This window comes from Pelophylax lessonae (assembly GCF_965119305.1).
Source record: "Pelophylax lessonae genome assembly, chromosome: 8".
In the NCBI taxonomy this organism is placed as follows: Eukaryota; Metazoa; Chordata; class Amphibia; order Anura; family Ranidae; genus Pelophylax; species Pelophylax lessonae.
Genome location: NC_138775.1, coordinates 84,859,249 through 85,324,047, shown reverse-complemented (window position 1 = coordinate 85,324,047; position 464,799 = coordinate 84,859,249). Strand labels below are relative to the sequence as shown.

The 464,799-nt window shown below is 42.8% G+C and overlaps 2 protein-coding genes across 2 annotated transcripts; one reads left to right on the top strand and one right to left on the bottom strand.

Moving 5' to 3' along the window:
- The first annotated feature begins 33,271 nt into the window (after positions 1–33,271).
- LOC309562159 (inter-alpha-trypsin inhibitor heavy chain H3-like) lies at positions 33,272–267,790 on the top strand. The gene is made up of 23 exons (XM_082266284.1): positions 33,272–33,389; positions 45,537–45,554; positions 54,032–54,198; positions 88,880–88,984; positions 93,055–93,217; positions 96,783–96,893; positions 97,259–97,384; positions 104,902–105,018; positions 109,697–109,865; positions 162,201–162,326; positions 167,654–167,835; positions 184,919–185,104; positions 196,838–196,977; positions 200,235–200,411; positions 205,968–206,037; positions 215,928–215,933; positions 220,813–220,908; positions 235,880–235,985; positions 238,697–238,810; positions 239,337–239,541; positions 257,008–257,180; positions 260,391–260,502; positions 267,518–267,790. Exons 1-23 carry the CDS (start codon positions 33,297–33,299, stop codon positions 267,657–267,659), a joined length of 2,904 nt encoding a protein of 967 aa, XP_082122410.1. The 5' UTR covers positions 33,272–33,296; the 3' UTR covers positions 267,660–267,790.
- Positions 267,791–298,199: 30,409 nt separating this feature from the next.
- On the bottom strand, positions 298,200–428,008 carry LOC309562158 (inter-alpha-trypsin inhibitor heavy chain H3-like; the record flags this gene model as incomplete). The annotated part of the gene is made up of 22 exons (XM_082266283.1): positions 298,200–298,465; positions 308,254–308,365; positions 322,953–323,125; positions 324,825–325,029; positions 327,880–327,993; positions 332,208–332,228; positions 335,175–335,267; positions 346,105–346,185; positions 355,429–355,589; positions 357,936–358,075; positions 377,101–377,286; positions 377,408–377,589; positions 387,948–388,073; positions 391,883–392,051; positions 393,329–393,445; positions 398,614–398,739; positions 400,743–400,853; positions 403,279–403,441; positions 408,696–408,800; positions 411,298–411,464; positions 420,096–420,113; positions 427,973–428,008. The coding sequence occupies 22 exons, from the start codon at positions 428,006–428,008 to the stop codon at positions 298,327–298,329; spliced, it is 2,745 nt and encodes a 914-aa protein (XP_082122409.1). The 3' UTR covers positions 298,200–298,326.
- Between the last annotated feature and the right edge of the window lie 36,791 nt (positions 428,009–464,799).

The window sequence follows — 464,799 nt, the reverse complement described above, 5'->3', positions numbered from 1 at the left end:
GGAGACATGTCCGCTGACATCCGATCCGTCAAATCTGGATGGAAACCCTATTTTCCATCCATCCAGCGGATCGGATGAGAACGGACCGACGGTCCGTTCCCATCCGATTTCCCCCATAGAGATGCATGGGGAACAGCTGTGTCCGCACACAGCGCGGAGACACAGCTGTCATCCTCCTGCTCAGCGGGGGATCGGCGGCTCGATCCCCCGCTGAGAAAAACGGAATCCGTCTGACGGACGGAGTGTGTGAAAGGAGCCTTAGGCAGAAGTAGTGCAGCTGAATGGGAGAATTATTCCAAGTCTGCTACTTTGGCCTTAGGTTTGAAATTCCCTTTTCAATTTCCTGTAATCTCTCTTTGTTGAGTAGACCTTATATTCTGATGATAAGTATGCGGAGACTAATTATGTGGAGTGGGCGGAGCTTCAGGGAAGTTGGTGTGGTAAGTAATTGATAGCTGTGCTGCAAAGTGTCCCTGGAATTTTTTTTTAAATGTTGGCAACTATAAAAAAAAATATATATATATATATATGTCACACGGTATTTGCACAGCGGTTTTTCGTCTTTTTTAGACTAAAAGGTAGCAGCCCTAATTCTTATATGGAGCAGTGAATAGTGGGCTCATCCACAGCTTTAAGTTCAACTGCTTATACATTCTATGGGTATCAAACTCAAAATCATCATGGGCCGCATTAGCAATATGGTAGTCCACAAGGGGCCAATTGTATATCTAAGACCATATTTACCCTTTATCATATTAAATAATTCCCTCTGCATTTAACGATTTCTGGTTTTTAATTTTAGTAATAATTAGCTAAGAGTTCAGAGGGGTAATGTGTACAGAGGGCAGGGTTCAGGAGCTGCGCCAAGTTCAGAATGCAGAGTTCAAGAGTACGCTAAGTAGCGAGTGCAAGGTTCAGGGGTGCGCTGTGTACAGAGTGCAGGGTTTAGGGTTGCATTACAGACAGAGTGCAGGGTTTAGGGGTGTGCTACAGACAGAGTGCAGGGATCAGGGGGTGCGCTACACACAGAGTGCAGAGTTCAGGAGTTGCGCTACTTACAGAGTGCAGGAATTAAGAGTGCCCCGTGTGCAGAGTGCAATATTCATGGGTGAGCTACACGCAGGATTCAGGGGTGCGTTATGCACAGAGTGCAGTGTTCAGAGGTGCGCTACACACAGAGTGCAGGGTTTAGGCATGCGCTATGCACAGAGTTCAGGGGTGCACTATGTAGAGTGCAGAGTTCAGGGGTGCACTATGTAGAGTGCAGGGTTCAGGGGTATGCTACATACAATGTGCCGAGGGTGCACTATTCACAGTGTGCAACATCTCATTTCCACTTCTCCTCCTTGGCTCTTACTTCTGCCCATGCCACTTTCCCCCATTCCCGAAATCTGCACAGATCTGCCCCCACAGCCCACATTCCCCCCAGCCCACCATTCCCAAAGCTTCCCCGCATCTCTACTAAGCAGTTCCCACCCTTTGTATTCAGCTTTAGTACCTGTGTAGGTGGACTTGTGTATTCGGCTCCAGTAACAGTTCACTTCTGTCACCTTGTAGGTAGATCCTTCTGTTGGATCTGGCCCCATCCTACCCCTCTGTGCCCCCCTGTGAGTGACGCTGTCAGTGCCTGCAGGGATCTGCCCCAGCACTCCCCACTGACAGACCCCTACCACACCAACTAATGCCCTCCCACTACCAGACCCCCAACTACTGCCCCACCACTCACCACTGACAGACCCCCACCCCAACCACTACTGCCCCCCCACTACCAGACCAACCCAGCAACTAATGCCCACCCCCCCCACTACCAGCCCACCCCCCAACTAATGCATCCCCCCACTACAAGACCACCACCCACCCAACTACTGCCCCCTCTACCAGTGCACCCCCCACTATGAGACCACCACCCACCCAATTACTGCCCCCCCTACAAGACCACCACCCACCCAACTACTGCCCCCCCCCCACCAGACCACCCCCCACTTCAAGACCTCCACCCACCCAAATACTGCCCCCCACTGCAAGTCCACCACCCACCCAACTGCTGCCCCTTAACTAGCAGACCGCCCCCCCCTTCCCTGTGAAATCCCAGGGGATAAGCACTTAACTTCAGGATTCAAGTTGTTCACCCAGCCTGTGTCCCCTCCGTTCCAGCCTGTGCCTGTGTGCCTGGCTGACCGCTCGGCATGTAAGGGCTTAATTTTACTAAGCTGCCTGTTCAGCTGCAGCATCTCCTCGCTCAGCTTGTATAGCCTGCAGCCAGCGCATGCGCAGTAACAGGAAGGGATATCGTCTTTCACTGGTACACAGCTACTGGGACTCACAGTAAGTGCCAGTTCACATATGTGCGTTTGCCGAGATCGCATGTAAATTCTGAGCGCACTGCTCCTAAATTACATGCAATCTCATGTGCGATGCGAGTTCAGCCATACACTTTGTATGGCTGAATTTGCACCGCATCCACAATAAACTCGCACATGAGGCTTTTTTTTAGCCGCAGCAGAATTGGATCGCATAGTGGTTCACACTAGTGCGATCCGATTCTGTGCGAACTTGCAGATCGCACTGCGATATGCGCTCGCAACTGGGGGTGTCGTTAACTTTTAACTACTTCCGGTTCGCGCTATAGCCGAAAGACGGCTACAGCGCGGGCTCTAATTTCCGGGAGGCCGTTTAAAGACGACAGAAACAGGCAGTGACAGGCTCCCCGCGCTCTCCCGTGAGCGCGCATCGGGGAAAATCTGTGTCGGCCGTGTCCCTTGGACACAGCCAATCACAGATCGTGGTGAATGGCCATTCACAGCGGCCATTCACCACGTGATCGGTCCGTGCAATGAGAGATGATCTCATATGTAAACATATGAGATCATCTCTCATCGCCAGCTCTCCTTCCTCACACAGAGACTGCAATGTGAGGAAGAGGAGAGCCGATCGGCTGAAGGGGACACAGAGGAATGTAATCAGGGCACCGATCACCAGTGCCCTGATTACACAAGAGGGGAAAAAAATGCCATAAGTGCCCACAGTGCCCGCCATCAGTGCCCCCCATCAGTGCCCACATTCAGTGCCAATAGTGCTGCCAGCCAGTGCCCAACAGTGCCTGCTCATCTAGGCACTGATGGGCACTGACTAGCAGCACTATGGGCACTGAGTGTGGGCACTGATGGTGCTGCCCATCAGTGCTCATCAGTGCCGCCCATCAGTGCCACCCGTTAGTGTCCATCAGTGCCACCCATCAGTGTCCATCAGTGCCGCCTCTCAGTGCCCATCAGTGCCCATCAGTACCGCCCGTCAGTGCCGCCTCTCAGTGCCCAGCAGTGCCACCTCTCAGTGCCCAGCAGTGCCACCTATAAGTGCTCATCAGTGCCGCCTATCAGTGCTAATCAGTGCCGCCTATCAGTGCCACCTATCAGTGCTCATCAGTGCGGCATATTAGTACCTCCTCATCAGTGCCACCTCAGTGCCCATAAGTGCCACCTCATCAGTGCCCATAAGTGCCACCTCATCAGCGCCCATCAGTGCAACCTATCAGTGCCCATCAGTGCCGCCTCATCAGCGCACATCAGTGAAGGAGAAATATTTATTTATTTTCAAAATTTACTCACAGAAAATTAAAAAAAACGTTTTTTTCCAGAATTTTCTGTCTTTTTTCTTTTTTTTTGTAAGAAATAAAAAACCCAGAGGTGATTAAATACCACCAAAAGAAAGCTCTATTTGTGTGAAAAAAATGATACACATTTCATATGGGTACAGTGTTGCATGACCGCGCAATTGTCATTCAAAGCGTGAGAGCACTGAAAGCTGAAAATTGGCCTGGGCAGGAAGGGGGTAAAAGTGCCCAGTAGGCAAGTGGTTAATTGACATCCCCTGCATATCGCATATGGCAGTGTGAACTGCCAGAGGTGCGGATGCGATGCGGTATCACGCTGCATATTCGCAGCGTTCCCGCATCGCACAAGTGTGAACCGGGACTTACTATACTGTAGCTGTCACTGTAAACACAAAAGTTCCTGTGTTTACAAGTGACGGCAGGAAAAGCAGGTGAGAGCCAGTGGTGACGGCCAAAGGCTGCTGCGGGCCACATGACAAGGTCTGGATTCGGCCCGTGGGCTGTGTATTTGACACCTGTGGTTTAGAGGAAAGCAGAAACAAACCTGTGTGACTGATGCACATTTTGCCATATGAAGAACGAAAAAAGCTCTACATGACCATAAAGGAAAAATATTTTCCCTTCTATCCTATAGCAGTTAGCATGGTAATTGCCATTAAAGATGAGCTCGGGTGTCCTCCAAACTTATCTAACCTGAATGGAACCATCTCACAGCTCAAAAAAGTACACAAAATGTGGGAATTCAGAACTCAGGTTAGATACCCAAGCTCATTTCTAATTGCCATTAGTTACCAAAAAAGGCAACCAGTAATTTCCAGAGATAGGCACAGGGAATATGCTTATAATGCCAGGCTGGCAGACCTTAGAGGAGGGAATTTTTAATGGAAATGTTAGTAAGAACTGGAACTGGTGTTTTGCTGATATTTGAGCTGGGATGATGAAACACCTCTTCAGCAGAAGCTCTGACCTCAGATAAAGTTCATCTAAACAGATAAAGTTCATATAAACTTTGAGTCCGATTACACAGTGTCTACCCTTGGGCACAGACTGTGTATACTTTTTGAAAAAGAGATAACCTTTCACAAAATGTAAGCATGTTTTCTTTGGAACTAAACTAAAACTAAAGACTAATACTTTTGTTCACCTGCAGGTTTCTAAAAGACATGAAATATTTTTTATTTTTTAAATGATCTTGTGTAAAATTATCTGAAAATCCTTAGGTATTCACTAATGGAACGCTGAGGGGCATGGGGGGAAGGTATTCAGGTGGGCTTACAGGAACAGGTGAATTCATGGTGTGTCAGAAGTAAAAACAAGTGAAACGTGAATCATGTTTATGTAGCAAGGTTTCCAGGCCTGTGGCCTGATGTGGGTCTGCTATCAGTACCGGTAATCTCTCCAGCCCATGTGAGCTGTGACCCTGGGTGTGAAAATGAAGCAGCGACAACTCCGGCATCTTTGTTTGTAGTTTTTATTTGGTTTTAAGGGGATGGGAGAAGGGAATGAGTGGGATACTCCTTGAGGCTTGAACTAATTACATGTGGGACTTTACTCTTGGAAAATGCCCATTGACGCTTGCTTGACGCCAGCCGGCGCCAGCCAACGCTCACTAACGCTGTATATAGCCTGTAGAACACGAAAGTGCTTAATCCTCGAGTATGAGTCCATAGGATCCAGGACTGAGAACTGTAGAACTCCTGACACTGTTGTGCTGTGGAAGTCACTGAATACTATCCCCCACTTTCTCTAGCTTGAGGTAGTATGAATGTGCTGCCTTCGCACTATATTTCATGTGCTCTGCACTCAGCAGTGTCTGTCCCTTTAAGACCCTCCATTTTCCTGTAGCCTAGGGGCGGGTCTTCTCCCTTCTGATATGGGCAAGTCTAGACTTGTATATCCATTACAGCGTGAGACTCCAAAGGGAACAGACATAGGACCTCTCAAGCTAATCTATTGCAGTCTGATGAACACCAAAAGCCTGTAAGTAAAGGATTTGCTAGTTCAGCCTGTATAGAGGGATGTTAGATCTTTGTATAGATAATGTGTTCTAGTATGTAGTAAGCACATGTTAGTTAGTCCCTATCTTCTGCATAATTATGTATAATGTATGATGTTGAATAGCCATACTTATACCTGTCTTTCATATGTTTGTTTTACAGTTTTACCACATTCATACTTTCATTATCATATCCACTCTCATGTCCACCACATATCTGCTTATTCATATGTAAAGGCACATGTATGGATTATATTTCAGTAAAGGTTGCATCAAAGTAACCAGCGCTTCCTTTATTGAGATTTGGTTATTACTTGATGTGAAGCTGTGTACCTCAGGCAACACACAGCCGAGACATTACAGTAAAAAGGCTTTAAAACGTTATCAGAAGCAGTTAAGCAGCTTTGAATCGTCCACAGCAGTAAAAGGACTCATAAATCCAGGCTGTGTGGGAACAAAACGAAAGTGAAACTAATTCCACAAGGCTGTGTTTTTCAGTCATCATTATCATCCATGCTGCTGGCAAAATGGAGAAGCAGGACACAGAGAACAACACTCTATCAGTTAACCCTCAATGCTCCTGTAAAGAGGAAGACACATGCAGCTTGCCAAGAACTAGGTCTAGATGCACAACGCTGTCCGGAACATCCAGTCAAGCAGATCTGATTCCAGCTAACGCCGGTGCAGCAAGATCTAAACGCACTAGTTCTAGACATTCAAGCATCACTAGTTCTAGACATTCAAGCATAACTAGTTCTAGACATTCAAGCATCACCAGTCTGTCATCAGTTAGCGTCAAAGCAACCAAGGCAAGAGCAAAAGCAGAAGCAGCCTGTGCAATGGCTTCCTATGCAGAACAGGAAGCAGAATTAATGAGAGAGCAAGCAAAAAGTGAATCTGAGGCACTTAGGAAAAAAGCAGAATTGATGAGAGAGCAAGCAAAAAGTGAATCTGAGGCACTTAGGAAAAAAGCAGAAGTGCAAGCATCTTTACACTTACTCAAACAGCAGAAAAACGCTGCAGCAGCCTTAGCAGAGGCAGAAGTTCTTGCAAGGGCTGCCGAATCTCAGTTCGCTGGCATAGAAACCCAGACGTCAACCCACAGCGCAATCCAACGCACCCGTGAGTACGTACAGTCACAAGCAACCATGTACACTGACCAGCCGTCCAATGACATACCTAGGTCATCATTGACTCCACCAGCAATAAGCAACTTTGATACTACGCCACACCGCAAGACTGAATCAGAACCTCAGCATGAGGAGTCAAGTGGTCGCATGCTCAGAGACCAATCTGTCAACCCTCCAAGAGTGCAAGCAGATGCTGATATAATCCCTCCTCAAGCGAATACAAGCCTGGATTATAGCAGAAAGATTTACAACAGACGAGAACAGCAACCTAACCAAAATGGACTTAGTCAAGCATCTAATAAGCCTTACCAGCCGCAGCCATACCCTGAGTTTACACCCAGGAAGTATTCATCAGACGCAGCAAGAGCTACAGAAGTCGCAAGATTCCTGATGCGCCGTGAGATCGTGAGCGCTGGTCTCATGAAATTCGATGACCGTCCAGAAAACTACTGGGCATGGAAGTCCTCTTTCCTGAGCGGTACCCAAGACTTAGATCTGACAGACAGAGAAATGCTTGACCAGCTCGTCAAATGGCTAGGACCAGAATCCACTGAGCAAGCCCAAAGAATCAGGTCAGTACATGTTCATGATGCAGCAGCAGGACTTGCTATGGTGTGGCAGAGACTAGAACAATGCTATGGATCACCTGAAGTGATCGAGGATGCGCTTCTGAAGAGGATAGAAAACTATCCAAGAATAACAAACAAGGACAATCAGAAGCTGAGAGGTTTGGGGGACCTACTCTTAGAAATAGAAGCCGCTAAGTCTAGTGGATATCTGCCAGGTCTCTCATACTTGGATACAGCACGTGGAATTGATCCCATAATCGAGAAACTTCCTTACAACTTGCAAGAAAGGTGGGTCACTCAAGCATCAAGATACAAGAAAGATCATCAAGTTGCGTTTCCACCATTTGCTTTCCTTGCTGAATTCATCGAAGACCAAGCAGAAACACGCAATGATCCAAGCTTTGCTTTCCTGAACAAGAGAACGGCAACCTTCCCAAAGGTAGAACAAAAACCTCCAGCGCTTTACAAAGAACGCAGAGCAACAGTTTCTGTACGGAAGACAGAAGTCCCTACTGAATCTGCAGCCAATCAGGAAGACTACGCAAGTAAGAAAGTGGAGGAGCCAGACAAAATATGTCCGATCCACAACAAGCCTCACCCACTAAGAAAATGTCGCAGTTTCAGAAGTAAGACATTAGAAGAGCGCAAAGCTTACCTTAAAGACAATCGCATTTGTTTCAGATGTTGTGCTTCAATTCAACATCTTGCAAAAGACTGTACAAAAACCATACAATGCACAGAGTGCAACAGTGACAGACACCTGTCAACACTGCACCCAGGACCACCACCATGGAAGCAAGAAGTTCCAGCAACTCAAGAAGATCATGGTGGGGAGCAAGGCGAGAGTACAACGCCAGCGGTATCCTCCAAGTGCACAGAGATCTGTACAGAACAGGGCCGTCCTAGATCATGCTCCAAGATATGCTTAGTCAAGGTGTATCCTGCAGGTTTCAGAGAAAAGGCAATCAAGATGTACACAGTCTTGGATGAACAGAGTAACAGATCTCTAGCAAAAACAGAGTTCTTTGACCTCTTCAGTGACAGAGGAAGTCCAACTCCATACACCTTGAAGACTTGTTCTGGAGTTGTAGAGACGACAGGGAGAAGAGCAAACAACTACATCATCGAGTCATTAGATGGAAAGACAAAGGTGACTCTTCCTACCCTCATAGAATGTGATGAGATACCAGACGACAAGTCAGAGATCCCCACACCTGAAGTTGCTCGTCATCACCCTCATCTAGTGAGAATAGCCGACCAGATACCAGCACTAGATCCAGATGCTGCAATCACACTTCTACTTGGGAGAGATATTCTCAGAGTGCACAAAGTCAGAGAACAGTACAATGGGCCACACAATGCACCATTTGCACAACGCCTTGATCTCAGATGGGTCATCGTTGGAGAGGTATGTCTAGACGGACTGCACAGACCAGCAAAGGTAAATGTTTACAGAACACATCTGTTACAGAATGGTCGTACATCTTGTCTTTACCCATGTACCAACAGTCTACACATTAAAGAAAGATTAGGTAACCCAACACATCAGCGGAATATCCAGAGGTGCATGGAAGACTTAGCCTCAACTGGAAAAACAGATGAACTGGGCTGCAAAGTGTTTGAAAGAACACGAGACGACGACAAGCCAGCACCCTCGGTGGAAGATACACTCTTCCTTGAGATCATGGACAGAGAAGTCTTCAGAGACAAGTCAGGCAGCTGGGTAGCCCCTCTACCATTCCGGTCACCACGCCATCGCCTTCCTGACAACAGGGTACAAGCTGAAAAACGCTTCACGTCGTTGCAACGCACTCTACAAAGAAAGCCAAGTATGAAGAAACACTTCCAAGCCTTCATGCAAAAGATCTTTGACAACGAGCAAGCAGAAAGGGCACCACCACTACAGGAAAACCAAGAACACTGGTACTTACCAATATTTGGGGTGTACCATCCTCAGAAACCAGGTCAGATACGTGTAGTATTTGACTCTAGTGCGAAGCACGAAGGCATCTCACTAAATGATGTCCTTCTCAGCGGACCTGACCTGAACAATACACTCCTGGGAGTACTCATCAGGTTCAGAAAATAACTCGTAGCAGTAACAGCAGACGTACAACAGATGTTCTACTGTTTCCTTGTTCGGGAAGATCACAGAGACTACTTAAGGTTCCTGTGGTATGCAGACAACGACTTTAACAAAGACATCACAGAGTACAGGATGAAGGTACATGTGTTTGGAAACAGCCCTTCTCCAGCTGTAGCTATCTACAACTTGAGACGAGCAGCACAGCAAGATGAAGGACATGGTCAAGAAGCCAAACAGTTCGTCATGAAGAACTTTTACGTAGATGATGGACTTGCTTCTTTCTCCAGCAACGAAGAAGCTATTAAGGTCTTGAAAAGTACAAGAGAAATGTTGGCAGAATCCAACATAAGATTGAATAAGATAGCCTCCAACAGCAGCAGAGTTATGGAAGCATTTCCAACGGAAGACCGTGCTAAAGACCTCAAAGACCTAAATCTAGGAACAGAATCACCACCCTTGCAAAGAAGTCTTGGGCTTAGTTGGGACCTGAAGACTGACAGTTTCACCTTCAAGGTCGCCAGAGAAGAGAAGCCATTTACAAAAAGAGGTGTCCTATCTACAGTCAACAGTCTTTATGACCCCCTGGGATTCGTAGCACCTATCATTATGCAAGGCAAAGCTCTTTTAAGACAGTTCACTATTGAGCAAGAACAAAGTGACTGGGACGTACCTCTACCTGAAGAGAAGGAAATGCAGTGGAAGTTGTGGAAAGACTCATTGTTAGAGCTTGAACAACTCAGCATCCCAAGACCGTATGCACCTGTTTCCTTATCTGCTACAAAGAGAAGAGAAATATGCGTATTCTCTGACGCTTCCACTATGGCTATCGCAGCTGTAACCTACCTTAGGGTAATAGACACTGAGGGACAAATCCATGTCGGGTTCATCATGGGAAAATCTAAACTGGCTCCGAGACCCGCTCATACTGTCCCATGTCTAGAACTTTGTGCTGCTGTCTTAGCTGTCGAGATGGCAGACATGATTACGACAGAACTGGACATTGAGATCCATGCAGTGAACTTTTATACAGACAGCAAGATTGTGTTAGGATATATTTACAACGCTTCAAGAAGATTTTATACATACGTGGCCAACAGAGTGACACGTATCAGAAAGTCTACAAGTCCAGAACAGTGGCATCACATCAGCACGGACAAGAACCCAGCTGATCACGGGACAAGACTGATGTCAGCTGCTGTACTCAAGCAAACTAACTGGTTCATAGGTCCTTCCTTTCTTGATAAGCCAGAAACCAAGGAGACTACTCAGGTAGAGACTTTTCAGCTCATAGAACCAGATCAAGACAAAGAGGTAAGACCTCAAGTTGCAGTTTGCAAGACTTTAGTTACAAGAGACAGTCTGGGCGCCCATAGAGTTGAAAGGTTTTCCAGCTGGAAGTCGCTGATCCGTGCCATCGGAAAACTTATCTGTCTAGCCAGATACTCTTGCAGAGCTACCAATACTGATCAGCGTAGCAAAGACCACCTTGAACAAGCCAAGGTAACGATCATCAGATGCGTCCAGCAGGAAGTCTTTAAAGAAGAAATCCAAAGCCTTCTGAAAAGGGAAGAGATTTCTCGACACAGCTCGCTCCAGAAGATGGAACCAGTGACAGCTCCCACAGGAGACTTTGACCTCAAGGACTTGTACACCAAGCAATGGAGACAAGTTCAAAGTCTTGCGGACATTTTCTGGAAGAGGTGGAGACAAGAATACCTGGTGACACTGCAGTCACGCAAGAAATGGCAAGATGACAAGCCCAACTTACAAATTGGAGACGCTGTCTTACTAAAAGACACTCAGGCCCACAGGAATGAGTGGCCTATTGGACTCATTGTGGGAACTGATCCTAGTAGTGATGCTAAAGTTAGAAAAGTTGAAGTTAGAGTTGTTAGACAGGGCACTCCCAAGGTGTATGCTAGGCCAATTTCTGAAGTCGTTTTACTTCTGTCCAATGGTTAGTGGCATAACAAAAAGTATGCCAGGTGGGGAGTGTGCTGCCTTCGCACTATATTTCATGTGCTCTGCACTCAGCAGTGTCTGTCCCTTTAAGACCCTCCATTTTCCTGTAGCCTAGGGGCGGGTCTTCTCCCTTCTGATATGGGCAAGTCTAGACTTGTATATCCATTACAGCGTGAGACTCCAAAGGGAACAGACATAGGACCTCTCAAGCTAATCTATTGCAGTCTGATGAACACCAAAAGCCTGTAAGTAAAGGATTTGCTAGTTCAGCCTGTATAGAGGGATGTTAGATCTTTGTATAGATAATGTGTTCTAGTATGTAGTAAGCACATGTTAGTTAGTCCCTATCTTCTGCATAATTATGTATAATGTATGATGTTGAATAGCCATACTTATACCTGTCTTTCATATGTTTGTTTTACAGTTTTACCACATTCATACTTTCATTATCATATCCACTCTCATGTCCACCACATATCTGCTTATTCATATGTAAAGGCACATGTATGGATTATATCTCAGTAAAGGTTGCATCAAAGAAACCAGCGCTTCTTTTATTGAGATTTGGTTATTGTAGCGGAGTAGCCGTACGATCCACGATATCTCCACTGATAGTCAGGCAGAGCATACAATAATCCTGGTAGCGTATAATATTAACAATCCTATAATAACCAGCAGACACATGGCTTGAAGGTCAACACTAGACTGCCTTGTTTATTGAAAAACACAGGGATTACACTGAGCCAAAACCCCTCCCTCTTCGAGACATTCCACACACAAAACTGAACATCCCATAATACCTTACTCTGCCAGACAAACAATAGGACAATATCCAGTGGCTGTGTTTGCCACACGGGGTCTCCACAGAGGGACAGCAGGGGTTTCCAATACACATTCATGAGCCAGCAGCTAACACAATACAAAATCCTACAGGTGCTGCACGGGTTACGTTTGCACATACAATACACACATAATACAGTTGGACCATCATTCCTGACAGAACACTCTGTAAGTGGCGATGTTTGCCACAATGCTCCCCCAGAACCAAGCCGGCATACACAGTCTGATCCCAACGGATCGGCTTGGGGATGTCCGGGGAGTACTCACAGATCATTTTTCCAGTTCAGTTTGTTGCGATAACCCGTCAGCATGGCCATTCTGTTTTCCGGGGCGGTAGTGACTAGTAAAGTCATAAGGTTGTAACACCAAACTCCAGTGCAACAACCGGGCTCAGTACTGTCCTTAATCCAAACATTGAAGCGCCTGGACCTCAGAAGGCCATTAGGTCTCCGGGATATGGGCCGGGGCTCTGAACTGGCAGGATCGCTGAGGGCAACTGGCCTAGATCGTTCCCCAGTAAGATGTCGGTGGGGAGCTCCCATATCAGCCCCACATCAATCAGACCTGCCCCGGCACCCCAATTCAAGTGGACCCTCGCAGTGGGTAGTCGGTGTACTGCTCCCCCTGCCATCCGTACCACTGCTGAGCCTCCGGTTCGGGCGGCATCTGGAACCAGGTGTCGCTTGACCAAGGTGAGAGTGGCTCCCGTGTCTCGGAGACCTTGAGCGGGCATTCCATTTAACTGGACCGATTGTAGATGATGCTGTTGGTTCTCCGTGGCGGCTTGCACCGGGTTAGCTTCATGAAGGGTACCCCATTGCTCCTCTGTGTGTTTGAACCTGGGTACAACTGGGGAAACCTCTGTGGGATAGTAGGGGACTGTTGTCCGTGCTGAAGGGGGTGACCCTGGTCGGAACCATGCAGCTTGGTTCCTGCTATGGGTACAGTCTCGTCGATAGTGCCCAAACTGCTTGCACCTGTGGCACTGTACCCCACTGCGGGACGGGTATCTGGGTGTCTGGTGTTTGGAGGAGTTTCGCCCCGTCTGTGGTAGTAGTGGTCCTGTGGTGCGAGCCTGCTGCTGGGTAACAACCGAATAAGCTTCGTGGATGGTAGATTGGGGAACAAAAGCTGAAGTCAGCTCCCCCAGGTCGTTGCCCAAAATAACGTCTGTGGGTAAATCCTGCATCATGCCCACCTCCACATTCCCTGACCCAGCTCCCCAATTCAGGTGTACTTTCGCAGTGGGAACTTTGAAAATGGCTCCCCCAGCTACTCGCACAGCTACAGAATCCCCAGTGAGTTGTCTGGATGCAATTAGGTGATTCTGGACCAATGTGATGGTAGCCCCAGAGTCACGTAACCCTTCTAGTTGTCTCCCCTCCAGGTGAACAGCTTGTCGGTGGTTTTGTCGATTGTCCGATGCCGCTTGGTTGGGGTTAACCTCGTGTAGGGTGCCCAGGGGTTCCTCCATTTGGAATGCTGTGGGGGGTTGTAATGCAGCGGCTGCTTGGTAACAGTGTACAGCGGCTCGAGGTGCTGGTGCGTAGCCCTGATTCGGCCAGGGCTGACGAGGCCAATTTCGGGGACAGTCTTTCTGTATGTGCCCCATTTGGTTGCAGAGATGGCACCGGGTATGGGCTCCTGGTTGGTACCTGGGGTACTGACTGTTACCTCCTCCTGAACGTGGGCGTGCTGGTTCGGTAACTGCTGGTCGGTGATAGGGTTGCTGGGCAACTACCCTAGGCGGTGGTCGTTGTTCCCGTCTAGTGTCTTGGTGCTCATCTGCTAATTTAGCAGCCTCTGGAAGGGTGCAAGGTTTACGGTCCCTTATCCAGAGCTGCATTTCTTGAGGTAGTCTCCGGAAAAACTGCTCCAACAATAATAATTGCAAAACATCCTCTCGTGAAGTGGCTTGTGTTGCATCTAACCATCCGGTGGCCGCCCTGTGCAACCGATGGGCAAACTCAGTGTGGGAATCTTGGTCCTGCTTTTTAAGATCCCGGAATTGGAGTCGGTATGCCTCGGAGGTGATGGCATACCTGGTCAAAATCGCCTGCTTAACTTTCTGGTAGTCCCGGATGTTGGCATTAGGGACTGCCCGATACGCATCGGCCGCCCGGCCAGACAATTTCCCAGCCAATATCTGTACCTGATCCTCTGGGTCAATGTTATGTAACTGGCACAGCCTCTCGAAGTCTTGCAAATACCCATCTATTTCTCCCTCCGTGTCCGTGAAGTTTTTAAATGCCTGGTACGGTATTTTGGGTTTACCTTGCGGCATGCTGAGTGGAGTTGGGTGTACTTGGAGAGGTTGTGGCTGGGGCCCCCTTATGGCCATGATGTATTCATGTACGTCCGCTGCGACCCGTTCATGGGTTTCCATTGATGGGGTACTTGGATACAACGCTATCCTGCTGAGAAATTCCAGTTCAAATTCCCGGTCTGTTTCTGGCCTTGCATCCATGGCTGCTCTGTCTTCTTCCATGAATTCTTTGATCAGTGTCGCCTTGTTCTTGTTGCTGGCTATCTTGCCTCTTGCCTCCAGCAATGCTTTCAATGTCTGCCGCTTTAGCCGTGTATAATCCGTTCCCATTCACCAGCCTTTCGTGTAGTTTTACGTACTGCCGAACTCCGGTTTCATCTGAATGGTTTCTTTTCTCTTTGTTTCGCATGAATACTGCTTCGCTGTGTGGATAAAGATCCCGTCGCTTGCCACCAATTGTAGCGGAGTAGCCGTACGATCCACGATATCTCCACTGATAGTCAGGCAGAGCATACAATAATCCTGGTAGCGTATAATATTAACAACTCTATTATAACCAGCAGACACATGGCTTGAAGGTCAACACTAGACTGCCTTGTTTATTGAAAAACACAGGGATTACACTCAGCCAAAACCCCTCCCTCTTCGAGACATTCCACACACAAAACTGAACATCCCATAATACCTTACTCTGCCAGACAAACAATAGGACAATATCCAGTGGCTGTGTTTGCCACACGGGGTCTCCACAGAGGGACAGCAGGGGTTTCCAATACACATTCATGAGCCAGCAGCTAACACAATACAAAATCCTACAGGTGCTGCACGGGTTACGTTTGCACATACAATACACACATAATACAGTTGGACCATCATTCCTGACAGAACACTCTGTAAGTGGCGATGTTTGCCACAGTTATTACTTGATGTGAAGCTGTGTACCTCAGGCAACACACAGCCGAGACATTACAATGAAATAGAACTCTGTATAGCTGTACTTGCAACTGGCACACTCTGCACAATTCAGGGCCCAACCGCAGGTGCCCCCTTTCATTTGAACTCTTCAGGGTCCACTGACTATGTACCCCCTCTGTAGCTTCAGGGTCCTTAACCTAGGTACCCCCTTTACAACTAACTGGCACTGGATCCCAGAACCTCTTCCGGAGTGGTCCCCTCTAGCTTTCCTGGGACTGGACCCCTCTCTCTCTCCGCAGGCTCTCGGCACACCGGATCCCCTCAGCTCACTCAGCACGCTCTGGACACTCAGGCAACACCCCGAGACATCCACCTTCCTCAGACAGGAGGAGAGATAGCCACACTCTCCTTCCTGGGACTCTGCTCCCGCCAAAGACACCCTGCAATGCACTTCCCCCAAACTTATACCCACTCCCAGAATCCTTTGCAGCCTAATCTGCCTTCTGGGGTAGTTACAAGCTGGGATGTGTCCCCTGATTGGGCTTCCCACACTCCCTATGAGAAGGCTCTCACAGGAGCAGAGATGTATAGTAACTAAGTAGAACTACTTTCACTACTGTACTTAAGTACCGAAAGGCGGTATCTGTACTTTCCTAGAGTAGAATTTTTTTCTCCTACTTCCACTTTTACTTCACTACATTTTTTCAATGATTTCAATACTTCTACTCCGATATTTTTTTTTTGTGCTGCATAGTTACTCGTTACAATTATAAAAATTACCACTGCCAGAACAGTAGATGGCAGGTTTCATGAAGCTCAAAACATGTGTATTATCAGCGCATACGAAAATAAATGCTACTGTATGTATAAATAAAAGCTGCATTTGAAATAATAAAAAACAATATGATGTTCAAACTTTTGACTTCTTTCTTTAATAACTACATAACACAGTACTTGTACTTTTACTTTCAGTACTTGAGTGGCAATTTTTTTTTCAAAACTACTGGTACTTTTACTTTCAGTACTTGAGTAGCAAATTTAAAAAAAAAACTACTTGCAATACTTAAGTACAAAAAATGTTGAATACTTTAGTACTTCTACTCAAGTCACTTTTTGATGGAGCACTTCCACTTCTACTCAAGTCACTTTTTGATCGAGCACTTGCACTTTTACTCAAGTATGAGTTTCGAGTACTTTATACAACTCTGCACAGGAGCCAGTGGGGATACTTCTCCCTTCAGCAGGCTCATCTGGAAGCCCTGACACCCTACCTAACAAATCACAACCCTGCTGTTAAGCAGACAAGGCCCACTATATCTTTACCTAGCACCTACCTGTGTAGGGTGCTACATTTACATATTGTGTTAAGCTGGCTATACATTCTATGAACTTATTTCAGTTCCTGATGAACCTACTGAAACTTGCTTAGTGAGTGGCCTTGAAAAATCAAATGAGTGGAAAATTGGCAGCTTAACTGCAGGTACATCCATACAGGCCAGTCGTCAAAATACTTCAGCCACAGCAGGAGATTCATCCATCTCTGTATAGCACGGATGGAAAAATCTATTCGGTTTTAGTAAATCCCTATGTGTATGGCCAGCTTTTGATACGGCACCCAAATATTTAACCATTTAGGCTGTTTGACATTTTGACCCTCACACAGAGAGGAGAGGAGGGATCTGTCGGTGGCAGCGGATCTGAGGCTGAGGAGACCGAGGGACAGCCGCACAGCGGGAGGTAGGCGGGGGCCGCGGCCTGTGTCAACCCTGTCCAGGCCGCGGTCGCCGCTTACCTCCCGCTGTGTGGCCTAATCATCTGCGAGCTGTGATGGCCGCACGGCGCCCCTGTTGCCCATGGCGCCCTGTGCGGTCGCACAGCTCGCACACCCCAAAGGCCGGCCCTGCTCTCACCCCAGGAGACAGCCACGCTGCAAAAGAGGCATGTGTGCGGACATACTATATGAACCTGGGGTCTTGCCTGTCCGACCTATAGACAGCAATTTTGACCAGACTTTCTTCTGGTGAGAAATAAGTGTGTAGTACCCTCCTAGGTACTGTAGGTGCTAAGTAAACTCATATATGGCCCTGTCTGCTTAACAGGTGGGCCCGAAGTCTCCCCACTGTATTCAATGAGGGATCTTGTTGGACGGTGGAGGAAACCTAGCCAATAGAACACCAGGGTTTATGACTGTCCCAGTGGGCGGGGTTTGCCACAATGCACCCTGGGATTGGGAATAAATCCTGAGGGAGCATGTGACAGAGTGTCTTTTGGCGGGAGCATTAGTCCCAGGAGGAGGTGTTCCTCTCCTGAAAAGTTTGAAGGTGGTCAAGGCAGTCGGCCTAGGGACCGGAGCTTGATCTAGGCTGCAGAAAGGATCCAGAGTGTGCTGACAGAGTGGAGCTGCTGGGCAGAGACCTTCAAGAAAAACAGTGTCATGAGTACTCAAGATCTGCCCAGGGGTCTGCCTATGAGAGGGGACCACTCCAGAATGGTCAAGGAGATCCAGGAGCCAGCTAACCAGTAGTGGCAGTAAAGGGGGTGCCAAGTAATAGAGCCCTGAAGATAGGGAAGTAAAAAGGGGCGCCAGGAAGGGCTCTGAAATGTGCAGCAATACAGTTAAAGTTAGCTACCTCAGGAAGAAGTACCTCAGGGAGCTTAAAGGTCTTTGGCAGTTAAAGGCAAAAGTCATAGTATTCAAGTCAGCGTCAACAGACATCCAGCCAGCGTTAACCAGTGTCAAGTCATCGTTAACAGGCATCCAGCCAACGTTAACCAGCGTCAAGCAGCGTTTTACAGAGTCCCTGCATAATTGTGTATAGTTCAAGTAAAGGAGTATCCCACTCATCCCTTCTCCCATCCAAGTTCCTAAATAAACCCTAAAAACCAAAGAAACTGGACTAGTTCTTGTCTTGGTGCTCACACTTGGAGAAGTATGCCTAAAGGTACTGTTGCTGCTAGCAGTAACCCAGGGGGACCCACATCCAGCACCTCTGCTGGGAATAGTGCTACAAGTGGGACACTTTTTTGTGCAGAGAAAGAGAGTGCTCAAATAGGCTGAGAGCCTGTACAGCACAAGCTGAACAATTTCACAGCCAACAGGGTGAAGCATTATGTTGTTCTGTGTGATGATGATGAGAGCCCCTGTGGGCTTCCTCCTACTGGAATGGAACATTTTTGTTGATGAATAACAGAGGGTTCAATCTCATGCTCATAAAGTTTCCTGAACTATAGAAAATTCTTCCCTAAGCTAACAACCTGTACCAATACCAGACCTACCCCCACTACACATGGTACTTTTCCATCTTGGAGTTTCTATCTCCACTTTAAATAAGGAGCAATTACCCAGTTCACTACAGCGGTCAGCCCCTTCTATCATCTCAGACTAATACTCAGGATCATTAGCACCTTTGTTTTCTCCTATAGTAACCAGATCATCTGAGGTTTCCATAGACAGTACTCATGTGGACAGAACTTCGGCAAAGTGGTCTGCAAACACCAAAATGGAAAGACATCCAGAGGATGTTTCTGCTACAGTCCAAAAAATCCATGGTTAACAGCACAAATGGTTTAGCCATTGTATGCACAAAAGTAGTAATCTGTCCTCTGTCCTTAATGGAGTTGTAAAGGCAGAAGGTTTATCTTAATGCATTCCATGCATTAGGAAAAAAAACCCTCTGTGTGGAGCAGCCGCCCCAGCAGCTCCTAATGCTTACAAACCTTGTGCATTACCACTAGAAAAGTTTAATAAAATCCAAAAAGGTATCATACATTGTACTCACAAATGCATGATATTTGCATGCATGTAAGAAATTGGGACCAATCACCTTCAGGACTGCCAGGATACTCCTATGGTGCTGAATGATGTGATGGCGTCCACATATGCCTGGCTGACGCGTTTCACGGGAGGCAGTAGTACTTTTGGCTCTGAACGGGTATCCTGGCAGTCCTGGAGGCGATTGGTCCCAATTTCTTACATGCTTGCAAATATCATGCGTTTGTGAGTACAATGTATGCTACCTTTTTGGATTTTCATAAACTTTTTTAGTGGTAATGCATGAGGTTGGTGTGCCCTTCTCTTGTTGTTTTTCAGTGCATTTGGATTCCCTTGGTCCTGAGGCGGCAGCAAGACCATAGGTGGTGTGTACAAAGACCATTACGACCACTTACCTTCCCGCATACCACTTGAGCGCAGGAGAGATACTGTTTTGGAGCCCCTAATGCTTACCTGAGCCCCATCTCTATCCAACGATGTCCACGAGTCCTTCTGCTGTCTTGGACTCTCTCTCCTGATTGGCTGAAACACAGCAGTGGCACCATTGGCTCCCCTGCTGTCAATCAAAGTCAGTTAGCCAATCAGGAGAGAGGGGGTGGGCCGAACTGCAGCTCTGTGTCTGAATGGATACAAGGAGCTGCAGCTCGGGTGCCCCCATAGCAAGCTGCTTGCTATGGGGGCACTGGATAGGAGGGAGGGGCCAGGAGCAGCACAGAGGGACTAGAGAAGAGGAGGATCCGGGCCACTCTGTGCAAAACCAACTGCACAGAGGGGATAAGTATAACATGTTTTTTTTTTGTTTTTTGTTTTTTTAAAAACACAAGACTTTTACAATCACCTTAATGAAGAACACAATTTTGGCACTCCTGACAAACCTGTTGCACCCATTTTGACAACCCAGGACAGTAAAAGTTCCACACCAAAAAGAAGACCTCAAAACTACCACATGCATCCAAAGTCCTCAGCAGACAAGCTACAAGCTATACCAAAAAAAGTTTACCACTGGTAACGACACATATTGTGTAATTAATAATATATAATGAAGTAAAAAAAACACTATAAGCTACTATTTTGCGAAAATAACTATTTATTATTCAAAGAATAAAACCAACCAATGGGCTACCTATCCATATAAAAACCTCCCACCTAGAGTCCTCCAACCTAAAGTGATTCTGAAGGCCAAATTTTTTTTTCACCCTAATGCCTTCTTGGCATTAACCACTTGCCGTCTGCTCACATTGCTGCTACTGTAGCAATGTGGCTCGTTATCGTCCAGCGACGTAGACCTACGTCGCTGGACTTCTCCCCTTGTGGGCGGCGCGCCCCTGGAGGCTCGTCGGGGAATCGAGTGTGGAGATCCGCCCGCTTGTGTAAACAAAGCGGACGGATCTCCTAAGTGACAGGCAGTGACAGATTGCAGGGTTCAGCATAGCTGAACATACGATCTGTCCCTGTGTCACTCAGTCACCTCCCCCCACACATGTCAGTAAGCACCAGGCATACATTAACCCCTCCCTCTCCAATAAAATTAACCATTCCCTGCCAGTGTCATTTTTACAGTAACAGTGCATATTTATAGCACTGATTACTGTAGTAATGTCACTGGTACCCCCAAAAGTGTCAAAAATGTCAGTCAAGGGTCCGATCTGTCCGCCGCAATGTCGCAGTCCCGCAAAAAAAATCACAGATCGCCGCCATTACTCGTTAAAAAAAAAAACACCAAAAATGACAGAAATCTTTCCCTTAGTTAGTAAACGCAATAACTTTTGCACAAACCAATCAAAATACACTTATTGCGATTTTTTTTACCAAAAATATGTAGCAGAAAAAAATTGGCCAAAAATTAAAAAAAATTTTGATTTTTACATTTTTTTGGGGGAATTTCATATAAAAAAAACTTGAAAAATATTGATATTTTTTCAAAATTTACGCTCTTTTTTTGTTTATAGTGCAAAAAGTAAAAATCGCACAGGTGATCAAATATCACCAAAAGAAAGCTCTGTTTGTGGGAAAAAAAGGACGTAAATTTTGTTTGGGTACGGCGTCGCACGACCGCGCAATTGTCAGTTAAAGTCGCACAGTGCCGAATCGCAAAAAGTGGCCTGGACACTAAGACAGCAAAATCCTCCGGTGGTAAAGTGGTTAAAGTAAAGAAAAAAAATATTTCAATAGCAGCTGCCCACAGCACCCCCACTTAAATACTTGATTATTCTCTTGATCCAAGTGGTGTCTCGTCTGCAGCTGCTCTTCACCCCTCTGCTGTCAATCAAAACCTGTTAGGAGGGAGCGGTGGTGGGGCCAAGACACACACAGCCCGACTCGGGAGCAAGCCTGTACCAGTGCCTCCATAGCAAGTGGCTTACTATGAGGGCATTCAGAGAAGAGGAGTGAAGAGCGACAGCGGTGGATGCCAGAAGGAGGTTTGGGGCCACTGTGCAAAAACATTACACAGAGTAGGTAAATACATCATTGTTTTATTGTATTGAAAAAATACATTTACAACCACTTTAACACTTTCAATTTCCTCTGTCAACTCCAGAATCCTTTTACTTATAATAAAGCTCTAAAATGAAAAATCATATTTCTTTATATATTCATATCCTTCATATTTTCATATAACTTTCCTTTAAAATGAACAAACAGCACACTATTTACTTGTGGCAAGGATATTTCAATAATGTTCTTAGGTCTTTCAAACACTAGGTTCAAAGGTCTTGGAATCAGGGCTTCAAGGTCTTGGAATCAGGACAGCTACCTCCATATTCTATGGTTTCAGAAGCAGTTTCAGGAAACTGGAAAAGTCATACAAGTGGTTTATATATATGATCCATTAATTTCAATTATTGTTTATGACTCCAACATAACATATCTATGCATTATTCTCAGGCAAACAATATTCTTCCTGATAAATTATATAAAGAAAGAGCTCTCAAGGTGGTATTTTATTCACCTTTTCAATCGCTGCCTCCTGATAAGCCGCATTAACCAGACTGAACAAACATTTCTGATCTTTTTCTAATTCTGTTGTTGGTATCTTGTACCACTCCTAAGAATATTCTGACACATTGTAATTTATTTCTGTCTATCAAGGATGACAGGATTCCCTCCCTTATCAGACAGGTATATAATAATCAATCTATTTAGTAGTAGAATATATTGGGGGAAAGAGATTGGAGGATGCGACGGGTGAGGGTTACAGGCGATATCTGTATGAATATGGAGTTAGGGTCTTATTGGATTTAAGTGGTTTTAAAGCTTAATTTTCTCTCTTTTTTTGATAATAAAATAACAAACATGTTATAATTACATGCTCTGTGCAATGGTTTTGCTATGGATGCACTCGCGTGTGCGTCCATAGACACACACAGGGTGACTCAACCCCGCCTCCATTCCCCTTCACACAGCATTTGACTGACAGCAGCAGGAGCCAATGGGCCGAAATTGGGCTAAGATAAGTGTTTGGGGGGCTGGGGGGAGAAGCTTTTGAAAGTTTTTATGCCTTAATCCACAGAATGCAGTAGGGTAAAAATACAAAAACCTTTTTCCTTCATAATCACTTTAAGGCTGCATTCACACATGGGCGTTTTGAATCATGCGCAGAATCACAGAAATTCTGCCCAAAATTTAAAAACGCCCAGGTGTGAATGACAAATCACACCACGCACATTTCATGTGGCATTCACTTAGATATCAAAGCAGTGCGGTTCTGCTGCAATTGTCACCTCTTGCTGCAATCGCGGCAAACCGCATTGCAAGAACCTTGTTACCCAAAAAAGTTCAGAAGCTTCTTTTGGGCGACATGCTTCGTGCGATGCGGTTTGCTGCAATTGCAGTGTGATTTATCGTGCGACAATCGTGGCAGAACCTCACTATGTTTTTTGGTGCCGTTCAAATGAATGGCATCTAAGATGTGCATTGTGCAATTTTTCATTCACACCTGGGTGTTTTGAAGTTGCAGGCAGAATGGCCCATGTGTGAATGCAGCCTAAGTCCTGATCATTATTAATAGGAAAATAATTTATTGATTAGCATTGCTTTCCCCGAAGACCTCACTCTGCAACATATTACTCAACAGATTCCTACATTCTCGACGGAGAACTGGTATCTTTACTAATAGCATCCCCCCAGTGAGTATAGGATGGTCCAAGGGGGTAGTACAGCCATTATCTTCTGCCCCTCGCAGCAAGCACAAGCATGTGTTTCATCAGTAACCGATGTAGCAGTTTTGTTGATCAGGTTATAACTGTTGCACTGGCAAAGACATCTGTTCCACCAACTGTTAATACTGAGTCATCAAATGCCTCAAGGCTGCAATCGTGGCTTCTACCCCAGGACAGAATTTTGCAATATGCTATTTTGATTTGTGTACATATCAGCAATAACCAGCTAAGCAGGCAGTTGAACAGGAGTAGTACCCCAGACTAAATATCTGAATGAGCACCTTTCCATAATGCAATACAGACAAAGTCTTTGCTGACAACTGTAGCACTACTCCCATGGGAGCTGCTGAGTGTGAGTGTGGGTAGCTATACTTTAGTAGATTGTACTGCTGATAAAGGGCCCCCCCCCCTTTATTCCCTAATCTTCAGGGCTTTACAACTTGGCACCCCCTTTACAGCAACAAACTGGGTTAACTGGCTCCTTGATCCCCTTGACCTCTCTAGAGTGGTCCCCTCTCTTAGGCAGACCCCTGGGCAGATGCTTGAGTACTCACGATACTGTTTTTCCAGAAGTAGTCTGCCCAGCAGCTCCACTTGGTCAGCATACACTGGATCCTCTGCAGCACAGCTTAAGCCCTGGTCCCTAGGCCGACTGCTTGGACCACCTTCCTCACTTCAACAGGAGGAGAGACAGCTGTCCACCTCCTCCTGGTACTTTGCTCCCTGCTAAAAGACACCCTGTCACATGCCCCCTCAGGATTTATTCCCAATCCCAGGATGCAATGCCCACCCACTGGGACAGTCATAAACCCTGGTGTGCTATGGCTAGGTTTCCTCCACTGTCCAACAAGGTCCCTCATTGTATACAGTGGGGAGACTCCCTAGACTCAACAGGTCACACCTGGAAGCATGTGACAGGCTAACTGACAGATCAGCCCCTCCTGATAAGCAGAACAGGGCCACAACTATGCTTTGCCTAGCACCTACCTAGGAGGGTGCTACACAACTATTCTATATCATGCCGTGGCTCGACTGTGACACTAGGTCCTTGTACCTTTTGTCTAGCCTCCATATGGAATTGACAAACTTTCTCCTGTCATGGTAGTATCTTTAGCCTATGACGAGATTGCAACAATACCATACCTATCTACTTTATCTGCTGAGTTTTTGATGGGCCCGATAAATCCTAACCAGATTCTGGAACCAGGTCTGTTCTCTCTAATCCCTCAAGTGTGTTTGTGGAGAAACTAAAATAAAATAGAAATAAATCGGCGCTAATTTCCAGTGAATAACTATTCGCAAAAAAAGAGAGTGTGATGTGACTAAAGATGTATCAATATGTCATGAATCGCATACTACACACACCGGTGTGTGATGCAAATCCTCAAGAAAAAGGTAGATGATAATCAAGTGTGAACGACAATATTAATTAAATTAAACATCATGATACGCATAATAAACAGTGATCAAAAGAAATGCGCAAATAATGCAATAAATCAAGAGTAAATATGTAGTAAATGTGCAAATTGACAATAATTGCAGAAAAGTAGTATAATAATAAATAACATAAATATAAATTACGGTAGATATAAATTAGATATAGCAATTCATGCATACATAGTGCAGGGGCAATAAAGTGCTTAATGCAAGAAGAAATATAAAATAATTGCACTCAGAGGTAGGTGAGCCTAAATATTAAATTAAACAATGTCCATGTGCAAAAATTGCAAAAAGAAATGTGCTTTAGGAAGTGAAATGTGACTCTTGTGACTCTCCACAAACATAAAGTGACTCCTATGATTCTGCAATATTGTCAGTAGAGACAGCGTGTCACCAAAGTGAGCTAACCCTTAAATAGGTGCAATGGCCGCTCCTCATACACTCATATGAGTGTTTTGTGCTGTATATCACCAGGTTAGGAAAAAAACAGATCTTCCTCCACAAATGGGGCTCAAATGGGACCAATAAAGGATCCCTCTCTCCTTCAGGATATAATGGCAGTAATGTGGTAATATGAGCCACCTCTTTAATAATTGTAACGGAACCGACAACCTACACTGTACTTGTGGACTTCCGTCAGTATACGGCTTCCTTCAGTCTTGAACATAGATATCAGATTTTCCCAGCCACCCTACATACAAAACTGACACTTAGCTTGTATGTATCTGAAAAAACAACTAACTCCTTTATTGAACAAGAAACAGACTTTTATACACTTGAGACGTATGTCAGTCACTACATGAATATTTACCTAAAACATCACACAATGGTTAGGTAACGAGGGACAGTTTACTCATGGCTAATCCAAATTAACATGTTAATTACCTCAGTGCACTTAAGACAGCCTGGAAGACCAGACTGCCAACACCAAAGCTAAAACAAGATATAATACACATATAAACACAATTAACCTGAACTATTATCTAGCAGACTTTCAGTCCTCGAGCTCCTGAAGTACAATACACATTATTATAGTGTAAATACTGAGAACCCACCGTAAACAATAGGTGAACAAATCAGCATAATTTACAATGCGTGAAAGACAGGTGTTTGAGCTGATGACATGCATCTGTTACAAGTATGACCAACTGAAGCAGTCCAAACCATTAATTTATCTGTCACATAGTTTTTTCATTCTCAGTAACGGTGAGTCCCGTCACAATAGTAATAGCCAGATATTCTCCAATAACTCCAGCTAATGTCAGGGACAATAATAAACAGGATCTCATGGTGTAGTACATTAAAAATATTTATTAAATAAAAAATAGCAAACTCACAGTAAAGTAAGGACAAGCGTGTATCCGCCTCTGAGGTAGAATCCAATACTTCCGGTCTCCGGAAGTGACGTCACCCGGCTCCTCACTTCACGTGACTTTCTCAAGGGATAAGAGACTGGGTGGTGGTCGTCGGAATATACAGCAGGACGGTTTCCATAGGAACCATATAATGCAGGGAGTATCAGAATTGGTTAACCCATTGTATTGCTGATCCATCCAACTTCCAAAAGAGTGTTGTCAGATGTATTAAACACACTATAATCAACCCATCTGTTTACAAGTATAATTAAACACTGCTGCCAATAGATGAATAGACTAATGCCGCAAAAATAGTGAAATAAAAACAGACATATAAAAAGGCAAAACAAACGGGGTAGAAAGGATAAAACAAATGCTTCCAATATGAATAGATAATTAAGTGTAAAAGAGAGGTATGTCAGGTTTATCTAGAAGGGAGAAACCCCTTTTGGCTGCTAATGAATCTGCAATGCATATGGCCAAATTAAAGACAAACATATGCTGCAAAAGGTCAAGAACCATTGACAGACATGAAATGATTAATAGCAGTCCGATAAATTGCAGTGGGTGTAACATAATGACAAATGTGCAGGTTATAAATACATATTAAATATATAATCAAAATATATTCAATAAAAGTAGTGCGATTCATAAACGAGGGGCACATGCAATGATAAAGTGACATGTAAAAATCATGTAATAAACATATATCATAAGAGAGCTCACGATTCCTAAAAAGCAATAAAAAACAAATATGAAAAGGGGGGGGGGGGGTAATTAGATAATATAAAAAAATATATAATATATATAATGAGAAGGAATCGGATAAGGAAATATTATAAATGGAATAAGAATAAATAATAGTGGTGGTGTATAAAAGATTAATAATCAGAAATGAAGCAATTTAAGTCGAATTCAATGTTTAATCCTTGGGGTGTGAGTGACTGAATTTCAAAGATCCAGCGAGACTCTGCCTGGCTTAATGTTTTGACTTTATTGCTTCCCCTCCAATGTGCTTTGTATTTTTCAACGTCCCAAAGTTTTAGTGATGAGGGGTTCTTATGGTGTACTTCAGAAAAATGTTTTGAGACGCTGTGTTTCGGGAAACTTTTTGTATGTTTTGTTCATGCTCATGTAAGCGTTTCCAGAGGGGCCTCTTGGTTCTGCCTACATATTGGAGGTTACAAGAACATTCCAGGATATACATAGCACCCTCTGTTCTACAGGATATGAAGTCTTTGATTTTATATGTTTTTCCCATACTTGTAGACCTGCATTCTTCTTTTTTCTTTTTGTTTATAGTTGTATGTTTACAGGCAAAACAGTTCTTACATGGAAGAAAACCCTTTCCCTCAAAAAAACTGAAGTTACTTTTCTTGGGCTGATCCACTACGTTTTTGACCACAATGTCTTGACGAGTGGGTGCTCTCCTGTACATAAATCTTGGGTGTTGGGGCAAAAATTCTGCAAGAGACCTATCAGCGAGTAAGATTTTCCAGTGTTTCTTTATAATAGCTTATTTTTTTTTGTGTTGGATATTAAAATCAAAAATTAGTGAAGGATTTTGATAAGGTGACTCATGTTTATTAATCAAACTAGCATTTAGTAATAGGTTGTCTCTATCCATCCTTCCAACTGCCTCAATCTTTTGTTTTATAAAGGTATTTTTGTATCCTTTTTCTACAAATCTATTTCCTAACATTTCTGCGTGGTGTTCATAATCTTCTTCATTAGTACAGTTTCGCCTTATCCTCATCAGTTGGCCTTTGGGTATGTTGATCAACCAAGGCATGTGGTTGCAGCTATTTATTGGGAGGTAACTGTTTATCGACTGGTTTAAAGAAAGTTTTAGTTTTCAATTGATTATCTTCCTGCCAAATTTCTAAATCTAGAAATGTGATTTTTTTCTTCACTGATTTCCCATGATAAATTGATATTTTTATTATTCTGAGCAAGAGAATCTCCAAATTCAGTCAGGCTTTTCTTATCACCGGCCCATATAGTGATGATGTCATCAATAAATCTCTTGTAGAAAATCAATTGATGGGGTTGGTTCTCATAAATGGCTATTTCTTCCCATCGTGCCATAAAAAGATTTGCCACGCTTGGGGCATACTTAGCCCTCATTGCTACACCTAATAGTTGTATATAGTATTCTTAATTATATCAAAAATAGTTGTGGTCCAAACTACACTTAAGGCATTTTGCTAGAAATTTCCTTTGTTTAGATTGGAGATCACTCATTTCTCTAAGGGCCCATTTAGTGGCAGATATAGCTTCCTGATGGTCTATGATGGTGCACAAACTGGCCATGTCAGCTGTGGCCAGTTGTATAATCCCTGAGTTGATTTCTAGATCCTTCCAGTATTGTATTAAATGTTTTGTATCCTTTAAATACGATTCGTTTTTTTGAACTACTGGTTGCAGAAACCAATCAATGTACTCTCCCAATCTTGACCCGACTGAATTTATTCCATTAATAATGGGTCTCCCTGGTGGGTTAATACTGTCCTTGTGTATTTTGGGTAATGTGTACAAAATTTGGGTGCGGCATGTACTAGGTAGTAAGTAATTCGCTTCTTTCTCATTCAGGACTTCTTTTGTTTTCCTTCCTAGGATAAGTTTTTCTAGTTCTTTTTTGTATACTCGTGTAGGATTGGATAATAATTTCATGTGGGTACATGTAAGCTTCTTTTGATTGTACTACTATTGAGCCTCCCTTATCTGCCGGTCTCACAACAATGTTTTTTCTTTCTTCTAGTTGCTTTATTCCTTCCTTGATCTCCTTTGGGTCCCAAAGTTTCTTAAGTTTCAGATTGTGTAGATCTTGTGTTACCAATTTTTTGATCACCTTGCTATGATTGTCATTAATCCCCGAGGGATTGAATAATGACTTATTTTTTAGGTTGGTATGTATGATGTTATCATTTGTACGTCTTCAAATAGGGGGTTCTCCTGGCTTGGATAGCATGTATTTTTTTATATTAATTTTTCTTGTAAATTTTAAGATATCCACATAAGTGTCAAAGTTGTTCAGATTCTTTTTGGGGCAAATTTCAGGCCTTTGTCTAGGACTTGTTGTTCTTCTTTAGTGAGGTCCACGCCACTTATATTGAAGATGCCCTCTCCTAGTACTCTCTTTTTCTTTTGTTCTTTGCGGCCTTTGTGGATGAACTGCAGATGGCGCATGTACGGCAGACCAACACCACGGAGAATCATGGAAGAAGGAGAAAAACCACATGGCATCAATCCCATCCACCAATGGGAGCCAGGAAAGGTGGTGTAAACACCGTGCCAAACAGGAAACCCAAACAAAGCAGAGAAGGAAAAAACAAAACATAAAAAAATAAATAAATACGTAGAAAAGAAAAAAACAAACCAAAGAAAAAAAATAAAAGGGGAAAATGTTGGGAAACTGGGGGAAGAGAAGAATTGGAATCACAGCTCCTGGAACCAGGGACCAGTACCTCAGGCACAACAGCCATCCACCCATAGGCCAAGGGATGGATCTATAAATAGGAATGCAAAAGATGTTCAGAAGGACAAAAGATGCCTGACATGGTATATCTGACAGTTCAAAGGGGTTATATATCAACAAACAAATACAAAGTCATGCATAATATGCAAAGAAAACACCACATAACCAAATACTGTGTATCAATTACACAGGTAAGAATGTTTTAAAACAAGGTGGACCCAACCCAGGGGGATAGGTGGCCCCTAGAGAGTGAATCCACCTCATCTCTCTCTGAAGAACTTCCTGTCCCAGTCACCAACTCTAGGATCTTGTGGAATAAGTTCAAGGACTGAGAAAGGACGATAATTAAGATCATTGGCAGCATGTCTGCCAAAGAGGGAATATAGGTCACCTATTTTAATAGCATATATGTGGTCTTGTACACGGCGCCAAAATTCCCGTATTGCCTAAAACGAATGCAGCGCATTCACAGGTGAAGAGGTATATCACACCACCAATTGACAAACTTTGGGAGCAAACTTTTTTCATTGGGCAAAACAATATTTCTGTTGGTATTCATAAACTTGCAGTAGCTGCAGTTACCACATTTGACAGTACCTCATAGAGAGTCCAGCCTTAATAAACTAGAGCCAGGCATATAGCTATGTACCAATTTGTCTTTTAAGGAGGGGGCATGTTGAAATGCAATGTTAGGCCTAGATGTCACATATTTTGAAATAGCAGGATCATCCATAACAAGATACCAATATTTTTGCACGACTTGTCTGATTTTATAATGTTGTTTGCTATAGCAGGTGTTTTCCTTTTTTGTTTGTATGGCTGTATGCCTTCCTACCTTCAATCTCAAAGGTATCATTATCACTCATCAGTCGTAGATATTGACTGTATGAAATTGATTGTATTAATGGTAGGGGATGTGTTCTACTGGCGTGCAGGATATATTTCCCAATGTTGGTTTACAGTAGAGTGCACTGGTGATATTCCCATTGTTTTTCTCGATCTGAATATCCAAAAAGGATATTTCACTTTGATGACATGATAGTAAACTGGAGATTCTAACAAAATTCGCAACAAACTAATATAATATTCTACACTACATGATAAAACTGTTTATTTGGTATCAGTTAATGTACTTGCAACATTAGGGTGATTAGCGAAATCCTTCCAAGATAGCGCAGGAACCACACTCTATATATTAATATAATAGGGTTTTTTCCCCATCCCAGACAATGAAAATGTTGTTCATGTACTTGTGCCATGATAAAACATGGCACAGGTACATTGCGAGACCATCATGTGGCACTCCTGCTACCCTAGGTACTAATTGGCGTAGGATGGGGCACAACACATGCCCATTGCTACAACTTGGAGGCAGCGGGAGCCACCAAAACAAACAAAAAAATCGCCTTAGAAAAAAATCCAGCAAGTTAATGACAAAATTATCATGGTTTTGATCCTGTTGACCCCTTTGAAACAGAAAAGGATGTGTCACCTCAACACTCCATTTATGCGGGATACTGCAGTATGGAGCTTCCACATCGATTGTTGGCTCCACAAAAATATTTTTTGGTGTTGATCAGCTATGTAGGTGACACTGTACAAGCTCTCTAAACAGGATGCGATTTGTTCCAGAGTGGTTCAGCATCCAGCAATATGAGTATGGCTCTCCTAGCAAACATCATCTTCTAGAGATTTATTCAGCAGATGACAGAGGTGCATTATCAGTACCTGAAACAGACAAGTCACAATCTCTAGCTTCTCTGCCCAAAGTCACCAAAGTCACTACCAAAGTAACATTGCAACAACTTGGGCAGCACCTACAGTTGCAGATGGAATTTCCATATTCTTCCCAATATAAAGAATTTAGGCAGAGCTTAACCAGCATACCAGACATAAACACACATTGGTGTTTAAACAATGGTACTTTATATTGAAGAAATGTAAAGATCAAATAAATAATGTAGCTTACAGAAGCAGCACTTCTTTGAGCAGAAACAGGGCACTTTATTTATAGCAATATGATTTGAGCTTACAGATCACAGAATGTTCCCTTGGAGAAGGTAACCAGATTACTGGGTTGCCCTGAGATCCCCAAAGTCCTTGCAGTTTATCTGGCTGAAAGTGGGAGACAGTTCCAAGAAGCTGGCAGGAGAGATACCCTGTAAAGGAAAACTACTCTTTCCCTCCTTGTCAGGTACCTGTCCCAAACACTGTTCCTACTTTCTCCGTAACAAACAGGGCTTATATCCCTGACCTACTCCAACACTTTAGGTGTGCTAAATAAGGCAGAAACTGCTATTTAAGCACTTCTGTGTCAAGATGGCTGCCCAAATATTGTTGGATTTTGATATCTAATGGGGGATGCTGGCCTCCTCAAGATAGCCACCTGGAGCCCATAATAAGGGAAAATTTGTTCCCAAAAGTATCCTGCCAGCTTGCAGGAGCTGTACAGTGCAACCTTTAGGACAGTGGACAAACTGCAGCCCAACACCTGCCTACATGCAGGCATAGTGTGGAGCAGCCATTAATAACTTTCTTAACATAGTGGAACCCTTCAAATAACGTTCTGGGCTCAGGGAACCCCTGCTAGTTATTGCTTTATCTACTGTACAGCTCACAGAACATTGGTTTGATGACCACTGGGAAGAATTAGAATGATATTTTATAGTTTTTGAAAGTATATGTTTATATAGCATGTACCCACTGCTACAGGATGGCTCTCCTGTGCAGAATCACGTATATATACGTGATTCTGCACTTCCGCCTACAAGGGGGTGCATGCGCACCACTGGCGGGTGGCTTCTGCTGTGATTATTTACAGTTGAAGCCTATCTGTGGGTGCCAGGTACTGGATGTCCTCCGCTCCTGCCAATTGTTGGGCAGAGACTCAGAATGGAGATCTGCTTATGTAAACAAGGCAGATCTCCATTTTGACAGGAGGGAAGAGATAGATTTTTTGTCCCTGCAAAGCAGGGAATACAATCCATTTCTTCCCCTACTAAAAGTAGCACATACAGTACACGAAAACAATGGCTAGGCACACAGTTAACCCTTTGACCGCCATAGATGTTAAACTACTTCCCAGCCAGTGTCATTAGTACAGTGACAGTGCATATTTTTAGCACTGATCACTGTATTAGTGCCACTGGTTCTCACAAAGTGTCAAAGGTGTCAGTTAGTGTCCCACTATAAGTCGCTGATCGACACCATTATCACTAATTAAAAAAAAAATAATAATAATAAAAATTCCAGTATATATACCATAGTTTGTAGATGCTATAACTTTAGCGTAAACCAATCAATATATGCTTTTTGCGATTAATTTTACCAAAAATATGTAGCAGAATACATATTGGTCAAAATTTATAAAGAAATTTGATTTTTAAAATGTTTTATTTGATATGTTTTATAGCAAAAAATAAACATTTTTTTTTCTTTAAAATTGTTGGTCTTTTTTTTATTTTAGTGCAAAAAATAAAAAATGCAGTGGTGAGAAAATGCCATTTATGTACAGCAATGCATGACCATGCAATTGTCAGTTAAAGCAACGCAGTGCGGTATCCCAAAAAATGGCCGGGTAGTGAAGGGGGAGGGTAAATCTTCCGGAGGTCAAATGTTTAAGCAGTCTAGTGTTTAGCAATATTTGACTTTCTATTATTTATTAACATAGATATAAAAAATACTCAATGTTTTAATCAGAAAAAGCACATTGTAAACATGGCTTGTCTATGGCTGGTTTGCACTTTGCTGTTTTGTGCCCTTCTTCCAGTTAACAGTGATTTTGTTATTAAAGGACTCGGAAAAATTCAGGTAAGTTTATCTTCTTTTTCTGACAGGTGGAAAATAAGATTCAGAGTAGACATGCCAATGCTCTCAAATTGGATGGGAGACTGCTTTTGCTAAGTTTACAGCTTCTCTAGATCATGGGCATATCTTTCATTTATTGTTGGAGTGGCAGATGACATTATCAATGCTTTGCAACTGTCTTGTTTTAACTTCAGCTGTCAGCAATGGTACAAAGCATTAAAAAGTTATTTACAAATGAAATACATTTTTTTTATGTGAAAAGCGTAAATATATTGTATGTTAAAGGTGTAAAAATATTAGTGAACAAAGCAAACAAAATACGTTTTAATTATTAATAGTTTATAAAATAGAAGTGAACAAAAAAAATCAGCAGGAAAATATTAGTATAATACTAATGGAGGAGAACAAGGAGTTAATTAAGACTAATTAGTGTAAATTTGGGAATTAATAAGGGGTCAAACAGAGGAATGTTTTCTTACTTGAGAGGTTGCTTTAAACTGACTTCATCTGCAGATTAAAGTTAATCCCTTTGATCTGTAGATCAAGAAAAACAGTAAGATACAAATGTTTCTGAGCAATGTTGTTGATAAACATTGTCCAGTTTTTTTTTGACAGCTCTAATTGCTGTGACTTCAGTTTTAACTTCAGCTGTCAACAGGGAAAACCCACTGACAGTTGAAGGAGTCATTGGTTGTTAAGGACAAGGCGACCCTGCTCCTTAACAACTAATAATTGCCTGGAATCCCACTGTCAGCTGAAAAAACTGAGCCTGAAAGTATCGGTTTCAGGTATCGGAGCATGTGCACGAATACCGATACTCATGCAAATGCTTAGTATCGGTACAGATACCGGTATCGGTGCAACCCTAGTACAGAGGATATTTTTCCATGTCATGTGAAGTGTACAAAGGCAATGATGTTCCTAAATATTAGCAATAAAGTCTAGCGCTGATGATGATTATATAAGAAATCCGTAATCAGTGCATCTAACGTGGCTAAAAAGCCCAATAAACTACAAGGTATCAATCAGTGAAAATACTCATATGAATGTACATAACATATAACATTTTTAATCAATCATAAAATAATTCAGTCCACAAAACAAACCAAAGTTCTTCAGTAAATATCTTCAAATAAAATGCTTGAATTCTTCATTGTTAGTCTATCCACACCACTGTATGGACTACCCATTGTGGGGACTTGTAATATACTGACTGATGAGTAAGCCCTGACATCACTTGCCGATGCCTGCATTCCACCCTGCCTTACATTTGACGGTGATGGCTTGGACGGGCCTGCTGGCTGTTTACAATTAGAAAAAATTGATTTCTTGATTTTTGAGTAAGGCAAGATGGGCAATTTCCCCCTCTGCACAGATGAAAGGAGATGAACTGGACTGCCAAAAACCACAGGATAGAGAACTGCTGCAGGATTTGTTGAATCAGTCAATAACTGTAAATTTGATAATATTCTTTATATATTAGAACATCTTGTATCAGGCTCCCAGAACTCTCATCTCAAATTTGGAGACATAAAGCATGTGTTAACAAAATTCTCTAAGCGCCCAATTCCTAAGAATAAGAATAGGACCAAGAATTCCAAGAGGACATTCACATGTGCTCCTGGCTTGTCTGTTCACCTATACCTATTTTATAGATCTAGCAGAACCACTGCAGCACTGATTGATACCTTGTAGTTTTCTTGAGCTTATTAGCTACTAAGGGAGCACTGATTACGGATTTTTTTTTATATAATCATCATCAGCACCATGCTATTGTTTTTTTTTCTATTTGTGGGGGCACATATTGGTGTTACCAGCAGCAGATTGTTAGGACTCCTACAGTATCTCACAAAAGTAAGTACACCCCCCACATTTTTGTAAATATTTTATTATATCTTTTTATGTGACAACACTGAATTACACTTTGCTACAATGTAAGTGTACAGCTTGTATAACAGTGTAAATTTGCTGTCCCCTCAAAATAACTCAACACACAGCCATTAATGTCTAAACCAACAAACGTGAATACACCCCTAAGTAAAAATGTCAAAATTGGGCCCAATTAGCCATTTTCCCTCCCTTGTGTTACATAGTTTGTGAAGTTGAAAAAATATATCAGTCCATCCAGTTCAACCTATGATGTGTGTGTGTTTGCTGTAAACCATACATTGTATACCCCTGTATGTTGTGGTCTTTAAGGTGCTCACCTAATAGTTTTTTGAAACTATCGATGCTCCCTGCTAATACTACTGCTTGTGGAAGAGAATTCCACATCCGTACTGCTCTGACAGTAAAGAACCCCCTACGTATTTCATGGTTCAACCGTTTTTCCTCTAGTTTTAGTGAGTGGCCACGTGTCTTATTGTATTCCCTTTCTCTGAAAAGTTTGTTCCTTATGCTAGCTAGGGTCATCCCCAGTACAGTATTTGTACATTGATATCTTATCCCCCCTCAAGCGTCTCTTCTCCAGAGAGAATAAGTTCAGTGTTGTAGTCTTTCCTCATAGCTGATGTCCTCCATTCCCCTAATTTTTTTTGTTGCCCTTCTCTGGACTCTCTCCAGTTCCAGCACATCCTTTCCAAGGACCGGTGCCCAGAACTGGACAGCATACTCCAGATGTGGCCTGACCAGAGTCTTGTAGAGTGGGAGAATAATTTATTTATTTCTGGAGTGAATCCCCTTTTTTATACATGCCAGTATTTTGTTGGCTTTGCTTGCAGCGGCTTGGCATTGCATGCCACTGTCAAGCCTGTTGTCCACTAGTACCCCCAGGTCCTTTTCCATCTTAGATTCCCTCAGAGGTTCCCCCATTAGTGAGTAGCTTGCTTTTGTGTTTTTGACGCCCAAGTGCATTACTTTACATTTCTCAACATTAAACCTCATCTGCCATGTAGTTGCCCACCCCATTATTTTGTTCAGGTCCGCTTGTAAGGTTTCCACATCCTGCATAGAAGATATTGGCATGCTTAGTTTAGTATCATCCGCAAATACAGAGATTGTGCTAGATATCCCCTCCTCTAGGTCGTTTATAAATAAAGTAAACAGGATTGGTCCCAGAACAGAACCTTGGGGGACCCCACTTTTCACACCCGCTCAATCCGAGTTCTCCCCATTTATCACCACCCTCTGGACTCTCCACTGGAGCCAGTTCTCTATCCAGGTACTCACCCTATGGTCCATGCCTACGTACCTTAGTTTGTACAGTAAGTGTTTGTGGGGAACTGTGTCAAATCCCTTTGCAAAGTCCAGATACACCACATCCACAGGCCTTCTTTTATCTAGATGGCAGCTCACTTCATCGTAGAAGGTTAATAGATTTGTCTGGCAAGAACGATTTTTCATGAAACTATGCTGATTACTCTTAATAATACAGTTTTCATTACTAAAGTCTTGGATGTATTCCCTTAACATCCCCTCCAAAATCTTGCAGACTACTGATGTTAAGCTGACCGGCCTATAGTTACCCGGGATATATCTCGGCCCCTTTTTAAATATTGGTACCACGTTGACTTTTTTCCAATCAGCTGGCACCATACCCATCTTTAGACTATCCTTAAAGATCAAGAATAATGGCCTGTTTATCACCTGGCTGAGCTCTTTAAGAACCCTCGGGTGCAAGCCATCCGGTCCAGGTGATTTATTTATGTGAAGTTTCTCTAGTTTAGTTCTAAGTCTATCCTCTGTTAGCCATGGGGGTACTTACTGAAGTGTATTATTTCGTTTAGCATTACAAGCTGGGTTAGTGTAGCCCCTCAATTCTTTTGTGAATACTAAAGAGAAGAAATGATTTAACACTTTCGCCTTCTCTCTGTCCTCTGTGGCCAGATTTCTTTCATCGTTGTTTATGGGGCCAATGTGTTCTGGCCTCACTTTCTTATTATTTATATGCTTAAATAATTTATTGTTTTTTTTTTTACTCTCTTCCGCTATATGTCTCTCATGTTCTATTTTAGCCGCCTTGATTTCGCCTTTACATTTCTTATTACAGGGCTCAAAATTTTAAGTCCTGAGCTACTAGCCAGGCCTTAAGTGTTACTCGCCACCAGTTGCCCCACCCAACTCCTACCCCGCCCCTAATCCCGCCCCTAAACACGCCTTGATAAATTATCTAATAGAATGACACTGTTAAATGTTTTTGCATTATTGCAGAAGTTATAAAAATAAATATTAATAACAACATTATCAGTGCCCATCAGTGCAGCAGCATCAATGAAGCTTATCAGTACGGCCTGATCAGTGCCTATCAGTGAAACCTCACCAGTGCCCATCAGTGCATCCTCACCAGTGCCCATCAATGAAGCCTCACCAGTGCCCATCAATGCAGCCTCACCAGTGCCCATCAATGCAGCCTCACAAGCACCCATCAATGCAGCCTCCCCTGTGCCCATCAATGCAACCTCACCTGTGCCCATCAATGCAGCCTCACCCGTTCCCGTCAATGCAACCTCACCCCTGCCTGTCAATGCAACCTCATCCATACCCGTCAATGCAACATCACCCATGCCCGCCAATGCAGTTTCATCTGAGCCCCTCAATGCAGCTTCATCCGAGCCCCTCAATGCAGCTTCATCTGAGCCCCTCAATGCAGCTTCACCTGTGCCCATCAATGCAGCTTCACCCATGCCCATCAATGCAGCTTTACCTGTGCCCATCAATGCAGCTTCACCTGTGCCCATCAATGCAGCTTTAACTGTGCCATCAATGCAGCTTTAACTGTGCCATCAATGCAGCTTTAATTGGGCCCAGTAATGCAGCTTCACTTGTGCCCGTCAATGCATTTACCAGTGCAGGGGAAGAGAGAGGAGAGGAAGAGGAAATATGTTCGGATAAGCAAAAAGCATGATCGTTCCACTGTAACAGCTTTAATTGTAATTGCCGGGCGTTCGCAGACACACACAGTCCCGCCTCCTAGCCCGACTCCTTTGATAGACGTCACACGTCCCGGTTGGCCAGGTGTTCTGTCTATCAAAGAAGCCGGGCTAGGAGGCGGGACTGTGTGTGTCTGCGAGCGCCCGGCAATTACAATTAAAGCTGTTACAGCGGAACGATCGTGCTTTGTGATTATCCGGCCAGATTTCCTCTTCCTCTCCTCTCTCTTCCCCTGCACTGGTAAGTGCATTGACGGGCACGATCCACGCTCTATGGTAATCTACTCCATCGGCTTTCCTCTTCCCCTGAGTGGCACCCGGCCGGAGCAGCCCCACGCTCGCCATAAATAATTTGCTCTTTTAAATTTATTTCCCTTTGGAATGCACTGGCCAATCCCTTTATTTAGTATGCTCTTGAAGCACTCCCATTTTTCCTCCGTGTTCTTTGTTCCTAGGGTTCTATCCCATTTGATATTTTCTAGCAAAGAGCGCAGTCTTGGGAAATATGCTCTTTTGAAATTCAGTGTCCATATATTACCCTTGTGTTTCCTATTACTATGAATAATACTGAAACTAATTGACCTATGGTCACTATTTCCTAAGTTGCCTTGTATTTCTATATCTGTGAGCAGGTCTGTATTGTTGGTAATCAGTAGGTTAAGTACCGCATTGTTCCTTGTCGGTGCGTTCACCATCTGACCCATAAAATTGTCCTGCAAAACATTTAGGAACTGCCGAGCCTTGGATGAATGTGCGGTTCCTTCTGCCCAGTCTATATCTGGATAATTAAAGTCCCCCATTATAATGACATTTATCATTCTTGCTGCCAATCCTATCTGTCAAAGGAGGTCCGCCTCCCCCTCCTCCCTCTGGTTTTGGGGCCTATAGCATACGCCCAATATTACTTTCCCCATAATGCCTTCTCTTTGAAGTTCTACCCATAGGGATTCTACCTCGTCCATAGTTCCTTTAATATCATCCCTCATATTCACCTGTACACTGTTCTTAATATACAGACATACCCCTCCCCCTTTTTTACCTTCTCTATCTCTGCGATAAAGGGACTACCCCTGAATGGTCGCCAGCCAATCATGAGTGCTGTCGAACCAAGTCTCTGTAATCCCCCAATAAGTCCTCCTCATACATCAGCAGCTCCAGCTCTCCCATCTTGTTGGCCAGGCTTCTAGCATTGGTATACAAACCTCATAATTTTGACCAGACATATACCATATCCTCGTTTGATGTTGTTTTTAGGCTGCTCTTGTAATTTTTCCCTATACCCCCCCACCTTGGATTTAGGAACTCTGAACACCCTACCGCTTATGTCCCCATTTGTGCCCGCTGAACCTTGCTCCCCGCTGGCTAATTCTACATCTGTACCCTCCCCCCCATCACCTAGTTAAAAATCCCCTCTAACTTGTTGGCCATCCTCTCACCCAGTACGGATGTACCCTCCCCATTTAGGTCCAATCTGTCCCTACTAAAGAGCCGATAGCCGACTGAGAAGTCGGCCCAGTTCTCCAGGAACTTGAAACCCTCCTTACTACACCAGCTCCTCAGCCACTTGTTAACTTCCCTAATCTCCCGCTGCCTCTCTGGTGTGGCTCGAAGTACAGGTAGTATTTCTGTATTTCTGAAAAAACTACCTTGGAGGTCCCACTCCTCACCTTAACTCCTAAGTCCCTGAAATAATTTAGGACTCTCCATCTCCCTCTGCCTTTGTCATTGAAACCCACGTGTACCATGACAGCTGGGTCTTCCCCATTCCTACCCAGTAATCTGTCCACCCGATCCGTGATGTGCCGTACTCGAGCGCCCTGTAAACAACAGACAGTTCGGCACTTACGGTGTTTGTGACAGATTGCCCTGTTTGGCCTTCTAATAATTGAGTCCCCTACCACCAGAACCTGTCTTTCCTTTCCCTTTCCCCCGCTCTTACTGGAGGAGTTCTTCCCCTGGCAGCTAGGGTCGTCGCTCTGCTCCAGCAATGCTGGTCCCTGACTGGTTTCCCCAACACCAGGCAACGGGGGTGGATTTATTGGGGTGTTCCAGCCTCCTTGCCTTGTTCCCTTCTACCCCTCCTAACTGTCACCCATCTACTCTGCTCTGATGCCTGTACCCTTTATCTCCGCCCTCCTCTGTGCAGGCCCCTGCCTGCACCTGTCGGGTATGCTCCCAGCTCTCCTTCAGTATGGAGATTCTTCTCAGTGTTGCCAGTTGCTTCCCTAGATTCAAGACCTGAGCTTCCAGGGAAGCAACGTGCTTACATTTTGTATTCGCCCTCGATCGCATGATCGAGGAACATATACATGCCACAAGATGTACACCGAGTCGCATCTCCACACCCGCCAGGCATTGTACCCACTAATCAAATCTGATGGGGATTCAGTAATTTAAGTCTGTCCTGCGTGGCTGTTTTCTAGCTTCCTAAATCTACTTTCTTACCCTCTGGTACTCCGTGACACTCACAGGCACTCACAGGCACTTACTGACACTCAGGTACTCACAGGTGCTCACAGACACTTAGGTACTCACAGGTACTCCCAGACACTCAGGTACTCCCAGACACTCACAGGTGTTAACAGACACTCACTGGCACTCACAGGTGCTCACAGACATTCAGATACTCACAGACACTCAGGTACTCACAGACACCCAGGTACTCACAGACACTCAGGTACTCTCAGGTACTCACAGACACTCAGGTACTCACAGGTACTCACAGGTACTCACAGACACTCAGGTACTCACAGGTAATCACAGGTACTCACAGACACTCAGGTACTCACAGGTACTCACTGGTACTCAGACACTCAGGTACTCACTGGTACTCGCAGACACTAAGGTACTAATAGGTACTCACAGACACTCAGGTACTCACTGGTACTCGCAGACACTCAGGTACTAATAGGCACTCACTGACACTCAGGTACTCACAGGTGCTCACAGACACTCAGGTACTCACAGGTACTTACAGACACTCGTGTACTCCCAGACACTCACATATGCTCACAGACACTCACTGGCACTTACAGACACTCACTGGCATTCACAGGTACTCACAGACACTCAGGTACTCACAGGTACTCCCAGACACTCAGGTACTTTCAGGTACTCACAGACACTCAGGTACTCAAAGACACTCAGGTACCCACAGACACTCAGGTACTCTCAGGTACTCACAGACACTCAGGTACTCACAGACACTTAGGTACTCACAGGTACTCAGGTACTAATAGGTACTCACAGACACCCAGGTACTAATAGGTACTCACAGACACTCAGGTACTCACTGGTACTCACAGACACTCAGGTACTAATAGGTACTCACAGACACTCAGGTACTCACAGATACTCAGGTACTCACAGACACTCAGGCAGAGTTGTATAAAGTACTCAAAACCCATACTTGAGTAAAAGTACAAGTGCTCGATCAAAAAGTGACTTGAGTAGAAGTGGAAGTGCTCGATCAAAAAGTAACTTGAGTAGAAGTACTAAAGTATTCAACATTTTTTGTACTTAAGTATTGCAAGTAGTTTTTTTTTAAAAATGTTGCTACTCAAGTACTGAAAGTAAAAGTACAAGTACTGTGTTATGAAGTTATTAAAGAAAGAAGTCAAAAGTTTGAACATCATATTGTTTTTTATTATTTCAAATGCAGCTTTTATTTATGCATACAGTAGCATTTATTTTCGTATGCGCTGATAATACACATATTTTGAGCTTCATGAAACCTGCCATCTACTGTTCTGGCAGTGGTAATTTTTATAATTGTAACTAGTAACTATGCAGCACAAAAAAACAAATACTGGAGTAGAAGTATTGAAATCATTGAAAAAATGTAGTGAAGTAAAAGTGGAAGTAGGAGAAAAAAATTCTACTCTAGGAAAGTACAGATACCGCCTTTCGGTACTTAAGTACAGTAGTGAAGTAGTTCTACTTAGTTACTATACATCTCTGCACTCGGGTACTCACAGACACTCAGGTACTAACAGGTACTCATAGACACTCAGGTACTAAAAGGTACTCACAGACACTCAGGTACTCACTGGTACTCACAGACACTCAGGTACTCACTGGTACTCACAGACACTCGGGTACTCACTGGTACTCACAGACACTCAGGTACTAATAGGTACTCACAGACACTCAGGTACTCACTGGTACTCACAGACACTCAGGTACTAATAGGTACTCACAGACACTCAGGTACTCACAGATACTCAGGTACTCACAGACACTCAGGTACTAATAGGTACTCATAGACATCAGGTACTAATAGGTACTCACAGACACTTAGGTACTCACTGGTACTCACAGACACTCAGGTAATCACAGATACTCAGGTACTCACAGACACTCAGGTACTAATAGGTACTCACAGATACTCAGGTAGTCACAGGTACTCACAGATACTCAGGTACTCACAGACACTCAGGTACTACTCTACACCCTCAGTCAGTCTTCAGTCTCAGTCACCAGTCTTACTTACCAAATGTGTGTCCCTTTAAGCCTGACACTTGCAGTTCCTGACAGCGATTCCTCCCTCAGATGGTCAGTCTTCTTCTCTGCTCCCACCTCCCTCCTCTGTCACTTCCTGATCAGCCTCCCCTCAGCTCCTCTTCCAGCCAATGTTGGTATTGTCCGTCTCCTCCGCTCCCCTGCTCTCTCTCTCTGTCTGGGGGGGGGTTACACGCAACGCTTGCTGCCCACTCTTGCAGGGGGGGTTACCGCACCGATCGCCACCCGCACGCCACCTGCTCTTTCTTCTGGGGGGGTTCTTGCAGCGCTTGCCGCCGCTCTTTTGGGGGGGTTACTCGCACACTCTAACTCACTGTTTACTTTCAGTCACACAGGCGCTCCTCACACACGCACGCCCTGTCAGCCTCTGATCATGCGCTCTGATCCCGCGCTATGGTCCGCAGCACAGCACCACCTGCCGACCAGCAGCTCCTTTGCACGTTAGTGTTACAAGGTCTCAGGTGTGAATGGGGAGCAGATGTGTTAAATTTGGTGTTATCGCTCTCACTCTCACATACTGGTCACTGGAAGTTCAACATGGCACCTCAAAGAACTCTCTGAGGATCTGAAACTGTTGCTCTACATAAAGATGGCCTAGGCTATAAGAAGATTGCCAAGACCCTGAAACTGAGCTGTAGCATGGTGGCCAAGACCATACAGCAGTTTAACAGGACAGGTTCCACTCAGAATAGGCCTCGCTATGATCGACCAAAGAAGTTGAGTGCACATGCTCAGCGTCATATACAGAGGTTGTCTTTGGGAAATAGACATATATGAGTGCTGCCAGCATTGCTGCAGAGGTTAAAGGGATGGGGTGGTCAGCCTGTCAGTGCTCAGACCATACGCCGCACACTGAATCAAATTGATCTGCATGGCTGTCGTTACCAGAAGGAAGCCTCTTCTAAAGATGATGCACAAGAAAGCCAACAAACAGTTTGCTAAAGACAAGCAGACTAAGGACATTACTGGAACCATGTCCTGTGGTCTGATGAGACCAATATAAACTAATTTGGTTCAGATGGTGTCAAGCGTGTGTGGCGGCAAGCAGGTGAAGAGTACAAAGGCAAGTGTGTGTTAACTACAGTCAAGGATGGTAGTGGGAGTGTCATGATCTGGGGCTGCATGAGTGCTGCCGGCACTAGAGAGCTACAGTTCATTGAGGGAACCATGAATGCCAACATGTAATGTGATATACTGAAGCAGAGCATGATCCCCTCCCTTCAGAGACTGGGTGGCAGGACAGTATTCCAACATGATAACGACCCCAAACACACCTCAAAGACGACCACTGCCTTGCTAAAGAACCTGAGGGTAAAGGTTTCCAGGCCTAAACCCTATTGAGCATCTGTGGGGCATCCTTAAACGGAAGGTGGAGGAGCGCAAGGTCTCTAACATCCACCAGCTCCGGGATCTCATCATGGAGGAGTGGAAGCGGACTCCAGTGGCAACCTGTGAAGCTCTGGTGAACTCCATGCCCAAGAGGGTTAAGGCAGTGCTGGAAAATAATGGTGGCCACACAAAATATTGACACTTTGGGCCCAATTTGGACTTTTTTACTTAGGGGTGTATTCACTTGTGTTGCCAGCGGTTTAGACATTATTGGCTGTGTGTTGAGTTATTTTGAGAAGACAGCAAATTTACACTGCAAAATGTATAAAGGCGCCTAATACCCAACTACAAAAACCTCTGTAATGTGCTTACAGAAAGAAGTGCCCAGACCGGCACTAGTGAGAACTGCCAAAGTAGAAATTGCATCCCCCTCTGTATAACCAGCTGACTCTCTCTCCCTTCACCTAAACACTCTGAGGCTGCGGCCTGCATGGGTTCCACGAGAGTGCAGGAAGTGACGTCACTGGATAAACCAGAAGCTCAGATGGTAAACAGACCACAATGCATTTTGTTGAGTAGCATCATCAGGAAGTCTGATTTACCATCCGAACTAGGGGATTGAAATAGCTAAATTTACACTGTACACTCACTACTTTACATTGTAGCAAAGTGTAATTTCCTCAGTGTTGTCACATGAAAAGATATAATAAAATATTTGCAAAAATGTGAGGGTTGCACTCACTTTTGTAAGATACTGTATATTTTGGTTAAGCACATTTGTATAGCTTTACTTTGTTGTTTTAGCGCAGGGGCTTATACCACTTAATCCCTTAATGACTTTCCTAAGCCTTGTCTCTGCAAACTACTCATTTACTGTAAGAGCATAGAAGAAACAGGGCAGATCAAGCTAAGACTGAAATAACTAACACTAGACAGAGATGGTTGAGATACAAAATCACAAAAGTAAACAAGTTGTAATGTCTGAAAACCATCACTAGATGTCAGCATGCTACTGAAGAATGATAACTTGGTTCTGATCAATGCAACACAGAAAAATTGCATAAAAGTGGGAATAATATACTGTATAGCTGTTTTGAATTTCTTCAATCTTCTTCTTATGTAACCATTAAATCATAACAGCTTTGGTCTATTAACTTGAACTACAAACATTTAAATTTGGGTAGGCTTAGATAAAGGTTAGAATCCCAGGTTCTTTTTATAGTCCTGGACCTGTTTTCAGTGACCATACACAAAGTAAGTGTAACTCTTCCTATTATGATCTGACTGTAGCAAGCTGAAATCTGTTCTCTTTGCACATTTCTTATTGTAACAACTTAAAAAATACAAAATTCACTCTATCCAATATTCTGATTTGTTTCTGTTACAATTTGCAATATATAACATTATTTTCTTTTATGTGCTTTTATTACAGAAGAGATCTGCTGAAAAGGTAAGAATGAAGGAAGCACAATGGGGAGTAATGAGCTGTAACATAATTACATTTCACATATAAGGCTATATAATAACAGGTAGAAAACGTTGAACTATTGCGTTTTGCACATTGACCTTTAATTAAATAAAGACTTAATGTAAACATGTATATTTAAAAGTTAACCTAAGATCTTAAAGTAGTTGTAAAGGCTATTTTTAAAATTAAAATAAAAAAGAAGTTATACGTGCCTACTTTGTGCAATAGTAGTGCACAGAGTTGTCCTTTACCTCCTCTTATGGAGTTCTACGCCAGCGTGGTCCACTCCTCCTTCTCTGCAGGTGAATGTTTTTGGATATATTAGACAGCAAGTAAACATCTCCCTAAAGTTGATGTGTTTAAAGCAGAAAAAATGGGCACGCATAAGGATTTAAGCGACTTTGACAAGGACCAAATTGTAATGGCTAGACAACTGGGACAGAGCTGCTCCAAAATTGCAGCTCTTGTGGGATGTTCCCGGCCTGCAGTGGTCAGGACCTACCAAAAGTGGTCCAAGAAAGGAAAACTGGTAAGCCAACGACAGGGTCATAGACGACCAAGGCTCATTGATGCATGTGAGGAGGGAAGACAGGCCTTTGTAGTCCGATCCAATGGAACAGCTACTTTAGCTCAAATTGCCATGCTGATCCACGCCCACAGCAAATGTACCTATAACGGGCAATTGAGCATCAGAACTGGACCACAGGAGCAATGGTGGCTTAATCTGAATCAAGAATGGTTTGAGGAACACAATAATGAGTTTGAGGTGTTAACATCTGCGGGATGTGCTGGAAAAACAAGTCTAATCCATGGAGGCCTCACCTTACAACTTACAGGACTTACCGCCGGGAGGATGTCCATGGATTTCTTCGAGTTGCAGTGGTTATACTGGGATGATGCCTGCACCTGCTGGTATGAAAAATTTCAGGCGGTCGATTCTCTTACTAGCAGAAGTGATTTTAATGGCTGGACTCAATAACTTCTGCGGGTGGCAGAAGGGGGTCCCCCCCCCTCCCGCTGCTGCCTTTCCCGAGCTATGCCATCTGATCCCAGAGCCTGGGAGCAATGTGACTGGCAGGGACAGCTGCACAGAACAGAGAGAGAGAGAGGAACTCACAATTAGTGATGTCGCGACCCTAAAATTCGCCGTTCGCGAACGGCGAACGCGAACATCGGCAAATGTTCGCGAACCGGCGAACCGGGCGAACCGCCATAGACTTCAATAGGCAGGCGAATTTTAAAACACACAGGGACTCTTTCTGGCCACAATAGTGATGGAAAAGTTGTTTCAAGGGGACTAACACCTGGACTGTGGCATGCCGGAGAGGGATCACGCAAAAAAAAGTTCTTAAAAATTATAATTTTTTGATAGAGAGCCAATTATTGGAAAAATTAAAAAAAAATAAAAATAAAAAATTTCTTTGGATTTAGCATCTGGGGGGTCTAAAAGGTGTACCTGTGAAGTTTCAGCTCTGTAGCATGTCCAGAACCCCTAAAAAACAGCATTTTTCTTATATTTTCAGGGATATGGCTTCTCTGCGGCTGGCTTTTTCTCTTGCAGGCATTTAGCGGGCATTTTTTTAGGCAGGCATGTAATTTTTTGTATTTAGTGTCTGGGGGGTCTAAAAAGTGTACCTGTCAAGTTTCAGCTCTGTAGCATGTCCAGAACCCCTAAAAAACAGCATTTTTCTTATATTTTCAGGAATACCGCTTCTCTGCGGCTGGCTTTTTCTCTTGCAGGCATTTAGCGGGCATTTTTTTAGGCAGGCATGTAATTTTTTGTATTTAGTGTCTGAGGGGTCTAAAAAGTGTACCTGTCAAGTTTCAGCTCTGTAGCATGTCCAGAACCCCTAAAAAACAGCATTTTTCTTATATTTTCAGGAATACGGCTTCTCTGCGGCTGGCTTTTTTTCTTGCAGGCATTTAGCGGGCATTTTTTTAGGCAGGCATGTCATTTTTTGTATTTAGTGTCTGGGGGGTCTAAAAAGTGTACCTGTCAAGTTTCAGCTCTGTAGCATGTCCAGAACCCCTAAAAAACAGCATTTTTCTTATATTTTCAGGAATACGGCTTCTCTGCGGCTGGCTTTTTTTCTTGCAGGCATTTAGCGGGCATTTTTTTAGGCAGGCATGTAATTTTTTTGTATTTAGTGTCTGGGGGGTCTAAAAAGTGTACCTGTCAAGTTTCAGCTCTGTAGCATGTCCAGAACCTCTAAAAAACAGCATTTTTCTTATATTTTCAGGAATACGGCTTCTCTGCGGCTGGCTTTTTTTCTTGCAGGCATTTAGCGGGCATTTTTTTAGGCAGGCATGTCATTTTTTGTATTTAGTGTCTGGGGGGTCTAAAAAGTGTACCTGTCAAGTTTCAGCTCTGTAGCATGTCCAGAACCCCTAAAAAACAGCATTTTTCTTATATTTTCAGAAATACGGCTTCTCTGCGGCTGGCTTTTTTTCTTGCAGGCATTTAGCGGGCATTTTTTTAGGCAGGCATGTAATTTTTTGTATTTAGTGTCTGGGGGGTCTAAAAAGTGTATCTGTCAAGTTTCAGCTCTGTAGCATGTCCAGAACCCCTAAAAAACAGCATTTTTCTTATATTTTCAGGAATACGGCTTCTCTGCGGCTGGCTTTTTTTCTTGCAGGCATTTAGCGGGCATATTTTTAGGCAGGCATGTAATTTTTTGTATTTAGTGTCTGGGGGGGTCTAAAAAGTGTACCTGTCAAGTTTCAGCTCTGTAGCATGTCCAGAACCCCTAAAAAGCAGCATTTTTCTTATATTTTCAGGAATATGGCTTCTCTGCGGCTGGCTTTTTCTCTTGCAGGCATATATATCAGTGGTGGGTGGGCAGTGGCACAGTACACTCTCTGTGGACCTGACAGCAGTCACTGGCACCCAGGCAACTGCAATTTAAAAAATATATATATTTTTTTTTACTTTGCAAGCTGCTGTGCCACTTTATATATCAGTGGTGGGTGGGCAGTAGCACAGTACACTCTCTGTGGACCTGACAGCAGTCACTGGCACCCAGGCAACTGCAATTTAAAAAATATATATATATTTTTTTTACTTTGCAAGCTGCTGTGCCACTTTATATATCAGTGGTGGGTGGGCAGTGGCACAGTACACTCTCTGTGGACCTGACAGCAGTCACTGGCACCCAGGCAACTGCAATTTAAAAAAATATATATTTTTTTTTACTTTGCAAGCTGCTGTGCCACCTTATATATCAGTGGTGGGTGGGCACACAGTGGCACTGCAGTGGGCACAGTACACTCTGTCAACTGCAATAATAAAAAATATTTTTTTTTTTCAATTTATTGCAACAAGATGCTGTGCCACCGTATATATATCAGTGGTGGGCAGTGCACTGCAGTGGGTACAGTGCACTCTGTGGACCTGACACAGCACTCACTGCAATTATGACAGAGGAAAAAAAAAATATTTTTTAAAATGCAAGGTACTGTGCCTGTGCCACCCGAAATGAGTGTGGTGTGCACACAGTACAGTCTGTGGTAGGTCTGTGGCCTCTCACACACAGCGGGCAGGCAACTGCAGTGTACAATAGATATATATAGATATATATATATAAAGAAAAAACTCTATTACCTTACCAGCCCTTAAAAGGGCTTTTGGGGACACTATATATATATATATATGTATATATATAAATAAAAAAAATCCTCAATTACCAGCCCTTAAAAGGGCTTTTGGGGACACTAGATAGATATAGATATATATATATATATATATATATAAGAAGAAACAACTCAATTACCAGCCCTTAAAAGGGCTTTTGGGGACGCTAGGTATATATATATATATATATATATATATATATAAAAAAAAAAAAAAAACACAAATACCAGCCCTTAGAAGGGCTTTTTGGGGTGCTGATATTACAGCAGTAGTGGACCAAGAACACTGCAAGACCAGGAACACTGACTAACTGTCCCTAGCTTAACAGCAGCAGCAGCAGCAGCTCTCCCTACTCTCACTACACACACTGCTTCAGAATGATCTAAGATGGATGCTGCCTTTGCTTATTTATAGGAGGTGGGAGGGTGTGGGAGGGAGGTACGCTGATTGGCTGGAAATGTGTCTGCTGACTGTAAAGTTCAGGGTCAAAGTTTGCCTCAATGATGTCTTATGGGGGGCGGACCGAACATCGCATATGTTCGCCGGCAGCGGCGAACGCGAACATGCTAAGTTCGCCGGGAACTGTTCGCCGGCGAACAGTTCTATACATCTCTACTCACAATGTTCCTCTCTCTCTGGGACTCCGGAAACAGAAAGAAATGCTTATGTTGTCACTTCTGGTTCTGCCTCTTTGTTTACTTGGCAGTTAACAGTTTTGTATAAAATAAATAATAATAATAAAAAAATGTAAAGCACAGCTGTCCCCCTTTCTTATACGCAAATGCGAACGCATACATTTCTCCCGCAAAAAATATAACATCCATCATTTTATTCTATAGGGCCTCTGTTGAAAAAAATAAATAAATAAAAAAAAAAAAAAAAAAAAAAAAATATATATATATATATATATATATATATATATATATATATATATATATATATATATATATATATATATATATATATATATATATATATATATACATACATATATATATATAACGTGTGGGAGTTCTTATAAATTTTCTAACAAAAAGTTGATTTTTACATGCAGGAGCAAAGTGTCAGAATTGTCCTGGACGGCAAATTGTTAAAGGGTCTGCCACTGATAATGCCAGATACCACAGCATACCTTTAGATGTCTAGTAGAATTAATGCCTCGATGGGTCTTGGTGGGTCGTCATAATGCCTTATCAGTGTTATATAGTGGGAAAACTGGCGTCAGAACTTTAGTCTTATGAAATCAAAGTCTAAGTTAATTCAGCCAAAAAGAAAAAAAAACTGCTTTATTCTGTAAAAGATTAGTACAGAACTTGGCAAGATCTAGTCTTTCTGATGTGGGGGTGCAGTCAAATGTCAGGGGGGCAAAGGATTGGAGGTCAGCAGGGCAGTGTACAGGGTGTCAGCAGGGCACTGGATAGAGTCAGCTGTTTGTAGGGCAGTGCGCAGAGTGTATTAGTTTGTAGGGAAGTGTGCAGGGCTCAGCAGAGCAGAGGACATGTGGCAGTAGGACAGTGTACTGGGGGTCAACACAGCAGTCTATAGGGGGTCAGCAGGGCAAATGATGGGAGACCAGCAGGGGAGTGTAAATGAATCAGTAGGGTAGTGTACAGGGGGTCAGTAGAGCAAAAGACAGGGGTCAAAAGGACAGAAGACAGGGGTCAGCAGTGCAGTGCACAAGGGTTAGCAGTGCAAAGGACAGGAGTCAGCAGGGTGGAGAACAGGGATCAGCAGGGTGGAGGACAGGGGTCAGCATAGTGAAGGACAGGGGGTAACTGCAGTAAGGACAGAGGACAGGGGTAACTTCCAGCAGGACAGAGGACAGGGGTCACAGCTGGCAGTACAGAGGATGGGGATTCCAACTGGCAGGAGAGAGGACAGGGGTCACTGCTGGCAGGACAAAGGACATGGTTCACTTCTGGCAGGGCAGAGGACAGGGGTCACTGCTGACATCAGAGAGGACAAGGGTCATCGATGGCAGGACAGAGGTCACTGCTGGCAGGACAGAGGTCAGGGGTCACCGATGGTAGGGCAGAGGACTGGGGTCACTGTTGACAAGAAGGAGGACAGGAGTCACTGTTAGCAGGGCATTCAGCAGAGCTCCTTTCCCCATCCCTGCACTGCACACAGCAGCAGATCTCCTTCAACAGGCAGCAGATCTCCTTCTACTTTTAGATCACATAGCTGAGATTGCATTCCCTTACACACAGCCATAATCTGCACAGTGTGTAGCTGGCTACTACAGAACTCCTTCTCCTCACACAGCACATAGATGAGATTGCATTCCCTTACACACAGCTGTGATCTGCACAGTGTGTATCTGGCTACTGCAGCTGTGCTGCCATTCTGACCAGGGAATTTCATAGGCCAAGAGACAGAAGCCAGCTACACACTGTGTAGATTGTGGTTGTGTGTAAAGAAATGCAATATCTGCTACATGCTGTGTGAGTAGGAGCTCTGCTGCCTGTGCACAGGCAATGTGCAGTGGAGGGATGGGAGAAGGAAAGCATCAAGGAGGGTGGGGGGGGCTTTGTGGGGGCGCAACTGAAATCTGGGGGTCAGGTGCACCTCCCTAGATCTGGCCATGCTACAAAATGAGCTTAATTTCAGCAATAAAGCAAAACAGCCAACACAGAAAATTGTACAACCTTGTGCTTATCAAATTGTTTCCCACCTAACACTGGCTGTTAGCACGATCTTTCTGCTTCTACTGGGAGCCCTCTTTTTTTCCATCACCCACTCTCTTTGCGCTAAAAAGGCAAGGCTGTAGGGGATATACCTGCCCTCCCAAATTACCTACCTCTTAGGCCGGCCATAGAGGTTCAAATCTCGATCGGTTCCTGCTGTGTGTGGGCAGGCTGAATGTACCAAGTTGGATACAACCAGCCTGCTGGATTTACTTGCGATTATTGCTAGTGGCTACCATAGCCACAAGCAATAATCACTGTCTTCTCCCAGTTGGGATGCCTTCTCCCCCCCCCCCCCCCACCGGGAAAACACAATGAGTCGGCAGGAGGGATTCCCTTGCTAGCCCTGTCTGTGTTGATGGGGGAATCAGCCGTTCGCACTGTCTATGGCCTGCCTTAGCCCTTCCCCCAGGCTCATTAATGACTACAATATATATTTATATAACAATTGCATTTAGATTTTTGAAGTCATCTAAAGGTGAGATATTGCATATACATATTAAATATTTATTACGTTGCAGTTATCTAGTAGTAAGTATGAGTCTGGTACTCAAATTGCTTTTTAATTATTAACCTTAGAATACTCATACTTTAAAGGAGTTTTAAGGTTAGAGGTTTTTTTTATCTTAATGCACTCTATGCATTAAGATAAAAAAACCTTCTGGGTGTAGCAGCCTCCCCAGTGCCCCCTAATACTTACCTGAGGTCCATCTCTGTCCAGCGATGTCCACAAGTCCCTCCTGATTGGCTGAGGGGACTCTCAGGGACTTTCCCCCCTGATTGGCCGAGACACAGCTGCGACGACATTGGCTCCCACGGCTGTCAATCAAAGTCAGTTAGCCAATCAGAAGAGAGAGGGGACGGGGCCAAACCGCAGCTCTGTGTCTGAATGGACCCATGGAGCTGCAGCTCGGGTCAGGTGCCCCCATAGCAAGCTGCTTGCTGTGGGGAACTCGGCAGGAGGGAGGGGCTAGAAGCAGCAATGAGGAACCTGAGAAGAGGAGGATCCAGGCTGCGCTGTGCAAAACCAACTGCACAGAGGAGGTAAGTATAACATGTTTGATATCTATTTATTTTTTTTTTTTTTAATTAGACTTTACATTCACTTTTGGAGTAATTGTTAATGCAAGTTTAAAAAAACAAAAATCAATCAGGTTTACACTCACGTGCTCTGTGCAATGGAATTACACAGAGTGGCCCCAATCCTCTTCTTCTTCGGGCTCCTCCTCTGCATTGAGTGCTCCTGTAGGAATTTTCTTTCTATGGGGGAATTTTTGCAGGCTCGCTCTCAAGCCACGCTGTCTGCATCTATAGAGACAGACAGAAAGGCTCAGCCCTAGCCCCCTCCCCCCCAATAACTGGCTTTAATTGATAGCAGCGGGAGTCAATGTTCCCACTGCTTCAACAAAGCCTGTGAGTCCTGCAAATAAGGGGACACAGCTGCTGCAGATGGGCACGATGCTGGATTCAATGAGGGTTCAGGTAAGTATAAGGAGGGTGAGGGTGGATACTACTACCTTTTTAGGCTTTATAATCACTTTAAGAGGATAATAATCTGCTAAAGCATTTAGCAAGTGCAGTACTAGTGCTGGGTTTTAAACAGCCCAACATGTATGGGGAGTATTTATAAAGCAGTCAATCTAACATTTACCATTCACTGTAGGTGAATCAATCATTGTAATTTAAAGCACATCCATTAGGAAGATATGCCTGCGCTGAATGTCTGGTGAATTTCATATTCACTGCTTTATAAATACAGCCAAAACAGACAGCACAGCAAACACTATACAGAAGCATGGATTCATCATTTATTAAATGTTTATTTGTAAAGGAAGGCTTTTACCAGCAATATGAATCAATATGTGAAATAATCAATATATAAACTTCTAAACTTTTAAATTATATTTACAATAACATTGACCAAAAACCATAGTTTATTTTTAAAACTTGGAGCTTATATAGCCTATTTTTGTATTCTCATTCAAACCTAATCTTACTGGGATTGATGAATTATGTGAACTTTGGGAAGGTATTAACTGCAAAAAAAGAAATACATGGAACTGTTTCATTTAGCCAACCCCAAAATATTTGATATGTTTACACATTTCACTGATTTAATCATTATTGTGTACATTATTTAGCCTGCTGGTGAAATAGAAGTTTACAGCATAGATATCAACAGTAAGGTGACATCCCGCTTCGCTCACAATGTCATTACAAGCAGAGCTGTCAATCGAGGAAACGTATCAAAAGAAGCCTTCTTCGATGTTGACCTGCCAAAAAGTGCCTTCATTACGAACTTCAGCATGTAAGTACTCCAAATGTCTCCATGTCTTTGGATTTTGAAACTGCATCCCATAGAAAGTAGTCTGTACATACTAGCCATTTAGAAACAATGAAGGCCCCTTGACCCCATCATCTAGGAGCCTTGACTGCTGGAAGCTTGGCAGTTATGTGGGCGTTGTGATAAAAGGGGAATTTAGGTGGATTTGACAGGATTGGCCACTAAGACACGAGGTGATGGGGTGGAGCCTGAACTCTAGAAAAGGGGCTACACAAGGGCACGTCCCACCGCTCTGAGGAGTCAGCAGCACTTCAACTCTTGTGACGTCAGAATCTCCTCAGAGTGGTAGGACGTGCCCTTGCGTAGCCCCTTTTCTAGTGTTCAGGCTCCACCCCATCACCTCATGTCTTAGTGGCCAATCCTGTCAAATCCACCTAAATTCCCCTTTTATCACAACGCCCACATAGCTGCCAAACTTCCAGCAGTCAAGGCTCCCTTTCCCTAGATGATGGGGTCAAGGGGCCTTCATTACAAGCAGAGCTGTCAATGGAGGAAACGTATCAAAAGAAGCCTTCTTCGACGTTGACCTGCCAAAAAGTGCCTTCATTACGAACGTCAGCATGTAAGTACTCCATATGTCTCCATGTCTTTGAATTTTGAAACTGCATCCCATAGAAAGTAGTCTGTACATTCTAGCCATTTAGAAACAATGTACTTCAACTTTATAATATGACAGCTTAAATGCCCAACGAAAACCAAATAAAGGTATAAGCTATCCCAAGCGCTTCAAATGAGGACCACTCACCAATAAATAAATAAATTGGCTATGCAGCTACTTAACTAAAACATATGGAGAAAGATATATAATAGATAGATACTCAGCAATATCCCTATATATATATAGTAGCGCAAACTTGTCAAGAAGCAAGTGCCAAACAAATACTGTGCCCACTGCACAAAAGTCCGAAATGCAATAGATGTCACATAGGCAGCAGGAAAAAGTTCAGAAATGACTTAAACAGTCCATAATCCTTCACTCTATCTCCTGGGATGATAATGTACGAAGACGTGTTTCTCAAAAGGATCACCACCACCACCGTGCTCCAAGGGGGGAGGAGAATTGCCCACTCACCAGATGCTGTGGCCCAACCCACTTTCGTGTTTGAGCATTCAGGCTTATAATGATGGTCACTGGTCCAGAGTATCCACAACAGGAATCGCACCAGCGCAGTCAAAAAAAGCTCAGCAGCATATGGGGAGGAGAGAACATAATCCCAATAGCGTGATACCGTTTAAAAGGGTTTTATTAAATAAAAATAAAACATAAGGTAACACACTCACATGTCTTGTATGTCATCAAACGCAAAAAAACAGTCACGAATAGGGGAGGGATGCCCTTCGGGAGATGATGTCCAGGCTCCACGCCGTGGACGCCGCGCCTTCTGGGTAATACGAACTCCTCTTACACAGCCTGGTTACACCGCCTGTTCACGACCCGACGCGTTTCGTGATTTCCACTTCTTCCCCGGGAGCGTGACCACGGCGGCTTGGCGGTAACCTTAAATACCCATGCCCATCAACCCACAGGGCGGGGCCAGGGTTGACATCATCGGCCATTGGTGGTTGCTCAGGTGTGTCGACCAATCACAGACTAGATTTACAGGATCACTTCCTCTCAATTCACTAATCTCTATGGTACATTACCCTATAACCCGGAAGTAGGGTGGTGCCGAGGTTCACACCATCGGTTATTGGTGGATGCCTGTAGAATACTGGCCAATAGCAGGCTAAGACAGCACAGTAACCCTCCATCTCGCCACTATTCACTACAATGGGCCGTCCTACGACCCGGAAGTATAGCACACAGGAAGTTAATTGCACCCTTATGCTGAAAGCAAAAAGACACCAACCACTCAACCACCAATAGACCGATAGTATCCATACAAAATCGCTAGTGTATATACATACTTAAAACGCTGTAAATTACATCACTTTCCATTGGTAGTGACGATCGTGTTCTGACCAATCATAGTGATTCAGCTTTACGCCCAATCAGCTAAAACTTCCTCCTTAATTAACATATGACCCGGAACAATAATAGCACGGATTCCCGGCCGGATGTAAGGTCTCCATGACCCGGAAGAATAATAACATAGAGTCCCGGCCGGATGCATGGGCTCCACCCACCAGGAAGACCAAGAAGTTATTTATGTGTACTCAGTACACTATGCACAACAGCGCCATCTACCAATGGAAGTGTAACAATGTAAGGAAAATTTGTATGGAAGTTTAATCCATATACCAAAAATATCATAATAATAAACAAAAACATGTCACACCAGAAAAAAGAACACGAATCTATTGGAAACTAATAGGCAAAACTAAATATATAAATAAGTAAAATCATTAAAATATTTAAAATAACCCTAAGCCCATAACCAACGCTAGACAGCATGAGTCACAAGCCTAGGGACATTTGTGTGCGCGGACACTTTGGGGGATCACGGTCCTCTCAACGCACATCATCCAAAGATGAAAGATCAAATAACAAAAAAGATCAAGTATAAAATAATATAATATAGAGTTGGAAACTAAAATCAATGATCACTAATAAAACAATTTAAATCCAACTCTATATTTAATCCTACAGGGCTCAAAGATTGGGTCTGGAATATCCATTTTGTTTCGCACTTTGATAATTCCCTAACCCAATTGGCACCCCTCCACAGGGGTGTCACCCGCTCGACACCCCAGAATTGTAAACAACTGGGGTCCCGTTGGTGATGTGAACGGAAATGGGCTGGGACACTGTGCTCTTTTTTGCCCTTAATAATATTGCTGATGTGCTCCCCAACTCTAATTGTCAAAGTGCGTTTAGTTCGTCCTATATAAATGATTTTGCAGGGACACATTAAAGCATACACCACATGCGTGGTATCACATGTGATGAAATGCCTAATGTCGAAACTCTTGTCAATTGCTGCAACATAAAAGGACTCACGTCTCCTCTGATTTTGGGGGGTATACGAACATGACTTACATCTCCCACATTTGTGAAACCCTCGTCTACCCGGAAAGAAGGCAGTATCCGGGGGATTAAGGATCTTCTTCACCACCCTGTCCCCAAAGCTCGGGGCCCTACGGTAAATGAAGGATGGAACATCGGGCAACACAGGTCCCAATACTGCATCCATCTGCAAGATGTTCCAATGGGTTTTGAAGATGGCTTCTACTTTTTTGTGGTCCTCACAGTAATCAGACAAAAAACTCCATTGTTTATCGTCAGATCCATTTGTGGGTCTCGTCACGTTCTGCAAGCATGCAGCTCGAGGGATATCCAGAATATTTTCAATCTCTTTCTCAAGACATTGTTCGTCATATCCCTTTTGGATAAACCTCTCCTTAAGAACATTGGTTTGGGCGATATAGTCTTCTTCAAATGTACAGTTCCGTCGTACTCGCATGAACTGGCCACGCGGTATATTACGCAGCCAGTTCGGGTGATGTCCACTTTGAATAGACAGGTAACTGTTTCTATCTGTAGACTTGAAGAAGACAGACGTAGTTAGTCTGCCCGAACCCTTCTTTATATTTACGTCCAAGAAGTGGATATCCGTTAAACTCCAATTGAACTTGAGTTTGATGTTATTTGTATTAGTATTCAAATAGCTCATGAAGTTCAATAATGAGGACTCTGTGTCGTTCCATACAAAAATAATATCGTCTATGAATCGACGATAGAAAAGGAGTTCTGGTCTCTCCCTACAAAATACATGTTTGTCCTCCCACTCTGCCATAAAAAGGTTGGCGAGACTGGGAGCGAATTTCGCTCCCATTGCCACACCTTTCTTCTGGCTGTAGAAGGACTGATTATACCAGAAATAGTTATGCCCTAGACAAAAGTCCAGGGCATTCCGGATAAACAACTTCTGGTTATGTGGTAAATCATCCCTCTTACTCAGGGCCCAATTAAGGGCCAATAGAGCATCATCATGTTGGATGATGGTGTAGAGGGATGACACGTCCGCCGTCACTAAGAAAGCGGACGAGTCATCCCCCAAGACCACATCATCCAACGATATAAGCAGGTCCTTAGTGTCTTTAAGGTAAGCCCTTGTAGTTACGACACTGGGTTGGAGGAAGGTGTCCAAATATTGGCCCAACCTAGCACACACCGACCCTATCCCGTTAACTATCGGGCGGGGCGGTGGGCAATTCGGATCCTTGTGGACCTTAGGTAGCGTGTACACTATCGGTATTCTGCACGCACTCGGGACCAGGTATTGTTTCTCTTTTTTTGTTAGCACATGGTTTTTGTACCCCTGGTCTACCAAAACTCTGAGGTCACTTTCAAAATCACTAGTTGGATCCTTTGACAACAGTACATACGTGGTTTCATCTGCCAACATACCCTGTATTTGTTGGTGATAAAACTCTGGATCCATTATCACTACTCCCCCACCCTTGTCGGCGGGTCGGATGATAATGTCTATCCTTTGTTCAAGGGATTCCAGCCCCTCCTGTATGTGTCTACTTTTGTTCTTAACAGAATGATCAATCGGTAGGTGCTGGAGGTCTTTCAAAACTAAACTTTTGAATATTTCAACTGCCTGGTTGTTTCTAACCGGGGGATTCCATATGGACTTGTTTCTCAAACCACTATTCACCGCCATACCAGAATAAGTATTACTCACGGAATTAATGGGGTTACTAATAAGGTATTTCTTGATGTTAAGTTTGCGTATGTACTTATGTGTGTCAATATAAGTACTAAATTTGTTAAGGGTCCGTTTAGGGGCACACTTCAGGCCCTGGTCCAGTATATGGAGTTCTTTGTCTGTTAGAGTGACAGAGCTAATATTATAAACGCCCTGTCCTCTCATTCCCTCCTTCTTTTTCTGGCGTTGTATTCGCCGTCCCGCTCTGACTCCTCGTTGTTGCTTGGATACTGATTTGGGTTGGGGTTTGGGTTTCCCCAATGTTCCCCTTGACGTCCCTGGGGTTGGGGTCGACTCTTCCCCCTCCCCCTGCCCCTGCCTATCCCTAAAAAAGGTTGTCGGCGTGGGGTCCCATCTCCGGTTGCATCCTGTCCCACTAATGGTTGATAGTAATTGTGTGTATTCACATAATTAGACTGGGGATAGCCTCTAGTGCCTCCCCTTTGGTTTCCACGGGACCTACCACGTTGTTTATGGTGTCCCTTCCTTGGGGGTCCCGTCCACTGGGGTATTTCAAACGGGGTTTGGGGTCTAGTTGGAAACCTATTCACCACATTCGGTGTCCTGGGTTCATCTCCCTGTTCCATTGTTCCCGATGGAGCTCCGGATGCTCCCACTTCGGGGACTACGGGAACTGGCGGAACTGTTCCATATAAAGAGGGTTCAGCCTGCCAACAATAAACCTGATTTGTTTTGAAATCTTTAAGATCCCTGTTGAATTTTTTAACTTTCTTTAATTGTGTCTCCTTATCAATCTTGTCCAGTTTCGCTTTAGTTTTCTCATTAAAATCCTTAATTGCCGTAGTTTCCTGAATATTTTCTATCTTTTTCTGTAGTTCCTTGATCTTGTCATTAATTAATTCCATCTTGCGTTTTTTTCTTTTGAGTATAAGAGACTGTAATTCTATGCCTGCTCTATGGAAGAATGAATACCACTCATTCGTGGATTCATCATCTGTCAGGCCATCCTGGGGTGCCATATCCCATCTGAGACCCCTACTGATAAGTCCTTCAGATAGGTAGATCTCAATGGTATTGATATCCCACCAGGCTCTCACTTGCTTTTCTAAGGTGAAGGCCAAAATCTTTAAAGTGGCGGTGATATCCTCATCAGGTGTAATAACCTGATTGGAGCTAAAAATATTCTTGAGATCAACCTGTCTCGATCCCAAAAATTTGATAGCATCCATAGCAGCTCGGTAATGTAGAGAAGTATATAATATGACAGCTTAAATGCCCAACGAAAACCAAATAAAGGTATAAGCTATCCCAAGCGCTTCAAATGAGGACCACTCACCAATAAATAAATAAATTGGCTATGCAGCTACTTAACTAAAACATATGGAGAAAGATATATAATAGATAGATACTCAGCAATATCCCAATATATATATATAGTAGCGCAAACTTGTCAAGAAGCAAGTGCCAAACAAATACTGTGCCCACTGCACAAAAGTCCGAAATGCAATAGATGTCACATAGGCAGCAGGAAAAAGTTCAGAAATGACTTAAACAGTCCATAATCCTTCACTCTATCTCCTGGGATGATAATGTACGAAGACGTGTTTCTCAAAAGGATCACCACCACCACCACCGTGCTCCAAGAGGGGGGGGAGAATTGCCCACTCACCAGATGCTGTGGCCCAACCCACTTTCGTGTTTGAGCATTCAGGCTTATAATGATGGTCACTGGTCCAGAGTATCCACAACAGGAATCGCACCAGCGCAGTCAAAAAAAGCTCAGCAGCATATGGGGAGGAGAGAACATAATCCCAATAGCGTGATACCGTTTAAAAGGGTTTATTAAATAAAAATAAAACATAAGGTAACACACTCACATGTCTTGTATGTCATCAAACGCAAAAAAACAGTCACGAATAGGGGAGGGATGCCCTTCGGGAGATGATGTCCAGGCTCCACGCCGTGGACGCCGCGCCTTCTGGGTAATCCGAACTCCTCTTACACAGCCTGGTTACACCGCCTGGTCACGACCCGACGCGTTTCGTGATTTCCACTTCTTCCCCGGGAGCGTGACCACGGCGGCTTGGCGGTAACCTTAAATACCCATGCCCATCAACCCACAGGGCGGGGCCAGGGTTGACATCATCGGCCATTGGTGGTTGCTCAGGTGTGTCGACCAATCACAGACTAGATTTACAGGATTACTTCCTCTCAATTCACTAATCTCTATGGTACATTACCCTATAACCCGGAAGTAGGGTGGTGCCGAGGTTCACACCATCGGTTATTGGTGGATGCCTGTAGAATACTGGCCAATAGCAGGCTAAGACAGCACAGTAACCCTCCATCTCGCCACTATTCACTACAATGGGCCGTCCTACGACCCGGAAGTATAGCACACAGGAAGTTAATTGCACCCTTATGCTGAAAGCAAAAAGACACCAACCACTCAACCACCAATAGACTGATAGTATCCATACAAAATCGCTAGTGTATATACATACTTAAAACGCTGTAAATTACATCACTTTCCATTGGTAGTGACGATCGTGTTCTGACCAATCATAGTGATTCAGCTTTACGCCCAATCAGCTAAAACTTCCTCCTTAATTAACATATGACCCGGAACAATAATAGCACGGATTCCCGGCCGGATGTAAGGTCTCCATGACCCGGAAGAATAATAACATAGAGTCCCGGCCGGATGCATGGGCTCCACCCACCAGGAAGACCAAGAAGTTATTTATGTGTACTCAGTACACTATGCACAACAGCGCCATCTACCAATGGAAGTGTAACAATGTAAGGAAAATTTGTATGGAAGTTTAATCCATATACCAAAAATATCATAATAATAAACAAAAACATGTCACACCAGAAAAAAGAACACGAATCTATTGGAAACTAATAGGCAAAACTAAATATATAAATAAGTAAAATCATTAAAATATTTAAAATAACCCTAAGCCCATAACCAACGCTAGACAGCATGAGTCACAAGCCTAGGGACATTTGTGTGTGCGGACACTTTGGGGGATCACGGTCCTCCCAACGCACATCATCCAAAGATGAAAGATCAAATAACAAAAAAGATCAAGTATAAAATAATATAATATAGAGTTGGAAACTAAAATCAATGATCACTAATAAAACAATTTAAATCCAACTCTATATTTAATCCTACAGGGCTCAAAGATTGGGTCTGGAATATCCATTTTGTTTCGCACTTTGATAATTCCCTAACCCAATTGGCACCCCTCCACGGGGGTGTCACCCGCTCGACACCCCAGAATTGTAAACAACTGGGGTCCCGTTGGTGATGTGAACGGAAATGGGCTGGGACACTGTGCTCTTTTTTGCCCTTAATAATATTGCTGATGTGCTCCCCAACTCTAATTGTCAAAGTGCGTTTAGTTCGTCCTATATAAATGATTTTGCAGGGACACATTAAAGCATACACCACATGCGTGGTATCACATGTGATGAAATGCCTAATGTCGAAACTCTTGTCAATTGCTGCAACATAAAAGGACTCACGTCTCCTCTGATTTTGGGGGGTATACGAACATGACTTACATCTCCCACATTTGTGAAACCCTCGTCTACCCGGAAAGAAGGCAGTATCCGGGGGATTAAGGATCTTCTTCACCACCCTGTCCCCAAAGCTCGGGGCCCTACGGTAAATGAAGGATGGAACATCGGGCAACACAGGTCCCAATACTGCATCCATCTGCAAGATGTTCCAATGGGTTTTGAAGATGGCTTCTACTTTTTTGTGGTCCTCACAGTAATCAGACAAAAAACTCCATTGTTTATCGTCAGATCCATTTGTGGGTCTCGTCACGTTCTGCAAGCATGCAGCTCGAGGGATATCCAGAATATTTTCAATCTCTTTCTCAAGACATTGTTCGTCATATCCCTTTTGGATAAACCTCTCCTTAAGAACATTGGTTTGGCGATATAGTCTTCTTCAAATGTACAGTTCCGTCGTACTCGCATGAACTGGCCACGCGGTATATTACGCAGCCAGTTCGGGTGATGTCCACTTTGAATAGACAGGTAACTGTTTCTATCTGTAGACTTGAAGAAGACAGACGTAGTTAGTCTGCCCGAACCCTTCTTTATATTTACGTCCAAGAAGTGGATATCCGTTAAACTCCAATTGAACTCGAGTTTGATGTTATTTGTATTAGTATTCAAATAGCTCATGAAGTTCAATAATGAGGACTCTGTGTCGTTCCATACAAAAATAATATCGTCTATGAATCGACGATAGAAAAGGAGTTCTGGTCTCTCCCTACAAAATACATGTTTGTCCTCCCACTCTGCCATAAAAAGGTTGACGAGACTGGGAGCGAATTTCGCTCCCATTGCCACACCTTTCTTCTGGCTGTAGAAGGACTGATTATACCAGAAATAGTTATGCCCTAGACAAAAGTCCAGGGCATTCCGGATAAACAACTTCTGGTTATGTGGTAAATCATCCCTCTTACTCAGGGCCAAATTAAGGGCCAATAGAGCATCATCATGTTGGATGATGGTGTAGAGGGATGACACATCCGCCGTCACTAAGAAAGCGGACGAGTCATCCCCCAAGACCACATCATCCAACGATATAAGCAGGTCCTTAGTGTCTTTAAGGTAAGCCCTTGTAGTTACGACACTGGGTTGGAGGAAGGTGTCCAAATATTGGCCCAACCTAGCACACACCGACCCTATCCCGTTAACTATCGGGCGGGGCGGTGGGCAATTCGGATCCTTGTGGACCTTAGGTAGCGTGTACACTATCGGTATTCTGCACGCACTCGGGACCAGGTATTGTTTCTCTTTTTTTGTTAGCACATGGTTTTTGTACCCCTGGTCTACCAAAACTCTGAGGTCACTTTCAAAATCACTAGTTGGATCCTTTGACAACAGTACATACGTGGTTTCATCTGCCAACATACCCTGTATTTGTTGGTGATAAAACTCTGGATCCATTATCACTACTCCCCCACCCTTGTCGGCGGGTCGGATGATAATGTCTATCCTTTGTTCAAGGGATTCCAGCCCCTCCTGTATGTGTCTACTTTTGTTCTTAACAGAATGATCAATCGGTAGGTGCTGGAGGTCTTTCAAAACTAAACTTTTGAATATTTCAACTGCCTGGTTGTTTCTAACCGGGGGATTCCATATGGACTTGTTTCTCAAACCACTATTCACCGCCATACCAGAATAAGTATTACTCACGGAATTAATGGGGTTACTAATAAGGTATTTCTTGATGTTAAGTTTGCTTATGTACTTATGTATGTCAATATAAGTACTAAATTTGTTAAGGGTCCGTTTAGGGGCACACTTCAGGCCCTGGTCCAGTATATGGAGTTCTTTGTCTGTTAGAGTGAACTGGCGGAACTGTTCCATATAAAGAGGGTTCAGCCTGCCAACAATAAACCTGATTTGTTTTGAAATCTTTAAGATCCCTGTTGAATTTTTTAACTTTCTTTAATTGTGTCTCCTTATCAATCTTGTCCAGTTTCGCTTTAGTTTTCTCATTAAAATCCTTAATTGCCGTAGTTTCCTGAATATTTTCTATCTTTTTCTGTAGTTCCCCAACCCCAGGGACGTCAAGGGGAACATTGGGGAAACCCAAACCCCAACCCAAATCAGTATCCAAGCAACAACGAGGAGTCAGAGCGGGACGGCGAATACAACGCCAGAAAAAGAAGGAGGGAATGAGAGGACAGGGCATTTATAATATTAGCTCTGTCACTCTAACAGACAAAGAACTCCATATACTGGACCAGGGCCTGAAGTGTGCCCCTAAACGGACCCTTAACAAATTTAGTACTTATATTGACACACATAAGTACATACGCAAACTTAACATCAAGAAATACCTTATTAGTAACCCCATTAATTCCGTGAGTAATACTTATTCTGGTATGGCGGTGAATAGTGGTTTGAGAAACAAGTCCATATGGAATCCCCCGGTTAGAAACAACCAGGCAGTTGAAATATTCAAAAGTTTAGTTTTGAAAGACCTCCAGCACCTACCGATTGATCATTCTGTTAAGAACAAAAGTAGACACATACAGGAGGGACTGGAATCCCTTGAACAAAGGATAGACATTATCATCCGACCCGCCGACAAGGGTGGGGGAGTAGTGATAATGGATCCAGAGTTTTATCACCAACAAATACAGGGTATGTTGGCAGATGAAACCACGTATGTACTGTTGTCAAAGGATCCAACTAGTGATTTTGAAAGTGACCTCAGAGTTTTGGTAGACCAGGGGTACAAAAACCATGTGCTAACAAAAAAAGAGAAACAATACCTGGTCCCGAGTGCGTGCAGAATACCGATAGTGTACACGCTACCTAAGGTCCACAAGGATCCGAATTGCCCACCGCCCCGCCCGATAGTTAACGGGATAGGGTCGGTGTGTGCTAGGTTGGGCCAATATTTGGACACCTTCCTCCAACCCAGTGTCGTAACTACAAGGGCTTACCTTAAAGACACTAAGGACCTGCTTATATCGTTGGATGATGTGGTCTTGGGGGATGACTCGTCCGCTTTCTTAGTGACGGCGGACGTGTCATCCCTCTACACCATCATCCAACATGATGATGCTCTATTGGCCCTTAATTGGGCCCTGAGTAAGAGGGATGATTTACCACATAACCAGAAGTTGTTTATCCGGAATGCCCTGGACTTTTGTCTAGGGCATAACTATTTCTGGTATAATCAGTCCTTCTACAGCCAGAAGAAAGGTGTGGCAATGGGAGCGAAATTCGCTCCCAGTCTCGCCAACCTTTTTATGGCAGAGTGGGAGGACAAACATGTATTTTGTAGGGAGAGACCAGAACTCCTTTTCTATCGTTGATTCATAGACGATATTATTTTTGTATGGAACGACACAGAGTCCTCATTATTGAACTTCATGAGCTATTTGAATACTAATACAAATAACATCAAACTCGAGTTCAATTGGAGTTTAACGGATATCCACTTCTTGGACGTAAATATAAAGAAGGGTTCGGGCAGACTAACTACGTCTGTCTTCTTCAAGTCTACAGATAGAAACAGTTACCTGTCTATTCAAAGTGGACATCACCCGAACTGGCTGCGTAATATACCGCGTGGCCAGTTCATGCGAGTACGACGGAACTGTACATTTGAAGAAGACTATATCGCCCAAACCAATGTTCTTAAGGAGAGGTTTATCCAAAAGGGATATGACGAACAATGTCTTGAGAAAGAGATTGAAAATATTCTGGATATCCCTCGAGCTGCATGCTTGCAGAACGTGACGAGACCCACAAATGGATCTGACGATAAACAATGGAGTTTTTTGTCTGATTACTGTGAGGACCACAAAAAAGTAGAAGCCATCTTCAAAACCCATTGGAACATCTTGCAGATGGATGCAGTATTGGGACCTGTGTTGCCCGATGTTCCATCCTTCATTTACCGTAGGGCCCCGAGCTTTGGGGACAGGGTGGTGAAGAAGATCCTTAATCCCCCGGATACTGCCTTCTTTCCGGGTAGACGAGGGTTTCACAAATGTGGGAGATGTAAGTCATGTTCGTATACCCCCCAAAATCAGAGGAGACGTGAGTCCTTTTATGTTGCAGCAATTGACAAGAGTTTCGACATTAGGCATTTCATCACATGTGATACCACGCATGTGGTGTATGCTTTAATGTGTCCCTGCAAAATCATTTATATAGGACGAACTAAACGCACTTTGACAATTAGAGTTGGGGAGCACATCAGCAATATTATTAAGGGCAAAAAAGAGCACAGTGTCCCAGCCCATTTCCATTCACATCACCAACGGGACCCCAGTTGTTTACAATTCTGGGGTGTCGAGCGGGTGACACCCCCGTGGAGGGGTGCCAATTGGGTTAGGGAATTATCAAAGTGCGAAACAAAATGGATATTCCAGACCCAATCTTTGAGCCCTGTAGGATTAAATATAGAGTTGGATTTAAATTGTTTTATTAGTGATCATTGATTTTAGTTTCCAACTCTATATTATATTATTTTATACTTGATCTTTTTTGTTATTTGATCTTTCATCTTTGGATGATGTGCGTTGGGAGGACCGTGATCCCCCAAAGTGTCCGCACACACAAATGTCCCTAGGCTTGTGACTCATGCTGTCTAGCGTTGGTTATGGGCTTAGGGTTATTTTAAATATTTTAATGATTTTACTTATTTATATATTTAGTTTTGCCTATTAGTTTCCAATAGATTCGTGTTCTTTTTTCTGGTGTGACATGTTTTTGTTTATTATTATGATATTTTTGGTATATGGATTAAACTTCCATACAAATTTTCCTTACATTGTTACACTTCCATTGGTAGATGGCGCTGTTGTGCATAGTGTACTGAGTACACATAAATAACTTCTTGGTCTTCCTGGTGGGTGGAGCCCATGCATCCGGCCGGGACTCTATGTTATTATTCTTCCGGGTCATGGAGACCTTACATCCGGCCGGGAATCCGTGCTATTATTGTTCCGGGTCATATGTTAATTAAGGAGGAAGTTTTAGCTGATTGGGCGTAAAGCTGAATCACTATGATTGGTCAGAACACGATCATCACTACCAATGGAAAGTGATGTAATTTACAGCGTTTTAAGTATGTATATACACTAGCGATTTTGTATGGATACTATCGGTCTATTGGTGGTTGAGTGGTTGGTGTCTTTTTGCTTTCAGCATAAGGGTGCAATTAACTTCCTGTGTGCTATACTTCCGGGTCGTAGGACGGCCCATTGTAGTGAATAGTGGCGAGATGGAGGGTTACTGTGCTGTCTTAGCCTGCTATTGGCCAGTATTCTACAGGCATCCACCAATAACCGATGGTGTGAACCTCGGCACCACCCTACTTCCGGGTTATAGGGTAATGTACCATAGAGATTAGTGAATTGAGAGGAAGTGATCCTGTAAATCTAGTCTGTGATTGGTCGACACACCTGAGCAACCACCAATGGCCGATGATGTCAACCCTGGCCCCGCCCTGTGGGTTGATGGGCATGGGTATTTAAGGTTACCGCCAAGCCGCCGTGGTCACGCTCCCGGGGAAGAAGTGGAAATCACGAAACGCGTCGGGTCGTGACCAGGCGGTGTAACCAGGCTGTGTAAGAGGAGTTCGGATTACCCAGAAGGCGCGGCGTCCACGGCGTGGAGCCTGGACATCATCTCCCGAAGGGCATCCCTCCCCTATTCGTGACTGTTTTTTTGCGTTTGATGACATACAAGACATGTGAGTGTGTTACCTTATGTTTTATTTTTATTTAATAAAACCCTTTTAAACGGTATCACGCTATTGGGATTATGTTCTCTCCTCCCCATATGCTGCTGAGCTTTTTTTGACTGCGCTGGTGCGATTCCTGTTGTGGATACTCTGGACCAGTGACCATCATTATAAGCCTGAATGCTCAAACACGAAAGTGGGTTGGGCCACAGCATCTGGTGAGTGGGCAATTCTCCTCCCCCCTTGGAGCACGGTGGTGGTGGTGATCCTTTTGAGAAACACGTCTTCGTACATTATCATCCCAGGAGATAGAGTGAAGGATTATGGACTGTTTAAGTCATTTCTGAACTTTTTCCTGCTGCCTATGTGACATCTATTGCATTTCGGACTTTTGTGCAGTGGGCACAGTATTTGTTTGGCACTTGCTTCTTGACAAGTTTGCGCTACTATATATATATATAGGGATATTGCTGAGTATCTATCTATTATATATCTTTCTCCATATGTTTTAGTTAAGTAGCTGCATAGCCAATTTATTTATTTATTGGTGAGTGGTCCTCATTTGAAGCGCTTGGGATAGCTTATACCTTTATTTGGTTTTCGTTGGGCATTTAAGCTGTCATATTATATACTTCTCTACATTACCGAGCTGCTATGGATGCTATCAAATTTTTGGGATCGAGACAGGTTGATCTCAAGAATATTTTTAGCTCCAATCAGGTTATTACACCTGATGAGGATATCACCGCCACTTTAAAGATTTTGGCCTTCACCTTAGAAAAGCAAGTGAGAGTCTGGTGGGATATAAATACCATTGAGATCTACCTATCTGAAGGACTTATCAGTAGGGGTCTCAGATGGGATATGGCACCCCAGGATGGCCTGACAGATGATGAATCCACGAATGAGTGGTATTCATTCTTCCATAGAGCAGGCATAGAATTACAGTCTCTTATACTCAAAAGAAAAAAACGCAAGATGGAATTAATTAATGACAAGATCAAGGAACTACAGAAAAAGATAGAAAATATTCAGGAAACTACGGCAATTAAGGATTTTAATGAGAAAACTAAAGCGAAACTGGACAAGATTGATAAGGAGACACAATTAAAGAAAGTTAAAAAATTCAACAGGGATCTTAAAGATTTCAAAACAAATCAGGTTTATTGTTGGCAGGCTGAACCCTCTTTATATGGAACAGTTCCGCCAGTTCCCGTAGTCCCCGAAGTGGGAGCATCCGGAGCTCCATCGGGAACAATGGAACAAGGAGATGAACCCAGGACACCGAATGTGGTGAATAGGTTTCCAACTAGACCCCAAACCCCGTTTGAAATACCCCAGTGGACGGGACCCCCAAGGAAGGGACACCATAAACAACGTGGTAGGTCCCGTGGAAACCAAAGGGGAGGCACTAGAGGCTATCCCCAGTCTAATTATGTGAATACACACAATTACTATCAACCATTAGTGGGACAGGATGCAACCGGAGATGGGACCCCACGCCGACAACCTTTTTTAGGGAGAGGCAGGGGCAGGGGGAGGGGGAAGAGTCGACCCCAACCCCAGGGACGTCAAGGGGAACATTGGGGAAACCCAAACCCCAACCCAAATCAGTATCCAAGCAACAACGAGGAGTCAGAGCGGGACGGCGAATACAACGCCAGAAAAAGAAGGAGGGAATGAGAGGACAGGGCGTTTATAATATTAGCTCTGTCACTCTAACAGACAAAGAACTCCATATACTGGACCAGGGCCTGAAGTGTGCCCCTAAACGGACCCTTAACAAATTTAGTACTTATATTGACACACATAAGTACATACGCAAACTTAACATCAAGAAATACCTTATTAGTAACCCCATTAATTCCGTGAGTAATACTTATTCTGGTATGGCGGTGAATAGTGGTTTGAGAAACAAGTCCATATGGAATCCCCCGGTTAGAAACAACCAGGCAGTTGAAATATTCAAAAGTTTAGTTTTGAAAGACCTCCAGCACCTACCGATTGATCATTCTGTTAAGAACAAAAGTAGACACATACAGGAGGGGCTGGAATCCCTTGAACAAAGGATAGACATTATCATCCGACCCGCCGACAAGGGTGGGGGAGTAGTGATAATGGATCCAGAGTTTTATCACCAACAAATACAGGGTATGTTGGCAGATGAAACCACGTATGTACTGTTGTCAAAGGATCCAACTAGTGATTTTGAAAGTGACCTCAGAGTTTTGGTAGACCAGGGGTACAAAAACCATGTGCTAACAAAAAAAGAGAAACAATACCTGGTCCCGAGTGCGTGCAGAATACCGATAGTGTACACGCTACCTAAGGTCCACAAGGATCCGAATTGCCCACCGCCCCGCCCGATAGTTAACGGGATAGGGTCGGTGTGTGCTAGGTTGGGCCAATATTTGGACACCTTCCTCCAACCCAGTGTCGTAACTACAAGGGCTTACCTTAAAGACACTAAGGACCTGCTTATATCGTTGGATGATGTGGTCTTGGGGGATGACTCGTCCGCTTTCTTAGTGACGGCGGATGTGTCATCCCTCTACACCATCATCCAACATGATGATGCTCTATTGGCCCTTAATTGGGCCCTGAGTAAGAGGGATGATTTACCACATAACCAGAAGTTGTTTATCCGGAATGCCCTGGACTTTTGTCTAGGGCATAACTATTTCTGGTATAATCAGTCCTTCTACAGCCAGAAGAAAGGTGTGGCAATGGGAGCGAAATTCGCTCCCAGTCTCGCCAACCTTTTTATGGCAGAGTGGGAGGACAAACATGTATTTTGTAGGGAGAGACCAGAACTCCTTTTCTATCGTCGATTCATAGACGATATTATTTTTGTATGGAACGACACAGAGTCCTCATTATTGAACTTCGTGAGCTATTTGAATACTAATACAAATAACATCAAACTCGAGTTCAATTGGAGTTTAACGGATATCCACTTCTTGGACGTAAATATAAAGAAGGGTTCGGGCAGACTAACTACGTCTGTCTTCTTCAAGTCTACAGATAGAAACAGTTACCTGTCTATTCAAAGTGGACATCACCCGAACTGGCTGCGTAATATACCGCGTGGCCAGTTCATGCGAGTACGACGGAACTGTACATTTGAAGAAGACTATATCGCCCAAACCAATGTTCTTAAGGAGAGGTTTATCCAAAAGGGATATGACGAACAATGTCTTGAAAAAGAGATTGAAAATATTCTGGATATCCCTCGAGCTGCATGCTTGCAGAACGTGACGAGACCCACAAATGGATCTGACGATAAACAATGGAGTTTTTTGTCTGATTACTGTGAGGACCACAAAAAAGTAGAAGCCATCTTCAAAACCCATTGGAACATCTTGCAGATGGATGCAGTATTGGGACCTGTGTTGCCCGATGTTCCATCCTTCATTTACCGTAGGGCCCCGAGCTTTGGGGACAGGGTGGTGAAGAAGATCCTTAATCCCCCGGATACTGCCTTCTTTCCGGGTAGACGAGGGTTTCACAAATGTGGGAGATGTAAGTCATGTTCGTATACCCCCCAAAATCAGAGGAGACGTGAGTCCTTTTATGTTGCAGCAATTGACAAGAGTTTCGACATTAGGCATTTCATCACATGTGATACCACGCATGTGGTGTATGCTTTAATGTGTCCCTGCAAAATCATTTATATAGGACGAACTAAACGCACTTTGACAATTAGAGTTGGGGAGCACATCAGCAATATTATTAAGGGCAAAAAAGAGCACAGTGTCCCAGCCCATTTCCGTTCACATCACCAACGGGACCCCAGTTGTTTACAATTCTGGGGTGTCGAGCGGGTGACACCCCCGTGGAGGGGTGCCAATTGGGTTAGGGAATTATCAAAGTGCGAAACAAAATGGATATTCCAGACCCAATCTTTGAGCCCTGTAGGATTAAATATAGAGTTGGATTTAAATTGTTTTATTAGTGATCATTGATTTTAGTTTCCAACTCTATATTATATTATTTTATACTTGATCTTTTTTGTTATTTGATCTTTCATCTTTGGATGATGTGCGTTGAGAGGACCGTGATCCCCCAAAGTGTCCGCACACACAAATGTCCCTAGGCTTGTGACTCATGCTGTCTAGCGTTGGTTATGGGCTTAGGGTTATTTTAAATATTTTAATGATTTTACTTATTTATATATTTAGTTTTGCCTATTAGTTTCCAATAGATTCGTGTTCTTTTTTCTGGTGTGACATGTTTTTGTTTATTATTATGATATTTTTGGTATATGGATTAAACTTCCATACAAATTTTCCTTACATTGTTACACTTCCATTGGTAGATGGCGCTGTTGTGCATAGTGTACTGAGTACACATAAATAACTTCTTGGTCTTCCTGGTGGGTGGAGCCCATGCATCCGGCCGGGACTCTATGTTATTATTCTTCCGGGTCATGGAGACCTTACATCCGGCCGGGAATCCGTGCTATTATTGTTCCGGGTCATATGTTAATTAAGGAGGAAGTTTTAGCTGATTGGGCGTAAAGCTGAATCACTATGATTGGTCAGAACACGATCGTCACTACCAATGGAAAGTGATGTAATTTACAGCGTTTTAAGTATGTATATACACTAGCGATTTTGTATGGATACTATCGGTCTATTGGTGGTTGAGTGGTTGGTGTCTTTTTGCTTTCAGCATAAGGGTGCAATTAACTTCCTGTGTGCTATACTTCCGGGTCGTAGGACGGCCCATTGTAGTGAATAGTGGCGAGATGGAGGGTTACTGTGCTGTCTTAGCCTGCTATTGGCCAGTATTCTACAGGCATCCACCAAAAACCGATGGTGTGAACCTCGGCACCACCCTACTTCCGGGTTATAGGGTAATGTACCATAGAGATTAGTGAATTGAGAGGAAGTGATCCTGTAAATCTAGTCTGTGATTGGTCAACACACCTGAGCAACCACCAATGGCCGATGATGTCAACCCTGGCCCCGCCCTGTGGGTTGATGGGCATGGGTATTTAAGGTTACCGCCAAGCCGCCGTGGTCACGCTCCCGGGGAAGAAGTGGAAATCACGAAACGCGTCGGGTCGTGACCAGGCGGTGTAACCAGGCTGTGTAAGAGGAGTTCGGATTACCCAGAAGGCGCGGCGTCCACGGCGTGGAGCCTGGACATCATCTCCCGAAGGGCATCCCTCCCCTATTCGTGACTGTTTTTTTGCGTTTGATGACATACAAGACATGTGAGTGTGTTACCTTATGTTTTATTTTTATTTAATAAAACCCTTTTAAACGGTATCACGCTATTGGGATTATGTTCTCTCCTCCCCATATGCTGCTGAGCTTTTTTTGACTGCGCTGGGGCGATTCCTGTTGTGGATACTCTGGACCAGTGACCATCATTATAAGCCTGAATGCTCAAACACGAAAGTGGGTTGGGCCACAGCATCTGGTGAGTGGGCAATTCTCCTCCCCCCTTGGAGCACGGTGGTGGTGGTGATCCTTTTGAGAAACACGTCTTCGTACATTATCATCCCAGGAGATAGAGTGAAGGATTATGGACTGTTTAAGTCATTTCTGAACTTTTTCCTGCTGCCTATGTGACATCTATTGCATTTCGGACTTTTGTGCAGTGGGCACAGTATTTGTTTGGCACTTGCTTCTTGACAAGTTTGCGCTACTATATATATATATAGGGATATTGCTGAGTATCTATCTATTATATATCTTTCTCCGTACTTCAACTTTAACTGCTTAATACAGCAAGTTTTACGTTGCAGTTATGAGCCTTTTAATTTGGCAATTACTTTTTCATTGGTTATGATAAACAGTAGTAGAATGTAAATCACGAATCTTGTGTTTAAATAAGTTACATATAGACTCCTAAATGTCAAATGTCAACATTAAATTTATTAGAAACCAATGATTTTAAAAGACCTTCATGAAGATTGTATGAAAACAAGGAAACTAACTGCGTTGTCTCCCTCTATATTTGCAGTGCACAAACTGTTGGTGCTATATAAATCTTGTATAATAATAACTATTTTGATGTAGAGAAAAAAAGAGATCTTATAATTTAGGATTTCAAACCAACAAGACAGGTGCAGGTATTTTTTTATTACATTGATTACACTTCGGCTCTCACACCTGTTCACCCGTTATGGAACAGAGCAATTTTCAGATTTCTGCTATGAGCCTGTATATTCAGTGATAATTTTGTCATTACAGGCAGTCCCCGGGTTACAAACAAGCTAGGGACTGTAGGTTTGTTCTTAAGTCGATACATTTTTCAAGTGTAGCCCCAGCCAAAATAATAATTTTTAAGTTTTTTGGATAGCATAGGGAAGGATAACACCCCTATACCATTTGTTTTGCGGTCTGTACCCCTGTTCAGAAGATATCACCTCACTGGATTTTGAAAATTTTGGGTTGTTGTGGAAATAAGGATTAGTGATAAAGCTTCAGTGGAGACATCTTTTTCCCATGAGAACTCTTACAGGATTGAATTTCCCTTCCCAGGGCTAGATTTCTCCTCACTTCCTGTTGTCTCCCCCTGTTAGTAAGTAGGAGTCGTTTGTAAACCGGATGTTTGTAACCCGGGGACCGCCTGTACTTAAGATAACATCGTAATACATACATATATTTTTTAAGGACAAACAAGGCTTTCTTTTTGTGAATATTGTCCTGCAACAATGATTTTTTTTCACAATCCTTAGGCAATTAAATGTAATAAAACTAAACAAAAGGCACTTTTTTGAGCATTGTTCGTTTAAAAATAAACAGTGTTATTGCACATAAAGGGATGGCATCTTATTCTGTAGTTTGTCCTGTTAAAAACAACACTAAAATTATGATTTTTGGTACAAAGCATTGCAAAGTTATTTACAAATAATTTAAAGTAGTTATTTTTTTCAATGTTGCGCTTTTTTTTCAGTGTGATACATGTAAATATATGTAAAAGGTGTAATGAACAAAGAAAACAAAAACAGAAAAAAGTTTAATTAATATTTTGAATAAAAAATCACCTGGAAAATTATAATTGAATGGAGAAGGACAATAAGGAGTTAATTAGGGATTATTAGAGTAAACAAATTGTTAATAAGGGGTTCAACAGAGAAAGGTTTAATTAAGAAAAAAAAACACACTTTTTTTTACTTCTCAGGTTGGTTTGACTGACTTCATTTGCACACCAAAGTTCACCCCTTTGATCTGTAAATTAATAAACAGAAAGTTACAATGTTTCATTGTAGCTTTCTGTATTCACGGCTGAGCAATGTTGTTGATAAACTGCTTTTTTTTTTTTTTTTACAGCTCTATGTGTACTCTTCAATGCAGCCGTGATTAATCACAGCTGAATTGCATTTGACTGGGTTAGGGGCAATCCAGGCAGCAGAGCAAAAGGACTGGACTTATTAGACACACTGTGTACATGTAATGTTCCGGTACCTTTGGTACCCTAAATTACTCTTTTCACAAGTGTATGCGCCCCACCATTCTCTTTTGGAAAGGTGCGCATACACCTTTAAGACTGAAGCTGTCATCACTCAGCGCCGAACTAGATGGCTATTTAAATCGCCGGTTCTCACTCACATGTGTTCGTTCAAACACCCTTACTTGGATGCTAACTTGGCTTGAAGCTTTCGTGCTTGCAAGCATACCTCGCCGACGGAACCTCGCTGCGCTGATCCCTGCATCCCGCTTCCGGATCATCCGCTCCCCCTGAACCAACCTTCGGCTGTATTGCTATTAGTGCTAAGTACCCCGCAGGGGAACCCTCTATAAACTTATACTAAGCTTACACTATCTAGCTTTGCATAGTAAAGACTATTTATCACATCTGCATATCTAGATTGCTAGCTCTTAAGACTACTGCTACTTATTCCTGCACTGGGTTGATCTCTCTTGTATGTCCACCTGCTACTCTGTCATCTGCTACCATACATGATTGCTAAACCTACCTGCATCCATCTGCTACTGTCTTACCTTCAAGTGTCTGTCACCTACCACCTCCACTCAACCTGTCTCTTAAATCTTCATCACTGTGTTACTACATACATAAAGTCACTCTAGGAAACCAGCTTGTTGAGTGTGTGTATTTACTAGCTGAATTAAGACCTTCCACACATGATGAGTCATTGAGGTTGGGAATGGTATCTCAGCATCTCTCTTACATGACTACTGAAGTGGAATATTTCTGCAGCTGAAAATCCACACCATACATGAAACGCAGGAGCGTTACAGATTGAACGAACCCACAAATGGATTCAGCAGAAATAACCACTCAGGTGACACAATTAAAACAGCAAGTAACTGCGTTAATACACGCACTTGCTGAATTAAAAGAAGACAATCAGGCTCTGTCGCAGCAGGTAATTAGACTGACACAACTTACCTCTGCTCAGTCCCCTGAACCCAAGATAAATCCCCCTTTGGTATTTACAGGCGATCGCAAAAAATTTCGCGAATTTAAAAACGCATGTGAGTTACTTTTTTTGCTAAAACCTCGTACCTACCTTACTGATCACATTAAGGTTTGTACTATTATTTCTTACCTAACAGGCGATCCTCGAGCCTGGGCAGACTCTCTTTTTGAGAAAAACGACCAGCTTCTCAACTCCTATGCCTTGTTCCTAGCAGAACTCACTAGCCTATATGATGACCCCAATAGGCAGAGTACTGCCGATCTTCAATTAAGATCCTTGAAACAAGGAAGGAGGCCTGTAGAAGACTTTGTCGCGGAATTCAAGAGATGGACCCTTGATTCAGAATGGAATGATGCATCTCTGAAAACCCAATTTAGGCTTGGCCTATCAGAAGCCGTTAAGGACGAGCTCGCCCGAGCGGATCTACCAAAAACCCTGGATGCATTAATACAACTCAGTATTACCATAGATAGAAGACTACGAGAAAGAAAGGCTGAGAAAATGGGAATGCCATTATCCGTTTCCTCTCGGATTCCGGCCGTTAACCCCGTTCCTATGGAGGTAGGAACCATACGCCCACCGCTATCAACTATGGAAAAAGCCAAAAGACGATATGAAAATCTCTGCTTGTACTGTGCATCCCCAGATCACAAGATAAATGTCTGTCCCCTAGTCAACAAAAAGAAGGGTGAGTGTTCACATGTCCTCCTAGGGGGATTGACAACTTCATTCACTAACCCTTACATTTTTGTTTGTTTGACATTACAGTGGGACCAGAACAGGATTACTACTAAGGCCATGATTGACACAGGATCTTGTGGAAATTATATTGATATATGTTTTGCTGCTTCAAATAAAATTCCTATTATTTCTAAACTTAAACCTGTCTCAGTAAGTCTTATTACCGGTGTTCCGTTATCCTCTGGTCCGATCACCGATCAGACATAAGCACTTCTAGTCACTATTAACGAGTCTCATAGGGAGACTACTACCTTCGATTTAATACCTTCACCCCACTTTCCCATTGTGTTGGGACTTCCCTGGTTACACACACACCAACCAACCATAGATTGGAAGGAACGGTCCTTGGCCTTCCTCTCTTGCTATTGCGAGGATACGTGTAACCTCCCGTCTTCCGGGAAGATTCTGTCTATGGTGACAGATGAGATTGCACCACTATGTTATCAGGATCTTTCTGAGGTTTTTCTTGAGAAAAATGCTCAAGCATTACCTCCTCATCGAGACTATGATTGTAGCATTGATCTACTCCCAAATAGCAAATTGCCGTTCGGTCATGTTTATCCTCTTTCACAGGATGAACTTTCCCATCTCAAAACCTATTTGGATGAGAATTTGGAAAAAGGTTTTATTAGACCTTCCACTTCTTCCACAGCAGCAGGACTCTTTTTTGTTCGCAATAAGGACTCAAGTCTCAGACCTATCATCGACTACAGGAAATTGAATGCTATCACAATAAAAGATCGCTATCCTCTACCGCTTATCCCTGAGCTCATTGAGCAGGTGCGTGGAGCTACCTATTTTTCAAAATTGGACCTGAAAGGAGCATACAATCTCATTCGAATCCGTGATGGTCACGAGTGGAAGACTGCATTCAGAACCAGATACGGATTGTTCGAATATCTTGTGATGCCATTCGGGCTATGCAACGCCCCTGCAGTTTTCCAACGATTTATAAACGATATTTTTAAAGACTTACTAGATGTCTGTGTTGTGGTATATCTGGACGATATACTTATATATTCACGATCCCTGTCTGAACACATAAGACATGTAAGACTTGTATTATCGAGATTGCTTGCACATAACCTTTATGTGAAACTGAAGAAATGCTCGTTTCATAAAGACGAGGTACTCTTTCTAGGCTACATCATATCCAAAACAGGAATCGAGATGGACATGAGTAAAATATCCTGCATTCAGGATTGGCCTACACCAACCACACGCAAGGCGCTACAGCGATTCCTGGGATTTTCAAATTTCTACAGGAAGTTCATTAAAAACTTTTCTGCTATTGTGAGACCCCTCACACAGCTCACTAGCATAAAAAAACCATTCAAATGGTCAGAAGAAGCCAATAAAGCTTTTCACTTGTTAAAGACAAGGTTTACGTCCGCTCCCATATTACGCCATCCAGACCCATCCCTCCAATACATTCTGGAGGTAGATGCTTCAAACATGGCAGTAGGAGCAATACTCTCCCAACGACCAACCCACACTTCACCACTTCATCCAGTCGCCTTTTTTTCTAAATCCCTAAGCAGTCCCGAGATAAATTACCCCGTGGGTGAAAAGGAACTGCTTGCTATAAAATTGGCTCTGGAGAATTGGCGACATTTACTCGAAGGCACCCAATTACCAATAATTATATACACGGACCATAAAAACCTCCAATATCTTCAGACTAGAAAAACTCTCTCGCACCGACAGGTACGATGGTCACTATTCTTTCTAAGGTTTAACTTCCTAGTGACTTACACACCTGCAGATAAGAACAAAAAGGCGGATGCACTATCACGACTAACTGAAGAAAACTACTTTGAAATCCCTTCCGTTCCTATAATACCTCACAAACGCATTATTGGAGTTGTCCGTTCCTTGAAGGAAGAGGTTTTGCATGGTATAAGTTTGGATTCACCCCCACCACAACTAAATACTGATGCAGAAGGCTTCCTCTACTACAACGACAAACTTTACATACCACCTACCCTACGCACCAAGATCTTGGAATTATCTCATGATGTGCCTATGGCAGGACATATGGGTATGACAAAGACTCTTAATTTGATTTCCTGGCAATTCTGGTGGCCTGACATGAAAACATCTATACAAAAATTCGTCTCTTCGTGCAATGTCTGTGCCAGGTCCAAAATTGACACTACGAGACCATCCGGTCTACTATGCAGTCTACCAATACCCCAAACTCCATGGGAAGTTTTGTCCTTGGACTTCATCGTAGAATTGCCTCTTTCCAAAGGATTTAATACCATCTTGGTGTCAGTGGACCATCTGACAAAGATGGCACATTTCATTGCTATTCGCAGACTACCTTCGTCCAAACAAACGGCAGAACTCCTGATGAAACATGTCTTTAGATTACATGGTATCCCAAAAACTCTTCTGTCTGACCGTGGATCCCAATTTATTTCTAAGTTCTGGCAAGAACTATGTCATATACTACGGATCGAGCGGAAGCTCACTTCTCCTTACCATCCGCAGACCAACGGACAGACTGAAAGAGTCAACCAATGCATCGAGCAGTATTTACGTTGTTACACTTCTTACCAACAGGATGATTGGGTGGATCTTCTCCCTCTGGCAGAATTTGCCTACAACAACGCAACCCACAGTACAACCAAGCAGAGTCCGTTCTACTTGAACTATGGGTTTCATCCCTCTATTCTTCCACCACGCATCCTTCCTTCAAACAACCCAGTAGCCTCAGACTATCTTACCCAAATAAAGGATTCTCTGGGTTTATTAAATACTACCATTGCACACGCTCACAGTCAACAAAAGAAGTACTATGATCTTCGCAGAAGACCTTCTCCACAGTACACTATCGGGGACCTCGTTTGGCTCTCAACAAAAAATTTAAGACTGAAGATCCCTAGCAAAAAGCTTGGACCACTGTTCTTGGGACCTTTCCCAATCAAAAAACTTATTGGAAAAGCTGCAGTACAGCTTACATTGCCAATAGACCTAAAAATCCATCCCATTTTCCATGTGTCGCTACTGAAGCCCCATGTTCCGGACCAAGGAATAAGGCCAAATATTCCACCTCCGCCTCCTGTACAAGTTGAAGGTGGAGAAGAATACGAGATAAAAGAGATTCTGGATTCTCGTATCTACAGAAGAAGACTTCAGTACTTGGTTAGATGGAAGAACTATGGGCCCCAAGACGACACCTGGCTAAACACCTCTGAAATACATGCCCCTAGATTAATCCGCAATTTTCATGCGAGATACCCAGACAAACCAGCTCCAGAGGCCTTCAGGAGCCGGCCTTAAGGGGGGGGTATTGTAATGTTCCGGTACCTTTGGTACCCTAAATTACTCTTTTCACAAGTGTATGCGCCCCACCATTCTCTTTTGGAAAGGTGCGCATACACCTTTAAGACTGAAGCTGTCATCACTCAGCGCCGGACTAGATGGCTATTTAAATCGCCGGTTCTCACTCACATGTGTTCGTTCAAACACCCTTACTTGGATGCTAACTTGGCTTGAAGCTTTCGTGCTTGCAAGCATACCTCGCTGACGGAACCTCGCTGCGCTGATCCCTGCATCCCGTCTTCCGGATCATCCGCTCCTCCTGAACCAACCTTCGGCTGTATTGCTATTAGTGCTAAGTACCCCGCAGGGGAACCCTCTATAAACTTATACTAAGCTTACACTATCTAGCTCTGCATAGTAAAGACTATTTATCACATCTGCATATCTAGATTGCTAGCTCTTAAGACTACTGCTACTTATTCCTGCACTGGGTTGATCTCTCTTGTATGTCCACCTGCTACTCTGTCATCTGCTACCATACATGATTGCTAAACCTACCTGCATCCATCTGCTACTGTCTTACCTTCAAGTGTCTGTCACCTACCACCTCCACTCAACCTGTCTCTTAAATCTTCATCACTGTGTTACTACATACATAAAGTCACTCTAGGAACCAGCTTGTTGAGTGTGTGTATTTACTAGCTGAATTAAGACCTTCCACACATGATGAGTCATTGAGGTTGGGAATGGTATCTCAGCATCTCTCTTACATGACTACTGAAGTGGAATATTTCTGCAGCTGAAAATCCACACCATACATGAAACGCAGGAGCGTTACAGTACAATGATAACTTTTTTGGGCATGTCTAGTACACCCAAAGTCTGCAACTGGTTAAGACATTTAGGTTCTAGTAGACCCCAATATCTCTCCTGCCCAGTGATTCACCTGGCCCAGCTTAGCACTGAGCTTGATCAGCAATTTACACAGCTGTTTAACTGGAACAGTGACAGCTCTGAACCTGAAAATGCTCAGAGGTGAGCACTTTCAGGTTCACAGTCAGCAGAATAAATAAGGGAGCAGATTTTCCACAACCTCATCCCACTTACTATGTAAGTGGGAGGAGCATAAAAGCTCAGGATCCATCGAGGGAGGACAGCATCTTGTGAGTCACAAAAAAGTGATCAGGCTTCTCTGCAGCCTCCCAGATCACTTTTACAGTAAATCCAGGTGGTGGCTGAAACAAAACTAAAACCAGCTCATGGCTGCCACTGTAACTGTCAACTTGTTTATCCTCTTCAGACTTTGGATATACTAGACACATCTGAAGAGGTTAACGAGGACCTGAACTGTGGAAGCTGTGCCTGAAAAAATCAAGCAGAGGACAAAGGACTAGTCACCAGTATTGTCTGTAGCCTCACTCTAGCTGATCTTTTTCTCCTAATTGACTTTCCCTTCCTTAGACAAGCAAAAAATGGAAAAGAACAGAGCAGCGCAGTAAATGTGTATTATTATTGGACGTAATTTAGAATTTTATCACACTCTTATAATCTGTATGTTTTATGTGACCTGTTACAACCTTACCCAAATCCGTAAAATCAGTGTGTATATGCAGTAAAGCATGCTTGTTATACTCACTGTGGAACCTAAGGGGTTGTCTTCTGCATTGTGTAAAAAGGCTGTTTGAGCCTGGCTTCTCTGATCCTCCCCTCTTTCCACTGTCCCCTGATAATTTCCTGATAACAGAGTCTATGGAGTCAGGCTGCACATGCTCAGTTTGGGGTGTGTTGCTAGAGAGGTTTTTTTTTTCCGGGAGAGTGTATGTGATCAGCGCAGGGTCAATCAGCACTGTCCAGGCAGAGGCTCAGGGGTCTTGCAGTCTCATAGGACAGTCAGAAAACTCCTCCTACAAGCCTTAACCTGTGCTTGGCTGGACACTGATAGAAGTCACAAGACTGCTCTAAGTGCTGATAAGAAAAGGTGTTTAGCAGTTTATATCTCCTAAAATGATTGCACTTTCATGTTCTGTGTACTGTGGGAGACCAGACCAGATGTAGTGAATGTAGGGACCTGGGTTTAGCAACACTTTATTATCAAATAATCATTTAAAGTATTACTAAAATCAAAACCTTGTTTGTTTGTTTTTTTAGTTTTGGATAGCATGGAGATGGTTAGAACTCATGTCACATTTTATTGCTGTTTGTGCCCAATTTGGGCGATTCAACCTGTCTTTGTTCTTTTTCGCCATTGTCATTGAAAGTAAAAGGAAATCCCAAATTTTGGGTTGGCCCCAGAAAAGTAATAGAGGGGAAATCTTCCAGTGGGGACACTATTTTTTTTTGACCCTCCCTTACTCTATCCAAAGTGAAAGAATAAAGTTTTGCCTTTAGTTGACTTTAGACTGTCCTACAGCAGCCTTTAAACAAGTCCCCAGTCAGTTGCTATATGATTTACAATCCACAAAATGTAAAAGAAAACTTCTTTACCTTTCCTAATTGATCCCAGTCCTCCATTTGTGTCTCTTATGCTCCCCTTCTCAGGCAGTGCATCCTAATGCCCCGTACACACGTGCAGATTATCTGAAGACTTTTGTCTGTAGACTTACCAAAACCATATAATATGAGGTCAAACCTAAACACTTTCAATTTGTATGCAATCCGGCAGGCCCTTGCACTACATAGAAAAGGTAAATCTGAAGACAAAAGTCTTCAGATAATCTGCACGTGTGTACGGGGCATAAAGTGAGAGGGTTTTAGCAGAAGTAGTGGGCAGGACTGGGTATGGCCAGGTGCTCATGGACAAGCTAAAGGCTTGTGAAACAGCACTGGCCATACTGATAGCCACTTATACTGTAGCTAATGGAGTTGTGAAGTCAGAAGGTTTTTTTTTATCTTGATTCATTCTATGCATTGAGATAAAAAGCATTTTGTGTGTAGCAGCCTCCCCAGCACCCCCTAATACTTATCTGTGCCCCATCTCTATCCAGCGATGTTCATCCCTCGCCTGCCACTGCGCCTCAGCACTAAAAGTCAAGTTGAATAAGAAATGATAAGGAAATTCACAATAAATTAAATACATTAAATTCTTTCATTAAAAATGAATTAAAGAAAGGATTGCATGAGGACTCGAAGGCATACAATGCGATTAGAGGAGAAGCGTTTTAACCTCAGGCAACGCAGGGGGTTCTTTACTGTAAGGGCTACAGGATTGTGGAATTATCTACCACAAGAGGTGGTTTCTGCGGGAAGTATGGTTGCTTTCAAAAGACTCTTGGACGTACATCTCAATGATCAGAACATTCAGGGGTATGAGAGATGATTACGGCCACACACACCTACACAGGTTGAACTGGATGGACTATTGTCTTTATTCAACCTTAACTACTATGTAACTATGTAACTATGTATTGCCACCTGAGTGCAGTATTTAAAATCAGTCCTTTATTAGCATAAATGGAAATGCACTCACATGGGTAAGTGGAAAGCAGGCTTTACAACAAAGATCATCTGATCCGCTGCAGGGGAGGCAGGAGAGGTGGAGACAGCCCTAGGTCCTGGCTGTGTCAGTGGCTTCTGGCACCTCCTGGTATCCTGGCGGCATCACAGCTTCTCCCTCGTCAGAGCTGGCGAAAACGGGGCGGTGCTAGCTTTCGGGGCATGCGTGCCCCTTTGTCAGGCATTGCCTCATGCTTGACGAAGAGGCACGCATGCCCCGAATTCTATCACCGCCCCATTTCCGCCGGATCTGACGGGGGAGAAGCTGTGATGCCACCAGGATACCAGGAAGGGCCAGAATCCACTGACACAGCCAGGACCTAGGGCTGTCTCCACCTCTCCTGCCTCCCCTGCAGCGGATCGGATGATCTTTGTTGTAAAGCCTGCTTTCAACTTACCCATGTGACTGCATTACCATTTATGCTAATAAAGGACTGATTTTAAATACTACTCTCAGGTGGCGCCGCTCTGTTCTTTTCCTTTTTTTTGCTTGTCTACCATTCACAGAGTCCCCTTCTTGCTCTGGTAGAGCCGGCGGCCACCCAGCCATCCACCTCCACAAAGACTCTATCCCATGGACTGTGTATTATCATACACCAAAAACATTTATTTTTTTAATATTTTTTAAATATTTGCTTTTATGAGTGTTCCTTTTATACTGTAGGTTTAATAGCACTGGTCTATTATCTGTTTCTACTTTAAAAATAAAGAAAGAAGCAGGTGCGCTAAACTCATATGTGTCAACCAATCAGGTTGAGGTGAACCAACAGAGTGATATTAAAATAAATTAGTCACAAAACTAATAATGCATATCTTGCAGTGAACTGGTGGATGTAACTAATACGCCTCCAGGGCAGATACGGTGAGTAAATCAGCAATGTGAAATTAGGAAAAATGCACACTGGTATAAAGTGAGAAAAAACTTGGTTGCTTCCACGCCTAAAGAGATCTATCTCCAGAAGAGAGACCTTCTGGATATACAAACTCAAATGCTCCCGTCCCCTTGGGCACAATGTCGAATGGGACATTAACTCATTCATTAACAACAGCTGAATGAAATCTAGATAGTTATGTCCCATTCGTCTGATATATTCCCATCTTTTAATCAACATCAGTTCCGGTTTTAATCTTTGAGTTCTATGGGTTGATACCCTGACTAGAACTCTGTTTCTCTTATACACTATAGACTAATGTGTCTTAGTTTTTAATCACCAATTTTAATACACATTTTATCTTGACATTTTTCTGTGCGATTTTATTTGCAATATACCAAATAGATTTTATTCTAATTTTATTCCATGTTTATTTTTATATGATAAACCCATAATATGTTCTATATATAGGGAGTACGGCTAACCCTTGGACAATTTTATCCTTTTCACAATGGGCATGCAAAAAACAATTTGTCTTAATACTCCCTTATTCACATTTTATTATGTTATGGGAGATATAAATTGTACATTTGTTTATAAACATAGGATATCCCTTTTTAATTATACCACATATCAACCATATGCATATCTGGAAGAGAGCGCAGATCCAACCCCCGGTGGATGCACCTAGTATACGGATTAAATCTCCAGAAATCTTGTTTTCCATTTTTAAGCATATATGGTACTTTTTAGTAACTTCTATGCACATTTGTCGAGATCATACTCGGGATTTACGCTGAGATTTTAGGGCACTACATGATTTCTTGCCCGAGGTAAACATTGGTACATCCTTTGCAGACACCGGAAGTTCGCTCTGTACTCCCACATTTAAGGGCGGAGATGACGATGCGTGCTATCTCCTGGCTCCGTTGACGTCCGCTTTAGGAGGAAACGCGTCAGAGAGGAGCGCTGCATCGTCATCACTCATCGCCGCGGACCGCGCTGCAGGCGGCCGTGGTCATCCTCTCTTCGGTCCAGTCCCGAGGCGCTAATAAAGACGATATATGTAAGTGCATCCTGTATTTTTTTAATAAATGGTAAGAAGGTACTGCACTATTGTTTGGTCTTTATTTTTATGAGAAACGTGAGGACATATTCATTGGTACCAAAGGGGATTTATCCAGATTGAGGCTGCCCAGGAAAGAGGACACTTATCATCAGGAGAGCTTATGATCAGCCCTATACCATTAATCATCCGGTAAGAGGCTCATCCTCCCTTTTGAGTGGTGTTTTCTAGCACATATCCTCACTTGAGCATTTTTCTTCATCTGGATTCTATTATCTACACGCCCTATGATTTCTATTCTCTGGTAAGGGGCCAGTCTAGACATGGTGGTGGGATCACCTGCACCTTAAGTTGCTGTGAACATTTCACCTGGAAGTCACCGTATATATTACACGATAGCACGGACATTGTTTTGGACTTTATGCATCTCATCTTATTTTTATATTTTTTTAAGAGTTTTTTCTCACTTTATACCAGTGTGCATTTTTCCTAATTTCACATTGCTGATTTACTCACCGTATCTGCCCTGGAGGCGTATTAGTTACATCCACCAGTTCACTGCAAGATATGCATTATTAGTTTTGTGACTAATTTATTTTGATATCACTCTGTTGGTTCACCTCAACCTGATTGGTTGACACATATGAGTTTAGCGCACCTGCTTCTTTCTTTATTTATATTATTTTCCCGATTGGTTCTAAGGTTGCAGCTTTACTTCTTTTACATCCAGCGCACTTCTTTTATACTTATTATCTGTTTCTACTTTCCCTTCCTTGTTGCACACTTTGGGGGTCATTTACTAAAGACAAATACGTTGTTCAGTTTAAAAGCGAAGTTGCACTTTGCAAGGGAATTTTTTTCCCCATAGCTTAGTGAATACGGTAAAGCTTCACTTTGCAAAGAATACCCAGTCACAGGCAAAGAAAAAATAAAAAACATTTTTGCTTGCACTTGATCAGATGATGGAAGCCAGCAGAGGTTCTCCTCTTTCACTAAGCTCTAGGGATATTTCCCTTGCATAGTGCAACTGCACTTGCAAAGTGAATAGTCTATTAGCTTTTAGCAAATCATCCATTGTATCTGTGTGTGGGCGGCATTTTGATAGAGTAGGAGAGCTTGAATTCTTCATTTCAGGGCTGCCCCTTTTCATAACAGATGATTTGACGACTGATGGATAAATAATAAAGTACTAGTAGCAGAGGCATAGAAAGCACAGATCCACAGACTGAATGAAGCAAAAGCCAGGGAATGCTTGTCTGCAGGTTCTCGGGTACAGCTTTCTCTCAAGGAGAACACTGAACAGCTCGGTAGTGCTATCACCAAATCTCATTCTAAATCTCATAGGGATAACAGTGAGAGGGACCGTGCCCTAGGTGATCTTGCAATGCAGATATCTAGCTATATGGCTCAGCGCATGACTTAAAGGGGGAAGGCAAGGCAAATGTGTACTGCTTTGATCTTAGAAAAATTTAAGACAAAGGGGCAACTTTTAATGTATATTAGGCTGGCCATGGATGGATCGAAACTTGGCTGGTTCAGCAGGAACTGGCTGAATTTTGATTTATCTATGGGCAGGCTGGGTGTTCTGAAGTTGATCCATCAATCAACTCCAGTACAACCAGCCTTCCGGGGTTTTTTTTTTGTGCGATCACTGCCAGCAGCTATAAGGGTAAAGGCTCCCTACCGGCAGAACACAGTAGTGTTAGGGGAGGGATTCCCTTAATCAACACTGACTGCGTGGATGGGGAAACAAGCAATTTTCTTTCCATCAAATTGTAATTGAAGGAAAGAAAATGTCATATTGTTTAGCTAGCCTTAAGCCCCGTACACATGCATCGAAAATTGGCAGGGAATTTTTGTCCAACGTGCGATCTGCCGATTTTCGGCTTGTTAGTATGATGCTTCCGACAACCGACTCCGACTTTTTTCGGCCGAAAAAAATCTGGTGTGCAGACTATAAAATTTTTGTTGGCCGTCAAAACACGGCTGATTTTCGTGCAGTCAGTACTGATTTTGACAGGGAAAAATCTTATGAGCAAGACTGGGCATGCTCAGAGAAGAAAGAACACAAAGAAAGCAAACCAACACATGACATCACTTCAGAAGCAGATTTTTGTTGGGCGAGAAAATTTGTGTGCAGTCTAGGCACATTCCAACCAACAAAACACAACTCTGGACAAAAGACGGACGATCGGTCGGCCGATAATCGTTGCGTGTGTACGGGGCTTAAGATATAAATAAAATTTCTAGATGTTCCCTATAATATAGCAATTCATCAACATTTTGACTTCAGGTGCATTGTGTATTGTGCCAGTATAGAAGCTTGGTAGGTGGGAAAAATTACAATTTTTGTGTACTTTAAAGTGGAATTCCAGCCTAACTTAACTATCCCTTAAATGTTCCCCACTCCTGCTACCTATCCAGCCTAAGCTGTGTAAAAAAGATGTGCATACATCACAAGATCCCACAGCTCTGGCTCACCTGTGTCAGTGAGTGGCAGCTGCAGGGGAGAGAAGGGAGTGCCAACAATGGCTGTGCTATGGAAACTAGGTTATCTATGAATGATGTCACGGCTCCTGCAATTTCCAGCCGTTGTCAAATGCTCCCTGACACACGGAACCCAGAGTTATGGAATCATGTGACCGGACTGGAGTGGACCAAAAAAAGGTAAGCAAACACATCTCTTTTACACAGGTTACGCAGGATAAGTATCAGGAGGGGGAGGAATCATTTAGGCATAGTTCGGTTGGGCTGGACATCCACTGCCAGTAGCTAAAGATCTATTTATGTTGATGTGGGAGTTTCACCAAAGGTAACTCCCTATGTTTTTCATCATTGTCCAGATTGACAACATGTTTACTGTATATTAAAGCATACATCTGTAAGTTGTCTGCTTGTTTTTAGTGCTAATAACTTAACTATGTTTAATTAATTAAGGATAATCGATGGAGTAACATATAATGGTGTAGTTAAAGAAAAAGAAGTTGCAAAGAAACAATATGAAAAGGCTGTTTCAAGAGGACAAACAGCTGGACTTGTCAAGTAAGTCATGTGTATCATGTCCGTCATTTACACCTATGTGCCACACAGATTGTATTCACAGTATTAGGGTCACCAGAAATTAGTGTTTGTAGATATGTCATTATTTCAGTAATTCACTACAAAATGAAAGGTCCCTAAATTTTGCATGTTTCATGACATTTTGATAGTCTGTTTAGGAGTGTCTGCCCCTGCAATTACGTTAGAAATATAAAACAAGTTAATAGAGGTAAATTCTACAAATTGCTAATTTTTCAGTTTTGCTCCCAGGATAAGCTCTGTTCCACTGGTTTACAAAATAGTGGTAGATGAACCCTTGCAGTACTTTAAAAAGGGGAAAGTGACAGGTTTACTTTAAATCTTTTTATATACACTAAACCCTCTGCAAGCGGTCTCCAAACTTTCTAAACAAAGGGCCAGTTTATTGTTCTTCAGACTTTAGGAGGGCCAGACTGTGGACAGTGGGAGTAGACAAGGTCTCAATCAACGTCATTGGGAAAAAATAATGCCCCATTGTTTGTTTAAGTGAGAGTGATTGATCCCCATTATTGGTGTAAATGGCAGGAATTGTGCCCCATCTTTGATATCATTGCACCCCATCATTGGTGTCATTGAATGGAATTGTGCCCCATCATTGATGTCATTGGGCTCCATTGTTGGTGTCATTTGGAGGAATTGTGCCCCATTGTTGGTGTTATTGGGGGGAAATGTGCCCCCTTGATGGTGTCAGTGGGGGGAATTCTGCCCCATTGTTGGTATCAGTGGATGAAACAGTGTCCCAAGGGCTGGATAAAAGCAAGCAAGGGGTCACACCTGGCCCCCAGACCACAGTTTGGAGACCACTGAGCTAGTGAGAGCAAGCAATGATCCTGATAACCCCAAGCAGTAGCCAACATAAATACAAATATTGATAATTTGATATGGAAACATAGTGATGAAAAGAAAATTAAGGCACTCTAAATAAATAGGTAAACTGACACAAATATCTCTTGTATTACTTTGCTTTTTTGCATCTCTTCTTGATATACCCTATTGGTTGGGCCAACATATTGTAGAGTAGAACTACCGAAATTATTTTTTTTTACCAAAATGCAAAACAGTGCCAGGTGTAGTATGAATAGTATGAAATAAACTGCTGGAAAACCCCACTGCAAACCCCCCCCCCCCCCACGGAAATCCAAAAGGGTCAGCAGTATGTGAATTTATGGTACCACAATGCACTGCACCACTGACTGTGCAATACATATGTAATGAATGGGTGTAAAGCCAGACTAAGCTGAAGTTACCTTTAGTGTAACCTGCATGTGAAAATAATTCATAGATTTAGAGCTGTAGATATCTGAAGTTATATGCAAATCTTGACTTTTTCTATAAAAGTTGAGTTTAGCTCCACCCACCTCTAGCATCCCTATTGTTTAACCACTTGACCTCCGAAAGGTTTTACCCCCTTCATGACCAGTGCATTTTTTGCTATTTAGCACTGCATTACTTTAACTGGCAATTGCATGGTCATGCACCATCGTACGCAAATTATATTTTCATCAATTTTTGACACAAATAGAGCTTTGTTTTGGTTGTATTTGATCTCCACTGGGTTTTTTATTTCCAGCGATATAAATGAAAAAAGCCTGAAAAGTTTGAAAAAAAAAAATATTTTCTTCTTTCTGTTATGAAACATATCCAATAGAAAAAACAAAAAAAACAATAAAAAACAAAAACTATTTCTTCATAAATTTAGACCAAAATGTATTCTGCTACAAATCTTTGCTAAAGAAAAAATCACAATAAGTATATATAATAATTGGTTTATGTGAATGTTATAGTGTCTACAAACTATGGTATACTGTATATACTGGAATTCATGCAGGTATGACATTATACTAGTAATGTCGGTAATCAGTGACTTATAGTGGGACTGTGATAGTGTGGCGGGCAACCTGGCATATGCTGACGTAGGCTGGGAGTTACACTAAATGACTATGAATAGTGATGTTAATACAGTGATCATTGCTAACACTGCACACTGTCATTGTGCCAATGACACTGGCTGGGAAGGGATTAACATCTATGGGCAATCAAAGGGTTAACTGTTTGTAATGTGTGCTGCTTTTACTTAACTATCTGCCTGTTTTTTCTCCCCTTTGCAGGGAAAAGAAACAGCCAGATCACTGTTCACAATACACAGAGTTCTTTGTTTTTGTAAACACAGAACTCTGTGTGTAACTGGCCACAGCCAATCAGCTGACTTCAGCAAAAATCATTGGCTGAAATTAGCTGCCAAACCCGTGTTGTGTCCAATCACAGCACGGGGCAGCAGGGTGGCATGGGTGCGCTCAAAACCCAGGAGAAATGCCACAATGCACAGCAACTCTTGTGGGTGGGTGGGAAGTAATGAAATTGTACTGAGGGAAATAAGTAGTTTGCTGTTGCTGACCTTTACTTCTAAAAACACTAGTTTCCTGGCTACCATGCTCTTCTAATGTCTTCATTATGTTCTAAGTAAACCTGGCCATAAACGCATCAAAATTCTGATCCATCTGTAGCACCCTCCTAGGTAGGTGCTAGAGAGTGAGTATAGTTTTGGCTCTGTCTGCCTATCAGAGGAGCAGCAGGGAAATCAATATTACTTTCTGATTACCAGAGAGCAGGATCTGTGATTTAGGTCTGCTCATGGTGCTTAGCGTGTGATTCATCTGGTCTAGGGAGTGTTTCACACTGGTCCAATAGGGAGGCATATTGGACAGTGGAGGAAATCTGACCAATGGGTACACATTCTTTGATACAGCCCCAGTGATTGGCACAGACTGATCGTATCGGTTCATTGTGGGGTGTGGTATAAAAGCCAGGAGCACATGTGCTGTGGGGTCTTTGGCTGGTGAGCAGAGTCCCGGAGGGAGGGTGGCGGCTGCCCCCTCCTCTGTAGCAGTTGCATGTGGTCACAGGCAGTTGGCCTGGGGACCAGAAGGAAGGAGCTGAACCCAGGGGTCCATGAGAGCTGACTGGAGGGGTAGAGACACTGGAGACCCTCGAAAAACAGTATAGTGAGTAAAGGGGATCGTGTCTAGGGGCCTTACCTGTGGGGGGCCATCCCGGTGTACGATGGTCATAGGACGGGCGTCAGCGAGTGAAGTGAAAGGGGGTACTAGGTGTGTATCCTGAAGATAATTCATCCCAACAAGTCAACTACACAGAGGCTTAATTCTAAATTCATCTAAGTTGCAAGGTGAATCAGCAGCCTGGCTGCATTTTCAGACAGAAGTCCTCATCTATTGTGAATAGTTCCCTTCTCCGATCCCTAATTTAAATAAAATCACAAAAACAACTACATCCCCTAGACTGTTCATTGTCTGAGCCAGAGTGTAAAGAGTAAAATCGTGCATGCTGCAGTTGCTATCGGTAACCCAGGGGATCCCACAGTGAGTAATCCAGGGGGGCAGTGCTACACATCTATGGACAGGCTTGTTGTTCTGAAGTTGATCTATTAATAGATGTCAGTGCAACCAGCTTGTCTGTTTTTTTTCATTCAATTGCTGCTGGCAGCTATAGCCACCAGCATTGATCATTGTATTCTGCCGGAAGCTCCCCACCAGCAGAATACAATAGTGCTGTGTTGATGAGGGAATCAAGCAATTTTTTTTTCCTTCACCTGGAGTTTGAAGGAAAGAAATTTGCATAATGTATGGCTAGCTTTACTTATCCCAGGTCAAGTATTGAATTCAGAGGCAGTCAAGCAATAAGCATTTTCAGTAGGTCAGCCTCTATATTTCTCAAAGTGCAGATTTTCTTTAATGTGATAGATAGCCTCACTGGCAAGTCTTGAGGTAGGAAGGAGGGGAAACAAGCATGGCTTTCACTTGATTTTCATATAATTTCAGATACATATTTTTCTGGTAACCTCTGCTTATTTGTTTGTTTTTTATTTTATGCTCAGAGGTGCCTAAAACTACTGTAATGCAAAACAAGAACTGCCTGTATAACTACTGTATATGTCAAACTACAGTATGTCAAATTATATCATCTACATGCTAAATATTAATGGTGATCCTTGAAATGTTTTTTTCACCAATATACAGGGCGTCTGGCAGAAAGACGGAGAAGTTCACGGTGTCAGTCAATGTGGCATCAGAAAGTAAAGTCACCTTTGAATTGGTCTATGAGGAAATGCTAAAACGACATTTAGGAAAATATGAAATTTTCATCAAGGTTCAACCAAAAGCACTTGTTAAAAACTATCAGGTATATATTCTGTGCACAATATTATTACAATTGCTGCACTATGTTATTACTATTCTACTTTTATGTATAGTACTGTGCAAATGTTTTAGGCAGATGTGAAAAAATGCTGCAAAGTAAGAATGCTTTCAAAAATATATTTTTATTGTTTATTTTTTATCAATTTACAATATGCAAAGAGAGCGAGCAGAAGAAAAATCGAAATCAAATCAATATTTGGCATGACTACCCTTTGGCTTTAAACCAGCATCAATTCATACACTTACACCTTTGTACACTTGCACAAAGTCAGGGATTTTGTAGGATTAGATTCAGGTGTATGATTAAACAATTATACCAAGTAGGTGCTAATGATCACCAATTTCATATGTAAGTTAAAATACAGTCATTCACTGAAACAGAAACAGCTGTGTAGGAGGCTTAAACTGGGTGAGGAACAGCAAACTCTGGAAAAGGTAAGGTTGTAGAAGACAGTTCCGGTAGAGGTTATGCACTGTGGCAAGACTGAGCACAGCAACAAAATACAAGGTAGTTATACTGCATCAGCAAGTCTCTCCCAGGTAAAGATTTCAAAGCAGACTGGGGATGTGCTGTTCAAGCTCTTTTGAAGAATTACAAGGAAACATTGAGGCTTGTAGACACAGTGGTCATCCAAGGAAATTTACTGCAGCAGACGAAAGACACATTGTGCTTACTAGAACTGGCAATTTAGCTGGACATGTATCTGCAAAGTAGTGAACGAAATTTCACGGTAGGTCATAGTAGGAGTTGCAGTAGGCAGAAAAGAGAGAGGGGGGGGGGGGGTTGGGGTTTGCTGTTAGTGTCCCTCCAAACTTTATCTATCCCTTTAAGGCAATTTCTATAGGATTGTCACTCTCAATAACCACTGAGAAAGAAAGTTGAGCGTGTTGGATCCAGGAGTTCCTTATCTTGAGGAACCACTTATGTGAGTCAGTAAGTATACTTGTTAACTTGTTAATGATAAAAAAAAAATAGTCTATCCTCTTCAGCTCCTCATTTGAGTACATTTTTTTCTTCCCAGTATATGCTATGGTTTTCTTGGCAGCCAAAAAGACATAGGTTGTAAGTTTATGGTAAAATTCGATGAGGAAAGTGAACAGATAGACTTTACAAATATATTTTTTAAGAATGTTTTTAATTATTGCAGTATAATCAATCTGATGTAATTTGGCATTCCAGCATGGAATATTCAAGGGCAATATTACTTCACAGGTGGCTACATACAACAGGTGTGAGGTTGAGAAATCACGGCAACAAATATTTAGTATGGTGGTAGACAATATATTGAGTTATCTTAACAGTTTATCCGTATGCAGTCCATCGGTAATTATGGAGCAGGTTTTGTGGAACTCTCCGTTCATATATTAGGTAAATTGTACAACTGATAGTGGAAGGTCTAGAGGTCGAAGGTTGTGGGTTTAGACCTCAATAACATGCCCATAGAGATAATTTAGCCAGTGAAGATTATAATGTAGAAAGAAAGAACAAAAGGAAGTAAAAATAATGTCTTACCCGAGAAGACCAGGAGGAGAGGTAAAAGGGCACGGAGCACGGGGGGGGGGGGGGGGGGGAAAGGAGCGAGAGTGAGGAGGATAGAAAAGTGTGAAAAAAAAAGGTCAGATGCTGCACATAGGAATAATCTGTTGGGATGGTCTCAATTGTGAGCATCAAAACAGACCAAGGGATCCCACACTCTCTCATAAATGGTTAGAGTATTGTTCATTCTAGCTGGGAGAACTTCCATGAGTTTAACTTCCTGTATGAGAGTACAGAGTCTTGGTCTGATGGGTTTGCTTCTAATGACAAGCGATTAGGCATCTTGCACCAGTTAGTACATGTAAGAGAAGTGTGCATGCATCTTTAGACACATTAGAGGGTGGAAAAACCCACAGATAGGTGAGCAGATTAGGAGTTACGTTTTGAAAAACAGCATGGATAAGGGTCAATTGTCAGAATGCCTGTATACTGGGGCAAGTCCAAAATATGTAGAACAACGTCCCTGAATGGTTCAGACATCTCCAGAAGATGTCTGAAATGTTGATTAGTATTGAGAGTAAGTAAAAATGAAGGAATGTGATACCATTAGTAAAGGATTTTCAAAATGGTTTTCTTTATAGGTAGCACAGAGGGATGTATGGATGGCAGCCAAATTTCTCCAATATGTAGTCTTTATTTAATATGTGTTTCCATTTAAGCATGTATTATGTTATCAGGTAGGATTTTATTGCAGAATAGGGGGATATTTACTAAAACTGATCAACACAAAATCTGGTGCAGATGTGCATAGTAACCAATCAGCTTCTAACTTCAGCTTGTTCAGTTAAGCTTTGACAATAACCCCTCGTTCACATTGGAGGCGGGTTTGAAATCGTGCGAGTTCAACCGAACTCAGCTGACAGGCAAATAGAGTGAAGGGGAACGTCTCTTCCCTTTGTGAGAAGATTTGCAGACAGAGTCCCCATGTTGGGAGAGCCTTTACTGGAGGCACTGTGAATCCAGACAGAGAGCACTGTGCAAGGAAGGGGAATCGAATGACACTGAGAGCAAGTGAGTGCCAGTGTCACCATCCCATCACCCCCCACCATCACTCTGCCACTGATCCCACCCCCCCACCACTGCCACTGATCCCATCTCCCCCACTACCACCACTACAGCTACTGATCCCATCTCCCCCACTGCCACTGATCCCATCCCCCCCACCACCATCACTCTGCCACTGATCCCACCCCCCCACCACTGCCACTGATCCTATTCCCCCCTCTGCCGCCACTACAGCTACTGATCCCATCCCCCCACTGCCACCGATCCCATCCACCACCACTGATCCTATCCCCCTCCACCACCACTACTACTGCCACTAATCACATACCCAAAAGGCATTGACGGGTCACTTTGGAGGAAGATGTAAGGGAGCACTCTGGAGGTACTGTTTTAGTTCCCCCTTATATTTTCCAGAGTGCCCCCTTACATTCTCCAGAGTGATCCCTTACATCCTCCAAAATGCCCCTTAGTAATAGTAAGTTTAGTGGCAGAACTAACAGGGTCTCAAAAGTCACACTTGCGACTAGGCCCTGGCGTTCCACCACCATGTGGGAGCACCAAGATGGCAGGAGGGGGCCTGCTGCAGAACATGAGAAATGGCCCTGGGATGTGGTTAGGGAAGCCCTTCATGGTTTCTTGCACCGGGGCCCTGAAGGTTCTAGTCACGCCTCTGAGAGAATTAGTTACCAGAAACTAAAGAGGAATAAAGAGTATATTAGGCCACATTATATGGTTGCCTGTAGATGTGAATTTAAAAGGCACATTTGGCAGGTAAGTATTATTCAAAGTAAAAGTATCATATATGCACAAATAGTTTTCCAAATGTCCACACTTGTCAAGTCTTGCAATGTTTACTTAAAGTCTTATCATAAAAAATGTTTTATTTGTATTTTACACTTGAGGAAATAGACTAAATATCAGAAAATATATATTTGTATTAAACAATTGTTTTCAATGTATTTATTTATTTTTTTAACTTTATAATTTTCTTAATTACTAATTTCAGATTGACATAGAGATATATGAACCACAGGGAATCAGCTTGCTTGATGCTAAAGCATCTTTCATAACAAATGACTTGCTGCCGGCCATTAAAAAGTCCTTCACTGGAAAAAGGGTATGTTTTTAAATTAGTAAATAGCAAACATAAAGAATCGTATATAATGCCATATTGTGTCTTCAGATCTTTTGAATGTTCTGAATTTGGTAGGCAAAATTTTTTTGTGACAGTATTAGTCTACAGAAGTTAGTTCGTATGGACAACCTTTCCGAAAATCTTACTTGGAAGAATGACCATTGTGCTCAAAATTGCTCATTTATTCAGACTACTCTCTTATGTTTACAGACATTGTATATTCTAAGTTATTTTATAGTACATGTCTATGTCTGATTAGTTGCTATTCATTGATCATTTCAGACACTTTAATAAACACCATGTTCGCATCAAGAAACTGATAAGTCTACTTCTTTTACCATTTTCAGGGTCACATCTCCTTCAAACCTACATTAGATCAGCAACGCTCTTGCCCTGACTGTGCATCAACTTTAATGGATGGGGATTTTATTGTAACATATGATGTTAACAGAGAATCTCCAGGAAACATACAGGTGAGTTCTGCTTTTGGATGGTTTTGAAATACATAAATTAATTTGAATATTTTAAATCCTTTGAAAATGTAAAGAACCTATAGAAACAAAACCTTGTGAGTGTTTAGGATATCTACTGTAAACCCAAGGACAGACACGTAATATTTTGCAGGTTACCAACAATATATTATATTTCTGTTTGATAGCTGCATTAGTTTTCTCTTTGTAGAACATTTTCAGCAAGTACAGAAAATACCAGTTAATCTGGCTAGAAATGTAGTGTCTTTTTTCACTTTCTTTAAGCCGAACTGAAAACACAAAACAATGTTAAATGTCTTCCTTCTGTAAACTACTAATCCTCTCATCCCCTGTGTAAATGTGAAGACTTCTAAGAACACAACTATATCATTTATGAGTAAAGAGACTAGAGAAAAATGAATTTTAGGATTGAAGGTGTACAGTATCTCACAAAAGTAAGTACACCCCTCACATTTTTGTAAATATTTTATTACCGTATATCTTTTCATGTGACAATCCTGAAGAAATGACACTTTGCTACAATGTAAAGTAGAGAGTTTACAGCTTGTATAACAGAAATTTGCTGTCCCCTAAAAATAACTCAACACACAGCCATTAATGTATAAACTGCTGCCAACAAAAGTGAGTACACCCCTAAGGGAAAATGTCCAAATTGGGCCCAATTGGCCATTTTCCCTCCCCGCTGTAATGTTATTTGTTAGTGTTACAAGGTCTCAGGTGTGAATGAGAAACAGGTGTGTTAAATTTGGTGTTTGGTGTTGGTGGAAGTTCAACATGGCAATGACAAAGAACTCTCTGAGGATCTGAAAAAAAAAATTGTTGCTCTAAATAAAGATGGCCTAGGCTATAAGAAGATTGCCAAGACCCTAAAACTGAGCTGCAGCACAGTGACCAAGACCATACAGGGGTTTAATAAGACAGGTTCCACTCAGAACAGGCCTCGCCATGACCAACCAAAGGGGTTGAGTACACTTGCTCAGCGTCATATCCAGAGGTTGTCTTTGGGAAATATACGTATGAGTGCTGCTATCATTGCTGCAGAGGTTGAAGGGGTGGGGGGTCAGCCTGTCATTTCTCACACCATACGCCGCACACTGCATCAAATTGGTCTGCATGGCTGTCATCCCAGAAGGAAGTCTCTTCTAAAGATGATGCACAAGAAAGCCCGCAAACAGTTTGCTGAGGACAAGCAGACTATGGACATAGATTACTGGAACCATGTCCTGTGGTCAGATAAGACAAAGATAAATGTATTTGGTTCAGATGGTGTCAAGCGTGTGTGGCAGCAACCAGGTGAGGAGTACAAAGACAACTGTGTCTTGCCTACAGTCAAGTATGGTGGTGGGAGTGTCATGATCTTGGGCTGCATGAGTCCTGCCGACAATAGGGAGATACAGTTCATTGAGAGAACAATTAATGCCAACATGTACTGTGACATACTGAAGCAGAGCATGGTCCCCTCCCATCAGAGACTGGACCGCAGGGCAGTATTCCAACACACCTTCAAGACAATCACTGCTTTGCTAAAGAATCTGAGGGTAAAGGTGATGGACTGGCTAAGCATGTCTCCAGACTTAAACCCTATTAAGCATCTGTGGGACATCCTCAAACTGAAGGTGAAGGAGCACAAGGTCTCTAACATCCACCAGCTCTGTGATGTCATCATGGAGGATTGGAAGAGGATTCCAGTGGCATCCTGTGAAGCTCTGGTGAACTACATGCCCAAGAGGGTTAAGGTAGTGCTGGAAAATAATGGTGGCCACACAAAATATTGACCCTGTGGGCCCAATTTGGACATTATAACTAAGGAGTGTACTCATTTTTGTTGCCAGCAGTTTAGACATTAATGGCTGTGTGTTGAGTTATTTTGAGGGGTCAGCAAATGTACACTGTTATACAAGCTGAACACTCACTACTTTACATTGTAGCAAAGTGTCATTTCTTCAGTGTTGTCACATGAAAAGATATAATAAAATATTTACAAAAATGTGAGGGGTGTACTCACTTTTGTGAGATACTATATTGGAGCTCTTTAAAAACTTTGAGTAAGCTTAAAATAGTTTATTTTGAGCAGATGGAAGGTTGTAAAGGGGCATACATAATGTATAAAGTTTCTGATTGATACATCAAAAGACAGTGACATAGTCCGACATACACAGTTAGTGGGTCAATCAAATCAATATATCAAGAAAAGGCCAATTTCCTAGTTTTTGCATTATTACCCTGCTAAAGTCTCAGAAAAAGTACCTGCCTATAATGAGTTTATAAATTCACCTTCATCGAGACTGCCCATATTAAGTCTGTGGGCACCCATGTGCTTAACCTGTTCTTGAGATGTTTGATGTTCAGTATTGGCAAATCTGGGTTTTTGCCGATCGCTTATGAGTATACTAAATGCAGATGTTGTTTAAAGATTGTTGCATGTATTCCAAGATTTGTTGCTCTACCATGCATTTTGTTGTGTATTGTGATACACAAAATCGTTATGTTTGTGTTTTATTCCTCTTTATTGTAATTGAGTTACTGCAATAAAAACTTAAAAAAAAAATAAAGAAATAAAAGGCCTGCACATAAATGCAATCCATAATAGAGCACAGAACAGCAGAACATGTCCCTGCATATCGATCAGGAGTCGACAGTTTACTAAATGTTAGGTATAGGTATAGGGGAGGAGAAAGATAGAGAAGGAAGAGAAGAAGTGGGGCAAGAAGGTGGTGGGGCTTGAGGTTAAGTACCTCCAAGCTGCCCAGGGCATATGTTAATCTAGATCTCAAAAGCTATATTCTCCCAGGGGTCGTCCATCAAAGTCCACTGGTAAGAAATGGGAGTTATGCAAATATATACCTGAGTGACTGGGAGACCTGGTTGTTTGAATGTGGGGAGGGGGGGACATAGTTGATGTGCTTGGCCAAGGATTCTGTCCTGGTACAGGTACATCAATGGCGTTCTCCTCTTTTGGACAGTTACTGAAGAGGAACTAGGAAACTTTGTGAGGACTCTAGGTAATCATCTCTAAAACTTAAAACTCACTAGCAACTTCTATTGAAAAAGTGTTACATTCCTTGACTTGACAATCACACTCAATGAACATGGCCTCATTAAGACCAAACTGTATAGGAAATCGATTGCGACTAACAGTCTACTCCTCCAAACAGGTAGCTTCCACCCAAGAACCCTAGGTAAAAACATACCAGTCAGCCAGTATTTGAGAGCATGCAACTGCAACCCCTGCAACCGACAGGGAGGATTTAAAGCGAGAAGCATAGACTCTAAGGGAAAGATAACAATAGAGGGGTTACAATAAAAAATGGCTGACCAAAGCCTATAATAGAGCCAAGGAAAGAGAGTGTGAATCCCTAATTTTTAAACAAAATGGGAGAGGGAGTGAGGATAAGTTTAGTACACCTAGATTTAATTTACTATACACACAAGCAGCTGATAAAGTTAGGGACATTTGTTTCACCCACTGGCACCTTTTGAAGGAGGACACCACTGTGATTAGGTTTTTTCACTGGGTACCCACAAATGGTGTAAAGGAGGGCTCGCTCTTTAAGACCTCCTGGTTCCACCCACTGGCACCTTTTGAAGGAGGACACCACTGTGATTAGGTTTTTTCACTGGGTACCCACAAATGGTGTAAAGGAGGGCTCGCTCTTTAAGTGACCTCCTGGTTCACAGTGACATACGTGGAAACCAACTCACTGCTCTGCAGGCATAGGTATGACCCAATGCGGATGTTGTGAGTATAGAAGGGGACACTTTAGAACTACCCATAGGGAGCATTCTGAAATGTAGACAACAAGCCAACTGTAATACTATGGGGGTGATATATGTGATTATGTACTCCTGTCGTTCATTCTACATTGGCAAAATGATAGGACTAATCTGTAACCGCCTTCAGCAGCACATTTATGACATATCCCAATTGGTACACAAGTATGGAAGAGAAAGAATTGGGTGAAGTGCAAGCAGGGAGTCAGCGCTAGGTGCCCGGCAGGGCTCCATACCTTTACTAGGAGTGAGGTAGCGGTGATACGCTGGACAGGTGGAGAGGGCAAGGGCTCTGCGTGTCCCTCTTAAATGCACAAATAACCGTGGTGATGTATATTACAACAAGAGAGTTTATTAGACCTCAGTCATCTGTTCAAGTAAAGGTAACCCTATCCAAAGTGCCTAGCATAACCCAGAAGAACCCACTCCTAGGTGGACCTCTCATGTGACCCTTGCTTGGCACCTAATGAAGAGGGGAACATAGAGGATATGGCTTCCACCAATCAACCTCTATCTTGCCCCACAAATGTTTATTTCTAAAACTGGACCAAAAGTTTAAAAGTATAGAGTACATAGTTCCATGGGTAGCAACACAAGCCAAAAGTTAGTGCAAGATTGTGCATAAAAATCTTACTTTTGTACAGATCAATATGAGTGACCTGTATCCTCCCTTATAACCCTAGGTTCACATCAATGCAGTTGCGGTTGATGCGGTTTTCATGCGCGTTTTGCATTTTTAAACATGCATTTTTGATGCCTTTTGCATTTTTTTTTCTACTCTTTAACAAACTGTGTATAGCTGGCTGTTAAGGAGTGGGCCAGGAAGCCAACCATCACGTCATTAACCACTTAAGCCCCGGAGGATTTGGCTGCTAAACGACCAGAGGGTATTTTGCGATTCGGCACTGCGTGACTTTAACGGACAATTGCGCGGTCGTGCGACGCTGTACCTAAACGAATTTGGCGTCCTTTTTTTCCCACAAACAGAGCTTTCTTTTGGCGGTATTTGATCACCTGTGCGATTTTTTGATCACGCGCTATAAACAAAAAAAGAGCGTAAATTTTGCAAAAATAGCAATATTTTTCCCTTTTTTTTATATGAAATTCCCCCCAAAAAAAATGTAAAAATCAAAATTTTTTAATATTTTCGGCCAATTTGTTTTATGCTACCTATGTTTGGTAAAAAAAATCGCAAAAAGCGTATTTTGATTGGTTTGCGCAAAAGTTATTGCGTTTACTAACAAAGGGAAAGATTTTTGTCATTTTTGTTGTTTTTTTTTTTAACGCGTAATGGCGGCGATCTGCGATTTTTTTGCGGTACTGCGACAGATCGGACCCTTGACTGACATTTTTGACACTTTTGGGGTTACCAGTGACATTTCTACAGTAATCAGTGCTATATATATGCACTGTTACTGTAAAAATACACTGGTAGTGAAGGGGTTAACTTTATTTGAGAGGGAGGGGCTGTGTGTGTCCCTAGGGGCGTGATTCTAACTGTGATTGGCTGTGGCTTCAACTGTATGCAGAGTGATCAATGGATCTACATAGTAGATCCATGTGATCATCTCTCATACAGAGAGGAGAATGACAGGCAGCTTGTTTACACAAGCTGCCTGACTTTCTCCCTCTCCCCCGCCGATCGCAGAGTGGCCGGCGGCGATCGGGTCCGCCGGTCACACGCGCGGGGGGGTCCGTGACCACGCGGGAGCGGGAGCGCGCCTCCGGCGGCGCGCGCTCGCTCCCTAAACCCTCACAGGCGAGCGACGTAGACCTACGTCACTTTGCCTGTGAGGGGCTGACCGCCGCCGTAGATAGTCGTGCGGCGGTCGGCAAGTGGTTAACAACCAATGAGTCATCAGCTGCCAGCAGGTTTCCCCGCCCCCACGCCAAAATAGAAGAGAAAAAAAAAAACAGCGTGGCCCCCCCACCAAAATCCATACCAGACCCTTATCTGAGCATGCAGCCCAGGGGGTCAGTAAAGGGAGGGGACAAGTGAGCGTCCCTCCTCCTGAACCATACCAAGCTACGTGCCCTCACCATGGGGGGGTACTTTGGGGCAGGTGGGACTCTGGCCCCCTTAAGCAACTTGTCCCCATGGGCAGGGGGCTTATTGGAATCTGGAAGCCCCATTTAACAAGGGGGCCCCCATATCTCGCCCCCCCTATGTGAATGAATATGGGTACATAGTACCGCTACTAATTCACCAAAAAAAGGTGTAGTGTAAAAAATGACAGTAGGCAGTTTTTGACAAGTTCTTCATTTAAAAACAAAAATAAAAAACAATGTCCCCCAATGTAAATCAATCACAACGCCTGCCACCACCACTGACTTTAAAAAAGAAATAAAACAGTCCACTCCGTCTGACATTTCTTAAATAACTAAGAGGGCCCCCATATCTCGGCCCCCCTATGTGAATGAATATGGGGTACATAATACCCCTACTAATTCACCAAAAAAAGGTGTAGTGTAAAAAATGACAGTAGGCAGTTTTTTGACAAGTTCTTTATTTAAAAAAACAAAAATAAAAAACAATGTCCCCGATGTAGATCAAACACAATGCCTGCCACCGCCACTGACCTGAAAAAAGAAATAAAACGGTCCACCCCGTCTGAAAGTTCTTAAATAACTAAGGGGCGGGGTCATGCACTGACATCACGGGGTGGCCCCGCCCCCTTGTGACATCTTCGCCCATCGGCATGCTGGGGTTTGCCAATGACAGAAAATGTTGTAAGGACACATACCTGCTTTATATTGTCACTCCTTTGCTAAAATCAACTTTGAGGTAAAAAAAGCATTGCCTTACTTTTTTCGGCCGGTGAGTGACGCCTGTGTCTTTTAAAGTGTAGCCTAATTTATTTAGTGCTCTTTGATTTTTTTTCTGTTAAAAAAATATTAAAATAATAAGACTAATGACCTGGCAATTTTTATAGAACAGGTCCAGGATAGAAGAAAGGAGCTTCGGTAACCCTTAGTAGCTATTTAAAGCCAATTGTTTTCTTACAACCACACCCTAATTTCACCTTCCTGGTGTTTTCCATTGCATTTCACTTAAATACTGAATTCTTAGCGTCATTCATCCTCAGTTAAAATCATTAGACTCCTGGAAATTTCACTTACTCTCTTTTGTCCAAATGCTGCAAAGAGAGATGGGGGGCTTTGCTCCCTGATTTTATGTCAAACAGTTAAGAAGATCTGGCAACACTGTGTTGGACCTAGGAAGGGAAATATTAGAAAAATTACAAATATTACATTTTTAACAGTTTTTTTTCTTAACTCCTTCATACCCACAGGCATAAAGACACAATGGATGTCAGAAGAGGGATTAGTAAACGGGTGGCATGTAATCTGCTGGCCTATTTGCATAAGGCCTGGTACTAAGGAAAGGATACATTTTTTTTTTAATAACCCCTCTAAAGCACCCCTGTTGTAGAAGGGCATGTGATTTCCAGCATGGTTTTCATACCAGTTCATCGAAAGTCCATGGTATTTGCAAAGCTGAAAAGTAAACATTGTAGAACATGATTTGTTAATAAGTGAATTTTTCAACTATTTATCAGGAAAGTCAGAATTCCTTATCTGCATACAGCGTACATATTCAATGACAGCCTCCATGTTTCTTTCAGGAAAAGTTATCTTTAACATGAAAACATAATAAAGTCTAGATTTTAGCAGATGTAAATCCAATGGAATTTTTTGTTTTTGTCTTTATCACTTTTTCATTCTAGATTGTCAATGGGTATTTTGTGCACTACTTTGCACCACCAAAGTTGACTGGCGTGCCAAAACATGTTGTTTATGTGATTGACAAAAGTGGTTCCATGTATGGTAGAAAAATGGATCAGGTAGGATGATTCTAATTTATTATGTTTTCATTTTGTAACATATGTATCTTGCATAGGTTTTAAAGTTTAGTGACATATTTACAAACTGTTAACATTTACCATGTATTTTCTTTTGGAGAGCTTTATTCCCTTTTTGATGCTACACTTCAATGCATGTAGTAGCATAAATACAGTTTGTGTAAATTGTTAGCTTTGCATTGATACAATTGAGTCTTGTTGAGGAGGGCACAGGTTAGCATGACAGCAACTTTTTCACAGGTTTGCAGTCGCTTAAAATTCAAAAGATAATGTATTGTCCAATAAGGCCTCATGCACACTCGGAACATTTTTACCAAAACGCAGCTAACTGCTCTGTGTGCGATTACATGCAAACAGCAGCAGCTCTGCTGCCAGCCCACCATTACTTTGAATGGGCTGACGGCCGTTTTTGATTACATGATCTGATCATTCCAGCGGCAAGAGTCTGCAGCTTTATGTCGTAAGTATCCGGCGGCCACACCCAACCAACCGCGTGAAGGAGGCCTAACTGTATCAGCTAAATTAATAATTTTTTATGCACTTGTTGAAAGTGGTGTTCTTTTTTTTTTAGTTGAAAGAAGCATTATTTGTAAGTAGAACTACATTTCCAAAATGCTTACTTCCCTATATCTACTCTTGACTGATGGTTAGACAAAGAAGAAGAAAGGCAACTCACTTGTTGCACTGTTAAAATGAACCTATAATTAACTTTACAACCCTACACAAATAAATTCCTACATTTTTGACATGTCACAACAAGCAATAAAAATAAAAAAATAAACAAAAAAAATAAACAAATAAACAAATAAAAAATAAAAAAATAAAAACAATAACTTTTTTTAACTACTTCCATACCGCTGGACGTCATATGACGCCCTGGGCTTTCAGTGGAGATATCTGAATGATGCCTTGCAGCTGCAGGCATCATTCAGATATCTTTCTTTTCCACCGGCGATTCCCTGCACAGTAAAAACAATCATAGTGGCTGTTCAGTCGTTTGATTGTTTTTACAGGCGGCGTAAGGGGACATTCCCGCCCCCTCCCACGGCTCCTCGATGCTTCTACTGGCTCACCCGTGTGATTGGCAAGCCAGAAAATGAATCAGCTGTTTACCATAGAGCTGACTGAGTCATATCTATGACTTTAGGAGGCCAGGTGCAACGTTATGATGTCACTTCTGGCCCCGGCAGATGTAAACACTGAAGTTTTTTTCGGCTGGAAAGCCAGTATTGTTTTTTGATCTCAGGCATTCCAGAGGAGAGATCTGGGGACTTATAGACCCCAGATCTTGCTGTAAAGAGGACCTGTTATGCCCTATTCCTAATACAAGGGATGTTTACATTCCTTGTAATAGGAAAAAAGTGGTAAAAAAAAATAAGGGGAAAGTGTAATAATAAAAAAATTAGATAAAATAAACAATTAAAAAAAATGTAAAATTAAAGCACCCCCATTCCCTCGTGCTTGCACGCAGAAGCAAACGCATTCATAATTTGTGTCCGCATAACGACATTTAAACCACACATGTGTCACCGCAAACATTACAGCGAGAGCAATATTTGAAGACCCCCCTCTTTAACTCTAAATTGGTAACCTGTAAAAAAAACATTTAAAGCATAGCCTATAAAGATTTTTAAGTACCAAAGTTTGGCGCCATTCAACGAGTGTGCGCAATTTTAAAGCATGACATGCTAAATATCTATTTACTCAGCATAACAGCATCTTTTGCATTATACAAAAAATTGGGCTAACTTTACTGTTTATTTATTTTTTTTAATTCATGAAAGTGTTTTTTTCCAAAAAAATCACGTTTAAAAAATTGCTGCGCAAAAACCCTGTGACATAAAAAAGGAGAGATCAATATATAAGAAAAAAGGAACTTTTTTCAACCATTTTTGCAACTAAGTGCTGGTCATCTACTCTGGGCTGGTACAACCCTTTCCCATATGTGCTTGTAGGCAAAATTGTTGAAAAAAGTTCCTTTTTTCTTATATATTGATCGGTCTGTGTGGGGTCTGAGAGAGAGGCACTGGAGGAAGAATCTACCAGTTTCCCTAGGTGGATAGATTACCATACGAGTTGTGGCGGCATTCCATCCTATTTGAGACCTGGTATACAGCATACCACTTACCAAGGCTAGACCCCAAGGGGTCATCTGGTAAGTGTGTAGGACATCTGGTGGTGGATTTCTTTTCCTCGTGTTATCTTGCCATAAGGAGGCACCTTTTTTCACAGCACTGAGCACATTATAAGTCACTGGACTAATTTTTGTTGTTGATACTGCATTTGCAATTTTGCACACAAGGACTGTCTTCATTATAAACACAAGTTGTGAACAAAAGGAAGTATTCCTTTGTGAACACAGAAGCACCTTAAGTCACCATATTGATTTTTGGTGCTAATATTGCATCTGCATTTTTGCACACAAGTGTTGTCACTAATTTTATCTTATAATTTTTTATACATAGAGTGTTTATGCACTGTCACTTTTATTATTGTGACACTTGCACTGTGCACTGTCACTTTATTTGAATATTTAAACCAGGAATATTTATTTGTGTATACACCTATTTAGATATTTTTTGTACCACTAATTCTGAGCGCTGTCTCTTTCTATTTTATAATCTTTCATTAACACATGTTGTTTTAAGACTAGCAGCTCAGAAACACTTTTATTAAATTAATTCCTTATTTATATAATTTTTACCTAGTCGCGGTCACGTGACCCTCCCTTTTGAGTCACTTGGTTTATTTATTCAATGAAATAAGCTGCCAATGCTCCTGAATAAAAAGAGAAAACAGATTTGCAGCATTCTCATCAGTGCAGTGCACAAGAACACATGGTGAATGCCTCACTATCAGTTGTGGTGAGCTGCAATGCATGTGCACCAAAGGAGTGTGGCCTTAGTTAAAAATGAATGGCACCCCAACATGCTAACACATGTAACATGCATTAACGTGCTTTGCTCATTAACCACTTCTGGACTGGAAGGATTTGCCCCCTTAATGACCAGGCCATTTTTTGTGATTTGGCAACTTTAACAGACAATTGCGCATTCGTGCATCGCTGTACCCAAATACAATTGATGTCCTTTTTTTCCTCTTAAATAGAGCTTTCTATTGGTGGTATTTGATCACCTCTGCGATTTTAATTTTTTGTGCGACAATTCTGAAAAAAAACAAACAAACAATATTTTTCACTTTCTGCTATATAACATTCCCAAACAAAAAAATAAAAAATTTACATTTTTTAACATTTTAGGCCAATTTGTTTTCTGCTACATATTTTTGGTAAAATAACATCGCAATAAGCATATTTCGATTGGTTTGCGCAAAAGTTATCGCGTCTACTAACTGCGGGAAAGCTTTATGTAATTTTTATTGTTTTTTTTTTTACTAGTAATGGCGCTACCTATAGGTGACAGAGTGTCAACTAAAAAAATGTGTGCCTCAAAGTGGTAAAGTTGAGAGACAGTGCATTATAATAAATAAAATAGTGCAAAAAAATGGGTATTATTCCACTTTGGGTAAATTATTTTTTGCTGTGTATGGTGACCAGCGTGAGAAAGTGCTCATGTGCAAATAAATAAATAAATCAACAATGGTGGAAGGAAAAGTGATGATAATTTATTCCAAAAAAGAATTTACCATATATATATATACAGTGCAAAGTATATCAATATCACTGAAGATAGATCTGGTAAAACAGTGCTGAACAATTACTACGGGAATTCTTACAAGGTGCAAACAAATAAAGAGTGAAAAGAAATTCCCAATGTGTTGAAAAAGAAAATTGCATCCACCTGTGTAGCCACTAGGTGTCGCAACTAGTATACGACCTGTTTTCCATGGTTTTACAATGGAATGAAGTAGGCAGAGTTCCAGGGGTTCCTACCCTCAGGCGAGCAGGCACACGCCAGTAGATATCATAAAATAAAAGAGAAGGAGGACCCCATTGATGCAGTATACAAGTAATAGTTAATTGCGAGCATAAAGAACTCACGGTGCAGGCAGTTGGTGATCAGTTCGGTCTCGCCGGGAAGCTTCCGTGTTCCACGGTCGGATGTTCGAAAACCGGAAGTGACGTATGACGCAATAGACTCCGCCCAATTTTTTAGTTGACACTCTGTCACCTATAGGTAGCGCCGGGGGAACTTTTTTGCACTTTCACCTATTTTAACCCCTTGGGGTTTTGTTGCTGGCAGCTTACACCTTATTATTTATACACGGTATTCACACAACTCCATAGCGCTGGTCACCTCTGTCTTTTTATAATGGTCAGCTGTGTTTACAACAGCTGACCGTTCTTCTCTCTCAGCGGGGAGCGATCACGGGTGGCAGGCGGCAATTAGAGATGCCTGCCCCGTGCATCGGAGTCCCTGCTGCCAAGTGGGGGTGGAAGGGCGCCGGTGGCAGCGCACACTTTCCCCTAGCTGCAGGCACGCAACCAACGTATACCTAAGGCAGTTTGCGCAGGAGGGCCAGCCTGCTGCAGTATTTCTGCAGCGGGCGGTCCTGGAGCGGTTAATGAAATGCACCAGAACAGAGAAGTGAAAATGGGCCCAAAAGGTATATCTGATTCCAGGTCTACTTTAATGCCTTTGCTAAATGAAGAATACCCGAATTGCTGTGAGCCACCTCTTACTATTTTCATTCTTTTCAGACAAAGCAAGCTCTACTTAAAATCCTGAATGACACTGCCGAACATGATTACTTCAATTTGGTACTGTTTAGCCATGATGTTACTGTGTGGAGTGATTCAATGGTAAAAGCAACCCCAGAAAACTTGGAAAAAGCCAAAAGTTTTGTCAATCAAATTCAAGCTTCAGGCTGTAAGTAACCCAATAAGCTGGAACATCATTTTAAGATAAGTTGTAAACCTGCTTTACACAAGATTTACACAAGACCATATATATAGTTGTAATGGACAAGATGTTTAGCTCTCCTAACATAATCTATTAGCTTTTTTTTTTCACCTGCAAAACAGTGAGTCCAGTCAGAACAGAAAGAAAGTCCACAATTGAAAAGCTTCCCACACAGGGGGTTCCCACCATCAATATGGAAAAGAACAGTATTCAGCCTCCTGGCTCTCTTTCCAACTCCAGTTTTTGTCTAACCCACAATTATTTTGAATTTGATGGGGAGTTTTATTTGCAAATTAATGGCACAGCTATGGGGGCGAATTTTGCCCCCAGCTATGCATATCTGACAATGGGTATGTCGGAAGCCAATCATATTTGGAAGAACAACCCATATATCTCCCATATTATCTTCTATGGGAGATATATAGATGACATTATTGTCATCTGTGATGGCCCTGAACCCTTATTTTTGGAGTTTGTCGGTCATTGTAATGTCAATACATACAATTTATCCTTCACTTCGGTACATAGCCCTGCAGAATTAGCTTTCTTGGATCTCATGCTATACCACAAAGAGCAAGATTGAAGCTAAGAATTATACCAAGCCTATGGCTGGCAATTCGTTTTTACATTTTCATAGCTGTCACCATCCTAGGTGGATTATTAACATCCCGAAAAGTTAGTATTGCAGACTACAAAGAAATTGCACCAATGATGAGGATTATGCTGAACAGAGTGCTCTTTTGAAGCATAAATTTGCTGACAAAGCTTTCCCTGAACCTCTTCTGGACTCGGCCCACAGTATGTATCTGACAGGCCATATACAGAGGAAGAAAGATACACCTGACACACAGTCTGTTACACCCAGAAATTCAAAAAAATAGAACAAGTCCTAGCCAAGCATTGGTCAATCCTCTTAGAGGACCCACACCTAAGGGGGAGTTTACCATCCAAGCCAAAAGTTACGTACAGAAAAGCTAGGAATATAAAAAAAAATGGTGGCTCCTAGCAAACTAAAAGGTCAACCTAAATCTTTTACGCAAGGGCCATGCCTTATTCCACTCATAGGCATGTACCAATGCCGGAAGAAATTGTGTCTTACTTGCAAACATGTGACTCATGCACAAAAGGACTATATGATCAAAGGCAAAATCCATTTAATCCAAAAGTTCTATAACTGTTCTACGGAATTTGTTATTTATTGCTTGACGTGCCTGTGTGGTCTTTTTTTACGTGGGGAGAACAATCCGCACCCTGAGGAAGAGATTTGGAGAACATCGCCGATTTGTATAAGTGGTAGATAAGCATAGTGTTCCACGACATTTTTTAAAATATCATGACCAATCATCTCTTGGACTCAGGGTGTGGATTCTAAAATCTATACCAGCCACCTCCTCGACTCCTGAACGTTTTAAACATGCCAGAGAGAGGCATATTGGATTTATAGTTTGGATACTTTGGTGCCGAAGAAATTGAAACCAACTCAATATCAACATCTGACACCGTCCAGTATTCCCAGTTTTTGGCCGATACTATTATTATTTATTATCAATTTTAATTTTGTAAAATATAATTTGATCATTTTTATTTTTTTAATTTATTTTTTATTTTTAATTTTTATTAATTTTAAATTAATTTTCATTGTTATTATCCACATAATTGATCTTGCACCTTCCATTAAGCTGATAGTTCATTATTTTTGTGTTTTAGGATTTTAGTAATTCTTGATTATTCATGATTCACATTTATTGTTATTATTTTTTCTGTTATTGTTTTTTGTTATGTTACTTTAATCCAGTGTGTGAATAACTCCTATTAATGAGTATTTCAATTTCCCCTTCTTACACAAACTGTGCATATATGCAGAGATTAGTCTCATAATTGTATGTCTGAAGTTGTTTCTCATGTAGATAAAATAGTTGTGTTGCGGTGAAATCCGTGGCTTTTAGGACTCAGTTACTGTGTACTTGCCCTATATAATCCCTTACCTAAAATGGCGCTCTTGAGGCCCGAGGAAGGAGCACATGCTCCGCAAACGCGTCACCTGCGCCTATACGTCACATCCGGGAAGCGACATCAGGAGAGTCCTCTGTGCATTCCAGACACCAGGAATCACTGGTAATTACCGGCTTTTGCTGTAGGAGCCGTGACCGCTCGAGCCATCATGAATCACTATACCGGACTGATGGACCTATACATAATGGATGCCCTTATGCTCCTTTCACTTGTTCGTTTGTGAGTACCCTTGCATATGAATTTTATTCCTAATAAACCCTTCCTACTACACTTAGAGTGACGCTTGTGTTCTCCTTGCAGCTGTTTTCAAGTCCCTTCTTACTTGCCACCAGAGCAGCCTTCAGTGTATATGGAGAATATATATGGACTTTTATATGGACTATTTTATAGAGACTGACATCCCTCATTTAGGTCCCTAGTGTGGAACCTGAGGGTCCCACATTTTTCCTCTCTTGCGCCAGTATTTATGCAATCTCTTTCCAACTCTACTGCTCAAGCCTCCTCCAGACCATCTAACACACATCCCAGTGCTTGAGCACAAACGCTGTACCTCAGTTTTCCTTTTCCTGTAGCTCCCTGCTGCTCCGTCTTTCACTCTGGCTCAGGCCTCTGTCTATCCTGGATAGAACAGTGTAGACATGCACCTCTCTTCTCCCTTGCACACATACTGACTCCCGGGGGAGTGGAACTCCAATTCTGACTCTAATATGAACCCAGCACACATCTGCACTATTAGTGTGCCTGTTTTCTGTAAGTCTTAGCGTAGACTGCCATTTTACACAGTGGCATGGCCTCGTCCTGCCACAATATATACAGCACATCACCATTTCTCTAGATAAATCTATTTCTAAAGGTGCTAATGACATGAAAAATTTCATCACATATTGGTAACAACCCATGCAATCCATACTTACAAAGAAACCAAAACAAATACATTCAGAAATGAAGTTATGTGTTATAAAATGGAATGACGTTAAACAGTATTGCACACATTAACTGAAATGTATTTAATACTTGGTACAAAATCCTTTGTTTGTAATGACAGCTTCAAGACAGCTCCTGTATGGAGAAATTAGCCTCATGCATTGCTCAGGTGTGATTTTGGGCCATTCTTCCACACAAACAGCCTTCATATCTTGGCTCTGTGGGCCTCTTATATGAACTCTGATCTTTAGTTCTTTCTAAAGATTTTCTATTGGATTCAAGTCAGGTGATTGGCTGGGCCATTCTAGCAGCTTTATTTTTTTTTCTTTGAGACCAATTGAGTGTTTCCTTGGCTTTTTGTTTGGGATTTTTGTCTTGCTGAAATTTAAACCCTTGTTTCATCTTCATCATCCTGGTAGATGACAGCAGTTTTTTATCAAGAATGTCTTGGTACATTATACCATTCATCCTTCCTTCAATGCATACCTCCCAACATTTGAACTTCAGAATGTGGGACACTGGAGGAGGGAAAAAACCTGCCGCAGTAAAATGTGGCATGGTCAATTGCTTAGCGGGGGGAGAACATTAAAATAGTCAGGGACTGCATAGCAACCAGCAACTGTTGAGACAATGAAGACTTTGGTGAGAAGTATATAATGTATAGTATTGTGAAATAGTGCAGGAGTGTGTAATGCACAGAATGCACGGGACAGGAGTATGTAATATACAGAATGCAGGGGGCGGCTCGTCCATTCCTCCCGATCCCATTCCAGCTCCATCCACCACCCTGCTCCAGTCCTGGCTCCATCCACCATCCTGATCCAAACCTGGCTCCATCCCCCACCCGGATCTAATCCTGGCCCCATCCCCTGATCCCATTCCAATTCTATCCATTACAAAAATCTCATCTCGGCTCCATCTGTTCCCTGATTTCATCCCCGCTCCAGCCATCCCCCAATCCCATACCAGCTCCAGCCATCCCCCAATCCCATACCAGCTCCATCCATCCCCCACACCCATCCCAGCTCCATCCATCCCCTACACCCATCCCAACTCCATCTTTCCCCCTTATCCCATTCCAGCTCCATCCATCCCCCCTCACCCATCCCAGCTCCATCCATCCCCCTCACCCATACCAGCTCCATTCATCCCCCACACCCATCCCAGCTTCATCCATCCCCCCTCACCCTCACCCATACCAGCTCCATCGATCCCCACACCCATCCCAGTTCCATCCATTCCCCCTCACCCATTCCAGCTCCATCCACCCCCACTCACCCATACCAGCTCCATCCATCCCCACTCACCCATACCAGCTCCATCCATCCCCCCTCACACATACCAGCTCCATCCATCCCCCACCCATACCAGCTCCATCCACCCCCCCCCCACCTGCTCCATCCACCCCTACACCCGTACCAGCTCCATCCATTCCCCCCTCACCCATCCAAGCTCCATCCATCCCCACTCACCCATTCCAGCTCCATCCATCACCCCCACCCATACCAGCTCCATCCACCCCTACACCTGTACCAGCTCCCTCAGTTCTCCCCTAACCCATCCCAACTCCATCCATCCCCCAGACCCATCCCAGCTCCATCCTTCACCCTGATCCCATCCTATCTTCATCCATCCCCCACACCCATACCAGCTCTATCCATCCCCCCACACACACATCCCAGCTCCATCCATCTACCTGATCCCATCTCAGCTCCATTCATCTCCCACACCCCTCCCATCTCCATCCATCCCCCACACCCATCCCAGCTCCATCCATCCCCCACACCCATGCCAGCTCCATCCGACCCCCCACACCCATCCCAGCTCAGTCCATCCCCCACACCCATCCCAGCTCTGTCCATTTATCCATCCTCCCTCACCCATCCCAGCTCCATCCATCCCCCCTTCACCCATACCAGATCAATCCATCCCCCTCAGTCATCCCAGATCAATCCATCCCCCTCAGTCATCCCAGCTGCATCCATCCCCCTCACCCATACCAGCTCCACCCATCCCCCCCTTCACCCATACCAGATCAATCCATCCCCCTCAGTCATCCCAGCTCTATCCAACCCCCCATCCATACCAGCTCCATCCTTCCCCCCTCACCCATCCCAGCTCTATCCATCCACCCTCACCCATAGCAGCTCCATTCATCCCAACTCCATCCATCCATCCCACCCTCACCCTTACCAGCTCCATCCATCCTCCCATCACTCATCCCAGCTCCCTCCACCCCCCACACCCATCCCAGCTTCATCTATCCCCCACACCCATCCCAGCTCTGTCCACCCCCCTCACCCATACCAGCTCCATCCTCTCTCCACTCTTTACTCATCCCACCTCCATCTATTCCCCCCTCACCCATCTCAGCTCCATCCATCCCCCACACCAGGGGCGGACTGACCATTAGGGCACTCGGGCACTGCCCGAGGGTCTGGGGCCAGTAGCGGGCACCATGAGAGTATCTCTGTGCCAAGGAATCTGTGCTTATCCCAGAGCTGGAATAAGTTCCAGCACTGAGCTCTGGTAACTGGCCTGCCAGGGGCTCGCTAGTGTTGGGCACTCAGGACACCTTCCACACATTTCTTGAGGGGTGCCCAGACTCCCTCACAGAGCGATCTCCCCTCTGTAGCAGCCGACACCAGCATCTCTCCCTCCTGAGCCTGCACACCATACAGAGAGCTCACTGAATATCCTCCTCCTCGGCTCTGATGTACACAGACATAAGGAGGAGGAGTCGGGGAGGAGGAGCAATAAACTGCAAGAGCCATGCAGCCGGGGGGAGAGATGCTGGTCACGGCGTGCAGGAATCAAGCCGCCCCGCACCACCGCGGGCATTCCTGGACTCAGCCCGATTTGCCAGGACTCCGGGACACAGTCCATTTTCCAGGACGGTCCCGGCGAATCAGGGACTGTTGGGAGGTATGTTCAATGACATGAAGTTTGCCAGTACCTTATGCTGAAAAACAGCCCCACACCATGATGTTCCCAACTCCAAACTTCACTGTTGATTTGGGAGTATGGGAGTGTTTTGGCATCCAAAGAGTTCAATTTTGGTCTCATCTGACCAAAGGATATTCTCCAAGTATTTTGCAGGCTTGTCTAAATGTTGTGCAGCAAACTTTAAACAAGCTTCAACATGTTTTTTCTTCAGCAATGGAGTCTTGTGTGGTGAGCATGCTTACGGGCCATGGCGGTTGAGTGCATTACTTATTGTTTTCTTTGAAACAATTGTACCTGCTAATTCCAGGTCTTTCTGAAGCTCTCCACAAGTGGTTTTTGGCTCTTGGACAACTCTTCTGATAATTCTTTTCAGGAAATCTTGCAAGGAGCACCTGGTTGTGGCCAGTTTATGGTGAAATTATGTTCTGTCCACTTCCAGGTTATGGCAAGAGTGCTCACTGGAACATTCAGAAGTTTAGAAAGCCTTCTGTAACCATTGGCATCAGTATGTTTTGCAACAATAAGGTTGCAAATGTCTTGAGAGAGCACTTTGCTTTTACCCATCATGAGGTGTTTCTTGTGTGAAACCTTGGTAATGACACCTTTTTTATAGGCAATCAGTTGAGACGGAACCAGCTGATGTTAATTTGCACTGACAAGGGGCAGGATTTCTTTCTAATTACTGATAAATTTCAGCTGGTGTCTTGGCTTTCCATGCCTTTTTGCACCTCCCTTTCTTAATGTGTTCAATACTTTTTCCCTGTGTCCTTCCTTTTTTTTTTACAAATAACTTAATGTCTGAACTTACCGTATTTGTTTTGATTTATTTTTATGTTTGGATTGCGTGGGTTGTTACCGACATGTGGTGAAAATTTCATGTCAATAGCACCTTAAGAAATATATTTACTTAAAATTGGTGACTTGTTGTTCAGTACTTATTTTACCCGCTGTATATGTACAGTATATGTGTGTGTATGTATGTTTGTTTATATATATATATATATATATATATATATATATATATAAATATATTGAGTGAAAAAATAGAGAACAAACATGGTTTGCTTCATGGACTGATTTAATAAAATAAAAACAATGTACTATAAAAAATCCAATGGAATAGTTTGATATATTGGTATGTGTAAGTGGCGCTACTCAATGTAGTATATGCAAAATTCTGTGTGTATTATGTTCAAAACCAGGTGTAAATAATATTAATAATAAGATAAATTTAATAATAAGTATATATAAATATAAATTATATATAAAAACAGTGCTTGTGTCCACTCGTGACAAACAAAATTATAAAAATTATATAAACCAGTAAAGTGATATGTGCATCATTAAACTCAGTGCCATGAACAAACAAACAATATACCAATATATAAAAATTGTGCACTAAAGTTCAAAGTGTTAAAGCCGTAACAAATTAAAAAATTATTAAAAACTTGTGCAAATGGTGCAAAAAGAACAATAAATGTCTATGGCGAATTAGAAAGTCAGGAACAGATGCTGGTTGTGAAATATACTTTCATCCGTGTGGTGAAACCAGTCTTATAAATTGCACTTGGAAAAGTGCTTCTGTGAAAGTGAAAATCCGTGAAGCCCCATACAATATAGGGGGACTATGGTGAAGACTAGATGATATATCAGATGTGGTTTTATACTTGGCCTTTGCTGTGCTCAGTGCGGTATACCGTGCCCCTATAGAAATGCACTCACCGCAATGCCCTCCCCATAAAGGGGTATCAAGCCAGCACAGCAAATGGGTGGTCCTGCGGGTTCCCTCTGGATCCTTTAGGTCCTGCCAGGTGTGGGAGAAGCGTGCCCTCAAAGCCTCGGGATGGTCCTCAAATGGCCCCAAATACAGAAGGTAGACACTCCATTGTACAAACTTTTATTTCCTATGGGATATGGGATTATGGGATAGTTGTCTATCAAAACAAGATGACACCTGACATGTTTCGGACTTGTTGAAAGTATTGTCCTTCTTCAGAGGTGACAACAAGGTTTGACAACGAATCTAAACATAAATATAAATATTAATGCATATAATAAGTACATACATCAAAATAGTACATATATACTGTACTGCTGGTGTCTTGTAACACAGCGCAGTACTTACATGCCCAGTAAGGATTGATTTAGCGGTCCAATAATGATTCTCAAATACCAAATAGATGATGAAAGCTGGAGCTTGTTGGTGAAGGAGCTCAATGCTGGAAAGGCTGTGGCAGGTGCGGTGTTGGACTGAAAAGCAAGCTATTGCTACACAGGTCTCAAGGATCCGGGGCTGGTAAAAATTACCTATTGCCCTAATATAGTCAGCTGCTGCATCCAAAAACACAATAACAAAACAGTGAGTCAATAGTTTTGTATGTATTCTTGGATACAAAATTAGTATAGTGGAATAAAAAAAAGAACAAAAGCTACATGGGATTTGTGCTTTAGCAAACCAGAGAGTGCCTGTCAGGGTCCGGACTGGCGGCCGATGAAGACACTAGGGGTGGATCCTCTGTGTCAGTGAAGGAATTGCGTGGACCGTACCAGGGGACTGGTTCTAAGTTGCTACTGGTTTTCACCAGAGCCCGCCGCAAGGCGGGATGGACTTGCTGCGGCGGTAGCAACCAGGTCGTGTCCTCCGGTGGCGGCTCAACCTCACGGACAGCTGATACAGGCGTGGTACAGTAGGACAAGGCAAAGGCAAGGTCAGACGTAGCAGAAGGTCAGGGCAGGCGGCAACGGTTCGAAGTCAGGGGCAACGGCAGAAGGTCAGATACACAGGCAGGGAAAATACACAAAACGCTTTCTCAGGGCACTAAGGCAACAAGATCCGGCAAGGACAGGAAGGGGGAGTGGGTTTATATAAGAAACAGGAAACAGGTCACAGGAAACAGGTCACAGGAAACAGGTCACAGGAAACAGGAAACAGGTCACAGGAAACAGGAAGGGAGGTTTGGACCAGGCACCAATTACTGGAGCACAGGCCCCTTAAATTTCAAACAACCGGCGCGCCCGCGCCCTATGGTGCAGGGGCGCACGCGCCGGGAACCACGTGAGCGGGGAGCAGAGGAGGGAGCCGGAGCGGGCACAGGTGAGTGGATCTGGAACGAACGCTGCAAGCGCTCCGGTCCAGAAGCAGGGACCGGAGCGCTCAGCGTTACAGTACCCCCCCCTTTGGTCTCCCCCTCTTTTTGGTACCCAGAAACCTGTGGATGAGCTCCTTGTCGAGGATATTGGACTCGGGCTCCCATGACCTCTCTTTGGGGACCACAATTCTCCCAGTCAACAAGAATTTTTTTTTTACCTCTGACGACCTTGGAGGCGAGGATCTCTTTTACCGAGAAGACGTCAGAGGACCCAGAGACAGGAGCAGGAACGGTAACCTTGGGGGAAAATCGGTTAAGAATGAGGGGTTTGAGAAGGGATACATGAAAGGAGTTAGGAATACGGAGAGAGGGAGGAAGATGGAGTTTGTAAGAGACAGCGTTAATTTGGCTTTTGATTCTAAAAGGCCTGAGGTAACGCGGACCCAGTTTGTAGCTGGGGACCCGAAACCGGATGTATTTGGCAGAGAGCCACACTCTGTCACCAGGGGCAAAGACAGGAGGAGTTCTTTTTTTATCTGCATGTCTCTTCATGCGAGAAGAGGCCAGGGTGAGCGACTTTTGAGTTTCTTTCCAGATGGAGGAGAAGTCCAGGGTCAACTCATCAATGGCAGGAACTCCAGATGAAGTGGGAATGGGGAGGGGGGGGCAGCGGGTGACGGCCATACACCACAAAAAATGGAGATTTGGTGGATGACTCAGAGTCTCTAAAGTTATATGAGAATTCGGCCCAGGGCAACAGGTCGACCCAATCGTCCTGACGGGAGGAGACGAAGTGTCGCAGATAGTCACCAAGGATCTGGTTAACCCTCTCCACTTGCCCATTGGACTGAGGGTGGTAGGCTGAAGAAAAATTCAATTTGATTTTTAATTGGGTGCAGAGTGCTCTCCAGAATTTTGAGATGAACTGAACGCCTCTATCAGAGACGATATGCGTTGGAAGACCATGGAGACGGAATATGTGCAAAAAGAATTGCTTCGCCAACTGTGGCGCAGAGGGGAGGCCAGGAAGCGGGACAAAATGTGCCATTTTGGAAAACCTGTCAACAACCACCCATATGACTGTGTTGCCATGGGATACGGGATGGTCAGTGACGAAGTCCATCGCTATGTGGGACCAAGGCTGTTCAGGCACTGGCAGAGGGAGGAGAAGACCCGCAGGCCTCTGGCGGGGAGTTTTGTCACGTGCGCAGACGGTACAGGCCCGAACGAACTCAGTTGCATCTTTCTCAAAGGAAGGCCACCAATAGTGCCTAGCAATTAGCTGAGTAGTCTTTTTAATTCCAGCGTGACCCGCCAGGTGAGAGGAGTGACCCCATTTGAGAGTCAGGAGGCGAAGATGTGGAGGAACATATGTTTTCCCTGGAGGAACTGGTGCCAGTGAAGCAGGGGCAGCTGAAATCAGACACTCAGGAGGAATGATGTGTTGAAGAACGGTTTTAGCTTCGGAGGCATCGGTGGAGCGTGATAGGGCATCCGCCCTAATTTTCTTATCAGCAGGACGAAAATGGATCTGGAAACTGAATCGGGCAAAGAACAATGACCACCTGGCCTTTCGAGGATTAAGGCGCTGGGCAGACTGAAGGTATGACAAATTTTTGTGGTCAGTGTAGATGGTGATAGGATGAAGGGATCCTTCCAGGAGATGTCTCCATTCCTCTAGTGCCAACTTAATGGCTAGTAGTTCACGGTCTCCAATAGCATAGTTTTTTTCTGGAGGAGAAAAAGTTTTAGAGAAGAAGCCGCAGGTGACATTTTTTCCTTTAGCGGACTTTTGAAGAAGAACCACTCCGGCTCTCACAGAGGAGGCATCTACCTCCAGGAAGAATGGTTTTAGCGGATCGGGCCTAGACAAGACTGGAGCGGAGGCGAAGGCGGTCTTAAGGCGAGTAAAGGCTTCTTCAGCTTGGGGAGGCCAGGATCTCGGATTCGCTTATTTCTTGGTTAGTGCCACAATAGTGGAGAAGTGGGGGATGAACTGGCGGTAGTAATTGGCGAATCCGAGGAAGCGCTGGATAGAGCGAAGTCCCGCGTGGCGTGGCCAATTTAAGACTGCGGAGAGCTTGTCGGGGTCCATTTGAAGACCTTGTCCAGAAACTAGGTATCCAAGAAAAGGAAGACAGCTACGTTCAAAGAGGCACTTTTCAATTTTGGCGTAAAGATGGTTAACACGGAGACGCTGGAGCACTTGACAAACTCCTTCCAGAGTGGAGGAGAAGATTAGTATGTCGTCAAGATAGACCACTACGCAGGTATACAACAAGTCCCGGAAGATCTCATTGACAAAGTCTTGGAAGACTGCAGGGGCATTGCACAGACCAAAAGGCATGACAAGGTACTCGAAGTGGCCATCTCTGGTGTTAAAAGCGGTTTTCCACTCATCTCCTTCACGGATTCTGATGAGGTTATAAGCGCCCCTGAGGTCAAGCTTAGTGAAGACCTTTGCTCCGCGCAGACGGTCAAAGAGCTCCGAGATGAGAGGCAGAGGGTAGCGATTCTTTACCGTGATTTTGTTGAGACCGCGGTAATCAATACAAGGGCGTAGTGACCCATCCTTCTTGGCAACAAAAAAGACATGGCCTTGGTTTCAGGAGCGGAGAGAGGGTAAATCCTGCCACGGGGTGGTGTGGTACCAGGAAGCAAGTCAATGGGGCAGTCGAAGGGTCTATGTGGTGGTAAGACCTCTGCCTGTTTTTTGCAAAAGACGTCAGCAAAGTCTTGATAGGCCTTAGGAAGGCCGAGCAATGGAGAGGAGACTTGTCTAGTAGGTACCGACTTGAGGCAACGAGTGTGGCAGGTAGGGCCCCATGATTTAATGTCCCCAGAGGTCCAGTCGAGGGTAGGAGAGTGGCGCTGGAGCCAAGGCAAGCCAAGAAGAATGTCAGAAGTGCAGTTAGGCAGAACAAAAAATTCAATCGTCTCTTGGTGGAGAACCCCTATGGTCATGAGCACGGGTTCTGTGCGGTAACGCACGGTGCAGTTCAGATTCTCTCCGTTAACTGTAGAAATAAAGAAGGGCTTGACGAGACGGATAACGGGGATGCTAAACCGGTTGATGAAGGAGGCTTTAATGAAGTTTCCTGCAGAACCAGAGTCCAAGAAGGCCTCCGCAGAGAAGGAGACTTTAGCGGCTGGAGAAATTCGTACTGGAACGATCAGGCATGGAGAGGAAGAATTTACACCCAGTGACGCCTCTCCCACGTTCACTAGGTGCGAGCATTTCCCTGACGCTGAGGATGAAGAGGACAGTTCTTTAAGAAGTGTTCCGAGCTCGCACAATATAAACATAAGTTCTCGTTCCTCCGGCGAGACCTCTCTTGCTGGGTCAGGCGAGACCGATCCACTTGCATGGCCTCCTCGGCGGAAGGCACAGTAGCAGGCTGCAAAGGATGCTGGAAGAGAGGAGCCAGGCCTGATGCGAGCAAGATCTTTCTCCTGGCGGAGTTCCTGATGTCTTTCAATGTAGCGCATATCAATGCGAGTAGCCAACTGGATGAGTTCAGTCAGGGAGGCAGGTATCTCTCGTGCGGCCAGACAATCCTTGATATGGCTGGATAAACCTTTTTTAAAGGTCGCACAGAGGGCCTCGTTGTTCCAGTTCAATTCGGAGGCCAGAGTGCGAAACTGTATAGCATATTTGCCTACTGTAGAGTCTCCTTGGACGAGGTTTAGCAAGGCTGTTCCCGTGGACGAGGCATGGGCAGGTTCCTCGAAGACACTGCAGACTTCAGAAACGAAGGACTGGATGGAGGCAGTGGCAGGATCGTTGCAGTCCCAGAGCGGCGTGGCCCAGGCCAAGGCCTTCCCAGATAGTAAACTGACCACGAAGGCCACCTTAGACCGTTCTGTGGGAAACTGGTCTGACAACATCTCCAGGTGCAGGGAACATTGGGACAAGAATCCCCGGCACATCTTAGAGTCCCCATCAAACTTGTCCGGGAGAGACAAGCGGACTCTGGCGGTGGCGGCGGCCACAGGCTGCGGTGGAGAAGCAGATGCAGGCGGTGGAGGCGGCTGCTGCTGAGCTGGAAGAAGCTGCTGCAGCATGGCGGTCAACTGTGCCAGCTGTTGACCTTGCTGAACAATCTGCTGGGACTGCTGGGCAACCACGGTAGTGAGGTCAGCGAGACTAGGCAGCGGCGCATCAGTGGGATCCATGGCCGGATCTACTGTCAGGGTCCAGACTGGCGGCCGATGAAGACACTAGGGGTGGATCCTCTGTGTCAGTGAGGGAATGGCGTGGACCGTACCAGGGGACCGGTTCTAAGTTGCTACTGGTTTTCACCAGAGCCCGCCGCAAGGCGGGATGGACTTGCTGCGGCGGTAGCAACCAGGTCGTGTCCTCCGGTAGCGGCTCAACCTCACGGACAGCTGATACAGGCGTGGTACAGTAGGACAAGGCAAAGGCAAGGTCAGACGTAGCAGAAGGTCAGGGCAGGCGGCAACGGTTCGAAGTCAGGGGCAACGGCAGAAGGTCAGATACACAGGCAGGGAAAATACACAAAACGTTTACTCAGGGCACTAAGGCAACAAGATCCGGCAAGGACAGGAAGGGGGAGTGGGTTTATATAAGAAACAGGAAACAGGTCACAGGAAACAGGAAACAGGTCACAGGAAACAGGAAACAGGAAACAGGTCACAGAAACAGGTCACAGGAAACAGGAAGGGAGGTTTGGACCAGGCACCAATTATTGGAGCACAGGCTCCTTAAATTTCAAACAACCGGCGCGCGCGCGCCCTATGGTGCAGGGGCGCACGCGCCGGGAACCACGTGAGCGGGGAGCGGAGGAGGGAGCCGGAGCGGGCACAGGTGAGTGGATCTGGAACTAACGCTGCGAGCGCTCCGGTCCAGAAGCAGGGACCGGAGCGCTCAGCGTTACAGTGCCACTGATAAAACAGTCCCAATGATGCAAGCTAATTGATATTGAACAGATACTGACACATGATTTTGCTATATTGAATAACTTTAATGACACCTGTACAAGAAAATTAACTGATATCATGAGTTGTAGAACCCTATAATGAAAAAAAGAAAAAGAGGGTTTCCCAAATGTATGGTAGTATCTACATACCTCATCCCAGATGGAGACTTAGAGAGCATGTTGCTCTGTAGCTATCCAGCATGGACTGGTATGTGTGGTAATTTGGTGCTTATAAGTACTTATCTGTATGAAGGCATAGGAACAGCAATCAATAAAGATGAGAACCAGCTGATGGTAGGTACAGACCAAGTTGGGTGGTTACCCTAACTAACAGTGATTGGCATCCTGCGGATCCCCCGATGTGAGGGCGCACAGCGTCACCCAGTCCCAGAACAGGCGTGGTGACATCACGCATCGTCCCATCGCTGGCGCGTGGTGTGTCACGCGCATGCGCAGCAAGAGCAGAAGGTCAGAGATGGAGAATTGTCGTGCAAATGCGGAAGTGGAGTCACAGCATTTGCGATGACTCCATGACACAGACAAAAAGGCCCATCCGCCGAATTGATTCAGCGAAGGGCCTTATTGCGCCGGGGACCTGGGTAAACTGGCCTATATCATATCAAAATGCCGAACTAAAAATAGTGTGAACAACCTAGATAATGCAATGAGCTCCAGGACATACCATCAAGCTCTAACATGAACAAAGTATCATCCATGGTTGAAACACATAGTGACAATGAGTTTTCATCACATTATTTGAAATGCAAAAAAAAAAAGGGGGAAGGGAGAGAAGACCAGAAGGAAAATAATAGGTTATGGTTATAAACCAAATTCACAGGGCCCAGATTTGAAACCCTGTAAAAAGTGTTTAATATTGGTGGCCTCATTTAGTGTCACGGAACCATGAACCAGACGTACAACAACAGATAAGTGAAAATAAGAAGGCTTTATTGAAAATCAAGCTGTAAAGCAAAAGTCCAAACGGAAGGCGAAACCGAGGCAGAGTCCTTGCGAAGCCTGAGGTCAGGAACCAGGAGGGTAGTCAGACGAAGCCACGATCAGGAACCAGCAGGGTAGTCAGACGAAGCCAGGATCAGGAACCAGCAGGGTAGTCAGACGAAGCCAGGATCAGGAACCAGCAGGGTAGTCAGACGAAGCCAGGATCAGGAACCAGAAGCAGCAGCAGTCTTAGAAGCATGTGAACACAGGAGGACCAAGCAAGGAACTGAAGCCACAGACCTCCTATATATATGAGCTAGGCATCCAGCTCCTCCCAGTGGGAAGGAGGAGCCGCAGGGTGGGAGGCTACAAGAGACCCAGAAACCAAGATGGCCGCCAGCACATGTCAAACGAAGGAGAACAGCAAGAAGGTAAGACCATGACAGTACCTCCCCCTCAAGGGCCCCTCCTCCACGGAGTAAAGAACGGTTTCTGAGGGAAGCGTGCGTGGAAGGCTCGGAGCAAGGCAGGAGCATGGACATCTGCAGAGGGAACCCAGGAACGCTCCTCTGGACCATAACCACGCCAATGAACCAAAAACTGCACCCGACCGCGGACCAGGCGTGAGTCCAGGATATTGCTCACCTCATACTCCTCACGATTGCCCACTTGGACCGGACTGGGCCGAGGAACCGAGGAAGTGAAACGATTACACACCAGTGGCTTCAACAGGGAGACATGAAACACGTTGGAGATCCGCATGCCAGGAGGAAGCGCAAGGGCATAGGCTACCGGGTTTACCCTGCGAAGCACTCGGAAGGGACCAACAAAGCGAGGCGCCAGCTTGGGAGTGGGCACTCGAAGGTTGAGGTTGCGGGTGGACAACCATACACGGTCTCCGGCCTGGTAGGAAGGAGCAGGCGCTCGTCTGCGATCAGCCTGGAGTCTCTGGCGCTGCGCAGAAACCTCAAGGGACCTCTGGATCTGTACCCAAGAAGCACGTAGGACGGAAAGGTGATCCTCCACAGCCGGAATATCCTGGGGAGAGAATACCTCCGGTAACACGGCAGGTTGGAACCCATAATTGGCCATGAAGGGAGACGTCCCAGAGGAAGAGTTCACCGCCGTGTTCCTGGCAAACTCAGCCCAAGGCAGGAGGTCAACCCAATTGTCTTGGTGATCGGAGACATAGCAACGAAGGAATTGTTCCAAGGCCTGATTGGATCGTTCTGCGGCCCCATTGGACTGAGGGTGGTAGGCCGAGGAGAAGGAGAGATGAATCCCCAACTGGGAGCAAAAGGCGCGCCAGAACCTGGACACAAACTGACTCCCCCGATCCGACACAATCTCCTTGGGCAAACCGTGCAACCGGAAGACCTCCCTGGCAAAAATCGTGGCCAACTCCTGTGCAGAGGGTAACTTCTTGAGAGGAACACAGTGGCACATTTTGGAAAATCGATCCACAATCATGAGAATGACCGTATGGCCTCGGGATGCAGGGAGGTCCACAATGAAATCCATCCCCAGGTGTGACCATGGGCGCTCCCTGGAGGCTATGGGTTGCAGAAGGCCCAACGGAAGGTGCCGAGGGGACTTACTCTGGGCACAAACGGAGCATGCCGCTACATATGCGGCGATGTCGGAACGTAGGGAAGGCCACCAGAACAGACGTGAAACAGCCCAGGACAGCTGATTCTTTCCAGGATGCCCCGCGGTCTTGGAGTTATGGTAGGTTCGCAACAACCGAGTGCGCAACTCCTCAGGCACAAAACATCTGCCGTTGGGTCTCTCAGAGGGAGCACCAGATTGAGCCGCCAAAATCTGCTCACCCAGGGGAGAGGTCAGGCTGGTGCGAATGGCGGCCAGGATCTGATTCGGAGGTATGACCGAGGTCGGAATCGACTCCTCCCTGGACAGGTCGGAGTACTGCCGTGATAAGGCATCCGCCCTGATGTTCTTGGAACCGGGTAGGTAGGAGACCACGTAATTAAAACGTGACAAGAACAGAGCCCATCTGGCCTGACGTGGTGTCAATCTCTTGGCCTCAGAAAGGTAGGTCAGATTCTTGTGGTCCGTCAGGATGAGGACCGGAACCACCGAACCCTCGAGCAAGTGCCTCCATTCTTTAAGGGCCTGCACGATGGCCAATAACTCCCTGTCACCAATCTGATAGTTGCACTCCGCGGAAGACAGTTTCCGGGAGTAAAACCCACAAGGAAGCAGAGGACCCTCTGGTGTTCTACGCTGAGACAGAAGGGCGCCTACTCCCGTCTCAGACGCGTCCACCTCGAGGACAAAGGGCAACCCAGGGTTGGGATGCGACAGAATCGGAGCCGACACAAAGGCGGACTTTAGAGCCTCAAAAGCTCGGATGGCCTCGAGCGGCCAGACCTGTGAATTACTGCCCTTCCTGGTCAGATCCGTGAGAGGCTTGGCTAGAATGGAAAAGTCCCTGATGAACTTCCGATAATAATTGGCGAAGCCCAAAAAGCGCTGCAGCGAGCGAAGACCACTGGGCTGGGGCCACTGTAAGACAGCCGAAACCTTCTCAGGATCCATGGAGAACCCCTCAGCGGAAATGATGTAACCTAAGAAGGTTACCTGGGATCGGTGAAATTCGCATTTCTCAAGCTTACCGAACAGTTTGTTCTCTCGTAACCGTTGCAACACTCGTCTGACATCCAGAATGTGGGTCTTCATGGATTCAGAATATACCAAGATGTCATCCAAATAGACCACCACACACTGCTGCAACAGGTCACGGAAAACCTCGTTAATGAATTCCTGAAAGACTGCGGGCGCATTGCACAACCCAAAGGGCATAACCAAGGATTCATAATGACCGGTCCTGGTGTTAAACGCGGTCTTCCACTCATCGCCCGCCTTGATCCTTACGAGGTTATATGCCGCCCTCAGGTCGAGTTTGGTAAAGACCGTGGCCCCTTTAAGGCGATCGAACAGCTCGGAAATCAAGGGTATCGGGTAAGCGTTCTTGATCGTGATGCGATTGAGACCCCTGTAATCGATGCAAGGCCTCAACTCACCGCCCTTCTTTTTCACAAAGAAAAATCCAGCCCCTGCCGGGGACGAGGATTTGCGAATGTGTCCGCGTGAAAGCGCCTCCTTCACGTACTCCTCCATGGCCTCATTCTCCGCTACCGACAGTGGATAGACCTTGCCACGAGGAGGAACTGCACCAGGTTGTAACTCGATGGCACAATCGTATGGGCGGTGCGGAGGTAGGGCAACCGCGCGCACCTTATCGAATACATCCCGGTACTCCTCGTATTCAGGAGGCAACAGAGAGTCCGAGGAAGTACACAGCAACTTGACGGGCCCATGGATGCAACTAGCCCCACACTGCGGTGACCACGAGAGGATCTCGGCCGATCTCCAATCGAAAGTCGGATTATGCTTCTGGAGCCAGGGGTACCCCAAGACCACCGAGTAGTGTGGAGACGAAATAACCTGGAAGCAGACCGACTCTCTGTGAACGGCACCAATGGCTATCCTCACTGGAAGGGTCTCATGAGTCACGTGTGGCGGCAGAAGGGGTCTGCCGTCTATCGCCTCAAGGGCCAGTGGAGAACCTCGGGCCTGCAGAGGAATGGAATTGGCGGCAGCGAACACACTATCAATGAACAAACCACCAGCACCAGAGTCCACCAACGCCTGGGTCGTCACTGAGCCCCCGACCCAGGAGAGGACAACAGTGATCAGTGGTTTGTCAACACGGGAAACCGGGGACGAGGAGACTCCACCCAAGATCTGCCCCCGACAGGATCTCAGGTGCGAGCGTTTCCCGGACGGTTCGGACATGCCAACTGAAAATGCCCACTGAGACCACAGTACATGCATCGACCCTCGTGTCTTCGGAGTACCCTCTCCCCCTCGGACAGGCGAGCAAAGCCCAGCTGCATGGGTTCACCCCCAGCCAAGTCATCCCCAGGAGGCGTGGGAGGAGAGGGAGGCACGGGTGGGACAGCAAAGGTAGGCGCCAATCTGTTAGGAGGTCTCCACAAACTCTCCTTAAAGGAAGGTCTCTCCCTGAGTCTGGTGTCAATCAAAATCAAGAAAGAAATAAGAGACTCGAGCTCCACTGGTAGGTCTTTAGCTGCAACCTCATCCTTCAAGGCATCCGAGAGACCATGAGAGAAAGCAGCGACCAGAGCCTCATTATTCCAGCCCACCTCTGCTGCCAGGGTACGAAACTCAATGGCGTATTCAGCTACGGATCGTGAACCCTGTCTGATGGACATAAGGAGCTTCGCAGCAGAGGCAGCACGAGTCGGCACATCGAATACCCTCCGAAGAGAAGCAAGAAAACCGGAAAACTCGGCAACCACCGGATTGTTGTTCTCCCATAAAGGGCTGGCCCAGGCCAAGGCCTTGTCCGAGAGCAGCGAAATTAAGAAGCCCACCTTTGATCTCTCAGTAGGAAAGGCATGTGGCAGCAACTCGAAATAAATGCCCACCTGGTTAAGGAAACCTCGGCACTGAGTTGGCTCTCCCCCAAAGCGCTGTGGAAGGGGGGCAGAATCGGTCATACCCCGAAACACCGCAGGCGCAACAACAGGTGTCGGGGTAGACTCTGGCGCAACAACCGGAGCGGCAGTAGGAGCGGGCCCAGGAGTGACAACCGACCCATCGGCAACGGGAGCGAAATGAGCCGTGCGTTCCAGCAGGGTTTGCAACGCCACGGCGAACCGACCCAACAGGTGATCCTGCTGATCAAGTCTGGCAACCAGCGTGGGTAGCGAGGATGGCCCTGTACCGTCAGAATTCATGGCTTGGTCCTAATGTCACGGAACCATGAACCAGACGTACAACAACAGATAAGTGAAAATAAGAAGGCTTTATTGAAAATCAAGCTGTAAAGCAAAAGTCCAAACGGAAGGCGAAACCGAGGCAGAGTCCTTGCGAAGCCTGAGGTCAGGAACCAGGAGGGTAGTCAGACGAAGCCAGGATCAGGAACCAGCAGGGTAGTCAGACGAAGCCAGGATCAGGAACCAGCAGGGTAGTCAGACGAAGCCAGGATCAGGAACCAGCAGGGTAGTCAGACAAAGCCAGGATCAGGAACCAGAAGCAGCAGCAGTCTTAGAAGCATGTGAACACAGGAGGACCAAGCAAGGAACTGAAGCCACAGACCTCCTATATATATGAGCTAGGCATCCAGCTCCTCCCAGTGGGAAGGAGGAGCCGCAGGGTGGGAGGCTACAAGAGACCCAGAAACCAAGATGGCCGCCAGCACATGTCAAACGAAGGAGAACAGCAAGAAGGTAAGACCATGACATTCAGGCCTGGTGGCTGGGTGGCCTGGAGATGGAATATCCATTGTAGTTCTCTTTGCAGTAAAGTTTTATTAAGATCCCCTCCTCTGGGGTTGGGATGAATGTAATCAAGAGCTAGAAACCTAACAATAGGGGGAGTTTCTTGATGTACCAAGGCACTGTCGGCCGAGTGGTAAATCAGGGTCTTTTTTTGTTAATACAGGTAATACTGTATGTCTACTGATTCTTTTTCTGAATTCGAGTTTTGTCTTACCAACATAAAAACACTCACAATTGCAGGAGAGCAGGTATACCAGACCTGCAATTGACAAAGTGCCTTGCTCTAAATTGCTCCCCGTTGGATAGGACAATTGATTTCCTTGTATCTAGAAATTTGCATTGATTACATTCACCACAAGTATAAGTCACCAAGAATTTACCGCTGTCTTTTCTGACGAGTCTAAATTCACTGTGAACCAGCTTGTCCTTAAGTGAAGGAGCTCTTCTGAATCTGACGAGGGGTTATGGGGGTACAAGATGGGCTAAGGAAGGGTCCATTTCCAAAAGATGCCAATATCTCCCCAGGATTTGTTTAAACTGTTTGTGTTGATTTGTATACTGAGTTGTGATCCTAATTTTGTTATCTTTATTATCCTTCTTTTTTAGAGAAGAGTAATTCGAATCGAGATTTTGACTTGCGTGGTATAGGTACATCGATGACCTTTTCATGCTGTGGGACGGACCCCTTGCTCTTTTGGATGCATTTTTTTAATTCTTCAATAGGGATAATCCGTTTAACCTCAAGTTTACTATGTCGCACAGCGTTACCTCCATCACCTTTCTGGACGTTACTGTTCAGAAGGCTACCGATAGTCAATTATTTTCTCATTTATACAGAAAACCAACAGCTGTCAATACGATACTTCAAGCTTCTAGCTTTCATCCTACACCGCTTATTGCATCCATCCCAAATGGGCAATATATTTGTGCAGAATGGAATTGCTCTACTGATAGCTTGTTTCAAGCTGAGGCAAACACAATAAAAACCAGACTCCTCGAGCGAGGATACTCCACGAGGACACTGAAGAGAGCTTCTAGGAAGGCCAAGTCCAAATCTCAATTTCGAATTACTCTTCTCTAAAAAGAAGGATAATAAAGATAACAAAACTACGATCATGTATAAATAATGTAAAAAATGCGAATCACAATGTACATGTCACACTCAAGGGCTCATGCAGCTGATCAATATAATTACGGATTTTAACATGCTAACAGATAGTATGTTTTAAGCGCCGCTGAATGTGCATGATGCTTGAGTGTGACCTGTACACTGTGATTTTTCACATTATTTATACATGGAGTTTTCTGTTTACAGTGGCTGCTAGTGTACACACTAGTGTTACACATATATTTATTTGAATATTTTAACTCTACGATTTTAGATATTTATCTTTTATCACTAGTACTTATACGTTTTAGACCGTGAGCGCCGGGCGGGTGGCTGTGGTTTTAGCTTCAGACACCTTTTTTTAGTTTAAAACTACGATCATAACTCAGTAAACAACTCAACACGAACAGTTTAAACAAATCCTGGGGGATATTGGCATATTTTGAAAATTGACCCTTCCTTAGCCCATCTTGTATCCCCAAAAACCCTCGTCACATTCAGACAAGCTCCCTCACTTAGAGACAAGCTGGTCCACAGTGAATATAGACTCTTCAGAAAAGACAGCGGTAAATTCTTGGGGACTTATACTTGTGGTGAATGTAATCAATGCAAATTTCTAGATACAAGGAAATCAATTGTTCTACCCAATGGGGAGCAATTTAAAGCAAGGCACTTTGTCAATTGCAGGTCTGCTGGTGTGGTATACCTGCTCTCCTGTTATTGCGGGTGCTTTTATGTCGGTAAGACAAAACTCAAATTCAGAAAAAGAATCAGTAGGCATATTACCTGTATTAACAAAAAAGACCCTGATTTACCACTCGGTAGACACTGTGCCTTGGTACATCAAGAAACTCTCCCTATTGTTAAGTTTCTAGCTCTTGATTACATTCATCCCAACCCCAGAGGAGGGGATCTTAATAAAACTTTACTACAAAGAGAACTACAATAGATATTCCATCTCCAGGCCACCCAGCCACCAGGCCTGAATGAGGCCACCAATTTAAACCCTTTTTATAGGGTTTCCAATCTGGGCCCTGTTAATTTGGTTTATAACCATACCCTATTCTTTTCCTTCCGGTCTTCCCTCCCTTCACTGTGTTTCAACCATGGATAATACTTTATTCATGTTAGAGCTTGATGGTATGTCCTGGAGCTCATCTTGTTTTCATAGACAACTATGCCATTGGATTTTTTATAGTCCATTGTTTTTATTTTATTAAATTGCATACTGTTGCTATATGTACAGATATAGATATGCCTAAAACTTCTTTTGGCATATGGTATATAATATTTTAATGTTTTGTTAGTTACTTAATAACATTTCTACCATTTTATGCTGGCATTTGTCTATCAGTCCATGAGGGGTTCATGAGGCAAACCATGTTTGTTTAAAATAAAGCAACAATTTGAAAACACATTCGTTCTCAATGTAGAAAAATATAATTCTGGATATCTATACTGATATGGACTGGGTAATGTGTTAGGAACATAAGGATGCCCCGTCGTTTGATGGAAATGAAAATGATCACCCTACAGAAGGCTGAATTCAAAGACACCCGTAAAATCCAAGTGAAAAAATTATGCAGCAGGCTAGTCCATTTTGCTGAAATTTCATTGCAGCAACTCAAATTGGTACTCAATAGTTTGTATGGCCCCACGTGCTTGTATGCATGCTTGACAACATCAGGGCATGCTCCTAATGAGACTATGGATGATGTCCTGGGGTATTTCCTCCCAGATCTGGGCCAGGGCATCACTGAGCTCCTGAACAGACTGAGGTGCAATCTGGCGCATCGGATGGACCGAAACATAATGTTCCAGAGGTGTTTGTTGGATTTAGGTCAGGCTAGCATGGGGGCCATTTAATGGTATCAATTCCTTCATCCTCCAGGAACTGGCTACATGCTCTCGCCACATGAGGCCGGGCATTGTCATGCACCAGGAGGAACCCAGGACCCACTGTACCAGCGTAGGGTCTGACAATGGGTCCAAGGATTTCATCCTAATACCTAATGGCAGTCAGGGTGCCATAACCTTGCCTGAAGAGGTCTGTGTGTCCCTTCATGAATATGCCTCCCCAGACTATCACTGACCCCCCACCAAATGGTCATGCTGAATGATGTTACAGGAAGCATAATGTTCTCCATTGGTTCTCCAGACCCTTTCACGTCTGTCACATGTGCTCAGGGAGAACCTTCTCTCATCTGTGAAAAGCACAGGGCGCCAATGGCAGACCTGCCAATTCTACTGTTCAATGGTAACTGCCAATCGAGCTGCACTGTGCCCGGAAGTGAGCAGAGGAGAGGGCCCACTAGAGGATGTTGGGCTCTTAGTCCACTCTCATGAAGTCTGTTTCTGATTGTTTGGTCAGAGACATTCACACCAGTGGCCTGCTGGAGGTAATTTTGTAGGGCTCTGGCAGTGCTCACCCTGTTCCTCCTTGCACAAAGGAGCAGATACCGGTCCTGCTGATGGGTTAAGGCCCTTCTAGGAGACATGTCCAGCTCTCCTGGAGTAACTGCCTGTCTCATGGAATCTCCTCCATGCTCTTGAGACTGTGCTGGGAGACACAGCAAACCTTCAGGCAATGGCACATATTGATGTGCCATCCTGGAGGAGTTGGACTACCTGTGCAACCTCTATAGGGTCCATGTAGGGTCCATGTTTTGCCTCATGCTACCAGTAAAGACACTGACCCTAGCCTAATGCAAAACTAGTGAAAAACACTCAGAGAAGATGAATAGGGGGAAAAAAATGTCAGTGGCCTCCACCTGTAAAACTATTCCAATTTTGGAGGTCATTCCCACCTAGTGCACGACTGCACGTGTTAATTTAATTAACATCAAAGCAGCAGAAACTGATTAACAACCCCCTCTGCTACTTAAAGTGATTGTAGTCTAGTTGTCTTTTCTCCTAAAATAACAAACATGTATTACTTACCTGCTCTGTGCAAAATCTCTACTCGGGTTCCTCTTCGGCTCTCCTGGCGCCTCCCTCCTGTCGAGTGCCCCCATAACAAGCCTCTTGCTATGGGGCACACAAGGTGAGTCACAGCTCCCTGTGCCCATTCAGACACAGAGCCCCATTTCATCCCCGCCCCGTCTCTCTCCTGATTGACTAACTGACTTTGATTAACAGCAGTGGGAGCTAATGGCGCTACTGCTGTGTCTCAGCCAATCAGGAGGGGAGTCCTGGATGGAAAAGGAACTTGTGGACATCGCTGGAGGAAGACAGAGCTCAGGTAAGTACTAGGGGATGCTGGAAGGCGAGTGCTGGAGGGTGACTGCTGCACACAGAAGTTTTTTAGAATTCATTAAGATAAAAAAACTTTATGACTTTTTAACCACTTTAACTGACTAGATTAATATCCCAGGAGTTTAATTGACTTGATGCTATACTTTGATTAAAACGTTTTTAGCAGAGTATATTCTAATATATATATATACTGTGGTTGTAGTTCAGACCTCGTTTATATGGTCCTGCTGTTAACCCAGTTTATTTTTTTTATTAATCTTTTTTCTTTATTTTACATACAAAATCCAGACCAAAAATAAAGAAATACAAAACAACAGTATTAGTGTAAACAAATACCAGGGGGGAGCACCCCGAGGTAATGTATAGTAGTTCAACAATAAACAAGACATAAATTAAATTAGAAAAATCTGGGAAAATGGAAAAAGGGATAGGATAAGGAAGGAAAAAAACAAGAGGAGAGAAAAAAAAAATTTAGACATAGCAGAATTCAGTCTGAGCTGATTGGGAGAGCAGCCTTCAAGTTGCCAAGAGAGTTGGCTGTGTCTCTAGCAAGATACCATTCAGTAAATCTGAAAGGACGTATCATGTCCGCCAGGGTCTCTCCTGAAAATATGTGCTCCAGAAATGATCTCCATCTAATAAAAGATCTGGGGGTAGAGCGAAGACTAGACAGCATATCATCAAGTCTCTCCAATTGGCATAAGGATATCAAAGATCGTTGAACCTGTGAAAGGTTTGGAGGGATGGAGTTAATCCAGTTGGCCATGATGGTCCTACGTGCTGCCAAGAGACAAAGGTGAGTCCATTGTGAAAGAGAGGTGATGCTGGGCCCGCCCCAGAAATAGGGGAGGGTATGCAACTGAAAAGACAAGTTTCAGGGACCTTGGGTAAGCACGTACCGGAAATAAGACGAATATAGTCCAGGACTCTATCCCAAAATTTGCTGATGTGGGGGCAGTCCCAGAGTCGATGTAAAAGTGTGGGGCGCATAAATTTGCACCACGGGCATTGAGATTGGGTGGGGTCATCCGGCTGATGTCGAAATGAAAGATAGGCCCGATGCATTATTCTAAAGTGAGTTTTGCACCAGCTTTCTGAAGTAATATTGGCATGTACGCTTTTATAACTCTTGATAAGCTTTTCCGGTAACATTTCATCTCCCAGAATGTGAGACCATTTTTGGAATAATGTCGGTTGGATCTTGCCTAAGGAATGAAAAACTAGATGTGTATATAAGGTAGAAATGGGATAGTCTTTTCGATGGAGCACTACATCAACAAAAGAGGACTGAAAAGGATTTATACGATGTCCACAGTAGAATATAGTGAAAAAACTATCAGCGCAAGACTAAGTGAAATTCAAATGTGTATAAAATGTGCTAGAATAAATCAATATATAAATCCGGCTGCATACACAAATTGTGTCCACACCTCACAACAAAAACATAAAAATCAAAAAACGTGCTGCGCCAGAAGTGCACAAAAATAATTAGTGATTACATGAATCAACAAGTGTTATCAACAAAATATGGTGTCCATCATATGTGCTCTGATGAAACATAAATGTTCATATAAAGTGTTCCAAAGTAATGATTAGTATATCCAGGTGATGACAGGACAGCCTCAATCCCTTGTGAATCAAGCAGGAACCACCAGTGTGTGAACTCCCTCCACCAGTAAGATTGGCCTCTCACCTTGATACCAGACCCAAACGGGCCAGCATGAGCATATCAGGGGATAAACAGACTATCACAGGTAACCTCTCCAGCCTTCACCTCCGGGGGTCGCCAGGACATAAAATAAAAATAAAGCAAAGATCTAGTGCTCTTTGAATGTAAATAATGAGCTTTTATTGAGCATAAAGGGGTAACTCACATTTGTTGGGCACTCAACCGTGCCTGCTATTATGGCATTCAGTGTTGGAGAGTAGCACCCGAGTGATCGGCGTCAGGCACGCAGGCTCCGCCTCCCTATACGCGTTACGCCTGGAGCGTGGGCTCCGTTTGGCTTCTTCGGTAGGGGTGAAGTTTGCGTGTCCAGCCTCGCCTATTTACCAATGCTGCTAACGGTGGATTGGCCAGCGGTCACATGTCCTCCTCACTCTGAGCTATGCACAGGACACCGGAACCAAAAGATACACTTCCTGTGATCTTCGGTGTCACTAGCTATTATATCGAGGGGGCAATTTAAAACATATATAGATCTACTAAATCACTACCAGAGACCGTGTGACTGCGCCGCCATCCCCCGGGTGTTTCTCCTAAAATCATCGCATAAAAACATCTTTATTACATAAAATCGCATCATAAAATCGCATTAAATCAAATTATTGCCATAATGTTAAAAACTCACAAAATATGTTATTGTTAAAAGTGGAATACCTCTAATATATTGCTAATTCTATAAAATGACACAAAAATATAAAAAAAAATATAAAAAAAAAATATATGTATATAAAAATATATAAAAATTAAAAATCTATATAAAAACTATGACAAAATGTCTATATAATAAAATGATGAATATTGAGTGAATCTACAGATATTTCAGGCAGGGGGGGCTATCTATCACTAATGAAGCAGTTGAGGTCAAAATCCTTATTTAACCCCCTGGGTGCCAATACTTTCGTCTCATACACCCAGAAGGACTCTCTTCTGCTTAATTGTCGAATGTAGTTTCCCCCCCTCCAATGTGGCTGGACATGTTCAATTCCCCAAAACTTTAGAGAATGAGGGTTTCTATCATGACTTCTCTAAAGTGCTTGGAGACGCTGTGTGACACCTCACCCTTTTTTATATTTTTGATGTGTTCTCCTATTCTTACGTTCAGGGGTCGTGATGTGCGACCCACATATTGGAGTCCACAGCCACACTCCATCATGTAGACCACCCCAATGGTGGTACATGTAATTAAATCTTTAATATGGTATTCGTTGCCTGTGCTGTTAGATTTAAACGATTTTCTTTTCTTTATGTTTTTCCTCGTTTGTCGACAGACACCGCATTTCCCACATGCAAAAAATCCGGATAGAAACTGGAAAACAGTATTTTTCATACGCTTAGGGGGATCTACCACTCCCGGTGCTAACCTATCTTTCAACACAGGTGCTCGCCTGTATATGAAACCAGGTTTCTCCGGAAGGTGGGGTCCCAAAACTTTATCTTGTTTGAGGACACTCCAGTGTTTTTTAATGATGCGTTCAACTTGCTTGTGTTGAGCATTAAAATCAAGCACAAGCTTAAAATTATTGTTCACCTCCCTTGGTGGTGTCCTCTTGTTTTCCAAAAGTTCAGTTCTATTTAATAATGCTACTTGTTGTAAATCAGAATTCACTTTCTCCATGTTGTATCCCTTTGCCTGAAATCGTTCCACTAGTACTTTGGACTGTGTAATAAAGTCATTGTCATTTGAGCAATTTCTTTTAATCCTGATAAGTTGTCCCCTCGGGATGTTAAATAGCCAATTTTTATGGTGACAACTATCCATAGGTAAATAGGAGTTGCGGTCGGTAGGTTTAAAAAAAATTTTTGTATGTAAACGACCATCTTTTATAAAAATCTCCAAATCTAGGAAATTCAATTTCTCCTTGCTCTCAGTCCATGTAAGTGCGATATTCTTGTTATTAAAATTCATTCTGGTTTTAAAAAAATTAAAAGATAAAATGTCCCCTTCCCAGATAATAATCAAATCATCAATGAATCTTTTATAGAAGATTAATTCTGGGGGTCTGTTCACTAAAATCTCCTCCTCCTCCCATTGGGCCATAAATAAATTAGCTACGCTGGGGGCAAATCTTGCCCCCATAGCTACGCCTTTGGTTTGTAAAAAATATTCTCCCGCATACCAAAAATAATTGTGATTGAGGCAAAATTCCAAACTTTCTAAAAGAAATTCTACATGTTCCCCATCTAAATCTGATTCATCTAAGGCCCATGCCGCTGCCTCCATTGCAGCCTCATGGCCGATGATAGTGTAAAGAGAACCTACATCCGCCGTAGCAAGGATGCAGTTCTCTGATATGGGTAAATCCTGTAGCAATTGTATCACATTTTTAGTATCTTTGATATATGCTTGTGTTTGGGTAACCAATGGTTGTAAATAAAAATCGATGTATTGGCCCAATCTTGAACTGAGGGAGTCAATGCCATTTATAATGGGCCTCCCCGGAGGTTTCTCTACACATTTGTGAACTTTAGGGAGGAAATAAATAATAGGGGTTCTACAGGCAATGGGATTCAAATAAAGTGCTTCTTTCTTATTTAAAATAGCATTAGTCAATCCATTTTTGATAAGTTTCTCCAATTCTTTCTTGTAATCATTCACCGGATTGTGTCGTAATCGAGAATACGTGTTCTGATCTGAGAGTTGTCTCCTCATCTCATTATCATAGTATTCTGTGCTCATGACAACGATACCCCCGCCTTTGTCAGCTGGTCGTATCACCACTTTTTTGTTTTTCTCTAGGCTGGCTATGCCGTTTTGGATCCACTGTGGATCTTGCATTTTTCTGACTTTCAAGTGTTCAACATCATGAGCTACCAGATTTTTGAACACTTCCATATATTTGTTATCTTTGTTTGGCGGGTTAAACACCGATTTATTTTTCAAAGTGGAGTGATGTGTTTTCTCACTCACATTGGGTCGGTTGTCCGGTTTGGCCAGAAAATCCTTTTTTTGAGTTAGCGTTCTCATATATTTCTGTAGATTCACATAGGTGTCGAATTTGCTTAGGTTCTTCACCGGGGCAAACTTCAACCCTTTATCCAAGACTTTCATCTCTTCTTTACTAAGGGGTATTCCACTGATGTTAAATACACCCGCACCTATTGGCTCTTGCTTTTTTTGGAAGCGTCGGCCTGCTCTTCGTCCTCTTTTTCTTTTCTTTTTCCCCCAGATGGTTTTCCAGTTGGTCCCCTGTACCTGTGGGGGTACAGGGGACCAACTGGAAAACCATCTGGGGGAAAAAGAAAAGAAAAAGAGGACGAAGAGCAGGCCGACGCTTCCAAAAAAAGCAAGAGCCAATAGGTGCGGGTGTATTTAACATCAGTGGAATACCCCTTAGTAAAGAAGAGATGAAAGTCTTGGATAAAGGGTTGAAATTTGCCCCGGTGAAGAACCTAAGCAAATTCGACACCTATGTGAATCTACAGAAATATATGAGAACGCTAACTCAAAAAAAGTATTTTCTGGCCAAACCGGACAACCGACCCAATGTGAGTGAGAGAACACATCACTCCACTTTGAAAAATAAATCGGTGTTTAACCCGCCAAACAAAGATAACAAATATATGGAAGTGTTCAAAAATCTGGTAGCTCATGATGTTGAACACTTGAAAGTCAGAAAAATGCAAGATCCACAGTGGATCCAAAACGGCATAGCCAGCCTAGAGAAAAACAAAAAAGTGGTGATACGACCAGCTGACAAAGGCGGGGGTATCGTTGTCATGAGCACAGAATACTATGATAATGAGATGAGGAGACAACTCTCAGATCAGAACACGTATTCTCGATTACGACACAATCCGGTGAATGATTACAAGAAAGAATTGGAGAAACTTATCAAAAATGGATTGACTAATGCTATTTTAAATAAGAAAGAAGCACTTTATTTGAATCCCATTGCCTGTAGAACCCCTATTATTTATTTCCTCCCTAAAGTTCACAAATGTGTAGAGAAACCTCCGGGGAGGCCCATTATAAATGGCATTGACTCCCTCAGTTCAAGATTGGGCCAATACATCGATTTTTATTTACAACCATTGGTTACCCAAACACAAGCATATATCAAAGATACTAAAAATGTGATACAATTGCTACAGGATTTACCCATATCAGAGAACTGCATCCTTGCTACGGCGGATGTAGGTTCTCTTTACACTATCATCGGCCATGAGGCTGCAATGGAGGCAGCGGCATGGGCCTTAGATGAATCAGATTTAGATGGGGAACATGTAGAATTTCTTTTAGAAAGTTTGGAATTTTGCCTCAATCACAATTATTTTTGGTATGCGGGAGAATATTTTTTACAAACCAAAGGCGTAGCTATGGGGGCAAGATTTGCCCCCAGCGTAGCTAATTTATTTATGGCCCAATGGGAGGAGGAGGAGATTTTAGTGAACAGACCCCCAGAATTAATCTTCTATAAAAGATTCATTGATGATTTGATTATTATCTGGGAAGGGGACATTTTATCTTTTAATTTTTTTAAAACCAGAATGAATTTTAATAACAAGAATATCGCACTTACATGGACTGAGAGCAAGGAGAAATTGAATTTCCTAGATTTGGAGATTTTTATAAAAGATGGTCGTTTACATACAAAAATTTTTTTTAAACCTACCGACCGCAACTCCTATTTACCTATGGATAGTTGTCACCATAAAAATTGGCTATTTAACATCCCGAGGGGACAACTTATCAGGATTAAAAGAAATTGCTCAAATGACAATGACTTTATTACACAGTCCAAAGTACTAGTGGAACGATTTCAGGCAAAGGGATACAACATGGAGAAAGTGAATTCTGATTTACAACAAGTAGCATTATTAAATAGAACTGAACTTTTGGAAAACAAGAGGACACCACCAAGGGAGGTGAACAATAATTTTAAGCTTGTGCTTGATTTTAATGCTCAACACAAGCAAGTTGAACGCATCATTAAAAAACACTGGAGTGTCCTCAAACAAGATAAAGTTTTGGGACCCCACCTTCCGGAGAAACCTGGTTTCATATACAGGCGAGCACCTGTGTTGAAAGATAGGTTAGCACCGGGAGTGGTAGATCCCCCTAAGCGTATGAAAAATACTGTTTTCCAGTTTCTATCCGGATTTTTTGCATGTGGGAAATGCGGTGTCTGTCGACAAACGAGGAAAAACATAAAGAAAAGAAAATCGTTTAAATCTAACAGCACAGGCAACGAATACCATATTAAAGATTTAATTACATGTACCACCATTGGGGTGGTCTACATGATGGAGTGTGGCTGTGGACTCCAATATGTGGGTCGCACATCACGACCCCTGAACGTAAGAATAGGAGAACACATCAAAAATATAAAAAAGGGTGAGGTGTCACACAGCGTCTCCAAGCACTTTAGAGAAGTCCATGATAGAAACCCTCATTCTCTAAAGTTTTGGGGAATTGAACATGTCCAGCCACATTGGAGGGGGGGAAACTACATTCGACAATTAAGCAGAAGAGAGTCCTTCTGGGTGTATGAGACGAAAGTATTGGCACCCAGGGGGTTAAATAAGGATTTTGACCTCAACTGCTTCATTAGTGATAGATAGCCCCCCCTGCCTGAAATATCTGTAGATTCACTCAATATTCATCATTTTATTATATAGACATTTTGTCATAGTTTTTATATAGATTTTTAATTTTTATATATTTTTATATACATATATTTTTTTTTTATATATTTTTTTTATATTTTTGTGTCATTTTATAGAATTAGCAATATATTAGAGGTATTCCACTTTTAACAATAACATATTTTGTGAGTTTTTAACATTATGGCAATAATTTGATTTAATGCGATTTTATGATGCGATTTTATGTAATAAAGATGTTTTTATGCGATGATTTTAGGAGAAACACCCGGGGGATGGCGGCGCAGTCACGCGGTCTCTGGTAGTGATTTAGTAGATCTATATATGTTTTAAATTGCCCCCTCGATATAATAGCTAGTGACACCGAAGATCACAGGAAGTGTATCTTTTGGTTCCGGTGTCCTGTGCATAGCTCAGAGTGAGGAGGACATGTGACCGCTGGCCAATCCACCGTTAGCAGCATTGGTAAATAGGCGAGGCTGGACACGCAAACTTCACCCCTACCGAAGAAGCCAAACGGAGCCCACGCTCCAGGCGTAACGCGTATAGGGAGGCGGAGCCTGCGTGCCTGACGCCGATCACTCGGGTGCTACTCTCCAACACTGAATGCCATAATAGCAGGCACGGTTGAGTGCCCAACAAATGTGAGTTACCCCTTTATGCTCAATAAAAGCTCATTATTTACATTCAGAGAGCACTAGATCTTTGCTTTATTTTTATTTTATGTCCTGGCGACCCCCGGAGGTGAAGGCTGGAGAGGTTACCTGTGATAGTCTGTTTATCCCCTGATATGCTCATGCTGGCCCGTTTGGGTCTGGTATCAAGGTGAGAGGCCAATCTTACTGGTGGAGGGAGTTCACACACTGGTGGTTCCTGCTTGATTCACAAGGGATTGAGGCTGTCCTGTCATCACCTGGATATACTAATCATTACTTTGGAACACTTTATATGAACATTTATGTTTCATCAGAGCACATATGATGGACACCATATTTTGTTGATAACACTTGTTGATTCATGTAATCACTAATTATTTTTGTGCACTTCTGGCGCAGCACGTTTTTTGATTTTGATGTCCACAGTAGGTCCGCAGAAAATAAGTGATTTGTAAATAAAAAAAATAATGAGTAGAAGGGAGAGAGAATTCCTGGCTCAGTGTTTGAAATGGCTTGAATTGGTTGGTTCTCGTACAACGAAGAGACTTTAGTTAGACCCAGAGATTACCATAGTCTGAAGGCTGCTTGTGAAATGGAGGGAGTGAACATGGGATTACCTTGAATAGTAAGGTGACTTGAGATGTTGGAGGGCAGTCCTAGTATCCTCCATACCTCCCGCCATGCCACCACTGTATCTCTGATAACAATATTATTTTTAAGATGGGCCGGTAACGCCCTAATAGAGGAATGAAGGATGGCTGGCAGGGAGCACGGAGACACCAGTGCATCCTCAAGCTCAAAATTGGAATATCTTGATGCTCCTGGGAGTCAGTGAAGACCCTGTCTAAGTAGACATGCTAAGTTGTAAAGGCGGATATCAGGGAGACCCGCCCCACCCTCAAAGTTCGGGAGAGAGAGTTTTTGTAGAGCAATACAAGGTTTTTTCGAAGACCACAGAAAAATGTTCAATGCTTTATGTATTTTCTGCACATCAGTGTGCTTCAAGAGTAGAGGGAGTGTCTGCAGTGGATATAGCAGACGCGTAAAAGAAACCATCTTAAATAAGTGACATCTCCCAAAGAGTGAGAGAGGAAGGGCCGCCCAGGTCTCCAATTCAGAAACAATTTTAGAAATGAGCGGTGGGTAGTACAAGGATGATGGGTCCCTTCCTATGCATATACCTAGGTATGTTATAAATTGAGAGGCCATCGTAAAGGGCGATGACCTCCGCCAGTGAGCGGACAAGTGGGGATGTAAGTCCAGAACCTCACTTTTATCAAAGTTTATTTGAAAGCCCGAGCAGAGACGGAAGGCCGCAAACAATTCTTTGATAATAGGAAAATCAGAAAGAGGGTTAGAAGAAAAAATTAATATATCGTCCGCAAATAAAGTGGATCTAATAGGGATCCTGCTAACACCCTCTGGTGAATTAAGAATTCTAGATAAAGGTTCAAGAGCCAAATTAAAAAGAAGAGGGGAAAGGGGGCAGCCTTGGCGTGTCCCTTTCGTTAGAAAAATAGTGTCAGAGGTAAAATCCGGTGTAGAAAGTTTGGCAGTCCGTGATTTGTACATTTGTCGAAGAAACTGAAGAATAGGACCAGAAAAGCCGAATGTTTCCATGACTTTAAAAAGCCAGGTAAAACTGATGTTGTCAAAGGCCTTTTCAGCGTCTAACGATATAATGGCTGCGTCTATTTGGGAGTGTCTCTTAGAATGTTAGAGTGCAAGAAGAACCCTGCGAATATTAAGAGTCGCAGAGCGACCTGTGACAAATCCTGACTGGGCAGGTAGCAATAGGGGGGGAAGTAGGCTGGCGAGACGTGAGGCAACTATTTTTGAGAGGATCTTTGCGCCGACATTTATAAGGGATATCGGAAGGTATGATCTCGGCAGAAGAGGGTCTTTCCCTTTCTTAGAAATGAGTTTAATGTGAGCAAGTGATCCCGTAGGAAGATAGGGACCACCTGACCACATTGATTGAAAAACAGGAAGCAAGGTGGGCGAGATGAAAGCATTAGTAAGCTTGTAGAATTCGGCTGAATAGCCGTCTGGGCCTGGCGCTTTAGCTGATGGGAGGGCTTTGATGGTAAGTAGAATCTCTTCCAGTGTGATGCGAGAATTTAAAGTCTCTAAATCATCCGATGAGAGGGTAGGCAAACGTACTTTCGTTAATAGAGTCTGGGCAATATCATGGTCAATGGGGTCATTGGAATATAGAGCTGTGTAGTAGTCTACCAGTGTCTTGCTGATTTCCATCGGTGATATAGCGAGGGTACCATCCTTTGATTTAAGGGCCATTATACGTGTTGGGTGGCGGTTATCCGAGCATAATTTAGCCAGGAGTTTGCCAGCTTTGTTTCCGAATTTATGAAAGCGTAGAGAGTAAAATGACGATTTAAACGCTTCTTGTTGTGTGGCCCATAAATCAAAGGAATTTTTAGCCCTCTGCCAGATTTTTATTGTGGAAGGAGTACGATTTAATGTCAAATCCTCTTGAGCATGACGCAATTCACAACTGGCCCTTGAGAACTGTTGATGTGCATGTTTTTTATATTGGGAGGTGTAAGATATGATCTTGCCCCCTTAAGATGGCTTTACCTGCTTCCCAAGAGAGATTGGGATCAGAGGTGAGGTAAAAGGCATTATGTAAGGTATATTGCTCCCATGTAGATTGCATCATATGCAACAAGTCCTCATTGTCCTTTAGAAAGGATGGAAAACGCCATACAGGCGTAGATGTAGAAGATTCGATGAGGGCAAGAGATATCGCTATGGGACAGTGGTCCGAGATAACCATGTCATGGATAACTGGGTCTCGCAGTAAAGGGATGAGAGAGGATGACGCAAAAAAATAATTGATACGTGAAAAGGATTTATAGGGAGAAGAAAAAAAATTAAATTCACGGTCAATAGGATGCGTGATGCGCCATACATCTGTGAGGCAGGCTGAAGAAATATGTCGGGCTAACGGCGTAGGATCCAATATAGGTTGTCGTACAGTATGAGGGGGCATAGGGACAGTGGTTGTACGATCTTCAGATGGATGCATGATTGAATTAAAGTCCCCGCCTACTAAATGTAAAGTATCAGATACCTGAAGTATCCAGGAAGTCATATCTTGAAAGAAGTGCAAATTTGGAGAATTAGGTGCATAGATATTGGTGACTGCCAAATCACCCGACGTTAAGGTAAGTTGGATAGTAAGTTTGCGACCCTCGGTGTCCGCTCGGATTTGTTTAAGATTAAACGGAAGATTTTTATGTATCAAGATAGCACCTCCAGCTTTAGGACCTACAGCAGGAGAGCCATAAACTGTACCTACCCACAATTTGCGTAGGCGATGAAAGTCGTCTGAGGAGAGATGGGTCTCCTGAAGGAGTACGAAATCTGTCCGCAGACGTTTAAGATGTCTAAGAACCTGCATACGCTTACTTGGGGACCGGAGACCCTTGACGTTAACCCAGTTTCTGATCCCTTAATAGAGCATGCAGCCATGCACAGGGTATTTTCAGGTACACCAAATCTCACTCAGTCTTCAGACAGTAATCGGGAAGATAGTGTCTTTTTTGTTGTTTTTTTATTTGTTTTCTAGAACTGGGTTATGGATTGGAAAAAGCTTTGGGATGCCCAGAACTAAACAACTCAAATGAGGACTCTATCTTAAAACAGTTAACTGAAGTAGAGCACAATCTTCTGTACAGACAGTAGCAATGGCTCAGCACAGGGGGGGCTTCTTCTAAGGGTGCAGCCCTGGTGGCAGGTCTAGAACAAACCCTCTAGCAAAAAGGGGTGTAAGGGCAACAGTCTCGTTCCTGAGAATTCTCTAAGGCCTATTCACTGTGATCGAGGCAATCTGAAGGCCTTCTTTCAGCTTCAGTTGTCATAGGCATAAGTATCCCAGCAAAATCCCCTCTGGATGTTGCTTTGGGTGTTCCTGCCGCTTTAGGGGTGATCCTTCACCTCCTTGGTGAACTAGAATCATTAAGGACTTCTGAAAGTTTATTCTAAGCCTTGAAAGGTTTAACAGCATTTCCTAACTGGGTCACTGTCCAGTAGGCAAAGGACCCTGCTACTCTCTGCTCTCACCCTTATGGCACTCTCAGCCCCTTCGGGTCACTTTTCTTGACCAGGTATTGGCTGCGTTTATACACAGAGCCAACTCAGACCCTGCCCTCCCCTGTTCTCTATGTTTCCAGAAACAGAAGATAAATCATATACCTGGTACATCATTGGGCTTCAAGTGGTTGTACTGGGGTGATGCCTTCACCTGCAGACATCATTCCAGTTCCATTTTTTAGAGCCGATGGCCGGTTCTCTTGTAATAGAAATCAGAGCTAACTAGCCACTCTATTGCTATTACAAGCAGTGGGAGGGGACACCCACATCCCCATTTCCATGGCTTGCTTGGGCTCTCCCATCCCACCGGGACTCCCTAGCGACCAGCCAGTGTGTCCCCTGGCTGGCTGGCAAGCCGAACAAAGGCAGGATTGGCTTTGATCAGCTGTTCGTTATAGTAACTCGGAAACAATGACAAGACATCACTTCCAGGTTACCCGGGTGTCAACGGCCATTTTTAAAACTGATCTTGGTGTTTAGAATGCTTTTAGGGACAGAGAAGGGATTTGGGGTCTTTTAGATCCCACATCACTCCATAAGGGGTACCTGTCACATCCCTTTTGCTGTCACAAAGGATATTTACATTCCTTGTGACAGAAATAAAAGTAATAAAAAAATAAAAAATAAATGAAAGCAACAGTGTAAAAAAAAATATATATATATATTTATTAAAAAAAAAAAGTAAAGTGCCCCTGTGCTAGTGTACGCCTTGGTCTCGCACGCTTGAAAACAGCGATAGTCCCACACTTGTGAGGGATCACAGCAAACGTCAGATCATGGGCAGTAATTATAGCACCAGACCTCCTCTGTAAATCAAAAGTAGTAACATTTAAAGGCTTTTAAAATTCCACCTATGGATAGTAAAATTTACGCTGTTTGACACCATTGCACAGGCATGAGCATCTTTAAAGCGTGACATGTATCTATTTGCTCGGTATAAAATGATCTTTTATATTTTGCAAAAATTGTGTTATGTATTGTTTTTTTTTACCAAAAATTGCATTTGAAAAACCAATGCACAAATGCCATGTGACATAAAAAATTGCAAAACCCACCAATTTATTCTCTAGGGCCTCTGCTTAAAAAAATATATGTTTGGGGGTTCTAAGTAATTTTGTAGCAAAAAAAAAAAACCTGATTAATACATGTAAACAAAAAGTGCCAGAAAAAGACTGGTCTTTAAGTGGTTAAAGTGGATTTAAAATGTAAACTTTAAAGTTTGGCAAGCTAGTGGGAATTTATTAGTCCAGTTTAATGTAACTATGGGTCAGTAAATAAATGTATCTTTAAAGCCTAAGTGTAGCCTAAAGAAAAAATATAAAATCAGCACAAGGGACATAACATACAGTCAATAGAATTTGCCCCTTGTGCTGATCTATTTTTGGTTAGGTAAAATCCTCCTCTGTCCATGCCTCCTCCAACACGATCTTCCTGATTGGCGGTGGTTAATAGAATGTTGGGAGGTGTCTCATCAAGAATGCCTGATTATGCCCATCCTTTCCACCCATTTAAAGAAGCCATGGATGAAATGTAATCTATAAATGGAGTAGGTGGCCCTTTTAATCAACCCTGCCCTGTTTTTCATCTATATATTGTTTTTTATTCATAGAAGCTGTAGTACAGCTTCTCTGAATTGAAGAGCTGGACAGAGAGGGCAGGTATTATCAAGCACTCGTGAGAGTCTGTGACAGCATCCACAGCTCTATTAATCGCTGACACAGGAGAGGATTGTGGTGGTCGGGGTTGGGGGTTTATGGACAGATAAGGATGTCACCCAACAGAAAAGGATTCAGCTCAAGTGACACATCATACTAATATTATGTCCCTTGTGCTGATTTTTTTTTTAATTTTTTTTTTATTTTGGCTGCAAATATGCTTTTACTCGTAATCCCTGATATAAAGAAGCAGAACACCTTTACACATGTAACAGTGCCTAGGTCATCTGTTCTTAACCTTTTTAACACAGAGACACCATACAAGCCTAACTCCATGCTTTTTGCCATTGGCTGGCCCAAACTATTGTTGTTACTAATGATTGGCTGAGGTGGAGAGGTGGATGGATGACATCAGCCAATCAGAAGAAACCTTGCTTTGTTGCAGATTCATCTCTTCCATTTCCAGAGACCAGCAGTATGCTGGTACATGTACTTCCATAACTTTAATTTGCAAGGTTCTGCTGTTACCTGTTATCCTGCAAGACGTGTTCCTAGTGCCAGGTCTCCTACTGATTTCCAAGAAATTTCCTAGGATCTTCCATGATTTCTAGTGGAGAAGATTCCTAGTGTACACCCAGTGATTCCTCTTGTCCCTGGCTTGCCGAGAAGATTCAAGTGACCCCTATACTCCTAGTGTTCTATGTTTTGAGAAAGTGTGGTCTCTGTCTCCAGTGTTTTCTGTGTCTTTCAGCCTCTCCCCAGTGACTCAGTGTGCTACTTCATGCTACTGATTTGCCCTTTGAGCATTACCGTGTCTTTGCTCCTCTATTTCCTTCAAGGACCTTTGCCAGCTTTTAGTCGTCTGGCCCCTCTATAATCCCCTGTGAATTACTGTCTTTTGTTCGTTAGTACCACCTGTGTCTGCAGTCTGCTTCAGTGTCTACCACTGTATTTCTTGTCTGTTTTCTGCTCTGTGTCCCTGTGCACCTCTTCCAACTCCAAGAGATTCCTCTTTGTCTCTGCATTGGTACTCACTCTCCGTTGTCCTGCATGTCTATATGGACCTGTCCCCAGTGTCTTTGTGTTTCTGTGCACACCTGCTAGCTTAGGCTGTACAGTATATCCTACTGTCCTGCGATCCATGCAATAAGCACTGCAAGGGATTCTTATCTGCTTATTAGCCCTTGCCCCCCTGTTGCTACATGTTCGATTGAGTTTGAGGACCACAACCTAGGGATCGCCTGCAGAGCAAACCATCTCCATCTTCAAGAGCTCTTGAGAAGTCCAGGCGGTTCCATAGACTCAACACCTCGGCCTTTCCAAGGGCCCTCTTCTTCATTGTACATGCTGGCAGGCTGGTAATTTCTTGTTAGTTCCAACGGGTATCCTTGTTGTCCTTGACTCCTTGTTTACCTCAACTGTATCATGTGTAACTATTTTCCCCCATGAGCCCTGCACACCTTGGCGTTCCTCCAACATATTGTTAATTGTTCCTGTAAATTCAGCATCTCACTGCTAGTAAGATACTCCCAGAGCCCTGCTCCCTTGTGCAGTAAGTGTGTAACGCTCATGCGTTTTTGTTAGTGGATGGATTTGCAGCTGCAGAATTGTCACACTCAGTAGTCGTGTAGAGATTCTGTTGAACAAACATATCCAACTCTCAGGACTTCATCACTGTGCACAGACTGTTTATGCAATATACATACACTCAATCTGATGTTAATGGAGGGATAGTATATATGAGAGTATATAGGTGAGAGACAGGCTATAGTACGGTGAGCACCTAGGAGTAGTATTAGGAGAGTGTTTAGGTGATGGTAGTAAGCAGATAGGTTCTAATGTCAAGTATAGTGCAGATGGTAGGGGACAGCAGATGGAGTATACAAGACAGAGTAACCTAGTGAAAGGATAGTTGATCGTAGTCCCAAGAGCTAACAGTCTATGCAGATGATAGGAAATAGCTTAGATAGAGATAGTCCTGGTATATGCAGTAGATGACAGTAGAAGTGCAGGTTAGTAAGGAATCCCCTGTGGGGTACTTATCACTAGATAGGTAGTAGTAACAAAGTTCAGTAGTGAGAGGTGATCCAGTAGCGAGATACGGATCGGCAGCGAGGTTCCGGTTCAGTTCAGGCAAAGGGAGTAGCCAGCAGCTCCAGCTTCGCAAGAGAAGGTGCGGTGAACATGCGGTTTGAACGAGCAATGAGTGAGAGAAAGCCGGCGATTGAAATAGCCGCTCATAGCGGCGCTCGGCGATGATGTCATTGCCCTTAAAGGTGTATGCGTCCCATTTGGATAGCAAGATGGGACGCAATATTAAGAGAGAAATGTGGAAATAAGGGTACCAGAGGTACCAGAACATTACAGTACCCCCCCCTTAAGGCCGGCTCCGAAAGGCCTCTAGAAATGTTTTTTCCGGGTATTTCGAGTGGAAATTGCGAATCAGTCTAGGGGCATGTATATCGGAGGTATCCAGCCAGGTGTCATCTTGGGGCCCATAGTTCTTCCATCGTACTAGATATTGGAGTCTTCTTCTATGTATACGGGAATCCAGAATCTCCTTTATCTCAAATTCTTCTCCACCTTCAACTTGTACAGGAGGTGATATGGTAGGCCTTATTCCTTGGTTGGGAACATGGGGCTTTAGTAGCGACACATGGAAGATGGGATGTATCTTGAGGTCTGTTGGTAATGTGAGTTGTACTGCAGCTTTTCCAATAAGCTTCTTTATTGGGAAAGGTCCCAAGAATAGAGGTCCAAGTTTTTTACTAGGGATCTTTAATCTCAGATTTTTTGTAGAAAGCCAGACAAGATCCCCAATGGCATATTGGGGAGAGGGTTTCCTACGGAGGTCGTAGTACCTCTTTTGTTGGCTATGAGCATGTGAGATGGTATTGTTGAGTAATCCCAGGGAATCCTTTATCTGGGCAAGATAATCAGATGCCACTGGATTACTTGATGGCAAAATACGTGGTGGAAGGAGTGTGGGATGAAACCCATAATTTAAGTAGAATGGACTTTATTTAGTAGTGCTGTGGGTCGCGTTGTTATAAGCGAATTCCGCCAGCGGGAGGAGATCCACCCAATCGTCCTGTAGATATGAAGTATAGCAACGTAGATATTGCTCAATGCACTGGTTAACTCTCTCTCTGTCTGTCCGTTGGTCTGAGGGTGGTAAGGAGAAGTAAGTTTACGCTCTATTCGTAGTATCTGACATAGAGCTAGCCAAAACTTTGAGATGAAATGTGAACCACGGTCAGACAGCAGTGTTTTTGGAATACCATGTAACTTAAAGACATGTTTCACAAGTAATTCCGCTGTTTGTTTGGATGAAGGTAGTCTTCGGATAGGAGTGAAATGTGCCATCTTGGTCAGATGGTCCACTGACACTAAGATGGTGTTGAATCCTTTGGAAGGTGGTAGTTCCACTATGAAGTCTAAGGATACCACTTCCCACGGAACCTGGGGTATTGGTAAACTACAAAGTAGACCCAATGGTTTCGTATTGTCAATTTTAGACCTTGCACAGATATCGCAAGATGAAACAAACTTTTTTACGGTTGTCTTCATGTCTGGCCACCAAAACTGCCTAGTAAGTAGATTGAAAGTTTTAGTCATACCCATATGTCCTGCCATAGGTACATCATGCGACAATTCCAAGATCTTGGTTCGCATAGTAGGGGGTATGTATAATTTATCCTTGTAGTAAAGGAAGCCTTCTGCGTCAGCATTTAGTTGTGATGGAGGTGAATCCAGTCCTATGCTGTGCAAAATCTCCTCCTTCAGGGAACGAACGACGCCGACAATACGTTCATGTGGTATTATAGGAACTGAGGGAACCTCGGTGCAATCATTCTCAGCTAATCGTGAAAGCGCATCCGCTTTTTTATTTTTGTCTGCAGGTGTGTAGGTTACTAAAAAATTAAATCTCAAAAAGAATAACGACCACCGTACCTGCCGGTGGGAAAGAGTTCTATTAGTCCGAAGGTATTGAAGGTTTTTGTGATCAGTATATATAAGGATTGGCAATTGAATACCCTCAAGTAGATGTCGCCAATTTTCTAGTGCCAGTTTTATGGCTAGCAACTTTTTCTCACCTACTGGATAATTCACCTCGGGGCTGCTTAATGACTTTGAGAAGAAAGCAACTGGGTGAAGAGGTGAGATGTTTGTTGGTCGTTGTGAGAGAACTGCTCCTACTGCCATATTTGACGCATCTACCTCCAAGATGTATTGAAGGAATGGGTCTGGATTGCGTAGTATGGGAGCAGAAGTAAAGCTTGATTTCAACAGACAGAAAGCTCCATTTGCTTCTTCTGACCATTTGAAAGATTTTTTTGAGCTTGTGAGTTGTGTGAGAGGTTTCACAATCGCAGAGAAGTTCTTAATGAACTTCCTATAGTAGTTAGAGAATCCGAGGAACCTTTGTAATGCTTTGCGAGTGGTTGGCACAGGCCAATCCAGAATGCAGGATATTTTGCTCATGTCCATTTTGATTCCATTTTTAGATATAATGTATCCTAAGAATAGTACTTCCTCTTTATGGAATAAACATTTTTTTGATTTAACATATAAGTTATGTGCAAGTAGTCTTGACAACACAAGTCTTACATGTTTTATGTGCTCAGATAAGGAATGAGAATAAATAAGTATATCGTCCAAATATACTACAACACAAACATCAAGCAAGTCTCTGAATATCTCATTTATAAAACGTTGGAAGGCTGCGGGAGCATTACACAACCCAAATGGCATCACGAGGTACTCAAACAGTCCGTATCTGGTTCTGAATGCTGTCTTCCATTCATCCCCGTCACGGATTCGAATTAAATTGTATGCCCCTTTTAAGTCCAATTTTGAAAAGTAGGAAGCTCCGCGCACCTGTTCGATAAGTTCAGGAATAAGAGGTAAAGGATAACGATCCTTTATTGTAATGGTATTTAATTGTCTGAAATCAATGATAGGCCTAAGACTAGAATCCTTATTGCGGACAAAGAAGAGTCCAGCAGCAGTGGAGGAAGTAGAAGGTCGGATGAATCCTTTTGCCAAGTTTTCATCCAGATATTCCTTGAGATGAGAGAGTTCATCTTGTGAAAGAGGATAGACGTGACCGAAAGGCAACTTACTATTAGGGAGTAGATCGATACAACAATCATAGTCCCTATGGGGAGGCAACACTTGAGCGTTTTTCTCAAGGAAAACCTCCGATAAATCCTGATAACATTTTGGTATAATGTCATCCGACACCACAGATAGGATCCTACCATATGGGGGGAGATTACACGTAGTTTCGCAATAGTGAGAAGAGAAGGCTAGCGTTCTTGTCTTCCAATCGATGATTGGTTGATGTATGTGTAACCAAGGAAGTCCCAAAATAATGGGAAAATGTGGTGAGGTTAATACATCAAAGGTGGTGGTCTCCACATGAGACTTGTCAGCAGTTACAAGGAGTGCCTGTGTCTGATTGGTGATGGGACCGGAGGATAAAGGGGTACCGTTAATAAAACTAACAGAGACCGGTTTGGGTTTTGGAACAGTAGGTATTTTATTTAAGGAGACAAAACAAGTATCAATGTAGTTTCCACAAGATCCAGTGTCGATCATAGCCTTGGTGGTGATCCTAGTTTGGTCCCACTGCAATGTCAATTGAACAAAAAGATAAGGATTAGAAAAGGAAGTTGTTAGTCCCCCTAGCAAGACATTTAAACACTCACCCTCTTTTTTGCGGACAAGGGGACAGCCGCTTATCAAATGATCCGAGGATGCGCAGTATATGCAGAGATGTTCGGTTTTCCTCCTGGCACGTTCAGATAGGGTCAAAGGTGGGTGTATCATTCCTACCTCCATAGGAGTAGGGTCAGCAGGCGACATCCGAGAAGGACTGGAAAATGGTAAGCCCATCTTCTCAGCCGTTCTTTCTCGCAGTCGTCTGTCAATATTGATACTGGTCTGTATCAGGCCATCCAAAGTGCCAGGTAAATCCGCTCGGGCGAGCTCGTCTTTAACGGCCTCTGATAGGCCGAGTCTGAACTGCGTTCGCAAAGATGTGTCGTTCCACCCTGAATCAGGGGACCATCTTTTGAAATTTGCCACGAAATCTTCAACAGGTCTCCTTCCTTGTTTTAAAGCCCTCAATTGGGTATCAGCAGTACTCTGCCTATTGGGGTCTTCATATAAACTAGCGAGTTGCGCTAGGAATAAAGGATAGGAGTTAAGGAGTGGGTCGTCTTTTTCAAAGAGAGCGTCTGCCCAGGCCCGGGGTTCACCCGTCAGATAGGAGATAATGGTACAGACTTTAATTTGGTCAGTGGTGTAGGTCAGAGGTTTTAACAAGAAAAGCAATCGACATGCGTTCCTAAATTCACGAAATTTACTCCGATCACCAGTAAACACTAGAGGAGGGTTTATCTTAGGCTCACGGGGCTGAGCAACAGAAAGCTGCGTGAGACGGCCAACCTGCTGTCTTAAAGCCTGATTTTCGTTTTTTACCTCTGTGAGAGCAAGGATCAATGCATCTACTTGCTGTTTTAATTGTAGTACCTGAGTGGGTAATTCTGCTGAATCCATAATTTTTTTTAAGGCTCGTTCAATCTGTAACGCTCATGCGTTTTTGTTAGTGGATGGATTTGCAGCTGCAGAATTGTCACACTCAGTAGTCGTGTAGAGATTCTGTTGAACAAACATATCCAACTCTCAGGACTTCATCACTGTGCACAGACTGTTTATGCAATATACATACAGTCAATCTGATGTTAATGGAGGGATAGTATATATGAGAGTATATAGGTGAGAGACAGGCTATAGTACGGTGAGCACCTAGGAGTAGTATTAGGAGAGTGTTTAGGTGATGGTAGTAAGCAGATAGGTTCTAATGTCAAGTATAGTGCAGATGGTAGGGGACAGCAGATGGAGTATACAAGACAGAGTAACCTAGTGCAAGGATAGTTGATCGTAGTCCCAAGAGCTAACAGTCTATGCAGATGATAGGAAATAGCTTAGATAGAGATAGTCCTGGTATATGCAGTAGATGACAGTAGAAGTGCAGGTTAGTAAGAAATCCCCTGTGGGGTACTTATCACTAGATAGGTAGTAGTAACAAAGTTCAGTAGTGAGAGGTGATCCAGTAGCGAGATACGGATCGGCAGCGAGGTTTCCGGTTCAGTTCAGGCAAAGGGAATAGCCAGCAGCTCCAGCTTCGCAAGAGAAGGTGCGGTGAACATGCGGTTTGAACGAGCAATGAGTGAGAGAAAGCCGGCGATTGAAATAGCCGCTCATAGCGGCGCTCTGCGATGATGTCATTGCCCTTAAAGGTGTATGCGTCCCATTTGGATAGCAAGATGGGACGCAATATTAAGAGAGAAATGTGGAAATAAGGGTACCAGAGGTACCAGAACATTACAAAGTGTTTCTTATTAGTATTATGTATCGCGCATGCCTGTAAGACCAGTGCTCCAGCTTGGCCCAAAAAAACAATTTAAAGAGACAGAAAACATGAAATGTGGCTTTAAATTAGCTTTCAGGTGTTAGGGAACCTGTGCTTACAGTATATACACTGCTCAAAAAAAATTAAAGGAACACTTTTTAATCAGAGTTTAGCATCAAGTCAATTAAACTCCTTGGATATTGATCTGGTCAGTTAAGTAGCATAGGGGGTTGTTAATCAGTTTCATCTGCTTTGGTGTTAATGAAATTAACAACAGGTGCACTAGATGGGCAAGAAAAAAAATAACCTCCAAAACAGGAATGGTTTTACAGGTAGAGGCCACTGACATCTTCTACTCATCTTTTCTGACCGTTTTTCACTGGTTTTGCATTTGGTTAGGGTCAGTGTCACTACTGCTAGCATGAGGCGATACCTGCACCCCATACAGGTTGGACAGGCAGTCCAACTCCTCCTGGATGGCACATCAATATGTGCCATTGCCAGAAAGTTTGCTGTGCACAGTCTCAAGAGCATGTAGGAGATTCCAGGAGACAGGCAGTTACTCTAGGAGAGCTGGACAGGGCCCTAGAAGGTCCCTAACCCATCAACAGGACTGGTATCTGCTCATTTGTGGATTTAAGGAACAGAATGAACACTGCCAGAGCCCAACAAAATGACAGGCCGCTGGTGTGAATGTCTCTGACCAAACACTCAAAAACAGACTTTATGAGGGTGGCCCATCCTCTAGTGGGCTCTGTGCTCACTGCCTGGCACCATGGAGCTCAATTTGCATTTGCCATTGAACACCAGAAATGGCAGGTCCGCCACTGGCACCCTGTGCTTTTCACAGATGAGAGCAGGTTTAGCCTGAGCATATGTGACAGATGTGAAAGGGACTGGAGAAGCCGTGGAGAATGTTATGCTGCCTGTAACATCATTCAGCATGACCGGTTTGGTGGTGGGTCAGTGATGGTCTGGAGAAGCATATCCATGGAGGGACGCACAGACCTCTACAGTCCAGAAAATGACACCCTGACTGCCATTGGGTATCGGAATGAAATCCTTGGACCCATTGTCAGGCCCTACGCTGGTGAAGTGGGTGCTGGGTTCCTCCTGGTGCATGGCAATGCCCAACCTCATGTGATGAGAGTATGCAGCCAGTTTCTGGAGCATGAAGGAATTTATACCATTGAATGGCCCCAGGTCTCGTCTGGCCTAAATCCACATCTGGAACATTGTTTCGGTCCATCTGACGCTGCCAGGTTGCACCTCAGTCTGTTCAGGAGCTCGGTGATGTCCTGGTCCAGATCTGGGAGGAAGTACCCCAGGACACTGTCTGTCGTCTCATTGGGAGCATGCCCAAACGTTGTCAGGCATGCATACAAGTACGTGGGGGGCCATACAAACTACTGAGTACCATTTTGAGTTGCTGCAGTAAAATTTCAGCAAAATGGATTAGCCTGCTGCATAATTTTTTCACTTTGATTTTTGGGGTGTCTTTGAATTTAGCCCTGTGTAGGCAGATAATTTTAATTTCCATCAAACGATGTGGAATCCTTTCATTCCTTCCTTGACCAGAGTAAATCAGAAAAAAAAATCACCACAGATAATGGGCAAATAATGGAATCAGAAGGAATAGGAGACAGTTTTCTTTACTGTCCCATTTCCCACCTGAAAGATACCTCTATGTGTCCTCTATGTCCCTGCTCTTGAAACAAATGTTTTGTCAGTGAAGAAGCTCAGAAAACAGGGCAATGTAGTGCCCTTCCAAGATGGCAGTTGCGTCATCACAAAAGGGGATATCTTACTTGCAAAGGCTAAAAGTATGCATGAACTGTATTAGCTGAACTGCAATGAGGTGGTTTTTACTGCCAAGGAGGAAAACAAATTCGAATTGCATTCACACATGGCACAGACGACTTGGGCACAGAAGTCCTGACATAATAAAGAAATGAACTGAGAATGACTATGCAAGTGGAAAAAATGAGTGCATGTGATCAAACAATGAAATGCACCAGCTGTATAAAAGGAAACATGACAAGAAAAGCCTTTCCAAAGCAGAGTAACATCAGAGCTAAGAAACCTCCTTCCAATGGAAAAATTGGCTCAAGTAAGCAACAATTTGGCAAAATGCTCCCCCCATACTGTACCCTCCTGTTCCCCCATAAGTTTGTAAGTTATGTTGTGTTTGTGTCTGCTAATAATGATTTTTGTGTATTTTTACCGAAAATATTGTTTTGATTTTTTTTTAGGGGGCCCTGTCAGGTAGGCTGTACGGGGGCCCCATGATTTCTAACAGCAGCCCTGTTTAGAGACCTTGCGCTCATCCACCTTCCATTTAAGGATGCCCCACAGATGCTCAATAGGGCTTAGGTCTGGAGACATGCTTAATGGCCAGTACATCACCTTTATCCTCAGCTTCTTTAGCAAGGCAGTGTTCGTCTTGGAGGTGTGTTTGGGGTCGTTATCATTTTAGAATACCGCCCTGTGGCCCACTCTCCGAAGGGAGGGGATCATGCTCTGCTTCAGTATGTCACAGTACATGTTGGCATTCATGGTTCCCTCAATGAACTGTAGCTCCCCAGTGCGCGCAGCACTCATACAGCCCCAGACCATGCTTGACTGAAGGCAAGACACACTTGTCTTTATACTCCTCACCTGGTTGCTGCAACACACGCTTGACACCATCATAACCAAAAAGGTTTATCTTGGTCTCATCAGACCACATGACATGGTTCCATTAATCCAGGTCCTTTGTCTGCTTGTCTTCAGCAAACTATTTGTGGACTTTCTTGTGTATCATCTTTAGAAGAGGCTTCCTTCTGGAATGATAACCATGAAGACCAATTTTATGCAGTGTGCAGCCTATGGTCTATCCACTGACAGGTTGACCCCCCACCTCTTCAACCTCTGCAGCAATGCTGGCAGCACTCATATGTCTATTTCCCAAAGACAACCTCTGGATATGACGCTGAGCATGTGCACTCAACTTCTTTGGTTTACCATGGCGAAGCCTGTTCTAAGTGGAACCTGTCCTGTTAAATCACTGTATAGTCTTGGCCACCGTGCTGCAGCTCAGTTTCAGGGTCTTGGCAATCTTCTTATAGCCTCGGCCATCTTTATGTAGAGCAACAAGTCTTTTTTTTACATCCTCAGAGAGTTCTTTGCAATAAGGTGAATTTCCAGTAACCAGTATCAGAGAGAGTGAGAGCGATAACAGCAATTTTAACACACCTGCTCCCTATTCACACCTGAGACCTTGTAACACTAACGAGTCGCATGACATCGGGGAGGGAAAATTACTAATTGGGCCCAATTTAGGGGTGTACTCACTTTTGTTGCCAGCGGTTTAGACATTAATGGCTGTGTGTTGAGTTATTTTGAGAGGACAGCAAGTTTACACTGTTATACAAGATGCATACTCACTACTTTACATTGTAGCAAAGTGTCTTTTGTGAGATGCTGTATATGATTTGATCATCTTCTATGCTAAGAGAGACTGTGTTCTGAGCTTTTTGGTCTTTCTCTATCCACTCACCTGAAGGGTGTTTTGGCTTGACTTCATTTATACATTTCCACGTACCTTCTCTTATTTGCAGCATTTTCATCTTGAATTTCCAAGACTGGTAGTTCTGGTTTGTCAGATTTTTAAATGAAAGCTTTGTTGCAGCTGGATAACTGTCCGTTTTCTTTTATCTTTTTGCAGTCTTCATTCTGTTGCTGTATCTTGCACTGTTGCTGTAGCTGGGTCCCCATTGGTGCTTCTGGCTACTCCCCCATTACAAGTGCCCCCAATCAAGCCACTTGCTATGGGGGCATGGGTGCGTGCTTGCTCCTGAGCTCTGCTGTATATGTCCATAAGACTTATAGAACTGTGGCTTGGCCCAGCACCCTGCTCTATCCTCATTGACTGTGATTGAAAGCAGTGGAAGCCAATGACTCCTGCAGCCAATAAAGAGAGGGTGTCCAGGACAGCTAGGGCTCTGGTGTACATCGCTGGATCATGCTAAAGAGGCACCCGTGCGTGAAAGCTCTTGACCTAGGTTGTGTGCGTCAAAACACATACAACGCTGGTAAGTCTCACCCCCACTCCCTCATCACAGGAGTTTGACTGACAGCAGCTCCACTGTCCTCCTGTGAAAGCAGTAAGTAAAGGGAGTGGGGCTGGAGCCACAGACAGCACTAGAGCAATGACATAGATTTGAGTAATTGTTTAGGGACAGAGGGGTAGGACATACTGTTGTGTGGGGCATTTTTTACTTTAATGCAGGGAATATATTATGGTAAAAGCATTTATAGTTTAGAACTACTTTAAATTGAAATTGACTTTCCCTAAAATATTTCTAAATCGACAACAGTGCTGAAGTCAAGTGCAGGTACCTGTATCAATCTTTATATTGATCACTGCGTCCCTGTGGAGCAACCTTGAATCCTAGAGCCAGGTCATACATGGGATCCTAAAGAAGATCTATGGTCACAGCATACACTTTCATTTTAGAACATCAGCATTGTAATAGCACTATAATCAATGGTTATTGTTGACTATTTAATTGACGTGTCAGGACCTGGATCACCTGCTGGTGGCACTGTGGTTCCCAGAGCTGAAGAGCACAGTTGCAGTGGCCACCAGAAGCCAGCAGATCCCTGTAATTATGCTTCATCTGATGCTGGCTGCTGGGAAGGTATATAACGTCTCCCTTACTTTGCATCATTGCTTCAGCATTTTGCCTGTTAGCCATATACCCGCTTGCTAATTATCCAGATCCCTGCCTTATCCTGATCTTTGTATCTAGTACCCTGTATACACTGGTATCCTGTTACCCCTTTTCTGCTCCCCTTGTTCCCAGTCCCAGTCATGCCCTTAATTTGTATATACTGTAGTCTATACATATTTAGGTTGTTGGTTGGTTTTACTTGTTTATTTTTCACTTTTGCTTTGCTTATTATGGTCTGCTAGTGTTGGATTGGTGTTTTGTGTGTTAATAAACTTTATTTTAATATAATATAGTCTGATTCTAGTTTTCTGAGTACAGCTTACCTGAACTTGTCTTCCCTGCTGCCACTGGATACCTGCATTTGGTATCCCTTACAATAAGCTTACTCAAAAAATCTCAATTCATGTTGTGAATGCTTGCTGGCCATCACTTTCTACAACTTGCTGAATCCCCTGCATGCTTTACAGCTTCCCCTCTGTGGTTCCCTTTTTAGGACTACATATCCCATGATACCTTGCTGCATGCAAGCAGTGATTCCTGTACTGACTCCACCTCCTGAGACTTCTCTTAGCAACTCTGTAGTTCAGAAGATAGGCTCTGTAAAATGTGTGCCACAGTAGTGCCTACTCTCAGGGCATAGTGTATAAGTGTTACAGAATTTGAGAAAGTAAATGTGGCAATCTTCACAAAGTTTACATACCTCAAGACAGGGGAGGACTGGGCCAGGGGGCAGGGGGGCAATCGCCCCCTGGGCTGCTCTGATGCCCCATAAAAAGGCTGCACTGCTTCTGCCACAGACATGCCTAAAGGATTCCTGGTGAAGAGAAGTAAAAAGTCTCTACCACTGACCTACTGAGTGTGGGTTGAAGAGAAGGACAGTGCTCAGGCCTCCCCCCAGCATGGATGGTGTAAACTGTGTCTGGGCAGAGGCCAGTTCTATGCCCCACTGGAGACTCTCCTCCCCCAGCCAGCCCCAACCAAGCTGTCCCAGCTCCCCCCAACTGCCCCCTGCTGGCCAGGTCAGGAACCCGAATTTGGCCAGTGAGTAGAGAGTACCTGGAGCGGAGCTTCAGCCTGGAATGGGGATCAGGAGGAGGCCGGGAGGAGGGAGAGTGGGAGGGGGGCTGAGTCGCTGCACCATGGGCCTCTGGCTTGTACCTGCCCCCTGGGCTGAAAGGTGCCAGTCAGCCCCTGCCTCAAGATCATTCATATTATTGGAAGTAGGCAAGAAATGGAATGTGGAAATATATATGATTTTACGTTTTGACCATAGATTCGCTATAACTAATGCCAAATTTGAAATATGTCACAATGAAACCCTAGGTTATTAATAGGAACAACAGTGAAAGCTGGCTGCCCTGTTGTCTAAACGTATTCACTAAACAAAGGCCTTATGGTATGAAGTCTGAACCAATATCCTAAACTCATTAGCTTGTTACTGAACTATTTGCTGATCACTAACGGAGATTTTTAAATCATGATTATCTTCTGACCGACTTGTTCTTGTTTTGTATTCTAGAGTAATATTGTGTATTGTTGCTATGCTGCATTACATACACTTAATATAGTAGAAGTCTATAATTACCCAACATTGTCTGATCTCTGCAAAGAATGTGCATGGCAAGTCCAGTAGCAGTGTAGGCTCTCTCCATGCTGTGTCAGTGCCACTGTGCACCAAAAGCGCCATGGTTGAAGCACTGAGCTAGACCTTCCATATCCTCGTCATGTCAGAGAATCAGCCACTAATTTCTACAACTGGATTTTAGTAGAGTTGAACTTCAATGGTTCTAAGATTTCCAGCAGCTTATTTAATTTGTGAACTTGACATAAATCAAACATTTTTAACTTTTTTCATTTTTACAGCTACAAACATTAATGATCCAATGTTGAAGGCAGTTGAACTATTTAATAAAGGATATGAAATAAAACAGGTTCCAGAGAGACGTGCCTCCCTAATTATTCTGCTGACTGATGGGGAGGCTAATGCAGGTAAACTAAATATTTTAAAGGGTTTATTTTTTCTGGTTTTATGTTAATTTGTCAACATTTATATTTCAATATTTTTGTTGAAAATAGAAAGTACAATGGTAAAAAATGCAGAAATAAAAGTTTCACAGGTTGTCATAACAGCATTATGAGGTCTTCAATACAGCTATCAATAACAATGCAAATATTCTTTAGAGAAACAAACCATAGCATGGAAGTGTCCTCAGATAAGGACTCTGACACAGAAAACAGTTATGATCATTGGCAAAGGAGGCAGAAGTTATACATCTGGTGCACAAAGGGGCAAGAACACAGCAAACCTAAGCATCACATATATTATAGAAATGTATTAAAGTGGTAGTTCATACAGTGAAGGGGGAAAAGGGCGTAAAGGGTGGGAGATATAGGGGAAATCTAGTGTCCACTTGCCTGAGAGTATAAACAGTCAGAGCCACCTGAGGCCCTTAGGGCAACCTGAACCGAAGTAAAAAAATAAAACCAAGTATGAAAAACAAAGCAAGGAAAGAAAAGAAAAATTATAACCCAAGAAAGAAAAAGTGGGTTGCCAGGACCTTGTTAAGGAACCGACAAATATTGGATCCACGGGTCCCATGTTTTATCAGACTTCTTAGTATTATTATGAAGGATACAGGGAATTCTGTCATTGACCATAATTCAGTTACGCTCGTTATCCACATAATCAAGGGGAACCACTGTCTGCTTCCAATATTTTGCAATAGTAATTCTTGTTGCCAAGAACATATAGGTAATTCATTTCACAGATTTCTTGAGGACCTCCTCAGGGAGTTCTTAAAAGAGGTCCGACTTCGGGAATCTACGAATATTGACTCCCATCACCAAATAAAATAAATTGAACATCCAAAATCTGATCACTATAGGGCGTTGCAACCAGATATGATGCATGGTCCCCATTTGTCCGCACCTCCGGATACAGGCGGGTGATACAGTCGAGTGCATTTTTCTGGGTAGGGATCAAATACCACCTCAATAGTATTTTATAATTAGATTCTTTTAAGATTGTGTTAATAGAAATTTTAAACAGAGCATAAGCAACGTCTTGCCAGTTGGATAATTCAGTTGGATAATTCAAACATGAGATTTAGGTCCTGTTCCCACTGGATAATATAAGGGAGCTTGACATTTGGAGGGAGGGAAGCATATATCGTAGATACTCATCCTATCAAAAAACCCAGTGCCTGGCAAAATAATTTAAAGATCATGAGTGCAAGGGGTGTGTTTAACCAGTTAAGTTTAATCTCATAAAAGATATAATTTGATTATATAGAAATTAGGGATGCACCGAATATAGAGAAAATAGAGAAAATGGCACTTTCGGTGTTCGGCCGAATAAATCAAAAGGCCGAATAATTTTGAGCCGAACAATGTCTCACCTTCCTCATTGCGGCTCGCGGTCCTCTATTATGATCTATGTAAAAAATGTCCTCTGCAGTAAATAACCCTCTGATAATGTATGCAATGATCTTCTGTAGCTTCCGCCCTGACCGCTCACCTTCCTCATTGCGGCTCGCGGCTCCCTTCTCACACGCCGCCGGTGTCCTGTCCGGCCGCGAGTAGGGGGTGTGACGTCACGCGCGCGTCCCGCCCCCTGCTCCTGACTGGCGGCTCCTTCACACTAGGTCCACGCCCCGCCCCCCTGTTCGCGGCTTTTGGCTCTGGCTGCAGTTGAGGTATGTGATGTGGAGCTGAGCACATTTGGGGGAGAAGAATACGGTAGCTGGCAGCTGCACAAGCATTAATGTGCAGACTGCCATATGTTGTTGCCACTTGCCATGCTAATTATATTACAGTGCCCTATAAAGTGCCCCTTGACATAAAATGTGGCCATCAGCGTGCCCCTTATTTTATGCTAAGGGACATGCGGATGAGCATATTTTATGTTAAGGGGCACTCTGATGGGCATATTTCATTTTAAGGGGCACGCTAATGGGCATATTTTATGTTAAGAGCAATGCTGATTTAAATGTTTTGTTTTGCCCATCAGAGTGCCCCCTAACATAAAATGTGCCCATCAGCGTGCCCCCTAACATAAAATGTGCCCATCAGCGTGCCCCCTGAAATAAAATGTGCCCATCAGAGTGCCCCCTAACATAAAATGATCCCATCAGCGTGCCCCTTATTTTATGCTAAGGGACATGCTGATGAGCATATTTTATGTTAAGGGGCACTCTGATGAGCATATTTTATGTTAAGGGGCACTCTGATGGGCATATTTTATGTTAAGGGGCACGCTAATGGGCATATTTTATGTTAAGAGCAACGTTGATTTAAATGTTTTGTTTTGCCCATCAGAGTGCCCCCTAACATAAAATGTGCCCATCAGCGTGCCCCCTAACATAAAATGTGCCCATCAGCGTGCCCCCTAACATTAAATGTGCCCATCAGAGTGCCCCCTAACATAAAATGTGCCCATCAGCGTGCCCCTTATTTTATGCTAAGGGACATGCTGATGAGCATATTTTATGTTAAGGGGCACTCTGATGAGCATATTTTATGTTAAGGGGCACTCTGATGGGCATATTTTATGTTAAGGGGCACGCTAATGGGCATATTTTATGTTAAAAAATGCGAAACACCGCGTTCGGTATTCGGCCTTCGGCCTTCGGCCAAGCATTTCATTATTATTCGGCTTCGGCTTCGGCCAAGAATTTCATTTCGGTGCATCCCTAATAGAAATCTGCAATTTATCCTTACAATATTGTAGGGAGTACGGCTGGTCTCCATCAACATAATCCCCTATCCGTACAAGACCCTTGTTGAGCCACCATTGAAATGGTGCAGGTACCAGCCCTGGTTTAAACTCAGGGTTCCAAAAAAACAGGGGCTAATGGGGTATGCTGAGAAGACAAAGACTTGTGGTGCCTTGCCCTATCCCAGACAGCTAACGAATGAGATAAAGTGGGACATAAAACAGGAGGAGGTAGTCGGCTAGGAAGTCACATCAAAGATCCAATGGAGAAGGGAAAGCAGGAGAGAGCCTCGATAGACACCCAGAGAGGCTTGGGACCCTGTGCTACAGTATGAGAGAGTTGATCTATTTGGGTAGCCTGGAAATAGGCTTGTAAATTAGGAAAGCCAAGCCCAGCCCAGGGTTTCAAGACATACAGCGTACGTTTATTCATTCCTGGCCTCTTGTTGCTCCAAAAAAACATGGTAAATCTCTTTGGACTGTGCTTGGTAAAGTAATAAATTATCCTGGCTAAGAACGTCATTTTAATAGAGATGATTCTGCCAAACCAAGATAAAGAGTAATCTGCCCATGGACAAAAATCTTCTCGAAGTTGCTTAAAAAGTTGAAGATAATTTACTTGATAAAAGGTCTCAATAGAAGATGTTAACTGGATCCCTAAATATGGGAGAGAGTGTTGTTCCTTTTGAAAATGATGTGTCCCGAAGGTGCTGTATCGTTAAGGGAAGTAAAGAGACATTAAGAGCTGTTATTTTTTAGGAGTTCAGGTAGAGCGCGGAAATTTGGGAGAATTGACGTAGTAAGGTTAATAAATTAGGTAGGGTGACTTGAGGATTGGAAATATACATAAGGTCATCAAGTAGCAAACAGGGCAAATTTATGTTCCTGTTGTCCGCAGTGGATGCCATGGATGTCAGGGTGGGAGCGAATTGCAATAGCTAGTGGCTCTATTGCTAAAGCAAAAAGTAAAGGAGAAACTGGGCAACCCTGTCTCGTTCTACGCCGGATTGGAAACGGCGATCTACAGCAGGGATCTTCAAACTATGGCTCTCCAGTTGTTCAGGAACTACAATTCCCATCATGTCTGTGAATGTTAGAGTTTTACAATGCCTCAAGAGACGTGTAGTTCTGCAACAGCAGGAGAGCCGTAGTTTAGGGAAATAAATGTAGAGCCAAATCCAAAGGCCTCTAAAGTGGCAAATAAGAAGCCCCAAGTTAGTAATAATCAGAAGAGTGACACAACTCATACATAATGGTATAGTAAAAGTAAGAGTGTAAAAAAAAATAAAACATCTATACCAAGGTTCTGTAGACAACACTGAGGGAGAAAATGGAGTACAATTAAGTAGAATAGATCAACAACAGTACCTATGAGGTACAGGTGACATCAGACTCTATCCGTAATATTATTAGATTTGTTTGGGCAACTCCATTAGCTTATAGGCAAAGAATTATTCACCTCAGCTAGGCGCTTGGTGCACCTCAGCTATCCAGGCCTGAATAGTGGGGGTTAAAGCTTACAACCACCCTCGAGCCACCAATTTTCTGGCCCCAAACAGTGGTTCATACAGGAATGTGAGCACACTGATTGGGGTCCAATGACAATGGAGAGCCTATATGTTCGTAAAGAAACGGAACGACCTGTGCCCCAAAACCAAGCATTTAGGACACATAGAACTATGGAATGAACAAAATATAGCTAAATGCACAGGAGTAAGATATATGTTATATGAAGAATATTCAATTCATTTGAATTCAATTGAATATTCAATTGAGTATGACCGACTGACACTTTAGGAGACACCTGTTTACACCTGTTTACACGCCTCCAATATTTCACCCAAGTCCTCATCCTCAATGATCCCAGTATCACCCTCCCATTGGGTAAATAGGGAAGTTGGGATCTAGCCGTAGTAAGTAGGAGATCAGGAAAGGTAGAAATAGGTAGAAATAACATTACGTGGCTCATCACTATATATCACTTCCAAAACAACTGAGAAAGTAAAAAAACAGCCAGCAAACTGAGCATAAAGGGCATGTCCAAATTAAAGATAACAAAATAGCAAAAAGTTCAGATGGGAGAATTCAGATTTTAATTGATTAAATATACTTCTCCACTAAAAGACTGCAATATGTACAGTATATAGAAGTTTTGGTTTTAAAGTGGTTTACAGTTTTTTTTTGCAGCCAGCCATTCTCTTTTTGATAAAAGTGATCTGAGCAACTGATTAGCCACTGGATTGCTTTTAGAAGCAGCAGGAGGAGTTGTCCTCCTCCCGTCGCTTGCCATTGTTTCTTGGGTTTATGCCGGTGTGTTTAGGAAACGATCCGGTGGTTTGCACGGCTAGTCTATCTGGTGAAAAGAGACCAGATATTCATTGACAAAATGTACAAATATTTCTTAGGAGTTTCCATCATTCTAGTCAGGCAGACATTAAAACAAATTAAAGAAATTCAGTACCCTGTTATTCTCCATAGGAGTAAAATCTAGAAAACTCCTATTGTTATCTCACAATTCTATGTTAATTTATAGTCTAGTGTATTAGACCTTCATGAGAATGATAAAGGCATGTTTAATATTTATAGTATACATTTTTTTAAGGTGAATCAAATCCTTCAAAAATTCAAGCAAATGTAAAGAATGCCAACAAGGGGAAACACACTGTATATTGTCTTGCTTTTGGTTATAGCCCGGATTATTCTTTTCTGGAAAAGTTGGCACTCGAAAATTCTGGAATTGCTCGACGTATTTATGAAGATTCAGATGCAGATTTACAGTTGAAGGTTAGAACTATTTTTTTTACATCATCATGTATATATTTTTATGTCTTTAAATTCAAACATTTTACTAGACGATTTAAAGGTAATCACAAGCAATTTAACAAGTAATGTAGGCAATAGAAGTTCTCCACACAGGAAGAGAGACTGTTGACAATTGGGATCAGAACAATAGCCCTTCCCCAAGGGGTGAATAGTGGTGTGGAAAAAAGGATCCAAGAGGATGGCAGTTAACATCATTTTAAACATTTTAAAGGTGTTGTAAAGGTACATATATTTTTTATATATATAAGAAACATTCTGATACTTACCACTTCACAGAGCGGCCGCAAACCTTCTCTTCTTGGTCCCCCCCCCACTGGCGCTCCTGGCTCCTCCTTTCAATGGAGAAAGAAGAGCTGCAGACGTGTACAACGCTGGATCAAATGAGGGCTCAGGTAAGTAAAAGGATGGGGGTGAGGAAGGATGCTGATGCATAAACATTTTTTACCTTAATGCACTAAATGGAACGGAATGCATAAAGGTAAATCATTTTTACACTTTAGAACTACTATTAGGGTAAAAGAGGCAAAAATAGGCTGACAATTATATGGTCCACCCTACCTATAGCTCGGGGAGCAACAAGGACTAGGCAGTCAACACTCTGTATCGCTGCTCCAGATGAGTAGCCGCTAATGATCTCTTCACAACTCCTCAAGTCAGGTGCCACCCCAGCTTACATGCTGCACACCGAAGACATCATTACCAATGATTAACCAGTTATTAATGATTAAGTGCTGACTCCAGCGCAAAACATGTCTGCCTGCTTGCGCCCCCCTCCCACTGGACTTGTTTCATCTGTCATTTGGTTTTACTGTTTATATCAAATTAAGTGGATTGTTGGAGTGCAGCTGTCCAGATCTTCCTTGTCTTCCAAGGACCAGGGAGTGTTGGGAAGGTGTGTGCAGTAAACATCCAGTAATCAAAGGGGAAGGTAGAGAGGGAGGAGAGTTAGAGGAGGGAGAAAGAGGGCAAGTGGTTCTGTGGTCTGGGTTGGCAACAATCCCAAGGGCTCAAATAGGTGACAAGGTAATGGATTAGGTTAAGGCTCCAAAAAGGAGGTGTCAAAATCTGGAGGTAAATATATATCGACCCTGGATTGCCAAATTTTGGCATACTTTCTCACCTTGTCGTGAAGTGTTGCCTCGGTCTTGACATGTATCATTGCCTGGGTGGCTTTGGCTATTATCTGCTTCACAGCGGTTGTGATGGAAAAGAGAGGCAACATTGGCTCCTGGTCAGCTCCGAAGGTGTAATTTAGAAGAGCTATTCGTGGATCAGGTGGGATGTGCTTATCAAACATTGCTAACAAAATAGAAAAGATTTCTACCTAATAACACTGCACCATTGGATAAGTGCACCATGTGTGTAAGTATGTATTAGGCTCCCCACACCCCTGTAAACAGGCAGATTGGTAGCCCAGGACACACCTTGTTATCCTGTATGGTACTAAGTACCATCTCGATAAAATCTTATAGCATTGTGCTGTTTGGATAGCAACCACCCCTCCCCCATCCTGCTAAGCAAAATTTTGCTTTTGTAGCACCCTCCTAGGTAGGTGCTAGTGAGAGAGTATAGTTTTTGGCTCTGTCTGCCTATCAGAGGAGCAGCAGGCAAATCTATATTGCTTTCTGTTTAGCAGAGAGCAGGATCTGTGAATGAGGTCTGCTCGGTGTGCTCAGTATGTGATTCATTGAGTCTAGAGAGTGTTTCACACTGGTCCAATAGGGAGGCATGTTGGACAGTGGGAGGAAACCTGACCAATGGATACATAGGCTTTGATACAGTCCTGGTGATTGGTAGAGACAGGCTGTCTCTGTGCATTCTGGGATACTGTATAAAAGCCAGGAGCACATGTGCTTCGGGGTCTTTGGCTGGTGAGTAGAGTCCCGGAGTGAGGGTGGTGGCTGCCTCCTCCTCCGTAGCAGTGGCACGTGGCATCAGGAGGTCGTCCTGAGGGTCAGGGGAACGGAGCTGAACCCAGAGGTCCTGGAAAGCTGGCTGAGGGGGAGACATTAACAGTATCGTGAGTACAGGGGATCGTGTCAAGGGGCCTGACCTAGGGGGGCCACCCCAGAGTAGGATAGTCAGTGGACGGGTGTCAGTGGCCAAGAAAGAGGATACTAGGAGAGTGTCCTGAAGATAAAATTAGTTAATCAAGTCATCTGGAAAGAGACTTAATCCTAAATCCACCTAAGTGGCAAGGTGGATCAACAGCCTGCCTGTATCTACAGATAGATGTCCTCCAAAATGTGTGCATAGTTAATCTGCAGTATTGCACTATTCCCTTCTCCCATCTCTAATTTATAAATAAAACACATAACAACTACATACCCCTGGACTAATTATTGACTGAGCCAAGAAGTAAAGTGATAGACTGTGAATGTCAAAGTTACTAACAGTAACTCAGGGGAACACAACAGTGTGAAAAACCAGCAGTCCTCAAGGGGGCAGTGCTACACTTTCATACATTTTTTTTTTTTTTTGTCACCGTATGTGAAAATCACATACACATGACATCCTGAGTGGCTTTTTTACTGTCGGTGGGAGGTGAGGAAAGACAGCTCTTTATGACATCTTCCACTGTTTGATGACTACAATTTCCCTGATTCAATACAACATTGTTGTGGAGAATACAGTGGCAAATGGGCGTCCGCAAGGGGGGGGCAAGGGTAGGCGAGTGCCCCCCCCCCCGGAATGCCTGGAATGCAAACCTCTGTGTGCTGATCAGATCATACTTGCCATCAGCCTGGCAGTCTATGGATGCAGGCTTGCAGTACCTCTTCTCTCCATTAGTAGCCACTGTACATAAGGGGGAGTGGGCGGGACGTTTTCTCATAGGCAAGGCATCAGCTTCTGAATATCTATTGCTTGTGCACATGTGGGCTGCTGAAAAACTCCAGGTTTGCCTCAGTATGTACTCCTGCCAGAATAGGAGAATGAGGAAGACGATGGTGTGAAGGTACTGTAACTGCACAAACAATGGTGATGAGGTTCTTGGAGTAGTAATGAGGGAAGGGGGCACATTATTAGGCAGTGTTCTGCTGGGGGGGGGGGGGGTAGGGGGGCAATGGAGCAGTGCTGTGTCCATTCAATCCTAGAAGATGATCCCTGATGACTGGACATTCACCCTCTTATTGCTGGCAGATGAGTTGAAAATGTGTGATCAACCCTTTGCTACAAGATCTGTGAGTTGGAAGTCATGATTATTAACCATTTCATTGCTAGCAGATCCCTCTTGGAAATGCAGATTTACCTCTTTAATAGCTATAATAAAGAGATAATCATGCATTTCTACCAGGGCTCAGCCATCAAAGAAAGGGCTAATCATGTGCTTCCATCAGAGATCTGACAGCAAAGAAATAATTAATTATGTGCAGCCACCAGGCCAGCAAGGATCTGCTGGAAATAAAAAGGTTAATCGTGTCTCTAGCCACCTGGGATCTTACTAACCTAAGATCCCTGGTGGCTAGAGCCATGATTAACCCTTTTATTGCCAGCAGATCCCTGGCGGCTGGACATAATTAACTATTTCATTGCTGTCAGATCCCTGGTGGAAGCACATAATTAGCCTTCTTGTATAGCCACACCTATATTCAATGAATGCCCTGCCCCTCATTAAAGTAATGCTCCGTCCACAGCAGCTTTCTGGACACAGAAAAAAAAGTGTAGCTAAAAACTTTTTTGAAATGTTGGCATTTTGAAACTATGGGATCGCCACCGCACCAAGTGATCACACGGCTCCCTCCTCTCTCTGTGTCCTCTCCCCTTCTGACAGCTGGACCTGTTGTATCGGGCCCGCCACCATCAGCTACACAGCGGGGCCCAGGTAGCATTACATTTCCATACTGCTTTAAAAAAAAAAAAAGCTTGCCAAATTTCTCCCTGCTCCTACTTTTTTGGAGGGGGATATGACATTTTCCTGGGCCCCATCAGGTCAAGAGAGGGGCATGTGCATGTACATTATGCTTCCCCGCTAATCAATTAGTCCCGGCCAGCGGAATGATACTATGAATCTCCGCCTGGCTTCCGGCTCCCGTCCTCAGGTACTGAGATGTGAGGAGGCAGACAGCTGACAGGGAACAGCAGGAGGAGCGCATAGCTGCAATGGACACAGTGAGTGAAGAATAGAGCATTGAATCCTCACTGTGTCCTATTATTTTACTTACAGCAGGTTATCATCATTGTAATTAGCATTACAATAATCCCACAGTAAGCACAGCAGGATATCATCAGCATTACAATAAGCCACACATCATGGCTCGCTGTCACGTTACTTTTGGGTGTGGACTTTGTTATGGCTGTACTGTGTTATGTAACACAGTACAACCATGAGTTAACAAAGTCACTATCTAACAGCCATGATAAAGCAGCTGCTTACTGTGTTGCCTGTGTGATTATTGTAATGCTGATGATCATAAGACACAGTGAGATGCTACTTTACACTTTATTTGGGGGAGCAGTAAATGTGCAGCAGAGCTGTATTTTTACCACCCCCAAACCAATCCCAGATTGTACGTCGCTGAAAAGGAAGGGTGATACTCAGTCATCATTGCAGCAATGATCAAGATATCATTTTTTTTACTAGCCCCAGCAATTCTGCACAAAGTAAAAGTAATCCTAGTGGCTAAGAAGCCGCTGGATTCCTTTTTGCAGGCAGTGGAGGGGGGTTCCACCACAGCCTTTACTGCCATTATGTGACTAGTAGCATGTCATTCTTCCCACTGTGTGACATCAGAACCCAGAAGTGATGAGAATTTGGTTACTTGCAGTCCCATGGTCCCATGTAAATAAGCCATTATCGGCTAGAACAAGCATCTGATCAAACCAATCTTGGTTTGATCATATACTTTGGAGGCCAGAGGACAGATATGGGGTCTAAATGACCCCAGATCTACAAGTTAGTGATATCTGGCAAACTTGGTGGCAGTGGTATGAACAGTCAGGGCAATCTCCAGTTACAACTGACACTTGCTACACCTGATGACCACTTATGTAGATAATTTAATTGTCTCATTTACTTCATAGATTGCAACACTAGATGACCATGTTAGTGGCTTATATGACTTATATACTTTAAGTTTTTATTTTCCTGTGTTCTTTTATGTTTAATTTTGACCTACTATATCTATTCTGAAACTGTACAGACACCGTTACTATGTATACTTCTTGTCACCTTGTATACATGTATGTTCTTATTTTCGAAACCCAAGGAAAAAGATATTAAAATTAAAGTCCCCAGATCTCCCATAAAGAGCACCTGTCATGGCCCATGCCATCACAAGGGATGCTGTTCATCCCTTGTGAAAGCAAAACAGAAAGAAAAAAAAATTAAAGATACAGCATAAACATTTTTTATTTCAAATAAAATACAATTTAAAAGAAATCTAAACTGCTCCCGCTCCTTTGCGCTTATGCAACGCACACATTGGCCCCACATGCATATGTAAACTGCAACAATCCTGCATTTGGTCTCAAGCCGGGGCCAGGGGTGGGGTCAATGGCGTGGTTGAAGGGGGTCCCACCAGGTAGGCTGTACAGGGCCCCTGATTTCTAACAGCGGCCCTGGCTGCAGGGGGCGGGCCAGACCGAGGATTCCTTGCTGACATCAGTCAGGAGGGGCAGAGCTGCAGCCCGCGGAGGAGAGGAGTCAGGACACACCAGCGGCAGTGACCGTCTACTCCAAGTCAGAGATCAGACTTTCTTATTAGCATCTTGTGACCAATATAAAGGCACCTTAATGAACTATGGGGTGCAAGTGGTGGAGGTGCACTTGATCTCATCTTATCTGACCTTTTCATAAGCTTTTTTTTTTTTTTTTTAAGAGTTAGTGAAGAAACTTTATCAGAAGGACTGCATGTGAACAAACTATGGTTTGCCAATCATTTTATGTGATTGCATTTTTAAACCATTTTGCACATTTGCAGAACATTTTAAGATTATATTTGCCCTGTACATCAAATGGCCATTTGCACTGACAGCATTTGGAATAAAAAGAAAAAAAGAACCGTAGCACTGCCCCCTTGAAGACTGCTGAATTCTTCACTTTGGGACCCCCCTGGGTTACCATTAGCAACTGCAGTATGCACAATTTAACTCTTTACTCTTTGGCTCAGTCAATAAACAGTCTAGGGGATGTAGTTGTTTTTGTGGTTTTTATTTAAATTTGGGATGGGAGAAGGGAAGAGTGGGATACTCCAACTTGAACTATTCACAATGGCTGAGGACTCCTGTCTGAAGATGCAGCCAGGCTGCAGATTCACCTTGCCACTTAGATGAATCAGAATTTAGCCTCTGTAAGATTACTTGATCAGGAAGATTATCTTTGGGATACCTGTCTAGTATTTTCCCTTTCACTCCGCAGACTGACACCTGTCCTCTGACTATCCTACACTGGGGTGGACCCCCTCAGGTCAGGCCCCTAGACACAATCCCTTGTACTCACTATACTGTTTTCAAGGGTTTCCAGTGTCTCTACCCCTCCAGTCAGCTCTCCTGCACCTCTGGGTTCAGTTCCTTCCCTCTGGTTCCCAGGCTGACCGCCTGTGACCACATGCCAACAATGCAGAGGAGGAGGTCACTGCCACCCTCCCTCCAGGACTCTGCTCAACAGCCAAAGACCCCACAGCACACGTGCTCTTGGCTTATATACAACTCCCCAGAATGCACCGATATAGCCAGTCTCTGCCAATTGCTGGGGCTGTAGCAAAGCCTGTGTGTCCATTGGTCAGGTTTTCTCCACTGTCCAATATGCCTCCCTATTGGACCAGTGTGAAACACTCTCTAGACCAGATGAATCGCACACTGACCGCCGCTACAACAGGTAAGTCAAGTGCACTGGTCTGGGGGGCTTGGCAAGTTTGCACGCTGCTCACTCTGCATTGAAGGGGGCACGATGATTTCTGCATTGAAGGGGGCACACAGCACACTGGTCTCTGCAGACTGCATTGAAAGGGGGCACGAATGATGATCTATGCATTGAAGGGGGCACGAATGATGATCTTCATTGAAGGGGGCACGAATGATGATCTCTGTATTGAAGGGGGCACACTGCATGCTGGTCTCTGCATTGAAAGGGGGCACGGCATGAGCGTGATGATCTCTGCATTGAAAGGGGGCACGCTGGTCTCTGTGCATTGAAAGGAAGCATGCTGGTCACTGTGCATTGAAAGGGGGGTACGCTGGTCACTGTGCATTGAAAGGGGGCACGCTGGTCACTGTGCATTGAAAGGGGGCACGCTGGTCTCTCTGCATTGAAAGGGGGCGCGATAAAAGAGACGGCGCGAGAGTTCATTTTGGTCCCTGGTGTTTAGATGGATCATCACCGTTAGCTCTCCACCATACTGCCGGGTGACCCACGATCCAAGGAGGAATGTTCTGCAGGAACGCTGCGGCTGCATGTCATTGTTTGTTCCGCTGACATACAAAGTTTTTACATGTGAGTGCATCCCTTTTTATTTATTAAAGTTATACATTGGTAATGCACTATGGGAGTGTTTCCCCTTTTTATTTCCATGGTTATACACTGGATATCCCTGTGACCTATGATTGGTTGTCCCCGGAGAGAGTGACCTATGCTCCTGCCTGGCCATTCCACTACATTGGAGGATCTCTCTTTCATATAAGCGTTCAGCCACCTATAATCTAGTGGCAAGAGCTAGTTGGTAAGGAGTAGGGATGATCGAATGGTTCGGGTCGACCATCGGTTCGACCCGACATTGACTGTTCGAGGTTCGGCCGAATTTAGAACTTTTTGCTGAAAAAGTTGGGAATGCGGCAACTAGAACCAACCAAAATGCAATGGGACAGGAAATGGGCTTTAAAAGCCCATGATTGGACCAAAACCATTAGTAAAAGCCAATTGAGGGGGCAGGAGAATGCTAGGAATGTGATTGGAGTGACTAGGGGGTCCAGAGGCCAATCATTAGTGAATACGCCCCCAGCATATAAGATAGCCCCGCCAAATTCCTAGCATTTAAATACAGGGACATGGAAGAGAGTGGAAGCAGTTCTGTTACTTCTGCTTCAAAAGTGTAATTTAGCAATTATTAGTGTGAGGAAAGGGATATCTAGTGTAGTTAGGGTGCTATTTTCCACTATAGTTAGCTTCAAAAATTTAGTTTCTGTAGGGAAAGTGTTAAGTGCCAGGGTGACCGTAGTGTAGTGTAGGGTTAACTGACTCTGACTGCTATGGCAGGGTGACCAAACCCTTCCATTTCAGGGTGACCGCTATAGAGAAAAGATTGTTTCTCTTAGGTCACTTACAGAACAGCGATATAGCTTCTCTCCTGTCAGCCTGCTTTTTGCTGCAGGCGTTTATTGGGCTTTTTTGAGGACATGTTTGGAGTCAGGCATGACATCTGAGCTTGTGTATAGGGGTATATATACACACACATGTATGTATATATACACCTACACATATATAGGTGTGAAAAGAGCAGAACACTATGCTCGCGCTAATGAAATAATTAACAGGCATATGGCTCCGCTCCTATCACACCTATATGTGTGTATGTGTATAATACATAAGTGTGTGTGTATATATAACCCTATACAGAAGTTCAGATGTTTTGCCTGCCTCCAAAGACCCCAAAAAAATGCCTGCAATAACACACCTGGGTGTTTTTTTTGGCGCAGGTGTTTTTTTGGGCATTTTTTGGGGTCTATGGAGGCAGGCAAAACATCTGAACTTCTGTATTAGGGTATATATACACACACACTTATATGTATATATACACATATATAGGTGTGATAGGAGCGGAGCCATATGCCTGTTAATTATTTCATTAGCGCAAGCATAGTGTTCTGCTATTTTCACACCTATATATGTGTAGGTGTATATATACATACATGTGTGTGTATATATACCCCTATACACAAGTTCAGATGTCATGCCTGACTCCAAAGACCCCAAAAAAATGCCCAAAAAAATGACTGCAATAACACACCTGGGCGTTTTTTTTTTTGGCGCAGGCGTTTTTTGGGCATTTTTTTGGGGTCTTTGGAGGCAGGCAAAACATCTGAACTTCTGTATAGGGGTATATATACACACACATGTATGTATATATACACATATATAGGTGTGATTGGAGCGGAGCCATATGCCTGTTAATTATTTCATTAGTGCAAGCATAGTGTTCTGCTATTTTCACACCTATATATGTGTAGGTGTATATATACATACATGTGTGTGTATATATACCCCTATACACAAGTCCAGATGTCATGCCTGACTCCAAAGACCCCCAAAAAATGCCCAAAAAAACGCCTGCAATAACACACCTGGGCGTTTTTTTTTTGGGCGCAGGCGTTTTTTTGGGCATTTTTTTGGGGTCTTTGGAGGCAGGCAAAACATCTGAACTTCTGTATAGGGGTATATATACATACACATGTATGTGTATATACACCTACACATATATAGGTATGAAAATAGCAGAACACTATGCTTGCGCTAATGAAATAATTAACAGGCATATGGCTCCGCTCCTAATACACCTATATATGTGTATGGGTATATATACATATAAGTGTGTATATATACCCCTACACAGAAGTTCAGATGTTTTGCCTGCCTCAAAAGACCCACAAAAAATGCCCAAAAAAAAGCCCAGGTGTGTTATTGCAGGCGTTTTTTTTTGGGCATTTTTTGTGGGTCTTTGGAGGCAGGCAAAATATCTGAACTTCTGTATAAGGGTATATATATACACACACACTTATATGTATTTATACACATATATAGGTGTGAAAGGAGAGAAGCCATATGGGTGTTAATTATTTAATTAGCGCAAGCATAGTGTTCTGCTACTTTCACACCTATATATGTGTATGTGTATATATATATACATATAAGTGTGTGTGTATATATACCCCTACACAGAAGTTCTGATGTTATGCCTGCCTCCAATAACCCCCCAAAAATGCCCAAAAAAACGCTTGCTACAAAACCGGCAAGGTGTGAAAATAGCGGAGCCATATCCCTGTTCTATAAGTGACCTAATAGAAACAATCTTTTTTTTTCTGGTTCTGGACATGCTACAGAGCTGAAACTTCACAGGTACACTTTTTAGACCCCCAGACACTAAATCCAAAGTCAAAATCAAAAAATCTCATTTTTTTAAAATAATTGGCTCTCTATCAAAAATGACAATTTTTAAGAACTTTTTTTTGTGTGATTAATAGTCTCTGGGGCATGACCCAGAACCCTAGGCACTTTTTAGGGGCATTTATTGGGTTTTAGGGCTTCAAAATGGGGTTTTTTGATTACCGAAGTTCGGGTTCCATTGATTTCAATGGGGTTCTGAAATCCGGGCCGAACTTTCTGAAAGTTCTGGTGTTCTGGTCGAACCGAACTTTTGAAAAGTTCGATTATCCCTAGTAAGGAGCCATCTCTCACTATATCGTCTGGTGGATTCATTTCTACTCCTGGGCACACCTGATCTTCACCTTTCTTCATTTGTTTGGAGCTTTTCCTTTCCTGGGAATCTGTTTCAGCCAATACCTTCCTTTGTGGACTTCAGTGTTCATTTTTTGGTCTGTATATGTTAACATCATACTTTGATTCAGTATAAGTGTTTGTCATTCATAATTTAGCGCTACACCAATCTATTTTGAATGTTTGCCTGTTGTTAGTGGAGCATCCCAATCTTTAATAGTCTCTGATAGCTGTCTTAATAAGGATTTACCTTGTATGGTGATGGGAGCCTCAAATGCCAGTGTAATTTTCCAGCAAGACTAAGATTTCAGCATCCATGTCCATTGGAAGAATCTCAGCAACCAGGTGCCTTAAAAGGGGATAGTGATACGCAGCATCTGGAGACTGAATTTCTTCCCTGTTGTCTGGTATTTGGTCACAATCAACTAATGTTGGCAAGGGTATGCCCTTCTTTGCCTTGATATGGGAGACCCTGAACCCATCAGCCTTTCTGCTGGAGGTTTCTACACAAACAGAACAGATGTTAAGAGTATATTCTGATGCCTGTCTCTTTATATTAAAGATCTCAAAGAAACTAGGTTTAACCAGGGATCTGTTGCTCTGTTCATCTATTATGGCATACATCCTGGTAGCTTTCTTAGGTTGATTCTTTAGATATATTTTGACTAGACAGCATTTGTGGCTTAATCCTTCACTGCAGACTTCAGTACATAAAGAAGAAACCTTTTTTTGCGGTTGGAGCATGGAATTGTTGCTCCCTGCCATGATTTGAAGTAGGGCTCGATGTAGAAGCCTGCTGTGAATTGTCTAAAAGTGGAGCAGGATGCATAGCTGTAATGTGTTTGTCACTACTGCAGTCTGTGCACTTGATAACAACTTTACAATTTTTAGCAAAATGCACAACATATTCCAAGTTTCTGGAGAATCTCCCTGCGTTCTTGGACAATCTTTGCCCTAGGTCACAACATTTCTTAGGAGGGTGAGGTTTTTTGTGAATAGGGCACTGACGATTAGGATCATTATCTCTATTACCCAAATCACTCTGGTGAGCAGAAGAGGATACGGGAGGTGAGATGTCTGTCTTTTTAGCAGATGCAGCTCTATTTAAGTCTTTTTAATTCTCTATGTTTAGCTCTTTTATCATACCTTGATGATGATGATGATGAAGCAGGCAAGCTAGATTCACTGAAGCTGGGATCATTTTTCGTCTAGGCTTGTTCACTGAAGAACCTGCAAAAATATGAGAATGGAGGAAAAGATACATTACAGTATAGTCTCTTGAGCCCTGTTGTGTGCACTTCTCTTGCAGGCTGTATGACAGTTTAGAAACCACTGGATTCATGCCATGAGCGGTGTCCAGATAGCTTATCCCAGGTAGATGAGGGTCTGCCTTAGCCAACTCCTAGCTCTGTGAGGAGGTTGCTTAGTTCTTGAATCTTGCAATGATCTTTGTTTCCTATTTGTGGAATGTTTTGCAGTCTCTTGAATAGAGCATGTTCTATGGCTTCAGAGCTACCATAGTTTTGCTCAAGTCTTGTACTGCTCTCTGTCTTTTAACAGGATCTGCAGATTCTGGTCCCAGACACTTTATAATTAAATCAAGTTCCTCCTTGGCAGTAAGATTGAGATCAATAGCAGCTTTGAAAGTTGAGCTCCAAGCTCTATAGTTCTCTGGACAGTCGTTGAACCTTGAGAGGCTAATGTTAATAGGCTTGTGGTGAATCATATATCTGATGAAGTCAGACAGGTCTCGTCTTTCGCTCTTTGGTGCCAAAGTAACTTGTGGGACCCCTTGGGGGTGAAAGTTCTCTGGCGAATAAGGGGGAGGTTTATCAGTATAAAATGATGTTGAAAGAGCATTTAGCTGTGATTTATTTTTTAAGTCTTCTGCTGACTGCTGCTTCAACTGTTGCTTATCACTGGGAGTCACCTTGTTGTAGGCAGAAGGCGATGTGGTTTGCTGTATAGATGCACTTGTGTTGTGGACTTGAAGAGGCTCGAGCTTTTGCAGATTGGAGGTCTCTGTGCTGAGAGTCTAAACAGTATTGGTAGTAATAGGAATAGAAAAATGACTCTGTATCATTGCAAACACTATGCCTTAGCACATATTCTCTGGTGCATTCAACTGGATCTTCCAGTTCTGCTGGAATAGAACAGTCCAAATTAGTACTTTCTCTCATTGCTTGTTCAAGTACCTTCAGCTTTGCTAGAGCATCTGATTTTTCTCTTTCCATTTGCAGAAACCTTATTTGGGATTCTGCCTTTGCTTGGCGAGCTTTACTCTGAGCTTCTATCTCTGTTTGGTGAGCTATCATTTCTGCTTGAAGAGTTTTGCTTTGGGCACCCATTTCAGCTTGGCAAGCTTCGCTCTGAGCTTCCATTTCAGTTTCCTTTCTTGCAAGGGAGCTTCGCACTTTATTTGCTTCCAGACTTGCGCGGGCCTCTTTTGTCACTTAAAGTTGAGCTTCTGGAGCGAGAGGATCTAGAAGAAGGTGTTGTGAGCTTAGTAAATGTGGATTTAGGAGATCTGGTCTCCTGCAGTTGAGCAATGTGGAGTTCTGCCTTATTCTTGGCTTTGTCTTAGTTAGTTAAGATAAAAAGCCCTCAATATTAGAGTCCTTTAGGAAAGCTGTGTATTTTGTAGACAGCCATTGATACGTACCATTGGATTGTATGCTGCAGATAGGCAATTCTATAGAGTTTCTTAAATCAGCTGATTGATTAAAGCATCACAAAACGTACATGCAGTATGTGGTTTTTGTCCCACTGATCTGACAGATTGCTGGAGAACCCATCTCTAGTGGTTTGTAGTTTTCTCTAAGTCTCTGTGTTGGTATTATTGTGTGTTTTAGTTCTTACACTTTGTTCTGCAGAACATGTACATCTGTGTGGTCAGAGGCATGATGTATATGTGTAGATTCAGCAATAAAAGAGTGCTCATAGCCTTGTCTAGAAATGTTTTCAACTTTTGAAAAAATGGTTATTGTCTCTTTAATAAGACAAACAGCAGCTTAGACAGGTATGATAACATAGTCCGATGCAGAGAAACAGTTTTCAACATTCACAGGTGAAGTGCAGTAAGCTTGTGCGACCCACAATATGAGGGAATGAGAAACCCATCACAAAATGGGCAGAACACAAAAAGGAACACAGAAAAAGATGTTACAATAACCAAAGTAACCACAAGATGGCAGTATTTTCACAGTAATTTGAACATTAACATAACTTTGCATTATATTATATTTTACACAAGTGTGACAGCACATTAGTAGTCAATTTTTTTGACATGGTGGGGCCTCAAGTGTAGCCCTCCACATTACCAGAAGGCCACGCACAAAATTCAGTGAATATTCAGGGTCAGAGACAACAGACACACAACAGGATATAGTCAAAGACTACAGGCATGATACAAAAGATGGTCTAAGACTGTAGATACTAGAGATTGATAGAGACTGGATATAAAACAGATGGTCAGAGACTGCAAACATGATACACGAGATGTTCAGAGACTGTTACAGGAGATGGTTAGACACTGCAGTCATGATACAAAAAATGGTCAGAGGTTGTAGATATGCTGCAGTAAACTGTCACAGACTGTGAACATGTTAAAGAAGTTGTTGGAGACTGGGGATATGCTTTAGAAAACAATCATTGACTGGAGTTTTCCAGTGCGACTATGTAGTGTGACTTGTTTGCAACTTTGATGCAACTCATAGAAGTCGCATTAGATAAGATGCACTCCTGAGAGACTTTGATAAGACCAGTGGTAACCCTCACCACTCCTCCCAGGTTATCCTTGCTGCCTGAAAATTCTCCTCTCAAGCGCATTCCATTTACATTTGAGCAAAGCATTCCTTTTACGCATGTTCCCGATCAAGTTTTTTTTTTGCATGTAAATGCGCGTCACACATAGGGCAACCCATTCACTTGAATAGGCTACCCAATGCATGACAAACACCCTAAAGTAGCTCAATGTTTTCATTTGTGTGTTTTTTCAGTGTGTGTGTTTTGTCGCATGGCAAAACATGCATCTACTAACTGTGATTAAGGTGTCCCTAATAATTAGGCTGCATCTGTGCATTTTGGCTACATCTGTGCATTTTCAATCGTTCTTGTGTAGCCATAATAGAATGCGAACGGCAATTGGGTGTCAATAATTGGGCTGCATTCACATCTGTGCTTCTCTGAACAAACAACAACCCCCACAGAAAAGGTGCGCTTTGCTGTGCATTTCAGAAATGGGTTCTCGCGCTTGTGTCGCCATATTGGCCATAATTTGTGTCACCATCATTTTGAAATGCATTCAAAGGATATTTGTCATGTCATAAAATGTACGGATTTGATTTTTAGTTTGAATGTATGTTCTGATGTTGTAAGAAAAGAAACGGCCGCACATCCAGGAATTCCAATTGCCTTTAATTTCCAAAGTGCTGACAAAGTGATGACACCAAAGACACCAACATAGGGTCACGTAGACGCGTTTCACACATACATCTTGTGCTTAATCACGGTCGCGGCGTGCTGACGTCATTGGAATGAGACTAAGGGCGGGCGGAAAAGCCGACCGGCCGGCGGCTTGCTATCTTTACACGCTCTCCCTTCATTGACGCTTGTGAGTTATTTTACCTATTTTAATTTAATAAACCATACAGTTTTACACTATGGGGTGTATATTTATTTTACATATATGACCTGGGGATCGATGCCCATGCTGTGTGACCTCAACTCACCATCTTTGGAGGCTATTGAATCTTTGGGTACTGGATACTGGAGTATATGTGATCTGGAATATATCCATATCTGATTGGCTTTATATTACCAACATCTGGTAAGCTGTTTGCATTATTGGGTGGCGGTCACTGTCTGCAATTGGTGGAGTCTGGTTCACATCTGGATGGTCCATATTCTCTAATTTGCTATTTTTTATCTACTTTTGGTAAGCAGTTCGTACTATCGGTGGTGGTCATCATTTCTGATATTGAACATTACATTTACATCACCTTATGTTGTACTTTGGTGTAAAATTATTTACATCTGGTAAGCAGTTGGTACACTTGGTGGCGGGCATTTCGGTGTACCCTTCTCTGTGACCTTTCCTTTCACAGCTGTCTGGATGTGATCACATTTACATATTTGCACTATTTGGGTTCCCTTTTTACGTTTATATATGCATATCAGTATTACGCTATGGGACCCTTATCTTTTTTTCTACATGTATGATCCAATATCGGTTGAGGCTTGCATGATCCAGTATATTTGGAATACAGCGGATCACTATTCACAAGGGAGCCATTTTCGGGGGTATATTAGAGTGTAACTCTCTGAATTGGCTCATTATTCACCAATATCTGGTAAGCAGTTGGTACTACCAGAGGAGGTGCTTTTGTAGTTGAAGATTCTTGTTCTTGTTTTTTCATCATTGAAGAAATATACTTATAACAAGAGACTATTGGGACTTTATATATATACACACGGTCATAGCACTTAATATTGTTCTAGCGCAGCTTGTTATAATTTATTTACTGTTTGGTGTTGTCACACTTGAAGCTGCTGCTTAATTTTTTTACTTAGCGCGGTTATTCCCCCTCTTTCTTTACATATAATGAGCTAGTATGCATCGCATACTAACTCATTATGAAATACTTACCTTAGAACGAAGCCCCCACATGGTCGCCCGGACACCGTTGAGGGAGCTGTCATTTTCCCTTTGCGGAGATATTAATTGTGCCTTATTATAGGCTTCCCTGTAGGTAAAAGGTAAAAAAGCGACGATACTTCCGCTTTAAGAGATGTATGTTTTTTTTATTCATACCTACCTAGGGGGATGCAGCATCAGTCTCCTGACACCTCCAACACTGAGAACGGTGAGCAGAGAGCTTCTGACTGTCAGTTAGCAGCTCTCTGCTCTGCCCCCTTCGCTCGCTGGGCTGTGCATGGCTCAGCTGCTACTATATACCCCGTACTTCACTATAGATTACTAATTCGATTACTGAACCTACCAATCCAGTTTAAAGTGGAACTTCAGCCAAAACATATTTATTTAACAAAGGTATTTTTCTTGCAATAGAATGGGAAGGGTTAGGACCAATGTTGGGGTTTTATAATTGTCTATGGCCCCACTGGGGAGATTTATTCCCACTCTGTCTTTTGGTGATTGCATAGGAAAGAAGGGCAATTTCCCCAACAGGGACAAGGCAATAAAACATGACATACAGTAGATTCTAACCCTTCCCCTCTCTGGGAGGAGATTGCTGAACACAGCAGGCTTATTCAAGCCAATCAGGGCCTTGCTGGTGGAGAATAGGTGATGAAGACAACTAGTTGCAAGTGCCCTGTAGTTCAGGATGTGGTTCGTGAGTGGTTACTCATTTGCCTTTTGTGTATGACTGTAAAAATTACAGTTGAAGACAGAGTATGCTATGGGCAATAAAAACATTTAGCTTATAACACTTTTCTTACATTGACCCATAGTATGTATGTTAACAAACCAGTCTCTACCCTTAATATGCCTATAGTGGACCTTACAAAAAGTCAAGCAATAAAGCTGAAAACAGAATATAAAAAAATATGTGCAGTATATTCACACTAGTTTTCTTTCTTTTTTTTTTTCCATCTTAGGGTTTTTATAATGAAATTGCAAACCCAACACTGGTGGATATACAGATGCAGTATCCTGAAAATGTGATAGCTGATGTCACACAAAACAACTTCAAACAATACTTTGATGGCAGTGAATTAGTTGTAGCTGGACGCATAACTGATAATGACTTGAATTATTTCACCGTAGATGTGAATGCAGAAGGGGTAAGTAAATATTATGTTGGCGATATATAAACAAATAGAAAATTCAGGTAAATATTGATTTGCCTAGATTTGCTGTTTTAAAAATGGAATTCTATTCCTCTGTTTGTAGCAATTTATAGTGAAAACAAGGCCAATAACTGCAAAGAAATGACATGGGATTGTGAAATTTGCAACTAAGTGGTGTATATATGGTATATAATAATTTACTTCACAACTCAGTGAGGGAAATTTACTAAGATTGAAGTAGCTGTGCATGGCAGCCAATTGGCTTCTTGTTTTCATTTTCAAAGCTTAAAGTGGTTGTCAACCCCTACATATACCCAGTAAAGTGACTGGCCTTAGGTGCTACACAGAGATATAAAAAAATTCCTCCTACACCTGTTTATCTGCACTTTTCTCTTCTCTACATCTGTTCATAGTACATCATTTCTAAAGCTTGTCTAAGCTTTCAGAAAACAGGGGGTGGAGAGCTCAAGATAAACACTGCAGATGTCAGGTTTCTGTGGTAGTGAGCCCTTGTACAATGCCAACCCAATGTTTCCCAGGGAGCAGAGCCTAAGCCCCAGCCTACTTCTTCACCAGGGCCCCTGATAGTGCGGATGGACTTGCAGGAGGCTGGAACCAGGTTTCGGGGCACAGGTATGTACAGCTAATGATATGAAGACCACTTGAATATGCAGAGTACAGATGGCAGGAGACAGATGAGGAGCCAGGAAACGAGACAAGGTCAGGGCAGGCAGCATCAAGCACAGATGGTAGACAAAGCCACGGTTAGTACACGATGAGTCAGACACAGAAGACATGTATTTCTAGGCAAACCGGGAGGTCAGAGAAACTAGGAAGTTGCTCAGGCAACACATGCTGCACTGAGCATGTCTTAAATAGGGAAGCAAACTGTGAGGCGGGCCAGAAAATGATAGAAGAGAAAGAAATGTAAACCCACAGTACAACAGGCAACGCCCATAGATGAACAGAGAAGCCAAAGTACACATGAATAGAATCACAGGTCCAGCAGAACCACTGCAGTAGGGAGGTAAGAATTTCACAAGCAGCAGGAAACTGCAGGTTTAAACGTGACAGTACCACCCCCCCTCCCCTCTTTACAAGGTTTCCCCACTCGTTTAGGGCCAGGCTTAAGAGGAAACTTCTCATGAAAAGATTTCCCAAACAGGGAGCAAAAGTGTAGAAAGAATCCTACATCTTTCCTCAGGACCATATCTCTTCCAATCAATTCGATATAAAAGCCTCCCCCTGGAGTATTTAGAATCTAAGATTTGCTTGATTTCATACTGATCCATGGTATTGACCATTGGAGAAGAATGATGCAGAGGATGGGAAAACCTATTGATGATGTACGGGGAGAAAAAAACATGGAAGATATTAGGAATCTTTAAATGTGAAGGGAGACAGAGCTTGAAAGGATCCTGGCAGAGGATTGTAAAGGTAGCAAATTAAATTGAGGGTACTCTGAGATGAATATTCTAAGTAGAGAGCCAAACCTTGTCACCAGGTGGAAATTTGGGACTCACACGGCAATGACGATCTCCAGCTACTTTATATTTGGGAGCTGCCAAATGTAAATTCTTGGAAACATCTGCCCAGATAGAATTGAAGGATCAATGAGTCTCTGCAGCCGCTGGCACCACAGCAGAGGTGGGAATAGGAAATGTTACAGAAGGATGACAAACATACACTGTGAAAATGAAGACTCACTAGTGCTGGCATTAGCGTGGTTATTGAGGGCAAACTCAGCCCACAGTAGTAGGTCTACCCAGTCATCCTGATGGGCAGAAATGAAGGCAAGAAAGTATCGTTCAACATTCTGGTTGACCCGATCAGTCTTCCCATTTGACTGTGGGTAAAAGGCCGAGAAGTCCAACTTGATTCCAAAGGATGTGGCTAGAGCCCTTCAGAAGCGAGCTGTAAACTGAACTCCCCTCGGATCATACAAAACAACAACAATATTATGGCGTTCTGCTAGTGTGGACAGAACTGCAATAAATATGCAATGTATAATTAGACAACTGTTGAGGATAAAGTGGGTATTGGAGGAATCCTGAATAGTTTCCAAATCTCAACGATGGGAGTAGTCCAAGTGAACAAGGCTGTACTCAGTGGCTTCCGGCTGGAGCAAGGAGAGGCTCTACGTGGTAAGAAGAAACAAGAAAGCAGTGCCTACTGAGTGTAGCATACAAAGTTTAATAGTGATAAAAAGAAATTATGCACTCAAAAAAGGTAAATGGTATGCCAGCATGGTGAATGTAATGGGTCATCTGCAGAGACTCTGGTAACGGATGAATGCTGCTGAGACGAGTAGGCTGATGACTGTCAGTGTCTCGGTCAGAATAGCTGTTTCACGGCACCCAGGTCTGTCCAGAGGCACGGGTGACGTCACATCTGGCAGCTGAGAAGGCAGGAGAAGCGCGCATTCGGAGATCAGGCTCTGAAGGGGCCATCGTGGAAGAAGTATAAATAGCCAGCTGGACGTATGATTAGTGGGATGGGACAAATATATGACAAATTGTAAAAAACAAGACAAGAGCCTACACAGAGGCCAGAGGTGGAATATAATGACAGCAAAAAACAAAAACAAATGGAGAGTTAAAACATATACCAGTAAATGAGGATATCGATGACAAATAAAAATAAATATATATGATAATGGAAGATGGTTAAAGGATAATGCTAAAGTGAGAAGTATTCGGCTCAATGGATAAAAAATGGACTCAAAGTGAATGGAGGATCAAGATGCAATGTATAGAGCTACGTGCGAGTAAAAAGGAATATATTAAAAATGATTAAACATTATTAATTATAATGGAAATAAAAATATAAAGATATATTCATGAAATATATATTTTTTCTAATCTATCAATATAAACGAATATTATAAAAAAAGAAAACGGATATAAAAATTTTATAAAAAGTATATATGTGTATACAAGGCTCTATGGTATATGAGGTATGGTGAATTAAAATATATATATATATATGTAAGTATTTGGTAGATGTGTATGCAGTGTAACAATTGCCAGGCTGATACGTTTGAGCAGTAAATCGGTGAAAATATATATAAAAGGGGCCATACATAATATCTTGAATATACATTATATAATACATGACATAAGTACATATATATACACCAAATGAAGGGGCTGATGGAGGAAGTGGAACAGCCGACATAGATATATATATATAGATATATATACATACACACACACATGCGCACACACCCACATACATAAGATGGGAGTATATATACACACATACATCGATATCAGGCTTGGTAGGATAAGCTATAGCATGATAAGCTTGGAATGAGACATTAGGCCTGGGGTGGATGTATATGCTAGATTCTATTTGGACATCAGTGAAAGGAAGGGGGATAGAAACATCCAGATGAGGAATGGTGATAATTAGATTGAGACCGACCCAGTGGGTACTGGGATATTAATAGGGGGGAGCAGCAAGCGACCATATTATAGAAGAGCATTAATTTCTAGATGTTCATTTAAACCTCCTGGGGATAATGTATCGAGAGTGAAAATCTAGTTATTTTCCCTGGTACACAGTCGGTTGTAGCGTTCGGCTATGAGGAGTTGCCTATAGATGGCTTCTATATCCCAGACACGGAGGTCTTCTGAGCTTTGAGAGTGATATTCCAGGAAGTGTCTGGGGACCCTATGTTTATCAGAACCTTTCTCCACTAGGCCCTGATGTTCACCAAAGTGCTTCCGCAAAGTCCGTATGGTGCGACTCATATAGAGGACCATGTATAAAAATCTGGTATAGTGTATACCTCGCCTTTAGAGGAGAATTCTATTTGGGCATGTTTGACATGCTTGCAGGAGGGACATAAAGCTTTGTGACACTGGTACATCCCTTTTAATATTAAAAAATCTCAGGTAGGCACTGGTAGTGGGTTTAATAGAACATACTTTGCTGGGTGCTATGCTGGATTTTAGATTCCTAGCATGCCTGTAGGTGAAGACAGGGCGGTTGGTGAGGGAAGTATGTAAATGAGGGTCTTGTTGCACAATAGCCCAATGTTTGGAGAAAATACATTCCATTTGCTTGAATTGTGTAGGGAATTGGGTGATGAATCGAGTGAAGAATTAGAGTTTTCATCAGTGGGCCCCAATCTGTTCTTGCTAACATATTTATGTAGATAGAACTGAAAAGCATCTTCAATGATGGTGCCTGGGTACCCTTTGTTGAGAAATTTCTGCTGAAGTTCGCAATGGTGTTGGTAATCTTGGATCCGAGTACAATTGTGTTTCAGGCAGCAAAACTAACTTTTGGGTATATTGTTGATCCACCGTGGGTGGTGGCAACTTTTGAAATGCAGGTATGAGTTGCCAGCTGTAGGTTTAGTGAAGTTTTGTGCACAGATAATAATGTTGTGATGATAGAGTTCAAGATCGAGGAAGGCAAGTTTATGGGCATCGGACACAGAAGTGAATAACCCCATACTATTTTTATTACAATGCTGCAGAAAATCAGGGAAGGAGGAAGCAGGGCTGTCCCAGATGATGATCACACCATCAATGTAAAAGACAAAATGGGAGGCAAAGGTGTTGTTTTACCAGATGTGTAGGTGTTCCCAGTGACCCATGGTGAGATTAGCATAGCAGGGGCAAAATTTGCCCCCATAGCTGTGCCCTGTATTTGGATATAGAAGTCTCCATCTGATTCAAAATAGTTGTGGGTGAGACAAAATTTGATCAGTTCTAATAGGAATTGTGCTTGGTGGGGATGGAGGAGTGGGTCTTCATTCAAGAAAAACTGTACAGCTTGAAGTCCAGTCAGGTGTGGTATAGATGTGTAAAGAGAGACAACATATAGGGATAGCCAGAAATATGATGATTGCCAGAGATATGATTGTAGTAACTCAAGTAAATGCATACTATCTTTAATGTAACAGGGGAGGTGTTGTACAATGGGCTGTAAAAAGTGATCAATGTATATTGAAAAATAACTGGTGACACTTTCCATAGATGCGACGATGGGTCTTCCTGGGGGGTAAATTGGATCCTTGTGGATTTTGGGAAGGTGATAAAAATATGGTCTATGGACAAAATCATGTTTGAAAAAATCCACTTCTGCAGAGTTTTTGGTAAGTAAGGTTGTCTGAGAGGAGTCTGGTGGATTCCTTCAGATAATGGGATCAGCTCAGAATAACAATTCCTCCACCTTTATTGTCAGGTTTAATGATGAAGTAGGGTTCTTGGTGGGTTCCTTAAGGGCTAAAGACTCAGAAGATGAGAGGTTGGGGGAGGAGCGTATGCGATCAGTGGATGGTTGACACATGCGAAGTATGTCTGCGTAGACAACCTGATAAAAACTTTGAACGTAAAACCTTTGGAAAATGTACGGTTGAAGACTGACTTGGCACAGAATGAGGAGCGCTGGACGGTTGGAGAGGTGGGTAGGTGTTGGGCAAGGAAAAGGGCATAATAATCTGGGTCCTCTGTATACAATTCTTCTAGATCTATCAGAGCCATTTTTTCTTGTGAAATAGGGGAAGAGGCCGGTGAAGGAGAAGGGAAAGGGTCAGGAGGGACACCTTCTGAAACCACTAGGGGTCCAGGCGGGTGTTTGGTGGCCTGACTATGGAATAATCGCTTAACTGTGAGGTTCCTAATAAATCTCTTTAGATCCAAAAAAAGAGTAAAGGGATTGGGAGATGCGGTGGGGCAAAGTTGTGTCTTTGGGCTAGGAGTGACTGTTCCGATGTAGAGAGTTGGTGATCTGATAGGTTGAAAATCTTTATAGTCTGCGCACTTTCTCACCTCTTTATGTCTACGGCTTCCCCCTCTCCTGCCTCTGTGGTGAATTTTCTTTTTGGGCAGGACAAGGGGGTGAGGGCTAAAAAAGGCCGGATGGAAAGAGCAGTGATGTTGTTGTCGGGACCTGTTCCCTGGGGGGAGGTAGGGATGATATCTGTGGGGTTGGGGAAGTAGAGGGGGGGGGGGGGTCCTGGGGGGTGGAAGGAACCATGGTATTATCACCTTGCATGGTGTTGGCAGAAATGTAAGTACTAAGGCCAGGTGTTGGATGTTGGTGTATGGTAGGCACAGTAATCTGGGAATTACTGATGGCTGATGAGATGTCAAGAGTAAAGGTAGGAGAGGGCTCGAGATCAAGAGATTTGGGGAGAAGAGCTTTGGGTGACTGGGTGGGAGTAGGGGATATATACCTCATATACCATAGAGCCTTGTATACACATATATACTTTTTATTCAAATTTTATATATTTTTTATATTCGTTTATATTTATAGATTAGAAAAAATTTATATTTTATGTATATATCTTTGTATTTTTATTTCCAATATAATTCATAATTTTTAATAATTCTTATTATATTCCTTTTTACTCGCACATAGCTCTATACATTGCATCTTGATCCTCCATTCACTTTGAGCTAGTTTTTTATCCATTATTCCTAATACTTCTCACTTTAGCATTATCCTTTAACCATCTTCCATCATATGTTCATTGTTATTGATATCCTCATTTATATGTTTTAACTCTCCATTTGTTTTTATTTTTTGCTGTCATTATATTCCACCTCTGGCCTCTTTGTAGGCTCTTGTCTTGTTTTTTACAATTTGTCTTATATATTTGTCCCATCCCACCCATCATACGTCCAGCTGGCTATTTATACTTCTTCCACGATGGCCCCTTCAGAGCCTGATGAAGGAGCATGCATGCTTCGAATGCTTGCTTCTCCTGCCTTCTCAGCTGCCGGATGTGACGTCACCTGGGCTTCTGCACAGACCTGGGCACCATGAAACAGCTATTCTGACTGAGGCACTGACAGTCAGCAGCCTACTCATCTCAGCAGCATCCATCCGTTACCAGAGACTCTGCAGATGACCCATTACATTCACCATGCTGGCATACCATTTACCTTTTGTGAGTGCATAATTTCTTTTTACCACTGTTAAATTTTATATGCTACACTCAGTAGACACTGCTTTCTTGTTTCTTAAACTGAACTCCCCTATCAGAGATGGTGTGCAAGAGCAGGAAGATCTCCTTTATGAAGATGTCTCCTTTATGAAGATGGAAGCCAGAGTGACAGCTGAAGGTAGTCCTGGAAGTGGAGTTAAGTGACACATTTTAGAAAACATGTCCACAACCACCCATAAAATAGTAGAGCCTGCTGGGGGGGGGGGGGGGGGTCCATGGCAACACCAGGGTTCATCTGAAATTGGTAGGGGTAAAGGGATACCTGGTGGCGCAGACATAAAGGACAGCACATAAAAATAGCGCAAGCCTGAACATAATCTTTAACATCCTTCTGAAGGGAGGGCCACCAGTAGTGATGCAGCAGGAAAACATAGGTACGTTGTACACTAGGATGTCCATAGAGTATGGAGCCATGTGTCCATCTAATAAGTATGGAGTGAAGGGCAGACACCACAAATGTCTTTCAGGGCAGGATACGTGAAGACTGAAGACGGGTGGTGGCCAGGATATGGTTGGCAGGAATAATGGGTTCTGGTTCAACATGATACTCAGAGTCAGCAGTGTAAAATTTTCTGGACAAAGCATCAGCACAGCCATTTTTAGAACCAGGCCGAAAGGTAACATCGAAGTTAAACCTGGCAAAAAGAGTCCATCGCGCTTGTCTGGGATTCAAGCATTGGACGGATTGCAAGTACTGGAATTTTTTGTCATTGGTATAAATCAGGATATGGTGTGGAGATCCCTCCAGTAGATGCTGCCATTCTTGCAGCACCAGCTCAAAATGATGGCAAAGGTTGTAATAAAAAAAAAAAAATAATAGACAAACATGTTATACTTACCTGCTCTGTGCAAGGGTTTTGCACAGAACAGCTCTTATCCTCCTTTTTTTGGGTCCCTCATCAGTGATCCTGACTCCTCCCCCCCTAAAAAGTGCCTCCAATAGCAAACCTCTTGCTATGGGGGCACTTGAGCAGGCTCGCTCCCGAGCCACACTATTGTGAATGGACATTGTCCATTCACACAAACAGAGCATTGCTCGGCCCTGCCCCGGCTCGCTACTCTTTGGCTTACTGGCTGTGATTGACAGCAGCGAGAGCCAATGGCTCCCACTGCTGTGTGAGTCAATGAGGAGAGAGAGACCCCGGAGAGCCGCTGCTCTTATGCACATCACTGGATTGAGATGGGGCTCAGGTAAGTATAAGGAGGGTTGAAGGAGTAAAAGGTATAAAAGATCAGAGAAAATCTCTGGCTGGGACATTACACAAGTCAAAAGGAATCACAAGATACTCATAATGCTCATCTGTTGAATCCGGTCTTTCACTTACCACCCTCTCAGGTCCTAATCAAATTGTCTGCTCCACAGAGCTCTAAATTTGTGAAGATTTGAACATCCCAAGGCCTATCAAAAAGTTCAGAGTTTAAGGGTAAAGGATATCGATTATAATAGTGCTGGCATTGAGGCCTCTATAGTCCATGCGGGGTTAGAGCATACCATACTTTTCTACACAAAGAAGAAGCCAGCCTGTAAAGGGGGTATACTTGACCTGGAGGCGAAGAAGTCCAAAGTTGAAGTTCAGTGGGGTAGTTGTAGGTGAAGAGGCAGACGGTCATCAGCTTTTTTTCAAAAACATTTTAGAAGGCCTGATAATGTCGTGGTAGCATCGGAGAGGTGGTGACCACAGCCACAGGTACAGAAAGAGGTACAGGTATAGGTGGAAGCACCTTGGGAAGACAAGTCTGATGGCATTACAACCCCCAAGGCAACACCTGAGTTCCAATATAAATAGGGGGAAGGTTTTTGCAGCCATGTAAGACCATGAATGATGGGACTGGAAGACTTAGGAAGGATCAGGAAGGAGATTTCCTCACGATGTAGAACACCGACATGCATAGTTACAGAGGTAGTTCGGAACTGCAGGGGTCCTATGTCCATCGACTGCAGTTACGGAGAGGGGTAGCACCAAAGGAATGTTCAATTCAGCGGCCAGGGACTGCTCAAAAAAATTCCTGGCCGTCCCAGAGTCCATATACAGTATACAGATGCTTAATATGGGTTCAGGGCCCAATGAATGAAGACAGTTATGAGGAATCGCGCAATCGGTGGTAAAGAACTATAGTGTGCTGACAATATATGCTTTGACCTTGTATTGATACTGCTTCCCAGTTGACAGTTGCTACAGCTTCCACCTGTTACAAGTAATTTTCAGCAATATGTGCATTGGCAATATTTTAATGGATGCCTCTTCCATCCACAGCATACACCTTTGCATCACCCCTCTATCCAGAGATCTCACCTCATTAATCCCCACCTCCATTTACAGCTCCTACCTCTGTAACACTACCCTCCATCCACAGATCTCACCTATGTAACATCACCCCCCCCCCCCCAATCACATACAGCATAGGTGCTCAACCTGTGGCCCTCCAGCTTTTGCTGAACTACAAGTCCTATCATGCCTCTGCCTTTGGCAGTCTTGCTTGTAACTGTCAGCCTTGCAATGCCTCATGGGACTTGTAGTTGGATCTGGAGGGCCACAGGTTGAGCACCCATGACATACAGTATCTTGCCAATGAAAATCCTCCATTCAGGGTTCACCCGATTCTCCACAACTTGCACCCCATTTCAGCAGCCTTCTACAGTAAACACAGTGCAATGTGCATAACACACTGGCTTGCTGCCCAGTCTTTCTCACAGGGCAATGCAGGGGAAATAAGTTTGCAGGCATTCTTGACACACAGGAAAAAGGCAAGAGAGAACCAGCTCGTAGTGCATGCATGTACAGCTTGGTGGACAGCGCAAATGCAACCAATGACGTCATGCAGCTTGACCAAACAGTGTCATCCAGTTTCACAGTGCCCAACCACCTGCATCCTGATTCTCCAGGGCTTGCACCCAACTTCAGCAGCTCTACATGGTAAACTCAGTGCAGTGTGCATAACACACTGGCTTGCTGCCCAGTCTTTCTCACCAGCAGCTCCAGTTAAAATAACTTGGCAGGTATTCTTCAGTGCCAGGACACCAGGTGAGAGATGGGTAGTTTGGAACCAACTCGCAGTGCATGCATACATGGTTTGGTCGACAGCACAATAGCAACCAATTACATCATGCGGCTTGGCCGCACAGCGTGATCTATTTTCACGGTAGCCATCTACATCCTATGTACCACTGACACTGGCTCATTGGGTGGCAGATCCAGCTGTTACTGAGTTACAGTCAAGGGGCAGCCAGTCCCAGGGACTTCTTTTTTTAAAACAGGGACACATCCGGGGACACTTTTCAGCCAGGAACAGCTTCCTCAAAACAGGGACTATCACTAGAAACCTGGGGACACCTGGTTGCCCATTACTTCAGGCAGCATTTTGCTAAACAACAACCTGTAGAAACACATACATGAAAACTGTTCTATTGACTGTTATCATATAGAGTTTCTTCTATGTGCTTTGATTTTTGTCCAAACCACAGGCAAACACGAACAGTGGAAATTGACTCTTAAAGGTGAATTCTAGGCAAACAGCTATATATGCAGGTGACATTCATATATGGACTGCTTTATGTGCCAGTCTGTATTTTCCTGAAACGTATACAGTTCTGCTAGATAACACATCCAGGTTAGTGAGCTCACTTTTCTCTACTGTAGTCACGCAGCACAGCTTGATCACCTCCACTATCCTAGCCTGGTTTGGGTAAAGAAGGTGCAATAGCATTTTGATCTCCTCCATTTGCTCACTCTGGTGTCTCCTTTTATCAGTGTGTTCTTTGTCAGCATGTGCATGCTGCAGAGCCTGACTGACTTTATTTTTTACTTTGTGTTTATAGATGTTTTCAAGTGACTGATATCAAGACAAAGTCACGTACATACATTAGCTGCATACATTTAGTACATTTTTCCTTTAAATGACTACATAAATGCATTGATCAGAGTTTTTAAAAATGAATATGGAACAATGCATGACCTTTCTATAAGGCTGCATTCACATGTCAGCGTATTGATCGCGGGCAGAATCACCACGATTCCGCCCGCGATCCGGAAATCATTGCAAATCGCGGGACGCATGTGCGTTGCCCGTGATTTGCAATAGCACCCCAAATGATGTTGCACCGATTTCCGCCTGCCGAATCGCGGTACCATCGCACAGGAAAAAATCGTGGAACGCATTACGCCCAAAAGAGTACAAGAGCTTCTTTGGAGCGTAATGCGTCCCGCAATTTTTTTTGTGCGATGTTACCACGATTCGGCAGGCGGAAATCGCGGCAACATCGTACAGCGTTTGGGGTGCTATTGCAAATCACGGGCAACGCACAGGCGTCCCGCGATTTGCAATGATTTCAGGATCGCGGGCGGAATCGCGGTGATTCTGCACGCGATCAATACGCTGACATGTGAATGCAGCCTTAGGCTAAGGTAACATGTAGGCGTTTTTGGGGAGTTTTTCTGCTCTAGGATCAGCTCAAAAAACGCCCAACAAGACAAATCCTATTCATTTCAATGGCCCCTGTTCACATCTGAGCGTTTTGACGTTTTATTTTTTTTCATTGGTTACTAGTCAACCTAAAAACGCCTGCACGAAAACGCCTGTAAAAACGCCTCATAAAACGCCCATTAAAACGCCTAAAAAAACACCTAAAAAACGCCTGTAAACAGCAACGCCAAGATGTGAACGTAGCCTAAGCATGCGACAAAAATGTAAATAAAATTCCATAATAGAACAAAAATTGCATGCAAAGATTACAAAAAAAAACTTTGTTGTGTACACAGGCAGACCAGTCATTGAAATACAGTGAAAACATTGACCTCCAACAAAAGGACGGAGGCGACCAAAATCTGCAATATATATTTGGTGACTTTATAGAAAGAATGTGGGCCTATATCACCATACAACAACTGCTAGAGAAACGGTATGTCACCATACAAAAAGTTTTATATAGTGAACATGACACTGCTGTGCATCCAAAAATATTTAACTGTTTGCTATTTGACACTATGACATTGCCTATATTTGCCCTAGGAATAGGACCCCAAACCAATAAGGTTAAGCGTAGAAGTAGGATTTAGAAGTGAATTGTTTCCTATGGTGTCAGTTTTACACCACTGCGTTTGTGTGCACTGAAAACAAGTACTGCATGCAATTTGCTTTTTCAACGCAGCATGTTTCCTTGGACAAAAATGGACAAGGGGTCCCCCTTGGGTGCGGGATTTTAACGACAAATGCACTTCCACAAAGAAGTAAAATTAAATCATTTTATTAATAGCAAAAAGATAAAATAGATCTGTGAGAGATCTGAGGTATACAAATAATACAATATGTACAAAGATTGTGTATGGGTGTAAAACCAGAGAAGTAGAAATGATAATGGTACATATACTTGGTGGTATTTGGGTTACACCCATACACAATCTTTGTACATATTGTATTATTTGTATACCTCAGATCTCTCACAGATCTATTTTATCTTTTTGCTATTAATAAAATGATTTAATTTTACTTCTTTGTGGAAGTGCATTTGCCGTTAAAATCCCGCACCCAAGGGGGACCCCTTGTCCATTTTTGTCTAGTTAATAGGGATGTTGTCAACTCACTTCCAGCTTTTCACCTAACTGGGGCATACAACCATGTTTCCTTGGAAACCACCGCATACCAACACCGCTGTAATTCCCATAATGTTCCAACAAAAAAAGCAAAAACAAAAATCGTGTGATGAGCCAGGATCGGCCCTTCAGCATTGTGTCCAGCCAGCGCACACTAGCAGCTGTGCATTCAGCACCGCTGCTGATTGAATCAGCCCTTATTGTAAGATCTGCATTTTTGAATTTCCTGCTGAGAATGGTAATGAAAACATACACTACATTACCAAAAGTATTGGGGTGCCGGCCTTTACACGCGCATGAACTTTAAGGGCATCCCAGTCTTAGTCCATAGGGTTCAATATTGAGTTGGTCCACCTTTTGCAGCTTCAACTCTTCTGAGAAGGCTTTCCACAAGCTTTAGGAGTGTGTCTATGGGAATGTTTTACCATTCTTCCAGAAGCGCATTTGTGAGGTCAGGCACTGATGTGGACAAGAAGGCCTGGCTCGCAGTCTCCACTCTAATTTATCCCAAAAGTGTTGAGGTCAGGACTCTGTGCAGGCCAGTCAAGTTCCTCCACCCAAAACTCGCTCATTCATGTCTTTATGGACCTTGCTTTATGCACTGGTGCGCAGTCATGTTGGAACAGGAAGAAGCCATCCCCAAACTGTTCCTACAAAGTTGGGAGCATTAAATTGTCCAAAATGTCTTGGTGTGCTGATGTCTTAAGAGTTCCCTTCACTGGAACTAAGGGACCAAGCCTAACCCCTGAAAAACAACCCCACACCATAATATCCCCTCCACCAAATTATTTGGACAAGTGCACATGGTCCAAATGAGATGCTAATGTGCAAACTCGGATTACATATCTAACATGGGCAATTGAGCACTTTATATCAATCTTACTTTGCACACAACCTATATATGCATTTTGGACTTTTGTTGTCTCACACCAAATAAACCTGAAAAGGTGGATAACAAACAAATTAGAATATTCACTTTCTAGGTTGTGAGTTAAAGTGGCATTAAACCCAAAAACAAAAATGATATTGCAGCTTACCAGTTATCACATGTAGTGGCTGCATTGCTGAATTCCTTTTTTTAAGGCTTCTTTTTCCTTTTATTTTCACCTGGTGATCCAGCTACTAAGTCTTTTTTTCAACTTCTTTTAACAAACTAAGCTGTCCAGCAAAGTGGCAGTTACAGGGTTGAGACAGACCATTTATCCCCAGTTTACAAAGATGCGATGTGGGAAACGCAACGATTCTGTTGCTCATGCAATCTGCTGCGGGTGTTAATTAAAAGTTAATGACACCCCAAAAGCAGGTCGCAAAACAAAGTGCGTTTGCCTGAACTGGATCGCATGGGTATGAACACCCATGCGATCCAGTTTCACTGCAAACGAAAGAAGATGCCTGCATATTTTTCATGCAGATGCAATGCAATTTAAGCAATTCACACAGGCTCACAGAATCGTAATTTGCTCAGGAATGCGGTGGGATTCTTGTGCCAATTTTAAAGGGGCAGAATGTGGTGAGTGTAGCACCATGGCCAAAAGTAGGTTGGGTAATGTAAAGTGAGGTGACCTTATGGGTGTGGTGTAAAAATATACAGTGAATATGGCACTGGAAGATTTATCATATTAAGGACATAAAACACCCAAGAAGGTATTGTTCTTTAATAAAATTATTTTCAATTTTTAACCAGCTACAAATTTAGTACAATCTATTTATAGTGCGAATGTGCTGAAAATGTTTGTACAGATTTTTAACCAGTTTGCGCCGACCTAGCGCATCTTAGCAGCCGCTCATTGAGTAGGCTTTAACACCAATAGGCCACATATATGCAGCCCTAGGTAAACTACTGTGCTTGGGGGCCTGCTCCCTGCCTGCTCCCAGCACAGTAATGAACAGATACCAGTAAGCTCCCAATGCATACTTGTGATTGGGAGCTTTCTGATGATGAGAGCCAGCATTGTATTAACTAATACATGGGGTTTGGCCTCTTTACATTTACCATATATGCTGTATTTAAACAAGCTGCTAGACAAGTTAAAGTGTTACTAAACCCACTACAGTAAAATCAGTCTGTATATGCAGTAAAGCATGCTTGTTATACTCACTGTGGAATCTAAGGGGTTAATCATCTGCATTGTGTAAAAAAAAAAAAGGTTGTTTTATCCTGTCTTCTCTGATCCACCCCTTCTTCCACTGTTCCCTAATAATTTCCTGATAACACAGTGTCTATTGAGTCAGGCTGCACATGCTCAGTTTGGTGTGTATTGCTAGAGAGGTATTTTTCTTAGGAGGGTGCATGTGATCAGCACATGGCCAATCAGCACTGTCCAGACAGAGGGTCAGGGGTCTTGCAGTCTTATAGGACAGTCAGCAAACTCATCCTACAAGTACCCAGTGAAGTCACAATAGTGCTATATACTGCTAAAGAGAAAAGGTATTTAACAGTTTATATTTAAAAAAATAATTGCATTTCTATGTTCTGTGTACTGAATACCTGGGTCCTGGGTTTAGTAATACTTTTATAAAAAAAATACATTTTTGCTTTTTTAACATGTTTCTCTTTTAATTCTAGAATCCATGCTGATCCCTCAGAAAAAGAAAACCTGACAGCAAAGGCTCTTGATCTCTCTTTGAAGTTTAATTTTGTGACTCCTTTAACATCAATGGTTGTTACAAAGCCAGAGGAGAAAGATAAGGAAGAAGAATCTTTCATTGCAGATAAGTTTGTGGAAGGTAGAGAAATCCCTTAGCACAAATTGATTTATTTTACCAGGTGCAACTATTTGCACAGCTGGTAACTCTTCACTAAAACTTTCTAATGTATAAAGTTTTTTTTATAGAAAATTAATTACAAGTAAATTTTAGCTTGGTGGATAGTGAAAGGTGATGATGTATTTACTTCATTTATCCAATCATTTGCAAGCAAAAATCATGTTTTCTCCATTAAATACAATAAAATGGTGCAGCGCAAATCAAATAACTCCACAAAGGATGATTAAAATGCAACAACAAATAAAGGATGGGTAGAGGAACCGTCCATAAAAAGAGGTAAAGTCCCAAAAAACATTAAAGTAAATAGGATCCACATGAAATGTTGAAAGCCAGGCTATGTCCAGTGCTCATCCCCTTCACCAAAGGCACACATATGCGCTCACCTCAATATATGACCCCTGTGTTACCAGCGGGTCAAATATGCAAACAGCATCAATCCTTCCAGTATGTTACACCCCCAAGATACAGCAAACCTCCCGAATCCAGCCGCTTGAGCATATAGTCCAATCGGTATATGAGGGGAAAGAACAGACCTCTAAGCGTATACTGTATGATAATGTCAGTTTAATAAAAGAATCACACTTACATAAAAAAGGGGGGTAAAAATGCAGATCAATCCATGAACATCAGCAGCGCCGCGGTCTCTGCTGAAAGGCAGCAAACTGCACAGGCGCTCGGAACAGCAGTGGGTGACGTCAGCGGCAGGCGACTCCACCTCCCGTACGCGTTATGTCACCCGCTGCTGTTCCGAGCATCTGTGCGGTATGCTGCCTTTCAGCAGAGACCGCGGCGCTGCCGATGTTCATGGATTGATCTGCGTTTTTACCCCCCCCCCCCTTTTTATGTAAGTGTGATTCTTTTATTAAACTGACATTATCATACAGTATACGCTTAGAGGTCTGTTCTTTCCCCACATACACCGATTGGACTATATGCTCAAGCAGCTGGATCCAGGAGGTTTGCTGTATCCGGGGGGTGTAACATACTGGGAGGATTGATGCTGTTTGCGTATTTGACCCGCTGGTAACACAGGGGTCATTTATTGAGGTGAGCGCATATGTGTGCCTTTGGTGAAGGGGATGAACACTGGACATAGCCTGCCTTTCAGCACCTCATGTGGATCCTATTTACTTTAATGGTTTTTAGGACTTTACCTCTTTTTATGGAAGGTTCTTCTACCCATCTTTTATTTGTTGTTGCATTTTAATCAACCTTTGTGGAGTTATTTGATTTGCGCTGCGCCATTTTATTGTATTTATTTCTGTCTGGGGTTTTACACTATGTTCCCTGGGTCGGTGTTCAGCATGCACTTCTGCCTTTAGTTTTATTATTTTTTTGTTTTTTATTTATACATTCTCTGTCTGCGCTGATTATTTTTGTGTTATTATGTTTTTTCTATTGTTAATTAAAGTGGTTGTAAACCCTATTCATAAAATTTGACCTAAGCACATACAGTATATCTGTAGTGTTTAAAATTAAAATAGGAAGCGGCACTAAAAAACTCAAATGTGCAATGTGTAAAGGTGAGTAATCATATACTGTACAGGTACTCATTCTCTGTGTAATTAACACAAATGAATGTGCAAAGATGAGCAAAACAATAATTCACCTAAATATCATAAAAAATGAAACAATTAATCAAATACAGCACACAACATACAGGGGTATACAATGTACGGTTAACAGCAAACACGCACACACATCATAGGTTGAACTGGATGGACTGATGTCTTTTTTCAACCTCACTAACTATGTAACTATGTAACATATATATATATATATATAGTGATAATGAGAATATAATAATCACTGTGCAAAATCTTGTAATAAATATGAAAAAAGTTCTTTAAAAAAATAAGCAAAAGTGTCCATAAAGTGTAAAAAGAAAAGGTGTAGACAAAGTTGATTGACGAGCTCCGCCACCAAACACCAACACTTAGCATACGTTTCTTACCAGATAACGTAGCCCACAAATTATACTTGTCATAAAGGCAAGTGTTAACCTGACATCTGTGATAGGCAGTGTCCTGGCCCTAGAAAGACGTCACAGATGACGAAACGCGTTGGGATTGACCTGTACTGACGACATCAGGCATACTAAGCCATTACTCATGGCTTTCCCTTCTCACCAACTGACAGTCTGCTGGGATTTGATACGTTGTGCTTGTATATAAACCATCTAAATGTACTTCTTATATATTTTAAATAAACTGACTTAAATATTAACAGGCTTCACTATGCTTGTTTGTTTTCTTTATCCCTGATCGATTTGGAGATGCTGCTGAGCAGCCACCGCCTATTACAGATGCCTGGTTAACAAATGCCTTTATGACCACTAAAATTTGTGGTCTACGTTATCTGGTAGAAGGCGTATGCTAAGTGTTGGTGTTGGTGTTTGATGGCAGAACTTGTCAATCAACTTTGTCTACACCTTTTTGTTTTACACTTTATGGACACTTTTGCTTATTTTTTAAAAGAACCTTTTTCATATTTATTGCAAGATTTTGCACAGTGATTTATATATTATCACTATATGTGATTGTTTCATTTTGTATAATATTTAGGTAAATTATTGTTTTGCTAATTTTTGCATGTTCATTTGTGTTAATTACACAGAGAATTAAGACCTGTACAGTATATGATTAGTGACCTTTTCACATTGCACATTTGAGTTTTTTAGCGCCGCTTCCTATTTGAATTTAGCTGTTTACTATTATAATAGTTGTTTGAGTGGCTGCTTACTTTCATAATTATTTCTTACCTAGCGTGGATTTTCTGATTTTTTATATCTGTAGTGTTTACTTATCTTTCTCCAAGGCTCTAAGTGTCATGCCTCTGTTATCAGCAGAGTCACTTTTGACAAGCTCTCCAACACTACAGATATAATGAAAATTTGTGTTGGGAAGGGAGCTAAGAGGTAGATTAGCAGAGAGCTTGTCTATTCATAATACAGCTCTGCCTGTTCCTTTGTTCCTCTGCCTATGTGCCCAGACTCCACATCCATCCCTCTGTGCTGCTGAAACAGAAAGAAAGATTTTTAACACGTTCTGCACTTTTCAAAGAGTGTAGAAAGGGAAAGACAGCAGATATACAAGTAAAACATATGTAGGGAGATTTGTTTAATCTCTGTGTATCATCTGAGGCTGTTCACTTCACTGGGTATAGGAGATGGTTTACAACTACTTTAGGGGACACAGGATCAGTAATAATTTTGGAGCAAATAAATTATACTGCTGCCTACAGGAGACTAGATACTACAAACAACACAGTTAATTAGGCAGATATAACCCCTCTCACTCCCATCTTGCTCCAGATTTTCTGCTAGTATCTTAGGAGCATGAACATCATCTCTCTGCTGAGAGAAGCAAACCCTTTCCAATAGACATTTCTGCTTTTTTTAAGATTTGTATTTGTCAAGCCTTTACCTACTGCCAAACTAAGAAGGCCAATTTATGCAGTTTGTGAATTTGCTAATCCTCAGACCCTAAAATGCAGAAGATGCAGAGCCACTCTGTATTGTGAGCCTAGGGCACTGGATTTTGCTCGGGACACTCTTCAGACACCTGGAGTTCTGTGCAGGTAGCCATACAAATCCAGAGCTGTGGTACAACCCTTTGAAGAACAACCGTTTGAAGGCAACCAAACTGATAAGGGGCATGGAGGAACTCAGCTATGGGGAAAGATTAGCTGAATTAAATGTATTCTCTCTTGCGAAGAGGAGATTAAGGGGGGATATGATAAACTTGGTGTTATTCAGTTTAAGGCCATCACAGAGGACAAGGGGGCACTCTTTATGTCTGGAGGAAAATAGATTTATTCTCCAAATACAGTAAGAAAATGTGGAATAGACTCCCTTAAGAGCTGGTTCTGGCCAGCTCAGTAGATTGTTTTAAAAAGGCCAGGATTTTTTCCTAAATGCACATAATATAACAGGATACTAAGAGTTATAGGTAAAGTTGATCCAGGAAATATCTGATTGCCTCTTGGTGGATTGGAAATAATTTTTTTCCACCAATAGAGCAAATTGAATCACATTTATTAATTCATTTTTTTGCCTTCCTCCGGAGCCACTGTGGGTACTATAGGATAGTGTATATGTAGGTTTTCTATTTGTGTGTGTTGTTTTTTTTCTGTGTTGGTTGAACTGGGTGGACTTGTGTCTTTTTTTTTTTTCAACAAGATTAACTATCTATGTAACTATGTAACCCTATCCCTGAAGACTCCCTAGTGAGTATGACCACCAGAAGTGGTGGAGATTGTCTGTCCGGATATTACTTTTTCACACTGTAACTCTGCAGCTCTGACTGTATTGGGGGGCCTCCAGACCACTGCTTCGGTAAGTCACAGGGCTGGGCCCTTTTGTAGCCCAGCAAGTATAGTGTTTGTGCTTACTGTAAAAGTCTCAAGCCAATGTCCCTAATGAGTTTATTGCTCGGGGCTCTGGCTGCAACACTCCGTGTGTTGCAGGTCCTTGGAGGGAATCGGAATCTGTGCCTCTTTTGAAATGTGGCACTCATGCCCACCTCAATGAGCCTGCATTTCTCCCTCATTGTGTAGCTTTACTGCACTACATTCTATTTGGTATATTATTTTTTATGGTAATTGCCATAATCTGGACAAATTGTTTAGTCCTCCTAAATGTTTTGTTTACTCCAATGTTTAATGTACCCATGCATAGGACTTTTTGGCTCAAATGCTGGTCTGCGGAACATCCGTGCACAAATACTGTGTATACTTGTGGCGAGTGCCTATTTAGTGCCTCTCTGGACAAGTGATTCCTCTCAGCGAAGATGTTTTGACGCTTCCAAAATCTCTGCTAGTATTTCCAATGTTACTCACAGTCACTGTCAGGTCATCCAAAATCCCTGCCAGTACTCTCAATGTTACTTGGCCAATCCCTGCCAGTACTTCCAGAGTTCCCTGAAATGATACTGGACATGTTCTCTGAACAAATAGGATATTTAGGGTTCAGCCTTTACAGTAGCTGGTACTGTGTCTTCTCACCAGTGACCCCTTGTTGCAAGAGCTATGTTATTTACATGTGAGACTGCCTGACCATTGCTGCCCCAAATTACTATTCTGCCTGCTGTCTACTGCCTGCAACGACCCCTGCCTGGACCCAACTATTCTTCTGTTTGCCATCTGCCAAGATCCCTGCCTGGACCTCAACATTATTCTGCCTGCCAAGACTCCTGCCTGGACCGTGGTATTTTTCTGCCTACCATCGTGTACTACAGTCTCCACACTACAGCTGTTCCTGTTTCTGCTACCCTTTTGGTGGAGTGATCCTGAGAGTTGTAACCTGGTGACAGTTGCAGCAAAGCAAACCAGGGCAAGTAGGGTCTCTGGCCCATCTCCTTCTTCAGGGGTTTTGATGAAAACAGACTGTCACACCCATGCCTGGGTAAGCCTGTGTCATCTGCCAGGGGTAGTCTCCATAACACAAAAGCCCCTTTTACCCCAGCACATAAAGCTAAGCCTCAGACAGGAAAATGTTCTACCTATATAGCTAATTTTTTTTCATCTCTCCCAGTCCTCTAAGTCCAAGTCCTGTGACTCAGATTCAACACAAGCCCTGGACTCCAAAAGTCTTAAACTGGCAAGTATGTCCTTGCAATTAATTACAATCGTTAGGGGACATCTATTGGTCTTAGCTACCTCTCGGGCCAAACATATTTCAAATTTGTGGACAAAGGACATGGTGTCTTGGGGCTACAAGCTAGCAATTCAAGCTCTTCCTCCCCCCGCTTCATGTTGTCAGACAAGTATCCAAACACTTGACACAACTCCTGTCTCAGAGAGTTATAGTCCCACATAATGCAGGTTTCCATGGTTTCTACTTGTACCTGTTCAGTGTCCTCAAAGCAAAAGGGGGCATTTTGCCTATTCTGGATCTAAAAGCACCCCGTGTCTTCAATCAAATATATAAATTTAACATGGTATTTATCCAGTCAGTATATGCTTCACTCAATCCAGCGTCTGTGAACATCATAGATGCCTATTTGCATATCTCCTTCTTTCCAGCACATCAACGCTTTCTGCATTTTGCTGAGTATCACGTACCTGGTGAAGACTGGAATGTTGTGGAGGCCTTTTTTGCACCTCCCACTTAACATTCCTGAAGGTGGGGGCAGAGAGTGTAAAGACAAGGAGTGGCACGGGTGCCGTAGCCGCTAACTGGTGATGTACACTCTGTATGTAGGTAGGTAGAGCTGGTAGTCGCAGTCTCCTGAACACGATGCAGGAGCAGCTTGGCACCAGAGCATGAGACATAAGCAGAACCAGGAGACGAGCAGCAGTCAGCGACAACTGGGCAGCAAGGCACCAAATCAGCAGGCAAAGCAAGTCCAGGAGATAATTAATCAAAGAAATGCTGTGCCAGATAAAAAAATCAAAGGGACTCCTATGTTCAAAAAAGTGAATATATAGGTGAATAAATAAATTAATAGGGCATAGACTAATCAACCAATCATTAAATAAATATATAAATGTATATAAAATAGATAAGATGTGCTCATACCTTAATGATGGAAATGAATAAATACTACGCATGTGCACATATAGATAAGTGCTTAAATCACAACCAGTGAAAAATTAATCAATACATGTGATTAAACAATAGTGCAAAGAAATCAGTGTCAATACAATCTGTGAGCGATATATGTTCACTCCAATAGATCAATAAAAAAAGTTCAAGTGTCAAATAAAATTTGTGAATAAAAACAATTCACTCCAACAGTGTTCAAATCCATGATATTCCAATAGTCTGTGAGTGATAGTAATATACTGCAGCAGTGATCAACTCTGTGATGATTAAAATCGGAAATCCATGCTCAGTGTTACACCACCACCATACACACTAGCCTCTCATCTTCCTATCTGATCCCTGTATTACCAGTGGGTCAGTATGAGCCGTTCCCCTCAGGGATCAAGAGCGGGTGGGTGAGTGGAGACTTTGAGCTGACAGCTAATCCTGGAATCGGAAGTGAATCACTCTCAGTTCAGATTTGCATAGATGTATAAGAGATAATAAAGATATCTAGTGCTCTCTGCATGAACCACAAGTAACATTTATTTAAAAAAAGATATATTGCACTTACAAACCCAGCACTTCAGTGGTGCGGACTATATCAGCGTTGATAACAGATGCAATGCAGCGTGTGACTGACAGGCTCTGCCCCCTATACGCGTTACATCTAGCGTTGACTTCTTCGGTAGGGCTGGAGTCTGACAGTCAGAGAACACATTAAGAAGTCTAGCTGGTCATCCAGTGCCTCGTTCTTATTGGTTGAGCACCGTTCCCAGCCCCCCCCCCCCCACCTTCACAGCTAAGAACCTGAGGCGTAGGGCATATCCCTGTTCTAAACCCACAGGTGTCCGGGAAAGCAATATAAATATAAGTATATGTGTATAGCTGTACCTACCTACCTAGACGCCACATGCAGTAGGAAACTAAAATGAAATAAAACAAAACAGAGCCTCTCAGGCACACGTCGCCTCTCTATGCATAGCCACAGTCTAAAACATGTCAAAATACACACATTAAACAATAAAAGAATTAAAAAAATATAAAAAAAAAAGACAACCCCATATCAGTTCAGATTCATTACCACCCACCTCATGCCCATCATAATTGTTCTCAACATATCATTATAAAGGCATATCATACAAAAAAATTATATATATAAAATATATCGGATAAAAGGTGGTTCATATGCAATTACACCCTACACTCATATAACAGAAACATTTATTTAACCACTCTACAACCGCTCACAGTAATACTACTGCGGCAGAGTGGTTCGTTATCGTCCAGCCACGTAGTATTAACGTGACTGGACACTCCCCCTTCTGGGCGGCGCTTGCGCGCCGCCGGAGGCTCGCTCCCGCTGTTTTCATTCACAGCGGGAGTCGGGCCAGGGGAGGAGCAGCGGCGATCGCCGCTGCTCTTACCCGATCGTCGGGGATCGAGTCTGGAGACACACAGCGGGCGGATCTCCATAGTGACAGGGAGTGACAGATCGGACTGTTCAGCATAGCTGGACATCCGATCTGTCCTTCTGTCACACAGTCACCTCCCCCCCAACACGTCAGTAAGCACCAGGCATACATTAACCCCTCCCTCTCCAATAAAATTAACCCCTTCCCTGCCAGTGTCATTTTTACAGTAACAGTGCATATATATAGCACTGATTACTGCAGTAATGTCACTGGTACCCCCAAAAGTGTCAAAAATGTCAGTCAAGGGTCCGATCTGTCCGCCGCAATGTCGCAGTCCCGCAAAAAAAATCGCAGATCGCCGCCATTACGCGTTAAAAAAAAACACCAAAAATGACAGAAATCTTTCCCTTTGTTAGTAAACGCAATAACTTTTGCGCAAACCAATCAAAATACGCTTATTGCGATTTTTTTTACCAAACATAGGTAGCATAAAACAAATTGGCCAAAAATTTTTAAAAAAATTGGTTTTTACATCTTTTTTGGGGGGAATTTCATATAAAAAAATGTTAAAAATATTGTTATTTTTTCAAAATAAACGCTCTTTTTTTGTTTATAGCGCAAAAAGTAAAAATCGCACAGGTGATCAAATACCACCAAAAGAAAGCTCTGTTTGTGGGAAAAAAAGGACGTAAATTTCGTTTGGGTACGGCGTCGCACGACCGCGCAATTGTCAGTTGAATTCGCACAGCGCCGAATCGCAAAAAGTGGCCTGGACGGAAGACAGCCAAATCCTCCGGTGGTAAAGTGGTTAAAATACATCCAATAAAGGATGAAAAAATATATTATATTAGAAATAAAAATAATAAATGAATATTAAAAAGATATTAAATATTGAAATATTGAAATATTACATTTATTTATCACTAATAAAACAATTTAGGTCAAAGTCGATATTCAAACCTCGAGGGGAGAGAACCTTCTTTTCAAAAATCCAAAAGGATTCTTTCTTGCTCAGTTGTCTAATATACTTGCCTCCTCTCCAATGCTTATGGACTTTTTCTATTCCCCAAAAAAGAAGAGAATCAAGTTTCCTATTATGAAACTCTCTGAAATGCCTGGACACATTATGTGATACCGCCCCATTTTTAATGTTCTTAATGTGCTCGGTCACCCTCACATTCAGGCTTTTGGAGGTGCATCCCACATATTGGAGTCCGCACCCGCACTCCAACATGTAAACATCACCCACAGTCGAGCAGGTGGTCAATTCTTTGATCTTATATTCTTTCCCTGTATTGTCGGCTGTAAACATATTCCTCTTTTTCTTATTCAGCCTGGTTTGTCGGCAGACCCCACATCTTCTGCATGCATGGAAGACTGATAAGAAATCAAATAAAGTGCTGTTCTTTTGTGCAGGGGGATCTATCACTCCCGGAGCCAATTGATCTTTCAAAATAGGAGCTCTCTTGTAAATAAACCTTGGGTTTTTCAGGGTCCTAATATCCTGTCATGCTTAAGAATACCCCAGTGTTTCCTGACTATTTTTTCTACTTGTCTATACTGAATTTCGAAATTAAAAACGAGTTTGAATTCAAAGTCCAGGAGATAGGCTAAGGTCGTTACCAGCTGGGAATACCAAGTCAGCAGGCAGATCAGATCCAGTAAACAAGCCAAGGTTGGAGTAGCAGGTAACAGAGCTAGAGCATGAGCAGAGGCAAAGTCCAAAGTCAAGCTGGGTCATAAACGAGAATGGACAGAATTTCTTTCAGAAGTTCAAAGTTGGTGAGGGCTTTTGGGGATAGTAGGGAAGGATCGGTCCTCAGGGCATCATACAGGGGTCGCATCAGTAGGGATGCATCGGGAATCCAGGAACAGCAGTAAGAGATCAGTCCCAGCAAGGATGGAGGGATGGGATGGAGGGATCTCTGACCCATTGGCACTGGAATGGCCTTGATTGCGGCGACTTGTTCTTGGGTAAGATGTCGTGTGCCTTCTGAGATGCAGTGACCAAGAAAGACCACTGTGCCTTTGCACCACTGGATCTTGTGTTTTGTGGCTTTGCAGCCTTGTTCGGCCAAGTAGCAAAGGAGGCTCTCAGAGCGAGTTAATGCCTCTTCTTGGGTGTCTGCACAAAGCAAGAGATCAACCACATATTGAAGGAGCACAACCTCTGGGTGGAGTTGGATCAATGTGTCTCAAATGGATGTCATTGCCTTGGCAAATCGGGATGGGAAATTTTGGGCTCCTTGAGGCATTACATTCGGAAGTACAGGGTATCAGAGCTTCATTAGACAAAGGGTCTCGACCTATGCTGAGATAGCTGCAAATTGAGCTGGCTTCAAAGGGTATTGTGGTTTACTGGACAGGAGTGCCTCAGGTTTCAGTTGCACCATGACTGGTGGTACTTTTAAGTGACTGATGTCTTCCGGTCCGGTGGACCATAAGCACACAGGAATCCTGTCAAGTATTTCCTGTGGTATTGAACCTGGAGTTGTCCCTTCATGAAGGTTCATCACAGGAGGCAGAGAACACAAATCAGATGAGTCTTCTAAGGATAGAGGAGTATGTAGCTGCACTCCTCCTTCAGACGTGAAAATGATCGAGGCCTGAATATAGGTAGAGGAGGGTATAGGCCTTTGTTAGGCTTTCCTGGTGTACCAAGATGTCCGTCAACAGGAAGTGTACTAGGTTGGGCAAGAAGTGGAGACATGGGTGTACTAAGATGGCTGCCAACAGAAAGTTGTCACAGTGGGTCCCCCCCCCAACTCATCTGTCCATATGTGCCTTGGAACTCTTTTTGTGCTGTACGTTAGACGAGAAATGGATATTCCATCGCTCCCCTTGCCACAGGCTTTGCACATGAGGAAGTCAGATGCTGTCCCTATAAGAAAATCAATTTTCACTTTTCTTCTCTGACTTGTTCCTCTCCCCCCTCTGGGCCACCCAGCTCAAATCCAAGGTCCCCTCACTATTTTTTGTTCTTCTGCCGCCGTCTCGGCTAACGGCTGGAAGGGGCAAGTACTGGCAACTAATGGGTTGGTAACCCTCTCTTTCTGCTCTCTGCTCAATCTGCTCAAGGGGTAACCCAAACCCTCGTTTCACCGGGGAATGTACGTTCAATCTCACAACACGCAGTTCAGGAGTGCTGGGGAGCAGTGGCTTGTGGCCCAACTGATCCTTCAAATAGCCGCCTTCCTTGACTTTCACTAATCCCCAACCTCTTTGAGTATAGCAAACAAAAGACCACACACACAATCAGAACAAGATATCACAGCTGAGCTATCCAGGCAATCAATTTGTAAACGATTTTGTAGTTTCTCCAGATTGATACTGATTTCTCTCTTTTGGCAATGTGCCAAATTTCAAAACTCTGACCAGAAGTTCCCCTTCTTCAATGGAGGGTGCCCTTAACCACCTAAGCCCCAGCCCTTTTGGACACTTTTTGTTCACAAGTTAAAATCATTTTTTTTTCCTAGAAAACTACTTAGAACCCCCATATCATCCCGATATAACACCGCAAAGTTTGCCGACGTAGCCCTACGTCACTTTGCGGTAAGTGGTTAAAATACCACTTAAATGCTATAATCAGATAAAAAGTTAATCTACTTTAAAACTTTTGGCTCAGTGCCAATAGGGTTCCATGGTCACATTAATTGCTGTAACCCTTAATGTCCAAAAATGTATTCTATAACTGTCGCAGGAACAAAGATATTTAGACTTGAACCCCCCTCCCCCCCCCCCTTGGCAAGTAGCCAATTCTCAAACTTTTGTACCGAGTCTCCCCTACTCATAGGGAACTACAGGCAAATGTTTTTCCTGATAAAACAGTGTTCTTATCCACTATTAATACGCTCAATATCAATAAATGGCAAAACAATTGAACTTTACAGAAATAATTGTATATGTGTGTGAATGCTGGGATTCTTAGTTTCACTGTACATCACACTACACAGGAAAAAGAAGAAGTTAAAGTAAGGAGAGTGGAGGGGCTGATAGCTGCGGGGGATGCGATACTCTTGTATGCAGAAAAGAGGAAGCTACTACTAATCTGTCTAGCAAGATAGCTTAAATTCAATATATCATTTGCATGCAGCAAAATGTTTTCCTAGTTAAGGACCTCTAAATAACAGAACACATAGGAACTTAAGACATGACACACATGACATTGCTGACTGATTATAGGGGGGGCTTAAACTGTCAGAATAAACTCTGTTTTCACAGGATCCCAGCGTCAAGCTCCTTGTGCGACAGCACCTGCCTGCACTAACGTGGCCCATGCGAGAGGGGTTCCTCCCCCCGAGCATTCGTGCAAACACGCACTAACAAATGACTCCGAGGGGAGTTATGTCATCTGTGACTGACAGTATTTCCCTTCTGACCGTCTCGTCACCCCACCACAAGCCAGCACACATATAACAAAACAGGCAGCAGATATAAATTATGCAGGTTCCTTGTTAATAGACTTTGGGCAAGTTATGTTACCTGTCTTTGCTGACCGCAGGCAGCTGATATGGACACAAAGATAATCAATCACAGAGGCAGGGTATACAGGCAAGATTTTGACATATGTCTTACCATATATTCAGAGGTGATCGGTCTCTGCCTTCGTCTGTGTTGATTCCTCTGTTACCTCTCGATCAGCTACTTTTGGTTCAGAACCCAAAGTCCCATCTGGGGTGCCAAAATGTTTTGGATTTGGACCAGAACAGTCCGAGATTATATCTACTGCCTTCCTAATTTGAGATTAATGTGCGCACAGAGAATAAACCAAACTCTGACAATCAGTTCAGTCATTAGTTCGTTCTGATTTTATTAGTTCCTCTTTTGTCTTTATAAATACTGAGGAAAGTAATTTCCAGGAAATAGTCATATATAATACGTATAAGGTGGTGATTGGATGATTGGAGTATCTGTGTGTCTATGTCTTCCTTCCAGGACATTACGAGGTCTTATTTTGGGTGTAGTGTCCCTGTTTTAATGCGCCATCTTGCTTCCAAGAAGGGAGGGGTGATCTAGCTGCATTTTAAGTAAGGTAGTAAATCTCAGCAGTAACATATATATATATATATATATATATATATATATATATATATATAAGGTATGCACCATAAGGTGAAATAGGCATTTCACTAATATAACCAGTATTACATCCATTAAAACACTTGCCTTAAATTTTAAAGCAGCCTAAAAGCACATTAACACCCCTATAGTGTTAATAGGCACTTAGGATGTGTTGTACAGGCTTTCATGTTGTGTCAGGTAACACTTGTCAAATGCCCTGTGTGTTGGGAAATAATCACTATTGAAGCTTTGCAACCTCACCAATAACGCACTGTAAATGCCATAGGCGTTACAATGCATTTAATGTGTGGTTGTGGGGTGTTTCAATAGAAGTGAATGGAGGCAGTTGCCAAGTGTCAACACCTGCCAAACTCTGCAGGCAGTGTTATTTTTGCCTCGCAGCAATACTAACGCTGCAGTGTGAACACCTCCATCCGCTCCCTAATGTAACAAATTTGAGTGCCTTTGATAAGCATTCAGTAAGCGTTAAAAACTCGACCCAACTGCCTTTTTACAACGCCTGTGTAAAAAAGCCCTTATAGTTGGCAACTGATTGGCTAAATCACCTACCACTGGTTGTACCTCTTAGAACCTAAAATAGCTGGATCTCCCAAGACTGTCATTCTCAAAGTGATTGTTCCCACACTGTCCCTTAAACAAAAAGGGTGTTCTTACTTCTACCATTGCATTAACCCTATGCTCTGTTCACACTAATGCCATTTCAGATATAAAAAAAATCGCACAAAATTGTATGATGATGGAAATCCCATTGTTTTCAATAGTACCTATTCACATCAATGTACCTCAGCACTGCATGATTTTTGGAAAATGTTTCCTGTACTACCTCAGTAAGATTCCAGTGTGGCCCCATTGATTATGTAAACCACTTTTAACCACTTTACTACCAGTCACGTAACCTCTACGTCGGCTGACTTTGAGTGGTTATACCGGGATGATGCCTCTAGCTAGAGGCATCATCCCGGTACCGTTGTTTGAAGCCGACGGTCGGCTTTCCGTCGGTAACGATCGATGCGGCTCGGGAGCCGCTCGATCGTTACCCGGGGGGGCGGGAGGGGACGTCCCCCCCTCCCGCCGCCTTCCGCGGCTTTGCTCGGGGCTACCGTCCCACCGGGAGCCCCGAGCACCCAGCCGGCACGTCCGCCGGCTGGATGGAGTCCCGATGAATGCCGGAAACGGCATCGATCGGGTCTCCGATGACGTAACCCGGAGGCGGCGTCCATGACGTCACTTCCGGGTTACTGTGCTGCAAAAGGCGGCAGATTTGAAAAACGGCTGTATGCAAAAATGCCGTTTTCGGCGTTTTGCATACAGGGAAGTGTAGTGGAGGGGTCTAGGGTCTTTTAGACCCTCGATCCCTCCATAAAGTGTACCTGCCACGACATATTGCTGTCACCAGGGATGTTTACATTGCTTGTGACAGCAATAAAAGTGATCAGATTTTTTTTTTTTTTAAAAACCTGTAATAAAGTTTAAAAAAAAAGAAAAAATAAATAGGAAAAAAAAAAAAAAAATTTCGCCGCCCCTGTCACCGTTAGCTCGCGCACAAAAAAAAACGTATACGCAAGTCGAGCCGCAAATTAAATCGCTGTTCAAACCACACATGTGAGGTATCGCCGCGATCGCCAGAGCGTGGGCAATAATTAAAAAAAAAGAGCTACACACTAACTCTAAACTGGTAACCGTTAAATAAATTTAAAGCGTCGCAGATTGAGATCTCTATTGACCGTAGTTTGTCGCCATCCCACGGGGGGGCGCAATTTTAAACCGTAACATGTTTGGTATCTATTTACTCGGCGTGACATCATCTTTCACAATATACAAAAAAAATGGGCTAACTTTACTGTTTAGTATTTTTTAAATGCAGTGAAATGTGATTTTTCAAATTTTTTCCAAAAAAATGGCGTTTTAAAGACCGCTGCGCAAATACCGCGTGACAAAAAATTTTGCAATGACCGACATTTTATTCTCCAGAGTCTTTGCTAAAAAAATATATATAATGTTTGGGGGTTCTAAGTAGTTTTCTAGGAAAAAATACTGGTTTTAACTTGTGAACAAAAAGTGTCCGAAATAGGGCTGGGGCTAAAGTGGTTAAGCTGTACTACATAATTGCACTGAAAATTGGATCGAAATCAGCAAACCTAGTCTTAATAATGCTAAAAAATTTAAAATTGAATCAGAGAGTGCACATTCGTGACAGTCACATCAGATGTGCAGATCCATGAATACAAGTGCTGAGATGTTAGATATAGGAACACGTTAGATGATGGTGTAACACTTCAGCATTTACCTATCAGTTCAGGTGGATTGACTTTCTACTATATTATAAAATAAAATGTTACCAGCATAAAGACTAGAAAGGTTTTTCATTTTGGCAAATGACTTAATCCCTGTAAATGGATGTATCTTTTATTAATTTTGTGTTTCTAACTTGTTTCTTTTCTTTTTATGTTCATTATTATTCATTTTCCAGGACAGAGTAAGTATTTATTTAACCTTATTTTAAAACCTTTACAAAATATATTTATGCATCACAAATTAGAATATAGGGAAGAAATCTGTCGTCAGTATTAAACACATGTGATTGCAGAGGGAAACTGCTGCTGTAGGCCCATTACTTTTAGGTGCTTATTAAAAGAAAAGTTCAGAACCACTGATCACTCAGGTCTCAGTGCTGCCTGCTTCCCCCCCCCCCCCCCGCATGCTTACTGGAGCGCTAGGCTGTGGAGGGGGGGGGGGGAGCGGCTTGCTCAGGCTATCAGCGGCTTGATGAGAGGCTGAGCCAGGTCCCGATCCAGGCTTCTTGGTGGATCCCAACCATTTGGTTGCGATCTTTCCGGTGGTGTATTTTGGTTTTGTGCTGCCCTAGGCAAGACTAAAATTGAGCACCCCCCCATCTAAAATTCGTCCCACCCCAGCTGTGGTATACCATTCTTGTCTCAGGGTCAGCTTCCTCATCAGACCATGAAACATACTTTGTCCAAGTACCACGAATGTGGTCAATGAGGTAGAGGATGGGGTAAGCAGGGCAGAGGATGGGGTCAGCAGGCTTTAGAACTGGGGTCAGCAGGGCAGAGCATGGGGTTAGTGGGGCAGGGGATAGGGTCAGCAGGGCAGAGGACAGGGTCAGTAAGGTAAAGCATGTGGTCAAGGGGGCAGAGGATGGGGTCAGCAGGCCTCTCTCTCTCTCCCTCCTGTACATTATACACACTTTTTTCTCTCTCCTGTACACTATAAACTTTCTTCTCTCTCTCTCTCCTGTGCACTATACACACTTTTCTTTCTCTTTCCTGTACACTATTCTCTCTCTCTTCCTCTCCCCTGTTCCTTTTTTCAAAATCTTCTCACTCTCTCCTGTACATTACACAAACACTTCTCTCTATACACCTCGGCAGTTATCTTCTCTCTCCTAAACATTACACAAACTCTTATCAAATTTATCACTTCTCTCATGCCTCACCTCCATTAATCATGCTACACCTCCCCCTCCTGTCACTGCGCCGCTCCAGCCTCTATGTCATGGCTCTCCGCCTTTTTCACAAACCCTCTCGCTCATTGGACCATAACCCACACCCCTCCTCTCTCCATCTCTGATTGGCCCACGCCACTGTCTGTCAGCTGTCTTCGCCAAGCTGCCCAACCAACCCCTGACTGTATTATTGGGTGAGGCAAGAAAAAAAAAAACAATTGTCCAGGCCGCTATGTTGGCTTGGGGGGCTCGGCAGAGAGGAGACGGCGGATGCTGCTACACAAAGCGGCGGCCAGACTGGAGACACGGAGCCGCCTCCTCCATTACCCTGCCCCGTGTGTGTGACTACTTCCATGGGGGCCTCCCGCATGCTGCTTCTCCTCACCTCTCCTTCAGACCCTGACTTTTTAGGAGCAGAGGGGGATCTTTAATTAGGTAAATTAGGCGGCCATGAGGCGCCTCTGTCCTTCTGCCTGGGGGGTGCTGCCAACCCCCTGAAAAGTGCCGCCCAAGGCAGACGCCTTGTTTGCCTTGTGGTAGATACGCCCCTGTATCTTCTCCCAGCCTGGACTGACTCTGTGACGTCAGCTGACAGCGGGCTTCAGAGTCTGAACACAGCTTTGCAAATCTGACATGTGTAAAATTGTACAAACCATTTAAAGTACTAAATGTATCCAGGTGAATTATACATTGTTTTTTAGAACAAATTAAGCTTTCATTTGGTGGTAAATTATAATGAATATCTCTTGATTTTTTTTATTAGCGAGAGAAAACTAAGACAAAATAGCATGTTTTTTTTTTTTAGGCCCCTGTCACACTTGTGCGACTTAAAAGTTGCGTTATTTTCCCGTGATTTTGTTGCCGTGATTTTGCCGTGATTTTGTTGCCGCAATTTTGACTGGACTTAAAGCAATGCCTATGTCTTTTGGACCTCAAAACACATTAAAATCGGCCAAAGGTAGTGCAGGGACTACTTTGAAGTTGTTGAAACTTGAAGTCGTACATATATGAACGGTACTCATTGGAAATCATGGAGAATGACTTGTCATGCGACTTTGCAGTCCCAAATCGCAGGACAAGTCGCACAGGTGTGAAAGGGGCCTTAGCTGTATATTTCCTATTATACAGTCAGGTCCATAAATATTGGAACATCCACACAATTCTAATCTTTTTGGCTCTATATACCACCACAATGGATTTAAAATTAAACAAACAAGATATGCTTTAACTGAAGACTTTCAGCTTTAATTTGAGGGTATTTACATCCAAATCAGGTGAAAGGTGTAGGAATTACAACAGTTTGTATATGTGCCTCCTGCTTTTTGAGGGACCAAAAGTAATGGGACAATTGGCTGCTCAGCTGTTCCATGGCCAGGTGTGTGTTATTCCCTCATTATCCCATTTACAAGGAGCAGATAAAAGGTCCAGAGTTAATTTCAAGTGTGCTATTTGCATTTGGAATCTGTTGCTGTCAACTCTCAATATGAGATCCAAAGAGCTGTCACTATCAGTGAAGCAAGCCATCATTAGGCTGAAAAAACAAAACAAACCCATCAGAGAGATAGCAAAAACATTAGGTGTGGCCAAATCAACTGTTTGGAACATCCTTAAAAAGAAAGAACGCACCGGTGAGCTCAGCAACCCCAAAAGTCCCCGAAGACCACGGAAAACAACTGTGGTGGATGACCGAAGAATTCTTTCCCTGGTGAAGAAAAGCACTCTTCACAACAGTTGGCTAAATCAAAAACACTCTCCAGGAGGTAGGTGTATAGGTGTCAAAGTCAACAATCAAAAGAAGACTTCACCAGAGTGAATACAGAGGGTTCACCACAAGATGTAAACCATTGGTGAGCCTCAAAAAAAGGAAGGCCAGATTAGAGTTTGCCAAACAACATCTAAAAAAGCCTTCACAGTTCTGGAACAACATCCTATGGACAGATGAGACCAAGATCAACTTGTACCAGAGTGATGGGAAGAGAAGAGTATGGAGAAGGAAAGGAACTGCTCATGATCCAAAGCATACCACCTCATCAGTGAAGCATGGTGGTGGTAGCGTCATGGCGTGTATGGCTGCCAATGGAACTGGTTCTCTTGTATTTATTGATGATGTGACTGCTGACAAAAGCAGCAGGATGAATTCTGAAGTGTTTCGGGCAATATTATCTGCTCATATTCAGCCAAATGCTTCAGAACTTATTGGACGGTGCTTCACAGTGCAGATGGGCAATGACCTGAAGCATACTGCGAAAGCAGCCAAAGAGTTTTTTAAGGGAAAGAAGTGGAATGTTATGCAATGGCCAAGTCAATCACCTGACCTGAATCCGATTGAGCATGCGTTTCACTTGCTGAAGACAAAACTGAAGGGAAAATGCCCCAAGAACAAGCACAAACTGAAGACAGTTGCAGTAGAGGCCTGGCAGAGCACCACCAGGGATGAAACCCAGTGTCTGGTGACGTCTATGTGTTCCAGACTTCAGGCTGTAATTGACTGCAAAGGATTTGCAGCCAAGTATTAAAAAGTGAAAGTTTGATTTATGATTGTTAATTTGTCCCATTACTTTTGGTCCCTTAAAAAGTGGGAGGCACATATACAAACTGTTGTAATTCCTACACTGTTCACCTGATTTGGTGTAAATACCCTCAAATTAAAGCTAAAAGTCTGCAGGTAAAGCATATCTTGTTTGTTTCATTTCAAATCCATTGTGGCGGTGTATAGAGGTGTATAGAGCCAAAAAGATTTGAATTATGTCGATGTTCCAATATTTATGGACCTGACTGTATATAATTATTATTATGTTAGTTATTACCATACCCTACAACCAAAGGACAACCCAAAACCAATTCTCCCGCTCATGATGATTGCAGGAATACCACGTGTGTATGTGTACGTTATTTGTTGTTTGTACCCATGGCAGGGCCCAGAAACAATCTTGCGCATTTTACTTTTTTTAATTCTACCTAAAACAAATTGGGCTCCATTAACTGTAGCAGATCACATGCGTTATTTAGTTGTCGAGACACATTTTCCCTAAATATCACATGCAATCCTGAAACTGTCAATTCACTATGCCGTTTTGCGTTATTTACCCCCAGCCGCTGAAAACGCTTGGTAAATACCACATGCAAAGACATTTCAATTCACAGAAGGAAATAAATGATGAAATGCATGCGATAAATAAAGAGGAACTCTACTGCATCTGAGCACTACAAACCAGTAACGCTATATCATTCATTTTTAATATTCAAAGCAAACTCCCCCATCTATCCATGTCTCTATGCTTTATTTTCCTGGGAAATCAGTTTGAAAAACACCCCCCCCGGCATTTCTGGCTTCAGAGCCGATAATTAATTTGCCATTTACTTCCTGGAATTGATTTGCCCTTAGCTCAGGCATGCAGGCAGGAGGATGTGCTTAGCTGGGAAAACCTCTCCCACCCTCCTGAAGGCTCTTGGGATGTTTGACATCATTTGCCTAGGCCTGAAAAAAAGGAAGTAACTGAATAAATGTAAAAAAAAAAGGGGTAAAACAAGTAAATACGATATACTTTCCTATCTATTTACTAATGCTAGCAGCATAAGTATTTAAAATAGCCAATGTTGATTAAGAAAGTGAAGTTCCACTTTAAAGGCTAAGTTAACCTTTTTTTTCTCTAAAATCCAGCTCCCTTATGTACCAATATAGCATTAATGTACTTCTTTTGCAAAAAAATAAAAAATAAAAAATCTTTCCATTAATTCTACACATGCTTACCTCACTGTCTTCATGCACATGCTTACCACACTGCTTGATTACTTCTGCGTTACTTCCTGGATAGACTTTAGGTCATGACATACGAAGGAGTGGACCAGCTAATCTCATTAGCATATACCCTGCATCATCTACCCTCAGCTGATCAACTCCTCCCTGCTTCATGACCTAAAGTCTGTCCAGGAAGTAAGCAGAAGTAATGGAGCAGTGTGTTTAAACAGCTATGAAGACAGCGAGGTAAGCCTGTGCAGATTTAATGGAAAGCTGTGTTATTTTTGCAAACTAAGTACATTGTTATATTGGTACATAGGGGAGCTGGGATTTAGGAAAAAAAGTGAACAAAGGTGAACTTAGCCTTTAAGTAGTAATCCAGGCAAGGTTTATTTAAGGAATATAAAGGTATAAAAGCCAATTTTGAATAGTCTTTGTATGTAGTAAATATACTTATTTTCTACCGTCATTTCACCAGATTTTTAGAGACTTTTTTTGTGAATATACAAGCATATACATCATTTGCTGCAAAAAGACCTCCCAATCAGGCCAAACATAATACAATGTACATGTATATGTATATTACAATAGTCTAATACCTTGTAAGAACATATGTCATATATAGTAGGGATACTTAACTTTTTCACAATTATTTTTGGAAATTTCTTTCCACTGCCATCATTGATCTTTTTAGCTATCTATAAGGGGTAATTCTTCCCAATGACCACAAGATCTGGGCATGGCATGTCCTAGGGAACTTAATGCTGAGGAAAGTATCATAATCAATTGGATAGTATACCACACAGGAGACTACAATCAGATGGTGTGTGGGAATCAACCAAAACATTGTTTGGTCCTGTGAGCTAGTCCAACCCTATGCACACTTGGCAACCAAATTACATTAATATCAATGCCAAGGAACACTTTTTATCTGCAAGCATCCTCCTCCAAAAAGTAGCCCAAGCCATCAAAAAAAAAAAAAAAAATGACTTCCATAGCTTCCTTCATGCTTCGCTCTCACTGACCATGGGCATAAACCAAAAGTGAGTAAATTAAGTTGGAAATTGTGATACAAATGAGGAAAGCTAGTTAGGAAATGGAATGAACAACATAGTTTGAAACCAAAAAGTAGTAAAAAAAAAAAAGGAAATCAGCTTTTAAAAAAATATGTCCAATCCTATAGTGATTACTTTATTGCCATTTATTGCAGAAGATACATACCGGTATGTCACTCACGTTTCTTCAACAGCAGCCAGTAAGTTTTACGTACTAACTATAACAATATTCATGTGAATCCTACAACTAAAAAGTGTTTTAATAACCAAACGTGCAATAAAAAGCTTAATTTCATGTTTTTTTAGACAATATTTTTTTTTGTGGGCAGATGTTGACAAGTTGTCTTCCTTTCTGAAGTTATATGAAAATCTTGAGTTCTCATGTAAAAGTTATAGGCTGCCTTAAAGGAATTGTAAAGGCAGAAGATTTTTTTTATCTTAATGCATTCTATGCATTAAGATAAAAAGCCTTCTGTGTGCAGCAGCCCCTCTCAGCCCCCCTACACTTACCTGAGGTCCCTCTGTGTCCAGCAATGTTCACGAGTGTCTCAGCTGTCTGAGATTCTCCTTCCTTATTGGCTGAGACAAAGCAGCGGGCCATTTGGCTCAGACTGCTCTCAATCAAAGTCAGCTAGCCAATCAGGGGAGAGAGGAAGCAGGGTCGACTCGGGGGTTTGCGTCTGAATGGACACAGGGAGCTGTGACTTGGCTCGGTTGCCCTCATAGCAAGCTGCTTGTTGTGGGGGAGTCAAACAGGGGGGAGCGGCCCGGATCACAGAAGAGGGATCCGAGAAGAGAAGGATCTCGGCTGCTCTCTACAAATCCACTGTAACACAGCAGGTAAGTATAACATGTTTATTATTTTTATAGAAAAAAAAAAAAAAAAAAGAGACTTTACAATTACTTTAACCACTTAAGCCCCGGAGGATTTTCCTGCTAAAAGACCAGGGGGTATTTTGCGATTCGGCACTGCGTGACTTTAACGGACAATTGCGCGGTCGTGCGACGCTGTACCTAAACAAATTTGACGTCCTTTTTTTCCCACAAACAGAGCTTTCTTTTGGTGGTATTTGATCACCTGTGCGATTTTTTGATCACGCGCTATAAACAAAAAAAGAGCGACAATTTTGCAAAAATAGCAATATTTTTCACATTTTTTTATATGAAATTCCCCAAAAAAAAATGTAAAAATCAAAATTTTTTAACATTTTTGGCCAATTTGTTTTATCCTACCTATGTTTGGTAAAAAAAAATCGCAAAAAGCGTATTTTGATTGGTTTGCACAAAAGTTATCGCGTTTACTAACAAAGGGAAAGATTTTTGTCATTTTTGTTGTTTTTTTTTAAACGCGTAATGGCGGCGATCTGCGATTTTTTTTGCGGTACTGCGACATTGCGGCGGACAGATCGGACCCTTGACTGACATTTTTGACACTTTTGGGGTTACCAGTGACATTTCTACAGTAATCAGTGCTATACATATGCACTGTTACTGTAAAAATACACTGGCAGTGAAGGGGTTAACTTTATTTGGGAGGGAGGGGCTGTGTGTGTCCCTAGGGGCGTGATTCTTACTGTGATTGGCTGTGGCTCTAGCTGTAAGGACACTGATCAACGGATCTACATACTAGATCCGTGTAATCAGTGTCTTTACAGCGAGGAGAATGACAGGCAGCTTGTTTACACAAGCTGCCTGACATTCTCCCTCTTCCCCCGACGATCGCCGAGTGGCCGGCGGACATCGGGTCCGCTGGTCACACGCGCGGGGGGGTGCGTGACCGCGCGGGAGCGGGAGCGCGCCTCCGCGGGCGCGCGCTCGCTCCCCAGACCTTCCCAGGCTAGTGACGTTAATTAACGTCACTCTGCCTGGCAGGGGCTGACCGCCGCAGTAAATCTACTTGCGGCGGTCGGCAAGCAGTTAATGAGGAGAGACAAGGCCAAACATGCCTTTTACATGAAGATCAAGATTTTCATATCCTTCCAGCTTTCTATATATTTTGCATTTGATTGTTTAGACAATGCTGTTTTTCACCTCTTCTTATGTACTTTTATAGTTCACTCCATTTTGGATTGTCTGTTTTTATTACAGAAACATTTTCCTTATATATAATGTAGCACCCTCCTAGGTAGGTGCTAGAGAGTGAGTATAGTTTTGGCTCTGTCTGCCTATTAGAGGAGCAGCAGGCTAATTCTATATTGCGTTCTGCTTAACAGAGAGCAGGATCTGTGAGTTAGGTCTGCTCATGGTGCTCGGTGTGTGATTAATTTGGTCTGGGGAGTGTTCCGCGCTGGTCCAATGGGGAGGCACATTGGACAGTGGAGGAAACCTGACCAATGGGTACACAGGCTTTGATACAGCTTCAGTGATTGGCACAGACTAGTGGTCTCGGTGCATTCTGGGGTGTGGTATTAACCACTTTACCACCGGAGGATTTTGCTGTCTTCCGTCCAGGCCACTTTTTGCGATTCGGCGCTGTGCGACTTTAACTGACAATTGCGCGGTCGTGCGACGTCATACCCAAACGAAATTTACGTCCTTTTTTTCCCACAAACAGAGCTTTCTTTTGGTGGTATTTGATCACCTGTGCGATTTTTACTTTTTGCACTATAAACAAAAAAAGAGCGTTTATTTTGAAAAAATAACAATATTTTTCACATTTTTTTATATGAAATTCCCCCCAAAAAAATGTAAAAATCAAATTTTTTTTAAATTTTTGGCCAATTTGTTTTCTGCTACCTATGTTTAGTAAAAAAAATCGCAATAAGCGTATTTTGATTGGTTTTCGCAAAAGTTATTGTGTTTACTAACTAAGTGAAAGATTTTTGTCATTTTTGTTGTTTTTTTTTTAACGCGTAATGGCGGCGATCTGCGATTTTTTTTTGCGGGACTGCGACATTGTGGCGGACAGATCGGACCCTTGACTGACATTTTTGACACTTTTGGGGGTACCAGTGACATTTCTACAGTAATCAGTGCTATATATATGCACTGTTACTGTAAAAATGACACTGGCAGGGAAGGGGTTAATTTTATTGGTGAGGGAGGGGTTAATGTATGCCTGGTGCTTACTGACGTGTGAGGGGGGAGGTGACTGTGTGACAGAAGGACAGATCGGATGTCCAGCTATGCTGAACACTCCGATCTGTCAGTCCCTGTCACTATGGAGATCCACCCGCTGTGTTTACACACAGCGGGCGGATCTCCAGACTCGATCCCCGACGATCGGGGCAGAGCAGCGGCAATCGCCGCTGCTCCTCCGCTGGCCCGACTCCCGCTGTGAATGAACACAGCGGGAGCGAGCCTCCGGCGGCGCGCGAGCGCCGCCCACAAGGGGCGGAGTCCAGCGACGTAGGTCTACGTCGCTGGACAGGATCACGGCACTTTGCCGCAGTAGCCTCCATGTGAGCGGAGGTATAGTGGTTAAATACAGGAGCACGTGTCCTGCGGGGTCTTTGGCTGGTGAGCAGTGTCCCGGAGGGAGGGTGGCGGCTGCCTCCTCCTCTGTAGCAGTGGCACACGGTCACAGGCAGTCAGCCTGGGGACCAGGAAGGAAGGAGCTAAACCCAGAGGTCCATGAGAGTTGACTGAGGGGGTAGAGACACTGGAGACCCTTGAAAAACAGTGTCGTGAGTACAGGGGATCGTGTCTAGGGGACTGACCTGAGGGGGGCCACCTCGGTGTAGGATAGTCAGAGGATGGGTGTCAGCAGGTCAAGTGAAAGGGGGTACTAGGTGTGTATCCCGAAGATAACTCATCTTAACGAGTAATCCTAAATTCATCTAAGTGACAAGGTGAATCAGCAGCCTGGCTGCATCTTCAGGAGTAAAGAGTTAAATGTGCATGCTACAGTTGGAAATGGTAACTCAGGGGGGTCCCAAGGTGAATAATCCAGCAGTCCTCAAGGGGGCAGTGCTACAATAATAGGAAAAATAGTAGTTTACAAAGCATTTTTGAGGTATAAAAGAATTGGACAGGGAAAAATAATATTTGGCTTTGACATCTGACTTTCCTTTCTTTATTGGTATAGGCCAATATGGAAAAAGAAGTTACATACAAAAAAATAAAAAAATAAATAAAACTTACATTTTTAAATGAATGGAAGATCTTAGTGTGTAGACAATTTACTTAAGCCTAAATATTAATTTAATTTTACTACTGTTTATTACAGGATTAGCAACTCATCCAGGTTCATCAGCTCGTAAGTGTTTACCAATATAAAAGTCTTCCTCTCATCCTTTAATTGTAAGCGCCGGTTCACATTGCAGCGACGCTACTTCGCACCGCGACCTCCGTGGTCGCAGTGCGAGCAGCGCGCCGTGACTTCGGAGCGGCCGCCACGGACTTCATAACATTGAAGTCTATGGCGGTCGCCTCCGGGTCGCCCCAAAGAAGCTCCGGACCCTTTTTCTAGGTCGGAGCGACTTGTGTCGCTCCTATTAGAACGGGTCCGCAGCTTCCCTATGGGAGGCGACCTGCGGCGACCTGTGAGGCGACCAGGTCGCCTCACCGGTCGCCCTAGTGTGAACCGGCACTAAGAATAAAATGTTGTTTTGTGTGTTTGTGTGTTGTGTAGTTTCAAACACTTGAATGTGCACGTATTGTTTTTTTTATTAGATGTTAAAAGGTTTATTATCCCAGATTGATAGATACATTCTAAAAATCTGTAAAAGCACTGGCTCTCATTTCCATGCTTGGGAATCATTTGTCAATGCCTAGGTAATTTATAATTAAAATAGAACTAAAGGCAAGACTACCATTGGGGAGATTTAGTTAGATTACCGTTTTTACCATCTGTGTCCTATTGGGGAGATTTTCTTTCACTTTTTTTCCCATAGCCAAATCAGGAAGTGATAGGAAATCCTCCAAGGTGAGGGAATCCCTGGTTGTCACCAGAATTATGATCCCCATTTGAACATTTCCCTCTGTTACTGTTCTGTGAACAACCCAAAATTTGGGGTTTTCTTTCACTTTTGATGATGACAGTAAACATGACAAATAGAGAAGTTGAATTTTCCAAAATGGGACACAAACAGCAAAAAAAAAAAACGGTGTTCTAATCAAAACAACAAGAACATTCCTTAAGTTTTACTTCAATACTGTTTCTTTTAAAACATGATAAAATTACTTCTTTCAAAAATTGCAGATTATACTGAACATATTTTGCTTTAAAAGATACAGTAAGTATGGCCAAAGCTTTTTTGCCACACTTCTCTTGTGGGTCACAGGAGTGCACTCTTGTGCTCTCCATGGAGACCCAGAATCAGCCAGCAGTGGACTAAAGTCAGCTGACATCACAGAGCTGCTTCAGGCTCTGGACGGATCCCGACAACAATGTCAGGATCCACACAGATGTCTGATCATCAGCTGGCTCAACATGCGGCCTGAGCCAGCTGCTCCTGCCCTATCCACAGCCCATCACACTAATGAACACTGGAGGGACAGAGACAAGAGCGGTGATTGATTCACCACTCTCAGCTCAGAGTGGACTGAGAACTGAGTGATCAGTGGTCCTGTGATCGCTCAGTTCTTGGGCTTAGAGCCTACCATGCAGCATAGAGGTGAATATTTGTTTGTTTTTTTCTGTCAGAATGTTTATACTGCTCTGATATAACAGTGTCTATTTATGCAAATAAGCAAAGATCTGTAAGTCAGGAGATTCTCAACTTATTTCCATAAATCAACAAAATGCAAGATCATTTTAAGTGACACTAAACTGAAGATAAAGGATACAATTCTGTGCAAAAATATATATATTTATTAAATACTTCACTGCAAAATATAATGTCAAAAATATAATTGGTGATAAACACAAAGTTTAAAATAAAATGCAATAAAATATATCACAAAGGTAATATGAGAATAAAATCAAAGAATATTATCTCAGAATAATGAAATGATCATAACCAAAGACTTTTAAAAGATGATTAACAGTCTACCATGAAGACATAAAAGATGGCAACCAATATGACAGATTTGACATGTGACTTCTCTCATCCAACAGATTTTCAATTTCTATGTTTTAAATACAGTTGCATGGATCAACATTGTTGTACCATGCCTTAAAAAGTCCAGATTGTTTTGATAAAATATGTTTCTATTTAGTTAATCTACTATAAAGAATACATCACGACTGAACCATTTACTAAAAGCCAGAATTAGCTTAAAATCCCAAGATAGGAAAAATTAAACCAATCATACTGCAGTTAGAATGATTTAACTTCAAATCTTGATGCTAACAGATTAGGTGATGGATCAGTTAGGTGCATCCAAATAAAGCAGATCAAACGTCTATAGGAAAAATAGGAACATACTTTACCAGCCAAATCTTATTGGCTGAGAAGTCACGTTGCCTTGGTTACAGGATTCAAATGTCACCCATTATTTCCAGAGATTCCTTACGATCTTTCCAGTCCTCAGTTCTCAGCCCTCAGTCCCCTCTCTCTAGCTGACAAGAACTTTTATGCCCCCCCAGCAGTGTGGGTGGGGATCTCATTACCATATAAATTCTACATCACTGAAAGGATCTGATTACTATGATCAATTATTGGAAATTAAAATTAAACAACCACTAGGGGCGGTGTTGTATTACTATTAGATTCGGAATATAGAATATAATTGCATTATTTTCCCAAAGATAACCCTTTGACCTCAGGCTGGGTAAAAGAAATGAAATCACTTGGACATGTCATATGCCGCCAAGAAAAGCATCTGGCTTGTAGGATTTATATGACCTAGCCAAGACGTAAAACAAATCTTATATAAACACTCCCTATAAGTGAAGCAATTTAAGTGGAATTAGTACTTAGCTTCTTACACACAAAAACAAAACGATAGTATACAATACATTCCTAGAACGGTGTATATGCTTCACATAATATAATGACATAATTATTGCTAATATTTTCTCACACATGATTATAATGTATCTTAAAACTTAGTTTAAATGAATCTAATAGAATACACTTAACTACTGTTCATTGTTATACACAGATAAGCATATAAGCATAATAGTCATCAGTGTCTGGTATAGCGTCTGGCTAATTGACTCTTATCTGATGAGATGTAAAAAGGGCCTCATTATTTACGATGTAAAGAAATACAAAGATCTTCTGTTGAACTTCAAGACTCTGTAAAGACATCTTGCAAAAGAACATGAACTTTTAATGACCTCATACAAGATGGATGCTGTGCTGTTCAGAATTTCTCTGTATAGAACTGAATATACATATGGCCTTTGTATAATTCAATTTTTCTTTTATTTAATATCCCCAATAATTCTGACATTTCTATTCCCACACCTCCCCTTTAATACGGTTCCTATTGATCCTATCACCTTAAAAGATTGTTGCTTAAGCCAGTGGTGTATTTAGGTTTTTGTGCTGTCCTAGGCCTGACTAAACTCGTGCACCCCCTAATTTAACTACAACCCACCCCTTCCTGTCAAGGCCACACCCCTTCCTGTTTCAGACCCACCCTGTCATCTGTAAACCACACCCCTTCTTCTTTAGGCTTCACCTTTTCCTCTTAGAGCTCCACCTCTGGTGGATCAGAGGGTAGTTGGGTGTAAACAGACAGCTGAGTCCATTTACGCCCGACTGCCCATAGAGCAGAGTTGGTTCGATCCGTGGCCACTCTGCATAAACTGAGTGGACATGGACCTGTCATCTGTCTGCTCTGTCATCTGTCTGCTCTGATCAATGGACAGATCCCCCACTGAGCTAAGTGGAGTCCCCCTTGTGTGATAGGGGCCTAAGGAAGCATTTCACTGTCCTTCAATGATCATCATCAGACTGCGTCACTTGTCAATCTGAGGAGGACTCATTTGGCATCTACTGTATGTCAGTGGGATGAAGGAGGGGAACTTGGCTCTGTTGGATTGCATGAAACTAAGGGGCTCTAGGGGAACTCGCAGGGAGAAAGGGGAGCTAAATTAAGGGCTAATTTGGATGGGTGGCTATTGTGGTGTTTGACAAGCAGTGAGGGGGCAAAATGTAATTTACTCACCGCCTGTTTTTACTGTGAAAATGCAGACCCCCAGCCATGTTCATTGCAGGCACTTTCAGGTTTGTTTTGGTGTACCCCATTCATTGTGACATACCATTTAATTTTTGCCATTGAACAGCACTGAGTGGCTGCATCACCTTTTTCTGGAAGGGTGGTTGGGGGTGGTAAAACTTCAGCTCAACTGCCTGCTTGTACTGCCCCCATCTAGCTGTGTGAATGAGCTCCTAAGGTCTTCTTTACAAGTGTGGTCTCAGATCTGGACATTCCTCTCTAGGGGTCCACACACACACTGACTGCCTGACACCCTTTTCATCCAAGATGACTTTTAATATCTTCCAACTATTCAGCAGCTCAGTACATTATCTGCAGTCATTAAGTGATGGTTCCACTGCGGGTTCCCGCATTGCACTTATGCCATATGTGAATTGCTGGGGGTGTCAATACAAAGTTAACGACACCCCCAGATCAGTTTGCATGTCGCAGTGCGAACTGTCAGTTCAGACATGAATCAGATCGCATAGGTGTGAACCACCATGTGATCCGATTCTGGTGAGGACCAAAAAAGGGTCCTGTGTGACTTTGGTCTGAATGCGAAGCGAATTAAGCCATACAATTTGTATGGCTGAATTCACAACGCACAAACATCGCATGTTATTTGCAGAGCAGTGCGCTCCAAATCACATGCAATGTCTGTCACCACATACAGTATGTGTAAACCGACTCTTAAATGACTGCAGATAATTAACTGAGCTGCTGAACAGTTAGAAGAGATAACAAGTAATCTGGGATAGAAAGGGTGTCAGGCAGACAGTCAGTGATGGCAATGGTCAGATCTTAGACAGGAGGGTGCAGGATGTGAGGGGAGAGCAAACAAACAGGAGAAGGTGAAGAGGGGGGGATGGATGTGATTGTCTCATCTTACCAGGAAGATATAGAGAGTTGCAGGGGAAAGTAAAGAGGGGAAGTAAAGTTGGAAGGGGAAAGTTTTTGCTGTAGCAGGAGTCATAAAGAGTCAGAGAGTCTCACCTGTAAGTCCTGCATCACTCGTATAATGTGTGTGCCTGCTCACTCCACTCCCCCTGAGCTCCTCTACTATCAACTGCTCATGTCCCAGGTGGTCGGATATAGGTGGCTGCGATTGGTCAGGACTCTGCATAATTTTTCTGGCTGTCAGCACTCAGCAGGGGGAAGGAGAGCCGATACTTCCTATTGTCCCACTCACGAGCCTGAGCTATAAGTGCAGGTTAGAGAGAGCTCCTGGATGTACAGTGACCAGAGGAGAAGGATCTATCACTATCGCACCTCAGCTGCTCGTCATGATGGGGCCCCCTACTGGCCTGAATGGTCAGTCCGCCTCTGCCAAGTCAATATACCGATACCAAGTGCCACTGCAAGCTGCGCCGGGGACTGTATGTGTGCAAGAGGAAGGCAGACACAGCAGAGCTGGGATTTAGAGAATGGGTCGGGTTTTTTTTTTTCAGGTGGGTGCCGCCACCCCACAAAGTGCCGCCCTAGGCCTGGGCCTTGTTGGCCTTTGCCAAAATACAGCACTGGCTTATGCAAACCTGCTGAAAAAAAGCGTCCCTGCAATGGAATAAAGTAAATACTCACTCACCCTTACTGCCTATAAAACCTGTTCTATTGAAAATAAATCCTCAATTGAACTGTCTTCTGAAGCCCACACCTCTGACAGAATCAGTTTTTATGTCTCCCTCTACACTTAGTGGATCCTCTTTCAGATCTCCACCTTGCTACTGTGTTACATAATATAGTGGGAGTCAACAGGATCAACGACTGAGAGAAGCACGGGACACAGCAGATAAACTCCCGTGTAAGTGTTGGTTTCAAAAACACTTCAGCAGAAAAATATCCAATGTCCCACAAGTAATTTGGGGCTGTATGGAGCACTGCTGTCGGCTGTCCCTCCTCTTCTCTGAAGGTGGCAGCTGGTGCCCTAAAGATAGGTAAGTATATGCATCTTCCTCTACAGGGTAGTTAGTATAGTTGGTAGAGGGGGAGGGGGGAGTAGTTTTAGGCTTAGTTAGGTCTAGCCTGGAATTCCAATTTAAATAACACCCCAGGTGTGGGAAAGCATGTGGTGCATTTTTCTGATGAGAACCCACCCAATGCTTAACCTTAAAAGGACCCTTTCACATCGGCAGCTGGGAGGTAGTGAAAACCGGTGACTATACCACCACCTGGCCGCTCATCCCAATCCTAACAGTACAGCCGGACAGGTCTGTACACATGCTGCGGCATTTTTAAAATTGAGCTGCAGAGTCTGACAGGTGGCACTACCTATCAAACTCGCCTATTAAGTTCAATGGGGCCCCTCTGCAACCTCAAGCCAACGCTTGGCTCGCAGTTGCGGCGCTGTACTGCATTTGACAATTAAAGTATAACTAAAGACAAAACACTTTTTTTTGTTTTGGATAGAATGGAGAGGGATTAGAACACCTGGCAGTTCTTATTGCTGTCTGTGCTCCCGTTAGGGAGATTCAACATCTCTATTTGTCCTGTTTACCATTATCATTGAAAGTGAAAGTAAAAGAAAATCCCAAATTTTGGGTCATCCTCATAAAAGTAATAGAGGGGAAATCTTCCAATGGGACACTAGTTCTGGTGACCTGGGGGTCCCCAAGGAGTTCCCTTTATTTACAGGGATTTCCTCTCACCTCCTGTTTGACTATTGGACAGGAAGTAAAGGGAAATCTCCACAATGGGATGGAGATGATGAAAAAAATTCTGACAGGCGTTATAACTGTCCCTTACTCTTTCCAATATGAAAAAAGTTTTACCTATAGTTCTACTTTGAAAAAAAAAAGAAAAAAGTTAAAGCGTTTGGGTCACCCTAAAAAAAAAAAAAATGTTTCCATGTTATACAGCGCAGTGCTTGTGCTGTGTATTTTGGCCCTCTGTATCCAGTAAAAAACCTGGCTGATCCTGCCTGGTTCTACCCTCCCCCATGTAAACTGACCAGAACACCGTGGTCAGTTTATGTGCCTCCATCATCAGCTGCTATCTGCAGCTCTCCTCTGTCTCCCTCTGTCCTCCTCCCACCTCCCCTCCTTGATGTCAGCTCTCACTAGCTCCACTCTGCTTCCCTCCCTGCTGTGACAAAACTATCTGATCTTAGTGTCTGTGTTTTTTTTTAAATGCAGATTTCTACCTTTTTTCACAGCACTTCCCGGCTCTCTCCTCCTTCCCTCCCTGCTTCCCTGGCTGATGTCAGAGGATGTTCTCGGCCCCACCCCCTGGAGATGTCAGACTGGAAGAGGAGGGAGACGGGAGTCACGTGAGCGCTGGGAGGCGCTGTAAAAACAGGCAGAAATCTGATTTTTTTTTTTTTTTTAATAAAGCACAGGTACTAGGATACAGGTTGTTATCTAACAGAGGGGATGGTATAAAGGTAACATAGTGGCTTAACAACTACTTTAACAAACAAGTACCCCAAAAAACAGGTGTCAGGAGATGGCTGTAGCACTTCCAGAATGCCTATTAGCTGCTGTTATATGGCCCTCTGAAAAGCGATCTACTGCAGATTACTTTTTAGAGTACCTAAAGGATTACCACTAATGAGAAAGGACCTAAAAGGAATCTTGGAGAGCCAGGAACGAGCTGGTGACTCCTGGGTTTTGTTTTTTGTCCTGGGCCACCCATTGTAGAGAAGCAAGGTCTGTAATTAGTCTTAAGCAACATCCTAGTGATAGTATCACAAAGCCTCCACTGTACACTTAATGCCTCTTGTGCGGCAATGCTTGTCCTTTTGGCGGACATCATCTTTTGACTCAAAACACTAATGTTCTTCTACACTCACCACCTGTGACAAACTAGCTCCCATAACTAAACTGGAAGCATAAAGCCCTGTACACACGCACAGATTGTTGGCCAACTGATCGCCCAACTTTTGTCCAGTATTGTTTGTTGCTTAAAATGTGCTCTAGACTTGCACTTGACTTTTGTTGGCCAACAAAAACCAACTTCAGAAGTGATGTCATGTTCTGGTTGACTTTCAGTGTGTTTTTTCTTCTCTGAGCATGCCCAGTCTTGCTCATCTGATTTTTGTCTGCCAAAATCTGTACTGACTGAGGAACAATCGGCCGTTCTTTGTTGGCCAACAAAAATTTTATAGCATGCACACCAGATTTTTTTTGGCCGAAAATTCGCAGTTGGTTGTCGGAAGCATCATACTAATAAGCCTACAATCGGCAGATCGGACGTTGGCCAACAATTTACGGCCAACAATCTGTGCGTGTGTACGAGGCTTAAGTCTGGACCGAGAACTCTTTCTGAAGGTCTTGTGCTAAAGGGCCTATTTCAAACATCCCAGTTATGCAACATAGTACGTTTCCCGTTGGTCAAATCTGTCAAAATGGGCGCTAAAGTGGAAAAGTTTAAAGTGAACCATCTGGCAGTATCCTACAATGCCTAAGAAAGTGCTAACGTGCTTCTTGTTCATAGATGCTAGAACCACATCCACGACTCTCTCCTGAAGCCAAAGGGACTGTTTGTCACAACAGTCCATAAATTATTTAAAGCTGAACTCCAGGCAGATATACACTATATTGTCAAAAGTATTGGGACGCCTGCCTTTGATGAACTTTAATAGCATCCCAGTCTTAGTCCATAGGGTTCAATATTGAGTTGGCCCACCCTTTGCTACTATAACAGTTTCCACTCTTCTGGAAAGGCTGTTCACAAGGTTTAGGAGTGTGTCTATGGGATTGTTTGACCATTCTTCCAGAAGCGCATTTGTGAGGTCAGGCACTGATGTTGGATGAGAAGGCCTGGCTCGCAGTCGCCGCTCTAATTCTTCCCAAAGGTGTTCTATCGGGTTGAAGTCAGGTTCCTCCACCACAAACTCGATCATCCATGTCTTTATGGACTTTGCTTTGTGCACTGGTCCAAATCATTTGGAGGAGGGGGGATTATGATTTGGGGTTATTTTTCAGGTGTTGGGCTTGGCCCCTTAGTTCCAGTGAAGGAAACTTTTAAGGCATCAGCATACCAAGACATTTTGGACAATTTCATGCTCCCAACTTTGTGGGAACAGTTTGAGGATGTTCCCTTCCTGTTCCAACAAGACTGCGCACCAGTGCACAAAGCAAGGTCCATAAAGACATGGGGTGGAGGAACTTGACTGGCCTGCACAGAGTCCTGAGCTCAACATGATAGAACACCTTTGGGATGAATTGGAGCAGAGACCGCTAGCCAAGCCTTCTCCTCCAACGTTAGTGCCTAAACTTACAAATGCGCTTCTGGAAGAATGGTCAAACATTCCTATAGACACCCTCCTAAACCCATTTTAATCATTTCAGTGCGGGGCCAACCTTACTGCAATGGAGCATTTTTACTCTCCCTGCGATTCAGCTTTAATCTTTAAATTAAAACGACAGAGCTTCAGGCTCCCCCCAAAAATTAAAAGTCAGCAGCTACAAATACTGTGGTTGCTGACTTTTAATTTAAGAACACTCACCTGCCCAGGGATCCAGCGATGTCCTCACCCAAGCCCATTTTTCAATCAGTTTCAGGGGCAGGCACCGCCATGTCTAGTAAGGGAAACAGGACATGAAGCCTTACAGTTTCCTACTGCGCATTCCTGAGCTGCGCTGCTCCTTGTAAATGGTCCCATAGTCTTCTAGGACCTGTGATGTGTCCCAGAAGGCTACAGGGGAAGGAGGGGGGGGGGGGTCGAACTTCCAGCTCAGATTTCCGCAGCGATTTGGCCGAAGGTGGGAGAGGGTACCTGTCAAAAACAGGTACCTGCTCCCCCCTCCCCCCAAAAAGTGCCAAATGTGGCAGTGGAGGGGGTCACGTTCCGCTTTAAGCTAAGAAAATTGGAAGACAACTTCCATACGAGGAACAATTGGTCGATTTATCTGATTGTTAGTATAGTACTTTTGAGAGCCAATTCCAACTGTTCAGATGAAAAAAAATGAAGGTGCAAGCTAGAAAGTTTTTATCGTATGTGAAGAAATTGTATGTAAATAATCTAATAGAGAAAAACGGGCATGATCACAAGCAAAGAATGACCCGAAGAAGATGGCAACAATCATTGAAGTCATACACAAGAAAGAACATTTGCCTTCATACGCACCTTCATGGAAAAAAGGACAATTGTTTGTTTAATTTTCTCATAATGTGCACCCCACTTTAAGAACAAATTATTTTTTTCACTAGTGGTATGGCTTTTTATCTTACTCATATTTTTTTTTTTTTTTTCAGGTTACCAGATTTCTGCTCCCTTATTGCCATCTAACTGGGGTAACGTGTTTCTTGTTCTTGAAGTAAAATTGAAGTAAAATTTCAAGTGTAATTAAATAAAATCAATTTTCTATATGGATTTCAAGAATTATGCAGTTTGTGTAGCTGACAGTTTCCTATCTATTTTTGTTCTGTAGCTATTCTGTTGATCAAGGCTATGGCATTATACTTGCTTGAATAGGGTGCAAAGTGGCTGTTAAACTGTTAAATTGATATGATCAGTCCTGGTGTAGTAACAAGAAACAATGCATACCCCTGTCCTCCCTTTAGATGTGCAGTATGTGAATGCCTCACCAAAGATATAACTCTTAGGTTCTCTAACACTTGCGGTTGGGGGCAGTAAAATCAGACAGTTGAGCCTCTTAAGCTGCAAAGGCAGCCACCAGGGATTGAGTACATGTTGGTGCCCTGATGCATTGCTTTGTGGCAAGAATGATCCCCCTGTTGCATTCAGTGGGCAGTAGTTCCTGCTGTACAGGACCTATTCAAGTGAATGGGGCTGTTCTGCAACACGTCAGCTTTTTTATTTTATTGTCCCTCCTTTGTAACCAGTCACCAATAAATTTCTATACAGATTACAGTATTGCCGGCTCAATCCATCCATTTGTTATATTTTAGTGTGCCTTCCTCCAGAGACGTGAGGTCCACACTTCCCCTAGCTGCTCTGTTGCCACCGCTGCCATCCTCTCCTGGGCATGGAGACCTCTGTCTTCTCCATTGGTCAGTCATGGATGACGTAACTCCTGCATAAGCACACCAAAGTTACTTGGTTCTGCCCCCCCACCTTCCGTGAAAATATGAAAACAATATTTTCACTAAAAATACATAAAAAATCATTTTTAGTGGACACAAACATTTCATCATACATGAAAAACATAAATTCCGTCTGCAAGCCAAAATGATCCCCAAATAATAATGCACATATCCCCCCAACTCCTAGTTCAAATTTCCCCTCCTAGCACAAATCAGCCACTCCAAAAAATCACCCTATCTAGCACACATCCTCATTCTTCTCAAACTTTCTATCCTAGCACAAATCTTCTCCCCCAAATTCCCCACTAGCACAAATCCCCACCAATCCCTCCTATTAGCCCAAATTCCCCCACCCCCCTAGCACAAAATACCCCCTCCCAGCACAAATCTTCTTTATTCAAATCCCTCCTCCTAGCACAACACCCTCTAAATCATCCTTCCCAGCACAAATTCGTCCTCCCTACCCAAATCCCCCGCCCTCCTCCTACTACAAACATCCCTCCCTCCTGGCTCCAACCCCCCCCCCCACCCAAAACCCTCCTGCTAGCACATATCCCCAATCCCCATGTCACTTTCCAGCACAGCCCACTCCCCCTCCTCCACAAACATCCCAAGCACAAACTATTATCCCCCCTCCCCCAACTTACAGGGGGAAAGCGAAAAGCCACTACAAAGCCAGGAGGAGGTGCGCTTTGTTGTACTGTTGCCTTGTGTCAGCACAGCTTGCTCTCAGATCGCATTGGATTGTACGCACACATGCAGTGTGATTATCTCTTTCAAGGGCTGCTCATCTCCCGGCAGCAACGCGATCTAAGAGCGATCCTGTCTAATGTGCTGTAAAGATGAGTGTTTTTCTGATACGAGGTGAGCACAAGACAGCGCACCTCCACCTGGCTGTTTCCTCTCTGCCTCTTCTTCTCTCACTGCTCCAGCCTCCAGGCTGCCATCTCATTGTCCTGGCCCTAAGTGCGGGCAGGGGCAGGGGCAGGGGCAGGGGCAGGGGCAGGGGGGAAGGATCTTAGTGGCTGCCAGCCAGGCACATCATCCAAGGGAGGGCCAGTCTGGAGGGGGGGGGGCAGAACTGAAATCTAGGTGGGCACAGCCCATCCCAGCACCTCCCTAAATCTGCCCATGTGTGTCTCATCCAGCAGCTGAAAGCCAGAGGAAGGGAGAGGGGGAGAAACCGTATTTCAGTCGCTGCAAAGAGCCGCACTGTTCTGTTATAGTTTGTTCTCTGCTCCACCGATCCTCCTGCTATTCGGGCCCCCTACAGGAGGGCCGGTGGTACCCCCCTATCAGCATCCCTGCTCGGGTCTCCCACTGGCATTGACTTCTCCTCCCTGCCGATTGCTCCTATAGCAAGACAATTAGCCAGTTGCTATGGGGGCACTCCTGCATGCTTACTCTTGAGTAGACTCTGTGTGCGCCCATTAATACACAGAGCACAGCTCGGCCCCCCCTGCTCTTTCCTCATTGGCTGTGATTGACAGCAGCAGGAACAAGTGGCTCCCATTGCTGTCTCTCTGTCCAATGCGGAGGGAGGGAGTCGAGATAGCCACTGCTCTGGTACACATTGCTGGATCAAGATTGGGCTCAGGTAAGTAAAAGGTGGGGGCAGCACATTGAAGATTTTTTACCTTATTGCGGAGAATGCATTACGGTAAAAAAAAAAAGAAAACTTCAGGCATTAGAACTAAAATAAATATTCTATTCCAAAATGTTTGTAAACGTATTCTTAAGAATTGTTAGCTGTCTTAATGGAAAAAAATCTCACACTTTCAGACAAATCATAGTTCAAATGTCTCCTCTTGCCCTCATTTACCAATAAATACATGGCCAGCAAAATCATTCCAGAAAGACTGGATTGGTTAACAGAGGGCCTAGGAACCTCTTGCTGTAATCTGATGGGCTATTTTGGCTAAACAATTTTTTACCTACCATTTCTTTTGTTTTCACAGTTGACTCAGACCCTCATTTTGTTATAAAAGTCCCACAAAAGAATGATGCTTTGTGCTTTAATATACAAGAGGAACCTGGCGTGGTACTGAATCTTATTGAAGACAAAGAGCTAGGTATGTAATGTTATCCTCATACACCTGACCACACATATAGGAAAAGGAGAGCCAGTACTTGAAAAAGGATCCAGTATTCTGGACAAACATATTCAGATTTTGACAAACATACTTTTTATACAGCTGTCTTAGGTAAGGCCTCACAGCAATAAAATACTAAAATTCTGACTTTGAGGGGTAAGACCCAGGAGACATTCAAAAGAAAATGCATTAATGCATTATCAGCCACAGAACTGTGCATGTGATAAGGCCTCTGTGGTGCCCATAGACATAAAACAGACATCAGGTGAGCCAACTAACAAAAATAGGTGCAAAAAACATAGGCACTAGTAGTGCATGAGCTGCCCACCACCAGGCTCTTCCTGTTTAAGGAAAGACCAACAGGCCTAAACATTCCAGCCAACAGATCAGTCATGGCTATGGCCACCTTTAATATTTTGAAAAAACTAAAGTTTGACTCTTACCTATTGAAGTAATACATGTGCCTGCTCTGACCTTATTAACAACTTCTGCTGTCTTTCTCTAGGAATTGCAGTTAATGGGGAACTTATTGGAAATAAGAAAGGAGACAACAGTGTTTTATCACATGAGACATATTTTGGAAGACTGGGCATTGTAAACAAAAAAATGATGCTGATAATTGAGGTGACCACTGAGACAATCACTATTATGAATGGTAAAATCACCGAAATGTTCACATGGGGAAAGAAAGCATCTGTCAAAAAACAAGGGTAAACAAATACATTTTACAAATATTGATTCCATTAATTAACAAGTATTTCTTTAAATGGTGGAAGTTCCGCGCAACTAGGCAAGGCCTACTGACTCAGCAATAGCTATGTATTTTATATGTAGCACTACCCCCATAGGAGTTGCAAATGTCAGGATTCGCCACTGCTGCACAGCCAGGAACATAGCATCTTCAACTAGCATCCAGACACAGAAAAGAGTCCTTTAGCTTGTTTTTGTTGTTTTTATTAGGGGATAACTTGGTTCGGGATGGGAATTATGGTATGGACAACTTGACAAACAACAGAACCAGAGACAACTTCCTCCTTATTTACAAATTAAATTTATTGAGTGTTTGTAGTTACAGAGGGGGAAGGAGCTTCGATGCGATGATGTGATGACACTTGCTCCAGAGTAGACAGGTCGCTACCCGATCCCCCACCACCGTCTGCCGCCCGATATATCCCGCGGTCCATGCCAGAATCAAATGTGTTCGGCCGCCTGAACAAAGCGCAGATGGGAACCCTACGCTGCTGGAACCCGGGCCTCCTGCCCCCGCCGATGCAGAAAAGCCTGATCCATCTGATCTCTACACCATCACACAGGTCACCTCCCCCCTGCACATGAGTCCCCGCCACCCCCACTGGCAGAAGATGGGGACTAAGAGGAGTCCTGTTTGCCTCAACAGTTTGGAAGGGGTAAGCCTGCCTCAGGGGGATTTATGTAAGGCTGTGCGACAGAGCCCTCTGAGGGGGAGAAGCCAGGGTGATGACCCCTGAACTAATGGAAGGGAAAGGACTGATACAGAGAGAGATGTCCTCCTATAACAACTAACAGAGGGCCTCCTATTGCTGTACACTCTGTCTAACTGCTGTATACTCTATACCTCCTTCACTTATGGGCTCAGCTGAAAGCTCTACTTCTTGATTAAAGGACCTGAGTTTATATTTAACCTCTGCAGGCTGGGCCGTTTGCTTTTAATATTAAACTTCCCATCATCATCACCACTTTACCACTCTTTTTTGAGGGTAGTAATTTTCCTTGCTGCCTAGGCATCCTTTTTTTTTGTGTCCTCCCCTCTTCACCTTTCAGTTGATACCATTCCGGACCAAGAATGAGAGGCAAATCAAAAACCAGCAAAGTAATCCAACCTGCTCCTATCCCAGGAGGCATCCAGAGCTATATGTCAGCAGAGACCAGTATGGTGGAAGAAGGGTTTAATAGCCCAATATATGGGGCCCCAGGGCGGATTGGGACAGGAAAGCAAAGACCTATAACAAAAGAGCGTTCAGGAGGGAGGATCAGTGGCCTAGGGACAACTAGATCAAAAATTACTGGAGGGGCACCTCAAGGGGTACCTAAGGCACAAAGTTGAGGCTCTAAAAGGGAGAGTTCAGTCTTCGCAGAAGGAGATGGTGGCCTGGAGGATCCCAAAGCAAGCCTACCTATTATTAAGGAATCATTAGTGAGACTACTGGCTAAAGTGGAAACATCCTTGAAATTGGATATAGCAGCAGTCAGGGCAGATATTGGACAGGTACTCGGCCTTGGGGAGGAAATGGAGGGGAGAATAGATGTACATGACTGATTACTGGATGATCTGAGCAAACAGATGAAGCTACTGTAGAGAGCTAATCGTTCCCTACTATATAAATTAGAAGACCAGGAGAATCGAAGTCGAAGGAAAAATGTGCGAATTAAGGGCTTACCAGAGAACCAGGGGGAAGAAGACCCGATAACAGAAGTGCAGGGTCTCTTAAACCTTATGCTGGGAAAGGAGGGACAGAATGCACAGGGTGGGAGGATACCAAAGCCAGGGTGGGGGTGCCTCAAGAGATGCGATTGTGAGGTTTCACTATGCAGAAGAAAAGATGAGAGTTATGGAAAATGCCCTAAATTCTTCTGGGATTACTCTTGAAGGAGTGAACCTACAGCTATACGGTGATCTGTCTGCCGAGACTCTGGCAAGAAGGAGACTCCTTAAATCCCTGATAGATCTGCTGCAGGCTTCTAATATCTCCTATCGTTAGGGTTTTGGGGCCTGCCTCATAGTGAAAGCAGATGACCACACAGCGGTCCTGAGATTCCCTGAAAATCTGGGAGAATTTTGCAGCAAACTGAATCTACCACTCCCAGCCCTGCTGGGGTGGGAGGAGATCCCTGGCATGCCAATGATGTTGAGGGAGGAGTGGTGATCTCGAGTAGAGAGGGGGGTGAGAGGGGGGTGGGAGGGAAGAGTAGGTGAATGGGGGGAGTGAGTGAGGGAAGGGGGGAGGGAACATGAGGTTGTCTCTTGTCCTCCCTCCCCCCTCTTTCCTCATCTCTTCTCCCATGCCTTTTTTCCTTCTTGGGGTGACGGTGTGGGGGGAGAGGGCTGGAGGGCTTGTTGCTCCAGTGGGTAGGGTTGGATCAGAGTGCCGGAGGGGTTACCCCATGGGAAGGTATGGACAGGAGGCGGCACATGGCTGTGTGTCACCAGGTCCGTACAATTTGTCCAGTACTCCGATGGGTTAACCTCTTGAGATGGGTGTTGGGGTTTTGTTTGTTTCTTTTTTTTTTTCCTTCTTCCTTTCTTTCTTTCTCTCAATACAGGACCTCTCTCCGGTAAAGACTATGCTAGTTGCTCCTGTGGCTGCTCATGGCTTTGGTTAATCTAGTATCATGTAATGTTAGGGGCTTGAATACACCTAGCAAAAGGCATAAGGTAACTAAAGAACTGCATCATTTTGGGGCGGGAGTGGCTGACTTACAAGAAATACATATTACACATGCCTCAGAGATTAAATTGTCATCTCGCCTTTTTCCTATGTGGTTTTATGGTGACTTGGTTTCGAGTTTATTTTCTGTTTATTAAGGGAAAACTATTTGATATGGAGTGTACTTTTGCAAACATTTACTCCCCCAATAGAGAGCAGAATACGATTCTGAGAAAAATGTTAAAAAGGTTGATGATATTTAAAGAAGGGAGGCTCATTATAGTGGGAGACGTCAACATAGGGTTGGACCCAGGTGCGGACTCTTCAATGGGGCTTTCTCATCTCCCACTACAACGGCAGAATGAAATTAGAACAATTGGATACCAAAACTGGGGCTTTTGATTGGAGCAAAAACAAGCATATATATATATATATATATATATATATACAGTAATCCCCCGCTACATCGCGGTTCAGTTTTTGCGGTCCCGGTAATTCGCGTTTTTTTTTGTAATGTTATTTTACTATATAAATCATTAAACATGAAAGATTTTTTGTGTTTTTCATAGCTCTTGCTCTGTCTCTAAGTATCTTTTATGTGTTTAAATGAGTTTCTATTGTTTTAAAAGTGTGTTTAAAGACCTTAAAATGCTTCTACACGTACAGTGACAGTAAAAAAATCATGCCTACAATGCATTTTAATAGGGTTTTTCTATTTCGCGGAATTTCACTTTTCGCGGCTGGGTCCGGAACGTAACCCCCGCAATGGAGGGGGGTTTACTGTAGTACATTTTGTTGGTACAGAATTGTAAAAACATCAAATAAAAAGACTTTTTACAAATGGCTAAGCAGCTGATCCAATACACTCAATATGTTTCACTAGTAAATATTAGCTTCTTCAGGAGATAGTTGGATACTAAATATGTAAAATATCGCAGGTCACCCGGAAAGAATCATATAGCAAAAATGAATGCTTAAATAAGCAGATTGAGGTGAGAGATGTTTTAAGGAAAACAACACTTAGGCTTTTTCAACTCCTGCCTGTGGTGGGACATCAGCAGTCATAGGGGAAAGTAGTGGACCACAAAAAATCCTTTACTTTAACTGCAAGGTAGTAGGGACCACATTATGAAGCCGGAAATCAACTATATTTGAATAATACAGGTATAAACTAATCTTCCTCCTGTTGTCGGGACTGGCCACAGAAATTCCTATTGAGTCATTAAGTGTCTCTCTTGTCAATGATCCTCCTCCAAGGGTTTTACCACCAGGTGGTAATAATATTTACTATTTTTATATATATTTTTTTGCTTATTTTTGCACCAATCAAAAGCCTCAATTTTCTTATCCAATTGTTCAAGTTGGTGTGGTGCTAAATGACCTCCAGACACCCAATCTTTCTTTTGAATGAAATTAGAAGTTTACTGGTGGACGCTTGGAGGGTCAGACACCCCAAAAAAAAAGAGATTATACTTGTTTTTCCTCAGTACATGGCTCCTACTCAAGGATTGATTATATTTTAATAGAGCATCAACTATTAACTTCCCTCAGGGACGCGACCATTAAGCCTATTACACTCTCTGATCATGCCCCAGTGATGGCCCAGTTAGATTTACTAACACCAGCACCCAGAGAAAGAATCTGGAAACTGAACTGAGTTGCTCATTCAGGACCCTAAGATAATTGAGAAGGTGGAAAAGGAACTGAGAGCTTTTTTGCTGTTAATGATACACCAAGGAACACCAGAGATTTCACGGACTATTCTGTGGGAAACGAATAAGGCTTATGTAAGGGGCATATTAATAGGCATTGGGACACAAAGAAAGAGGGAAAAGGAGAGGAAGAACCAGTTACTTAGGGAGATCCACATTCTGGAACAACAGACTAGACCCAATGGCATCCCAGAGCAGTGAGAACTAATTGAGAAGAGCGGGTGTTAGGAACGCTCCCTGAGCACACTGATGTGCTGTCTGTCATCCAAAGGGTTAACCTTGTGCAGGCTAATTGTAGCAATTGGCAACTGGCTGCCTTACTTAAACACCTCAGCAGCACTGTGCCTTTGCTGTCTTGTCTTCAGCTTCTCCATGTTCCTGAACCTGCGTCCTGTTGATCCCTGCTTGATTCCTGTTGACCTTTGGCTCGTCCCTGACTTTGTTTGCTTGCTGCCCGTCCTGACCCCGGCTCGTTTGACTATTCTCTTGGATCCTCCTTGTCTGCTCATCTGCCTTTGGACCTTGACCAGTCCTCCCCTGGTAGGGCGACCCTGGGGACCGCGACCTGGTATTCACCCGCAGCCAAATCCATCCTCACCATCAGAGGCTCTGGTGAAGACCGGTGGATACTTAGATTCCGCACCTCAGGTTAGCCTGTGCTACTCACCTCGGGGGTTCCCATCCAAGCTCTGCCCACTGGCAATCGGTAGGCCTTCCTCTACATGACAGACTCCTACTAGTATTATAACGGTACAAGACAGCCGTGTCGGAGCCTGCAAGAGAGGCCTCGCCGTTGGAGGAGATCTGCCAACATCTAGCAGCTCTGTCGCAAGCCGTAAAGACCCTCCAGGATGGTTACACACAGCTCGAGGGGCGGTTGCATTCTGCAACTCTTCTAGGGAATCCTCCGGTGTTATCTGCTCCTTCTGCTACTGCAGCGTCCACAGGAATCGCTCCTAGTACCACCGTAGTGATGCTGCCACCGGAACCACGGGTCCCGAACCCTGAAAAATTCTCCGGAGATTGGTGCAAATTTCAAGCCTTTCGCAATGCTTGCCAGCTGTACTTTTCCTTGCAACCCGGACCTTCTCCTTGGAGGCCACCAAGGTGGGGTTCGTCATATCGCTGCTACTAGGCGAACCTCAGTCCTGGGCCCATCGGCTTCTTCACTTGTAACAACAATCTCCTGCAGGAAACTTTGGCCAAGGTTTAGGTGGCATCCAAGAAAGTCTTTGATGGGAGGAAGAGGGGAGAGCTGATCCTCCAACCAGGTGACCAGGCCTTTTTATCCACAGCTAACCTCCGCTTGGCCTGCCCATCCAAGAAGGTGGCTCCCAGGTTTATCGGCCCATTCCCCGTTAAAAGAAGACTCAATGCCGTGTCCTATGAGTTATCCTTACCTAATACCCTACGGATCCATCCTGTGTTCCATGTCGCTCTTTTAAAACCCGTGGTTCCCGACACCTTCCCCTGCAGAAACTCTGGACCTCCGGAACCAGTGATGGTGGATGGCGACATGGAGTACGAAGTTGAGGCTGTACTTGATTGCCGGAAAAGAGGTAACCAGCTTCAGTTCCTTATTAAGTGGAAGGGTTATGGGCCGGAAGAGAATTCCTGGGAACCTGAGAGGAACATTCATGCCGCAGACCTGATCCAGGCGTTTTTTCTTGCCCATCCTCAGAAAAGCAGTTTGTTGGGCACCCGGAGGTTGCCCTTAAGGGGGGGGGGCAATGTTAGGAACGCTCCCTGAGCACACTGATGTGCTGTCTGTCATCCAAAGGGTTAACCTTGTGCAGGCTAATTGCAGCAATTGGCAACCGGCTGCCTTATTTAAACACCTCAGCAGCACTGTGCCTTTGCTGTCTTGTCTTCAGCTTCTCCATGTTCCTGAACCTGCGTCCTGTTGATCCCTGCCTGATTCCTGTTGACCTTTGGCTCCTCCCTGACTTTGTTTGCTTGCTTCCTGTCCTGACCCCGGCCCGTTTGACTATTCTCTTGGATCCTCCTTGTCTGCTCATTTGCCTTCAGACCTTGACCAGTCCTCCCCTGGTTGGGCGACCCTGGGGACCGCGACCTGGTATTCACCCGCAGCCAAATCCATCCTCACCATCAGAGGCTCTGGTGAAGACCGGTGGATACTTAGATTCCACACCTCAGGTTAGCCTGTGCTACTTACCTTGGGGGTTCCCATCCAAGCTCTGCCCACTGGCAATCGGTAGGCCTTCCTCTACACGACAGACTCCTACTAGTATTATAACAGCGGGGAACTTACAGCACTTATGGAGCAGGAGACAAAAAACGCATTTCATATAGTTATGAAAAAAAAATACCAATGGGAAATAAACCCAGGAAATGGCTAGAAAAAGCAGTAAGGGAGAAAAAAAACACATCCTATATCTCCAGAATTAAAAATGAGAATGGGAAATAGTACATTCATCCCCGGATATCGCTCAGGTATTTCATTCATACTATAGTCAGCTGTATAATGTTAGAAAGAAAGAGGAAGGTAGGGAAAGTGGAAAGGAAGATCCGGCTGTGAGGGAATATCTGCAGGAGCTTGATCTCCCAAGGTTACCTAGAGAGGAGTAAGAGGACTTAGAGGTCCCGATTACACATGAAGAGGTGGGATGGGCAATAACGAATATCTCCCTGGGGAAGAGTCTGGGTCCTGATGAGTATTCTATCACGTATTATAAAAGGTTTCAAAACATTTTAGTCCCTAAATTATGTACATATTTCAATATAGTGGGGGAAAGGAGAGAGTCTTTGCTTGCTTACATAACTCTCATTTAAGAATATTTGCTAAAATTATAGCAGAAAAAAACTAAAACTCTTATTGCCAAGATAGATACAGTACATAATGATCAGGTAGGCTTTGTGTCCGGGCAAGAGTGGAGGGACAGCTCCCTTAAGTCACTTCTTTTGATCCATGAAGTGAAAAAGAATGGCACTCCGGCTGTGCTACTGTCAGTAGATACCAAAAAGGCCTTTGACAGGGTCGATTGGAGCCTCATGTTGGAAACGCTGAGGTACCTAGGCACTGGAGATAGGATGATGCAATGGATCTCTGCCTTCTACTGTTACCCAATGGCAAGAATAAGAGTGAACGACAGTTTGTCCTTCCCCTTCGAGCTACATAATGGAACTAGGCAAGGGCTCCCCCTTTCCCCAAAGCGGTTTGTCTTGGCCTTATTGGCAGCAATCCATAAAAACTCAGACATTAAAGAGGTGAAAGTATGGAATAGGGAGTACAAAGTAACCGCATATGTGGACGATGTACTATTTTTTAATCTCTAACCCTAGGCTAACTATCCCGGTAGTGCTGGGGGAGTTGGGGAGATACAGGAAGCTATCAAATTTCAAAGTCAACATAGCTAAATCTGAGATTTTGAACATTACAATACCAAAGAAAGAACAGGCAATCCAGCCCAAATTCCTCTTTGAATGGTGTAGAGAGGAACTGGGATACATTGGAATTAAATGAACTAAATCACTAGTAACTCTGTATAAGGCCAATTATATACCCATATTAAATAAGGTAAAGGAACAACTGAACTCCCTTAGATACAGACCCCTCTCATGGTTGCGTAGAATAAATGCAGTAAAAATGAATATTCTCCCCAAGCTCATATACATATTCCAAATGGTCCCAATCACGCTCCTCCAGGCTTACTTCAGGAAGCTAAGAGCAAAGGTATTAAAATACACATGGGCACACAAAAAACTAGATTTGTTTATGCAGTGTTAACAAAGGGGGAAAAGGTTTGGGAGGGGGAGTTGCGGCGCCCGATTTTAAAAAAATACTATCAGACAATTTCTATAGCACGAATAGCAGACTGGATGCGTAATAAGGAAGGCCGAGTTGGGTGGGAATTGAATGTGCACAAAGTAGGGAAGATCTGGAAAAGATGGTTTGGGTTCCATGGGCATATTGGGATTTGGCTAATAACACAAACACATTGACTAGGAACACGTTAAGGATATGGGATAGCTTATGTTGAATGGCTCATTGGGACTATAATGCACCCTTGATTTAATTAATTGACACTAATTATTTCAAAGCAGGGACAGTAGATTACTTCTATTTTGGTAGATGGGCAAAAAATGAAGTGATACAGCTACAAGACGTAATAGTAGGGAATAGAATCATTTTCATAAATAACACAAAAATGGGGGAATATGCCATTTGATAAATGGAGATACACACAATTGCAGCACTTTGTGCAGTCCCTAGCGCAACCTGTGCGGTGAAGGGATAATATGAGGCCATTGGAGAAATTGTTTGGCTCCCCAACATGCATTAAACATAGCATATCAAAAATATATAAGATTCTACTTAGGGAATTAGAACCCGTATAACTGCCATATTTAGGGAAATGGGAACAGGAATTAGGGTCCCTTCAAGATGAAGAAAAGAGTAGGAAAGTTTTAAAATTAGCCTGTTGCTCATCGGTTGATTTAAGGACAATGGAGATGTGGTATAAACTATTTGCTAGGTGGTATCTTACTCCACAGAGGGCTCAGAGTTACGGCGCAGAGATATCCCCAACTTGTTGGAGGGGAGGCGAAGCCCCTGGAACATTTGCGCATATGTGGTGGGCGTGCACAAAGATACAAGTTTTTTGGGAAGGGATCACCAGGTCAATCCACCAGATTACAGGAGACTGTATCCAGGTAGAACATTGGACTTGTTTGTTTCACAGCACGGAGAAAAAGGTGACGGTGTATAAAAACACGCTAGTGCCTCATTTATTGAACGCAGCCAAAAGCTTGATTCCAGCATTCTGGCGATTGCCAGAAGCCCCGAGTATGAGGAATTGGGCCGTAAGGGTGGATTGGGTGAGATCCATGGAAGAAACGACATCTGCAGCAGAGGACTCATGTGGGAAATATCTGGATATATTGAGGGACTGGATGAAGTTTAAAAAAAAGGAAGATGTATGGACATATGGTATATAAAGATGCTGGGTGTTTGAGGCGGATGGGCGATACAGCTTAGGAGTAAAACTACCTGGACCTCAGGGATCTGGGTCAGGGGTAGGAGATATAAAGCATAGGAGAGAGGGATTCTGAGATGGAAGTAGGATATTAGAGAATAGAATAGGAGGGGATTTGGTTAGCAATTAAACATTTCTCCTTTTTTTTTTTTTCCTCTCCTCATTTTAGGGAGGGGTCACTAAGATTGTAAAGTTTATAAGTATTGTTTATATATGATCGGTGATTTTTGTAACAATTTTAATTTTTATATGCTTACTGAAAAATTAAAAAAACGTGAATATATAAAAAAAAGAAACTTGCACTTATTCCTCCTGCACAAATCTTGATCCTCTGTACATCTCCGCTGGGTTCAGCCCTTTAAGGGCTTTTGTTTGCTTAACAACAGCCCCTTACAGGCTGGAGGAGTGAACTGCATCCTGCAACACATTCTGCTTCCCTGTAGACACTGGTTCCGGCTCTGCTTTATGCAGACAAAGTTTGCCCACCCAGCTGCTGCTTCATCAGCCCACCTGGCTGCTTCTTCTTCCCAGTCTACCCGACTGATACTGCTGTCTTTAAGAGAGACGTGCCAAATGTGGCAGTCTCTCCCCTTCTCCCCTTGTCTGTCCCTGCACCGTGCTGATCTACTCACAATGTCCTTCCTTGCTCCCGCTGCCTCTCAGGAAAGCCTCCTTCCAACTGCCTCCTGTGGTAGGATCCTTCCAGGCAAGACATCCGAGCTCCGGCCCAAGGTAAAACCCCTACCCGGCAGGGGTCCCTTAAAGGCCACCGACAGTCTCCCTCAGCACTCCTTCTCCATCTTTTACCCCACTCCCCTTGATGGCATGACTCATATCATTTTAAGGGCTCACTTAGTCCCCTGCCAGGACCACTTCCTGGGGATTGGCTAAGGGCCCCTAAATATGCAAGACAACCTTCTAGCTTCTGCCCACTAATTTCTAGAATATTCTCCAAAATTCTAGAACCAGGGGGAGGCAACAGAGAGCTGCCAGGATGAGGTTTCCAGCCCTGAACTCTAAAAACCCTGACCTAGATTCCATGGCTCAGGCTTAGCCCTGAGCCAAACTAGAAATTACCTGTACTACCACTAGTATCCCACTCAAGGGTACTACCTTTGTATTTACTTATGATAATGCCTCAAAAATAATTAAAACATGTTTATTGTGTGTAACGGTACTCACTGTCACTGGGAGTGAAAGACAGATACTTAATGAACACTGGGAATATGGTTTTGATTGCTTCAAGTGGGACAGTAATCTTTGTCAGCCATGTATCTCGAGAAGAGCTAATCCCATTGGCTTCTGTTCCATGTCCTTCAATGTTAGACAGGCTCTCCCTATTGATTGTGTATTGAGGTAATGTGTATTGTATTTCAGTAGCTTGAGGACGGCCATCTGCTTGGTAATTGGCTCAGGTTGAATGAATCATTGTCATCTGTTAGTTGCTGAGTGGAAATAGTATACTGTTTGTGTTGGTTGTTCTTTAGATATGTTAATTATATTTCTATATACAGTTTCATATTTAATCAGGTAACCCCTGACCTGATGGGGTAATTGGATCAGGAGGGGGATGTGCTCATGTGTGTATAAATTGAGTGTGAAACTGTTCAATAAAGGAGAAGATTCCAGTAGAAGCTAAGATGTTGGCTAGCTTTGTATGAGGGCGGCTGGGAAAATCTGATATCTATGTTCATGACTGGGAGGAAGCCGTATACTGACGCAAGTCCACAAGTACAGTGTGGGTTGAGGTTCCGTTACATTGGTGGCAGCAGTATTTACCAACCTCTCTAAGGTAAGCTGTGTTCCACGGGCCCATCAATCAAAGTGACTCCCGTCACAATGTGTACATCATTATATTTTTATCCTTCCTTTTTATGCCATTTTGTTATAGGCTGGTTTTCTAGCACATGGATATAATTTAGGGGTATATCTGACAGGTGACTATTGCTTGGTTGGTCCCAGTTTACCCTTGTCCACCATTTCATTATTATAGCATTTATGATGACAGGTATAATATTATTTTATGTTAAAGTGAACCTGTGCCCAAAAAAATGCACATTAGGCATTTACACCCACCTTTGTACCTACTGTATACACATGGTGGAGAAATTATAGCTGAAGTCTAATATGATTTTATTTTGCTTTCCCTGCTACCTCCTTTCTGTCCTTATGCCATCAATGCTAATTACATTTTTTTTTCATAAAACCTTTTAAGGCAACAGTGGGCTAGCTCTTGGGAGGAGTTATACAAATATCAAAATATTTGATGGGTGGCTGTCATTTTGAAGATGCTTTGCATGAAGACTGCACTATGTAATACCCAAAAGTGATTCTGAGCCATCTTGACTGAAAAAGCCTAAATACAATGACCTAAGGGACAGGCTAGGGGCAGTCAGGCTGGGAGGCAAAGGGCTTAGATGATCCTGGATGTCTTTCAGCCAGGAAATGAGGCAGGCTCTGTCTGATTTGCTGACTTCTAATGCATAAATATATATTAAATCAGTGCTGCACAGTACAAAATATTGTGAACTGTGAATTATATCATATAACCAGAACCATATTTCAGCAAAATAAAGTTCATGAAAATTAGGATAGAAAAAAAATCACATGAATAAAAAAGTCCCGTGTCCATATACTGTATTCTTGTGAACATAAACATTCGTAATACTGTGTACATTTCCAACTGTGCCAAATGTTATTCTGGAAGGAGAGAAATCCTGCTGTCAGTATACCATAGGGCAGCCCGGAAAATTCCCGCATCCACCTTGAATATGTGGATAGGGAAATCCGTTTGTTGTGCTGTTGTGTTTATTTGCTTTTTTTTTTTTTTTTTGATCAGCTAGGCGGCTGATCAAGATAAAAATAAGAAACAATCTATGGCCAGAATTACAGTGTCCAGTGAAATCAGAGTAAGTAATTTCAGTACAGGAGAAGAGCAAGTACAACTGTTCACTGAGGGTAAAGATGGAGTTCAGTTTTAATTTTTAAAGTTTGCAAACTAGGCAATGAAATATTAGCTTTTACTATGAGAGCAGATCTTAGCAGCCTGTCAGTTGTGTGAATAACCAGCAAATGTTTTTTATTTTATTTTTTTAACTTTAAAGACGTTCTATTGAATTTCCAAACAAATAACAGAAATAATAAAGGCATCTTTTTTCCTTATAAATCAATCAGATATAGCAATATAACAATTGCAAACTATTCTGTTTCAATCTTTTTATTAAAAAATTTTGACAAAAGGTATAAAATAGACATATTACCAATAGTAATCCAAAGTCAGAAAAATTGACAATTAAGTGGATCCTCCATTAGACAAAACAAATGCATGAGGAGATCACAAGAGATGAAACACACATAAACCATGGGGGAGGGTATCCAGGTAATGTTAATTCTAAAAGTGAGAGGAGTGCACCAAAATTCCGATTAGGCATAGGGAATCATATTCTCAATACCCTTAGTCTCACTCGTGTAAAAAGGGTACATTTCCATTTTTGATGTAACACATCGCGGTCCACTCCCGGGTTGAAGGCAAGCAACCCTCAATGTGCTACGCCAAAGCATGTTGTCCATACCTAATGTTATTGTAGTAAGAGATGTGTTCACTAGTTAAAACCTGGAGTACACTTGTAATATGTGCAACGGCTGTCGGCCCCCTTCGGGGGGGAGGGGAACGACAATCGCAGTATGTGAACCCCTAGAACAAACCTGTTCCCTGGGTTGTCAAAAGGAGAATTTGTAGTTACCAATAGAGAAGAGAGGCTAGACCAGAAAGAGGTAAAGAGGAAAAAAGGAAAAAGGGAAGAGGGGGGAGAAAGGGTGGACTCCTAGTTCAAACCTTTATATGCAAACTATTCTCAATCAATAGATTAGTCAATACAATTAGAGCTGGTTAAATGATACGTATCACATTCCATACAATATAGTAGAATCCCTGTTTACCCTATTGGGTACTATCTTTAAATTGGCAAATGTTTCTAAGCTGTTAGAAACTTACTTTAGGCCTCTTTCACACTGATGCGGTACAGTTTGACGGCACTGTGGGAGCAGTGCACTGCATTAGGTACCTGCAGGTTGGTGTTGGTTAGCTGCATTTTCCCATAGAGCTCTATTATGTCCCACAGTTTTGGTGCATTTTCTGAAAGCACACCAAAACTCTCACATTATTTTTTTCACTACTTTTTATTATTCATTATTTCTACTTACTTTTTCTTGTTTTATCCCATATATTGTTTTTCCCATATTCCTTATATTTTTTTTAACTACCACTGCCACTTTTACACCTCACATTAAATCCCTTATGCTTTTTCCAATACTTCCCCAACAAGAAATGCTGGATCACGTACTAGATATATGATCCAGAGCAGCCCACTCTGCCTCCGTACTCCTACGAGAGGCGGTCAGCAAGCGGTTAAAATCGTACATTTTTTTCAGTTTAAACATTTATGCTTTGTATTTTCTTTTGTAAATAAAATATGGGTTTATGAGATTTGAAAATCATTGCATTCTGTTTTTATGTATAATTTTGCACAGCATTACAACATTTTTGGAACTGGGTTGTAATAATACTCAACAGCAGTGGGGTTAGTTTACTAATGGAGTATAGGCTGTTCACTTAGCCAAGTGCATATTTACAGTAAGACAGACCATAGTGCAATTTTTTCTTTCCCGGAACCAGAAAAATCACTTGATTTCTCCATCAACACATCCAGTGTTGTTGGGGGAATCCCTCCCTAGTGTACCCCTAAGCAGCCACAGGTGAAATGGGATACACCACCCTGCATGGCCAGGCACACCACATTTTCAGTCTCCCTGAGGCAGAAAACTGTCCAGCCCTTTGTTATTTTATAGAGGGATTAAAACTTGGATGGGGGGGGGGGTGGGTAGGGGAGTTATGAGATGCCCACTTGACTTAGTCAACTTCAGGGACACCTTCTCCTATGTACTGTACAGTCCTTATACACTACTCACTTCCTGCAGCACACTTGTTTGTAGAACTCAAACTGGCACACTGCTTGCAAATCTGACAAAGCACATAACAATCACCTGTTAAAGGCAGGAACCCGAGGACCCTTTAAATGTGTAGCAAAGGAAAAGTCAGTGTCCAGCTTTCATCCCTGTGGCTACTGATCCCAGCACCACCTCTTCAGGCACTTCCAGCTTGCCAGGCTGCAGCTGCTTCTTTCCCTAGCCCTCCTGGCTACTTCTCCACAGTCCTTCCAGACTCACGCTCTCTCTCTCCACAGTCCTCCCAGATTGTTCACTCACCAGCTCACCCGGCTGACTTCTTTACAAAACTCCTGGACATCCTGACGTGCTCCCGCTGTCCACTCCTTGCTCCTGTGCCTCCAGGAAGGATTTCCTCCATGTGTTGTCGAGGGTCCCTCCAGCACCTGAGCTCCAGGTCCGATGTCACCCCCCCCCAGACTTGGGGGTTCCCTTAAGGATCACGACTGCCTTCTTAGCACTCCTTCTCCATCTTCCACTTGACTTCCCTGCTGGCATGACTGAATATTTATGAGGGGACCTGCCCCCTGCCAGACCATTTTGCTGGGGATTGGTTGAGGCCCTCATCAATACTCCAAGCAGCTCCTCCAAGACTCTGCCCTCTACTTCTGAAAGCTTCACCAAGGTTCCAGAAAGCAGGGGGAAACCCCAGAGCTGCTGCTTGCTGAGTCATCCAGCCTCCCTCCTAGCCAGGCCAAATTTCTACACTAACAACTAACTATGTACACTTAATCTGGCACACTAGAGGGTGCTACAAGTAAAGCAGCTTCAGTGTGCACAACATAGGGGTGCCCGATGTGCCTGGTCACACCCTAATCACCCTGTGTGACGCATATTACCTCTGTTTAGACCCCTGATATTTCACAAAATAAAAAACATTCTCCTTTATTTTTGCTAAAACAATTGTAAATATATATATATATATATATATATATATATATATATATATATATATATATATATATATATCTATCAAAGTCAAAGCTACTTTATTGTCAATTTTTCCACATGTACAATACATACATACAGAGCATCGAAATTACATTACTCTTAGACCCCAGGTGCATACGAATAACACCAACAATACAGCCTAAAAATCTAAAAAACACCAAAAAATAAATAAAAATAAGGTTAAACAAAAACAGTGCAATGCACATAGCTAATAAAGTGCAGACCAATGACGTTCCATGATGAATGAGGTAATAAGCAGACCAATGCTGCCAAAGTGACTAGTGCAAGTCATCAAATGCTACTAGGAGGAGGGGGTAGAAGGACCTAAGGATATGGAATCTAGGGGAGGGAAGGTGCATAGTTCAGTGGTGCCTGTGGCAGAAAAGGGACAAAGGGGCAAATTCGGAGCGAGTTCAGCTTCCTGACAGCCTGATGGATAAAGCTGTCCTTCAGTCTGCTGGTCCTGGCCTGGAGACTCCGCAGTCTCCTCCCTGATGGCAGCAGACTGAAGAAGCTGTGTAATGGGTGGGTAGAATCACCTGCAATACATAAAGCTTTGCGAGTGAGACGGGTTCCATAAATATCCTGAAGGGAGGGGAGAGAGACACCAATGATCTTCTCAGGTGCTCTCACTATGCGCTGCAAAGTCTTCCGACAAGACGCATTGCAGGTGCCATACCACACAGTGATGCAGCTGGTCAGAATGCTCTCGATGGTGCCTCTATAGAAGGTGTACATGATGGGGGATGGGGCTCTGGCTCTCCTCAGTTTGCGGAGAAAGTAGAGAGGCTTCTGTGATTTCTTGGCCAGTGCTGCAGTGTTATCGGTCCAGGAGAGGTCCTCTGTGATGTGCACACCCAGAAACTTGGTGCTACTCACTCTCTCCACAGTCGCACCATTGATGGTCAGAGAAACATGCTGAGTGTGCACTCTCCTGAAATCTACAACAATCTCCTTCGTCTTCTCCACGTTCAGAGAGAGATTGTTGTTACTGCACCCGGCCAAGCGGCTCACCTCACTCCTGTAGTTTGTCTCATCTCTATCACTAATGAGACCTACCACAGTCGTGTCATCCGCAAACTTAATGAAGAGGTTGGAGTTGTATAACGACGTGCAATCGTGGGTCAGCAGAGTAAAAAGGAGGGGGCTCAACACACATCCTTGAGGGGCCCCAGTATTCAATATGATGGTGCTGGATGTGTTGCTGCCGACCCGTACTGCCTGAGGTCTTCCAATCAGAAAGTCCAACAACCAGTTGCACAGCGAAGTGTTGAGCCCCAACTCAATCAATTTATGAATGAGCTGTTGAGGGATGATTGTGTTTAATGCTGAACTGAAGTCTATAAACAGCATTCTAACGTATGAGTCTTTTTTCTCTAAATGTGTAAGTGCTGAGTGAAGGGTAGTTGAAATAGCATCATCAGTCGACCGATTGGACTGATATGCAAACTGGAATGGGTCCAGGGAGGAGGGGAGGGCAGACTTGATGTGATGCATGACTAACCGTTCAAAGCACTTCATGAGGATGGAAGTAAGTGCAACAGGTCGGTAGTCATTGAAACAGGATGGAGATGGCTTCTTCGGGACTGGAATGATGGTAGTAGCTTTAAAGCATGTGGGAACAACAGCCTGACTAAGTGAGATGTTAAAGATATCTGTAAAAACATCAGTGAGTTCTGCTGCACAGTCCCTCAGTACACGCCCAGGGATGTTGTCAGGACCCGGAGCTTTGCGTGCATTGATCCTACTGAAGGATCTCCTCACGCTGTCCGGGGTCAGCATCATCACCTGGTCACCGGGAGAAGATGGAATCTTCTGTGCAGTGGTGCTGTTTTGTGCCTCATATATATATATATGTAAAAAATATTAAAAATAAAAACTTCTGAAATCGTCCATTGCCCTGCAGTCACCAATCTCTGCCCTTATGACACCATCCATTGCTCTACTGACACCGTCAGTATATATACACATGCACACACGAGTATACATTATGTGTTTGAGCTTTGGGGTGCACACCCTAATGCAATGGGCTGTGCACACCTATGGTGCACAGTAAAATATCTATTCACATTCTGCACACTTTTCTCATACACTAATAATGTTTTTAGGTTGAACTTGGTAATCTACAAGAAAGCAAATGTGACATTTACATTTGGAGAAGGGGCGACATTTGTTATAATTCTACATCAAGCTCCAAAAGATCACGATCTCCGCAGAGATTTCTTGGGGTTCTACACACTGGATGATCATATGTTTTCTACAGGAGTTCATGGGCTCTTAGGTAAGAGATTTGTTTTCATACATGTTTTCTTGTACAAAAGTTTTTATTTCAAGAAGAGGCATAAACATACATCAAAAACATGGTATATGTGTACAATTAGATAAAAGAAAATGGAACGCGGGGGAACATGGCAGCAAAACATGATACAGACATAGGGCGTGAGCCAACCGGGAAACATCACGGACCAAATAATGGGTATCAACAAGCGGAAATGCATAGATAGGGACCTAAAGTCCCCTAGTGTTTCACAATGCAGGAAGACTATCAAAAGGAAAAGTTCTATTACGTTCCAATGAGCAAACAGGGGCTTGGCCTGAGAGTACCGAGTCAGGAATTCATACATGTTTTGCAGTGGTTGTAAACCCTTACATGTACCCAGTAACTGGCTTCAGTTGAAACATAGAGATGAAACAAATCCTCCTGCATAGGTTGTACCTGTTTATCTTCAGTCTTCCCTTTTGATCAGAAAGCTGATTGGAGGGAAGGGACACACGCCCCTTCACACAACACATAGAACCAGAGCTAAGGCTGTCAATCACAGGCTGTTTGTTGGAGGTCCCTCAACACCTTTTTTCTCTTGGTGTCAAGTGTTTATACCAGGATTATGGCTATAGCTGCAGCCATGATTCTGGCTTTACTTTATTAGCTGACAACTAGCTTTCAGGTAAGTGTTCTGAGTAGCTTTTTAGCTGCTCAATCACTTTTGCAGTGATTGGAATGCCCCCCCCCCTTCCTGACGCCACCCACCGCCGCTCCCAGGCTCTCCCATTCTACTGGGAAGCCCGGGATTGCTGCAAGCAGTTGGGTCAGCTGCCCGCAAAGGAGATGGAGGAAAAGCCTTTCCCCCATCTCATTTGTGACTTATGAAGTCGAAAGCAATGTGGATTTCGTCACTTCCAGTTTCAGTACTCTCTTAACCTGGCTGTTACAGCTAGAGTAGCATCTGATCAAACACATCTGTGTTTCACCAGATGCTTTGAGAAAGGATCAGAGGCCAGGGGTCTAATAGACCCCCGATTACTCCATAAAGAGTACCTGCCACTGCCCAACGCTATCACAAGGGGCTTGTTCACCCTTTACGATAGCAATAAAAATAAATTTAAAAAAGTGTAACTTTTTAAAATAAATAAAAATAATAAAAAAAATTTAAAAGCCCCTGTCCCCCCATGCTTGCATGCAAAAGCACATGTAGGTTTAGCACACATATGTAAATGGTGACTGCACCACAGATGTGAGGTATCACTGTGAACACCGTAGTGAGAGCAATCATTTTAGGACCAAAGCCCATGTTTAACTCTAAACTGATAACCTGTAAAAAGTGTCACCTAAGGACAATTTTAGGTATTGTAGTTTGTCTCCATTTCGCAGGCGTGCACAAATTTAAATCTTGACATGTACGGTATCAATTTAGTCGATGCAACATCATATTTTAGATTTTACCACAAAATTGGGTATTCTATTGTTTGTGTGCACTAAAATTAATTTAAGTGTGGTGTTTCCTGAAAATTTACCTTTGATAAACACCTGCGAAAATATCATGTAATTTAAAAAATGAGGATCTTGAGGGGGAACCCAACACTAAAATTGAAAAAAAAAGAAAACGGCGTTGGGTCCCCTCCCCCCATGACCATACCAGTCCCTTCGGTCTGGTACGTATTTTGAGGAGAAACCCCATGCCAAATGGTAAGGGGGTAACAGTAACACGGAAGCCCCCAGATCCCAGCCCCCCCCCCCTATGTGAATGAGTATGGAGTACATTGTACCCTTACTCATTCACCCCAAAAAAAGCAGTGTAGTGTAAAAAAAAAGAAAAAACAAGAGACAATTTTTACATGTGCTTTTTTAAAAAGAAAGAATGTCCCCCTTTTGTAGCTCCAAAGTGTCCCTCTGGTGATATGTTCTTTCTCTGGTCTTCTGCTGCTGCTGTCTTCTCTACCGTCAACCTGGTCCTCCTCCAACCCCTGGCTCTGGCAGTTGTGTTATTTCTGATGTCTGACAGCTCTTATATAGACATGGGGCGTGGCCATCCAGTAATGTAACCATGAGGCTCTACCCCTTGTGATGTCATGTGACGTCACAAGGGGCAGAGCCTCATGGTGACATCACCGGATAGCCGCACCATATGTCTATATAAGAGCTGGCAGACATCAGGGGTGACACAACTGCAGGAGCCAGCATCTGAGGCGGACCGGGTCGGCGGCAGGGAAGACAGCAGTGGAGAGAGAAGAGCGGAGGAAAAACACATCACCGGATGGAGAAGACTGGAGGAAGAACACATCACTGGAGGGACAACACAGCAGGGGGAGAAGACCGGAGGAAGATGACATGTTGGAGCTACAATGGGGGACATTCTTCATTTTTAATAAAAGACTTGTCAAAACCGTCTCTTGTTTTTTTTACACTACACTGCCTTTTTTGGGGGTGAATGGGTAGGGGTGCAATGTACCCTATACTCATTCACATAGGGGGGACCGGGATCTGGGGGCTGTTAAAGGGGGCTTTCGGATTCCGATAATCCCCTGCCCACAGATCCCCACAACCACTGCCGAGGGTTGCCGGGAAGAGCCTGGCCCTTGTCCCCATTAACATGGGGACAAGGTACTTTAGGGTGGGGGATGCAGAGCCCCCTCTGCCTCAAAGCACCCACCTCCTCTATGTTGACGGCATGTGCCCCCCCCCCTTTCCTGACCTGCCAGGCTGCATGCTACGATAAGGGACCCCACGCCGTTTTCTTTTTTTGGTGTAGGGTTTCCCCTCAAAATCCATACCAGGCCAAAGGGTCTGGCATGGTCTGGGGGGGGGGGCACTTGAAGTCACATGGAAATCGGACATAAAGTTGCAGGGCAAAGTCGGATCAGAATTCGTAAAACTTTTGTGATGGATCAGTGTGAACATAGCCTTGGACATATATCTCCATTGGTAGATTGCACATGACCTCTTCCAATCTCAACAGCTCCAAGATTTTGGATATCTCCGCTTATACCCTCAATAAAAAATGGTCACCAGTACGAATAGAAGGGTGACACCATCAGCAACAAAAACTTGACAGAGGGTCTAACCTTCCCCCACTTTATGCAAAATTAAAAAAAGGTTTTGTCCAGAAATATACCTTAATCCAGCATAAAAGAAAGCTTTCTATACTGTACACATTATGTACTGTATGTATAGGTCTAATTGTATTAACTGTGCAATATCTTATTTTCTTTATAGGACAATTCTTTCATGGCATTGATTATGAAATATCCAATATTCATGAAACCAAAATTCCCAACAAACCAGATGCAACAATGAAAGTTAAGAATAAGATCCTTACAGTGACGAGGTAGAGGATGGATTTCTATTTTATATGACAATGTTATAGATAAAACATTCAGTCCACCCAAAAGGGATATTTTAGTAATAGGTGAAGTCTGGTGGGAAGTGAGTCAGCCACCAACTTCCTATGTATATTGAACATACTAATTTCAAGATCTCCTTGTCCTGATTCCCACTTCATTCCTTTCTGGATGGGAGTTTTTGTGTGTTCCATCTCTGCCTTTTACATTCCTTTAATTTAAAGGGTAAGTTCACCTTTGTGAACATGTTACATGTTCCACCTGTTATTAGGGTGGAACATGTAACATGTTCCCACTCCTGCAGTCTCTCCCTGATCCCTCTTCTAATTGTGACAGCGGGTAGGGATCTTCTTGCTGCACCTCCTGTCACAATTTAAAAAGAATGTGGCTCTGCCCACACAGCCGTGTCAATCTTTCATAGATTTCTGTGAATAAATTAACTACAAGTACCGACATCCATTGCAACTGACGGCATGTAGTTCTCAATTAACTACCAGGGGGCTGGTTAGTGCTCTAGTAGTTCATTGATCACCTTCACTTGATACTTTTCGCTCCACTGTAGATGACAAGGTTTATAATATTACCTCTTTTTTAATTGTAACACTATATATGTAATTTACTTAATAACTTGTAAAACCTGTCGGATCCAGTACGTGGGGCGTAGAAACTAGGCGGCTTAGAGACTGCTTTTATGAACATCTCTATAGCATAGAGAAACACCTTTCGACCAATATCGCCTGACAATTCAACAATTGCCATGCAGGGGATTTGTTGGAAGTACAGGTTTAGGTTATTGAAAAAGTTAAAAGGGGGTGATGTTTTTCAGCTTTTATGCAAGAGAGAAGTATTTTGGATATTTTATTTAAAAACTCAGATCCCACACGGTCTAAACCATGAGTGGGATATTATGCATTTTATGAGTAATTTAGTTATATATATAATATATACATATACCCCTCACATTTTTGTAAATGCTTTAATATATATTTTTTTCATGTGAAAACACTGAAGAAACCACCCCAAATGACCCCTTTTCGGAAAGTGGACACATTAAGCTATAAGCTATCAACCATTTACGCCCTTAGAAAGCCTGAAGGTGGTGATTGGTTTTCGGGTCCAATACTCGGCTAGACTGCCAAAAAGTCTCACACATGTGCTATCCCCATACTCAGGAGAAGCAGCAGAATGTATTTTGAAGTTTAATTTCACATATAGCCTTGGCATGTTTGAGCAATATTTCATTTAGGTGACAACTTTGTGTAAATAAAAAAAATGTAATTTTTCTGAAACTTGTGGCAAAATATAAATGATTCCATGAACTCAACATGCCTCTCAGCAAATAGCTTGGAGTGTCTTCTTTGCACAATGGGGTCATTTGGGGGGGGGGGGGGGTTGTGCTATATTGACATTTCAGGATTTCAGGGCCTCCGAAACTGTGATAGGTAGTGAGGAAGTAAAATAGGCAATTTACGCCCTTAGAAAACCTGAAGGTGGTTTTCGGGGTCCCGTACACAGCTAGGCTCCAAAAAGTCTCAAACATATGGTATCACGGTACTCAGGAGAGCAGCAGAATGTATTTTGGGGTGTCATTCCACATATACCCATGGCATATGTGAGGAATATATCATTTAGTGAAAACTTTGTGTAAAAAAATAAAATTGTAATTTTCCCAAAACTTGTGGCAAAATATAAAATATCTCATGGACTCACCATGCCTCTCAGCACATAGCTTGGGGTGTCCACTTTCTAAAAATCATTTTGGGGGGTGTTTAAACTGTCCTGGCATTTTTAGCTCAATATTAGAAGTTTATGCCACACATCACCCACTCTTCTAACCACTTGAAGACCAAGCCTTTTCTGACACTTTGAAAAATGTTTTTTTTTTTTTTTTAGAAAATTACTTTGAACCCAAAACATTAAATGTATTTTTTAAGCAGAGGCCCTACAGAACATAATGGTGGGTGTTGCAATTTTTTTGTCACACTGTATTTGCGCAAAGATTTTCCAATTGCAATTTTTTGCGAAAAACACTTTTTATTTCATTTAATGCACAAATACACCATATATTGCCCAATTGTTTGGTAAAATATAAAAGATGATCCTATGCCAAGTACATAGATACCAAACATGACATAATTTGACAAAAAAATTTGAAAGTGCAAATGAATAAATAAATAAAAAATCTCAACACATATTTGATTGCAGTGACAAGTGTCAAAAGAATTCTTAAAGTGCATACGTGCTAAAAATACATGAAAATAATTAATTGTCCATAAACACCAATGTGAATCACATGTGTGCAATCTGGTGAATCTTCAGAAAAGTCCTCCACGGGGTGTGTCAACTTGTTGTGCCTAAATCCACCACCGATAAAAAAATAACTACTTTATGTATTTTTAGCACGTATGCACTTTAAGAATTCTTTTGACACTTGTCACTGCAATCAAATATGTATTGAGATTTTTTATTTATTTATTCATATGCACATATGCAGATTTTTCATCTATTACTTATACATTAATTATCTATTAGCACTTATCACTTTAGTATATATTAGCGCGGCTGGTCAGATTAATCGTTCAATCCAGGAGCTGACGGTTTCGTTGATATTTCACATTTAAGTAGTCTTTTTTTTTTGTCTCACAACCAGCAGCTAATTATTATTATTATTATTATTATTATTATCATTATTTTTATTTTTGCTTTTTGGTTTATTGTTAATGATGTGCAGGTAGTGGATACATAAAATCTTATTGTCCAATTTTTATTTATTCAAACATGACATGCTTTTAAATTGCGCACACCCGTGCAGCGGCAACAAACTATGTACATTTTTTAAAGCCTTTAAAGGTTACCACTTTAGAATTACAGAGGAGGTCTACTGCAAGAATTAGTGCCCTTGATCTGATGTTTGCAGCGATACCTCACATGCATGCTGCAATTGCTGTTTTCTTATGACACCAGACTGATGCTTGCATTCGCCTTTTCATGTAAATACGGGAGGACAAAGATGCTTGAATTTTTTATTATTATTTTTTTTGCTTTTTTATGTTATTTTGACGCCTTCCCTTTAATTTTTAAAAAATTTTTTATCATTTTTATTATCACATGGAATTTACATATTCCCTATGATAGCAATAAGTAGTGACAGGTGCTCTTTTTTTTTAAAAAAATGGCGTCTTTTAGACTCTAGATCTCTCCTCTGTCCTTAAAGCATCTGACCACACCAACATTGGCGTGATAAGATGCTTACCCTGCTTTCCCAATTTTTCAATGGCGCTGTTTATATCTGGCGAAACCGAAAACGAAGTCATTAAATGCTCGTAGCTTCCGGTATCTTAGGCCATAGAGATGATTGGAACCATTTTGGTCTCCAATCTGCTCTATGGTCAGCTGACGAAACCACCGGCTGCAGTCTCGGGTTACCCAGTTGGACAGGAAAGCCAGAGAAAAGAAAGGCGGCAGGAGGGGGGGGGGGAGTCCCCTCCCACTGCTTGTAAAAGCAGTCTAGCGGCCAATTATCAGCTAGGATTTCTTTTATGTGAAAGCCGACCGCTGGCTGTAAAAAATGATACCAAGATATGCCTAAATCTGCAGGCATCCTCCTGGTCTGACCGCTCAAAGTCCAGCAGTACATTGCTGGTCCTTGTTGAGCATATATTGTACAGTTCTTTTTTTCATGCAGCCTGTGGGCTGAACAAAAAAAGAGAACCTAACAGATACCACCATTCACATCGATCGATGTGGATGAAGAAATCTCTGCCAGAAAGTGTGTGGTATGCCCACCATTAGACCTCCCAGCATCCACTTCTAATGATGGGCATGCATGCAATGTTCTTTTTTTCCCCTCAGACCATGGGCTGAAGGAAAAAAAGAACATTGCAGGTTCCTCTATTCACATCAATCGATGTGGATGAAGAAATCTCTGCCAAGAAAAGTGTTAAAAAATATATGGCGATTGGTGAAGCATAGGGGAGATCCTCCCTCTGTTTCCACCCCATCCCCTATGCTTCGCCATAATATGCTCTTTTTTTTTTTTTTAACTACGGTGGTGAAATCACCTCCTACAGTGCTGCCATCATTGATTTACCTATATGCCGAGAGCAAACGCTGTTGCTGTCAGAATAAACAAATCAGTGCGGCAGCTGATGGGTGTACCTGCAAAGCAAACAATGGTTAACAATAAAACACAGTAAAAGTAAAACATTACATTATAATAGCATACAGTACAGTAGAATGGTGGTATCTGAAAAGCAAAATATGGTTAACAATGAAAAACAGTAACAATAAAACATTACACTATAACAGTATATTTTAAAGTACAGTAAAATTAGAAAGAGTAGAAAAGTAGAGTAAGAACAGAAAATAAACTTAAAAATAAAAATAAAACGACAACTTTTTTTGGCTTTTTTATTTATTTTTTTAATTTTTACTTTTTATTTTTTTACTTTTTTTTTACACTGTTTTTGTAACTGTAAAACGTTCCAGGTTAGGGTCTCTCAAAATGCTATTGCCATCTAACATCTTTCGAGACCCCTGTGCAGAGAGCAGGTTAGCCAGGACAGGAGGGACAAAAAAAACAGGTGTCACACCTATATCCGCGCTTTCTACAGACACGAGATTTTCTTTGGGGTGCTCTTTGGGTAGGGGTACCAGAAAGGACATCTCAAAAATGCCTCTCATGCAGCCGGCTCACTGCATCTGGATTGTGAATTTGGGCCACAGCACTTTCTGGATACAGAAGGGCTGTGATGATCTCTTCCTGGAATTTTAGGAAGGATTCACTTCTTCCCGACGCTTTGTTTAGCACATAAGCGTTCAGCAGAGCCAATTGGAATAAGTATACAGACACTTTTTTGTACCAGTGTCTGGACTTATGGGCGTGCCATCATCTGGTCTTTGAAGTTCACCCCTCCTATGTTAAGGTTGTATTTGTGGACACAGAGGGGCTTCTCAACAACACCAGTCGCAGTTGCAATCTGGTCTAAGTTCGGGAATCTACAAAGCGTTGGGGGAAGCCCAGGTGATTAGGTCGCACGGTGCCACATGCACCAATTCCAAATTCAAAAAGGTGACTAAAAAGTGGCATGCTTTTGAAATTAATTGTCCACGTATAAATGGTACACCTTTCCAAACAAGGGTGACACCAAGTCCCAAACTATCTTGCCGCTGCTCCCCATGTAGTCTGGGCAGTTGAGAGGCTCCACATTGCTATCTTTTCCCTAGTAAATCCGGAAACTAAATGTATAGCCTGTTGTTGTCACAGAGCTTATACATCTTGACCCCATATCTGGCACGCTTGCTGGGGAGAAACTGTTTGAAAGCAAGGCGGCCATAAAATGTAATCAGGAATTCGTCAACACAGACAGCTTGTTGGGGCATATACAAGGCTGCAAACTTTTGGTTGAAGTGATTTACGAGGGGCTGAATTTTGTGGAGCCGGTCATATCCAGGAGGATATCCCCAAGGATGACAGGGTTCATTGTCACTGAAGGGCATGAACTGCAAGATTTGCTCATATCTAAATAAAGTTATAGGTACCTAGTGTGACTCACAGGTAAAAAAGCACCTGGTTGTCAATGACTGCTTGAACCGCTACCAAAATATTTAACTGCTAGTGCTGGCAGAGATCAGGCCTGACTCTGCTAATGCTAGGGTTTAGTGTGTTGTGTATTGGAAGTGACAGTAATCTGTTGATACTGCACTTCTTGGGGTATGGGCAGAGGGGCTAAACGCAGGTGCTGGCAGGTGTTGGGGCTGGTCCTGTTAACTATTGGGGACGCTAGTAAAGTTCTGATCAGATCAAAGATTTTGATCTGTTCAGACACTATACTAGTAATGAAGGTGTTTAGAGTGTGTTTGTGTGTCATTGGCAATCAAAGGGTTAAAAAGGGGGGGATGGTGGGTACCCTAAACCTATCTGGGACACAAACTAACTACCACTAACTGTCTCTCACACTAACTGAAGTCAAAAGTGACACTAATACAGTGACCAGTAAATTATCTGTATACTGAATATAGTGTACACTCACTGTGACAGGGAGTAAAAGGGTTAACTGGGGGGGGGGGTGATCAGAGGGTTAAATGTATGACTATGTGCACTGGTGTCAGTGTACTGCTTGTGAAATCACAGTTGATTCTCTCTCCTCTCATGTTGGAACCAAAAAGGTCTCCAGGAGAGGGGATTGCATAATTTCCTATGCCTGTGTTTACATTACATGGGCACAGGACATTCTGTAATTGGTCAGAACCGATCATCAGGCCCAGACCAAAAATCATTGGCTTGGACCTGATGACTGATTGGTTCTGAACCGAATCAGCACATTGCGTGCGTCGGTTTGCACAGCCGAGCCACCTTGCCGCAGTAAATGTGCAGCAGATGGTCGGCAATGGATTATGCTTTAATAGGTCTCTTGTCTCGAACGTGAATATCGGTCACCTTGTTCTTGGATCCATCCAGCAGACTGGATCACTGTGTTGGTCCAACTACATGAGTCACACGCAAATTAACTGACAATGATCTCTTTGAAGAAGGGAACTCTGGTGAGGAGAAGTCTTGTCACTCCATTTTGGTAGCAGTTCATACACAGGAATTCAATCTCCATCCATATATATATTTTATTTTATTTATTTTTTGCTGATTGCAATATACTTACTGTACCTCTTGCCGAATGGGCAGGCTTGATGAAAGCATGCCCGTGACAGCCCCATTGTTGTAATAACCCCTGCCGCACTTATGTGAACTTATCACATTACCATTTATTTTTATGGACACCAAAACAATATGATTTTATTCAGGCTGATTTCTATAATGTACTATAATATATAATGTTCTATAATGTACTATACTGTTGTGCAGAGATATGAAAGGGTCTGACATGCATGACAGTTCTATGTGTGCTGTGGTTTTACTGTGATAGCTGACTGAAATGGTTTTACTGTGAATGCCAACAGAAGGTAATTTTCACTGAAATGTCTATTAATGTGTTTTTGTTATTTTAGGGGTGTACAGAGAGATTACCAGAAAGATCACTACAACGGCAGTGAAGTTTCTTGTTGGTTTGTCCATTCTAATGGAGAAGGGTTGATTGATGGAACACATACACAATATATTGTCCCGGATATTTTCAGCATTGCTGATTAATTGAATTTTTCAAACGTTATCCATAGAAACAAGAAGATGCAGAATAATTATTTGCTAATATTTAACTTCTTCTTTGTGGGAAAAATAATTCCCTGTATTACAACTGGCAAATAAATAAATCACCAAATCTACTTTTTTGCCTTTGTACTTTCTGCCTTTCTGTGTCAAACTTTGTGTTAGTTTAGTAGCAGTTTTCAAAAAGCTCTCACCAGTCCTGGTTCACACTATTGCTTTTGGTTGTGGGTGCGGGAATAGCAGCGATTCCCACACCTGCAACCACCTGCAGTCAAAATGCTCTGCTGTTTAAAAATGTGCTGAGCTGCCATTCATTCTTAATGGCACCAGCACGCATCTCAAACTGCAGCGCGTTTGCGGGGGCGGAAACTTCAGGGAAATAGCACCGTGCAATTTCCCAGCCTCTGTGTTTCCAAAATGGAGCTTGAACCTTTTTTCTTTGGAAAAAGCAGCCACGGCAGCCCATTCAAATGAATAGGCTGCCGTGTCTGCGCAAATAGACTGTCAACCCGCAATTGTGTGAACCAAGCCTCATTAAAATGTATAAATTCAAACAAACAGCGCTGAGTGAATAATGAACTCTAAAAACAGTCCAAGCCTTTAATGATAGATCCCGTGAACAGAGAGTCGTGAGAGATGGGGCCACACACCACCCGACTAGGTCTCTTACCAGACCTCCATAGCCATGAAGCATGTAGTATAACTCAGGGAGCAAGGAGAAAAACGGCTGTATAGGGATGATTCCTAATCTCACAGGCACTCTTCTTCTCACTCCAAAAGGTGGGTGTCTGTAGCTCAATTTTCCAGGGTGTAGGGAACCATCATGCATAAGAAATAAAAAAGGATCCAACGATAGTGAAGAACCGTTTTGTAAGAATAATAGATTTATTGAAAAAGTACTTACAAACGAGTAGAGTAAACAGGCATAGATCAAATAGTAGCCGCCACGGCATGGGAGCGTACCAGCATCAAGTCCAGCCTTACATGTTTCATCCTATTGAATATCGTCAGATGCATGGACAAAATGACGCTGGCACGCCTATATAAGTCTAAAGGAAGTGACGTCAGTCGGAAGTTACTCCTCTGGAATGCAAACATCCATCTGCTGCGTCTCACAGACAGGAAGCGTCATCCGCAGCACGGCAGAACGAATCCTGCGTTCTCATGGCCAGTACACAAAATTGGTTAATCTCTCTACAGTAAGCAATATATTAAAAGAATATTAATAATAATCATCTTCTAGACACCTTCCCAATGCTATTTAGAGATGGGATGGGCCCAGAAAAGAAAAAACATTAAAAGAAACAATTGATAATAACATGTAGGATAAAAAATATTGTTTTTTCCTAGATGGTATAAAAAATGCAAGCAAACACTAAGTGATAATAGAGCAATCTTATACTCTTAATGTAAAGAGAATTTAATATATAACCCAAAGGGCAAATGGAAATAATATATATAAACAGATGGAACGAACAGGTAGTAAAAAAAGGGAAGAAAGATGTTAACTATTATTAATGAAACAAATGAAACAGTTCACGTCCCAATCCACATTCAAGCCAAAGGGAGTGTAAGATTTGATTTCATAGATCCATCTGGTTTCCATCTTTGAGATTTCTCTTTTAACATGGCTACCCCTCCAATGCGGTGTAAAACAATCTACGGCAATAAATTAGGTGCCTGTGGGATCTTTCCCATGGCATTCCAAATAATGCTGGGATACACTGTGTTTGGGGGAAACCTTTTATTATATTTGCCACATGTTCCCTGATTCTTACATTAAAAGCTCTAGTAGTGCGGCCTACATATTGTAAACCGCAAGGACAAATAAGTAAGTACACTACATTAAGTGAAGTACAGGTGATAAAAGTACGTATATCATATTTCTTGTGGTGAGCAGCTGATGAAAAATGCTCTATTTTCCGTCCTTGTATTCAAGTGGCAAACTACACATTTACGGCAGGGAAAAAATCCCTTGAGTTTCTGAAAGAACAAAACCCTATTAGGCCCCAGGAATTTATCAGTTTTCAACACTTCCCAATGCCGTTTCATAATTCTTTTGATGTCATAATATTAAGGAGAATAATTAGTGAGAAATGAAAAGTTGAAATCTCTAGAATTTTTAGTATCCACCACTGAGCTTTCCTTCACTTTCAGCATGGCAACCCTGACCATTTGGCCGACCACTCTAATAGTTTCCTCAAGGTCGCTGTTAAGATAACCTCTGTCCAAAAATTTGGGCTTGAGAGACTCCGCCTGTTCCCTAAAGTCATCATCAAAAGTACAATTCTGTCTCAGTCTGATGAACTGACTCTTGGGAACAGAACGGAGCCAGGAGGGATGATGGCAACTCCCTCAGACCAATGTAACTGTTGCGATCAGTGGTCTTGAAATAGGTTGATATAACCAGAGATCCTCTTCTTACTTCAATACTTAATTCGAAAAAATTGACTCCTAATGAACTAGCCTCATATTGTAGAATAATCCCTAGGCTGTCCAATGAGGACTGATCACCATCCCATAGGAGGAGGATGTCATCAATGTATCTGCCTCAGAAGACCAATTCAGGTCTTCTGTCAGAATAGATGACATCCTCCTCCCACTTGGCCATGAAGAGGTTAGCCATACTGGGGGCAAACTTAGCCCCCATGGCTACACCTCTATTCTAAACCAGAAGTAATTATGGGACATGGCAAAGGTAAGTAATTTCAGCACAAAATCCCTTTGGGAAGCTATGATGCTATCATATTTTTGTAAAAAAGAATCCACTGCTTCAAAGCCATCCTGATGTAAAAAAAAGGTATATAACGAAGTTACATCAGCAGTAGCCAACAGATATCCCTCTCTCCATTCGATGTTACCCAGACAGTTAATAACATCTGTGGAGTCCTTGAGAAAGCAGGGAGTCTGAGTGACCAAGGGCTGTAGAAAGTCGTCAATATATTTTCCAGTTCTGGAAGTGACGGAATCTATTCCGCTAATAATCGGCCTCACTGGTGGTTTAGTGGAATTTTTATGAATTTTAGGGAGGCAATAGTTCACCGGCACTCTAGGTGCTGCAGGGATCAGATATGCTTTCTCTTTTTTATTCAATAACCCTTCCTCAAACCCTCTATTAATAATGCCAGTAAGCTTTTTTTATATCTGGCTGTGGGATTATTGGGAAGAGAAACATAATTACAAGAGTCCTGAAGGATCCTGTTCACTTTCTCCAAATAGGCTGCTTTCTCTATAACGACAATCCCCCCGCCATTGTCAGCGGGGCGGACTATAATATCCATTTTATTTTTCAAAGACTCTAATCCCTCGCTGAAAATAAGATTTCTGCCTTCAATAATTCTCAGCTTCTCTATATCTTTCAACACCAGATCTCGGAATACTGAGATAGGTGGAGCCACGTTCCCAGGAGGATTGAATAGTGAGGCGTTAGATATACCTGAGTATCTAATCCTGTTTCCGGGGTTGTCATTTACTCTCTGAGATTTAGACAGAAAATATCTTGTAATATTCATTTCTCTGATACATTTCTGCACGTCCATAAATGCACCAAACTTAAAGGTTTTTCTGGTGCAAATTTAAGGCCGTGAATAAGAGCAAATTTCTCTTTTTCACTAAGCTCACTGTTACTCAGATTGAATATGCCAGTATCTTTTACACACGTCTCCTTTTCCTTTCTGTGCCTCCTCCCCCCTCTGGTCCCACTTTTAATTCCTCTCCTCTTTTGTTTTTTAGAGGAGCCTTGGGAAAAAAAGTTGGCCGTATGAGGTATAGGGCAGAGCTTGTTGGTAGTTTGGGGGAGCAGGCCTATCCCAATCTGGTCTCCTTTGATAGTTGAAGGAATGTTCAGGATGATGTCGCCTCCTTGGGGAACGTGCATTTGGGTGTTGAGTGATCTATCTATAACCATAATCATCATACTCTCTACTCAGAGGTTCATAACAATTATGTGTGGGGATTATTTCTTGGTAAGGTGGATGTTGAGACTGATTAGGTCTCTGATAGTAGCCATTGCCATTCTGCCCTAATTTGTTTTTTTTTGGGGGGGCCTTCTTTCCCTTCATTTTGGGAGTCTTATTCACATTGGGATATTGTCTTGGAGTAGGATCCACATAACTTCCACCATTTTCTACTGGTAAAATATAGTTCCCTCAGTATTAATAGCTAGTTTTTTGATTTGCCATTTAAACACTTGTTGTTTACTATAATCTTCCAAGTCCCTGGCAAATTTCTTTCTTTTTTATTTTTCTTTTCCACGTCTTCCTTTTCTAAAAGTTTTGTATGGTTATCTGATTTATTTTTGTATTCATCTAGGTTTTTATAAGGTAAAATTTTATCTTTTTTTTTTTTAAATCAAAGAAAAGTTTTATTGAGAAAACTCACACCAGAACAACAGAAAATTGTACAAATAGTTTCCATAGTTAGGCATTTTTTACAGAATTCAAATCTCAACTCATCAGCAAAATAGAAGTGCATAAACCGAACCACAATACACATATTCATCCAAACAAGTGTATCCGTCCCCCACCCCCTGTCACCAGTCCAATACGAGGGCCCTGAGACACACCGATAAGTTATAACAACAAACGATTAATTAGGTCAGTGGGGGCCCTACCCGCAGAATTCAGCCAGACACCCCATATCTTTGAAAACTTTAGAGTTTACCTGTGTTGGTAAATAATCTTTTCTATGCATAGAGTGACACCCAGCTGCTCCAGCCACATCCCATAGGTTGGGGGGTTCTGCGCTGTCCAGAAACGCAGGATGAGCAGACGAGCTTGAAACAGTGCCCGGGTGGCAGCCTCCCGCATAAACCTATCCTCGACTACATGGACCAGAATACCCAAAAGGCACTGTCTGGGGTACCTAGGGATGTCCACCCCTAAAACCCTGTTAAGAGCTGATGTTATGTCTGACCAGTATCGGTGCAGCTTCGGGCACCTCCACAGTAAGTGAATTAGGTCCCCTTCTTCCCTCCGACATCTACTACAGAAACTATCAAGATGGAGACCCATGGCGTGAAGTTTCAAAGGCGTGTGGTGAACTCTTAGAAGGATGTAAAGCTGGGAAACCTGGTGTGAGACATTGAGTAAACAGGTGCGTATCGCCTCCAGGGCCTCCTCCCACTGCTTGCCCGGGATCTCCCCTACATCCGTGCACCACTGTTTGCACGCCTTGCTAGGGTATTTCTCCAGGTAGGTACCTAGTAGCGAGGTGTAGCAGCTAGATATAAACCCTTTGGTGTCAGTAAAATGCTGCATAAGGGAGAAGACTGGAGTGGAAGACATGTAAAGGTGGCTCAAGGCGTTCTGGGCTCTCACCGCATGTTGCAGTTGCATATAATAGAAGAACATAGTTCCAGGAATCGAGAAGCGGTCCTGCAGTTGCTCAAAGGACAACAGCAAACCTCCCCTCAGGATATGTGTTAAATGAGTCACCCCGAGGGGGCACCACCTGCCAGCCTGGTCCAAGTTATACAGTTCAGGGTATGTCTTATTGTACCAGATCAGGCTAAATGTGGTGTACCCCGTGGCCTGCTGTAACTGTTTAGATTTGTCCCAAATCTTTTGAAGGAGTCTATACGTGGGGTAGCGCCTGTTAAGTTTGGCAAAAAGCTGCGCCTCCAACCCTTCCGGCACTCCCCCCGCGCAAGTAAACTGCAGCATTACCGCCAACGCCGCGCCAACCCGCGTACCCGAGATTGCACCCACCTAATGCTGCAGTTGGGAGGCCAGATAATAAAACCATGGGTTAGGGAGAGCAAGACCCCCCCCCCCCTTCTGTAGCTGTTCTAGACGTATCCTCGCAGCCTTGCCTTTCCACAATAGGGACCGAAATAGGGTGTTTACAACGCGGAAGGTTTTCAATGTAATAACAATTGGGGAGTTATGGAGGAAGTACAATAATTGAGGCATCAGGACCATCTTAATAAGATTGACCCTCCCTGTCAAAGAGAGCAAAACTTTATTCCATACTTTGATTTTATCTCGAAATTTAGTCAGTAGGGGACTTATGTTGAGAAGGCTGTATTGCGTTGGATCCGCAGACACCACCACCCCCAGGTATTTGAACATGCTAACCACAGGAACTGGACAAAGATCACCCAAAGACAGGTCCACTTCTCTATCTAGCAAGAGTGCTGATTTGGACCAATTAATAGTGAGTCCGGAGAAACGACCAAACTCAGTGATAAGAGACATAACCACCCTCAGGGAATTCCCTGTGTCACTCAACGTCAAAAGCATGTCGTCTGCGTATAGCAGGATCTAGTCCTGGAGGGGGCCGTACTTAAAACCAATAATGGAATCTTGGGCTCTAATGCTTACTGCCAGGGGTTCAATGGCTATGGCAAACAAGAGTGGGGATAGTGGGCACCCTTGTCTCGTTCACCTACCCAATTGGAAGTGGGCCAAAGATCTGCCCCCCTCCCGAATAGACGCCTGCGGCTGATGATACAGTAACCGTACCCATGACATAAAAATTGGACCAAATCCGAATTTTGTCATTACCGCCCAAAGATAGTCCCATTCCACACTGTCGAATGCCTTTTTGGCATCCAATGACAGCAGCGCTCGATCCCCCTCGTCATCCGCCGGTGTCTGCACAGCGACGAACAGTCGACGCAGGTTGAGGGCCGTGGATCTATTAGGCATAAAGCCCGCCTTGTATTTGTGAATAATGTGGGTGATAATCTTATTAACCCTTCGCGCTAGGACCTTGGCCAATAGCTTAACATCTGCCTGTAGCAGGGAAATGGGTCTGTAAGAACCCGGGTCCGTAGGGGGTTTATCCGGTTTTAACAGTAGTGCTACACTAGCCCTGGACATGGATTCTGGGAGTACACCCGTCTCCCTAGCAGCTTGAAATACTTCCAGCAATTTCGGCAGGAGTAACCCAGAGAACTGCCCCAGAGAACTGCTGGTAGATTTCTATAGGAAGGCTGTCGTCCCCGGGAGCCTTAGACCCCGGGAACAGGTCCACAGCCTCCAGCAGCTCCTCCTCCGTGATCGGGGCCTCCAACCCATCCCGTTGTCCCGTTGTGCCTCTGTTAACTGGGGGAGGTGAATGTCTCGTAAATATTCCTGTAACTCCTCCGAAAAGTTTATCTTTAATTTCAAATGATTTCCTCATTAAGTTTATTAAGCATGCGTCTCTTTCTGGTGATAAGAAACTGCAACAAGTCGAGATCCACATCATTGAAATATTTAAACCACCCAGCAAGGTCTGTTTCATCCTCTTGGGGTAATCTCAAATCTCAAACTCCTTGGAACCATGTGGTCTTCTAGATATTCCTCAAGAAAAGCCACATCCCACTAGCTGTGAATTTCTGAAATCATGAGGTACTTAAGCCTCATGAATAGACCACCCATGTCCAGGTTTTGTGAGATCTCATTCGGATTGAAAGCTTCCTTAAAATCTAAAGACCTAGTGGCTCTAAAATCAAAAACATCCATAATAAATGAATGAATTAATAAAATGATCACAGACAAGCTGCAGATGAATAATCAAGCAAAAAAAGTATAAAACACAAATGACAGCAGCAAATGGACAATATATCATTCTAAAGCAGCTGGCAGTATTCTGTTGATGGCAGAAAAAAAAAGTATAAACCCAAACAAACAGCGCTGAGTGAATAATGAACTCTAAAAATGCCCCTAATAGGGTTTCGTTCCCTGAAGGGATTTTTTCCCTGCCGTAAATGTGCAGTTTGCCACTTGAATAAGAAATATGATATACGTACTTTTATCACCTGCTGTTCACTTGACCACTTGCCGACCGCTCACATTGAGCGTACTGCGGCAAAGTGGTTCGTTATCGTCCAGCGACGTAGGTCTACGACGCTGGACTCCTCCCCTTGTGGGCGGCGCGCGTGCACCGCCGGAGGCTCGCTCCCACTGTATTCAGTCACAGCGGGAGTCGGGCCAGGGGAGGAGCAGCGGTAATCATCGCCGATCTTCCCCGATCGTCGGGGATCGAGTGTGGAGATCTGCCCGCTTGTGTAAACAAAGCGGGCGGATCTCCTAAGTGACAGACAGGGACAGATTGCAGAATTCAGCATAGCTGAACCTGCGATCTGTGCCTGTGTCACACAGTCCCCTCCCCCCACACACGTCAGTAAGCACCAGGCATACATTAACCCCTTGATCACCAATAAAAGTTAACCCCTTCCCAGCCAGTGTAATTTTTACAGTAACAGTGCATATTTATAGCACTGATTACTGTATTAATGTCACTGGTACCCCCAAAAGTGACAAAAATGTCAGTAAAGGGTCCGATCTATCCGCAGATCGCCGCCAGATCGCCGCCAGATCGCCGCCAGATCGCCGCCATAACTAGTTAAAAAAAAACAATAAAAATGACATAAATTTCCCGTAGTTAGTAGCTGCGATAACTTTTGCGCAAACCAATCAAAATAAGCTTATTGCAATTTTTTTAACCAAAAATATGTAGCAGAAAACAAATTGGTCTAAAATGTTAAAAAATTTTGATTTTTACATTTTTTTGGGGGGGAATTTCATATAAAAAAATGTGAAAAATATTGTTATTTTTTCAAAATTGTCGCTCTTTTTGTTTATAGCGCAAAAAGTAAAAATCGCACAGGTGATCAAATAATACCAAAAGAAAGCTCTATTTGTGGGAAAAAAAGGACATACATTTAATTTGGGTTACAGCGTCGCACGACCGCGCAATCGTCCGTTAAAATAATGCAGTGCCGAATTGCAAAATATGGCCTGGTCAGGAATGGGGTAAAATCTTCCGGTCTTAAAGCGGTTAAAAATACGCTCATTGAGAATTTTTTTGTCAAAGACATGTAGCTAAATACATTTTGGCCTAAATATATGACAAAAATGTAATATATTGGATATTTTTTAACTGTCAAAGTAGAAAAATATTGTTATTTTTTCAAAATTATCGCTTTTTTTTATTAATATCGCAAAAAATGAAAGGCGCAGAGGTGATCAAATACCACCAAAAGAAAGTTCTGTTTGTGGGAAAAAAAGGACGTAAATTTTGTTTGGGTACGGCGTTGCATGACTGCGCAATTGTCAGTTAAAGTCGCACAGTCCTGAATCGCAAAAAGTGGCCTGGACGTAAAGCAGGAAAATCCTCCGGTCCTAAAGTGGTTAATGTAGTGTACTTACTTATTTGTCCTTGTGGTTTACAATATGTAGTCCGTACTACTAGAGCTTTCAATGTAAGAATCAAGGAACATGTTGCAAATATAGTAAAAGGTTTCCCCAAACACAGTGTATCCTGGCATTATTTGGAATGCCATGGGAAAGATCCCACAGGCACCTCATTTATTGCCATATATCGTTTTACACCTCTCATTGGAGGGGTAGCCATGTTAAAAGAGAAATCTCAAAGATGGAAACCAGATGAATCTATGAAATTAAATATTACTCTACCTTTGGCTTGAATGTGGATTGGGACGTGAACTGTTTCATTAATAATAGTTAACATCTTTCTTCCCTTTTTTTACTGCCTGTTCATTCCATCTGTTTATATGTATTATTTCCATTTGTCCTTTGGGTTATATATTAAATTCTCTTTACATTAAGAGTATAAGATATAATATAAGCTCTATTATCACCTAGTGTTTGCTTGCATTTTTGTACCATCTAGGAAATAACAATATTTTTTATCCTACATGTTATTTCTTATCGATTGTTTCTTTTAATATTTTTTCTTCTCTGGGCCCATCCCATCTCTGAATAGCGTTGGGAAGGTGTCTAAAAGATGAATATTATTATTAATATTCTTTTAATATATATTGCTTACTGTAGAGAGATTAACCGATTTTGTGCACTGGCCATGAGAACGTAGGATTCTTTCTACTGTGCTGCGGATGACGGTCATATTATGAGCTGTAGACCGCTTCCTGTCTGTGAGACGCAGCAGACGGATGTTTGCGTTCCAGAGGAGTAACTTCCGGCTGACGTCACTTCCTTTAGACTTATATAGGCGTGCCAGCGTCATTTTGTCCATGCCTCTGACAATATCCAATAGGATGAAACATGTAAGGCTGGACTTGATGCTGGTACGCTCCCATGCCGCGGCGGCTACTATTTGATCTATGCCTGTTTACTCTACTCGTTTGTAAGTACTTTTTCAATAAATCTATTATTCTTATAAAACGGTCTTTCACTATCGTTGGATCCTTTTTTAAGTATTATGCATGATGGTTCCCTACACCCTGGAAAATTGAGCTACAGTCACCCACCCTTTGGAGTTAATGAGAAGAAGTGCCTGAGAGATTAGCAATCATCCCTATACAGCCGCTTTTCTCCTTGCTCCCTGAGGTATACTATATGCTCAGTGGCTATGGAGGTCTGGTAAGCAGCCTCTTTAGAGCACCTAGTCGGGTGGTGTGTGGCCCCATCTCTCACGACTCTAGTGACGGGATCTATCGATAAAGGCTTGGACTGTTTTTAGAGTTCATTATTCACTCAGCGCTGTTTGTTTGAATTTATACTTTTGTTTTTCTGGCATCAACAGAATACTGCCAGCTGCTTAAGAGCCGGTTCACACTACCACTACTAGAAAGTCGCCCCGTGACTTGAAGAGACTTGTTTAGAGACTTGGAAGAGACTTGGAAGAGACTTGGAAGAGACTTGGAAGAGACTTGGAAGAGACTTGTGCACTACTTTGAAGAGACAGGCGACTTTGTCTGTGGGGAATGCCTGGCTAATCTCTTTCTTCTTCCTGCAAAGTCTGATAACAAGTCGTGTCAATTAAGATAAGGAGGCGACTCCCATTGAAGTATATGGGACAGTCGGATCACAGGTTGCCTCAAAGTAGTACAGGACCCTTTTCTGAAGTCGGAGCAACTTCAGTAGTGCCAATTAAGACGGCACTGATTGATTAACATTGCTTTTGTTATGTCAAGCTACCTGGGGCAACACAAGTTGCCTCACAAGTCGCGCTAGTGTGAATGGGCTCTTAGAGTGATATATTGTCCATTTGCAGGACTTGTGTTTTATACCTCATTAAAATGTGTCTGCTACAATATTCCCTGGAAGATTTCACTGCTTATGCTAGCTACATAAATCATTACAGGGGAAAACAAACATGTGCATGGTTTACTACATTTGCCACACTGTCTACTCTAAGTAAAGGATGTTTGTATTACTCCCAGAACAGAAGCAAGTAATAAACTAAAATATATTTCACCTAAATATTAGCAATCTACATAGTAGACCTGGGATGGGATAAATTACATAAAAACCAGCCTGATGACAAACCTACAAAACATCCATCTATCTGGGGGGGTTCGCTGTTTGTGAATGCAGTGGGCCTGTGTACAAGATCATAAGTTTAGTCCCTTTCCTGTATTTAGGCTCATATTAATTAATGTTTAAACGTTCTAAATGTAGCCCCGGACAGCACCTGAGAAGGAAAGTGGCAGCTGCAGTTTCATTGTGTCTGTTACTGTCCTTGCTTGTGTTCAGAGACTCACTTTTGTGAGAGATGGCCAGCAAGAGAGGAGGGATGAGTCATAGGATAAGCCATGAGAGCTGCAGAGCTGAAGGGGGCAGGATGAGGGCGGAGATAACAGGAGACTGCAGAGATCCATGAGTGAGAGGAGAAATGTGCAGGCAAGCAGTGGTGTGAGTGTTAGTGTGTGTGTCTGTATTTATGTGTGTGTGTCTGTATATGTGTGTATATATATATATATAATCTATATGTAGCACTGCCCCCATGGGAGCTGCTTAAAGCGGATTCCCCTGGGTTACCCATAGCAACAGTCCATTAAATTCTGACACTTGAACTCTTGGCTCAGTCAATAAACAGTCCAGGGGATTTGGGTTTTTTTGTATTTACTTAGGAACTTGGATAGGAGAAGGGATGAGTGGGATACTCCAACTAGTAACTATGCACAATTTTGAGGACACTGACTGTAGAATGCGGCAAGGCCGCTGCTTCACCCTGCCACTGAAGTGAAGATCTGAATAATGAACTATCTTATGAATCGCTCTTCAGGGTCTAACTTGGCACCCCCTTTCTTACTGACCATGTGTGCAAGCTGTTGTCCTCTGACCTCACTGGAGTGGTCCCCTTTCTGGGCAGACCCCTATCAGGCTCCCTGGTACTCACGGACACTGTTTTTCCTCAGTGAGCTCTGCCTTCAACTCCGCCGTCAGCATCCTGGACCTCTCAGCTCAGCACCACACTCTGGCTCCTGAGGCCAACTGCCTGTGACCACCTTTCTTGCTAATAGGAGGAGAGACAGCCGTCACCCTCCTCGTGGGACTCCCCACCGAAGACGCCCTGTAACATGTGCCCTCTGCTTTTATGATCAATCCCAGGATGCACTGCGATTGTGCCCTCCCACTGGGACTGTCACAAAAGCCTGTGTGTCACTGGTTAGGTTTCCTTGACTGTCCAACAGGCTCCCCTATTGGATATAGTGAGGACACTCCCTCAAACCAAGTGAATCACACATGGACACATGTAACAGGCCTAACTAGAAATCCTGCTCCCTGATAAGCAGGAAAGCAATCTGATGCTTTTACCTAGAACCTGACTAGGAGGGTGCTACATCCACCCCCCACCAAAATTGAGCCATGTCCCTATTGGCTCTGGGGCAGCCTCCCCCTAAAAAAAAAACCCTACTGGAAAAAATGCATGGAGTATCCCACAAACTTGGAAAGGGGGAAGAGGGAAAAAAACTAATATACATAATAAATTAGGTAGCAAAAATATAAATACTTTGTATGTACAGTATGGTACAAATTAGGTGCATTTAGGGCAATGCATCCCCCACCAAGCAAATCCTGCCCTGGTGGGTGAACATAACACCCTAACTATCAAGCTCTATAATTCTAAGCAACCTGAAAGAGAAACAAGGGTTAGGCACTTTTGTAATCACATATTTAGAACAATAGGACCTAACTCAAATTAATGAGAAGACTCTCCCCGCGGGCGGCGGCCTTCTCATCCAGCATCCCTAACTAAATGATCCAATTCCAGACGTAGTCTTGACACTGCATCCAGCTCACTCCTTCAAGGCGACCCTGAACCCTGCCACTGACTACCTATAACAGTCCATTACTGATGTCTGCAGTCTCCTTCTTCCAAGCGACACCCAGCATCATTTCCTTCTTTTCACAGGAACTTCAGTTGCTGGAGCCTGGGCAACCTAACAGTCCTGTGAAAAAACAAAGATTTCTTCAGGGGCCCCTGACACCAGGGCACCCCCCACCAAAAGACTCCTGGAACTTTGCTCACTTCTTCCGGGCAGTCGCTCCCAGAGTTCCAGTTCTGGCCCAATGGCCCAAAATAGTTCACCTGGAACTTGGTGCAAATTTTGTTTGTAATCCGTGACCCCGGCCCGATGGCCCAAAGGGTCTCTGGAACAGCAAATGATGCATTCAAGTTTCTCCTAAGAGGGTCGGCCCTCTGATGTAAGTCCACTAACTGGTTGTGTCCCGTGGTTTCCCAACCCCTTCTGTAAGGTTAGAAGGGAAAGGGGTAATGAAAAGTGGGCATGAGCCCCAACAATAACTGAGCTTGACCTTTTTTTTTTTTTTCTTTTTATCCGGTGTTCTTCTTCCTTTTGTTCAGTTCACGACATAGGCTAGCCAGCCTTACTTGAATTTGAATGTTCTCCTTAACAGTAGAAGTATGGATGGGAAATCCGCACAATTTTCATATCCTTATTCTGTATTTGGATCGACCAAGCCTGGCCAGATCCATCTGGGCGGTGGACCTCCACTTGGTCCAGGTAGATGGACTGCCCATGATTCCACTGAGTCTTGACCGATAGAAAAGTTCTCCCACAAGTCCATCCTGGATTGGTTCCGATGTGGTTTGGGGACAAAGAGGAAGTCCCATATGGCTTCATCACAACAGGACTCTCTCCTGGCCTCTATCTCGAGCATAACCTCCCGTGGAGCGTAGGGAAAATCATACCCATACTCTAAGGCCACCTTCCTCTGTATCCACCGTTGCATCCTGAAAGATCTGGGGAGGGTCTCCTGATTTCCTCTCCTAGCTGGAGAATATGGGGTCTCCTCCCTTTTTATGAGGTAGTCATAGGCCTCATTCTGTTCCCGCGCCCGGGCATTGTTCTTCATGGGGTTAAGTCTGGGACCCGATTGACATAGGCCTCACAGAACCCCAGATTCCTGGCGCACTCTTCTCACACCACTAAATCCCTAGTCTCCGCATCAAGCACATCAAGATTGGCTGGACTGCTCCGTTCTTCGGACCACCAGTCCCATTCAGTCTCTTCCTCAGACTTCCAGACATCTAGTCCTTCTTCCAAAGACCCGACTGATTCTGAAAGCTGGGAGACCCCACATCAATGATCCCGGCCTCTTCCTCGCTGCTCACGCTCACACTAGCAGCCTCGGTCACCGCTGGCCATCTTTTCTCCTCTGCATGTGCAGGAGCAGACTTTTTCTCTGCCGCTGCAGTCTTCAATGCACCAGGTGGCCACTCCCCAGCTGGCACTACCTGCATACATCCTGGCTCCGACATTAAGGCCTCCTTCCATTCGCACGCTGGACCACTGACTGACTGCATGGTCTCCAGCTGCATCATGAACCGCAGCATTCCGCTTCCACGGCCTAGGAGAGGTCCCGACTCCGTAGCCGACAAGGCATGAGTGACCCTGGTCTCCCATGTCACACTCAACTTCTTGGGCCGACCAGCACTCCTTTCTGCCCGCAGCAGCAGATTGCCGCAATGCGCGTTCTGGCCCCAAGCTTGCATACGCATGGTCACATTCAGACACTGAGGACATACCAGGCCCAAATGCTCCACGCCTCCTCCTGTTCACAACGCCAGTCTTCTGCTGTCAGGCACCATCCGCACCCCTGTATCCCTCAGTGTGGATGTCTTCGGCTCTCCGGTCAGCTCATCAGGTTCTCCGCCAACATGTGGGTTAGCCTTTGTGCTCCGACTCACTCAGGTACTCGCCATCTTGCTCCTCCGCACACGTCTCCCTCTCAGCCACACCCAGAGGAGGAAGTAATTTATAGACTTTCCTTCCTGCTCTCGATTGGCTGTGCGTCAGCGGTGATTGGCGGGGGCTCCTCCTGCTAGGCAGAACTTTTGCGCCGTACAGTAACCCCTCCGATGCCGCTCTTTCTCAGTTCAGCCTGCATGGAAGTTACTGTAAAGCGGATCATGCCTCTCAGCTTGCACGCATCTGCTATCCTTGCTTTTTACCAGGGCTCCAGCTGCGCCTCCATCACTCTGAGCCAGCTGACCCTCTTTGCTAGTTCGTAGAATTGTTCTGCTGTCATATGCACGGCCAACATTTCTCTTCCTAGCACTTGTACAAGTAAGATCCACCATACTGTACATGAAAAATGTCCCACTGTCACTGAATCAACACATTTCTGGTCAAATTTCTGGTCATTTCTGGTCAAAAAATGGTCAACAAATTTCTTTACAGCATCCACATGGCCACTATGTTGGAAGAATGTCCCGCTGTCACTGGATGCACAGTCAACATTTTCCTGTATAGCTCTGGCACACACACGCCCCCCGGCACACTTGTCCTCATGCCCTGGGACGCCATTTTCTCCATCCATACTTGCACCATTTACTGTTAAGCAGGCTGTCAGGGAATCCCTGTGAGACATCTGGGGCATGGCCGTGCGCATGCGCAGGCTATTCTCAGAAGAATGGCTAATGGGCGTTCGCACAACAGCGCTTGGTGCCAAATGGGCTATTTAAAGAAAGTTCAATCCTTTTCGTAATTCTTGTTAACTATACTTCTCCCTGTTGCCTCGAACCTTCTCTTCACAAGATACCAAGGTGGGGTTCATCATCTCGCTCCTTCGGGATGAGCCTCAATCCTGGGCTTTCCATTGGGAACAACACGATCCAGCCCTGACAACCAGGGACTCTTTTTTCTCTACCATGTCTCAGCTATATGCAGATCTTTTTTGTCATCAGACTGCTGAATCAAGGCTTAGCAAGCTACAGCAAGGCCTAAGGCCTGTGGAGGATTATGTGACGGATTTCCTTGTATGGAGTGCCGATACTCTGTGGAACCATTCGGCCCTCCATCATCAGTTCCGTCTTGGTTTGTCTAATGCCCTAAAAGATGAACTTGCCAGGGTGGGGGTACCAGCGGCCTTAGAAGACCTGGTGAACCTTGTCATCCAGATTGATCGGAGGCTACGAGAGAGAGGCAAGCCGAAAAAACTGACAAGGGTCCTTTGGTCCGCCCGGAGTCTGGGGCTATTACTCCTCTCATTACTGTTAACCCCCCAGAGGTACCTTACCACTCTTCACGAAAGAGTTTCCAGAGATCCCCTCTGTCCACGACGGAACGTCTTCGACTGTATCACTCCAATCTCTGCCTCTACTGTGGCGATGCCGGTCACCACATTCAGACTTGTCCAGTGAGGCCTTGCAGAACCTCCTCTAACTGGATTTCTACGATGCATCAACCACCCGGGACCAATCAAACACATCTCACCTTGCTATGCCACCTGAAACTTCTTGAAAAGACTGTCTCTGTTCCTGCTATTATAGACTCTGGGGCCTGCAGCTGCTTCGTGGATGTGACATTTGCAGCCCAACATAATCTACCTCTCTGTACCAAGAAATAAGGGTTTTTTGTTCACCTGGCTGATGGCTCTGGTATCAAGTCTGGCCCAGTGACACAAGAGACTGCGCCAATTTTCTGCTTTTCCTCCTCTAGTCATCAAGAATTCCTTTGCCTAGACGTTATAACATCACCCATGTTTCCTGTCATTCTTGGTATGCCCTGGCTGAAGGCCCATAACCCTAGCATCAATTGGCTTACGGGTGAGATTTCCTTCTCTTCTCCCTACTGCCGGGCACAGTGTGTTCCTGAGGAGTCTCTTACTGTTACCTCTCTCCTTGGGATCCATCCGGATCCCAACGTTTTGAAACTGGTACCCACAGTTTACCACGAATACCTGGATGTTTTCAATAAAAAGAGCGCTGATTCTCTTCCTCCCCATTGTACATACGATTGTCCCATTGAACTGTTGCCAGGGGCTGAAATACCTTTTGGCCGGATCTACCCTCTCTCTGAGCTCGAATTAGAGACTCTTCGTAACTACATTAATGAAAGTTTGGAAAAAGGATTTATCCGACCCTCCACTTCACCCGCAGGAGCTGGCATATTCTTTGTTGAGAAAAAGGACCATACACTTAGGCCCTGTGTGGATTAGCGCAATCTCAATAAGATAACTGTCAAGAATCGTTATCCACTTCTGCTAATTCCCGAACTTTTCCAGAGGTTACGAGGGGCACAGGTGTTCTTCAAACTCGATTTGAGGGGTGCCTACAACCTAGTCAGAATTTGAGAAGGAGGCGAATGGAAAACAGCGTTTCGAACGCACTTTGGGCATTTTGAATATCTGGTCATGCCATTCGGTCTTTGTAAAGCCCCAGTCATATTTCAACATCTTAATAATGATATATTTTGGGACTATCTTGATTTGTTTATCATCGTATACTTGGATGATATTCTTGTATTTTCCAGTTCTCTTGACCTACACAGAAACTATGTAAAAAAGGTACTAGACAGTCTTCGCCAACACCAGCAAAGGCTGAGAAATGTGAGTTAAAAAAACAGATCATTCAATATCTGGGACTCATTATCTCTGCGGATGGCATTGCTATGGACCCGCAAAAGGTATCTGCCGTACTGGAATGGCCTGCCCCCGAGGACAAAAAAGCAGTAAAGCGCTTTGTGGGCTTCGCTAATTTTTACAGGAAGTTTATAAAGAACTTTTCTGGCATCATAGCTCCCATCACACAGCTGACCAAACAGTTTACCCCATTCAGATGGACTCCGGAGGCTCAAGCCGCCTTTGAACTATTAAAGACTCCCAGATCCCGCTTTAGCCTATGTACTTGAAGTGGATGCCTCTGAAAATGCGGTCGGGGTTATACTATCCCAACGGCAAGGAGCCAAATTCCTACTCTACCCTATTGCCTTTTTCTCCAGAAAATTAAGCTCCTCTGAGAGGAACTATGACGTAGGAGATCGTGAACTGTTAGCCATAAAGGCTGCCTTGGAGGAATGGTGCTACCTACTGGAGGGGGCTGAACACCCTATCCTTATTTTTACGGACCATAAGAACTTAGAGTATTTAAGAACTGCTAAACGATTAAGACCTCGACAGGCAAGATGGGCACTTTTCTTCTCTCGATTTGTGTTCCATATAACTTTTCGTCTGGGCTCTAAGAATTGCAAACCTGATGCCCTTTCTCACATGTTTCCTGAACCAGCCCCACCTCCTGAACCTGACACTATCTTGCCAGCTAAGAATTTCCTACTCCTGCCAGCAGACTTGATGTCACAGATCAAGGGGACAGGTGCAAACTCCCCACCTCCTCTGAACGTGCATCTCCAGCAGAGGGATGTACTTTATTTCCACAAGGAACAAATTTTTATTCCTGAACAACTGAGGGTCACCATTCTTAAGAAGTGTCATGATCATCTTCTGGCTGGACACTTTGGTATCCATAAAACCTCTAATTTGGTTTCCCGTTCCTTTTGGTGGCCAAATTGGTTAAAAGACTGTAAAGACTATGTCAGATCCTGCTCTGTGTGTCTCAGAAACAAGTCTGATTGGGCCAAAACCTGGGGCCTGTTGGAATCCCTCCCCGTACCTGAAAAACCATGAAGTATGATTTCTATGGACTTTATTGTGAAACTTCCCCCCTCTTTGTCGTCGTTGATCGTCTTTCCAAGATGGCACACAGGCACAGTCTATTTTTACAGTAGGATGCATTTTTCCGGCTCTCCTGCACATCACTTGAATAAACAGTTTGTGATACTGACAGGAATTTTTCCGTTGCCAAGGGCAACCATTATTGTGCATTTTTCTCTTCATCCCACTCTCCCTAACTCCTGTAGAGCAGGCCTCACACTTCTCTTGAGCATTAGAACACAGTTCTTGAAAGGAAAATTACATTTTCACAAATTCTTCGTGACCCAGGGCAATATCCCCGATGAGCCCCCAAATGTAGCACTGCCCCCATGGGAGCTGCGTAAAGCAGGTTCCCCTGGGTTACCCATAACAACAGTACATTAAATCCTGAGGCTTGAATTCTTGGCTCAGTCAATAAACAGTCCAGGGGATTTGGGTTTTTTATATTTATTTAGGAACTTGGATAGGAGAAGGGATGAGTGGGATACTCCAACTAGTAACTATGCACAATTTTGAGGACACTGACTGTAGAATGCGGCAAGGCCGCTGCTTCACCCTGCCACTGAAGTGAAGATCTGAATAATGAACTATCTTGCGAATCGCTCTTCAGGGTCTAACTTGGCATCCCCTTTCTTACTGACCGTGTGTGAGAGCTCTTGTCCTCTGACCTCACTGGAGTGGTCCCCTTCCTGGGCAGACCTCTGTCAGGCTCCCTGGTACTCACAGACACTGTTTTTCCTCAATGAGCTCTGCCTTCAACTCCGCCTCCTGGACCTCTCAGCTCAGCACCACACCCTGGCTCCCCAGGCCGACTGCCTTCCTTGCCGACAGGAGTAGAGACAGCCGTCACCCTCCTTGTGGGACTCTGCTTCCCTGTCACATGTGCCCTCGGCTTTTATGATCAATCCCAGGATGCACTGCGATTGTGCCCTCCCACTGGGACTGTCACAAATGCCTGTGTGTCACTGGCTGGGTTTCCTCCACTGTCCAACAAGCTCCCCTATTGGATACAGTGGGGACACTCCCTCAGACCAAGTGAATCACACATGGACACATGCAACAGGCCTAGCTAGAAATCCTGCTCCCTGATAAGCAGGAAAGCAACCTGATGCTTTTACCTAGCACCTGACTAGGAGGGTGCTACATCTGTCTCTCTCTCTCTCTCTCAATATGTGTATGTATATATATATATATATATATATATATATATATATATATATATATATATATATATATATTGTATATGTGTCTGTGTAAATCCAGGAAGTGAACAGTCAGCAGCTTCAGCGGCCCCACTGTTAAAATGGCTGCAGGCAGACTTAGTGGAGGGAGATTTCTGCAGCATATTTGGCAAGTACAGAATCACAGTATATATGAAATAATATGCAAAGTGGTTGGAGGGAAGCTTCAGAATGGCAAATATGTTTTTTTTTACAAATTATGTGAGAAGACTGCAGTTCCTCTTTAAGCTCGTCCTTCTACCCGATAGGAATGCAAAGGAGAAGAGAATTGTGAGAGGTGTAGTTCTTTGCAGACTGAGCTGACTTGGTGGGCTGCAAGGAGAAAACTGTAGATCCCATGAGTCACTGGAGCTCAGATGAGAGGTGGTTTTATGGACTAAATGTACATAAAGTCCTGAGAGGGGGAGAGGGGCAGAGACAGACCTTGAAAATCAGAGAGTGCCATGGATGCTGATGGAGCCTTCTGACTGAACAAGGGGAAGGATACTGCCAACTTGTTGTGCTGCCAACAGTGAACAGAGGGAGCTCACCTGTTAACACAGAACTTAAGAGGAACAGTGTTGCTTGCAAATATCCAGTACCTGAATCAGTGCCTAAAGGAACCAGAACCAGTACCTTATCAGTGCTTAAAGGGCCATTATCCTGATTGCTCAGACATACCAGCTGGGCCCCATTCAGCTGTCCAGCAGAAGAGGGAGAAAGTATAGTACAGACTGATGAACTGTTAGAGTGGCATATTTCTCCCTTTTTAAGATTTCCCCAGTATAGGGTTTAAGAGTAGTTGTTTTCTACACCAATTGATTGTTGTTTTTACAGTATTGTTCTTTCTACTGTTCACTTATTTGCAATGCCATAAATATTCCCCACCCAGCCAGGTGTGTCAGTCAAAGGCACAGGAATAGGGGACCCAATAGATCACCTGCTTCTTCAAGGGTGAACGCTACATAATGTGTGTATATGTACAGTGGGTATAGAAAAGAATCAATATTAAGGCAAAGAGAATCAGCGCTCAATTTCTTGGGAATGGTGGACCACACCAAAAAATATATAGTATATAAATATAGCTGAATATATAGGTAAAACACAGATGATAAAAAGCAGATCATGATACAGAAATAATAAAAGCAGACCGATGAATAACACAAAAAAAAACAAACAAGAAAGGGGAATAAGAGAAGGAAAGGGAGGAGAGAGCGAGAAAAGAGAAAGGAGAAAGGAAGAAGGAGGTAGGGAAAAGAGAGATAGAGGAAAAAGAGAGCTGGAAGGAGGAGAGAGAGTGTGGGGGGGGGGGGGGGGGGGGGAGTTAAAAATAATATGGTTGCTAAAGAGATTTTCCTAAACAAAAATGCAGTGCTTCTCTCTACTCCCTATAAATAAGTGCAAATTGGAGTCCGGTGTGAAGTGTAAATACCCCACTGTAACACTGGTTGTCAGTGTAGCATACTGAAATTTATACTAACCACAGCTATGGACATGTAAATATCACCATTGAGGATTTTTATACCAGGGTGCCACTTTTCTGCCACCTTTATATGCAGCAAACTCTAGCTGCCACATTGTGAGCAAATTTAAAGGACTTTCCCCAAAGACTGGTGTTTGAAAAACTAATAAAGGAGGGAGTCAGTGAGTGGAATGAAGAGATTTTGGCCCTTAAATGGAGGTATAAGCGGGATGTCTGTCGACTCTTGCATCCACAAAAACACCTCAGTGGAAATCCAATGGCATGTCTGATCCAAAAACCTGACTACATACATGACTACTGACCACACCTCTACCTGCCACCTGAACTGACCCCAGCCTGTTTATTGACCATGTTTTTTGTCTGCCACCTGGAATGATCTTTTGTCCGCTGTGACAATGCATGGCCTTGCCACTTTAGTAGTGGGATTCAAGACAACACAGGTTTTCATTTATGCAAGTTGAGGAGCTCCAGAGTAGCGTTTCCAAGTGGAGAAAACTTTAGTATTTTTCCAGGTTTTGTAATTCAAAGATAAAGGGTCTGGAGTCCAAAGTCTTTGAGTAGTTTTGTTTGGGAAGAAGCCTCTATCCCTGTGTCCATATCTTGCTAGAAATCAGCAAGCTACTAAACATGAGCAATACCCTCAGAATATCCCACTACATACTGACCACCTCTCTGCCTGCCACCTGAATTGACCCTGTCCTGTTAATTAACCAAGTTTCTGCCAGCTGCCTGGACAGATCCTTTACCTGCATACCAACCACATCTCTGCCAGCCGCCTGAACTGACCCCTGCCTGTTTATCAACCATGTTTCCTGCTGCCTGGACCAATTCTTTGCCTGTTTGCTGACCACGTCCCTGCCTGCCACAAGTATTGACCCATCTGCATGTCCCACTGACTACCTTCCTATGAGACACCAGTCTCACCAATTATCTGCAGATATCTGCTATCCTGGAAATGCATTCATAGTTCTCTTTAATTTTCCCTTTGTTTAACCTCCTGTGCTCCTGGCCAGTGAACATAGCATTGAGTTATGGGGCAACCATATTCCAGTAGATTAGGCCTGCTTGGCTTTCAGGAACATGGGCTGCTGTAGGTGAAGCTGGAAATATATTTTTCAATTGACAACTTTGTGGGGGAAAAAAAATACATTTTCATTTTCTTTCCACATTTTCAAAAACCTGTGGCAAAAAAATGACATTTCTAAAAACTCACTGAGCCTTTAAGAAAAATACATAGGGGTGTTTGCTTGCAAAACCGTGGTCATTTTGTAGGTGTTCCAACTGTCCTGGTGCTCTAGGGCCTTCAAAAATGTGATAGGTAGTCAGGAAATTAGTTGTGTAATGTATGCCCTTAAAAAGCCTGATGGCGCTCCTTGGATTTTGGACCCCTCTATGTGGCTAGGCTATGAAAATGTCCCCATACTCAGTATAGTATAGTAGAATGTGTTTTGAAGTGTAATGCTAAGTATACCTATGATGTGTGTTGGAAACAGTTTAATAAAAAAAAATGTGATAGGCTGTCAGGAAATGAGATGCTCTGTGTAGGTAGGCTGTGAAAAAGTCTCACACATGTGGTATCCCCCATTATTAGGAAAAGTAGTAGAATGTGATTTGGGGTGTAATTGTAAGTATGCCTATGACCTATGTGAGAAATAACTTAAAATTATCTGTGAATTTTTTTTTATGTATGAATAACGATTACTTATTTGTAAAATTGAGAAAAGAAAAAAGAAAAACTTTTTTTTTCAAAATTTTCTGTCTTATTTTTCATTTATATAGCAAAAAAAGTAGTGATTAAATAACACCAAAGAAATCTACTGTATATCTGTCTCAAAATATGGCTAAAAATGTAATTTTACTACAGTGTTGCATGACTGAGTAATTGTCATTAAAAGTGTGACAGTGCTGACATTTAAAAAATGGCCTGAGCTGGAAGAGGGTGAAACAGTCCAGTCTTGAAGTGGTTAAATCAGCTACATACATTCCAAGGGCATCGATACAAAAGGTGTTAAAAGTCTTACAGTTTGTTTTTCTTAAAAAGCAGCTACAAGCCTAGGAAAGAAGCCTGTCCTTTGCCAACATGTTGCAGAGAAAAAACATTGTTTTGACCATGTGGAAGGAGGGGTCACTCCAAAGGCTAAGCCACACCTGGGGGAACCCGTAGAAGCTGGACATCACTTTAGTAGGTGCTGCTAGAAGGGTCCCACTCCTGCCTTTTGAACACAGAAAGTCACCCACTCGGCATGGGTGTCACTCACAGAGGACACGTTGCATTTTATCCATGAATGCACAGTGTTCTCTGATTGGACGAGGTGGAGATTGTTAAAAACACTGCTCTGCCTCTCCACCTCGTCAAATCAGAGAATGCTTTGCATTCATTGAGAAAATGCAAAGTGTTCTCTGAATAGAATCTGTGCTGAGCAAGTGACCTCCTGCATGGCATATACATTCTTGCATTGGTCCAGGTTGGACCATTGTAACTCTGATCAAATTGCCGTACTGGGAGTTCAGCTTGAATGCCTCCCTCTCTCATACACATTTCCCCTTTTTCTACCAGGAGCAGGAATGTAGATAAAGGGGGTTCAACTCCCTAACCCCCCCCCCCCCGGGCCGAGCATCAGTGTACAATATACATTTAAAAACATTTTTTTTTTTTTTGCTCAGCACTAGGCTCTAATACATTGTTATTTTAATGCTGCTGCCTGCTGTTACTCCACCTCACCACCTGAAGTGCCGCCCGGGCTGTAGGCTTGGCTTGGGATGAGGGAGGCTCTGGCTGACAGTGCTCTCGTCTGTCTGCTCTGCCTCCACACCTCTCTAGTCCAGGCTGAGACTCCAGAGACATGTCTTGACTTGTCCAGCCAGTTACAGAAGCTTCCAAGAGGACAGCAGCAGTGAGAGGAGAGTGGGAGGGAGCAGCACTGACACATATGATCGGCTCCTCCTCTCTTCGAGCTGCCACTTCCTGCATTTGGCTGTCGCTTGGGGAAGGAGCTGCCTGAGTCTAAGTCTGAGGGCTGTTAGCTCAGCTGAGCCTGCCTGCCTGCTTGCCAGTACCATGTGGAAGGATCATCTCAATTTTCTCTGAAGTGCTGCTGTGGTGTGCTGTGCTGGAGTCTGGACCTTAACCTTATCTCCAGGAGGACAGGTCACCAACAACCACCAGGTGTGTCCCTCCCTCTCTTTGTGCTGTGTTCTAGATCTGAACTTCAACCATGGATCAAGTTCAGGGCTGCTAGAACAGTTGGAGTTCAGTTTTTTTTCTTCTGTTTTTATAAACTCTTTCATAACATCTCTTCATATCCTCCTCTTATTTCATGCTTGCAATGCATACCTCAGTCTCAACGTTAGAGTGTAAAATAGGTGTAAGGTTGATGATCTCTTACAAAAGCCAATCCTGCCATTCTGAATATAAGCACAGTGGGCAGGATGGATTTTTTTTTTTTTACTTTTGTGTTATCTATTTTATGACAAAGATTGGCTTTGAAAAAAAAGAAGAAGACCTACAAATGAACAGGCTCTCTCCATGTGTGTGCTATCCGCACATTCACATAACAGTGGGAACATTCTGAGATTTAACCTTAGCTGTATGGAGGGCTGTGCTACTACATTTGAACGCTGCCCTGAAGGTTAATTAATCTCTATTTAAATGTGTGCTGCTAGCCTGCTACATTGTAGTCCTGCTGAGGAAGTTGTTGACCCTTTCCATGCGATGCTAGGCCTACTGGTCTTAGCCTAAAGTGGTAGAAAACCACAAAAAATCTTCTCCCTGAAAGTTAATGGCATAATGTGCAATTATGCATTGCATACATTATCATTATTATTATCACATTATTTTTATTATCACTTTATTTTTGTGCGGCTGTTTTGTTACATATTTGAATGTATTCTGTGTTAATTATCTCACAGCAGAGCAGAGTCGCTGCTTATATCACCAATTAGTTGTGGTTTTAATAATGATGTTTTCCAAGTGCAGTTTAAAATTTTGGATTTTATATATATATATGTGTATGCCTCTTTCCCTTGTGTGCTCCTCAGACTAAAACTGCAGTGCAGAATTTCTTCCTGTCATTGATTCATACTATAACTAGGTATCTGAGATTGTGGGAACTGCTGGCAAAGTTTGTTGATTAAGGTGCTGGGTGCTGAGTCTTCTATAATTGCTGTGTTAGCCTGTTAGGCCCTGACTGTTCACATGTAGCAATTTGGAATTGTGGACAGAATATCCCTGTGATTCCGCCCGCCGCCACACCCAGATTCCAATCCAAATCACACGGCAATGCTGGCAAAACGCAGCACGTGTGTTTGTGTTCTATTCATTTTTAGTGACACCAAAATGTGGTGTGGTTTTGCTGTGATTGTTGAGCAATTTATCACACAAGGATTCAAAACCACACCATGTTTTGGTGCCACTAAAAATGAAAGGAACACAAACACATGTGCTGAGTTTTGCCAGCATTGCAGCGTGATTTGGAATTGCAGGCAGAATCACGGGGATACTGCCAGCCCGTGATCCCAAATCACTACATGTGAACAGGGCCTTAATGACATCAACTAAGGCTGGGCTGAGTCTTCCATTGCTGTTGCGATACTGTTGTGTTTCCCGGGTGCACCGCATTCTAAGTATCTTCTTTTTTTCTGTATGTGTGGACTCTGCGGTGTCTGCAAAGTACCACTTCTCTTGTCCTGTATGCCTGTTTAACAAAAAATCAGTGTGTGCTTTGCTGCTTCCTTCCACAAGATGGTGCCCTTTGCATCTGCCCAGTAAAGATCCCAAATTGCTACATGTGAAAAGTCAGGGCCTAACAGGCTAACACAACAGCAATTATGGAGGCCCCGGCCTCAATGTATTTCATAGGTACAAGGAAGACCAGGTTTTGTTTAACTATGTCTCTTACACCCTCCCACTCTAATGTTTTGCCACATCCACTTTTCTGCTACTCGCCGCAAGTCGTCACTTCCTCATTCTCGGAAGCTCGGAAGTTGTGAGGTATGTTCTGTATGTATGAACAATGCACAATGCCACTTCTCTTGTCTGGTATGCCAGGTTAACAAAAAAAATCTGTGAGTACTTCCTTCCACAAGCTGGTGCCCCTTGCACTTGCCCAGTAAGATTGGCTATTACAGTGCACCACCTTGTGGGCAGTCCAATGGCTGAGGGCACTGTACACTGTGTTCTGGTGAGGGGGGGAACACAATAGCACAACCGGGTAAGATCACTGTACTAACACAGCGAGTTTTGGTACAGTGATCTGTCAGTTTTTTTTTCTTCAGCCAGTACCCAGCTTTAGGCTGGACAATAGCCAACCAAACTGGGCAATGTTCATAAGAACTGGAAGAAGGCAAAACTGAAATCAGACTCAATTTTCAAGAGGATCTGAGAAAATTGAATGAAGAATTACTATGAGCAACACATAGTTTTTTCCTTATTCCAGCTTTTTTAATTTGGTGCATTTTTTTTTTTTAAAAAGACTTTTACTTAGTACCTACTGCTTCACCCCCCCCCTTCCCCGAACAAAAGTGTATCTACGGCCCTGACCTGGAGAGAGAAAAGAAAGTCTTGTGTAAGCTCTTGTCCCTCTGGTTGTACCTTACACATGGCTAAGGACTCTCTCCCCACCCTGATGTGACAGTCTCGGGCCAGTCAACAAGCAACTGTGCTTTCACATGAGAGAAAGGGAAATGAGTCACATGCTCATCCATTACCAGAAGTATCGGGTATTTTCTTTGCTCCCCGCATCTGAACTGAACATCTAAACAGCATCTGCTCACTTGAGCTGGTCCCTAGTAGAATTCTATTTAAAAAAAATTCCTTTTTAGAGCATTCATTCAATTTTCTAATTGTTAGTTGGGTCAAATTGATCAATGTATTTGACTGTAAGGCTCGGTTCACACTTATGCGATGCGGGAAGGCTGCGAATCAGTTCACACTTCCATATGCGATACGCTGGGGGTGTCAATGTAATCTTAACGACACCCCCAGTTTGATCGCATATCGCAGTGCGATCGTGCAGTTCGCACAGGATCGGATCGCACAAGTGTGAACCGCTGTGCGATCCGATCCTGCTGCGGCTTCCAAAAAGGGTCCCTGTGCGTGTTTGGTGCGGCTGCAGTGCGAATTTAGCCATACAAACTGTATGGCTAAACTCGCACCGCACAGCCGATCGCATGTAATGTCGGAGCAGTGCGCTCCGACATTACATGCGAACCCCGCACACGCACAAGTGTGAACCGGGGCTAATGGTGAGAAAATTTGAAGGAGCAGTATGAAAACATTTTCTTGAATGAATGGGTTTCTAATAATAAATGTGGTTTATGTTTGGGAAAATGCAATGATTACAAAATCAAATGTTAAAAGCAAACACATTTTAAAGTACATTTGAACAACATTTGCCAAGTCTCTGATGGCATTATTGAATGTATTGACAATATTTTTTTGTAGGAACTTTTATAGATTTACCAATCTGAGCTTAAAAAGGTTTCATGTATTTAGAAAAGCCGGTTTAAGAGTAATTTCATCTTAATTATTTATTATGGTGAAGCAGTTGTTCTAAGCAAGGGCTTTCTTTAATGTCATTGATTTATATGTTTTGTGCAATGCTTGTACAAGGTCTTGAAAATCCCACTTGGGCAAGAAGCTTCAGGAATTCTAGAACCAATGTTAGTACAGTGTTTTGCTAAGTAAATATTCCATACTTAAACAATAATTCCAGGCATGGATATTTTATACATAGTTACATTGGTTCAGCTTGGACTAATGTAACAATGTAAATCCCTGGCCAATACCCCTGGAAGCTAGAAACACTGAAGTAAACTGCTTGTTCACCAGTGATCTTTACTTGCTTCTGGTTCCCACGCCAAGTGGCTTCCCTCCCTGCATTATGAACACAGAAGTTTGAACACTCAGCATGGGCACTATTCTGGGAATGCTTTGTATTTTCTAAATGAGTGCAAAGCATTCACTGATTGGACAAGGTGGAGAGGCAGGGAGGTGGCTCATGCTCTCTACCTTCTCCAATCAGAGAATGCTTTGCATTCATTCAGGTGATGCAGAGCATTCTCGGAGTGACTCTCTAGCCGAGTGGCCGACCTCATGTGTTCAGAGTGCAGCAGGGCAGTCGACTGGAAGCAAGTGGAGGTTATTTGAGTAGAGGTGTGGGACCCAGAAGCAAGTGGAGATCACTGGAGTAGAGGTGTGTATGTCAGTGATTTCCAGCTTCCAGGGGCATTGGCCAGGTATGGTATTGTACATTGGCCCAGGCTGGACCAGTATAACTATGTTTAAAATATTCACACCTAAAATTTTTCTTTAAAGTATAGCCATATATTCAGGTTTCATATAACCAAGCAACATTTCCAGCAGTACACAATGGATACCTTGTGCTAGAGACACAAACTAGGTAAATAATACTGTATGCAGAATGTTATAGTTGACTTTCTTTCTTTGCAACAAATTTAGATTATGAATATTTTAACTACAAAGGTGGAAACACATCATTTTTTTTACATATAATTTTTTTTTTTTGATAAAAACTCAGGAAAATACAAACAGTGCAGCACACTATTCATATACTGTAGGTAAACATCAGGGGAGACAGGAATATAGACCACCTTAATCATATAGATAGTCATTAGTAAATGGTAGCCATTGGTAAATGGACTATATACAAAAAATGCTTGTAGGTATTTCTACCAGTCTGGAGCAAATGATACCAAATTAACAGTGATAAGCAAATATAGAAGACTATGAAGTTAGATCGGAACATTCTCAATGCTGCAAAGGAGAGGGAAGAGAGAATGGAAGAGAAAAATTCAATAGCTGAAGGGGAGGAGAGGTATGGGGAAGGAAGGAAGGAAGGAAAGGGAGACAACAGCAGTAAAGGAATGACACGATATCCACTGGTACAAGTAAATCGCTGATAAGAAGTATTGTTCTACTACTCTGGCAAAGTGGAATAATTGGAACCCTATGAGTTTGTCCAGGAGGATCAATTATTTGTTAAACATTTAGGGCAGCTTCTACTTGAGTAGGTCAACTTTGGTAAAGTGTTATCAATAGCGGCACGTCAAAAAGAAAAGGGTGAGGTAGCTTCCACTTAAGAAGGATCTCTTTGCAGACATAGAAAGCAGCAATGAAGCTAAACAGCTTAATGTTATAACCCAAATCCACCCCATCTAAGATACCTAGCAGGAGCAGAAACACAATATTTAAATGTCTTATTCTCATTTCAAATTGTTCTTTTTTTGTATTAGCTTGGCAATATGTTGTACATTTATTGTACGAATATTGGATCTCAAATATAAAATAGAGCAGGACGGGTTGTGAAATTGTCCTCTTTACTTTTCTTTACTAATCCTGCAGAAATAAGAAATATGTTGTGATTTACTTACTAACAATTTACTGGACAAACTGTACCGAGTTGTTCACTGAAGACTGGATGGTCTTGTTCGACCAAAAGGAAACCAAGTAAACCAGTAAACACAGAGTAATCAATGGATATATCTTAAAAAAGAATAAAATGTGTATCAGCAAATCATCTGTGAACTGATTTTTCAGCTTTGATCACTGAAGCCTGGGCACAGTGAACCAGGGCAGCCAACACAGTTTGCAGCACCCAGCTGATGTAAACAGGCTGGAAAGATGCACACAGTCAGATTCTTTTTCACTAGGCTAGAGAGACAGTAGTCATACTGACCACCAAAGTAAATATAGTAAAAAAAAATATTTCCACTGATTACCACTGTAATAATGCTCCTGACTATCAATGTAACATTTTTACTCACCAATAATATTAATGGGGCATATTTACCAACCACCTATTTAAAACAGGACTTTCACTGGCCACCAAAATAAAGGGCTTTTGTAAGGAATACTAGTCTAAAAAGGGCTGCACCAATGACTGTTAATGTAAAGGAAGCTGTTCCATGGCCTTCAATATGTTTACCGACTGTCATATCTAAAGGTAGCAGCTCTAATGACATTCAATGGGAAGGGGCACATTCCATTGGACACTTTCAGATTGTGAAGAACAGTGGAAAGAACATACTGACCACCAATGTAAAAGCAGAATTTTACCAACCATCAAAGAAAATGAGTATTTTTACTGACCATCAATGTAAGATTGGAATTTCCATTGACCATGAATGTAAAGGAGGCATTTTTCCTTATAAAATGGTATATCACAAAGAGCGTATTAATCATCAATTATTTATTCAATAGCAAAATCATGAATGCAGAATCATTCCTTAAAAGATAAATTTCTGCCGAAGACAAGAGGGACAAGATATATTTCCTAAGTGAGCCAGAAGATATCGGGTACAATATAATCTTTATGAGTGCCATCAATCAGCCCTTCTGCGTTGGAGTGTACAAACCAGCAAGGGACCCTTTTGCCATTCCTGTAATCACTCTTGTAATCTTTTTGTGAACCCCTAAAACATTAAAGAAACACATAACCATATACATCTACAATCATATATAACAACATTTATGCACTATAGGATATGTAATATATTGTGCTGGTTTATTTAAAAATAATTAGCAACTGCAAGGAGACAGACACGTTCCTAGGAAACTGGTTTTGGGGGCAACAAAACAATGTGGGCAATTCTACAATAAAATAGGTATTTGATATGACAACAAAGCCTATATTGCTGCTCAGCAACTGCTATCAAGTAGTGATGGGCTTAACATTCGAGTCTAACGTAGGTTCGACTCGAACATTGGGTGTTCGTGTGTTCTTTGAACACACAAACAAATGGGGCGCTCAGCGGGAAGTTCACTTGCCAAAGAGCGCCCCTTAATGCACTGCACGATTGCAGTGCATTAAGTGCTTGTGATTGGCCAAAGCATGCACCTGACCTGTATGCTCCGGCCAATCACAGTACAATGTCCTTTTAGAGCCATGATTGGCCAAAGGCAGGGTGCCTTTAGCCAATCATGGCTCAAAGGCTAAGTCCTCACCCCACACTATATAAGGCTGCTTACACAGCAGCTGTGTTTAGTGTGTTAGGGGTGGAGATTAGGCAGGTAGTTAGTGGATTGTGCTTTGATGTTTAATGCAGTCAGTGCAGTGTAGTGTAGGACTGATTCATCTTGTGTAACACAGTGTACTGCACTCAGTGTAGTATAGTGCTGTGCTGATTCATCTTGTGTAACACAGTGTACTGCAGTCAGTTTAGTGTAGTACTGTGCTGATTCTTGTGTAACACAGTGTAGTACAGTCAGTGTAGTCCTGTGCTGTGATTCTTGTGTAACACAGTGTAGTGGGGCCACTGAAGTGTTGGTGTATACAACACCTCTGTGTCACCCCACTGATCCCATTTTTTTTTTCATTGATATTTTTTTTTTTTTGCAGGATCAGTTTCTGTTGCTGCAATATTAGTACTCCCCTTTCTGTGTCACAGGTGCTATTACTTCTGTATCAGCAGTGATATTTTTTGTGGCGCAGCAGCACTAATTTTGTTTAGGGCATAATTGCTGTCCCCCTTTTGTGTCGTAGGTGCTATTCATTCTGTGTCGCCAGTTGTTTTTTTTTTTTTTTTTTTCATGGCACAGCAGAACTTATAATATTTAGGGCATAATTGCTGTCCCCCTTCTGCATCGCAGGCGCTATTACTTCTGCGTCAGCAGTAATTTTTTTTTTTTTTTGTGGCTCAGCATCACTAATTTTATTTAGGGCAAAATTGCTGTCCCCCTTGTGTCGTAGGTGCTATTCCTTTTGCTGGAAAATAAGAACAGCGCCACTCTAAGTGCAATAAATTCAGCACTTTATTTGACATCTAATAATGCTGGGTACTCACAAGATAGAGCGATTAAAAAACATGGTGGATGTGTGTAAAAGATCCATTATTCCGGTGCCTGGGTGAGGGGGGCTGATGTGCTCCAAACAAGTCCGTCCGACTGCGGGAGTAAGCAGTATCCGGACCCCGAGGACACCTGCAACACCTCCGGCGGCGGACTTCCGGGTTGGGCGTGGAACGTGGGCGTGATGACGTAGGCCTACCTATCTTGTGAGTACCCAGCATTATTAGATGTCAAATAAAGTACTGAATTTATTGCACTTAGAGTGGCGCTGTTCTTATTTTCCAGTATATTGCAAGTTTCTTCTCCACTTGAGAGTCAGCAGCCTTCTGGAGTGCACAGACCGGTGCTTCTTATGGACTTTGCCACACAACATCCAGGTCCGTGCATCTTCCCATTATAATTTTCCTAGGAGGCTATTGAGGTTCATTTTGAGTCCTGTTGCACCAGTTTTTTATGTTTGCTATTCCTTTTGCGCCAGCAGTGGTTTATTTTATTTTGAATTTTTTTCGTGGCACAGCAGCACGAATAATATTTAGGGCATAATTGCTATCCCGCCTTCTGCGCCACAGGTGATATTCCTTCTGCACTACAGGTGATATTCCTTCTGCATCAGCAGGGTTTTTGTTGTGGCGCAGCAGCGCTTATTTTATTTAGGGCATAACTGCTGTCCCCCCTTTTTCATCGTAGGTGCTATTCCTTCTGCATTAGCAGGGGTTTTCTTTTTTTTTTGGCTTTATTAAGTTTTTCTTTATTAAAAAAAAAAACTATAATAAATTGTTTATAGTGCACCAAGTACAAAAGTATTACACCCAATCACCATATTTCCTTCCCACACTCTATAATAAAAAGTTATAAAACCCCCTCCCCCAAAAAATAAAAAAGAATAATAAAACAGTTTATAGTGTACCAAGCACAAAAGCATTGTACCCAAGCATCATATTTCCATCCCACATTCTATAATAAAAAGTTATAACCCCCCCCCCAAAAATCCCCATCATGTCTGAAAGGCCAACAAGGAGAGGCAAACGCTCACAGGCCACTAAAATTGGGCAAGCAGCCTCTATGTCCACAGTGAAAAGTGGTGGTCGTGGACATGGTGCATCCTCTGCAGGCAGGGCACGCTTGTCCTTTTTTTCCCGGTGCTGGCCGTGTTATTGAGCCACAACATGCAGAAGAGTTGGTGGAGTGGATAACTAAGCCCTCCTCATCCTCCTCATCCTCCTCATCCTCTGTCACCCAGGCTCATACTAGTTTGCCTTCCACCGCAGCTGCCAAAGCGGCCTATTCCACAGGCTCCTTGTCCACAGCTACTTCTTCTGTAGCCTCACCATCATTCATGGTGGAGTCACCTGAATTATTTGGTCATACAGTAGTGAAGGTACATGATGCTGGAGGATGCGCAGAAATTTGAATGCTCTGATGTTGGTTCCCAGGTTGAGGAAGGGAATAACATGAGCCTAGAGAGAGGGGTTGACAATGACAGACAAGAAACTAGCAGTCATGTTCCAAAAGCTGCAGCATACTGTCAAGTTTTCTCCATTGACGAGCAGGGAGGGGAGGATGAGGTCACTGACCATACTTGGGTGCCTGAAAGAAGAGGAGGAAAGTGAGAAGGAGGAGGGGGCTGCACAACTCCAAGGAGGCAGGATGTCCTCCAGGGGCCGGCTTAAGGACAGCCACACTATTGCATCACACCACAGAGCTCCACAGGTGCACGGCGCTGCTAACTCCCCACATGTGCAGCAGACCGCAGCGTTGTTGTTTGCAATCTCTGTCTGAAGAGGATCAACACCAGGCCAGAACACCAGCCACCACATGCTTGACAAGACATATGATGACCTGCCATGCAATCCATTGGCAATAGCACCTGAAAGACCCACATCATAAAAAAATGCAGACTTCTCCTTGCTCCTCATCTGGGATATCTACCCCTACTATACCTCAAGTCCTCTCAAAAACCTGCACTGAGAGGGTTGATGGTATAGCAATGGGTACCACAGGTATTTGCACCCAATCTGCTAGCAGTACACAACCTGTTGATTTGACCAGCAGGCAAATTTCACTACCCCAGTTGCTGAACCTTTAAAAAAAAAAAAACAACTTTCCCAGCCATCCACATGCTCAGTGTCTAACTGCTAGCTTGGCTAAATTGCTAGCACTACAACTGCTGCCTTTTCATCTGGTAGACTCTGCCCCCTTTTGTGAATTTGCGGAATGTGCTGTACCCCAGTGGAAGGTACCAAAAAGAAATTTCTTTTCACGCCATTCCAGCTCTGTACCATCATGTGGAAGGCAATGTTGTGGCCTCGTTGGACAGAGAGGTCAGCAGGAAGGTTCACATTACTGGTCCAGCAGGCATGGTCAGGGACGTTTCCTTTCCCCGGCGCACGGGGAAACTCTGCTGTCAGCTGGTAAGGATGCAGGACAGGGTTCAGTGCTGGAGCATGTTCCGCCACCAAGCCTCCAAAACATTGGTGGTGATTCTGCCACATCTGTGTGCTCCACCCCCTCCTCTTCTTCTACCTCTTCTGCTAAATTGTCCTCTGAACCAGCAGTGCTCCCAAAGGGTTCAAGGGGCTACGAAAGCAGTCAGGCTAAAAGATGTCATGCAGTGCTTCAGTTGGTCTGTCTAGGGGACAGGAGCCACACGGGGGCAGAGATTCTGTCAGCTCTGCAGAGGCTGGCTCAGAGGTTGACGCCATAACAGCTTGAGCCAGGAATGGCTGTATGCGACAATGGCGCCAACCTTCTCTCCGCCCGCCGACAGGGACACTTGACACATGTTCCATGCTTGGCACATGTCCTAAATTTGGTGGTGCAGTGTTTCTTGAACAGGTACCTGGGCTTACAAGATCTTCTGAGGCAGGCCAGAAAAGTCTGTGGCCATTTCCAGCGGCCCTACAATGCCAGTGCTCGGCTGACTGACATTCAAGGGAATTCAACCTGCCTTCCAGTTGGAACTCAACATTGGCAATGCTGCAGCGGCTGCACACGCAGCAGAGGGTCATCAATAAGTACCAGTGTGAATATGGCACAAGGACAGGGGAGCTTGGCTTCTTTTCGCCACGATAGTGGTTGCTGATAAAGGATGCATGTACTGTCCTGTCACCATTTGAGGAGGCCACAAGGATGGTGAGCTGTGACGATGCATGCATCAGTGATACTATCCCTCTAGTCTTCCTGCTGGAACACTTGCTTCATGGAATCATGGACAGGGCATTTGAGGCAGAACAGTGGGAGGAAAAAGGAGGACTTCCTTTCTTCACAAGGCCCCCTTTATGCAGATAACATTCCTGTGGGGCCACAAAACACACAGGAGCAAGAGGAGGATGAAGAGGAGGAGGAGGATTGTGGCAGCATGGATGTAGAGGATAACATACAGCAGTCTTCAAGGGATGGTTTTCATTCCCCAGAAACCCCAGGAGGTTTAAGTGGCTGGGGAGAGGTTGTTCCTGACAATGTCATCCTTAGAGACCCAGAGGATTTAGAATCTCATGCCTCCTCAAACTTACGCTGCATGGGCTCCCTGATGCTGCAAAGCCTGCGAAAGGATCCGAGGATTTGTGGTATCAAGGAAAGGGATTATTACTGGTTGGCAACCCATCTGGATCCACGTTACAAGGGTGAAGTTGCAGAGCTCATCCTGGCTTCACAGAGGGAGCAGAGGATGAAACATCTTGAGGATGCCTTGAAGAAAAATCTGTGTAACACCTTTCCAGACGCTTTGTTCAGTCAAAGGAGGAGCGGTGGAGAAGGTGGCCGACTGACCGATGCCTTTAAACAATTCTTTAGCCCTCAGAGCCCAGGGCTGTTAGGTTTAAGCAACCATCGGTAGCATCTGCAGGATATGGTGCAGGATTATCTAAGGGCAAGAGCAGACTTGAAGACCTTTCCAACTGAGCATCCACTGGGTTACTGGGTCTTGAAAATGGACCACTGGCCAGAACTTGCTCACTATGCAATCGAGCTACTGGCCTGTCCTGCTTCTAGTGTGCTTTTTGAATGGACATTCAGTGCTGCTGGAGGTTTTGTGACAGATAAAAGAGTGCTCTGTCCAAAGATTCTGTTGACCCTCTGACATTTATCAAAATTAATCAGTCCTTGATCAAAAGCAGCTATCAAGCCCCTGATGCTGATGTAACTAAATTTGCTAGGGATCTGGGATCCCTTGAAGACTGCCTATACTATTCCTGAATCTTGATTATGCTAGCTTCCAACAATGTTTTTGGTTTACGGCACCACCAACACCCAGGGCCAAATTTTTCTGCACCTGTATCACAGGTGCATGTCATTTTTAATTTTTGTTTCTAATTTTCTAACAGCAGGGCCCGTTCCTGCTCCCAGCAAGAGTAACTGTGAGGGGTTACAGTGTTCAGGCACCACTAACACCCACGGCCAAATTTTTCTGCACCTCTATTACAAGTACATGTAATTTCAATTTTTGTTTCTAATTTTTATCAGCAGGGCCCATTCCTGCGTCCAGCAAGAGTAATTGTGAGGGGTTACAGTGTTCAGGCACCACCAACACCCAAAGCCGAATATTTATGCACCTGTATCACAAGTACATGTCATTTAAATTTTTGTTTCTAATTTTTAACAGCAGAGCCTGTTCCTGCGCCCAGCAAGAGTAACTGTGAGGGGTTACAGTGTTCTGGCACCACTAGGGATGGGTGGACAGTTTGGGCCGAGCTTAAGTTTGGCCTAAACATAGCCCATTCAGGTACTCGCCTAATACCTGAACTTTCTCGGCACTTAGCGGGATGTCGCCCGCCGAGCAGTCAACAGTCAATAGGTTGTTAAGGCTTCCCTGCTGAGAGCTGAATTTAAAAAAATAATTGTAAAAAGAAAATGTAAAAAAACTGGGGTAAAAACAACTTGGGGGAGCCTGTGGGTCTTGTATGGCTTTAAAGGGGAACCCCATAACAGAATTAAGAAAAAAAACGGCGTGGGGTCCCCCCCCCAAAAATCTATACCAGGCCCTTCGGGTCTGGTATAGATCTGAAGGGAACTCCACACCAAAATTTAAATAAAAAACAGTGTGGGGTCCCCCCAAAATCTATACCAGACACTTATCAGAGCATGCAGCCTGGCAGGCCAGGAAAGGAGGGTGAAGAGTGAGCACCCCTCCCCACGCTCCTGAATCATTCCAGGCCGCTTGCCCTCAACATGGGGAGGATGTTTTGGGGTGCCCCCCAAAGCACCTTGTCCCCATGTTGATAAGGGCCTCTTCCTGACAACCCTCGGCTGTGGTTGTAGGGGTCTGCAGGTGGGGGCTTATCTGAATCTGGAAGCCCCCTTTAACAAGAGGGGCCCCCAGATTCCACCCTCCGCCCCATGTAAATGGTTATCAGGTACATCGTACCCCTACCCCTTCACCAAAAAAGTGAAAAAATAAAAAATAAACACACAAGACAGTTTTTGACAAATCCTTTATTTAAAAAGTAAAAAATTGTGTCCCCCGATGTAAATCCATTGTCAATCGTGACGCCCGCTGCACCCGCCAACCCGAAAAGAGGAAAAAAAAAGCTCCGCTTTCAGTGAACGCTTCCCGCAGCCTGCCTATTCGCGTTTTGACAGTTCTTATATAGGAAATGGGCAGGGCCCCCTGCCCCAAAGCACCCACCCCCCCATGTTGAGGGTATGTGGTCTGGTATGGTTCAGGAGGGGAGGCGCTCGCTCACTCGTCCCCTTTCCTGACCTGCCAGACTGTGTACTCGTAAAAGGGTTTGGTATGGATTTTTTTTTGGGGGGGGGGGCGCTACACCATTTTTTTTTTTACATTTTGGCATGAGGTTACCCTTAAAATCCATGCCAGACCAGAAGTGCCTGGTATGGACTGGGGGGTCCCTACGCCGTTTTTTTTTTTATCTGCATTGCCGGGAGCCATCAATACATTACATCCGCGAACAAGTTTAAATTACATTTTTTCCTTTAGAAATGCCAGTATTGCTGCAACAAGACCTATACATTGTACAAATGCGCCACTTTACAGGCAGACCAAGGGGACCCCCCAGGCACGATATTTTAATTATTTTTCATTTTTATTGTTTCACTTTAAACATCATTAAAATCACTGCTCCCGTAAAAACAATTGTTTTAAAACCTTTTTTTTGCATTGATGCATGTCCCCCAGGGAAGTACCCGGGTCCCCATACACTTTGTATGGCAATAACTTGCTTATAAGACTTTAAAATTAGGACTTTTGATTTTTCATGTTCGTGTCCCATTGACTTTAATAGAGTTCGAATGTTCACTAGAACTTTCCCCTTTTCGAGATTTTCTGGTGCGAACCGAATAGGGAGGTGTTCGGCCCATTACTACTATCAAGTTGTTACTCCATGTGAAGAGTTTAATCTTTGTTCTAATATACTGTAGACCTGTCAAGATAATGTTTTCTCGTATCCTGTGTTTTAGCCCTGATGAAGGGTGAATTGTATTGCCCCTGAAACACACTGGATGTTTTTATATAACTGTTTTTACCAATTAAAATTATCTTGGACTCTGTTATTCCATTTTGGTCTAGCGCTCCTTCCTGTATTTCTATGGTTTGAGTTACTGTTGGGTGCCCGTTGAGGGAAGCTTTGCTGTGTTGGAGCTATCTTGCCAGAGTATTTGAGCTTCATCTGAAATTTTCCTTCATCTGACTACACATGCATGTCTAAAAGTTCCCAGTATGTGTGTTGATTTTGAATAAAAATAAGACAAAGCAAAGAGCTGCATCATTCATTCCCCTGGATTTGAAAATCAGTGATCACTTTATGGAAACTGATTCTGGGAAGAGAAAAACTAAAATCCCATCTCTGTAGTTAAAGTGACACTAACCAACATTCTTATTCTACAAAAAATAATCCATGTACATCCACTACTTAATGGTCTTGTTAACTATTTTTCATGAATTTTTTTTTTCACCTCTGGTTGAAATGAGTAGTGTAGGTTAGTTGCACTCATGTGCACTGCTATATGCACCGGAGTCCGGAGTGCACAGTCCATCTCAGGAATTAGCAACAGAGGTTAGCTACATCCCTACAAACAGTGGGATCATGGAGGTGAAAACAGCCACGGTCTTACCGATTTCAAAGGGCCCGTTTTCACCCACACAGGATGCACAGATGTTCTGTTCAATTGTGTGCAAGCAGCCTGTTCATAATAATGACAGGTGGGCAGCTGCTCAGACCTGCATGAATCTCCAAGCGCACCCCCAACTATACATATGCACTGAACTGATGCACAGATCAGAACCAACTCTGTTTGGGTTCTGATTGACGCTTTAGTGAACACCAATGCATCTCCCACGGTTGAAGACGGCCCTTCACATGGATGTATGGATTGGTATGCCTGTGTGAATGAGGCCTAAGTCATAACATGAAGCATATACAGGACTAAGGACTCTCTTCCTATCCCCACGTCGGAGTAGCTAAATGCATAGAACAAGCATTGGCACCTGAAAAGAAAAAAAGAGTGCCACTTTGTACACCCAGTGTATTGCTAGATAAAAATATAATATTGATAATAAGTTATTCATTATATTGGGTTGCATCAAAGCCAGGAATAGAATTTACAGAGTAAAAGTTTTGCTTACTACAGAGCAAAACAATTATCAGCTAATTCAGCAAGTGTTTGGAGTAAAATTGATGCTCGGAGTCCCAAATTAGAGTCCCACATTTGGAAGTGACATTATTACAGTACTGCAACTTGTAGGGAAGATATCTGCAAGTCAACCCCTGCTAAGGACAGAACCTGAGACTGCTGTTTCTGTAACCTGCATTTGTAATCAATTAAGTAAATGTTAATTTGTATTATTTTTTAATGTGTACAATATTTCACTGATAATATCAAAAGACTTAAAAACATATATAATCAGTTTCCTTGGAGTCATTGCAAAATTATTTTTAGATGAACCGTGCTAGGCAATTCTAGATCTATTCAATATATGATCATTGAATTAGGGGTTTAAGCGCCTAGCGCTACATTGGTGGAACTGTTGAGACTCTTTATTTCAGGTCTTGAGACCAAGCGCCATATAACTACAACCAGGTAAATAGTGCAGCTGGGGTGCAAAGGAAAGATAAGTGGGCAAAGCAAGGGACCAAGAACTATACACTATAACTGAAATTATGAATGACATCAAGAAGATTGTAAGGAATTTAGAGTCATTATTGCTAATGCTAAACATCAAAATGTAAGGACCATCCCAGTGGATAGATGTTCATGGAACCTATTTTTCACTCTGCGCCAGTTTCCTTTTATTGACACCTGTTCCTTCCTAATACTCTTTTTAAAGCCCATGATAGGCCCATGATAGGCCCATGATAGGCCAATGAACCAGTTTTTGAACCAGCATTAATTTCCATGTTTTACAACTGCTGCATAGAATATACTCAACTACATCCCATCTATACACATCTCTTCTTACCTTGTCACTGTTAGTAGCTTATTCTTCACTTTCATTGTAGCATCTGGTTTATCTGGATTTTTAGTTTCATGGATATTGGAAATTTCATAATCAATCCCATGGAAAAACTGGCCTAAAAAATAAGAAAAAAATGTGTCCCCAGGATAAATGGTAGATAATAATTTTAGCAGGATAGCCTAAATGCCTTTTAATGTCTGTGGTAATTTTAGGTACACCTATTTAACCCCATACTATAAATACTGGAAATTTCAAATTATTTTTACACGGGATTTATGTAGCACCGACAGTTTGCACAGTTCTGTACAATATAAAGGGAGGCAATGCAGTTGCAATGCAATTAAATACAAAAGGGTTGTGAGAGCTTACAATTTAAAAAAGAAGGGCAAGTGATACAAACATAATAACGGTGTGGATAGATGGAGAAAGTAACATTTCAGTTAATAAAGCAGAACTTCACTGTCTCAGTCAACGTTGCCTATCTTTAATCCTTAGGCGGTTAGCGTTAAAAAATAAACAGAAAAGAATATTATAACTTTTTTTTTACATTTCTTCAGTTACTTCCTGGCTTCCAGGCCTAGGCAAATGATGTCATACATCCCATGAATCTTCAGGAAGGAAGAAGGGGTTTCCTCAGCTAAGCACATCCTGCTGCATGCATCCTGAGCTAAGGACAGATGGATTCCAGGAAATAAATGCTACATTAATTATCTGCCCTTACTCAAGATGGCCATAGCCAGAAAGGCTAGGGGGTGTTTTTCAAGCAATTTCTCAACAAAATAAAGCATGGAGATATGGATGGGGGAGTTTGCTTGAAGAGTGAGAAGGACAATTTTAGTGATATTTTGGTATGAAGTTGGGGCAGTTATAGATGCTGTGTATGCTGTTAAAGTTTTGTATTTTTTTTCAATGAGCAAGCAGAAGCCAGTGGAATGATTGGCATAGGGTGGCAGAAACTAAGCAGTTGGTAAGGTTAAGCTCAGGTATTAGGTGGCAGAATGTGTGCCAAGAAAACACCAACACCAGCCTGACACATGATATGATGGATGCAAAGATTCATAAAGGGTATGCTAAATGCTGATTCTATTGTCTACATGTCACAGCTGAAATTGAGAAATATCACACCAGCTTATTTTTTTCAGTCTTTAGTCATCCCATATTTTTAATCTCATAATCATCCTTAATGGTTTAAATTGTTGTGTATTCAAAGATTTCCCTCTCAACTCCATCGTTGTAATGAGTGGTTATTTGGGAAGTTGTAGACTTCCTTTCGGCTTGTAATTTTGGCCATTCCCCTCTGACCATTTACATCAAAACTGAATTTTTACCCATGGAACTGCTATCAACTAAATGTTTTTAGTTCTTTGTAACATTTTCTGTAAACTCTAAAAAAAGTACTGTTTGAAAATCTCAAGACGAAATCTAAAATACAGTTATGTCTCCCACCAACAATCATTTCACCTTAAAGGTCGCTATAGTCATGCATTATCATTGAACAGCAGATTAACCTCACATTATGGTATCTATTTAATTGCTATGCCAATGCTTCAAGCATTCGCACAGCTGCCATGAATAATCCCCATAATTTGTGTAATATTTTTACTTCTTATGATCATCATCTCCATCTAGTGGACAAAATCTGGTATTTTCCTGTTCAGGGTTTTTTTCTGAAAAATACGACATGGTGGTCACTGGATGAAGCTGATGATCATAGGAAGTAAATGTATTACACAGTTTACAGTGATTATTGTTTGTGAAGGCTATGTGAATGCTTCAAACATTATACATTTTTTTTTAATAGACCTATATGCATTGAGTTGCAGCTACTGTATATCATTCAATGTGTAACTATTTGCATTGAAAAGCCAATCTACCTACATAGCAGCATAATTTAAAGCTCAATAAAAGGAGTAGTAGCGCCAAACACTGTAACTAGATATTAAACAATGTAGAGTGTCCACAATAAGTCCCAACAGTCCAAGAGAGATGAGAAGTAGTGGAGACCAATTCCCAATATCAGAGCCGTGCGGATGAAAGGAAGCCAACACCCAAGCGTGGAAATATGCCAACTGCTTACCAGATGTTAGATGGATATGGGCGATGCAATAAACTCAAATTGGGCCATCAATGACAGACAGTGCCAACGGTATAACTCATCGATTCCCAGTGTCTCAACAGATCATGGTTAAGGGCAATGAAGGCTCAAATCGTACCACCAGACAGAGTAATGATCTCAGCAATATTCAATTCACCTCAAAAGAAAGGGGCAGGACATAGTGCAGACTGTACAAACTCAGGTTTAATAATTGCATAAAAATATACTCACACAAAGGTGAATGTATACAGGCATCATAAATGAGTAAAAACCGCGGTATTGGTGGCGTGCTGCTCGTTCCGGATCACCTGACGCGTGTCGTCAAGGAAGTGACATCATCAGAGGTGGACCGGATGTACACGGCAGCACGCATATAAAAGGACAAACCGGAAATGACGTATGCGGATGTAAACCGCAAGTGCGTTCCACTTGGTCATCAGCCGGAACCGGAAGTGACGCACGCGGAAAACATCCGTCAATGCGTTCCATCGGGTTCCACCGGCCGGAAATAGCCTATGACAGCTATAATAAGTTTATATAACCAAATTTATAAGAGTGATTGTGTGCTCAACCAACCAGACACAGTCACTCTAAACAGCCGGTGCTGATAGGACAAAAAAGAAAAAAGAAAGAAAAAGACTACCAGCATAGACAAAAACAGAGATCAAGTGGAAGGCACATAAAACAGTTGCATGCTATGCAATTTTTCTATGCAAGAGAAGATCTATACCTCTCAAATAATAAAAAAATGCCATTAAACACATATAACACTGGATATGAAATTAACCCACTCAAGGTCATATAAATATCCCATAAATGATAAAACATTGTAGAAGAGGACGGAGGATATTAATGCTGACTCAGACGGATATAAAGTAACAGCATCAAATATCCACACCGTCCCAAACTTCATAAAATAACAAATACTGACTCTGAAAAAACTAATAAAATAAAATAGGATAAAATACATCACTAAAAGATCCTCATAAATAATGATATCCAAAATAATTAACTGTTATTAATGTAACAGTTCACATCCCACTCAACATTCAGCCCCCATGGAGAGTAAGTCCTCATATTGAAAATCCACCGAGTTTCGAGACGGGAAATTTCACGGTGGACATGGCTTCCTCTCCAATGGGGGGTGAATTTGTCGATCCCCCAGATCTTAGTACCCACAGGGTTTTTATCGTGGCAATTGGCGTAATGCCTTGAAACGCTATGGTTGGGAAAACCCTTTCTGATATTTTTGATATGTTCCCTCACCCTCACTGTCAATGTCCGCTTGGTGCGGCCTATATATTGTAGGCCGCACGGACATTGCAGGAGATAGACCACATTATTGGAGGAACAACCAATGAAGGGTTTGATGGGGTGTGTCTTGGAGGTAGCCGTAGATGTAACCTCGCAGAATTTTCTACCGGTAAGAGAATTTACTTTACATACCGAGCACTTCCTACATGGATAGTAGCCAGTCAAGGTATGAAAGAAAGGTAACCGTTCAGGCTTGTCGAGAACGTTCGGAGCAATCTGGAGACGCAAAGGCTCAACACCCCTGAACACAACTGGTGGAACTTCAGGTAGTTGAGGGCCCAGTACCTTGTCATTTTGGAGAACCCTCCAATGTTTTTTAAAAATACGTTTCACGTCTCCAAACTGCTTTGAATAGGTGGTGATGAAGGAAAAGGCAAAGCGATTGGAATCTGCTTGTTGTTTAGGCTGCTTATGTAATAAAGTAGACCTGTCAACGTTCTCAACATCATACAACACCTTATCCAAATTGCTCTCATCATATCCCTTATCGAGAAACGTATCCCTCAGCATTAGAGCTTGACTGTGATAACTTTCTTTGCTAGTACAATTGCGACGAAGTCGTAAAAACTGACTCCGAGGTACCGATCGCAACCATGAGGGATGGTGACAACTTCCCTGTTCGATGTAACCGTTACGATCGGTCAGTTTGAAAAAAGTGCTTGTCACAATTGTGCTATCCTTAATCTCTATTGATAAGTCAAGGAAATTAATCTTGCTATCACTAACCTCATGCTGAAGGACAATCCCCAGAGCGTTGGAATTGAGGTCATTAATAAAATCGTCCAAAGATAATCTGTCGCCATCCCATAGGAGGAGGACGTCATCAATGTAACGCCTCCAAAAGACCAGTTCGGGTCTAGGCCGGCCATAGATGACGTCCTCCTCCCACTTGGCCATAAACAGATTAGCCATGCTCGGTGCATATTTGGCACCCATGGCGACCCCTCTCTTTTGTAAAAAGAAGGAGCCGCCAAACCAAAAGTAATTATGTTGCATGGCAAATGTGAGTAAGGACAAAATAAACTCTCTCTGTACTGAAACCAAAGAGTCGTCCCTCTCCAAAAAAGTCTGGACGGCTTGTTGCCCATGTTCATGGGAAATAATAGTATACAAGGAGGTGACATCTGCTGTGGCCAGCAGATATCCCTCCTTCCACTCTATATGCTCTAATAAATTCAGAACTTGTGTAGAATCTCTTAAATAAGAGGGGGTGTTGGTAACAATCGGTTGTAAGTACCCGTCTATATACCTCCCTATCCTACTAGTGACGGAATCTATTCCGCTCACTATGGGGCGCCCAGGTGGATTAAGGGAGTTCTTATGCACCTTAGGGAGGTAATATAGAACGGGCACTCTCGGGGCAACCGGGACCAAAAAAGACCTCTCCTTCTTATTCAGAATTTTGTCCTGAAATCCCTGTTCAACTAGGGCAGATAGATCTTTCTTGAACCTATTCGTAGGGTCATAAAGAAGTGGACTGTAGGTATCCGCATCAGAAAGCAATCTGTTCATCTCCGCATAATAAGAGGATTTGTCAAGGACAACTATCCCCCCCCCCTTATCAGCGGGCCTGACAACTATGTTGTTCCTTTTTTTGAGGGATTTGAGGCCCTCATTGAAACGGAACTCATTTCTGTCATTCCTGACTTGTAAGGCCTCAACATTCTTAAGGACCAAGTCCTTAAAGACACTAATAGATGGTGCCACAAACCCAGGAGGGTTGAAGAGTGAGGCATTGGCAAGTCCTGAATGCCTAATGCCTCCATTAACAAGCCTATTATCTCTAATAGGTTTGGACATAACATATCTTTTGACATTTATCTTACGGATGTACTTCTGTACATCCATAAAGAGACCAAACCTATCAAGGGGTTTTGTAGGAGCAAATTTCAAACCATGTCCAAGGACCAATTTCTCGTTATCGGTAAGGGTAGCAGAACTCAGATTAAAAATACCAGCATCTCTCAATGCCTTTTTCTTTTTTTGTCTGGTCCGCCTCCCCCCTCTGGTCCCTCTTTTTGTTTTCCATCCTGTTTCCTGTTTAGACTGGGGTTGTAAAAATCCCCCTGAGATCCTTGTTGCTGCACCCCTCGTCCACCACCGTTCCACTGGTTGGTGTACTGTGGATGATTGGTGATGTATCTATCGTCATAATAGTCATCATCACGATCTAAAGGGGCGAAACGATTTTGTGATGACCAATCGTCTCTACGTGGTGTGCCATAGCTGTTATGGCCGTGACGGTAATTATTCTGCTCTTGATAATAGCCGTTACGTTGATAATCTGCAGATTGGGGATTATTAGGGGGTCTATTGCCCTTGCCCCTTTTATTTTTACCACGCCCCCTGCCTCTCCCCGGTATCTGTACCCATTCACGTTGAACAGGTGTCCGGGGAGTGCGGGGTGATGAAATCGTGGGAAGAAGGGGTTGTGAGAAGGAAACAGGGGCTGATGCAGTAGATAGACCGGCTGCCTCAGCTTGTAGTGATTCCTGCTTTTTCTGCCATTTGAAAATGAGGTTGGACTTGTAATCGCCCAAATCCCTAAGGTACTTCTTTTTCTTTTTTATTTTTTGGTCCGATTCCTCCTTTTCGAGAACCTTTTTAAGGGCATTGGATCTATTAGTATATTCCAAACTCTCAGCGGAGGAAGCCATAGATGTTTTCAAAGACAGAATTTCCTCATCTAATCTGGTCAGTTTAACCCTTTTCCTGCTAACCAGAAACCTTAGCATGTTTAGCCCGGCATCATTAAAGTATTTAGCCCAGACTATTAGATCCTTCTCATCCTCCTGGGGGCTAATCTCCCACCGGAGGCTACGCGGGACCATACCCAATTCCAAATATTTATCCAGAAGGGCAATGTCCCATTTAGTATGTATTTCGGAAATCATGATGTTCTTCAATCTAAGGAAGGACCCTCCTAAGTCCGTCACAGAGGGTTCTTCCAAATCATTGAAGACATCATTTACATTAATAACATTATTGCTTCTATAGGAAAAAATATCCATAGCAGCGTCCAGCAGCAGATAATAAGTAATCTAGCAACAATATATAAAAAAAAGGGGAAAAGAATCTGCGCTCGGACAACAAGAAGTTAAAATAATATTGAGGATCCTGAAGATAAATGTGAAGGCAGCCAACTAAATGATAGATTACAAATCATATAGGCATAAATAAAAGGTGTAGTAGCGCCAAACACTGTAACTAGATATTAAACAATGTAGAGTGTCCACAATAAGTCCCAACAGTCCAAGAGAGATGAGAAGTAGTGGAGACCAATTCCCAATATCAGAGCCGTGCGGATGAAAGGAAGCCAACACCCAAGCGTGGAAATATGCCAACTGCTTACCAGATGTTAGATGGATATGGGCGATGCAATAAACTCAAATTGGGCCATCAATGACAGACAGTGCCAACGGTATAACTCATCGATTCCCAGTGTCTCAACAGATCATGGTTAAGGGCAATGAAGGCTCAAATCGTACCACCAGACAGAGTAATGATCTCAGCAATATTCAATTCACCTCAAAAGAAAGGGGCAGGACATAGTGCAGACTGTACAAACTCAGGTTTAATAATTGCATAAAAATATACTCACACAAAGGTGAATGTATACAGGCATCATAAATGAGTAAAAACCGCGGTATTGGTGGCGTGCTGCTCGGTCCGGATCACCTGACGCGTGTCGTCAAGGAAGTGACATCATCAGAGGTGGACCGGATGTACACGGCAGCACGCATATAAAAGGACAAACCGGAAATGACGTATGCGGATGTAAACCGCAAGTGCGTTCCACTTGGTCATCAGCCGGAACCGGAAGTGACGCACGCGGAAAACATCCGTCAATGCGTTCCATCGGGTTCCACCGGCCGGAAATAGCCTATGACAGCTATAATAAGTTTATATAACCAAATTTATAAGAGTGATTGTGTGCTCAACCAACCAGACACAGTCACTCTAAACAGCCGGTGCTGATAGGACAAAAAAGAAAAAAGAAAGAAAAAGACTACCAGCATAGACAAAAACAGAGATCAAGTGGAAGGCACATAAAACAGTTGCATGCTATGCAATTTTTCTATGCAAGAGAAGATCTATACCTCTCAAATAATAAAAAAATGCCATTAAACACATATAACACTGGATATGAAATTAACCCACTCAAGGTCATATAAATATCCCATAAATGATAAAACATTGTAGAAGAGGACGGAGGATATTAATGCTGACTCAGACGGATATAAAGTAACAGCATCAAATATCCACACCGTCCCAAACTTCATAAAATAACAAATACTGACTCTGAAAAAACTAATAAAATAAAATAGGATAAAATACATCACTAAAAGATCCTCATAAATAATGATATCCAAAATAATTAACTGTTATTAATGTAACAGTTCACATCCCACTCAACATTCAGCCCCCATGGAGAGTAAGTCCTCATATTGAAAATCCACCGAGTTTCGAGACGGGAAATTTCACGGTGGACATGGCTTCCTCTCCAATGGGGGGTGAATTTGTCGATCCCCCAGATCTTAGTACCCACAGGGTTTTTATCGTGGCAATTGGCGTAATGCCTTGAAACGCTATGGTTGGGAAAACCCTTTCTGATATTTTTGATATGTTCCCTCACCCTCACTGTCAATGTCCGCTTGGTGCGGCCTATATATTGTAGGCCGCACGGACATTGCAGGAGATAGACCACATTATTGGAGGAACAACCAATGAAGGGTTTGATGGGGTGTGTCTTGGAGGTAGCCGTAGATGTAACCTCGCAGAATTTTCTACCGGTAAGAGAATTTACTTTACATACCGAGCACTTCCTACATGGATAGTAGCCAGTCAAGGTATGAAAGAAAGGTAACCGTTCAGGCTTGTCGAGAACGTTCGGAGCAATCTGGAGACGCAAAGGCTCAACACCCCTGAACACAATCACTCTTATAAATTTGGTTATATAAACTTATTATAGCTGTCATAGGCTATTTCCGGCCGGTGGAACCCGATGGAACGCATTGACGGATGTTTTCCGCGTGCGTCACTTCCGGTTCCGGCTGATGACCAAGTGGAACGCACTTGCGGTTTACATCCGCATACGTCATTTCCGGTTTGTCCTTTTATATGCGTGCTGCCGTGTACATCCGGTCCACCTCTGATGATGTCACTTCCTTGACGACACGCGTCAGGTGATCCGGAATGAGCAGCACGCCACCAATACCGCGGTTTTTACTCATTTATGATGCCTGTATACATTCACCTTTGTGTGAGTATATTTTTATGCAATTATTAAACCTGAGTTTGTACAGTCTGCACTATGTCCTGCCCCTTTCTTTTGAGGTGAATTGAATATTGCTGAGATCATTACTCTGTCTGGTGGTACGATTTGAGCCTTCATTGCCCTTAACCATGATCTGTTGAGACACTGGGAATCGATGAGTTATACCGTTGGCACTGTCTGTCATTGATGGCCCAATTTGAGTTTATTGCATCGCCCATATCCATCTAACATCTGGTAAGCAGTTGGCATATTTCCACGCTTGGGTGTTGGCTTCCTTTCATCCGCACGGCTCTGATATTGGGAATTGGTCTCCACTACTTCTCATCTCTCTTGGACTGTTGGGACTTATTGTGGACACTCTACATTGTTTAATATCTAGTTACAGTGTTTGGCGCTACTACACCTTTTATTTATGCCTATATGATTTGTAATCTATCATTTAGTTGGCTGCCTTCACATTTATCTTCAGGATCCTCAATATTATTTTAACTTCTTGTTGTCCGAGCGCAGATTCTTTTCCCCTTTTTTTTATATATTGTTGCTAGATTACTTATTATCTGCTGCTGGACGCTGCTATGGATATTTTTTCCTATAGAAGCAATAATGTTATTAATGTAAATGATGTCTTCAATGATTTGGAAGAACCCTCTGTGACGGACTTAGGAGGGTCCTTCCTTAGATTGAAGAACATCATGATTTCCGAAATACATACTAAATGGGACATTGCCCTTCTGGATAAATATTTGGAATTGGGTATGGTCCCGCGTAGCCTCCGGTGGGAGATTAGCCCCCAGGAGGATGAGAAGGATCTAATAGTCTGGGCTAAATACTTTAATGATGCCGGGCTAAACATGCTAAGGTTTCTGGTTAGCAGGAAAAGGGTTAAACTGACCAGATTAGATGAGGAAATTCTGTCTTTGAAAACATCTATGGCTTCCTCCGCTGAGAGTTTGGAATATACTAATAGATCCAATGCCCTTAAAAAGGTTCTCGAAAAGGAGGAATCGGACCAAAAAATAAAAAAGAAAAAGAAGTACCTTAGGGATTTGGGCGATTACAAGTCCAACCTCATTTTCAAATGGCAGAAAAAGCAGGAATCACTACAAGCTGAGGCAGCCGGTCTATCTACTGCATCAGCCCCTGTTTCCTTCTCACAACCCCTTCTTCCCACGATTTCATCACCCCGCACTCCCCGGACACCTGTTCAACGTGAATGGGTACAGATACCGGGGAGAGGCAGGGGGCGTGGTAAAAATAAAAGGGGCAAGGGCAATAGACCCCCTAATAATCCCCAATCTGCAGATTATCAACGTAACGGCTATTATCAAGAGCAGAATAATTACCGTCACGGCCATAACAGCTATGGCACACCACGTAGAGACGATTGGTCATCACAAAATCGTTTCGCCCCTTTAGATCGTGATGATGACTATTATGACGATAGATACATCACCAATCATCCACAGTACACCAACCAGTGGAACGGTGGTGGACGAGGGGTGCAGCAACAAGGATCTCAGGGGGATTTTTACAACCCCAGTCTAAACAGGAAACAGGATGGAAAACAAAAAGAGGGACCAGAGGGGGGAGGCGGACCAGACAAAAAAAGAAAAAGGCATTGAGAGATGCTGGTATTTTTAATCTGAGTTCTGCTACCCTTACCGATAACGAGAAATTGGTCCTTGGACATGGTTTGAAATTTGCTCCTACAAAACCCCTTGATAGGTTTGGTCTCTTTATGGATGTACAGAAGTACATCCGTAAGATAAATGTCAAAAGATATGTTATGTCCAAACCTATTAGAGATAATAGGCTTGTTAATGGAGGCATTAGGCATTCAGGACTTGCCAATGCCTCACTCTTCAACCCTCCTGGGTTTGTGGCACCATCTATTAGTGTCTTTAAGGACTTGGTCCTTAAGGATGTTGAGGCCTTACAAGTCAGGAATGACAGAAATGAGTTCCGTTTCAATGAGGGCCTCAAATCCCTCAAAAAAAGGAACGACATAGTTGTCAGGCCCGCTGATAAGGGGGGGGGGATAGTTGTCCTTGACAAATCCTCTTATTATGCGGAGATGAACAGATTGCTTTCTGATGCGGATACCTACAGTCCACTTCTTTATGACCCTACGAATAGGTTCAAGAAAGATCTATCTGCCCTAGTTGAACAGGGATTTCAGGACAAAATTCTGAATAAGAAGGAGAGGTCTTTTTTGGTCCCGGTTGCCCCGAGAGTGCCCGTTCTATATTACCTCCCTAAGGTGCATAAGAACTCCCTTAATCCACCTGGGCGCCCCATAGTGAGCGGAATAGATTCCGTCACTAGTAGGATAGGGAGGTATATAGACGGGTACTTACAACCGATTGTTACCAACACCCCCTCTTATTTAAGAGATTCTACACAAGTTCTGAATTTATTAGAGCATATAGAGTGGAAGGAGGGATATCTGCTGGCCACAGCAGATGTCACCTCCTTGTATACTATTATTTCCCATGAACATGGGCAACAAGCCGTCCAGACTTTTTTGGAGAGGGACGACTCTTTGGTTTCAGTACAGAGAGAGTTTATTTTGTCCTTACTCACATTTGCCATGCAACATAATTACTTTTGGTTTGGCGGCTCCTTCTTTTTACAAAAGAGAGGGGTCGCCATGGGTGCCAAATATGCACCGAGCATGGCTAATCTGTTTATGGCCAAGTGGGAGGAGGACGTCATCTATGGCCGGCCTAGACCCGAACTGGTCTTTTGGAGGCGTTACATTGATGACGTCCTCCTCCTATGGGATGGCGACAGATTATCTTTGGACGATTTTATTAATGACCTCAATTCCAACGCTCTGGGGATTGTCCTTCAGCATGAGGTTAGTGATAGCAAGATTAATTTCCTTGACTTATCAATAGAGATTAAGGATAGCACAATTGTGACAAGCACTTTTTTCAAACCGACCGATCGTAACGGTTACATCGAACAGGGAAGTTGTCACCATCCCTCATGGTTGCGATCGGTACCTCGGAGTCAGTTTTTACGACTTCGTCGCAATTGTACTAGCAAAGAAAGTTATCACAGTCAAGCTCTAATGCTGAGGGATAAGTTTCTCGATAAGGGATATGATGAGAGCAATTTGGATAAGGTGTTGTATGATGTTGAGAACGTTGACAGGTCTACTTTATTACATAAGCAGCCTAAACAACAAGCAGATTCCAATCGCTTTGCCTTTTCCTTCATCACCACCTATTCAAAGCAGTTTGGAGACGTGAAACGTATTTTTAAAAAACATTGGAGGGTTCTCCAAAATGACAAGGTACTGGGCCCTCAACTACCTGAAGTTCCACCAGTTGTGTTCAGGGGTGTTGAGCCTTTGCGTCTCCAGATTGCTCCGAACGTTCTCGACAAGCCTGAACGGTTACCTTTCTTTCATACCTTGACTGGCTACTATCCATGTAGGAAGTGCTCGGTATGTAAAGTAAATTCTCTTACCGGTAGAAAATTCTGCGAGGTTACATCTACGGCTACCTCCAAGACACACCCCATCAAACCCTTCATTGGTTGTTCCTCCAATAATGTGGTCTATCTCCTGCAATGTCCGTGCGGCCTACAATATATAGGCCGCACCAAGCGGACATTGACAGTGAGGGTGAGGGAACATATCAAAAATATCAGAAAGGGTTTTCCCAACCATAGCGTTTCAAGGCATTACGCCAATTGCCACGATAAAAACCCTGTGGGTACTAAGATCTGGGGGATCGACAAATTCACCCCCCATTGGAGAGGAAGCCATGTCCACCGTGAAATTTCCCGTCTCGAAACTCGGTGGATTTTCAATATGAGGACTTACTCTCCATGGGGGCTGAATGTTGAGTGGGATGTGAACTGTTACATTAATAACAGTTAATTATTTTGGATATCATTATTTATGAGGATCTTTTAGTGATGTATTTTATCCTATTTTATTTTATTAGTTTTTTCAGAGTCAGTATTTGTTATTTTATGAAGTTTGGGACGGTGTGGATATTTGATGCTGTTACTTTATATCCGTCTGAGTCAGCATTAATATCCTCCGTCCTCTTCTACAATGTTTTATCATTTATGGGATATTTATATGACCTTGAGTGGGTTAATTTCATATCCAGTGTTATATGTGTTTAATGGCATTTTTTTATTATTTGAGAGGTATAGATCTTCTCTTGCATAGAAAAATTGCATAGCATGCAACTGTTTTATGTGCCTTCCACTTGATCTCTGTTTTTGTCTATGCTGGTAGTCTTTTTCTTTCTTTTTTCTTTTTTGTCCTATCAGCACCGGCTGTTTAGAGTGACTGTGTCTGGTTGGTTGAGCACACAATCACTCTTATAAATTTGGTTATATAAACTTATTATAGCTGTCATAGGCTATTTCCGGCCGGTGGAACCCGATGGAACGCATTGACGGATGTTTTCCGCGTGCGTCACTTCCGGTTCCGGCTGATGACCAAGTGGAACGCACTTGCGGTTTACATCCGCATACGTCATTTCCGGTTTGTCCTTTTATATGCGTGCTGCCGTGTACATCCGGTCCACCTCTGATGATGTCACTTCCTTGACGACACGCGTCAGGTGATCCGGAACGAGCAGCACGCCACCAATACCGCGGTTTTTACTCATTTATGATGCCTGTATACATTCACCTTTGTGTGAGTATATTTTTATGCAATTATTAAACCTGAGTTTGTACAGTCTGCACTATGTCCTGCCCCTTTCTTTTGAGGTGAATTGAATATTGCTGAGATCATTACTCTGTCTGGTGGTACGATTTGAGCCTTCATTGCCCTTAACCATGATCTGTTGAGACACTGGGAATCGATGAGTTATACCGTTGGCACTGTCTGTCATTGATGGCCCAATTTGAGTTTATTGCATCGCCCATATCCATCTAACATCTGGTAAGCAGTTGGCATATTTCCACGCTTGGGTGTTGGCTTCCTTTCATCCGCACGGCTCTGATATTGGGAATTGGTCTCCACTACTTCTCATCTCTCTTGGACTGTTGGGACTTATTGTGGACACTCTACATTGTTTAATATCTAGTTACAGTGTTTGGCGCTACTACACCTTTTATTTATGCCTATATGATTTGTAATCTATCATTTAGTTGGCTGCCTTCACATTTATCTTCAGGATCCTCAATATTATTTTAACTTCTTGTTGTCCGAGCGCAGATTCTTTTCCCCTTTTTTTTATAATTTAAAGCTCAACTCCAGGTAAGGATATTTTAAATTTGGCCTGGCCCTATTGAAATAACATATGCAGCTTTCACTGCAAAACTTACCTAAGTCTTCTCACTACTAGGGGGTGCTGCTGTTTTTGGTTGAATGGCAGCATCATTCAGCCCACTTCCTGTGAGCCCTGGGCTGTGGGTAAATGACTCTGCTGCTCTGGGCTCACAGAAAAATACTGCAGATTGCTGTATCATAAAAGTTTGGTGTGTTTTAAAAATGTTTGGTGTGTTTTATCCAAAAATGGATTGGATAAGGGTATTACTTTATCTTATTCTCATCTTAATGCCCACTATTTGATTGCCATTTCTGTATCTATTTTCTTAGTATAAGGAAGCCACTAAAAATGCAGCTTGGATGATTTTAGAAATAATCAATAAAATTGTTTGATCATATGAGTTCTAAGACACGTGTAGGGCTGAACAAGGAAAATCAATAGATTCCTTCATACATACTAAACAGTGTGCATGGAGGACTCTCCCCTGTGAGCAATTGTATTCTGACAGCCAGCACCTGTGACTTTCAGAATACCTGAACAATGATTGTATCTGATTAGCTTAAGTCACTGTTTGGCTGAGAATTTTCCACCAGTCTTCTTTAATTTTCAGATTGAAGTCACTGGGCCGGGTGGTGCCAACAGGGTTATCCATGGTTCAAATTTAAGCTTGGTATTTCCAGACTTCTAATAATAGATCAATCTATGGTTATTTGCATACAAAAGCTGAGTAAAAATTAACTCTAGTGTATAAATACAGTCACCTTACCTAACAATCCATGAACACCTGCAGAAAATTCATGATCATCCAAAGTATAGAATCCTAAGAAATCCGTGTGTAGAGAATCATTTTTCGCAAAATTATGTAAAAGAATGACAAATTTTGCCCCTTCGCCAAATGATAGTGTTAGATTGTTTTTCTTATTGACAACCAGGTTAAGCCTGCAATAATAAAGAAAAAAGGAAAACATCTAGTAAAGTAAATACAGTGTGTAATTTTTTTTATAGCCAGCATTGGCTATGATATAGAGTGGTAGGACTGCCAGGGATGGAACGAAGCCACCAAGATATCATGTTATCTTCCTCTGTCCAATTAAAGGTCCCCGAGCATAGGTAGTGTAGGCGGCTGTGTTAGCTTCTGCCAGCCTTCCTTCCCCCATACTGTGAGCAGTGCAAAGTCTGGACTTCTGTGAGCTGTGCAGCATCCAACTCTCACCCTGAGCTTCCCTGCTGTGTGAGCATCGGAACAGCTCTGTTTGAAATTTCACCATCTGCTCCTGCCCCTCCCTCCTGTCAGCAGAGGATCTGATCCAATCAGCGGCAAGAGGACTTGCTATGCACCAGCCGTCATGCATTCTGGGAATGTAGTCCTTAAAGGGGCACAGTGCAATGCAAGTAAATAGAGACTGATGGAGCTGTGGACTTCACTACCCAGTATTCCCTGCACAACAAAAGAGGAGAGACAGGACTTTTTCCAGGCAATTCTGGACAGATCTGGGTCTTTTGCAGGAAGAGACCAAGCCTAGCAGATATGTAGCCTTTGGTGGAACTGTGTAGGGACCAGGGGCTATAGGCATCTTTACCAAAGGGGACCGAGAGAGTGCAGACCTTTTGCTGGGCTGTCTGTAGCCACACCAGAGACCAATAGACGGAGACATCAGGAGTTCTCCTGACGTGCTGGGACCTAAAAATGGAGGGACCTCTTTCCGTGTGTGCCTACAATTAGGGAGAGACAGTGAGGACCTGATCATGAGGACTGAGACTTCTGGGACAGTAGACCGCCAAGTGATCTGGACCAGATTTCTGTGTATCAGGAGGGGTGAGTGGAACTACCTTTGCTTATCTCAACACTGACATAGTAAATGCAATAGAGACTGCTCCCAGTTTATCAGCCCATTAGCCCACCATTGCACACTCCTAAAGGGACAACTATACATGCACCACCTTACGGAAGAGCCCCAATGATAGCCAGCTTATACTGACAATCAGGCGCCAGTAACTTGTAGTTACCTCCAGGGGTACCCCTTTGTCAGGAAGGTATAAACCCACCCACTATCGGGGCTATATATATATATATGTAGTGTGCACACAAGGTCCTTCATTTTTGGGTTAGTTTAGGCTGACACTTTTAACCCTGTTTGCACCAGTTAAAAAAATTGGTTTAACATCACAATTCAGTTGATTGCCATCATATTAAGGTTTAGTGTTCACATTATCTAGAACAGCATCTTTAAACATGTTCAACCTCCTGTCAATAATTCATGCATTGTTTAATTGCATTGCCATAATACATCTTTTCAGTCCAGCATCAAGTTGCTCGTTGCCTGTTTTCTATGCATTATTATAAAGTGGTTGCATACTAGCTTTTAAGTTACAGAGGTGTGTCAGTGGGGTCTGAGTAGCTTAAAGAGTTGTAGCAGAACAGAGAACCCATCATATCCAGTGGCTCCTGTAGGAGTAAGCGCTACAGTAAAATAAGGGTGCAGGACCTGATTGGATTTGGCACAATTTCTCCTGTGGCACAGATGTAGTAAGTTTTGTCTTAGTCGTTTCTTTAGGGGTTCACTTGGTTAAAGTTGGAACTGGAACTTAAAGCTAGTGCTACCAGAATAATAAAAATAAGTAAAGTTCACTTCCATACCCTTCCTTCTTGACAGATGTTTTCTTCTCCCATGTATATTCCTTCTTTTTTTTACCCATCATGATAGTGATTGTCTCAGTAGTCACCTCAATTCTCAGTTTCATCTTTCTGTTTACAATTCCTAGTTTTCCAAAGTAGGTTTCCTTTGATATCACATTATTGCCTGTTTTCTTCTTTCCAATAATTTCCCCATTGACAGCGATGCCTACAGAGGATAATATATTAAAGGGTCACAATGTTCCATTTCAGTAGCATATGAATGTTAAAGTAGTAACGCATTACAATGAAATTATCTAATAGGGCTAGACTGAAATGTATGTAAATATTAAGGTGTTTGGAGTTAAACATCAGCTTTAGTTTAGTTTGTGTGCAAAAAAGGATGATACAGTGTGACTGCAAACCAGCAAATGAGGATAGCAAAAACACGTGTATGCTTATTCTAAAATGTTACAAACAGGCAAAATATCACATCCACAGAGCTTTTCATCTCTGGAGTACCTTCTCAAATTGGAACGTGATTTTCTTATTACTTTTACTGAACAGCAGAAGGATAGGATTATACAGATGTATCACAAGGCCTCCATCTCTAGTAAGATCCAAGAAACTTCATTTACTGAATGCTGCAAAGGCATGTATCCCACTATTCTGGAAACAAATCACACCTCCTTCCATTAAGACTTGGCTTGCCAAGATCAATGAAGTTCAACTAACAGAAAATCTCATGGTTGGGGCACACCTTAGAGAGGAATGGACTCGTAAAACGTTGTTTAAGTGGATAAATTTACTTTCACATCTGAATATCGGGATATTCTGGGCTCTCAACCATGACATCCTTGACCATTCCTTTTGTGGTAATGGCTTTGACCTCAACAGACTTCCTTGAGCCAGCTCTACTCAGACAGTGCACTCCCTTTCTTTTCCCTAAACCCCATCCTCATTTTTATTTTCCTTCTTCTCTTGCTCTTTCCTTCCTCCTTTTCCTTTCTTTCTCTTTTTTCATCTTTTTCCATTTGTACTAAAAAAAAAGTTATACGGGATATAAGCTTGCCAGGGGTCCTTGGGCGAAGGAAGCTGCATGGCTACTGCTTTGATAGACTTTATATCTGCTGGTCTATCTGTGGTGATTCTACTGTTGACTTTATTTCTGTATGTGTGCCATGCTCTTTGCCCATGCTGCTTGTTGTTTGTGGGAGCCTGTAGGCCCTGATAAACCCTGAATGACGTAAAAGCTGATAAATAAAGAATTTAAAAACAAGCAAAATACATTCGTTACTCATTTCAAGTGTGTAAAAAATATATGTCTTAATTATGCTAACTCACTGGAAGAAACAAAAACAGAAAACACAGCAAATACTTAAGGGTATATTTATCAATAATTTGATGGTTATTTCACCAGACTTTTACCCCTAATTCTGTGCTGCACTTTCACCTAAATATCAGCCAAAATTAGAGGAAATTCACCCAGCAAAAATCACATTCCCTATCATGTGCAACATTTTTTCTTTACTAGGAAAAGGTCTTTACTGTAATATTCATCCTATATAAGAAAAAGTTAAATATTACATTCAATGCACTTTAAACTGACAACTCCTAATCCCATTTTTAATCAAATTTCCCCTGGTTGTGGTGTTAGATCAATGGTTCTTAACCTTTTTTGAATATTTCTTATCTAACACTCACTGACTCCCTGAAACCTATCCATGGACCACTTAGGGGTCCATGGACCCCTGGCTAAGAACCTCTTGACTTCCTCTCCAGCTGTGGTACCGCAGTTGAGGAGCGCCACCTGCAGTGGAGAATGTAGACTGCACCTGCCTACACACCAAACACATCATTCCCCACCTAACCAAACAAGGGTACAAATTAGTTTATTTGAAATACTATGGCACAGTATAATTTTTGTATAACTATAGTGGCAACAAATTGGAAGATAAAGAGGATATGGAACCCATGGCAACAAATAGAACCCACCCCATAACAATTACAATAATGAAATATGATTTGTATCAGTGCAGCCAAAAAGAACAGTAAAATGTTGCCCTGAACTGGATCCCCAAGATGGACCAGAACTCTGCCATGCATCCAGCCTTAAATGAGTCTTAAATTTGAATGAGGTTGTATGAAATAGTGAGATTTTCCTTAGACCTAGGTAGGTTATCTGTGTTGTGATTGTAAAATTGTGCATAATATTCTCTGCAGTAGTGAGTATAACTGTAGAATCAGAATCTTTATGTGTACATTAAGGTTTTGCACTTGGGGACTAAAACATCAAATCACAATACACTTTAGGGGGGGGATCTTTGAGGGAATCAAAAATGGAGAAAGATCTGGGAGTCTTGGTTGATGATAGACTAGGCAATGGCATGCAATGTCAAGCGGCAGCTGCCAAACCTGGCAGAATATTAGCATGCATAAAGAAAGGGATGCATTCCAGAGATAAAACTATAATCCTTCCACTTTATAAAACTCTGGTCCGACCACATCTGGAGTATTCTGTCCAGTTCTTTTTGCCAGTCCTCAGGAGGGATGTGTTGGAGCTGGAGAGAGTCCAGAGAAGGGCAACTAAACTAATTAGGGGATTGGAGGACCTTAATTATGAAGAGCGTCTGCAATCGCTTGATTTATTCTCCCTGGAGAAGAGACGCCTGAGAGGGGACATGATAGCAATTTGTAAATATCTCAATGGCGATCTCAGCATAGAAAAAAGGCTATTCAGTCGAAAGGATTGCATGAGGACTCGAGGGCATACAATGCTATTAGAGGAGAAGCGTTTTAAACTCAGGCAAAGTGGGGGGTTCTTTACTGTTAGGGCTACAAGATTGTGGAATTCTCTACCACAAGAGGTGGTTTCTGCGGGAAGTATGGTGGCTTTCAAAAGACTCTTAGACGTACATCTCAAGGATCAGAACATTCAGGGGTATGAGAGATGATTACCGCCACACACACCTACACAGGTTGAACTGGATGGACTATTGTCTTTATTCAACCTCACCTACTATGTAACTATGTAACATTAATTAATCAAAGATAAATGGTCACACATTGTATAACATACCGAGTTCTTGGTCCTCAACCAGATTTAACACCACTCCAGGCTCCTCTTGTATGTTAAAGCACAAAGCATCATTCTTGCTTGGAACGCTTATCACAAAATGAGGATCAGAATCAACTGTCAAGACAAAGTTACACTACTATGACAATACGATAGAGAAATGCCTGTGACATTTATGGAAAAATATTAGGAGAGAGGTAGCAAAGTCCCATTCTGTAGCTCTATTTAAGACTAGTAAAAAAAATAACAACAGTTATTATGGACCATAGGAATAAAGCAATTAAGTTAATTCCAAGGCCAGAAAGATTCCAACAAGCATTTTTTTTCCTGCTCATTTCAGAGGCGTTTGAAATAGGTACAGGTGGATGTAAAATTTAGGACAAACACCTCAGTGATCTATAGCAGTGTCTTCTTTTTATGCAAGAAATAAGACAAAGAAAAGGCACACCAGCCTAGTGCATTATCCCACATCCATTTTATTAGCAATCCAAAAAAATAATACTCACAAACCATATGATGAATATAGAATATCAAAGTATCAGCTTCAGGTTTCTCGATCTGTCCTGGGTACTCCAAAACAGGGGAGGACACCTTTGGGATCCTAACTGGCTTACGCGTTTCCTCAGATCCAAACTATCTAGACCTTCACACTTCAACAATATTTATATACACAAACATACCTACTCATGGTGAATAGTGAGTAGGTATGTTTGTGTTTATATATTGTTGAAGTGTGAAGGTCTTGATGGTTTGACTCTAGGGAAGAGGATCCATCCCTCGAAACACTTGTTGACATATTAGGGTAGTTTGGACTATGCAATCTCTAGCTAGGATCCCAAGGGTCTCCTCCCCTGTTTTGGAGTACACTAGGTGGATCCAGAAACCTTGAGCTGATACTTTGATATGCTATATTCATCAAATGGTTTGTATGTTTTATTTGGATTACTAATAAAAGGTACGTGGGATAATGCACTAGGCTAGTGTGCCCTCTCTTTGTCTGATTTCTTGTAGAGTGTCATGAGGACCTCCCCAGTCCTAAGAGGGCAGCAAGGCCGTGTGCATTTCTGAAAAATGTCATGCAGTTTATACATATAAAGAACTGACATCTGATCATTAGATGTAGGCACAGGAGAGTTTTGTTTCAATATGACTCTTCTATTCTTTGGTCATAATTGGAAACCATAGCAAATGTCATGGACTAAATGATCACAAGCTTTGCCCTCTATTTGCCCAGAACATGTTGCTATAGAGACTGCATAGTCCATATTACCCTAATAAGTCAGCAGGTGTTGGCCATTTTCTCAAAAAAAAAAAAATCAAGTTTTTAGAGAAATACATACTGTGGTTGATTTATTAAAGGCAAGGAAATTTGCACTTTCCAGGGACATTTTCCCTTGGCTTAGTGAATGTGAAGAAGCTGTGCTGATTTCCACCATCAAATCAAATTGTGTGTGTATATATATATATATATATATATATATATGTTTTCTTGCACACAATAGCATGCTCTTTGCAAAGGGAATTTTTACCACATTCACCAACCTCTTGGGAAAATTCTGTTGCAAAGTGAACAGCCGATTTGCTTTTAATCAATCAACCCCACTGTCTCCATTTACTTTAGTTGAATGGTACATAAAACAATCTCTGTAAATAACACTATTGAAATTCATATCCATAAGCTAAAATAATAGCTGTGCTAGCAGTGGTAGCTGGAATTATAAATTTACCTACACCAGCCATGAACTATACGCTGCAGACACAAACCAGAGTGCAAATAATGCTATGAAAGGCCACAGTGGTTAACATTGATGTCTTTAGTTCTAGGGTTTAACTTCATTCTCATGATGTACAATGAGTCCCTGGGGGCAAACATTTAGCAGTGGCTTAAGGCAAGGCTGGCTATAGACAGTAGGGAACAGTCAGACATGCATGCACGATCAATCCTCAAGGCCTGTTTCTCCCCTAAGGCTCGATTCACACCTATGCATGTTGCTTTTGAGTGTTTCTGTAGCGATTTTTGCTGTGCTTTCTACAGTTTTTACCATAATTTTGCCATGATTTTACTGCAATTTGCATTTTTTATGCTTTTTTTGGGGGGGAAATTTGTTGTTGGGCAGATTTAAAAATGAAAAACGCAAATAGTATCAAAATGCAGCTTCTCCATTGAATTCTATTGAACCAAAAAAGCAAAATAAGCAAAGTTTTTCTTTTAAAAAAGTCCCCAACCCTTTCCAACAATGCAGAGGCACAAAATTTGAACGTATTCTATAGGAACCTATGTTACAAAAATTGATTTGAATGGAGACTTAAGGAGCCCTTTAGTCACATAAGTGTTCTTGTTTGGGGAAATTAAAAGGGAAGAGGGAGCCCTACTTTGTCAGTCTCTGTACCTGGTTTTTAAAAATTAGTTTTTTTTCCTAATTATGTTGTTCTCAAGTATACTTGTGTGATACTGCACTGCCTCATTAACATTGCATTGTTAGACAGACATTGTATACCTATGATTACCCACCCCCTTCAAAGTCTCTGTAGTGAATATCTCTTACATCTCTAACATTTCCCTAAAAGGTTCAGAGCTTTCATTTAAAAAAAACATGGACTGTAGCATCCTACTTGTTTTTATTTTTTTTGGGAGTGGATATCTTTTTTATAGCCATGCCTTGCTGCTAGGTCTTCTGCACTATTAGAATAACTTTTTCCAAGGGTAGAGAACATCCTAACTACAGTGCCTTTAGAGCACTCTTTTAGAATTTTGCCTTTCCGGGGAGGGTGTTGTTTCTAGAGCTTCTCACTTTCTAGTTTCACACAGACATCCTAGACTAGTGTTGGCGAACCTTGGCACCCCAGATGTTTTGGAACTACATTTCCCATGAGTCTCATGCACTCTGCAGTGCAGTTGAGAATCATGGGAAACGTAGTTCCAAAACATCTGGGGTGCCAAGGTTCGCCATCACTGATCTAGACCAAGATCAGAGCCACTAAGAGAAATGTTAACCTTTAAGACCCAATTACATATGCCCAATAAAGGCGCTGACATGAAAACCCAGCATCTATTAGAAGTTGGACGTGTAACGTTATTGATTTTTTTTTAACTGTATGTCAAGATAAATTAAATAACATATGAAGTACATGTCTTCAGTACATGCACAATTCTCCATGTTTTATCCCCCTTAAAGACTTAGCAAGTACAGAAATATACCTGTTGATCTGCCAAAAAAATGTGTTCAGCAACCTGTTGTGGGCTGACAACACAGATGTTTTTGTGGATTGAGAGTTGTTAGCACAGCCCATTGTATTCTGCTAAACTACCCAACCACTCCCATTTTTTTTTTTTTTAAAGAAAAAAATCATTAAAACCATTTAAAGGCTGATGTGCATCAGGGTTAACAGAATACAAAATACATAGGTGCAAACGGTTCTATGTATTCCACGGACTACCACCATGGATGAAACCATGGCAGGACAACCATGGAGAACTAGAAGTACCCTTTGAGATAACACATGACAGTCCTGACAGTCCTGAATTTCTGAAAGAACAACAGTTTTTTATACTTATCAAACAAATACAGTAAAACCTTGGATTGAGAGTAACTTGGTTTGAGAGCATTTTGCAAGACAAGCAAAATTTGTTAATATTTTTTGACTTGATAGACAAGCAATGTCTTGATATACAAGTACCGTCATGTCACAACTGAGTATAATAGAGAAGAGAGAAGTCTGTAAGTGTAGCAATGGGGTTACATTTAATGAAGGTACAACATTTAGCAACTCACATTGTTAATGAATAAAACAGGTACATCTAAGTATGCAGGCATTTGGGGTAAAGCTGTCCATATAGACCATCCTTCACACCACCATCGACGTCATCCCTTCCGCTCTGCGCTCCACAAGCGCTTCAAGTCTCGCTTTCAGATCTCTCTACTGCAGGATAGTCTTTCCGATCACGATTGCAGACGGACAGTGGTGGGATCCCGCGGTGCGGAGGATGGTCTATGTGGACAGCTTTACCCCGGATGCCTGCATACTTAGTTGTGCCTGTTTAAATTATCAATCATGTGAGCTGCTAATTGTTGTACCTTCATTAAATGTAACCATATTGCTACACTTAGAGGTGCCTCTCTTCTCTTTTATACTCTGTAGCTCCTGCTGGATTTTTCTTCTAATCCCCTTGTGAAGGATGCCATTTGTGGATGGACATTTTATGGTTACACAACCTATCACATTTCTTTAATCTTTTTATATGGACTATAAACTGATTTATGTTTTAGGAATTAATTCTGCTCGCAATCCAAGGTTTTACTGTATAACAAAATGTTTCATGGTGTCCTTACCCCAGTTATAAGGCGTCTGAGCTGTAAAAAAAAGACAAGCAAGATACATTTTAATAACAGAAGCTGCTTTACACATAATGATCATAAAGAACTGCAGTGATTCTTACCGCTAATGTAATGTGAAAGACTACATACTGTATATGGGAATTATAATATAAGCTGGAATTGGGAAAATTCTGTACTCATCATCATTCAGAGGGGGATGCTATAAAGAAATGACCCATCAAAACTATATGGTTAATGACCAGTAGCTTATAAGTGTAGCGCCCCCCCCCCCCCAAACTCCAGAGGCCTGGTGGTGACCCCCAGAGACAGGGAGGGCCGAAATCCCTCCTCCTCAGGGTGCAGATTACTGGGCATGGCGGGTGGTGAACAAGATAGAAAGATGGGCACCAGTCACTTTTATGCTTAAACAAAAGACGTTTATTTCTCACAACAGGAACAAAAAATGGGAGAGAGGGGTAGGGCACAGGACAAAAATTCAGAATAGGTAGACAGCAGTACAGAAAAAGAGCTTTTGAGCTATGGACTGACCTGGGAGGCAACTCCTCTCCTCTGGGTCCAGTCTCCTGTAGCAATCTGTACTCTGTAGCATAAGATGTGGACTGACCTGGGAGGCAACACCTCTCCCCTAGGTCCAGTCTCCTATGGCAATAGTATGTAACTCACAGAAGGTGCAGGAATTCTGTGGATAATTCCATCTTAATGCTTTCCCAGGCTCTCCAACACATGGCAGAGTCACCTCTGGTACTTCATCTCAGGTCTCCTTCACTCTTCCAAGCAGTGTGCGGGCTCTCCCTTCCAGAGCCCAGAGCACATGGTTAGGCCCCAGGCTTCAGGCCTACACAGCAGCAGCTATTCCTCACACACCCACCCAGACAGGGGGTCTTGGCATTAGGAGACAGATCACCTGACTTCCTCTCCCAGCATGCTCCGCTACCAGTGTGATTGGCTGAGAGAAACATACATATTCATAACCTGACTCACTGTAATTCATGTAATTCATGTAATGCCAAAGATAACAGTGCCACCTACTGACAGAAGGGGGAAATACAGCCAAACCAGGATTAGGAGGGAAATCCAATGACCACAAGACTATAAATCAGCCAGGCTAGCTACCACCTAGCACAACAAAATTTACTAGCAACCCCGCTTAAGACAAGGGTGCTGCATTAGAATTATGTAGACCCCAGCCAATTTTGTTGATGTTCTCAAGAGCTTATTAGAAGGTCTATCAGAACATTTATTACATTAAAGTGGAACTTCACCGCAGCATGAATCCCCTCTCTCTGTCCCTCTTCTGTGCCACTATCTTAAAAAATCCCTGGGACATGGCAGAGTCCTGATGTGCATCTGTGCCCCCCCCCCCCCCCCAAGGGATTTATGAGCATGTGCAAAAATCCACGGATTGCCAAGTTTTCCAACATTTCCATATGCTGGAGTTATTGTTTGGCAAAAAACAGGTTTTAACTGCTGATCGCAAAATGCATCTATGTGGAGAAGTGGGCTTTAACGGTGACTTGATTTTGTGTGCTGAAAACAAGCTCACTGTGAGCTCCCAGCACACTGACCAAGTTTTACTTGACAGCTCTCGGTTATGGCTTCTGATTGGGAGTTAGTGAGACAGGCTCCCAGTCATGTGATAGCTGTGAGAACTAATCACGGTGGTCACATGATGATAAAGCCATGCCACCTCCTGGCAATAAAGCTCACTTGAAGGGCTCAGGAAGGATAAACATCGTTTGTTTACATTTTATTCAGCAGGTTGACAGTTTTCTAATAGAAGTCACAACAGGTGGGACACAACAGGTAGGACCCCCCTCCCAAACCTCACTATTGCGTGTTTCCTGGGATCATCTAGGACAAGCGTGCATATGTAAACATCAATTGGGCAACACATATTAGATATTCCATGCAACCTAGAGTGAAGAATAATTTTATGGCCTTTATATACACAATAATTCTAAATCTAACCTTGAGCTAAAGACTTTAAAAGCATCGTTGGATGACAACTTTGGGCATCCTATTCTTTTCACAGACACATGCATTTTAAAGGCTTAAAGTGGTTTTAAAGGCTCATGGTTTTTTACTTTTATGTATTCCATGTATGAAGGTAAAAAAACCTTCTGTGTGTAGTGGCCCCCCGAGCCCCCCTAATACTCACCTGAACACCATCTTGATCCAGTGATGCGCACAATCGCCAAGATTCTGCTGGGTCTCTCATTCCTCATTGGCTGAAACAGTAGCAGCAGTCATTGTCTCCTGCTACTGTCAATCCTAGCCATTGAGCCAATGAAGAGAGAGCAGGGGGCGGGTTGGGCCCCGTCTTTATGTGTCTTATGGATGCATAGAGCGGGGCTTGAGAGTGAGCACACACAAGTGCCCCCAGAGCAAGCGGCTTGCTTTTGGGGCACTGGTTGAAGAGGAGGAGCCAGGCGGCGGGCCTGAAAAGAGGAGGATCGGGGCTGCTCTGTGCAAAACCAGATAACATGTATAACCAAGTTATTTTTTGTTATGAGCCTTTAATGTCATTTTAACATACTTGGCATTTATTTACTCATGTATTACATTTAGCAGTAAATTGAACAGTAAACTTATTTTTGAGTGCGCTAAAATGTATTTGCTGGTATTTTTTTATTGGAAAATATACATTTAAGAAACAGTTGCGCACATAATAAAAATAGCAACTGACATAATTTTTTTCTATAGGTTCCTTACTTTCACAAAATATATACAAATATTTTACCAGGCTTCCAAGGTTGGCTGTAGAGGTTTATTGCCCCATTTGCTGTGGTTGTGCTTTTCAAAAATCCCAAAGGCTATAGCAGCATACAATTTAAATATATTTACATGCATTATATTTATGCATGCCCCATATATATAAGACACACCTGTAAATAGTACCTCTATTTATGGAACAGACCTTAATACATCTGGGGAAAAAAAATATAATTTATTTTTATTTACCGTACTGATATGGTGGAGAGGCGTAGACACCAGGGTATGCATAGTTCTGCAGAGCTGAAAGAAAAAATAAAAAAACAATGATGATGTAAAACACTTACAAAACTGGGGTACAGTGGTTTCTCAGTATTAAAGAGGGACATTACTCCCCCTGTGTTAGTTCGTTTTTTTTTTTTTAAAACAGAGATTTTATTGAAATTTTCAACATAATACAGAACAATAACCAAAACTGTGCATAGATAGGGACAATCAGCGCTTACAAGCAGGACATACCAAAGAGCAATAGCAGAAGACAACACAGGCAGTATATCACGACAAACTTCATGGGACAGATGCAGGGGAATGCTTGTTCTACATTAATTGCAGGTATCGGACCTCTGGAGCCACCTGTCCCATATCTTGTTGAACTTAGTAGGACAACCTCTATGCTTATACATGAGTTTGTGATATGGGAGAACATTATTAACCTCCTTCAGCCACACAGTAAATTCAGGAGGGCGCTCCCGCATCCACTGTCTAGCTATCAATTTCCTTGCAATGAAAAGCGTAACTTGTAGAAAAGTGGTCAGGAACTTGTCCATGTCTTCATCTGGGTATATACCCAGGAGACACTGCTTAGGGTCCAGCTGTAGGGGAGACCATATCTTATCATGCAGGAAGGCCACAATTTGATGCCAATATCTCTGGATCTGTGGGCATCGCCAGAGTAGATGGAAGATTGGGCAATCTGGAGAAAAACCATGCCGGTATCGCGTCAAGCTGATAGGAGTAAGAGTTAATTCGTTTTTAAGTTTATTCTTACCTTTTATCCTGAATTCACATGCTCACCCACCCAGGAATTTCAGCATTGTTCTGCTCTGATCTGCCACTTAGCTGTCACATACTGGGTCTTGTGCTACCAAATTCTTCTTTGATGTCCTAAGAAACCCAGCTGAGTCTTATGGGTTCAGGAAGCCAACCTCTGATGACACTTTTCAGGTCCACCCTACTCTAGCTACAGAATGTGAAAGCCAGTTCCTCCTGGGATTTGTGACGTGTATATTCCAGGAGGCTTCAGGAGCTGGGGCCTAGACAAGAATGGAGGGAAGGGGCAGGATATATCAAAATAAATAAATAACCCCCTCCAAAGAAAAAAAACTTATATAGGGGAATGCTATTTAGGAAGGTGAATGCTAAGGGGGGAACGTTTTTGATGAGTGAAGGTCCGCTTTAAGTTCTGGACAGCAGAATTTAGACAGCAAATCTGCTGTGTACCTGATTGCGGCTGAATGCAAGTTAAATACAAAAGGAGGGGCCGAGGAAATTCCCTGTGTTACACGCTACATAATTCAGTATACAGTATACTGTTGGCCATAACTACATTTGCCAGAAAACTTTGATTACTTGATGCTGGTCAAGTTGAAGATGAAGAGCATAATTTTTTTTCCTGAAAATTTTAAATTCTTTTTAAATTCTGTTTTTTCATCTGATATGTGCTTCTTTAGCTAATGATGGAGTGATCTTATCTTACTGTGATCTCCAACAAGTTTCAGCTGTCGGTTGAATATAAAATGAGATTAAACATCACTTCTTATCCAACAGCAGTCTTCCATAGTGCTGCAGTGTGGTTAACCACTTAAGCCCCGGAAGATTTTACCCCCTTCCTGACCAGGGGGTTTTTTGCGATTTTTTTACTGCGTGACTTTAACGGACAATTGCGCGGTCGTGCGACGCTGTACCTAAACAAATTTTACGTGCTTTTTTTCCCACAAACAGAGCTTTCTTTTGGTGGTATTTGATCACCTGTGCGATTTTTACTTTTTGCGCTATAAACAAAAAAATAGCGTAAATTTTGCAAAAATAACAATATTTCTCACATTTTTTATATGAAATTCCCCCCCAAAAAAATGTAAAAATCAAAATTTTTGAACATTTTTGGCCAATTTGTTTTCTGCTACATATGTTTGGTAAAAAAAATCGCAAAAAGGGTATATTGGTTTGCTCAAAAGTTATTGCGTTTACTAACTAAGGGAAAGATTTCTGTCATTTTTGGTGTTTTTTTTTTACCGCGTAATGGCGGCGATCTGCGATTTTTTTTGCGGTACTGCGACATTGCGGCGGACAGATCGGACCCTTGACTGACATTTTTGACACTTTTGGGGTTACCAGTGACATTACTGCAGTAATCAGTGCTATACATATGCACTGTTACTGCAAAATGACACTGGCAGGGAAGGGGTTAACTTTATTGGGGAGGGAGGGGTTAAGTGTGTCCCTAGGGGCATGTTTCTAACTGTGATTGGCTGTGGCTACTAGTGTAGGAACAGTGATCAACAGTCCTACATAGTAGAACCGTCTGATCACTGTTTCTACACAGGGGAGAATGACAGGCGGCTTGTTTACATCAGCCGCCTGACTTTCTCCCTCTGTACCGACGATCGCCGAGTGACCGGCGGGCATCGGGTCCGCCGGTCACACGCACTAACTTCCCTGTGAACGAGCCGCGGCGGGCGCGCGCCTCCGCAGGCGCGCGCTCGCCCGCTATTGGCTCACAAGGAAGTGACAGGCGAGTGACGTACCGGTACGTCACTGCCTGGCCGGGGCTGACCGCCACAGTATATAGTCGTGCGGCAGTCGGCAACTGGTTAAACACCACTATCAACTAGTACTATGTAGAGTCTGGTCATTAAGGCAACAACAAATTGCTTAGATTTTGGTTTAAAGATCTTGCATTTTATATAGGCCTTCCACAAGAAAAGATTAACAGCATACACCAAAAATTGGTCCACCTATAGTATGCACCATAGCAGTTATGCGGCAACTATAGACCCCCTAAAGTATATTGCCTGAAACAAAATGAACACCACACCATACTTTAACCTGACTGTTTTAAATTACTTTCTAATGTCTAAACATATATATTTTACCATTCTTGCTTGGCAAGTACACTGAAATAACATTGGAGTTGTGGTTTGAAATGAATAATTCCTACCATTACAGATAATATATCCAAATAAAATTGAATGCATTAAATCAATGGCACTATATATATTTATATACAGTGCCTTGAAAAAGTATTTATACCCCTTGAAATTTTCCACATGTTGTCATGTTACAACCAAAAACACACATTTATTTTATTAGGATTTTATGTGATAGACCAAAACAAAGTGGCACATAATTGTCAAGAGAAAGGAAAATTATCATTTTTTTCCAAAACTTTTTAAAATAATTATCTGCATTTGTATTCAGCCCTCCTGAGTCAATACTTTGTAGAACCACCTTTCGCTGCAAATACAGCTGCAAGTCTTTTTGGGTATGTCTCTACCAACTTTGCACATCTAGAGAGTGAAACTTTTGTCCATTCTTCTTTGCAAAATAGCTCAAGCTCTGTTAGATTGGATGGTGAGTGTCTGTGAACAGCAATTTTCATATCTTGAAACAGATTCTCAATTGGATTTAGGTCTTGGCCATTCTAACACATGAATATGCTTTGATCCAAACAATTCCATTGTAGCTCTGGCTGTATGTTTAGGGTTGTTGTACTGCTGGAAGGTGAACCACTGCCCCATTCTCAAGTCTTTTGCAGACTCTAACAGGTTTTCTTCTAAGATTGCCCTGTATTTGGCTCCATCCATCTTCCCACCAACTCTGACCAGTTTCCTTGTCCCTGTTGAAGAAAAGCATCCCCACAACATGATGCTGCCAACACTATGTTTCATGGTGGGGACAGTGTGTTTAGGGTGATGTGCAGTGTTAGTTTTCCACCACACATAGCGTTTTGCTTTTTGGCCAAAAAGTTCAATTTTGGTCTCATCTGACAAGATCACCATCTTCTACGTGTTTGCTGTGTCCCCTACATGACTTCTCTCAAACTGCAATCGGGACTTCTTATGGCTTTCTTTCAACAATGGCTTTCTTCTTGTCACTCTTCTATAAAGGCCAGATTTGTGGAATGCATGACTAATAGTTGTCCTGTGGACAAATTCTCCCACCTGAGCTGTGGATCTCTGCAGCTCCTCCAGAGTTACCATGGGCCTCTTGGCTGCTTCTCCTTGCCCGGCCTGTCAGTTTAGGTGGATGGCCAGGTCTTGATAGGTTTACAGTTGTGCCATACTCTTTCCATTTTTGGATGATGGATTGAACAGTGCTCCATGAGATGTTCAAAGCTTTGGAAATTTTTTTATAACCTAACCCTGCTGTAAACTTCTCCACAACTTTATGCCTGACCTGTCTGGTGTGTTCCTTGACCTTTATTATGCTGTTTGTTCACTAAGGTTCTCTAACAAACTTCTGAGGGCTTCACAGAACAGCTGTATTTATACTGAGATTAAATTACACACAGGTAGACTCTTTTTACTAATTAGGTGACTTCTGGAGGCAATTGGGTTCACTAGATTTTAGTTAGTAGTATTAGAGTAAAGGGGCTGAATACAAATGCACGCAACACTTTTCAGATATTTATTTGTAAAAAAGTTATAGAAACCGTTTATCATTTTCCTTCTACTTCACAATTATGTGCCACTTTGTGTTGGTCCAACACATAAAATCCCAATAAAATACATTTACGTTTTTGGTTGTAACATGACAAAAGGAAAATTTCAAGGGGTACGAATACTTTTGCAAGGCACTGTATATATATATATATATATATATATATATATATATATATATATATATATATACTGTATAGATGATGTGTTGATGTATTGATTTACATTTCTTTTTGTTATTATCAATTTTTTTATTATGGTAGCAATGATTCATTTTTATATCTTAATGTTTTGGTAGAGCTAAATGTTGCGTATAAACTTTTTTAAATATTCAGATTTTTTTAAACCGCAATTTGGGTTGAGGAAATTTTTCTATATATAGAATAAGCTACAGTATATTAATATTAATTCTGCGGGCATCTATCTTTTCCTTGCATTTATATTCCATATTACTATGGATTGAAGAACAGTCAGAACTATGACACGTGTGAGTTTGCGTGGATTTACATACCATATGCGTTATGATCCACGGGAGATGCAAGAGGAAGAGAGGTTACATGCTGACAGGGGTGGGAAAACCCAAAACTTCAGGTTGGACAGAAAAAAAGCCAGAGACTGTAATAGGTGACCTCACTATTGGAGACCACACTCCACTTACAACTGTTATATTATTTTACATCTGAATAATAGACATCAATAATGCAGTCTGTAAAACACATATAATTAGAGAATCTGTTCAGCTTAATTCTTTTTTTGCTTCTGCAAAGTTTTGTGAAATAATTCTGTCCACAAATATGGGCACAAATGGGGCACGTACCCTATAGGGTGGGCCCTATTTTTCTTTTACAAGGTTTTTAATTAGGTATTTTCAAATACATTCAAACAATAATAGCACAATCTACAAAAACAAAATGAAAATAGAAAATAGGGAAAAGAAACACATATTTAAGAGTGCAAATGTGCATAACCAAGAAAGAAGGGGGAATGTATGGTAAGTAAACCACTTTAAGACCGGAAGGATTTTCCCCCTTAACGACCAGGCACTGCGTTAATTTATCGGACAATTGCGCAGTCGTGCAACGCTGTACCCAAACTAAATTTACGTCCTTTTTTTTCCCCACAAATAGAGCTTTCTTTTGGTGGTATTTGATTTTTATTTTTTGTGCTATAAACAAAAAAAGAGCGACAATTTTGAAAAAAAAAAAACAATATTTTTCACATTCTGCTATATGACATTCCCAAAAATAAAAAATAAAAAAACGAATTTTTTAAATATTTTAGGCCAATTTGTTTTCTGCTACATATTTTTGGTAAAAAAAAAATCGCAATAAGCATATTTTGATTGGTTTGCGCAAAAGTTATCGCACCTACTAACTACGGGAAAGATTTATGTCATTTTTATTGTTTTTTTTTTTTACTAGTAATGGTGGCGATCTGCGATTTTTTGCGGCGGACAGATCGGTCCCCTAACTGACATTTTTGACACTTTTAGGGGTACCAGTGACATTACTACAGTAATCAGTGCTAAAAATATGCACTGTTACTGTAATAATGACACTAGCAGGGAAGGGGTTATAAGTGATCAAGGGGTTAAATGTGACCCTAGGGGAGTGATTCTAACTGTGGGGGGGGGGCGTGGCTTGTGAGATGACCATAGAGACATGTGATCCTATATAGCAGGATCACATGGGCTCTATGATCATCCTAGGGAGAAGGACGTTGGGCTGTGTTTACAACAGCCGACCGTCCTCTCTCAGCGGGGAGCAATCGCAGGTGTCAGGCGGCAATCGGAGCCACCTCACCCGTGCATCGGCTTCCCTCGCCCCCTAGCTTTCCGTGCGCGACCGACGTAGGAAGCGTCGTAGGTGGTCGGGAAGTGGTTAACGATACTCCGCAATCGGTTTGCAAAACACAGCGAGAAGCGTTTGTGAACACCTATGTGATCCGATTCTGGAAAGGGTCTTGCACCAGTTTGCTGTGAATGTGGTGCAAATTGACCCATATAAATCCATGGCTCAAACTGTACCCCAAAGACACCGCATGTAACTCGTACAGTAATGTGCTGCAGTTCCTGTGCGAATTTCATGCAGTGTCTCGCATGGTAGCAATGTGAGCCCGGGCTAAAGCAGAATTCCAGGTAAGGTTTGTAGCATAGTTACATTGGTTCAGCTTTGACCAATGTAAGTATACACATTCCATACTTTGCTGATCCTTATGCAAGCAGAGAATCACTGCAATAATACTGCCGCTACAACAAAGATCCTCGCTGTCTTCTGGGCCTAGTACCGAGTGGCTGCCTTGCTGCATAGTGAAGGTTGATCACTTGCACGGGCGCGATTCAGAGAAGCTCTTTTATTTTTCACAATGAATACAAGGAGTTTTCAAACCAGATGAGGTTGAAATCATGAAGTCACCACACGGCCTCTGGGTTGAAATGGAAAAGGGGCAGCTTTTTAAAATCTGAACAGTGCTGATCAGATGCTGGCTTTCCAGTATGCTCGTTCCACAGAAGCCAGTCGTGAGACTGGGTTCTGTTGGACAGGGAGCTGTACACAAGGGCGGAACGTAGGCCAGTTTCTGCTGAACCCTCCGTGATTTTTGAACCTTGTGTACCCAGTCCAAGACAGTACCATCTTTAGGTGCAAAGAATAGGAGGGGTTAGTTCTGCTTTAAATAGGAATCCTAATCCTTATGTTTTAGCTTTGTGAATTAAAGTGATAATACACGCAAAAAACAAAAATGTATTTAATTGCAGCTTACTAATTCTTAGATGTGGTAGCTACATTAATTTTCCTTCTGTTTTACGTTTTTTTCCTTTATTTTCACCTGGTGATCCAGCCAATAAGTCTGTTATTTTTCAACTTACTTTAACAGACCAAGCTGTCCAGACAAAGTAGCAGTTAGAGGGTTGAGATTAACACTATTAGGGGTGCTGACAAAGATCAGCTTTTATTAATTTATGTAAAACCTTTATCCCAAAAGGAAAAAAAATTGTTTGCTGTAATTGCGTAGTAAATGTTCGCTAAAAACAAAGTACAGAGAAAGTAGGGGTTTTATGGCCAGTTGGGAGAAGAAAGACCAGAAAAACAACCACTTAAAATTGAAAAATGTATTAAAGTATATAATAGAATACAGTGTATAAATGAGGGATACGTAGACAAGAAAAAGTTCCCTCATGTATTCACCGACATGTTTAAAAAACAGCAGCAAAGAAATATATCCCTAGTGCGGGAACAATACATGCTTCAAGCTGATGTTGATGCAAGAAGTCATGGAGTGTTAGCTAGAGTTCAGCTTCAATTTTTTTAGTCTAGTGGTCCATCCAAATCTAACACTACCCCCTCCCCAGACTGACAATGCCGCTGTACAAAGGTGACTGCTTTACTACTTGAAATAAAGGAATTAAAGCCTAATAAAAGAAAATGAATGCAGCCACCACGTCTATGGATTGGTAAGCTGCAATAAATTTGATTTTTATTTATGGGTTAAACGCCGCTTTGAGCCTATTATGCTGCTTTTTAAAGATTTTAGCAATATAATAGCTATTTTTATAATTTACACAGGTTATCAAAAATTAATATTAAAATCCTTACATTGATAGGGTGAACTGTGGCCTTGAGCTGTAGAATATAAATCACAAATACAGTTAAAACAAAACATCTCACAACAAATGGATTTTAAATAATTTTAACAATGAAAAATAATGAACATTACTAAATAAATCTGACATTTTAACTTGTAGACTTTGGTACCAAAAGTCGATTCAATTAAATAGGGAAGTATGGCCAAAGCTTTTTTTTGTCCATACCTCACTTATGGGTCACAGCAGTAAAATTATTTCTGCACTCCTGTGACCCAGATTCAGCTGACAGTGGGCTAAACAGACCCCCGATGTTTCACTATTGAGATGGAGAAAGAGACTGATGACAGATTCCACCAGCTCTTTCTCTGCAGCCTTAGCTGTATCAGACAGTGAATGAACAGAAAGTGCTCTGTACAGACACTCCTGTTCATTCACAAACTGAAGCATTACTCATGGAAAGCGGAATGAACACAGTAGGTGATTGGTACTGATCACTCATTGTGTTCATTCACAAAAGAAAGGGGCCAGTAATGACATATTTACTGTCCCCTTTCCTTGCTCTGCATCTGGAAAGGGAGGGTGATCATTGAAAAAACAGTATCTCTCCTGCTCTCAAGTGGTATGCGGGAAGGTGAATGTTATAGGTGGTTTTTTAGGCACAGATAAGGTGGTCTTGCTGCCCCCACCGGACCAAGGGTATCCAAAAAACAAAAACAAAATTGCCACTCAAAAAGAGCCAAAAAGTAGCAATTTTGGCTCTGAAGAAGAGGGTTCTCCCTCGAAAAAATGTAAGCCATACCAGGTCTTTGTGGACGCCATCACCCTATCCAGCAGTAGAGAAGTGTTCTGGAGGTGAGTGGTTCCCATTTCCTACAAGCTTGTACATATCCTATGTTTGTGAGTATATTGTACGCTACCCATTTTGATTTTGATAAACTTTTTAGTGGTAATGCACAAGGTCGAGGCGCCCTTCTCTTGTTATTGTCTTACAGGGTGATCAGTGAGGCAGGGGGGCAATTACAGAAACAGATGTCTTGTGTGTCTCTCCCTGCAGCAGCTAAAAGCAGGCGGGAGGGAGGAGAACCTGGATTTTAGCTGCTGCAGGGGGAGACACACAGGGGATCGGTTCCTGTAATTGCCCCACCTTATCAATCATCCCCTCTCCTGCTTACATCTGATGCCCCTTCTGCCCAGGCTTCCCTGGTGGCCCAGGCCTGGTGCAGGACCTCCTGCCCTTTATCGGCAGCCCTGCTGAGACCATTCAGAACTCATTGTCATGTACATTTGACCTGCAGTTATCTTCTTGCTGATCTGCTTTTGTAAGGGAAGAGAAGCAGTTCTAAAGTGAACAGTAGTCAATTGACATTGGGCCTTTAAATGGCAAAAGCAAATATACTATCCTTGCCAATGATTCTAACCCACATTTCCCTCCTGCGTTGATAACTTAGCCCCAGTGCCTTGACTTAGCATAAACAAGAGATGCCTGTCCAGTCTTTTAATCCTTTAATAAATCAGCTTTCTGCCTTTTTTGCTTCCTGCCCCTTTGATCCCCATATACTAAAAATCATTGTGAATGCAATGCGATGTAACATAAATTAAATACTTACATTCTCCTTGTAGATGAAAACAGGTGGAAAGAAAGAGAAAAAGAAAAATATCACAAAATGAAAAAAAATCAGTAAATGATAATTCTACAAAGGTTTTTTTAATCTGTAAAAGTGTCAACCCAATGAAGAAGGCAAAAATAATATAAGATAGTTAATCGCATGGTTCGCTAAGGAGAGATTTTCCTTCGCTCCCTGTTGTGTCACAGGAGTGAGAATTAAATACTTTCTTTATTTGAGTGATGAAAAGTTAGTACTGTTTATTTGTCAGGTTTTTATAACCCAATATTTTCCTGCTATGTCACTGGAACAGGGAATGAGTAAAATTCTCCCATCTGTATACATTTATATATATGTATGAGTTTGTGCTTTGACTCATTCCTTTGTACATCATCCATCAAGTTAAAATACAAGTCTAGTCAATAGAATCTGTCAGTTTCTTATTGCTCTCTGTGACTTTATTAGGGAGATTTCCCTCACTTCCTGTCTCGGTTATGTCGTGCAACAAATGTAGGATGTAAAATATTAAAAGTCACCTGGCATGAGTGATCATCTTTACGCACCTTTGTATCTGCACTGGAGCACTTCATTTTACTTTGTTCATATGCCAATAATTTTCAGTTATATTGCACTTTAGTGGACTTGAAATTCAAACATTTTTTAATCTGTGGACTTTATCAATTCATTGGACACTTTATTAATTATTAGTAAATTTATATTTATGGTCACATTTGGTACTTTATGCATGAAATATTTTGCACTTTTTTAAAATTTACCACTTGCTTGATTATTTATAATATTTATTCTGCAAGCGATGTGTTATTTACTAAATGTAGGATGTAGTCATCCTCAGGATAAGACAATGCAGCACAGACAGCATTACAAATATTGTTAGAAGTTCTAACCCCTCCTCATACTAATAAAAAATGTCGTAAGGATCAGAAAAAAACCCAACAAAGACATTGTTAAAAAAACACATTTATTGAACATCAAACAACGCCTTTGGTAGCTGGCTTCTTTAGAGAGGAGAGGAGTGAGGCATATATGGACTTTAATGGTACTGTAATAGATTAGGTAAGAAAAAGTATTTTTTTTTAAAACATCATTTTATTATCCAAATATATAAAAAATAAAGGAGATCATTTCCATATTAAAACACTAGTACAAAGTATACAACTGCAAGTATTTAGTACTTTTACTCTTGTGCTCTACAAATAATACATCACAGATGGAGTCACCCTAAAAGGTATCATAGCTGTCACTATGTACAATACCATCTGGATGAATTGGGATCAACATGTTTCGCGGGATATTTGCCGCTTCTTCAGGGCTTATTATATCATCATACAGAGCATCTAATAGTGAAAAACAATAAACAGATAATAATTTACATCTCAAAGATAAACTATATTACATCTTGTTTTGCAAAACATATCAAAAATACAATATATGCGAGATCACTCCATGCGTACCCATATTCAATGCAGAGCCCCACCCCAAGGGCACAGGGTAATAAACGCCTCCCCAGGCAGATGTGGGAATCCCATTAATCAAAACAGGGGGGTAGGTATGCAAAATACCATAAATCTAATAGTAACAAAATATATAAATATATATGCGTAAAAAGGAGAGAATATTATAACTATAGTAACAATTTCCATCTTAAGATAAGAGATATCAGAACATACCATGTTTAAATGTGATGGGCTGTTAAGTTGTATCCTCAAAGGTTGGGTATTATAAGATCTCAGAAACAGCTCCCTGTATATTTGCTGAGCAATGTCAACAAGGAACTTCCTATATATTTAGTAGCCAGAGTGATGAGATATGGATATTCGTATTCACCTCTAGACCATGATGCCCATACATGTATATCTAGGGACAAAAAACTTGTTTTTTACAGAAGAAAAAGGAGAAGGACCTCCACTTGAAAGGATGACTAATGAATCGTTTGATGCATGTGTCTTTACAGAGGAAGACGTTCTAAGATTGCTGTCTAAAGTGAAGACAAATAAGTCACAGGGTCCTGATGAGATACACCCAAAATTATTAAAAGAGCTTAGTGGTGAGCTGGCAAAACCATTAACAGATTTATTTAACCAATCATTAGTAACAGGAGTCGTCCCGGAAGATTGGAAAGTGGCAAATGTCGTGCCCATTCACAAGAAAGGTAGTAGGCAGGAATCGAGCAACTATAGACCAGTGAGTCTGACATCAATAGTAGGCAAATTAATGGAAACCCTATTAAAGGATAGGATTGTGGAACATCTTAAATCCCATGGATTGCAAGATGAAAAACAACATGGGTTTACTTCAGGGAGATCATGTCAAACAAATCTTATAGATTTTTTTGACTGGGTGACTAAAATAATAGACGGTGGAGGTGCAGTAGACATTGCATATCTAGATTTTAGTAAGGCTTTTGACACTGTCCCACATAGAAGACTTATCAATAAACTGCAGTCATTGAGCATGGACTCCCATATTGTTGAGTGGATTAGGCAGTGGCTGAGTGACAGACAACAGAGGGTTGTAGTCAATGGAGAACATTCAGAACAAGGTCATGTTACCAGTGGGGTACCTCAGGGATCTGTACTGGGACCAATTTTGTTTAATATCTTCATAAGTGATATTGCAAAAGGCCTCGATGGTAAGGTTTGTCTTTTTGCTGATGACACAAAGATATGTAACAGGGTTGATGTTCCTGGAGGGAAACGCCAAATGGAAAAGGATTTAGGAAAACTAGAAGAATGGTCAGAACTCTGGCAACTGAAATTTAATGTGGATAAGTGCAAGATAATGCACCTGGGACGTAAAAACCCAAGGGCAGAATATAGAATATTTGACACAGTCCTGACCTCAGTATCTGAGGAAAGGGATTTAGGAGTAATTATTTCAGAAGACTTAAAGGTGGGAAGACAATGTAATAGAGCAGCACGAAATGCCAGCAGAATGCTTGGATGTATAGGGAGAGGTATAAGCAGTAGAAAGAGAGAAGTGCTTATGCCGCTGTACAGAACACTGGTGAGACCTCACTTGGAGTATTGTGCGCAGTACTGGAGGCCATATCTCCAGAAGGATATAGATACTCTAGAGAGAGTTCAGAGAAGAGCTACTAAACTAGTACATGGATTGCAGGAAAAAACTTACCAGGAAAGGTTAAAGGACCTTAACATGTATAGCTTGGAAGAAAGAAGAGACAGAGGGGATATGATAGAAACTTTTAAATACATAAAGGGAATCAACTCGGTAAAGGAGGAGAGCATATTTAAAAGAAGAAAAACTACCACAAGAGGACACAGTTTTAAATTAGAGGGGCAAAGGTTTAAAAGTAATATGAGGAAGTATTACTTTACTGAGAGAGTAGTGGATGCATGGAATAACCTTCCTGCAGAAGTGGTAGCTGCAAATACAGTGAAGGAGTTTAAGCATGCATGGGATAGGCATAAGGCTATCCTTCATATAAGATAGGGCCAGGGATTATTCAGAGGATTCAGATATATTGGGCAGACTAGATGGGCCAAATGGTTCTTATCTGCCGACACATTCTATGTTTCTATGTTTCTATCATGGTCTAGAGGTGAATACGAATATTTATATCCATAGCGTTATTATTTCAGCAGCTATTAAGTGTCTATGAAGTTGCTACGACACTCTGGCTACTAATTTTATGGGAAGTTCCTTGTTGACATAGGTCAGCAAATATCCAGGGAGCTGTTTCTGAGATCCTATAACACCCAACCTTTGAGGATACGACTTAACAGCCCATCACATTTAAACGTGGTATGTTCTGATATCTCTTATCTTAAGATGGAAATTGCTACTATAGTTATAATATTCTCTCCTTTTTACGCATATATATTTTTATATATTTGTTGCTATTAGATTATGGTATTTTGCATACCTACCCCCCCCCTACTGTTTTGATTAATGGGATTCCCACATCTGCCTGGAGAGGCGTTTATTACCCTGCGCCCTTGGGGTGGGGCTCTGCATTGAATAAGAGTATGCATGGAGTGATTTCACAGATTTTGCATATATTGTATTTTTGATATGTTTTGCAAAACGTGATGTAATATAGTTTATCTTTGATATGTAAATTAATATGTGTCTATTGTTTTTTCGCATTAGATGCTCTGTATGATGATATAATAAGCTCCTGAAGAATTGGCAAATATCCCAAGAAACATGTTGACCCCAATTTATCCAGATGGTATTGTACATATTGTCAGCTATGATACCTTTAGGGTGACTCCATATGGTATGTATTATTTGTAGATCACAAGTGTAAAAGTACTAAATACTTGCAGTTGTATACTTTGTACTAGTGTTTTAATATGGAGATGATCTCCTTTATTTTTTTATATCTTTGGATAATAAAACGATGTTTTAAAAAATTTCTTTTTTCTTACCCAATCTGTTATGGTACCATTAAAGTCCATATATGCCTCACTTCTCTCCTCTCCAAATTAATAGGATGTAGGTACCTTCTCATTTTTATGTACTATATGACAGCTCCTTTATTTATAGCTAGCTTCTTTAGACTTATGGCATGTACAAGTTCTACAATAAAAACATAAATGTTACCAATATGTCGAATAAAAAACATAAAAAACAAACAAAAATATATAAATCAAATAGTCAAAGAGGTAGTAGTCAAAAAGAGTAATGTTAATAGTAATACAAATATTGATATAAGTAAAAACAGTATAATACTATATACAATTGTAGACATTGTAGAGGACACCAGGATTGAGTACTGAATGGCAAGTATATTTCCTCACTATTTGGTTTGTGGTCCCTTTGCGGGGGGTGATTATAACAGTGTTTCTCACCTTGTTTAAGTCAAGGCACCCTTTAAAAATTATGGACAGTCCCAAGGCATCCCATTTTAAAATGTAAAAACTATTCTGATAGGTTTACATAATGCAGCAACATCCATAAGTCCAAGTAGGACACCCAACATTTACAGGTGATTTATTCTTCCAAAGCAAATACACTTTTTGGTACTGACTAGTATTCCAATGTTTCTCTTCTGCCTCATTTCTTCCCCATCACTCAGCTAATGTGATCCAATGGCTGATGGAGAGGGGCAGGGGAGAGTCAAACAAGGATGCTATGCAGGCAACTGACATCCTACTTATCATCTGATGATGCCATTGTTTGTTAGGGCGCTGGCAGCTAGAAGGTTGTAATGGTGCACGATGAAAACCTGTGACTTAGTGTAACTTAAAGGCAACCTTCATTCACACGCTGGCTTGTATACAATTTTTGGGCAATTTTATGCATTTTGCCAAGGCACTCCTGAAGACACCTCAAGGCACCCTGGTTGAAAAAGGCTGGATTAGAACATAATGTTGAGTACTCAGGACTTCTCATCCATGCAAGGGAAGGGTTTCTGGAGCAGCCTGGCTGGAGAGGAGAGGACTGGTTTTTAGTACTCTCTAGATTTCTACGACCTTAGAGAAGAATGGTTTCTGATCCAATCATTTTTTTTCTGAGCGTAGCGTGAATATTCTAATAAAATTAATTTTGTATTGGGGTTGAAAGACCATTTGTTTCATTTGTATGTGCATGGCCCAACAATGTAATTTGGGAATGGGGAAAGGAATTCAACTTAAAGTTACATAGTTACTGTAGATAGTTAGTCAGGTTGAAAAAAAGACCATCTGGCTCAATCAATAAAAAACAAAAAACAGTAATGAAAACCCAACCATACAATCCCATATACACATCCCTATACCTGCAGTTGATCCAGAGGAAGGGCGAAAAACCCCAGCAAAGCATGATCCAATTTGCTACAGCAGGGGAAAAAAACTCCTTCCTGATCCCCCCAAGAGGCAATCGGATATTCCCTGGATCAACCTTACCTATAAATATTAGTACCCATTTATATTATGTACAACTAGGAAAGAATCCAGGCCTTTTTTAAAAGCAATCTAGTGAGCCAGCCAGAACCACCTCTGGAGGGAGTCTATTCCACATTTTCACAGCTCTTACAGTGAAAAAACATTTCCGTATTTGGAGACGAAATCTGTTTTCCTCTAGGTGTAAAGAGTGCCCCCTTGTCCTCTGTGTTGACCTTAAAGTGAATAACTTAACACCAAGTTCACTGTATGGACCCCTTATGTATTTATACATGTCAATCATATCCCCCCTTAATCTCCTCTTCTGTCCTCTTCTCCACTTTTGAACTTGTACCTACAGATAAACCTATAATAAAGCTTACCTGTAGGTACAGTGAATGTCTCCTAAAAAACTTGCACAGGAGATATTCTCAAGTGATGCAAAGCGTGACGTCACCGGCACATGCGCTCTGAAGGAACAGCATACCCGCTTTCATGCGTGAGTTTCATCACCGCGGCTTCGGCCATTCATACAGCTGAAGCCTGCAAATCCAGAAGGAAGACCGTGTGAAGATGGCAGTGCCAGGGATCTGGGACAGCGATGCGCGGGAGGGATCCACTGCACAGGTAAGTCTGTCATAGCGTGCTAGTGTACGGTGCATACTATTACATTATGACTTAAGTGATTGTAAAGTCGTGTTTACCTCCTCTGTGCAGCTGGTTTTGCATAGGGCAGCCCAGATTCTCCTCTTTTCGGGTCCCTCTTCGCTGCCCCTGGCCCCTCCCTTCTGTCCCGTGCCCCCACAGCAAGCAGCTTGCTATGGGGGGCACCCGAGTCGAGCTGCAGCTCCATGTGTCCATTGAAACACAAAACTGCCATTCAGCATTTTTTTCTTTAAATTAAATTAGTAGATCTAGAGATCTAGAGTAAGAGGAGCAGACAGAAGTGTGGTCATGAAGCAGGTTGAGGTCTGCACAGGCAGATAGCAAGGGCAGGTCAGGACAAGCCAGGTCAAGTTCAGGAATTCCATCAAGAAGTAATGGACACAGGTTACAGGCCCTGCTGAAGATGATTCAAAACTGGCTGTGTGCAGTTATCCAGTTTAAATATAGCAGAATGTTTTCACACACATTTTTGCGTACACTGTTGCGCAAATGGATGCTAATACAGAGGCACCATCTTTCATACTGGCGTGACCTTCCTTGCACTGTCATACCTTTGTCACTCTTTTCATATATGGAGTATTGGATCTATAACTATAAGCTCACTATTTTGGACATTTTTTATTTGGTTTTCCCTTCCTGCTCTCCTCTTATTCGCCTGCTGCTACCACTGGGAATCCTATGTGTATGTGTGCAGCTGTTGACTCTGCCCTCTCCCCCTTCCACTGCTGCAGAAAAGGACAGAGCAGCTCTGTATGATTCTCTGCTCACTCCTGTTCCCCTCCTCCCTCATGACATGCAGCAGTTGTTAACCATTCAGGGTTGGCTAGAGTAGAATTATGGGACATGGGAACACTGCTCAGTGGAAGTAATCAGGCTTGGACTACAGCCCATGCATGAGAAGGAGAAATGAAGACTTTTCCAGGGCAGTTCACCAGAGGTCTGGGGAGAGCAGTGTGGGGCAAAAGATTGCAAGGACCAGCTACAGCCCTCTGTGTCTATATCTGAGGACCAGGGTTGTACCAAGCTGTGTCCTGTGTGTTGAGGGACTAAGCCACTACAAGGACATGGTCTTTGCTTTGCTGAGGACCAGAGTCGTCTCAGACAATCCAGAAGTGAGTGGACATCTAACCAGAGGGACCACTGCTGCTGTGTTGCTGGGTCTGGTGAGAGTGCCTTGCGGTCATAACCTGTTGCTACAAGAGAGACAGAGCCCTTTAGCACCTGACTACACAGCTGCCTAGTAACCTCATCGGTGCCTGCAGGTTTGACTGGACCTGTTCTCATTGGCACCAGTGGTACAACTGGGCACCAGTGGTACAACTGGGCTCCAATGCTAGCCAGCTAAAGAGATAGGACAAAAGACTGCTACTTTACAGTTGCTACACAGAGGCAGTAATGTTTATATGCATTGCTTTTTGCTGATTTCAGTATAGTGGTACAGAACTCTATTCTAAGTTACTGTGGCATAGCGATTACATTGTCAAGTAAACTGTGTCTATATCTACTTACTCTATGCTCATTTGTGCTCATACCATCATCTACTCTAATCCACACATTTCAGGGGATTAACTAAAACTGGTGCAACTCTGCCTAGAAACTAATCAGCTTCCAGGTTTTATTGTCTTAATTGAGAAAGCTGACATTAGAAGCTGACTGGCTACCATGCACAGCTGCACCAGATTCTGAGTGCTCCAGTTTTAGTAAATCCCCCCAAATCCCTCCTCTCCTCTAAAAGCATTCAAAAACCCAAGATCAGTGTTTTTGAATGGTTTAAATTTTTTAAAAATGTCGCTGTTGACCAGGGCCGAAACTAGGGGGGACATGTGTCCCGCGTGCTGCATTGTGAAGGGCGCTGCTGGCTCCCTTAAAGATAATCAAGCTTGTCCCTGCTACTGCCATCCCCGGTGTGAGCGGCACATGTTCTGTGCACCATCCATCCCCAGCTCTAACCACACTATCCTCTCCATCTCTTCTATTTAACCGTTGCACCTCCGCCCTGCAGTCCCATGTGGCTCACGTTTCCCAGCTGGCCAGTAGAGTCCACGATAATCATCCCCTGCTAGAATGCGGCTTCCCGGATGGGGCAGGGAGCCAGGGACGAGCGAGGAGGGCTGTGTTCTTTTCTCCCTCTATTCTCAGGCATGTTACGGTTTAAAATTGCGCACACTCGTGGAATGACGACAACTATGGTACTTAAAAATCTCCATAGGCAACGTTTTAAAATTTTCTAACGGTTACCAGTTTAGAGTTACAGAGGAGGTCTTTTTCTAGAATTATTGCTCTCACTCTGGCGATTGCGGCGATACCTCATATGTGTGATTTGAACACCATTTTCATTTGTGGGCACAACTTGCCTATGCTTTTTCTTTCGTGTGCGAGCTCACGGCGAAAGGGGCACTTTAAAAAAAGTTTTTCCCCTAGACCCCTCCTCTGCACTTCAAAGTATTCAAAATGTCTAAATCAGCAATTTTGGACACGGACAGTTTTTTAAAATCGAAGCCATTGGCAGCTGAGTCAACCGGAAGTGACGTTGTTACGTCGCTTCCGGGTTACATGATCTGAGACCCAAACGAAGTCAAATCGGGCTTCGTTCGGGATTCCAACCAGCCGGCAGAGGTGCGGGCTGGTTGCTCGGTTCTCCCGGGGGGACTGGAGACCCGGCAGAGCCACAGAAGGTGGCGGGAGGGGGGGATGTCCCCTCCCTCTCGCTGGGATAACGGCCAAGCGGCTGCTGAGCCGCATCGGTTGTTATCTCCTGAAAGCCAAACGCCGGCTCTAAAAAACGGTACAGGATTGATGCCTGCAGCTGCAGGCATCTTCCCGGTACAACCCCTTCATCAAGCCGACGTACAGGTATGTCGGTTTGTGGGAAGTGGTTAACATTACTATTGTTAACTAATATCTATTTAACTCTTTGACATATTTGATTTATATATTTATATTTGTATTTTTTTCTTTTTAAACCTTTATTGTTCATACCCGCAACATTTTTGTTTTTATTGTGGAAACTGTACTCACCACAAGTCCGAAGAAGTTGTGATCAGCCACAAACGTGTTATTTGGCATACAATCGTATCTTTTCAACGTCCTGTTATCACCATTTCTTGGTTCGTCTCTGCCATTTGATGTTTTTTTTTTTCTGATCTTCACCACATGAAATTACCTCCGTGTCCATAACCACTGGATTTGGACCAACCCAAGGCATCTAAGTACGTTCTTTATTTCCAAAATAACTGCTTGCAGACAGAAGTATTCTTCACATGTGCAGAAGCAAGGCTGCTTATGCTGCTTTTTAGTGTTCATTCGCAACATAAACAGATGTGAGTTAATACATTTATTCTTATTCATTTTCTGACACTCAACTCTTCTACATCCTATGAGTCAAATGCTACTACACTCTAAGGTGTCCCCTGTTTTTTCTCTCTCCTGATTTTACCAGGAGCCCCCCTTTTCCTGTGGGTCAGGCGAGCCAGTTCTTCATGTCCCTGCTGAAGAGATTTCCTGTCCTACCTAATAGTAATAAGTCACATTCGAATGGACTTGTTTTGTAATGTTAAAGATCTTTCACAGCTTATCCAAGCAGCTTATTCAGTTCTTTTGAATGTCAGGAACATACCCCAGTTTTTTTTTTCATTAGAACTTGCTTGGGTAAGCTTAAAAACATCTTCAACATAACAAATTAGCTGGAGATCTGCCCCTCCTACCAATGGAGGTTGGAGTTCTCTCCCTGTATACAGCCCCAGAGTTGTCCATGTGGGACTGTCAAATTGTCCATAATCTCCATGGCTTATTACAGGTGCTTAAACTTAAGTAAAATTATGTTATTATTCTTAATAAACCATTATTGTTTTTAATGCATAGTGATCTCTGTGCCCTTTGTTCTCTGCTGCAAATGCAAGGGGAACCTATCTCAAACATCCATGTTTACTAAACCAAAGACAGAAAGGCCACCAACTGCTTGACAATCCCAAAGTGCAGGTTGCAGATTTCCAGAATTATTTCTCGTATTCCCGTATAATATTTGGACTTTATAACAATTTTTTTTTTGTTTTTGATACGGAACGCTAGCATGAATAATTTTCCTACCTTCAACAAATTTATCAGCAACTAATGTTTCTTCTTCCTTTTCTTTCTCTTCAGGTTTTGTAACCACCATAGATGTTAAAGGAGTCACAAACCTAAACTTCAGAGAAAGATCCAACGCCTGCTGTTTAAGTTTCTCTTTCTCCAATGGGTCTGCAGAAATTCTTCATGCAAATAAAGTGATTTTAGAATCTCAACCACACAAACATTTCATAAATGTTATTTATACATTTTTTTGTTCATTTAAATAATCTGTTTGTCATTTATAATATGATAGGAAATGTAATCAGGTTTCCTGCAAAACAACCATGATCCTTGGGGGACCCACTAGGAATGACTGACTCCCTTGAAATATGCTTTCATATGTTCTATAAAAGGGAATAGAACCTAAAATAGTCTATTCATTCTTGACATTTTTAATTAAAGGTAAGGGGTATATATATATATATATATATATATATATATATATATATATATATATATATATATATATATATATATACAGTGCATTGCGAAAGTATTCGGCCCCCTTGAACTTTGCGACCTTTTGCCACATTTCAGGCTTCAAACATAAAGATATAAAACTGTAATTTTTGTGAAGAATCAACAAGTGGGACACAATCATGAAGTGGAATGAAATTTATTGGATATTTCAAACTTTGTTAACAAATAAAAAACTGAAAAATTTGGCGTGCAAAATTATTCAGCCCCTTTACTTTCAGTGCAGCAAACTCTCTCCAGAAGTTCAGTGAGGATCTCTGAATGATCCAATGTTGACCTAAATGACTAATGATGATAAATAGAATCCACCCGTGTGTAATCAAGTCTCCGTATAAATGCACCTGCACTGTGATAGTCTCAGAGGTCCGTTTAAAGAGCAGAGAGCATCATGAAGAACAAGGAACACACCAGGCAGGTCCGAGATACTGTTGTAGAGAAGTTTAAAGCCGGATTTGGATACAAAAAGATTTCCCAATTTTTAAACATCCCAAGGAGCACTGTGCAAGTGATAATATTGAAATGGAAGGAGTATCAGACCGCTGCAAATCTACGAAGACCTGGCCGTCCCTCTAAACTTTCAGCTCATACAAGGAGAAGACTGATCAGAGATGCAGCCAAGAGGCGCATGATCACTGCCCAAAGCCACAGTGAGGACAGTGTAGTGCAATACTGCACATATCTGGGAACTAGGGGACAGCTTCAGTGCAGTGCAAGACAGCCAGGGGCACCCCAATATATCTACTTTGGGCCTAGAGAAGCCAGATGCAGTATTATACATCCAGGTGCTTTCTCTTGAACATTGACTCTTTTTGAAACTTTTGCCTTACTGTCTGAGCTGCATCATTACTCCCACTAGTGTGAAACATGGTTAAGTTGGATTTTTGCAGCCAGAGACTTTAGCAGTTCCTCAACCATTTGTTTGCAATTTACAAGTTTTGTTACTTCTGGGCATCCCACGTATCCCATTTCTATCAAGTTCAACGCTCCCTAAATAAACAACTTAAACTAAAACCCCCTAGAGTTTTTTTCTTTAGCCAGTTGGAGAGTCTGAAAAGTTCCTGTTGCCTGGCTGTGGGTGCTGTGTGGGGGAATAGGCCCCAAATCCAGTGGCTCTTTCGGGGGTAGTGCTACACACACAAATCAGGTGAATGGAGGAATCTCCCCTGCCAGGGCATTGTACCCTGACAGTGGCACCCACAACTGTCAGAATACAATGATCAGCATACAATCAGCTTCTGTCAAGCGGGGACTGACACACATTGATTGAAATTTGGCCAGTCCCTGCTTAAAGCAGAGCTCCTTCCAAAAGAAGAAGCTCTACTTGTTCACACCCCCCCCCCCCCTCCACTGCCACATTTGGCACTTTTTTGGGGGGGAGCAGATACCTGTCAAAACCAGGTACCCGCTTTCACTTGCGAGTAAGATCACCACAAAGTGATCTACGAAATTTGCGGCCCCCTCCTCCTTCCCCCTGGTGCCTTCTGGGAGGCATACAGGGACCAGAAGACAGCGGGACCATTCAGAAAGTGCAGCATGACTCAAGCATGCACAGTAGGAAACAGGCTGTGGCTTCACTTCCTGTTTCCCTTAGTGAAGATGCCTGTGTCTCCACCCGGAGCCAATGGACGAATCAGCTTGGGGTGCTGACGTCGCGGGATCCCTGGACAGGTAAATGTCCTTATATTAAAAGTCAGCAGCTACAATATTTGTAGCTACTGACTTTGAATTTTTTTTTTTACAGGCTGGAACTCCACTTTAATCAGCCATATTTTGATCAGTGTATGGCCAGCTTTGGTGCTTAACCTCCTCTGCCAAGTAAGCTGGGCACTCAGTACCAAAACTAAGATTCTTAGAGCATACCATAAAAGCTATTATTAAATTGTTTTTTTTAAATCTTCTAATTGCAGGTTTGCAATTTTTTTGGAATTCCATTATAAAGAAAATATTTAAATAATTGTGGTCAGAACATTTACTTATTTGGGTGCAAGCAATATTATATTCCAACATACCGTTTCTCCAGCAGTTGCTGTATGGTGAGGTAGGCCCAAAGTCTTTCAGTAAAGTCACCGAATACGTACTCCTGCTGTTTGCTCACCCCGTCCTTCTCTTGGATTTGAACATTTTCACTGTATTTTAGTGAATTATCTGCCTGTTCAAGTAAAATCAACACAACTCAATATCTATATAAATCTAGTATATAGTAATAGGAGAATATACATCATAAAGTTTTCCTAAGAATTTTTAGCAAAACTGTTCTGGTATTTACTGTAGAAACATCTGGGCATGATACTTCACTGGGAAGCTCTAATATAATTTATGACTTAACATGAGCAAGATATAGACCACTGTTTTCTTTTTCTGGCCTTTTTCCCTGGGAGCTGTATGCAGAATAGCAGCAGGTGGCAGGCACTGGAAGACAGAGCGTTCTATTACCCAGCTGGCACTGTTGAACAGTGTGAGCGCCTGCCTAATGTTTTTGTATAACTCAGGCTGTCACGTCATCTGGCTACTAGAGAGCAGCACAGGACATTGAGCATATATAAAGACAAGTAACCACTGAACAACAGTGCTGGGTGGCTTTTCTGAACCCACTGATAATTGTGCAAACTTCACTCTACTGACTCCAAAGATGGAACACTTTTCTTCCAGTGACTCTCAAGTGTGGAACCATTAGACTCACTAACCTCAAAGATGTAGCATTATTCCTCCAACAGACACCAACAATGGGAGATTATGGCTTCCAATTACACCAAATTTGGGGTACTCCTTCTCTCACTGACTATTGATGGGGCACTATTCCTCCTCAACCTGAGAACCATTGCTGGGGGATTTTTTCTTACCATTGACCATCAACTTTTTGGGCATTTTTACTACTACTGACACCAACAACATGGTAGTATTTATCTTCTAACTGATCACTGAGGCTTGTTTTTTTTTTTTTAAATCCTACTGTCTGTTGACCTTATGGCCAAACCACTGGCCATAGTCTGACGCTTCAACAGTCTGAAAAACAGTAAACTGGCCCTCTGTTTTCAAAGGACTCGTCTTCTAAAGAAATCTACCTCGTCCCAGCAGCTGGCAGCAGAGAGGAGGACAGAACTCCTGTGCCAGATCCCATGCTTCTCTATGCAGCTATGGAAATGCTAGACTCTGCCCCCCTCCTCCCACCCTCTGATTCTGGCAGTTGACTCCAGCTCTCCTCTGGTCCCCCTCCTTTAAACCCTGCACTTTCTACTTTCCAGAATTTCCCCCAGCTTCTTCCCAGCAGCAGCACAAGATAAGGGGGGGGGGGGTGCACTGTGATATAAAGGAGGGTGGGGGACTCTTTACTTCTTATGGCGGAGGGGCTCTCAACATCTGCTTATAATTATTATGAGAATAATAAAATTCAATGCCAGTTGAACAGGAGGGTCGCTCACCACTGGAATCAACAAGAGGCTTTATTGGAGACTGCTCAGACAGAACACTACTGCAGATACTAGAAATTCTGTAAGGTTATATACAGAATTTCTAACAGGTTATGGGCCCAGGCACCCACCCAGAGAAAAGCTGAGAACCCAGCCATAGCCAGCTACAGCAGATAAGAGCAAATACATCAACAGAATTAAGACTGCAATGGAATAAAAGAAAATGGCCAATTACACAGCTGCAACAAAGCTTTTATTTGCCAATCTGACAAACCAGAACTACCAGTCTTATGGGCCATACACACTATAAGATTTTCTGAAGACTTTTTCCTTCAGACTTACCAAAACCATATAATATGAGGTCAAACCTAAACACTTTCAATTTGTATGCAATCTGGCAGGCCCTTGCACTACATAGAAAAGGTAAATCTGAAGGAAACGGTCTTCAGAAAATCTTAAAGTTTGTATGGCCCTTAAGAAATTCAAGATGAAAATGCTGCTAATAGGAGAATGTACATGGAAATGTATAAATTAAGACAGCCCAGAACACCCTTTAGATAAGTGAATAGAGAAAGACCAAAAAGCTCAGAGCACAATCTCTCGTAGCATAGAAGATGACCAAATCATTTAAAGATGAAAAATAAAAATAAAAACAGTAACATGCAAAAAGAAACATATAAATGTTTTGTATGCAAGAAACAAATTAATTTAAAAGCAGATTGCAGAATCTGGAAAGATATAATGCAAAAACATACTAAACAACCAAAGATCATAAATGTGAAGGAAAAAACTTGAACCTCATTTTTGCAGGCATGATGTGCTGATTCAGGATCTACAAGTCACATGACAAATGTCAGAAATTTCTTTATTCACTTTGACCAGAGTAAAATAACACCAATAAAATAAAATAAAATAAAATAATAAAATAAAATAATGAAATAAAATAGAGTAAAACATCACCACAGCTAATGGGCAAATAATGGAATCAGAAGGAATAGGAGATGGATTTCTTTACTGTCCTATTTTCAAGAGTGTCACGAGAAAGATGTCTGTGAAAAAATGTCCTCTATCTCCCTGCTTTTGAAACAAATATTCTGTCAGTGAAGAAGCTCACAAAATAAGGCAATGTAGTGACCTTTCAAGATGACATCACAAAAGGGATATCTTACTTGCAAAGGCTAAAATTACAGATGAACTGTATCAGCTGAACTGCAATGAGGTGATTAAAGCAGGGTTCCACTCATTTTTGTGTTTATTAAAAGTCAGCAGCTACAAAAATGTAGCTGCTGACTTTTAATAAACACACACTCACCTGTCCCATGATCAAGCTATGCGAACGCCCACTAGCATCTCTAGGGTGGGCACCCGGCTGTGACAGCTTGCGGCTTCACAGCCGGGTGCGAACTACGCATGTGTTCCACATGTGTTCTACTCATTTTTATGTTTATTAAAAGTCAGCAGCTACAAAAATGTAGCTGCTGACTTTTAATAAACACACACTCACCTGTCCCATGATCAAGCGATGCGAACGCCCACTAGCATCTCTAGTGTGGGCACCTGGCTGTGACAGCTTGCGGCTTCACAGCTGGGTGCGCACTATGCATGTACATTGTGAATGGCCGGGCAATCTTCTGGGACCTGTGATGTGTCCCAGAAAATTGCAGGGAGGTAGGGAAAGAGGAGAGCTTCTGCTTGAGCTGCCTAGGCAGCCCGAGCAGAAGTGGGAGCAGGTACCTGTCAAATCTAGGTACCTGCCCCCCCCCCCCAAAAAAAAATGAAATGTGGCATGTCAGGGGGTCAGCAGTATTTAAAGCGGAAGTTCCACTTTTGGTTGGAACTCCGCTTTAATACTGCCAAGGAGGAAAAACATTCAAATTGCATCAAATTGCATCTACACATGGCACAGATGACTTGGGCACATAAGATCCGACATAATAAAGAAATTAACTGAGAATGACTATGCAAGTGAAATAAAAATTAGTCCATGTGATCACACAATGAAGTGCACCAGCAGTATAAAAGAAAAAAATGACAAGAAAAGCCTTTTCAAAGCAGAGTAACAGTAGAGCTAAGAAACCTCTGGACTTAATTCATTCAGATCTTTGCAGTCCAATGGGAAAATATAATCCAGGACAGAAGAGGTATTTGCTAACTTTTATAGACAATAACTCCAGGTACACTACACTATATTTGTTACACAACAAAAGTGAAGCACCAGAAAAATCTTAACAGTATTTGGCTCAAGTAAGCAACAAATTTGGTAGTGTATTGCGCACCATCAACTAAATATATAGGTGACAAAACACACATGATTCTCAGAAAGCATGGCATATTTCAATCTACTGTACCATACAACTTAGAACAAATTGGGGTTGCAGAAAGAATGAACCGTACTCTATGTGAGAGAGTGGAAGATCCATGTTGTTTGATGCAGGTATGGCAAACACATACAGGGGGGAGGCAATTATAACTGCATGCTATCTCCAAAATTGACTACCAGGAAAACTTCATATGAACTGTGGAATGGAAGGTCACCGAATCTGAACCATCAAAGAAAAACTTGGAAGCAAAGCCTATGTGCACATCCCAAAAGAAAAATGTACAAAATGGGATGCTTGCGCAAAGAAAGGTGCACTTGTAGGTTACAGTGAATCTCAAAAGGGATATAGAATTTTACACCAAGACACAAACAAGCTAACCATCAGTAGAAGTGTAATTGTCGATGAAACTTCAGTGTGTTCAAAATTTCAAAAACGAACACAAACACTTCAAACCAGCCCCCAAAATTTCCACTCGCATTTGGAGCACACCTGCCAGGAAGAAAGATGGCAGTGGGCACTTCCTGTCCCTTCCCTTCCCCTCCCCCTCCTATTAGCATGGCTGCCTTGTTATTCTCTGTGCATTCATTCACAACAGAAGAGTTGGCAACTGCTGCTCTGTTATTTTGCTCACATCTGCCACCTGTGGCTGCTTTCTGCATGTGCACTCCTCGTGTAAGTGCTGCTTGTACTGTCTTCTGGATCGTGATGACCCAGCTCCCCTATCAGGAACATGTTAGGGAGCTGCTGTCAGGAATATGCGTCAGCATTGTGGAAACAGCTGGGACTAGGAAGACCTCCTTTACAAGTAGGGTCTGTGTGTATAAGTGAGGAGAGGGGCTGTTTGTGTACAGGGGAGCCAGAGTTGTGTGTGTTGTGTGTGATGTGTGTGATGTGTGTGATGTGTGTGATGTGTGTTATACAGTCAGGTCCATAAATATTGGGACAATTCTAATCTTTTTGGCTCTATACACCCACAATGGATTTGAAATGAAACAAACAAGATGTGCTTTAACTGCAGACTTTCAGCTTTAATTTGAGGGTATTTACATCCAAATCAGGGGAAAGGTGTAGGAATTACAACAGTTTGTATATGTGCCTCCCACTTTTTAAGGGACCAAAAGTAATGGGACAATTGGCTTCTCAGCTGTTCCATGGCCAAGTGTGTGTTATACCCTCATTATCCCATTTACAAGGAGCAGATAAAAGGTCCAGAGTTCATTTCAAATGTGCTATTTGCATTTGGAATCTGTTGCTGTCAACTCTCAATATGAGATCCAAAGAGCTGTCACTATCAGTGAAGCAAAAAACAAAACAAACCCATCAGAGAGATAGCAAACATGAGGTGTGGCCAAATCAACTGTTTGGAACATCCTTAAAAAGAAAGAATGCACCGGTGAGCTCAGCAACACCAAAAGACGTGGAAGACCACGGAAAGCAACTGTGGTGGATGACCGAAGAATTCTTTCCCTGGTGAAGAAAACACCCTTCACAACAGTTGGCCAGATCAAGAACACTCTCCAGGAGGTAGGTGTATGTGTGTCAAAGTCAACAATCAAGAGAAGACTTCAACAGAGTGAATACAGAGGGTTCACCACAAGATGCAAACCATTGGTGAGCCTCAAAAACAGGAAGGCCAGATTAAAGTTTGCCAAACAACATCTAAAAAAGCCTTCACAGTTCTGGAACAACATCCTTTGGACAGATGAGACCAAGATCAACTTGTACCAGAGTGATGGGAAGAGAAGGGTATGGAGAAGGAAAGGAACTGCTCATGATCCAAAGCATACCACCTCATCAGTGAAGCATGGTGGTGGTAGTGTCATGGCGTGGGCATGTACGGCTGCCAATGGAACTGGTTCTCTTGTATTTATTGATGATGTGACTGCTGACAAAAGCAGCAGGATGAATTCTGAAGTGTTTCGGGCAATATTATCTGCTCATATTCAGCCAAATGCTTCAGAACTCATTGGATGGCGCTTCACAGTGCAGATGGACAATGACCCAAAGCATACTGCAAAAGCAACCAAAGAGTTTTTTAAGGGAAAGAAGTGGAATGTTATGCAATGGCCAAGTCAATCACTTGAACTGAATCCGATTGAGCATTAATTTCACTTGCTGAAGACAAAACTGAAGGGAAAATGCCCCAAGAACAAGCAGGAACTGAAGGCAGTTGCAGTAGAGGCCTGGCAGAGCATCCCCAGGGATGAAATCCAGCATCTGGTGATGTCTATGCGTTCCAGACTTCAGGCTGTAATTGACTGCAAAGGATTTGCAACCAAGTATTAAAAAGTGAAAGTTTGATTTATGATTGTTAATCTGCCCCATTACTTTTGGTCCCTTAAATAGTGGAAGGCACATATACAAAATGTTGTAATTCCTACACCGTTCACCTGATTTGGATGTAAATACCCTCAAATTAAAGCTGAAAGTCTGTAGTTAAAGCACAACATTTAAAATCCATTGTGGTGGTGTATAGAGTAGGGTTGAGCGGACACCTAGATGTCCGTGTTCGACGGGTTCGGCCGAACTTTAAAAAAAAGTCCGGGTCCGTGTCCCAGACTTTTACCGAACTTTTCCCGGACACCGAACCCCATTGAAGTCAATGGGGACCCGAACTTTAAGGCACTAAAATGGCTCTAAAACACCAATGGAAAGGGCTAGAGTGCTGCAAATGGCAGCAAAACGTAGTTAAGAGCATGGCAAGTGCTCTGCAAACAAATGTGGATAGGGAAATAACTTAAAACAACAAAAAAAAAAACAGAAAAATAAAACAATGTTCTTCATCTCTGAAGGACGAGGCCCGTATGGAGTAGGAGGGAGGTTGAGGTGGTGGTGGATGTGGCGGTGTCATAGGCGTGCGCACAGGGTGTGCCTGGTGTACCTGGGCACACCCTAATCACCTAGGGCACATAGCATTATCGCTCTGTTTGCCAGTGAGGAGATGGGAAAGATCTCCCTCGCACCTGCTCTGCTCTATTTCTCTTTGCCAGCAGGGAGAGTAATGTATCGGGGCCATGTACATGTAGGCAAACACATGCATGTGTATTTCAACTTTGGGGTGCACACCCTAATGCAATAGGCTGCGCACACCTATGGGCGGTGTAGGTGGAAGCGGCGGTGGAGGAGGACCAGGGCCGGATTAAGAGCATCATGGTCTTGGTGCTGAGGATTTTGAAGGGCCTTAAGGGCCGTGCCTTGGCATGCACCCAGAGGAGGAAGGGTGCAGCCATGCATGCCTAATTCAACATGGGATGCTGTCTCTGAAGCCCATAAACATATCCATGCATCGGCAACTGTCCCTCCTTGTCCGGCCTTCGCGCTGTGTGGGGAGGTTCTGAGGGTGCTGCCTGGGGAAGCGAGCATAGAAGCCAGACTTCTGTGTTTACAAGTGACAGAAGAGCGGTCACAGTGAATATGGCCAACCCGGGGCCTATATAAAAGGTAGGGGCCTGCATGGAGCTGCAGCTCCAATAGCCCCTACGTTAATCTGGCCCTGAGGAGGAGGACGAGGTAGCCAACACTGCTTCTTTTCACAAATTTTAAATGAGGGTACACCCCAAAAGAGTGAGAAAGAGCAAAAATGGAACAATGGCTGGGTAAGGTCGGTATCCATTGCTATTCTGCACAAGGTACGGAAAAGTCCCGTGGGATCCATGCCTGGTTCATTTTAATGAACGTGAGCTTGTCCACATTGTCTCTGGACAGGCGGCTGCGCTTGTCTGTTATAACACCCCCAGCCGTGCTAAATACCCGTTCAGATAATACACTGGCTGCAGGGCACGCCAGCACCTCCAAGGCGTAAAGGGCAAGCTCAGGCCATGTGCCCAATTTGGAGACCCAGAAGTTGAAGGGGGCAGACCCCTCATTCACTACATGTAGGCGTGTGCACACATACTGCTCCACCATGTTGGTAAAATGCTGCCTCCTGCTAAGACGTTCCATCTGAGCTGCTGGTGCTGCTGTTTGTTGTGGCGTGCTGACAAAGCTTTTCCACATTTCGGCCATGCTAACCCTGCCTTCTGAGGTGCTGGCGGTGCCCTGGTTGAGTTGGCGACCTCCTCCTCCTCCTCCTCTGCCTTGTGCTTCCACTGTGGCCCCGCTGTCAGATGGGAATGCCAGCAGCATCGCGTCTACCAGCGTGCGCTTGTACTCGCGCATCTTGCGATCGCGCTCCAGTGAGTGAATTAAGGACGGTACGTTGTCCTTGTAACGGGGATCCAGCAGCGTGGCCACCCAGTAATCAGCACAAGTTAGAATGTGGGCAACTCGGTGGTCGTTGTGGAGACACTGCAGCATGTAATCGCTCATGTGTGTCAGGCTGCCCAGAGGCGACGAAAGGCTGTCCTCTGTGGGAGGTGTATCGTCCATGTCCTCTGTATCCCCCCAGCCACGCACCAGTGATGGCCATGAGCTGGCCTGGGTGCCACCCTGCTGTGAACATGGTTCCATCTCCTCCTCCAGCTCCTCCTCCTCCTCATCCTCCTCATCCTCCAGAACTGTGCCCCTGCTGGACAATTGTGTCCCTGGCGTTTGTGTGTGCAGGAACCCACCCTCGGAGCCCCTTGCGAATGACTGCCCTGAAAGCCTTGGAAATGTTACCTCTTCATCCTCCTCCTCCTCCTCATCCTGTGCCACATCCTCTTCCATCATCGCCCGAATTGTTTTTTCAAGGAGGCATAGAAGTGGGATAGTTAAGCTGAGAACGGCGTCATTGCCACTGGCCATGTAGGTGGAGTACTCAAAACAGCGCAACAAGGCACACAGGTCTCGCATGGAGGCCCAGTTATTGGTGGTGAAGTGGTGCTGTTCCGCAGAGCGACTCACGCATGCGTGCTGCAGCTGAAACTCCACTATGGCCTGCTGCTGCTCGCACAGTCTTTCCAGCATGTGCAAGGTGGAGTTCCACCTTGTGGGCACGTCACATATGAGGCGGTGAGCGGGAAGGCCGAAGTTACGCTGCAGCGCTGCCAGGCGAGCAGCAGCAGGGTGAGAACGCCGAAAGTGCGCACAAACGGCCCGCGCTTTCTGCAGCAGCTCTGACATATCTGGGTAGTTTTTAAGGAACCTCTGCACCACCAAATTCAGCACATGCGCCAGGCAAGGGATGTGCGTCAAACCGGCTAGGCCCAGAGCTGCTATGAGATTTCTCCCGTTATCGCACACCACCAGGCCGGGCTTGAGGCTCGCTGGCAGCAACCACTCATTTGTCTGCTGTTCCATGCTCCTCCACAACTCCTGCGCGGTGTGTGGTTTGTCCCCCAAACAGGCAAGTTGTAAAACTGCCTGCTGTCGTTTACCCCTGGCCGTGCTGAAGTTGGTGGTGAAGGTGTTACGCTGTCCGGATGAGGAGGCGGTAGAGGATGAGGAAGCGGAGTAGGAGGAGTTAGGAACAGGAGGCAAACTGAAGCGCCCTGCAATCCTCGGTGGTGGAAGGACATGCGCCAAATTGCTATCCGCCTCAGGCCCATCCGCCACTGCATTTACCCAGTGTGCCGTTAGGGAGATATAACGCCCCTGACCGTGCTTACTGGTCCACGTATCGGTAGTTAGGTGGACCTTGGCACAGATGGCGTTGCGCAGTGCACACCTGATTTTTTCCCCCACTTGGTTGTGCAGGGAAGGGATGGCTTGCCTGGAAAAGTAGTGGCGGCTGGGCACGACGTACTGTGGGACAGCCACCGACATAAGGTTTTTAAAACTGTGCGTCTCCACCAGACGGAATGACAGCATTTCAAAGGCCAATAATTTTGAAATGCTGGCATTCAGGGCCAGGGATCGCGGGTGGGTAGAGGGGTACTTCCTGTTCCTCTCAAGTGTTTGGGAGATGGAAAGCTGAACGCTTCCACGGGACATTGTGGAGATGGTTGTTGGTGACCCAGGTGGTGGTGTTGCTGACAGATCGTCTGTTTGCGGGGTGGCAGGTGCCGGTATCACTACAGATGTGGCTGGAGCGGCCGAGACTGCAGCAGAAGAGGAAGCAGGATGAGCCAGAGACGTTTCTTGGTTTTGAAGGTGTGTACTCCACTGCAGCTCGTGCTTTGCACTTAGATGCCTGATCATGCAGGTTGTGCTCAGGTTGAGAAGGTTTATGCCTCGCTTCAAGCTCTGATTGCACAGGGTGCAAACCACTCGTGTCCTGTCATCAGCACATTTTCTAAAGAACTTCCACGCTAGAGAACTCCTTTGAGCTGACTTTGGTGCGCTCGTTCCCTTGCTGCGTTGGGCAGTAGCGGGCGTAGTGTCTAGGGCACGGCCGCTCCGCTTCTGCACCCTGCTCCCTCTTCTGCTGTGCTGGTGGCTCTGTGCGACCACCGCCTCTTCCTCCAAATTACTCAGGTCACCTGCATGACGTTCATTCCATGTGGGGTCGAGGACCTCATCGTCCTCCACATCATCTTCCACCCAGTCTTCACCCCTGCCCTCCTTGTCGGTCTCCACAATGCTGAACGCCGCAGCAGTTGGCACCTGCGTTTCGTCATCATCGGAGACGTGCTGCGATGATCCTTGCATGTACTCATCTTGAGAAATAAGTGGTTGGGCATCGCTGCACTCAATCTCTTCCACTTCTGGGGCAGGGCTAGGTGGATGGCCCTGGGAAACCCTGCTGACAGAGTCATCAAAAAGAAGAAGAGACTGCTGTATGGCTTGGGGCTCAGACTGCTTGCCTGATTTGCAAGGGGGTGAGGTGAAAGACGGTTGGACATCGGCTGCAGGTGCCAACTGTGACCTTTCTGCAGTAGACTGGGTGGGAGACAATGTGAAGGAACTGGAGGCACTGTCAGCAGCAAACCAATCTACTATCGCCTCCACTTGTTCTGGCCTCATCACTTCTAGGGGCGTATGATGCCCTACCAAATACTGATGCAGGTTCTGTCGCCTACTCACACTTGAGGAAGGTGTTTCACTTGTGCGTGTAGCTGGCACAGATCGACCACGTCCTCTCCTTGCAATAGGAGCTCTAGCAGCAGCACCACCACGACCCAGGCCACGGCCCCTATTTGACGCTCTCCTCATATTTCTGAAATTTAAGATCTTGCCCTAGAAAGGTCTTTATTGAATAGCGGAACAAAAGAACAACAGTATCGCACGGGTGTATCTCACAGTCAAATATGCAAACTATGCCGCAATTTAATGTTTTTTACACCAAAAGGGTGTGTATTGAATAGCAGAATAGGATAAAAAACTGTGTATCTCACACGTACAAATACAGACTAGGCCCGATTAAATTTTTTCCTACCCTAAAGGGAGGATGAGGAAGAGGAGTATGGAACAGGCAGCACCCTCAAATCTTCAGAAGTATGAGATGAACCCCAAAAACTTGGAAAGGTGGATCTCACACGTACCGACACAGACTATTCCGCAATTTAATTGAGCCACAAAGGTTTTTATTGAATAGCGGAATAGGAAATATGATCAAAAAAAGTGTATGTTTTTCACACGTACAGAAGCACACTAGGCCCCAATTACTATTGTTTGTACACCTAAAAGGATGGATGAGGAGGAGGAGGAGTATAGAACAGGCAGCACCCTCAAAGCTTCAGAAGTATGAGATGAACCCCAAAAACTTGGAAAGGTGGATCTCACACGTACCGACACAGACTATTCCGCAATTTAATTGAGCCCCAAAGGTTTTTATTGAATAGCGGAATAGGAAATATGATCAAAAAAAAGTGTATGTTTTTCACACGTACAGAAGCACACTAGGCCCCAATTACTATTGTTTGTACACCTAAAAGGATGGATGAGGAAGAGGAGGAGGAGGAGTATAGAACAGGCAGCACCCTCAAAGCTTCAGAAGTATGAGATGAACCCCAAAAACTTGGAAAGGTGGATCTCACACGTACCGACACAGACTATTCCGCAATTTAATTGAGCCCCAAAGGTTTTTATTGAATAGCGGAATAGGAAATATGATCAAAAAAAAGTGTATGTTTTTCACACGTACAGAAGCACACTAGGCCCCAATTACTATTGTTTGTACACCTAAAAGGATGGATGAGGAGGAGGAGGAGGAGGAGTATAGAACAGGCAGCACCCTCAAAGCTTCAGAAGTATGAGATGAACCCCAAAAACTTGGAAAGGTGGATCTCACACGTACAGACACAGACTATTCCGCAATTTAATTGAGCCCCAAAGGTTTTTATTGAATAGCGGAATAGGAAATATGATCAAAAAAAAGTGTATGTTTTTCACACGTACAGAAGCACACTAGGCCCCAATTACTATTGTTTGTACACCTAAAAGGATGGATGAGGAGGAGGAGGAGGAGGAGTATAGAACAGGCAGCACCCTCAAAGCTTCAGAAGTATGAGATGAACCCCAAAAACTTGGAAAGGTGGATCTCACACGTACCGACACAGACTATTCCGCAATTTAATTGAGCCCCAAAGGTTTTTATTGAATAGCGGAATAGGAAATATGATCAAAAAAAAGTGTATGTTTTTCACACGTACAGAAGCACACTAGGCCCCAATTACTATTGTTTGTACACCTAAAAGGATGGATGAGGAAGAGGAGGAGGAGGAGTATAGAACAGGCAGCACCCTCAAAGCTTCAGAAGTATGAGATGAACCCCAAAAACTTGGAAAGGTGGATCTCACACGTACCGACACAGACTATTCCGCAATTTAATTGAGCCCCAAAGGTTTTTATTGAATAGCGGAATAGGAAATATGATCAAAAAAAAGTGTATGTTTTTCACACGTACAGAAGCACACTAGGCCCCAATTACTATTGTTTGTACACCTAAAAGGATGGATGAGGAGGAGGAGGAGGAGGAGTATAGAACAGGCAGCACCCTCAAAGCTTCAGAAGTATGAGATGAACCCCAAAAACTTGGAAAGGTGGATCTCACACGTACAGACACAGACTATTCCGCAATTTAATTGAGCCCCAAAGGTTTTTAATGAATAGCGGAATAGGAAATATGATCAAAAAAAAGTGTATGTTTTTCACACGTACAGAAGCACACTAGGCCCCAATTACTATTGTTTGTACACTTAAAAGGATGGATGAGGAGGAGGAGGAGTATAGAACAGGCAGCACCCTCAAAGCTTCAGAAGTATGAGATGAACCCCAAAAACTTGGAAAGGTGGATCTCACACGTACCGACACAGACTATTCCGCAATTTAATTGAGCCCCAAAGGTTTTTATTGAATAGCGGAATAGGAAATATGATCAAAAAAAAGTGTATGTTTTTCACACGTACAGAAGCACACTAGGCCCCAATTACTATTGTTTGTACACCTAAAAGGATGGATGAGGAAGAGGAGGAGGAGGAGTATAGAACAGGCAGCACCCTCAAAGCTTCAGAAGTATGAGATGAACCCCAAAAACTTGGAAAGGTGGATCTCACACGTACCGACACAGACTATTCCGCAATTTAATTGAGCCCCAAAGGTTTTTATTGAATAGCGGAATAGGAAATATGATCAAAAAAAGTGTATGTTTTTCACACGTACAGAAGCACACTAGGCCCCAATTACTATTGTTTGTACACCTAAAAGGGTGGATGAGGAAGAGGAGGAGGAGGAGTATAGAACAGGCAGCACCCTCAAAGCTTCAGAAGTATGAGATGAACCCCAAAAACTTGGAAAGGTGGATCTCACACGTACCGACACAGACTATTCTGCAATTTAATTGAGCCCCAAAGGTTTTTATTGAATAGCGGAATAGGAAATATGATCAAAAAAAAGTGTATGTTTTTCACACGTACAGAAGCACACTAGGCCCCAATTACTATTGTTTGTACACCTAAAAGGATGGATGAGGAGGAGGAGGAGGAGGAGGAGTATAGAACAGGCAGCACCCTCAAAGCTTCAGAAGTATGAGATGAACCCCAAAAACTTGGAAAGGTGGATCTCACACGTACCGACACAGACTATTCCGCAATTTAATTGAGCCCCAAAGGTTTTTATCGAATAGCGGAATAGGAAATATGATAAAAAAAAAGTGTATGTTTTTCACACGTACAGAAGCACACTAGGCCCCAATTACTATTGTTTGTACACCTAAAAGGATGGATGAGGAAGAGGAGGAGGAGGAGTATAGAACAGGCAGCACCCTCAAAGCTTCAGAAGTATGAGATGAACCCCAAAAACTTGGAAAGGTGGATCTCACACGTACCGACACAGACTATTCCGCAATTTAATTGAGCCCCAAAGGTTTTTATTGAATAACGGAATAGGAAATATGATCAAAAAAAGTGTATGTTTTTCACACGTACAGAAGCACACTAGGCCCCAATTACTATTGTTTGTACACCTAAAAGGATGGATGAGGAAGAGGAGGAGGAGGAGTATAGAACAGGCAGCACCCTCAAAGCTTCAGAAGTATGAGATTGTGTTCACTGTACCCCACAAAGATTGTGTTCACTGTACCCCACAAAGATTGTGTTCACTGTACCCCACAAAGGTTTTGTTCACTGCACCCCACAAAGATTGTGTTCACTGTACCCCAAAAAGGTTTTGTTCACTGCACCCCACAAAGATTGTGTTCACTGTACCCCACAAAGATTGTGTTCACTGCACCCCAAAAGGATTGTCTTCTCTGCACCCCACAAAGATTGTGTTCACTGTACCCCACAAAGGTTTTGTTCACTGTACCCCACAAAGATTGTGTTCACTGCACTCCAAAAGGATTGTCTTCACTGCACCCCACAAAGATTGTGTTCACTGTACCCCACAAAGGTTTTTTTCACTGCACCCCACAAAGATTGTGTTCACTGTACCCCACAAAGGTTTTGTTCACTGCACCCCACAAAGATTGTGTTCACTGTACCCCCCAAAGATTTTGTTCACTGCACCCCACAAGGATTGTCTTCACTGTACCCCACAAGGATTGTCTTCACTGCACCCCACAAGGATTGTCTTCACTGCACCCCACAAAGATTGTGTTCACTGTACCCCACAAAGATTTTGTTCACTGCACCCCACAAAGATTGTGTTCACTGTACCCCACAAAGATTTTGTTCACTGCACTCCAAAAGGATTGTCTTCACTGCACCCCACAAAGATTGTGTTCACTGTACCCCACAAAGGTTTTGTTCACTGCACCCCACAAAGATTGTGTTCACTGTACCCCACAAAGGTTTTGTTCACTGCACCCCACAAAGATTGTGTTCACTGTACCCCACAAAGATTGTGTTCACTGTACCCCACAAAGGTTTTGTTCACTGCACCCCACAAAGATTGTGTTCACTGTACCCCACAAAGGTTGTGTTCACTGCACCCCACAAAGGTTTTGTTCACTGCACCCCACAAAGATTGTGTTCACTGCACCCCACAAAGATTGTGTTCACTGTACCCCACAAAGGTTTTGTTCACTGCACCCCACAAAGATTGTGTTCACTGTACCCCACAAAGATTGTGTTCACTGTACCCCACAAAGGTTTTGTTCACTGCACCCCACAAAGATTGTGTTCACTGTACCCCACAAAGGTTGTGTTCACTGCACCCCACAAAGGTTTTGTTCACTGCACCCCACAAAGATTGTGTTCACTGCACCCCACAAAGATTGTGTTCACTGTACCCCACAAAGGTTTTGTTCACTGCACCCCACAAAGATTGTGTTCACTGTACCCCACAAAGATTGTGTTCACTGCACTCCAAAAGGATTGTCTTCACTGCACCCCACAAAGATTGTGTTCACTGTACCCCACAAAGGTTTTGTTCACTGCACCCCACAAAGATTGTGTTCACTGTACCCCACAAAGGTTTTGTTCACTGCACCCCACAAAGATTGTGTTCACTGTACCCCCCAAAGATTTTGTTCACTGCACCCCACAAGGATTGTCTTCACTGCACCCCACAAAGATTGTGTTCACTGTACCCCACAAAGATTTTGTTCACTGCACCCCACAAAGATTGTGTTCACTGTACCCCACAAAGATTTTGTTCACTGCACTCCAAAAGGATTGTCTTCACTGCACCCCAAAAAGATTGTGTTCACTGTACCCCACAAAGGTTTTGTTCACTGCACCCCACAAAGATTGTGTTCACTGTACCCCACAAAGGTTTTGTTCACTGCACCCCACAAAGATTGTGTTCACTGTACCCCACAAAGATTGTGTTCACTGTACCCCACAAAGGTTTTGTTCACTGCACCCCACAAAGATTGTGTTCACTGTACCCCACAAAGGTTGTGTTCACTGCACCCCACAAAGGTTTTGTTCACTGCACCCCACAAAGATTGTGTTCACTGCACCCCACAAAGATTGTGTTCACTGTACCCCACAAAGGTTTTGTTCACTGCACCCCACAAAGATTGTGTTCACTGTACCCCACAAAGATTGTGTTCACTGCACTCCAAAAGGATTGTCTTCACTGCACCCCACAAAGATTGTGTTCACTGTACCCCACAAAGGTTTTGTTCACTGCACCCCACAAAGATTGTGTTCACTGTACCCCACAAAGGTTTTGTTCACTGCACCCCACAAAGATTGTGTTCACTGTACCCCCCAAAGATTTTGTTCACTGCACCCCACAAGGATTGTCTTCACTGCACCCCACAAGGATTGTCTTCACTGCACCCCACAAAGATTGTGTTCACTGCACCCCACAAAGGTTTTGTTCACTGCACCCCACAAAGATTGTGTTCACTGTACCCCCCCCCAAAGATTTTGTTCACTGCACCCCACAAGGATTGTCTTCTCTGCACCCCACAAAGATTGTGTTCACTGTACCCCCCAAAGATTTTGTTCACTGCACCCCACAAAGATTGTCTTCACTGCACCCCACAAGGATTGTCTTCACTGCACCCCACAAAGATTGTGTTCACTGTACCCCCACAAAGGTTTTGTTCACTGCACCCCACAAAGATTTTGTTCACTGCACTCCAAAAGGATCGTGTTCACTGCACCCCAAAAAGATTGTGTTCACTGCAGCCCACACACAGAAAAATGGATGTGGATCACTGACACCTGCCTATCTCCTATCCCACACCACACAGCAATATCGATTGTAGTTTGTAAAACACACTTTCCCTAAAATTCAGCAGACTCTATCCCTAAAATGCCTACAACTCGCCCTGCCTAAACACTCCGACCTGTCCCTCAATTCTATCCGGACACAAATGTTTTTTTCCTGCCTATCTTTCCCTAATCAGCAGCCAGCACGTTGATGTGTGCTCTGTCCCTGATCTAAGCAGCATAATGACGCCGCTGCGGCTGCCTCGAACTTATAAAGACTTGGTCACATGCTTCAGACGGCCAATCACAGCTACTGAGACATTTGCAGGCATGGCTGGGATGGCTTAAGGCACACCAGTTAAACGATTGTTGATTGGCTGTTGAAAGCCCGCCATGAAAAGAGCGCCAAAGCATGCAAAACCCGGAAATAAAACGACCGAACACGGATTTTTATCCGAATATACAGTAAAGTGTCCGTGTTCGTGTTCGGGTAACAAAAATCCAATTATTCGGTATGAACACGAATAATACAGTCCGTGTTCGCTCAACACTAGTATAGAGCCAAAAAGATTAGAATTGTGTCGATGTCCCAATATTTATGGACCTGACTGTATGTTGTGTGTGTGTCAGAGGAGACTGAGTGTGTACAGATGTGAGGGGGGAAACCTGCAGGACTGTGGGATGGCCAGTGGGTGTATTTTGTGGGATGGCTAGTGTGTTGGCCCTGGGGATTATCAATAAAACATAAATCGGTGCTAAAATCAGAATAATGAAATCAATATAAGATCACATAAATTCACATAAATCAAATGTGATAATGTGCAAATCCCAGGAAATCACCAGGTGAAACAACAACACCCTGTGAGTGCAATGGCCGCTCACGTCACTGAGGATAAATCACGCTTTGGAATCAATCCAACAGGGACACAGATCCAATCCTCCTCAAAAATGGTGATAGTATACTTGTGGTAAAGGATAATAGCTGCTATATAGATGCTTCCCCAGTGTTGTTAGATGATCCACATCAGCTCATGAATAAATGACAAATAGGGGCACCATAGTGAAGTATGTTTAAAACATGTAGATTTAATATTAAAAACACTTACATCAAATAAAATGCAGTATACAGGAAAGAGACCAGCGGGGTCTCCGAACGGCGTCTGTCTTCTGATTCAGGTTTGTTGGTGTTACACATCCTTACCACTTTGGAATATTTTATGCACCTTCACTCATCCATTTTGAAGTGGTTATTTGCACATTATCACATTTGATTTATGAGAATTTATGTGATCTTATATTGATTTCATTATTGTGTTTTTAGCGCCGATTTATGTTTTATTGATTTTCTTTTTGTGTATGGTGACCTTACTAGAAAATTGCTATTACCTTTTATCACACCGAGTATTTTATCCCAATATATTTATTTTGGTTAGCGCATTGGTTCTTCCATCTATTTTGGCCCTGGGGATTATTGGCAGTAAGGCCGGTGGGGGAAGGGGGGGTTGGCGGTCCAGACCTAAAGCGGTGTACGGGGGCCCCAACGTTTCTGATGGCATGGCTGCCCTGTCTGCCCTGCCATATACCTTGTAATTATTACACTGAATAAGAAAAAAAAAAACAATATCAGCCATCGGCAATCATATTTCATTGATCTGACTGTGATAAAATATGGTAATTTACAATGGTGTGTTTAGGGATAGAATTAGGGGTTGGGTGGGGCAACTGGTGGCCAGTAACTCTTAAGGCCTGGCTAATAGCTCATGACTTGAAATTTTGAGCCCTGCTTCAAACTGAGGTGAAATTCCACATCAAGATAAGCAACAAAGTGACACAGAGATAGAAGCTAAGAACAAGGTGTTTATGTTGCAGTGCAGATCTCATTGGTGCCATGCATGATGGTGAAAGGGATGCATGTGTTCCTGTGCAGATATCATTAGTGACATGGAAAGTGGAATTTGAGGAGTGCATACTAGTGAGTTAACTATGTGTATTGCTGTGCAGATCTCATGGCTGATATTGATAACGTGGGGAGAATTACATTTGCTAGAGTGCAGATTCCATTGGTGAAATAGACACATAATGGGGTTGATTTACTAAAACTGGAGAGTACAAAATCTAGTGCAGCTCTACATAGAAACCAAGCAGCTTTCAGTTTTTTTTCTTTTTTTTTTTTTTAAGTTTAATTGAACAAGTTAGAAGCTGATTGGCTACCATGCACAGCTGCGCCAGATTTTGCACTCTCCAGTTTTAATAAATCAACCCCTATGTATTTGTGGGTTGCTAATCTTAATGGTGATATGGATACTTGGGTGTAAGGTGTTTGTTTCCTGGAGTGCAGGTGAGGTAGTGCAAACCTCATTGGTTGCAGGGAGCTGTGTCATGTGATAGAGGGCAGATATTTTGGTGATATACACAGTGGGGCGTAAGATGTGTGTTTGAATGCAAATCCTATTGGTAGCATGGATTGACTGCAATATAGTCTACAATAATATGTTTTCTTAGACATGGCACTTTAAACAGGACAGTATTTATACTTACCCCTTCTGCCTGTATATCCACAGAGAAGAAGTTCAAATCATTATCGATTATTCGTCCAGCAACCACAATTTCACTGCCATCAAAGTAGTGATTGAAGCTGTTCTGGGTGAGGTTTGCAATAGCATTCTCAGGATATTGCATTTTAATATCCACCAATGTTGGGTTTGCAATTTCAGTATAAAATCCCTATTATACAAGTAAAAAAACATTGTTTTTCTTTTTGTGAAATAGAACACGCCAAAAATATATGCAGTGTAAAAGGAATTTTGAAATTCAAACTGTGGAATGAGCTACATGAAAAACGAACCTGCATCTGCAAGGTTGCATCTGAGTCCTCATAAATTCGACGGGCAATACCTGAATTTTCTAATGCCATCTTCTCAAGAAATCCATAATCAACCCCATAGCCAAAGCCAAGGCAGTACAGGGTATATCCATTTTTGTTAGCTTTCCTTACATTTTCTTGAATTTTTTCTGGTTCTGTAACACCTTGTAGAGGAAAAACAACAATCATATCAGTGCTATTTTAGGTATATATATTACACAGTAAAATATAATCAAACTTAAAAATCAAATTGTTTCAGTGATTCACTTATATGCAGAATAATTTGATCACCATTATGAGCTATTGGGATTTTTAGAAGTAATAAAAAAACAACAACAAAATATTTTAACTTCAGTCTGGTAAGTGGGTGCTGGGATAAAGCATCATACTGTATATAATGTAATCATTTTACATTGATCCACATTTTGGCACATTTGATTTTTGGCAAGGTAATCTATTTTATTTTTATAAATGTTTTTAAACCAGGCAAATCTAAAATATTGTATAGCACCCTCCTAGGTAGGTGTTAGAGAGTGAGTATATTTTTTTCTCTGTCTGCCTATCAGAGGAGCAGCAGGTAAATTCAATATTGCACTCTGCTTAACAGGGAGCAGGATCTGTGAGTTAGGTCTACTCAGTGTGCCCAGTGTGTGATTCATATGGTCTGATGGGGAGGCACATTGGACAGTGGAGGAAACCTGGCCAATGAGGACACAGGCTTTTGATACAGCCCCAGGGATTGGCACAGACTGCTGTCTTGGTGCATTGTGGGGTGGGGTATGAGGTCTTTGGCGGGAAGCAGAGTCCCAGAAGGAGGGTGGCGGCTGCCTCCTCTTTTCAAGTAGTTGGTGTGTGGTCACAGGCAGTTAGCCTGGTGAGCCAGAGGAGTGGAGCTGAGCCCAGAAGTCCAGGAGAGCTGAATGGAGGAGTTGAGGCACTGCAAGAATCTGGAAAGCAGTATTGTGAGTACAGAGGATCTTGCCCAAGGGTCTGCCCAGGAAGGGGACTACTCTGGAGTAGGGATGATCGAACGGTTCGGGTCCACCATCGGTTCGGCCCGAACATTGGGTGTTCGAGGTTCGGCCGAATTTAGAACTTTTTGCCCAAAAAGTTCGGAATTCGGCAACCAGAACCGCCCAAAATGCAATGCTTCAGGAAATGGGCTTTAAAAGCCCGTGATTGGACCAGAACCATTAGCAAAAGCCAATTGAGGGGGCAGAAGAATGCTAGGAATGTGATTGGAGTGACTAGGGGGTCCCTAGACCAATCATTAGTGAATACGCCCCCCAGTATATAAGATCGCCCCCGCCATATTCCCAGCATTGTTATACTGGACATGGAAGAGAGTGGAAGCAGTTCTGTTAATTTTACTTTAAAAGTGTCATTTAGCTATTTTTAGTGTGAGGAAAGGGATATCTAGTGTAGTTAGAGTGCTCCTTTACACTTAAGTTAGCTTCAAAAATTTAGTTTCTGTAGGGAAAGTGTTAAGTGTCAGGGGACCGTAGTGTAGTGTAGGGTTAACTGACAGTGACTGCTATGGCAGGGTGACAAAACCCTTCCATAGCAGGGTGACCGCTATAGAGAAATGATCATTTCTCTGCTTCGGGACAGGAATGTGGCTTCTCACCAGCAAGCATTTTTTAATGCTGCAGGGGCTGCCACTGCCAGTGCTTTTTTGAGGACATGTTTGATGTCAGACATGACATCTGAATATGTGTATAGGGGGTATATATAGACATATATGTCTGAATATATACCCCTAGACATATATAGGTGTGATAGTAGCAGAAATAAATGCTTGCGCTAATGAAATCATTTACAGTAATATATTTCTGCTACTATCACACCTATATATGTCTAGGGGTATATATTCAGACATATATGCCTATATATACCCCCTATACACATGTCCAGATGTTTTGCCTGCCTCAAAAGAACCCCAAAAAATGCCAAAAAAACGCTAGTGTCAAAAAAAAAAAATGCCCAGGTGTGTTTTTGCTGGCATTTTTTGGGGGGTTTTGGAGGCAGGCAAAACATCAGAACTTGTGCACAGTACCACTATACACAAGTTCAGATGTTTTGCCTGCCTCAAAAGAACCCCAAAAAATGCCAAAAAAACCGCTAGCGTCAAAAAAAAAATGCCCAGGTGTGTTTTTGCTGGCATTTTTTGGGGGGTTTTGGAGGCAGGCAAAACATCAGAACTTGTGCACAGTACCACTATACACAAGTTCAGATGTTTTTCCTGACTGCAAAGAACCCAAAAAAATGCCTGCTATTAAACCGGCAAGGTGTTACAGCAGAGAAGCCATATTCCTGTGCTTAAAGTTTTCTAATACAAACGATCTTTTTTTTTATGGTTCTGGACATGCTACAGAGCTGAAACTTCACAGGTACACCTTTTAGACCCCCCAGACACAAAATCACACAAAAAAAAGTTCTTAAAAATTGTCATTTTTGATAAAAAAGCCAATTATTGAAAAATTAAAAAAAAAAAAAAAAAAAAAAAAAAAGAGATTTTTTGATTTTTACTTTGGATTTAGTATCTGGGGGGTCTAAAAAGTGTACATGTGAAGTTTCAGCTCTGTAGCATGTCCAGAACCCCCCAAAAATTAGCATTTTCTTATAATTTTTATTAGAACAGGAATACGGCTTCTCTACGGCGCTTTTTCTTGCATTTATCGGGCATTTTTGGAGGCAGGCATGACTTTTTTTGGATTTAGTGTCTGGGGGGTCTAAAAAGTGTACCTGTGAAGTTTCAGCTCTGTAGCATGTCCAGAACCAGAAAAAAAGATAATTTTTCAGTAGAGCAGGGATGGTGGGACCCCTCTTTTACACTTATATGATCTTTTTTTGGGGTTCTGGACATGCTACAGAGCTGAAACTTCACAGGTACACCTTTTAGACCCCCCAGACACAAAATCACACAAAAAAAGTTCTTAAAAATTGTCATTTTTGATAAAAAAGCCAATTATTGAAAAATTAAAAAAAAAAAAAAAAAAAAAAAAAAAAAGAGATTTTTTGATTTTTACTTTGGATTTAGTATCTGGGGGGTCTAAAAGGTGTGCATGTGAAGTTTCAGGTCTGTAGCATGTCCAGAACCAGAAAAAAAAAGATCGTTTGTATTAGAAAACTTTAAGCACAGGAATATGGCTTCTCTGCTGTAACACCTTGCCGGTTTAATAGCAGGCATTTTTTTGGGTTCTTTGCAGTCAGGAAAAACATCTGAACTTGTGTATAGTGGTACTGTGCACAAGTTCTGATGTTTTGCCTGCCTCCAAAATCCCCAAAAAATGCCAGCAAAAACACACCTGGGCATTTTTTTTTTGACGCTAGCGTTTTTTTTGGCATTTTTTGGGGTTCTTTTGAGGCAGGCAAAACATCTGAACATGTGTATAGGGTGTATATATAGGCATATATGTCTGAATATATACCCCGAGACATATATAGGTGTGATAGTAGCAGAAATATATTACTGTAAATGATTTCATTAGCGCAAGCATTTATTTCTGCTACTATCACACCTATATATGTCTAGGGGTATATATTCAGACATATATGTCTATATATCCCCCCTATACACATGTTCAGATGTTTTGCCTGCCTCAAAAGAACCCCAAAAAATGCCAAAAAAAAACGCTAGCGTCAAAAAAAAAAATGCCCAGGTGTGTTTTTGCTGGCATTTTTTGGGGAATTTTGGAGGCAGGCAAAACATCAGAACTTGTGCACAGTACTACTATACACAAGTTCAGATGTTTTTCCTGACTGCAAAGAACCCAAAAAAATGCCTGCTATTAAACCGGCAAGGTGTTACAGCAGAGAAGCCATATTCCTGTGCTTAAAGTTTTCTAATACAAACGATCTTTTTTTTTCTGGTTCTGGACATGCTACAGACCTGAAACTTCACATGCACACCTTTTAGACCCCCCAGATACTAAATCCAAAAATCTCTTTTTTTTTTTTTTTTTTTTTAAATTTTTCAATAATTGGCTTTTTTATCAAAAATGACAATTTTTAAGAACTTTTTTTGTGTGATTTTGTGTCTGGGGGGTCTAAAAGGTGTACCTGTGAAGTTTCAGCTCTGTAGCATGTCCAGAACCCCAAAAAAAGATCATATAAGTGTAAAAGAGGGGTCCCACCATCCCTGCTCTACTGAAAAATTATCTTTTTTTCTGGTTCTGGACATGCTACAGAGCTGAAACTTCACAGGTACACTTTTTAGACCCCCCAGACACTAAATCCAAAAAAAGTCATGCCTGCCTCCAAAAATGCCCGATAAATGCAAGAAAAAGCGCCGTAGAGAAGCCGTATTCCTGTTCTAATAAAAATTATAAGAAAATGCTAATTTTTGGGGGGTTCTGGACATGCTACAGACCTGAAACTTCACATGCACACCTTTTAGACCCCCCAGATACTAAATCCAAAGTAAAAATCAAAAAATCTCTTTTTTTTTTTTTTTTTTTTTAAATTTTTCAATAATTGGCTTTTTTATCAAAAATGACAATTTTTAAGAACTTTTTTTGTGTGATTTTGTGTCTGGGGGGTCTAAAAGGTGTACCTGTGAAGTTTCAGCTCTGTAGCATGTCCAGAACCAGAAAAAAAGATCATATAGGTGTTAAAGTTAAAGGAGGCTCCCGAACCACATCCCTGTTCTACTGAAAAATTACCTTTTTTTTTTCATGGTTCTGGACATGCTACAGAGCTGAAACTTCACATGCACACCTTTTAGACCCCCCAGATACTAAATCCAAAGTAAAAATCAAAAAAATTTCTTTTTTTTTTTTTTTTTAATTTTTCAATAATTGGCTTTTTTATCAAAAATGACAATTTTTAAGAACTTTTTTTTGTGTGATTAATAGTCCCTGGGGCATGACCCAGAACCCTAGGCACTTTTTAGGGGCATTTATTGGGTTTTAGGGCTTAAAAATGGTGTTTTTTGATTACAGAAGTTCGGGTCCCATTGATTTCAATGGGGTTCTGAAATCCGAACCGAACTTTTGTGAAGTTCGGGTGTTCTGGTCGAACCGAACTTTTCAAAAGTTCGATCATCCCTACTCTGGAGTAGTGTAGTCAGTGGACGAGTGTCAGCTGGTGGAGGAAAGATTAGTGCCCTAAAGAGAAATCCCAGAAGGAACATTTACCTCAGATTCATCCAGTGGCAGGATGAAGTAGCAGCCTTGCCACATTCTCAAGTTAGAAGTCCTCAGAATTGTGAATAGTTCAAGTGCTGGAGTATCCTACTCATCCCTTCTCCCATCCCAATATAAAAAAAAAAAACAACAAAAACATCAACCCCTAGACTGATCATTGACTGAGCCAAATGTAAAGTGTTAGGATTTCTGCAAGCTGTTGCTACAGGTAACCCAGGGGAACACAAAAGTGTTAAAAACTAGCAACCCCCAAGGGGGCAGTGCTACATTTGCATGGCCTGTTTTTTTTTAGAAAGCTCGGTAGTTCAAGGTGAAATTTACAAATACAACTGAATGAGCCGGAAGAGTAACTCATCCGCCTTTTCTCCCTGGCATGGAGTTTCAGTGGGTGGAACGAAGGGTTTCTCAATGAACATGCATTTGATCCTCCCTCTGGTGAATGGACCAGGGATTGACATGTATTACATCACTCCCTGGTTCACAGTTGTCATTCCCTGGTAGCACTGGGAGTTGACACAGCTAATGGAGCAAGAATTAAACTTCATTTTCTTCAGTGCAGGGGAAGCAAGGGATCAGAAGGGGCTAATAGATCCCTGATGTCACATTAAACATGCTGTCACATAAGGGGCTATTGGTTTCCTATGTGACAGCAATAAAGTTAAGTGAAAAAAAAGTTTAAAAATGTAAAAGTGACAAATAAAAATAAAAAAGCAAAAACATTTTTTTTCCAAGGGGAATTGAAACAAATCTCCCACAAAATGTGGGAGATGACTTCAGAAATTCCAACAATTATGGTGAAAAAAATAATATAAAATTTAAAAAAGGAAAGAATATGTAAATATTTTTGAACAAAAAATAAAAATAAATTAAGAAATTGGTGGTGGCTTGAAATATGTTAACATGGTGCTGCCTAAGCCATGAAAATATTGAATGTGGCTGTTTTACCCAGTTCTTCACCATTTATAGTTCAATAGGCATATTTTCCCTATATAACTTCAGTTCCCCAGAGCTTCTCCTTGTGCCATAACAACATAGAAGGAGGAGGTGGACAAAAGGAGGTGGAGGAGGAATAGGATGTAAATGTGGTTGAAGTTGAGGGAGGGGGGGGGGGAGGAAGAAAAGGTGAAGGTGGAAGGTGGAAGGAGGAATAGAGGGAGTATGAACAGGAGGAGGAGGAAGAAGGTTTCATAAGCAAGGCTTGCCACTTACTATCACCTACTACATCCATTAGCGAGCACCTCTACATGTCCTTTTGAGCGTGCCTGCTATTTTTTTAATAGTTCTGATTTGAGGAAGGGCAGAAAACCTATGGCTTTAGGATTCTTCCCTTCATTTTTAATGCTGCTTGCCTTTCCTCTGGCAATAGGATTTTCCCATTGTTTTGTGGATTGGCAGGCAGGCTATGGCCATAGATTTTCCTCCTTGCATCTATGCCTTGCAACTGTCCGTGACTGTAATTAAATAAATATTAAAAAAGAAACCTTGGCTGCTAAGTGCCTGGGATGAGGAACAATATTCTGTCAATGAAGAGGAATTGCAGATGTGTGCTGCCCAATCACAGCATTAAAACAAATAATAAGGAAAAAATGTATAAATAAATAAAAAAATGTAAAAACTAACAACTGAAAAAAATGGTGGTTGTTAACTTTGCTTTTTGGGGCTACCCAAGACAGGAACTTTTACTTGGGATTGGTTATATAATTTTTTTTTTTTTTTGCAGCTCTTCTCTGACAGCACACTGGCAAACCAGAAGCTCCAGAAAATACTGTGCAAGCTCCAGCCAGTGCTGCAGCCTGGACACCCAGTCGTCCAGTAGTCCATGGAGTCCTCACTAATGTTGTAGTTAGCAAATATGTGGTTGAAAAGCTGCCTCTTCATGCTGCCTGCAGCTGGGAAGAAGGGTGGAAAGGGGATCCTGCCACCATCAGGAAATGTGGCAAAGAGGTTGTGATGTAGCAACTACCTAAAAAGCTCCATATTTTGGGAACAATCTGGGATGGTGGCAGTAGATCGGCCATTTTACCCTTGTATCTGGAATTTATAGGGTAGGTCACCCACTAGTGGTCTCTTACTTTTTGGAACTAAATCCTGGGGTCCTTGTGCAGGTATCTGAACATAAAATACAGCACTGTTCACAAATAACCTGCAGCAGAGGATCCTGAGTCCCCCAATTTCACCCCATCCAACTCCCAGGGATTAGGAGAGATGAAGCATCCGCACTGAAGCCTGCCCCATTTCCTTTTCCTCATCACTGCCAGCACCCCAAAGCATCTTCTTCTTTTATTCTTCTTCTGCCCACTGCTGCCTCATTGATTGCACATACTGGTGGAGGGCAGGGACAGTCTTTTGGGCGAAACAATGGTGGCTAGGTGAAAGGTAATACCCCTTGGTAGGTATAATTCTGCCGGCCAGTCTCCCTTCAATCTGCAAAGAATATACGAGCGCTCGGAAATACAACATCTAGACAGGTTAACTGCCATTGTGAAGCAGCGCATGCCATAAACTCATGGAAATAAGCTGGAATGGGAGCAGCAGCAATGCCAGAAATTTTTCAAAGCTTGCATTAAGACACTGGACATGGGGGGGGGGTGATTTAGGGAAATTTTTTTTATGCTCCAGCAGCTGAAGCTTTACGCTATCTTGAGCTGCACTATACAGCTGCTGTATGGTATTTGTGTCTATTGTCTTTTAGATAATACATATATTTTTGCTGCAAAATAAAACCTGCCTTGTCTCTTTCTATTTACTGCCTATTCAAGTGCTTGCATATAGACTGTTCTGATTCAAATGCTGCTTATTGACATACCTCCTTAGAGCCACTCTGTATGGGCAAAATGGTTACCTGCTGACTTGATGCCATTTACAGGTAGCTTAAGTCTTGAACAAGACACAGAAGTTGAATCCAACTTAATTGTACTTCAGCTAATTGCAGTACATGGAATGTTTTTTTTCCAGCAAGAAGACAATGACTTTCCCAAACCCTGTCTCCACAAGGAACTAACACTGAGTGGGGAACATGGAAGAAAGGAAGGTCTAGCTAGAACTAAGCTAAATAGTACTAAAAAAAAAAAAAAAAGGAGGAGGGAAGGGGGGGGGGGGGCAAAAACAAACACCAAATTACATAGTATACCAGCTGTAGTGGCCCGAAACTGCCAACAGATGCCAGCATTCAGCAAAACAATAGCAACCTAATACAGTTGAATACAACAACAGAAAAAAATATAAATAGGTGGGACAGAACACAACCTTTTTCCATTTTAAATAATCAGTTTGCGGTGATGCTGCTGTACTATGTCTCAGAACTGTGTATAGTATCTGACAAAAGTGAGTACACCCCTCACATTTTTGTAAATATTGTATTATATCTTTTCATGTGACAACACTGAAGAAATTACACTTTGCTACAATGTAAAGTAGTGAGTGTACAGCTTGTATAACAGTGTAAATTTGCTGTCCCCTCAAGATAACTCAACACACCGCCATTAATGTCTAAACCGCTGGCAACAAAAGTGAGTGTACCCCTAAGTGAAAATGTCCAAATTAGGCCCAATTAGCCATTTTCCCTGTGACTTGTTAGTGTTACAAGGTCTCAGGTGTGAATGAGGAGCAGCTGTGTTAAATTTGGTGTTATCGCTCTCACTCTCTCAATACTGGTCACTGGAAGTTTAACTTTGCATCTCATGGCAAAGAATTCTCTGAGGATCTGAAAAAAAGAATTCTTGCTCTACATAAAGATGGCCTAGGCTATAAGAAGATTGCCAACCCCCTGAAACTGAGCTTCAGCACCTTGGCCAAGACCATACAGTGGTTTAACAAGACAGGTTCCACTCAGAACAGGCCTCGCCATGGTCGACCAAAGAATTTGAGTGCTCGTGCTCAGCATCATATGCAGCTGGCACTGGGAAGCTACAGTTTATTGAGGGAACCATGAATGCCAACATGTACTGTGACATACTGAAGCAGAGCATGATCCCCTCCCTTCAGAGATTGGGCCGCAGGACAGTATTCCAACATGATAACAATCCCAAACACACCTCCAAGACAACCACTGCCTTGCTAAAGAAGCTGAGGGTAAAGGTGATGGACTGGTCAAGCATGTCTCCAGACCTAAACCCTATTGAGCATCTGTGGGGCATCCTCAAATGGAAGGTGGAGGAGTCCAAGGTCTCTAACATCCACCAGCTCTGTGATGTCATCATGGAGGAGTGGAAGAGGACTCCAGTGGCAACCTGTGAAGCTCTGGTGAGCTCTATGCCCCAGAGGGTTAGGGCAGTGATGGAAAACAATGGTTGCCACACAAAATATTGACACTTTGGGCCCATTTTGGACATTTTTTCTTAGGGGTGTACTAACTTTTGTTGCCAGCAGTTTAGACATTAATGGCTCTGTGTTGAGTTATTTTGAGGGGACAGCAAATTTACACTGTTATACAAGCTGTACACTCACTACTTTACATTGTAGCAAAGTGTAATTTCTTCAGTGTTGTCACATGAAAAGATATAATAAAATATTTACACAAATGTGAGGGGTGTACTCTCTTTTGTGAGATACTGTACATTTCAGGATAGACTGAAATTCAAATCCTTTAGTAGGTAGGTAAGTCAGTTGCTTATATGTATTTTATTTGTGTATTTTTCTGTTTTCTTGGACTTCAGCTTTAAAGTGGATACCAAAAAATACAAGGTCTCCATTGCAAATCAGTGGCTAAACGTTTTAAATGCTGTTATGGAAGGATCGGCAGGTAAGAAACTTTGCAACATCTCAACAAATGATAATTTACTTAAAACATTTGTATACAGTGAGGCATGATGCCAGATTTACTGAAACATAGATTAAGGCTTAACATACACATTATTTGCAACTGCATCTTCATTTACAGTTTTCTCTTAGTCCTCCTTCCTGCCTGTGAAATCTACCTAATGCAACTTTGTGTGATAGGATGAGTGAAAGCAGTGTTGTCACCTCTGTGTAGGCTGTGCATGCTTGTACTACAGTGGTATGAGTAGATGTTGCGGGGGGTGTGGCTATCATCATTGCCACTAAGGAGTGACAAGCCTGTATCTTGCCAATCAGCAGCTGGCCACACGTAGTCCTGCCCACTGCTTTCTGGATTAACCACACTATCTCTATACTTCCTCACTACAGATTTCCTCTGAAAGGGAAATATGATGACTCAGAATTGTAATGAATTTGTATATTTTTTTATATTATAACAGTATTAACTTTTTATAGCATTTTATAACACTATTAACTTTGGTCCTTTACTGAGAACATTTTCTAAGCCTTTTGGTACAGGCACATTTAACCTGCATTTAAGTGATAAGGTCTGGAGAACCTCAAGAAACATGTTTTACAAAATAAAATAAATCGCTTACCTATATTTGCTTCACCATCAGTGAGCAAGACTATTAAAGAGACACTTCTTTCTGGGATTTGGTTTAGTTCACGTGCTTTATCCAATAATTCCACAGCCCTTAGCACAGGATCATTAATATTAGTGGCTGCAAAAAAAATGTTTAAAAAATTATATATGTGTATATGCTCAACAAGGAATTGGCAAAGGAACAAAGCTACTGAGGGTACACTTTTTTGCTGACCAAGTATTTTTTGCACGCTGAATAACTAACTTGACCTATGTATCGTAACTCTGTCTCCTGACTTTGACTCTGACACTGTCTCCTGACTCTGACATCTGACTCTTACTTTTGGCTTTGACCCCCTAACTCTGATACTTGACTTATATTTCCGGGTCTGACATCTAACTTTGACACCTGACTTCGACATTTGACTGGTGCCTGACTCTGACACCTGACTCCTTTCTCCTGGCTTTGACCCCTGACCCTGAAACCTGACTATTACTTCTGGGTCTGATACTTGACGCTGAAAGCTGACTCTACCTATTCATTTTGACATTTCATTCCTACTGGTGGTACTGACACCTAGCTCCTAATCAAAGCTTTGATATCTGACCCTTATACTTGAGTTTGACACCAGACTCTTACTCCTGGCTCTGAAACCTAATACTTTTGGGTCTGACACCTGACTGATTCTGACTGATTCCTAGCTCTGGCACCTGGCACTTACTCAGGGCCGGCCTTAGGTGTTCAAGCGGCCTGTGCGAGCTGATCCTGTGGCGCCCCCACCAGCGCCCTGCACATTTTTTCTTGCACTTTCTTTGCACTTCATTTGACTTTTCTTTTTTATGATCACTACAAACTTAGCCCCCCTTACATTGGAGACCCCCCTTACATCAGAGACCCCCAACGGAGCCCCCCTTACAACAGAAACCCCCCAACGGAGCCCCCTTACAACAGAAACCCCCCACAGAGGCCCCACTTACATCTGAGACCCTAACACAGAGCACCCTTACAGCAGAGACCCCCCAGCCCCCACAAAGAGCCCCCTTTACATCAGAGACCCCCCACACAGAGCCCCCCTTACATCAAAGACCCCCCACACAGAGCCCCCCATACATCAAAGACCCCCCACACAGAGCCCCCTTACATCAGAGACCCCCATAGAGAGCCCCCTTTACATCAGAGACCCCCCACACAGAGCTCCCCTTACATCAGAGACCCCCCCACAGAGCCCCCTTACATCAGAGCCCCCCACACAAAGCCCCCTTACATCAGAGACCCCAACACAGAGCCCCCTTACATCAGAGACCATCCCCACACAAAGCCCCCTTACTTTAGAGACCCCTCACACAAAGCCCCCCTTACATCAGAGACCCCAACACAGAGCCCCCTTACATCAGAGACCATCCCCACAGAGACCCCCTTACATCAGAGCTCCCCCCCATAGAGCCCCCCACAGAGCTCCCCTTACATCAGAGCCCCTCCACACAGAGCTCCCCTTACATCAGAGCCCCCCACATCAGAGCCCTCCCACACAGAGCCCCCCTTACATCAGAGACCCCCCTTACACCAGAGACCCCCCACACAGAGCCCCTTACATCAGAGACCCCCTTACATCAGAGACCTCCACACAGAGCCCCCTTACATCAGAGACCCCCCACACAGAGCCCCCTTACATCAAAGACCCCCACACAGCACCCCCTTACATCAGAGACCCCCACACAGAGCCCCCTTACATCAAAGACCCCCCGCACAAAGCCCCCTTTACATCAGAGACCCCCACACAGAGCCCCCTTACATCAGAGACCCCCACACAAAGCCCCCTTACTTTAGAGACCCCTCACACAAAGCCCCCCTTACATCCAGAGACCCCAACACAGAGCCCCCTTACATCAGAGACCATCCCCACAGAGCCCCCCTTACATCAGAGCCCCCACAGAGCTCCCCCTACATCAGAGCCCCTCCACACAGAGCTCCCCTTACACCAGAGCCCCCCACATCAGAGCCCTCCCACACAGAGCCCCCCTTACATTAGAGACCCCCCTTACATCAGAGACCCCCCACACAGAGCCCCCTTACATCAGAGACCCCCACACAGAGTCCCCTTACATCAGAGACCCCCCCTCACAGAGCCCGCTTACACCAGAGACCCTACACACAGAGCCCCCTTACATCAAAGACCCCCCACACAAAGCCCCCTTTACATCAGAGACCCCCCACACAGAGCCCCCCTTACATCAGAGACCCCCCACACAAAGCCCCCTTACTTTAGAAACCCCTCAAATCAGAGACCCCAACACAGAGCCCCCTTACATCAGAGACCATCCCCACAGAGCCCCCCTTACATCAGAGCCCCCCCCCCTCATAGAGCCCCCACAGAGCTCCCCTTACATCAGAGCCCATCCACACAGAGCTCCCCTTACATCAGAGCCCCTCACATCAGAGCCCTCCCACACAGAGCCCCCCTTACATCAGAGACCCCCCTCTTACATCAGAGACCCCCCACACAGAGCCCCCTTACATCAGAGACCCCCACACAGAGCCCCCTCACATCAGAGACCCCCCACACCAAAGACTCCTCCCCACACAAAGCCCCCTTTACATCAGAGACCCCCCACACAGAGCCCCCCCCCTTACATTTGATGCAGGAGAGAGCTTACTTACCTTAGTATGGAGGCTTACCATGAGAAGAAGGGGCGGGAGGAGGAGGAGAAGGGGCGGGAGGAGGGGGAGCCGACGATCTCTCCTCTGGCGTCCCTGACCTGGAGAGGAGGGGATCTGTCAGTGGCGGGCACTGGCGGCGGATCTGAGACTGAGTTGTGTGTGATACACAGCTCAGCCCTGCAGCTATAGAAGACACAGGAACAGCCGCACAGCTGGGGGTTAGGGGGGGCCGTGGCCTGTGTTAACCCTCTCCATGCCGCGGTCGCCGCTTACCTCCCACTGTGCGGCCTGATCATGTACGAGCTGCGATGGCCGCACGGCGCCCCTTTTGCCCATGGCGCCCTGTGCGGCCGCACAGCTCGCACACCCCAAAGGCCAGCCCTGCACTTACTCCTGGCTCTGGCACCAGGCTCCTACTCATGACTCTGAGACCTGACCCTGACTGACTCCTGGCTCTGATACCTGGCTCAAATCAAGTTTAACTGTGATTTAAAGAATTATTAAAAGGATCGACCATAGTTTATAGGATTCCTGATTGACAGGTATGTCAATGTCACACAATAAAAACTGTACCTACGGGCAATTTGCTTTATTGATTTTTGCCCTCCTGAATATTGCTAATTAGACAGAAACATCCATTAATTAGTTGAAAACAGCGGAATGTCTCCAAAATTCTGCAGAGGCATTTCATCCTTTGCAAAATTAATCAAAAAAAGGTATAGCTATCTATCTGTCTGTCTGTCTGTCTGTCTATCTATCCTGTCAGGGTCACACCCTGGCGGCTTCTGTGCAGGTTAAATAGATTTGGACAAAGGAATGGGAAGTCCCTTTTCCTATTATGACCTAGAACTTCCAATGATAATAACTGCTACTGGGAGGAGAAAAATAAATCAAAAAGTGGATAAGATTAAATAGAAATGTCAGGTAAAACAACATGGTAGTAAAAAAATGTAAGAAATATGGTAGCTTCAAAACAACTATCAAAAGGTGCCAAATATTATCTTCCCTTGGTCATCTGATCTGCTGCCAGAACCCCCTGAAATCTCTTTGTAAGTGCTGACTTTAAAGTGGAAACTTGCACAGAGCGATACAAGCTCTCTGCCCTGTATGACAGCACTTAGATCTAACATTTGGCTTGTCAGGCACTACATGTTTTCCCCATATCAGTACCACGTTTATCAGTAGGCTAAAATTATAAACTGGGGTGGTGTAGGAGAAGCATTTTTAATTACAGGGTTGCTTTACAGCTAGTATGTAGGAGATTATATTTATTTGTTGTGTTTACATACCATACCCATCTGTAATTTGTTTGACAAAGTCCTTGGCTTCTTTCAGGTTTTCTGGTGTTGCTTTCACCAAAGAAGGTTTCCACACCTCAATATTATTGTCAAATAGTATAAAATTAAATTGATCATGTTCTTTGGTATCCTTCAGAATTTCAAGTAGGGCTTCCTTCGTCTAAATATAGATATCACAGAAATACATACATTTATTATTAAACTTAATTTACCGTAGATAGGGTAGATCAGTAGAGGGATGGGTGATAGTAGCATAAAATGTAACTAAAGGGCTCTTGTGCAAGAACAATTGTTGTATGGTGTTGCTTAGAGAGAATTGAGAAGTGTGTTGTAGTAATGGTGCAATGTGCTATGTGTACTGGATTCCATTTTTCTTTCTTTTTTTTTTTTTTTAGAACCAGTAGGTTTTCATAAGAAATTACAGGGCACACCAATATATACCATTTGCATGATTGCATTTATAACTAAAATATATACTGGTATATACAACATAGTACATGTTTTGGCTGACCCTCCCCCTTTGGATTTGATATGCATTTTGTAAGATTCACCTTTACTCTGATTGTAAGCTATTAACAGTAGGACCTATAAATATGAGCCAGAAGCAAGAACTTTTTAAATTAGGAGTAGTGTCGATTTTGTCAGGTTTTTGCTGTTGTCTGTGTCTCCTTAAAGGAGATTCACTCTCTACTTGCCTTGGTGATCGTTATCACAGGGACAGACAGTGTTGGGAAACCCCACAGTTATCACCCAAACAGCAAAAGAGGGCTAAATCTTTTGCTTGGCATATACATTCTGGAGACAACTGTCTGAAAGGGTATTTCTCTTTACTTTGAAAATATTTTCTTTTACTTACCTTTTCGTTTTCAGGACAGAAAGTGCCAAAATATGTTTAATGCATATAGTTTAAGAGACCAAAAAAATCCACTGCAGAAATGTTAAAGTGAAACTTCACTCTCTCAATCAACATTGACTATTTTTAATCCCCATGCTGCTAGCATTAGTAAATAGATGGGGAAGTGTCATATTTACTAGTTTTAAACTTGTCTTTTACATTGCTTAAGTTACTTCTTGGTTTACATAGATAGACAAATGTTGTCATGCATCCCAGGAGTCTTCAGGAGAGAAGGGTTTTTCTCAACTAAGCACACCCTCCTGCCTGAATGTCTAAGCTAAGGGCAGATGGTTCCAGGAAGTAAATGTTACATGAATCATCTGCCCTTACTCAAGATGTCCACGACCAGAAATGCTAGGGGGGGGGGGGGGGGGGTCAAAATCAAAGTGATTTCCCAGCAAAATAAAGCACTGAAATATGGATGGATGGGGAGTTTGTTTTGCACATTGAACATGAATTCAATAGTGTTTTTGGTTTTGGTGCTCAGATGCAGTGTAGTTCCACTCTAATGAAAGATAAGTATATGTTTATCTGTACCTTACCTGTTTCATCTTTCTACCCTCCATTGATCCACTTTTGTCTATTACGTAAATTACATTTTTTGGCACACCAGCTAATTTTTGAGGTGCGAAAAAGTGAACAAAATATCCATTGACAACCTAAAAAAAGTGAAAAACTGTATTAGTTCATGCAAATAAACCAAGGTATAAAGCAGACATCGCTAAATAGTGGAGCATGGTCTGGATCAAGTGACAGTCCTATTTCTGCCACAGTGGCTGAACCAGCAGTCTTGGTGTCCTCTCCAAGGTCTCCACCCACTGCGTCATCCTGACTGCAGGATGGAGGGTGTGAGGTGCCTAACTTTTTAAGTTACAAAGTGTGTGATTGGTTGCTAGGATGTAGGGCAGTTCTAGCAACCAATCACCTGCTTATTACCACAGCTTCTGCCCTCTGTCCAGACCTTCTGTGCCTCCCACCCTCTGCCCTGCTCTGTAAGGTAGGACTGTGAGGAGGGGGCTGTGCTGGGGAGGGGGTGGTAGGTGAAGGGGGTTGAGGACACTGATGTGAAAGAGGGAATGTGATGTAAAGAGGGCTGAGGACACTGCTGAAATTAGGGGAATATGGAAATTGATTTGATCAGGGGGATGTGATGTAAAGGGGACTGAGGACACTGATATGACTCCAAAAAAGTCAAAGAATCAGTCACTAAGTCTGCTAGTGTTGTGGGCTAAATGACACTGCATGATTTGGTTCTCCTTCTATTGGTAAGTACTTTTTTTCTAGTAACCTGCTGGGTACCAACTGGAGGGTAGCCCTGTATGTTGCAAGCAGCCTAACCTGAGATAGTGAGTTCTCTTAATGGTTTGATTCTTCTCACCAGTGGCGGCTGGTGGTCCATTTTGGGGGGCAGCAAACAAAAGCCCCACCTGCTCGCCAGCCCCCCACTTACCCCATCCAGGTTGCAGGTGACTTCGGCGGCTTTTCCTCCGGGCCAATCCAGTCACTTCTCCTCCCAGCCAATCAGGGCAGGCAGCGGGTCCTAAGACCGGATTGGCCAGGAGGAAAATCAGGAAGACAATAGCGAATCAACATTTGCTAATGTCACAAGTGGGTGGGCTCAGGGTGCAATGCTCTGCGCCCCCCGAGCCCACCCTTTTTTAAGCCAATTAGAGCCTCAGGCTCTAATCATGGGCTTCATAAAAAAAAAAACCCATAGAAATCCATGCGTCTGGCGCCCACATGAAGATTAGGGGCCCGGCGCATGGAGATTAGAGGGGCGGCGCCTCTGCGCCCCTTATGGACCAGCCCTTGCTGCTTCTCACTACCTTTATATGAACTAAAATTAAAAGCAAAGTTTGGGAATGTAAAAAAACAAACACACATGTTCACCTAGGTGGATGTAGCATTGGTCAAATACTACTGATTGCTAAATTTTCAGCCTTCAGTGAGCAGAGGGCTCAGTGCTGTTAGTTACCAGCACTTTCTCTGCTGCTCCAGTGCTCACTGGAGAGCTGAGCTGTGGAGGGGGTAGAAGCGGCTGGCTCAGGCTCTTAGCACTACACTGAAAGGCTGAGCCAGCTGCTGAACAGGGAGTTAGGTGGATCATAACTTTAAATTTGGGATCTTTTCAGCGCCTGAACCTGCTCTGTGATGTCAGCTGACAGTGGACTTTAGCCTTCTGTCGGCTGAAAATGGGTCACAGGAGTGCAGAACGAAGTGGCTTTGGCCCTAATTCTCCTTTAAAGATCCTGTGCGTGTGCCTGTGCCTCAAAGACTGACGTGACAGGGGGCTGTAATGTGAAGTGGGACTGAGGATAATGATGTAAATGGGGACTATGATATGAAGGTCGATTGTGAAGTGAGTAGAAGATGAAAGAGGTGGGGCCATTAGGTAAAGAGGTAGGGCTGTGATTTGAAGAAGGGGCTGTGATATAAAGGGGGGGGGGGGTTTGAATGCAAATGTGCTTAAATATTTTGGTTGACTGCTGCATGGATCGGGTTGTGTGTGACTTCTTCCGCCACAGATGTGTCAAATCCTGTCTGTCTGGGGTAGGTAGGGATAGATGTGTGTGTGTGTATATATATATATATATATATATATATATATATATATATATATACATATACATATACATATATATATACAGTGCATTGCGAAAGTATTCGGCCCCCTTGAACTTTTCAACCATTTGCCACATTTCAGGCTTCAAACATATCAACAACAAGTGGGACACAATCATGAAGTGGAACGAAATTTATTGGATATTTCAAACTTTTTTAACAAATAAAAAACTGAAAAATTAGGCGTGCAAAATTATTCAGCCCCCTTAAGTTAATACTTTGTAGCGCCACCTTTTTGCTGCGATTACAGCTGTAAGTCGCTTGGGGTATGTCTCTATCAGTTTTGCACATCGAGAGAATGACATTTTTGCCCACTCCTCCTTGAAATACAGCTCGAGTTCAGTGAGGTTGGATGGAGAGCGTTTGTGAACAGCAGTTTTCAGTTCTTTCCACAGATTATCGATTGGATTCAGGTCTGGACTTTGACTTGGCCATTCTAACACCTGGATATGTTTATTTGTGAACCATTCCATTGTAGATTTTGCTTTATGTTTTGGATCATTGTCTTGTTGGAAGACAAATCTCCGTCCCAGTCTCAGGTCTTTTGCAGACTCCATCAGGTTTTCTTTCAGAATGGTCCTGTATTTGGCTCCATCCATCTTCCCATCAATTTTAACCATCTTCCCTGTCCCTGCTGAAGAAAAGCAGGCCCAAACCATGATGCTGCCACCACCATGTTTGACAGTGGGGATGGTGTGTTCAGGGTGATGAGCTGTGTTGGTTTTACGCCAAACATAACGTTTTGCATTGTTGCCAAAAAGTTCCATTTTGGTTTCATCTGACCAGAGCACCTTCTTCCACATGTTTGGTGTGTCTCCCAGGTGGCTTGTGGCAAACTTTAAATGACACTTTTTATGGATATCTTTAAGAAATGGCTTTCTTCTTGCCACTCTTCCATAAAGGCCCGATTTGTGCAGTATACGACTGATTGTTGTCCTATGGACAGAGTCTCCCACCTCAGCTGTAGATCTCTGCAGTTCATCCAGAGTGATCATGGGCCTCTTGGCTGCATCTCTGATCAGTCTTCTCCTTGTATGAGCTGAAAGTTTAGAGGGACGGCCAGGTATTCGTAGACAATTTTATATATGTGAGTGGTTCCTGCGCTATCTGGGGGAGTGTAGGTTCCCTTCTTGTTGCTGCACCACGGTACTGTTACCAGGATCCAGTTAATATAGAGTTAAAAGTGGGGTTGTGTGGTGCGCTACAGAAGTGAAAAATGGGGAAAAAACTAATAGGTGTGATTAGGTGATAATAAAATAGAATAAAGTGCTATTTTTTGATTGGTGTCATCTTTTTTTATTTGGGGGTGTGTTCAAACTTCAAACTGATCATGCTGACGTATAAAGATAAATAAATACTGTATTGAACTCTATACCGTGCTAAACAGATATTCCAACTAAAAGTGCTGAGTGCTTTCAATGTGTAGACCAACAAATAAATAAATACGTATTTCAACTGATATAGTATAAAACCAATTATTCCAGACCATAAGGTGCTATGTGCTTTCACTCTTCATTAAATATATCAAACCAATAAAATATATAAATTCTTAAAGTGCAGTGTCCGTGAATGTCCGTTTAATTAAATCCATAAAAAGAAGAAATTCAAGAAAAAAAAAGAAACGTTTTAAATGTAAGTGCAACTGCATTTTTATGAATAAACTGTTTTTATATACTGCACCATGATGGTACTCTGTGTTTAATGAGCCCGAGGTCAAGACAGGAGTTAAGGACCCCACAAATAAAAGCACCCCAGAATGTACCCAGCAAGCATACCCAGGAGCAAGAATAGGAGAGTGGAGATAGCACAAGCCATTGTTCACCACTCCGGAGATCAATATATATATACAGGCGTATATTATACCTTACTAAGGTGAGAGTTTAGAGCACCTAGGGTGACACCTGGTGGAGGAGCAAGCCATAGCACGTTTGTTTGCACGGAAGCACCTTGTTGTTTAAGCTGAAAACACTTGGTTGAATTTCTTCTTTTTATGGATTTAATTAAACGGACATTCACGGACACTGCACTTTAAGAATTTATATATTTTATTGGTTTGATATATTTAATGAAGAGTGAAAGCACATAGCACCTTATGGTCTGGAATAATTGGTTTTATACTATATCAGTTGAAATACGTATTTATTTATTTGTTGGTCTACACATTGAAAGCACTCAGCACTTTTAGTTGGAATATCTGTTTAGCACGGTATAGAGTTCAATACAGTATTTATTTATCTTTATACGTCAGCATGATCAGTTTGAAGTTTGAACACACCCCCAGATAAAAAAAGACGACACCAATCAAAAAATAGCACTTTATTCTATTTTATTATCACCTAATCACACCTATTAGTTTTTTCCCCATTTTTCACTTCTGTAGCGCACCACACAACCCCACTTTTAATTCAGGTCTTCGTAAATTTGCAGTTGTCTGATACTTCTTCCATTTCAATATTATCGCTTGCACAGTGCTCCTTGGGATGTTTAGAGCTTGGGAAATCTTTTTGTATCCAAATCTGGCTTTAAACTTCTCCACAACAGTATCTCGGACCTGCCTGGTGTGTTCCTTTTTCTTCATGATGCTCTCTGTGCTTTAAACGGACCTCTGAGACTATCACAGTGCAGGTGCATTTATACAGAGACTTTATTACACACAGGTGGATTCTATTTATCATCATTAGTCATTTAGGTCAACATTGGATAATTCAGAGATCCTCACTGAACTTCTGGAGAGAGTTTGCTGCACTTAAAGTAAAGGGGCTGAACAATTTTGCACGCCCAATTTTTCAGCTTTTTATTTGTTAAAAAAGTTTGAAATATCCAATAAATTTTGTTCCACTTCACGATTGTGTCCCACTTGTTGTTGATTCTTCAGAAAAAAATACAGTTTTATATCTTTATGTTTGAAGCCTGAAATGTGGCAAAAGGTTGAAAAGTTCAAGGGGGCCGAATACTTTTGCAATGCACTATATGTATATATGTATATATATATATATATATATATATATATATATATATATATATATATAAATAAATCTGCAGAGGATCGACGTCAGGGGGTTCCAACATGGAGAAGCTAGTGAGGACCAAGTGCTGTAATGAAACTGTTGTTATGATTATGTTAAGCACATACATATACAGTACATAATCAATGTGTCATATATGACTACAGTATGGCATTTGAATATGAAATTATATATCCTGCCTGTATGTTTGCCGGTGATTCTCGATTAACATCATATGTCACAGTAAAATCTCCATCCAGTAAGGAAGTTGTACAAGTTGGACATGAACGTTGCTGATCCAAAGTTGGCTTGAATGAAACATAGCCCTGAAAAAAAAAATCAGTTGAATGGTCAATACAGTCAAAAACCATCATATATTAATGTGTAAAATATATTCAGGGATTCTTTTATTTTTTTAAACTTTTCACCCGGCCTAATATAAATAACATACAGTGGCAAGAAAAAAAGTATGTGAACCCCTTGGAATTAACTGGTTATCTGCAGTAATTTGCCATAAAATGTGATCTGATCCTCACCTAAGTCACAACAATAGACAAATACAATGTGCTTACGCAGATAACATATAAACAATTCAAATTTCTCACGTCTTTATTAAACACCCCCTAAACCTTTACAGTGCTGGAAGAAAATGTTTGTGAACCCATAGACTAACTACTTCAACTAAAGCTAATTGGAGAAAGTAGTTTGCACACCTGGAGTCCAATTGTTGAAATGAGTTTGGGAGTGTGGTTTAGAGCTATTTTGATTGATAAAAGATGTGAACCATGCCTCACAAAAAAGGTGCTCTCTCAAGAAAAAGGAAAGGGATACAAAGAAATCTCAAATTGTTTAGACATCTATTAGTTGACGGTTAGATAAACTGAAAATGGATACAGTTTACAACTGTGGCTACTCATCCTAAAAGTGGGCATCCATCCAAGGTAACTCCCAAGGCATAACACAGAATCCTCAATGGGGCAAAGAAGAACTCACAAGTGACAGCTAAAGGCTTTTAAGACATCACTGGAACTTGCAAAGATTCCTGTTTATGAGTCTACTATATGTAAAGCCCCGTACACACGCACCGATTGTTGGCCGACCGATCGGCCGTCTTTTGTCCAGTGTTGTTGTGTTGGTTGAAATGTGCTCTAGACTGCACACGAATTTTGTCGGCCAACAACAACCAACTGCAGAAGTGATGTCATGTTCTGGTCTACTTTTCGTGTGTTTTTTCTTCTCTGAGCATGCCCAGTCTTGATCATCACATTTTTGTCGGCCGAAATCTGTACTGACTGAGGAACAATCGGCCGTTCTGTTGTTGGCCAACAAAAATTTTATAGCCTGCACACCAGATTTTGTTCGGCCGAAAAGTCGCAGTCGGTTGTCGGAAGCATCATACTAACAAGCCGATAATCGGCTGATCGGACGTTGGCCGAAAATTTACAGCCAACAATCGGTGCGTGTGTACGGGTTTAAGTCTTTGAACAGGCAGGTTTTCCATTGCAGAACACTACAAAGGAAACCGCTGCTCTCCAAAAAAAAAAACATTGCTGCGCACATGAAAGTACTTTGGCAAACTGCAACGCTACTGGGAAAATGTTTTGTGGTTTGATGAAATAAAACTTGTAATGTTTGAGAAGAATACACAGCACTGAATATGGCACAAATTAACAGTATCAAAGAATAATCCCAATGTGAAGTATAGGCTTGCTTTGCTGCCTCAAGGCCTGGACCATTAGCTATCATTGAGGGGAAAATGAATTCCAAGTTAATTCCAAGGGTTTCACATACTGTAAAGACAGATATGTGTATTCACAGATAACTCTTTGATATTGCATTCTTCTTAAAGGAAAATGTATTGGTTTATGTAATTTGCTTGTTTTTTTACTGATTTATATTGTTTTTAATAAATAGAAGTCTTATTAACAAAAAAAAAAAAATGATTTAAGATAAAGTATATGATACATTCTGTTATGAAAGACTTGTACTGTGTGCATGATTGTTGGCAGCCTGTGTATATGTCAGATGATCCAGTTTCTGCTTTCTGACTAGGAGGTTGTGCCTCTTGACTGAGTTATTTGTCTCTCTGTTTAATCTGATCTCCCTGCCCTTCAGGTGTATTTTAACTGGGTTTTGTGCCTGAGAAATGCTGCTGTTCTGTTCTTCTTGGTGCTACCCGCCTGTTGCCTGCAAGTCGTAAATATGAACCTTGCAACAATTTTTATTTAACATATCAAAAAAAAAAATGTATTTTAGTACTGAAAAGAGAAAAAAAATACCGCTGTAAAAAATACCAGTGTATTAAACTTTAGAATAAATAAAAAAATACCTTTTCAGCAGAGAAAGTTTTATGGACAGCCGGTAGTAAATCATTTGTTATAAAAGTTGCATTGGCGTCTAGAAAGCTGATGCCTTGAGGTTCATGAATTTGTACTTCAATCTGAAAATGTAAATTTTGTAAAAAAAAAAAATCACATAAACAAATATTTAGGAACTTATTTGAAGAGCCAGCAAGTAGAAAGAAATAGATTAGAATTGTGGAGAAGACTATCTGTATATGGGGTGGGCAATAGTTTGGTATTGCATTTACACTTTGGGATGAATTTGGAGAATCTTACCTGTCGTTCGCTGCTTCCTGCTTCTTCCCTTCTTAGCTGTCTTCGTGTAATCTTTCCTATAAACCAGGGGTCTCCAAACTTTCTGAACAAAGGGCCAGTTTACTGTCCTTAATAGGTCAGCTGTTAGAAATCAAGGGGGCCCCATACAGCCTACCTGACAGGGCCCTCCTTCCCAGGCCCCTCCTTCCCAGCTGAAAGTGGCTTAGTACATACATTTATCAGTCCCTTTCTTTGCAGCCTCAGCAGCACAGAATAATATATAGGAAATGCTTGGAGGCTTCCTGCTCATTCACAAACTGAAGCATAGTAAACAGTTTACTATGATTCAGTGATGAATGGACACAGAAGTGATTGGTACTGATTGCTCACTGCATTCATTTAGGAAAGGAAGGGGCCAGTAAAATACACATTTACCGGCCCCTTTCCCCACTTTTTTCTGAAAAATCTCCATTTGTCCCCACAGGAGCTGCTGGTGGGAGAAGAGGGAAGCCGGAAGTGCTGCAGGGGAAAGGGGAAAATGTGGGGGGGGCCAGACAGCAGATGGAAGGGGCACATGTGCTAGGACCAATCCCCCTGCAGTGCAGCCAGAGGGAGAAAGAGGAAGGGAAGCTGGCAGTGCTGCAGGGGGAGGCAGAAGAGGAACATTGGCTGCAATAAGACTGTACAGCTGGCCCTCCTGCTCAGCAGGTGCCTGGGCCCCCCTTTTGAACTGATGGTGCTTAGGCCTAGTAGAGGGGAGCTGGCTGTGCTGCCCTATTAGTGGCCCTGGTCCTTAAGACTTTGACTAGTGTGAGTAGAAAATACCCTGGCCTTAATGGGAGTAAAAACTGCCCTATCATAGGTATTAGTGGGAGGAATATTTCCCCATTGTTGGTATTATTGTCTCCGCTGACATCCGACGCCCCATAGAAATGCATGGGGGGACCGTTCAGATCCGCCAAAAAAACGAACAGGCGGATCTGAACGGTCCGCCTGTGTGAAAGGGGCCTAAAAGGAAATTTAGTGAATGTGTCTGCTATTACACAATCTGTTCTCACCAAATAGAGCTATGTGGACTTGATCACAATTGGTGGATTGTATCACAACTTCGCTTATGGACATTTGAATGAAGGACTGGTAAATGGTGATTTTGGATCATAATTATGCACATGTTTATATGTAGTACTATTTTGATTTATGTCTAGCTAGGTTTAGTTGTTTTGATTTGGTTGTTGTTTTTTGGTATACAAATAAGTGCAGCATATTTCTATACACATATGTTGAGTGCTTTTTCACTTTATGCTTGCACCTTTAGAGTCCTTTCACACTGAGGCGCTTGAAAACTGCCCAAAAAACACTAAGCACTTTTGAAGCACTTTTCAGGCCTTAACGGTGCGCTATTTTTAAGGACACGTGACTCAAAAGCTGCTTCAAGAACCATTTTGATTTGTTTTTAAAGCATATTCAGGCGCTTTTGAGGCACTTCTTATTCATTTCAATTGAGAGAGGCGTTTTTGAGGCGCTTTTTTTTAGTGCTCCGAACATGCTCCTAAGATGCTGCTTTCAGGATTTTTTAATCGCCCCCCCCCCCCCAGCACACCGCTCCGGTGTGAAAACATTTATTGATTTTATTGGGAATAGGTTTTCTTGAGCTTTTCAGGCGCTTATTTTAGCGCCAAAGTGAAAAGTGCCTCAGTGTGAAAGGGCTCTTAGTTTATTTTTACAACTGGTGAGCAGAGTCACATTTCTCACATAGAACAGGTGTTCAGCAAAAACCTGACAGGAGTTCAACAACTTTATTATACCCAAAACCAAAAGTTTTTACTTTAAAAACACAAATTTTCCTTTTTAATTGTTTTCACCATTTAAACTTTTGTAAATATGCTAATATTTAAACAAAGAATATACAAAAACTAACATGTTAACATATTATCCGCATGCCATAGCCCTATAGCTGGGTACTAAAGGAAAGACTTCCCGATCATGTAACCACTGTGATTGGCTGTCACAATCATCACATGATCGGAAACTGGTCCCACCACCTCCTAATCATAACTAGAGGCTACTTGGTCACTGAGCTGAGAGTGCGCACAGGAACCTCATCTGTCATGAATACGTACTATGTGCAGCGTGTGGGCCTTAAGACCCATTCTTTTCACTGCTGCACATATGTATTATGTGGTGAGCAAGAGATGAAATAAGGATTAAAAAAACTCAAATGGGGTGACAAAAAAAAAAAAAAAAGATATTGTACTTTTTATGAAATACCTGAAAGTTTCTGACAAGCGTCTTTGGTTGGATTTTGATGAACATTTCATATTTCCCATGATTACGCTTCAGCATTTCTTCATAAACCAACTCAAATGTCACTTTACTTTGTGCGGCTATATTTACTGACACCGTAAATTTCTCTGTTTTTCTGCCAGATGCCCTAGAAATGACAAGAAATTAATATTTTTTTGTTAATCTTCAAATAAGGAAAATCATTAACCACTAAGGCCTCATTCACAAAGGCACTCGCCTGTAGTCTGTAAATGGCCTGTGTTTAGCGGCTGAAGTCAGCACGTGTTGCCTGCATATAGTTACATAGTAAGTCAGGTTGAAAAAAGACAAAAGTCCATCTAGTTCAACCAGTAAAGCCCATGTAAGTGCTAGGGTAATGCAGCGGCTGCATAAACACCGCTGCTCATCACTATTTTCCAGTCATGCAGATGAGAAGCCCTGAACTCGGACAGCGTGGGCTCGGGGGGCCAGTCCCCTGCACCCAAACACCTGTCAAATTGGGATGAGCAGCTATGCCATGCAGCCACGACATCCCATACACAAAAATGGGCTGACTGAATGCAGAACCTGGTGGCTTAAGCCGCATAAGCACACAACCTGTTTACGGACTATGGGCCTCAGCTCCCGGATGTATAGAGTCTTTATGGATACATAACACAAACAAATTGTTTTAAACTACAAACTGCTTACTGGCAACTATTATTATGGTGTTCCCAGGCTCCCTATATTATCAGGCATCTTGGGCACCAGAGTGTCTTAGACTGGGAAGCAGGAAACAAAAGAGTTTATATATATATATATATATATATATATATATACAGCATCTCACAAAAGTGAGTACAGCCCTCACATTTTTGAAAATATTTTATTATATCTTTTCATTTGCTGTCCCCCCAAAATAACTCAACACACAGCCATTAATCACTAAACCGGTGGAAAAAAGTGAAGATGTCCAAATTGAGCCCAAAGTGTCAATATTTTGTGTGGCCACCATTATTTTCCATCACTGCCTTAACCCTCTTGGGCATCGAGTTCACCAGTGCTTCAAAGGTTGCCACTGGAGTCTTCTTCCACTCCTCCATGACGACATCACGGAGCTGGTGGATGTTAGAGACATTGCACTCCTCCACCTTCTGTTTAAGGATGCCCCACAGATGCTCAATAGGGTCTTAGGTCTGGAGAAATGCTTGGCCAGTCCATCACCTTTACCCTCAGCTTCTTTAGCAAGGCAGTGGTCATCTTGGAGGTGTGTTTGGGGTCGTTATCATGTTGGAATACTGCCCTGCGGCCCAGTCTCCGGAGGGAGGGGATCATGCTCTGCTTCAGTGTGCCACAGTACATGTTGCCATTCATGGTTTCCTCAATGAACTGTAGCTCCCCTGTGCTGGCAGCACTCTAGCAGCCCCAGGCCATAACACTCCCATCACCATGCTTGACTGTAGGCAAGACACACTTGTCTTTGTACTCCTCATCTGGTTGCCGCCACACACGCTTGACACCATCTGAACCAAATACGTTTATTTTGGTCTCATCAGACCACAGGACATGGTTCCAGTAATCCATGTCCTTAGTCTGCTTATCTTCAGCAAACTGTTTGTGGGCTTTCTCATGCATCATCTTTAAAGGGGCTTCCTTCTGGGAAGACAGCCATTCAGACCATTTTGTTGCAGTTTGAGGCGTATGGTCTGAGCACTGACAGGCTGACCCCCCTCCCCTTCAACCTCCGCAGCAATGCTGGCAGCACTCATACATCTATTTTCCAAAGACTATCTCTGGATATGAGGTTGAACACGTGCACTCAACTTCTTTGGTCAACCTGGCGTGGCCTGTTCTGAGTGGAACCTGTCCTGTTAAACCGCTACATGATCTTGGCCACCGTGCTGCAGCTCAGTTTCAGGGTCTTGGCACTCTTCCTATAGCCTAGGACATCTTTAGATTCTCAGAGAGAGCCATTTGGTGCCATGTTGATCTTTCAGTGACCAGTATGAGAGAGTGAGAGCGATAACACCAAATTTAACACACCTGCTCCCCATTCCCACCTGAGACCTTGTAACACGAACGAGTCACATGACACCGGGAGGAAAAATTGCTAATTGGGCCCAATTTGGACATTTTCACTTAGGGGTGTACTCACTTTTGTTGCCAGTGGTTTAGAGATTAATGGAGTTATTTTGAGGGGACAGCAAATGCACACTGTTATACAAGCTCTCCAATCACTACTTTACATTGTAGCAAAGTGTTATTTCTTCAGTGTTGTCACATGAAAAGATATAATCAAATATTTACAAAAATGTGAGGGGTGCACTTACTTTTGTGAGATACTGTGAGATATATATATATATATATATATATATATACACATGCACACACAGTATCTCACATGCGATATCTGTGCGATGCAAATTCAGCCATACAGGTTGCATAGCTGAAATCACATTGCATTCACACCAAAATGGTGCAGGACCCTTTTTTGGTCCGCACTGGAATTGGATAGCATGGGTGTAAATGTCCATGCGATCTGATTGCACATTTCGCACTGCGTTTTGCTGTGCTCTGCAAACCGATTTGGGGGTGTCATTACCTTTCTATTGACACCCACAGAGAGCAGTGTAAACTGCCTGCGAGTCAGTTGCAATGTGGGAACCAGCACAGAAATGACATTGGTTCCCGCATCGCACCAGTGTGAACTGAGACTAAGAACTGTCAATATATTCTAATTTTCCAAATTTCACTTGAATCTGGAACTTTGAATTTTCTTTTCTTTTTCTGAGCAGAGTAGAAACAGCCAATCATACTTGTTTTTTTTTTGTCAGACAATCAGCATGATGTTTGCTGTACTCACATTTTACAGTTTCTTCAGGAGTTATCATTTTATAATGAATTATTGTTTTATTACAGAAGTAAACCAGCCAAAGTAATATTTGTACTACAGTAACTAAAGATAGCTAGCTTTGGAATAGTTTATTTATTTTTAAAGTTCAGTTGCATATGTTATAACCATGTTACAGTTCAGGGACAACTGTATACTGTTGTTTTGATCTGTTGCAAAAAGGTCAATGATGGACGAGATAGGGCAGAGGACGAAAGGGCTTTCAACCTACTAAGGTACTGCTGGGTATTTTACTTAGCTTCATTTTTAATGGTTTACAGTTTTCAGCATGCTTGTAGAACAGACCGTTATGTCTGCATCTCAGCATTGTTTGTTTCTTTAAAAGCCCAGACACAAGACACAGTCATTGTGTTCTATAAGGCTAAGTAAAAGTGAGCATTCTTCAAGGAAATGAGACCCACATGTATTTACAAAGGACAGGAAACTGCTTAAACAGACCCCTACCTCCGTATAATGCAAGGTTGACTCACTACGTCTGATTACTGTCATATGGGGAAAGACAGGAGCTTGCTGAGACCTATGCAGGCTGTGACCTTCAAAAAGTCAAAATTTGCACTAAAATTTAGGGCACTCTGTTGCCAGATCAGGATGTGAAGGTAGGTACAGGTTGCTTATGGTGCATTAGACCTGTTATATTCTCTACTATGGGTGTAGGGGAGTGTGGTAAGAACCCGCACTTGATGTCCTTGCTTGGTGGTTGTCAGTGGTGATAAGTGTTCGGAGCCTGGGCAGGGATTTTTGTAAAGCCTTTTAAATTGGGAGCCCCACCATAAGGCTGCATGGCAACTAGGCCCTGCCAGACAGTGAGGTCCCTGCAGGGCTAAGATATATAACTAGTTGGCAAGTTTGAAGAGGGTTTCTCTCCAGTCACCGATCTGGGAAAAAACAATTTCCTATTTTTCTATGTTGGACCTGTACAGAGTCAACATGTAATCAGGAGTCGTCTTATCATTTGCTTCCCCTTCAGAGGGAAGCATATGCACTTTTCCCACTTGAGAAAGAAAGACTAATTGCATTCCTCTCTGGCAGGAATGCTGGGACATTGAGTGACCCCCTGTTAGGAAGCAAGTCTCATCTCTCACTATATTTCTCTCCCACTCTGTTACTTTATGAACTCGTAAAACTTGTTCAAGCATTATGCAATCATTACCCTGTATGGCTGAATGTCTTAGTTCTTAGTTTTTTCAATTAAGTAAATGCCCTTTCAAAGGAGCCTGTGTTTATTCTGTAGTGATGGAAGGCTACTCTTGGGTATGGGTTTGAGTCAGCAAGCAGAATGGGTTAGATAGAGGGTGTTGGGTTTCAGTTAGGCCTGGCTGGACCTCTTCCAGTACTTCCTGGGGGGAAGAGTGTGTGCGTGGCCCAATGGAAATATATGTAAAAGAATTGCAGCTGTGTGTATCATGCAAGCCAGCAAGAGAACAGACATTAAAGTGATTGTAAAGTCTATTTATTTCCTCTAAAAATAATAAACATTTTATACTTACCTGCTCTGTTGCAATGGATTTGCACAGAGCAGCCTGGACCCTCCTCTTCTCGGGTCCCTCTTCTGTGAACCTGGCCCCTTCCTCCTGTTCAGTGCCCACTCAGCAAGCAGCATGCTATGGGGGCACCCGAGTTGAGTCACAGCTCCCTGTGTCCATTTAGACATGGAGCCCCAATCTGGCCCCACCCCCTCTCTCCCCTGATTGGCTAGCTGACTTTGATTGACAGCAGGGGAGCCAATGTGTCCCAGCCAATCAGCAAGGAGAATCTCAGATGGCTGAGACACTCGTGGACACCACTGGATAGAAAGGGAACTCAGGTAAGTGTTAGGGGGGCTGGGGAGGCAGCTGCACACAGAAGGTTTTTTTATCTTAATGCATAATATCCTTATGCATATTTATCTTAATGGACATTAAGATGAAAAAAACCTTCTGCCTTTACAACTCCTATAAAAGGGGCCCCCACACACTAAATGAGAAAGAACACATTTGTTTTAAGTGCTAATATCTAGGCAAGCAAGTAGAACTTATTCTGCTAATGCAATAGAAGTACAGTGTAAAATATGGATTCTAAATTGTTGTTTGCTGCTTTTAACAATTAGCACTTAAAGTGTATGTATACCCAACACATGTTTTTTTTTTTTTTTAGTTTGGATATAGTAGGAAGGGTTAACCCATGTCATGTTATGGTTTGCTGTTTGTATCCCATTGGGGATATTTCTCTTCGCCTCCTGTCTCAGAGATGCAGCAGAAACTGAGTGGAAATCTCCCCAAAATAAGGGGATTGTACCTCCTAAACAGTTCTTACCAGAACAGGTGTCCCTATTGGAGGATTTACCCTCACTAGTTCTGGTGGTATCTCTACAATTTTGGTATTTTTCTCACTTTTGGTCTTAATGAAAATGGTGACAGCCTTTACAGAAACTTTAAGAATAGGGACTCTTTATTACATGTCCATGTGTGAACAAATTTATTAGCATATTAAATAGGTCATATAACTATAAATCATTTTTTAGTAAATAACTTACTTGACAAGTCCAGCTGTCTGACCCTTTGAGACGGCAGTTGCATACTGCTTCTTTGCAGCTTCTTTTTCTTTGATCACCCCTGAATATGTTATTCCATCAATTATCCTGCATTAAATTCACATAAGACAGTAATTAAAAATGTATCATTAAAACAAACATTTCTAACATATATATATATATATATATATATACAGTGGGTACGGAAAGTATTCAGACCCCCTTAAATTTTTCACTCTTTGTTATATTGCAGCCATTTGCTAAAATCATTCTTCATTCATTCTTCTTCCTCATGAATTTACACATAGCACCCCATACTGACAGAAAAACACAGAATTGTTGACATTGTTGCAGATTTATTAAAAAAGAAAAACTGAAATATCACATGGTCCTAAGTATTCAGACCCTTTGCTCAGTATTTAGTAGAAGCCCCCTTTTGATCTAATACAGCCAGGAGTCTTTTTGGGAAAGATGCAACAAGTCTTTCACACCTGGATTTGGGGATCCTCTGCCATTCCTCCTTGCAGATCCTCTCCAGTTCTGTCAGGTTGGTAAACGTTGGTGGACAGCCATTTTAAGGTCTTTCCAGAGATGCTCAATTGGGTTTAAGTCAGGGCTCTGGCTGGGCCATTCAAGAACAGTCACGGAGTTGTTGTGAAGCCACTCCTTCGTTATTTTAGCTGTGTGCTTAGGGTCATTGTCTTGTTGGAAGGTAAACCTTCGGCCCAGTCTGAGGTCCAGAGCACTCTGGAGAAGGTTTTTGTCCAGGATATCCCTGTACTTGGCCGCATTCATCTTTCCCTTGATTGCAACCAGTCGTCCTGTCCCTGCAGCTGAAAAACACCCCCACAGCATGATGCTGCCACCACCATGCTTCACTGTTGGGACTGTATTGGACAGGTGATGAGCAGTGCCTGGTTTTCTCCACACATACCGCTTAGAATTAAGGCCAAAAAGTTCTATTTTGGTCTCATCAGACCAGAGAATCTTATTTCTCACCATCTTGGAGTCCTTCAGGTGTTTTTTAGCAAACTCCATGCAGGCTTTCATGTGTCTTACACTGAGGAGAGGCTTCCGTCGGGCCACTCTGCCATAAAGCCCCGACTGGTGGAGGGCTGCAGTGATGGTTGACTTTCTACAACTTTCTCCCATCTCCTGACTGCATCTCTGGAGCTCAGCCACAGTGATCTTTGGGTTCTTCTTTACCTCTCTCACCAAGGCTCTTCTCCCCCGATAGCTCAGTTTGGCCGGACGGACAGCTCTAGGAAGGGTTCTGGTCGTCCCAAACGTCTTCCATTTGAGGATTATGGAGGCCACTGTGCTCTTAGGAACCTTAAGTGCAGCAGAAATCTTTTTGTAACCTTGGCCAGATCTGTGCCTTGCCACAATTCTGTCTCTGAGCTCTTCAGGCAGTTCCTTTGACCTCATGATTCTCATTTGCTCTGAAATGCATTGTGATCTGGAAGGTCTTATAAAGACAGGTGTGTGGCTTTCCTAATCAAGTCCAATCAGTATAATCAAACATAGCTTGACTCAAATGAAGGTGTAGAACCATCTCAAGGATGATCAGAAGAAATGGAAAGCACCTGAGTTAAATATATGAGTGTCACAGCAAAGGGTCTGAATACTTAGGACCATGTGATATTTCAGTTTTTCTTTTTTAATAAATCTGCAACAATGTCAACAATTCTGTGTTATTCTGTCAATATGGGGAGCTGTGTGTACATTCATGAGGAAGAAGAATGAACTTAAATGATTTTAGCAAATGGCTGCAATATAACAAAGAGTGAAAAATTTAAGGGGGTCTGAATACTTTCCGTACCCACTGTATATACAGTATATTAGGAAATGAACTAAGCTTTCCTGTGCCATTATAATTATGCAGGAAACTGCCAGGAGTGGCATGCGCCACATTACCTAAGCAAAGTGAAATATAAACTAGTACTGGTCTGCCCCTACTGTAATTAACAGAGGTAATACAGCAATTTTCCATATAGAGAACTGCTGCAGATTCCTGCCAGGGGTGACCTGTGGTACAAGATTGGAGCTGTAAGTAGACTGCTCACATTCCTTTCTCTGCTTGTGTAGTTGTTACATTACACTAGCAGAGCCTGCAGGGTTAATAATCCTCCTCCTCCCCTGCTCTGAGCTGAGTGAGGGTGGGGGAAGGGATTAGATGGCATAAAGATTGGAGCATGCAGCTCCAGCTCTCATGTTCTCTGTGCTGACTGTCATTCCTTAGCATTCCAAATTAAATGCAAATCAAAAGTAAAACAGTTCACTTACAGTACATGCACTTTATGCATATGAAATGGTATAAAAGTATAGGTGACCTTTATCTTTAAATATATCCATCAAAATCAAAAACATTTTTTTTGGGGGGGGGGGGATGATTATAAGATTACAGCTGCTATGCAAACATTCTGTATGTTCACATTTTGCAGTGGTGATGACAAGATGCAATGCTCACAAGTCTCTCCTGGAATCAAAAGCTCTTGATACTGGCATTGGGTATAAAAGGTAAGAATGGTTTTCATCTCAGTGTTCCCCACCATTATCCGCCATTCAAAACACAATTTTAGAGCTTTTGGAGTTAAATACTTACATGCTAAAATTAGTTATAAAAGCCGTTTTTGGCAAATCCACTTTGAAGATGGCCTCCTTAGACACATCGGCTCTATTAACGGCCCTGCTTGTGATGACATTATGAGCGAATCGGGATGTCACCTTACAGTCAATGTTAATACTGTAGACTTCAATATCATTCAGTGGCTGGAGAGTACAAATGCATGAAAAATTCCATATGTTATGTAAAAGTCAAAACAATATTTAAGCTCATGCACATGTCAGGGGTGGTAATATCGATCAAACTTTATTACACTTAGAAGCTCGCTGGATCCACAACTTGAAAGCTACCAACTTATCTGGGCCTCAATGAAACATTGAGTTTCAAACCTTTTTATTATAATTTATGTAATTGTCCCATTTATACACCTTCCCATCTCAATGCCCACATAATTGCCATTTATCTCTGTTAGATGTATATACTTAATTATTGTCAAAATTTAATTTTACAACACATTACTTAATGTGTTCCCCTTTTTTCCTTTGTTGTTTTTTTGTGTGTATTTGTTTTCGTGTATATTTCAATTTATTAGGTTGCTTGAAATACTGAAATTATTGTATTGTGTTACAACTATATTATGTAAGGTATGAATTATTTCATTTTTATACCCTTATGTAAATTTATATTCATTCTGCCCTGCCAGGCACTGATTTTCCATATTGATGCCAATGTAGCCTTCCCTGAATTTTTATATTATTTACCACATAGAGGGGGTAAGAAATTGCCTTCATCCCTGACTTATTGTGACAAGCTGGAACCCGCTCTTGTTTGGGACTATAATGGCAATTACATCATTTATTAATTTTGAAACCAAGATAATATTCTTAAACAATCTTGCACATTTTATTTTACAAAAATTAAATAAAATTCCAATTCACAATTTTCAAGAAAAGTTACATCACATCAAACCATTCTTGTGTAGAATGCATAAATGGTGGTCTGCGGTACATGCAGAGCTGTGACCAGTGGTACGTTTTCCAATACGTTTCTAGAATGTATATAGTATATTTCTTCATCAGGGATTACAATACCACTCTGAAAAGTACAACAAGCAATGAGGTACCATATCTCAAAATATCATGATAACAAAAAGCATTAATTTTCTAATACAATACATATATATGTGCATATGTGGAGCACCATTGCTTCTCACCTCCAAACACACCTGCAACACCCTACTTTTTGGCAGACAATCCATCCACAGCAGCCAGATCAAATACAAAAACCTTGGCAAAACCTCCTTCAAGATAGCCTCCTCTTATTAAATCCCTCTCTATATAAAAGGAATAGATACTGTATTTATGCATATACAGTGGGTACGGAAAGTATTCAGACCCCCTTAAATTTTTCACTCTTTGTTATATTGCAGCCATTTGCTAAAATCATTTAAGTTCATTCTTCTTCCTCATGAATGTACACATAGCACCCCATACTGACAGAAAAACACAGAATTGTTGACATTGTTGCAGATTTATTAAAAAAGAAAAACTGAAGTATCACATGGTCCTAAGTATTCAGACCCTTTGCTCAGTATTTAGTAGAAGCCCCCTTTTGATCTAATACAGCCAGGAGTCTTTTTGGGAAAGATGCAACAAGTCTTTCACACCTGGATTTGGGGATCCTCTGCCATTCCTCCTTGCAGATCCTCTCCAGTTCTGTCAGGTTGGATGGTAAACGTTGGTGGACAGCCATTTTTAGGTCTTTCCAGAGATGCTCAATTGGGTTTAAGTCAGGGCTCTGGCTGGGCCATTCAAGAACAGTCACGGAGTTGTTGTGAAGCCACTCCTTCGTTATTTTAGCTGTGTGCTTAGGGTCATTGTCTTGTTGGAAGGTAAACCTTCGGCCCAGTCTGAGGTCCAGAGCACTCTGGAGAAGGTTTTTGTCCAAGATATCCCTGTACTTGGCCGCATTCATCTTTCCCTTGATTGCAACCAGTTGTCCTGTCCCTGCAGCTGAAAAACACCCCCACAGCATGATGCTGCCACCACCATGCTTCACTGTTGGGACTGTATTGGACAGGTGATGAGCAGTGCCTGGTTTTCTCCACACATACCGCTTAGAATTAAGGCCAAAAAGTTCTATTTTGGTCTCATCAGACCAGAGAATCTTATTTCTCACCATCTTGGAGTCCTTCAGGTGTTTTTTAGCAAACTCCATGCAGGCTTTCATGTGTCTTACACTGAGGAGAGGCTTCCGTCGGGCCACTCTGCCATAAAGCCCCGACTGGTGGAGGGCTGCAGTGATGGTTGACTTTCTACAACTTTCTCCCATCTCCTGACTGCATCTCTGGAGCTCAGCCACAGTGATCTTTGGGTTCTTCTTTACCTCTCTCACCAAAGCTCTTCTCCCCCGATAGCTCAGTTTGGCCGGACGGACAGCTCTAGGAAGGGTTCTGGTCGTCCCAAACGTCTTCCATTTGAGGATTATGGAGGCCACTGTGCTCTTAGGAACCTTAAGTGCAGCAGAAATCTTTTTGTAACCTTGGCCAGATCTGTGCCTTGCCACAATTCTGTCTCTGAGCTCTTCAGGCAGTTCCTTTGACCTCATGATTCTCATTTGCTCTGAAATGCATTGTGATCTGGAAGGTCTTATAAAGACAGGTGTGTGGATTTCCTAATCAAGTCCAATCAGTATAATCAAACATAGCTTGACTCAAATGAAGGTGTAGAACCATCTCAAGGATGATCAGAAGAAATGGAAAGCACCTGAGTTAAATATATGAGTGTCACAGCAAAGGGTCTGAATACTTAGGACCATGTGATATTTCAGTTTTTCTTTTTTAATAAATCTGCAACAATGTCAACAATTCTGTGTTATTCTGTCAATATGGGGAGCTGTGTGTACATTCATGAGGAAGAAGAATGAACTTAAATGATTTTAGCAAATGGCTGCAATATAACAAAGAGTGAAAAATTTAAGGGGGTCTGAATACTTTCCGTACCCACTGTATATGTGCATCTAACAGAGGAACATAAAAACCTGTACGTACAGGTATGTAATGTATCTATAAAGATTGTAAAAAATGACGAATAACAATATCATTGTGTTGTCAGCAGAAATTGTATATAATCAAAATTCTATTGGGAAAGATAAGGAGGTGAAAAGAAAGGGGAAACCCCCCAGGTATAAATACTCCCCTTCTAAAAATTACCTTGCAAGGCCAGCTCAAGATATTTTAAATAATGCTTGGGATTGAAGGCTGTCTGAATGCGTCCATATCGGGAACTGAGGGAGTGAAAACAGTAGCGTGAGCATGTTGGAGGATACCAAAGGTCGTGTGGATCTCAAATGTGGATAATGGGATAGTATGATTAACAGTACATAAGGGATCTAAAAATAAAAAACAGAATTGTAATAGAGTATGAGTATGTATGTACACTTTGCCATATGGACGTATAATGGTATAAATGGCTGCTAATCCGGTGCCCAGAGACCGAAAAAGAAAGAAAAAGGTCCATAACCACAGTGCACTGGTATGTGTATAAATAAAAAGAGGAGTGTGGCAAAATAAGTAAAAGTAAATAGAGTGCTATGAAGATAACAGTGAAGAAGTGCATGTGGACAAGAATGTCATGATAAACTGTAAAGGGTGACACCAAATAGATGGGAAACCCCCTTAGAAGCAGGGAAATTAAAAGAGAATGCCAATAAGGGTAAAAAGACCAACAAAGAAATTGAGTACAGAGATTGAATAAGTGAATAAAAGTCTAACAAAAATGTTACCTATTAACCCATGGTGAATCCGTGATCCTGCAGGTAATGTTGCTGTTTCAAAGCAGAAAGTAAAATGAAAAATATGGTCCTCCAAAGTGGGGTATATATAACCCTGCATGATCGGATCTGATGCCTCCCAGTGTCACGCAGACACTCCATACAGGGGAAAACGACATCACTGGGGTGGTCAGACCCGCTCGAGTAATGGTGCCAAAATCCCTTGAAATAGGAGCGCTGGAATGGAGTACTCTGTGCCGGTATGGCGGCGTCACCGCGGTGACATCACGTATCTGGCGTGGGAGGCATGGCGCCGATGCGCTGCGGGCAAAAGCCCACCCCCTCTCCTGAACACATAGGAAGGAAGGGAGAGGGAGGGCGCCCGGGACAGATCGCAGTTCCCAAAGTTCTTGAAGAAGTGGGTTGTATCCCATGATACGCGCTGGGCCCTTTAGGATGCAAACTTTATGCTCCCACACATTGGCCTGTACATATATTGTTGTCCATTGTTTATTTTTTTTCTATAGTTATCAGATCCTGCATGTAACCAGCTCTTGTTACCATGTTTGATGTTCATGTGATACGATTTTACCTATTTGATGTATCTGCTATAATATGTATACTTTTGTAGAGACTATTGAATAAATATTTGGTTTTATATTACTCCTACTGTTGTTCATGAACCTGTGTCACTAGAAGATTAATTTTACCTATTGTTAGTTGTCCTCCTCATTTAAAGTCCCAACTCTCTTTTCTTTTTCTATAGAATTAGGGATGAAAGCACAAGGGTATCCATGCGCTTCATTCAAAGTTCAATCAAATCCCTCTTTTTTTCTGTAAATAATATGAACAAAATGACTGCTTTGAAGTGCTTATATGGAGGACAATATACACACATTCAAATACCCTTATACGCTCGTGCACTATGTATGCACTACAGCATATTTACCTATGAACACACCATACCAACAAAAAGGATAGGTTTTTATGGCTCTATATAGTAGATGACCATCCTTTTCTTTCATTCTTATTTCAGTTTTGCTAGTGACAGTTAATACAACATTTAGGCGCCCTCATATTAAATGCATTGCCAATCACAAATGGGAGTAATCCTATGAGGCTAATTAGCCAGTAATTGGACATAAGGTATATTCCCAAGATGTATATACAGTGGGTACGGAAAGTATTCAGACCCCCTTGAATTTTTCACTCTTTGTTATATTGCAGCCATTTGCTAAAATCATTTAAGTTCATTCTTCTTCCTCATGAATGTACACATAGCACCCCATACTGACAGAAAAACACAGAATTGTTGACATTGTTGCAGAGTTATTAAAAAAGAAAAACTGAAATATCACATGGTCCTAAGTATTCAGACCCTTTGCTCAGTATTTAGTAGAAGCCCCCTTTTGATCTAATACAGCCAGGAGTCTTTTTGGGAAAGATGCAACAAGTCTTTCACACCTGGATTTGGGGATCCTCTGCCATTCCTCCTTGCAGATCCTCTCCAGTTCTGTCAGGTTGGATGGTAAACGTTGGTGGACAGCCATTTTTAGGTCTCTCCAGAGATGCTCAATTGGGTTTAAGTCAGGGCTCTGGCTGGTCCATTCAAGAACAGTCACGGAGTTGTTGTGAAGCCACTCCTTCATTATTTTAGCTGTGTGCTTAGGGTCATTGTCTTGTTGGAAGGTAAACCTTCGGCCCAGTCTGAGGTCCAGAGCACTCTGGAGAAGGTTTTTGTCCAGGATATCCCTGTACTTGGCCGCATTCATCTTTCCCTCGATTGCAACCAGTCGTCCTGTCCCTGCAGCTGAAAAACACCCCCACAGCATGATGCTGCCACCACCATGCTTCACTGTTGGGACTGTATTGGACAGGTGATGAGCAGTGCCTGGTTTTCTCCACACATACCGCTTAGAATTAAGGCCAAAAAGTTCTATTTTGGTCTCATCAGACCAGAGAATCTTATTTCTCACCATCTTGGAGTCCTTCAGGTGTTTTTTAGCAAACTCCATGCAGGCTTTCATGTGTCTTACACTGAGGAGAGGCTTCCGTCGGGCCACTCTGCCATAAAGCCCCGACTGGTGGAGGGCTGCAGTGATGGTTGACTTTCTACAACTTTCTCCCATCTCCTGACTGCATCTCTGGAGCTCAGCCACAGTTATCTTTGGGTTCTTCTTTACCTCTCTCACCAAGGCTCTTCTCCCCCGATAGCTCAGTTTAGCCGGACAGCCAGCTCTAGGAAGGGTTCTGGTCGTCCCAAACATCTTCCATTTGAGGATTATGGAGGCCACTGGGCTCTTAGGAACCTTAAGTACAGCAGAAATCTTTTTGTAACCTTGGCCAGATCTGTGCCTTGCCACAATTCTGTCTCTGAGCTCTTCAGGCAGTTCCTTTGACTTCATGATTCTCATTTGCTCTGAAATGCATTGTGATCTGGAAGGTCTTATATAGACAGGTGTGTGGCTTTCCTAATCAAGTCCAATCAGTATAATCAAACACAGCTGGACTCAAATGAAGGTGTAGAACCATCTCAAGGATGATCAGAAGAAATGGAAAGCACCTGAGTTAAATATATGAGTGTCACACCAAAGGGTCTGAATACTTAGGACCATGTGATATTTCAGTTTTTCTTTTTTAATAAATCTGCAACAATGTCAACAATTCTGTGTTTTTCTGTCAGTATGGGGTGCTATGTGTACATTCATGAGGAAGAAGAATGAACTTAAATGATTTTAGCAAATGGCTGCAATATAACAAAGAGTGAAAAATTTAAGGGGATCTGAATCTGTGCTCGCCGCGAGTGCGCAGCGGGGAGAATCACAGATCGTGGTGAATGGCCAATCACAGCGGCCATTCACCACGTGATCGGATCATCCAATGAGAGATGATCTCATATGTAAACATATGAGATCATCTCTCATCGCCGGCGCTCCTTCCTCACACAGAGCCTGCGTGTGAGGAAGGAGGGAGAGCTGCACAGCGCCAGGGACAAAGAGACATGTAATCAGGGCACTGATCACCAGTGCCCTGATTACTAAAAGGTAAAAAACATACACAGTGCCCCCCCATCAGTTCCCACAGTGCCCGCCATCAATGTCCCCCATCAATGCCCACAATCAGTGCCCATAGTGCTGCCAGTCAGTGCCCATCAGTGCCTGCTCATCTAGGCACTGATAAGCACTGACTGGCAGCACTATGGGCACTGAGTGTGGGCACTGATGGTGCTGCCCATCAGTGCTCATCAGTGCCGCCCATCAGTGCTCATCAGTGCCACCCGTCAGTGTCCATCAGTGCCATCCGCCAGTGCCCATCAGTGCCGCCTCTCAGTGCCCATCAGTGCCGCCCGCCAGTGCCGCCTCTCAGTGCCCAGCAGTGCCACCTCAGTGCCCAGCAGTGCCACCTCTCAGTGCCCAGCAGTGCCGCCTATCAGTGCTCATCAGTGCCGCCTATCAGTGCCACCTATCAATGCCGCCTATCAGTGCTCATCATTGCGGCATATTAGTACCTCCTCATCAGTGCCCATAAGTGCCACCTCATCAGTGCCCATCAGTGCAGCCTATCAGTGCCCATCAGTGCCGCCTCATCAGCGCCCTTCAGTGAAGGAGAAAAATTTATTTTCAAAATTTACTCACAGAAAATAAGAAAAACTTTTTTTTTTTTTCAAAATTTTCTGTCTTTTTTCTTTTTTTTTGTAAAAAATAAAAAACCCAGAGGTGATTAAATACCACCAAAAGAAAGCTCTATTTGTGTGAAAAAAATGATAAAAATTTCAAATGGGTACAGTGTAGCATGACCGCGCAATTGTCAGTCAAAGTGTGACAGCGCTGAAAGCTGAAAATTGGCCTGGATGGGAAGGGTGTTTAAGTGCACAGTAGGCAAGTGGTTAACATTCACATGCTGAATATATGCTTTTGTGTTTCACTGTTGTTGTGTGCAGACAGCATGCTCACTTTGCACCCCCTACACACTGATCAAGCTTTCACTGACAACTTCAGGTCACTATTAAGGATCAGGAGCCAGTGGGAAGGATCCAAATCATGTGACTGCTGTCACAGCCATTCAAAGCATTTACATCAGGAACTCCCCTTCCCATTGTTCAGAGTGCCCTAAAGTGGTTGTAAATACTGAAGGTATCTTTCTGAATTCTGTACATGAAGTTAAAAAACATTCAGTGTGCAGCTCCCTCCACAGCCCCCCCCCCCAATACTTACCTAAGCCTGATCTAGATCCAGCGACGTGAATGAGACCCGAGGCTCTCCCGGGTCTCTCCCTCCTGATTGGCTGAGATGCAGCAACAGAAGCCATTGGCCACTGAGGCAGGAGAGGGACTGAGCTTCGCTCTCTGTGTCTTATGGAAACAGAGAGTTGGCTCGGGGGTGAGCACGCACGAGTGCCCCCATAGCAAGCAGCTTGGGGGCACAGCGGGGACCCGAGAAGAGGAGGATTGGGGCTGCTCTGTGCAAAACCATTGCACAGAGCAGGTAAGTATAACATCTTTATTTTTTTAAAATAAAATGTATTCCTTTATAATCACTTTAAAAGTCCAACAAGTGGTTTAAGAGAAACTAAGCTCTGGAAGCGGTGCCCAAAAAAAGGCAGAGAGTAGTCAAGGGACTAGTCACCACCATGCACTGCCTGTGCTCTCTAAGCAGCTGAACATTCCCCATTACTGTCTTATAATGCCTTGTTATGCACTTTGTCTGAGTGGAAGTGGCCATCCTGGTAGAAGCAGCGTTTTTGTTTCCCCATGTGAGAACAGTGAGCAGCACAGTAATGGCATCATTAAATCTAACCCCAAATCTCCTAAGACTAGCAATTAGAGGCAGAAATTCCTTAGATTCTCTGAAAATATATAGCTCAGAGGCTGTAGGCAAATGAGTTTTTAGGCACCCTCTTATATCAGGAAGTGCTCTGCTATTTTTCAGAAGAAATTCCAGACAAGAGTTATACTCAGGGTACTGCTTAGGTTCATTTAACATTTCTAAGTGTTCCACATAAAATAGCAAATCTTTTTTTTTTTTAATTTAGCTTGACTTTAATTTAAATTTACAAATATGTCTTACCTCTGCAACGTTTCTCTTCTGTAAATAAACACAAAGAGAAAAAATAACCCAGTTAGTTTTCTATAAAAGAAAATCTACTTTTACTATTTATAAATTACTGTCAAACTTACTACAAGGAGCACACAGTGAAACTCCACAAAGTGAATCTGAAATGTAAAGCATTTACAAAATACATAAAAATAAAAATAAGAAAAGTGCAGCACTCAATAAGTAAATATATATATATATATATATATATATATATATATATATCTTCCTTATCAAATAAACTCACAAAAATATAACTATTACTGTGTATCAAACTCATATAATATATATAAATGTGTCAAAAACAATGTCCACATGACAAATTTACTGTATATATTATATGAGTTTGCACACAGTAATAGTTACACAGTATATTTGTGGGTTTATTTGATCAGGGAGATTATTTTATATGGTTTGAGCACTGCACCTTTTTATCTTGATTTTGATATGTATTTTATGTGAGTGAAACAAATACAAAGTACTAGCAGGCTCTATATTATCAAGTATTTTGCAGATCTCATTTGTTGCCACATGTATTTGGAAACTTTAGAAAGATACAAATGTATTTTTTATTTTCTTTTTTCATTTCTCAAAACCATCCGACAAAAAATGAGATTGCCAAAAATACTCATTGTGTCTCTTATCAGATACCTTGTAATGTCTACTTTAGTAAAAGGGGTCATTTGGGGGGTGTTTGTACTATCCTGGCATTTCAGGGCCCCTGAAACTGTAATAGGTAGTTAGGAAATCAAATTAAGAAGTTACGCTTTTTGAAAGCCTGAAGGTGCTCATTGGATTGCGGGTCCCTGTAGGTGGCTAGGCTGCCAAAAGTCTCTCATATGTGGTATCATCAGGAGAAGTAGCAGAATGTGTTTGGGGTGTAATGCAACATATAGCCATGGCATATGTGTATAATGTCTAATTAAAGTGACAAGTTTGTGTAAAAAAAAATATTTTTTTGTCATTTTCCAAAAACTAAAATCTTCCATGGACTCAACATGCCTCAGCAAATACCTTGGGGTGTCTACTTTCCAAAAAGGGGTCATTTGGGGGGTGTTTGAACTGTCCTGGCATTTTATGCCCAACATTATAAGCTTCCGCCACACATCCACCCACTCTTCTAATGTTGGGCATACATGTAATGCTTGAAAAAAAAGAACCTAACAGATTCCTCTATTCACATCAATCAATCAATGTGGATGAAGAAATATCTGCCAGAAAAAAAGTGATGAAAATATACGCTGAAGCATAGGAGCTACCACTTACAGATCATTCTCCGCTTCCTATGCTAGGCATATGTGAATGAAAAAAAGAACCTGACAGATTCCCTTATTCACAATGATCAATCTGGATGAAGAAATATCAGCCAGAAAAAAAGTTTAAAAAGTATATACCGAAGCATAGGAGCTTCCGCCAGATGACCACCCCACACTCCTAATGCTCGGACATACACTTTTTTTTATCTGCAGGGAGAGAAATATCCCCCTGTAGCGCTGCGGGCACTAAAGTATGTATTTTGAGAGCAGCACCATGCGGATGTCAGCATACACAGATCAGTGCTGCAGCTGACTGGCGTTCCTGCAAAACAAACAACAACAGTATAACATTTTCTCAATAGAATAACGTTTTCTTTTTTTAAATGTTATTTTTTACTTTTTTTGTAACTTTAACTTTTCAGAACAATAACTTTTCCAGCCTTTGATTTTAGGGTCTCTCAAAATGCAATAGACAGTTTCTTGACTAACGAACATCTTTAGAGACCCTTCTGTTGCAGAATTGTGTGCCCTATACTGTGCTGTGCTGTACCCTAGACTAAAAGTCCACTACGGTGTGGTAGCAACAGAAGCAGTCCTTGAGGCAGAGGCCAGGTTGACCAGAACAGGGGGGACAAAAAAAAGGTTGTCACATCTCATTCTGTGTTTCCCACAAACGCAACCTCTTTTTTTGGGGTGACTTTTGCGTTAGGGTACCTGAGAGGACATCTGGAAAATGCCTCTCATGCAGCCGGCTAACTGCATCTGGATTTTGGCATTGGGCAACAGTGCTTTCTGGATACAAAAGGGCTGTGATGATCGCTCCCTGAAATGTTAGGAAGGATCCAGTTCTTCCAGTTTCTTTTTAAATAACAAAAGCATTATATAGAGTCAATTGAAAAAATATATAGACACTTTTTTGTAGCAGTGTCTAGCCCTGCAAGACGCTAAATACATTTTCATCATTTGGTAATTGAAGTCTACTCCTCCCATATAAAGATTATAGTCTTGGACACAGAGAGGCTTTTCAATGACACCAGATGCCATGTTATTTTGGATCGCTGTGCCTGGGTGAATGCAAGGCAGGATGAATACATGCCATTTGTTCTTCCACTTCACTGCAAATAGTTCTTCATTGCGTAATAGGCTTTTTCCCCCTCTTCTAGGTGTGGTGTTAACGAACTGTTAGGGAAATCCCTGCAATTAGGCTGCACGGTGCCACAGCAGTCAATTCTTCAATTTCTTGAAAGAACAAATGTCTAAAAAGTGTCACTCTTGCAAAAAATTTGTCCCGTACAAATGTTGCCGCTTACGGATACAGGGTGACAACAAGTCCCACACCATCTTGCCACTGCTCCCCATGTAGTCTGGGTATCCGGAGGGCTCCACTTGACTGTCTTTTTCCTCGTAAACTCTAAAACAATATGTATAGTCTGTGGTCCTTTCACAGAGCTTATACAGTTTGTCCCATATCTGCCACACGTGCTGGAGATATATTGCTTAATTGCAAGCCTGCCAGTAAAATGTACAAGGGACTTGTTTATTCAGAAGTTTGGTTGGGGTGTATACACATCTGCAAATTATTGGGAAAAGGTAATTTATGTGGAGTCGATCATGGTCAGGGTCCCCAAGGACAACAGAGGGTATCGTCATTGAAATGCATAAAACGCATTATTGTCTCGTATCTTTTTCTTGCCATTGAGAACACGAGCATATGGTGAATCCAGTATGTGGACCAATATGACCTAAATTGATTTTTTTTTAGTAATGCCCATGTTAAGAGTTAGGCCCAAAAAAGTTTTAAATTCAGAAACCATGATAGTTTTCCATTCAAATGGCCTGGCATGGTATGAATTTTGGTGATGTACTGTTGGACATAAAGATTGCTTTGGTCCACAATCAGATTATAGAGGTCTTTAGTGAAAAACTATTTTACAAAATCCAGGGGGCATTGTTAAGTTCGCTGTTTCCATCTGGACTCCGGGCTGGGCTGTGAATGTGGATGTTGCTGAATCTGGGGCAGTCAGTTAAGGTATGCAAGCACCTCTGGAAGGCTACTATGGGCTCTACGGGCAAGTGCTTGAATTCTTGATGGCTGTGCTTGCATTAGACTACATGTGCTAGCCACCTCACCAGCTTGTACTGCATTTGTAGTGCTCGCCACTTCACCATAAGATACTGCAGCGCTGGTGTCTAAAAGGCCTGGATGTACTAGGCCACTGGTGCTTACCAGATCACCAAAAAGTAGTTTAGAATAGAAAAGAATCAGCTATATCCTGTGTCTACGTTTCTAAGCCCCTGTTTATATTGCCGGTAATCGTACTGTTCAAATTGGTGCAATGTCGACTTTGCGGTGCTGCACCGGTTTGAAAAAGTAGCTCCTGCACTTCTTTTGGCGATTTTGAGTGCAACATTTTTATAGACATCTGTGCTTGACGACACTTAGGTGTCTTCCAAGTCGCACCTAAAGTCACACTGACATGCGGCTTTTTAAGATTAAGTTGCACAGCAATCAGCAGGTTCACAGCTGGTAAATCTACTGTGACCGAGCTGCAAGTAGTTAATCTGAATCATCTTGAAGACTGTAAACTCGCTTTGTGAAGATCCCCACATATTTACTTTCTTGAAGTCTGCGAAACGTTTTCACTATGGTGTAGGGTTTTTTTTTTTTTTTTTTTAAATGAGATGGATTTTATGATTTTTTTTTTATTTTACAATACAAATAGGCCCTGACCAATGGGCCCGTAATGAAATCAAACAAAAACAATTAAATAAAATATATATAGAGAGCATACCAGTGTTATAGACACAAGAAGTAAAAGTATAAAAGAGCCAGGATACTCAACATCCTTAATTTATAGTTGTTGTTACAGTTATATGTTTAAACAGGTATGGAGCATATAGTATAATGTACTATAAATCATTAAGTCACTTGTAATTATTTATCAAGAGCATTGACCAGTGCTGGGACAAGGCCATCCAGAGCCCATGTCTAAGATGCCAAACTGCGTCCCCCCTTCCCTTAGGGTTAGGGTCAGAACGTCCAAATCCCAGCAATAAACCATTGAGCCCAGGGCAGCCGTCCCTCTTGCCCCCCCCCCCCCCCGTCCTGGCCCTGGCATTAACTGTCTTCCATGCTTTTTTTTTGCCTTTTGGATTTTACACTATCCATTATTCATTCTAATAAAGCAATTAGTCTGTTGTTTTAATTTTACATTCATTTTTATGCAACACCATAAAAATAATAACCACAGATACAATTAATCTGTAGTGTGTGTTCACTTGCACATTGAATGGTTTAAGTACCACAATAGGTATATGGGGGCATTAGAATTGGAGAATGGAAATATCCAGCCCAGTTTAGCAGTCTATCGAGAATTGTGTTGGAGCTAGTCTTGGGGTCCCCAGCCAGTAATTCCAGATTTTTAGGAATTTGTTAGGAAAACCTCTGTGCTGGTACACCAGTTACCAGTACACCACAAGAGAGAAGCATTTATCATCTGTTTCCACCTACTGCGTGTGGGGGGAGCTGGTAAATTCCATTTTTATGCTATATGTTTATGTGATATAAATAATAGGCAAAGAATAACTATATATGGTGCCTTGCGAAAGTATTCGGGTCCCTTGAACTTTGCGATCTTTTGCCACATTTCAGGCTTCAAACATAAAGATATAAAACTGTAATTTTTTGTGAAGAATCAACAACAAGTGGGACACAATCATGAAGTGGAATGAAATTTATTGGATATTTCAAACTTTTTTAACAAATAAAAAACTGAAAAATTGGGCGTGCAAAATTATTCAGCCCCTTTACTTTCAGTGCAGCAAACTCTCTCCAGAAGTTCAGTGAGGATCTCTGAATGATCCAATGTTGACCTAAATGACTAATGATGATAAATAGAATCCACCTGTGTGTAATCAAGTCTCCGTATAAATGCACCTGCACTGTGATAGTCTCAGAGGTCCATTTAAAGCGCAGAGAGAATCATGAAGAACAAGGAACACACCAGGCAGGTCCGAGATACTGTTGTGGAGAAGTATAAAGCCGGATTTGGATACAAAAAGATTTCCCAAGCTTTAAACATCCCAAGGAGCACTGTGCAAGAGATAATATTGAAATGGAAGGAGTATCAGACCACTGCAAATCTACGAAGACCTGGCCGTCCCTCAAAACTTTCAGCTCATACAAGGAGAAGACTGATCAGAGATGCAGCCAAGAGGCCCATGATCAGTCTGGATGAACTGCAGAGATCTACAGCTGAGGTGGGAGACTCTGTCCATAGGACAACAATCAGTCGTATACTGCACAAATCTGGCCTTTATGGAAGAGTGGCAAGAAGAGAGCCATTTCTTAAAGATATCCATAAAAAGTGTCATTAAAGTTTGCCACAAGCCACCTGGGAGACAAACCAAACATGTGGAAGAAGGTGCTCTGGTCAGATGAAACCAAAATCGAACTTTCTGGCAACAATGCAAAATGTTATGTTTGGCGTAAAAGCAACACAGCTCATCATCCTAAACACACCATCCCCACTGTCAAACATGGTGGTGGCAGCATCATGGTTTGGGCCTGCTTTTCTTCAGCAGGGGCAGGGAAGATGGTTAAAATTGATGGGAAGATGGATGGAGCAAAAATTTCAGTCTCTCGATGTGCAAAACTGATAGAGACATACCCCAAAAGACTTACAGCTGTAATCGCAGCAAAAGGTGGCGCTACAAAGTATTAACTTAAGGGGGCTGAATAATTTTGCACACCCAATTTTTCAGTTTCTTATTTGTTATAAAAGTTTGAAATATCCAATAAATTTTGTTCCCACTTCATGATTGTGTCCCACTTGTTGTTGATTCTTCACAAAAAATTACAGTTTTATATCTTTATGTTTGAAGCCTGAAATGTGGCAAAAGGTTGCAAAGTTAAAGGGGGCTGAATACTGTTGCAAGGCACTGTATGTATGTGGCATATACTGCCCTTCATCCAGCCAACCCAGTACACAGATCATTGGGTCAGATTGTAAATTGGTGGAAATAATTGTATTAATGGTGTCCAGAATAAGGCTCCAGCATCAAAAAAGTTTTGGGCATTTCCAAAGCATATGAATCATTGTACCTGTGTCCATTTCACATCATGCACATAGAGGGGAGTCCCTTCTATGTCAACGGAAAATGTTTTGGGGCTATCGTAGGTTCTATTTATAATAAAAAATTGTGTACATTTCTGTGTAGTGGATAGCGAAGTTTTTAATACATTATTTAGGATATCTGTTCAATCATCATTAGATAGGGGTCTGATATCAGTTTAGTCCAAAAATTGAGACCGCACTCAAGGTGGTAAGATGAAAGCAAATGAACTCCTTTATTCCTCATAAATAAAGTAAACAGACAGTGCACAAACAGACGTGTCGGGTTGACGCGTTTCACGATGCTGTAGATCGCTTACTCATAACCACACACAGTGTGTGGTTATGAGTAAGCGATCTACAGCATCGTGAAACGCGTTAACCCAACACGTCTGTTTGTGCACTGTCTGTTTACTTCATTTATGAGGAATAAAGGAGTTCATTTGCTTTCATCTTACCACTTTGAGTGCGGTCTCAATTTTTGGACTTTTCTGCGTTTGGATGACGGATCTGACCTGCACCAAGTCTTGAACTTGCACCTGAGCGGTTTTCCCTTTGTTTGTTCTGATATCAGTTTGCCAATGTTCCCTGCAATTAAGAGTAGTGATCGACCGATATAGTTTTTTTAATGCCGATACCGATATTTTGGTCATTAGATATCGGTATCGGCCCATATTTTCGGACATGTAAAGAAAATTTTTTTTTTCTTCAGGTACTCCTTGTGGAGGGATCTGAGGGTCTAAAAGACGCCAAACTCCTCCTCGGCACTGAAAAGCATTCAAAATGCCAAGTTTGGCTGTTTTGAATGTTGTCACTTTTTGAATTCGGCGCCAAGTACACGAAAGTGATGTCATGACATCACTTCCGGATTTTTTTACATGGAGACCGGTGCATGCGCACTTGCGGCAGGTATACCAGCTTTCACGGGGACACATCTTCATGCTACACCGGGTCTTCTCTTCGGCGGCGGCGGTGGAGGTAGGATGCCGGTGGGACGGAAGACCTGGGTGAGCCGTGGAAGGCGCCGGGAGGGGGGAGACGTCCCCTCTCGCTTCTTGTAATGACAGTCGAGCGGCTTCTGAGCCGCATCAGTTGTCATTATATGTCAGCCGACCGTCAGCTATGGACAACGCTACCGGGGTGATGCCTCTAGCTGCAGGCATCACCCCGGTACATGCACTTTCCCTAAATATCAGCAATATCGGTAACCTCAGGGGCCGATTCCGATATAACGGGGAAAGTGCATATCGGCCTCCGATATATCGGTGTTGCCGATAATCGGTCGAACTCTAATTAAGAGTCATACTGTTTTTAGAATGCTGAAGCAGAGTTTCATACATTAATGATATTTGTCAAATTTAAGCTTTAAAGCAGAACATCTGGGTAAATCAAAGCTACACCTTGCAGTGGGACTTCTCCTTCACTACATGGGTAATTTTTTTATTTTAGTCTAGGGTACTTTAAATGCAGTTTTACTTACCTTATCCTGCTTGCCTGCAGACTTCCTTTTCTCCATGTGACTGATCCCTTGAAGCCTTTTCTCTTCAGCATTCCATCTGTCAGTCAAACTCTGATATAATTACATACAATGCAGGACCAGCAGTCCTGCAGTGTAAGTGAGTTCACTACATAGAATCTTAGAGAGAAGAGGTAAGTGCTGGCTGCTGGGGGAGTGAGGAATAAGTAAAGCTGCCTTTTAATTGTACCATAGACAAAAGAAGAGCTTTTAACCCTTGTACTGGGGCTTACCTCACAATGCAAGGGTTAAATGCATCTTAATGACTTGTTTGTTTGAATTTTTCCCAGCTCAGCTTTTTTTTTTTTTTTTTTTGTAATTCATTTAGTAATCGGGCAAATAAACATACAAGGATTACAGGAAACAGTGTTGACTGAAGTAGAAAACTTGGATTAGGAAGTGGGCTCAAAGCCCGTATCTTGGGACAGCAGTAACACACCAGAGTATAATGCAACAGTGAACAGATGTCCACAGATATACCATCAGAAACACAAAAGAGAGAAATGCAGTTCCAATATGCTAAAGATAAAAAGTTTTTGACACACAACCAATCCAGGGAATGACTGGCAGCTTTTGGCCTAGTACAACCAAGAGGCCCATGGTGCAGCAACTCAGCCCCCCTCCCCCTTTTCCTCTTTCCTGCCTCCTTCCAACCCCCATCCCAGGCTAAATCTCCACTCTGGGTACTCTCTGCTCGACTGGTGGGTTGGGCTGTACAGCACCTGCTGCACCTACTCTGGGGGTTCCTGAACTGACTGGCAGGAGGGCCGCCGAGGGCTGCAGGGGGGAGATAGGGCAGCTCCATTGGGCCTGGCCGAGGGAGGAGAGCCTCAGGTGGGGGAATAAGCCATCCCCTGCTCTGACCCAGTGTATATCATCCATGCTAGGGGGGGGGGATTTAAGGAGGGTGGCCTGCGCTCTGTCCTTACTCTGCACTGGGTAGGACACTGGTGGGGACTTTTTACTCCTCTTCACCAGGAAGCTTTTAGGCATGCCTGCAGGGCCAGTGCAAGGTTTTTTGTCTACTCAGGGGTAGGTGCATTTTGCCTCCCCCACCCACAATGCAAAATAGGGCATACATTTTATTTGCGCTCCAGTGTGAGAGGGGGCGGGGTTATGCATTCTCTGCTTCCCCTCACTGGCTACAGGCAAACTTCCATACTGTGTGTGCTAGGAAAGAGCATTATGTACACACTGGAAGATTTTTTTTCGTTCAACCCAGCGGGCTAAATAAAAAAAACTTACAGATCGCTGTACTAACACATCTGATGTTAGTACAGTGATCTCCCTGCTGAGCTATTGTGTTCTGAAAGGGGGACCGTCCCCAAGCCAGAACACACATTGGCTGTGAGTGCTGATTGGATACTGGTTTTCCAGCATGCTCCTAAGACTGGCTTCTGTCGGACAGGGAGCTGTACACATGGGCCAAAAGTCGGACAGTTCCTGCTGAACCGAACATTTTCTGACAATTTTTGGCCCGTTTTAATGGAAAACTGGCATTTAAAAATGTCCAATTCAAATGGCTAGGGATTCAGATTTTACCACCCCAATACACAATAAATACACAAAAATACACCAAAAAATTCCATGCGCTCAGACTCACAGGGAAAAAAACAGAGTAAACTAAATTACTATTAAATATATAATCGCAAAGGTTACCAATCTGATAAAGCAGCAAACCCAGTATCAGTCTATTGATTAGGACACAGGTAGCCCCAGCAGAGAGCCACAGTAAGGGGCCTCTCACACTAGGAACTGCATGTGATTCGCAACGCACCAAAATTGATGCATGCACTGCTTTTTTAAATGCACGGCAACTGGATCATATGGGGCTTTTGTACCAAAATATCCGTTGCGGGCAAACCACACTGCGTTTGCAACCTGCATTTGGGGTGTCTTTAACTTTGCACTGACCGCCACAGCAGATTACAAGGGCAGTGCAACTAGAATGGGGTTCGGGAAGCTGCTCAGGAACGTGACTTTCGCACACCACATTCTAGTGTGAATGACCCTAAAACTAGGAAGCATTCCAATGCAGCCCAGAATGGTGGAGCAGGGAACTCTCTCAGGGCCCATTCACAATGGAACGCAGTGTGGAAAACCCACATTCCCTGTGCATTTCCCGCACAGCCCTTGCAATCTGCAGCGGGTGTTAATGCAAAGTTCAGGACACCCCAAACGCAGGTTGCAACTGCAGTGCGTTTGCCCGCATCGGATCACATGGTACAGAAGTACCATGCAATACAGTTGCAGCGCATTTCTAAAAGTAGTGCATGCACTACATTTGGCGTAGTGCGATTTCAGCCCATTTGAAATGAATGGGCTGAAATTGCACTGCACTGCACCCAGATCACTTTTGAATCGCACAGGAATGTATAGCACCTTCTTGTGTCATTCATAGTGTGAATGGGCCCTTAAGTTGTGAAAAATAAACAACAGTGAAAAAAGAGCCTCTAATTGGAGCATAAACCAAATAATTTCTCACAAGCGATCAGCCATTAACCAGTTCCTGCCCAGCCTATAGCAGATTGACTGCCGTACTGGCCTTTTGTCCCTCCGGGTGGATGTTATGCGACGTCCCCCCCCCCCTTCTTGCCATGCATTTGTGCCCCTGGGGGCGCACAGCATGGCGAATGGCAGTGAGCCGTGTTCTTGATCAGATTAAAGAACCAATGATGTTGGCTCATAACATGGTAAACAAATACTGATTATCGGCATATCCTTTCCTCAGTGCTGTCACTGTCTGAGGAAAGGAAAGCAGATATTGACTTTCCTGTGACAGGGGACATTTACCCTAATAATCAGGGCACTAATTATCAATGCAGCCCCATCAGTGCATCATATCAGTGCCCATCAGTGCAGCATATCAGTGCCGCCCTAGAAGTGCAGCCTTATCAGTGCCCATTAGTGCAGCAGCTTATCAGTGGCCAACTGGCCATCAATACAGCCTTATCAGTGGTTATCAGTGCAGCCTCATAAGTGCCCATCAGTGCAGCTTTGTCAGTGCCCATCAGTGCAGCCTCATTAGTGCTGTCCTTTCAGTTCTGCCTCATCAGTGCCCATCAGTGCAGCCTCATTAGTTCCGGTCAGTGCAGCCTCATCAGTGCCCATCACTGCAGCCTATCAGTGTCCCTCAGTGAGAAAGAAAAACTGCTTACCTGAAAATTGTATAAACAGAAACGAAGATGAGGGAAGAAGAAAACACTACATGGGGATCAGAGCCGGAAGGAAGAGAGCTGGCCGGATCACAGACGTCACGCTAGTTCAGTTTCCCAGCATTGGACTAGTGTGCTGTCTATCATAGGAGCCGATCCAGAAGGCGGGACTGTGTTTGACAGCGGCCGGGGTTTTAGCTCAAAGAGATGCCACAGCAGGAGATTCTCTCTGTGTGATCTGGCCAGCTCTCTTCCCAAGTCCTCCCTGTGATCCCTGTGCAGTGCTTTGCTTTTATCTTCTCCACAGTTTCATTTATTGGCCGATGGCTTCCGGCAGAAGAGAGTGGCCCAGGGAGCACATGTGCCTCCCTGCCCCCAGCCCCATCTGGCCCTGAACCAATCCCAGGTTATTTTTTTTTTAAGTTTATGTATAGTCAAAACCTTTTTTTTTTCATCTTTGATACAGTAGGGGAGTGTTTAAGACTCGGTTCACACTGGGGCGGCAAGACTCTGTACTACTTCGGAGGCAACTTGTGCATTCCCATGCACCATGACTTCGGAGCAACGTGCATGGACTTCACATAATGGAAGTCTATGCAAGTCACTCCGAGGTCGCCCCGAAGTAGTACAGGACCCTTTTTCTAAGTCGGAGTGACTTGTGTCGCTCCTATTAGAACGGGTCCTGTAGCAGTCAATGGACCGCGAGGGAGCGCGACTTGTCAGGCTGACAAGTCGCCTGACAAGTCGCGCTGGTGTGAATGGAGTCTAAACAATATCAGTTTACGTTTTACTTATATAAAGTCCAATGAGAACACCAAACAAACATCAGAGAGTGCAAAGTTTTTAACTTCCACACAACACATATGCAAACCTAAAATTACTTTGGGGTCTCCGCTCTGGCATCTATATCCCCCATTCAGTGTGTTCCACTGAGGGTGCAGATCAGGCTAGAAGTCCGCCCTGACTCCATGTAATCCACAGAACAAATAGAGAAATACCTCCACCATGCAAGCCCAGCGGATGATAGGTGTTATCAGCCTCTAACTTGTAGAAACAAAGAGTAAAACTCACATATACGTCTTTGATAACGCCCAATGGGGAGGGCGAAACGCATCGACGCAATTTCCGGTTTACGGTCATCGGCACGTCACTTCCGGTACGGTGGAATGCACGCCGGGACCAAGGAGACATCCCGAGCGCACATCCCGGCTAGGAAGGATTCCAGACTTGCCTTTATTTATTGTCTGCCTGAATTTATGCTACCAAATGTGAGTTTTACTCTTTGTTTCTACATATTAAAAGTTATATCGGAGTTACACTATTGTGAGCTTCTTTTCTCCACTTATGTTTATCAGGTCACTGAGAGCCACTGAAAGCCACAGATACCTTATCCTTAAGGATTTCTATACCAGGTTCCTTACTGGAACACAAGCCTTGTCGACCCTTTTAGCTATACAGCTTAGGGGTCATCTTAGTCCGGTAAGTTGAATATCCAAAGGGGGAGGATCGGCACTATTCACAGCACTGGATTGATGGCATGATTTTGCACTTTCCTCTTGGCACTCAAGCACTTTTGGGACTTCTTTGGACATTTGTTGCTATTATCTATTTATTGTACTATCACTGCATATTTTACATATATATTGGACTGGCACTATTTATTGCATTTTCACTCATTTAATTATTTATGTAACCTCGAAGCGGGGGTACCGCATGATTATTTTTTGCACATGAATTGTCTGTTAAAGTAATGCAGTGCCGAATCGCAAAATATGGACTGGTCATTAAGGGGGCAAATCCTTCTGGTAAAGGGATGCTGGGGCTAGGCAGGAAGGGGTTAAAGCGATATTAAACCCTAAACCAAAAACTTAATATATTGCAGCTTACCAGTCATTAGATGTGGTGCCTGTATTTGTTTTCTTTTTTTTAGGCTTTTTCCCTCTGTTTATACCTGGTGATCTGGTCAGTAACATACCTCCTGTATTAGAGTGCCTCCACTCTGGATGAATGAGAACAGGGGAAAAAGTAGACAGCAGCATTGTCAGTCTTGGGGGAGGGTAGTGTTAAGTGTACTAGCAGATTTAAATACACTAACAAATTGAAGCCAATTTCCAGATTACGCTTTATAATCAGTTACAACAAACAGTTTTTTTTTTTCTTTTGTGATAACCAATAATACATGAAAGCTGATCATTGTAAGCACCCCCATTAGTGGTAAATGGTTTTTCTCATCCCTGGAAACTAATACATCTGGAAGAGAGCCTGTTCTTTTGAAAAACAACAGCCTTTCTGGTCAGGTCAAGAATTGGTAAGCTGTAATATAATAAAGGTTTGCTTTTGGGTTTAATACTGCATTAATGATAAAATTGCACAAAAAAGTCAGTGCATTTATGGGGCCAAGTAGACCCCCCCCCCTTCACAAGGGCTCAGAAATTTTGACTGTGCTTAAAAAGATTCAGATAAACAAGATTTAGGATTTAAGAAAGATCTGTACGGTGGTTAGCCATAGCTTTTTGCTTTTTTCTTTAAAAATAATGTGTTCTACTTACCTGCTCTGTGCAGTGGTTTTACACAGAGCAGCCCTGATCCTCCTCCTCTTCTCGGGTCCCTCGTCTGCACTCATGACCTCTCCCTCCTGTCGAGTGCCTTTGCAGCAAGCAGCTTACTATGGGGGCAGCCGATCCACAGCTCTGTGTGTCCGCTCAGACACGGAGCCGCAGTTCAGCCCTGCCCTCCCCCCTCTCTCCTCATTGACTAAATTTCTTTAATTGACAGCAGCGGGAGCTGATGGCACCGCTGCTGTGTCTCAGCCAATCAGGAGGGACTCGTGCACATCGCTGGATCAAGATGGGGCTCAGGTAAGTAATAGGAGGGCTGAGGGGGTCTTCACACAGAAGGTTTTTTATCCTAATGCATGTCTTGGAAAGACAACAGGAAGTGATAGCAAATATCTCCAAAGTGAAGCAGTTTAGAAATATTTCCTCATTAGAAATATCCTCTAACGTTTTGTTATGATGCCAACTGACAACCAAATTTTGAATTTCTACTTATTTCTACTCTGATGACAGTGATCACCAGCACAACAACAGAGATTTAGGCTGCGCGAGCCCACATGGAAGCCCCCATGGGAATTGGTTTCCTATTGGTGCAACAGCAAGAGAGGAAAAGCCAGGAGTGCCGGCAGGGGGACCCGAAAAGAGGAGGATCGGGCCGCCCTGTGCAATTCTATTGCACAATGCCGGTAAGTATAGACATGTTTGTTTCTTTAAAAAAAATGCCTTTACAACCACTTTAAAGTACCTAGCAGGTTACATAGTTACATATAGTTAGTTAGGTTGAAAAAAACACACAAGTCTATCTAGCCTCAACCAATAAAAAAAAAAACTATACAATCCTATACCCACAGTTGATCCAGAGGAAGGCGAAAAACCCCAGCAAAGCATGATCCAATTTGCTACAGCAGGGGAAAAAAATTCCTTCCTGATCCCTCGGGAGGCAATTGGATATTCCCTGGATCAACTTTACCTATAAATATTAGTACCCAGTTATATTATGCGCACCCAGGAAATAATCCAGGCCTTTCCACATTCTATACAAAGCTAAAGAAAAACATTTGCTATGCATACACTTTAAGGTTAGGGGTCAGACCATGTAGAGTATTTTTATATTTAAAAAAACCCCAATGCATAACCTACCGATGCCAGAAGCCAGGGTCCCGACTCCCCAGGCAAAAACCCATCAAACAGCCAAATATGAGTTTCTCAACATTCTTGATTCAATCATTGCAGTCCTCCTCACTTTAGATTGAAAATGCTGATTATGTTTCTTTAGTTAACTTTGAAATATCTCACAACTGCTACTAGAGATGCTTGAATAAGTTACATTGCTAGCAAAGAAAAAAGAAACAGGCTATGTAGGTGTAAATAAAGCCTTTTCTTTCAAGTATTTTAACATTATCAGAGTTTCTGCTTTACTACGTAAATCACTTCAACCTATATGTGAGCTACTGTTTGTCCTATACTTATCTTAGATGTATGGGATGCTGAAGATGATGATGTTCTTATGTCTGTGTGCTTATATAAGAAGTACGCATGATAACCTAATCCAGATATTGATAAATATTTACAGATTTATTCAAGTAACAAGCTTAAAGAAAAAAGATGACACTGACCTGGATGTTTCTCAGTCCTTCAATCAGAAAGTCACCCTCAACCGAGAAAAGAACATGGAAGAGCAAAGTGCAGACCAACAGAAGATGACCCATGTTGGATGTTTCTCCTTTCTGTGTGACAGACAGGTATTTTGTAAAAGTATATTTGAGGGCTTGTTAATAAATAACAGAAAGCCAGCTATTGCTGGTGACAACTTTACCCAGTGGTGTTTTCTGAATCTGCTTGTAATCAACTACAATTTCTAAACTAGGAAGCCCCTCTGAGCTATTTGCAAGCAGGACACGGTGATGTCTTCCGGCTGCTGGCTTTACTTGGCAGCTGAGAGGTTCTCAGGCATGCCTAATTTCCTCCCCTGTTTAGGCTTCATGCACACTGGTTTATTGTAAATGCTGTTTTTCCTGACAGGAGAAGAAAACTCACTTAAGCTACATTTTTTCAAACCAGTTTAGGTGAGTTTAGCAGAGTTTAGCAGCATTTGGTGTTTGTGTAGATGTTTTTTTTAATTTAATTGGCCAGAATTTTAATTTATTCTGATCACTGAAATATATAATTGCTGAATTGCTAAACATGTCTAGCGTTTATTATTATTATTATTATTATTAAGGATTTCTATAGCGCCAGCAATTTACGCAGCAATTTACAATAATAGAGGGAGACAGTACATATACAATACAATACAATAAAATACAAGAGGATTTAGAGGGCCCTGTTCAGAAGAGCTTACAATCAAATGGGGTGGGGCAGGTGTTACAAGAGGTAAGCATAGAGAATCAGCTGATGGCAGATTAGTTGTCGGTGTGATAGGCTTCCCTGAAGAGATGAGTTTTCAGGGATCGCCTAAAAGCAGCTAGAGTAGGAGATAGTCGTACAGGTTGAGGTAGAGCGTTCCAGAGGATGGGAGAGGCCCTGGAGAAATCCTGGAGATGAGCATGAGAGGAGGAGACAAGGGAGCTTGAGAGTAGGAGGTCTTGAGAGGAGCGGAGAGGACAATTTGGGTGATATTTGGAGACAAGGTTGGTGATGTAGCTCGGGCAGAGTTGTGAATGGCTTTGTATGTTGTGGTTAGTATTTTGAATTTAATTCGCTGGGCAATCGGGAGCCAGTGTAGGGATTGGCAGAGAGGGGAGGCAGACGCTGAGCGGTTGGTAAGGTGGATAAGCCTGGCAGCAGCGTTCATGATAGACTGAAGAGGGGATAGCCTATGAAGTGGTAGGCCTATGACAAGGGAGTTGCAATAGTCGAGGCGAGAAATAACTAGGGAGTGAATGAGTAGCTTGGTGGTTTCAGTTGTTAAAAAGGGGCGAATTTTAGAGATGGTGAAGTCTACAAGTTTTTGACAATGATTGGATTTGGGGCTGAAAGGACAGGTCAGAGTCCAGGATTACACCTAGTACCCTGGCATGAGGGGAGGGATTGATGGTTGCATAACTAACTTTGATAGAAAAGTAATGGAGGGGGGCACGGGCGGGAAGGAATATTACCAGCTCTGTTTTAGAGTGTCATCGGCATATAGATGGTATTGGAAGCCGTGGGAGGTTATCAAGTGACCAAGGCAGGCGGTGTAGATAGAGAAGAGGAGGGCTCCAAGAACAGAGCCTTGGGGAACCCCCACAGAAAGGGGCAATGGGGAGGAGGAGGTAGAGTTGTGGGTAACACTGAAGGAGCGCTGTGATAGGTAGGAGGAGAACCAAGATAGAAAAGAATCTTAAAGGCCAAGGGAACAGAGTTTATTAACCTCCCCCCATCCGCGCTACAGCCTATATACGGCTGCAGCGCGGACTTGAATTTTCGGGAGGCCGTCTTTATACGGCCTCCCAGTGACACGCCCCCCGCACGCTCCCGCGAGCGCGCAGCGGGGAAAATCTGTGTCGGCCGTGTCCCTTGGATCGTGGTGAATGGCCAATCACAGCGGCCATTCACCACGTGATCGGGCCGTCCAATGAGCGATGATCTCATATGTAAACATATGAGATCATCTCTCATCACCGGCGCTCCTTCCTCACACGGAGCCTGCAGTATGAGGAAGGAGGGGGAGCCGTTAGCCGCCGGGGACACACAGGAATGTAATCAGGGCACTGATCACCAGTGCCCTGATTACTAAAGGTAAAAACATACACAAATTGCACCCCCATCAGTGCCCACAGTGCCCGCCATCAGTGCCCCCCATCAATGCCCACAATCAGTGCCCATAGTGCTGCCAGTCAGTGCCCATCAGTGCCTGCTCATCTAGGCACTGATGAGCACTGACTGGCAGCACTATGGGCACTGAGTGTGGGCACTTATGGTGCTGCCCATCAGTGCCGCTCATCAGTGCCACCCATCAGTGTCCAGTGCCATCCGCCAGTGCCCATAAGTGCCGCCTATCAGTGCCCATCAGTGCCGCCCGTCAGTGCCGCTTCTCAGTGACCAGCAGTGCCACCTCTCAGTGCCCAGCAGTGCCACCTCTCAGTGCCCAGCAGTGCCACCTATCAGTGCTCATCAGTGCCGCCTATCAGTGCTCATCAGTGCCGCCTATCGGTGCCACCTATCCGTGCCGCCTATCAATGCCGCCTATTAGTGCTCATCAGTGCGGCATATTAGTACCTCCTCATCAGTGCCCATAAGTGCCACCTCATCAGTGCCCATAAGTGCCACCTCATCAGTGCCCATCAGTGCAGCCTATCAGTGCCCATCAGTGCCGACTCATCAGCGCACATCAGTGAAGGCGAAAAATTTATTTTCAAAATTTACTCGCAGAAAATAAGAAAAACTTTTTTTTTTTCAAAATTTTCTGTCTTTATTCTTTTTTTTGTAAAAAATAAAAACCCCAGAGGTGATTACATACCACCAAAAGAAAGCTCTATTTGTGTGAGAAAAATGATAAAAATTTCATATGGGTACAGTGTAGCATGACCGCGCAATTGTCATTCAAAGTGTGACAGCGCTGAAAGCTGAAAATTGGCCTGGATGGGAAGGGGGTAAAAGTGCACAGTAGGCAAGTGGTTAAGAAGGAGCGGGTAGTCAACAGTATCAAAGGCCGCAGAAAGGTCGAGTAATAGAAGTATGGATTAGTGGCCATTGGTTTTAGCAGTTAGTAGATAGTTTGTGAGTTTTAGTAAGGCAGTTTCTGTAGAGTGCTGCGAGCGAAAGCCAGACTGTAAGGGATCAAGAAGGTTATTTTCACTGAGGTAGGAGCTGAGACGGCTGTAGACTGAGCGTTCTAGAAGTTTAGAAGTGAATGGAAGCAGTGAAATGGGTCTTAAGTCGTTCAGGTTGGTGGGGTCTAGTGAGGGCTTTTTAAGTATGGGAGTGATCTGTGCATGTTTTAGAGGGGAGGGGAAGGTGCAACTAGAGAGGGAGAGATTGAAGATGTGAGTAAGGGAGCATAGCATAGAGTAAGAGGGTGTCCGTAGTAGTTGTGAGGGAACAGGATCCAGGGAACAGGTGGTTAGGTGGGCATCTGAAAACAGTTTTTCAACCTCTTCGTGTTTAGCGTTTTTGAAGCCTGAATGTTCCTCTCCTAAATGCGATTCTCCTGTGTTAGGAGAGGAGCTTTGATTGCCTCTAAACTCTGCTGCTCCTAAACTATTGTAAAAGCCTGTAGTGTGTGTTTTTGATTGAACTAAGTTCAGGGGCTTTGGCAAAAAAAAAAAAAAAAAGGGCAAAAGCTCCTAATCGTCAGTTTAGGCTCAGCAGTGTGGATCAGGTCAAAGTTCATGTAAATGCTAAATGAATGATATTTTGCTTGCTAAAGCACTGTTTACCATACACAAATGTAATTTTTATTAATATACAGTACTTGATTGAGTTACCCTTTAAACATCTTAGTTTGTTCTTAAGTTCTTGATAGAGTTAAGCTGGGTACACAATATGCAACTTTTGTTGGTAGATTTCCTTTAGATTTACCTTCAACTATGTAGTGCAAGGGCCTACATGATTGCATACAAATTGAAAGTGTTTAGGTCTGACCTCATATTATATGGTTTTGGTAAGTCTAAAAGAAAAAATCTAAAGAAAATTGTATAGTGTGTATCCAGCTTTACTCTTTAAGTTTCTCTGTTTTGCTTTCCCATCCTCTTATTGTTCTGCTTGAGCGTATGTCCTTGACAAATGTAACTAAGATGATAACATTGACACATTATTGTGGGAATGCAACTAACTTTAGATAAAGGCACAATTTCCCACAAGAAAAGCTAGAACAATGAATTGTGTTTTAGATGAGTTATTCATAACTTATAAATATGTTAAAATGTACACGCCTTTTGTAAACGTGTATTATTTTTATTAGTTAACCGCTTGCCGACCGCCGCAGTAAATAGTCATTGAAGGGGTCATGTATGCTGGTCTCTGCATTGGGGGCATGTACGCTGATCTCTGCATTGAAGGGGGCATGTACACTGGTCACTGCATTGAAAGGGGGCACGTATACTGGTCACTGCATTGAAAGGGGGCACGCTGGTCACTCTGCATTGAAAGGGGGCACGCTGGTCTCTCTGCATTGAAAGGGGGAACACTATACCTTAATTACTGAAGGCCCCTTTCACACTTTTGCGACCTCAAAGTCACGCAATTTTTTTACAGCGTTTTTTGCCGCAAAGCAATGCCTATTACATTTTTGTCTTTGCGCCCCCCCCAAAAATTTTGAGCACCAGCCGCCACTGGGTTTGTGTTTGTTTATTCGGGTTATTTATTTATTCTACTGGTTTAACTAGATAGGGCAGAGGGACGCCGTGGGAGGAGGACAGAGAGGGATGTGACATTATTTGATTTGAGGGAGAGGGGGGTAAGAGGATATGTATTGGTGCCCCCTCCCCCCCACTAGCAGAAGTCCTATCTCCTCCCAAAGCACCCCCCAATCACTCCACCATGTGTGCTACTTGCCCCCCCCCCCCACACTGTTTCTCTAAAATATACACAGAGGAGAGAGAGAGATCCAGTCCCAGGATCCTACTCTCCACTGAGCAGTCACCCCTGTGTCTCTGTGTGATGTAGTAGAACGCGGAGCCAACAACCGGGACTTACACGCTGGTCAATGCATTGGGGGCATGTATGCTGATCTCTGCATTGGGGGAATGGTATGCTGGTCAATGCATTGGGGGCATGTATGCTGATCTCTGCATTGGGGGAATGGTATGCTGGACTATTTACTGCGGCGGTCAGCCCCTCACAGGCAGAGCAACGTAGTACTACGTCGCTAGCCTGTGAGTGTCAAGGGAGCGAGTGCGCGCCCCCAGGGGCACGCTCCCGCGTGGTCACGGACCCCCCCGCGCGTGTGACCGGCGGACCCGATCGTCGGTGCAGAGGGAGAAAGGCAGGCGGCTAATGTAAACAAGCCGCCTGTCATTCTCCCCTGTGTATGAATGGTGATCATACGGTTCTACTACGTTGATCACTGTTCATACACCTCAAGCCACAGCCAATCACAGTTAGAATCACGCCCCTAGGGACACACATAACCCCTCCCTCTCAAAAAAAGTTAACCCCTTCACTGCCAGTGTCATTTTACAGTAACAGTGGATATGTATAGCACTGATTACTGTAGAAATGTCACTGGTAACCCCAAAAGTGTCAAAAATGTCAGTCAAGGGTCCGATCTGTCCGCCGCAATGTCGCAGTACCGCAAAAAAAATCGCAGATCGCCGCCATTACGCGTTAAAAAAAATGACAAAAATCTTTCCCTAGTAAACGCGATAACTTTTGTGCAAACCAATCAAAATGCGCTTTTTGCGATTTTTTTTTACCAAACATATGTAGCATTAAACAAATTGGCCGAAAATTTTAAAAAATTTTGATTTTTACATTTTTTTGGGGGGGGGGGGGATTTCATATAAAAAAATGTGAAAAATATTGTTATTTTTGCAAAATTGACGCTCTTTATTTGTTTATAGCGCATGATCAAAAAATCGCACAGGTGATCAAATACCACCAAAAGAAAGCTCGTTTTGTGGGAAAAAAAGGACATCAAATTAATTTAGGTACAGCGTCGCACGACCGAGCAATTGTCCATTAAAGTCACGCAATGCCGAATCGCAAAATAGGCCCTGGTCAGGAAGGGGGTAAAATCTTCCGGGGCTTAAGTGGTTAAAGGTCATATTATACCCACCCATTTGCTTTCACATTTAGGTTTGTATACAGGAAATAAAGATTGAATAGATTTGGAATACTACAGTGTGTCTCAGATCAGTCCCTGGGTACCCGTGTAAGCAACCCAGGTTGGGCAGGAGAGTAAATGGATCCTGAATGAGATTAACTCTTACAGTCTTTGTGTCAGAAGTTGGGATGTGACCTACCGCAGCGGTAAGTGATATTTGTTTCTTGTCGCTTGTTGTGGGACACATCATTTGACGAACCCGTGCTTTGGGAGCAAGGGTAAGACACAAACCCGTGCTTTGGGAGCAAGGGTCATAGGGACCTGCGGGAGCTGCCCAGATAAGGGAAACAAATTGCCTAGACTACAAATTAGTTATACAGTGCATCCAGAAAGTATTCACAGCACTTCACTTTTTCCACATTTTGTTCCACAGTTTGTCACAGCCTTATTCCAAAATGGAATACATTTAATATTTTCCTCAAAATTCTACAAACAATACCCCATAATGACAATGTGAAAGAAGTTTGTTTGAAATCTTTGCAAATTTATTAAAAATAAAAAAGGAAAAAAATCACATGCATCTAGGTTCCATCGATCATCCTTGAGATGTTTCTACAACTTGAACAACTGGAGTCCACCTGTGGTAAATTCAGTTGATTGGACATGATTTGGAAAGGCACACACATGTCTGTATAAGGTCCACACAGTTAACTATGCTTGTCAGAGCACAAATCAAGCCATGAAGTCCAAGGAATTGTCTGTAGACCTCTATGACAGGATTGTATCGAGGCACAGATCTGGGGAAAGGTACAGAAACATTTCTGGGGCATTGAAGGTCCCAATGAGCACAGTGGCCTCCATCATCCATAAATGGAAGAAGTTTGGAACCACCAGGACTCTTCCTAGAGCGAGCCGCCCAGCCAAACTGAATGATTGAAGGAGAGGGGCCTTAGTCAGGGAGGTGACCAAGAACCTGATGGTCACTCTGACAGAGCTTCAGTGTTTCTCTCTGTGAAGAGAGGAAAACCTTCCAGAAGAACAACCATCTCTGCAGCACTCCACCAATCAGGCCTGTATGGTAGAGTGGCTAGACGGAAGCCACTCCTCAGTAAAAGGCACATGACAACCCACCTGGAGTTTGTCAAAAGGCACCTGAAGGACTCCCAGACCATGAGAAACAAAATTCTCTGGTCTGATGAAATAAAGATTGAACTCTTTTGCCTGAATGGCAAGTTTCATGTCTGGAGGAAACCAGGCACCGCTGGCCAATACAATCCCCAAAGTGAAGCATGGTGGTGGCAGCATCTTGCTGTGGGGATGTTTTTCAGTGGCAGGACCTGGGAGACTAGTCAGGATCGAGGGAAAGATAAATGGGGCAATGTACAGAGACATCCTTGATTAAAAACCTACTCCAGAGCATCCTGGACCTCAGGCTGGGGCTAAGGTTCATCTTCCAACAGGACATCGACCCTAAGCACACAGCCAAGATAACAAGGGAGTGGCTACGGGACAACTCTATCAATGTCCTTAAGTGGCCCAGCCAGAGCCCAGACTTGACCCCAATTGAACATCTCTGGAGAGATCTGAGAATGGCTGTGCACGGATGCCCCCATCCAACCTGATGGAGCTTCAATGGTCCTGCAAAGAAGAATGGGAGAAACTGCCCAAAAATAGGTGTGCCAAGCTTGTTGCATCATACTCAAAAAGACTTAAGGCTGTAATTGGTGCCAAAGATGCTTCAACAAAGTATTGAGCAAAGGCTGTGAATACTTACATACATGGGATTTTTCATTTAGTTTTTTATTTTTAATAAATTTGCAAAGATTTCAAACAAACCTCTTTCACATTGTCATTATGGGGTATTGTTTGTAGAATTTTCAGGAAAATAATGAATTTAATCCATTTTGGAATAAGGCTGTAACATAACTAAATGTGGAAAAAGCGTTGTGAATACTTTCGAGATGCATAGGAGGTATCAATCTTCTGCAACTGGAGTCTTGTCAAAATAGAAGTTAAGATTTATTATTATTGTTACTGATTTTTGTATGTTGTATTTTTGTAAGTGTATTGCTGCAGTCCTGAAGTACCGTTAGAACTCAGCGAAGTGAGAGCTAATGACTGGAGACTGTCGAACGCAAGTGGCGTTGTAAAGGATATTGTGGTAATAAGTAAATAACAAGGGAAGTGTTCAAGTGTTATTAAACCCAGGGCCCTACATTCACTATATCTGGTCTCCCGCAGTACACAGAACATGGAAATGCAATTATTTTAGTAATTATAAACTGCTAAATACCTTTTCTCATCAGCAGTATATACCAGTCCTGAAACTTCTATCAGTGCCTGCTTGTAGGAAGAGTTTTCATACTGCATTGGCTGTACTGTCAAGATGCAGGACCTTGACCCTCTGTCTGGACAGTGCTGATTGGCCCTGTGCTGATCACATGCACTCTCCCAAGAAAAAATAAATAAAAAATCCAGCAATACACATAAAACTGAGCATGTAATGATGCAAGAAGGGGAGGATCTGTGCATACATAATCAAACAGCCTTTTTACACAATGCAGAGGAATAACCCCTTAGGTTCCAAAGTGAGTATAAAAAACATGCTTTACTGCATATACAGGCTGATTTTACTGTTTTGGGTTTAGTAGCACTTTAAGTAACAAATCCTGTAAGGAGAGATTGAAACAGTGTTGGTATTGCACTGTTGTAAAATAAATGTGATCAATAATAAACGTAGAAGACTTGAATACATATAAAATCCCAATGAAAACCAATAATCACAATCCAAAAAATAATCAGTGCTAACAGACTATAGGCTGCACCACTAATACGTGCTTATAACTAATATATATTAATATAGTGGCTGGTATCCAAAAGCTCATGTGACATAACAACAGTGGCAGTAAAGATAGCAATCAGCTAAAGAAAATCCATGTATAAAATGTGTTGTAAAAAAGTACCACTTAAAAAGAAGCGTACTCCCCTCGCCTAGGATTTAGTGTATATTAAATGTGTAAAATTAATTAAATAATATCTAGAATTTAGTGACAAATCTTTAAAATTTGAATAAATAAAATAAAATAAAATACAGCAGCTGCAGTATTGTAGGAAATCGTGAAAAGAAAAATAGTCCTAATATTAGGACTATCTACAGCGCTTGCTAAAACAGTGTAAAAATTATAAAAATTATATGCAATATTCTTACAAATATAAGTGCAAATGTGCAAAATATTGTGCCAATTAATTTATCAAAAATTAATCAATTCATAAATATATCAATAAAAGTCCATTTCAAAAAGTGCAAAATCATAAAGATCATGAAACCAATGTTCCTTGGCTTTTATCTTTTTTCCAAATCCAACATCATGAGCTGCCCTATGGAATGGTAAGGAAGAAAACCACCATCGGCACAGGAGGACCTTAAAGGGGACTTACCAACAAGTGAGATTGGTCTCAATACTGTAAGGTATATGAGGCCCACTATATTCGGTAAGTCACCCAATTTATAAATTGCTGCACGGGAAGAAGGCACCCAGCACCTGCACTTTATTAGTCACTCATTGAATTTTGTGAGCACTTGCACAGTTCCCAGGAAAAGGAACAAACATTGAACATTGGTTTCATGATCTTTATAAAATGTGTTGTGAATTGATAACAGTGCATCCCTTCACCATTGAAATATATTGTCTGAAGTCTCTTCTTCCCAGTGATGTGACATCTATGTGCTCCTTAGCCTCTCACCTTACTGCTGTAAGGTACCAGCATATGTGGATATCTTTTGCCGTTGCTTGGTCTGCCTCCTCCTGCCTCTAGGGCTCTTCTTAAGATCTATCAGGTTGATGGATCTCTGTGATAACTGTTATTTCCTCAATTCTACTTCTGGTGGATCCTCCCGATGTGCACTGTTTAATTAAAAATGTAAAAGAGACTCTATGGAGTAGTAACGTTTATACAGGTTTAATAGGTAAAAACAGCTGCATTACTCACTTTTTTACAAGTAGTACTGTGCATGTACTCCATGAGCATTGAGCTTGTATAATTGCGTCACTTCCGGTATGCTTCCATTCTGTTTATGCCCTATGCATTTTGCCACGCATAAGTTACTTCATCAGGGCATCAAATCCTGTAAGGGGGTTGAGAGGATTTGAAGGAAGTTCTATGTGAGCGTTGTACAGCCTCTTCCTCAGAGTAATTGTGTCACTTCAATTGCAATTCTTAAAGTTAATATCTAGCTGCTATATTGCATCTGTAGGATGGGGAATTCCCAGGGCAAGGGGAAAACCCGCAAGCTAAGCAACTGAAAATTTGTAAAAAACGGTAATCTAAGAGACCTCAATCAAAACCCAGAAATCAAAACCAGATCCTGGCAATGGTCCTGCAAATGAGACCCCCCAAAGAATTTGTGTGTCATATGTCAGATGATTACTGGGTTGACCCTTGGGTCAGAAATTTGTCAGGATGGACTCAGGGAATGGGGTCCTCAAATCCATTCCATCTATTTTACAGAGAAGGCTTGGTTTACCCATTTCATTTGGCTCTGATATGTTTGGGAGATAAGGAAGCATTTTTCATGATATGGACCAGATCCTAGTAGGGATATGTCATTTATTAGAGAGTGTGGTGAAAACTGGTTGAAATGGGCACTTTGTTATAAACCGGCTGCTGATAAGAAACTAAAAGGTTCTTTGCCCACTGCTCCACCTTCCCCACCCAGTTATATGCAATTGTATCCCTCTATACCAAAGCTTAGTGAATTAACTGAGGAGGATTTGGCTACAATAGCACAGGCTGCAGCCAGGGGATAGAGAGCCCATTCACCAGCACCTGTACAAGTCTCTGCTCCTGGACCTAGTCCACAGAGAACATTTGTAAAGGCAGGATGAGGTGAGGAAGGAATGTCTGTTTTTATTATGGCAGGACACCATAATGGAGGAGTTGGCAGGAGTCCCAAAGGAGGTGTGGGCAGTGGAGAAATTAAATGCTGGATACATACCTTGTACATCGTACAAAGCCACTCTAAAGTCATATGCAACTCCTGTTTTTCAAAAACAATATCCCCTGAGTAAGGAGAAAACTTATGGTATTCGCCCAATAATAGCTAAGTTCTTGAAACTTGGTATTATCTACCCTGCAGTGTCACTATACAACACACCCATCAATCCAGTTAAGAAACCGGATGACTCATACAGGTTTACACAGGACCTTAGGGCCATAAACAGCCTCATAGTGCCCATGGCACTCATTGTCCCTGACATACCATCACTAATGACTTTAATTCCTGATAACACACACTCAACACACAGTACTATGCGGTCATTGATTTAACAAATGCATTTTCTTCTGTGCCCGTAGACGAGGAGACACTACTGAGAATACAGAAGTTTGTGCTGGCCTTCACATTTGAAGGGAATCAATGCAAAGACTATATTGATTAATTTGTAATGTACTCAATGGCACTCAGGGCTTCCCTTAAAGGCTGGTCACCCCCCTCTGGTTCAGTGTTGCTCCAATGTCAATGAGTTGTTGTTGTGCAGCCCAACTGTGGGCACCTGAAGGCAGGATACTGTGTCTTTGTTAATCTACTTAGAGACACAGGGTTACAAGGTCTCAAGAAAGAAAATGCAATTTTTTACAGTATCTGGGTTTCACTCTGAAACAAGGCACATGCACGCTAAGCAATCAGCTCATCAAAGCCATCCTCGGGGTTGCCCTGCCCCTACACCAAGAAAGATATGCTGTCTTTTCTTGGCATGGTCAATTACTGTAGGCAATGGATACCTAACTGCGTGTACAGTCAATGTACAAAGGTCGAGGCACCCAACCTTATACAATGGAACCCAGAGCTGATACATACTTACAAGACCTTGAAGGGAAAATCGGTTTCTGCCCCAGTCTGGGCTTACCTGATTATACAGAACGTTTTTAAGTGTATGCTAGGGACAATTGTAAAACCATGGTGGTAATCGTGGCCCAGGGACATGGAGAAAACATGAGACCAACTGCTTTCTTTTCCAGAGTACTTCAAATCCCGGCACAGGGCATGCCGTGCAATGGCCGTAAAGGTGGCAGTGACAATAACCCTAGGACATGACACAGTCTTACACAGTCTTACACACCACACATCCTCTCCCATTCCACATAAATCTGCCCAAACTGCAGAATTAATTGCCTCCACAAGTGCTTCTAAACATTTTGAAAGTCAAAATATCAACATTTATAATAATTCAAAATATGCCTTGGGATAGTTCATGACATGAAAATTTGGTAGCGAAGAGGTTTTGTAACAGCAGATGGCCAAAAGATAGCCCGTGGAGATTTAATCACTAATTTACTAGAAGCTATCCATTTGCCTGCTCAAGTGGCAGTGATTAAATGCAAAGGTCACATGAATTCTGATGATCATGTTGCAAGAGGCAATTCATCGGCAGATCAGGTGGCTAAAGAAGCCGCCCAACTGCTCCTGGATGATACTGCATTGCATTGTACCACTGTCCCTTCCTGAGGACACACTTTTGAGAAAGTTACAAATGACAGCCTCACCGGAGGATGTCGAATTCTGGAAGGAGAAAGGGTTGTCACTAGACCAAAATGGTCTCATAACAAAAGGAGGGGTAGTAGGTTTACCGGAACATTGTTCCCCAATATTAATACCTGAGTAATTGCAGGAGATCAAGAAAAGGTTTTGTATTAAAGAAATCTGGAGAGTAGGGGAGAAGGACAGCTGAGCAAGTGCATGATCTGTGTTAGGAACAACATACAAGGACCAAGACATGGTAAGCACGAAAATGTACCACCCGCAAGCAGTCCAATTCAGGAACTCCAGATTGATTTTACTCATATGCCTTAAGGACAAAGAAGTAAAATAAGTATCTATTAGTATTAGTGGATAAGTTTAGCAAATGGCCAGAGCCCTTTAAAACAAACAAGGAAGCCGCTAAAACGGTTGCCAAGATTCTGTGCAAGGGAATCATCCCAAGATGGCGATGCCGGTGAGTATTGGCTTAGACAAAGGACAAGCCAGTTCCAGCAGTTACTCAGCAGATAATAAAACTGATGGCCATAGAATGGAAGTTTCATATCCCATAACACCCCCAAAGTTCAGGGGTCTTTAAACGGATGAACCGGACAATTAGGGACAAACTGAGAAAAGCCAGGGGCAGTACGTATGAAAAATGGGAAAGTTACCGCTCTGCAGTTCTTGCTGAAACTAGGATGACTCCAAACAAAACTACCAAATTGTCACCCTTTTAAATTGTGATGGGTAGACTGTTCCCCACCCCTTGGACCAGACAATCCATGGTCCTAATGCCTGGTGATCTGGAATTGATTCAAGAGGAATATATGATAAATTTATTACATGTTGAATGGCATCTACGATGATGTATATGTCGCCATTCCTTTACCTTCACAGGTGCCCCCCATAAATTAAACCTTTTGGTTGGCACTATGTACTGTGTAGATTGATGCATGGTACTGCTCTGAAATTTCCCTAAAGAAGAAATCGCTATCAGATTCCGAAACATGTCTGGATGTCTTTCCTTGCATCACTAATCAACTGTTCTACTATAACACTGATAATATACGCCAGACCTGAGCACAACCACTTACATTGCATCCTTATGTCATTGGCTTTTATACATGATTGTTGTTTTATGTACCAATTTTTTTCATGTACAATTTTAAATTTTATTCAAATAAATTATATATATATTTTTATCTACCACCTTCTTTACTTTTTCATACTCTATTTACATTGATCTTGTTCACTCAATACATAGTCTTGTTCACTCAAATCCCCTTGGGAGACTTTCTTCTTGTTTTTCCATTGCTTTACCTTCACAGGAACCGACACATCCGTTCCAACCAGGAGTGGTAGTGAAAGCCCTGCACAAACACAAGTCAATAGACCCCCCCCCCCCCCTTTATGGAGAACAAACAACAGTGAATGCAGTGACCAGAATTATAGTGTTAATTGATGGTTCACATTCCTGGATAGATGCATCAAGAGTCAAGAAAGCTCCAGACAGGCCATTGGGCCAAGAAGATGTTGCTTCATCCGGACTATGCCTATAAGAATTTTGGACTGATTACAGTGATCTCAGTGACAGTTATCTCTATAGTATGGATTAGCCCCATATGCAGGTACCCCGCACAGGAACTGTCTTTCTGTCCAGGTCATGTACCACATAATGAGACACACCACAGACAGGCACGGCACAGAAACATGTCAGTGGACAGAACATCTCTAAATGATAAAATGTTGTTGCTACATTTTAAATATGGGTATGCACAAAAGGTTAGGATATGAGAAACGTTGGGTTTGCAGTAAATTACACCCAGGTACAATAAGGATTCCTTTAATGGCTGCACCAGTGAACATCATTGATGATGGGTGAAATCCTTTTAAAGGGTAACTCCACTTTCATGGGGAAAAAAATAGCAAAATAAATAAAAAATAATATAGCTTATATAATTGCAACACAATTCATAGTGTAATTGAATGTTATTAAAAATTACCTTTCCTTTTCAATCTGCAGCCGCTGTAATTTTATGAAAATGCAATGCAATTTGGCAAGCTGGAGTTTTTCTGTATTCAGAATGTGTACTGAACACACCACAGAATCATAATTTCCTGCTTGTGTGATTGGCTCACCAATTTTCCCAGAAGTCTGCCTAAGATACAAGTCAGATTTCAGGCATCCCCTGGAACAAAAATGTAATTTTTGTTGAGATACTCCCAATAGAAACACGTCTAAAGGGATGAAGGTCCAGCAGGTTTCCTCATTAGTGCTCTGCAGCTGCACAGCTTACTGATAATTATGAAACCACTCCCATTAGACCCACTCAGCACAGAGGCACAGAGGAACAAACAGGGATTTCTTAAGAATAACAAAAAGTAGGAATCTGCAACAAAGGTTGTTATAATTCTTGTAATGCACATAGATCACCCAGAGGGGAATGTTTTTTCTAGACAAAGGTGGTGTTACGCTTTAAGGGCTTAGAAATCTTTGGGAATTTTTTTTGTTGTATACTTTCATGGTTTAAATAAGTTGGAATGGTGATCCCAATGTGCTTATTATTTTTCTTTTTCTGTATATGGCCATAAAGGTATGTCTATGCATATTGTGACAGGAAGTCAGGTAAATCTGGGAATGTAGTCACTGAGAGGAGACACATTCCCACCTGCTTTGAAAAGTTCACTAATTATTATAGGGTGTCGGCTGCCAAAGGCAGCAGGAAGGTGTAAAGAAGTTGAAAGGCCTTCAGCTGTTCAGAATGAGGAGATCAAGGCCTCTATAGTTTGTCCAGAGAAAATCTATTGAGTGCTGCCTCCTGTCGCCGTGTGGGCTGGGAGAGGAAGGCAGACATACGTGTACCTCCCGACGCCGTGTGGGCATGGGAGAAGGACTGCTGCCTCCTGTCGCCGTGTGGGCTGGGAGAGGGGGACAGTCGGATGTGTGCCTCCCGACAAGCTGGTGAGCATGGGAGAAGACCTCCTGAAGCGGTGTGCGCTCAGGAGGGTAAAAACGAGTGAAGACGTCTCAAAGGTGAGAAGACGAAGTGTTTCTGTGTGAAAGAAAACAAAGGGACATGTTCAATGGACAATGTTTGTACTGTGTGAAAAGCAAACAAATGGACATTTGAGTGTCTGCTGTAGGATCAGCAGTGTCGGCCCAAAAGTAGGTTGGGAAGACTTCTTAGGTAGGTTCCAGCGTGAGAAGGTAGCCGCCCACAGAGGCAAGGATTTATTTTCTGTTTTATTTTATTTTGGATGTTTTGCTGCATACAGCCTGGTGAAGAAAACACCATTTAATAAACCACACTGTTTGTTTGCAAGCACTTGTCGGCTATCTCTCTGTGAAAACGCACCCCCAAAGGGGTCACCCATACGCCTACCACCGAGCTAATCCCTTACATATGGTGGAGGTATGCAGTGGGCATAAGCAGAGATCCCTGCAAGGAAGTGCAAATGTTTGATGAACTTTATCTGGTGCATGAGATTGCACAATCTATGTGTGCAGGAGAGAAGATCCTGACAGAAAAAAAAAAAGTGTTTTAAAGAGACAGCGGTCTCAAAATTATTTGATGAACTTTGTTGTGTCTGGTGCAAGTGACTGCACAAACTGTGTGTGCAGGAAAAGAGATCTTGCAAGAGAGAGAAAAACTACATGTGTTAAAGAGACAGTGGTCTGAAAATTTTTTGCTGGACTGTGAAAAATTTGTTTGTGGAGTTATTGAAGATGGGGCGATCCAAACGCCTGAAAAATGCAAAGATAGATGAAATGAGAGACCGAATTCTATGGATGGAGGGGATGTTGCCGTCTGAACCAGCCCCATCCATGCCTAAAGAGAGTCTACTAAAGAGGAAGGTTGTTGTCCCTAGCAACACTGGGGCAAATGAAACTGCTTTGGAGACGCAGGGTTCTCAGATGAAAAGTAAACCCAAAATGGGGGAGATGCTGAAACAACGGAGCTTTGCAGCTCAACAAAAGGATCACCAAGAGAGCATGGCAGGCTGGAAACAGAGACGCCAGCAGCCAATGGAGGCCATCGGTTTGGAAGAAACCGAGTATGTGTGCAGGGCTGAGTTGGATGCCTTGCAACGGAAAATGGAAGAAAAGGAACAAGCCTTGGAATTGCTTAAAATGGAGCATAGAAACTTGCAGGAAATGAATGAACTACTCAAGTCTCATGTGTTACAGTGGGAAGAATCCACTGCTCTTCTTTTGGTCGAGTTGCAAAAACGCAGAGAGACTATAATGGAGAAAGATACCATCCTCATGGAAAAGGAAAGTGAAATTCAGACTTTGCAGAAGCAAAGTATGGCTGATATGTTGGAGTTGCGTAATCAGCTGGAAAAAAGTCTTCAGTCTTTGGGAGCTACAAAAATAGACCTGCAGGAGTCGCAGGAACAGAATGTTGCTCTGAAAGCGACATTGTCTCTCAGCGACAAAGAGAAAAGTGAAAGAGAGGCTAAATTACTGAGTACTGTGTATGAGCTCACTACTTTGAGCAATGTGGTAGATGAATGGCGTGCGGACTGTGAAAGTTGGAAAGGGGAAGCCCAACGTGTCCAGCAGCAGTTAAAGGAGAAAGAAGCCTGTGTGGCAGAATTACATTCTTATTCCCAGATGCTAGCCAATGAGGTGAAGGCTCTTATGCAGGGAAAAGGAGATTGTGAACATAAGAGGGAAAAAGTAGAGGCACAGCTTCTGGAATCGCAAGTCAAGGTGTCAGAAGGTGACCGATTGTGTGCTAAGCTGTCAGAGAAGGCAAACCGACTGCAGGTTGAGTTGGACAATGTTACAAATCAGCTTTCTCAAGCAGACAGCAAATCTAGAGAAATTGCGGAAGATTTTTCTATCTTGGAATCGCAGCTGCAAGACACGCAGGAACTCTTACAGGAAGAGAGGTGTCAAAGGCTGAGTTTTAGCACAAAGCTCAAACAAATGGAAGATGAGAAAAATGGCTTCCTGGAACAATTAAAAGAGGAGGCGGAAGCAAAGAAAAACCTATCAGAGCAAGTCGCAACATTGCAAGCTCAGATAGCGGATATGAAAAAACGCATGGAAGAAAGCGTTGGTTCATTACAGTGTGTTGAAGATGTGAAAAAGAAGTTTGATCAGATGCTTGGTGAAGAGAAGACTGTGTCTGCAAAATATGCAGAAGAACGCGCCCGTGCAGAAACGGAGGTGCGTGATAACGAGAGCAAAGCCCTGTTCTTGGCTCGCTCTTTGGAGGAAGCTCTAGAGTGTAAGGCTGAACTAGAAAGTGTTGACAAACAGCTGCGTACAGAAATGGAAGAATTGGTCAGCTCCAAGGATGATGTTGTGAAAAGAGTTCAGGAGCTAGAAAAGTCTAAGCGAGCCTTAGAACAGCAAGTAGAAGAGATGAAGATTCCGTTGCAGGAACTGGAAGAGGAATTCCAGGCAACAGAGGATCTGTCCCAAAGAGGGGATAGTGTGCCTGATGCAGTTTTTAAAAGGATCAGTGTTTTGGGGTCTGTCCTGAGTGAGCCTCAGAAATGTGGTGACATGTGGCTTGAATCACCCCTTTGGAATAAACCGTTCCTTCAAAAACTTCAAGCATTGGAAAATGTATCATTAGAACTTCAGCAAACAAAGGAGCTGTGTAAGAAATGTGATGATTTCTCAGTTCAGGCTGAAAACCTAGTAGAGAAAACTAAAGCAAGTGATATAAATCTGGGAGAAAAAAGCAAACGCCACCTAGTGGAGAAAACTAAGTCTGTTGGTGAAAACGTGAAGCAAATGAATAAGTGCCTTTCAGGGAGTGTTTCCAAAATGGAACTGGTGAAAGATAAGTGGCAGAAGTTTGATCGTGATCTTGAGATGCATTCCATGTGGAATTCAGATAGAGAAAAAGAACTAGGTGACCTTGAGCGGTCAAATAGTTCAGCAGAAAGTGCATTGAAGAAACCTGTAAAAGAATGTGTTGCAGTTCCATGCTTCTTCACTGATGCAGAGAGGAGGTCTATAATGGATACCACCCAGATCGCTGGGTTCAACTGTGTTGTTGCCTTTAACCCCTATGTTGGTGGAAGGAAAGTTGATGATGTTCTGGTTGGCTACTTCTGTGAAGAGTTTGGCAAGAAATATAAACTGAATATCAAATCAAATAGTAGGCCTTTACTGCGACTCGCTCAGGAGGGCGAAAAGTTTAAGAAGTTGATGAGTGCAAATGCTTCAGATCTGCCTATGAATATGAAATGTTTGGTGAATGATATTGATGTCTCTGGGAAAAGGAACAGGGGTCACTTCGAAGAAATGTGTGACAGCCTGTTGTCTCAATTGGAAAATCCTCTGCACAGCATCTTAGAGCAAGCAAAGCTCAAGAAGGAAGATCATTCCCTTTTACAACAAAAAGTCAATGATTGTGTACAGCTGTATGGAGAGGCAACTCAAGTCACAGAGGGATGTCAAGAGTCCCTACTTGGAACAAACCTTAGTGAAGCAAAGGTTCTCAAAGTTTTGTGGAAAACATTTATGGATTGCAGAGAGAGGCGTCTTAAGAATGTTGAAGACATTAAGACTAGCCCAATTGAGTTGCCTATGGATCACGGTCCTCCATGGTGGATTGGACAGACGGTTATGAGGGACAAGCTGTCTGACATTTATGAGAAAGCTGTCAATGAAGATGACAGAAATGAGAAGGAGCAAAATGATGCCAAAAATGCAGTTGAAGAATGTGTATATGAGATGAGAGACAAACTGTGTGGCATTTATGAGAAATCCGTCAATGAAGATGACAAAACAGTTTCATCCGGAAGCTTGAGGATAATAGGAGGCTTATCAGTGAGTCAGCAGTGCCTGACACATGCGTGCCTGGAAATATGTGTCCCAACCCGAGGGTTGAAACAAGAGGGGGGGGTATGTGACAGGAAGTCAGGTAAATCTGGGAATGTAGTCACTGAGAGGAGACACATTCCCACCTGCTTTGAAAAGTTCACTAATTATTATAGGGTGTCGGCTGCCAAAGGCAGCAGGAAGGTGTAAAGAAGTTGAAAGGCCTTCAGCTGTTCAGAATGAGGAGATCAAGGCCTCTATAGTTTGTCCAGAGAAAATCTATTGAGTGCTGCCTCCTGTCGCCGTGTGGGCTGGGAGAGGAAGGCAGACATATGTGTACCTCCCGACGCCGTGTGGGCATGGGAGAAGGACTGCTGCCTCCTGTCGCCGTGTGGGCTGGGAGAGGGGGACAGTCGGATGTGTGCCTCCCGACAAGCTGGTGAGCATGGGAGAAGACCTCCTGAAGCGGTGTGCGCTCAGGAGGGTAAAAACGAGTGAAGACGTCTCAAAGGTGAGAAGACGAAGTGTTTCTGTGTGAAAGAAAACAAAGGGACATGTTCAATGGACAATGTTTGTACTGTGTGAAAAGCAAACAAATGGACATTTGAGTGTCTGCTGTAGGATCAGCAGTGTCGGCCCAAAAGTAGGTTGGGAAGACTTCTTAGGTAGGTTCCAGCGTGAGAAGGTAGCCGCCCACAGAGGCAAGGATTTATTTTCTGTTTTATTTTATTTTGGATGTTTTGCTGCATACAGCCTGGTGAAGAAAACACCATTTAATAAACCACACTGTTTGTTTGCAAGCACTTGTCGGCTATCTCTCTGTGAAAACGCACCCCCAAAGGGGTCACCCATACGCCTACCACCGAGCTAATCCCTTACAATATGTAAAAAAACTGTTCTAGCAGCAGAGAATGATTATGATGATTAAAAATGAATAATGAGACAATATAAGCCCTCATTTTGGTCATAGATTGTTTCTTTGAAACATTAGGAGGAAGGATAGAGATACTCTTTAAACTTCTTTATTTGTTCTTTAGTTCTTGATAGAGTTACTCTTTAGTTTTCTCTGTTTTGCTTTGTTTCCCATCCTCTCAATGTTCTGCTTGAATGTATGTCCTTGACAAATGTAACTAAGATGATAAGCTTGACATAGTATTGAGGGAACTAACTTCAAATAAAGGCACAATTTCCCACAAGAAAAGCTAGAACAATGAATAGTCTTTTAGATTTATTATTCATGACTTGAGGGGGAGGGGCATGGTCATGGCGCATGCAAGGAGTGTCTGTTAGGAGCTCTGAGAGACTCCCGTCATGTAAGGAGGCTAGAGCCGCGTACCCTCAATAAAACCCCAAAAATAACCAGTGTTCCACTACCTGGAGCAGGTGGCTTGGCGGCATGCTGAGGAGAATGCGTAAGGGGAGAGAGAGTGGGACATGAAGGCAGGATGAGACTGACTGAGAGCGGAACAGGGGAAAGACTCTCCCGGCACAGCCCACAGAAGCCCATGCCACAGCCAAGCACCAGACACTCCACACAGACCCCTGGGAAAACTGCTCTCTACAAAAGTAAAAAAACAGCTGTCACACTGAGCCAGAGAGGAGGGGGTCCCGTTGGGGAGAAGCAGCAAATGAAAGAGGGGTGAGTCATAAGGACCTTTACACTAGGGAATTAACCAATTATCGGCAATGCCTATATATTGGGGGCTAATATGCACTTTCCCCGATATATCGGAATCGGCCACTGAGGTTACCAATATTGCTGATATTTCGGGAAAGTGCTTGTACCGGAGTGATGCCTGCAGCTAGAGGCATCACCCCGGTACTGGCGTCCATAGCCGACGGTCGGCTGTCTTGTAATGACAACCAATGAGGCTGAGAAGCCGCTCGGCTGTCATTACAAGGAGCGGGAGGGGACGCCCCCCTCCTGCCACCTTCCGCAGCTTGCCCGGGTCTACCGTCCCACTGGGAGACCCGGCAACCATCCTGCACGCCCGCCAAAGACCAGATCTAAGCCGCATTCGGCTCTGATCGGGTCTCCATGTAAAAACCCGGAAGTGATGTCATGACATCACGTCCAGGTACTTGGCGCCAAATTCAAAAAAATGACAGCATTCAAAACAGCCAAACTTGGCGTTTTGAATGCTTTTAAGTGCAAAGGAGGTGTTTGGGGTACCTGTCAAGAAAAAAAAAAAGTTTTTTAAATGTACAAAAATATCAGCCAATATCAGTCGATACCGATATTCAATGGCCAAAATATCGGTATCGGTTTCAACTTTAAAAAAACGATATTGGTCTATCACTACTTTACACTGTATGGCACAGTAAGAGCTACACTGTATTATAATAAACAGCTGAAATGCCCTAACTGTCAGCACTAAACAGGCTACTCGAGGGAGACAGGAAAGGAGGACAAAGCTGGAGAGATTTAATTTAATACTATACAGTGCTAATCTTTAAAACATTCATAATTAAGGACGGTTCCTAAAGGAGCATAAAGCTATAAAGTGATGTCATCACAGACAAAATATAAACTCAGGAAGGCACAGTCTTGTGTAGAGTGCCCTTATTGCACTGTAGGGCTTAATCAAGGGTCAATTTTTGGAGACAATAGAGCGTTACATAGCTATGTATTCCCTCTGGTTGATTTTTTTTTTCCCCAAGAGGGCACGGATTGATCGCTGTGTCTTTCCGCTAGGACTGCTTATAAATTGCTCTAAAAACTAAAACACAGTGAGGGATAACATTGCCTGGGGTTAAAACTGCCATAGAAGTAATTCATAGTTGTTATAAAACAACACACTTATGTAAAGTCTTTATCAAAGAAGTTCTTGCGCAGCACAGAACTGCATCCATTTAAACGAACTTCAGAAGCTACGGGCTCAAAAAAAAACAACAAGGAGCCAATGGGAGAAGAGTGTCAGAAAAGGGTGAAGAAAAACAAATGAGACAATCGCAGGGAGAAACCTCAAATCAATTAAGAGAAGACATGGGAATGGAGAGTGATACTGATGTAAGCAAGACGGAAAAGCAAAGCAAAGCTCAATCTTTCTCAATACAAGAAACCCATATATCACATGACTCAAAGGTTAAACTGTATTAACAAAAAAATACCCAATCTGGTACTATGAAGACTCAGCAACGAGAAAGGTGAAAGAGGTGGCGATAGGATTTGCAAAGGATATAAGGTTTACGGTAAGAGGAAGAAAGACCGATCTTTCTGTGCCGATCTGTGCCAGATGTTTGTTTCTGAAAGGAGAATTATTTGGTTTGGACGTCAAGTAAGTTAGCAAATATATATTGACCTACTAAGAACACAATGTATTATCTAAGGCAGACTTTGGAACAACTTAGTGAATTCAAATCGGGCAAAGTGATAGTAGCAGGATATTTTAACTTTTTATGTATCCATAGTTAGATATGTCATCTCATGCAAGGAGGAGTGAAGCACAACATCTCAAATTAATTAAAAAAACACCTTATCAACATCAGTTGATATATTTTTGGAGAATCCAACACCCTAGAGTGAAGAATTATAAAGGAGGTATCATATGCTACGAAATAGGAAGCACAAAAGGCCAATATTAGGGGTGTTTTAATATCAATAGGGACTCAAAAAAAAAAGAAAAAAAGACTGAATAACATAAATAAAATACTAAAGGAATTTTATGAGTTAGAATAAAGGCATAAGAAAGGAAAAGGAAAAGATATACAACATCTATTAACATTAAAAAGAGATGAACTAAACAGGAGCAGGAAACAAGGCAAATCTTTAATAAAGTTAGTAAAGAAAGGTACCAATAGGGAAATAAACCAGGGAATGACTTGGCAAATATACTAAGGAAAAAAAAATGAGTGTGCTTTATAGAAAGAGTTAAAAATAGGATAGGAGTACTAGTACATTCAACAAAAGATATTGCGGGAGTATTTCAGAAGTTTTATAGTGCATTATATGCAGTAAGAAAACCCGGGGAACAGATAAATGACCCAGAAAGAAAGGAAAACATACAAGCTCACTTAAAAGAAGCTAAATTTCCGAAATAAAAGGAAGGAAATTGCTAGAATTTGAAAGACCTAAAACTCAGGAAGAAATTTTAAAAGCTTTAAAAGAGACAGCCATAGGAAAGAGCCTTGGGCCAGATGGTTTTCCGGCTATCTACTTTAAAGATTTTAAAGAAATACTAGCCCCAAAATTATGCATGTATTGAAACTCTTTAGAAGATGGAAGTGAAATGAGAAAGGAATCATTGTTGGCTTATATTACAGTAATACCAAGGGAAGATAAGGATATCACGCAATGCTCTAGTTATAGACCAATATCATTATAAAACGTAGATATAAAACTATATGCTAAAATACTTGCTACTAGATTGAAGGGATTAATGCCAGAATGGATACATATGGATCTTGTTGGGTTTGTCCCAGGAAGGGAAGGAAGAGACAATGGGGTAAGAACACTGTTACTCTTACAAAAAGTAAAAAAAGACGGGCCCCCAGCTTTATTCCTGTCAGTAGATGCCTAAAAAGCCTTTGACAGGGTAGACTGGGGATTCATGATAACAACACTGGAAGAGTTAAGGATTGGCCCAAGAATGATCCAATGGATCAAAATGTTATACAAACAACCAACGACAGCAGTTAAGATAAACAAGACAATGTCCCAAGCTTTTAAACTGAACAACGGAACGAGACAGGGGTGCCCTCTTCCAACTTTAATGTTCATAATACCCTGGAACCCCTACTTGCAACTATTAGAAATTGCATAGATATAAAAGGAGTGAGAATAGGAGAGGAAGAACATAAAGTGGCAGCAAATGCGGACGACATTCTGTTTCAAGTCTCCAGCCCTAGAACAACTTTACCAAATATAACGAAACCTCTGAAACACTATGGAGAACTATCCAATTTTAAAATAAACCCCTTATAGTAAGGAATTATAAATATAAATATAAATATAGATAAAAAAGAGGAACTATTTTTGCAGGAAGAAATCTTGTTTAAAGGGCAGGAAACATTTAAATATTTACGGGTAAAGTTGACAGCAAAATGGAAGGATCTGTATCAAATAAATAAATTATATGCTGCTACTAAATTAAATAATGAAGAATTCAGAAAAAAATCCCCATAAGACCACTCTCCTGGATTGGACGTATTAATATTATTAAAATGGGAATCTTAGTTCATTATGAGTTCCAAATGCTCCTGATACAGGTACCACAGAGCTTTAAGCCCCGGAGGATTTGGCTGCTCAAAGACCAGGGCCCTTTTTTCAACTTGGCACTGCGTGATTTTAACTGAAAATTGCGCGGTCATGCAATGCTGTACCCAAACAAAATTTATGTCCTTTTTTTCCCCACAAACAGAGCTTTCTTTTGGTGGTATTTGATCACCTCTGCACTTTTCATTTTTTGCGATATTAATAAAAAAAGAGAGAAAATTTGGAGAAAAAATGACATTTTCAACTTTGTCTTTTAAAAAGTATCCAATATACTCAATTTATGTCATATATTTTGGCCAAAATGTATTTAGCTACATGTCTTTGACAAAAAAAAATCTCAATGAGCTTATTTTTTTTGGTTTGCGCAAAAATTATAGCGTCTACAAACTATGGTGTAAATACTGGAATTTACGCAGCTTTCATTTCTGACTGCCATTTCATGAAATGCTAAAATGGCAGGGCAGTACAACCCCCCCCCCCCCCCAAATTACCCCTTTTTGGAAAGTAGACATCCTAAGGAATGTCCTGAGAGGCATGTTGAGCTCACTGAATATTTCATTTTTTTGTCACAGGTGTTTGAAAATTACTAAAAAAATAAAAATTTTTTTTTTTTTTACACAAAGTTGTCATTGAAATGATATATTACTCACACATGCCATGGGTATATGTGTAATTACACCCCAAAATATATGCTGCTGCTTCTCCCGAGTACAGGGATACCACATATGTGAGACTTTTTGGGAGCCTACCTGTGTACGGGACCCCGAAAACCAATCCCCACCATTAGAATTTCAAAGGGCGTACATTTTTCATTGCATTTTCTCACTACCTATAACGGTTTAGGAAGCCCTGAAATGTCAAGATACCACAAAACCCCCCCAAATGACCCCATTTTGGAAAGTAGACACCCCAAGCTGTTTGCTGAGAGGCATGGCGAGTCCATGGAATATTTTATATTTTGCCACAAGTTTTGGGAATACTACAGTTTTTTTTTTTGACAAAGTTGTCACTAAAAGATACATTTCTCACACATGACATGGGTATATGTGGAATGACACCCCAAAATACATTCTGCTGCTTCTCCTGAGTATGGGATACCACACTTGTGAGACTTTTTGGGAGCCTAGCTGCGTACGGGGACCCCGAAAATCAATCACCATCTTCAGGTTTTCTAATGGCGTAAATTTTTGATTTTACTCCTCACTACCCATCACAGTTTCGGAGACCCTGAAAATTCAAGATAGCACAAAACCTCACCAAATGACCCCATTTTGGAAAGTAGACACCCCAAACTATTTGCTGAGAGGCATGGTGAGTCCATGGAATATTTTATATTTTGCCACAAGTTTCGGGAAAATTACATTTTTTTTTTTTTAACACAAAGTTGTCACTAAAAGATAAATTGCTCACACATGCCATGGGTATATGTGGAATGACACCCCAAAATATATTCTGCTGCTTCTCCTGAGTACAGGGATACCACATGTGTGAGACTTTTTGGGAGCCTAGCTGTGTACAGGACCCCGAAAACCAATCACCACTTTCAGGTTTTCTAATGGCGTAAATTGTGCATTTCACCTCCGCACCTCCGCACATGCATGCTGCAATTGCGGTTTACATATGACACTAGACCAACATTTGCGCGCAAGCACGGGGGGATGGGAGGGGCTTGATTTTTTTTTATTTTGCATTTTTATGTTATTTTGACACCTTTCTTTTCATTTTTTTTTTAATAATTTTTATTGTTATCACAGTGAATTTAAATATCCCCTATGATAGCAATCTGTAGTGACAGGTACTCTTTTTTAAAAAAAAAATTGGGGTCTTTTAGACTCTAGATCTGTAAGATTCTGGTACCTTCGGTACCCTTCCAGCCCATTTCTTCTGCATTGCGTCCCACCTTTTCAGCTAGGTGGAACGCATATACCTGCCTATCTCTTTAAGCCGCATGACGTCATCACTAGGCGCCGCTCTGAGCGGCTATTTCAATCGCCGGCTTTCACTCACAAGGTGTTCGTGCAAACCGCTTGTTATACAGCCTTGTCTGACGCTGCCGAAGCCTCCAGCTATTTCCCCAATATCTGGATAGACCGGAGTCTCGCTACTTGATCCTGTATCTCGCTACTGATCCTGTATCTCGCTACCTGATCCTTATCTTATTACCGGACCCCTCACCTCTCTAAACCAACTAGTGATAAATACCCCACAGGGGATTCCTTCCTAACAACTTACACTATCCACTCTTGCATACTAAGGACTGTTGCTATCTATGCACTACTATTTCTATCATCTGCACTGTTACATAGATTGCTAGCTCTTGAGTCTACTACCATCTATATCCTTGCACTAAGTTAGCAACTCCTGTACACTTCATCTGCTGTCCCCTACCACCTGTTACTTGTACAAGATTGCTAACCTATCTGCATACTATCTATCACCATCTGCTAACACTCCTGAACATTACTATTGAGTGCCTATCATTGTTATCACTACTCACGCCTGTCCTTTCAGCACATCACCTCTATACTATCGTATACAACCTATCACTCCAGGAACATCTTATCTGAGTTCTGTATATTTGCATGCTGAAACAGGCTGGGCCACAATGATGAGTCTGGAGAGTTGGATATGGTGATTCAACACATCTCTACACGACTACTGAGTGGAAATTCTGCAGCTGCAAATCTAGTTCACTAAATAAAGGCTGGAGCGTTACAAGATCTCTCCTCTGACCTTAACGCATCTGACCACACCAAATTTGGTGTGATAAATTGCTTTCCCAATTTCCCAATGGCACTGTTTATTTCTGGCAAAACAGAAGTCATGAAATGCTCGTAGCTTCCGGTATCTTAGGTGTGTGTGGGTGTGCTTGGTGCCATACTCACAGTTTAGATCTGCTCTCTCCTCTCAATGAATCCAAAAAGGATCATGGGGGGGAGGTCAGGTCTTTTCTATGCCTGTGTTTACATTACACAGGCACAGAACAGTATCTGATTGGGCCGGACCGATCAACAGGTCCAGGCCAAAAATCATTGGCCTGGACCTGATGACTGATCGTTTCTGAACCCAATCAGGTCATCAGCGGGGCCGGGGGTGCAAGGGAGCGCTCCCCAGAGCGGCGGGAACGAGCGGCGTAGCGATACGACGCTTTGCCTGAACGGGGCTGACCGCTGCAGTATATGTACTGACGGCGGTCGGCAAGTGGTTAATATACTAAAGAAAATGATTCTTAGGTTTATTTGGCAAAATGAAAAAACCAAGAGCAAAGTTTGCAGTAATAAGTAAAGATAATACAAAGAGGTTTAGCCGTCCCAGATTTTAAAAGATATTATAAGGCAATTCTATTAACTAGAGTTATTGATTAGACATTTAATTTGCAAGGGAAAAGTTGGGTTAAAATGGAAAACACATTAAGTAAGACACTATTGAACAAGATGATTTTGGTTCCACAACAACACCGTTATCTTTCTAAAGACACAAGCACACTCACAATGCATTTAATTAAGGTATGGGATTTATTGCACAGACAAAGGAAATGGGATTACAATTCACCACTAATACAGCTTTCAGGAACAAAATATTTTTTAGCAGGGAATAAGACAATATTTGGAGTATGGATAAAAGATAAAAAGGCACAGTTAATGAATATTAATAAAGAGGGGAAAATATGCACATTGGAGGAATTAGGACACAAAAGGGATGTACTGTTGATAGATGAATTGAGATACCATCAACTGAAACACTTTAGAAAGACACTGCCTTATCGAATAAGATCAGGAGAAAAAACTTACTACCATTTGAAAAAAATTCTCAGTCTACAGGTTGCGCCGAAGCACTATGTATCCCAGATTTATAAGATCCTCACTAGATTGGAGGAACCAATTAGCCCGCCCTTTCAGGGAGAATGGGAAATGGAGCTCAACGCAAACTGAAGCGAGCATGAAAAGAGAAAATATTGAAATTAGCGGATGGCACTGCAATAGACATAAATACAAGAGAAATTAACTATAAGTGCTGGTCAAGATGGTATATAACACCTACTAAAGCACATAAATACCAACCGGAAAAATCACTGCTCTGTTGGAGAGGATGTGGGACAAGGGGAACACATATGGTGGGAATGTCCAAAAATACAGAAATTTTGGCAGGAAGTTATACAACTGATTCAGGAAATAATGGGAGTGAGTATGCCTAAAAACCCTGAGACCTATTTTTTCCATAGCACCAAACCTACAATAAAGCAATATAAAAAGACGATGATACCCCATTTAATAAATGCAGCAAAATACCTAATTCCAAAATTTTGGCAGGTAGCAGAAAGCCCAATAGTAACAGACTGGGTCAGAAAGATAGAAAGTACAGTAAAACATTGGATTGCGAGCATAATTCGTTCCGGAAACATGCTTGTAATCCAAAGCACTCTTATATCAAAGCAAATTTCCCCATAAGAAATAATGGAAACTCAGATGATTCGTTCCACAACCATTTATTCATAAGTCAATGTGATAGGTTGTGTAACCATAAAATGTCCATCCACAAATGGCAGCCTCCACAAGGAGATTAGAAGCAAAATCCAGCAGGAGCTACAGAGTATAAAAGAGAAGAGAGGCGCCTCTAAGTGCAGCAATACATTTAATGAAGATTCAACATGTAGCAACTCACATGGTTGATGATTAAAACAGGCACATCTAAGTATGCAGGCTTCGGGGGTAAAGGTGTCCACATAGATCATCCTCTGCACCGCCGGCTCTTACCACTGTCAGTCTGCAGTCATGACCAGGAAGACTACCCTGCGGTAGAGCGATCTGAAAGCGAGGCTTGAAGCGCTCGTGGAGCGCAGTGTGGAAGGGATGACATCGAGGACAGTGCAGA

What these genes read in the sequence shown, in the direction of transcription:
- LOC309562159 (XM_082266284.1), top strand. Translation starts at nt 33,297, where the DNA reads ATGGCTTGTCTATGGCTGGTTTGCACTTTGCTGTTTTGTGCCCTTCTT. An exon ending in ATGCAGATTTACAGTTGAAG is followed by an intron (nt 167,836 to 184,918) that starts GTTAGAACTATT and finishes TTTCCATCTTAG; the next exon opens with GGTTTTTATAATGAAATTGC. An exon ending in AGGAGTTCATGGGCTCTTAG is followed by an intron (nt 257,181 to 260,390) that starts GTAAGAGATTTG and finishes TTTTCTTTATAG; the next exon opens with GACAATTCTTTCATGGCATT.